The following is a 576,716-nucleotide window of genomic DNA, read 5'->3' on the forward strand; positions in this document are numbered from 1 at the left end:
TGTCTGATGTGACAAAACATTTCTTTTGTGATTTTCAATTCAGTCTGAAATCAATTAATATTATTATGTAATGCAAGTTATCATATCAGTTGCTTTTCTTATCTACTTTGGTTTTTGAATAAATCGAAATAAACAGAAAATCAGAGAAAAAGAAAAAAAATTTCTCAAAAGGCTTGACCGATTTGAATGAAATTTGGTCACAGCAGAGGGTGACATAATGGCTATAATGGGGAAAAATAACAACTCATAATTTTCATAATAACCATTTGAAACAGGCGATTTTTCTCGAAATTATTTTTTTTCTCTATGATAACGTTTTCGCACAATTTTGAAAATAATTTTTTCTTTTACCTTTTTGATGTAGAATAACCTCTCAAATCTACAAATTGATCGAAAAGGTACGCTATATTGAAAATAATAAAAAAACCGATTTTTTTTATTTAAAAACTGATTTATTTCAAATGGTCGAGAAACTCGAATACGGAGTCTTTTGACGGAAAAATTTCTGTGATCGTTTGACGCTGTGGATTACAGAAGTTAGTAACATCACGGTACATAACGACCTTCCTACCCTCGCCTGTTTCCCAACGGAACCACGCAACGGAAAAGAGAGACTGGCACGCACATGCATAAGCCCCGCGACGGATCCCAAAACGTCCACCTACCTACCCGGTTACCTATATTCGATCTAAACGATTTTCCATTTTTTCCAACACACATCATTCTTTATAATTTGCGCCGTGGTTACTGACTTACATTTCGTAGGTTACCTGTTAGAAGCAAAACGTTTTTGTATCATAGTCTGCCTACTCACAATCAGAATACAGTATCCCGGTTGTATCCCGCCAACCCTGATATGGTATGGATTATTTTGATAAATGTTGGCAGACTATCGGTATATTAACCTTTTGTAAAATTGATTGAAAACATCCTGTATGCCAATTAGCATTTTTCTAAGCGAGCTAAGCCTGCAGTTAATCAATACATATTGGCTGTTAAAAGATTGAAAATGATGTATAATATAGGATGCAATTTGCTGACGTTACGTTATGCCAGACTTTGGAATTTTATCGATTTAACAATAATGTGAATTGTCACCAACTAAGTGAAAATAAAGTGATTAATTTCGATTGATATGTTTAAGACGATTTCAGATAAGTATGTTTCTATTAATGTTTTAATACAAATAAAAATGTTTAGTTGAAATAAGCAAAGAAAAATATTCGTCACAGTATTAGAGATGCGGTTTGAACTGCCTGAGAGGTATGTAAGAGTAACGCATCTCGTATTATCCATCGATCTATGGCTTGGATTGCGCGATCCCAACATGAAAGCTCTCGAAATTGCTCGCTAGAGTTAGACAAAGAGGGAACGAGATATCGGTCAATCTCCCAGCCTACTACCGGCCTAAGCCGGGTCCATACTATGCGTCGATGGTGTTATCAGGCAAAAGCTTCTTGGATTGGCCACTGGAGTCGGGCGCTGCAATCGGGTGGGAACGGCGCGAGTGGAGTAGGGCACTGGCTTTCAGAATTCTCACTCGCTCGCCAGCGGCCAGACATGGTCGGGACACGAAGTGTTCGGAGCAGTTGAGTAGATATTGGCTTTTAAGCAGTCACGGCCGAGGGGGGAAGTCCGTCAATTTAAATTTGGACGCGAATAGGTGTGGGTACACATAAAAAAGCGTCTGGTTCCCTTCGGCGTGGATACTAAGGTATCCATGTGTTCGAGTCGGGATCCCGGCGTCTGACTTTTGAATGGATTACATGGATTGGATTGATTATCACTATCATCTCAGAAAGAAATAATAGATAGTTCCAGTGGCTTAGAATCAAATATTTTGAGGCATTGCGGTCGTTTAGGACGACTGCATTCGACATGCGTGTACGCCAGATTGTAAAGCGTCGTGAATCGCAGAATAATTAAAAAAGTACTTGAACAAGACCAAAGATATTCTTAATTGTAACCGCAGTTCTCTAAAACTATGAACCGTGCTAAGTTGGTCACGAGAGAGGTTCTTAGTGAGCTGACCCTTCGTGGAAGCCTCACCGACAACCGTGTCCCGGTGAGAATCCGGGACATAGTGATATATCAAGAGATATCACAATTTTATCGATTTAACAATACTGTGAATAATTGAATACGTTCAAAACCTCACGTGAACCTACCACTTAGACGACATCATCGGTAAATTCAAACGTACATTATTACATCGGTTATGGAACACAATTCGATCTCGCGAGTGCCGAGTAAGCGATGGTTACCTGTCGCGATGCTCATTCCACTTTTAGCAACGTGTAAAATTTCTAATTTTGAGTAACCTACGGTAATTTGAATTCCGAAAGAAAATGATTAGATTGAAAATCAAGTACGTTGCGATCGCGAATGAGCCTATCTATGCAGCTCACAATTGTTACCGCCACGCCACGTGACAGAGGAATACCAGGGAAATACCTGTAACCTAAAACGTGCAAAGTCACCAACGTTGCCGAAAAATAGAAAAGTTACTCGGAAGTCTCTGCTTAAGTCTGGAAAAAAACAAAACAGAACACTTGAATTAATTTAACAAATTGACTTTTCAGTTTGCAAATTAATCATTACTGTTGCCTAGTCACATATTTATTGCATGTTATGCAAGAACTAAAGTTCGGCTTTATACGTACCATCTTGAATTATCAGTCAATAATTAAAATAAGTATTGTCACTTTGACTCTGGGCTGCTCCACACTTTTACATGTAGTAATTCTTGTAGCATCTCAGATTTATTGGTGAAATGACACACTTTTCACATATTTTACATCTTTACTAATCTCTCATATGTAATCCAAAGATCCGCACTGCAATAATAACACTTGATTCTAGACTCGCTTTTTGTGCTGTAGCTGTCTATTTGAACCGACTAAATAAACTTGCTAACAATGCAAGTGCGCATTTGCCGAAAATCAGCATAAAAAAAAAAAAAAAATTAACACTCGACGCACAGAGACAATAATAGAAATCACTGAAATCTGAAGTTACACAAAACAATGAAAACTCGGGACGCGAAATTCACCTTCAACGTTCGCATGATTTTTTGAGTCAACGCTTAAAGGTATCTGCAGTTTGCTGTGGGCGGGCGGAATCACATATCGTGTACATACTCCGACTGGTATTATCGACTTGAGCAAGTATTGTGAACTCGGCTTAAGGAAACGAGAGCATATGCCTGGTCTACACCAGACATATAAAGATAGACTGAGCGCTCCCATAAGAGGTAACTGAAGCCTACATACCTGTAAAGGACAGAGATATGTCGGTAGTACTGCTCTCTCTTTTCAATCGGTTTCATACCCGGAGACAAAGGCGTAGTGGAAGTGGAACAGCTATAGATATAGGCGCATAATTTCGCCTCATTCTCCTCTACCGCCACGATCCCCGCCACAAATTTCGTTAGAGAGAGAAAGGAGTACTCCCGGCATATATCTGTCCTTTAAATGTTTGCTTCAAGCGGCTCATAAGAGCGCTCAGTCTATCTTTTATAAGTCTATGGTATGAGTATCAAAAAGATTAGTTAGGGTTCCGCCAAATAATAATAATAATCTTATGAATAACTCGTAGCGCCGCTCTTATGGCCATAAGTTGTACTTTCGTTTCGGACGTGAACACACATGTAACATCCGACTGGAACGTCCGTATGTTTTATCGACTATTATTACTGCATGTTACTTTTATCAACTAACCAAACTCGAAGTACGAGAATCTTGTAACCATAAGGAATTAAAACAACTGTCTAACTATTTGGAATATCCCTAGATGGAAATAACTATGACATTCACTAACCAAAGCTTAAAAACCCTGTTACGAGATCTTCGCACGACAAAGAGCTATAATATTATTATACGTTATTACATATCACTATCATATTAACACCATAATTAACTAATACGATTATATCCAACTATTATATAGCACTCGACAATGCCATTTGTGCATTCAGAGCTGAGAGCTATACTATAAGCAACTTACGCTTTACCATATAGCCTGGAGTATAGGAAACTGTAAAACCATAGCTAAATGTATAACCAGCATAATGTAAAGATAGCACTGCTGCAATAATCCATAAAACCAGAGACTGCAAAACCTTCAAAACCGTGAATACTAATTATCCGGCATGAACTATACCTTCCTACGTAACGCCGTATTGTAGGCAACACGCGCAACGTTTTGAAGGCAATGCAGATCTCCAATGTGGAGCCATACGGAGCTTCATCTAGAGAACACATTAGGAAACTTACCGACGAAACGATTGAAGGTAAATCAACTCGCAATAAACTCAAAGATGCATACGTGGCAACGCCCAATGACAGGCAACCAACCAATAAAAATGAAGAAAACGTTCTAGAAGCTTCCAAGCCGATTTATATCAATACAAGAATTAATAATTACAGAAGAGAATTATATACAAAAGTACACATGTCAACCTGCTCTCAAAAACTATGGATTATCAAATTGTTAAATACCCTAAATCTGTTCAGATAATTATAACACAAACACCTAAGAATATTCGCAGCAGCGCGATTCTAATAATGTTAAGCAAATAGCAACTATGTTTCATAAACAATCGCTATTGTACTCCAGGTGAATAACGACAGTAATCAATTATAATACATATGTAATTTTATATAGATACACGCTATAAAACTAACAAACGACGAGTGACCAATATGACATATGGACTTTGTAACGAGCAAGATAGTAGAAATATTAAGAAGTAAACAGGAACTAGAATTAAGCGCATCGTGACCCTGAAAATGCACACGGCATTAACATAAAACGTGAGTCACCACTAGCGCATACGCACTGCGATTACCACATTAGGAAATAGCTGCCGAAAGCCCAAGACGGCGGAAAAGCACAGTAGCCGCGGGGCCAAGGGGGCTTGCGCCCCAACAACAAAGCCCACGCAGAATGGAAAATTACAGAACAAAGACCCCGCACCTACACCACCGCGCCAGTGCAGCGTTATACCATATGTAAAAAACTTGCAATATAGTAATAGCTAATGAACTAAGATCACAGGCGTGCATGCGGCGGAGATGTGGTGTCCTAATTAGAATTCCTAGAAAAAGGGGGAGGTGCGCAAAAGGTGACAAAATCTAAAGAAGGGGATCGTTCTGCACAACGATCGACCCCTGTTAAAACGGCGACCGATCACTCGATCATCCTCTTGGTTTCTACCACTAGATTCGTCATCTTGTTCCGGTACAGTCTCGCGGTAAAATCCTTTTGCCTTTTGCATTTAAACTTTTCATACAACGTTACTCTGCCCAAAAGTCCAGCGAGCTTTCAGCTCCATTTTGTCATATTAAGTTTAAGATCTTACACTGTGTAACTCCATTTTTGTGACTTGAAATATTGAACTTATAAAATAAATCGAAGTTAATCAAAGTATTCAAATACACATATTAGAATCAGTTATTCCGTTAAATCCTCTCACCAATCTACGCTGCAAGTCGTCACATCCAGAGTATTCTCAAGAGGTAAGCCAACTAATTAAATCTTTTATCCAACAATTACTCCTCCTTCGGTTCGTTCGATTAGAGCGACAGAATGCCCGTTGTCCGGTGTATTTCAATACTTAATCGGTAATTGGTGACCCAAACTACTGATGTGAGTCTAACTGTGGCTGTGTGAATGATTCCGGTGTCTAACATCTGGAAATTTCCACCAGGTACCGTTCCGACGTCACACACAGGCTGAACTCACAACCTCCCACCACGTTCGTTGCTAGCCTGTATCTAAGACCGTGGTGTAGACCAGGCAATACAGGAGTTCCCCGACTGAAAATAAAATTTATCACACCGTCATAACGTGTCACTACGGCGTAAGAATAGCCAGTTACGCAAGACGTCAGCTTTGCATTTATTACTTGCGGCCACGCATCAACCGAAGCATTAAAAAATGCCAAAATTCAAGACCAAACATTTTCATCACTTTTCCGAACCATGTACGTTTTCAAAATACTGAATAACTTTATATATTAACCTATTCGTAACGGAATAAACCTCACGCGCTCTTACAATAGAGATTGTTTCTCCGCCCATTAACCTCTAGAATTTTCTTTCTAGATAGTCTCCCTTTGCATGTACATGCAATGCATGCATACATACATACATACATACATACATACATACATACATACATACATACATACATACATACATACATACATGCATACATACCCATAGCAATAAACATAGAAAATTTATCTGATTCGTGACGAAGTATTTGGTAATCTATCTATACAGTGTGCTCTAAAAAAATCCTGGCGATTATGTCCTATCAGTTCGTACCGTATTGCCACTATGTTAAACTTGAGACATATTTTACTATACCTCATTGTTACTTATTGCCTTTGGTTTTTGTGTAATGCATTTGAATCAATTACAGGGAAAACCCGACGTCAAACGTATAACGACCATGCGAGAAATAGGGCATTAAAATATACAATCGGTCAAGCTTCGCGAGGTTTGTCAGCGACTGGAAATCGGTGAGTAGTATATACTCAACGTTGTACGTTATCTAGATCATTTTAATTACGGCAATCATTGTAGTTAAATGCAACTTACCTTTCATCTTATAAAGATAATGTGCGTGCAGTTCATCTTTCATTTTTGTTGAGATAAGTCTACTGTTAATCTTCAACTTTGTTTACATTATTAACCCTTTCGGCCCGATCGGTGACTATAGTCATCCAACGCCCGACGCTCGCTCTGTCCGAGCGGTGACTATAGTCACCCAAAGCCTGACGCTCGCTCTGTACGAGCGGTGACCATGGTAACCCAACATTATGTTATAATTTTTTAAGCATTTTTTTTTTACGAGCGACTGCACTCGCTCTGCGTAAGATAGCGTGGTATTGTGCGTCTGACGGGCGCTTGCAGTTGTTCCGCAAGTACGGACGCTTGTCGCGACTGCTCGGTCAGCGGGGACGGCGCGACGTAGAATGTGTCCGTACCGAAAGGGTTAAGGGGGAACATATAATTTTCAGAATGTCAATATCTTTTTTCATTTTTCTTCAAGTTTGAAGCGTAACTATTATTGTGTGTAAATTTTGTGTCAAAATTTCAAAAAATTAGTCCAGTTATGGGGAATCCGACAAACGGCAGCCGAGTGACCGAGCCACGGGATTTGCGGAAAGCCAACCAAGTGGCCAGATCGAGCCGCAGAGTTTGTCGAAATGAGGCCGGGGCTCTTTTGTTACTTAGTAGATGCTGATACAAGGGTACAGGTATAAATTAATAATTTTTCTGAATCGTCGTGATTTACTGTTGAGCGTGTAGCAGTGAGCAATATTTTGTATCTCGTGCGTTACAGTTTTATCAGAATGAGGTAGTAAAATGTAAAACATTGAAACAATAGCGACTATTTTGCATCTTCAGAGTAGCTGGACAATTTAATTTACGAAATCTGAGTCTGTCAATGCTGTATTACAGTTCATCAAATTTAGGCAATTCTAGAATTGCAAAATAACGAATTTTTCTGAAAATGCATCAGTATAATAACATTACAAACCTTGGCCTGATAGATAGAGTGTGTCAGACGCATACAAAAAAGAATAAGCATACGTGTAGAAAAGAATAATGAAGAATGTAAAAAACCAGGTCTAGAGATCAGAAAAAGAATAACAAAGGACTTGGGAGAAGAAGGATCCTAGAGGGCAACTTAATTAATAAACTCACCATTTATTACGATTTTGCGATAAGATGATTAGTCATTCTATTGAAAATATCAAGAAAGTAATTATGGCCACGTTTTTTTGGAAACCGTAGCAAAACAGGTGTCCACCAGGGAATGATTCATGGCATTCTTGGCAATGAGCGAAAGCTACAAATACATTGAACAGCTACCACCATAAGCTCACTTGCCATCCGGATGTTGCCAAGACTATTAAGTTGATTTTGAGAGACCTAAATTCTGACAATTTATGTCAATGATTTGTTGGAGAATACGTACAACAGTAAAATGAGAGTTTCAACAGCATAATTTGGCAGATAGATACCCATGGTAACGCAGCGATTTAAAAATTGCGAACATTGCTGCCAATGTTCCAACATCTATTTTTAACTCTGGAAACAAATCTCATTATAAAGTTATGAATACTATGGGCAACCAAGTTCGCAAAAAATACGTTTTACAGCAGCCATGATAACAATGGTTCCAGGAAAAAAATTCGCATAAAACAGAAATTTGCATACACCTCAACATTTGTGGACTCTTAAGTGAAAAAAAATCCCTACTCGATTCGAAATCACAGGTTTTGAGATGAAAATTCCTGAAATTCATCTATTTTTTTTTTTGTGCTTCACTCGTATATTCCCCCTTAACATAAATGAAACTGCGTACTGAAACACAAGGGACTCCACTTTATGTACAGTGAATACACGAATGCTGTGGAATTTTTTGTTTATAATTCTGTCAAAGTACCGGGATTACATAAGATGTGTCAAAATTCTGATTATTTTTATATCAATATTTTATTTTCAGAAAAACACATCACTCCATAAATCTGTTAATCGATAATGTCTTGTTAGTACCTTGCCGCAGTCTTGTTACTATAGCTGTTCATCGCTTAACAAAATGCTTTGTCATATCATGTTACATTAGTATTCAAGGTGTCAAAAATTTTACAGATATAGTCCGTACTCGCATGAAACGAAGGAAGCTAATAATGGTCACGGATTACAAAATGAAAATACCACACATTGGCAGTATTTTACCTTCACCCGCTTACAAACTTTGAGCGTAATGAATAACAACGATGATCTTATAGCTGAATTACATGTGAAGAAAGATGAGTTTGATCAATTATTAAATGGTGATTTTAGACCAGACCATTTTGTACTCGTAGTACAAATCTTGGCCAAGATTTCTCGAGCTAACTTTACGAAAATTTTATCAAGCATACTTTGCTGTTCTTGTTCCCCTACATTTATTAAAAACTTGGAAAGTTATTTGACTAAATTGCCATTTGAGACTAAAGAAGATAAGTTACAAAATAAATTTTACTGGAATGATATAAATCTTTTTTGGAGTAATCTGGTTGAATTTTTCCAAAAATTTACTGAACTTTTTCCTCGCAAAGCTCGTGATGAGTTAACCTCAGTGCTGGATAAAACGAATTTGATCATAGCAACCACTGAAATGAATCAAGACTGTAGAATTGCTGCCAGTATAAAAGAAAGAACTTCGAAAATTTGTCTCAAATTGAAGGTAAAAATCCCTAAACTTGAGACCAAAGAGAAGGTTTTTGCAACGTCATCTGTGCAAGAGTTGCAAGATCCTCTGGAAGATTTTAGAACGTTGAGCATCATACCAACTATTCAGGATGTGTTTAATGAGAAGCCTTTTATTAGGCCGAATAAACTCGTAGGAGCTTACGATTCGGTTGAGCATTACCTGGATGTGCAATTTCGTTTGTTGCGTGAAGATTTCATGGCACCCTTGCGAAATGGCATACATGAATATTTGAATGGATCCAAAAAATATAGTAAAACTGATGTGAGGGTTTACAGAAAAGTAACAATGATGAATCCTGAAATAGCAGGCAACAACATCGGTGTTATGGTATCATTTGGAATATTAAAATTCATAAACTGGGACACTAGTAAAAGATTTCAGTTTGGTGGTTTAGTATGCTTAAGCAGCGATAATTTCAGCTCAATTATATTTGCAACTATTGCTAATCGAGATAAAGAGTTGTTACAGAGGGGAACTGTGTTGATTAAACCGTGCAAAAAAACCGCCATCACTCACGACCATTATCATTCTAATTGGGTTATGCTGGAGTCTAAAATATATTTTGAACCATATCTGGCAGTGCTAAATGCAATGTGCCAAATGAATGAAAAAAATTTTCCAATGAGGAAGTATTTGGTCGATGCAGATACAACTATTTCGCTACCTCATTATTTCAAAACTGATGCAGTACTAAAGTATAAGGGCTTCTCACTGCAAGTGGGAGATTACGCCACTTGGCCAACTACCAAACAACTGCGGTTAGATGAAACGCAGTACGAGGCATTCAAATCTGGTCTTTCTCAAGAAATTGCAATTATACAAGGACCGCCAGGAACAGGCAAGACGTTTATTGCTCTAGAAATAATTCGGACTTTGCTAGAGAACAAGGAACAATGGAGATGTAATGGGCCAATCGTCATTGTCTGCTTGACAAATCATGCCCTTGATCAATTCCTTGAAGGTGTTACGAAACATACAACTTCGATAGTTCGTGTCGGCAGTCGATCAAAAAATGAAGCTCTGTCACAGTATACACTTGGAAATAAACGAGAAGCACGACCACGCAGAAATTGGTGTCATGACAAGTGGCACCAAGTGAAGATAATCTTATTTAACATGAAGAGAACCCGTAAAGTATTACAGGACTTGTCTAAAAGAGATGCCATTGTATCTCCACACCTTCTATATGCCTATTGCCATGACGAAACGTTGCAAGACATGGAGAATGTTAACGAATTGTTCCAATGGTTATTGACACATACTGACAATTCAATGAAAATATGTCAGACGCAGAGTACAAATACTGACACAGAAATGGAAATTGACGGTAATAGCGAATTTGAAGAGCCCATTTTTCCTTTGGAAATCGTTGATAAAGAAATTGCTGAGATTGACGCAAACATGAACGAGTACAGACGAACTACACACACACAAAACATACCAGTATTTCCACGACATGAAGTTGTTCAATTAAAACATCGTGCTGACACCTTGAAGTTACAACGGTCCGACCTACAGGTCAGTAGTATGAAAGAACGTTGTATGTACTTAATTGGATTCTTCACTACCCGTTAAAGATAAGTGTTGTCGTAAGTGTAGTTATTTAACTGTATTACCAAGGGACAAGTTAGTTGCATTTACGTAAGGAAACATTGAAACAAAAATCATTGTATAACAATTGTAAAATGACTGCAGACTCTGAATTTCTTAAATATAAACATATTTTTCTATGTCGTGGTTTACTGAAGTTGAGATAATCCAAAAGTTACAAAACATTGATCATCCCTCGAAATGCATTGTTACACTAACTTTAGAAACTGTATACTATCGTCATAATCTGTTTCGACGATTTGATAGATACAGAGTATAGAATTTGACTGACACGCTTATTAGGGTGTCTAGCATCGGGAGCATCTAGGAATCTCTGAAATACAAAACGGATTTTTATATACCATTGATTCTAGATACCCTGACTCATATCATTACTCAACTTACAATAGAATAATTACGTTGATAACTTGTAGCGGAACCTGACTCAGCATCCTCTATTGATTCGAGATAACGAAAACTTTCTGCCGAGTTTACCTTGGCAAAAGTACTGGGAATGGGTAGAACTGAGTTATGAAAATGCCAAACAGAAATTAACTGATTTGGAAGAAGAGTATCATTCAGCAAATGAAGAGTTGAATGAAGTTAAGCAAATACTTGATTTGTCGATACTTCGAGAGCACGATGTTATTGGGTTTACTACGACATGTGCAGCGAGATTATATGCTTCTCTGCGTGCTCTGCGTCCGCCGATAGGTATGAATGATCAAACTTTTATAATTTCTCACCATCAATGCATAGCCCGATATGACTCTTTTAGTACTGGTGGAGGAGGCAGCTGAAATTCTGGAATCACATGTCGTTTGCTCTTTGACCCAAAATTGCCAGCATCTTATCCTCATTGGGGATCATAAACAACTGCGACCAAAGGTGGCTGTTCACAAGTTGGGTTCAAAATACAATTTCAATATATCTCTTTTTGAAAGAATGGTCAACAACAGAGGAAGTTGCACACAGTTAGGGCATCAGCATCGTATGCGACCGGAAATTGCCAGACTAATCTGTCCTTCCGTGTATGAGATTCTCCACAACCATGAATGCGTTTTGGAATATCCCCCTGTAATGGGTTTAGAGAAAAATGTTTTTTTCATAACGCATGATAACCCAGAGGCACCACACGACAACCAAGAGAGTTGGATAAATCCACACGAAGCCAAATTTCTAGTAGCATTTGCTAGACATCTGATATTGCAAGGCTATAAAAGTACAGAAATCACTATACTCTGTACCTATGCGGGACAACTTTTCACACTTATCAAGGTACACAATTCTCTTCAGTTAGTGTAGAGATTCGTAATAACGAATTTGAATTTTCAGGAGAGAAATTGTCATGAGATTCTTAAAGCAGTGCGCATAACCACAATTGACAATTTTCAAGGAGAGGAGAACAGAATTATTCTTCTTTCATTAGTTCGCAACAACAGCAAAGGAAATATTGGATTTCTGAAAGAAGAGAACAGAGTTTGTGTTGCACTATCTCGTGCCCGTGAAGGCCTTTATATCATGGGGAACATGGACAATCTTACGAATAAAAATAATATTTGGCCAAAAATTAAACAAGTTTTAGAAAATGACAATGCAATAGGTGATACACTCGAATTACGATGCAAGTATCATTCTGATACATTAATAAAGGTAAGCCTTTGCGCTAGAAATTGAATCTCTGCAGTACAGCTCGAACCTATTTTACTTGCTACTTTTTCACCGACGTAATGCACATTATAGAATTATAATGATTAAAAAATTTACTCGAAATTCACTAGTTGTTTTACAGTCCCATTTTTCAAAATCTCAACAATACGTTATAAGAGTACTACTTGAATGATTTTACAGATACGAAACGGAAGCGATTTTGTGGAACAATGCCCAGAAGGGGGATGCTTACAAAAATGTAATACTGATTTACCGTGTGGACATTCTTGTACCAGCATTTGTCATACCCTTGACAGAGAGCATTTCAATTTCATGTGCAAACAGCGTTGCGTTAAAAAGTGTCCGGATGATCATCCTTGTCCACTTTTATGTTACCAAGGATGCAAGCCGTGTCTAGTTGCTGTTGAACGCCAATTGAAATGCGGTCATGCTGTTTTTATCTCGTGTGGGACAGACCCTGATACATACCAATGTCCTGTCAAAGTATGTAAAAGACTTGAATTAACATAACTTATATGCCTTGATGACATAAGAGCAAGATTAGAAGAACTCCCGTAAACAAAATAATAGACATAAATACTATGATGTCCCTGAAATTTTGACCAAGCTTGAACAAAAAATGTAATAATAAGGTCCTCGAGAGTAAGTGGCAGGAAATTGTGTATTTGAGACTAAATATTTCTATTGATATATATTCGATCATTGTCAGAATTCAGGATAGTAAAAACACTTGAGTTTTCAATCAAATTTGATGGTTTGAAATTACAGACACATACCTCATTGGGTAGATTTTTCTAATTTATTTCCCGACATCGTAAAAACAAAGCATACCTAAAAGAAGTTCAAATAAATAAGCCCAAACAATTCTCAATAAATTTTTCCTAAAAAATTTGCTAAAACTTGTTGCATCAATTATTCTCTTTGACGTTCTTCGAATGTTATTGCACTCTGTAATTGCTGGAGTATCACAGATGACGGTTGATTAACTGAAGTATAAATATTCTTTAAAAAATAATTTCCAGGTCGATGTTACCCTACCTCATTGCAATCATACTACTGAAAAAAGCTGTTATATGCCTCTGGATAAGGTCCCATGCCCATATCCCTGTAAAATTCGTTTAGCATGTGGACATTCTTGTGAACAAAAATGTCATGCTAACGATGATCCTGATCATCTGGAGGTATTCAATCAATTATTTTGTATGTAATGAATTAGTTTGAACAAAAGTTGCATTAAGAAACTTAAAAAATCGTTTCATGCCGATCATATTTTATACCCCATATTTCTATTAGGTCGATTTCATGTGTTTTTCACATGAATTTCAATTCCATACATCTTACACGCTGTTAAGTCATGAACATTCTGTTTCCAGCACTTTTGTCATAAGCCCTGTTCAAAAAGGAACAGCCACTGTACTGCCGATCATCCGTGCAAATTGAAGTGTTATGAGAAATGTATAGCATGTCCTATTAATGTATCAAAAATACGATCTTGCGGACATGAACTTAATTGCAAATGCTCGGATGATGTAGAAAAACTCGTATGCTATAAACGAATAAAATTTGAGAGAATCTGTGGACACAAAGCTACAGTAAGATGCTTCCGGAAGGATGACGAAGAATGTAATGAAGAGGTATAAAGCAGATGAAATTCTGATACATTCAGTGATGGATTCTGTAGCCTTAACATTAAGTCATTACTATAAACAAATTTTAGGTACTGAAACTAAGTGCATGTGGTCACCAAATAAAAGTGAAATGTTGCCAAACACCAAGTTCTTCTCTGTGTGGCGATAAATGTAAACTTAATTTAAAATGTGGCCATCCCTGCACTACTCTATGTAAAGACCCATGTACAAACGAATGCAAGGCCCCTGTCCTTCAAACGAAACATGGGCTTTGTGGACATCTCATTCCCGTGCCTTGCTTCTTAAAAGAAACTGGTAACTATTGAGCTGATAATTAGATATAGAAATTTATAGCATTCCTCACGAAAAATTACTGTATGTATGTTACTATATATTTCACCAAGGCTTATTATCTTCGATTGAATTTTTTGTAACTAGAAGCCAAGTCTCCAGCACTACTACAGTATTGCAAGAAACCATGCAAACATGAATTATCTTGTGGCCACTTTTGCCAAGGCAATTGTTGGTCCTGCAAACAGGGACGTATACACAAACCTTGCCAAGAAAAATGTGGCAAGACTCTCATTTGTGGACATAGGTTATTATAATTATGACTAAACTTTTTTTTGGAGCATGATGAAATTGAATCAACAGTGTTTGAAAAATCACTGATGTGAACTTGACTTATTAACGCAATTTATTTCCAGCTATGTATTATATCAAGAAATATATTGGCGAAATTCCTTTTCAGGTGCGATGTGCCTTGCAGTCTCGAATGTCCACCGTGTCAAAAACCTTGCGAAATGAAATGCAAACACAGTAGATGTGACAGAAAGTGTGGAGAAACCTGTATACCATGTAGAGTAAGTTCAGTTACAAGCAGCCTAACAGAGATTGTGCTATTAGAAAGTATGTTCAGTATTGCACATCACTGGAATGGAAATCACTTTTATAATATGACAGCTTTATTCAATGTTTGAAATCCAGTCTTTCAAGTCCTGCATTTTCTTAGATTTCCGTAACGTGACAGCCAACATTTTGCCTGTCATCATTATTTTAGTTTATCACGGCCTTATTATATTCAGAAGAATCACAATCAGGATAGGTATTTACTGGAATATCTTACAATTCGTAGCTTAATAGTAGATGTTACTGTATTTAAGCTCCTGTCAACCAGCAGAGGATATCATAAAAATCTTGCGCTAGTCTAGTACAAACATTAATTGCTTATAGTACAGTAATTAAGAAAATACTATCCGAATAATAAATACTTGTGTTGAATATAGCATGATTTCGATAACATAGTTACATTATGACTTCATATTTGTTACTCACGACAGGAAAGCTGTGCAGCGCGATGTAAACATACAATTTGTCTCAAACGATGCTTTGAATTGTGTAACAGAAGACCATGTGAGAAACAATGTTCTGAACGCTTGAAGTGTAAGCATCGTTGCATCGGCTTCTGCGGCGAACCATGCCCACCATTATGCAAAATCTGCAACAAAAAAGAACTAATCGATGAATTTTTCCTCGGGTATGAAGATGAACCAAATGCCAGGTAATATTAAATTTTTTTGACAATCTCATGACTTGATTTGATGTATTAGCCGAATTATTCAGAGTACTTTTATAGTAAAGTAAAGTCTTGAACTAGTTCTCTACATGCACTGCAATCGAAGCAACCTGTATTTTTTCATTTCATGAACAAATTAGTAAAAGAATCAACCACCGTTATGCCCGTTTCAATTATGGATTAGAGTTCTGTGCTGTGTTAACATTTTCATGTGGTTGAAGTATAGTTGCAATGAAAAATATTCAAAACTTTGCAGATTTGTGTTTCTTGAAGATTGTGGGCACTGCATAGAGAATAAGGGGCTTCTAAATTGGATGTCAGCAAACACTCAAACAGTTCAAGTGAAGACATGCCCGCGATGCAGCACTCCTATAAATAAATGCACTCGAATATTAAACGAAATTAAAACGCATCTGAAAGATGTTCAGCTTGTAAAGGCAAAAATATTTGGGGATCACACCAACTTACAAAATCAACAATTCTTACTGATCACCAGAATTAAACACATGTACGAGAACCCAGTGATAAAAGGTATTTGACGATCGTCATAATTAATATTCGTGTATCATTATATTTTGTTTTCTCATCTTGAGTAAAAAAAAATGCTGCTTTGTTGTACACACTAACAAAAGTATCCGACTGAGAAGTATAAGATTATTAGAGTCAATAATCGCCCTCGTAAATGTTTTCATTGAAATTTCCATAAATTTATAGAGTTCTTCAAACACCATTTCGGAAAAATTCAAATTATTTATTCGCAAAGATTTCCAAGAAGTATGTGGATTTTCACTACATTCCGATGCAATATTTGAATGTAATGCAATATATGAATTTGATTCTTCATTTCGAAAAAATTTTAAAATTGCTCTAAAGCAATTTATTTTGGATAAATGCCTTTGACGGACAAAGTAGTGTTTCAAAACTTGTGACCAAATGCATGACGATTGTTTGATGTCTCTATTTTTTTTTTTTTTCTTTTTTTTTTACATACATTTTATTTATTTAATCCAATTCAGCATCGTTTCGAGCTATTTCATGTGAGACGAATCACACCTCGTAGCTATTCAAAAATTTTGGTGTCACAATAGTCCTTGAAATAAAAAATGGATATAGCGTAAACATTCTTATAAGATGTAAAGAATGTCAAAAGTTTACTAAGAATAATTACAGAATATTAGAATAAAGTAGATAGTTCAATCGTTCATTCAACTATTCCAAAACATCTTTGTCCTAAAATCCGTTGACTGAAGAATATAAAGACGGATACTCCTGGGTAAATTTTTGTGACCAGTTTTCGGCGGTCAAGTAGGCCCAGGTGGGCCTAGAAGCGTAGGAGGGTTCTGTTCTATCGAATCTACCTAACAAGCTCGCACCGACATTCGTAGCAGCCAAAGTAGTGTCGGTATGAAAGCTTGAGATTGAGTCGGTACAAAGTGAGTACGTAAGACTATTTGTCGGTTGCGATTTAGAAAAGTCGATCAGCTCGATCATCCCCGTGAGAAGACGCGTAACCTCGTCCACCACCAACCACCGCAACAACCTCCGAGCACCTCCAACCACCGTCAACCACCTCCTCCCACCTCCGACCACCTTCGTCCTCCTTGTCCACCTCGTCCCCGTCCTCCTCCTTCTTCCCACCCCTCGTCATTCTTGTCGTCCTCGTCCTCCTCGACCACCGCCGATCACTTCCAACCGCCACCAAACACTTTCTAGCCCCTCCAAACACCTCCAAACACCTCCTACCACCCCCTGCCACCTCCTACCAGCACCTACCATTTCCAAACACCTCCAACCACCTCCGACTACCTCCGACCATCCTCCTCCTCTTCGACCCCCTGCTCCACCATGTATTCTATAACATTAATATTCATAATTATTCAAACAACTTTTCATTTGCTCTCTTGATCTTGAATTTTCGTAGGCATAGAACCGAAACGCTGGTTTAGCTAGTCGCAAGTGAAGTATCTACGTTGGGCAGAGATGCAGAATTGTTTTTCGAAAAGTGTTTGTATGGAAAAAAATACAGAGTAACTGTAATACATCACGGATGCGCTAATTTCGATCGAGATGAAATGGATGCTCCCTATATGAGACAGTATTTAACGCAGTGTCCTGATTTCAAAACCTAAAATGGTGATTGTCGGCGACTTTTGTGTTTTTGATAGGGAGAGATAGAACGGAGTTTCTTAAAACTTCGAGTGTATTTTAACACGCATTTGAAAGGTACGAGCAAAAATTTTTATCATCCAACCGTCATAGAACGGCAGCGTTATTAGCTGACCCGTTAACTGAAGAATATATCTTGAGTCAACGGCTGACCATCTAAGGGCCTAGCCGCTTGCGTCTGAAATCGACAGGTAAAGTGCGTATTTCTTGTCTGTGAAATGTAAAAACTAAAATCATTATACATCATATCATATCATCATACATCATACATAGTATTGAAGTTCGAAACCAAAGTTTAGATGTTCGGATGTTCGGATGTTCAGAAAGTGACGTCACTCCAAATTTTTTTCTCTTGACGTCATCGATCTATAGTAATTAGCTAGCCGAATTCCTCAGTCCGGAAACAACCGCGCAGTTGAGCGGACGTATGAGAATCGTGCTCCGCAGATTTCGAGTACCGGTTTCTCTACCTCCTGGATCCTGCGCTACGGGTCCACTACATGGAGGAACTCGACTTCCAGGACAAGCGCTCCGTGGTTCCTGCGCTCCAGGTCTGCTACCTGGTGATACTCGATTTCCAGGACAAGCGCTCCGTAGTTCTGGCTGTCCAGATCCTCCACCTAGTGGATTTTGACATCCAGGAAAAGCGCTCCGTAGTTCTGACTGTCCAGGTCCGTGACCTGATGACTTGACCTTCCGGAATAATTTTCAAGTTTACAAGTTTGATTATTGAAAACGTCATGTTTTCTACTATCATAGGATCGAAAAAAAACCGAACGACCAGGATCAACAAATTGCAATTGGTGAGGGGTTGGCATTGTATACATAATGACAATAACGTCGTTCAATTAGCGCTGAAATTGCTGTGCGTAGTGTTTCAAATCTGTTAGGACTTAGCTGATTGTTCTGTGGTATTTTTTGACGAAATTTATTGTCAGAATCACAATACGTTATACTTACATGCATGTGTAAACGTGATTTGTAACATGATATAGAAAAAATCTTGCTGCTAGATTCGGTTTGCGTCAGATGCACAAAGACAGTGTTCATTCTATTTACTATGAAGCAAATACCAGAATTTTTTGGGGCCTCGTCGTGCCCTACAACTATGTCTACCATACAAAAACTAATCAGACTAGGCATCCGACCCCGAGCGAGCTTTAGCAAGAGAATGTTTTAAAACTAGTTGTTTTTGATTCGCGCACCATTCTATTATCGATGTACCGAAATAACCCAAAAAACCGTGATAATAATAATTGTCGAGCTCAAACGTAAAAAGTAACGATTTTTACCAAGAAAATTCTGACCGAGAATGAATGTGATTTAAAATTTTTTATGAGTTTTTTAGTTCATTGTTGATAAAAATATATGTCAATTCAAAGTAATTTTAGTTTTTACATTTCAGACAGAAATCACGCACTCCATTTTTTCTGTCAATTCGGGATTCCAGCGGCGAGGCGCTTCATTGGCCTGCTAATAATTTCGCCATTTTGCAAAAATTGAAAAGTAAATTTTTCTTGTACTGTCCAAATGTGAGTCGAAATACACTTGAAATTTGAAAAAGCTTCGTTAGTCATCTCCCATAGAGAAAAATAACCGAACATCAACATTTCGCTTAAAAATTATCGAATTTGATTGATTTACAAAATAAAAATATTTGTATTTTTCCTGATCTTTCATATGGCAGTATTTGAAAAACCCGGTTTCCACTTTGAACCGACATGAGAAATATTTTTTCTCCATTATCTGATTTAATTATTGACCTTTTTTCGGTGTTACTTAAATATTTAGCTGTATAATTATTGATTGCTTTCAGTTTTTAACCATTTGTATACGATAATAGTACGAAACAAATAATTATAATCAACTATTTTCATGTGAACCAATAACAAAAAACTATGTTACTATTTGTGCACGGTGAGTATAACATTTTCAGAACATTTAATGGCGATTGTAATTATATTTTATCCACATTTTTTCTAAACTTGTTACGTTTACTATGAATTATTTCGATTCATTTTTCGCGCAAGCTCAAATTCAGTAGCTATAAATGCGCTAATACAATTTATTCTATTATTAATTAATTAATTAATTATATTGATCCTTACACAATATTTTTGATGTGTTCCTATACTGAAAATATTTATTACTATTCAAGGTATAACCCGAGGTGGTCAGCGGTGGTCGTTGGAGGTGGTTGGCGGTGGTTGGTGGTGGACGAGAAGGAGGACGAGGTAGATGAGGATTTGTGCTCGGTGAGTTTAACATTTTTATAATATATGATGCACTAGGAGTAGGATCAGAAGTAGGACCAGAAGTAGAAGTAGGAGTAGGATCAGGAATAGGAGGAAGAGTAGGAGTAGGATCAGGAGTAGATGTAGAAATAGGAGTGAAAGTAGGAGTAGTAGGAGTTGGAGTAGGAGTAGGCGGGGAGGCGACGGAAGGGCAGCAGGGAGGGGCGGGTCGGGTCGGGTCGGGTCGGGTAGGGTAGGGTAGGGTAGGGTAGGTTAGAGTAGGGTAGGGTAGGGTCGAGACTAATTAAATTGTGGGGACACCAGGAATTAGTATTTCAAACGTCGCGGCAGTCATGTCGCGAAAATGGAGAAGAAACAATTAAAAAGAATTTCTTGTACATCACACGCTGTCAATCAAGTTGTCCCTGTCTTTTATCGACCTCCTTGGCTCAGATACGCTCCTGATACCAGGAGTAATTTTTCGCTTAAAGTTTCGATTTGCCTTACTCTAACTGGAGGTTTTCAAGCGACCTCCTCGGTACAGATATTCTCCGGATACCAGGAGCAGTTACACGCTGAAATTCCTCCAATTCGCCTAATTCTGACTGAAAGTATAGGGATTCCTTTGTTAATCAAGGATACACCACGTTGAGTACGGAGGTGTAAAAAAACTTATGGGTGATCATAACAACCATGCATAATATGTAATTCAAGTATTTTTATTGATACTCCAAAGCCTAATTCACAAACTCCATGTCATAATGTATGTGGTTTATATATAATACATAAATTATATCCTAAACTATATTCAACTGTAATACGTATTTGTTTATGAATTATGGAGTAACACATACATATGTCATTGTTACAATTCTTATTATTGTTTCTACATTTTCTACATTCACGGATATTGGATGTGTACATTATATCACAGCAAGAACTCGTAATGAGATGCTATTTAGGAAGGTTAGATAGAATGAACAGGTGTTTACCGACATAAATAAACCGAAATTCCAATGACAACAGTCAGCATAACATTAATATTAGTGATAATAATAATAATAACAATAATTATATTAATAATAATGATAATGATAATGATAATAATAATCATGCCACTGCAGTCGCAATTAAGGTAGTAGCCCGGTGTGACGGGTTCAAAAAATCGATTTTTTTTTTTTACATTTTTCGGAAGAAAAACATCTTAAAAATATGCTATAAAAATTTCAGACATAAATTTTAATTATTCTTAAAGTTATAGCTAAAATAAGAGAGCGCGCCGTAGTGTGTATGAAAGCGTGTGACACGCCAGCAGCAGCTGCTCTGACCGTCCCCTCTTTTATTGTCCGGTATACAATACGTATACCCAGGTATACCCAGGTATACGTATAATGCCAAAAATTTCGACTTACATGGACAAAATATAAGAATTTGGTACAATATACCGATCTGTACTATTGAGCAGTTCATCAGTAAACGTTTTGCACTCGACGAATACACACTGCTCTAAAATGGGAAACAAGCGCTTTAGTGGAAGTTGGCACCAGAATAAAGGTGAAAGAAAGAGATCATTTAAGGGGAATCAATTTACTGCAGAAGCTGATACTGATTTTGTGAGTACAAGCGCAGAAAAACTGAAAGATAACAGTGACTTTGAAGTAAACCATGACTCTAGTTTCAAGTACGTTTTAATCAGTTTCGCTTTGGTGTTTGGTGCGTTAGAATCGCAGTTAAAATGTAAACTTTGCAACAGTGATATTAAATTTTTGAAAAATTCACCTAGAGAATTAGGATTTAAATTATGTGTGAAGTGTTCGTGCCGAGAATATCTGATTGATTCGTGTCCAATGATAAAAAATGCGTATGAAATTAACCGACGATTTACTTATGTAATGAGATTGCTTGGCATCGGTCACGCTGGAATTAATCTTTTTTGCTCGATGATGGATTTAAATATTTTTCATAAGTCTCTTTATTATCAAGTGATACAGCAAATAAGCGTCGCTGTCAAATCTGTTGCTGATATTGTGCTTAAAAAAGCAATAAAGGAAGAAAACGCATAGCTGATTAATGTAAGTATAATTTTATTGAAAAAAATCTGTTGTCAAAACTTTAAAAGCGTTTTTCTCAAAACCATGTTTTCGAAAGTTCGGGGAATCACTGACTCAAAACTATTCAACCGATTTAGCTAAAAATTTAACCCGTTATTCTAGACACACATATCTAGATGCCGAAGCCTTAAAACATTTAATTTTTTAATTATAAACTATTTTATTTAAACAATTTATGAAGAAAAAAAATTAGATTTTGAGAACTTTTTTCACAAATCCGCCATTTTGTTTTTGTTTTTTTATTTTTATGTATCTTTAAGGTTGGGGACCTAAAATGAAGTCTACAGAATAATAATCTCTTTGAATTTTTTATTTCAGATGACTTTGGAAGGCTGTGTGTTTCCCCGAACCAACTCATCTTTTCTTTGAGGACTCCATATTGACGTCAAAAATTTTAAACAAATTAATGTAAAATTAACTTTAAAAAATTTTTTTTATATACTTCAAAACACCAATAAAAACATGTAAAAACTTTAAAACGATAGCATTTTATTTACTTTTAAAAAAAAAATCATGAAAAAACGTCTAAATTTCGGTCGTCACACCGGACTACTACCTTAAATGAACGTAACTGATGTACGGTACAACGTAATTTTTATATTTTTTTGAGATGAATTGGAGTTGTAGAATCTCAGAAAACGCTCGAAGAGAGCGTGGGACCAACGTCAGAGAAGCAACAATGAAAATCTGTCGTTTTCAAGCTGTAGCTTTTGATGCGTTGATCGCAGCGTATTGGGACTGCGCCCAATCGATTTCTCTCCCCAAATTTCGTCGGAATAGTGTCAGAAAGAATTTATTCCAGCACTTTTCAAAATCGCGAAAATTTTCGCCAAAAATACAAAGGGGTTAACCTTCCTTTTTTTTTGACCGAAATTTCTTGCGTCTCAGAATTGATTTGTATGACCCTTTCCCAACCAATTGGACCCCTAGAAACCCAGTAAACGCAGCGAAAAGAGCGTGGGACCAATTGGAGAGAAACGGCGAGCGAAAATGCACCAGCTGAAAAATGTCGAAAACACAGGTTCTGGTTTTTTGGCTGTAACTTTTGATCCGTTGATCGCAGCCCATTAGGACTGCGCCCAATCGATTTCCCTCGCAAAATTACGTCGGACTAGTGCCAAAAAGAATTTATTCCAGCACTTTTCAAAATCGCGAAAATTTTCGCCAAAAATACAAAGGGGTTAACCTTCCTTTTTTTTTGACCGAAAAATCTTCCGACTCAGAATTGATTTGTATGACCCTTTCCCGACCAATTGGACCCCCAGGAACTCAGAAAACGCAGCGAAAAGAGCGTGGGACCAATTGAAGAGAAACGGCGAGCGAAAAAGCACCAGCTGAAAAATGTCGAAAACACAGGTTCTCGTTTTTTGGCTGTGACTTTTGATCCGTTGATCGCAGCCCATTAGGATTGCGCCCAATCGATTTCCCTCGCAAAATTACGTCGGACTAGTGCCAGAAAGAATTTATTACAGCACTTTTTAAAATCGCGAAAATTTTCGCCAAAAATACAAAGGGGTTAACCTTCCTTTTCTTTTGACCGAAATTTCTTGCGTCTCAGAATTGATTTGTATGACCCTTTCCCGACCAATTGGACCCCTAGGAACTCAGAAAACGCAGCAAAAAGAGCGTGGGACCAATTGGAGAGAAACGGCAAGCGAAAGAGCACCAGCTGAAAAATGTCGAAAACACAGGTTCTCGTTTTTTGGCTGTGACTTTTGATCCGTTGATCGCAGCCCATTAGGATTGCGCCCAATCGATTTCCCTCGCAAAATTACGTCGGACTAGTGCCAGAAAGAATTTATTACAGCACTTTTTAAAATCGCGAAAATTTTCGCCAAAAATACAAAGGGGTTAACCTTCCTTTTCTTTTGACCGAAATTTCTTGCGTCTCAGAATTGATTTGTATGACCCTTTCCCGACCAATTGGACCCCTAGGAACTCAGAAAACGCAGCAAAAAGAGCGTGGGACCAATTGGAGAGAAACGGCAAGCGAAAGAGCACCAGCTGAAAAATGTCGAAAACACAGGTTCTCGTTTTTTCGCTGTAACTTTTGATCCGTTGATCGCAGCCCATTAGGACTGCGCCCAATCGATTTCCCTCGCAAAATTACGTCGGACTAGTGCCAGAAAGAATTTATTCCAGCACTTTTCAAAATCGCGAAAATTTTCGCCAAAAATACAAAGGGGTTAACCTTCCTTTTTTTTTTACCGAAAAATCTTACGTCTCAGAATTGATTTGTATGACCCTTTCCCGACCAATTGGACCCCCAGGAACTCAGGAAACGCAGCGAAAAGAGCGTGGCACCAACAGGAGAGAAATGGCGAGCGAAAAAGCACCTGCTGAAAAATGTCGAAAACGCCGGTTATCGTTTTTTGCCTGTAACTTATAATGCGTTGATCGCAGCGTATTGGGACTGTGCCCAATCGATTTCTCTCGCAAAATTACGTCGACATAGTGCATGCAAGAATCTATTCAGTCAACGGCTGACCATCGAAGGGCCTGGCCGCTTGAGTCTGGAATCGGCAGGAGAGATGAGGTGTGTATTTCTTGTATGAAACGTGAAAACTATAAGCATTATACATCATATCATATCATCATACATCGTACATCGTACATCATACATCATACAACATCATACCTAGTATTACAGTTCGAAACCAAAGTTTGAATTTTCGGATGTTCGGAAAGTGACGTCACCAATCTAAAATCGGCTAGCCGAGTTCCTCAGTCTGGTAACAACCGCGCAGTAGAGCGGACGGTTGAGAGTCGCGCTCCGCAAATTTCGAGTACCGGGTTCTCAACCTCCCGGATCCCGCGCTTCGGGTCCGCTACGTATTTCGAGTACCGGGTTCTCAACCTCCCGGATCCCGCGCTTCGGGTCCGCTACGCGGTGAAACTCGACTTCCAGGATAAGCGCTCCGTGGTTCCTGGTTCATGTTTACAATAAATTATTTCAATTCGTTTTTCGCGCAACCCCAAATTCGGTAGCTGTCGGTCCGCTAATAAAATTTCTCGACTTCCAGGATAAGCGCTCCGTGGTTCCTGGTTCATGTTTACAATAAATTATTTCAATTCGTTTTTCGCGCAACCCCAAATTCGGTAGCTGTCGGTCCGCTAATAAAATTTCTCGACTTCCAGGATAAGCGCTCCGTGGTTCCTGGTTCATGTTTACAATAAATTATTTCAATTCGTTTTTCGCGCAACCCCAAATTCGGTAGCTGTCGGTCCGCTAATAAAATTTCTCGACTTCCAGGATAAGCGCTCCGTGGTTCCTGGTTCATGTTTACAATAAATTATTTCAATTCGTTTTTCGCGCAACCCCAAATTCGGTAGCTGTCGGTCCGCTAATAAAATTTCTCGACTTCCAGGATAAGCGCTCCGTGGTTCCTGGTTCATGTTTACAATAAATTATTTCAATTCGTTTTTCGCGCAACCCCAAATTCGGTAGCTGTCGGTCCGCTAATAAAATTTCTCGACTTCCAGGATAAGCGCTCCGTGGTTCCTGGTTCATGTTTACAATAAATTATTTCAAATCGTTTTTCGCGCAACCCCAAATTCGGTAGCTGTCGGTACGCTAATAAAATTTCTATAACTTTACAATCTTCTCATAATCTTTTTGGTAAAATATGTCGATAAAAAAATTATATCAAACCTTACACATTATTTTTGATTTGTTCTCACGCTGAAAATATTTATTAGTATTCGAGGTATAACTCGAGGTGGTTGGCGGTTTTCGTTGGAGGTAGTTAGGGGTGGTTGCGGGTAATCTCGGTGATTCAGGAGGAGGGGGACAAGGATTTGTGCTCGGTGAGTAAAACACTTTTATAATATTTCATGGCAATTGTAATTATATTTTATTTAAAATATTTCAAACTAGTCACCTTTACAATAAATTATTTCAATTCATTTTTCGCGCAAGCACATATTCAGTAGCTATGAATAATCTTATACAATTTATTATATTATTAATTAATTAATTGATATTCTTTTAATATTTGATGGCAATTGTAATTATATTTCATCTGAAATATTACAAACTTGTCACGTTTACAATAAATTATTTCAATTCATTTCTCGTGCAAGCACATATTCAGTAGCTATAAATAATCTTGTACAGTTCATTGTATCATTAATTAATTGATTAATTACATTAATCCTTACACAATATTTTTGATGTGTTCCTATACTAAAAATATTCATTACTATTCCAGGTATTACCCGAGGTGGTCGGAGGTGGACGAGGAGGAGGACGAGCTGGACGAGGAGGAGGACCAGGTGGACGAGGAGGAGGCGGGATGGGTCGTGGGAGAGGACCTCTCCTCTCCTCAGAGGAGGGGAGGGGGAGGGGCAGGGAAGGGGGGGGGGGCGGGAGGGAGGGAGGGAGGGAGGGTGAGCGGGCGGGTGGGCGGGCGGGGGGTGTTTTGCTCTATTAACTTTGATGGGCTCGCATCGACATCCGTCCTCCACTCTCTCCCTCCCGCCCTCCCTCCCTCCCGCCCTCCGCCCCACCCCACCCCTTCCCTCCCCTCCCCGCGCCCACCTCTCCCCCTTCCCAACCCCTCCCCCTCCCCTCCTCTGAGGAGAGGAGAGGTCCTCTCCCACGACCCACCCCGCTTCCTCCCCTCCTCTGAGGAGAGGGGAGGTCCTCTCCCACGACCCACCCCGCCTCCTCCTCGTCCACCTCGTCCTCCTCCTCGTCCACCTGGTCCTCTTCCTCGTCCAGCTCGTCCTCCTTCTCGTCCACCTCCGACCACTTCGGGTAATACCTGGAACAGTAATGAATATTTTTAGTATAGGAACACATCAAAAATATTATGTAAGGATTAATGTAATTGATCAATTAATTAATAATATAATAAATTGTACAAGATTATTCATAGCTACTGAATATGTGCTTGCACGAAAAATGAATTGAAATAATTTATTGTAAACGTGACAAGTTTGTAATATTTCAGATGAAATATAATTACAATTGCCATCAAATATTATAAAAGTGTTTTACTCACCCAGCACAAATCCTCGTCCACCTCCGACCACCTTCAACCACCTCAGGTTATACCTTGAATAGTAATAAATATTTTCAGTATAAGAACACATCGAAAATATTGTGTAAGGATTAATATAATTGAGTAATTGATTAAATAATTAATTAATAATATAATAAATTGTATAAGCTTATTCGTAGCTACTGAATTTGTGCTTGCACGAAAAATGAATTGAAATAATTTATTGTAAAGGTGACAAGTTTGTAATATTTCAGATGAAATATAATTACAATTGCCATCAAATATTATAAGAATATTAATTAATTAATTAATAATATAATAAATTGTGTAAGATTATTCATAGCTACTAAATATGTGCTTGCACGAAAAATGAATTGAAATAATTTATTGTAAAGGTGACTAGTTTGAAATATTTTAAATAAAATATAATTACAATTGACATGAAATATTATAAAAGTGTTTTACTCACCGAGCACAAATCCGCGTCCTCCTCGTCCTCCTCCTCGTCCACCTCCGACCACCTTCGACCACCTCAGGTTATACCTTGAATAGTAATAAATATTTTCAGTATAAGAACACATCGAAAATATTGTGTACGGATTAATATAATTGAGTAATTGATTAAATAATTAATTAATAATATAATAAATTGTATAAGCTTATTCGTAGCTACTGAATTTGTGCTTGCACGAAAAATGAATTGAAATAATTTATTGTGAAGGTGACAAGTTTGTAATATTTCAGATGAAATATAATTACAATTGCCATCAAATATTATAAGAATATTAATTAACTAATTAATAATATAATAAATTGTATAAGCTTATTCATAGCTACTGAATTTGTGCTTGCGCGAAAAATGAATTGAAATAATTTAATGTAAACATGACAAGTTTGAAATATTTCAGATAAAATATAATTACAATTGCCATGAAATATTATAAAAGTGTTTTACTCACCGAGCACAAATCCTTGTCCCCCTCCTCCTGAATCACCGAGATTACCCGCAACCACCCCTAACTACCTCCAACGAAAACCGCCAACCACCTCGAGTTATACCTCGAATACTAATAAATATTTTCAGCGTGAGAACAAATCAAAAATAATGTGTAAGGTTTGATATAATTTTTTTATCGACATATTTTACCAAAAAGATTACGAGAAGATTGTAAAGTTATAGAAATTTTATTAGCGTACCGACAGCTACCGAATTTGGGGTTGCGCGAAAAACGAATTGAAATAATTTATTGTAAACATGAACCAGGAACCACGGAGCGCTTATCCTGGAAGTCGAGAAATTTTATTAGCGGACCGACAGCTACCGAATTTGGGGTTGCGCGAAAAACGAATTGAAATAATTTATTGTAAACATGAACCAGGAACCACGGAGCGCTTATCCTGGAAGTCGAGAAATTTTATTAGCGGACCGACAGCTACCGAATTTGGGGTTGCGCGAAAAACGAATTGAAATAATTTATTGTAAACATGAACCAGGAACCACGGAGCGCTTATCCTGGAAGTCGAGTTTCACCGCGTAGCGGACCCGAAGCGCGGGATCCGGGAGGTTGAGAACCCGGTACTCGAAATACGTAGCGGACCCGAAGCGCGGGATCCGGGAGGTTGAGAACCCGGTACTCGAAATTTGCGGAGCGCGACTCTCAACCGTCCGCTCTACTGCGCGGTTGTTACCAGACTGAGGAACTCGGCTAGCCGATTTTAGATTGGTGACGTCACTTTCCGAACATCCGAAAATTCAAACTTTGGTTTCGAACTGTAATACTAGGTATGATGTTGTATGATGTATGATGTACGATGTACGATGTATGATGATATGATATGATGTATAATGCTTATAGTTTTCACGTTTCATACAAGAAATACACACCTCATCTCTCCTGCCGATTCCAGACTCAAGCGGCCAGGCCCTTCGATGGTCAACCGTTGATTGAGGATATATTCTTCAGTGAACGGCTCGGCTAATAACGCTGCCGTTCTGCGACAGTTGGATGATGAAAAATTTCGCTCGTATCTTTCAAATGTGTGTTAAAATACACTCGAAATGTTAAGAAGCGTCGTTCTTTCTCTCCCTATCACCTTTCTAGGTCTTTAAATCACTACGCAGCGTTAAATACTGTCTCATATACGAAGCATCCGTTTCATCTCGTTCAAAATTAACGCATCCGTGATGTATTACAGTTACTCTGAATTTTTTTCCATACACTTTACGAAAAACAAATCTCCTTCTCTACCCAACGTAGATACTTCACTTGCGACTGGGTAAAACCGCGTTTTGATTCTATGCCTACGAAAATTCAAGATCGAGAGAGCAAATGAAAAGTCGATGGAATAAATATGAATAATAATGTTATGGAATACATCGAGCGCGTGTCGAATAGAATCCCATTTCGATACAAATAATTTTTCTATTTTCATATTATAGCCGTATGATTGTAGATAATCTAGTTTGTCTCCTGGAAAACCATAAAATTCATAGTATGCATCACGTATTAATCGTAAATGGATCATACATATTAAGATCGTACATGAACCGCATATACATATACATATACTTTTTTGTCTCCGCATCATTATCACATCTGATCTATTATTATTTATAAACTATGTATACATTCTTCTCTCGGGTACCTATACTTTAATTAAATCACTGTATTGCTACGAATTTTGGAAGAAATTTATTCTCATTATTAATTTCTTGTAATCATTTCAAATGTATCGCCGGCTTGGACTTACCATTGCGAAGATTGTGTTACTCGGAATTTGAATCCAGCCAGCCAGCATCACGTCGAAATCGGTAACTCTCTGATGTTTTGCAATAAGCTTTCAACTCTACCGTTGGAACATCTTAGGGGGCGCAAGCACACGACGATTTTCTGTCGTCACACCAAAGTCCATTAGGGCAATTGTCTTTATATTCTTCAGTCGACGTAAAATCTGAAGATCAATTTTTGAGTAGACCATTTCCAGGTTAACTGGAAAATACGATTAATCGGCATCCTGTGAATTAACCATTTCTTTATGAATAGAGTTTGCTGAAATCATGACATATCTGAAAAACTTGAGTGCGAGTGTCTCCCCAATCACAAAGACGAAGAGACGACAAACCTTGGATGCGCGAGCAACTGAGGCTACTCGAATTGTACTCGACATACTGCAAGATATATGTAGGAAATTAGAAAAAGTCAAGAGTCGTACCGTTCCCTCCTACATATCAGTAAAAAATCAACTAACTATGCTATTGAAAAGCCTTCCCACACGAGGCCAAATTTCTCAACAAGAAATCAATGACATTGAACGGGAATCACAACGGTTGTATTATCTGGTAAGATATAAGTAGATGCTGCAATATAATTTTGATGATAATTTTTGATATTTTAAAACATGAAATTCTTCAAATCACATTCAAACTTGTGTCAATCTGGCCTTTGATCTATGCATAGTTACTCATATCATCATGCATCATTTTTTAATTTGGCAGGTAGAAGTGTGCACAATGGAATCAGAAGCTGGCTTTGATAAATACCACTCACCAGTGGATAAGAGACCATACAATTCCGTACTAAAGAAACTACTCCAAATTGAAAAATTTTCCGAATCGAGTGAAGAAGAAGTTAAAACTGATTTAAATCAATTGAGGACACTGTATCACATGAAAAACGTGATAAATAACGAACGCAAAATGATCGTGAAAGTAATGGGTTTCCGGCAAGGACACTGGTACAAGTGTCCTAACGGACATATTTATGCAATTGGAGATTGCGGTCGTGCAATGCAAGAAAGTCATTGTAACGAGTGTGGAGCAGCAATTGGTGGTTCTTCGCATCGATTACGAAATGACAACACGGCAGCTACAGAAATGAATTGATTCTCACCTCCTGCTCGTCCATGATATACGTAAGCAAAATAAGTTTATTAATCACTTTTCCAACACCTGCTTCGAGAGTTTAATTTTGTAAGCCTGTGGACCTTGCGTAAAGTGCTCCATTTCCGAACAGTTTGATAAAACAGCGTTGGCGCACGCGCTCAATTAATGGTTATATTCTACATACTAGGGCTCTCTTTGGCGGATGCGCATTTACGAACAACTCAATTTTACATTCGGTTTAATTCACCTAATATCAATATGACGCACTGTTAGTGGCATCTTAGGTGCTTCTGAAATCGAACTTTCCTTCAAAAGTGTTGCAAAAATAGCGTATATTACATATCGTGTGCGTGAGCTAAATCTATACAAAAATCTAACGGTCAAGCATTCGGAAATTTGCTGTATTAAAAAAATATCGTTTATTTTATTTCGATCTTTTTATTTCAGATGAGTATCCTATCCTTGGGGTCGTGGTCACCGCAAATTGTGTTTTCGAACACGTGGTTTAGGAAGACGCCTACAGAACGGTTATCATTGCATACCTTCATATAAATACAATTTTTATGTAATACAACAAAAAATATATATCAACGTTCCTTTTATTCCATATTATCAGATGCAACAACATTTTATTAATAAACATCCAACGGTTTTTTCTTTCTGTAACTCCGGGAATAACACTTTTCAAACCCAACTGGGCATGACCCTTGAATCCCCTCTCCATATGGAAGATTTGACAGTGACAATCAAAGGCCTTCCCTCGTTTTTCCAAAATTGAAATAATGATACGCTATATGGATAGTGGTATTCATTCATGTTAGACAGGTGCGGGATAACGTGAATAGGTATTTATTGGTTATCATCGTGGCTACTGATTTGCTTACTACTTAATCGCGTACATGCAGTGCAGTGGTGGGAACAAAAATATTTATATACCATAACTCAATAGCTGGAATACCGTTAAACTGAAAACCGTATAGATCGGAACATGATAATGAATTATATCAGAGCTAATGTGAGAAGATGAATCTCTAATAATATTGGGATAAATCGGTATTATGAAATCATAGAAAGAAACGACTCCGTTCTTTCATGTAACGGAACGATACATTTGTTGAAGAGGGAAAAAACCTTCGACGATAGACTAAAATAAGTCAAGGTTTAATGCTAAAATTGTCAACGATCAAAAACTACGTGGTAATTAGAAATGGTCCCTATAACGTACCTGTTTCTTTTTTCAATGTTTGCGATCGTTGTTGTTAAAAAAAGTCAGAATTTTTCTGTGTACCGCGAAACACGTTTACTCTTCTTATTTTCCAATAGTTACTTTTATTTATACCAATCAGCACTCTTCAGTTTTCAATTTCCTAAATTATTCTCTTTTATATCGTTTTGCATTTTTAGAATGTGGGATATCAAAAAAAATTACTTGCGTACACTTCAGGTAACGTCCCGGTAAGATCCTTAACGTTTCCCAACGTATTACTTGGAAGTCCTCAAGTTTCTACCAGACATGTGTGCCACTAGGCTCTTTCGCCAGTAGTGAACCTGTGTGTGGCGGGTCACCTTCAGCTTCCGCGCCAGGCGTTTAGCAGTTCGCAGAGAGACTCGACATGTTTCCACGAGAAATTAAAAAGCCCAAAATTTGCCGATGATTAATTAACTGCAATTATTCTGTTGTAACCATGATCTGTTGGTGATTATTATTATGGCAAGGTTTTTTTGATGCCTTTGAATAATAAACATAGTGAGAATCGAGCTATTTCACGTTTCCGACATCCGTTCGATCTATTCTCAGAGCATACTGTTTTCAGGAATTTCAGAACTGACTCACGAGCAACATTAATGTACTTCAAGTAAGGGAAACATGTGCTGTTGACTTCAGGCATGTAAACATAAATTTTTAACGGATACTACTAAAATTCGAAACATAATACCATTAATGTCTAATCCGCTTTCGAGTTGCGTTCAAAAGGTTTTCAAGTGTCTATGAAATAAGAGATTTGCCAATCTGACAAATGCACCGCTTGCACATTTACTTCAGGGCCCAAAAGTCGGTTTAACCTCAACCAATGTCACCGCGGTGTCATGTTGAACTTGATCATCCTCCTGATCTCTTTCCACATAATACTCATCCGTGAATGAATGACAAGATCTACGGTGTCCGTATCGTGTTCGTTTAAACTCGACCGTTGGCCAGTTCAAAATATGATTCAAAGGCTTCATAATGAAAGTCATCCACGGTTTTCAGTCGCCAACAGTACACAAACCTACCAGCAGTGTGCTAGATCCTTCAATAATAAGCAATCCATCACCGTCCCTCAGTGTACTTACTCAGCGATCTCGAAGTGTAAGCTATGCCATAAATAGTTCACTCGCTCGGTCGCAAGTAGCCAATAACGCGACAGAAATGGATGCAGAATCTGAGCAAGGAATACAAATAGATGGAGATGTCAACATCATTAGTCAAATGTACGTTTCAATATGCGATCTACAACAAGTTCCGAAATATGAACGATGACCTTCATTCATTGCAAGACTGCAATCTCTGAGATATCGTGTTCGCGTAGAAAAGAATCCTCAACCGGCACATGGAGTCTGTATTTTTGTAAATATTGAAATATGGTAGACTTAAAATTCTATGCAACTTTAATACGTAGAACTCGTCACTTGGAAGTTCGTCTAAATATGAGAATATCCTTTGAGAAAGTTGGTGAATTTGTTACGTTGAAATTAACACCGCAGGGAAGGGTCGCAAGACGTATTGTGCATCGCTTACACGGAACAGTGTGAGATGTTAGCGGCAGGGATTTCTGACGGAACAGTGAGAATGTTCAAAATCAATTCGGGCCAGTATGTAACGGCTCTTCGGGACGCCGAAATGCGCCAGCATCCTGGACCTACAACTGCTATAAGACACCGACCCGTTAATAGATCTTATCCGATAACCCAAACGCTGACCGCAACATGTTAGTCCCCGATTTTCGCACAGGAATCCTTGTGTTCAGTTTGCGGCATTGATGCGTCTTTCGAATTTCTCGCTTCTCAACACCTCCCAATTTTTCTCCGCATTCAACAGATGCTACAGGCTGCGTAAAATGCTGGCATTATCCGACTGGGCAGTGCCTTTACACGATAAGAGAAAGAAGGCAGACACTAGGCCTGGGGTACCATCCGTTTCTTCCAAAGTTTGTGACCGTTGGTGACGATACAAATATTTATCTTTACGACGAAGAAACCAAAATACAGGAACGAGTATTTCATGCCAGGTAAATAGTCAAATCCATCTACCGTTGACCGAAACCGTTGGGGGTAATTTTGAGAGTTTATACCTCGACGGACAAACATTCAATTCGATTGCGGTTTGTTTGATTCGAAACTATGCCGTAGGTCGCGGTTCGTTTACGTATTTTCCTAAGTAGAAGTGGTGAAGAGAAGCATTGGCACTGACAATAACGTCAACCACTTCCCAAAGTGACGTGTTATGCGGTGACCACGATATCTCAAAAAACGGTGAAACCGTTTTACTTTAAATTTCGAGATAGTATTCTTGGATAATTTATCCTCTAAAAGAGTTAGAAATATTGTTAGTAAAATCGAATTTCAACCTCGAACCGTCGTCATCGTGTTAACACAATTTCTGATCACAGCAAAGGATAAACTGTCTAAAAAGTAAAGTATATCGCCAAGCGAAATAGTTCAACGATACAGTTCCCATTAATTGATTCTGATAAGACAAAAATATGTAAATGAAACTCGATCTACAGAGGTATGTACTTTTGGATTAAACAAACCCCCAATCGAATTGAATAATTTCTAGTAGAGTTATAAGCTCCCAAAATTCATCCCCCCTTCTCAGCCGTCTACCATTAATCTCATCAAATTTTGGAATACTCGCAATTTACAATTGATTTATACATATTTGATACAAAATTTACAGCAACGCACCTGACATGATGAATGGGCATACTTCGCGCGTATTTTGTGCGTGCTTTAACCCGAAATCAGCGCATGAACTTATCAGTGGTGGATGGGACGATACCATGCAATTCTGGGATACCAGGCAGCCTTATGCTACTCGACATATTTCCGGAGTTCATATGTGCGGCGATGGCATCGATATCAGCAAAACTGGGAAGGAGGTACAATCTGGTTCTTAGCCATAAGTTATAAACGCGACCTGACTGAAACTTCGCCAACGTTCAGCACTAATTTCAGGGTAAAATATACGCACTGAGAGAAATTTTTAGTTCCGGTTACCGCTCAGTCCTTAACTATTTTCATTTTTTACCACGATCGAGAAATATAGTTCTAGGTATAAAATGAGAATTAGTTCTCTAGCTGTTACCGGAAAGTCTAGCATCCGTTACTATTCTTTCTCATCACGATCACTGTTACTAGATTTTCTTGTAACTGCTGCGAAAATTTAACGCTCGTGCAACGATAAATTGACGTTAAAGCTTTGTTCAACTGAAAAAGTAGAGTAAACCGAACAACCTGATTTTGCGTTGCAGTTACCAAAAAAGGATCGACAACAGCGCAAAATGGTTATGCGTACCTCGTCTTTTGCAATTCCAACAATATTCAAACAGTGTTTGAAACGATACCTGGTTAATTGAATTTTTCTAGTCACTGTAACAAATGAAATTTTTCTCAGTGCGGCGGAAAATTAGCGCAGAGGTAAATAAACTTTTGTTTCTCGTGTCATCATGGAAAGATCATAATTTTATGCGTGCAGATTCTAACTTGCGCATGGCAACGCAAAAACCCTCTCCAACTATGGGATTACGGTTCGGGAAAATTAATGGTCACCATCGAGCCGGATGTTTTTAATTCACAGCTGTACTGCGGAAAATACATAAATAATCTATTTATTATTTGCGGTGGTGGCGTGACCAATCTTTTGAGGGTAGTTGATTTGCGTTCGCATACGGTAAGGATTGAGTATGATTTTGTTGATATAAGAGATAAAAAAAACCATGCATACTGTACACAATGTTTATACATTATACTGTATCAATGTTTCCAATATTCTTTTCACAATATAATGAATTCCTTTTTATTTTTTCAGACTGTAGGATCCATAAGAAATTTTCCTGGTGCGGTGTTTGATTTGGCAATCGGACCTACAAAGCGCATTAAACGCTCGAAGATAAATGATATGCCCCTTTTACCAAGGATGGCCTTTTGCTCCGCAAAGAAAATATACGAAATTGATGTTGGGTAATGAATTATTACCCAGAATTAGTGTCAACTTATACGCCAATGAGGTGGCGGAAAAAAAGCGAAAAATAGAACTTGTAACAAAAATTGTTCGCCCGATAAGATTCTATTTTGAAATACGACGAGATAAATATTCTGTTGTACAACTATAATGATGTGTTAAGCGAGCATCAGTTTAGTTCATCGAACATTCTCGTACTAGATAAGACTGAAAAACAACAACCGTTTAAAACTGCGAAACAGCAAAACACTGAGTAGAACTATGTTACACGTAAATCTTGTAAAATCGTCATTATAACGAGTACAAACGCTTATTGAAATGTTAGTAATTATTTCTATATGTATAAAAAAAACTACTGTATCTCAAGCAATGAACAATGTATTTTATTTAATACAAACTATGGTACAAAATTTATACAGAACAACGCACGATTTTTTAAGACAGTAGATTTTTTTTACTCATTTTCTTTCATTTTTCTCTATCATTATCGTTATAATTATCGTTACTATTATCATTATCATTATTATTGTTTAAACACACACTTAAGCGATTGGGAACAAAGGTAGGAATCGAAGGCAATGACGGAGAGGAAACCGCGAGGTGGGGTGAGAGGTGGGAGAGGGGGGGGGGGGGGGGGGGGGTACCTAAAATGAGCGCATCAATTCATCATTAAGTATAAAAAAACTTACTATAGTCGAATACTACGCACTAAGAATTGTTGTCAGTTATCAACTGACTCTGGACGAGGAGGTAAAAGATTTATAAAAAAAAAAAAAACTTCTTTTAATTTGTAAAAATTCGATAGTATACATAGTCTTTTACAAATGGGAGTTATTTTCATTCTGCATCCGTGCAATAGATTGCAGATAAGAGCGAATCAGTCCGCCTTGAAATAGCATGAAATGTGTTAACGAGACGACACATATATAGGGTGATAAATGTAAATTTGGAAAGATGACATTGGTGCATACTTCATGTGAGCATGTCACTTTTTACATGCTGAACTATTGTCGGCATCGATAGTGACACGAATTGTTTAAACGCTTATCGATCAACACTGATTGACCGAAATTTGCTCCAATGGAGAAAAATGTCTCATTTCTGTAGTAAGCCATTATTCCCGGAAATTTCGTTTTGATTTCTTTCCCTTAAATTGAGACAATCTTGTTCAACTACGCGTTCGATCAGATATTCTAATTGTAAGTTCATTAAAATTTTGTTTCATTATTCTGTTGAGACGTCACCGTGGTAATAAAATATATATATAAGATATATTAGTCAATATAGTTTTATGCGTCATAGTAGAGTTTAAAATTTGTCGAATTCAGGTTTTGTATAGTATAAAATTGGTCTTTGATAGTGAAGCGCGATTTGAAAACTCTTTAAACACAAAAAAAAAGGAACAGAACTTTTATGCGTTAAAAGTAGAAACATGATGTATGTATGTATAGACATATAAAAATTTTCAACTTTATTCCAAAATTTCGTCTCTAAATTAAATCGCGATGATATGTTTCAAACATTAGATTTTCAATAAAAAAGGCTTTTGTGTTGTCAAATTTAAGTATCATTGCTCTATTTGCTTGTTTTTTAATTACTGTACATATTTCAAGATTTACATATGAAGTGTACTTTCCGTTGAGAAATTTTGGCATACAAAATGTAATTTGAATGATTGTAACAAATGTAGAGGACACTGGTTTCGAATGAATCAAATTTCTAAACTGAGTCGAATTATTCCGGGTATAGATTACAATGATGTAGAAGTAACAGGAGTGTCAAGTGTATAGGATCATAATGATATGAGATAATTAAGAAATACGCAAATAGTTGAAGCATTGGGATAGAAAAATCGTACAATTTATATTTACATTGACAAATACAAGCTGTTTATAAGCTTTCAAAGTTAACAAACGAAAGAGAAACAAAAAAATTATTGAAATTTTTCAAAAAACAAAAATCCGTATTGGAAGTAAATAATATTATATCTCTTATAATATTAATAAGAAATAGTTGTTATTAAATACAGCGTGAGTTATCTAAATTTAAATTCGTTATTTTCCATTTCTTTTTCTCGTTACGTTTTTCGCTCGCCTCTAAATTCAGCTAATATTTCTATCTTCTCTACACAGGTAATTACTTTATTATTTTATACACAGATTTAAAGTGAAAACCTAACTCCGTTGAATCTTTTATTCTCCTCGATTCGCCAGAAGAGAGCCACAAGGAACTTAGATATATTTAAAAATATTTACATGGATAAATAATCCTAGAATCGAAAAAAACCTCTTTTCTTTCAATCAAATGATTCTTAATCTCACTGCCTCGATTACTTTTGTTCAGTCACACAGTGCATACTCAACATACACAACGTCTACACAAACTTTGTTTAGCTAAATTACTTACTCTCATTCCCAAACGCTATGCACTTCACATCATGTGCTTCTAATCACATTAGTCATTATAAATTATTAAACAGTGTACGATGTTTTTTTTTTCTCCCTTTCCCTCTCTTTTTCTTTACATTGTCTCATAGTCGTTTTTCATCACTGTGCAATCGTTCAGTTCCGAATACATGACGGTTGAAAAAATTTTTTTATTATTTCATGTCGAACGATCAATGGTGAATTACTTTTCCACACGGAGAAATTAAGTAGAAACTAATTACAGTTGAAAAAAAATTGGAAACAAACCGATAAGAGAAAACAAGTGGGAACGAAAAGAGAACAAAGAAAAAAAAAATTAAACTAATAGAAAATCATTACAGTATATACCAAAGCACACGAGGCTCAGACGTTACATTCACAGCCTGTCCGAGCGCTCGCCACTTGACCAACATCAAAGCCTCCTGATTCTGAAAACTCATTATATTTTCCTCTTTCCGAATTGGTAATTTAATTGTCCTTAACATATCGCACCATATTTTTTTTCTATGCTTATTTGATTCCAAGCCCACTAAGAGTTATGACGAGATGACATAGGAATACCAGTTTTCATACTTCCATGCTTAACACGACCTCTTTCCCTTCGCTTATAATCATACATATAACTGTATTGTTGCATTTCTAGCTTATTTTATTTTAAGTGAACGTATACGAGCCAAGATATCTGATCTGTTTCACTTTCAGGTTGCTCCAAATCTAACTTACACCTTAATTGGATCGACCTTGCAAATGATTTGGTGATTTGCAAATTTTCGCGGTTATTGTTCAGTGCTTAATCACCAATATTCTGTAATATTATCGTGTCTCAGAGAAAAAAGGGTTACGATAATTCAATGCTTCGCTATTTGTTATAGCGATAGAAAGATAGTCAATTACTTACATAATTTTTTTACATAAATTCGAATCATAAGAGCAACGATGATGATTCAAATTTTGCAAAATATCTTTGACACGAAAAACATGTAATATCAATTTGAAACAGATATAGATACACCTTGGCTCTGTCAATTAATAATTGAGCCATTGTCATTAGCTCGCAGCCAAAGCGTATTGGCATACATACATAATAAAGAGATCACACGATAATTCTTTTTACAAGTAACATACTCCCGGGGTGTTTAGGGCATATAACTCCATAGCTACGACATTCCTCTACATCACTATGATAGAGAATAAGAGTAAAGTTTACAAAAAAAAAAATTGAAAAAAAAACAAATAAACCAGCATGTATAAATTTGAAAATTCGAAAATAAAAATAACGAAGTCAACGTTCCGTTTTTTTTTCCTTCAAGTATTTCTTTACATAGTGTTGTAAACCGGACTGCTGTGCCTGGGTCTAACTCGGAGCATAGCCAAAGGATGTGATCTGCCGTGTTGCTGCTGCTTTTTGCTTGCTGCCTTTGCAACGACGCTTGCGACAACGACGCTGGGTGACGGAACCGATGGAGGCCTTCCCGGCGCTTCTGGCGCCTCGGGAAATAGAGGCGAATGATTTATCATTATGGGCGCGGATCTCCTCGACAATTCCGGAGCTATTCTAGACTTGGCTGGTGGGTGAACTTCCATTGCATCTTTATCCTTATCCTTATCCTTATCTTTGTGAACTCTTAGTTGTATCTCCGAGGTTCTTCGTGGTTCTGGCTTGGCAAATTCGTATTTTCCGACCAGGACTTTCACGGATAAATCCTCGGCAGTTTCCGGCTGTGGTGATTCGACATCCTGCTTCTTCGCGTCCTTGTCCTTGTCCTTAGAACCGTTTACCGACGCGCATCGGATCTTCGAATCGTTATGAGCGATGACGGGAGACGACGGCAAGCTCCTTATCTTGTTATCCTTTTTTTGCCGAGTATTAGGCAATACTTCAACAGGCTCGTTATTCTCAGGGCTCTTTTCAGGCTTCGTTGACTTGGCCTCGAATTCTTTTTTAAGATTCTTCACTATGCCGGAACTACTCCTGGGGCATTCGAACTCGGGTGAGTCGTCGACGGAGAGACACCGCTTATTGAACATTGATTTGTTGCTCAAACTTTCCAAAACCATTTTGTGATGCATCACCGAGGGACATTGCGAAGTGTTCACAACGCACGGTGAGTTTGTTTCGCTCTCAGACCTGCATGATCTCAGCGGCGAGGGCAGGTCCGATTCCGAGGACAATGACGAGGGAGCTGGTGCGCTTGTCGACAATCTTCCCAGCGCTCTAACGCTCGTCACTCCAGGTTTAATGTCTATCCCTCCAGCAGAGCTTGCTGACTCCCTGACAGTTCCAATTTTCGGACTAGATTCATGCGTGGGAGGCGAGTCCCTCCGCCTGGGAGTTGGCGAGGCTGTATAATGAAGAAGAACGGGGTTGTAGGCCTCGACGGGAGCGTCCTCATCACCCGCCGTGAGCCGCTCCGACTTATCGTCAGGGTCCGAATCCTGTGTACAGACTCTTTTGTTCACGGTGCTCGTGCTTTCCTCAAGTTTTTGTTTCGTTCTCTTGACCGTACCAGGATGCCACGGTATTTCCTCCTTGTCGTAAGGAAACAAACCACTAGATCCGAGCGGGTCGGAAGGTCGCATGTCGTAAGACCCCCACGAACTGTTTCTCGATGGCAACGTGGCCCACGAACTGTGTACCGAATTGTTGTCCATTATGACCGCACTGTCGTAACTGCTCCAGGAGCTCTGACGACTCGGTGAATCCCTCGCCGGTTCGCCCCGCCTTTCTTCCCTGTCGAATACCCTGTCCAGTTGCGTGCTGAACGGGTCTCCGTCCTTCCTTGACCGTCGACTGATTAAATTTGGATAAACGGCCGTTGGTTGGCCGGCAATACACTCACTCTCACTAATAGTCACTACCCCGTTAGAACTAGTATCCCTGTTCGAATCGGTGTTAGTTTTATATTCTGCCGATGCAGTCCAGACTAGACATTCACTATTGTTAATTGCAGACGGTGTTGTTCCAGTTGGATGAGTCGTTTGTGTCGAGACTAGGCTCTCCTTATCACTCTGCTTATCACTCGGGTCCCACGCTTCTTCGGTATCCGGGTTTTCTTGCTTTTCATTCGCCTCGCCGACGCAAGAGGGTGGAGGCGGGCTTTGAGAAAGTGGTTTAACGTCGGAATCCGAACCAGGGGATGAAGGTTTGCTGGTTGCTGCCTCGAACTGGTTCGTCAGGTTCAAAACCAGTCCTTTTCTCCTCTGTCCTTGAGTTTCCAGCTCGTTTACTCTGTGCTTAACACTCGGTGTGTCTGGCCCAGGTAGGTGAACTATTTTATTTTGTGAAACACTGTACGATTGGCCGTTGTCGCACGGCATAAGGACGTTCCTCGCCTCCTGGTCTTCCGCGCTTTTACTCGTATTCGTACCGCGCAGCAAATCCTCTCGCGTTATTTCCGAACTACCGGTATTATCCAGCCTCTCAAGCGACTGCGATAAAGACACTGAAACAGAAATAAAAACAATTTGTTAGAAACCGTGTGAGATCGTAATGTACGGTGGTTGGCTTTGTGTTGTCACTCTGTTTCGACGATGAGAATGTCGCAATAAAAGGGGACATCTAGCGCTCGAGAGTATAAACCATGAAAACAGTAGATAAAAAAAAATCTATTAAAACAGAGTAGAAACTATGCGTTTACATGGTACACGTTAGGTTTTGTGTGGTAGAAAACTGCAACTTCGTCTGTAAAGATTTACTTAAATAACATTCCGTTTCGAAATTAATTGCAACTTGTTACATAACGAAATGAAAATTGTTACGATAAATACAAGCTGCGAACTGTTTTTAATTTTTTATATCCCTTGGCAGAGTTCATGAATGAATAAGGCAATAATTGTACGTACCGGCAGGGAGCATATTTTCCGAAACTTCTGCATCCGGTGACCAGCTTTTCGGTCTCTGACCGTTACGTTTTAATTCGGTACCAGGTGCTTGGAGTAGATTATCGGTATCAACACTGTCAACTTTTTCTTCCTTCTTAACTTGGTCTTTGACCATCGTCGGTGACTTTAAATTCGTGTCAGATTTGGACCTTTGTAATTTCTCCTTGTTCTTCATGGCATCTAAAATGCCCTGATACGTTTCGAGTTGCGATACGAAACTACTGTTTGGCTTTATGCAGCTTCGTTTATCTTTTACGTGTTTCAGGGCTTGCGAGTAGTCCCAGTTGTAGGCCTTCATAGCGTAGGCAATCACAACCGAAGCCGACCTGGAAACTCCCATTTTACAATGAACCAGCACTTTTGAACCCTCCTTCTTCGCCTTCGTTATATATTTAAACGTGTCATCCCAATGTTTGAGCAAATCCGTTTTTTCATCATCGTAAACGCGGACATTCAAGTAATTGAACATCCCTGGGAAAAAATTGTCGATTTCTCTTGTAACGTTCAAGATGTGCCTCACTCTGAAAAATTATAATCGGTTATTAACCAAAATGACACTCCCAATTCCAGGTAAATATTTATTCCAAACTTTGGAGTTTTTTCATCATACGTGAGACTGGAAAGTGAATCTAAGCTAGTAAAACACGGATGCATATTAAATCGTTGAAAATACGTATTTTCTTACCCATTTTTTTGCAGCTCTTCTAAATTGCTGGCATTCCATTCGCTGCCGAGGTAAACGTGCTCGAATATCTCGGTTGGCGCATCCATCTGCCCCAATATAGTTAGCATTTCTTGATCAATGAATGGTTTGAATTCTCCGAGATCCATGTCGAGGTCTTCCTCGAGACGACCTCTGATGTACTTTGAGGTTACCTCGTCGAGATCAACGGACATCATGATCTCTTTCAAAGTTGATCTGATAACACGCTCAGTTTCCTCTCTCTCCCTGGGTCTGGTTAAAAAAAAGAATAAATATTATAAGAAATCTGCCGTGCATCTGCAGATGTGATTTCAGCATCATCTAGTCACTACAACCTGTATTCTGGCTATGTTTGTTGAGAATTATCTTTTATTTTAACTCATCGAATAAAATAAACGCGCATATTATTATACTTGTAGCTATGTAAAAAAAAATAATTGTGAGTGCAATAGACGCAGAAACTGGAAATAATTGAAGGACACCTATGAAGTTATGTTCTATTTATACACACAAGTAAATTCTGGTGCCAGAAGCGTCAACAAACGCAACTATAATATTGGCAGAGTACCAATCGGCATTTTGCACTAGGTTACTATTCCTGTAGAAAAAAGAATATCATCTTCAAGCGTATAATGACGATCTAAGTATCAATTTTGAGCCTAAGTGATGTTATTTAAATTTCTCATCGCCTATTTTGACCAAGGAAGTAATCCGGACTTTTTGATAAGGTATATAATTTGTGAAAAACAGCCGATCGCTACTCACTTGCTGCGCTCACTGTCCGGAGACGGTGGCCTGCGGGATTCAAGATTATCCATTGTGTGCCACTCGTTGAGGCACGAGCGGTCACTCTCGATCCGTTGCTCATAGTAATTGACCCAGTCATGGGACAAACCCCCGAGAAAATAGTTCTGCTCTCGAGCTTTGCTGGACACCTTGTGAAGCGTTTGCAAAGCTGACCTGCAACAAATCACGATAAACTTAGACGAGAAATTCACCAAAATGCACGAAAGTCGCGAGATAATCTGATCATCGTTAATGAAATCAGCGAGATTTATTTAACTTGGCCTGTTTCGATCTCAGGCAGTTTTCATAGTTTTCTTCAATTCGGAAACAAATCGTTTGGTCTGTAGTACTTTCATGATAAAAATAACGCTTGAACATAAGGGGGGGGATATGATTCTGTTGAGGCGAACTTTTTTTCCAACCAATTCCGCTTTTTCCTCAGCAGGAATCGTTACAATAACGTTACTAACTTCGACAGAATAGAATTCGACAAGTGATTTTCACAAAACTCGTTGAACCTTTAGATTACATGCACAAATAATGGTTTGGTAAAAATCATGACTTTTTTTTCCACGCTGTATGTTTCTCTAATAATTGCGAAAGGCAGTTTGTGAACTGGGACACGTTAAACTCCGCTCCACTTAATAAACATGCACATGTATGTACGTGGAAAGCTTTCCAGTTCATTTGTCAATTGTAATTCGTTATCTGTTTTTTTTTTTTTTTTCTTTTTTGGTCTTCGACTGACTCTGTATATCTTCCAACAACCGCATGAATAATTAACGCAAATCATATGGAGAATCCGTCTTAATTACGATCGCTATAGTTAATTTACTCGCTATATAGCGATATTTTGAGCGATAAATAATACCGTATGTAAGCAAATCGGCGAATATTCATCACCTTATTATTTTCAACAATACGCAGGGAAATTTAATCATCTTCTTAGACGCTTCCATCGCGAATGTCCGACGCAAACTGCGTGCTCCTCTGACACTGGTGGTCGATCAGGTTCGCGACATTGTCATTTTGCCAGTCGTTATCTAAGGAAAAACCACTTCCCGTCGGACTGGGATACCCAAGAAGCACTGAGACGTGTTAATTTCCGCTTTGCCGCTGAAAGGTTAGGCAGGGATATCGCGTGAAGATTTGAGATACGCGAGTACTCGTTAATACGTAAGTCGAAACGCATTAAGCTCGTTACCTGCAGGTTGCCTTCGAGGAGCAAAACGCTTCCGAGAATCGTTACAAGATATCGGCTACAAGTGTATTTACCAATACTACACAACGATACCTAGTTGCAATACTCAAGCGAATAGAGCGTAAATAATATCTCCAATGTGCCGTCAGCGACGAGAGCTCCGGACTCCAGGAAAACCTTGATGATCTTTTTTCCGCAGTCCGCTGGCATAGGCAGACGCTTTGTTCACGCCTCTAAACGCCACGTTTTATTATAAATCGCGTATCGCGAAGAAACAACGTCAAAGAACCGAATCTATTTTTGAGTCAACACCTACCGTAAAGGAAATTCGTGGTTTAACGTTTATCACGTGCTACTGATCTCTCAGTAGTGAAATCTAATTGTTCCACGCAATGCCCGATAGAAGGAATTAAGAACCTATTAATTAAAGGAGTGTAATATATGAGGATGAGGCGGTAAAAAGTACGTGAATTTTGGAAATTTATACCTACATATGTAACGAGTTGTTCGATTCGATTGGAGTTTTATTTTATTCAAAAGTATGTAGATCAAGCTTTATCCTCATTTTTTCTTTTACTAGAATCTATCAACAGAAAGTACTGTTATAGCGTATAAACTGTTTAGGAATACTGTATCCGGATTTGCAATAAATCGATAGAGCCGTTTTCGAAATATCGTGAACAAGGTAAATTAAATCAACGAGCAAAATTGTTAATTTTAATACTTCTCATTGACCGATTTTAATAAATATTTAAATTACGCTCAATATAAATACTTTTCAATAAAACTAACTTTAATCGAATTGAAAATTCTCTTACTTTTTCAGCAATCTACTCGTATATGCCCCCTTGACAAGGGAAATATCTTGTCTATTATTTCGTTTTCCATATACATTTCGCAACGGTTGAGCAGAAACGATTCTCAGCTTAAGATTATTTCTTGAGGAATTCGGATATATTCCGAAAAAGTTCGGGTCATAAAACAAAAATACCACTTGCTGTACAAATAATGTACGGAGCAATTCTCACTTTTAAATACTTTCAATTCGTATCGAAAGTTCGTGCAAAAATCGTGCTAAGGTGTCACAGTCAGCCGAATCATTGTACACATTGTACACACAGCGAAGAGCATGTCACTTTTCATAATATAACATGTAAGCAAGGAACGGTGAGACTTACAGCGAAAGAAAACAATGATAAATTCTGGTGCATTTTCCTTAGTCACCCGTTGCGAATTATTTTTAAACAATAAAAAGTTGGAAAGAGTAGCAAATACACTTCCGTTGATTTACCGCAAGATATAGGCATGTCCTAATTGGTTCGCAGTAGAATCATTCGAGTCAGAAAAACTTGGCTACCGAAGCAGCCAAGTCTTGAACTTCTCGTGACCGTACCGTCTGAGCAATACGTCCAATTTAAGCAAAACATTTTTATGTTTTTCATTGTCAACGTGTCGTCTTTGTTCCGCGGTATGATATATCTACCTATGTATGTTATACGTTACACCAGCCGAGAAACATCGCAGCGTCCGCGACAAAAGCACATTTCATTTTCCACGTGAAACATCTGCGTACGCGAAACGATTTCCAAAAACCTATAATTTTAACCGAGAATTTGAGTATAAATTTGTATTCTCAGACGTTGAAAAGAGACTTGCGCAATGCTCCGCCAGCTTTTATCCGTACACACATATGCGTGTTACGTCAGTTCTATATAAAGGTGATCGTATTTACAGTTTAGTGTTTAATTTCTACGTGCCAGAAATCCCAACGTTCCGTTTACGCGATAGGAAATGTTTAGCGGAAAAAAAAGGCTGTCCAAAAAATAATCTAAAGCCCACGTGCTTGTCATTCGACGAAAGAGAAAAATCATTCGGGTATCCAACGATCTACACGTACAAAACTCGGACACGTTCAACGCCTTCTGGTACATTCTGCCACAGGACGTGGGTGACCTTCACTTTGACCTTGACCTTGATCTGTACGAAACAATTCAAAGTTGCGCAGGTGCCGCGAAGTTTAACTACGAGATAAACCTTTGGATGAATCGGTACGTATCCTCGGTATGCTGCACGGATACACGCTCCTCGTTCGCATCGAGTGGTCGTCCTTGGTCTTAAGATTGATCAGGAATGTGAAAAATGCTTGGCCACACGCCGCAACGTGAGACGTTTATCAGTCTCCTTAGCGAGAAGCATTTCGTGTTGTTAACTCCGGAGTAAACTATCATCCATACTCTCGCCAATCCGTGTCGATGTCTTCGAGCCTGAGAGATCATTCTAAATTGCGCAATTTGTTGGGTGTAGATCTCACGATGGATCGTCATCGCCACGCGTGGCGCGCTGGGTATGAACGAACAAAAGATCGAATTGAATTTAAACGGTGAAATCGAAGGCGCGATCTCCGTCGTTGACACGATCGTGCGGATGTGCTGTTTCTTGCATGTAACGTGATAATTCCAACGCGACACGTGATTCGTAATGCGAAATAAAGAAAAACACGAATGATGTAAAATGATATTTGGCACTGGAGATGGTAAAAGAAGAGTGTAAGGGAAAGGCACATGGCACCGGTCACGCCGTGTCGTTTATCCTACCTAGCCAATTTCAGGGCTCCTAGGAGAGCGAAGAAGGGACCATAATTGTTGGCCAGAATCCTTGCGATCCGTAGCAGAACGGGCAACACTACCAACACTACGATACACACTAAAGATCCACGAAGCAACGTCATCGGTGTTCGTTAGGTTCGTTTAGTCATCTCTTACTGACCCGCCTGCAGCCAGTCGTCCCATCTCTCGAGCACCGGCGAGGAGTCCTTGACGGTCGTCCTTGCGATCCGGGGTCGACGGGGGTCGAGTGCCAGGGCGATGCCAGAGAATGATATCAAGCGTAGGGGCGGTCGTCTATCGGGTTAAGCTCTCGAGGAATCCAAGGAGCATGGTGTAATGACATTGCGATACCGTCACAGGTACGATCTGAGCCACAATCACCGGCACCGTGGAGGACGATCGGTTTACTAGATTTTTTCACAAACTCGATATCACCGCGCGATTCGCGAAAATCTTGGAGGTGTAACGAAGAAGTGGTTCTCGGTAGACGGGCCACGTTTTACTGACTGCTTGGATATGCCACGATTGCCGACGACCAAGAAAGATCAGAATAGAAGCGGCGTGGGCACCGCGAAAAGAGAGACAGAGATACAGGCCGAGTACGAGGAGGAGGCATAATGTGACATATGACGATGAACGGCCATATTCGGCATTGGTGATCATCGTGTTGGTGGTTGCGCACCGAAACACCTACCATATGCATTGATCGATACTAGATAGGTGAGCAAGGAAGACGAGCAAGATCCCACTCGAAACTATCCTCCGCGTCTTTGCTTGTCTTTTCTTAATCTTCGGTGATTCAAAGTGAACGGAGTGTGTCTTTTCCTTTATCCTACGTACTTCGAAATGTCAACGATAATTCGATGGTACTGTATTACACGATCCGTTGGTAATATAGACCGCGCGGATGGCGAGAGACTTTTCGAACATCTGGGTACGCGTATCTTCGAGCTCTCCAAATACACGTGCATCGATGTACCCACGTATATACACGTGGGGGCATTATTGTCTCGGAGATATCGAATTTTGGGGAGTTTCAACACGGGCTGTTTTCTTACGGCAAAAATGAACCGAAGAAGAAAATAAAATTTTGCATTTTTATCGAGTACTATCAAAGTAGGATATTTTCGCATTGAAATATCGTTTGTGGGTATCAAGCTCTTGAACATGAATTTTTCGTTAGTTTGGAAATTCATATTTTACCATTCTTCAGTTTTTGAAGAAGCGTAAAAAGTTTGCAAAACAATGCAAATGTTCAAGGAAATATGAAAATGCATATTTGCGTGAATCGCGTGTTTACACACAATGTTTCGTTTAAATGCTCTCCTGAATATTGGGTGAATCGTGACCTTTAAGATTTCGGATCAAATATGCTGAAACTGTAGTAGAAAAATATCCCGAAAACCGAAGTCTTTTTCACGAAACAAACATAACTCGACACCTACGTTAATTAGTGACCACAAATTAGCGATTCGACACAAATTTAAAGGCAATTCTCCGAAAAATCACCATATTTCGATGAATCAACGTTGCGGCACGCCATAGAAGATCCAGAGACTGTTTGGCCGATCACTAGCGCGATAGAAGTTTGCGCACTACGGCCGGAAGATATAAATTAGAAGTAAAAAATTCCTCCCAACGAGGACCAAAGCCGCCGGTTTTAACTGAGGCACATGTAAAAGCACCACTACGGAAAACCTTGCTGGCAGATGTCCTTGAAGGTGTTATTGGAACGGCTACGAGCGATTCGCGAGTGTGCATCGTCCTTAGTAAGAAAGAAAAAAAAAAAAAACACGAATAAAATTTGTACCGACGTCGAAATGATTCAAGCGGGTTTCGTTCCTCTCCACATCCGGAAACTTGTAGATCAATGAGTCAAAATATACTTTCTCTTTGTGTTACTATAATATACGTATAGAGAATCTCCGCGCGTACGCGATGAGCGCAGTAAGCTTTGAAGTATAAAATTTGAATATCGGTTTGCGTCAAAGCATAAACGTGGGCGGATAGTGGACGGTTGTCACCGAGTCTTTGGACGCGTCTCCTACGGAAATCCAGTGAAAGGAAAAAAACCTGCGGTCCATTGCAGCGCAGCATCCTTATCTCACGAAACCGGGTCAAGCTCCGCCGGCGGCGTTCATTCTTCGTGGATGGCGTGGCGGTAAAGGCCTTACCGTCGGTTAACGGTGAATTCCTTTTAACGGGCAATAACACCAGGGTAAAGATAACGTTTCAGGGAGGAGTCATGCAACGAGAAGAGGAACGCCGTTGAACGAGACATTTGCGAGGTGTACTCACATCAAGACCAACTCGAACGACCCGCTCGCGATTTCGACCCTAGACTTGTTCGAAGGATGAAAAACGCGGAATAGAAGTATCCTTGATCACGCGATACGTTACGCTATGTGCGAGTTGATGTCACCAGCTGTTTTTGAATGCAATGCCGTCATTGCAGCAGCATCGAGTAATCGACCAGTTTCCTTTCACTGAAGTTATGGGTACCTATACGACGCCGAGTAGGTACCCATCGACATATTTTCCAGTACCGGGATTACGTCCACTAGGTGAGATCATTAAGTATCTCGCGAGATACCGAACGGAATATCGCGTGTGTTTCGTTTGTAAGGAAGGAAGGCAGGCACCTGAGTCGCAGCGAGGGATAATAATGAGGAAAAACCAAGAAAGAGGAATAGGTTTTTCCGAAATTACCGACGAACGGATTCCAATCGAAAAAACCACCTGCTTTGACCTCGGTCTTCCCAAGGCTGAGAGCAGTATTTTGGTAACACTGTGTGTGCTCCGAAATCCTTAGGAGTCGATTAGCACGTCCTAAATGAGAAGAGGTTGGTATAGTTATATCGCACCGTGAAACTAGGACATTGCCAAATTAATATGGCCATTGGGAGTTGCCGGTTGAGTCATTGGCCAGATTGCCATCGAAACGGGACCGAGGATCGCGTCATTTGTCTGTATTTCCGGGGGCGGAATAACCGAGCGGCGGAGAATGGGAGAAACAGATACAGAGAATGGCCGCGTTATAAGACGGCTTCGAGGCAAACGCGGGCTGCCAGAAGCCGCGCTGACAGGACGATGGATATTTGCTGGGTGACAAGTGGGAAATGGATAATTTTCATACGTGAAGAACCAGGGGATTTGGTGGAACAAAATTAGACCAGAGGTCTTTGCGTTAATCGTGGGATAGATAGGAAGCACCGCCGGTTATGCTAGCCGGAAGTTATCTCATTCGGTTCCATTCAAAGGCCGACGTGCATCGGATGACTGCTACGAGCGAAAAGTAAATAAAACGCAACAACGAAACAACGTCGTCAAATGGTTACGTATGCATACATGCATCGTATGCTGCGTAAGCCATTAACTGACTGCACGGTCTGTGTGAGACTGAAATTGGTTGACAGTGTTACGAGAATCAGCGATCATTGCCTTCTGTATTCAGGGTCGAGCTTCGTCGAGCAAAACGGCGTAGCGGCAAAAGCCGTTGATTGAGAAATAAGAAATTCTGATACAGCAAACGACATGCCCAATCTATCGATACCAAATAAAGTCCCATTCTGATGACTCAATAATGCGCGGTGCGTTAAAACGCCTTACGCAATTAAAGGAGTAAGAGATTGAATTACGGGAGATTTCTTCTTTTTCTTTTAATCGGCGCGAGGTTTTAGATGATTACAAAATAAGCGTCATTCGTGAATTATTAATTGTGTAAGGGGCCATCGGTCGATAGATACTTTTACATGATCGAACCTCTTGACGTCCGATGATACAACTTTGAAGGCTAACGGAACACTCAAGTTTACGTCAAGGAAAAAAATCGAATCCGATTTTAATCTAACATTGCCAGATTTCCACTGGTTCACTTTTTCCACCCATAACTGAATATTGTGTTAGTGTTGATCGGCAGAGAGTACTTGAGGAAAAACAGCAATTCCCCTTGGGTTATTTCGTATTAATTGTAACCAAATATTGTCAATTATCGGAACAATCGCAGTGGACCATTATAGAATTCAAGCTTCGTTGGATAGTTTTCGCCGGCCAACCTTTTTTTTGTTGGTAAGTCGCAAACGGTTAATCGAGTATACGCATTACATGTTACCAGAGACTGACGTCGAGCACTGGTGCTTTTATCAAAACGCAGATACGCCCCCCTAGCAAAGATGATCTTCATCGAAACCCGAAACGCCCTTCGTGCAGCGTGATAGGAACCGCCCCCAAACAAGGTCAGATAACTGGTAAAGCACGTTCCAAAAAGTATCAAGAAATACGATACACTAATATAACGTAGTGGCGTTTGTGGTTGGCTGTCTGTTAGGCGAGAGATTTGGGGCGTTGGGTCGGTAAACTAGGATCTATCGACGACACACGTGGCCAAAACGTGGATAAGATAAAAATAACGGTCCTGCAAACGCGGTCTCGCGTCGTCAAACGTTCGCCCTTGAAAACTACCCGCATGAGACGCGGCCTTGCCAGTGGAACAGATTTTATCTGTGTTGGTATTACATAGGAACAAGTACGACTCATACCGCGTGTCAAGGTCACTCGTTTACCCCGGTGCAAAAGTCAGACTAAAAACGAGACGGAGATTCCAGACAGCTAATCGTGTCAAATGGAGACCACCAAAGCAGAGAGCCTCTTTCATGAACACCACTCCGATTCGCGGTCAAGAAAATACTTCGGATCTTCAACTTTAGTGCTCCGTGAAACAGTTGCAAACTGAGGAAAGCAGTCGATTTTCCGCAACCGTGAAGAGAACGGTGGATCTGGTGATGATAAAATATTGAAATGGTAATTGGCAACCTTCGCGGGATTTCCTCCGGTCACCTCGACCGAGATCCTCGCGTTTCGTATCGAGCCTAGATAATCTAACCGTGCCAAGTGTCGCGATGCATGGCACCGGCAAAGAACTGATGAATGGGATACCTCGACCCTGCGTACGGAGTGACACTAGTCACGTGACAAAAGCCTTGTAGGGACTCCTTCCCACCCATACAGAGAACCGTCCAGTCCCATCTTGTCTCGCCTTATTCCGAGCACAAACGGTATCAATGATCAATCTGATTCACAGCACGTGCGCATATTCGATTTGCAGATACCAACGCGTCGATATCTCGTTTCTTATATTCTCTTCGTTAAGTAGATAACGTGAGCTTTGAAGAACCAACGAATTGTCGGATTAGTACTTCGCCAAGTACGAAAAAGCAGAAGGATAATTAACCGTTGATGGTAACAGCGAGAGGAACTTGAAAAACTGCGAATTTCCGGACTGTGTAACGGTGAAAATACCTCAAGTGCCGCACTAATCATCGCTCGAATAATACTCTTCAAGATGCATTTCTGAGGCTTGGGTTACAACGAGACGGTTCGCCAGCCCGGTCCTGGCCGAATGAATCGACTGGTTTTTCCATATCGGTGAATGAATACTGGTATCCTCGGCTTCGACTGTGAGTGGAGTAGCACACTGTGCCGGAGGAGACAAGTTTTTCATCCTCCTCTTCGAGACATAAAACGCCTTATACTGCGGTCAGTAAATGGTAAATGCAGTTACAAGACGTAGAGAGTTAAGAAGTCGGGACTGCGGGCACACTGTGAAGTGCTTCAGCGGTATTCGTCAAAGACCTGGGAGTCTTGCACGAGATGATATTTATGGCCTATCCAATACTCATTTGTTTCGTACGATGCTTTTTTTCTCCGCATACGAAAACCGACGAGTTATGTAGCTTATTGAGGATTCGTACACTATCGATCGAGGCACAAAGATATGAAAAAAGAAAAAAACCCAACGAGGAAAGGATGCTTCTCAAGTCTCGTCTGGGTGATCTTTACTCGGGTTTCAGAGAATTTTCCACAGGCTTTGAAACTAGCCGACGTTGATTGAAGAATTTGATTGACTACCGAGTAGGGTTTCGTTTAATTACCCGACTATATGTCGGAGAATTCGTATCACAACTCAATTATATTTTTGCACTCGTTACATGTCACTTTGCCTCGAGATACGCGAACACCGACAAACATCCATTAGTCGATTAATTTCGCTCGACGTTACGAGCCTAAGGCAGGTACGGAGGGTAAAATGACTAATTGGCACTAAAATTAGCAGTTTTTTTTAGCGGAGGTCGGAAACACGTCTCTCAAAATGTCTCAATCCAGTTGATGGATTAGACTTTCGGTTATGAGAAGGCGTGACCGTATTTGCGTATGAAAAATAAAGTAAATTGTACTATTTGACCTAAAAGTCGGTGCCGTCCGTGAATTAACGAATTTTTATACGAATTTCGTGAAACTTTGACTGAAATCAGACAGTGAAATTCTGACCGTTGCAATATGTCGATTAAATTCAGGGCTAGATTTTTGATCTGAAACAGATCAACCGCCGTAGGTTGAACACTTGGCTAATTGTAAACTAACTTGAGCTGGTGAAATCATAAGAAACCGAATGGTCAATTTCAAGTAGGAGGCCTTTAATTTCTTGTAGGTATACCTCAGGTTGTTAGATTATTCATTCGAGAAAGTAACTCAAACGCTTTACGTAGGTATTCTGCAATATTTAATAACAGAGCAGGTAGCCAAGGTATCACGCATCTCGAGATCGACGACAACTTTTTCATTAAATACCTGAACCATTTAACGTTGCATGCGTTTGCCTTCCGTGGCCCTCGTAAATATTACCGAGGGCGTCGAGATTTCCAACGTTTTACAAGCGCAAGGATGTCTGTCTGTCGCTTCGAGATCGATCACCAGAAAAAGAAGAAAAAAAATGAATAAATAAAAGGAACGAAAACAACCTGTCCCAGCGTCCATTTTTCGCTCACGCAATAGAAGGCAAGATTCACTGAGAGAAATTTTTAGCTCCGTTTACCGCTCAGTCCTTGACTATTTTCATTTTTTACCACACTCGAAAAATATAGTTTTAGGTAGAAAATGAAAATTAGTTTTTTAGCTATTACCGGAAAGTCCGTGTATCCGTTACTATTCTTTCTCATTACGATCACTGTTGCTAGATTTTCTTGTAACTGCTGCGAAAATTTAATGCTTGTGCAAGAATAAATTGACGTTAAAGCCGTGTTTAACTAAAAAAGTCGAGTAAACCGAACAAACTGATTTTGCGTTGCAATTACCGAAAAAGGATCGACGATAGCGCAAAATGGTTACGCGTACCTCGTTTTTTGCAATTCCAACAATATTCAAACAGTTTTTTTTAACGATACCTGTTTTATTGAAATTTTTCTCAGTGTTCGCAAAACTCCAAACGGAACGCCAGCCATACACAAAGCGGGCATGGCGAGCAAAGCAGTGAAGCTGAATCGGTTCATCGAACGAAGTTGTTACAAATACTGCGTAAAATGTTAATCGACCTTGATGAAGTCGAAACGCTGTTTCCAGGTCGCACCCATTTGATCAAAGTATCGGCACGCCTAGGAGACAATATTTGCCACCTATCGCCATGTAATTCGTTCAATTAGTCAGTGTATATTCAACTATTTCCCCCAGGTAATTACAGGCATTGCGAGGTATAGAGTAATTCAAGTGAAAAATCCGATCCGACTGCCTGAATATGTTTCATCAACACCTTCCGTCAATCGCACTTGTACATATAAATTCCCGGCGACAACTGAATGGGTCGAAAGGTGCGGCCTGCTAAGTTGACATGAAAAGCCTATTATCACATTTGCGCGACTACCGCGCCTTCGGGCTTGCGATTTTCTAGATGATTTACCGCGAGTCATACGTACAACGTGAAGCAAACCGGGACAATCTCTTGAAACTTGAAAATCGACCGCGCATGCGCGAGTTTTATCGGCTGTTCATGCAGGCCGGCCAACCCGAGTTTCAGCTGTCAAACTCTGTTTCTGCCGGCGATGTAGTTGATACGAATTTTCGAGGTTAGAATCTCAAATAATTGAGGCGGTGACTCGGAAAGGTTTGGGGAAGCGTTTGTTATCGGGTCGGAAAGTTGGTTCTTCAAAGAACGGTTGGAATTTAATGCGTACGCTCTTTGAAAATTCAAATCTACACATTTTGCGTAGGTTGGCCCGCCTGCATCGCAGACAAGAATATCGCCGCGGGAGGATTTCGCCGGCCAATGAGATTGAATTATTTGGCGCATGCGTAGTTGATTTTCAAGTTTCAAGAGATTTTCCCGGTATAAGTAGAACCGAGGAGAAGAGATACGAATTCGATACATCGCACTGGCTACGCGTGACCAATCGCCACCTTATCCGTGATCCATGACCTTAGAACTCGAGGATGGCAAAACGACATTTCACAGAGTTTTGCGAAGGCGTTCACAGCGCGATTGGGGTGCGAAAAAAATGTCATTACATTAGTCGAACAAGTGGCGGAAGGGGAGGAAGAAGCTTGAAATGCCCGATTTTTCGCCACGGTCAAGCTTCCGTGAATTTGGATAGAAAGTTTGGCAAACGGTGGCGTCGCGACGCGTCCATACAAGGCGCGGGCGTTGGTCCACCAGCGACTTGGAGGTCGGGACCACGAGGCGCGCTAATAATAGCGACGCTGGCCGTCGCATCCTCCCCGCAAGCGTCGGGACGCCCCTGCAGCCGCTTTGCCACGAGTCCAAGTTAGGCCGGCGACCACCAGAGCAGAAACCTCCGTACATAGTCGGCGAGAGATTCTAGCCTTGAATCTGCGCTCCACGGTCGAATCGTGGTGGTAAAAAAAAAAAGAAGAGAAAAGAAAAAATAGACCGACTGTTCTACATCACCGAAACTAGTCTACGGAAATTGTTTGGCAACAGCGAGCAGCTACACATTCGTAGAAGATAAAAATAAATAAAAAGAAAAAAAGAATAAGAAGAGATTTTGCGGAAAATTTTCGTCAAACGGCGGAGGATAAAAGCGACAGCGTTTAGACAAATCTTTTGAAAAAGAAGAGGGTTTCCCCACCCGAAAAATCAACCTGTTGAATAGTCAAACCTCGGCTTTTCAACTTCTGTGATCACTCGAGGCAATTGTATGCATACACCCGCCTCGTGTGAAATATAAATAGTTTTAAATGAAGGCTGTGCGCGATGTTGCGCGGTGACCGATACAGCTGGGTATTTATTTATAGAGACTGTAAGGGAAGACGAGGGGAGGAAAATAGACAAGTAAATAAAAAGGCGACGAGTAAAAAGAAGGAAAACGAAAATACAAACAACAACAACAACAACAGCAGAAGCAACGAACAGTTGAATGCTACTCCTAACGAAGTCAAACACACGGGAGACACACGGAGTCTAGCTAACAAACCAAATACTTGCTCTTCCTTGTTCTCCTCTCTTCGTCCTCGACTTATCAGCACCCGAATATATTCGCCAGGCAGAGGTAAAAAATCATAATTGCCGATTGATAGAAGCACCGTATTGTCGATTTTTCATATACGCAAAAATGTTATTCGTAGAATTTAAAAATGTGAAAAGTTCTATTATAGAAAATAGAAAATAAAAAAGGCGAAATATAGATGACGATTTTACAGTTTAACATCATCTGTTCTGATCTTTCTAATCTTTTACCTTTTCATATTGCCTCTTCGACTTTCAACATTTTTCAATTCTATACATCAAGTTTCGCTTCTTTAAAAATTCGACATCACAATATCGAAGCTCTTCGATTTCTCATCTTTCGATATTTTTAACCCCATCCTATCCCCCTGCATTCGTATCATAATCTTGGCTCGACATTAATGACGGATTTATACGATCTTACATAACCCGAAATGTTGATGGCGAGGGACGAGGAGCTGCCAGCCACCGATTGGGAACTTTGTTGGTTCTGCGACTTGAGTCACGGATCGGTATCGACTTCAGATCTCAGCTCACGTTGTACACGCGTATTCTTATGTACTTATAACTTTTCTACATGTGTGTGTTTCACGCACGCGAGCAAAAAGCAATTAAAATCGAAGAGCTCCCGTACGTGTCTGTGTTTGCACAACACGCGAAACGATCCAACCAGTTTTGGTAATGCGTGTATGAAGGGCGACTCTGTAATTTCGTCTCTGACAGACGAAAGTTCAACGATGCAAATACTGATAAGGATCATCGTTTAAAAGAAATTTATGCGTTACAGTGACGTGTTGGAGAAACATTTGTTCAGAGTGTTCTTGAGTTCAGTTTCAAGTCATTTGAAATCTCATCAATTTGATAATTACGTTCGTTACCATCAAAATTTCTTGCGACCGTTTCTAGTCCCACGAATTGATAATTGAAGTTGAAGTTATTGGATGCAATTCAATAGCAAATTATAGTATACAGCTTGGGAATTGCGATTACACATTACAATGCATGTAAACGCATCTGAATAGCGAGTAATTACTTTGAAAGAAGTACCGGAGTATCTGTTCGATTAATTTAAACTTCTTTGTTAGAATACTGCTTCTACTAAAGTATGCGATAATTCCTTCAAAAAAATATAATTGTTCAGCGACTTTGTGGCGGTGCAAACATCGAAGACGTAGATCGGGACCAAATCCTTGCATACGGAATATACCCACTTGTGCGGTGCAGAAATTAATGCGAGCCAAAAATGGCGCGGCACTACAAAGCGAGGAAGAAGTAAATTGAAAATCGGCTTAAAAGCAATGTTGTTGTAGGCGCTGTGTTCCCAGTAACAATGATCGGAGAATTAATTGCGAATAATATGACGCGTGAACAGAGGCGGAGATTGGTAAATTATTAAACGTATACGTATACCGAAGTCTGTAAGACGCCAAGATTTTTTACCGTCTATCAAAAGCAACGGACTTGTACTTTTACAGAATTCTAGAAGAGCTACGAAGTCAGAGTTCACAAACAACTTGTTTTCATATTATCTTTGACACGAAGAACAAAACACATGGACGTTGAACACACCCAGCAACGCGTAGAGAGAAACAACAGACGATGGAAATTTTAGAGCGTGTATAAACATCGGACGCAATTCGCGAAAATATGCAAATACAGAGCTGCATAAGTTTACATCGTGGGAGAAAATTTTGAATCCAAACCGAGGAATGAATTTTCTTGAAACTTCGTTTCCAAAAGGTTTTCGAGATCACTGATTCCGAATCTGAAATCAAAGTTTAAAAAGAAGAACCCGAGCTCGCCATTTGAAGATTTTTAGAAAACCATATTTCAACCTCAATTCTAAATTTTCAAAATTTGACCTCAGATTCGGAATCAGTAATTTCGAAAACGTTCTCGGGAACCAAGTTTCAGAAAAAATGAATTGCTCGAGTTTAACAGATTATTGACCGCGAAACTTGATTTTCCCCAACTGTGGGTGGCAGATACTTTGATCTTAACTGAGAACCAAAACGCGTGAGATCGAGCAAAGTGTATGATCGAAAAAAAAGGTGGGCGGACGTTTTCATCTCATCTCTACTCGGAATCTGAACATCTTCCTGGTCGCTGATGACCTATCAAGTAATTGAAAATGTTGCCGACGCCAGAACGAGAGGCTTATACAATATTACATTCGGAGTAAAAGTTATAGCCAGTATAATAGTATGTAGTTGGTTTCAAGATTCAAAAGTATCATCAACGATAAAATTCCATAAATTGGCCTTGGCATTTTTTTTTTTTTTTTCTTTTTTAAATTTTTTTTAATTTCAACAGCTTGTTGGGATGCGGGATAACTTCTAACATTACTTCAATACTTATTTTTAGAAATAATGTCATCTTTGCTCGAGTCAAGCTGACACAGATTGCGAGTTTTAGCGTAAAACCGTTATCTTTGCCAAATTAACTAGGCGTTTCCTCAGTATTTGGGACGCGTGAGTCCAGCAACGACGTTAATTTCTACACCGTAAACCGTTGAAAAAAAAAAAAAAAAAAAAACGTGCCAATTATCATTGTGTTAAATATTTTCATTCATTTTTTAAACAGTCTATATATATATATATATATATATATATATATATATATATATATATATATATATATATATATATATATATACACTCTCGTATTCACAAAGTGTTGACGAATAAATCTTAGTAATGGAACATGGATGCAAATTAAACAAGATTCTGTTTTCATGTTGTTTCAAAACATTTTTACGGTTCATTGAATCAGAAATATTGAAGTTCTGAAACGAACAAATTGAATTGTTCGTTCGGCTGTGATGAAATTTGCAATAATTTGACGACGTGAGTAACAAGGAGTCATTAAAGTAGCGAATTCGATAATTTTCAACGTCTTGACGAAACAACGAAAAATCCGGACATTTCTGAACGTACAAAATCAAGACGACGCTTCCGTTTTTCTATCAAACTATTTAGCTTCCAATATTTCGTCTTGAAATATTAATTTTCATAAAACTATAATTCCTGCAGCAGAAATTTCAACTATTTCCAGCACCGTACGTGTTCATATTCTAAGAGACTAATCGTGGGACGAAGCTTGTCAGTCATCTGCGCCTTTTCTCGTGGGCGTCAGACTCGGTCAGCCCATCGCGTGTATCCAATTATTTGTAAACCATTATCCATTGTCCGTTGAATGTGGTTATTAAGTCGAAACTCATGCGACCCCGAGACTCATTTACCCGTGCCTCGTTACTCGAACGAACGTCGTCGTCGTCACAAGAAACAAGCGTCCTTTCCAGGCGTGTAACTAAAAGGCATGTTTGGGGGGGGGATCCAAGACAATGTACTGCAGAGAGATGAAAAAAGGACGGACAATGTGTCTGAATACCTCTCTCACTCTCTACAATCTCACAAGTGTGCTTTGCTCTAAGGATTTAACGTTAGCTGAGACCCGTATGGAAAAATATGGTTGTGAGATGATGGAAGGGTTAAAATAGAGGGGAAAAAAAATTTCGCCCCCCCCCCCCCCCCCCTCCAAGGGGGTTACGCACCTGGTCCTTTCGCATCTACGAAATTAACCCCATGCACAGTTATACGTATAGGTACAGGGTATATATGGTGGAAAGTATTTCTGCAAGTGTATGACCGATTGAATGGTGAAATTTGTGGTATTCTGTGATTTTGTACGACTTGAAGAAGTAAACTTACCACATGGCTTGCACGGATACTGGTTTGAAGATGTGCTGACAACCGCAAACGCTGACGCTGAAGCCCCTGTAACCAGACAAAAAGAAATAAAAATTATTGTTAAGATTGTTCGAATCGATTTTACAAACGCTGCTTATCAAAGTTGAATTTATTATGATTGGGACGTTACCTTTTTTTTTTTTTTGCGCACTAGTGTGCAGGGCGAAATTGAATCTCATAAACACGATCGGAAAGTGGTTGGGGAAAAAGTGATATGTACCTGAGAACGCACCGTATTCAAGTCTCGCGTTTTGTTAGTATGTACATCGAAGAATGACATTTTTCAACGGATGATTTATTCTAATTATTCCGTATCAGTCTTGGCGTAATTTAAAAAATAGAATTGAATAACGCGGGAGAAGAAGTCGTGCTTCTTTTCTCTTTCGTATGACCCGGTTAGACATTGTCACCTTCCGATTCAAGGTTCACTGGCACATGAGTGTAGCCCAACACAGGTGCCTGTATCTTGTTTCATGGCTCCTCTTATCTGGCAGGAGTTGATCGCGTATGTATGCTAGCCCATTATTCATCGGCTGACGATTGATAAATGAACGTTTCACTCCTGCCGAGTCTCTGCACTGCGGTATAATTGGAGATAAATAATTTATACGCGATTCGATGTATAGCTATACATATAATGCATATCTCGTGTAACCCGACCGATGACGCATTGCAGTAAATTGAGCATCCGTAAGAAAATTGGACGCCACGATTGTGAGTCAAGAGAATGTTGCAGTATCTTGATCGCGATGCTGCTGCTACAGTGTATTTTCCTTGGGACTGTCTGTGTGTCTTTTTCTTCTCTCTCTCTCTCGCTCTTTTTCTCCTCTCTTCAACCGAATCTGTATCGAGAGTAATTGCATATTTCGGCAGGATTAATCGAGTAGGCGTACCCTTATACTCGCCATCGTCTGACCGGACGGAATTACCGTGTAGAGTTGTTATTGCAGCGGGTAAAGAAAAGGAGAAATAAAGAATGGATAGAGTTAAAGGTATCGGTGGGTGAAGAAATGGGCGCAGGGCACGACGCGTGGTAACGGTAACCGGAATCTTACGAAACTGCGTATAGTATTCCCGGTTCCGTATAACAGACGCTAATTAGCTTGATTATACACGCGCCATTCAAAACGAGGATCGCGTGTACTCAGCGATTCCTAAACCGAGTCAAAAAAATAAAATCGTTCCGAGAAAGGAAGGCGAAATTGGTCAAGACCACGGACATGCCTCGTGAAACTTTTTCAAAAAATACTATTTTCAGTACTTTCGCGTATTTCAAAAGTAAAGAAGCACTTCAGAGAAATTGATATCCAAATTACAACAGTGATCAATGCGATTTTCCGACAGTATTTTCGTAACGATCCACGACAAAATTTTAGAAACGGCTTTTAGTATTCAACAGTTTTTGTTACTGGAAACATATTGTTCGTCTGGCGAATCGTTAATATTGTTCAAAAGAAAATAGACCTAATTTCGTGGTTTTAAGGTCCAATAGAAAGGAGTTTTTGAAGGCAAAAATTCACAGATTGCGAGAAGATTACCTTTCATCTTTTCTATTTCACAGACTTTCATCCATATATGGGACATTTTTTCCTTCAGTTCTTTCGACAAAATTGTACGACGATGTCCATACTTTATACCAAGTAATAGTGATACGTAGCTTTTCGGCATTTGGTTGAAAGAGACTTGTAAAAAGAATGTTTCGTCGAAAAGTAGGTGCTGCGGTTAAACGGAGCAATTAGGGTAGATATACAAAAAAAAGTGGCCTAGTTGACAAAGAATGACTCGTAAAGATCGCAGCGTCGAAATGAAGAGGCATGGGCTTCAAAAGTACAAAGACGGGTGAGCGGTGGATCGAGACGAGACAAAAATGGTGAATAAAAAGTCTCACCGTCCGCAACTAAGAAGTTAATAGACATTTTTCTACGCTTTTCTAGATTTGTTTAATTTTATTTTCTGGTCAGTATCCAGTAATCGATTCGCGGAAATCTAGGTTTCCAACGGCGAGCAAATTACGCAACTTGGGTACACAGAGACCGTCTACTCAGTTAGATTAACGGTGAACGATGAAACAAACGTCGAGTTGTTCTCGTTGTTAAACCGTGACAAACAAATCAGGAAATGACAAAAATTTTCCGCAGTCGCAGCCCTTTGTAATTATTTTCCTCGGCGTCTCTTTAAACTTTCGATATCTTCGCACACGGAGCGACGATAAAACGATAATTAGGAAAAAATTGACCGGCGCATAGATCGCACTAAAAGCGTGTCTAATTGAGGAGTCGTTAATCGATCTTGTACACGTTATTAGCTTGCGCAGGAACGCGGCGAATTAAATTTAACGATGCGAAAGTGATGCGCGATGATCAAGCACTGCACCGCTCGCTTTTAAGTAAACTATTCGTACAGCTTTTGCTTCTCTTAACGCTACACAGACCGAGAATGGTTGGCTTATCTTCGTTTCACCGACAAAAACGACGCTGGTTAAAGAAGCATCGAGGTTTTTATCTGCACGCGAGCCAAGAAATCTACGTGATGAGATTTGGGTGAACATTTAGGACTCACCCATCGCCGTCCAACGTGATCGCTGTGTCGGCCAGCACTCTTAAAACGAGGCCAACTGTTGCCCTCGCGTGGCAATCTATGCCCAGAAGACAACTCTCTTCCGCATCCTGTCTGCCTGTACAGGACACTACGACCAGGTACCGCGTCCTTCCAGGATGGACGGACTCCAACTTGACAGCCTGGAAACAAAGATGATCGATAATTTTCAAACGTTTATAATTGTGTAAGAACGTCGATAGCGAGTATTCAATGTTAACGGAATGTCTTTCTCAACCGAAGAATGAATGTGAAATAAATCAGGAGAAATGTATCTCGTATCAAGGAATGGCGGGTTGCTTTCTCAAGCCATTGACGTTGAAAAATGCGAGCAAGAACCTGCGGCACATAAATGTTGGTACGATATACGCGTGGACTGAGTAGCAGCTAACTGCGATAACTACACAACGTATGTTAGGATATAATTATACTCATTAGATGAATTATTATTGGAGCAAGTTTCTTCTTGGCTATGGAAGTCTTTCGACCATCGCTCACGCGCCTACTCCTTTCAGTCGGACGACCATGACAGTAATAATTGCACCGATGAACTATGTATCTTATTCTCCAGTGCAGCTGTTTACGCATATATATATACACATATGTACACACATGTGTGTAATGAGTGTGTGCCAGTCGAGCAATTGCTCTTCACCATCCATAAATACAGTTGATATCTTCTCCAGACATCGGAAGACTCCGAAAGGTTGCCCGTAATAGGCGGAAATGATGCGAAAAACGGAAGTCTTCGAGTCGTTATCCGTGTTCCATAACTCAGACTAACTTTCGCCACAGTCGTCATCTCCCAACGTATTACCGAACGGATGTAACCATTCATGTTCGTTTGGAGAGTCCTTTCAATTTACGTAGGTGCATAATACCAAAGCATTATTTAAAAGAGAAACGTATCGAATCGCAGTGTTGAAGGAATTTTGAATCGGTAAAAGTTGTCAGTAAAACAAAGCTTGAAAAGTCAAGATCATGTATGCCCCGGGCATACTGATCGACTGTTGCAGCAGTAAACTGGGAACCATGGAAATGTGATTTTCACTTATGAAAACCAGTGATGTAGGTGCGCGGAATGCAGAGATTTGCAAAACTAGACGGGGGAGGTCGAAGACCACTAACATGGGTGCGGTTGCAACAACAGTTCTTCAACAAGGAAGTAGCACCATTGATAAGTTGGCTATACAACTGAGCACGGTGCACACTGGAACGGAAATGAACTTTCTCTTCTCTTGTAGCAAGTATATTTATCTCGTCGTAGTTTTGAACTATCATCAACGGTGACAAAGCGGTACAAAAGAAAGTCCCTGGGTTATAACCTGCAGGAGTAGCAGCAGTAATGAACGGTGAAATTGTAATACTATACCGCGAAGGAGACGTTGTCATGCCCCAGGTTACCAAATAACGAAAAAAATGGATGAACTGATCCGACCGACGAGTTTCTCATTAGTTAAATGGATTAATCCGAAGACGAGCACCTACGGTAAATCGAACAGCTGCACTTTCTGCCATAAATTTTACCGCTTCTAATTACCACTTTAGTAATTGGAGAACCATGTTATCCGACTTCAACCCTCGATCTGCAGCACCAGCGACTTTTCATGGTACGTATGCGTATGTCCGTTGCACCTAGTGTACCATATTGGACGTGCTTATCTCTACTCTGGAAATGATATTACCGTGGAAGAATTTCTCTCCCAAGAAATAACGCCCGTTGCAATTATTACCGTAACCCTTGATCGATCTAACAAGGTATAAAAGTAACATTTACGTACATCGGACGTTATCTCGTTCAGCGAACTCTCGCGGGGCGTATGACGGTTGAACAAATCGAGCAAGGTGCTCACCTAAATAACTATCTGTGCGAGCAGCGCAACGTCCAGTTGGTACACGTGTGTACATATAATGTATTATGTGTCAGGATTTATATCTCTTCTTGGGTACAGTTGTTCGCGTCGGCAGATTAGACTCTACCTACTGGTTGCATAGCGTCTCGTTATCGTCGTATCAACGGTGTATTAATCTGGAAATTGCTGACCTGAATCGCTCATGGGTCAAGTGAATGTGATAACAGTAATTACACAGGAAGGAACGAGCATTTAACGGTCGGCAAACCTACTCTGGTTCTGCACGCAGGCGTTTGCGGTGGTCTCGAACTGTTCGCGAATCGAATAATAATCGCAGTACCTACCAACAACCCCGAGCGTTGTTGATCAACGTGATGCTGTTAGAATTCGCCTTTTTTCACGTAGAGTATTTAATTTGAAAATTCTATAAACTCTTCCGGAGGAAAAGATGCCGTGTAAATTATTCGAAATGGAATGACGTAATGATTGGCGAAAGATACTGCGAAATACGTCGACGTGATTTCTACAGTGAGCAGCTAATTGGAAGCACGTTACAGGAAATTCTTGCGTTAGTCGATTGGTTAATTACCGTGAATTAAGATCGTTTTGAAGTTAGTAACGTTATCGTAACGATTCACGCTGAGAAAAAACAGTTATTTTGCAATTTTCGAACTGTCTGAAATTCAGTAAACAGTAATGAAACGAAATATACAGATTTTGTGCAACCGTAATGCCTTCAAAATTATTGTAAAAATAAGATAATAGTGATTTTCCTCAACGTTTCGTTACGATGACGTTACTTACTTCAACCTCGTCAAATAATTTTCTATTTAGGTTAGGTTCAAAGTTTTTAATGGCTTGTTATATCTTAGTTGTGTAGTCTAAAGGTGGTTGGTCTTCTAGAGCGAAAAAGAAACGACAAACAACAACGACGAGGTTGGTAGAGCGTTTCCAACAGGATATACTTAGTTTTTAAGTTTCCTGATTGGAAATTACATTCGACGGATTAATTTGTGGGACATGCTTGTGCATATCCCGTATTGGAATTAAGAGAATAAAAAATATGCTACGAGCATCCAACCACTTATATGCCGATTTCATCGCTCTCATCTCTGTAGTTTCGTAAAAGGATATAATTTCCTTATTTTCCCGAGATAAGCAAATGCGACACGGTATGAGGTAATAAATAACATGGATACCAAAAATACAGGGAAAAAAAACCTCGATGATCGCATTTCGAGCGCTTATGTTATACCATCGAGTATTCAACGGTACACCATGCGTGTATAATTATATATGGGATGTATAATTATTATACGAGCGCGCAGAAGGAACCGCTCGTCGGAGTTTAAAACGTTTTATACGACCCTGCACGCATTGGTGTGCATACGTGAAGTACGGTAAAACTTAAGGCGACGGATAATTAATATTATTGGGGTCAACTGTTCCAGCTTATAATATGACCCGGAAGTACGTTTGGACCGGCCAAACGACTGTGAGACGTTTTACCCCGTTTTTTCCGTTTCTTTTCTCGATTGAAGATCGCAGCCGGTGCTCGGCATGTCCTGCAGAGTTCAGGCAAATGACCGGGAATGGAAGTTTTAACGAAGACGAAAGAAGTTCCCAGGTGTGCCGGTGAGCCGTCAAGAGACCAAACAGTAAGCCAGACCTCTATATTTAGTCATCAGAAAACTCGACACCATAATTGTCGACCGAACAGACCACTCGACCTAGTCAACCAAAGGATTGCCACTGGCATAAGTCGGACCGAGCCGAGCCAATTTCACCTCAAGCTATAATTCAGGACTGACCGTAAGATCTGAAACGTGATGTGAGCTTCGGACGTGAAACGAATAGCCTCGCCCGGTGTGCCTTATGCGTGAAGAGGAACCGACACGACTTGGCGGGTCGAGTGCTTTCAAAGACAATCGAAAGTCCGCTATGGCACGCTTATCGAGGCACCTAACGGTCCCGGAATCTAATAATATACTGTTGCAATGTTGTTTGACCGTCTCCAAAGCCACTTTCCAACTGCCGCACCAACATTGCCTAATTTTCTACGCGATCTTATAGGAAGTGGAGGCCTGTAAAATCACTTCATCGTCAGGTGTTTGTCCGTCGCTAATGATGCCAAGATGACAAACTCGGACCATTAGTATGACACTCTCTTCTAACGCCCAATAAATTGTCCTGGTAAAAAAAATTCCCTTCTCCAATGAGTCTAGACTGCGTGGTGACAGTCGATAGAAATTCGCTAGTCTGCTCATTCTGTTAGCTGAGAAAACGATCCTCCGCCGACTGCAAACGTTAGTCTATCAACAGAGATCTCTTCCCACGGCATTTCATTCGGTGCAATTCGACCCGCGAGGATTTGCTCACCTGTACCTATCCGTTGCACAAATCGAAAGTGTACATGCGAGGAATGTTACGTCTGGTTGCAGGTTGATCCAGAATGGGGAAGGCTCGCAGGAATTGACGCGAGGTGAATCAGGAAGCGGATGATGAAAATTGATAAGTTTGAAAATTAAATATAAGTACGTTCTGACCATCAAACTTATAACATTTCGCGTTGAACTGCGACTGGGATGCAAAAAAACAAAAAAAAAAAAAAAATTAGATATCTTAGTTAAAAATACAGCCAAAGAAGTTATGTGAAGTTAACTGAAGCTGAACTGTGACATGTAAAAAAACTCTCACAGGACTTTCTTGCCGTGTAATATAAACAATCGTATGACCCACTGACAGTATTCGCGTATTTGGAGACACCGGCTACAAATTAGAAGGCTTTAATCAGCGAACTACGTACGAATACACGCAAGCAAGACAAATAATTATCCTCCGTCGATGAGTCAGTTTTACCGCTAGCAGACTTACACCGTTGTGTAAATACGCGTATGACCTCTTCTGTCTGGCGAGAACTTTCGTTTCTTATCCAACCGATGAATAAACTAAAGGCGCGGGTGTTCGACTCGACTTACAGACAACAATAGACATTCTGGCTACCTTGATTTACGAGGTTTTAAGGTTCAGAGGTGGCAGATATGACTCCGAAAATGGTTACACCTTTTCTCTTCCATTAAATAAGTCGCCTGTCAAATCAACAGTAAAATTCTGACCCTGAATGCGGTCAGAAAGAGTGAACAGTAGCTCTACCGTGTCTGCTCGAAAACAAACATCAATTTCAATTACTTCAATCAACGGAGTCTAAACAGTGAATCGGACGATAAAGATGCTGGTCCGTTTGAAGGGCGTCTCTGTCTCCATCTTCGATTCCAGCACCTGCTGCGATCACTGAATAGAGAACAGTTAACGGAAGAAATGCTCCGAAAGACGGTTGAAATTAAGATGCTGAAGCGATCAAGCGTGAGCGGATGTTACCAACTCGAAGTGCAATTCTTCACCGCACGTAATAATTCGCGTCAGCCTTCCTCCGGTGTTTCAATAATAGTCATTTACGAAGAGCGTCCTAGTTGTTTTCTTTGCATCATGAGAAGATTTCCATTGTGTCGGTACCGATCATGTACTAAGGTTTCAATTGAGTAACAACTTTCGAACCGACTTACAGCGATATTTGCACGCGTCAGTAGGCGGGCTAAAGACGGGGAGATCCTGGGATCGGAGATCGCGAGGCATCATCCGCTGGGCCTGCACGTTCCTTAGCCTTTGGAAACATCGAGCAGAACGTGACTAGGTGCATCGATGACTGGTGGGTAGGTAGGTAGGTCCGGAACGCGAATTGCAACACGATACATTAAACGGTGCACCGGATCGGTACAAACTACGTGGAGCAACTTTGTAGAGAAAGGGACTCTTACCGAATGCGGTAAAAAAAAAAGGCGAATTATTTCTACAGACTTGCTCGTTCTTCGTGGAGTAAAACATAACCAACCGAAGAGAAAAACTGAGTAGAGTATACGGCAAACAGCACGTGAACACAAAAGCCAAGCCTGTTCACTCGATGAATCTTATTTTACAATTTATTTTTAGTACTATATTTGTCAAAGAGCCAGCTTGGAAATTTGACCCAGGTACGTACAAATATTTAATAACTCTTCGGGTATATCGATGGGGCGAAAGTCATTCGACGATGAATCGAGTCAGTTTCACTTTCAAGAAACACCAATTCAGATTCGAAACTGGTACTCCTGCTGTGAACGTTGCTCTCTATAAACGTTACAACTCTATATATGTGCGCCAGTCTGTCACGACGCGACGCTATTATTTAACGATATGAAGCGAGACGATCTCTTTTCTTAGGATGAGTTTCGCAAACGGTGGGCACGGTAAGCTTGCCACGAGGTAAAACAAACTCTCGGTCTAACCGGCGTGATCAATTCAATACTTTCAATCCTGCGAGGCGCACTGCCAGCTTCGTGACAATATCACGCGGCAAATCAAATGACCTGATAAGGCGTATGATGCTTCATTAAATATCAAATTACCTTATCTCTAGATCAAGCCCATGATAAACGTTTACGAACGAAAGGAGATACCATATTTGGTAATGCAGCAGCACTTGGTGCGTAGCTGACTCACATTCCGCGTAAACAAATCCTCGAGGGACTTTTTGCATTGAGAGGACTTGAGGATGGCAATACCAACGAATACTTGTTGAAAGCGATTGCAAATTAATGTTTAGAACGACTGAAATGCGCGGGAAAAATATCGCATGTCACTGAAATATAAAACTTTTCAAAATCACCTAAGTTCATTGAATGCCGTTTAATGCGATCTAGGTCATCCGAAGAAATGTCCACCGTGGGTATCAGTTCAAAGTAATTCGCACGGAATTCATCGTGCCACTTGAAGTTGTTAAAAGCCTATCAAACACTGTTTTATTCTCGACCCTCGTCAGCGATTTAAAAAAAAACCATTCGAGCGGAGAATAATATCCATAGTAAACTGAAATCGGTGTAACTGAAACTAGAAGATTGTTCGAACTCGTTTAAATTCATTCAAAGTGATTTGCAATCATTGTAAGCAATTTGAGGTTAGCCGTAACTCGACACTCGAGTAAACACTGATTCCAAGTTAACAACTTATCATCGTGAATGGGCTATGGAAAATAGTTGAAGATCCAAGAGCATTTAGCTTTAGGCAATTAGTGTACTGGGAGTGTGTCGCATGGGTCATAAACACGTGTATATTCGTATGATACATCGGACAGGAAGAGATCATAATTGGCAGTCGAAGACTCGAGTATAAAAATAAGAAAATTCTACCAGCAAAAATGCCCCGCGGAAAGTGTAAGCCATATCTAAGAATAAGATAATGCGATTTGTAACGAGAAGGTTTGAAAAAAAAAAAGAAAAGAAAAACCACTTTGCAGGAGAAAAGTGTTGATAATAAATAGTACCTTGTAGCTAAAGTTTTTGCTCCCACCGCACATCACGGAGCCCCTTTTTGTCTTGACGCGAGGGTTCGTTAGCATCGTTATACTCGGTTTTCAGTATAGACTCTGTTTTATAGTGAAGCCCAACATTAGCTGGGAGTTGACCAACTCAGAACGCCTCGCCTCTCCGTGTACCTGGAACTTCCCAAGGCTTTCGTTGAGTTATCACTTCGTTCAAACACGACACGCTTGCTGAACAGTTTGAATAGTAAGGCATCCAACTGTTTATTAGAGTAGGCCTGCAATCATTCGCTTAAGCTCGCTAACAGCTCACTGTCAGTGTTCAGCAATTGGATGATAACCGTCGAGTGTCTTGATTTTCCATAAAAAGCGTCACCGTCTCGTTACCGTACTCCATTTTTATCCACAAACACACACAGACACACCTACAAACTGCACGTTTCGAATAATGAGTTTTTAATATTAGAAATACAACTTCGCTGTTCGACACCTTTAGAAAGTACGGGGAAGCGATCACTGCTTGATGTACCGCCGCGACTTCGCATTTGTCAAACTTGCTTCCTCGAAGCTTCCCAGTTAACTGATATCTCCACTGGTGAAAAAAATCTAATCGGTTGACCGTGAGTCTCGGGCTGATAAGTGCTCTACACTACGAATGCAACAGTCGGACGAATCCGTCGAAGGATTGCTGATCCGGAATGACACTTTAGATATAGTGGAAATTTGTAATATCTTGGTGCCATAACTTGATAAACTAAAACATGAAAGATACGCTTTTACAGATGTCGACCCTACCCCGGATCAGCGGAGCCGCATTGGAAGAGCTATCGGATAAACGCTTCATAATATCACAATTTCGAACGTCAAGTATCGTGGGTACGATTCTACTTCCTTCCTTCGAATTGTACTTTCCAACGCTAAACCAGTCTTTACACCCGTCCTAATGTACGGAAAATAGCTACGCTATTATACGACCATCAAGACGGCTTGGGTTCCCCCCTTTGACCTTGGGGACCGATTCTCACTGAAACCAATTTAGGAGAATCAGTCCCGGTCGCAGTTATCCAATTGGGCTCGTGACGCGATCGCACCTTGTGTAACGATGCAACGGGATGGATATCCATTCTCATGGAACTGAGCTCTGAGCTTAGTTGCTTGACGTTATGGATGGATCGGAAAAGTTTTCACACAGCGAAACGCTAAGCCCAGAGTTTCTACGGTTCTTTGTTCTACTACAGCCGGGTTTAAACTAGCTGGGATTCTCAGCGGATACTGCGGTAAGCCGTACACGTAAGACTCCTACGAAATTGGAGCGGCATGAGACAACTCGAGCTCTAGGAACGTTCGATCGATGGTTTCCAAGCATCGCACAACGAACTGTCGAACATGCGAAGTAAAGAATATCTAACAAAAGAAAACATGCAACTGCACCAAGAAGTAACGCTAACAATCCGAATTTGGTTATCTCGAGCAAATTGTACAACGTGAAACAGAGTTCACGGCAGATCAAATGTCTGACGATCGAACACATTTGGTCGAAATTGTTAGTCAGTTTAATTGCCGTTGGAGTAAAACAAACGGACAGTTGTTCCTTTACAAGTTACAAAGTTCCTTACTCGCTGTTCATTAATTCAGACGTCTCGGTTACTTTCAGAACTTGAGACACCATGATTGCGTATATTCTAAATTTCAAGCCATTGCTTTTCTCACCCAAAATTTGGTACGATTTATCATATTTATCTCTGAGTTTCCGATTTCGAAGGCTTATTCCAAACTCAAGTTATAGGTTAAGAACCAATCGTACAACGAAAATGCTTCTTTCACCAACGGCCGAGACTGATTAGGTGCACTGTACCGGTAGCGCAAGCTACTCAGGCCAGCTATTAATATCGTGTACAGCGAGGGCCTTGAAAGTGGAGCAACTTTATCGGGTGTCGCGGTGAAATCCAAAACGAGTCCCGCGACATTTTGACTCCTCGTAATTAATCCACGCGGTGTTAATTACACGAGGCACAGTGCCACAAGGCTGGGTATGGCCCACTTCAACCGTTGCTCATAGACTTCCTTGTACGAAGACTCAACGTCTTTATTCCCTGCTCTGCATTAAACAGAGATTACAACAATGGTACAATCCGACTGCATAGAAAGGTCAGTCCTCGACTTATTCATCCGCATTTCAACTTCATTCGTCGCTATCGGTATTTCGAATACTCTGAGCCATCAGCCAGTCCATTCTGGGAACGATTGGGTACCGAGAGGTTTACGTCAAATACTAAAGCATCGCTCGAATCTTCAACACGAGTGTCGATTACAGCGTTGAAATTATATTTCTACGGATAGTCGCATCACCTTTCCCACAGTGAAAACCGGTCTGGTATATAACCTTACAGCGGTGGCTCAACGAGCTGTGAGAAATTCAGAAATTTAGGGGTCGGGCGTACTCGAGCTCTGGCAGCCCTGCATTTGACACTTTCCTGGGGTTAATGTCCCGAATCATTCGCCTCGTCGAATTAACTCCAGACTGCGCGCAACGAACCACGGCTCGAGTGCACCGTAGAGTATGACACGTTCGAAGGTGTGCAGACCTTACCCTCATTGCAATTTATTCCACTGTGGTGAACACTGTTCTCCCTTATTTTTTTTTCTCTTTGTGTTCATTGGCCGTCCACAGCTTTCTTTTCGGCAATTATCGAGTCTCCACACGTTCGAACGTCACTTCATTTTTCTGAAATATGTCGAATGACAACTGCGATGGATATCCCTGGTAGTCTCGGACTTTACTAATCGTTTCCAACTCTGACCTTCTTAGTAATATAAATACTGCTGAAAAGTGACTTGAAAGTCGAGTTAATCTTAAAGTTCGTGAAGTAATTCGTTTCACCAGGTTGACAAAACATTTCTACTTCCATATGCATATTCGTGTATCGACCCTTCATCTCTATTGCGGAAGTTTCGCAAATATTTTTTAATATAACGGATGGATGGCTGGATTTTCATCGATTTACATTTTCCTGAAATATTGAATTATCCGCAAGCTGAAATTCGATTTTCAGGCAAATTTTTAACGTTGCGTTAATACTTCCCACGCAACCTTAGTAGCAGCTAACAATTTATTTATTGATTTATTGGTTTCTACTCTCGAATCTTATACGCTTCGATTATTCTGTCGCCGAAGGCTGTGACTAAGTTGCGAAGGTTTTACAAACCTCTAGTCGAGCCACCTGCCTTATGTATGCCACAGTGGACAGCGAAGCGATCGAAAGTTCATAAATTATTCGTAACGCACGTAATTCACGCCGAAAGTGAAAATCCTTCCTAGCAGGCTTATTTTCCCTCCTAAATTCACAATCGCGATTCCGTAACTCTTCGGAGCAACGAACTCGTCGCTGTTAATAAGGTTAAGTCAGAAGTAAAACATGATTAAAAAAAAAAAAATGTGTCCATATAATTTAGAACTTGTTAATTTCAGTAGTTAAAAAAATAAGTGTAGAAATCCTAACGATTCAAATATTACTAATAAATTAAAAATAACGCGACTACCGTGTAATTATTACATCGATACACAAAGTTTCGATTTTCAATTTGTAACCTGATTACAGCTTATGAATTATCCTCGTTTACCTGTAGAAAATATTTACTACCTCGACTCACGATCGTCGTTAAACGAATTAATTTCTTTCAATCGAGAATTTATTATGAAACCGAAACCGCTATTTCAACGTCCGATCGACCCGGAACACGTAATTTCGAATCTCGCTTCGATATGTCACTTAACGTCTTTCTCGGTATGGAAAGTGAACTTGAAACCAATTTCAATAACCTTATCTTAATCGTTTGCGCGGAATATATACGGTTATATAAAAAAAAATCACGTAACCACATTTACCGCGGTAATTACCCAACGTCTCAGGCTCGTTAATATTTCTACCTGACGTAATTAGTATTGTATGCGAATGTAATACGAGTGAAAAGTGCACGATATGCGAAACATCCAACGCGTCGCGCGCATCCTCGCGATGACTAAGCTCTGCAATTTGATAATCGGATATCGTGCTGATCAACTGATCATCGGGATAAACCAAATAAAATCAGCCGCGACTACGAAAAACGAAGAAAAAATTTAAAATCACTTGGGTGGCTCTGAATCGAAGCGGTAAAACCGAAACGATGACGGTAAGGACGAGGTGCGCAGTCGACACGAGCAAGATGTCCCATAAATCAACTAATTACCGTAGTATTATCTCAGAATTTCCATTAACATTCCCGTTTCGTCAGCGTCGTCGTTACAATCTCAGTAGAAGTTTCTCTCTCTCTCTCTCTCTCTCTCTCTCTCTTGCTCTAAACCGCGGTAAATACCGTGCCGGATTAAAACCGTGTGCGCAGATATCTTGCTGCAGCCAAGGAAGGGTTTTTCCTTTCCGTGGGCGAACCGGGTCCTCGTCGTCGGCTCGGAGTTACTACTGACGAGAAGAAATTGCTCCTCGGGAAGGTGTGTTTTACCCTTTTCTTTTTTTTTTTTTTGACCTTTATCATCTCTCGCAGTAAATCCCGCGAGTGCGTGAATAGGCGGAGGCGATATAATTGCCAATATCCTCCCGCACGCCCGGAGGATAAAAGACGACAATATCTCGGATCATCTGGGTACGGTGTCGACCGTATGTCACTTGGCTGGCAATTCTTCGCACGATATTCGCCGTCAACCGGTAACTCAACGTGACCTCGTCTCTCCGCAAATGTTGCTCCCATCCTTCACTCGCGGTACTAAATTTCTTTTTTACCAAGTTCAAAGTTCGACCGTCGTAATATTCCCGGATTACGAAAGACGATGGGACAAAAAATTATAAAATAATAAATCTTAGCAAGAATAGGCACGCTGACAATGAAAGTTAAGAAGACAGGAATACAATTGAAACAACGATATTGACGAGGTGTCTTAGTAGGTATTAAATGATTGCCGATGTTATACCGATCTCGATCGATACTTTACAAGTTTCAAGAACAGATGTTCTACTGTAACAGGGAGCAGAAATAATATTATATTAATTCCTTCACTATGTGAATTCAACTTGGTTAACAGCGACCCGGAAAAACTCCGCGCTCACGAAGTTCAAAGCTTCAGGGAATGAATTGAACTCTTTCCGGGTTGTCGTCTGATCCTCACGTATTACACGCTCGGCCCGAGGTGACCTTAAAAGTTGACTCGAAAGCGCGTGTGAATTATTCGCAGGAGGACTTAAAGCGACTTCGGAGTGAGTCAGGTGGGTATTAAATGTAGGTACCAACGTTGTACAAAGCCAGAGTTCGCGTTTAATTCGACCCACTTTTTGCATCTCCGAATTACTCCGGTGAGCATATCGTCCGATGAATAAACTAGACGCGTTGCCCCGAGATCCAGGAAGTCGGTGTGAAGCATCTGACTGAAGAACTATTCGAGTGCTAAGGAATGACTCAACGTACGATTGTTAATGTGTTACGTGACGAGTCGAAACGCGAAGACCAGCCCGTATCATCTCCTTCCACGAAAGGAATAAATTCAAGTCATCAATCTCTTTTTCTCAGTGAATAATTATCGGCTATGCAAGTATACGTTAAACACACACCTCTTTCCGTCCAGATGTTAACATCGGACCTTTTACGGCCACGTCTACACGTAAATGACATAATGTACGTCTTGGCGTTGTATTTACACTGGAATACAAAGCGTATTTTGTGCCAATACCACTTTTGGATTATTCTTGATTGTCTTCTCGAAAACGGTTAAACGAACGAGATTGTTGAAAAATGATTCCATACTTGGAAAAACGTGAGAACCGGAACTATTTGTTGCCAGATACTTTACATTTTTCTTTTACTTGCTCGTGGTTCTACTTTTTTATTTACGAAAGGTGATCGATTACTCGACGAGAAGAATGAGCAGCGGATAGGAAAAAAAGATGCAAAAGTTTAACAATGCATATCGATTAGGTTATACATTTACCTATCTTGCTTCGAACTTTACGATGCGAGATTTCAAAGGCTGTATTTCAAAAGGAACGGGTTCGTATTTTACGAGAGGTTGAGCTTTGCGCCCCATGATAAACTTCCGAATAAAAATAGATCCTGTATTTATCGACGTCGTAATCCTACGTCTTACTTTATTGCAGGACGAGTACGAGGGCATAGAAAAGTCCTGAAGAAAGTTTCGAATCTTTTTCGTCACGTGTACCATATGTAATTTATAAAAGATTGCAAAATTCTGCTTCGATATCCTTGAGAATTGAATCAATAACTTTGCCGAGTTTTCACCGTGAAGAAATTCCTCCAACAAGCAATTTTCTCTAGCATTCGACGAAATGTGATATTTTGATTCCATACGATTATCATACAGCGTTAGCAAAATCACTTCTAGTGTTTACCAAAATCATGAAAACAAGAACACGATTCCCGACAGTTTGATTTGAACGGTACCATCGATATCTCACCTTCCAAAACCAAAACTTCATTTTCAATTGCGTTTAATGGTGTTTAAAAAATGAATAGAAAATTTAAAAAAAAAAAAACAAAACAAAAAGCAATACACAATTTCAGGAAATCTAGGAATTTTTGGACACTTTAAGGACTTGTGTAACCGCATCTACTGGCAGAAAGGACCGACGAGACGGCAACTGGAAGTGCTGATGGCAAATTGCAAAGTAGGTTGCGGTCCGAGACGAGACCCAAGAAGGCGGCCTGTAGCGGAACCCACGCGTGGGTCTCAGTCACGAAGGAAAGAGGTCGTCGAAACGCGCCCCAAGGGGCTTCCGGTCTACGAAGCCGAGAACTCGCGCAAGCGGTAAGATCTAGTTCTTTGCATCACGGTGAATAAAATAAGTAGCCAATAGTATAAACCATAGGTACAAATACTGGGTGTTCGGGTTGACCGCGCCCGAAGTTCGCTGATGGAGGGAAAGAGGAAAAAGTTTATAATCTTCGGCTTCGGTTCATCCTCGCGTTCCGACTATGTACACCATTATCGGATGGATTTCTGACTGGTCGGATTATCGGAAATGTAAGCAATCGAGATTCGTCAATAAAACTTAATACGGATAGTGTCGAGTCTAATGTGACAGTCGATAAAACGTCTCGACACTTATAGTGAAGTGAAAACTGAAGAACTATCAAATTTGCTAATTTGACCAACATTGTAAAAACTGGCGGTGTTAAAATTGACCGGTTGATACTACTATGGAACATTCTTTGTGGTAAGTTGAAAATTTTAATTATTGGATTGAAACGAAACTAAATTCTATAGAAGTCCAAACCGTCATTTTTTTACAATCTTATAACGAATGATCTTAAAATCAAAAATGACGAAGGCTTCAAAGATTTTTCGGAAAGCTTGAAGAACTTTGGTCCCTGCACATGCCTGCACCAACTTTGTCCACGTTCGATTAATCGAATTGAATTAAAAATCCGCATACTTATAAATACCTCCGTCGAAAACTGGTTCTCAAAAGTCAAGAAACAACGATACGTGCTGACGGTGATAAAATTCATTGCGTGACTCGTGCCGAAATTATGACTATTATTATGATTATTACACCCAGTGCTCCTTGCGCCCTCGTTACACGCACGTATATACGTCACCTTGATCTTCGTCAGATTCACAAGTAGGACACAACCCGTACGAGATTGTGAAAGAAAGAGAATATCTAAAAAGAGAGGCATAAGGAGGTGTTCGCTCGTAAAAGCTGTCCGATCGTTTTAACAGCCGAGCATAAGAGTGTCGTTTGTTGTTCGTTTGTCCTATTCGGATGGACAAATCTGATGGTCAGACGAGGTACGAGCAGAGTGAAAGTGCCGGGATCAGTCAGGTCCCCCCCTATCATAGGTAAGACGGTAGCTGATGTAGATACAAGTCAATTTCATGATGCATGGTTATGCAGTTCGAGCTCACGTGGCAGCCTAAACGTTAGTGAAACGCAGGTTCTTCAAGTTCAACTTCGTAGTTCAGTAAAAACGTAGAATTATAATATGCTTGAAATGAGATCCAAAGCTGACCCCAAATTTCTTGTATATTTACAGATTTCAAGATCAATATGAACGTCATATGGATATCAGGAGCTAACGTTTGAACCTAAGCGTTCTAACTTTATTTGAGATAAAAACCCCCGATGACTTTGACACTCGAATCAAAAAGTGGCTTCGCTTATTTCTCTCCTGAACTGGAACACAAACGAAATATAAACCATCCAATATCTTTCCTGGCAACCGACAATTTTAGTATCAATCTCGTGTAAACGTTTCTCTCGTTTAAATTGAGGATATGACGCAATAAGCTTGGTGGTAGAAAAGGGAGAAAAAAAAGGAAAGAAAGAAAATAAAAACTTGCGCCAGAAAGGAGTTCGAGATTAACATTTATTACGTGTGTGCTCCAGAAGCAGAGCTGCACCCTGACCTGGATTTTAATGGACTGACGACGTCAGAGTGGCTTGTAGGTATAGAGGCTGCGAAGCCTTGGCCCGACAGAGGATCTCTCTGAACGAGATTAATCTCTTCATCCCCTGCGGTCGAGGACGTTCGAACCATCTGTAGGGAATTCCGAATGTCGCCCGATTCCACCCGAGAGAATTCCGCTCTCGACGTCGTATCGACCTGGGGAATAATAATTCGTTCGAAACGGAGTGTAAGCGTGTTCCTTTCCAGAAATATAAAAAGTTGGGAATGAGAAAGAGAGAATCAAAAACCTGGATGAGGTCCAGGCGTATTTTTCCGTTAATCGCCAATTTATCGCGAGGTCAGCTTCCGCCGGAGGGAGCGATATTGAATCGTGAGCAATTATTCGGACCCGACTGAACACTCTGACATTAAATGACCAGCGGCAACCGCGCGAGAACACGTTTCGCGGGATCGAGATAATTAGAAATGGAATCATGTATTACCGTCGAGCCGGAGATCGGCAATGATTGCAGTTACATGTTACGCTAGCACGAAGCACGAGGCGTCATCCGCATACTAAATAACCTCGCTACATGTAGAAGAGTCGAAGAGTTGTCTAGAAACACACGAGCTGGGTTACACGCATTCTCTCTTGTATAACAAGTTGAATCCCGATGCATACGAACTCGTCGCAGTTTGCAATTTGTGATAAATAATGAAAAGATGGGAGTAAAGTGAAACGTAACGAGAAAGAATAGTAACGGATACCAGACTTTCCGGTAACAGCTAGAAAACTAATTTTCATTTTCTACCTACAACTATACTTTTCGATTGTGGTAAGAAATTTCTCTCGGTGTGGTAAAAATTAAAACGATGAATCGAGGTACCACTGACAACGTCCTTGTTTCACTGACCTACCTACAGAAAGAACCGAGCATCGAGGTGGATGATACAAAGTGCATATTATACCTACGTTCCTTTCACGGCAGCAAAAATGGATAAGAGCGCAAAGTGAAGTGAAAAAAGAGGACGAGAATAGGCAGAGGGATATAGGAATAACTTTCGATTATAATCACACGCAATACGATACAATAAACACTCTGCAGGTTTCATTCTATGAATGCAAATTTTTATCGGTGACAAATGGGCTCTAGAAGATAAGCAACGACCCGTAGTCGACTACTGGCGTGTGTAGTAGACGATTTATATACGGAGTGGACAGTTCGTTCTTGATCAGGAATGCCACGATTTTACCACAACTCGAATTGACTGATCGACAAATAAAAATCTGTAAAAAATGTGCAGAGAGAAAAAAATTTGCCCTATTGCAGCAAGTCGTTCGCAAAATCAAAGTTTTCTCTAGAAAAGTTTAGAATAACTTCAAAGTTTTGGCATTTACAAGTGATGCGACAGTACATGAAATTTGTCAAGTCTAAAATTATTCGATAATATGATTTTGTCTCTCAACTTCATGCGATTCAAATATTTCTCATGCAAAGAAGAATAGAAACTTGATCGATTATAGATTTTATATATTCAGCTTGCTTTTTTGTTTTTTTATTGACAGTTCCGATACTTTTTTACAAATTCAACAAAACTATGAGTCGATTGAGTGGAAAATGGAAACGAATAAATAGCCTTTGAAAACTGTGGCTAAAAATTGACGAAACTTGACGTTTAACGTCAATTTGCAAAAATAAACTAGACGAAAAATGACGATTCAAAATCTGAGATACGCAATTAATCAACCCAATTTACAATTCAAAATTCGGCGGTAATTCCTTCTTTTTCCCTCTTCGAAGTCCTTCTTCTTTTGTGTCAGAATTCAACGCCGACCGAACACCCTGTACAGGAATAGAAGCCAGTGGGTATATCTATAAGTGAAATACACAAACTGCAACGGTGGCGAATGCTGCTGCTCCTGGTGCTGCTGTACGTTTAGAGTCGTTTTGCAATGCAATCGATAAACGAAGGTAGAGAGGGTCAAAACCCACGTAGGTGTTACCCGTTGCATTGTCAGCCCTGGCTGGCGCCTACCGTCCTCGATTCGAGTCTCTCCCTCGTTAATCTTAACAACGACTCTTAGGTGTCAAGTCGAGTGCGATGGATTTGCAATTGAAATACGGATGGTCCCAGAGTGCCGGGCTTTTATTGCGACTAATTGCGACTGAATAGAATAAAGAGAAAGAGATGTTTTCGCAAGTCATTAAACGCAGTGGTAAACGAGGCGAGAGAAATTACGAGTAGATGTACCGGTTCCGATCACCTTACAACGTTTTATCCTATTGTCGCCATATTTGTTACATGCGATCCAAGCTTATGCCCAAAAATGGTACAGATGTGATTTGATCGAAGTAAACACTACATTCCTAATCAAGAGTGATCCGAGAGATTGAAAGTCAAATTGATGTACCTGTGAAGGGTTTTGAAAAGGTGGTCAAATCTATGGCCCCCAATAAAATTTACTCAACTTCAGAGCGATTGATTACAAAAGTCCTAACTGTGACCTAAAAATTACAATCCAAGGAACTCTACGGACCCGGATAGTAAAACGATTATCTTCTACAGAACATGTATGCATGTATGCTTATACACCGGGGTTAACCGTTTTATCATTGGTATCCGAAGAGTTACTTAGTGTATAATCGTGAGGCCAGAGTAGGGTATTTTACAATCAATCTCTCTAAAGTTAAGTGAATTTTAATACGGGTCATCGAAATATGGTACGGTGACCGTAAACGGTAAACCTAACCCAAATTAAACCCATCCAATCCGCGGTTTCGTTAATCTGACAAATTTTTGGAAATTTCCTTATTCGCAGCGAAAAGACATGTCAGTGACCTCATTCTATGCGTCCGTTAAACGTCCCGCTGTCTCTTTCCGGTGCTTTGTTACTCTCGACCCGTCTGCAGTACGCCGCAGTCCTCGTCTGAACGGTTAATAATTCCGCGTGTTTTTTTGTGAAAACATCATGCGCTTACGCGTGTAATTAAATTCACAACAGGATTAAAGTTGGTACGATATCTGCGTCCGGAAGCGTACGTGTACGTTTACTTCACTTGGTGAAGGGTCGCTGTGAAATTTTACATGAAAAAATTAACTGCCTAATGCCAATTTTTCCAAGTGCAGGTTATTTCAGGGCGGTGCAGATGCGCCATCTGGCGGTGGCGTCATGGAAACAACACTGGCGTTACTTCACGCCGAAAGCCCGCCACAATTCGAATAGCTCCGATATGAGAACCGTTTTCTTTTCTTTTTTTTTCTTTTTTTTTTTTTTAATATAAATACCGATGAAAAACTTATTTACTTACCCATTTCCAATCGTAAAATCATATCTATCCGAAACGGAACCAAGAATTTCTCTGGCCATGAAGAAAAATGAATGAAAAGTATATAATGTACGTTAATTCACAAAGAGCATTTAAACTTCTGACGATGCAAGGTATCATCACCCGCACTATCAATTCACATGAATTTTCATATTACCGTAATTGTAAGTGATAAGCTCGCGATTCTGCTCAAATAACAAAAAAAAATGTTAAAAGCAGACAAAAGAACTGCGAGAATCTTGACCAGATTTGATTAAATTGTAAAAAATTTTCAATCAAGAAAACGAACAACGGGATAATTTCATCTCTCCGAATCATTCGATTCGTACTATTCAACAACCGTAGTAACGCGTGTATTATATCCTCCGACGTCGCGTTGATTTCTCTGCCGACTTTATCGCTAATGAAAGTGTTCGTTCCAATTACCGCCATCTTACGACGATCAAGTGGCATTAATGCGTATCGTTCGTACACACGTGATTCAACAAGACGAGCCTACTCCGACATCGTAACGGCTTACGTGACGGTTTGTGTTATACATATGTTACTTATAACTATAATATTCTCAGACCACGGAGCAATGGGACAAGTGAAAATCGCGAGGGCGTACAACCGATTACTTATTACTCTTGGCAATAGATGGCGGGAAAATCAAACGCGACAAATCGGTTATCCGATATTAACATCCCTTCTCTCACATGTTTCTTCTTCCATAAAATTCTTATTGTATTGTATTATTATTATTATTATTATTATTATTACTATTATTACTATTATTATTGTTGTTGTTGTTGTTGTTGTACACATTTAAAGCAAGTTATATAGGTAATTACGTGCAATTTTGTGTACAGCCATTATAATTTCCTTACAAATTTATGGACGAGCAAGCGAGGAAATTACTCGACGATTTACCAACGAACGAAGAAACTGTGTCTCCTTCTCATATCCTCACTCAGTCGTGTAATCACACTACTCTATTGGCGTCCCGCTTATTTACCGCGTGTATTAATACAGACTTTAACTGTGCGCGTGGAGTGTATTAAACATACATGCGGCATAGCCAAAGAAAATTCTCACGTTCGTGCGATAATACATGCCAAAGTTTATCATATCATTAAACCTAGTGTGGAATACGCGTATAGAGATAATGTATGAAAATTTTTTGGTTCATTCTGCTTTTTTTTTTCTTTTACTTCATAAAACAACTGTGTTTATACATGGAAGGTTTTACAACCTATAATCATCACGTCGAATGGTCGGTAAATGTTCTCACGGCGATTACGTATACCGCGTAAAAAGGAACGAAAATAAATCTAGCATTATTATTAAATATCTATTGCTCTGAAAGTAAGTCATATAGTCGTATGAATTACGCTGCGTTAATCCTGATTTAGATGATTAAATACACCGTGATTCGGCATAAAAACTTTCGTACAGAGAGTCGAAGCATTAGCGTGAAACGAATTGGACACAGATAATCTAAATTTTGATAATCGAAATAATGATAAAACGAATATAAAGCTCTTAAAATTTAAAACCACCGTCATGTACGTGCTAATAACTGGAAGGAAACATTTCAGTTTAGGTTTCAACCCTATGATTTGTATTTCATAGAAAAAAATTTACACGGTTTAATTGAACCGGAGGATTTATGATGCCTGCGAAGCGGCAGAATAATCTCAAGATTGCAAGTACGTACAATAAGCTGTTCGATTGTCATGACGTGCCATGACACTTCCTGGATTTTGTGCATGTATCATTGCTTCGATCTAATCAATATGCGAGTTGATTAGGTAAAAATCCGCGGATGAAGTTTTCCATTTGACAATACGACTATTTTTGGACGGAAAAAATAACTACCGTCACGATGATATATGATACGTTTGAATTTAAATTTTACGTCAATTCTAGTTCTTGCATTACAGTTTATACATCGGACTAAATGAACGTCATTCACAGCTGTTTTTTCCATTTCGTATTCACGCACATGCGTAAGAAAGTATGTCGTTGTATATCTGTCGGCATACAGACGTCATGCAGTCTACTTCGTTATCACCGTGCCTCACAAACGCGTTCAATAACGAGACGCTAAAGGATAATTAACGCGTTTGATAATTAGAGTTCGGGTGCCAAGCGTGGTTCAAGGTTCGATTTAAATCCAACCGCGTTCGTTATGCACGCACGAGGCATCGATTACAAGGTTTTTGGCATATTTATACATGAAAAAACTTGGCTTGTTCGCCGCGTTGTATTGAGAAAATAATAATATATCGCTAGAAACTGCGCAGTTGTTCAAAGAGTTGTTTGGTTTTGGTTACTGCGTCAGAGCGGTATCATCCCGAATTTTAATTTAGAATCGAGTACCTTTGAGAGAAGGCAATTGACCCAAAAACGAACCGCCGCTGCAGCAGAGGAAAACTTTGTCTCGAGTGGATCCCGCAAAGTAGCTACCTATGATTCGTAAGACGAATGATACACTGAGAACACTTTCATTTGTTACAGTAACTAGAAAAATTCAGTGAAACAGGTATCGTTAAAAAAAAACTGTTTGAATATTGTTGGAATTAGGAAAAACGAGGTACGCCTAACCATTTTGCGCTATCGTCGATCCATTTTTGGCAATTGCAACGCGAAATTAGTTTCTGAGGTTTACTCTAATTTTTTAGTTAAACAAGGCTTTAACGTCAATTTATGCACATTATAACGTTGCACAAGCGTTAAATTTTCGCAACAGTAACAAGAAAATATAGTAACAGTGATCGTAATGAGAAAGTATAGCAACGGATGCTAGAATTTCTCGCAACAACTACAAAACTAATTTCCGTTCTGTACCTAGAACTATATTTTTCGATTGTGGTGAAAAATGAAAATAGTTAAAGACTCAGCGGTAACCGGAACTAAAAATTTTTCTCAGTGTAGGGGGTGAGCTAATTTCGGTACCGATTACACCGCAACCAGTTCTCTCTCGAATCTGGGCTATCGGACGAGGGGCAACCACGGTTCAAGAAACAGGTTCGGGTTGCCGATAAAAAGTCGGAAAAACATGTCGGTACTAATATTATACACAGAAACAGAAGTATAAACGACACCGCCAACTGTAACGCAATGTTATCCGCGTGAGTCAAGTAGCTGCTACTATCAATAAGAATAGTCATTTCTGTAAGCTCACGTTAGCTTTATATTTTTCACAACGGTTCGTCAAGTTCACAATCAAATAAGAGAGAAGTCTACGCATAAAAATTGTAATTCGATCGGATTGAGTTGAATAAACAAAAATTTGAATAAACAAAATCGAGTTATAACCAATACAAGGAAATTGGATTATCGTTTCTTGGTTTGTAATGCCAAAATATCGTAGCGTGCGTCCGATTCGAATCTAATTATTAATCATTCTGTTTTTGAATCGATTCTCCGCAAATTGTAGAATATTAAAAGTTTTGATAACATATTGAAGTATTTTTTTTTTTAATAAAAGCACAATTTCATTAATTATAAACTGTGATGATTTTAGATGAAACAATTTTCCGATTCACCGATGAACTAAGAAAAAAAAAATCATCCCAACCGATTTGCCAAGAATACACTCACTGATCAAATGGAATATAATTCACGATAATTAAACTAAAGTATAATTTTTTTAAAATCATATATAATAATAATTTTATTAATATATTTAATTTGTATGTTCCAAATGTTTTTCTACATTGTTAAAATTAAATTCGACGTTGACGTATACATCTAAAAATACAAGTCCACGTATCTTAAACGCAAAAAAAAAGCATTCTATACACAATTCTGAAAAAAAACACTCCAATGCATTTTTATTTGAGGTAGAAATAAAGAAATGTCACGGATTCTACGAAATTGCAATAATAAATTCGTAGAATTCATGCCATTTCTTTATTCCTGCGTTAAATGAAAATGTATGGGAGTGTTTTTGTTTAGAATTGCGTATAGCATGGGGCTTTTGAGTCCTTTTTTTGCGTTTGAGACACACTGACTTCGATATTTAAAAAGTCAAAGTTTTTGAATTTTTGTTTCCCAAACTTTTTCCATGCTTCATCTTTAGAACAATTTTTTCAGTCTGTACGCCCAACTTAGTTTTAAAATCTCTACACTGAGAAAAATTATGCGAAACAGGCATCGTTAAAAAAAACTGTTTGAATATTGTTGGAATTAGGAAAAACGAGGTACGCCTAACCATTTTGCGCTATCGTCGATCCGTTTTTGGTAATTGCAACGCGAAATCGGTTTCTTCGATTTACTCTACTTTTTTAGTTAAACAAGGCTTTAACGTCAATTCATCGTTGCACGAGCGTTAAATTTTCGCAAAAGTTGGAAGAAAATCTAGCAACAGTGATCGCAATGAGAAAGAATAGCAACGGATACACGGACTTTCCGGTAACGGCTATAAAACTAATTTTCATTTTCTACCTAGTACTATATCTTTCGATTGCGGTAAAAAATGAAAATAGTCAAGGACCGAGCGGTAACCGGAACTAAAAATTCTCTCGGTATACAGAGCCGATCAACATCTAACTCGCAACCGCCGCCGCCAGCGCGGTTCTGTTACACGAACCGAGGTGAGAAATTATACGAAGTAACTAAGAGACGTCTGTAAACAAAGCCCCGTACGTTTTGGCCGCACGCCAAACGTTGCGGCCGTGCTGAACCAACACAATCGACAGGCACTTCTTCACGCGTGCGGTACAAATGCCCGCGGCAATGGGTGCCAACGACACACGACAAGGAATACATACGTAAGTGGGCAAAAGCAGCACTTATGTTACCTCCACACACGTGTGTAAAACCTGGCCGCTTCACGCGTGTATGCCAACAAACGAAACGACCGGCGGATCTAAACTCACGAACAATCGTCGCTGTGCAGTAACAGCGGCAGGGATACACAATCACACACGTGTATATGCTAATGAGTAACAGCTAATGCACTGATGTACACTCCCGGGGTTCTAAGAATTTCCGTAATTGCCATTTACGGATCTGATCTGAAAGTTGCGTTCCCAACTTTCCCGCTTCTTTTTTTCCTTTTGCTACGCGTACGTCGGTTTTAAAATTTTCGTCGCTCTAAAAAGTGAGAGCAAAACTTTGTACTACAAAGGTAGATGCACCATATGTGATCCATTATCTGTGATTCGTTACGTTGTACATAAATGATGGTCTGATTAGCTTCGATTGTACAATTTCGTGTTCAAATACTTGAGGACTTGCTGTGAGGTATGTTGCAGCGATTGATTCCATGATTAAATAACTTTTCGTGGTCCAAAATCGAGTAAAACATTTCACAAGTATGATGACCAAAGAATCAGTGGCCACAATTGGGGGCGGTGTCAAAGTTCCGAATTTGAAAAGTTCCGAAGGCGCGGAATTCCGAATTTTTTCGTGACGAAACTTAAAGTAAAGAAAGAAAACTTCGAGGAATCATCAAAGTTTCGATTGGTCGGAAAACCGACGGCTCGAATTTCCGAAATGCAAGATTGCGGAAAGTAAAGTTACGATAGAGCAAAATTCCGAAAAGCAAAAATTCCAAAAGAGCAAAAAACTTGAAAGAAAGTTTATTGAAAATTTCATGTACTACAAATTTGGTTCACACCATTTTTAATGTTTCATTAACCATTAAATATATATTTATCAATAACCATGTTAAAGAAAGTTTGACGCGCTACAAATAAAAACTTATGCATTATACAGGAAAAATTTTCTAATAAAAGTTATAGGAAATTTTATCATACACAAAATCTGTCGTTACTACATTTTTGTCGGGTCCGGGTAAAAAATCAGAAAAACCAAAAATCAGAATGGTCCGCACGAAAACAGTCTCACGATGATGGCTCATTTTACTCCTTGTTCTTTTCGCACTTTCGGAATTTTGTCTTTTCGGTATTTTGTCCTTTCGGAACTTTGCGCTTTCGGAACTTTTCGAATTCGGAACTTTGACACCGCCCCCACAATTGACGGTGCTTCTCTACCCCTAAGGGATTGAAAACTCTGAACGGAAGAAAGCAAAATTACGATGAAGCTAAGCAACGTTCATGCTCGACAGAAAATTATCTACAATCCGTATACGAAAAGAGATCCTTACTCAAAACGATATTAAATGGATAAATAAGAACCATAGTTATCCCAAGTCGTTAATTGTCAACGAGCTAAACGTGCAGTTATAGGCAACTTAGTTACATATATATCGCGTTTAACCGAAGGTGAACCAGTGTGCGAATCATAGGCGGAATCGATTGTATCTACCACGTGCGCACGGGTACTTTATGTTCACCAATAACGCGTGTGCCTCGGGCTTTCAAGTCTCCAACCGTTATCAGATAACGACGTGATATACGCTGCTTGGTGGATTTGACGCAGCGTACGTAACGTGTGCTCAACGGTTACTTACAGAAGTGTAAAAGTTGCGTCCTCCGTAAGCACGAATTAAAGAACAAACCGCCAAGATTCGTCAATTAATCCTGCGTTTATAATGTGGAGAACGGATGATTTGACGAATTGCAGAAAAGTGCAAGGCCTTGGAGAGTGCGTGCAAAAGGAAACGAAGATAAAGAAACATTTTTGCAAAATGTCACTTGACCATTCTATCTTTCGCTGCGGTTGGTCTCACCTTTCCCTAATCGGATTAGCAAAAGCCAAAGCTGCTGACACAACGGGGCAATTAATTGGGATGAAGAGAAAGGCTCCGTCATCGTCAATCTCGCCTCTATGAATTGAAGGTAAAAAATGTATCTGCGAAGCATAGATAACGTTGTATCCGAGTTAGGCTTTACAAACATTTCGCAAATCCACAAATACCCGTACAGGGTTGTTTCACACGAAGCATAACGAGACCTCTAAAGTCAATTTGGTTTCCTGCAACGAATGGGACTCCAATTCTAAAATATCACGGAGTTTATAATTCGCGTTTTGAAATATTGACTGAAAATCTATCAAATCTGTTCAAACGCCATGGCTCAAGGTCACCACTACCAACTTCCTTTTCGCTAATTCACCATTGAGCCCAGCTGCTGGTCAGTGTCTACATCGACAGCAAGGAATTGTCGAGTGAACTACGTAATTATTGATGACATCAATCCCGAAATTGTCACAACTGCATCGAGCGTACGAAAGAATACAAGCTTGATCGAATACTCAAACAAACACGAATCGCTGCAGGGTTCCAATAACGAAGGAACAGGTCAATGGGTCAAAGTTGACCGTTTTATGCTCACCAAGTTTCAACGATCCGGCATAAGGCAATTATTGAAACCGATCGGTATCTGACAATTAAGTCTTCTCTCGGCAGCACAACACTTCTCGACCGTAAAGATAAAATTGAGGAATCGCACCTCTGACATAAGAACTCAGCTTTTTGCAACGATCAAGAAACTCGCAGGTCGATATCTTCTTCGGAACGTTGCAGGAAAGAAGTGAGAAGAAGTTCAGCATCGCTTGGCCGCCTACGCGGACGTCAGAATCGCGTGACCTCTGACCCGGTGACCCAAGGCGTCTGTGCCTAATCTGAGTAGCTACGTCCGCCAATTACCCTGATCAATGGTCGCCACTGGGTTCGTCTGGGTAAACGGGGCCTTCTCGAGGCAGCGTGGTTCTTGCATTTTGAACCGCCGAGGAAGCTGGCGCCAGCCGGTTTATGACTTACTGTCTGGTGTCAGAGACTCCCGATGTTATAGCCGACAATGAGCCACCCATCGAGTATCAACTCAACTTATGCGCAAGTAATTGGAACGCGTGCGTTGGACATGCATCCCGGGTAATTCTGCCTCAAACAGCAGCCAGAGAATCAAGTATTGATGACGTTCGTTTAATGACGTATGGGCTGTGCAATTGAATGAATAATAAGCCGTAACACGAGTTGATTGACACGAATTTTATCAAAAGAATATCGTCTGAGAGTGAAAAAAAAAGAAAATAATAATATTCAGAAACGTGAATTCAAATTTTTTGACGTCAAAATCACTTTTGTGATTACTTGAAATGTTGAACAACTACGTTGAGGTAAGTTTCTCAATGAATCGTAAGTTTGTTAATCATGACCATGGATGTTTTCTCATACCAAGTTTTCGTACTTGACTAGAGATCTTGGACAAAAATTCATCTCGGGCAATTATTCAACAATGAAATTAGCACTCAAAATTGAAAACACAACACGGTTTTCAAATTGAAAACACGGAACAACAATCTAACATTTATTAAGTAATTAATAACCGAACTTCTTTTTTTACTTGAATTAGCGGTTTTTAACATTTTTGTTATAATGAGATGTTCTTTTAACAGAACTCATGTTGATGTTTGAGCTTCACTTTTTGAAACCGGATTTCATCATTTTTCTATTTCGAGAAGTGTAATTCGCCTGCCACAATTCTCCGGACGCAAGCGCAACAACCAAAAACGATTTTTTCAGGTATATATCAAAACTGTTCGTTGCCAATGATGTAGCTGACAATGAGACGAATCCAAAGAGCCTTCGTTGACCGATGCAACATAAACCAGTCCCGAGATATCGCAGTTTAGAGCAAACGATAGCGCGAGCAAAGCGACTAGCCGCCTAAACCGTACAGTTTATTGCACTAGTGGTGAAGTTAAAACTACGATATCTCGGTAATTTTTAATCCGAAATCGACCAACGCCGGCATGTTGGATTTATCCTCATCTGGGCTATTATGGCATGAGTAATATAATATAAACAAACATTGCATACAGCTTGAAAAATAATTTTTTTTATCGTATGTTTCTCAACACTCGCAGTTAAATTACCAAATTTCAACAACAGCGCGTTACTCGTAAGTTATAAAATTATCACGAACTCTTATCTATATCTCAAAATAATGATTTTTTACAAGTGTGTAAGTGCAACTCCAACGGTAGGATTCCTTGAAGAGTTGAATCCAATTTTCTGGAGGTTCTATAAACAACTTTCTCTCTCTGCTAATCCCGCAAAATTGATCTATCGATACTTCAGAGGTAGAATTAAATCTTAAAACGCTATAAATAGCTTTTACAACTGTTTATCAATTGTTTTCATTTTGTTTACAACTTATGTGCAGAGAACAAAATCATCCGCACTGAGGCTGCAACCACAAATTAAAACCATGTCGGGTAAAAAATAATTAAAACATTGTATTCTAATTGTGACATTAGAGTCCGTGCGATGAGGTCGAATGGATTCGTAATGGATGTAAAAATTGTAGCATTGATTAAAAAAATGATTGCCGTTCTAAACTTAAGCGTAATGCTGTTTATTTCATTACTCTCGGCACTTCCTGGACTACACAAGTATCGTGTGCCCAACACCCACCAGTCCATTCGCCCACACATGCCTTGTGCCCATTGCACGATGTTGCAAAGGACAGGCATCAGGACATGCGGCACTTTTTCAAAAGACACGACTTAGGACGGGTATTATGAACGTCTGGAACGAGGCGATGCGCCTAATGGATTCCTAAGAGTACAATTACCCAGCCGCACAATATTTATCTGACAAACTCACCATCTTGAGAGTCTCTTCCGGTCGGAGGAGGTAGAACATGGACTGCAGGTGCTGCTGAATGTCACATCCCGCCGAAGACACCCGTCGCGATGGTCGCGCCCTCTCGTTCGGAGGAAGGACCAAGGCGGCTCCCTTTCCCGCGAAGTAACACTCGCTGAGGCTGAAACGAAGAAAGTTGATAAAGGACTCGGTAACTTTTCTCTCGGAATTGTTTCAAGGGACAGATACTCGAGTGTCAAGAGTTAAAAGTATACGACATGTCTCGCGACTAGAATCCGACATCGGACAAGGTTTGGATGGTATTTTCAATGTTTGGCACACTGCATCGTTAAAAAAAGAAAATGGTCATTGCGCAGATGAAAGGACCTCTGTGTCACTGGTAAGAATAAAATCCGACTAGACCTGACAAATATGGGTCACAACTGGTATAATTTTTCGGAAAAGAAAAAAAAAAAAAAAAGTTTCATAGATTTTACATTTGTTATGCATTTGCTTGGGGTCCAATCTACTTGCGGTTGATCGATACAAAAATATCTTAACTTTTGCTATTGGTTCTGTAACTCTTGTTATAGGATTTTCAAATCTTGCCACCATTGATGTAAATTTAACACCAAAATAGTGCTATTCGTACATTTACCACATGAGATGTAAGATCTAAAATATTTTTCTTTCCGTCTAAGGTCGTCAAAACCGATACATATCTAACCTGTCACTTATCCACGTAAAAAGTATTTTTTGCGTGAACGATAATCGTGCGGTTGCGCTGCTGATGATCCGTTGACCGTATTCCATATAGTAACGAATAAATTGGAGGATGTGAAAAAAAAGATGACGACGAGGTACGGAGGGAAAATTAATTAAAATGATAAATCAAGATAGCGTCGTTTTGTGGCGCTAGCGACGTCAGTTGAGTCATGAGAATAAATCACTGAACGAGAACACGGGGAGTAGCGTGGTGAGAATGTTTCGTTTAACACTATTATACAAAATGCGTTTAGTAATAATATCAACAATAATAACGATGGTAATAATAATTTTCCGCATCGATCACGTAACGTGAAACACGTCGAATCACAGAGAGCACAACTTAACGCGACGATTATTAAACACATTTTTCACACTCCAACGTCTATTGGCCCAAATTGAATTTGGAAATTGATCAATTGGTATAAAAACGATCGCCACTTCCTCATCGGCGTATAACAAAGGTTAACGAACTATATACTTTATAATTACTCTACCTGGATTCTCGCGTGCGGAACGCTCTTATAACACTAATAAATTTACTGGATACATCGACGGAACGTCAGTGACGGTGGTGGAACATCGACTGTATACTGTCGAGTCTGATAGTCGGGTAGGGAGTGTGAAGAACGAAGAAAGGACGTAAAATGACCAATCGAATCACCGAAAGCAACGAATTTTCAGAAGGACATATTTTGGGCCTAAATTAACTCCAACAAAGTGAATACGAGTGATTCGCGGAAGATGGTTTGGAGAACCATCGTCTGTAATTAGGAGAGAACTTTTCTCGCTGTCCCCCTGTATTTTACTTCGGGAGAATCGGGGCCCAATGGGACCCCTGCACGAGTGATAATGCCCACCTGGGCCGAAGAGCAAGATAAATTCATTGTATTCAAATGAGTAATAAGGAGAAGAGAGCGAGCCAAGTATACGTGTCTTGTATTTTCATGTATTAGTCACGTTCCCTTGAACCTTTTTGAGACTGACCTTTGCCCCCGACTTCTTCTACCTTACACGCGTTTACCTCTTTGGAAAATGGCGAAATCGAAATGCATAAATTTTCCTATTCAACGCGCAAAGCCATTCGAGTCGTTTCATCATTAACGGATGAGATTCCTCGCTTTTTCTCTCTCGTTCAAACGAACCTGCGAACGAAGCAACGGATCGAACGTCATTTCGACAAACCTCACAAACCACGCTGTCATTTTTTTTTTTTTTTTTACCTTTTTGGATGTGAATCAGGCAAGAATCAGCAAAAGATTTTCAAGTACATCAGGAAGATGGTGCTTAGAATTTATTGTCAATATCGTCGACAACTATTTTCGAAAGAAGAAAATTAAATGGATTACATGAAAATTTTCAAAAAGTTCAACATGTTTTTGTAGAATTTAATTTTTCCACCTTTTCGTATCATAACTGAAACAACTCGTTGCATTACGCACTGCATATGAAAATTTTGCTCATTTCACGTGGTATAATAATCAGCTGAGAAAATGGAAGAATCGAAAAAAACGACGACGCGGTATTTTACCAACAGAGAAATCGAAATGGAGTGAGTAAAAGAAAATGGTGAAAGACTTATTTATCGTTAAGTGTTTGCTTTTCTGGTCTCCTCGACGTTTCAGTTTCAGTCATTTCCTAGAGTCAGACTCAAAGAAAAATGGTAGCTTATTGAAAAAAATAAAAAAAAATTTAAAGACGCATTCTGGGGTAAAATTTTCTCGTAAGAACACTTAATATTTTGTTGCAAATACGAAAATCAATGAAATAATAGTTCCAGAATGACAAGAAAAAAAAATTTATTCAATAAAATATACTAATGAATACGAGATCTCGATTTTAACTCGGGCAATTTGATGAAATAATAATTTTTTCATGGTTTTATCAAAATATTGAATACCCTCTGGTAGATTCAACTAAATCGCTTCATACAGGCGGCTAAATCTATTCAGTGGATAAAGATTAGTCAAATGTACGAAATCATGAGAGCTGCTAATTGATTACCGCTATGAAATAATATTTTAAATCAACAAATCTTTTTTTCGTTCAAGTGTCAAAATACTCTCCGTGATGCGTTAAAAATTCTTTCTAGCAAGATAAGTAAAACGAGCAGTTATTAACAGGGGATTCGTTGAATCAGCCCGTAAATCAACAATGGCATATTTCTTTGTCATTGTTTGACACGGCACTTAATTCACAGAGCATAAGTTACAATCAATCGATAATTTATCAAATCACAAGAATAAAACAATCATTTATCAATCTTTGCAAAATAATTTCACTGTGTAGATCTGATTTCGCAATCGCAACAGAATCTACGGGGCTCGTGGTGCGAAACTTTGTCTTTCACACAGAAAATTATTTAAACATTTCGTCTACTACGCACTGTAAAATCAACCAAACTTTTTGATTGCATGCGAAATAACGTATCGATCGGATGTATATCGATCCTGAAATTTCGTTTCCAGGACCAAATTTTGGTCGTTAAGATGAAATTTTTTTCCGAGTCCAAGTCAATTTCGTTGTCCCTGCAGCTATACGGGAAAAGTGGAGCCCAGAACTGCAGCCGTAGAATCGTTTAGTCGAGAATTTTTATGCTTCCGCAGGCAGTCGTTTGGCCCGTTGCGTCAAGAAGGAAGAATAACCGCGAGATGAAGAGAAACTGCTGCTTCAGAGACACAGTCTGAAACGGCAATCATGGGACGAAGAGCAAAACGCCGAGAGCCGGAGTTCAGAATTTAGCGCAGAGTATCATCGACTTGGAATGTCTCGACCGTTGGACTCTGCCTTGTGCGCAGTATTCCTGTTGCTTCCACCACACTCGAGATACGTCCATTAATACGTACGTTCCTTACACGCTTAGGCATATCACCCTGCACGTGGTTAGTCGGCTCTACTTTACGAGAATGGCGATAATAATAAGGAAAATTCGTGTACGATTTCCTTTGGAATTGTGGAAGTTGGTGGGTTGGGAATATATATCGATACACTTTGTGGCAATTTGATTAGGAAACAACCGCACATCGAGTATTCATCGATCCAACGGTATGAATATAAATATACCGGGACAATCTCTTGAAACTTGAATATCAACCGCGCATGCGCCAAATAATTCAATCTCATTGGTCGGCGCAATCTTCCCGCGGCGATATTCTTGTCTGCGATGCAGGCGGGCCAACCTACGCAAAATGTGTACGTTTGAATTTTCAAAGAGCGTAAGCATTAAATTCCGACCGTTCTTTGAAGAATCAACTTTCCGACCCGATAACAAATGCTTCCCCAAACCTTTCCGAGTCACCACCTCAATTATTTGAGATTCTAACCTCGAAAATTCGTATCAGCTACGTCGCCGGCAGAAACAGAGTTTGACAGCTGAAACTCGGGATGGCCAGCCTGCGCGAACATGCGATGAAGCTCGCGCATGCGCGGTCGATTTTCAAGTTTCAAGGGATTGTCCCGGTATATTCGTAAGCTGCGAAGATTGCCCTCAAGGTGCAGGGAAGAAAATACTAAAATAATGAACAAGAGGATGGATATAAACTTATCAAATGAAATTGCTTTGAAAATTATTCAAAATCTGAAAGATTCGTTCGATTTCACTCCTCGCTGACTCATTTTGTTGGGAAACTGAATTTTTCACAAATTTTCTGGAAGAGATTGTTCTTTCTTTTTCTGAAGACTTGATTTAAAATTTCTATGCGCTGACCAAAATCAATATCCGTTTGAGTGCGAAAAATTGAATATTTAACGATATCCACCTGATAAAAAAAAAGAACAAAACCAGTCCAACCAGAATCGTAGAGAATAGTTTACCGAATGAAATGACTCATTGCCGAGTTGATCGAACGAATCTACTATATTTTTTAAACCATTTTGAAGCAATTTCAAACATAAAATCGGCATCCGAAACTCTGATTGTTCATAATTTGGCTATTTCTTTTTTTCTTGTATAATTTTTAAGAAAAATCATCTCAATGAGTAACTACCTAGTAAAAAAATTGACGAAAAAATACTGAAGAAAAGATTTCTTGCTTCTGCGAAAAAATATGTTAAACAATGGATAAAGAAAAAAAAAACAATTATTGCAGTGCTTGCAATACTCACTTACTTATTATTGTCGAATTTTGTGCTTTGCGAATAACAAAAGTTTACATCGTTCAGGGGAAAGTTGAAAAAAAAAAAAAGAATGAGGGGAAATTAAAATAAATGAACTGTGCCAGCGATTATCAGAATCCGGGAACGAGGTCAACAACGATAAGAATCTTCAAGTTTCGCGAATGTCTTCTCAACTTTCCTCATTTCTTTCCCCGACGTAAAAACATGTGTTACGTATGTATATATATATATATATATCTGCACGGAACGTGACGTCGGACCGAAACGCGGAAATAATGGAATCACGGGTCGTGTTGTTCCTCATGATCACGCTTTGCATCACTCTTCACATGATTGCAGCAGCTACTTCATTGACCGATAAGAAGAAACCATGCAGGTTCAGGTGCGCGTCAAAGATTTCGAAGTTTAAAGCTGGAGGAATTGGTCCCGACGTGTTTTCGAATAAAAGAAGAGAAAGAAAGGGAGAAAATCTCTAATGGCACCGTGATTCAGCATTTCGAAATGCTCGAGGTGTTCCAGGAAAAAAGAAACGAGATTCTTTTGCTGGACGAGGTTGAAGTTCCGAATTTGAAAAGTTCCGAGAGCGCCTGATTCCGAATTTTTTCATGGCAAAACTTAAAGTGAAGAAATCAAACTTTGACGAAACATCAAAGTTTTGAATGGTCCGAAACCCGACGCTCAAAGTTCTAAAAGGGCAAAAATGAGAAAATTCAAAAATCTGAAACATCGAAATTCTGAATGATGAAAAATTTTCAGCTCCGTGAATTTCTGGCTTGGTGAAATTTCGCCACTTTGATTTTTCTTTGTTTCGGATTTTCGATATTTTTACGTTCGGAATCCTGATAACTTTGATTTTCGGTTTTTTCTGGTTTTTTGCACCCACTCGTTGAGTAAACTAGGCTGTGAAAGTATATTTCGATGTTCGGAATTTTACCCTATCGAAACTTTACTTTACAGAATTTTCCTCTTCGGGAACTTTGTTTTCGGAACTTTGCTCTATCGTTACTTGAATTTTCAGAACTTTGAACCGTCGGGTTTCCGACCATTCGAAACTTTGTCGTTTCTTCAAAATTCGATTTCTTTACTTCAACTTTCGCCACCAAATAATTCGGAATTAGACTTTCGGAACTTCGGAACAATACTTTCAATACAAGTCAAAGTATTCAAATTTTTTTTTTTTTTTTCAGGACATTCGTTGGATTTATTCACAGAGCAGAAATGTACAAATTGAAGAAATCAAAAAATAATCGTCCACACAAATTTTCATATGAATTATGAGACAAATGAAAATAAAAATCCGTACAACGAAATTCACGTCAACCAGTCGTGAATATCTGCATATTTTTGCATATGGGAAGCGATTATTCTATAGAGATGAACGGGGTTGCATGTAAGAAAAAAAAAAAAAGAAAAAAAAATTAACATAAAAAACTGACGTCCAAAATTGCAAGTATTAAATTCATCCCGAGAATGAATAGCAAAAATACCATCAAGACGGATGTTTTCTCAAATACATCTTGTGTATGCAAGCTTCTCACGAATTAAATATAACTACAAAAATAAAGTTAAATAAATAAATAAACGTTTCGATCGTTGTTCTGGATCGGTACAAATGAATTGTATCTTTGGCCCCTCGACAGATGTTGCAAAGCGCGGTTCACAAGTTGCGTGGGAGAAAGATCTAGGTATAAGTATGTATAGATAAAATACGAGAATAAAAAATATCAAACTATACGTCGAGTCAAAATAATATCTTACTACGAACAATGTTCTCGTATTTGAACGCGATTTAAACCTTTCAAAAATATTGCCTTTGACCCTGCTACTGCTGTGCCATAATTAGAGGTTTTACTTGTTTTCATTTTTTCAACATCATTCCTGCAGCCCATAATTTTTCCAGATTTCTCCTACGTAACGTATAGAGGAATAAATGTTTAAAGTTCAAGAATTCATAACGAAATAATTGAAAAACAGAAATTTAGAAACCATAAATGAATCTAATTGTGATGGATTTCGTGCAAAGAAAAATTGTTCCCTTGACAGAGAAAAAAATATTGAAGCCGGTGAATTTTTATCGATACAGTTTAGTAGTTGTAACACTCTGAGACGGTTTACGTCATCGAGAACCTTTTGTTGATGCCAAATTTTCATACTTTATTCAATTTCAATGAAAAATAAGCTCGTTGCGTTTGTAAATCAAGTCTACACAAGTCACCTGACATTAATTTTTGATTAAAACAAAGGCAAATTGATGCGATTATTAAAAAATTTTCGGTAACTAAGTTTTTTCCGTGAAAATCTATTTTTTTTTTTCTCCATATCGAGGTGATATTGATTTCATAATATTCAATTCGATTGATCTCAGCTACATTTATTCTGAAATCTTCGCACTTCGAATTTCGGAGCGAGCTTGAAATTCGAAAAGCGCCCAATTCCGAATTATTTGACAGCGATACTTACAAGTCAAGAAATCAAACTTTTACGAAACAGCAAAATTTCGAATGATCGGAAACGCGACAGCTCAAAGTTTCGAAATGCATGATTCCAAAAATTCAAGTTTACCATACAGCAAAGTTCCGAAACGAAGAAAAATCAAAGTGGTGAAATTTCACCGAGCAAAAAATTTACAAAACCGAAAAATCTTGGATCGTTCAAAATTTCCTTACACTTGCACTTTAGGAACTTTGAACATCGGGTTTTGAATCATTCGAAATGCTGACATTTCCCCAAGGTTCTGTTTCTTCGCTTCAAGTTTCGCCGGCAAAAACTTCGGAATCAGGCGCTTTCGAAAGTTTTCAAAATTTGAAATTCCAGCCCCGTAGACGCGACGCATCATCGACGCTGGTTCTTTTTATCGCCGACATCGTCTCGAAGGCGAGTTTTACCGAATACCTATAGTTGCCAGAATGAATGGGACTTTCTCCGTTGACCGTGGCAACCTTGCGGCTACTTCGTCGGTCTAGCCTGACCTAACGTAAACGAATCTTTTCGAGCGAGTCCCTGCGCAAAGGAGTTTGAAACCACGCGCGGTTCTGGCCCGGAGAATCTGTACAACATCCCAGGCTTCTTTACCTCTCACAAATCTCCCATTTCCTCTTCTCTCTACAACACGCATCTCGTTTCAGGCTCATCTAAATCGAAATATTGATATTTGCGTCGGCAAAAAATTCGCACAGGAATACGCAAAGTGCAGAAAATTTTAGAAACATTCGAATGTTCTTCTTTTTTTCTTTTTTTTTTGTTTTGTGCAAAAGTTGAGATATATTTCGTATCAAACTCGACGAACCGTTATGTTCAGAAAATTATATACTTGGATTTTTACAAATTTTGTTTTACATTTTGTCGGTGATACTGCGTTTATAATAAAATTATACGGAAAATTATTATTTAAGCAGGATTGTATAGGCAAACTTGGAAAAGTAAAACAAAGTAAATTGTATCGTACCACTGATAGAAATTTTTAGTTCCGGTTACCGCTAAGTCCGTAATTATTTTCATTTTCTACCACAATTGGAAAATATAATTCTAGGTAAAAAATGATAATTAGTTTTATAGCCGTTACCGGAAAGTCTGGTATCCGTTACTATTCTTTCTCATTACGATCACTGTTACTATATTTTCTTGCTCGTGCAACAAAAAATTGACGTTAAAGCCTTGTTTAACTAAAAAAGTAGAGTAAACCGAATAATCTGATTTTGCGTTGCAATAACCAAAAAAGGATCGACGATAGCGCAAAATGGTTAGGCGTACCTCGTTTTTCACAATTTCAACAATAATCAAACAGTTTTTTTTTAACTATACCTGTTTTATCGAATTTTTATAGTTACTGTAACAAATGACATTTTTCTCAGTGTAGAGACCTTCAAGTTATACTTTTGGGAAAAAAATCTCATCAATAATATTATAACACTCACAGAGACGTAATTTATGCGAGTATTATATTATTTGGAGTGTCAGTCATGCCAACAAAAGTTCGAAGCCATTCTCACAATAGTATACGATATACACATACCGGGTGTCCGATTTTAATCTTACATCTAAATTATCTCGAAAAATATTGCTCTGATCAAATTTTGTTTGAAACAAAAGTTTTAGAGTTCAAAGGGGGACGTTCAAAAAAAATTTTGTTGAAGGTCCCAAATTTACAATAGCGACGCTACAATGGCTGACATGGTTTTTTTTAAGGGAAACCTAACTTTTTTTTATGACAAAACAATGCATTGCATTGAAACTAACAACTTTTGTGAGAAACATTCTTCGATTCAGATTGTGGTTTTCATGTTGGAACTCCATTTTTGACTATTTAGCGCTGTCCGGAAGGTACCATACAAAACCCAAACAAACCCAAATAAACCCAAACGAACCCAAACAAACCCAAACAAACCCAAACAAACCCAAACAAGTTTATTTGGGTTTGTTTGGGTTTTGTATGGTACCTTCCGGACAGCGCTAAATAGTCAAAAATGGAGTTCCAACATGAAAACCACAATCTGAATCGAAGAATGTTTCTCACAAAAGTTGTTAGTTTCAATGCAATGCATTGTTTTGTCATAAAAAAAAGTTAGGTTTCCCTTAAAAAAAACCATGTCAGCCATCGTAGCGTCGCTATTGTAAATTTGGGACCTTCAACAAAATTTTTTTTGAACGTCCCCCTTTGAACTCTAAAACTTTTGTTTCAAACAAAATTTGATCAGAGCAATATTTTTCGAGATAATTTAGATGTAAGATTAAAATGGGACACCCTGTATATACGTATATACACACATACATAACTTCAAGACTTGAATATGGGTTGAGTTAATTTTAGACAAAGTAAATTGGAACAGCGCGTGAGTTTTTGGCAGGAGTTGGAATTTTTTCATAAAATTTACAGAATTTGGCAAATTTTCTTTAATCAACGGTAATAATAAAATTACATAATTGTTGTAAGTAATCCATTCGATAGAACGTTCGTTACGTCAGACACCAAGAAATGCTGGTTAAGAATAAATCAAAATCGATTGAAAAAGCAAGAAAAGTAATAATACACCAGTTACAAAGTGCAATATTGTTCTTCTAGAACAATATTCACACGATGAGAAAAAAGATGGCGAAAAAATGAACTGACAATGGATAAGAAAGTGATTTTGACTTTGCCTCCGAAAGTCTGCCAACCATAAAATTCTCTCTGCAAAATATTTTTACCTGTCCACATATCCCTCGAAGCGAAGGGATGGCACCCCTGCAGCTTCGGCAGGGGTTTCCGAGTCTGATTTATCCGTTATGGCGCACTTTTAATCACTGGGAAAAGTGAGAAAACAAAGATTGAAAAAACAAAATTTCTCTCACAATCGATTCCTCGCTTCGACAGCTTTACGGTAGCTGCTAAGGGCTGAACTTTGACGAAACTGCGTCGACGAATTGAAAATCCGACCGATAAAGGCTGATGCGATTACGAGGAATGAACATAAATCCCTTCAAGCTAATACTGAGGCTCCCTTCCCATACTGTTGAATACTCGAAATTTAAAACAGCGCATGGAAAAAAAAAATCGTCGAAAGCGAATCGAATTACACGCTGAAGTCTGCGACTAGTCAATTGAACAATGACGTACTTAACGAGCAAGAAATTATATGTTTAATTGGTACAATAGTCAAGTTACTCGAAATTGAGAAAAAAAATTTCACACGATTGGATCGCCGCGCCGTTCAGAGTCACACTGAAGTTGAGAGAGAGAAAGATCTGAGAAGTCTGATCTTGTGGCACAGGAATAACGGGGTGAAGTTGGGTAGGAATTGCGTGGGCGTTTGGACGTCTGCCGGGACGTCGCGGATCGGCTTCTGTATTATTAGAAACCCGTGCCGCCACTTTTATACACCCAGAGGGTAATCAAACCGATCGCCGCAATCAGGGAAGGAGTGATTTAAAGCCAAAGATCTCGAGGTCTTTCGGTGTCCGCAATCGTTACTGCTGTGCAATCAGTAACGATGAGGTTCCGAATTTGAAAGCTTCCGAATTATTTGGTGGCGAAACTTGGAGCAAAGAAATCAAAGATCAAGGTTGTGAAACTTCACCAGACCAGAAAATCACAGAACCTAAAACCTTCGATTATTTGGAATTTCGATGTTTTGGATTTTGAAATTTTCTCATTTCAACTTCAATTTGTCAGAATTGCGCGCTTTCGGCATTTTGTCATTTCGAAACTTTGATGTTTCGCCAAAGTTTGATTTCTTTACTCTCAATTTTGGCGCATTCGGAAGCTTTCAAATTCGAAATTTTACAAACCCCGCCCCGTTATCAGACCTCGAAATTTTTGAAGAAAAACACCGAGATTACAAATTTGAAGATTATCGTCCATTGATTCGGATTTACAAGAAAGTTGGCCAAAGATGGAAACTTTATTGTGAATTTATAGACGTACGTTGAGTATTTACGAGAATTTTATATTCCTATGCTGTGATAATCTCTTTTGTACAAAACCTTTATCAAACGATCGTTTTTTTTTTTTTCAATCCTAAATCGTGTATCGCTCGCCCCATTTTTGTGTACGGTAACTTTTTTTTGGCTGTAAATTAATTACAAGACTAAAGTTTGTAACGTTATCATGACGAAACATTGGGGACAAAAATCACTATTTTCGTAATTTTAGATTTTGAAGGAACTAACTAAGATTTCGAAATACGAGTAAGTTTTGCTATTTACAAGTAAGTTTGATATAGACATTGAGAAATAGAAACATAATGTGAGCTTTGTAAATTTATCGATAGATCTGTACCAATTCGATGTTTTGAGGAGATATTCATTGAATAAAATTCGATTAAACTGACTTTATAGTTTTTTACTTTTCGAACTCTATTTTTCAAGTATCATTTTCGTCGATGATAAAATACGTTTAAAAAAAATTATTCTAAAACGCAATTGGTTAAATAAATAAATAAATAAATAAATAAATAAATCGAAATATGTCGATGACGCCACAGGTGGTAAATGACAAATATCACCAAATTATTTGCACCAAAATTCTGGTGATCGGGTATGGATTTGGAAAAGTTCCAAGTCGGGTATTATCCGTCCGCATTGCAGGCATTTTGTTATGAAAATAGGGAAGGTTGAAGAGGATTAGAACTGGTATTAGCGCGGGATATTGTACCTGACAAGAATAATAATCGATTATAAATCTCGTAGACGAAATCTTTATATTCGAATGCTGAAACACAAGATCGCTAGCCAAGACACCTGTTGCTTGGCTTCAGGATTATTGTAATGAGAATATAAATATATATTTCAAATGAATTTTCGTTACTACAATCAAGACTATGTAGATATAAATTTTCCGATATATTATTTGAAATGAAAGCGAGTCAAACATTTTATTTCTATTTATACAGTTTTTTTTTTGGAAATTGAAATGAATTATCGAAATAACAATCGCATCTTTTCTACCAAGATTTCATTCATTTTGCCAAATTTTGAAAGCACTTGACCATACTTTAAACGCTTGAGTTTCAAACTTGAGTTTCAAAGCAAAAATGTCGATTCGTAGTTCAAATTTTCATTTGGCAAACGTAGATCCAAGTGACGAGACAAGAATGCAACCTCCACTGCAGTTTACTGCACCCACCTACGTTTCAAAGTCGTTAAATTTTCACAACCATGAGACGACTGATTCGGTAAGAAGGTTTTACTTCTCTCTGCTTGATACCGTAAGTACTGATCACATGCTTTGCGAAATGATTGAATTTCCAAATATAATATATCAGGTATTGCTGTACGTAATAAAAAATCGAAAACGACGGGATACCAAAAATTTGGTGACTGGCCGTATTGAAAAACTAAGATTAATTCAGAGTTGAGAAGATCGGTTGATTCGATTGGCTGAAATTCGAAACTCATTTTATCACGATACGTTATCTTCAATTTCAATGAAAAAACTACTCAATTATACGCGCAATGATTAACTCCGCATAAATTATAACCATGCGAAAAAGAGAGAGACATTTATTCACCTATTTTATATATTTTTTTTTTTTATATATTTCGAAAACTTTACAGCGTATTTCTTTGCGGTTTTTTGCTGGTTTTTTGCTATTTCTAATAGTATACGAATAGGTTTTCAATACTCGAGAGTAATTGTTACGATGCAATGTAAATTATTATTGATAGAAACAAATTGATTGAAAAAAATTGTGAAAATTGAAGAAATAATTTGTTTCCGAGAAAATTATCCCTCTATACCTACGTATACGTGTTTTGCATGAATGACAAGTTATTTGGGTCACTGATTGCGAATCTGAAATCGGATATAAAAAATTCAAGATGGCGGATCCAATATGGCGGGCCAAAGTTTCAAATTCGATCGAATCCGAAGGAAAAATTTTATACAGGGGTTTTTGGGGTCACTGATTACAAATCTGAAATAACATTTCGAAAATTCACCATGGCGAATCCAATCAACGATCCCGAAAACCCCTCCATAGAATTTTTTAACCACATTCTATCAAATTCGAAAATTTCGTCCGCCATGTTGTATTCACTATACTGGATCCGCCATCTTGAATTTTTGAAATATCATTTCAGATTTCTAATCAGCGACCTCAAAAACCATAAAATACTATCTTGTTATGAAAATTGATTCTGTAAAATAACGTGTGACTCAAAGGGTTAAATTCGTATATTGTTTATTCTACGACGATACCGTCAAAGCTTGAAATTCATACGAGAATACCGCAAACAAACGGAAACCACCGGCTGGACGTTCCATCTTCTAAATCGGGATAATCGACCTGTAAAAAGCGTTTTAATGGCAAGAAACGGAATAAATTTCGTCGAGTTTTTCGGTCGTCTGGCGAAGAACGAGGAATGGGAAGCGAGGATTTACCGTCCGGTGTCATTAACTCGCGTGGGTGTGAGCCAGATTGAGAGACAATAGATTAGGTTAGGTTAGGTTAGCATAAACGTGAACTGTGCTAACTTACCGTACGGTGTGATACGCTTTACGCCAACGAGCTAAGCAGAGGACGGACGATGTTGTGCTGACCTTGCTTAACCCATAAACCATAGTCTTAACCACATAGATCATGACTCTATCAGAGCTGAACTTGGAGTTTCCCTTTTCAAACCCACCATTATAAACGCACGTTGCTTTTGGAGCGGAAGAAAATTTTTTAGAGCGCGTCGCAAAAATGACAAAAGGTGTCGAAAGAAAAAACTGAAATTCAACAATTAAGAACTTGGGGAGATCTGATTTTTCACTGATATGATATTTACGATGGTTGCCCAAAAAGGGGGGAAGGGGTGTTTTTTTTTTTTTTTTTTTTTTTTAATAGAACTCCGATGGGTTTGGTTTTGAACCTTTTTTCGAAAACAATCATTCACTTTTTCAAAGTGCGTTAGAATATCAATTGAGTTCGTAATTTTTTCCTCTTCCGACCGACTTTTTTTTTTTTTATTAAACCAACAATCACCGAACGATCGTAAAGTCGGTAAGGTTTCTTCCCCCCCCCCCCCCCCCCCCCCCCCCCCCCCCCCTCTCGTATTAAGAATATTTAAGAGAAATAATTTTTTTCGCACCCAATGATCAGAAATCAAAAAGTCTCAATCCGATTGGCTATTGGAGATAAATTTTCGAGAAGCTTTTTTTTTTACTTTGATCGGAATCACGGATATAAAACGCAATAGGTAAAACTTTTTTTTCTAGTAAAATATTTTTTTTGAACACGGTTGAAAGTCTGTCATAAGGATCTTGCAGCTTGCAATGAAAAAAAAAAAAAAAAAGCAGTGTAAGATAAATTCCAAACACGTGTCAATTGATAATGAAATTACAACGAAGAGTTTTTCAAAATCATTCGAAACTGTACGTTACACGGTGTAACGGAATGTGAGGGGAAAAAAAAAAAGAAGAAAAAAAAAAAAAATTTACCAACTTTTGGAAAAGCAATTTGTTTCGTAAATAAAAGTCAACCCATGAGTAAATAACTAACGGCTTTTACAAACTGGTTCTCGATATAACGTAACAATGAATAATAAAATGTAAAAAAACGTCATATTCTCCTCTCTCTCTCCCTCCCTCCCTCCCTCCCTCCCTCCCTCCCTCCCTCCCTCCCTCCCTCCCTCCCTCCCTCCCTCCCTCCCTCCCTCCCTCCCTCCCTCCCTCCCTCTCTCTCTTCTCTTCCTCTTCGCACGTAACGCGATTATAGCTTGAGGTCGGTTTCACTTGAACTTTGCTTAATATTTATGGCTCGCCCTTTCAACATTCAACCATGCGCGCGTATACAACACACGACATTTTCAAACGGCCTTTGGGTATCAAACAGAAACGCGTGGGCATGCCCAAGTATTTTACCCATCTGTATCCCCCATGTAGCAGCTAGTTTCGTAAAAACGACGCAATTTTATCCAGGCGTTGCAAATTGGTTTTCGAAACAAAAGAAAAATATACATCTCGATGAAAGTCGCGTAAAGAAAAAAATAAATTTCAGTAGTTAATTTTCGTCAGCAGAAGTGAAACAAAAATCAAGAGTCGTCTTCTTGGAGAGTAAAAAATTTTTTAACAGTAAAAATCATCTCCGTGATTAGATTAGATTTTTTTTTTTTTTTTTTTTTTTTGTTTTGCGATATAATGTCAGATCCACCGCAGTGCGATAAAGGGATCAATCGTTGTATTCGGAAACAAAGTTTTACACGATACACGTGAATTAAATGTTCGAGAAATCAGAAGGAGGGGAGAAAAAAAACTCCGGCAAAGAACTTTAGCACGTAAATATAAGTAATAGAAGCCTAATTCCGAATTATTTTGGTGGCGAAACTTGAAGTAAAAAAATCGAACTTTGAAGAAACGACAAAGTTTCGAATTGTCGGAAACACGACGGCTCAAGATTCCGAAATGCAAGATTCGGAAAATTATAGTTTCGATAGAGTAAAATGCCGAAAATTAAAATATGCTCGCACGGCATCGTTTACTCAACGAGTGGGTGGAAAAAGTAAAAAAAAATCCGAAAATCAGAATGACCAGGATTTCGAACGTAAAAATATCGAAAATCCAAAACAAAGAAATATATCAAAGTGGTGAAATTTCACCGAGTCAGAAATTCGATGTTTTAGATTTGAAAACTTTCTCATTTTCACACTTTCAAAACTTAAATTTGTCGGCGTTACGTCTTTTCGGCATTTTGTCCTTTGGAATTTTGCACTTTCGGTACTTTGATGTATCGCCAAAGTTTGATTCGTTTACCTTGAGTTTCACCACGAGAAAATTCGGAATTTGGCGTTTTGGGAACTTCAACCCTGCCCCGTTAGAGCTCGATGAAAATTAAATTAGACGGGATGACTGGGTTGAAACGCTTAGTTCTTCTAACGGCTCCTCCTTGCGGGGGATAAGAAAAGCTGGAGAAGAAGAGACGAGGTAGAACTGCGAGTCAAGGGTGACGGACTGAAACCACGTATAACAAAAACCAGAGGTGTAACTTTGCGGCGTCAGCATTGTAGCCGAAAAAAGCTTCGCGTCACCCTTTCAAAACAGGTGGAAAAGATGAAAATTAAAAGTCACTCCAGCGTTTCAAATCGTTCAATTCAAATACTCACTCTCCGTAATGTACGAATCTACGACATCTTAGACACATTTCCCAGTCCAATGCATACCTGAAACAAAAAATGAAAGATATTATTTAGTTTACGCGCGTTGAATGGTAAGAACTGAATGTTTTTCCATTTTTATTTATTTATTTATTTATTTTTTTTTCTTCTACTTCTAGGGTGGAAATATTATTATCCAATCCATTTGTCAAAATAACATTCTGACTCGGTGAATCGTGATTCGAAAAAATAAGGTGATAACAGAAATGCGACATTGACATAACATCCGTTTTTACGATTAGCCAAGTTTATGCAGCTCGATTATATAACTTCTTCGTAATTAGAAACTTGACGCGAATCGCGAAACCGACGTTTCATTAGTCAGCAACTGTATTACGATTTACAATCGGTACGGTATTATTGTAGAAAAACAAAAAAAAAACAAGTTGCAGTAAGTAAGTTGCTGGTCGCAAGTTTACATCTCTTCCAATTTGCCACCATAGCCGGGTATTTATGGTTTTAGCATACATATGATAAGGTACCTAATAAATGTACGAGGGATAACGGGGAAAGAAATTTTTTCACCGATTTCTCAACGCCCAAATGAAATTTAGCGAAATTTACACCGTCCGCAATACGTGTGTAATAAAAGTCTACACACGCAATTATAATTTTATCATCATAATTTCCATATTATAAACGAAAATACTGAGAAATTTGCCAGCAAACTATGCATATATATACATATACATACGTATAATTATAGCCAAGTTGAAAACTTGTCTGTTCCAACAATTGGGTTACCTAACAAAAGAAAAAAAAAAAGCATAAAATATTTGCAACCCGATCGAATAAAAAAAGAATCGCTGATGTTATAGTACTCGTATATTGTATAATAAAATTAAATACAATCTGTATAAAATATGATTACAAATGAAAATATAGTTATAGGCATAATACCGTGAACAATGCAAATAATTCCACCTTGCGAAAATTTTGTTCTAGATTTCATTTGCGTTGAAACATCAGTGACGAACAACAATACGAGGTGCAATAAAAAAAAAAAAAAAAAAACATTCGCAACGTCATTTTAAACCGGGTAAATAAACGCGAAGGTAAACAATTTGTAATATCTGCGTTGGGTTAGGCAAAATGAATCGCATCAATATACGTAAATTAATTGTCAACGAGTAATTCCCAGCAACGATTTCGAATCGTTTCTCTTTCTCTTTCCCTCTCATTCTCTCTGTCTACACCTGCAATGTGTAAATATTTATTTAACACGAGTACGAACGAATTACGACATCGAGCCGATCCCGGAGCAAAGCTATATAAATTATATGCGTATGCATACGCAATTGCACACACAAGCACCGCTTCGTAAGAATTTAAACGTGAATTTGCAGGTTTTGTGCATATTATCTTACGTTATATATGAAAATAATATTTGGTCGGGTGTATATTAACTCTGAAATTTTGTTAACGGGACGAAATATTTTCATCGTATAAACAGACGGACAATTTTCGAACGGGATAATAGAAATCCAAATTTCGATGCCACGTGAATTTATAATTAGGTACTTATTAAATTCAATGGTAATTGATTTTATTAAAAATTGTGAAAATTGTGCTCGCGTCGTTGTTTTGCGTGTTAAAATCCCAGACCGTTAGCCATAATGCGACAATAGGTATAAAGTAACATAATTTAATGTTCAACCTGCGGACTTCCGTCATACATATATACGTATAATAGACGGTATTGTAAATGATATAAAAAGTTTTGTGGGCGAGTGTATAATACCTATTCGGTGTAGTCGAGTTCACGTCCCAGGATTTTAAGCTTTCTTTGACCGTTCGGCATGATTTGATATTCAAACAACAGTCGAATGAACGTATCGATTTTCGGACGTAATTTAATTACAGATACAAGTTTATTCTACGTATACGTGCTTTTCTCTTTTTATTATACCAGTTTTAATAATTCAAATACCGATTGAATTAACATTTTAATTCATTGTGTTTGTAATAGAAGGCGAAAAACGGGGAATAAATTATAAACGTGGACGCGTATTATTATTCACGCGTCGATGCTTTCACGCGGTCCATTAAGCAAATCGAATAGAAAAATTAATTCCTAGTGGTTTGAGACTATTTCCTGTCTCCTTATATCGAAGTTTTCTTTCGCACCAAACGATTTATAACACGAAACGTGTTTTTACGGCCGATGGATTCCTCGTCAAGAAAAAGCACGCACCTAAAGATAACGAAAAGCAAAAACATTTTTGACAACTTTTTTTGTATTTAATTTTTTTTTTTTTTTTTTTTTTCGAAAAACATCATGTACTTTTTTCATTTACAAGTAATTGTACGAGTTTGATTTTAAATTAATTGAAATTAACCGTGTGGAATTTATTTACGGATTGACGGATGATGTTTTCGATAAAATAAATTTGACACCGAAAATAACGGTCGAAATTCATCCGGATTTTTCTTTACCTAAGCGTACGAACGTTTAGCGCCATTCTTGCACGTATTTCGTAATCAAAGACTGACCGACCGAGTTGCTGACTGACTAACGACATCGCAATTTATTCTCATAACACGAAATGAACGAACGAACGTTCCTTAAAATTATGAGCGACATCAAAGAGACGGGAAATTGTCAACATTGAGTACACTTGACAAATCACGCCAGAAATGACGTCGTCGTCGTTTCGACTTGGGATGAAACTGTATCATCGCATGAGATCTTCGAGTCTTTCGCGCGATTTCCGTTTCATCGGAAATATTGTAAGAGCAAAAAAAAAAAGACAACGAGCGGAGAGAATGAGAGGAGTGGAGGTAAAAACGTTCGAAGAAAACGACCAACGGGTGATCAAAGATACACTGAACCCCATTCAAACCTTCGTTGTTCACTAATAATAACCGCAGGCCGTAAAATTTGCGCCTTACGTACTGAACTCCGTGCAGCTGTACGATATTTTGCGCAGATTTATGCAAAAACAAATAGCTGAAAATTGCGTTGCCACGAGGGGTTATTCATTTGTTGTATTAATCACGAACCACTTGGGAAATCAGTCACTTTAAAATCGCATGAAATCTCTTGAAGTCGCATGAACTCGCATGAGATACCTTGAAGTCCCATGAAATCGCATGAAATCGCATGAAAACCCTTGAAGTCGCATGAAATCGCAAGAAATCTTATATTATCACTTAAAGTAGCATGAAGTCACTTAGAATCGTATGAGATCCGTTGAAATTGCGTGAAATCCTATGAAATCGCCCATGTAATTACTTGTTGAAATCACAAGCCACTTTGGAAAGCAATCACTTAAAATCACGCATAATCACTTAATATCAATTTAAATCGTTTGAAATCGCATGAAATCCCTTGAAGTCGCATGAAATCGCAAGAAATCTTATATTATCACTTAAAGTAGCATGAAGTCACTTAAAATAGTGTGAAATCTTTTGAAATTGCGTGAAATCCTATGAAATTGCACGTGTAATTACTTGTTTGAATGACAAACCACTTTGGAAAGGAGTCACTTTAGAATTGCGCGAAGTCACATAAAATCACGTATAATCACTAAAAATCGATTTAAATCGTTTGAAATCGCTGGAAATAGCATAAAATCGTATGCGATCGCATGAAATCATATCAGATCCCTTAAAATCACATGAAATCGGGTGAAACCGCATGAAATGAATTCTCTTGGAATCGTAGGAGATCTTTTGAAATCAGATAAATCTAATAAAACCGCCCATGTAATTACTTGTTGAAATCGCAAACCACTTTGGACAGCAGTTGCTTTAAAATCGTTTGAAATCACTTTAATCAAGATGAAATCGGCTTGAAATCATTGCAACCGCTCGTCACCCGATCTATGAATGAAATATCCCATCGCGTCAACCTTGAGGAAGGTAAGGTATTAAACAACTTGCTGCTAATATTGTGAGGATAAAAAGTGAGCGGAAATACCTACGTCCTGAAGTTATTCTTCCTGCAGGATCGAGGCGAACTGCACACATCCTGTTAGACGCGTCCAGCGCAAAAACAGGAAACCGAGGCTACCCGCCAGGGCAGTAATACGAGGTAAGTTAATAAAAACTGACTCGATCTTCGCACGAATGATAATCTCGGTCGTGTTTGAACGTTTATACTATAAACCATCTGACCGCACGTACGATGTGTGATAACGATGCGACGATGGAATAACATACGTCGTACAAACGAACAAATTTTTCAGCAAAATGTTGGGGATGAAACAAGAACGGATGTTTCTTTGCAATATTCACAGCGATTTTATGAAATTTATGCAAATAATACACTTTTTACAATTTCTAACGACGTTTCAGACTTCACTGATTAAACGGAACAGGGAAAAAGCGATAAACGAGTCGGTTATTTCGGATCTTTATTTAAGACTGGCCAGTTTGGAGTTGATTCAGTTCTTCCAAGTAATACGTGTTCAATTTGTCGATGAAGAGGAATGTTAAATTATCGTTCTTAGACCTGATAGTACTTAACAGCATACGGAAAAGTTAGTTAACGTGTACCTACAAGAATCCTTGCGTTGCGGTCATGTGAAAAGTCTGAAATTCCCCGATGAAAAAAAAAAGAAAGATATATTCTGTAAAAAGCAAAAAATTTTATTAACAATGAGCAATCCACAAATGGAGCTTTTAAGTTCGATACATGTTTTCTTTCCAACAGAATCTACATATATTTCTTTGCGAATCCTGCAAAAGTTTAGGAAATGAGAAGTCTTCTTTTTTTTCTTTTTTGCTCCAGGGAAGAATGTTTCAAAGCCTGGTCGACTTTTTACGACGCCAGATACGATGGGGGATAACGGGAGGGAAAGAAACGAAGAATCCCTCACCGCGTTTCTTTCGTCTCGTATCTCTCCGTGCATTACCGACATCCATACCTTTGATTTACATTTTATTAGTGATTTTCAAGGTAGGTATAGAAATAAGGCCGCAGCTTATATAGGCAATCCGCCTAAGGCGAAACGGAAGTAAGACGTAAAGGTCAGGCAAATGATCAGAGAGTCGAATGGTTCGGCCAATTTGGGCACAGCTTAACGATCCCTCTTCATTACTATTCATTATTACACGGTAGGTATCTCAAACATACATCTGTATGCATTATACTCACTTTCTAAACTATCATCTCGTTCAGTTCGTACATTTCTCTCTCGCGAGATAATTTCACCTTTTGCGTTTAGGTTAAATTTTCGCGTTTTCTTTCTCCTTACTCGTCGTCTTAATCCTTACTAGTCGATTTTTCAATTTCAGACCAATCGCAGTGAGAAACAAGAAATTGAGAAGGAAACAAGAATAGATTACAATTATCCTAGATCCTTTACCCTGGATCACCTGCACTTGCATCTAGTTAGAGACAGGGACTGACTTTACGAAACAAGAAGAGTTTCCTGCAGTTAGTGTCCGAGACGCGACTTTACGGCCATAACGCGGCTGCGAGTCTTCCTTTGCGTCTTCTTCGTTAGCGAAGAGAACCAAGGGGATCGGGAGGAGCAATTTAAACAGATAGGCTAAACGTATATTATATACATACATATATACAGCTAACTAACGCGAGCTCGATGATGATTGCACAGTCGATCCATTCAGCGAATAAAGTTAAAGAGAAGGAGAGAATCAGAGAAGTAGAGAAAATTTCTCTCTCTAACTCTCCGTCCGTCTTCCTATACCTATCTCTCTTTCTCTGCTGCAGGTAATTGCCGTGAGAAATCGGTTATCGCCTCGGGAGTTAAAAATTAACAACGATGATTAGTCCCATTGACTTGTCTCAACCATAAAGCAATGTTTGATGTAGGAAAAAAATTAACTTCGATTCATGACCCTAGTTTATTTAAAACACTGTGCAATCCATTAACAACTGAACAATCATTTTTTGATAACTCGTATAATTTCTATATAGATATTCGAATGTTTTTCCTGTACAGGTTAATAAATATTCGTTGGTTGTAAAAGATTAATTAACTGTATAGAAAACGAATTCAAGTTATTAAATTTAACAAGTTGTCGAACGAAAATATCGAATCCAATCAAATCACAAGCGCGACGATTTGAATAAAATTTTCTTGAACATTCGAGTGAATTTTATTTGAACAAATTACAAATTTAACGACAAGTTTAGACGTGAGTGAGAAACGTTTCGAAGAATAGAAAATCCCAGTGTTTCTCTGACATATTTGCGTGAATGGCAATTTCGTGCAATTAACTAGATGATTTTTAAAACTCTAAAATACATGGATAAAAAAGTAAAATCTAACTACATTGTCTAAAGCATAAACGCAATTGCGATGCGATAATTGAACCGAGAACGCAGGTGTAACAAATTACACTCTACGGACAACGATAAAAAAAAGTATTCAAAATAATATATAAAATATAATATACAGTGGATAAAGTTTCTTTCTCCTTATCACTCAATTCCGCGTGTAACAAGTGCGAGGAATGCGAGACGAGGACAAAGAGAGATCAAAGATATAACAGAAGCAGAGCTAGTCCGATTAACCTGGTATACGTTACGAATTACGATGCGTCCGTAATTCGCGGTAAGATTGCAATTAATTAACCAACTCGCGACTCGGCAAGTTCTCTTAATTGCGAATCAAGCCGATGATTGTATCCAACCATTCCGACCATGTGGACCGATATCCGATCTGCCTCTACAACTGTCAACTGCGGAAACGATCCATATCGTGTACGTTTCCTGCTTATTTTCTTTGTCTCTCTTTATTGTCTCTCACGTTCCTTTTTTTTTCTAGTTTTTTTCGATTACACCGTACATCCGATAAAACAATATTTGCCAATAAATGTAGGCGGGTATACACGTGTTGCAACACGATAAGGACGTATTGAAACAGATGTAAGAAAAATGCAGAATGCGATAAGGAAACAATGCAATTTATAACGGTATCAAAATGGTGCACGCGTGAGACACAATATATGTACGTATATATAATAACAACTGAGTGTTTCTTCGTGTTTATTTTTTTTCAAACTTTAACGTTTCTTCAATAATTTTTGAGACGGCAAAAATGCTGGCTTGCTACGGAACGAGAAGTGAAGAAACGGTCAGATTTTTGCGCATAAAGAAGATTTCCTGTAAGTATAATCGTTACTTCCTGAAGCAGAGCGAACAAACAACCGTGAGATGAATGAATGACGCCTATTTCCTACCCGACTAATAGAAAAACAAAACATCCGAGAAACTTTCACGAGGAAACGAATTTCCTGCGCATACAACAAGCAACGAGTAAAATTTTCCATTGCCATTATTACATAGGTTTGCGGGGTTTTTTTTATAGCGATTTTTCCCCTCCGACCGCGAAAGCGATGACTCATTCACGATGGTGGCGGTGATAGTGATGATGATGATGATGATGATGATGATGATAACGATGATAATGAAGCTGACAAAGATAATGAAGCTGACAATGGTGATGACGATGATGCCAATAACGCTGATAATGATATTGATGATGACGATGACGATGACGATGACGATGATGATGATGATAACGATGCCAATAACGCTGATAATGATATTGATGATGACGATGACGATGACGATGATGATAACGATGCCAATAACGCTGATAATGATATTCATGATGACGATGACGATGACGATGACGATGATAACGATGATAATAAAGCTGACAATGATGATGACGATGATGCCAATAACGCTGATAATGATATTGATGATGACGATGACGATGACGATGATGATAACGATGATAATGAAGCTGACAATGATGATGACGATGATGCCAATAACGCTGATAATGATATTGATGATGACGATGACGATGACGATGACGATGACGATGACGATGATGACGATGACGGTGGTGGTGGTGATGATAATAATCATTTTGATTATGGTGATGATAGTGATGATAATGATGGTCACGGTCATGGTCATGGTGATGATAGCGATGATGAATAAAAGGGTTCGCCGACGCGCATTGTTATCGCAGATCGCATAGTTATCGGTATGTACGTATGTATGCACATTGTACATATGTGTGTACGTACGTACGTGTATATTTTGCATACGCAGATGTATCGTGGCAAATTTGTCGGTACATAGCGAGGAGGATCACCATGCATGATCGCGACACGTGCCCATCTTCTTCTCGTCAACTTTTACGCACGTGTACTGTAACAGCTCTTACAGGCATATCGTTCTTATCTCGCGTAAGCATGTACGTACATATATATACCTAAGCTCCGTATAAGTATGGAGTACTTCGCATCGTTAAGTCTAGTCGATGTGCGAGTGTTTCCGTTGGGAACTGTTATCGTAAGACCATCATTGCGTAACACGCCGCACAGACTTTTCTGTACCGACATGATCTTCATAGATGTGATTCACAAGCTTTTCCGCTGTATCTGTAATATTTACTTCTTTTTCTTTCTAACACGTCAGTTTATACTTTTATTTCATTTATTTTTTTTATCACATCAAGTCTAATTCTTCATAAATAATCTGTAAAGAATCCGTATAATTATGTATTCAATGATTTACATCTTTTGATACTAACTGGTTTTAGTGACTTTCAAGCGTAACGTTAGTCAAAATTCCTATACATTTCCAAAATTTTTGTACTCGAAACAATTCCATTTAGAGGTGCTCATTTCGACAAAAAACATGATTGTTTGGTTGTTTTGTTAACAATTAATACAAATGTTTGAAACAAATCAGTATTTTTATGGGTGATAAGAAATCTGGCCGGAAAAAAGTGCCCGAAATTGCGTAAGTTCTGTTTGTGAAGTGATGATAAGAGTTTCTCGCATTCTTTCATCGCCCGTAACACGGAAACGGAATGTGATAACAAGTTGAAACGACTCGTAGAGATCCAGTTTAATCTTTAAGCGTCATTTTAAACTTTGTTCGAAATTCCTAGGATGTTCTATTCTCAAGGTACAGTCTGTAACAATATCGGTATATCTTTACAGAATCTTACTTTTTCATGATTTTAACCATTTCAGAATTCCAATGGACATATACGTTTCAAAAATTCATAACAAGAGTGATGCACTTTGCGATCGATACCTCTAAATCGATCTCTGTTGGACGATTTAAATTTCTCGTAAATTTGAATTCCCTAATAATGTTTCCAAACAACGCTCCCTTTCTTCGCCTATAAATATGCATCTCCCCCCCCCCCCCCCCCCCTTTTTTTACAATATGCACAAACAACGATCGAGGGTACGAGCACGATTCGTATGAATTGGAGATATCGCCGTGGCAATGTATTCCCGTGAAATGGAAATTGAATCTTTGAAATAGAACGAAGGGAGTTGAATTCAAGAGAGGAGCGAATAGAATAGAATGGGAAGGAAACGAAGAAAGGAACGAGAAAAAAGACGTCCCGACTTCAACCCTCCGTCACTAGCACGGCTGTCTCGAACCAAATGCATTATTCCCGTGATCCAAAAGCCAGACCCGAGCTTTTCATCCCCCAACGAATATCAATTCGATCCGCAAGTTCGCGTTGACGAAAAATGAAACCAAGATCTAGAATTTTTAAACATATTCACGGACGTACAACAAAATATTTCTCGACTTCTCTGTCTTTTTTTTATTTTTTCTTTTTTCCTGTGTATATGTCGATTGAAGAAAGAGTTACATATTTCTGGCATGAATAACGAGGAGTAAAAGAAAAAGGTTCTTCGATCTCCGATGTCTTTTAATTGGTGACGAAACGCATCTCCATGAATTTCATATTTTGGTTTTCAAAACAACGTTCATCCGTCTTTTCTTTACTTAATTCTGGTCGATACTGTGCGACGATAATATCATCTGCGTATCCTTTAATCAGAGCATAATGTCTCTTTTCGCGCATGGACACAATAGTCGAACCTTGGGCTCATTCGAACTCGAGAATAAATGTCCTCTCAAACGTTTCAACGAACGCGAACGTCGCTTGAACGGACAGAGAAGGGAAACGGTGGTATGAAACTTATCGCAAAAGAATCGCCTACTTTCGTTGGCCTGAAAAGGTCGTTCCGTGCGCGAAGATAAAGAAAAAAAAGAGAGAGAGAGAGAGAGAGAAAAGAAAGAAAACAACGTCAAGAGGAGTAAAAGAACTAAGATTGCAATGCTTGATCACTCGTACGCAAGAGTAACCATAAACCCGCATCGTGTACCTACATGAACCATTAAAGTTTCCGTATTTGGAAACGATTTTTACACTAAAATGTTTTACGCGAATAAAAAAAGTCAAACGACATTAGAAGTCTAAATTACGACGCGGTTAGGAAAAAGTTTACGATTGCCTGAGAGAAAAACAATTGTTCACAGATTGTATTGACGAGAAACCGAGTGACGATGATTAATTTTTAGTACCTACACAAACGTGATAAAATTGCAATAAGGTTGAAATTCGTGACGTTATGTCGTAAAATTGCATTTTGAGGAAAACTAATCATCTCGTAACTCTGGAATTGTTTTTTGCTACTCGGTAAATTGTGATACATTATTTAGGACAAAAGGATCACACTTTGCAAATTGAACCCTTTCGTCAAAGTTATTGTGAAGTTGTGCGAAATAAAATGGTGTCGTTTCTTACAACGTTTCGTTACATTGACTTAGAAACTAAATTAAACGTCGTGAATTGTAAAGAATATTTGCGATATACGTTATAAAATTTATCTACTTACAGTCGCACGGATTTAATTTTTTCCAATAATTTTCAAACGAATCATTATCCGCAAGGTTCGATAAATTAGAAAACTGAAAGTAATCGTCTAACCGCTTATCCAGAAGAATTAATATTAACCTGTCGACAAGATTTTCTTACGAATGAATAAATTGAAAAAAAAAACAAGGAATAATTTGTCTCGAGGCACAACAATAAACGAACCATAATACAGTCGTAAAATTTAGAATCGACGTTCGAAAAAGAATGCAAATAGGATCGTCTCAAAACAGGATATACGATAATTGTTATGTTCTATGTACAAATGCACACTATATAATTAGTTGCTACACATGTACCTGTACAACAGTTGCAACTAAGCGAAAAAGCGACGACACTTCTACCAACATCTCAAAGTTTTATTGTACTCCGTCTGTATTGTGTTTTTTTTTATTTTTTATTTATTTATTTTTTTTATCGTTGTTAGCGAGTCAATTCGTTGTCGGCCAGGATCTCCTGTATCGAGTCTCTTTTACTCCTCCGGAGTATTTCGCCTTGGGCAAAGATACGGACACTTATTTAGCATAATAAAGCCTTCCTTCGTTTCTACGGGGACTACGGCAGCAAAAGTTACCAAGAGACATTTCCCCTCGGGCAAGCTCTACTTATGAGGCGTTCCGTGCCAATTCTACCACCGTCCGATCCTGTTCATCAATTTCGATTCATAATTTTATTCTTCTCACTTTGTACACCGCATTGTTTCAAACTCCGAAAAGAAATTGGAATATTTTTATCTTATACGAATACGGGATATATTCAAGCTTGAGAAAATCGATCAAATTTCTGTCGAAAAAAAATTATCAAAAATAAAAACAGCAAAGAAATCACTTTTTAAGCCTGTACAAGATTCATAAATGAATAAAAGTTTGAGAAAGAAAAAAGGCACATCGAAAAATATGTAAGAAGGAACTCTGTATTGAATTTTCAAAGAATAGAAAAAATTAATTCCTAGAATTTCCAAATTTAAAAAGTCTGTTAAAATGTAAGATCCGTTAATGGAAAAATAGGCAGACGATTAGAGCGTTGATCAAATTGGCAAGGAATGCTCCATATATATGTGTGTGTCTAAGCATGTGCATGGATATCTAGTACCCGTCAACCCGTCGAATTTATTTTCGTTAGTCATCCTGCTCCTTGAACCCCTCTTATTGTTGGACAGAGACGGCAAACGGCGCCCTCTTCACCCTCTCCCTTTTTCATATTTTATTTTCCTTTCATTTTTCCGTATCAGCCTTCTATTTCTCCTCCGCAAGCGAGATAAGAACGCGACGTTTATGCTGTTGAAAACGCTTCACCGAAATAAGGAAGACATTACTCAACGTCGGTGTAGGTATTTGCAATTACTAACCGCGTAAGGGTTAATTTTGTGCACCATGAATATAGGATGATTGTTCAAACGTTGCACATTATTACTGAACAAAAGACAGAATTTCTCTTGTGAACAATATTGTAGCGAGTTGATATTTGTGAATAAAGAAACGTTGGAGAAAGTCAATAATTTTCGATCAATCTTAGTTCAATTTTGACGAACTTTTACCGTTGAAAATAAGAATTTATAATGAAATGCTAACCGGAGATTGTAACGAAAAAACGAAGAAGCAAAGCAAGCTTTTTTCCAGAATAATTGTATCGAAATGCAGATCTCGACTCAATCCGCGTGTGATTTGCCAGTCGGTCTTGATAAAAAATGGATAAACATAATTAGGTATAATCAGGCTATAATAGTTATTTTCAAAGATTTATGCATCCAGAGAAAGAATAGCACCAAAAATTCTGCACTGAGAAAAATTTCATTTCTTACAGTAACTAGGAAAATTGAGTAAAACAGGCATCGTTAAAAAAACTGTTTCAATATTGTTGGAATTGGGAAAAACGAGGTACGCCTAACCATTTTGCGCTATCGTCGATCCATTTTTGGTAATCGCAACGCAAAATCAGTTTCTTCGGTTTACTCTACTTTTTTCAGTTAAACAAGGCTTTAACGTCAATTTATTCTCGCACGATCATTAAATTTCCGCAACAGTTGCAAGAAAATCTAGTAACAGTGATCGTAACGAGAAAGAATAGTAACGGATACCAAACTCTCCGGCAACAACTACAAAACTAATTTTCATTCTGTACCTAGAACTGTATTTTTCGATTGTGGTAAAAAAATGAAAATAATTAAGAACCGAGCGGTAACCAGAACCAAAAATTTCTCTCTGCGTGATCAACTAAGTACAATACGAAAAAGCCTCACTTGGTTTCACTCGTTTGTGTTATTTTATTTATTTATTAATTTTTTTCACCTTTAATTTTTTGCAAGCACGCCGAAGAAAAATTATTCGGCTACTTTGCTTTGCTGATTTCAACTTCAACAGACTCTGCGTTCCTTCGGAACTAACAGTGTTCGAACCAAAGCATGCGGAGGATTTCCAAAGTTCCTTCCTCTTCCTCGCAGCCAAAGTAAGTAAGCACACGTACACAAGGAAGCACCACACGTATCGTAGTCACAGCTAGTATTGATTTTAGAAACTTCCTTCTACTTCGGGTTTTGCATTATAAGAGCGCATAATTCTCCACGCTTCCCTTCTTCCCTTCCCCTTCTTCTCACTCTCTCTCTCTCTCTCTCTCTCTCTCTCTCTCTCTCTCTCTCTTTCGCTCCGGCTCTTCTCGCCCTTCGGTATCGTGGAATGCGGTGGGTTTTACTCCTTGGTGTCCTGTGCGAGGCACATTCTTTCAACTTATACATGTCTCACACACATTCAGGATATTGCGGTTTCGGGAAGTTGAATAAGAAAAAGCCGGAAACCTACACGTTTCTGCTTGTCGCGTATGCCAGTTATTATAATCTTCGCGCGTAACTCTTCTACGCACAATATTCAACTAACCACATGTAGGTTATAACTCTGCCTGAACGACAGATTTTTAAGGTAGATAAATCCGATTCACGCGGAAAAAAAAAAAAAAGTTACCGCAATAAAATCAGTTTTCTTCCACTTTTCAATACAAAATTATTCACGGATGGAGTTTTATGTTATTTTCTCCGCAATATATCGGTTTTGGTGTTGTGAATATCGCGTTGAAAAAATTTTTACCGAAAGGTCTGGTTTGGGCCTGATAATTTCACTCCCCAAAGGGAACTGCTTCGTTTTATTGAATAGTGAAATCAAATTTTACATTTCACTGGACATTGACGCAAAACTCGGTGCGAACGTTTCCTGAAATTCGTAATCGTTGTTTGTTTGAAGTAAACTTGTGCGTAACACGTACAGCAGCATTGATTCATATTAAATTCACCGTAATTTATCTGAATAAGGATAAAGTAAGCTGGTAGTAAAAATTAATCATATATACGATTTACCGCGTGGCATGTTTGTAGGCTTGTACAAAAGCAAGTCTGCAAATGACATGTGAAAAAACGTCAGAAATTGCGTGTCAAGTATTTCTCGCAAGCGCTGCGTCGGATAATTTGAAACTGATGAAACCAAGATAAAATCGGTCGAAATTGATGTTCGAGTCACGGTTGAAATCACGGGGGAAATAAATTATGATACCGTCAAATATTCAAGTCTTTAGGATTGACCCGATATTGATTTGAATCAAAAAACTGTTATAACCGTTAAAAGAAATGAAGAGAGAGTTTTAGTGAATTATTGAAAAATAGTTTCTCTAATAAAAAAAAAAAAAATAGGGCATCGTGAAGCGAAATCGATGCAACCGACTATATTTTTTACTTGCATTTTAAAGGGATTGAAAATATTTGAGGAAAGAATTGCTTTTTCTCTCATTCTTTGTCTCTCTGTTTGGCTATCCCCTCCTTGATGCAACAATTTTCTGAAAATTCCAGACTTTCCAGGTTCCTTTCAAAAAGATAATACACTCCGACTTCAAATTCGTAATTTATATGAATATTATAACGAATCATTTTTATTAAAAGATATCGTTGCGTGTCCTAAGATTGATAACATTATCGGAAATCCAGTAGCTCTAAAAATGAAGCAAGCAGTCATTCTAAAGTTACAAAACGTGATGACAAATCGAAGAAAAAATATATGACACATTCTCGATTTCAATGTGACTGAAGTATATGATTTTTGAAAATACGAAAATCATGTTTGATGCTTTGAATCGCCACGATTCAACAAATTGTGACAATCCATACAAAACGAGCCGGAAAAACACTGTTTTTTCGTAATTTACTTTTAATCGATAAGAAAAAGCAGAGATATATCGGTAAATAGAAAGAAAAAAAGAAGTGTAAGAAAAAAATTTTATTTAAGAAAAACAAAAAAAAAAAAAAAAAACAATAGTTCACTTGAAAAAAGTAATAAAGAGAAAAGGTATAGGTAGGTTTGTCGATAAAACATTGAAAATTAATTCATTTCCAGTATAACAAACGGTTCAAATTAAACGGGACGTGGCAATTTTCCATGCTAATGATTTGTCTGTAAAATCCTTACAAGTATCAGATTTTTTCATAGAGCCGTTTCCGTAATCATCGCGGGAGTTTATCGGAAATACCGAAATTTTTCTAAAAACCTACTTTTCGTAGTTGAAATAAGGAAAAATCGATTTCCGACCGAAACCAATAGTTTTCTTACATCACTAAACGTGATAAAAAGTTATAAAGATACATCGGTGTATCGAAGTTAATAAATTTATTTTCCTGTCGAATGTTTCGTCGCCAACTTCAACCTAGTCCGATAATCTAAGTAGCTAAGTACATATCTTACACATAATTCCGCGATATTAATAGTTTTCATACGTCGCCAAAGATGATAAAAAATTTAAAAAGATACATCGGTGTATCGAAGTTGATAAATTTATTTTCCTGTCGAATGTTTCGCGGCCAACCAAGTACGTACCTTGTACATAATTCCGCGACACCGACGGGCAAAGGAAACGAACCGAACTGGAGAAAGGAGGGAGAAACGAACGAAACTATGCGGCGGTGTGCGTTGCCAATGGAAACAGAAAACACACAAACGCCGACACGAGGTCTTTATTGTACCGCATGCCGTCTCCTAGGTTCCGAACTACACAGCAGCAGCAACCGCTCGCCCACTTCCTGGTTGCGTCCAGCCAAAGCGGCGCCAGGGACTCGAATCGATATGTCATCGGCCTGGAATTTCGTTTCCGAGACAACGCCGCAGACCCGAAGTAAACGTCGACGCGGATTCCGGTCGCACCTGACACCTTACGCCTTATAAGACGTGTAACGTCTTGGAAATATCTCGGCTGTTTCGACGTCGGCCGCAAGCCAATTATTCCAGTACACTCGGCAGCAGCGATCCTGAGATCAATCATTTTTTCGACCGCTCGGTTACGTTGGCGATACCGAATCCGCGACCGCGGCGCCACCTTCGGCCGTCCGCGAAACTAACCTAAAAATATGAAATTCTACGGTTATGGGACACGTTGCGTTTGCAAAGATCGAGCCTGTTTCGCGACCACCCGGCGGTGGCGCTGGGGTATGATTCAGGATTGCCAACGTAAGCGACTTGTTGAAAAAATTACCCTGCTCGTAATCAATGCAGCCAAGTGTACGTCCGTTACGTGCGTTTACAGATACGCTAGAGGACTCGAGCGTCTTCAAGGATGAATCAAATGTTAAAGGACGAAAGAAACGAGCGGTTAATATGGCTGACCTTGATGGAAACAGCCTCTTCTTTTTAATTCGGTTATTCGAGTATCTCAAGAACCGCGCGATTGATAAATTCCAATATTTAGTCGGTTCTAAATTGCGTCGATTGTGAGCAAAATCATCAAAATCCTTTTATTCGTTCTCCAGATATTGTCGGAGAAAAAAATTGTAACACAAACGAAAACAACCATGCGAAAATGATCAGAGGTGATTCTCTACAACTTTAAATGTTCAGACCTAGTGAAAATCTACTGAAATTTGTTCACTGAATAAAATGAGCCCAAAACATTAGAATAGAATGATAAAGACGATGTAATGATAAAATCTCTTCTCAAATCGATGACATCTTAATTTGACTTTGTCGAATTTTCTGAGATCAATTCTTACTACATATAATAAGGGATGTTCTTTCATTTGAGTTTACTATCAGTGAAGCAAATAACATCGCTGGAGATATTTTAACAATTTTTTTTCGCACTTCCTAACTTTTAATTTGGACGGTACAGACGATTCATCCAGAACATATTATTACACGGAAGAAGAGAACAGACGGAATGCCGAGCGATGGAAATAAAAACTTGGTTGAGACGTCGGTTTTTTTTTTTTTTTTTTTTGTATTAATTTTTTCAATAAATATTCAATCACCTATATATGTAATTTCTTCATTCTACAAAATAATTTGCTTTAATTCAACTTGATGTTTTTTTATTACCGCCGCAAAGAAGTAGAAAATAATTTCATTAATTTTAAAAACAGTTTTTCAAATTTATTGATATTATTTCATTGTACAATGGTGCCTATGAAGTGACATTATAGATAGATACCACTGTTTGATTGAAATAATTTATTAAAATCAAAGAGACTCTCGTGAATTTAAAAAACCTACTTATACGTTTTTAGATGAAGACATTTTTTTTATATTTTTTTTTTTTTTATCAAGTAAAACTAAATTATTTTGTGGTTTAAAATCAGAGCGGCGCAGTTAATGAGTTTCATTTTCTGAAAAAATCAAACAAAAAAATAAAACGACCCCTGGATAAGTAAATGAAGAAAAAAAAAATCCGACAAAACTTTGCTCTGACAATGCAAAAAATCCAATCTTACCAAGACATAGTAAAAACGTGTCTGGATCTTCATTACCGAAACGGTAGATAAATTTCCAACAAAAACGACGTGAAGTTACCGACGTCTTGATGTAAAGAGAGCTTCTACAAAAAAAATTCCGAATACACATGCAGTTACAGCCCGTCAAACTGGGCTATATAATAGATGAGTCCAGGTGATAAAGAAGCTCCAGTGACGAGCAAGAGGGGAACTTTTTTATACGCGCTGTATTAATAAAGTCTCCGCAACTCTCTGCTGCACAGGTACGGAATACGAACATAAAAAAAAAAAAAAAAAAAAAAGGAAAAGAAAGAATTCGATGGGAGGAGCAGCTGTGATGTAGATATGTAACGTGGAGTGGAATCGCTTTGGGAACCGGTGAGATTCGTATAAAAATCTTCGTAAAGCTGTCAAAGCCTTAAAATATTCGGGCATACGTGTGCAACGTGTTTAAACTTCTCTGTTACACGTTATAAGAAGTGGTTAAAAATATCGATCAACTAATTTTCATCAAGTAGAAAATATTATTTTTCAATTAACAGGAAAGATCGAGAATGAGACTTTCTTACGTTCCTTAAAAAAAAAAAAAAAATGACAACGAGAAACAAATAATTTTTGTCGAAATACTTTCAAAATAATGCGACACTGTATTTCAAAGTTGAAGCATTTGTTTTAACGTAATTTCTCGAAAATCTTCGCGCATAGCACCCTAAAAGAAAAAAATTCAAAATCTACCATGCAATTTGTACGAAATAATTGTGTCCATCGGTATTAAAAAAAAAAAAAAAAAATAAATGGTGCAGATTACAAAAACTGATCATCATTGTCGTTTGTAGCGTATAACTAATACCATCCGCGGAGATTCCCGCAGCCATACGCATGAGGTTAGTGGGTAAAGGTATAACGTAGAACGGCTAGAAACGAGCTCCAACAGGGTCCCGAGGGTCCCGAAGACCCGGGGCCCTTCCTCTCTGTGGGGCATTAAATCCAACACCAGCTGTCGCGTCGTCAGCTGACGTAGTATAGCCGCCATCTTGTTTCCCGTCGGCGAGATTTCGTGACGACAGCGATTCGAATTTAGTGCTTCTAGTCTTCTTCTACTTCTTTTTCTTCTTCTTCTTCTTCTTCTTCTTCTTCTTCTTCTTCTTCTTCTTCTTCTTCTTCTTCTTCTTCTTCTTCTTCTTCTTCTTTTCTGCAACTTGCCAGGCAGCCTCTTATCTGTTCCTCGTCTATAAAAGCGTTGCTCCGCAAGAAGAGAAGAAGAACAAGAAGAAGAGGAGGAAGAAGAATCTATAGGTTAGGTATATAGTACGTAGGAATTTGTAGTGAAAAGAGAGAGGGGGGAAAAAGATGGGGGACTCTGAACTATTATTCACTCAAGATTTACTACATTCCAGGTATAGAGGCACCGTCTCAACTTTTGTGTTTTTGGTTTGTACCTACTCTGCAAGAAAAGAAATCCTATGTCGTTGCCGAATAATAAGATGTCAAGAATCTTCTTTCTTTATACAATAGTTATAGTAGTGATAGTTATATTTTTACAATTGTTTCTTTGTATATATATATATATATCGGCAATCGAACACATCATGTTGAAGGTAGTAACGTTATCGTAGCGATTAATACTGAGGAAAAATCATTATTTCACAATTTTGGAATGGTCTGAAATTCGGTAAACCGTCATGAAACAAAACACATTCATATTTCGAAATCCTAGTACCTTCAAAATCGTTTGAAAATTAAGAAAACGGTGATTTTTTTCCCCAATGTTTCGTTGCGATAACGTTACTAATTTCAACCTTTTTCAATTTACGATTTTGTCTTATTACACGTACATAGCAGGCTAAAAATTGGAATGCTTGGTAAAAATTACTTTTTCCCCAAGAAAGCGCAGTAAATACACTAAAAAGTGAATTATAATTTATCGCGCCTGATAATTAAAACACCGTCAAACTGACTCCTCAATTTTTTAGACTATTGTAAGATATTCGTCAGGATTAACTCGGGATTTTTGTCAATTGGTTTAGTTTTTTCACATATTGTGACATATCTACAAAATGCCATCGTCGCGTTTATAAATAATAATAGTAATTAAAATAAAATTAAGCATGCATCGTGGAAGGAAGGTGGAAGTCGTTGTTTATCGAGCCAGCAATAATTGTTACACACGGATGCAATGATGAAAATTCTCAAGAAAGAATCTACTGAAATATATGTACCTAAAAAGATATCGGCAAACATTCATAAATTCCGCAATTTCTCGAACACACAATTCTAGTAAGGCGCGATCGCCGCGAAAAAAATGTTTGTACATCTGCGCATTGAATAAACACACTCGTCGCGTGTAGTATCATTATAAAATATCAAATTACCACTGATATAGTTTTATGGCCAATTTGTTGGTTTTTTTACTTTTTGTGCGGAATTTGACCACTGATTATGTGTTTGTAGGAAAACATGGTAGATGTATCTTGTTCAGGTATCGATTTAAAGAAATCACATCACAGATTAAGAAATAAAGTTTTATACAGTGAAACTATTAATAATATCGAGTAATTCTTAATATCTCACACGATGTAGTACATCGAAAAATTGATAACGATATTATTATAGACTAGCATGGTTTTTTTTTCTTCGATTTTTATACTTTTGCGCTAACAAGCATAATTCAGTTACATATGTACCACAAATAATATGTAGTACATACTCTAGATACCTGGACATATACGTATAACCTTCCAGTGTTACATGTGCAATGGACACGGCGATACAAGGCAGGCTAAGAATTCACCACCGTGCCTTCTATACTTTTATCCGGTTTCTAAATCCTGCATAATTTTGCAAAATATTTCACGTTGAAACGGTGAAATATACGTAGAGTTGAAACAGAGTACATCAAGGAGAAGTGAGATAAGAGAGCCGGTCTGGCGATTATGCGACGAGAAATTCGCGTGTAGTATATTCATGTATTGAAATACGTGTGTAAAAAAAAAAAAAAAAGAAAACAGAACCATGATTCGTTTTTTGCATTGAATTACACAAGCGTAGTTTTCGCCACAGATAATAACATTCAGGCTATTTCACTTGGAAATTTGTCAATACTTTACTTATTTCAAATCGATATAATTTTAATTTTTTGCATGTTTCTTCGTTCGTAGACGATTGAAAATAAAATTGAACGCCCAAATAATTTATTATGAATATTTGTGCAGCTCGCCAATCTTGAAATTGAAAGTTGTCATTTTTTCCATCTTCTTCCACGTGTTAGATGAAAGTTCTTACTTGGCAATGTTTGCGATATAATCGGTGCTTTGCGAGTTACGCAAGACCTGTACGTTATATAGAGCGTTAAATTTGTCTAACGGTGAATTCGTCAATCTCCCGTAACACCGTGAAAGCGATTAAACCCAACTTCCAATCATTCGCTTTTAATCGCGACCCTAACCAACTCCAGTTCGGCAATTAATCTCAAAGGTGTCATCTCGACACGCCGTCCCAAACATGTTCGATTCCCTTGATTGTCGAACACGCGTGACACGGAGGAACGAGGGAAGGGAGGAATCGGACGGGAATGGAATTGGAACGACACGTGCTCGCCGCTCGGCCCTTCGCAGGAAACAAAAGACACGCGCTTTCGGAGCGAGCCTGAATCACACGGCACATAACGGTTTTTTCGTAAGGACGGAACGCCGCGAGCCACGGAGGAATGTTTCGTGGTATTATTCAAACGAGTTAACAGTCAGCAATGACTCTGCCTATCGCCGAGATTAGCAAACTTCTCGGAGGATAAAAACTGACGATGAGACGAGATGATAACGAAACTTTTCACGGCGTAAAAAGTTCCTTGATAGAATAATACATCGTACTAAAAGTTACGAGAGTCGTTAAATCTAGTAACTTTTCTACGCTCTGTGCCTGAAATTTACTACAACGCTGCAGGGAATATAAATTCCCTAGATACGAATAAACCTTGTAGGGAACTTCTTTGTCATAGGTTGATAATTACCTGATATATTGGATGTAACCGTGCCTGGCATCTTCGAAGAGAAACCCAGGGTTCCGCATAACGATATTTTCAAATACCATTAAAACACACTTGATGATTGGTACACGTGTATTCCACCACTAACACCCGTTCACTCGTTGTACTGCTAGGCTTGCGCATCCGCATAAGTCCGTGAATATTGTATCGAAACTTGTTTGGAGCACACTTTCGGTGATAAAAACTTGACGCTGAATAAAGAAGAAGCGATTATGACAAGTTAGTCAGAGTTACATTTCAAGCACACACTAAAAACGCCGACGATCTTTTTCCACTAAACACACACGCGGCGCGGTATTCGAATTTCAAATTTAAATTCCAACCTCGTTGTAATCGATCGGGCTCACTTCAACCGCGATATTTTCGCGGTAATCATTTTAAACCACCGAAGTTGAAGAGAACGAGGTATAACAAGAACGAGAATAAATATTCCATGGCAAAGTTGACTGTTCCGTAATTCAAACGATCCAATATTTCTGAGAATCGTACGATTCAGCCGCAATTTTCAAACTCATCGTTGAATCAGTCGATTACCACGATAACGTCGTTTCTCCTCAATCTCCTCGTCGTTTCGTAACAAATTCACCGTCGATTTTCGTCAAGCGAGAAAAGAACGCTCACTCGAGGCAAACAAGATAAAACGAATGAAAAAAAAACACAGTAAGCCACGCAGCGTCGAACCCACCCGCGCCTATTATCTCCAAATTTCCACTTCACGAGGCTGAGATTCTCCGAGTTTCGGATTAAACTGCTGCGCTGCGCACGGACGGCGTGGTTTCGTGTCGTTCGACCGTAACGCGACGTCCACCATCAGTTTCAAAAGCTGCGAGGGCTTGACGCGCGCGCAGCAGCGGACGCGAAGCGACTGAGGATCTCAACGGCGAATGCCTGCGACCAAACACGAGACGCCTCCTCCCCTCCCCTCCCCTCCCGGCCCCTCCCCCTCAGACGACCGCAACGCTCCCCCTGCACGCCGCCGGCAGCCGTCTACCGAGGACCCCGCGCCCTTGCAAGTGAGGGCAACCCCCGTGTGACGCTTTTTCCAGGGGTCTGCGAATAGTGCGGGTTGAGTCGAATCGAATCGAACGGTGAAATTCGACACGGAAATCGGAATTGAATATTCCCGGTATTCGAATTATTCGAATACCGGAGTATTCGTCGCGAACAATGGTTGAATAGTGGTAGAAGCAAGTCGAATAAAGAAATTCGACACGGAAATCGGAATTGAATATTCCAGCATTTGAATAATTCGATTAATGGAGTATTCGTTTCAAACAATGGTTGAATAGTAGTCGAACCGAATCTAATAGAGAAATTCGACTCGATAACAAAAATTGAATATTTCGGAATCGAATATTTCGAAGAATTCTAATAATGGAGTATTTGTTTCGAATAGTAGTGGAATAATAGGCGAATCCGAACGAATGGTAAAATTCCGGCAGTTGAATAATCGGATTTTTCGAATAATTGTAACGGTTCGGATGCTGAAATATTCCTTTCGAATAGTGGTTAAATAGGTAGAATTTTTTCAACAATTCAAATAGTTCGAATACTGAAATATTTGATACAGGGAACGAATCGAATCAAATCAAATCTAATGTTCCAAAATTTGGATGAATCGAATTTTTTCAACGATTCGAATAGTCTGAATAAATTGGAATATTCGAATGGGTTGAATTTTTGAACAATTGGAATAATTTCAGGTAATTAAGATATTTCGAATACTGGAATATTTGATTCGAATAATAGTCGATTCAATTTAAATTAAATTAAATATTCCAGTATTTGAACAAGTCGATTTGTTCGGAGAATTCCGCAAGTTTTCTGCATTATTCACTTATACCTTCCGTATTCTTTTGATACAAACAAACTTGTTTTTTTACAATTTTGTATTGATAATGTACGGTATAATGTGCATTAATGAGTTCCTGGTGGCTCATAATTTTTTTGGAATCAAAATTGAAACGAGCTTTCTTACTATGGAAATTTCATGTATCTATGATCAATGTAGGTGTCGTTAGTTTCTCCTGTCACTTGCATCGCTAATCATTGGCACATAAAATTTACCGAGTTCCAGTTTGGATTCCAAAAAAATAGCGAGCCACTGCTGTGTACATATAATTTTCTATCAAGTTCGTAGCCATTTTTATAGCAACATTACAGATTTTTATTATTGTTTTTCTCTGAAATGTATTCTAAGAGTCGAATTAGACTTTTCTGTCAAGTCCGGAAGGATTATAAATTCCTTAGAGAATATATTGAATATTTTTCTTCATACAGCGTGTCGATTTGTTACAGACATCTGACTGCGGATAAGTTTTACAGAATTATGCGAAAACTTTTACAGGCAAAACGTTGACCACAGTGTTCGATTGAGACACGGTAAGAGATTGTCAGAAATATAACACGAATGTAAAAACGACATGCGAAAAGTAAATTGGCGTTACAATAATTTATAAAAATGAAATATCCAACAATCCAAGAATCTGTGAACGAAAATTTGCAACGAGTACATTTTCACTAATATACAAACAAAATTGCAGCCTGCCGACAACCTGCTTTACTTACTAAACACTGAATACGGAAATTAATTTTACTTTAAACCGAAGAGGTAAAAAAGGAAGTTTCGAATATCGGTCGGTAAAAAATCGATGAAAAACCCATCGAACCCGTTACGAATGAGAAATTTACAAGATAATGATACGCTCGAACACTTCTGGCTCGCTAATGGATTCTATACGTTACATAAGAATATAGAAGTTTATATTCGTTGAGTTTAGACTGTATGGCGAAAGAGGAGAAAAAGGAGGAGAAGAAATAAACCAAAAAGAACAGCAAATCGATCCGTAAAGTCCATCGATGGGATTTAACTGAGGTAAGTTTCCGACGTAAACTTCAACCGGGATGTAACTTGATTCCTGCGCATCAAGCCGATGAAAAATTATCTCATAATTTTTGCATCCGTGACAATTTTTTCGCGTATCAGGAAAGATCTCTTTATTTCAAAAAATTCTTCCGTCCTCGCCTATTTTTCAACTACCGTGATTGTCAAAGCAACGAGAAAATGGCTACTCACGGGTTGTAACGCACACGTAAGTAATAACGCGTACCAGAGGAGTTTACAGATTTACGCACACGGTAGGCTGCGTTCTGGACATGAAACGACTTTAACATGAACAGGTGCAATGCTCTGGAAACCTGTTTTACGTAACGATTACGGACCGCGTTTCTCTCTCCCTCTCCCTCTCTCTCTCTCTCTCTCTCTCTCTCTCACTCTTCTCTCGCTCTCTTTCTGTCTCCCGATACATGCACCAGCTTCGAATCACACAAAGAACGCCTCGGATGACCAACAAAGCATGCACCAAAATACCCGGTCGAAATAAATCACCTCCTCGCGCAGAGAGCGGGCGTTCGTGTTTTCGTGGGGAGAAAAAAATAGGGAAAAAAGACGGATAAAAAAAAAAAAAAAATAATTAAAAAATATAACTGCATTTGTTACACTCAACCCGACTCTGATTTTAAATTCCTGTCGAACGATTGCCAACGGGGTTCCAAAACGCTCGAGGCCACTGGGTCAACCCATGAACAATTTTTTTTTTTATCGTTATTATAGAAGCAAATATTTGGAAAAAAAAATAAAATAAATTTCACATCCTTCAAGGAGATGGATTATTGTGCGAAATATATATTTTCGAAAAATGCAAAATTTGAAGAAATATACTTGGTTGAAAATATTTATAATCAACTCGATCCGTGGTAACGTTGAACAAAATGTTTTTCAAGCGTTTCTTCGCGCATGGAATCGTATAATCAAAAGAGAATTGAATTGGATATTCAATTATTTGTTTTCACAGTCAATTATCGGCTGTGTAATGAGTTTTCATTTTCACCGTTACTTTCACCAGGGATAGAACAATTTTCATAAAATTTACCAAATCGCATCGTGTTCAATTTTCATTTTTCAGTTAACACGGAATTTTCTTTTTTTTTTCAGGCATCAACGACGCGAGAAAACGAAGGTGAAGTCTTAAAGAATTGGGTAAATATGTAATCAACTGACAGAGATGACAAAAAGAGAAGTTTCGTCATGTGCGCATAATATTCCGGACATGAATATACTCTTACAATATTCGAAATTTATCGCGAATTAAAATCATGTAGAAAAGGAATGAATAAAATTTATAGAAATTTCGGAGCCTTGGACGCAGCGGGATTTTTACTTAAGGAAGGTTAGTTTTCACAACGTCGGACAATACGCCGTGTGAAGGTGTCGGTGTGTGAATAACTTGGCTAATAATCATCCGAGGATGAGACGATAATACATATCTCGTGTAGAACCGGCGATAAAGGCGTTACTGCAACGAATGTCGAATATCTGATGTAACCGGCTGACCTACACCCGCACAAAGGCGAGCCTTGAAACATTTTCCGCGGCTTTTACGCGTGCAAGCGAATCAGCGAACTGCCTCCGAGGAGCGGAACGCCGTTAAATACGGTATGAAATAAGGAGAGATAGGAAGAGAAAGAAAGAGAGAGGAGAACAAACACCGAATATTGGCGAACCTTCTTCGGCGAAATAATGTTTTTAGCATTCTAACCTCAAAATCGTGATTTTTTGACTTTCGTGACAAAAATTGCGAATAATATTTTTTGATTCGCGTGTTACAGCACTCACTTTCGCCTCGTATCGTAAACCTCACATCTTGTCAAAAAAAAACCGTAACCATACTCGTTATGAGATGTACGCGTTATTCCATGCGTGGTTTCCGTACATAAAGTATCCGTTTCTATGACGGTCGAGTGAATCTGCATATGCGCATGCGCGGAGTACTGAAAAGTCTTTTCCGTACCGCGCGCATGCGCTGTCGCGCACAAATCTGACATTGCGCCGCCCTAACCTCAATTTCGTGCTTCGTGAAAAGACGCGTAACATACTCTTGTTTTATAAAGAATCGTCTGCAGCAAGGAACCAACGGCTTTTCGCCTTGCGTATATTACAATATTCATCTTCGGCTCGTATGCACGCTCACTTACGAATATTTCAAACTTATACTCGGACCGAAAAAACCGCGTTTGCCTCCTTGTTACAGAATACACTGATATGTTTCTTAGACATTGCGGCTGAAGCGCCATAGCCTGTCTGGAATACGTGCAAAATTGAAAAATAAAAATCAACAAAGATGGAAGAATTCGATTTATGAGACGAGCAGTGCTAAATTCGTCATTTTCATTAACTCTAATTGGTAACTTGGGGGTGGACATCACCCCACACATTTTTCAAACTCCTCGTAGAGTCCCTTAGTACCTCAACTTTACCTATGTTTTACAATATTGAAAAAATCAATTGGCCTCGGGAAAACTGAGAGTGTATTTTCTCCAACCTTTAAACAATACCTAGATATTATTTTTAGATTTTTAAAACTCATCGTTAAAACAGGGTATCACTTTTTTGGACCTGGGGTGAATTTGACCCCGTGTGACAGTTATGCGATTCTACGAAATTGTAACGAGTTGGGGTTAACATCCCTTTGGTATTTTCATTAATTTATTTCACTTTTCTTTTTTCCAGCGTATTCTTTCGCGGTATTTTGCATTTTTTTTGACGCGGAAACAAAGGAATTGTCTCGTCCCGTAAACTATACCCACTTATCGTTATTAATTTTACTTTTTTGTCGCCGATAATTAATCAAACGAGGGGCTCGTTTCTCCCCGCGTCGTTTCTCGACGGCTTTAGAAAGGGACGTTAACCCCGATCATACGGAATAACACGCAAACGCGTGCAGCGTCTGCGTCACACGGTGTATTCGTATTTCACAACGCGTTCATCCACGTCTATCTGACGCAATGAACCTGGGAAATTTTTTGAATACGCGTAAGAAGTTCGATCGTTATTCCTAATTTGCCGAGACAGTAGTTGCAGATTTTTTTTTCTTCTCCGTCGAGTAAAGACTGCAGTGTGTTGATTAAAAGTAAAAAAGAAAAATTGGCGAATCGGGTATGCAACAAAAGTGAAAAAATTTTTACAGAATGCTTCAATAATTACCGTCTACTTCTATATCGACGTTGAGAAATATTAAACATCTGCATCTCAGTTAGGTTTTGTTATGAATAAGGAATTTTGAACCAAGGTTTCACGATATTCCATATATATATGTTGTTTACATGTAATAAATATCCTTGAAGTATTTGCAGGGTATGGACGAACTTCCACGTTATGATAATTACACTATCACATCAGTGTTCAGACATATGGTTTATCGGGAGAAATTTTGTTTCAGTATAGATATATGATTAAAAAAAAAAAAAAAAAAAAAAAAAACCATTTATAAAGAAAGAAAAAAGTTACTGGATCGAACGAAACACAAATTTTGCGATATTCCGCATCGTTGCATATCCCGCTTGATTCGCAAAATATTACGCTACGTTCTGCAGACGAAATTTACAGGTACATGAAACAACATGTCTAAATGGGTAAATAAGACGTGGCGAAGTTTTTACGGAGGATTTGGAAACTCGAATTAAGAAATTGCCACGAATTTTGTGAATTCATCACTTTTGATCGATGCTTATGATAATTCATGAATTTATTACACTTTGCAATCCATGCTCCCCAGTTTGTAGGTTATAAACTTATTTTCGGCTTATAATTTGCTCATTAATTCTCTTGCTCAATTTCAATTATAACCTACCATTATCGAGTACCTAGTCTCAGTAGGTACTTTCGTAAAATTGTGAAAATTAAGGTGAAGTTGATCTTTATTTTAAACGATGTCAGGTATTGCAAAGAATGCAACAGAAGCTTCAGCATTGTTGTGATTGGATTTGTTGAAGAATGAATAGTCGAAGTTGGCTTTTTTCATTACACGAGACTCGGCGCGACGATGTGGTTTAATCCCCCATCTAAAAATTCGTTTTTTACACCTATCGCTTGTGTACTTTTTGAAAGTGTTCCAGGCTTTCAAGAGATGTGAAAAAATTCAGGATTTCTTCTCAAAGTGTTGGCTACATCAACGAAAAGTTAGCAGAGTCAAAAGTGTTTAAGTATTGTTTACAAAAATTGATATTCAGAAAATGACTATTCCTCTAAAAGTCCCGGTATTCACACGACAGAGGGTTAATAGTTACGCGAATCCATTGACGGTTTGAAATTGTCCAAAACATTGGATATGTTGAATGTAAGTTACGATTCCTCGGGCAGGTGATTCGGACAATTTCTGTAAAACTGAACGTCGACGACGGTGTGATGTGAACAGAAACCAGGTACCGTAACGAACAAACATTCCGCCGGTCGTATTTTATCTCATTGCACAAATGCGCACACAGTGCAGACCATGAGCACGGATTAACGCTGAAAGATAAATAAGTTCCGTCCTCAAGAAAACCCGTTCGAACATAGGCAACAAGTAGTGTAGGTATATCCACGAATTAACAAAGGTCGAAGGGCCAACGGCTGCGTTTTGGTAAAAAAGAAATGAACTCCGAGACTGTGGGTAAAAAAATAAATATCGAACAAGTAAGTAAATAATGAAATCGTGAAGAAAAATATTGCCGACGACAAGGACGCCCGTTCGGATAGGTTCACGTTAAGTGCACACGTGCTGCACGTGCCTGTATGATATATTCATTCTGAACTTGCGGTCGGTTTGCCCGCATTAGAATTGGACAAACACGTCTGAATAATGGCCACTCGGTTTTTTATTTCTACATTTTGCGCAACCATTCGACCCGCACATCCTTTATTTCTGGCGAACAGCGTGTAATAGTACCAAGAACTCACCTCCAATCGCATTTCTGTTACAAGAAAAATGGTGTCAAAATATCTAAGCACAAGTGTAACTCTTCCCACTCAAGAAACACTGTATTTTTTGACTTTGCTGAGGGGACGATTTTTGAGACGCTGTGATTGAGCCAAACAAACTGAAAGTGTGAGGTGACCGTCTGTGGAGTAAAGTTATAGAGCGTGTTTTGAACCAAGGGATCAGAACTGCCCGACCCCGATCTAAACACAGTGAACGTAATTAACAAGATCAGCCGTTGAAAGTCAGAGTGACGTAAAGTAAATCACCGTTTGACAGAAATTCAGTCAAGACTTTCAGCTTTCACATCGTGACACAGTGAACACGTCGAGGGTTGCTGCGGCGGTGTTCGAGCCGCCTGTCTGTCTTATCATTTCGTTGGATCACAGCTTACGTTACCAAGAGAATTTATAAAACTTGTCAAGGTTCCTCGGTCGTGTGTTTGTCGTTCCCACTTTTACGCACAACGCGTCTCAATTCCACGGACAAATAGCTCCTTGGATATGTTCTCTTTGAAGAAGAAATATCAGGGTGAAGTTTGTTTTTCGATGTTGATTCAAACCATCCCGAGGCACGCGCTCAAAGACTCTTTTCTTCTCATCCAAAGACTCGAGGTATTCAACGTTGATTGCTGTCAAGTGATGCGATCCAAAGTTAGAAACTATTATGGCACCTGCGTCTCGTTCATATACACTGAGAATTGATCGCTTCCACTTTCAAGCCTGCTCCTTTCACGGGTACCAACTCCAAGGTGATCAGAAAATTTTCCGCAAACTCTTTCGACGTCACGCTTTTCATCACAGACGGAAAAATTCTTCCGACAATGCGAAAGCTCATGGCATTTATTAATCCAGCGATCTGATCGCGGGACAGGTAAGCGTTATCCTCGCTCCGTTAGTCGTTGTATGTAACACGTACCGGGTATATTCCATTTCACGATATGTAGTCGGACGCGGTAACGACCGCGGGCTAATTAACCGTACGGTATAATTAGACAAGCGCAAGCGATGTCTGAGAAAATGTTCGAGGAAACCCGCGGGAGGTTTGGTATGCGACAAGCTGGTGCGATAATTACACACACATGTATACAGAATTACACAACATCTGTTGACCGAAAATACACACCCGGTTCCATTGTTGTTGACTTCAATTTAACCACTTCTTAGTCGTTCAATCTAACTCGACTGTTCACATCCACCGTCTCTGCGTGTCTTTCATCACGTTGCGTGAACTGCCTAATTGACGTATGTTTCACTTCGGAATTTCCGCGGATTGTCGGTGGGAATAGCGTCGATCGCAAGGTAATTAATACTTGGCGATATTTAATACAAATAATAAACACCCGACGATAGAAAGATGTGTAATAAGTTTCATCTTCAGCAGCTATCAGCGACTTCGACTCAGGTACACAGTAAAATTCGAGTTAACGGACTCGTTATGTGCGTTACCAAAAGTGGTAAATCAGTACTTCATTATGCAAGCTTAATCCGATGCGCGAACCATTACCAAAAACGGTCTAAGGGTTGAATAGAGATAAAAAAAACAAAAAAAAAAAAAAACACCAGCCGGGTTTCGGTTTGCGGAGAACAAAAACATCCGGGGATCGAGGATGTTCGTGGATTACAAAGGATTTCTCAGGTCTGCAACAACGGTGTCAGACGATCCGGGCTGTCAAGGATTTTGTGGTGAGGCGTAGCGCGATAAAAGCCAGACACCTGGGAGTTCGAAAAGCTGCGGCTTTGACTATGGCCGTATGGTTCGAAGTTATGACTCATTGTGCGCGTGTTGGGCGAGTGTCGTCGCGTTGGTTGTGTAGGAGTCTAGTTAACACGTGCAATTTTTTGAGGTCTTGTTACTCGCATGACCGCAGAGTTATTGTCATCCATCCTCGTTACGGCTGACGGATGCTTTATGAAACTCAACGGGATATTTACACCGATCTGTTCAACAACGCACTACGCACGGACATAATTCACGCCGTTCCGATCCTTCCGTATCATCCAAGTATTATTAATAATTAGGTTATTGCTTCGCGTATGCCGCCAGTTTTCTCTGAAACTCTTTTGGCAATCACCGGAGCAACATTTTACATTGCTTGTAAAATTAGGGTGTTTCAAATTTTTTAAATTTTCAACTCTCCAGCTCCAAGATTCAAAAAGACTGAGCACCCGTTGCGCCTTGATTTTTCTACGAAGATGCAAAGTCGATATTAGCACACCTTTAACACGTATCGTCTCTTTTATATTTTACAAAAAGAATACATTATGGCCCAAAATGATTGTCCAAAGTGCATTACCGAGATAATTGTGATATAGGAGGGTCGCAAAAAATGCCATAATGCATTTCTTTGTGAAATATAAACGAGATAATTCATGTTAAACGGATGCTAATATGGATTTCAAATTTTTTTTTTTTGTTTTTTGAAAAATCGGTTTTATACACCTTATAACTGGTGCTACAGTGTTCAGTTTTTTTGACGCTTCTTTTTAGACCTGAAGCAAGCATTTTTTACATGTGCCGGTAGAAAAATTAAAAAAATTTCAAATCTGAAACACTCTCTCTGTACATTTATTCAAAATGTGATATCGGTTGCCCATCTGCTGGCATTGAGCAATGAGTTTCACAGAAAATACTCGGTATAATAACAATGTTCCCGAAAGAGAGAAAGAGTGCTTTCATGTTCTGCGTAAGAAAATTTTAACAATTCCCCATTTAAAACGAATTTGCATTAAACGAACAATATTCATCCCCATTGACCGTGAACTTTGTACGTTGAATGTTTCTCATTTTTCGAAGATGATTTTTCTAAATCGCCATCTGAATATTGCCAAAAATCTGCGGTATAAAACAGAAGCTAAATATTCTCAACCGTCACAGAAACTCGATTTCAGAGGTTTATTTGCGCTGCTGATTTCGATATTGAGGGTGAAATTGTAAATATCCGAACTGAAGTTAAAATACGAAGGATGAAGAAAAAAAAAAAAAATTGAACTCCAAACGTCGACGTGATATTTACCAAGGTTGGCCGATATAAAAAGTTTGCAAAAATACTTTCTGCTACTTTTCCTCCAATTCATCTACACACGAAACAAAATACGTCACAGACAAATAATCCGTGACATTTTGATTATACGAATCGACGACGTAGATTCTTGGATGCGGCATATATTTTCCTCTAACAATCGTCGTATGCCGCGCAATAGACCGATAAAAATCGAAGGTTCGATCAAACATCCGTTGAATAAAAAAACAAAAAAAAAAACAAAAAATAATAATAATCAAGAAATATTGAAAGCGAGGCGAGGACAGGCTGACGGTGACTGCTGACTCCAGGGTCCATAAAATAAACCAGCTGCAGACCTTGGGAGGTCAACTTTCCAGCTCAAAGTTCAGCTCCAAAAAAAGTAAACTCACCGAAGCGTTGTTAATGCGAGGATAATATCGAAAATTAAGTATTCTCAGCGTTGGTACGTGAAACGAAGCGTGCATAAGTTTTATATCGTATAAAAACGAAGTAAGCTCCGAGAAGTTACGTCAGGTTATCAATACGCCAGTTTGTTTTAATTTATAAGACATAACGGACTTTCCGTTTGTCCCAAGACTTTTCATTTCGTTCACCGTCACTTTCGCCATTCGTTACTCGATTTCTTCAGCAGTTCACAGATTCGTATGGACTGATGAAATTTACTATGGATCGCGCGGAATTCAACATTTTATTTCTATTCCCTGGAGAGTTGAGAATAAGACTTTATTTTTTCTTCATTGAATGAAGAAAATTTAATATCATTGCTCTTTGCATTTATCAATTTTTACAATGAGACATGGATAGCCACAAGTGATGTATTCCAGTGTATGTAAAGTGTTTAGATTCGAGACTGAAAATAACAAACATGTCATCGTTTCTATCATCTATCACGTATAGAGAAAATTTGGAATAACTAATCAAAGGGTAAAAAAATCAATCGCTGTAGGTGCAATAACTTGGATATTAAAATGCAAGTAGAAGCGTAGAATCATTTGAACCGTACTTGAAATTGATAAAAATTTGAGGATGTATGGAACTAATAACTGGTTCGACAATGTGTAGAAATATAAAAATTATGAAATCAAGATTTAAAAAGTGTTACTGAAGCTGATCAAGTTATATATCTGGTTTAAAAATCAGTCCCTGTAATATCTACAGGGGGAATATAAAAACGCTTAATTTCAAATTTAAACATCTCGTATGATCAACAATATGAGAAAATCGCATTATTCTATCTTTGCATCTAAAAAAACATTTGACATGTTCGATTCTGATGAAAAGTAGTTCGTTTTATTCATCAATTATTATTCTCTCTTTTTTTTTCTTACTACACGACAGTTGGTAAAAAAAAAATCCAATATGCAAGATCGTTATAATTTACGTATCATAAGATTTCAAAAATCACATGATCATTATTCTGAAACGTAACTAGCAATCATACGATTTGTGAAGAATTTATTTAGGAATGAATCGAGCTATTTTTATTTTTTAATAAAAATCAGAAAAGCAATGCATGGACTTTTCGGTCCCGAAAAAGTGTCGGCGTGACATTCCCTTGATATTCGTCCTGGGAGATATAAAACCCTGAGATTTCTGGTTTTCCATATCGCTGGGCATGCGGGTTTCGTTGCATCAGAACGGAACGGAACGATCCATGGGCGTGCGATAGATCAATTTGACGACGCTGACCTTTAGCGACTGACTGGGGAGATATCAGAGCCAACAGCAGCCAGAACTCGGAGACCAGGAACAGCGGGATATAAATCTAGACACGTAGAAGTCGAAACGCTGGGTTTGACCACGCCGTGTGCGGTCAAATATCGTGGAATAAATAACAGAGTCGTTCAACGTGCGCGACGATTGTTTCAAAGACTCTTATCTGCGGGACGAACGAACGTGTTGAGATTAGCGCGCCATGTTTTAAAGTAAATAATTCGTATGTAGTCACCGCCGTTTATTCACGTCTGCAGAATATAATTGGAATTTATGCCGTTCACCCACTCGTAAATTTACCGAATGCCGTGTGCGCGGTGTGTACGTGCATTCGCATCGCGAATAGATGTGTGTCACACACGTACCGTGTAAGCACAAAGTGCAGCGCGGATGCGGAGGTGAGGAAAAATCAACAGCGATAAGCGTTGATCGGTATCAGCTTAGCCGCGGACTCGGTGGAAATTTCGACAATATCGAGTTTTTCGTTTTTCAAATAATTAAAAAATATGTGCAATGAGAAAAATTTCATTTTTTATGGTAACTAGAAAAACTTGGTAAAACAGGCGTCGTTAAAAAAACTGTTTGAATATTGTTGGAATTTAAGGACTGAGCGGTAATCGGAACAAACAATTTCTCTCAGTGTGATAAAAAATTCATTACAATGTTCGTTGCAATATTCAGTGCGTTGAAAATTGACTGCAAAAAGTTCTTGGCGTATTAGGATGTTGAAAAACATAATTTGCGATTTTCCACCGTGACATTCTCCGAAAGGGTTCTTTTAGGTTAAAAGGAAGGTTCTGAAAAAGGATCAGCATGATACCTTCTGTGGAAGGTCGCGCTCAGTTGAGTTTTTACTTTTATACATTTTTTAAAATTGATTAAGAATCGTGAGTAATTTTTTTTGTTTATTGCCGACATAAATCGTAATATCAATTTACGTCACTCGCAAGATCCGTACTTGGAACATCAAGTCTCTCGTTGATGTTTGAGAAGTGTGTCCGACGACTTTTTCATTATGAATTTAATCTCATAAAATAGTTGTAATTTAATGTAAGCTTTTAATTTAGGAGAATAAAATTCCCACTTGATATATTTTTGTGTTATGGATCGTGATCTTTGGATTGAATATAAACGTCAGCAAACAAATAATAACCGAAGTGTTAGAAACGTGTTTCTTCGCGTACCTATTCAAAAAAATTTTAAATAAAAAATGAAAAATCAACTGATTGTGAGCGCGATCTTCCACGTAACGTATAACGCTCGATTTTTCACAGAATCTCTCTTTTGGCTTAAACAAACTTTTTAGATGGTGCCACGGTGGAAAATGGTAACATTTTTCGAAAACACCCCATTGCGCAAACATTTTCATCGCAGAAGATTGAATTTTTTATTTCCGGGAGACATGCTGCCGTTATCTAAACTTTGCTAGAAGGAATTTTTGGTCAAACCTTGTTTTAATCATGTCAAAAATGAAAAACTCGATATTATCGAAATTTTACCGGAGAGCCGCCACAACGAAAGTGACAGAAAAATCTAAATTATACAATTACTGTCCGGTTGGGTGGTTCTTGCCGATCGTGATTTTCATCATTATTACATTGATTTCGAAACATCTCCGAATGAAAAATCGTTGAATTTAATTAGCTTATTTACCAAACCATTATTCATAGTCACGGAAAAAGCGTTGAATATTTTATAGATATATATATGTGCATAGATTCTTTCAAATTCTGAGACAATATAAGATGGGAACTTTACATTTAGAAATTTTTTAAAAATTTTAATTGCCAATAATTGGGCATCGTTACCAAAAATGTCCGCAAAAAACAAAAAATTAATTCAATTTTTTGTCACATTCCATGAAGTAATAACTATAAATATAGAAACCGACTTTTTCTTATCAACTAATAGATGAACTTGATTGCATAAAGAAAATAGAATATTTTCAGAATCTTGTTTCCCCTTTAATGGAATTCAAGCTACAATTCAATTGAAAAATAAAAAGCATTGTCGCAATAAATTGTAAATATTCTCCGTCACAGTTTTATCACGACTGAGCGAGATCTGAAGTTTCCTCGTTTGTAGATCAGAAAAATTGTATCAGGATTCGAAGTACACCGGATCAAGCATCGCGTGCAACGCGACAACTGTTGGGATAAAGTCAACCTCCAAGAACTTGGTGGACAACAGTTTATGCACTTTACAAGACATCTGATTTCGTCAATTGTGCGCATTTGTTGAAAGCGCGCGGCAATTTGAAAGCCCTCTCATCATCCTCGCAGAAGCAAAATAATAAATGACTAGCTTCCGTCTGATTCCCCGTTAAACTTGCAAGTTTGCAATACTTACACCAGCTGCACGGCAGGCCTCCTGCTCTTTCATTCATCGCGCACAATTATACGCGCAATTTTCGCAACATCATGTCCGTCGGTTAAACGTATGATTTAAACATAAACACGAATAACCGTACCCGAATGATCAATCAATTTTCAAACTCTGTTGCAGCTGTAAGACGAATATTATACCGACCGGTTTTCACGGCCACATCAAGTTGCGAAAACTTCAATTCCGTTAGAACCTCATAATTACAAGTGATGTAGTAAATGTCAGATGTAACAAAAAAAAAGAAAAAGAAATGTAGAAACTAATGGTAAAGTATTTGCATGACGGCTGATTTATTTTCTCCTCTTCTTGTTCACTGTTTAAATAATCACAAGGAATCACCCGAGGGAAGTCGATTTTAGACTTTGTTCCACAGCCTCTTTAGAACGTTCTGTTTAAGGAACAATATTACAACGCCTAAAATATCGACCGACGGGATCATCGATTATAGACCAACCGATAGATAATGTAAAAGCTGATTTCGTGACATGAACCATGCTTCAAATCGTGATGCAGTTGGTATTCGGATGAGATTTATGTGACAAAAAATGTCTATCGGTTGGTCTATTGGCCAGATCCGAACCTTACAGTCACGTTAAAATTGCTCGAACGAAATGTTATAACAAAAATCACAATTTTTGTTTGGCAGCCTTGGTGTTTGTTACTAACTGTTGAAAAAGCTCAAGGCTCCTTATTGAATACAGCGTCTCGGATCCCTGTAATAACCCCGTTAGACTGATGATACGACCGACCGTTTGAACGAATAGATTAGAAGTCTGATCACCAGCTTCTAAATTTAGATCGCTACTTATATTCAAGTGCCGACGCGGCAATGCGAGCGTCGATGGATTGATAATGACGCGTGAATGAAAAAAGTTTCAGAAATACTCGCCTTGATTTATGTGCAGAGAACACGCGGACTAAGAATATTGTCACTCGAAAGATTGGCTGGCTAAAAATCAAAAAATCGAAAAAAAAGCGTTTTTTCAGCAATTTTTTTTTTGAAAGGGAAGGAAATGATTGCGGTAAACGAAATTTTGAGACGATAGTGTGTTATATTCAAGCTTTAAAAAACAATTTTTATTATTAAAAAGTATTTTAATTTTATATGTATTATATGTATTATTATTTTTATGTATTATAATTTTTCAAAGTTGTAACGATTTTTCTGGGGCGCCTGGAGTCTGCACTTGTAAATCGGTGCCGGTGATGGAGGTCGTGCGATGCATCTGAAACAGTCGAACCAAATTTTTTTTTTTCGTTTTTATTAAGTTCCTTTTCTATATGAACTAAAAAAATACCGAAGAAATGATGAAATTCGAAATTTTTTCGAAGTTTGAAATAAAAAATTCACTTCAAGTTGCAAAACAAGTAATTAAAATAGTACTTTTCTCCAACTTTTTTAGTTCAAATAGAAGATAATTCAATACCGAAGCTAGATCACTTTGATTTTTTTCGATCGGACATATATTGTTTTTCCTATCGCCGGCACCGTTTTCTAAAACTTGTGAAAATGAAAACTCGAGAAAACGGGCTTTAAAGTTTTCGTATATAAAAAATCGTAATTTTTTTTCACTTACCGTATTAATATGCTAATCAGCGATTCCTGGTCCATAGAGTTGCCCTTCAGACTCTTCAAAAAACTGATTCAAAACTTCATAAAACTTCAAAAAATCGCTCGTATACCTGCTCGACGCTTGCTCACTATTTCTTCTGTAACTCCGAAAATATTTCGAATATGCTTCTGAAATTTTAGGGACACATTCTTGGATAGTTTAGGAAGACATTTATGCAAATAAAAAAAAAAACGCTCTTTTTTCGCCTTCTAAAGCAGACTACTGCCTTAAAATTTACTCCAAACTGAGAAATGCCATTCAAGCTGTTATTCCGATCGTTAACCGCCAGAATTTCTCCGCAGCTTCTTTGATAAAATTCTTTTTTTTATTTCTTTACGTACCAACCGTCCCTCATCCCGTCGACCATAGGTAGACGGTTAAATACACACGTACGTATAACTTGTAGATGCGGCACTACAGACAAACTTACGAAGCCTTCGCTCGCGGCGCGGAGCGTAATTTGAAACGCATCATGTTTCACGACACGGGCAGCGCAAATGCAGCGAATGACAGAGGATCGAGGACGGGAACGACGATGTGGTAAAAGCGTCGTTTTATTCGCGAGATAGTTAAATCTCGTCGCGAGAGTTGCCTCGGTTAAAAACTACTAGTGTGTTAAAGATGATAACACAGGCCCACAAAAAAAAAAAAGAAAAGTCTCTGAACTCGGCATGCGAAACATTTATTCTCAAGTACTTTTTATCGCTGAATCCGAATCTGAAGTCAGAATGGGGTATCCTCAGGTTCGATTTTCAGCAAACGGCTGTTGAAGGTGAGAAAATTCCGAAAATCAGATCTATGATTTAAATCGAAAGTCCCCAGATTCGGATTCAGCGACCCCAAAAAACGCCTAGTTTTATAATGAGTGTAATTCCTAAAACTCACACGACTGCGTATCACTATTTTCTTGCTTTCAACAGTCATTTACTGAAAATCTGCCCTGAAGACCCTCCATTCCGACTCCAGATTCGGATTCAGAGATAAAAAGTACGCAAGAAAACATGTTTCGCATGCCGAGTTCAGACCCTTTTTTCTTTTTTACGAGCCTGTGTAATCAACTCGGATCACAAAACTTCTAACATGAGGGGCATCTTATCGTTGGAGACGATGCAGCTTTTTCCCCAAATAATTGGTTCACCGCAATAGAATTAATCAGGATTGCCGTAGATTGAAGGACGTGGCTGAAGGTTCCCTTGCACTGGGGCTCGAGAAAATCAAGTTCGACCGTCTTTGGTTCGCGCAACTGACGATGGTGAGCATTGGATTGCTTACGGCCAACGAAGGCAAGCGACACGCTAAATAGAATGCGCGAAAGGCGTAGCCAGTAGGAACAATGCGGTATTGTGGTAACCCTGGACACTTAAATATACTCTAGTCATTGTCCAGTGATCACAATAGCCGGGAATTGCGGCTACCGCTTGTACGGAACAAGTTACGTACCTGTAACGCATACCTGTGAACATTCGTAAGTAGGTACGAACACGCATCGAGCTCTGTAATCGGCACAATTTTACATGACGAGTGAAGCACCGTCAAATTTAACGAAAGACCGGCACACTGCGCACAGTGTTACGATGTGCGGCTGATTGTGAATGGAAACAACGTGACAGACGAATGAAGCGAATCGGATCGACCTGACGAATTTCGATCCTGCATCGGTCGATCAATTTATGTTAGAATTAGGCATTTACTTCGATGAACGCGTGAAACACCGATTCGATAATGATGCACGTAATTTTATTCTTGAACCAAACGTTCAGTGTAAAGAGAGAAATATCAACTTTAGTCTTTGACGAATATTTTGTTGCATCGTAGATATGATATCCATGAAGAGATGACGTTGCAACGATTTGAGAAGAACTACGTACTACACGGAAAAAGGCATGGTTATTTTTACAATAGTTTCGGCCTAGCTTACTATTGTCTAGTGGAATATGAACCACCAAAATATGTGGTTGAGTACGCTGTAAAATCTAGTTGCATTAGATTGGATAAAAATAAACTTGAGTTAGAACTTGATTGTAACGTATTCAGCTAGTTATCAGAAACACCAACTTATTCAGTTATCGATTCTAAGCCCCTGTTTATTGAAAATTATTCGGTTTTGAGTAAAGTACTGTGCTATCAAATTAATCGTTTAATCGAGGATTTTGATTAATCGTTTTTTCAATTAATCGAAGTCACATCGCAATAATTCCAATCGGTACATGAATCGAAACGATCGAGTAATCGATTAATCGCACAGCACTCACTTCTACAATATTTTAAGAGATCTGCGTGGTAAAAAAAAATTGTCCAAATCTACCGCGCGAGAAGGAAAATGTAATGAAACAAAAAAATGAGAAGAACGATGAGGAACGTTTGCAAACGGAGATCAAACGACGGTCGTCCATTCTTCTTCACGGACCGAAACCAGAAGATGAAGGACGGATGCAGTCGATCGATCGATGAATCCAGACTGACGGACGTGACGGAGTACTTTTCTGTGGAGCAAAGTCAACTGCAGTGATGCCCGAAGGAAGAGACATTGAACCTGAAACGATAACGTAACTTGAGCTGGTGCTATGTGCCGCTATAAGTTCAATCTCGAATATCGAATACGTCGGACTTCCCAGTCTCGAGCAGAGCGATGCTTCCGACGTTTGCACGCTTCAAAAGACACGCAGGTATAACTCTAGCTGCGTGCGGCCTGCGTGGGAGGCACCTACGTGGTTTCCTACGGATCACGTACTCCAGGGGAGTTCTTTCGTGCGAAACATGGACCGACCGACCGTTTCAAGGCGAAGTGCACAGCTCGGAGGAAAGGGATTGAGAACATTTGCTTGGCGATGAGACTGTCCGGTAATTCGCATGCGACGCGAGTAAACGAAGCACGGGTCATCGGAGTTTGACATGAAATTTGGAAAGTACAAAAGAGACTCCATCGTCCTTCGTTCTCTCGAAGTGAAGTTTGCGCTGATTTTTTGAAAACAAGTTGAACGAATTTTTCTTGAACCAAGTCCTGCAACCAGCAACCGAAACTCAAATGAGTTTATCTACATTCCGACGTTTCATTGGCGGTAATTTGAACGAAACTACGAACGGATATCGACGATGAAGATGAGCACGCTGAATCGAGAACACCCAAACCAGCTTCACGAATATCGAAGGTACGGGTAGAAACTTGGGGGATTTAACGTCACGTCTCGTTTACTCGAGCAGGTAAAATAACAACGAATCGATGGAAATAAAGATAAATAAGGTGGAGAGATGAGATCGTGCTGTACATTTTGAGATGAACATTTGCAGAATTTTAAACACCTACGTGACCTTCTATGAAATTTGAGGGAAGTTCGATACCATGAAATTCCGTCCTTCCGTTCTTTCCATGAATGTACATGAAGAAATGAAAAGTCCATTGAGTGGAGCATTTTTTCATGGCGAATCGAAAAGAGTTTTCATATTTTTGTTTACCGTACATTTGAATGGTTAAAAAAAATTCATTACCGAGGAAGAACGAACTGAAATTGCCTCAAATGGTTCCCGTACCTGTTTACATCAAAAATGAGTAAACAGGAGTTTCGTTTTAAAAAGAGAAACTGTAGAGTGCACCGTAAGGACTTGTCGTAGCAGTGAATTGCCTCGCAACAAACCGGATAATTTAATTATTTAACTTGGCGTGAAAGTAATGAATTAAATAATAATTACCAGAGAGTGTGACCAGATAGCGAATAACGAGCTGGTGAGCAAGCGAGATGGAATTGAAATTGGATTCAAAGCGTGACCGTTGCATACTTCAGGCTGCCTGAAGCCGGGGGAAAAAATCAGCGTCTGACGTAGTGATAAGTATATACTGAAAAGGTAAGAGGTTAAAAAAAAGGTAAGGAACATTTGACACCGATCGATCGAAGGATAAAAAGCGCAGGGACCGATGTCGGAGTCGAGGCGCATAGCTGGCTTCCGTCCGTCTTGCATAGCAATGCCCTCGGATCTCCCAGTGAAAAGTGACGACCATCGTCATCGGGCGTTGGTACAAGAGAGGAGGAAAAACGGGAAGGAGACTACCTGGCTCCAAAGCCTTCGCGGGTGGAATAGACAAGAAGGTGTTCGAATTCTTCGGACCAACGGCCAGAAAGGCAACAACGGCGAACGTATGCATGAATATTCAGCTTTTAGTTTTTGAATATCGGCCCCCTCCTGAGTATGCAGAGGACAAGGAAGACTGCATTATGGGGGCTAATGAAGATGGAGAATGGAATTTCGTTACGGTCAATTTTTGACATGAAAACCGAGTGCAGAGACTTGTGTATTCATACACCGTGTGTGCAGTACTTCGCGTACCTGTCTCGTATGGAACTGTATGTACGTGCGGTATCCATACACGGAAATGTTTTCACTCGAACGGCATACATGAATATTACTTTTGAAAACCGAATGAATGGATTCTCAGGGAGCGGTCGACGCCAGTTAACTTTTCTGACGTTTTCTTGCACTGCTATGGTGTCATATACAAAAATACCCAAGACAGGTATAATTACTGTAAATACAGATAAGCGTGCTTCGATTCTTAAACACAACGGCACTGAGAGGCGAGCGTTGTCAACTGATAGAAGGTTTCGATTATGGTACAGTGTCAGATGAAGAAGCGCGCAGGAAATCTGATAAAGGGTGATGACGACAGACTCAAGTCGCAGCAGAAAGTTGAAATTGATTTGGAAAAAATCGTTGAGCCATGACAGGGGTTGATTCGCGGTCAAGGTCATACCTGAACGCACCCCGGCCCCGGTTGGCCGACGCATCGATCCGGATCGTCGATCAGGGGTATATAAGGAGGACTTCCTCGGAGGAGAGTCATTCGACGACTCGCAGTCAGAGCAGTAATCGCAAGATGGAATCGTTCGGCTTCTTGTTGCTCGCCATGGGCGCCAGCGCTCCAGACCTCGACTTTGTCGCCGACCTTCCCCCGGAGGTCTCGCAGAGGATATTCGGGTACCTGGACGCCGGTTCCCTGGCAAAGGCCGCGCGCGTCTCTCGGAGGTGGATGGAAGTTTGCCGGGGTGACCCGAACCTACGGAGACGCGCTCGCCGCCACCTTCGCAGGGCGCTGCAGGGGGGAATTCGCCCCGCGCCTCGACGACTCCCCAAACACCCGGGGGGGATCGACGATGCTCCTCCTCATCCTCATCCTCATCCTCCTCCTCCTCGTCACCCTGGCTTCAAGCGTGTCAAAGCTCCCGCTAACGACAAGACTAGCAATAAGAGTGTTTATGCAAGTAAGGTTAACAGGAGTCCAAGAGCGGGCTCGACTGCTAGGAATAGATTGAGAATTTAGGTTAAAACTGTAGAATTAAATATGACAAAATTTCATGACGTGTAACTCGATTACGATAAATCTATTAATGCAGTGTTATCGAATATAATCAGACTGACGAATATGATCATACAATATTGCGAAATAAACACCTTTCACTGTACGAACTTTGCTTTCACTGATGTATTATTTCCAAGGCCTGAAGTTTGAATCACATGAATCATCCGAAAGTAATATTCCACATCCATTGCAGTAAGGTGGTGGGTTTCTCCCTACTGGGAAATTGTAGATTCCTTTTTTTTTGCATCCAAAATAGTTTAAATGGTTAAAATTGATGTGCAATAAGTTTTATGTCGATGTTCAAAATATTTCTCGATTTCGAGAATGAGGTCCCTCAATATACCGGTGCCGCGGTGTTCAAACTTCAAACGCGTTATTCTCAAAACTAATGTTTTTAAAAACGGTGTACAGGATACCTCGAGCTGTAACGAATAAATAAATTTGAAAATTGGCACACATATTCAAATTAATAATAATTTACGGCTGCTGTGCGATTTTGTGGTTTTCATTGTTTTTTCAATAGTGATTGATAATAAGACGAAGCATACTTGAGCCGAAACGTCTCAAAAACTCGGAGAAATTTTTTCTCGTCACTGAGGAGTAAAAAAAACTTCGTCAGCCGAAAGCTAATACAACATCGTTAATATGCATATTTTGTTATTGTTTTCGACATGCACACCTATCGACTACGCACGAAAACCATCGGAAGGCCCGAAGAGACATATCTTCATCACGTTGTAATTGTTTCGAATAAAAATTTTCTGACGCACTGCTCAACGTGTGCATAAGTTGACACAAAAAAATGAACAATATTGCATAAATAGTTTTCCCGATATCAATAACTGACAATTAGCCTATTTAGATACTCGTCGCAGTAGGGTTACCCGTTCTTACACTTATTTCTTAATAAATAATGTTTGAATTAACTTATCGAAAATCCTCTACCCATTTCTGTAGTTAGTAATATGTAGATCAAGTGATTTATGTCAGTTAAATCGCGTGCCACATGTCTCGCTAGAATAGCTCCATTTTACAATATTTATGAATAACAATTTTTTGTGCCTTTCTTGAACATGTGCTGTAACGCTAATTTCCATTCGCGCGACTCACCGTTCGCCCTTTGGCGTGGTTCTATAATCACCTTAAATTCAATAAATAACAATGAAACAATATCTGTTTGGCTCCAGACGCTTTAGCGTCAATTTGAAAATAAATGTACCACACCATCTTAATAATCAAAAAACCCGTTGTATGGCTAACTATAGGCTCAGGTACTCACACGAACTGATATAGTGGCGGTATTCAAGGCAGCTAACGATAATTGAGGTGGCTCTAACACTCAGCGCCGATTTTTCAGTAATACACTGTGAAAAATGTCATTTGTTGCAGTAGCTAGAAAAATGGATTAAAACAGGCATCGTTAAAAAAACTGTTTGAATATTGTTGGAACTACGAAAAACGAGGTAGGCGTAACCATTTTGCGCTATTGTCGATTCTGTTTTGGTTATTGCAACGCAAAATCAGTTTGTGATGTTTACTGTATTTTTTTAGTTAAATAAGGCTTTGACATCAATTTATTGTTGCACGAACATTAAATTTTCGCAACAGTGACAAGAAAATATAGTAACAGTGATCGTAATGCGAAAGAATAGTAACGGATACTAGACTTTCCGGTAACAGTTAGAAAACTAATTATCATTTTCTACCTAAAACATTATTTTTCGATTGCGTTGAAAAATGAAAATAGTTAAAGACTGAGCGGTAAACGAATTAAAGATTTCTCTCAGTGTATACATGCTTGTTATCATAAAATGGCTCGTCATCGGTTTATTGATAATTTGACGTAACAATGTCTCGTTCTACGCGGATAAAAAAGAACCACCGTCGGTTCATTCGTCGCACTGATTGGTGACCGTGACACTAGCCTGACCCCATAGTTCGGATTGTTAATGAGGTAGTTACTAAAATACCTTTCTCAAATACCAATTTTTGATTTTAATTTGAATTAAATTTATCGGTAGCACGGAAAAGAAAAGGGAAGTCGAAAGGTAATCGGTAAAGAAAGGGAAGAAGCTAAACGACAGTGCAAACGATTTTCGCAAAATTTGGTACTCGGGGGTTTCCGAGGTCTTCGGCCTTCAAAATGTAGATACTCAAAATGTCGGATCCGATATGGCGAACCAGAATGCAAATATTGATATGAATCTAAAGACATCCGGTACCCGGAGGTTATTGAGGTCGCTGATTACGAATCCAATCTCACAATATATGAATTCAAGATGGTGGATTCAATATGGCGGACGTAAATTCAAAACGTAAAATGATTGGGATGAAATCTAGTTCTCGGAGATTTTGTGCGTCGCAGAATGCAAATTCAAGGTCAAAATGAAGGAATCTGAAATAATGAATATGATGTATGGCTTAAAAATACTTTGCTCCTGATGACGTATTAAAAATATGTCCAATTTTTAACGCAAAATATGATAGATAATTTAATCCAACATATATGTATTGTTTCTAAGGTCACAACTTTTGTCGAAAAGAATTGAATTGAAATTACAGTTACGATGATTTGCATTTTCTCTAAACCCGTCAATTAGTTGAATATGATAATGTAATGATTTTAAGTTGTTCTAAAATCTACGAGATAAAAGTAAATAAAAATACAAAGACAGGAAATCAAACACCAATGAAAATAGAATATTTTATACAATTTTGGAACTTTTATTTTTTATTCCTTCCATTTTCTACGATTAATTGAATTCTTTCTTCTCTTTTGCAGTATAAAGGGTACCCTTCGCGGCGCAGGACTAACAAACCTAGTCTGTTAGTTTAACCACACACATGAATCAATAACAAAAAACGAATACAGGTTTAAATAAGCGAGAAAGAGTAATTACAAATTATACATAACAAAGGAAACGGTTTATCTAGTAAAATTAAGGTATTGGAGCGTTTACGTAGATTGTAAGAATAGAAAGTTATCATTGAAATAAATTTATACGAGCTAGGTGTTATTCAACATATCGGTTGAGAATATAAGAAAGTCTTACGTTGGAGTATTGTCAAAATTAATATATTTATCGTAATCGAGTTACACGTCATAAAATTTTGTCATATTTAATTCTACAGTTCTAACCTAAATTCTCAATCTATTCCTAGCAGTCGAGCCCGCTCTTGGACTCCTGTTAACCTTACTTGCATAAACACTCTTATTGCTAGTCTTGTCGTTAGCGGGAGCTTTGACACGCTTGAAGCCAGGGTGACGAGGAGGAGGAGGATGAGGATGAGGATGAGGAGGAGCATCGTCGATCCCCCCCGGGTGTTTGGGGAGTCGTCGAGGCGCGGGGCGAATTCCCCCCTGCAGCGCCCTGCGAAGGTGGCGGCGAGCGCGTCTCCGTAGGTTCGGGTCACCCCGGCAAACTTCCATCCACCTCCGAGAGACGCGCGCGGCCTTTGCCAGGGAACCGGCGTCCAGGTACCCGAATATCCTCTGCGAGACCTCCGGGGGAAGGTCGGCGACAAAGTCGAGGTCTGGAGCGCTGGCGCCCATGGCGAGCAACAAGAAGCCGAACGATTCCATCTTGCGATTACTGCTCTGACTGCGAGTCGTCGAATGACTCTCCTCCGAGGAAGTCCTCCTTATATACCCCTGATCGACGATCCGGATCGATGCGTCGGCCAACCGGGGCCGGGGTGCGTTCAGGTATGACCTTGACCGCGAATCAACCCCTTTTTTTATTTCGTCTGCAAGTTTTTACCAAACTCCTGAAGCTGTCATCCCCTGATGGGTGTGGGATCGTGCAATTCATTGTATCGTCAAAAAAACATGCACCGTATATTCATGTCATTAATTTGTTGCAAATGAAGCTTTTGAAGAATTACAGAATACCGGGATGTTATAAACAAAAAATAAGAAAAATGTTGACACGAAGGTATTGTGCATAGTTTTTTACAACTGACGAAAAAATGATCTCACAATGATCAGAGGGTGACGGCTTCAGGAGTTTGGTAAAAATTTGCAGACGAAATAAAATACGTTCACCCGGATGTGGTAAAAAAATCATTGAGCCATGAAAGGGGTTGATTCGCGGTCAAGGTCATACCTGAACGCACCCCGGCCCCGGTTGGCCGACGCATCGATCCGGATCGTCGATCAGGGGTATATAAGGAGGACTTCCTCGGAGGAGAGTCATTCGACGACTCGCAGTCAGAGCAGTAATCGCAAGATGGAATCGTTCGGCTTCTTGTTGCTCGCCATGGGCGCCAGCGCTCCAGACCTCGACTTTGTCGCCGACCTTCCCCCGGAGGTCTCGCAGAGGATATTCGGGTACCTGGACGCCGGTTCCCTGGCAAAGGCCGCGCGCGTCTCTCGGAGGTGGATGGAAGTCTGCCGGGGTGACCCGAACCTACGGAGACGCGCTCGCCGCCACCTTCGCAGGGCGCTGCAGGGGGGAATTCGCCCCGCGCCTCGACGACTCCCCAAACACCCGGGGGGGATCGACGATACTCATCCTCATCCTCATCCTCCTCGTCACCCTGGCTTCAAGCGTGTCAAAGCTCCCGCTAACGACAAGACTAGCAATAAGAGTGTTTATGCAAGTAAGGTTAACAGGAGTCCAAGAGTGGGCTCGACTGCTAGGAATAGATTGAGAATTTAGGTTAAAACTGTAGAATTAAATATGACAAAATTTTATAGCGTGTAACTTGATTACGATAATTATAAGAATTGTATCATTTGATATTACATATAATGTATTACGGTTGAATAATCAATTGTGAATGTGAAATAAACTATTTCCGCTGCAAACTTAAGCCTGAATTAATTATTATTTTGTAACCTTTATGATCAAAGGGACCGATAGAGCTTGATTTTTCATGATACAAAAAAGTCAATAGTGGTCAGATTTCAATTTTCCTCCGACTTGCACGTGGTTTTGAAAATTTAAAGAATCTTCAAATGACTTAATAAAAAATTTCTTCCACCAAAATTTAAATCATAGTAGTACGTGTTCCTGAAGGAAAATTTCAATCTTCCGAGATGAAAGTGTGTTCGTAAGGAATGTTTGGCACGAAATTTCCCGTGCACCGCTGCTCAAACTTACACTTTAGTTATTTCAAAGACAGAAAACTCAGTATTATCAAAATTTTACTGGAGTTCGACCGTAATGTCGATGGGTGTGAGTTTCGCAACCTGTAATTCACATAAGATGTCAATAAAAAATAACAACATGTCATAGGTAATTAAGTAACACAGTTTTCAAGCGAAATCACTCATACACCGTAAGAATATATTGGAGCTCCTTTGGTTCGATCAAACTTTTTTTAGGGAATCATTTTGTTCAAAAGCTTCACCATTCTCGTTTAAATGATAATTTTCTTGTCATTTATTAGAGACAATATTTTCAAAATACTGAAATTAACACAATTTTTGACTGTCATTCGTTTTGAAAAAAAATTTCTAATAACTAAAAATCACAGATTTTTTCCACTGATTCGCTAATAACTCATAAATAAAATTATTAAAAAAATTAATCTCAATGAAATGACAGTGGCATATCTTCTTAAAACAATGATGCGCAAAAAAATTCAAATGAAACAAACATGCTCCAAAATCCGTACGACAAACGAACGATTTTATTTGAAAAGTGGCTTACCTGCTTACCAATGCCCTGCTGTTATTAGGAAATTAAAGATTATGAAGCTCAAACCATCGAAATCAATCTCGAATTCTTACGCATTTCCAAGACCAATGAGTATGTTGGAAAAGAATAAAAACTGGCCACTTTTGAGATTTCTGCATGATGCAAATTCGAACTGTATTGGTCCCCTTGAACACAAGTTTTGTAAAATCAATATTCAATATCCGACCTTTCAAGTCCGTATAAAACGTCAAGTACATTCTATCGACATGTATTCCATTACAAACTCCGAAATAAGCTTTTGTAATCTATTCGTATACACCATCTTCACAAACTAAGATGTTTTTTTGCCAAGCAAGCTTTCTAATTTGGATTCAAATAGTTCACTTTTGCAATTCAAAGAATTATCCAATCAACCCTGAATTTATAGTCTCCTCTTTACATGCTTTCATTGCGAAAAACGAATCCTTGGCAAAATTCTGTACGTCACAGATAATCCGAAATATTCTGCTGCCTCAACAGTTTCCATCACCCATCGAAATCTCTTTCCAACGTCTCATAGAAACCTCTGGCCTCCTGGTCTCCTTACACTAAATCTTTTGTATTACTCACCGCTCGGAATAATCCCATTTGTTTTAATCTAGTTGACAATCAATCCGGACACCCAACGACTTTGTATTTCCCTTTTAATTCTGTGCTTGCAACGTCTGTTTTCGAGAGATGTAGAGACACGAGGACTAGCTAAGCAGCAGAAAAGAATACTTCTGCGCGGTGAACAAAACGCGCGTGACAAACCGAACCCGAACGTGTCCAATCAGGGACCAATCTTATCCAAACGAATCTATAGAAATTGTAGAGTACCTGAAGTTCCGATCGATCTACAGTTTGATCGAAAACTCATTCGGTGACGAATTTCTGAAGAACGAATGAAAGCTGATTCACAATATATTGCATTGATGATTGCTATTATAGTTATTATACATACAGAGTGAGGTCTTAACGACAAAATGGTCCGTCGTCTGCTACAGTTCAACGCGCATGCGCCACAATGCGAGAACAGTTCTTCACCAGGGCTACCAACCGTCGTGAACCTAACCTCAAAGATTCCAACAGTTATCGTTGGCAGTTGTTCAACACCGACAGCTGTAAAAAGTTTTGAGGTTATATTCATGACGGTTGGTCACCCTGGTGAACAACTGTTATCGAATTATGGCGCATGCGCATTAAGCTATAGCAGACGACGGATCATTTCGTCGTCAAGAACTCACTCGGTATATACTTGTTTATTATTGGAATTTTTTTAGATCAAGCTTGATGATCGATCGAAACATCAGGTACGTTCAGAATTGATTATACACCTCGTCAATTATTCAACTCTGTCGTTCGATTTTAGACTTTAGTTACACCAAATCACTGCGGCACTGACATTAGTCACCCTTCGAATCGTTTACCGCGGATCGGTGGCGAGCAATAACGTTTCAGACGTACAGTCTACAAACCGCTTCGCGGTGCGCCAGCGAAACGTGATCAGTCGCGATATCTTCCACCATATAAACAGTAGTTTATCGCTACCAATTTACCCGATTCGCGAGCCAAGAGTAAATCGGTTATACTCGTCGCGTCCACGTATAGGGCATTCCGTGCCGAATCCTGTACTTCGACACGTACATACATTATCGTCCCAAATTCTAAACGAACACGCATTCTCTTAGATTTTCGTCTGAACTGTTACCTTGGACATTTGTGAAATAAAAAACGAAAAAAAAAATTGGACAATTCTGTGGATAAATTTGAGCTTTCCTTGATAGTGAAGTTAATTTCGTTTCTAATCATTGGACCGATTTTCAAAAATTTCATTCACAATTAGAGAATTTGGCACTGGGAGTGTGATTGTTTACGTAGAAATAGAAGTAGATTTTTCAGATGGAATTACGTAGAACTTCGTTCTTTCGTCAATTTGTTTTAAAAAAATATATATATGATAATTATTTTTTAAGGCTTCCTCAAGCTTAGAATAGTGGATAGATTGTATTCAAAATTCTATACCTCCAAGTTTATTAAATTATAAAAACTCAAAGCATATTTCTGACATTACTATTAAAAATATGAAAACACCGACAATCGCAACTCGACTGCAGTCCAAATTCTCAAGACTTTCAAACGTTCTTCAGCAAGAGAAAGCATGTTTCTCACCTAGTGCAATTCCACGAATAATATTCTTCGTTAGGAACCCAAACAAGCAATCAAGCCTCGCTGATGATCCTTCAAATGATCTTTGACTGTAGAATATAACAGTCCGGTAATTCCATGCACGTGTATATTTCTTCCGTTAAAGCGGCGGAGGCAAACGCGTTCCCGTCAAGTAACAGGAAAGTAATACCTGCAAAAGGGATACGTACGAGTTCTCCGTACGTAGTTCGAAACGTCGGCATAAGAGAGCCAGCCACCGAAGTACGTGACTCTATGCAGACACCATAAACTTATTCAAAGAGCGATGTTATCCGCGTGTGGCCGCAAGAGTGGAGGTGGTACCTGGTTGCATGAACACAGCACGGCTGCCAACGGCAGCAGCGGAAGGTCCGTGCCGCGTGCAATTCCGAGTCGTCAATATTTTCATCCTCCAGCTCGGGTATCTTGAAACTTCACGAGAAAATTCCCCGGGCATGAATCGCAATTGCCGGGCAATTGAGCCGAGATTTTTATCTTCTCCGACATATACACACGAGTATTATACATGTATACGTTGTACCGGATAAACCGTATTCGATTTCTCTGTAGCTGCGTGTAGTGGTGGACGCGCCTTCTATTCCCAGCTGTCGGAATTCCTGCAGCGATAAATTTGACCCTCGTGCAGATTTGCATGCTCTCAGAAAATTGCCCGATCGTTTGGTGAACAACTCTGCGCAGTGTTCTCCGCCGACTTTCTTCTTGAAAATCACTTCGATGCGCTTTCTTTCCAATTTTCTCATTAATTCTTATCGAGGCAGCTGCGGTGCAGCCGCAAGTGTTCTGACTTTTCTCGATTTTTTGTTTTTTTGTGCTGGATTTTATTTTGAGTAAGCTGGTTGATGTAACGAATGTGATCACAAAATTTGAGATTTCAAAATCAAGGATCCAATGTGACGGAAAAAAAATCAAGAAGTTAAACATAGGTTGCTGAGACTACTATTTACAATTCTAAAGTGTGAAATTGGAAATTTGGAATAGCTGACTCTTTGGTTGAACCTCAGGGATCTACTTTTTACTTTATTTTTTTATTCCGAGGTCATTTACGTAATCAGCGTTTAGAAAACCTCAGACTCTCAAATTTCATCCAAATGAATTAACTTTCCTGATTTTCGACCACCACATTGGGTCCCTCATCTTGAATTAGGAAATTTTGAATTTAGGTTAGTAATCAGCGACCACGAAAACGCTAATTTTTTGAACTTTGATTCAATCGGAGGTAAGGAAAAACTAAGACTATAACTATCTTTGTTGCATCCTAGCTTTGTCAATGTACGCGGTAATGGGAAAACTTCACTTTAGTACTTTACGAGGCAGAAATTGACAACACTAATGTAACAAAATTAACGAAAGAAAACAAATTATTTTGCAAATTCAGAACTACTTATGTAACGTTAAAGTTGAGAAATATGGATATGCGTTACTTCATTACGATCTACTTCACATCAAAGAACCGTAAAGTTTCGGTAAGGACAATTTTTTCTAAACCCGGTACCGTTAAGTTAAAAGGATGTCAGACTTCCGTCGACTACGGCAAAACGTATTTCACAATTCTTTCCAAGTAATGAAGTCTCTTCAAAGTTTGGAAAACGAGATATAAGGTTTATGAATATACCCACGGGTTGGCTAGAAAGAGCATTCTTGCAGTTTTCACCTGATTTGAGGGTATATCTATCGTTTCAAAAATTTCGAAAAAATGTCGTAACTCCAAGTAAAAGTTGTAAAATACGATTTCCCGTATTTCACAGACATCCAACACTCCCCTTAACGTCACAAAATTCAACTTCACAATGACAAAACTATCCTCGCGCATCGTGCACGACACCGCAACATTGGCTCGCCATGCACGAACAATGGAACACCCTGTAAAACGACTAGGAATCACAGGTAGGTACATAAGTAGCGCAATGCCATGCGATTTCACACAAGAATGAGATAAGTGAGCCTCTTGCATACACGATGCATAATGTAGAGTGCTGGTTGCCGAGGTGGTGACATTTTTTAATTTTCTTTTCGTCAATTACACGCGTCAACTGTTCAAGCACATGAAAAGGGGTTCGAAGCCCTTAACGAGCACCCTTTCGTACCCGCAAAACGACAAGTGCGTCAGCACGCTGGATTGCGTGACCGACAGACTGCGCGGTCCTGCATCATGTGCGATTATATTGCGCTTATACGAGTTTCAGCTGACGCAACGATGCGAGGCCGCCTTATGCATATCCCCCTCATATTTCCATGGGGTAGTGCGCACACTTCCACAGCTACCGCAAGTGCCGCCGCCACTCAAACTCACGCTGAAGGACGTCGTAGAGTGATTCGCCTTTCTAGTGTCGTTCGAGTAGTTTAACGCGTGTGCGTGTCTACATTGACGGTACACACTGGCCGAACAACGCTTTTTTAAGGCGACTATCACGAGCAGAGTGTAAAAATGCCGCGGTAATGTTGCTCCTGTAACCAACATATTCGATAGCATTTTCACTTCCTTCAGATGTTATTCTCCTCACCTCAAAGACCATTTTCAAATGGTGTTGGATTCAAACGATTGACTGGAAGGTCCTTGACCACAAGTCTGCTACTCCCGTTGACTTTGAAACCTTGTTAAAGTTTCGTATCTTAAATTGAACGATCGGGAAGAATTGTGCAAAACAATAATGAGACTTCTATAGCAACACTAACAACGAGTACTAGCCAAAAATCAAAAGAACCATTCATGCCAAGTTATCCGTACGTCGATTTAAATAAATATTAGTATCGCTAAAGTTCAGCTCGTACAGATCGATCGGTAATTAACCGACAGCGCGCCGTCTTTTCTGTATGAAATTATATTTGTACACGAGTACAGTAATCTGTCATTACGGAAGTTTAAAGCGAGGTCGAATAAAAAATTCTACATAGTAATAATACAACATGTGCAGTATTTGCGCATGTATGGGAGAAAAATCGATATAAAAATACGGCCATTAATCATTTTTGACACACGGTTAACTAGCTCCAACAGTTCTTCCTGTAACTACGGTGCATGTAGGTACCAAGTCATGTGTGTACATTGAGCGACTGTCAGAAGAACGATCATTCAATGCGGAAAGGTCAAGTCGGTTTTAGAATTGCTGACAAACGTATAAAAAAGGGAAATTCGGGAGAAAAAAAACGAGAAGAGTAAAAGATATGCGTACAAATTTTACCTTGTTTAACTACGGTGATCGATAATTCACACGTATGGGTACATTGCTACACCTACCTTTACCTATATTCTATTTTCGCGTTGTCTCTGCACGGACGTGAATTTTCAATGCGGTATTCACAGCTTACCTGAAACAAACAATAAAACATACGCTATATTGTAAACTGGAGAAAAAATGCGTTGCACACAGAATTGCCAAAGTGAACATCTTCAGCAGTTGATTACTCAGAATCAAACACATGTGGTAGAGATGGTCGAGAATCCGTTCATGCCAAAGTGGGAGTATTAGCGAGAGTGCCAAAAAAGCACTACGCGCTATGGTCGGTCAGTGTTAATTGAAAAAGAATGTACCGAGAAGCGACCATCACAATTCATCTTCGACTGTTTGCTCGAGGCAAATAACACGCGGGCTGATAAACCGGCTGGACGTAGGAAGCCGATATTTATTCGCCGGCTATTGAAGAATATGTTTGCGCGGCTGATGCAGGTGGCAATTCAAGCTTACTATGCTGACGATGAGGATCCGGTACGGAGAGATTGAATCACGCCGGGATCGGGTGATCGTGATAGTCGAAGCTGTACTCCTAACGACAAACTCACAGGGTTACAGTAGGTAAGGTTATAAGGAGCTGCGAAGAAGGAAGAGATCAAAACGTCATCGCCGTTGTGAGATTGGTTCATAAGCGATTCATAAGTGCTGGTTGTGCATGCGTCCGACCGCGCTGCGGCGAGGGTTAACGACTTTCATGAATTCTTATCGACTCAAGTCGGACGCCGTGGGCTTCCTAGTGCATACGAACTTCGGAGACGTGGTTGAATATTGTTGTCAGCGTCTGTAACGGTACAGTACGTCTATTCATGGGACCGTCTTAATCTACGAGAACGTTCATTCACACCTCTGGCCGAGATAAGTACGGACGAGAGATGATAACCAGCCGGCGGGGATAACAAATTGATATTATCAAATGGAAATGGAATAACTTGGAGTCCGGAATACGTGTTTACTTCATTTGAGGACGGTCTGGATGGTGAAGTCTGGGCCTTTGCCTGATTGGATAAAATATTCACGAGTATACGGTTACCAGGAAAAGTCACTGCAGCGAGGCTTTTGATTTTATCATTTGATTTGCACGAAATCTTGTTTGAACGGTATTGACAAAATTTATTCGTTACTTGACCAACTGTGTGAGCAGATTAGCGGCAGGTGATTTCGAGTAAACGACGATACCTAAATGCACCCGATCCCTGTTGGCCAAAGTATAGATCCGGATCGTCGATCACGGGTACTAAAAATAAGGAAGATCTTGAGATGTAGCAATAAGGCGCATGGTACATTTTACGACTGACGAAAAAATGATCTCACAATGATCAGAGGATGATGGCTTCATGAGTTTGGTAAAAATTTGCAGACGAAATAAAATACGTTCACCCGGATGTGGAAAAAAAATCATTGAGCCATGAAAGGGGTTGATTCGCGGTCAAGGTCATACCTGAACGCACCCCGGCCCCGGTTGGCCGACGCATCGATCCGGATCGTCGATCAGGGGTATATAAGGAGGACTTCCTCGGAGGAGAGTCATTCGACGACTCGCAGTCAGAGCAGTAATCGCAAGATGGAATCGTTCGGCTTCTTGTTGCTCGCCATGGGCGCCAGCGCTCCAGACCTCGACTTTGTCGCCGACCTTCCCCCGGAGGTCTCGCAGAGGATATTCGGGTACCTGGACGCCGGTTCCCTGGCAAAGGCCGCGCGCGTCTCTCGGAGGTGGATGGAAGTCTGCCGGGGTGACCCGAACCTACGGAGACGCGCTCGCCGCCACCTTCGCAGGGCGCTGCAGGGGCGAATTCGCCCCGCGCCTCGACGACTCCCCAAACACCCGGGGGGGATCGACGATACTCATCCTCATCCTCCTCCTCCTCGGCACCCTGGCTTCAAGCGTGTCAAAGCTCCCGCTAACGACAAGACTAGCAATAAGAGTGTTTATGCAAGTAAGGTTAACAGGAGTCCAAGAGCGGGCTCGACTGCTAGGAATAGATTGAGAATTTAGGTTAGAACTGTAGAATTAAATATGACAAAATTTTGTGACGTGTAACTTGATTACGGTAATTATAATAATTGTAAAGTTATTGAATATAAGACGGACAGATATCGTTATACATTGCTCGACTACTAGAAATAGATTGAGAATTCAGGTATGTAGAATTCAATTGTAGAATCAAATATGATAAAGTTTTATGACGCGTAACTTGATTACGATAATTATGTTAATCATAACGTTGATGTAGGCCTGACAAATAATTAAACATGATTATAAAATAATATTTTTCTGATCTAGATTGTCAGTGAAAACTTAAGTCTTCTAAATGAAGTTAGCTTTAATTGAGTTCGCGCAATCAATAATTGAAACGAAAACAACAGCAAGTCGTTTATTATGTAGTTGATTATGAAAATTATTTTAAAAAGAACGCTACTCCTCATCCGGGAGATTGTTCATATCGCCGCGTTTCTAATTTTTGTAATAATCACCATGGATGTCTGACTTTATGAATAATCAACGTTACCCTAACCAACAATGAAGAACAACTTCTGTATAAATGTTTCACTTGGCCCGGTACTTTGTGTCACTTATTTTTGCAATTCAAATCAACAACAAATATATCAGAAAACACGTTTTGTCAATATACCAATTGTCGAATATTCATCATTCATATTCATTCGAATTGCGAAAGAGACGGCAAGTTTTCAAGTGAAAATTTGCAGTTAAAATTTCTCGAACTAATTCTTCAATGTTAGGCAGTTCGCGTGTGGTAAACATCAGCAAAAAATGTGCAAATTTCCTTGACAAACCATCAATTTTCTATCTGTCGGAAATTTCTCAACAAATTTATATACACTCTGGCATAATAGTTTGGAAATCGTGAGTAAGCCCAACAATAATTACCGGTGTTCCAGAAAGTCTCTTCGCAGTCTGGACCAAATATTATGTCGATTTTTTCCACAATCCTATTACCATACCAATGAGTAACGGTTACCCCACCATATCGAAATTTCACACTTGAATTTCAATCATCCAATACCCGAGACTCGATTCAAATATCACGTAATTTTCTCGTCAATGGGAATTGCACGAGCGACGGAAGTCGGCCTTATAATCGCGTAACGAGATGTGTAATATACGCAATTGCTAGGCAATGAGCGAGGCAGCGATCTCGAGAAAAGTCACGTCGTATTTTTACAACGTTCCGCTTAGTCGCGGGGTGAATGATCAGCCTTCGAAATCACCATGCGCGGCGGTGTCGTCTCGAGGGACGGAGACTGGAAGACTCCGAGGGCGGAAGGGCCGCCGTTCGAGCATAACGAGAAACGGGAAGCGGAGGGAGTGTAAAATTAGCCAGGCAATTCGCACTGCGAGACATTTCTTATCGCAAAGAGAACGAGGAAGGACTTTGCATTAGTTCCGAGAAAGAAGCCACTCGAACGTTTTATGCGCAACAATATTTTTCTTCATCTCAACACGCCGATGACGAAGAAACGCTTCGGATGATTAACGAATTCAAGATAAAGGTCGAACGGCTCCACGTAGCGAGTAAACAGCTTTGTGCATGCTTTGTTTGATAATTCAAACTGCGAAAACAAGCAATTGCCGCTTGAAACCGGTCGTCGACCACCATAATAATTTTGGGCATTAAAAATTTTCACAACAAAAAGTTAAGCGTAGGTAATGATGATATTATTCACCATTATCCGTTTGGACAATTGTGCTTTGAATTGTTGCAGTTCATTGCCGTACCGCGTGACCGAAATGCATCTCTTGGATTTTATTCTTTTCTTTTTTGCGTGGTCTGTGGTACCTAAGTTATACTCTGCAGGCGAAGTCAAAGAGGTTTTCTCACAACACTTACACCCGCCAGTTCTGACCGGACCACATCCAGGCGCATCTGAATGACTTGTTAATTAAACCTCGGATGAACGGCATCATCTTTGGATGGCGCTGAAATTTCTTTGCTGTTATACCGTGAAATTGGATAGCTCGAATTTTGGTGGCCTCGCTCGAAGCGGAGTTTGTCCAATCATTCCGGTCTGACGCAGGATGTTTTTCATTCGCCGACTCCGTTTGACATAACTGACTTGTGACGATTTGGCGCGGTTGATGTAAAAGCATTTATCGACAAAAAATATCTACTCTGATTCTGTCCGTCCAGACAGTAAATTTACCAACGGAACGATCGTTCGGTGTGATTTTGGTAGATCGATGATGCCGTTAGTTGATTGTGAACCCAATCCAATTCCATTTATAACGTGCAATATCGGCGCAGTATGGAACGAACATCTTTGGCCATCCCTTTCATCGCTTCCTCTTCTGGAGTATCGCTTTATCTACGACTCCATTACTCGGAGGTTCTTATGGATGTTGATTAAATCAGTCAGGTTACGTCGTTTCCTCCGCAAGTGATCCAAGAAAGTAATAGTTGCTTGACGAGTAAAAAGGTAGAAAGGTTCAGGGGTCATCGAGAAATAGTGCACAATATACAGAGAGTGAGAACTAAGAGTTGATCTTCGGCACAAGATCTTATTTTAGCTTTGATGACAGTGTTTCAAGCAAATTTTAGGTGTGACTTTCATTGGTTCGGTGAACTTTGACAATGCAAGTTGGTGTACGATTCGAAAATTGAAACTGATCAAAAGCAATATGACCTACCGCCCCGCTTAATTAACATCATCCCGGCGGAATTCTTCACAATGCTTCTCAGAGACGTATATCGATAAGATATGGTCTTTGGCCTGTGTGACAGGTGTTTCATTGATCCAAGTGACATACCAGTTTTAGAATTGTGTTTTTCCCCTCATGTGTTGATTTCGTTTTCATTTCGGTTATACAACTGAAATATACGATACTGACACTCAGCATCGTATAAGTTATCTAAATGAAGAAATATTGTGGAAAAAATTATTTTCAAAAGAAACCAATCAAGAATTATACATAGTACCTTCATTCAGGTGCTTCTTGAGTGTACGATAAGAAAAATCGATTTTGATTGATTTACTTTGATGCGTTGCACGATAAAATTAGTTGCTTTCCACAATTTTCTGATACAAATTTTGGCTCAAAATTTATCCCGATATTATAAAACATCCAAATTACGTGTGAGCTGTTTGATTTGAGGAAAAAAAATATTAGGGTATTGAAGTAATAATTCAAAATAGGTCAAAGTTTATCCAGTAAGCACGGTTTATTTTAAAATATCGTTTGAAAATATTCGTTGGTCTTACATCAGAGTATTGTCAAAATTATTATAATTATCGTAATCAAGTTACACGTCACAAAATTTTGTCATATTTAATTCTACAGTTTTAACCTAAATTCTCAATCTATTTCTAGCAGTCGAGCCCACTCTTGGACTCCTGTTAACCTTACTTGCATAAACACTCTTATTGCTAGTCTTGTCGTTAGCGGGAGCTTTGACACGCTTGAAGCCAGGGTGCCGAGGAGGAGGAGGATGAGGATGAGGATGAGTATCGTCGATCCCCCCCGGGTGTTTGGGGAGTCGTCGAGGCGCGGGGCGAATTCCCCCCTGCAGCGCCCTGCGAAGGTGGCGGCGAGCGCGTCTCCGTAGGTTCGGGTCACCCCGGCAGACTTCCATCCACCTCCGAGAGACGCGCGCGGCCTTTGCCAGGGAACCGGCGTCCAGGTACCCGAATATCCTCTGCGAGACCTCCGGGGGAAGGTCGGCGACAAAGTCGAGGTCTGGAGCGCTGGCGCCCATGGCGAGCAACAAGAAGCCGAACGATTCCATCTTGCGATTACTGCTCTGACTGCGAGTCGTCGAATGACTCTCCTCCGAGGAAGTCCTCCTTATATACCCCTGATCGACGATCCGGATCGATGCGTCGGCCAACCGGGGTCGGGGTGCGTTCAAGTGAATTCGTTTGCGCATTCACGGTTCATTGGTCGCGATTCCTCCGAATCAATCAGTCCGCTAATATAATTCAACTATAATAATATAAAAATCCCGCATGTCCTCCGTAACGCTGCATGCATTAGGTCCGAGAAACATCTGCTCTCTACGGAGAAACAAGACCGGCTGTACATATCTGGTACTGTATCACAAGCTGTGACAGGGATTCGATTATTTCAGTAGCTGGGGACGGAGAACGGGCGTCAGAGCCCGTGGCTACGTAGGTTACACGATCCTGCACTCAAGTCGTGCGTGCTTAACGGTAGGTATACGGCACGGATCGAAAACGCTCTTCACCTCGAAGAGTACTGGAGGCTCTCGCAACGCCCTCCGAGCCAGAGAACCAAGCTGCAGCATGAGACATCAACTTGGTTTCCGAGTCGTCAGTCCACGTTATGCCCCTTCGTATCGCCAAGATTATCGGTGGCCGATCGCTATCGACACTACCACCGCGTATTCATGGTGGTAATCGACGTTGCCGATAACTATAAGTCGAAGTCGTGAAGGCACCAGGCGAGACGCGTAACGTCAAAATTGCTCGGAACTGGAGCTGCTTTAACGGTGCCAGGATCGCCGTGTCGCCAGCTGACCACGGTGAGTGATCATCTTTCCTTTTCAATTAAAATACCAGAAGACAGGCATCGTTACGAGCGACGCTTTTCGGACCGATTCACGCGATCGATCATACATGCACGAAAACACGTCAGCGTTGTTCGTGAAACATATTCATACTGTTGGTATGTTCCGATAAACTGAAGTAGAAAGTCAACAGTGAACTTGTAACACGAGCAAGATTGCAATTCGCTTCTCCGTACATCCGTCTCGTCGCATACCATCAAATAGTCGCAAAAAGAACTCGTACCTCTTCCATCGTCATATTGGAAAATTGAAATCTTTCGTTGGGTTTGCTCTTCTCCTTCGTTGCTTTTTTGAGTACAAAAACGGACTGTGATGAATCATAAATCATCTGATCAATATTCTATCCATTTTGAAGAGCAAACATTTTGTCCTTCTACTTATCTCCGCATGTACGACGTCTTTGAAATCTCGTGAGTGCCTCTCACGGCGTGCAGCAGATACTAGAAAGGCAAATTACGGACCATTTGGTATTATAAGCCAGTCGGTTGCTTCGGCCGCTGGCACGTGCTAATAAGAATTGATCACGTGACGAATAGTCCGTGCGGAGATAGATTGAAGGAGAAGCGTGACAACGCGTAGAATTGAATAGCTTGAATTCATGGTCCGCTAGCCGAATGAGCGGAAAAGTATTTCTACTCGATCTTTCCACAGCGACTGATTCATTTTCACGACTCAAGATTCGCGATTGACGAAAAGAAAGGTGCAGAAGTCTTCTCGGCAATGACATGACGTTTCTTGTTGCTTGTCGAGCAACGAAGCGAGTTGGGATCGAGTCAGTCAGATTCTCTTGTAAAGTCCTCCGTTGGTTGCAGACAATGTCACAATCGCACAGCGCAGAAGTTGGTCGATCTAACTTCAGGCGTTTATCAGTGACACTATCGATACGCTTTCTCTCGCGAAGCTGAAGGCAACGTTCAAAGATGCGGTTATCGCTTCGATAGATCTTGAAACGCTCCGCAATGCTCGACCCTGCTAAACTGATTTCAACTGCACGTCAACGGCACTCCAGTCAGGACGTGTATACTGTACACACCTTAGATTAAAGAGCTCGAGGGGATATTCAAGAAGACCTCGACCACGGTAAGAAGGTTTAATTTTTGCATCGAGGATCACTTCGAGTGGTGAACAAATATCATAGGTGTCAAATTCCGCATTTGTAATATGAAACTAACAGCATTTTGCGTCGTGGTGGGCTATAAGAATATTCGAGAATACAATTTTGAATTGTCATTCTGAATCAGAGAACCGGCTCCGTCTCGGATGTGAGCCTGGTAGGAGTAACAAGTAACCACCTGTAGGTACTCAAGGTTTGAGAAGTATGAAAACTGCAGTTGGAATTGTAGGAGGAAGATGATAGGCGTATTATTACTGCTAAGTGTACTACAACGTGTATGCGCATAATGAAACCAAACTCAACAATTCCAGTATTTATGACTATTCATCTTCATTGCGCATGTTACACCAAGCAGCAGCAGTCCGTTCTCGATTGCCTTTTATTTATAAACTGTACAACAAAGGCGCGTTTTACGGTCAAAGAATCGCGCTATGCGCGATGCGTCTCCTTTGGCTGTCTTTCTGCCCAGTGATCAAAGGTGGAATACTGCCATCTTCGACACTGTACGCGAAATTCGAGAATTAGCTAGAATCCATTTCAACCTTCGTTCGTCTTGTTCAGCATGTGCGGTTGAATTCCGAAGTTTCTTAACTTCCCAATAAAACTCTGGCCAGGTTTAATCTCGGCAATTTAAATTGAATACGCTATACCTACACCGCCTACAGCAGTCTGGAGAACGAAACTCTCCTCTCTTTCATCTCTACCACCAACACCAGTGCCTGTATAAACACGTGAACACTGTTCGATCATCGAGACCATAAATCTATGAGGCCTAGAATCCTGCCTGCCGAATCTAACCGTAATAAATTCCGATCTGAATGAAGAAATTCAAGATTCAACGGTGACGAAAATACACTGTCAAGAGTTTATTTCAGGAATTATATTATTCGTGAAAGAAGAGCTGGCTGTATTTAGAACGACCGACGATCGTATCTCAGGGTTTTTTTCTTACTCACATGCATTTCTGCCATCATAACATCAAGCTGAAGACACGATAGGAAGGTCAATTTTGAACTCATGAAAAAAGCGAGTAAATGACGATAAGAAATTTAACTTTGAAGTGTATTAGGGTCTTAATATAAAGTCTACTTTATCAACAGGGTCATTTCTTTCGCCAATTGGTTAGTACGGTTTATAATTTTCAAGATCGTAGTACAAGATATTAAACATTTTTGGAATCCTTGAACCTTCACCATTTCATTTCAGAGACACGCTTTTATCCCAGGTTGTCATGTCATCATGAATTTATCATTTGGTAAAACGTATGGCACAGACTTTACAAAAACAAGGCAATAATGTGGCCATTCATAATTTCACAACCAGTGCAAAACTAATCGTCGATACATGTTCGATTTACGGGTGGCCCAGTCGTCTCTTGACCTAACAAGGTCCAAACAAGTCTACAAACGACTTGAAACTGGGTTGCGTTTGGACTCTGAAAGAACACCGATGCTACATGTTTATGCATGAGAAAGGTCGACAGGACGATGAAACTATTAGAATAAACTCTGCTGCTAAGTTTGAGGGTATATGTATGTCAGATGTACAGGCTAATGAAAACAATGTCCAAACAAAAGATTTACAAAACAAATAGTGAACCAATGCAACTGAAGTTAATCAAGTTGAATTAGATTCAAACAACATCCCTTCAGTATAAAGAACAGAAAAACCTAACGGATTTTCAATGAAGGAGCTCACTTATCAACAACTAGCGGCACATGAGACTTGGATTCTAAACCTATGTGTCATAAGTTTGAGCTTCAACGCTTTTCGACTGGACTGTACACCTCAATCTTACCTCAGCCAAGCACCCGTTTGTCTACGGTGAACAGACGTCTCAACAGCTCAAGGTCAGTCCACGTAGAACCCGGATTGACCATCGATCGTCGTGTCATTGAACTTTTCATCGGCGGTAAATCGTCCTCCAGAAACGTTCGATAGATTGTCAGGTGATGGATGAAACAAAGAACTACTATAACAAGTGGACGAAGCCTGTCGCGTCGTTCAAAAGATCCTTGCGCGTTTCGATAAAATTCTAAACCTGATGCAAGAATTTTCTGGCTGAATCATCCTGAGCCGCGAATTCTGCGTTTCGATTTAGACTGTTGAAAAACTTTCACAATGACTAGACTACACCCAACAAGGTTACAACCTCGCGGGTAAATAAATATACAATCTCGACAGTAAATTCTACGAGACCTTCAGATCTTTGAGTTGAAAAGCTACGCCTTTTACTTAATTGATTTAGTTCTATAACGGAAAGCGGCAGGTCAGTTGAAAATATTCATACAAACAAATCAGTCCGTTTACTTTTGACTAATAAGCTGTCTATTTTATCAGTCGAATCCTCCACGAGATAGAATAAATTTTAATGGAAACAAGTCACGATTTACGGTAGAATATACCTTTCGAATCAGCATTTGAATAATGCAAATTCCTATCCGCTAACTCTCCAGTTAATTTGTACTAGACATCTACACAACGAACAGGTTTGGAAAATAACTATTATACACAAATCACGATGATAGATAGAAGCGAATTGGGCGTGGTATTAGAACTATGCGGCTTGTACCTTTACCGTCGTAGTACAAATGGCCTTGATGCGGTCAAGCGAAGACGACGTCAAGTAATACTCTTGGGTCAGTTCCCGGCTCTGACCAAACGGACAGAGCCAATCTCAAGCACGATTGGAAACGAGGCGGGACGATGAAAAGTGGCGGCATCAGCGTAGACGGAGCGTCGCATGGACATGAATAATTCATTCATTCATTCATTCATTCATTCATTCGTTCCCTTACTCCAGAGTTTCGAAATGTTGGGCCGGAGTCATTCGTCATTAGCACAATTTACGAGATCTAGGCTCGAAGGAGTTTGCCTTTATGACCGGAAAAGAGAAATCAATCAATCTTTATAGTGTTCAGCGAATGTTATTTACATTTACCTTGCAATGACTGTGAGTACAGGTAATAGAAAATAAAAAATGGATTTTTAGCTTGGGCGGAAATTAAGCGACAGAATCCCATGAACTTTAGTATATATCTGTGGTGCATAGCAGAAACCGACGTGAAAACGGACGGAAAATATCGAACGCTGAACAAACGCGCCACCTCATCTCGAGAGTTTCCTTTTATCTGAGGCGATTTATCGACTCAGATAGTCAAGGTCGTATTTTCCTCATTATGAATTTTCAACTATGTCTGAGTACTTGAGGACACAGTTAATACATTTGATAAGGACCAGTATGAGAGCACTCCATGTTCCCAATCCGGTTTCAATCGCAGATGCGTATAAAAAAAGTCAATGTCTGTTCGCTTGACGTTGTATGATCGAACTCCTGTTCAAGGCTGCACTAAAGGAACCTAATCAATCGACAAAGCCTATCGGAGGTCTAGCAACCAACATGGCTTCTTCCTCTGATGTTTGTGAAAATTAAACTCTGATTAACTTATATAAAAGAGTATGTTGAGAAATGTGCATTCTTAAAAGTAAATGATCGTTACGAAAAACATATAATGCGTAGAAGCCCGCTGTCAGGTTACTAATGGAACATTCAATTACGAACACGACGTGGCATTTGAATCTCGGAAACTATTCGATTCTGTTCAACACATTTTTCTTGAAGAATTTCTGAACAGTGAGAAAGTGATGGTAGAAAGATCAAAGGTTCTGACTCAACGAAGTAAAACTTCAAAACAAGAGAACAAAAAACAACTACTCACAACTTTCTATACTTTCGTTTGCAGTTTTCCACGTAAAATCAGCTCTTAACAAGCGGTTAAACTTGGAAAAAACTTTCAGTTTGACTTGAGCCTACAGTCTGGCACTAATGGATCAGCAATCAGCGTACTCCGAAGTGAACCTAAGCCTGGCATTTGAGCAGACACGAACGACCAGGTGAACAAAGTCGAAGTGAGTCGTTTGGACAACGAAATTGGCGGGAAAACGTTCACGGTTCAAATGACGCTCGTTGAGCAACCTCATCCGGTAAACTCGGCGCCATACTTTCGCCGATCGTTGTCCCGAGGTCTCTTGGGTCGCCGACTTTATTCGTACATTTAAAACCGGACGATTTAACCCCGCCCAGGATTCAAATAGTCTCGCAACGATTATCCGTTTCCGGTTAGATAAGCACACGGTACACATGCACACGTGATTTATAGAAATCTCGTATTACGCGCGGCTTCCGAAAGTAAAGGTGCAAGAAAAAAGAGCCGGATTTGGTATTGAATGGTTTACGCGTAGATTGATCGGTCAACAAGAGTTTGAACGACGTAAAAGCTGCCGGAACTGCAGCCGATCGGCATGCCACTTCAATTACGTGAATGCTGCACCGACGCCGCGACACATCGCACGTATGGTGCTCGTTAAACAGAATTGAAGGACATCCCCGTACAACAAACATTGATGCATACAGACTCACTGTTCTCGAAGCAATAAATGAAAAAAGGGAAATTCGCGTTAGGCAAAGGATATTTTTAGGCCAAAACGACCATGGTCTAATTGAAAAGCTGTTGATAAATCCAATTGATGTTTTCATGCTAGAAGTATACTTACTATACAACATCCGCAACGTTTTTTGTAAATTGAAGTAGTAGCACGTTCAGTGCTAGTGAATACGGCGTACCACCATTCCAGTTAACTGTAAACCAGTACTGAGGGTGTAAATCACACTGTTCTTCGATGGTAATGTTATTCAAGACCATCGGTGTATTTTGAGGACGGATGCAACACATGTGAATGCTCTGCAGCAGCTTCTAGGAGACGTCATTGCTGTGTCCTCATGAAAGTACAGTTAGTAGACGGATCTTCAAGGGTTCGAATATCGGATGTTCGGAATCGATTAAAATATAGCACAACGTATTTAACCTACCATTTAACAGGTAGTTCGTAACTGGATATTAAGACGTAGATTTCTTGTTTTGAAATTTGTTAGCTAAGCTGCTCTCGAAATCAAGTACTTCAAATACTGGATGCGATCGTTAGTAAAGTTAAATAGAGCATACCGTTGTCACGATTCTTCATGTACGATAACCCTGACTCAAGGCTTTGCATGACAGTTAACATGGTAATTGACTGGTTCACAGTAAAATGATATATTCGCTTCTTTACGTTTGAAAAGCAAGAGGTGGATACCCTGATGCGAAAACGTTGGATATACCGACGTCCGCGTAAGTGGCATAACGAGTTTAATAAGGTACGTAAACGTTGCTGTGAGACTCGTTGAAAGGACTGCTTTCAAAGAGGCCGAGCACATTGCACGTTTAACTAACTTTCATTCGTTTCGGACGATCGCACGTACACAACAACGACAACGGCTCACAATAACTCCAACACCTTCTGAGGTCTTACCGAGTCTTCAGAGTCGGCGGTATAACTGCGATCGGGCAACGGTCGAATTATTATTACTTAACCGAATCTAATTAGTAAGCAGTTGGTATTATATACCTGTGTTGAGTTGGCAAGAAAGAGAGAGCGCGAGAACGGGAAAAAAATTATGCAACATCTTATACTAACTCCGTATCTACATAATGCATTATTTGTGCTCCTAAACCACCGCGCTATTTGGTTCATGGTCATCCGTTATACCCGTGCTCCTATCGCTGTACTCCTCTTACTTTCGTCTCGTTCTCCTCTCTCTCTCTCTCTCTCTCTTATACTGCAATTCCTCGAACAGGGTGTACCCGACTCAGAATTTATAAATTAATGTACTCCAACGTCTACGACAATCTGTCAAAGAAAATGAACTGTAAGCTGCCTGTGGCTTTGAAATTCTAGCTTGCCCGAGACTCAAGAATAAGGTACAAAATTTATCCTTCGAGTCAATTGCCATGCTGTTTAAAATACTCAACATTTGTTTCATCACTGATGATCAAGTCCATGATAGAATGTCTGGAGCTCAAGATTGTGAAACTATCTGAGTTTCCTATGCGTCATTGCGGAATCTAATCTCTGGGTATATTATAACCTTGACTTTATTTAACGACAATGTGAATTCTCGCCGTATTTTATAACGCAAGCCAACATGCAGGATCTGCAGGTGAGCCCCAAAAATGAAGCGAATAATACGGATGAACACCTATGCTGGTGACTTTAGGATGTATGATACGTACAGTCGGATCAGGAAAGTATAGGAACAAAGTAGTGGTTGGACTCAGATTCGGAAAATTTACGGATGCCATCCTAAGGTTACATCTAATAGTAAGTTAAAAAAGTCCTCGTGATACAGGCGAAAATTTAGAAACACCTCATTCACTTATCAAATTAACATCATCAAGAAAATTGCCTTAAGTATTTCACCTTTTTTCTTTTACTGAAAAATCCATATTTCTTGTCCCATTCTGATCGTCTCACAATCAGTTATATTTTGAATAACAATAACGTATTTTTCGCTAAATCATTGCAAGTACATTATTTGATAATTACAACGACTGTACGCATAGGATTATTTCATCATCAAAAACGCTCATGATAAAATCTGTATCGAAAAATTCGTAGGGGATTTATCTACGGATAAAGTGAGCTTTTTTCATTTGAATCGAACGAGCTACATGATTTTCGGTGATAAACTAATAAAATACAGAGATTTCTCTGACATTCCTAAATAACAAGGTGTTCTTACAGTTGAAATTCAATGTTTTAAAATTTTTCTCTGCTTCTTTACACTGACCTTTTTGGTCATTACATTTAACTCAATTAGCTTCAGTTGCACTTTTAAAACATTAGTTTTCTCATGTTCATGTTCCGACGCATGTTTGATCTGACTGTACGTCGCACATATCCTGAAAATTCTGCATCGTATCTTCGCGTCCGCCCACGCCATATTCCTCGTTGGCTTCCGATGTAGAAATGGGCCAGATAAAATTTATGTCGCGGAACTAATTTGCCGTGTGTTGACCTCTTTCAAATTCCAATCGACCTAACTCAGATATACCGTTAATACATGCGTATTGCGTATATACAGTATTATCCGAGTGTGCAGATTGCTTTTCTCTTATTCCTACGCCAAGCGGAGACAGGATCCTATTTTGATGTGCGACAGACAAAAAAAGTGTTCAACTTATCGAAGTTTATTTTCTGTGGTAGTTAAGGTGGTTCTTCCCTGACTCCGGAGACAATATAACATTTTTTTGGAGAAGTGTATAATGTAAATTAAAGTCGTTGGAATAATGCACGAGAATAACATTCATGCATTTTAAGGCCAATTTAGATGATAGTTTAGATGTTATAATTCTATTAATAAAGTTCTGTCAATTGTATTTAATTTGACTACCGTTGTCATAAATAGACTTTTTTCCATCAAAAATCAACGTTTTATTCTTTATTTTGTGATTCTTAGTAATAAATCAATTCAAGTTATGTGATAATACGATTCACGATGTTCAAATTCCGCGTACATTTGTAAACTATACACCTCGTGTTTATCATAAAAAATCTTTTCGAAACGGTCGGCAACGTCTACTTTTCAACATATCGTTGGAAAGACTATTATTCCAACAACCATTGTTTCGTTTTTTGTCAAACTCTATGGATTTCATGAAATAATCGTGATAGCATATCCGTGGAAAAAACTTGAAACGACTATAAGCGCTATGTTAAAAATCCAATTTTCAAAAAACCTCGTTTTCACATTTTTGGCCTGTAATTTGATCTGATATTCAACGAGAGGATTCACTTAATTCCTATGAAAAATCAGTCCACGTTCATTACCAAACCTCGAAACCCACGATGAGTTTTCCTGATATTTTCCCAGGTTTTCCAGCAAATGATAAGACAAGTGACCTCGTGATTTCAACAATTTATAAATAAATTCGAGGGTACTGACACGCACTATCGAGTTATATTACCTTCACGGGTGGAGAATGCGGTGAAAAGAATCAGCTAACACAACTACACGTACCTAAATTATATTCATTCCGTTGTTGCTTTAGGCGTACACGGGATTACATCACTCTTCTCACAACTTCATGCAGAACACAACGCTCAAGTTACAAGCTCGATAAACATTTCCAGCGCAATTACCTCCTCCTTATTCGTTGAGGAGTTACGGTCATAGAGGTAATCATAATAACGATGACAAAAAAGCGGTTAGTAACGTTAAGCTAAATGGCTAATATTCATTCCGTAAATGACAGCATGAATTGCACATAACCTTCCAAAATATCGAGAAACGAAGTGCCTGCACACCGGATACTGTCTACATACTTTTATTATATAGACGAAGACTCACATTGACTGGGGGAAGAGGAAATGAGCTATACGTATGTAGTAAGGAGAAGTATCTCATATCCAAAGGCAGCAAATAGTGGTTCAACAAGTCACCAAAATGGCGCTCATAAGCAGTAAGGGTAACAATCTTATTGGCGCTTAGCAATCAAGGTCCAATCGGGATGAATCTGATTGGCACTTTGTGGAACTTTTGCTGCAGCAACGCCGTCTTAATTTGCGTCTACTTTACGGACACTTTATATACATGGAGGCAGTCCTCCTTACCTCTACCCTCCATATTATGTAGGATAAAAATTGAATGAGGCTGTTAAAGACAAAGGAGAAACATGAGAGAGGCAAAGATTACGTACAGATACGTACGTAAGGTACATTTGTGTGCGATAGATCGAGAGCATGAGCAAACGAGGCAGTGGTCTCCCATGAGTGGAATTTGTACGAGTTCGTCAACTTTACTGGGAAAACAATACTGTCCGACGACGTGAAGTTAGATTGAACCCACAGCGACGGCTGAGATCAACAAAACCCCATCTCAGAATTCGTTTTAACAACGTCGTACCTCAGAATTTCGTTCAAAAACGTCGTATGTCTTCAGAGATCACTTTGGACACACGATGTTGTTGAACTCTATTCTAAAATGGAGCTTTATTGAACCAAAATCTGAGATGATAAGGTTTTGTTCAATCAAAATCTTGAGATGAGGTTTTGTTGAACCAAATCCTGAGTTGAAGTTTTGGTGAACCAAACTCTGAGATGAGGTTTTGTTCAACCTAATTCTGAGATGAGGTTTTGTTGATCCAAAATCTTGAGATGAGGTTTTGTTCAACCAAATCCTAAGACGAGGTTTTGTTGGTCTCCTTGTGATCTCACAATGACTTTCCTGCACTTTATGACCGTTCAGTTTACAAGTTTATACGGGTGTATAGAATAAGGAACTCTACTCTACGAATCACAGTTTTTCCAAGCTTGTCAGATCGAATGAATGCAGTGTAATAAATGGTTATGATCGAATCTCTTCTTTCCTGCCCTCTTTCTTCTTCAACTCGCTGACTGAACCGAACGTTCGCAATGAATTCAATCGGTCCATAAACGAGAAGCGCTTCACTGCATGCGGAGAAATTATGCTTACATGCATTAGGCACAGCAGTATAATACCACATCCGGACCAGTTGCCTAATCGACCCTGTCGATTCTTCAGCTTCGATCTTTCTCTTTCTCCGTTTTCTCCTACATGTTGTCTATGCAGTTTACGATCAATTTTCGAATTTCAAACGAAATCGCTAACCTGATTTCGTTACACAGTTCTGAAAAAACCATACAAAGCAATATAAGGAAACTTGGTATTTGGAGCCATACTTGCAGACTCACAGTGATTCACGAGTTTATGGAAAGATGAGTGAAAAAATTATTATTGTACGATTTCCAAATAACTCTCAAGGAGCAGGCCTTTCCAAATGCATATGAGTATGTTTTGGTTATCATGGTTTACCAAATTTCAGACGATCATAAGGTTGCGAAGTAACGATTTTTCATAGATGCATCTCTGCGGTAACGTTACTAACTTCATCCTTCTATGTCTCTGTAGTTTCGGTCGAAGAAGCTTTATTGAAAACTAAAGCTACTCGGGTTGAATTCTGTTAAACATATTTTTACGGTTAAAAGAATGCTGGTGATTCAACTTAATGCTAAATATCGCACTGGCTTACACTCGTTTTTATCTGTATTATCCCATTAACTGATCGAAAGAAACGCGTTGCGTAATGATCCGTGGTAACTTTGCAGTGGCAGAATAAAATCAAGCCCCAAATTTTGAACCAGCGTTTCTTGCGCACGGATGATCGATTCGCGTATAGAAAGAGATGACTTTCCCTTCGTGAGTGGGTTGCGTTGCAAGTACATATACGTGTATACCCACACACACGTCAAAACTTCGACGTTATTATAGGAATAAAATTAGGTCCGCTTGCGAGATTGACGTGCGCCAATATTGGCATAACTGGATATTGAGCAATTCGATCGATACCGTATACCTTGAGAGAAATTTACATTTATCTCTGCAATAAATGGACTCGGCGCACCGTTTGATCTCTCGCTTCACATCGAATGTATCAGATGAAAAACATGCCGAGCATAGATTCGTTACAGCGAAATATAAGTGACGTACAAAGTTACACTCATTGTCTCCTGACATTTTGTTCTCTTTCTCAATGTCTCTTATTCGATTTTGGCGCGACCCAACATACAACAATCGGATTCAAAATCAAAATTCGTTGCCTTGGTCCGAAGGTGAGAGGAATTATTATGTAATGCAGTGGACCGAAATCTCACTGCACTCATTTACGGACTTGGAAGTAAACCCATGAAAGTTTCCAATCCGCCAATCCGGGTTTAAGGGGGTGTCCTGGTCGATTCCGACATTGACATGTGTATCTGCAAATATCGAAGTCCACGTATCTGTACGACGTGTAACGTCAACGTTGAAATCAACCAAGACATTCCCCTTAATTTCCTCGCATATTAGCGGCTTCGAAGTGAAAAGGTTGAGTCAGTAGGTAAGTCCGTCACACTTTGACGATAGTCGCGTTGATCACGAGGCGTGAATATAGAGAACGACGACGACCATGCGGCCAACAGAAACAGGAGCGGCGGTGCTCCTAAGTGCGTTGAAAGTGAAAGTCGTACCGAACAGGTATTAAGTATACCCATTATGTTGTATTATTCTTATCCATTATATTACATTACTCGCAGCACGCTTCGGGACAATGGCAAATTTTGCACCGTTGTGCAGCAACCTAGTAGGTATGTACCTGCAATAAAACACGATCTGAGAGGCTGAGTTAGTTTTATTGCCTCATAATAGAGACAAGAAAAATTCGCTGTAGGTATGAATGCCTGAAAAAAAATTTCGCCAGAGTGATAAAAACGGGAGAAGAAAAATGCGGACGCGTTATACGTTTAAATTTTTCACTGATTGGCATATTTGACTTTTCGTCAGATTTTGGTTTGTTTCCTCCGTTCCTCTTCGAGATACATCTCAGAGATCAAAATGTAAATTTCGAAAATTATATAATAACATAATTGGTACAATAAATGTCGCCAATATACCAAATTTTTATGCTGCAATTGGCGTGGGTGAAAATTTTCCCGATGATTGTAACGTTAGATTCTGTTTCCACGTGTATTTAAAATTTTTCTTAATATCGCAGCTTGGAAACACATAAAATTGAGCTTCAGGATTCAAGTGACGGTTGGGAAAAACATAATTATATTCGCGATGGTTGAACCGTTAATGCGAAAATGTTTAAGTATGCAAAGTTTCTTGATAACTGTTCAATTCCAATACTCACTTTGGTTGAGGTGAAAAAAAAATTCAGCTTTCATCTAATTTTTTTCGAGTCAAAATATGTGAAAAATGACACTTTTGAACAGTTGGGTTATTTTATTTCTGTAGTTGAATAAATAAACATTTTGAATGAAAAGATAATCGGTAATAATTAGCTCTGGATTCGACCTACCATGTTTTTAGTACATAAATTCCAAATTTTTTTGAATTTTAGTTACCAATAAGAATAAATATATGTTACCAATTGTTTTCAAATAAATACGATGAAGAACTTTAAAACCAATTACATTTCTTAGCGTAATAATTTCAAAAGTATTGAAATCGGTTTAAATTAAAGCTTTAACAGCGATTATTTTTTGAACGGTTACTTTTATCGATTAGACACAAGAGAGCTTTTTTGTAGAGCATCAAAAGTTCTACAGAAATGTACTAAAAAGACTCTCCTAACCTCGACGGTTAAAGCATCATAAAATTCCAAAGTAAAAAAAAAAAAAATTCTCCCATGTTATTTGAATGGGAAATACATATCTGCGATGAGGGACCTTTGAATTTAAATATAAAGGGCTAATACTTGCAGAGGGTTTTTTTGAGATGCCATACAATCAATTTTTAATTATATCGAGGGAAAAAAAAATAGTCATTTTATTCGACCCACCTTAGTGTGCACGTGTCACTTATTTTTACTACTCTCCAAACCCACGCGTCACTGCCGCGATTCAGTCGATGATAGCCCAATTCTGCATTCAATACCGAACAGAGATATGCAGAAATAATTGCTTTTCATGCAATAACCGCATTGCAAAATAAGAAGCTGTAATTTTTGGTAATTGACCCACGATCTTATAGCATTTCACGAGTCTCAGAGGCTGGCATGACTGTTTTACCGACGGATCTTGTATAATCGATTGACGCGCGCTCTGTCGAAACTAAAACTGTCATCTGCCCAACATCCGATACTCGTCAATTCTATAAAATCATGGGTCAGTTGCCAAAAATTACAGGTTCTCATTTTGCGATGTAATAATTTCATGAAACTTAATTAATTTTTGTATACCTATCTACATTCGGCATTAAATATGGAATCGCCCCAGTGATTCATAGGCTTGGAGAATGGTGAAAATAAGTGACACGTAAACAAGAAAAAGTAATTTTTAATAGATTTCGATGATTTTGATAACTTGGTTATTTTCCATTACCCATAAATCATCCATTCCCAAAGGATTAATCCGCTCCGTAGCATCGTTTCGAAGATATATTAATTTTTCGTTAAAAACGAGTAGAACTTTCTCTTAAAACCTTCTCCGCAACGCCTAAAATCCTGTGAAAAATTTGAAAAATTGATTGCGACTGAAATCGATGAACATATTTTCAAAAAAGCACCCGTCTTTCAAACATAATAAATATGATTTTTCAGGTACCGAAGATTTTTAAACTCATCATGCGGTGGACAACATAAAATTAAGATTTAAAATCCTTCGATTCATCCAACAAAAAGAAGTTCGACACCAAATGATTCGACTTTCTTGTCCGCTAATTTATTTTTCACTTTCATGTAATAATTACATTATTTTCTAATCGAGTTAAATAAACTCGAGAAAAAAAAAAGATTGAATACGATCTCCACCGGATTTGGAATGACACAAAGCCTGACTTTCATAACGCGCGTTATTAATTACGACGCGAATGAATCCAATGTAAGAATTATAATTCCATAGAAGGTTAAAGATTTATAAGCTAAGTCGCCTCGATTCTGGAACAAGATAGTAGTCGTCGTTAATTAGAGTTCCAAAGAAAGTATACGGGATACAACTTTTCTTTGAATTTCCGTGGGACTGCGAACGGAATTAATTTTAATTAAGACCAAAAGAAGAAGCGAACGACGCTGCGCTAACGGTGAGATAAGTACAGTGTTAAGAAATCGGTTTGCAGAGCTTCCTACTTCCTTCGGAGGTTATAATAATTGCGCAACTTTCGCTATGCGTTATGTACGTACGTACGTTGTGGGTAAATGACGATTTTGTAATCACGCCGATGCGTCGAGTTTATAATAACTATCACAGTGCGCACCGTGCGCGCTTTAAATGGGACGTAGAGTCGAGTCAAAAATCTGTTTCAAGAAGCAAAGAAATTATCGAAGGTTTGAAAAGAGGTTTTTTTAACTCATTTTACAAAATTTTATTTTATGAATCTAGAAGAAATTGTGGGATTTGAGTTTTTGTAGTTGATGATATAGAATTTGAACTATCCTTTGAAAAAAAATTTATTGCAAAATCATACAAAATGTCGGCCGTAGGCGTAATAACGTATGAGGTGTGTTTTTCGCTGTTCGACGTGATTTTTTAAGTTTCAGTTAATCTAAACAGAAAATTCAAAAAGATTATTGAAGTATATAAATATGGGTATGGTCCGAACTGCTATCGTGTCGATTTTGCAAAAATTCGCAAATTCGCACAAACTTGAAGACGAACTTTTTTTAACTAAATTATCGTCCCTTAAATTATTTCTATCGAACCAAATGAAATGATTGTAGTTCGGCTCATAGCAGTACTCGTATTTTTAATGATATTTTTGAATTTTCTGTTTAGGCCAACTGGAACTTCAAAAATCACATCAAATAGCAAAAACCCCGCTTTTAACGAGATTTCGGGATATTTTGAAGGAAAGTTTTTTAAATGATAGTTCAAATTCTATATTATTAACGACCAAAAACCCGAACCCAAAATTTTTTATAGATTTTTAGAATAAAATTTTAGGAGATGAGGTGAAAAAAACAATCGCTCGCACACCAGAATTCCCCTTCTAAGCTAATCGAATTAAATACGGTAAGATTGAGAGTAGTATATCAAGGAGGGTTCTAGACGCAGATTCCTGTTACCGACACTTACCGACATTCTCCCGAGACTCAAACCCTTTTCCGCGATGAGGTCACAGTCCGCCGTACCGGCTTGAGGTCAAAACCGTGCAACCTTACCGACAGTTGTATGGGTCGAATGTCGGTAAGTGTCGGTAACAGGAATCTGCGTGTAGAACCTCCCTTGCTATACTACTATTAAGATCTTGTACTCCAGAAAAATTTTCAACCTCTGAATTTCAAATTTGAACACTTTATTACCGAACAACAAAGAAATCTCATCGTCCTATGATTTTTTAGCACCAATTCCACACCGATCCCATTCTGATGAATAAATAGATCAACAGTTTATTTGTAAGTAAATTCCCTAGAAATCGTCTTGAACGAAGTTCCATCATACAATTGTTATAAGTTTCAGATTAATCACTTATGATTCAGCAAGAAACACATTATCATAAGACAAAATCAGACTCACAAACATTGACAGACGATTTTTGGAGAATTCATTGACGAATAAAATGAGCTACATGTAATATGAGAAGCCGATAAGCAATATGAATTTTTCATTGAAAAAAAAATTATCAATCTAACGCGGCGTTTACAGTTGAAATTCAGTGTTTTTACATAATTTTTCCAGTATCGAACGATTTTTTTTTTTAGTCAGTCAGATGTAACTAGATTAGCTTCAGCGAAACTTTTGCAAACCTTTTCCTCGCCAATTTTGTGTTCGAATACTTTTTCACCTGACTGTACGTTCCATACCATTAATAAGGGAAGTTTCACATGCCGGATAACGAATGCGGCAGGCTACTCAACGTTTTCTCTCCACAGTAGGTAAGGTGGATTCTTCATTACTTCCTACAGACCAACTTCTTAATGCGCAAACAAAAGTTCCGCCTCTTTCTCCGAAGGCTTCAAAAGCAGCTGAATTAGAAAATTAAATTTATCGAGATATTGAATTAAGTTAAATAAGATTCGATGATAGCCAGGAACAAGTTTGCGAGTTTGAGTATAATAAAAATAACTGGCACGCGTAAGAGAGGAAATAAAAGTTTTCCCATCTAGCCGAGTCGATAATCGATTGATGCTTCGACTCGGGGTTAAAAAGAGTTAAGAAGTAAGAGGAGGACGAGTAGGAGTGAGAATCCCGACGCCGCAGCCGCGTGGACTTTAATAGATCGTGTATCTGATACGCGACCTTTGAAAATACGAGAGTTTAAAGGTCACTCCGCAAATAAATCTCAACCTATCAATCAGAGGATTGCGCGAAACGTTCCGGTTTAACCGCGTTGATGAACCTCCTCTCGATCATCTTTCTTTCTTTCATTCAAATGTGGAACATTTATCTGTACGAATCGGCTTTCGGGCTAGTAAAAACAATGAAAACGCGAATTTCGATTAATTTTGATGTTAAATGATAAACGCACTTGATGGGAAAAATGATCGAGAAATTGTTTAAATATCAGAAATTCGGAATGTGAAGTTTCACGCGTTCAAAAAGTTTGTAAAAAGTGTATTCCATCCCAAACCGACTTACGTCTGACCGTCAACTTCGGCGATTTTATTTATTCTTATGAATCGTGTAGAGTAGGGTGGTCCTTATTCAGGGTGTTGAGGAATTTTTGCCAGACCATCCCCCAAATCAACTTTAAATAATTCAAAAACAATCGCCTAATTTTTTCAGATTTTTACATCGAATCTAAGATAGTCTCCGCATTGTGATCGAAGTTTCTTATGGAAGTGACATGAGAAAAACTTTTTTTTTCAGTATATATTTTATTGCAAGAGTAATGATGTTCCAAATAATCTGTAACCGCGAGGTTTTGGTGAGAATTAGTGCTGCTATCTGGGAAAAAATACACATCATCGTACCAGGCAATCTAGACGAATTGTACAATCTCGAAACCTGACTTTTTTTTTTATTTAGAGGAAGTGCAATTCGTCTAGTTGCCTCGTACGATGATGCGTATTTTATTTCATATACTATCACTAATGCCGACTGAAACCTCGCAGTTACAGATTTTTTGGAACATTGTTACTTTCACGATAAAATATATAGTGCGAAAAAAAGTTTTTCTCGTGTCACTTGCATAAGAAACTGCGATCACAATGCGGGCTATCTCAGACTTGCTGTAAGAATCTGAAAAAATTTGGCGACTCTTTTTAAATGATTTGAAATTGATTTCAGTGATGGGGCGGTAAAAATTCGTCAACACCCTAAACAAGGACCACCCTAGTGTAGAGTTTAGAAAAAAACATCATCTTTCACTCACTTTTAGATTTTTTGATTTTTTTGAACGGTTTGATTTTTAATGCTCCAAAAACAAGAAAACACAATTTTCGAATGAATAGCCCTGATCGTTTTGCTTTGAATTTTTCGCATGAATTCTTTGTTAAGAAAAGAGAATTTTGAGACTAATTTTAAGATGAAAGGCGAGCTTTTGGTTTCAGGAACTACAGGCGAAACAAGTAATCAAAAAATGAGCAAAATCGAATTAAATATGAATTTGTATTTTCGAAATTTATATTCAATTCGATTTTTCTCACTTTTTAATTAATCGTTTCGCCTATAACTTCTACACCAAAAGCTTGTCCGCTTCCATCTTGGTCTCAAAATTCTCATTTTTCAACAAAGAATTCACGAGAAAAATATGAAGCCAATCGATCGACGCCATTCGTCCAAAATTTAGCTTCCGTTTTTTTTTTTTTTTTTGGAGCAGTAAGAATCAAACCCGTGGTTCAAAAAATCTAAAACCTGGTGAAAGATATTTTGTTTTGTATACTCTGCACCATCATTCATAAACAGGGTCGGTTTTGTGTAGAATGCCTCATATTCATTCGTTTTTTACTTCGTTCCGTGATATAATGACAGAATCAATTTTTTTTTTAACACCAGATGAATTGAGAAATTTGCGGAAGAACAATCAAAGTCGCAGCAAAATAGATATCACATTATTACAGCTAACCGGTAACCTTTGCGGTGGATAATAAAATAGTAGCAAACTTTTTGCGTGGTAAGCTGTATGCAGAGTCGCGAAAAAAGAGGTAAAAAAAAAACGCGAAAGGTATGACGTCACCGGGAGTCTGAAAAGGTCGCCTTCCGGCAGCTCGTGTCAACCTGAACGACAGCTCGCCATTACACCATATTTGGCCCTAGAACTATTCGCACAAGCTTGTTGAACGACGAAACGTTGATCATATTACGAAGGTAAATAAAATAACAACAAGTGTGAAATAAAAAATTTCAAAGAGAGGACAAACATTTTTCTACCAACAATGTCGTCGTACCCGTTTTTGGAATAATTTTACAACATTCGTTATTTCAGTAGAAGTATAATATACATATTTTCAGTAGAAATTGAATCTTAACAACACTTCGATCACACGTTTTGGAATTTCATCTGATGCGTAAAATTTTGTTCTTGATACTTGAGAATCTTTTTCATAATGATGACGTATGAATTGGTAGAAATGTTTTCTTTCGTGAACGGATTAAAAAGTCATACCTGAGGCTGAAGGTACTTTTTAGAAAATGTATCGAAAAATTTAAATACGAACGAGACAAAGATATGAGTAATAAAACAAACGCTTGCACGAGGGAAGCATCAAAATTCCGAAAGCTTTGATATTTCGTCAAAGTTTCATTTCCTTGCTTTAAGTTTTGCCACAAAAAAAAATTTGAAATTTCGCAATGTCTGAACATTTAAAATTTCGAATATCAGCCCCGACCCCTTGCACGTATACAACAACAACAACAACAATAATTACAATAATAACAATAACAGTAAGCGTGATTTATTTTCAATCATCCATTTAAATAATGCTGATTTTAGTTTCAAATTTCTTCTTTTTTTTTTTTTTGTTTTCCATCGCCATTCATTTGTTTATTTCTTTCTATTTCTACCAGCATGTACTTTCCATACATACATATACATGCGAAGGTTCGTACGAGTTAATTAAATGCGTATCATTGGCAATCGAGATTTATAATTGCAATTAACGAAGTTGGATCTCTGCCTTAAATAGCTCGAGCAACATATCGGCTAGCCAATAGAGCAATAATCGTTAATTAAAATCTCCAATCAACCGTCGGTTGGTAACTAACACAGATAATGGGAACGACGCGTTACAACGACCCGCGGTAAATATACACAGCGGCAAACGACCTCGCGAATCGCCCCAAGTGCGAATCAGTACATCACTCTATGTAAGTATGTACAACATCACCATGGAAGATTAACTAGTCGCTGCCCGCCATCTGCGAGCTGCGATTTCAAATTCTCAAAAAATATCAAAAACTCCGACGATCGGTTCGAGCTTGACTTCCCGCCTTCCGAAAGGTAGCCAAAAATGTGACGGTAAATGAATTTATATTTTTGCCAGAAGAAGAAAAGGAAAAAACGCACGTTTTTTTTATAATTCAAATTGCGGAGAGTAATCAAAATACACGAAACAATTACTATTCTGTAAGCTGTTTACATGGATTGTATTCGTGAATTTTCAATCGCAAAGAATTAGATGATGTATGAAAATATATTGAGGAAATAAAAAATTCAAGTTCGATAATAAATTGAACATGTTTATCGGGTTCTTTTTTTCAGTTCGACTGGTTTTTTTTTTTTTGTTTTTTTACAAATTAGTGTCACAATCTGACAGTTGACGATCAAATCGCAAACTGAATACTCAAACTTTCGATAATATCAGGATAACTGCACGGAATTATTTAACACTTTGATTAGAAAAAATTAAACGATACGTTAGAATTATTAATAAAATATAACTATACGAAGGTAACGAATACAATAAATTTAAACAGGCAAGAAAACGGTCGTTTCACATGAAACTTTATTGATTGTACAGTTAAAATTTTCGTATAATATCAATGGAAAAAAATCTTGGGAGCTTTACTGGCGTGTTCCTTTGATACATTTCATGTTTTATAAATGATTGATAAAAAAAAAAAAAAAAAAAAAAAAAATAGAATCGATTGGAACCGCATTTCACTGCAAATCGTGAGAGAATTAAACGTGCAGCTATGCAAGAACTCCTCGGCAGGAAATTGCCGCATGTGTTACGTTAGATAGACGACGATGTGCGGTACGAAGAGAGAGAGAGAGAGAGAGAAGGTGGCACATACAAGACGCGTAATAACTTGAAAGGCGTTGACAAAAGTGTGGGCAGCTGAAAGCTGAGAAGATATCGTTTGTGCCGGAGTATTAGCGGGGGCAATAAATTTCCGACCATCTCGTTAAGCGCGGGCTGCAGGTAAACCCGTATTCCGTATTTGGAGAAAGAAACGGCACCGGCTTTTTACCAAATTGATAAAAAATTCACCTCATCTAGAATTGCCACTTGAGATTTTTCGACGTCTGTATAAATTAGAAACGTCTTAATTAACCCTGTTATCGAGTTACGGGTAGCAAATCTGAGATGCCGATTCAATCGGATCGATTCGCATAAAAATCGATTAATCAGTAGGTCAAAAATATCGATTCAAGCAGGTTGAAAATTTTTCCTCGTCTTACAATTAGTTTCATTTTCTTTTGTTTCTTTGGTTTTCTCGTCAGGGATAATTAATAATATTCTCTAAACTCGTGAACAAATAAACGGTATTGCGATTGAGTATCTTGTAAAATCGAGAAAACTTCATTTAAAACAAAGATTTTAAATAAATAAATAAATATATTTGTATGTGTGTCAGAAAAAACAGAAACGAGTTTAATTATTGTTCAACTAAAGAAAAATATATTTTTTTTTCTTACCTTTTACAACTACGGCCTGCGTCGTCATCATCGGCTGGAGCCCCCGCGCCTGAGTCCTGAGACAGAGAAAAATAATTCTGTTTTACAAGTAAGATCGAAGATTCTCGATATTGAACTGATCGTACAATTAATTGATTAATTGGGCTGAAAAATTGGTAAAAAAAAAGAAAACAGTAGCCTCGGCGAGACTTGAACTTGACTTTCTCGGAAACGCCTATCCATTGGAATCGAGTTTCTGCTTTGTCCAATTGAAATTCTAGTAATGGCCTAAACGCCACATAAATTTCATTGAAATCAGTGAATGACAGATCGTAAGATCTCCTCGTATAACCGCGACTTCTTTTATCAGAACAGATTTTTTTTTTTTTAAAGACTTTCGGGAGCTTTTTCTAATAATTTCTCTAAAAGAAAAGGTGCGAATAAAAAATCCGTAGCAAAAAAGCTCAGAGGATACATCGACGATTTTGAAAAGTCTTTGATTTCGTATTTCGGATATTCCGTTCGCCTGCAAACTTGCTTACAATTTTGCCAATCGTTTCCTTCAGAGCTTCACTCTGCATCCACGCGACGTAAAGTTAATAATATAATGAAAAAGCGCGGTAACATCATTGCGCAGACTTTTTTGTCTGAAAATCTTGTGCTCCGATTATCCTTCAAGATTCTGGCAGACACGGATACAAGAGTGACGCATCGTAGGGTAGTCACGGACGATTATTGCGACTAGAGCTGGGATTAAAGACTCGGCTGTTCTCGTCTAGGAGAACAGCACCGATGCAAAGCTGAGCTTGCGCTCGGTAAGCTGACGCCCGTTTCCGCATTTCGAAGTCTTAATTGAGCCAGGAATTCTCTCTCGTTTCTCTCTCATTGGTCCGCCGGGTCGTTGCACTCTCGGCATTGTGCAATCGGGATTGAAGAGAATTTTACACAGAAGACTCATCGACCCTCCATCGTTCTCAAGTCTGAATACGGGCGACGACGGCAATTTGCGGCGGTTTGGAGAAAGCTGCATTATCGTAATAAAAAAGTAAATTTTCAGGAAATAAAATACTTTGCAAGCTCGGAGAATATCGTTTCCTTCGAAACCGAGGAAAATATGAAACCCTCGAACTTTTGTAACTGCTAAAAAGAGACCGTTTACCAATTTTTACCTTCCTCATTGTTATACCGCAGCTTTTTGTACGTAATCCGATAAGCTTTGCACGGAAGGTTAATTTATTGGAAAACAAATGGACGTTGGTAAAAATTCATTCTAGGCGATAAAAAAAATGGAAGACAAAAGAATTGAACAATGAATAAAAATTGAACCGACGATACAAGTTTGTGGTTTAAAAAAAACCGAATAAAAATGTAATCTTTCTGAAACTGTTCAGAACCGAACATTTTTCAATTTACACAGTCGATTTTTGTACCAACTCAAGTCTTTGGTTTCGCCTCCATGCGTGTCTTCGATCAGGAATAAATTAGCTACCGTCTTTTAACGATGCATCGATAGGTCATTTAAAAAAAAAACCAGACATTTATACAAACCAACAGAAGTTTTTCAAGTCCATTTCAAGAATTTAAACCGCATCTGGACCATTGAAAGTTTCAAGTCTCAGGACTTGATGACGAGGTTCGACGTAACGTTGATCTGAAATTCGATCATTCATTTCCTTGACTCGCTGCGTTTTTCCGAGTTTAGCAACAACTCCGGAAATGAGCGAAGAATCCATCGCCGAGTTTCGAACGAAAGGTTGCAAACCCACGGAAAGATTTTAAATTTAACGACAGACAACCGGCTTTATTAACCGGATGAACATGAGCCAGCTCTCGGATTTACAGTTTTAACGCTGCAAGTTCCAGGATTACCGAAAACAAAGTATTAGTATCTAGTCCAAATTTTTAACCACAAATTGAGATTTATGATTAAAGATTCAAAGGCCTAAAGATGCTCAGACACCATATTATATGAAATTATGACGATTTTATTCTTATTTTGAACCACTTTAACGGATCCACCATTAAAAATTTTAGAAGTCCGAAAGTCTGACCTTGGATTCGTTATCAGTGACCTAAAAAACCTCCGCCAACTAATTTCTACTAGAATCAGAATATTTTTAGCTTGTTTTTTTCCACCATATTGAATCCGATCTTTCTGAATTTGGCAAATCTGACCTCGAATTCATAATCGGTAACCCAAAAAACTTTGCGGTAGCAATTTTCATTCGAACCCATTCGTCCATTCTCAAAATATCATGATTTTTGTTTTTATGTTTTTGGAAATCTGTTATTTAATAACTTAAAAAGTACTAAACCGATCAAAGCCAAAATCTAATCGGTTCTAAATTTAGAAAAACCGCGTCGATTGAGACTAAAATCATTGAAATCCGGTAACTCGTTCTCGAGATATCATCGGACAAAAAACTTGCTCACATAAATTATATATATGTAACATAGATACATAAACAAACACCCTAAAGAGCGTCCAACCGAAAATGGTCGGATGTGATTCTCTAGATCTTGAATCGTTGATATTTAGTGAAAATTAAATTTTTCATTTTCAATGTCATTTCGAGATAACTTCCTTTTTATTTCTGAAAGCAGAAAAACGGGAAGGTAAAAAACAAGCAGGACGGTCGTCGCCTCCCCTAAAATGCAGACCAAGAGGCGTAGCCGCCGCCAGCAAACTCCGGTGGCTGGACACGAGAGAAGGGAAAACGATAAGCGATGACTAACCCGAAAGCTTACAGCTCAACCCTTTGTGTTCTTCGCCCCTTGAATTTTGCATAGAAATACACACGTACACGTGCGTATATAGAATGCAAATACACTTGCCGAGAAGGCCAGGGAGAGGGATCCAGCGCATTTTTATACTTCAACCAAAGGGTCACTCCCCTTGGTAACATCGATTTTGCAGTTTAATTTACTCAGAGTATCTAGCTTCCCAGCTGCGCAATGGAAAGGCTTAGGCAAATCAGCAAAGGGACGCAGACGCGTGTGAGACGATGCGATGCACGATGCTGGTCGTGATTAGAGGTGAGTGATTGCGATTTGAAATCTTTTCAGTTCCCTTCGTAAATTGCGAAATTGTACATTTGTTGCTACGTACACTTGGCGACTATGAATCTGAGACGGTTAATTTTTTACACTAGACGGTTACGTTGGCAATACAGAAAAACCTACAGCGCCACAGACGGCCGAGCGCGAAACAAACTCAATCTCAATAAACCTAACATAACCCATGACCGTCGGATCTAACCTAAGAATCGACGTGTCAATCCAACAAGTCATTATCCTCGCGATATTTTAAGGTTAGATTCGACGGTCGTGGATTGCGTTACGTTTATTGAGATTGAGTTAGTTTCGCGCTCGGCCGACTGTGGCGCTGTAGGTTTCTCTGGGTTGCCAACGCAACTGTCTAGTGGAAAAAATTAGCCGTCTCAGATTCATTGTTTGTCCCCAAGTGTACTTTTATTGATACGAATTTGCGAGGTTTCGCAACCAATTACGAATCTACGAGACGACGCGACGGTCGGTTTTAATGTCGTCCTCGTAAACTGTTGCTCGTTCAGCCGCGATCGCAAACTATCTGCAAAATGATTATATGTTATACGGCTTCGACAAATCCTGTTTAAGAAGATTACAACGATTTATGGGGCGCGAAGTTGTGTGCCGATACGAGTCGAGTGGTTGCGGTTCAAATTTCTAAATCCTAAGTGGGCATATCGACACCTGTAAGAAAATCATCGCCACTGTAACAGTTAAGTCTGCGTATACTCGTACATAACGACTTGGTTACTCCATTGATCGTTGTGGGTGGATCTGTGCTATTTCCACCTATCCATATCTACGTTGTACCAAAGTTTATACACTGAGAAAAATTTAATTTGTTACAGTAACTAGAAAAATTCAGTAAAACAGGTACCGCTAAAAAAAACTCTTTGAATATTGTTGGAATTACGAAAAACGAGGTACGCCTAACCATTTTGCGCTATCGTCGATCCTTTTTTGGTTATTGCAACGCAAAATCAGTTTTTGAGGTTTACTCTACTTTTTTAGTTAAACAAGGCTTTAACGTCAATTTATTCTTGCCCAAGCGTTGAACTTTCGCAACAGTTGCAAGAAAATATGGTAACAGTGATCGCAATGAGAAAGAATAGTAACGGATACTAGATTTTCCGGTAACAGCTAGAAAACTAATTTTCATTTTGTGCCTAGAACTATATTTTTCGATTGTGGTAAAAAATGACAATAGTCAAGGACTGAGCGGTAACCGGAACTAAAAATTTCTCTCAGTGTAACCGATTATAAACATATTGAACAACTTATCTACCTATATAAAATTTTACCGCGTTCTTACCGCAACGCCTACATTATTGGCACGATGCATTTTCTTTCCAACGGTGAAAGAAATCATGGTTGGGAATGAACAATTTTCGTTCAGATATGTCATTCGTTTTACCGATTACATAAGTACATTGGTACCCAGTCATTTCTTGTTACGCTCAAAACACAGATAGTACCATTGGAAGATAATTTCTCATTCAGGCATAGTGGCCGGTGATGGCGAATAAGATTATACAATTGAATTTCACAATCTATTCGCAGTGTGCATAGAAGGTGCTCTTAGGGAGATGGAGATATGCCCGATTCACAAGGACGGCAATGGCTGAGGTTATAACAGCCCTCTTGACAGAGTAATGCCCGAAGCAAGGCCCAAAGGACATGGTCGAGTCGTGCCTAAGTGCAAAGTTCTGAAAGGCCGGAACTATGTGCTTGCGTAACACTCAGACTGCGAAGTGCGTCATGTAATATACATGAGGCGTTCCACCCCAAACTGATTGACTATTATTCATTTTAAGTATGGTGTAGAGTGTAAAAGAAAAATCACCTTCCAATGAGTTTTAGATTTTTTGGACCACGGGTTTGATTTTTACTGCTCCAAAAACACAATTTACGAATGAACAGCTCTAATCGATTGGCTGTAAATATTCGTGATGATTCTTTATTTAAAAAAACTAGAATTTTGAGACCAAGATAGAAGTGGGCAAGATTTTCATTTAGCAGTTGACTTTATTTAACAAGAAAAACTGTCAACTACGATTAACAGAACTTTTAAAACAGATTTAATATTCAATTTTAGATAGACACGTCAATTCAATCCAAAATTCTCTTATCGACCGATCATCGTTCCTCTGTATAAAACCGGAAACTCTTTAGAATAATAGAAGAAATCAAGAACAACTCCGTTCTTTCGTCATCCTGGACATGTATATATATAAAACAACGAAAAACTTGCGGTGGTCTCGCATTTCTCTCAGGGCCTCCTCTGCACCTTTATCGATTCCGCAACAGGAGCAGCAGCTAGAATCTCGGATGGACGAGCATTATGCACCTACGTGCAGACGCTAGATCAAGCACAAGGACCCTCTGCTTTTGCTTTCCGCGCGACAAACTCGAAGGTAAAGTCCATCATCCCATGTAAGGAACACATACACGCACGGTCGACCGAATAATTAAGCATCACCGCTTTGCGAACCCCTTATAATCAGAGCCAAACGACTGCTGTGCTCGGTTTCGTCAACGGATACGCATCTGACATTACCAAAAGAGACTGCAACCTTCGAGTTGAAGAGTCAGACCCGGCTTTGCATCCATCTTCAAATACTATCGAACGCTTTGATCGTTTGAAGATTGCAGGAAACATCCAACAGTTCTTTAGAATCGGACCTACACTGAGAAAAATTTCATGAAAATTTCTCTCAGTGTATATCTTTTAATTGGGGGGCACCTATAAACTTAAGGCTTTAAACCAGTTGATCATGTTACATTTTTTTCAACTACAATGGTCGTGGACTTTGGGATTGTTTGTTTACTAGAGTATTGATTCCATAGCTGATAAAATGCGACATATGTACACTGTTAGAAAAATTTAACCAAAGATGTCCCAGTAGGTCCACTTGATGTTTGAGTTATTTGTTACATTTCTGTTGGTAAATGTGACACAAATTATTGTAATTTTAAAATTTAAATCGTCATATCAACGTTTAATTTGTACTTGGTAATTTCTTTTCGTTCAGTAACACATTAAAAAATGGTTAAATTGACCCAAAAATTTTACTGGACCTACTGGGACAATTTTTTTCTAACCGTGTACAGGGTGTAAAAAAAACTGTGTGTCGGTGTTTTATCAGATGATTCTCCAGGTCAAAATCAGCGAAGATCCTGAAAAATACGCCCCCGCAAAATCGGTCTTGGTCTCAATTTTCAATATCAATTGGGGTCAAAAAAAACTTTTATAATTATCCTAAAAAATTCTTCTGGAATACGGCCTTTGAACACATAAAAAGATCGGTCAAATTCGAAAACAATTACAAAACGATATACCATCGAATTGTGAGATTGTTTAGTAAATTCTCGTCGTTTGTCAGTTCGACAAACGGATTTTCGAGTCTCTGGCCCATGAGTTATTACCTAACTGATGAAAAACAGCGTCTTTAGAAACCCAACATACCATTGGAGTTCGCCTAGCTGTGCAGCTGCTCTGCTATCGTCTTAAAACCTTGTCGCCCAGTTTAAAAAGCCGGCAAACTTGTTAGCGTAATAAACGGGATTAAACTTTCGAAGCAAGTGCAAACCGAGGAGCTAGGCTAATTACGTAACGGTTACCTTACCCTGCAGGATAATCGGACCGGTATAAACCAGGGTATTTCAGTATACTGTGAGGATTAAATTATTATACCATCTTTTACACAACCTTTATATTTATATGATATGTACGCGCATCCGTGCAATTTTAATTCGAGGAGGTGGAAACGCCTCGCAAATCCTCAAGTCTGGAAATGGAATTCTCATCTATTAACAACAAGTAGTGAACTGTGCAGAGAAGAAGAAGATTGGCTGAGCGAATCAGCGCGAGTCGTTTTCATTTCCGTATCAAATTAACGATTTCACAACCATATTCATGAATTAATCAGGTTGTATAGTAAATTCGAAACAATCTCCAGACCAAGGAATAATGACATAAATACAATCGAGGGTAATCAAGTTAAATTGGGTCAAAAAAATGTTCGTTTAATGCAAAGAGACAAAAGAATCATGAGGCTGAAGTTAGTAACGTTAACGTAACGAAACATTGGGAAGAGAAATTACTATTTTGCAAGTTTGTAGTGACTTTGAAGTAGTCAGGTTTTCAAAATATTAATACATTTAGCCTATTTTTATGATTTACCGAATTCCAGACATTCCTGCAACTGTAAAATAACGATTTTCTGAAACGCGTTAATCATTACACTAGCGTCACTGACTTCATCCTCGTAAAGAATCCAACGAGTTAGTACGAAAAGAGATCAGTTATCGGCAACTTTCAAAAAATCGCCCCAAGTACTATTCCACTTTTCATTAACGAACGTGCGTTTATCAAGCTTTTCATTTTGATACCATTTTGACTGGACCGAACACCTGACATGTCCTTAACCAGAAACCATAAAACTTCCGATGTAGGCAGCATAAAGATAGTTCGAGGGAAAGTGAGAATTAACGAATACTTAGCGAAGACGAACCGGGAATCATGAAAAGAAGAGAAGACCACCCTCGATCTCGTGACTAATTGTAAGTTCCAGTCTCGATTCTCGCCTAGAGTATAAAGTTGGACATAAACCGACTCGCCCTGCAGCAGCCAAAGCTGCAACGGGGTTGCAGAAGCATTTCTTCTCCGCTGAGCCGTAGCAGGCGTGTACCGGTGTACATAAATAAATATGTGTGTGTAGATCATACACACATAGATGTGCATACATCATGCATGCGAAATATAAATAGCCTCGGCTATTACAGCGGCGAGTAATTTTCAGTTCTTGGTGGTGCGTGGTTTCGAGGTGGTGGCTTTAAAATAGAACCTTTTTACGCGGTGAAAAGAAGATCGCGACTTTTTAATTGCGTCTTTCAAGGCGAGCCAGAAGAACCAACCTGCTAATGCATCATTCTGTCTCGGCTTAATCCTTACGCTGCACACCTCTTGTGTATAACACTGCCGTCACACCGGAATCGTTGGAGACCCTGGACTGAGAAAAATATTTAGTTCCGGTTACCGCTCAGTCCTTAACTATTTTCATTTTTTACCGCAATCGAAAAATATAGGTCTAGGTAGAAAATGAAAATTAGTTTTATAGCTGTTACCGGAAAGTCTAGTATCCGTTACTATTCTTTCTCATTGCGATCACTGTTGCTATATTTTCTTCTAACTGTTGCGAAAATTTAATGCTCGTGCAACGATAAATTGACGTTAAAGCCTTGTTTAACCAAAAAAGTAGAGTAAACCTCACAAACTGATTTGCCGTGGCAATTACCAAAAAAGGATCGATGATAGCGCAAAATGGTTACACGTACCTCGTTTTTCGTTATTCCAACGACATTCAAACAGTTTTTTTAACGATACCTGTTTTACTCAATTCTTCTAGTTACTGTAAAAAATTTTTCTCAATGTGGAACAAAAATCATTGCCTAGAAAAGGAGAAATCGATTCGAATAGCTTGACAAAAATTCAGGAATACTCTTCAACTATCATATTTCAAAGCAAATTAGCTATCTTTGACAAAATGGAATTATGAGTGTGAAAAAAAAAATTCATAAAACAACAAAATCTAGGAAAATGGATCTTCGATATTTTGAGCTGAAGATTGACTGAGTAACTCTCGAGACACAAATAATTAAGACAAAAAATATGGAGATACACGCGCGATGAAGGAAAGATAGTCGAACGAGTGGAGTTGAATTTTTCGAAAACAAATGAATTGACGAATTTTGAGATATTTCGTTATTTTTCTTTGATAAACTCTGATTATGCTGGATGTTTTTCGTATGGAATTTACGGTAAACGTATCGCGGGGTCATTTTGACCCCGGTGTGCAGCGCACGGATTAAAAACGACTCCCGTAACCTGAAAATTTCCAGCTGAAAATATCGCACGTGCAAAATGCATGATGTGCAGAATCAGTTTGCAGAAAATTAGTAAATATGTATATAATATAATGTGACAAGCGAACTTTTGCCGGTTTTCAAAACGGTGCTTCATTTGAAGCTTTTAGAAAATAACAGAAATTTCAATTCAGAGAGATAATTTATCGGACTTACGAGATTTTATATACATATATATTATGTTCACTTTGAAATTTACTATTGAACTTTACAATGGTTGTAATTTATGTACACTTCATTCGCAGTTCGACTGATCTTGAGATGGTTTCGGACCTCTGTTAAATACCGCAAATCGTATTTCACAATTCTCTCCGTTTCCTTAGGTAACGAAATCCGTTCAAGCTTTGGAAAATGATAGGGTTTTACGATTCTACTTGTGCGTTGACTGAAACAATTTCGAAAAATTAAAGAAACATTAAAGCATTTGCGGTTAGTTTTCACTCGTTTTGATATTATGGTACGTTACCGCATCCGAATCAGATAGATTTTGTATTTAATCATCAATTTTCCAAACTACTCTTACAGTTAATGAAGCACAAAACATAAGCCCTTGTCATTTTCGAAAGTTGTAAGAGATATGATTACTGAGAAGAATTAAAACTCTGTAAAATGTTTTTTCCCTTTCCATCTATCTACCGGTTGTCGGGAATTCATTCTTCATTCGTCTATCTATTGATCAAACAAATGTATCTATATACACGTTCTGTAACTATCAATTTACTTTCTGCTACTGTTCAAAATCTGTTGGCTAAACGCTAATGTAATACAAATATTTGAAAAATTCTGTACATATACATATATTATATCATATATATATATATATATATATATACTTATAACTTATAAGAAATAATACGACAAAAGTTATTTGTCCGAGAATCCACGCAAGGCTATTTTACGAGAGAATAACTCGAAGCAAATTTTCATAGAATTATGGAGATTCTGAATTTACGACCTTACAGCTAGGAATATTCGAAGCTCGATATATCAACTCCGAGACGTCTCGGGCAATTTTGTGAGGTGCTTTTGCCGAGCTTCGAGGCTTGTCGCCTATGCTGATATCGTGCAATAACTAGAACTCAACGCACGACAGGAATCGAGAACACGTTAGTCTTTCCTTCCGATTTTTTTATTTCATTTTTTTTTCACCTTCTTCTTTTTCTTTTTATTCCGACAAGTTTCATGATCCCAATTAAATTCCTCCGGGTATCTAGTCTGGTACAGCCGGCAGGCAAACATCTCTCTAAATGATCGATTCAATTTTTAACTCTCAGCGATCTCGCATCGAGAATTGAGAGAATTAATTAAATTCTCGCACCACGAGAGTCATAAAAAACGTGAATCCTTCTTTTTCCGTAGTTTTGAAACTCAGCTTGTGTAATAATCATATTAATCATTCCATACGTACAAATATTATTTATCTACCATACACATTACGTGATATCTTGGAATGTCAAATCACCCAATTCTTGACCTCGCAAATTTATTGTTGCACAAGCATTAAATTTTCGCAGCGGTTGCGAGGAAATCTACTAACAGTGATCGTAACGAGAAAGAACAGTAAAGGATACTAGACTTTCCGGTAACATCTACAAAACTAATTCTCATTTTCTACCTAGAACAATATTTTTTCGATTGTGGTAAAAAATAAAAATAGTTAAGGACTGAGCGGTAATCGGAACTAAAAATTTCTCTCATTGCACGCAATAATTTTTGACATGGGGTCTCCAACGATCCCGACGTGACAGCAGTATTATACTCACAACAGATAATGGGCGTACAGCGCAAGAATTGAACACCCAGCAAAAATTATAAAAATAATTTAGACATTTCACGATATTCGAAAGTCTCGATCGAGTTTCGGACGGTACATTATATTTATAATACATGTCACATACAGCGAGACCGTATATGATATAGGTATAACGTAAGAAGCGGGGAAAAAAGGGCATCGAAAAAGTCACTTATACCGTCCAAGAGAGCGGCGGCACGGTGGCGTTTATAATTTGCGAGCAAAAACCCGTACAGTAGTGAGCGAACAGCTGCATTACGTCAACCACGAGTGTAATACTTGAGTCGTTCTTTGAGGACGGAAGTTGTCTGGCTCCTTAGTGCCATGCAACTCTCGCTTAACACCATCGACTACCTAGGTAGGTACCTAATTATCATAATTTTTCCCTCATGTTCCCTCCGTGCCGCCAATTAGGCTGTACCTCTGTACCTAATCGCGTTGCAGCAGTTCTGGTTTAAAACGCGTCAATGAGGATCCCGTCCATTTTCTCGCGATATTCTGCAGCTGTGGAAGCGAGCTGGAAATTGCTCGACCATAATTTCTGTGATTATCGGTAAGGTTTTTTTAAATAATTTTTTCAATCCTTTCTTCGCAATCCTGACAGACAGATTTTACTCGCAACTTTCAATAAATAATTATATCCCACGATGTGCTCGGCCACACGCTCCACTTTATTGCTTGTAATATCGAAACGATTAACGGTAGCTTATGTATTACAAATTCTTTTGTAAACTTATATTAATATACGCGATACTTGCAGGGAAAGGAATGAGAACGTTTTATGCAAAGGTTACGCAAGGCTCGATAGTCTCAAATTCTACCGCATCTCTGTTCATCCTGATATTCACGGTACTGCATGAAAGAGGAAACATCGATCCACCTGATATAAACTGATCGTGACATGCAATAAGCGACGCAGTTCGCGATTATTGTGAAGTGTTAGGAGCCAATGGAATTGCCTGTACAAAGTTAATGCCAATAAGAAAGATTGGTATGCCGCAAAGGGCACTGCACGAGGCACATATCGAAAGAGGCAGGCTTCAGAGGACATGAAACGGATGTTGGACAGATAGATACGTCAATAGATTGTAAGAGACGGATACGTGCGTTCGAACGCATTAATTATTTGCTCGTTCGACTGTGAAAGAAAGAGGGACGACAGACTGCAGCATCCATCCATCGCGACCATACATTGTATACGTGAGCGGATGACCAAAGTGAAATTGACATCACCAGATCGCAAGTCTTGATTTTCAATTGAGAAAACCGTCAACATCATGCGAAAGAAGTGAAACTGAATTGTAGCGTCGCAAATTTTTACTAGATTTCCATAATAGTATAACAACGAACTCCTCAAATTTCAAGTGGATACCTTTTTATAATGTATGATTTAATTCGAGAAAAGGCTGCAAGAACGACGAAGATAAAAGTAGTATGAATCAAACTGGGAGAAAGAGAACAACTACCAGAACTCGCTTCTGTGTAAATTGCTGGCTTTGTCTCGATTATTGTGGAACAAAAGAGCACGTCTTTACTTTATAATCATTGTAGGTGTGTAAGGTACTACAACTGATTGTGGAGCACAAGCGAGAGAACGAGTTAGGGGGTCGACTGCCTCACGAGACGACTCCAGTAAAGTGTAAATCAGAAGCTAGCTGTAAGGTAGTCGTGAAATACCCAGACGACGTTAAACCAGACAGGTTCGTGCATCTATGTGCAGGTCACTGTAACCTCGAACGAGGTAATGTGAAGCTAAAGGTGTCGTTAAAACGGATCGCCAGGAGTTCGTTCGACTTTTAGTTATAGTTGCACAACTATACGTATCATAGACGCAGACTTTCTTGATTGCTAAACATTGCTTTACCTTCGCCAATAAAGACACTGGTTCGACGATGATCTTCGAAGCTCATACGTACGCAGCAAAGATCATTTATCGTTCGTAAAAATCTGTTGGACACTGACAATGTGAACGTTCGAAACAAAAGTTGTCAAAACGTCGAATATAGTAGAACGAGAAGAAGAAACACGAAACACTGCACCATAAGATCTTCGAAATTTTAGCATGACAACTAATGGATTGATGATGCAATGAATGAATTGATCTACACACGTTGCGAAAGGTGAACAGTATGTGGTATGCAGATGTGGATATACGTACGAGTATGTCACAAGTTCTGCACAGCGAAAATGCCACGAGATTTTCAACCAACGAGACGAGACGCTGTTGATGCAGAAGCTCGTCGAAGAAATCGAGACCGAGAAGCACTAAGAAACGATTGCGAGGAAGAGGCCGATGACGTTACCAATTCGATTCACTCGCGATTAGCTCATTCAACGTCTCTTCGTACGTACAAAGATGTCTGTGTTACACAAGAAACGGAGCTAAATGGCGATACCTTCGAAGCGTGAAATGTTAACGTCATGGGTGGCGAAAAATGTCTAGATATATATGACGAAAGTTGAAATCCTAAAGAAAGAAAATGTCATTGAATCTATCGACTACACCTCGCACACTACTTACTGTGAGGCAATCACTAATATTGGATGTAAAAGAAACTCTTCGTACATGCCAAGCACAAAACGGAGTCAAGATGTTTTCATATTACCCATTATCTGTGTACAAGTCTACGTCTACACAATAGAAGACAACCATAAGCATGCTACGACTTCTTTAGACACTGTCTAAATCCATATCGGAATACATCAGAACATAACCATAAGAGAATGTAAACCATGTCGTTTTAACTCAAAGAAGACAGAAATGAAGACACTGAAACTGTAACTAACTTTTCGTTTCAAATGTTCATTATACCTACTCAATAATTGGAAATATGTAGTTTCTAGGTGTACAATTTTACGCCCCGAAATCGCGTTTGGTTTTGTATAACGCTTAGACGTAACGTCTTTGCACTGTCACCCGGTTTCTATGACAAATGGATGAAGCTTTTCCTTGATATTCTCTCACGACACATCGTAAGGGTTCCGTGATAAATTGAGTCTTGATAGTCGGTGCTGGATCAACTCTCTACCATCTCATCCGTAAAATTACTTGGAAACCATGCAAAAAGCTGCTGCAGGCTCATATGAGCAACTCGTTCGGTTCTCGGGATAACAACGCGTCACGTACTTCAACGTTTCACCGTGGATACGTATACATAATACTTACTTTGCACACGTGCGCTGTACAAGTGAATCTTTGGAAGTGTCGGGTGACTGTATTTCACAAATGAAAATTATATGTATAGGAATGAATAATACAGACGAGTTTGAACATCAATTTATTCATCATGAATGTAAAATTCCGAGTATTTGATATACCGACGTTCATCCGACAAATTCCCATCAAGTTTCCTTGTGATATTCCAAAGAAGGTGCCAAGTTAGTAGTATAACAAGGAGAGTTCTACACGCAGATTCCTGTTACCGACACTTACCGACATCCTCCCCAGACTCAAACCCTTTACGAAAAATCATCATTACTTTGCACGTTTGAGAATATCCGAAATTTAGTATTAACCATCATAAACAAAACATACTTTTATTTTGAACAGCCAGCTTCTTGAAAAGTCATTCTAAAATTGCGCAATAATGATTTATTCCCTGATGTTTCGTTACGATAACATTACTAACTTCAGCCTAACTGATCCGCCCAGATGCCTCTTAGTTAAAAAAACAGCACCGCTGGTGCTTTTTCGCGGGGGATAAAAATTCGGTGAAAAGAATCACCGATGCGAGCATCATTGCTCTTCAGCAAAGACTAGAGGAGGGCATCGATCCGAATTACTCTCGTTGAGCGGATCGCGGGATGCACGCATCGCTTAAATTCGATTCTCCGGTTCCGCCACGACCGACCCCGTCAACTTTAACCAAACTCAACCTCATCCCCTAAATCCCTCAGCATATAATCTTTCATGCTGTGTATTGAGTTCAATTTTTCGCTGCACAGTTTAGCGAGCAGCGTTGATTCGACTCCATTGATGCTCCGTTTGTTCCCCTTGCCCATTTTTTAAATTCTTCAAATTTTCACCACCAAATTTCCTGATCATCAAGTTCGAAACTCACATGCGGAAAATTGCTACGAAGAAACGACTTTAATGTGGACTATTATCTGCTGCATCTTTACCGAAATCGAAGCTGCACAACGTGCCATGTAAACGAAGATACCTTCTCGCCTTACTTGCTCATATATCACATAATAACAAACAAATAGACCGCAGGTTAATGCGTTAGGAGATGAGAACGAGACATCAGCGGGTACCGGTTATAACGTGATGATTCGGTCATAAAGTTTCGCATAAAAGGACACAACCCGTGGGCGATTTCTTAAACGATCTTCGAAAACTCCTTGATCTCTACCGCTCTCGATCAAGAACCCGTAGCTGTTCATGATCCGTTCACTCGCAGCGTCCAAGTATGTACTTTTCGCATTCGTCTTGATTATCCGATGCTACATAAGTTTAGTAAATATGGTACATACTTGTACTTATTTTACACATACGCGTGCTACCACGGGTGAGAGAGAGATAAAGTAGCAGAGAACAACAAAGACAGAGTCAAGTTCTCAAGTTTATAAAAACGCTAATCAATTCTTTATATTTTACTCTTTCTTGTTTGTTTCAATTATTTCAGGAGAGTATTATAATATGTGACGGGTTAATCGACTCTCGGTGTTAAAGTTCTGCACCGAAAAAGAGTCCCGTAAACGGCATGTAATCTGACATGTAACGAACATTTGAGACAAGAAAACAATTCAGAAATATCATTCTAACCATCCGTCCTAAGAATAAAAACAAAAAGCAAAACTACGTATAAATTATCTGATATTTTTTCCACAACACAAAGAATCACTACATAAAAAGAAGTCGATTTTTATATTCTTAATTAACTTTAGCGCGAGAGGATTATTCTAAAAATTATATAACTTTTACATTTATTTAGTATTCTTTAGCAATATAAACAGTGTGAATCGGTTTGTAATTAAACGCCTGAGAATGTATACAACAAATAAAATCGCGTGTACGTTTCCCTATAAAACGAATTGCGTAAGTGTATCGTAAGAGTTGAACGCTACGGCGGCACGCATTAATTGAATTTAATTAAGTATGCATGAGTATGACGCAAAAATAAATTGGCACGATGAGAACTCGAACAACAATGCGTAACGGTTCCGAATGTCTGTGAACCTGCTTGCTTTATAATCTATTGCAGCCGATTGACTGCTACGAGTATATATATCATAAAAATATTAGCTTGGGTCGTTGTCGAGAAGAAAAGCTTTGTACATATTGAAGAATAATCAGTTTAGCTTGGATTATCTTTTAGGCTTGTAAATAAAACACGAAGATCACAAGTGTGCAAGGCAAAACGATGTTACAGAGAAAATAAAAATTTTCTACTTTTTCGAATCATCGAATATTACATTATAATAGAAACCATCAAAAGTTGAGTTGTGAAAAAATTTGCATAGATCTTGAGATCCAGAGCTGTAAAAATTGGCCGAAGTCAACTCCATTGAAATACGTACTTTTGGAGCAACCTTGTCGAAGAATCTAGCAACGGGTCCAGCTCTCCTAGAGATTTTCCGGGCCGATTTATCCTTGCCCCAAAAGATCGTTGACCAAGGGGATGGCGGCTCGGGGGCCGAAGGTGGCGGCAGAACGTAAAGCATGGAGCTTTTCTGCTTCAACAGAATCATCGCGAGGAACAAGAAGTAAAAAAAGAAGAAGAAGACGCGGATTTTCACCTAACAGCTGTTCATCATCGTCAACACTTGCTGTTGCATGTTTCACCGCGTTCGTAAAAACACTTGACGTTTCGAGAATAACAAACCTAGTTATAATGATAACAATAAGAATGATTGTGATCATTGCATGACGATAACGATCTTTGCTCGAGTAGTTGCTTCATGTCCATCACATTATTTTCAACTTTTATCTTGCAAAGAGACAGTAAATCGGCTGCGAGAAATTCCGTGTTTTACATAAAAACGCCGGAGGCATCATTTTTACGAGAATTTAAATTTTGAATTCCTGAAATTTTGACAATGCAAATTTAGTCACAGCGTAACTATCTTTGATCAACAACCTTGATTTTGATACACTCGCGAGTCGAAATCATTCAAGAAAACACAAATTTCACAAAATATTTTTGAATTAACTTATTCTGATTAACTGATAGTCCGATCTAGATAAAAAAAATCTTCTCAGGAAACAATAGAAACATGAAATTTTCCGTTGATCAAGAGAAATAATATGCCCTTGTAATGCCTGAATAAAATAATTCCTGTCCGCATAATTTTCTTTATTCAAAGCTCAGAACAGAACGCACTTAAATATGATGTTGATAATTATTATAAAAATCATTTTTGAAAAATCTTCATAACGAAAATTGTGAAGTATTCCTTGTTGAAATTGATTATTATTAACGTTCGAAAAATAGTGAGATTCAAATTTTCGTGAACACATTTTTCTCATTCATAAATTGTTTCTCGTTCAAGAAGTATTGTGGCATATTACTTTTGAAAAATAGGTCAATGCATCAGCTGTTATACTTGAAAATGAACGTTTATAATGCAATGCGTTTGAAAATTCAAGTGTAAAGCCCGTCGGATACGTCTAACAAAACGCACTGATTTCACAGTCACTAATATCACAAAAACTGCAGCACGTGAATAGGTAAGAATAAATAATCCAATCTCAATTCAGTTACACAAGGGATTGAATTAGAAAAACCAATTCCAGAAAGAGAGTATAACGAACATTAGCATTATTCTACTCGGCTCTCTATCGATCAATATACGACACATCGAGGAAAAAAAGAAGTTTCAAGAACCCGAAACAAAAAAGCGCGAAAACGGACTCGATTCAAAATCGCCAAATTCCGAGGAGAATTAAAAAAAGATTCAAGAACCCGAAGGAAAAAGGCGCCAAAACAGACTCGATTCAAATTCTCCAAATTCCGAGGAGAAAAAGAAACAGATTCAAGAACCCGAAATACAAAGGCGCGAAATCGGACTCGATTCAAATTCCCTAAATTCCAAGGATAAAAGAAAAAAGATTCACGAACCCGAAGGAAAAAGGCGCGAAAACAGACTCGATTCAAATTCTGCAAATCCCGTTTCGCAGCTGTTTCCGCAATCGCGACGCGTCTTCCTTGACTGATTCGAGCTTTCGAGGAGTGACACCCTCAACATCCACCCACCAACGACCGTGGCGACCGACTGGAAGCTGTTTCTGGTGCCGCGTTGCTCTTCTTCGGTTTTTCTCGACGGCGCAGCGCAGGCGGCTCTGCTCGGTCAGACCGTGCAAATATATTCGCTCCTCCCGTTTTCTGCACTCTGCCGCTTCGGTCAACCCGCGCCGCTACATTTCGCACGTTTCCGGGTGCCTGTGGCTTTATCAAAAAAATATATCGACGTTCGCGATGGCACCAGAATCAGGTTAAAACTGGAATGGTAACATTTTTTTTTTTTTTTTTTCATACCTATTCCGGTGACGGGGGATAAAAAAAAACGCCCCAATCTTGTAAATTCCATCTCTCGGATACAGCGTATCGTTGAGGGTCCTATAGGGTATCAGTTTCTTCGCTTTTTAACAAAGAATCACGTGGGCCAAAATAATTTTTGGTCAAGTTCCAATAGGATGATCAAAAATTTGTTATTAGTCGAGCTGAAAACATAAGCTGTTCTCTTGCGGTGGGAAATTTAAATTCGCGTGGGGTGTTTTTTCGCCCCCCTTTACCGCTCCAGGGTTAAATTGAAATTCGTAACTTTGATGTAACGATGTATTTTGTGGAAAAACCGTTGAATTTTCCGAACTACCTGAAATTCAGACGAAGTATCGTACGTGATTGATAAACATGTCGGCCGCGAAACTGGCAAAAAATGTATTTTGAAAAATATTGAATTTCCAGTGGATATTCTTCTTCCTAAATACGTATGAATTATGAATGGCGCAGATCTTGACCGAGTCTTTTTCTCTTGTTTACATTCAATGAAAATATGCGACGACGCTCGACGTTGACTTAACAATACCCAGCTGATAAATGAATCAAATGGACAAATAGCGTACTAAAATCGGTCATCAGCCACAGTGCGACGAGGCGACACGCGCCTGGACTTGGAACCTATACTTACATATATGCGCATAGAGAAGTTTTAAATGCATGCGAACAGCTGATAGCAATACAGAGAGAGAGGGGGGAGGGAGAGAGAGAGTGAGAAAGAGAGAGTATAGTAGAGAGAGCTAGAGAATGAGAGATAGACGGAGGAAACGGAGTAAACTCTTGAGATATATCGCCATAAAAGGCAAACGTTCGAACTCGTATCTGACAATGCGTAAAGAGATTGATATATCGCGGGTGTTTCGTGTAGATAGAGAACCCTTGAGATATATTTTAACTCGTACGATGATTACAGTGATTGTCAAATGCAAAAGTAAAATCTTCCTGCAAGTATTGGTTTTGTAGTCAAAGGCTTGCACCGAGCACGCTTTGTTTGATTTCGAACAGTGGTAAATGAAAAAAAATTTCATCGCGGTGATTAATGCTAAAGTTGGTACAAAAGGGAGATAAAAAAAAAAACAGATGCGGCCCGCGGCTGCACCGAGCCACGGTTATCTCAACACTGGCGAACACCGGACCGCGTATCTCTCTGTCTACTATTGGCACAAAATGCAAAACTCACCGAACTCTGAGGCGAGCTGGTAACGCTGGGAGAACGCTGCACGGTGACCAAAGCCATCCTATTTTGCCTCCAGAGTCACTGTCGATGCACGCTCTAACTAAACACTCGCGGGCCTAGAGCCGTATCTTCAAATCTTCACGTAAACGTGCATATTTCTAAACGTCAGTCAGCATCACGCTCGCGGTCGCCATGTTCAATACACCTCTTTGCAGAATAATATCACAACTGCGCATGCGTCGGTTGTCGTTTGCGCGCGCAACTCGAATTCACTGCTGATCCGACTGATTTTACGACGCCGCAGATTTGCCAACCACGCGGTAGCTGCTCGATGATTTATTGCAATTTATTGCGTATCTCATGGAAATCAGCTTTTTTGATCATCCTAAAATACCAGTAACCGACACATAATTTACTGATGAATGTGTTTTCTATATTTTACAGACGGTATAGAAAACGTTACGAAAGTAAATTTTTCCATAAAATTTGAAAATTTCTGAATTCGCAGGCTTTATGATCAATGTTTTTGACTACTAAATTTCCGAGAACAATTTCATTCTATAAAAATCTTATCAGTCTACACATATTTACGCATTTACATAATTTTCTGGATTTTTGAAGTTAGTGCGTCGATTTGCATGAGAGATGAAATACGTCAATTTCCCACGCGAGATTCGATGTTTTAAGAATATAGAGTTGGCGCCACTGATAAAGCTGCGGCAGTTGAACTTGTAAAAACGTTCAAGTCGTTCAAGTAACATTGTGGATGCTGCGATGCGCCCTTGTCAACTAGACGTACGTCCAGTTTATATTTTAATCATTTTACAAGTAATTAAGTGCCTAGAAGTACGGAGATAAGCTGATGAAAATTGTCATCGTGAGATAACGAATAATTTGTAATTTCGACGGCAGTAAATTGTTACCGGACTTTGCAAAAATGTCGTTAATTTTCACACCAACTAACCAGATCAGGTTAACGAACGTCGCAGTAGTGCGTATGAAAAAAGCAGGAAAGAGGTTCGAGATCGCCTGTTACAGGAACAAGGTTGTATCTTGGAGAACAAATCTGTGAGTTTTACAATTTGTCGACTGTAGCCATATTACGCAATTTTGTTGCACACCGATTGAGTGTTATTGCAAGTTCGCACGACATAACCTAGCTGTAGTATTTCATTTGTTGACTCGGATGAGCCTCGATTCTGACTTCATTAATTGTGGTACTCGTCAATATATATATATATATATATATATATATATATATATATATATATATATATATTTATACTTTTGAGAGGCAAAATTGTACATTTATCAACCTGTTTACAATTCTACATGCATACATTATCACTGGTCACATCAGAATACTGGTTTATGCTAGCTGTGCATTGATTAAAATATTCTATTTCGGTACGCTTCTTAATCTTTTCATGGTCACCTCCAGTTCTTCGTTGCTACTACGCAAAGAGAAAAAATTAGAGCTTAAGGCGTGAACGTTGTCACACCTCAATAGTGGGCTTTTCTCTTGGAATATTTTTCTGTGTTGTTTCCGTTCATTGCAAAAAAAACTACACCACGGATAAGCTCACTGCATATGAAATAGTCCCTAGAGTCATTTGGGCTAATATAGCATGTGCTGACATGCACTCTAATCGTGAAATTGGCCAAGGAATATTTTCAAGAGAACCTGTGAAATTTTTCCATGAGGTTCCTTGCGATTACCTTTCAGTTGTGGCATGGGAGGTGTGGCTTAAAACACAATCGCAAAGAGCCTCATGAAAAAAATCTGTGGGTTCACTTGCAAATATCCTTTGAACAACTTCATTGTTTCAGCACAAGGCGGCATTGCTATGAGTCGAACTGATTCTTGAGATCTTTGCATATGCGTTGGTGCATTTACGGAAAGAAGTTGTGTCACACATTAAGCCCTCAAGGGTCTAGGCAATGGAGCAAGAGACGCGTGTGGTGTTCGAACGGCAAATAGTCCACGTGTGAATCCCACGAATACTTTGCATCAGGCTCTAGTTTTTTCTCGCCGTGTACCTTCAGCTTGATTTTGCACTGTATTAAATTGTACAATTCAAATTGAAAACCAATTATATCTTTGATAATATTAATTATATTAAATTGAGAACATTTGTCACAGAGAGAAGGACATAGATGAAGTATTGCAGACACATACCGTGTTTACAAACGTTTCCAAAGGTCAGGTGTCAAAGAGGGAAGATCTCTTGAAAGCGTTTGGTAAGGATGACCAGACAGAAATATGCAAGGAAATCCTTACTAAGGGAGAGCTACAGGTTTCTGACAAGGAAAGACAATCGGCTCTGGATTCAATGTTCAAGGATATAGCAACAACAGTATCCGACAAATGTGTCAACCCAGAAACTAAGCGCCCGTATCCAATATCAATGATTGAAAAAGCTATGAAAGATGTTCATTTTTCTGTAAAACCTAATCGCAACGCCAAACAGCAGGCTTTGGATGTCATTCCGCAATTGAAGGCTGTCATGCCCTTGGAAAGAGCACAAATGCGTTTGAGAGTTCTGATATCAGGTAAAGAAGCTCGCAAACTGAGAGAGAAGATTTCCAAACAAGCAACTAAGATTGAAAATGAAAGTTGGGAGGGAGGCAGTTTGAACTTAGTTTGCCTAATCGACCCAGGTCAATACAGAGAAATAGATGAAATGGTAAGATCAGAAACAAAAGGAACAGGTATACTGGAACTGATTAACCTAAAGGAAATCACTGAGGGAGATGAAATCCTGGAATGAATGGTTGCGAGGTGTAATCTGGAACGTTCCTACAAATATTAACAAACATGTAACGCACTGATTCACTAAAAATGCATCGTAAACAAATAGCTACCATGATCTTTTGCATTTGAATAAAGAAATAAGATGAGATGAGTCAACATTTACTACTCTGGTTGGAAGGCAGCTACTGATAATTTGTCAAACGGTCCTGTAAATACAAATCACAGCATGATATTCTCACACAGCGATGCAGAATTTGTTTACAAAATAGTTGAAAACATCGTGCAACTTATGACAGAGAAAAGTATTTCGTTTTGTTAAGATATTTGAAATATATATTCGCAAATTTCTGCTCGTTGGTCAATGCTACCATATATTGTTGGTAATACATATTTGTAACTGTTTAACGATTAATAGTGTGAACTACTTACTCCCAGTAACTCGATTATTTATGTAGTATCACCTTGTACTGAATAAAATTACTTTTTTCCAATCTATTGTGCTTGTAAATCGAATAAAATAACCAAACAGACAGTGTCACGAATTCAAAATGAATAACTCAACGAGATTATAATCGGTACATACTATTTACAAGTTTATTTTTCAATACGTTATCTAATTATTACAGCAACGACTGTGCTGATAAATTATCAACATTAATAACAATGATTTATAAAACATCTGTAAATCCTACATATCGTAGTGAAATCATATTTAGCATCAGATACATTAACTGTTACTTGATGGTTACTGTTGAGCTGCGTTTAAAAATTTGAAATAATCTTGGCACGAATGAAATGCATCAAACAATTCATACAATTCTGAATACTCTTAGAACTATCTTCGTGCGTGTATATTAATTCTAGTTCAACATTACTGTGTCATGTTAACAACGACTAATCGGAGATTGATATTTTTCATAGTTCAACAGTCTGGCTACTGAACCTGTTCCCATACCCGACACTTAAATTATCAGTACAATCTCAGAATTTTCATAATATTTTCCTAGTCATAGTGTACGATATTAACGTAAATGCTTCTGTGTATAAATACTGTGGTCAAATAATAATGGCAAATGACGAAAGTGTCGTAGGAGAAAATTCTAATTCAAGATTTCATTAAATTAAAATCACGTGTGTGGGAACATGTTGAAAAAGTCACAAATACACTATTGCTTCTCTTCGCTGACTTCAGCGCGTGGTATATAAATGTTTTCAGTGCGTTCATCACACTTTGCCGCTATACGTGATATGGTCAAGAGAAAATCTGACAATCTGTTAAGGTAAACCTGAGCTTCGCCATCTAAAGCACCGTCCCTAACCAACGGTGCCACGCTCCTCTCTGCCCGCTTGCAGATTGTTCTTGCTACATGTAACGAAGCGCATGCTTTGCCACCACCCTGAAATAAAAATGAAAATTTAAAGCAACCTTCCATGCTTCAATAACCAAGAGACAGGTTTGTGTTCCTTACCGGTATTATATAATCTTCTGCTGGGGGCAATTGAGTCGCATACTCGACAATCCATTCCTCAAGATCTTTGGTATGCTTAGCCTCAAATGGCTTTGTTCTACCAGGACTTGACCGTGATATTGCATGATTCAGATCAAACAAAATCATTTGTACTCTCTTTAATTTGTCTACATAAGGATGCTGAACGTTACTGTCGCATGCAAACTCTCTTGCAAGTCTTAAACAGACAAAAAATGACAATTCAACAATCTGTTCAGTTATCGGGAACTATATGACTAGTTTCATTAGATTTAAAAATATCGTCATCTTATTTTCTGCGAACTACCTTGTCTGAATTTCTTTTTATCGTATACACTGAAAATTGGACTTGATAACATTACGATTACTATAAAAGGTTTTGACTACTTGCAAACAAGTGCAAAAGAATTCTTCAATTCTTGGACAGATTAGTATGCTTGAAAATAAAGTGATCTCATATTCAAATCCAAATGTGAATACAAAGGGAAGATTTGTTGATAAAGATTAACATTCATCAACATACGAACCCAATGTATGAAGAAAGTTCATCAGTCGCCCCAAGTGCATTGAATATTTGGTCATCCTTTGGCTTTGTGTCATTTGTATCAATGAAACCATGACCAGTGATACCATCTCTTGAGAATAGCGCTTCCTGGGATACACTCGACATAACTCTGGTGTTCTGGCTGCGACTTCTGCTGCTATATAATCACAAACTCGCGATAACATGGTAACGAAATCAAAGTAACACATCTTGATGTTCGGACAAGCGTTGTGTAAAAGCACAAGACCAATATGCATATACGGTAAGTACAAGCACAACGCTAACCAATTGTCATCGACGTACCACAATCAAGCTATTTTGCCATATTCAAACACCAAACAATTTTAAACATTGCTAATGTTTGCTTCTAGGTTAAGAAACACTACTGCCGACCTAACCTAACACGTTTCAGTCGATAGGAGAAAAGTTAATTTGACAGAAAAAAGGTGACTGATTTTGAATTAGATAGTTCGGCAATTTTCGTGCGGATACTTCAATATCTCAGTATTATAAGACGAGACCAGAACCTGTCTCGACCTTTCAGTCATGAGTTCAAAATTAGTGTTGCAATTAATTTGAGGTTATGACTCCTGATTAAGCTCACCAATTTCTAGAAGATGCTTGGACAGTTGCCTTGTATATAATGTTTGATCTTCGCAATGCGATTCTTATAGCATCCATTTCGTAAATTTTTTTCAAGTTCCTTGTACCGGTATATTGACTGCTCAACACGTCGATAAATGCCGGCGGCGTATTTTCATACTCTCAGTAACACCTGATCGCAATTTTGACTTTTCCAAAGTCTTTTTAAAGATGGCTGCTTCATAACTAGACAGCAGGGGTTCTCAACTGTGTTTTTGAACTCCCATAAAAAAACACTTAGATTACGTAATCAAATATCTTGTCGCAACTTGGTATTGCGCACTAATTGCGCGCTCCAGTTTGTTCTAAAAGGGTAAAACATAATTTGGTATTTTAAGGTGCGTAATGACAGGGGAATGAACCATTTCAAAATAAGAATAATTCTTTCTGACAGATATTCATTTGTTTGGGAATTAGAAAGTAATTAATTAAATTGTTAAACGTCCTTCGATTTTGAATATATGAAATGCAAAGTTCGAAAGTTTCACTAGTTCAGATGTCTCTTTACTAAAAAGCTTCAAAAGCTTCAACATTCTTCTAAACTCACATGAATTATTTTTTCAAATTTTCGCACTGAATCATTCAAAACGCAATAGAGAGAGAGAGAGCGAGTTTTCAGATTGTTTATAACAACGAAAACAAATTTTATACGTGCCGACTTGAGGCTAACATAATGATATCAGTAAAGTCTCTCATGGATTAAATTCTACAGTGATCGAAAAATCTATCCGTCAATTTACCCGTAATTTGCCATAAATACGATAAAGCACTTACAAAATCGTCATACAGCAAAACGGTTTAGTGAATCTGATGTTGAGGGATTCCAAGAAAAAACTAATTAATGCGACGTAAATTCAATGTAAAAACGGACTTGTTTCCATTGCTTTTCAATCCGGATTTTCAAGAATGTGATTGACCCATTCATCTTGACAATAAACGATTGATTGCATGCGGATATATCTCTTTGTACATCAAGTTCATTCATTTTGGAACAACATTGTTATCAGTTGTAAGTCTATACAGAAATTGTAAAGTTTTATTCAAATGTAAGTGTCTCAGTTTTTGTGAAAATTGTAAAACAAGGCAATACAGACCATGTCCAATTTATACAAATATTATGTAAACTACATCAATAAATAAATAAATGATGATCTCATGAGAAAAGAACTAGAGCATCTGAGATACTAAATTGATACTACTGACCTACCGGTAGAAAAGTTATTTTGAGTCAACCCTGAAGGTCGAGTTAGCTATGTTCAGAATTTGAACTAACAGTGTCTATTTCTATTTGCTAGAGGTATAATCAACGTTCATTTGAAATAAAATTTTCAAACTTTAATAAGTAATCAATATTGTTATTACAATGAATGCAGAATATACAACAAAACAAATGGTCAGAGAATTGGAGGAGAAGTTTATCCTGCATTGGAATTATCGTGGATTTACAAAACTGCCAGAAGTTGTAAAAAATTATGGAACACATATCCAAGAGATCTATTTAAAATGGAATCGGCTCTGCAGTCTGCCCTGTTGGATTGGTGAACTGTCAAACATCACCAACTTGTATCTCCATGGCAACCAGATAGAAACGTTACCAGATGAAATCGGAGAAATGACTCAACTTAACACCTTGGACTTGGGGCACAACAAACTGAAATCTTTACCTCGTCAAATAGGAAGGCTTGAAAACTTGCAAACTTTAATACTGAATAAAAACTTGCTGAGAATTCTCCCATACGGTGAGTCTTTATACAACTAAACATTCCTTTTTTTTTTAATCACCACACCAAATGAATGAACAATTACTGTGTACAATACACTATTCCAATGTCCACTAGAAATAAGCCAACTGAAAAATCTTGAGACATTGTCTGTGTGTGGGAACCAGTTGATAGCATTACCAGAATGGCTAGGTTCTCTTCCTTGTTTAGAAGAATTAATTGCGGATCGCAATGGCCTTACCGAGTTACCAAACAGACTGACTTTCGCTGCACGCCTTTCTACAATATCTGTTTGTTCCAACAGGTAGCGTATAATTATCTTTATACAAAGTCATCATAGGTAGAAAAGACCATATATGATTTTCACAATTTCCTAGTATGTTGATTCGGAGCCGACTTCTTTCTTGTTTCTGTTTCATAAATTATCAACTACAGTGTATGGAAAATCATTATCTAATTGCTTATAAGCATTTCTTGCCATCTACATTAATGCCCAATCTGTTTTGGAATAATCATTACATCCACTTCATTAAGTTATACAAGACTGAGGTGTCTACAGAAGTGTTTCACCTTGCGCAGGTTGCAGTACTTACCGCTGAATGGATTTCTGTCTGCCCCATACATACAGTTCGATTGTAACCCAATTATAAATTACCTTTCTGTGCCAGTGAGTTATCAGTTGAGCCGTCGCATTCAGTACTTTCGAGATGCCAGAGATATTCCAGCTTATAGGTAGATTCTGAAGACGTTACCATTACAGATACTATTGACATATGGTGAATGCGACTATTTTTCAAACTTTGATTGCATTATACAGATGTTCTATTGGGCCTGTACATGACGAAGACAATTGCGGTAAAGAATTTAAACTGAACATACAACTTAAGGTAGAGATGCCTGATGAGACTGTCCAGAAGATCAGCATCATAAAACTACCTCGACAACTCGTAACTGTTCATGATATAACAGAAAACTACGTTCCGTCACTGTGGGAACTAGCACTACGACAAATTTACTGCACGAGGTGTTTATGCCATGATAATCTTGTGACAAAGTACATCGTTCTAGTAGCAAGTTTACTTTGAATCTTTAAAAAGTTCACAGATTAGAAGCAAAGTATACGATATTTTAAGGCAAAGATGGATAAATAATTGAATTGACCACTACTCATTTCACGTCTCTAGGTTTAAACACACCTTGGAAGTTAATCATTCCACACAAGATGTAATAGTGAATCGAATCAAACAGAATCTCCAAAGCAAAAGCAAAAGTTCCGAAGTTATAGGATACATGCAAAATTTATTGAATAATGGGCCAGCAAGTATCTGCCTGAGCAACAATTGTCAGCAGCCAATTTTTACCGAAGCTTGGATCATTGTTAATTCTAATACATGGACCAATTTTCTACAATTGTCAGTTTTCTGCAGTAAAAAGTATGTAAAAATTATATCTCGCAATTGTAAATGTAATAACTGTACATGAATTTTTTTTCTGATCTTCTAGATGTCTCAGGGAGTTTACTGAATTAACTGATGTGCTCGCCACGAATCGGCCATGGTGTATTGTATGAAATAAATATAAATATTTTTACAAAATGATAGGCTGTTTGAATTGACTGTGTTGATTAATTAACAGATAACTGTGAAAATAGTAGAGATCATGAATCTCATTTCAAGCGATTTATTATATACAAGAGTTTTGGAGATGCAAATGGATTAAGGTTACAATTTAGGCCTAAAAACTATTGCGAAAATACTGGTAGCATTTTGGTTTACATGGGTAGAGTATACCAATTCTTTGACTGCTGATTAAACTAAGGAAGCCAATTAAAATTGACGATTCCTCAGATTGATAAATCACAGTTAACGTAAGTTAGCGTAGTTTTAGCCTACATCATACTAATTAAATGTATCACGACTGAGGCAATTGTACTATTACGCATTAACTAGTAATATTAACCATCTCAAATGGAGACTTGAAAAATTTCCTCCAGAAAAATAGGTACTACCTAGTTATAGCTGCGTAGAATTAAATGCCAGCCAAAGCAGTGAAATTGAAATTCATGCCTGACAGACTGGTTGAAATATATACATTAATCTTATCTCAGTCAGTTTCGAAGGCAAGTCTTATTTCAATGAAGTTATAATTATTGATCCAGCAAAGCTAAGCAATCAATAAATCGAGAGCTCGATCCCTGTCGATGTTACACTTTAACAACGCAGAAGACACTTGTTCTTCTGGGAATCCTAAGTCTCTTAATGTCTGCAAATTTTGATAGTAAAGCTTTGCTTTCTCTGGATCGTAATCCGTTAATACTAATACCTTCTCAGCATCATCGCCGAGCATTCCCAACTCTTCCAAAGATTGAACAGCCAAAAGGTACTCGACTACTTTCTTATTGTCCCGACCACCTAAGTCACGAATTGCTCGCGCTGCTCTTGACAAAGGAAATCCCATATCACTGAGGTGTTTAGCTAGTTTCTGATCATCCTCGGTGAGGTCTGATAATGGATTGGATAATGTAGAATGAGTTGACGGGGAGGAATTAGTAAACTTTGGAGAAGTCACATCTGCCTCACAGATGGGGCTCTCAAGCTCTGGCCAAGGCTTCCAATTCTAAAGTAGGTACAAAAATCAATTTTGAATACTAATCAAAATGGTCAATTCATTCAAGTTACAATATCTATTGAAAAAAGAAAGTTTATGCCGGTTGTCATTCCAGCTTACTCTTAACGTTTGCATTTAGATAGTACATATTTGACTGCCTATTGACATATTGAAAAAAGAATTAAAAATATGAACAGATTGAACTCAATTACCTCCATGATTGGCCGTGCCAATTCCCTCTGAAGTTCTTGCACTATAGTAGGAACACTAGGTTGATTTGAGGCATGTTTGTTGTTTTCAGTATTTTCATCAGCTTCGATGTTCGTATGTTCTTGTTTTCTTTCATTTTGATCAATAGTCAGTTCAGTGAGTATATTCTCCAGCTTGGTAGGGGGAACCCATTGAGATGTTGGCTGCAAAACCTAAAACAGTAGTAAAATAATATTGATAAGTAATCAAGTGACCTCCAGAGCCAATTAGTGCAGCACACAAGATATTTTTCTTTGCAAACAAAATCCGACAGACATTGTGATTTATGACGAGTCGGAAAAATATTTATTTGTGTCATGCAAAGTGAATATCAATTTTCTAATAAATAATTTAACTTTGGGATTATGGATATCCATGTTGAATTATCAAATACATCATCAAGTTGTATGAGAAAATGTTGAATTACGTTTTACTATTATAAGCAATTAAACAATCATAGAAGAAACTAAAGACTAAAAGGTTCTTTTACACTGACCTGGGCGAGTTCCTCCATGTCATTTATTGTCTTTAATTCCATGTTGTCAAACGGACTGCTAGTATCGTTGTCAAAGTCTGCAAGATCCAGTCCGTTTGACATGTTTATATATTGCAGATCATTGGCTGATGGAGATAGAGGTTGCGGAGTGAGTATTGTTGTTTCGGGAGCAGGGGCTACCTTAACCGATGATTGCGTTACCGTTTCAGGGAGAGGTGGAGAAGGTGCTTCCTCATTTTTCTTTTTTTCATCGAGACGGGTGCGACGTGCAAGAGCCATGGTGTGTCTGGCCTTACGCCACTCTGTCATCTTGAATTATTGAATGTTTAATTAAACCAGAGATCATCATACTACTAACTAGATACTAAATTTTTAAACAATTGACATAATCGGTTTGTATATCGCCAAAGTTTTATATTAATTTCTTTTTGCTTTTAAGTATTATTACACTGGTGCTTACCTTTTCGATGACTACTCGTTCTAAACTGAAGTCATATACATAATTCGACACGTCTGGTAATTTATTATTGTAAGCCACTGGCAAGGCAATTTTTCGAGGCGGCTTATAGGCCTCTGCAATTTTCACATGAACACCATCCATGTAGGATGCGACAGAATCACATTGTGCTGAAACTGTTGGTCTCGCCATGGTTATCGACTGTTTGTAATCTTACGGTAAGATTATCACAAGCTCATCTTTCTCGTTATCCACTCTCTCAACACTTATGACGCGTAAAATCTACTCAATGATATCACATCTATCAGTATTTATTTTTTGTAAATCTAATCAATCTTTGGGATCCGAAAACGTATAACCTCACTGAAGAAACATTTATTATGCAAGGTCGATTTTCATAATTGCATTACTTTCGAGAACATATTGTTGTCCATCAATGAACGCGGGCGGAAACTAATTTTCGCATATTTGTACACTCGAATCAAAACTGTTTATAAGTCGGCTTGAATAACCTTGCTCCCCCGAAACTTTCAGTTCTCTTTAAATTTGACAGTTCATCAGCTGATCGTAACCATTGTCCGAAAATTAACCGACGTTGAGTCACATGCAGTCACATGAACGGTGTTATTTCTAGGTATGGAAAGAGCGCCAAGGTGACAAAGGGATTGCTGATTAGAAAGAGAAGGAGAGCATGGTTATTATCAAACTCATCAAGGAGCGTTATGACATTGTGGCCAGAAATGGTCCAGGAAGCTCTGTCCTTCGTTTGTTCATGTTCCGGTTCTTCTTACAATTAATTAAACCAGCGTAAAGTAGTGTTAAGAAGTGGCGCCACTGTTTCAACCATAGGACTCGTAAATATTGAGATACCTACTATACCATGATATCCTATGTGTACATACCTAGGGCATACATCCATGGAGAGAAGCATCGCACTGAAAAAGTGTCTCTGAGCCAGTGAGAGAGAAGAACATAGTAACACTACATGCTCTTTCTCTTTACAGCAGGACCGTGCGTATCGTAATTGAGTGCCCCTAGCATTGCGCTGATATAATCACAAACAGATAATAATATCAATGTTTAGCATATTTTGAAATGGAATAATCTAATGTATGATGTGGAACGGGTAGTTTCGCCGAAAAGTCTGATGGACACATAAAATAGTGAAACGCAATGTACCTATGTTTCTATAATAAGCCAAAAATTTTTTATAAATTGCTTGCACGAAGAAATGCAACCTTTTAACGGTATGGTTCAGTAACAGAATGAAACTTCAACAGCAACGCTATAAGGTCGGATACGCTCTAAAGCCTGAGTACAACAAAGCCTTAGAGCCAGGCGCCGGGGACTTGTAGTACAAGCGTGAGTCGGCTAATCTGAGTCCGCAAAACAGAGAAAGGATGTAGTATTACTACTTCTGTCTCTATGCAGTTTTCCACTTACACGAAAAGGTATACCAGCTTTCTCCATGTGTGTATGATCTATGATGCGTATAAGCTCGATGACTTTACTTCGAGTCTTGCGCATATTGTGGCCAAAAGAGGGCTGCGGCGGGCAAGGATGACAACCACAATTTATCGCTTCATTCATTAGACCTTTTTATATATTTTGTATCGGGTTTTTCGATGTTTATAAAGTGATAGTGGGAAGTTTATACAGATAATCGTAATTCCATTGAGATATAGTTTAATGACAAGCGTGTAGTGAGTAGTACGCGTATCTCTGTCTTACAACGATATATATCATGGTAAGTTTGAAATTCGTAATTTCGTAACTGCCGTCTCATCTGTTTTATGATTTTCAAAATTTCAACGTAAATAGTAATTGTTTTTCTGAAGCACAAGAATGATAGGATATTACTGAAGAATCCTAGACCATCGGATCACGCATGAATATTATAATATATCCATAAACACAAAGTTCTGAATAACACTTGACAGAACTGTGTTTGGTTAAACTATTCGTTCTATGTTATCTAGTCAAGCTTGCGATAACGTTAATGTAACAAATGCGTCGAAAAAAGTTGTCTACTTCAACCTTTGGAGGTACATGGATTGACAACATAAAAAATCATGAACATCATTTTACCAGTGCTATAATTGACTTATTAAAAAGATGCCCATGAATTTATGTTCATATTTAGTATTAACATTATGAACTTCAACTTCATTGTGTGGGTCAGGTTGAAATTCATTAGACTTCAATAGTATTGTCATTGTATTCTAGGATCAGCCGAAGATTGAACAGATTGTCGAACCCAAAGACCATTCGAAGAAGGATCAAACCTTCAGAATGGTTCACAGATATTGTAAGTAGGTAAATGTTAATTCACATTCAACGAAAAATGTGTATTTTTCCCCAATATTTATAATTCTAGATCTAGACATGTTGAATTAAAATGGACACCAAATACTCTTTCATGAAACAGGTACAGAAATCAGGATGAGATTCACGAAATGTATGCAAGATTATAATGCTTATGAGAACGTTGATGCAGCAGCGAAATATCTGAGATCGAAACCTTCCTTACTAGCAGCTTTAATCGCTGTGACCTTTGCAGTCGGTCTTCCAGTACTCCTGTTTACTCTTTTCGCAATAACAACCATTATCTGTACATTTACAGTATTTATACTTATTGAAGGTAAGCGCGGATAAATTTACCTTGTTGACTTGTAATACAATCATTTCATTGACCTATTTACGAATATTTCTAGTCCTTTCGCTCCAAGTGATTAGCTACGTTTTATTAAATTATATTTTACTCACAGGGACAATATTGGCATTCGGAACTATTGTCTTATGTGGAGTGCTGCTGTCTATAATAACGTCAATACTGATGCTCGGAACATGCGTGGTACTAGCTTATTACATCTGCCTTCAAGTGTGTAGTGTGTTTAAAAAAGTTTGACAATTTTGTGGTTTGTAGCTTTTACAGTTTCTACATGATGTCAATAAGATATTATTTGGACAGAGCAGAAAAAGCGAAATTTACAGAGATCGATTGTTGCGACAGACCTTGAATCAAAAGTTAATAAATCATTTTTTAAGGACTGAACACTACTTCAGAGGTTTTATTCAGCTCGAATTAGGTATTTGAAAATAGTTTCCCATCTACTTTGTTCGAGCATAAGATTTTACCCATATTGAGAAGTTACTTTTGAGTAAAATAGTACCCCTAAAAATACTTTTGAATATTCCTTCTTATTTACATATCATATCATTGATCTTGCAGCTCTAATCCCTCTGTATTATTGCTAGTGGGTCTAAATTACATTTGGAAATTGTACCTAACTTTCTATAAATATAGAAAAATTAATCTCGCTTTCACTATGAATATTTAGCTTTGTCCAAAAGCCCGCCGTGACAAATTGACATCTTGTGCTCCACCTTGCTAATTATTTATGTGTGATGATGATTACATAGTTTTTATTATTACTATACTGTGCTTGGTTGGTTTTTAATCGCACAACAGTTTATTATTTTCGTTTACATAGTATATAAAGTAATATAACCAGATCTAAGAAACCTTACAAGTGAACTATAGCTCCAAGATATTAGTTATCGATTTAATTCCTTTAATTTTACCCACCTGTTATCGTACTTATGTAATATATTGTTTGTCTTATTGTTTTACATTTTATAGTAATGTTTTAATAAACTACATACTGAACTATTTGCTGACATACGATCAAAATAATGTAAGTTATTTAATGTCTTTTTGGATATCAGATTGTTTTCTATTCAAGTGAATTGAAAAGTGATTTACCTAAACAACCTTTTACGAGGATAATCTGTACAAAAATCATGTTTATGAATTCAATTTCATACTATCACTTACTGTGATATTGTCTGTGACACACACATTCAAAGGTTAATTCAGTAATTTTAGATTAATTCCTGAACTTACTTATTCACTGCATTATTTTCTTTTTCTTCATTGTTATCAGAGGACTTTTTTTTCCACTGAAAGTTGTATTTCTTTCCATAAAAGGTCGCTCAGCTCATTACTCCCAATATCGTTGTGGAAAGAGAATGTGTGAATGTAGCTTTTGCCGTCTGTAACAACTGATGTTGGCTGAATGTAAGGAATATAAACTACAAATCTATACATATCGGGAAACCAAAATTTTTGTCTGATGTGACCCACAAAAGCATTACTAATCTAACATATACTTTCTACTGCCACCGAATTTTTTCCCAGCTCTTAGTTCTCCGACAAATCATCTATAAAATACCTACAATGAACCAATATTTTTTTGTCATAAACAAAGGATACGCCCCTTTCTTGTTTGGTCGAGTGCACCGTAGTCCCATCGAATCCTCGTAAATTTTTTGTATAGGTTGAATTTTTTTCTGGAACAGAATAAACCTACTGTAGAAGAACGTGTTTTTTAAATATGAATCAAGTGTCATATCAAATATATTTTCAATAACAACAATCAATTATAAAATAAGAAGGAATATTTGAAAAGTTTACACTGATTTATAAATCCGTATACTTACTGTCCAAGGTCCAGGATGCACCGATCCTTCGTGCTAGGTTTGATTACCCTCATTTCATTGCATTTTCGTTCAAGGTTGTAATTATTTTTAATTATTTTATTCCTCTCAATTTCTAATTCTTTCTAAAAAAAATAGTATATACTCAAACTTTGTGTGATAATAGCTAGGTCAATGATAGTGATGGGTAAATTTGTTCAACACCATTACAGTCTTTGAATGTAATCAAGTTTGTACTCACAAGTTTCTGATTCTCTATGTTTAACTTGGTTGTTTTTTCTTCAAGAGCTTCCTTGTTGATATTAAGTTTGTCTTTTGCTTCAGAAAGCTGAAGATACAGATCGTCAATTCTGCGCTGATCCTCTGTAAACAAAATAATAAAGTCAGCCACGGTAGTCTAATTTTCATCATTTCAACAAATATAAACAGAAAATCGGTGTGGAATACCAGAGTTCATTAATTAATCCGGAAGTTGGGAATATTTATACAGACAGCCACCACTCTCAGATTAAAAAATCCTTACAAAGGATTCCACAAGGTTCAAATTGCAACAATACGTTTCTTACTGTTCAAATACTAACCAGTCAAACGCACATTATTGTCCGGAACGAAAAAATCAGTAGCTGACATATGCTGGGTGATCATCTTGCATATCGCCGTGCTGCTGGGACAAGGATGATTTTTTTTATGTTTCATAATATCATTCATATTTATTGATATTCGTAGCCAAAGACGCAAGAATGAATTTGTTTCTCTCAGAATTGAGCCGTCCTCAAATTTTGGAGTGCCTGGAATAGTATTACTGTGATAGGTATACACCCGCAAGACAGATCAACTCATTTATAAACAAGCATGACGAATCGGTAATTTTCTCGACTTTCATTAACTCTTCATAACATTTGGATTGATCAAATTACAGAATAAACACAGTAATTGCAAAAACACCACTTGGAGGGCCGTTGATCCGTCATAATATTTTTAAACTGAAGTTTGTTCCATAGCTATGCAATATGTATGGTTTGGACTCCACTGGAATATAATGATTTCAATATACTTTCACGCCATCTCACGGATCTTGGTAGAAGCTGCAAATTATCTGTCAGAATTGGCTTTATTCCATGCAGTGTCAAGGTCGCCATTCTTCACTCTGTAAACAAACGAAATACTGATCTTGATCATTTTTTAAACAATGGAAACCTCGAGATTTCGCATCAACAGATCTTGGAATGGGGAAGGTTTTCCACATTTTAGTAGACCAGAGGTATCCGGCTGCTTTAGTCTAAACGAAAACAGAGAATTTCTGCCAAACACTGTGCAATTGAAATACTTCAATGCATCACCTTCGGAGACTGTCAAATTTGACCTGAAAGTGGGTTATGATTTGGTTATACGAAAAACAGCCGAAGCCGATAATGAGAGATTGGATCACTTGTTACGGTGGATTCTTTTGAATTGCCACAAGATTCGTGCTCCACCTGATTCCGATCGATGGTTTGAATTTTTCAAAATAAATTATTCGTCACAGATTTAATGTTTCAAGCCATTTTTCGTATCGCATTTGTGTGTTGCTAAATTTAGATCAATTTTTACCCAACAAATTGTGAATAAGAATAGAAAATAATTACTGCAAAAAAAATTTGAAACTTTTTCATGCTTGACAATGCTCTTTGTAATTCTTTATCGATTGCAGGTTACAGCCTCATTTTGTATGCTTCCGGGGTTTACTGACAATGCTTTGGTGTACTCCATTTGAGAAACAAGAGGGATGGATAATTTGTGCATCGAAGTGGCAGGGCACGATATACCTTTGCGCCTTTGATACAGAGGAGAAAAAGCTACGAAGAAGCAACATATCTAAAAAGCAGTTACAATTCATGTCCTGGGGATTCAAATTTGAGCAATATTTACTGACTGGTATAAACAATTATTGGCGTTTATTACAATATCATTAATTTTTATGCTTTTCACCATCCGACTTCCTTCTTCTTTCTCAATTAGTACTGTGTACTATTTTTCCAGATTTAAATTCAATGAGTTTAGGATCTTACAGATTCACCTGGACAAGCATCAGACACTTCTAAGCCTGTTAATGAAGGTGAAGAATTTTGCTGTATGTTCACATCCCGCCTTGGCAATAATAGATTATTGTATGGCGCGGAGATGGATGGGGTTTCATCCAATGAGGTTTTAAGAGAGCCGATTGACTGGAAAGGGGTTAAATTTGTGGAACTGAAGACAAGTCGAGTTATTGAAAACAGGCGTCAGGAGGAAAACTTTAGAAGATACAAGTTAATTAAATGGTGGTGCCAAAGTTTTTTGGTCGGCATCGAAAACGTTTGTTGTGGATTCCGAGATGACGATGGTATAGTTAGAAATTTAACCAATTACAGCGTACCAGAGATGACTAGAATGTCAAAGGTGATTAAGTTTTATAAAGAATCCCTCTGATATCACAAAACAGCATGTTTTTCAGAAGCATCGTTAGTGTTAAGTTTTTAGAAAATCTTTTTCAAGTATCAATAAATGTCTGAACAAATTTCGCAATTTTATTTACAAAACTTTGCGTAATTTGTGTTAATTATACCATCATTGTTACAGGGAATTTGGAATGCTTCGGAGTGTATGAACTTTTGCAATGAATTTTTGAATTTTGTCCAATCAGTAGTTACAAAAGACTATAACGAATGTGTCTACAAATTCGAGTGGGTACCAGGGAATGATGTGCAGGTTCATCAGATGGACAGTGAATCTAAGTACTCTTTCCTTCGTCCATGGTTCATCGATGAAGCCAAAGTACAAATGATGAGACGGTAATAGGTTATTCAAAGCTTAAGAGACAAAATTGTATAAAAAATAAACGTGGTTATTCACTGTGACATTTTATTGAAAAGTTTAAATTTTTACAAAACAACACCCTTACTTTTCCAATAACTATAAACAAATAATAAGATGCAATGCTTGCGTTTATATAATTTTTCTCAATGGTTCCGCAACCATAAGTTTCTTTTCTTAAAAATTTAAACTCTTTCAGCTTCTCTCTTCCTATGACTAGTTACAAATAACCAGGTATTTTATATTACCTTTATTAACTTACTATCGTCAAACTTTTCGATCTGAATCTCTTTAAACATCAACCATTCAAAGACTTTTGCCAAGAACTTGATTTACTGCTAACATTTCTTCACGAGACATTGGATTTAGCATTAGTCCTGGAACAGACTGAGTGTGCTCTAAATCACGAAGCTGGTTCACTTTAACTCTCAAATCACTTCTAATTTTGTTGATTTCAACATCGCACTCTCTCTGATCTACAACATGGAAACAACTTTTGAAATTAGTTTGCGAATGCAAAGGATTGTGCTGAATTGACTTGTCTCACATTTTTTATTTTTTCACTAAATTCTACCTTTTGCAAGCAACTCTTGAGCAGAGTTTGTTGACATTTTTATCAGCAAAGGTCCAACAGCCATCCAAGTTTTATCAAATTTTTGATTCCGCAAAGCCCGCTCCCCCATTCTATCATCATTCCTTCGTTTATCCAGTGCAACAATTTCCTGCCTATCCATCAATATCTCTTCAGCCTTGGCCTCAACTTCTTCCAGATATTTCAATGTCTTCTGCTCGTCATTCATTGCGTAGTCTTTGTTACTATGTGGGAAACAGATGATAATGCTAAATATCACAATCGTATCAATAACAATCTAACAATTACTCAGATTATTGCATACGTCTTTTTGAGTACATTGAACATATTTTCATTCTTAATATTTTTGAAAATTTTGGTGAAAAAATCTACTTGGTTTATTGTCTCTATTCTGAATGCGATTACCAATCTTATAATTAGGTGTAATTAATCCTAACAAGACATGGAAACAATAATTAATATCAGTTTACAACTTCTTAAAAATCGCAAAGTAGCGCATCTTTTTGTACATATATTGTAAGAAATTAAGTGCTTACATCATCCATTCCAGTTGTACCACCAGTCAATGATTCTTTTTTTCACTTCACCAGAAAGGGAATATACTATAAGCTTTGTAGAATAAAGAATATTGACAATAGTAAACGTAATGCATGTACCGAAAGGAATTATGTTATGAAATTTTAAAACAAAGTTCTTAAGAGGGGATCCCAGTCCGGAAATTTTCAAAAATCAATATTTTCTCTTTTATATCTTTGAAGTGAAATGCTTTAAGCGTATTTTGAACCCAAAACAATAGAAAAAATCTAAGAATTGACGAAGCTGCAGCCATTGAAACGAAACAGTGAGCATCGATATTCGATATCAGTTGGTTGCGATTATCTCGAAACTACATTTCTTAATGCAGTATGACTGATACCTTGAGTAACAGTCACACTATTGATTTGGCCTTGTGCGTTTATCCTCGAAACAGTAGGCATTTTCAGTTCACATAGGCTCTTGTTATTTGGACAATTCATTTGTTAATAATAATGAAATTACCGTGTTTCTTTAAAGTGCAAAGCGGAGGTCTTGCCTTCAAGAGGTTGTAATTTGGACAATTTTCAAAATTTCCACACAACTTACGTAAACCGATAACCAATAACTTATAATTTAAGAATCTTTCTTCTTTTCACATAAATAAAATTTATAACCTTCAGATATCGCACCGATTGGGCACCCACGTCCACAGGGCCGCTACACCATTGCTTATACCACAGCCTGTTTTTGATATTTTTACACATAAAAAATCACACAAGTTCACAAATATATGTAATAAATCTTGAAAAAAAGTTAATTCATTAAGACTGTTAGTTCATTCGTAAAAAAAATCATGATTCCAACTCTTGAAATGCGGCTTCCAGACTGAGAATTCCCCTTAATTTGTAGAATGATGCATGTTGTTTCAACGAATGATTTTCTGCTGAAGTCTCAGATATTAACAACATGGTACATTGTATGAAGTGTGACTGTTATACCTATAGTAGAATACATGGACTAATGTATCAAAAAAAAAAAAAAATACAGCGTAATTATTTTTCATCTTACACTGCCAAATTCTTCATGTTCAGTCTTACAGTATTGGGACTTTCCAAGATTCTATATGGCAAGAATACATAGTTGAAACATATGATGTAGGCACTTCACTATTTGGGGTGCGTTCGAATTGAGCACTTAAGCGCTTTCAGTACATACATGTAGATATACATCGACGTATAAACTGCTATAGGACGTGGCTGTCACAGCTCTCAAAACGCCCAAGTTGAACACACCCTTGAACTGTAATCTCAACTGTCTCTGCTACGTCACTATTTATATATTGTACATAGCAGTTCATACTAAATCAACTATCACACCATTGATTTTTAAACAGTAATAAAATACACATCTCATGGTTGTTCAATCATTGAATATTAGATTCGAGAACAAGTGGTGTGAGAAAAACCTGTTACTCGTGTCGTTTGATCTTATATAGCTTCTTTGGTCAACATCCCTTCTCCATCTTCATTTCATCGTGTCGAAGTTACAATTTTAGTTACGTTATTGCAATGAGGCATATTGAGGCAAGCCGTTATTTTTGAGATTATAACTATTTGAATTTCAGTAAGCGGTTATACTTATATTTTGAAGACTTATCTCCTTCAAAGTCCTTGTAACATGGAAAAATAGTGAATAATCAACGTTTCATTACAATGACATAACCAATTTCAGCTTCGTGTTTTTTCAACGTTCTCCTAATGACTCAATTATTCTAAAGCAATTGTATTGCTTTTTAGCCTTTTTTCACTCCTTCATCAATCTTTTCTTGATTTCTGTAGAAGAATTCATATCTGATGCTCCGCACTTTTCTTAAGAACCTCAAACTCAATATCTTGATCTCCATACGTCAAGTTTTGTTCCATAATAAATTTACGTTGCCTCAATATTCACATCTCCTTGTCTGATATTTTTTTAAATGGTCAATATACGAACGATCTTTGTTCAATGTCAACTAAGCTGTAGTGATGACAAATTTGTTTTTCCCCTTTTATAACTGACAACTTATTCAATCAATTCTTGCAAACAAATGATAACTGAATTCGAATGTTTCTTTGAGAAATACAGGTAATTTCTCTTTTCTGATATGAAAGTAAGCATTATAATAAACTTTCTTGTGATCTTACACTTGCAGGAAGCTATTGCAATTCAATTGAATAGTTAGACATCTATCGCAATGCCAGCAGCAGCTGAATTATAGCTGAAAATGTGCGAATTCAAGACAATGCTATTCGTATCATTCGATCTTTCATAGCTTCTCTGGATAATAATTTTTCTCTATCTTTTTTCCTTAAGGTCTTTGGACGGATTATCCGTACTGGAGAGACTGCAGACACATCCTCTGGCTTAAAATGAGTTATTCGAGCTTCTTTGTTATCTCCTTGGCCAAGACCTTTACGATCTCTTTTAAGAATTGTCTTGATTGGATACTTTGCGCCCTGCCCCGAAGGTCCCAGCCCAGTTTCTTCGTCCCATCCAGTATTTAAAAGCATTTGATACCCTTTGTTTTGTTTCGCTATCCCATATGCAACACAGCGCAATTTTGGTTTAGTGTTAAAAATGTGCAGTGTCGAAGACTCATGCTGTTTAACAGACGTTTCTTTGAAAGCAGTTTTACATATTTCGCAATAAAACTCGAATTTTAAATTGTTGGCATTTTGTTGAATGGATTGTAGCTCGTTTTTAAATGACCCCTCTACTTTCGTTATTTTGCCACGTTCATCATCACGTAAAGAAACAATGTCAGACTTATCGTGTGACAAAGTTGGGCTACTTTTAATATCTTCAGGGTCTTTCTGACTATTTTTCTTCCTTAGTAGAGCTACGATATTCAAATGATTTCTTTTAAGAGCTAATTGAGCTGCTGTCAAACCAGATTTTTCCTTTGCTTTCTTATTCACTCCAAGTTTCAACAGATATTGAACAATTTCAAAATTGCCATTATATGCTGCTGACATCAATGGTGTCCACCCGAAATCGTCCGACACATTGACATACTCTGAATTCAAATGTTTCCTTAAGAAATGTAAATCGTTCTGCTCGACTGCTTTCAAAATTGAGTTTGTACTGACATTCGTTATGACTTTTTGTGTAAATAGAGAATTGCTAGACTTGAGCAGATTACTCTGTTGTTCTGGAGCTATGTCAGATTTGGCCAAAGTATCCGGTTTAAAATTTTGGCAGATGATACTTTCGTAAGTTTTCTTTGCCTCGATTCCTTGAAAATTAAGTCGTCCAGGAAATTTCTTTGCAGATTTGCTCGGTACCTCAGTGGACTCCTTGACAAAACTTTTCCAAGGTATGTCAACCGTAGTTAACGCAACCCAGTTTGAATGCAAAGACATTGCAAAGTGTTGTCGTTCAAACCCGAGGTTATAAATATCAGTTTATTTCGAAAACTGGTGATGCACAGAATTAAAATAAGCAATTTGATGTGTAATTTTGCTAGTTGGTGTTGACAGCTTAAAAACTTCTCTGTCAATGTCCATGGTTAGGAACATTATTACGACAAAGAAGCTTAACATCGTTGGAATGCTTATTTGAATTTTTTACCTTAAAAATTTCTTCGATTTTAGGCTTTTAGTCTCTCATGTCTCTTATTCGGGTCACGAGGCTATGTTTACGACAAAGTGATAGTTACGATCACAATTGCTACTATAAGCGGTGGCCATAAGTCTGAGTACTTCTTAGGGTCTCTACTATCTAGGTACTTCGTGATGTTAACAAAATAAAGTGTGTTCTTCCGGCGGACGCATTTTCGCCCCGTTCTGCGCCGACCATATGGAAGCCATCTTTTTAATAACATCGAATGCAATTATATAAGAATCCAAGATGGCCGTCATATGGAAGAGATACCACGAGGTACACGATTAGTTCTCAAACATGGCTGCGCAAAAGCATACCGTTTCGTTCTTACCTAGAGCATATACTACTCACTCAATACTACTGGAGGCGTTGACTGGAGGAGTTGACTGGAGGAAGTTTCGCGTGTATAGAAAGTGTGGCGGAGGAGTGAAATAGAGCACTTATGCCATGTACAACCTGTCTCTCTTACGTTACAACCTGATTGGTCGATACACGAGCTACTGCTGTCATCTAGCGTATCACTGTGGTATCAACTTTGAGCGGAAACCGAAGGTCAAGTGGATCGTCATAAGCAAAGAAAAATAAAATCCAAACTGACAGCCGCCTTTGAACGATCACGTCTGACAAACCCTCGAAGCTGTCAAACGTCGTCTTGTCGTCGTATCAATACCTGCGTGGTAAGCATCAATAATGACATAAGGACAGAATTGCGTTGTTCTTTACTGTCCGATCGATTCGTTTATTTATGCTAACGTCTACTTTTCATAACTCCAATCCACATAAATGTGACGGCAACCGTATAATTCAAGATATAATAGGTTAAAGTACGTATGCAGCACATCCACTTGCGTTTCCATGGTATTCTTGTAAGAAAGTATTCTATAATATACGTATCTCAGTTTTGTACGACATGAAACATATTCACATAGCGCATATGTATTATTTTTATCATACTTAGAAGATCTGAGACTCCCCAATTCCTATTAATCCGTAGATACTGAAGCTTGTCAATATATTACTCAACACATTGTTGAACGAAGTATTTCTCATCTCTGTGATAAGAATTTAGCTCACTGTTTACCTTGTAAGTAATATTTACACTGACATAAGTAATTACTAGAAATTTTCTGTCAATCTTCGACTATACTTGTTCTAATGTTTCTAATGAAACTTTTAAATTATATCAACTTGCTTCAATCCTAGGCATATCGGACTTTGATAAATTTAATTTTGGAAATTAAAATTATACAGTGCTTTCAATTATTGTTTGAACTTTGGGTTTCTTATTTAAATAATAATTCTTATAATGTTATACATCAAGAGTTGAGATGCCGAGTTCATATTTATACGCTATTAACAATGAGGGGAGAGTATTCGGACTTTCGACATCAGGCAATATGTGGAGAGAATTCATGTACTTGGGACTGGAGTTTAAACAACTCTCCGCAGTGCCTCATTTCATGTGGGCCATTGGTGGCGATCGTCAAGTTTACGTCCATGTACATGGGCTAGATATACCCATTCGCATCAAGGAAGAAACCTATGAAAATGAAGTAGGTTCGTCTGCATGTTACTAATACTTATTAGAAGAAAATCATTTATACTCTGTGTAATGAAAATTTATCATTCTCAATTCATATAGATTTTTCACTTCTCAAAGCAAATGTGTTGAAAGAATCTTCTTACACGATACAACTTTGAGAAAGAGCTCCAGTTGTTATCAATCATCAATTTTGCCATTACATTCAAATTCAGCTTGAAAATTCTTAATAAAAAAAAAATTTCCTCAGCTATGACTCAAAATTGAATATTGTCACTGTCAACATCTTTTATGGTTTAGATTTTATGATATATTTAGTAAAGAAAATTAAGGAAGGACTAAATCGAAGGAAGTAACTTCTCTTTAACGATGGCTCTTACTGTCAGTTGACATCCATTCACAGATTTCTTCTAGCATGACTGGTACTGCTTCAAAGATGGCTACACAAGCATTTATTCCACTTTGAATTTTCTCAAAAACGTGACATGAGGGAAAGTTTTTATTAACAAATTCGTATTTGGCATCAAAACATGCTCATGAGAGTCAATCTATTTTGTAATGATAAACCTACGTAAGAAAGATTTATAAGACCGATACAAACTTTCCTTCTAGATCATTTTACTTTCCTCATTATATCCCAACTCAAGTAATGATTGATAAAAACTTGGATCGTAAAAAGTTAACTGATTTTTATTGTAACTTCTTCTTACTTCAGCGTTGGCTACCCTTGGAAGGTTTTAGTGGGCGACTTCTACCAACAGATAGATATAACTTTTCAAGTCAGGATGGTACAGTGGATCGTAGTCGAGATAAAGTTAAGCTTCCATCTATGGCATGGCAGTGGGAAGGCGATTGGCACATTGAAACAACGCTCGATGGTCAGCCGTTAGATCATGATGTATGTGCAACTTTTTCATATGGCCTTAGTTATTATCCATGTGAATTTCGTATTACCAAGATTGCAAATTCATAAAGAAGACAACCTTTAGGGCTGGACTTACGCAGTGGACTTTCCTGCGACTTATTCAACAAATAAGCAGTGGAAATCATGCGTCAGAAGACGGAAATGGGTTCGATATCGGAGGTACAGTGCAATGAACTCGTGGTGCGCTATAGCACCTCTGCACAAAGATGCTACTAAGGTAACGAGCAACAGTACTGTAGATACAATCTTGTGACAGGCTCAATTTTCTACAAACGACATTGAAACTCTATTTCAAATGTTTGCAACTGTAGGAGCCTTTCATAGATGTGGCTGTTGGTGGAAATCAGATTCTTGGCGGGCATTCGGGAAACATGGTAGTTTGGGCAGTCACGGCCCACGGTAGAGTATGTATTACTATTATTATTCTTAAAGATTAAATATATCACTTTTAAACCATCAATTTCCGTCTCAATATCCCATAATAATTACTGTATTCAGATAATGTTCAGAGTCGGAGTCAGCACAACATCACCTGAAGGACAGAGATGGAGTGCTATTAAGATGTCCAATGGCTACGAGGCTATTCAAGTCAGTGTTGGACCAACTGGACTTGCTTGGATCATACTAACAAATGGAAAGGCACTCGTTCGCACTGGAGTTTGCAGGGAAAATCTTATGGGTACATCGATCAATGATTGAATCCAAGTTCAGATATATATCCAAATAAATATTTTACTTCATTTCGCTTTTTCAACCTCCTCTTACAGCTATTTTACTTTTTGCTCAAATAAGAGAGTTCTCCAACTGATACAAGGATAAATCGTACTATCAGAATGCGACTGCAAAATCTGCAGATTCATATTTCAATCCATAACAAGTAAACAGTATATTTCATTACATCTCAGTTGACTTAGTTACTAATTACTTTGATACATCAATTTCTCAGGTGATGGCTGGGCAGAGGTAGAACCACCGAATGATAAACTCCGCCTAACTCAAGTTGGCGTTGGCATAGATTCCGTGTGGGCTGTTACTAATGATGGTAGTGTTTGGTTCAGAAAAGGTGTTAATGGCCAGTCGAGTATGTTGTGTGAACAGATGGCTACGGGAACTGGATGGGTTGACATGCTGAGTAAAATGGCTCTAGTTTCAGTTTCACCTGATGATCAGGTGATGCTGCAACGAATTTCCAAGCAAACACATGTGGCTGAGAATCCAACACGTTAATTAATAAAGTAAATATGTTTAAAGGTATGGGCGATAGGTCATGACGATCGCTGTTTATATTATCGAACTGGAATCAGAGGGACAGATCGAACTGGAAAAAAGTGGAGAATGATTAACGCACCTCTCCAGCTTAGTAGGGCAAGCAGTAACGCTAGCCTTTCATCTAATAATCGTCATAGTCTTTGTGGTACTCCACAGCAACATCGCCACCAAAGTTGGGGCTCCTTGGTAGAGTAATGATTAATACAAATTTCCGAGACCAGTGAATTTTATTACCTCTGTTCTTGAAGCTAAAGTTTGCATTTTTTAGTCTCGACCACACAGCACTGGGGATGGAGCAGCACTGATCAGGGACTGGGAAGAACAATCTCGATCCGCGCCTACCCCTACATCTTTGAAATTGTTGCAACGAACAAGCGACGGTACTTCCACAAACAATTTGCAACAGACCTCATCCCAGGAATCTTATCTCAATGAGAGTAAAAATAGGTGAATACATATGAAAATAACGTAATATGGTGTTTATGTAATTCAAGTTGAACCATCCAATTTATTTTTCCAAAATACTTTACAGATCGTCAAATTCAGTGAATACGAACGACTTGACTGAAGCTAGTGTTGCTAATATAACAATATCCAATGAGTCATTAACCAAAGGTGGAGAATCCATCGTCGTTTCTGGGAAAGGAATGAGCAATACCGTTAAGGTTAATTAAAACTAAAATATAAATATTCTAAATATTCTTTGTTTTTGCTTCTCATTTGTAACAAAGTAAGTTACTTTGATAAGTTTCCAGGTAAATCCAGCTGCATGGAGTCCAGTTCATTCAGTAGGATCTATGGTTGGTGTTGAAGCACATCCCGAAACAGACGGTAGTGTATTTGATCCTGATTTAACCGGAGATTCCGGTGTTTATGGAGAAGATGAAAATACAGCTGCAATGTATTGGGCCGAATACGACGTTTTATGGTGCAAGATCGAAGCTGGAGCCTGTTTCATTGATCAGGCTAACCCTCCAAAGTGGCGAGTTGAAAACATACTGTTGAAATATAAACCTCAAAGCGCAATAAGATATACATTCGTTTGTTTTCAATAGTACAAAAACAAATTCATCTAAAATGTAAAAATCATTTCATTGCAGTATTTGCTGTTATATGAAATCGTTGCTTTCTTATTCGGCACATTATTATTTTCGACCATACAAGTATGTGATAGAGGTAGCTATGATATGCGTAGAAAGTCTTCTGTTAAACAAAAACGAAAACTATAACAATATTTTACTTATTCAAAATTTAATTCGTATTATAGGATGGTAGAGGGTAATGGCACTACTTGTGGTGAACTAACTGAACCATGGAGGGAGCATATTCTCTGCAATCTTAAGAAGCGGCTAAAAGATTTGGATGTGAATATCTTGTCATATGAAAAAGCGATTGAAATGTGGGTTCTCGAAAATAATCAATAACATTTTTAAATTTGAAAATAATACGAAGAGAATTGTGAAAATACGCTCAACGATGGGTAAAATGTGTATATTGGTTCGTCTAGGTCATCCTGTGTGAAAAATGGTGATGCACGATGTCAATTGAAAGGGAGCAAAGCGTATGAAGACTGTGTTCTAGAATTAGAATGGATTAGCAATACAAGCGGTTACGTGGATTCTGGTACACTTACCATTTTGAATACAGACGGTGCAACTACTATGGTAAAACAAATTTTTCACAATAACTGATCCTTTATTATCATTTATTTGTACTTGATATACAAAATGTATAATTTCCAAATTTCACTTTCAGTTGCAATTCCCGATATCAGAAATAGTGTGCGTGGTCTGCTGCAGTGAGCCAGGAAACCCAAGACTTGCGATACACACTCCTAATTTATCCCGCTCAAAAATTTTAAGACTGCAATTTGCTAGTGATACTGAAATGGAAGATTGGATGGATAATCTTACTACAGGCAAGACTAATGAAAAAATACAAGATTAGGCCAATAACTCTATCAGTAAAATACAAGTTATGTGGAAAAAATCATGATACTTTCGATTCCTAATTGATGATGTTTATTTCAGTCTCGTGCCAAATAAATAATCTTCACGGAAAGCCGGGTCCAAATTCGATTTGGGCAACCACTGGTCTTGGAGATGTTTTCGTTTATGACACAGAAATGGCTGAGGTAATTTTTCTGTGAATAAATTTTGTAGTCAAATAATTGGTACACTTGAATGTTTCAATTTCACAAACTTTTCTTTCCTGATTCATTCTAGACTAGCCAATTAGTCGACGGTGTTTATACACAGGAATTACTTACATCTGGAAACCAATTACCATTTGAAAGCATTTTACATAATGGATTCGGACCTGGAAGTTCTTTACATATGTCACTTTGCCTTTACGACGACGCAGACAGGTACACATATTTTTCTGGAATCATTGTTGTACTGAATAATGTTCTTTATTACTTGCTGCAAGAAAAAGTTTATTTCTAACAAAAAAATAACTATTTTGCAACAAATTGAGACAGATTTATTGAGATAATGAGATTTCATAACAACTGGTTGTTAGATTTGAACTAACAAGAATAATTGACATTACAACAGGTTGGCAATAAATCTGGTTTGTTATACAACAACGACAATGAAGCAACAAAAAGCAGCTGAAGGTCATGACATAGCTCTTCACTTCAATCCCCGATTAAACGAAGACGTGATAGTGAGAAATACGTATCAGTCAGGTCAATGGGGCGACGAAGAAAGAGTTGGAGTGAGTCCGTTGAAGGCAGGCTCCGATTATACCCTGAAATTCGTCTGTGAGGAAGGGGGGTACAGAATTTTTATTAATGACATCGAATATACCTTTTACAGTCACAGAATACCACCAGAGAACATAACGCATCTCCGCATCAAAGGGCTGATGACATTAAGTAGTGTCTGTTACAAAACTAAATCTGTAAGTGAAGCTCATTAATCCCTTCAAAACATAAAAATAATATGAAAAGTATTGTATTTGTTGTGTCCGTCTGTATAATACTAATGTTCAGAATTTTACTTATTTTCTTACTGTTGCAGGTAATCATTGAGCCAATAAAAATATTTTGGAGACAAATGGGAGGACATTTGAGGAAGGTGGAAACGTGTAGTGTTGGAGTAACATGGGGAATAGGATACGATAATACAGCGTACGTTTATACGGGGGGCTGGGGTGGAAATTTCTTAAAAGGTTATTGAAGCAACTGCAACGAGTCTGCAGTGTTACATTTGTACTAGTATACTTATTAATCGATATTTATTACTCAGGTTACAAAATTCGGATTTTTTAGGTTTACGGTCTAACAATACCGGCATCAATTCAATGGTAGATACGCACAACTACTTTGTTTACGAGAATCAACGTTGGAATCCGGTTACCGGTTATACATCCCATGGATTACCAACCGATCGGTATATGTGGAGTGACGTAACAGGGCGTCATAAGCGAACGCGAGAACATACCAAAACTCTTTCAATGCACTGGCAATGGGTAGGGATAAAATTTTTCATTTAAATTTAACAATTTCAACAATCGTGAATATTTTCGTTGAATTAGATATCAGACTGGATAATAGACTTCCATACTCCTGGTGGTGTTGATAGAGATGGGTGGCAATATGCAATGGATTTCCCTGCACAATACCACGGTCGTAAGCAGTTCACCGATTATGTAAGAAGACGAAGGTGGTTTAGGCGTTGTCAATTGAAAACTAGCGGACCTTGGCAGGAACTAGGAAATACAAAAATCGTCGACATCTCGTTATACGTAAGCAAAATCATCGGCGTATGTTGTACAATAACCTTCATTTTATCGGTAACAGCTGTAGGTGCGTTAATCGAACAAAAAAATGGGATTTAAAGTACTAATATGTTACTGATTTAAATATACTAGTATTACTGAAATATATGTACAGGTCAGATCCATTTCTAGTTAAAAAATAGTATGCATTGTTCTTTTTTTTTTTTCTCGCTTAAGTGCACTGTAGAACCATCGTATCCCTGGCTTTTACTTTTATAAGTTAAATATGATACTGAAATCGAATTCACGTATTTGAGAACGACTTATTTAAATGTTTTAAACATGAGCACCATGGGGCAAATGATTAATTATAAGAATTCATTTCATGTACTATCCGCATTCCAGATGGCACTGATAGTTTACAATAGGGTCTAATTATTCCTAATTTGTGGCATCTTAGACAACAAGTAAACCAGGTGACGACGGTTTCATAAACGTGTGGGCTGTTGCTGCCAATGGGGAAGCATTGTTCAGGCGCGGTGTTTCAGAATTGTGCCCATTAGTGAGTATAATATTCTGGTTAACTTTAGATAATTGCAATAATCTCAACGTGATAGCATACAAAGGCTCCCATTATTTTCGTTGTGAAAAAGCTTCCTTATTAAAAAATATCCCAGAATCTAAATGATGTGTAGTTTTTTCAAAATTAACCGTTACAACATATCTGAGTATGATGAAAATTCATGACTTTCTCTATTCCCAGGGAGTTTCCTGGGAACATATACCCAGTGATCAGGCACTGATCGGTATTAGTTGCGGTCCAGAGGGTCAAGTTTGGGCTGTTGGTAAAAATGGAACTTCATACTGGAGATTTGGAATATCTTTAGCCAAGCCGACTGGTAAATATCTCCTCACAGATCTGTCTACTCATTAATATCAATGGTAATTATGATTGATTATTAATTATGATTTCAGGTGAAACGTGGCAAAATGTAGAGCCTCCATCAGGGGCCCAGGTGAAACAGATTTCAGTCGGAAAAGATGTAGTTTGGGCGCTGGATACAACCGGCCGATTATCAGTACGTCGCGAAGTTAGAGCGAAGATTTTTCCCGAAGGAACATACTGGCAAACTTTACCAGCCATGCCAAATGATCCAATCCATATCGGTGCGAGAAAGTATTTTTTACAGACCTTTTTCAATTTTCTCTCGTTTTCTTTCGATATCACGAAACATTGTAGAAGCACCGTGTTGGAAATGCTAAGAGGTGCAATTACACAAATTTATGCTAGCTTTTTTTTGTTGTATTTGTTCGGCAGCTCTGAACTTATCTCAATGAATCTACCTTTACCTGCTTGGAGTTGGAATTTGTTATTATGTTATCAAATATATCATGTATTCAATAGTAGCATATTAAGTAGCGATGTTGTAGCACTTTTTTTCATTTATTGCAATAATTTTTTTGTTGTAGCAACAATTGTTGAAAAAGATAACATAGCAGACAATTGTTGTATATTCTACACAGATACTTTTGTTCCAACTGCCAAACAAGGATTTCGTCATGTATCTGTGGGTAGAGAAAAAGGTCAAGTATGGGCTCTCTCTGGAGCTGGCATTGTTTGTCGCAGAATAGGTATAACGGATGAAAATCCGGCTGGAACAGGATGGACAACTGGTATTGGTGTAAGTATAGATTTGTCGTTATTCTATTAATAATTTTATCAACCGTCCACTTTAATAAATTCGTTTCTTTAGGCAAATTGGCAGTATATAAGTGCTGGTGGCCTTGTAAACCGGGCACAATAACGCCAGTTATCATTCATCGCAAAAACCATTGAAGTAAACAACCAAAGGGAATAAAGTTGCAGTAAAACCTTATTGTTATCAACTTCGATCGGTTCATTGATCCTCTTTTCCACTTCAGTAACCTTTCCCAACGACATGTGAGAGTACCTAATCAATTTCATCATGGACCCACACTCTAGTCAAGGATATAACATAACTCCTTTATTTTAAAAACATAAATCCAGAGCCGTTCATAAAAATGCATTGCTACTGTATTTAAGGAATTATCACGGAATTAATGTACATACAATACTCCAATTATTCGAATTGTTATAGACCATAACTGTCAGATATACAAGCTATTTTTATCATTGCTATAAGATTCAAAATAATGATCAAAACGTATAGAAGCAACAGAAGATCATTCAAATACAGATCATGAATTGTGACGGTCAGAAACTTACACAGTCAGCTTATAAAATCATCTGTCGGCAAAATCAAGCTTAAGGAACTAGTGATAGTTTCGGGCTTAATAGTTTAGTCAAGATTATATTAGCATAATGTAAAAATTGTTATGTAACACTTTTTCAATGGAAATGGAAAAAGTCTATTGCTAGTACGTTCTGCTCGTTGAATTTAAAAACGCTTTTAGGATCAATTATTTTCTGAAAAAAGATAAGACACCGAGATAGAAAGATATGATTATGCAGTATTATTATGCGACGAATTGATCAGTTATTTAAAATGATTCTGGATTTTAACCTTATAATCTCAAAAAAAAGACTTGAATTTTTTTACAAGCATAGTGATACTTGTCAGGTACTTCGTTTTCATATCCATACCTTAAAAAAAACCTATTTTGTGATAATAATTGAAGAAATATTTCAGGTACACCTACCTAGTATCACCGTAACAAAAAAGTTAGATTTCATTGTAAGAGTTTATAGTACATAGGATCATTTATCGGCTGTTGAGCATGAGTGTGTGTTGAGCATAATGAGCAAAGCCGATTTTAACACAAGTCCACCTAAGTAGATCTATCGTTTCAAGTGTATATGTTCAACAATAGGTGACCCTGTAAATTCAAAGGATAGAAGTTTTCTTCATTTTTTTTGTAGCAAATCGGTGGAGTAATTTTGATATGATAGTTAATTTGGTAGTTATTTCATCATATTTTTTTTTATTAATTTATAATCTAACACTCGCTAGGAGATCAACGAATGATTCCAGTCCTCCATATTGTGTGATGCCACAGTGTTTCGCTACCAGTCAGTATGGAATAGGAGTGTCAAGAGATCTGAGGATTTAGTCATTTTAAGTTGAAGATGAGTGAGTTTTTGAATAAACTGATACCGCGATTTTCTTTAAATGCAAACGTACGACAATTCGTAATTGCTTCCTAAACTTTGAATCATTAAGGCACTTCTATTCTTACACATTGAATCATAAAGACAATATTTTTGTGTAAAGTAATTTTATTTTTGCTATCAATATTTATTTTCGTAATCAAGAATTTAGAATCCTAATATACTTATGGAACATAATCGAGCATGTATGCTTCTGAGTTGAAATACGGTCGTACGGCTGTGAGTTTCCACCAAAAAATTTGTTTTACATAATTTATCTTTTACTTCATCATTGTACTATGCAATACAGTCAAATTAGCATTGCTATTTTGACTGCGAAAAGAATAGAGTTTTAACATGAATAAAATGAATGAAACTATGGCAAATGACTTATTGAGTACATATTTCTCATTGAAAATATAGCAAGCAATTATCTTAAAGGGGGGGGACTTTGGTGAAATTTTGTTAATATCGAAGTTTTTGTTTTTTTCAATGACGGAAAGAGATGCATACGCGAAAATTCCTTTCTATAAGATTTAGATTACGATAGCATGACTTCTCCTGATAAAAATTTCAATCTTCTGCGAAGAATATCCATAAAAGAAGATTGAGTTTGTTCTTTAGGACATGTACTGCTGTTATCTAAATCTTGTAGAAATGAATTTTCAATTACATCTCTCTTAAAGTCATTTCCGAAATGAAAAATTCAGTATTATGGAAATTTCACCGAAGTCCCCCCTTAATAGAGATACATTAATCTTTTAATGGGATTCTTACATTTAGGCTAATACTAAGTATATACGGTTGTATAAATACTCAAAGAACATAACACTAAATTTATTTTAAACCTAACTCTAATAGCTATGCACCTTTTCAAGTGGAGTACTGAAAAATAAATATTATTTATAATATCAATATTTTCCGATATATTTGACTTTTTACGGATAAAATGTTTCGCTCAAAATTTCCAATCGTTTACCTTTTAGAATTCACTCCTGCGATCAGATTAGAAAGTTGAATGTTGCCTAAATTCTCAAACAGTAGATACAGTTTTTTATTTACATTCATTTTCACTATTCGGTAATGATATCAGTGCATGGGGTCGATACATTTCGCAGCATCAATTAAGTACTATTTGTGTACAATTTAACACATAATGTAAATGAAAATGTCATTCTCTCATAAAATAGCATTTTAACTAATTAACGGCTGATTTCACAAGTCCGGTACATTTTAGCACGGTTAGTATCACATATTATTATAAATAATGTAAAAACTTTACGAGTTCTCTGATATGTGACAGATTTTCTTAGAAAACTTTTCACAGTTGTGTTTTTCTTTATACGGAGTTTCTTCATTGCGAGTTGCATTAGTATGATAGTGAAATCTTGAAAATAATATTAACTCCATATTCATACGTCATGCATACAAATTGTCATAATATCTTTTTTCCACAATGCGTTACGCATAATATCGGGAATCCTGTTCTAAAATTTAGTACCTTCCGAAAGTTTTTTATCTTGACTTTCATTTCGCTGAACTAACTCTTGCCTTTCGACTTTATCCTTAGCACCTTGGACGCTGGTATTGATTCCATATGTGAAGTAAATAACAAACCCTATGAAAAAAAAACATATGTATGTATATATTTACATTACTTCCGTATTCTTTCAGATAGTTCAAAGGTACTCTTGTTTTATAAAAAGAGCAGATTCGTGTAATCAAGTTTTAGATCTTACCAATAAACATCCAACCAGCAAATCTGATCCAAGTGTATACATCCAATTGTAGCATCAAGTAGAGATTAACGGCAATGCTCACGCATGGTATTAGAGGGACAAGAGGGACCTGTAATATGGAAATATCGAACATTGGTATCAATATTATCGAAGCCTAGCAATCGACTCACTGTCTTAATTACCTTGAAGGCCAGTTCGATGTCGAGAACTGGCTGTCTGCCGATGGCAAAAACGATGAGCACCTCAACAAGTACCATTACAGATACAGCTAAGATTATCCCTACATGGCCATTCTGTATGTTTGCTATGTTCTTATCTACAGTATACCCCAATGGTAGTATCAATACACCTGAAACGAAGCAAAAAAAAAAGAATTCAATAATGATTATGCTTGATAAGTACCGTATTCACGCTAGGGATGTTCGGTATCTAAAAAAATTCCACTCATTTTCGCCATGGATTATTTAATTAGTGCTTTGTGTATACTGAAATATCGGTTTCAAAAAATGAACAGCACTTGGAGTAATTAGTTCGAACATAAATTCTAAATAGGGAAGACAAAGTATCGAGATTTGCATGGTAAAATTGTGTTCCTGAGAAAGAAATTCTCGTCGTACGTTGTAGTTATATTTGAAGCACCTTTAGTGAAATAGATTAGACGGCAGATAACTTTTATTGATATGTAGGGTATGTTCACACACTATTTTTACAATACGAAATTTATCACATTTTCGACAATGGCAGCAGGTTTCTTTTGAAGTTTATCCTATTATTATTTTTCAAATCAAAAATTGGTTCTGAGAGTGCTAGTTGAATAAAAGTGCAATTGCCTTCAAGATTTTAGACACGGTTATTGTTTTCACACTCTTCTATGTATATGGCAAATGATAGGTGCAGTGTCACCTGAACTTCCAGTTGATATTTAAGACGACACTAGCCTTATCGCAACTTACCGAAAACAACAATACCCCAGCTGGCAACACGACCAGAGAATTTAGTCGGCTCCTTCAGACCATTAAGATTGAAGATCTGTTTGAAACCAGTCCACAAAGTCAATTCTGGCTCCAGAACGTAATTGTCAACCACGTTACTGTGCGAGGATTCAGGCTGATACCTAAATTTTCACACACAACAATCTTAAGGTACACCGTAAATTGTGACGTCTGTGAGAAACACCATATACCGGCCTTTCAAAAATAATGCAAGCAATTTACCTCAGAATTAAAACACACAAAGCTACAATCGCATAGGCCATAAGTGTTCCGATGGACATCATGTCGATGAGTTGATTTATATTAAATATAAGTGTCATGAAGCCTGGAACGAAGATTGAAAAAAATGAAACAATTCATTATGCAAACAACGTGTCAGCTCTTTATTGTCACGAGAATCTACGTTTTAAGACATAAACTCACCAGAAAGGAGTCCGGAAACCATAGTACCATAAAGTGGAGTCTGAGTCTTGGAATTGACAATACCCAAGAATTTGAAAATAATTCCATCAGTCGCCATGGCGTACAAGACTCGGGGTAAGGGAAACATAGCCCCAAGCATGCTTGTGCATAATGCAAAAACCGCACCGACATTAACGATCCATTTGATAACGGGCCATCCAACTTGATCAAATACGTAGGGAAAAGGTGCTTCCGCATTCTGAAAACGGTGGATAATGTCATTTTGAAATAAAATCGGAACTGCGGATTGTATGGTGCGTTATTGGATTGAAAATTGAATGACTACGTTACCTGATCGTAGTAGGGCCACATCATCGTGAGCACGGTTGAAATGGAGAAATAGGCAAAGAAGACTACGGTTAAAGATATGACGATAGCCAACGGTATGTTCTTCTGGGGATTTTTGGCTTCTTCTCCGGTGGTAGCTATCGTGTCGAAACCCACAAAGGCATAAAAACACGTCGCTGCACCAGCCAAGACCCCATTGAAACCAAAGGGCATGAAGCCACCCACCCCGGCAGTTTCCGTATATTCCGAAGGAATGTCTTCTTGGGCGATGAACCAATTTCCTGGATCGGCTGTATCGAGCGTCGGATAACACGTTGACAAAGAAAGTATAAGGATCAGACACGAGAAAAACATCGAGGAATTACTGCTCGTTGTAATCTCTGGTTACCGTTCATTGATCCAGCGACTATGATCACCGAGAGAGTCAGCAGATTAATGGTGGTGAACGCGTTGTTCAACCACGAAGACTCCCTCACTCCAGTTGCAAGTAATACAGCTAGCAGTAACACCATGCCAAAGGCAAAGAAGTCCGGATATTCAGACAGGAAAGAAACGTTTATTGGCATTGCTTCTCGCAATGCTTTGCTCATCACGTTTCCAACCAGGTAATCAAGGTAGTTGCTGAAACCTCGAGCAACGCTCGCTGTACCTGTAAATCATAATAATTATAAAACAGTGCTCATTCGTGTTTCTAATGCGACTGATGACTGTGCGAGAGCGATTATCACGAAAAAATGATACGAGAATGATTATATTTCTTGGTTTCGGTACTACGGTTAATCATTGGTCGTGTGGTTGGAAATCGATAAAATTCACAAGACGTGATGATTCAGACATTCTCGGAAAAAGAAATCTATCACAGAGATTTGCAAAAAATTAATTGTAGAATTTTGGTCGATAATCACGGAAATCTAAATGGGATTACAAAGAGAACCGAGGATGAAAGTTGAACAAGAATTGAAGAATGATTTGAAAATAGTAGAAAATAGTAGAGAATACACATTGATCCAGATATTATACGTTAAATGAGTATACATGTATAATTACCTATTACGTATTCTAAGATGAGATTCCATCCGATCAAAAAGGCAACAAATTCTCCAACCGTCACGTAGCTATAGACGTAAGCAGAACCTGCTTTCGGTACTCGTGAGGCGAATTCGGCATAGCATAATCCTAAAACGTTGTAAGGATATGGTTAAAAATAGTAACGGAACTTCGACAGCGGTAGTAAACGGAAAAAATTATCGTTCTCGGCACGTTGCTTGGTGAATTTTTCATCATAAAATAAACAGCGTAGATTCATTTCTGTTTGAGAAAATGAAATTATAGTTTCGTGTGAAAGTTTGCTTATAAATATAATATGGCCGATGATTGAACCCTCGGCCAGCTTTGTGGGGTAAAAATTTCGATTTAGTTGATAAATGGACAGATCGCAGCGTACACCGAAGTACGAAAATCCTGTAATTTTAGAACTCTACGCCTTAAAGTTTTCGCGAAATAAGTCGATCTGCAATTTTATCACTTTTTCGAATTGCAAGTTCGTCCTTAGACTTTTACCAATTTCGAAGCAACGCGAACTGAAGCGTCAATGTTTATAGCTTATTTGATCACGGTATAATTTCGGTATTTCGTATTTCTGTACTTTATTTATTTTTTTTTTCTTTGACAAGAAATCTTGGCAAGTTACGAGGACAATAATTTGATGAATACCCACGATTATCCCGAAATTAAATTAACGAAAAGAACCGATTATTGGCCAACCAAAGCCTCGTTAAACTGATTAAAAACGGGGTTTTTCATTATTAAAAGTCAATCGTCATGATTATACGTGCCTGCCAATGCGGACGCTGCTGCGGCTATCAAAAACGAAATGCAGACTGCAGGTCCGGCGGTATCTTTCGCGACAGCTCCTGCAAGGACGTACGCTCCAAGACCCAGAGTGGAACCAATTCCAAGGGCCGTCAGGTCAAGCAAACCGAGGCATCGAGACAAAGCGGTATCAGCCGTGATATCTTCCTGCGAATCCAGTCTACGCCGGGATAATGCTGCCCAGCATTTCGCTGCCATTTTGTGCCAATATTTCAGCGTTGGAATTCAATTCTCCCTAATTTATTATCTGAAAAGAGAAATCAGTTTCAGAAAAGCGATGCGCGCAAGGAATTTACAATTTAACAGGGAACTTCCGACTTGCTAATACGTTATGCCATTTTTTAACTTCCCGTTTCTCTGTTTTCACAGAAAGATCTCAACGTTTCAGGATCTAGAGAATCACCTACGATCACTTTCGGCTGGACGCTGTGTGCCTCCGTGTGTGTAATCAATTTATTTGCCCGACGATATCTCGAGAACGAAGCATTGGATTTCAATTATTTTGGTCTCAATCGACGGAGCTTTTCCAAATTTAGAATTGATCCGATTTTGGCTTTTATCGGTTCAGTACTTTTTTAATTATTTAAACAACACAATTACGATAAATAGAATCAAAGTATACCTTGATGAACGAATTTGACCGAAAATTGATACCGTATGGATTTTTGGGTCGATGATCACGAATCCAAAGTCAGGTTTTTTTTTCGAAAGTCATAAATCGATATCTCAAGAACCGATCAACAGATTTTTATGATTTCGGTCTCGACGAACGCGGACCTTTTTTAGGTCAGAACTAAGCAGATTTTGGAGTTAACGGGTCAAATAATTTTTCTGTTATTTAGAGGGAAATCATTACGATAAAATAAAATGAAAGATTTAATTTGTTTATGTTTTATGAACTCGAAACGCATATCCAAGCGGGAAGTCCTTAGGCTGACTCATCAACATCGGCCAAATTACCCACTTGTTTTAATTTGATCTATTTCCCATGGTTGATTTTAACGATGTACAATTAACGTTCACCGAGCATACACTCAGGGCAAATATAGTTAGAGATTGTGAGTAAATATTGATAACAGAAGAAATAACAATTCCAATCACGTTGCATATATTTTGTTATTAGAATAAATTCGGTCAGTTAAAGTTTAGAATTTGTAGAACTCATTTCAGTGTAATTGATACGAAAAGGAAAAAATGATCTCCTTTCAGAAAAATGATGTGTTTTTGGTGAGCCCCAAATTGATCTCTTTCATGCATTTCATAAGAGCAATGACTATACCTAAACTGTAGATAATTTAAATGAAATTCTCTGTATATTCAAGAGAAAAGTCGTTGAATTTGTTTTTACTGAAAATTTACCGAAACGATAATCTCTAAATCGTACAGATTCGACTTTCGGATGACTCGCAACTCTTAGACAGTGCAAAAGTGTGATCAATGTATCCGACTTTGAAATCTTTTCGTTTTGTATAAAAACATATGCATAATCAGTATTCATTGAGATAGAAACATTTCAAGGATCAGAGTCAATGCCAATAATTTTCTGTACAATACGTCAAATATCGTTGATATATTCTGCATTTTTTACTCTTACAACGTGGGTTCGTAATAAACCGTAAGGTTTTTCTCAGCCCAGAGGAACACGTGTGTAAGAACCGTTGTGTAATTACTCATATCTTGATAGCAAAGGCGATAAAAGCTTACGAGCTTAGTCGGAAGTCTGTTCGTGTCTGGCTGAGCTCTCTCGTTATGAATGGTGTAATGCGTATGATATATAAACAAACATATCTTATTATAGATATGTTCGTAAATTACATCCACAGCGTATCGAATGAAATGATCCATACTCGAAGAGTTCTATATCACTTTGAATATCGAACGCATCTTTGTCTTTGTAATATCCGTAATATAATATCGTCTAAGCAAAAGTGGCCCTAATATTTCTCCCGGATAACTGAAGAGACGATCCTTTTATTCGCTCCTACCCGGCTGTTCTCGGCAATTACTGATAATCGGTTTCCTAAAATGGGTTACAGAAAACCCGAACCTACACCGATATCATCGAAGCCTCCTATCGTCAAGGCTGCATCTAAAAATCGAGGAAAGAAAAATGTGCTCTGAATGTAGTGACCTGAATTGAAAACGTTTGTTTGAATATTGATTTCAGCCGATTTTGCACTATCGCGTATTGCGAGATAAAGGAACCAGACGTCGAGACGCTGGGCCGTGCGCCAAGTTAACATGGAACACAAAGTATTTAGTGACAAGGCTGATACGCGGTAGATTAAACAATTTATGCCCACAATGACAACTGATAGCCTATACTATCTGACGTTATGTACATCGATGCATATCGAGAATCCCAGCCGATATCTTATGCGGATCTTTTATCTAACAAGCTCGAACAGGCATTTTAATTATTAATTAATTTGATGATTTAATTTCCCGACATCTTACAATCAGCACTGCGTTACATTATTTCACGCATATCTACGATAAAGTCGCTATACAAACGCGCAGCAGCTGCAATCGCTCTAACTTTCCATTAAATTCACTTTACTTCTTTTGGCGTACCTTTACAAGTCCGGATTTTATGTCCACTCTGTTCGCCAATTTGTACTGCTTTTCTACGAGAAAATGTTGCGAGGAAGAGGAATGAGAACTAGGCTAGTCAACGGAAGCTCGAAGAAGAGTGACCGATATTTGCAGGGAGATTTTCTTTCAATCTTTACTAATTGTAAGCTTGAAATTTTACCCCCACCTTTTTCAATCGTTTTAAGAACCAGCCGAGGTTGTTAAATCAGCTGAAGATAAGAGGAGCAGCGAGTATAGGCCTGAGTCGTACATATTATTTGACACTTTTCTGATAAAATTTTGAATTTGATCGATTCGACTTTATATCTTTGACAATAATGCAGTACAGTGAAATTTTTATACTTTAATCGCTACAGACTTATTGCACAGATAACTGGCCTTAATTAGCTCTCACATTAATCAACATTTGACGGATAATCAATTTTTTTCCAAACTGACCCAATCAACCGTCAGATTTCAATATTCCACCTATACAACGAACAATGTAAATAACTTATAATGTGTTACAATATGTTTAACAAACGCGGCTGGCACGTAAGCCCATTCAAAACTCTGAATGTTTGTTGCACAGATCGAACGAATGGACTATAACGACGCTGCTGTTATGCGAAGAAAAACGAAAAGTTACGAACAAGTGTATTTACAGGTGAAGGGAAACGATAAGTGAAAGTGAAACAAGAGGGCACGTGAAGATAAAAGGTAAATAAAAAATCACTTCGCTGCTGCTGTCCCAGATCAGTTGGTGGATACTTAAGAAACCGAAACGTTGTTGGCACGAAATTTTCACAAGTGGGAATGACATGGCAATAATTGTTATTAATACGTAAGACAAAATTTCCAAAGACTCAATTGCGTGATCGATGCGTCAAATATATAACAGGTTACACGTATGTTCGCCTGAGGGATTTTTTGTGTATCAATCGTATATAACCGCTTTATTATTCTACGACGGACGTTAACCCCTCGTATTATGTATGCTTCGCTGAAATGTGCAGATAAGTTTCTAGCCGATAACGATAACGGTGTAAACGCCTTTCAATTTCTAAACAGCCCGTTCTGTTTTGTATTTGGTTGAAAATTCCTCCGGGCTGGAATACTTGCACTTTTCTCTTTGAATAACCCGCTCTGCTGTTATTCAATGTACGCACAGTGAAAGGATTTGTTCAATTTACGAAACACAGCGTTGTATTATAAATTGTTATAACAATCGTAAAATATGTCGAACGAAACGTTTCTGCGAATCGTATAAATGTTATTTGATTCAAGAGGAAAATTGGTCAGAAAAACAATTTGTGTTATCCAGTGAGACCGCTTATATTTCAATTAATATAATATTTCCTTTGTCTTACTTAATCACCATATTTAGTAAATTCAACTGGCTTTTTTGTGTGTTATGATACGATATAAAACAAAAACATATTTGAATGATCGACGCGTTGTGAAGATATGTAAATTGCAAACGTAAGAAATGCGTCGATTTTATCGTGATTGTGATAAGATTATAACGATCATAGCACGCGACACGCGTATCATTGAAAAATTCACTGGCTTAAGTGCGTAGATTATACGAGAGAGTAATCAGTTTTGCAAACGTGATATTAACAACTGCTAAAAATGACGAGACAAAAGGTGGCGTTACACAGCTTTTTTGACAGGCAAAAACAAAGAAGTGAAGAAAAAGAGCGTTAGATTGTGTAACGAGGAGGCAAACTCGGTCTTTTCGAGCCGAGCGTAAGTTTGCGATATGAGTCGAAGGTGAGCCGAAGACGCGAGGCGAAAAACGAAGCATGAAATTGAGGTTAGGGTTGCGTCATGTCAGATTTTTTCGCGACAGCGCATGCGTGGAGACTTAAAAGTTGTCTTTTCGGTACTCGGCGCATGCGCATTCGCAGACTCACTCGACCGGCATAGAAACGGGTACTTTGTGCACGAAAAAGACGCATGGGAAAACGCGTAAAACATACTCGCGTTACATACACATTATTCGGGTATTATAGGAGCATAAAAATTTGTTAAAGTTGACCCCGCGTAGAAAAAGAAAGGATAAATTCGTGAATTATAATAAAACCGAGTGACTCAAGTCTGGAGCTTGAAAACGATGAATTGATTAATAAGTATAATTGTTAATAGACTCACTGAAAAAAATGCCATTTGTTGCAGTAACTAGAAAAATTCAGTAATACAAGTATCGTTAAAAAAACTGTTTCAATATTGTTGGAATTACGAAAAACGAGGGACGCCTAACCATTTTGCGCTATTGTCGATCCTTTATTGGTTATTGCAATGCAAAATTAGTTTGTGAGGCTTACTCTACTTTTTTAGTTAAACAAGGCTTTAACGTCAATTTATTCTTGCACGAGCGTTAAATTTTCGCAACAGTTGCAAGAAAATACATTAACAGTGATCGTAATGCGAAAGAATAGTAACGGATACTAGAGTTTCTGGTAACAGATAGAAAACTAATTTTCATTTTATACGTAGAACTATATTTTTCGATTGCTCTGAAAAACGAAAATAGTTAAGGACTGAGCGGTAACCGGAACTAAAAATTTCTCTCAGTTCTGTATTCGATACAATATAACCTCACCTCGTTGCGAAAGTAAGAGCAAATTATCCGCTGTGTAATAGTTGGCTGTGTAATTTTTGCCAAGTGTCCATGTTTGAAACTGTGTTACGATTCGTTATCGAATGATCGCACAAGTTTGTCAGTTTATTACCGATAGTAGATTATATTACCCTCTTATTCGCCGTAATAGCAGGCAACGCACATGATTTATGTAAATTGCAATTGTCGTTACACGTTCTAATAAGGAAATAAGTTTTTTCTTTTTTCCTCTACGTAAATTCCGCATATTTCGAAAAGCGATGACTAAATGTCTGTTCCTGATTTATTGGAAATATTTCCTCGACGTATATCCCGAAGGACGAATCGCAGTTGCTTAATCGAGTCGTCGGCATTGTTAGAAAATAAACTGACATTCATCAACAAGAAAAATGATTGCAATTAAACTTCCTCGAGATTCTCGAATAACGTTGAATGTTAATTTTCTATTCCGCTGTTTTAGAGAAGAAACTTTTTTTTACGAACATCTAATTTAACGCAATTTTCAAAGCCGCGATTGAATTACTCGAATATTCACTTCATTTTTTAATACCATCCGCTCTGGCGAGTCAATTTTCGGATTGTTTTTCGCATCTGTCGCACGCATCTGGGAAAGTTATCCGATAATGTATTGCAAAACCTACTTGTTGGATGGCGAAAATTTTTTGAAAAGAGCCGGAGCGTTGATTTGCACGTGTCCCCGATCGGCCAAGCCTTGTACACCTATGTAATACAGCGTTCGACTGATCGCTGTAAAAAACTGGTTTGAAAAATGAGGCCGAGCCGAGGAATTTTTGCAGAAGTCCGCAAAGGTCTTTCGGTATCTCGATACAGCTACGCCGATCACCTTTCCGTACATTTAGACGTGGAGTGTGCAGAAACTGAATTAAGAATTCCTCCTTATGTAACTTTGCAAATGAGAAGTAGGTAATAAAAGTCGAATGAAATAAAATGAAATATTTGCTGTCACACCGGCATCTCGTTTGGCGATGAAAGTGCAAAGGAGTGGCAACATCGATAGCTAATTTTAAATACACTTGAAGATGCGGTTAAGATCGCAGCTTCGAATTATTCGAGGCATTCAATTAACACGAAAATCTGGATAAGTGAAAACGAAAGCAGCGTCGATGCGTGGGCAGCTGATTGGCAAATATTAAAAAATAGAAAAGAAGAGGAGGAAAATTGAATCTCCGATTTTGGCACTGGGTTACAGGCGTAATTTATTACGCACTGAAACGAGCCGTCATCGTTTCTTCACCGTCCCTGTACTGTCAACGGCAATTAAATTTTATCTTACTTGCAGCCTCGCGCACGTATAATGATCAGTTCGAGCCGCTTCTGCAATGTAGGCTCTCTGTTGTAACGCGCAATAAGAGACTACGAAATAAACAATCACGGTTGCACTCTGTATGCATTTATCGTACAGTTACGCAGGTAGGTAATACAGGTGTGTCAATGCCAGCTTCACGAGGTACGAACAATATGTTGTCTACGAGTTTCGTAATTTCGCGCGCTGCGGACTTACGGGAATCACAATGGATCATGATACGCGTCTAGATACGTCAACGTCGCGATGCATCGATCGATCTCTGCCTCTTAATTAACACCGAACTTTAAAGAAATTCCGTTCAATCTCTAACGAACGTACAGATGCGAAAATTTAGCAATTTGTTGTGTCATAGTTGGCATATATTTTAAAAATTTCACACTGAGGAAAATTTCATTTGTTACAGTAGCTAGAAAAATTGAGTAAAACATGTATCGTTAAAAAAAAACTGTTCGAATGTTGTTGGAATTACGAAAAACGAGGCACGCGTAAATGTTTCGCGCTATCGTCGATCCTTTTTTGGTTACTGCAACGCAAAATCAGTTTGTGAGGTTTACTCGACTTTTTTAGTTAAACAAGGCTTTAACGTCAATTTATCGTAGCACGAGCGTTAAATTTTCCCAAAAGTTGCAAGAAAATCTAGTAACAGTGATCGTAATGAGAAAGAATGGTAACTAACGGATACTAGAATTTCTTGTAACAGGTGTAAAACTAATTTTCATTTTCTACCTAGAATTATATTTTTCGATTGTGGTAAAAAATGAAAATAGTCAAGGACTGAGCGGTAACTGGAATAAAAAATTTCTCTCAATCTATAAATTCGAAGCATACGAAAGCTTTCTAAATTTGTTGACATTTTTTCAATAACGTTATATCCACCGAGTGAAATTTATAGTTCTGATTATCATACAGTCCTTAATTATTCTCATTTGTAACTTCGATTTAGGCGTTAGTTAACTGAAAAATTTAGTCTACCGTACAAACATTTTTAATGTCGGAATAACCAGAAAGTCTAGTATTGACAAGTATAATTACGCTATTTCGCTACGTTTGCCACATTTTCTTGCAATATCGACAATGTTTAATACGTTATTGTAAAGATACCCAGTTAAACAGTATTTTCTGATAACCGTAACAAATTGTATTTTTTCGGTGTGTAATCACACTTAGTGGAACTTGACCTCGCCATTTTTAAGAGAATTTTACAATTATAATACTGCTTATACTTATTGGAAGTCGCTCTTCCGGTTTGCCGTTACGTAAGAAAAAACCCAAGAAATCTGCGGTTACATCCGTTTCTTTCCTTTTTTAACGATAATAAGTAAAGAAGTGATAATAATGCGGAAACTGATATTTCAAGGTTCCTGAATTTAACTAAGTCGGCGTTGTAATTTATTACACCTATACGCGATCAAGTCGACAACTGTTTGACTCTCTGTTGAAAATAAGGAAAATAAATGAAATAAGGAAAATAAATCAACCTAAATCATACGTAAGATAAAAAACGCATATTCGTTCGAATATTTGAACTTGGCGTATCGTGCTTTATATACATTTATACGGAGCATTCCACGTCGAATTATTAGCCCATGTACCTCATACTCTTTGATTTTAATCACTTTTTAGTATGATGTTCATACGGTGCCAAACAGGTCTCGGATTATTTTTTCAGATTTTTTTAGTTAACGGTGAAATTTGAAAAAAATCGAAAAACCAATTCCGAAAACTACCATTTTCGTGGAAAAACTAAAAACTTGCGAAGAAAGTAGTAAATATTCAGAACCCATTATCGCGTGTTGCTCATGAATCATATTTCGAATCACAGAATCAGTGTGAATTTTTTAAGATTTAAAAAAGTACTTTGTATAAACTTTACCAGTGGCGGAAGAAAATTTGAAAAAATTCTCTAGAACCTTTTGGGTTTGTAAGAACATCGTACTAAAAAATGATCAGAATCAAAGGGGGGTGAGGTATGTACGTACGTGGACTGCTTTGACTTTGACGTGACATGCCCCATATACATTACACAAGAGTTATAAAATATCGAACGAATATGTTACCTTAGATAATTTGATAGCCCTCTGGGCATGGTCTTACGATACACAAATCACGCGATCAACTTATCCGGTCAATTATGATTTCGCATGTCAAACAGGTAAGGAAGGAAAAAATGAAAGAAAAACTTCCCCCGACATAAAAATCAGAATAAATTACACGCAGAAGGCTTGCATTTAAATTTTATGACGCAGGAGAGGACATTCAGGGAATTGGAGTTTCCGATGAAATTTTTTTTTCCATTTTTAAGGGTGCATAATGGAGTGCAAGCCAAAATAATGAGGACGTATTTTTTGTTTTTCGTTAAAAATGATAATTTTTCATGTTTTAGGTGATTGAATTTCACTGATTTTAACATATACATATATATATATATATCTTAACATGGGTGACGTCACAATGTTATAGTTTTCAATCTGTTATGTTAATGGCAATTTTGATTCGATCGAAAAAATAAAAAATACGTCCGAAATATTTTTTTCCAATCTACAAGAATATGAAATAAAAAAATTTCATTGCAAACCCCAATCGCCTTTTCAATTACAGGTGCCATTCATTCTGAGAGTGTTTATTATCCGCAATCCAGGTTCTCTGCAGTATTATCTGCAGATTCAGCTTCACCATAGTTACAAGGTAAATATATCCATGGTTTCATCAAAAATCCTCTTCGACCAATTATACGCTTCATGTATTTCCTCAATGGTTTTGATTTTCACGCAACGTGTTCGCATCGTTCGAAATAGCCACCAATTCCAAAGTTCGAAAAGCTTTCTGCGTTACAAATGCCAAACTGTGTAGTTCGAGCATTGATTAGGTATTACAGTTAATTTCGAAACGGATCTTGAAAAGATTCGCGTAGCATTTTAAAATCGAAGAGTTTATTTTTTCATTCATTTGTATAACAAAATGCAATTGGAAATAATCTGGTTCCCAAAGAGGTGAGAGAGCATGTTTACGAATTGTTTTGTCAAATTATTCATCTAAAATTTGAACTTTAACAATTGGAAGCTTGTAAATTAGTAAGCATTTCGAGATTCGTCGTAATCGTTGTTATTTCAAACAATTAGAAAGTTGTACGATTTTCGATAGTCCAAGTACATTATGCGAGCATATTGCATGGAAGGCTCATCATTTACAATCGAGTTGTAAAATGAAAGATTTTCCATATCCTGGAAAATGATATTTGGCACTGAAGATCAATCTATAATTACAGAACCCCGAGTTCGAGGCCCTTAAGTACTCCTTGTTCGATGCGAGTGTGAGTTATGCGGGCAATTACATCACACGAAATGTAAGACAGCCGACCTGCGTTTTAGGTCCGCTGTTGTAACAACCGGCCTTCGGTATTCGCGTAGAAATCTGTAACGTTTGTAGGCCACGATATCAGAGTTAAAATTTTGGTCGCTTTATCTAACGCGCGACTTTAATTTATTCCGGAAGTATTAATTCTAAACAGCAATTAAAAGAGCTAGGAATGTATAAAACTAATTTTCTTCCACCGAATGGTATATTATATTCACCTGCAGTTATAAATTTCAAATCTAATCGTGCTAATACGAATAATCCCATATGTGTGACAAATTTGCACATTTGTCTCGTAGATGCGATAACGTCTCGATACTCGATGGGATTCAATGTGTTATAGATTTTGTCATCGCTGATCGATCATTGATTCGCAAATACTCGCCTGTCCTTAGATTATGATAAATTTCGGAAAGGAGCCTGGACGCGTGTGCTGGAAACGCGTGAATTCCACTAATCGGAAGAGATAACAATCAATCAATTTCGCCGTCACTTGTCAGATAAAAATTAAGCACTCGCTGATCCCACGATCAGCTAAGAAAGTACTCCGCTATCTCTGGCGTCACAAAGTGTACGTTACAGGTAGACAAGATATCGCGTGTTCCCTTCTCTCTCCATCGGAATTGTTTCACTCGTTTTACAGACAATCATGCCTTAAGAAGCCGAAAATTTTTCTGCGCACAATACAAGAGGATAATTAACACTTCGGGTCGAATGACCGGCATTCATAGTCAACTCCTTTTTCAGTGTCATTTGAATAATTACTGAACCGAACAATTAGACTGTGAAACTGCCTTGAATATAAGAATTCTAATTTGTTACATACACATAGATACCCGCATCCATGCGGTATAATATCGAGCGCGAAAAATGTGCTTTCGAAATTTCGAATGATAAATAGGACGACGTTCAGATATACGTATATGTATAGTCTTTAAATATCTGCGATCTGACCGGGTCGATGTGAAAATTGTTGAAATTCGTGAGAGAATACTCGACTTTCTTTCGCATTACGCATTCTAGCACACGGTATGTAATTATTATACGACAACAGTTTCTGCCAAGTAGAAGCAAAGTTTCGCGTGACAATTGTGCATCAAGCAAAGCGTCTAACGTCACAATTGTACGCAGATACAATGATTAGTGTTGTTTTTATACATACTCACAGAGGTTCTTCGGCGGTGATGATTGAAGTTCAATCAGAGTGTGATTAGTGAGACTTCGCACCAGACAGAACTTCGTTGTTTTCAGTCTAAGGTCGAGGAAGAGAACGAAAACGAGTAGATAATCGAAACGCGGAATTCCCCGCGGGCTCCGAAGTTGAGATAACAGAGACCAGGTGAAAAAAAAAAACTGGGTCTCCACCCGAATCGATCATGCGGTCGAATCGGCTGCTCTCCGATTGCGAGTAAAGCGACGCGGATTGAAACTCTGCTCTGCGAAAGTTACGTCCGCTCTAAAGTACTCGAGGCTTTAAACTCTTGCGTCTAGAAATTGTAAAAGACATCGAGTACGTCGAAAGACTGTATCGGCGGCTCGAACCAAACGGCGGAAATTTCGCGAGTAGGGGGAAGCTTGCGTTTCGCCTGCCGTTTTTAACGACTGGAGGGGGGGAATTGCCGCTGGAATAACAGACCGGTGATTAACGGGCACACCTGATGTGACAGCCTAAAAAAAGGCGATTTTTGGGAATTTAGAAAAAAAGAAACAAAAAACTGCCTTATCAATTATTTTAAAATTTCAACGGTATATTTGTACATATATTAAGAATAGGTAGTAAAATTTTTGAAGAAAAAAATTAAATATTTTTGATCTCCGACGGCGCTGAAAAAAAAAGGTCCTCCACTGCTGCAGTGATTCCGGCCTTCTCCGTGGATGAAACCTGAAAAAAAAAATTCTTGTCAAACTAGAAGATATCGTCCGTACAATGACGGCTTCCCCAGCGCCACCATGCGGCGTGAAAAATGTGTAGAAAAATGTTTTTTGAAGAATTAATAAGCAAGGAAAAAAATGCAAAAAAAATTTTTCGAATATCTCTTATTTTTCCCCCCAAAAAAAATTGTTGAAAATTGTAAAAAAAAAAAAACATGGGTCACAGTGGTGTTGTCCCTTAATTTATTGTTGCGCAATCGTTAAATTTTCGCAACGGTTGCAAGAAAATATAGCAACAGTGATCGTAATGAGAAAGAATAGCAACGGATACCAGACTTTCCGGTAACAGCTAGAAAACTAATTTTCATTTTCTACCTAGAATTATATTTTTCGATTGTGGTAGAAAATGAAAACAGTTAAGGACTGACAATGAGCGGTAACCGGAACTAAAAATTACACGCATACAATTTTCCCGTCAAACTTCTCGCAGAGTTTGAGCTCCTCTTCACTCCTCGCCGGTCGGCGGAATCCTTCCTCTCATCACCTGTCCAAATCCTGTCCAATAGGTTCTTCTCACAGCTGCAAACTCGTTTGGATTCTTTACGCGTATATCGTCCGAAACCGGAGCCTTTGGATCCAGGGACCACATTTATTCCCCCTCAATTCTTTCGCTTTCTGCGGATTGGGCAGTTATTATTCGTTCTACCTGTGTATAATTCACTCCATACCGAGTGAGACTTTGTGTCCGTGATCGCGGGTTGTTCGGCTATTTTTCGAAGTGATCCGATCGATCTCATCATCCTACGTGTACGCTCTATTCCCTAAGAAAGAGGTGATTTTGTCATTCCCATTTTCGCCACTGAGAATCATCGGCAATCTTTCCCTGTTTTTGGGAATCGCTACCCTCGATTCTAACCGAACATATTAATTATTCACTCCCTCTATTCAGATCCCGCCTACGAGAGTATCTTTTTCAGACTCACCCTAAGAACTCTGCAGAAATAGCTTAGACACTAGTTTAGTTTAGTTTAGCCTTAGTTCTGGTTATAAGTTACCGGTTTTTATTGTCCATGTCGCTCATCTTTCTTTTTAGTATTCACGTTCTTAACAATTTCCTCACGTTTCGCTACCTATGGCATGTATTTATGAATGTTTATTATATCTATATACCGTTTTTTGTTGATTATATTTAATTGTAATATTATCCAACATTGCTATGGATGAATAAATATGCTGTTCTATTCTATTCTAATTCAATTTTTGATCAGAAATGCAACAAACCCTGGATTTCATTGGATCCGAATCCACGTCGTTGGATTCAAGAAATCTAGAAAGAGTTGTTTAACCGTTTTTAATAAATATGGTTGTACGAATCTCTGATGGTCTCTTACGTCATTATTTCAATCGCACTTTATAATAACTTGTTTTCCAGTCAGCGTTGCAATTTTTATGCAACAACTTTTCAACGTGTTTTCTACCGCATTTGGTAGGCATATTTGACGTCGAGGACAAGGCATGACGAAGTGTACAACATTCTCATATGCGGTGACAATTAACGATGTACCCACCGAAACGTAATCGTTTCACGAAACGTAGAATGCAAAAATTTTGGAAAAGGATTAGTGTCTGATTTTCAATTTCAAATTAAGCCAATTCTAAATTCTAATGAGGTTCTCTGAACTGACATGGCCGAAAAGTACAAGGATAGTTACTTAAAGCAGAGATCATCTCTGTTGAAAGTGACGTCAACCAGGCTAAAGGTTAATGAAAAAAAAAAATTTATAAATAACGCTACCTGCATGAGTCAAACTGAAGTGCTGGAAGCTGCAGACACGAGAGTACCAACTAAAATTACATTCTCTTCGTATTGATGCACACCGAATTTTACGAGTTTATGCATTTCTCTGTGTGAATATCGGATGCTTCGATTCTTTATGACTGAGAAAAAGTCTGACTTTCATACGAATAAACCAACGTTTCTTTGAAAATTTCTGGAAAACTATGCTAAAAAATGTTCACCAGTTGCGTTAATTTTTTATGGTACTTCGTGAAACAAAAAATTTTTAAAGTAGGTCAAGTTAGTCAAATAATAAATAAAATTCAAATCGACAGCAGATTAACGTGTGAACATTGGACCAACTTCTTAGATGTGAACAAATAGATCGCGACTGCCAAATTGTCTCTACTGTCGGATTCATTGTAGTTTGCTCAGTTGTTATCCAAGTTTTGCACAATCACAAGCGAAGAATACTTCTAAAGTTTTTAAAAACACGACAATATCCCTCGACTGTTTGACAAAATATTCATGTAATATCCTTGGAAAATCCAGCTGCAGAAACTTTAACTTAATGTCATCAAAAGATGGTATCACAAATTCACGAATTCTCACATACAAACTCGTGTAAAGATAAAATATTTTTCTAATAGTCTTTATGTTGGGATATTTATTTGTTTCCCTAATATTAAAAACCATTTTACTGACAGCTAATCTTAAAAAAAATTTATGGTTCATCCTTTTTCGCTATACGCGTTAAACGACTTGTATTATTATTTATTCCATAGATTCAGTTTTGAGACTTTTAAGCTTTCTTGGAAATAAAATTTCGAGATGACGTTTGATTTATTTTTCCTTGTAACGAACGTGTGGAATAAAACCTGAAATACTTGACTCGAAAGCAAATCGTTGGAATCGTACTATAGGCACGATCGATGTCAGCAGCATTTCTTGGTACTTTAACGGTTCAAGAATTTCTCAGTCAATAAACATTGCGCGAATGTTTTGCAATGCGTTGCCAATATGATTACATTCATGTAAAACCCAACGGAAGCCACTCGCGGAGAGTTAAACCTTGAAACAAGATGTTTAATGCTTTGAAAAATTAAGTTTGTTACATTCTTCCAACGTTAGTGATGGCGATATTCAGCAAGAATGAAAAAGAGGATTTCAAGTCATGAATTCTCCGCGAAACCAACTCGTGATTAGTTCACCAGCTCCATTGCTCGCAAGGTCAGAACCTCTGTTATTGAACGCGTGTTCGAGCTCATTGCGCAATGCAATTGTCTTGTTTACAGCTGAAAAGGATCAATCAAAATGTGCATTGAAGAGCTCTCAATCGCATTCTACGGACCAGTGCCCTGCTAAAAATTAACTGAGTACTTCAAAGTAAATACTAAAGTATAAGCAATACTATGGATTTTTTTTTTAATCAAAACTGTAAAAATGCAAGCCGTTGTTACAAAAAAATTTTGTTACATTTTTTTTCATTTTTATTTTATCAGTTCGCTTAAGTCTAAGGATAAATTAAGTCTGATAAGTATAAAAACCAAGTATCGATGTGGATCAACACATTTACTTTTTTACTCTAATTGATTGAAATCTTCTCTGAAGATATCTGAAACGTATCAGGATTCGTTGCACATCCAGGACAGGTGTGGAGTGTTTCGTGAATAAAAATTTCACAGTCCAAACAAAAGCCTTGCTGGCATTTACCGCACATGTATACCTGAAACAATAAAACCATAGCTTTTGAGTTTCAAGTATCAGAATGAACATCTCCATGAAGTAAAATACAACATTTATATACCTATATAATGAATAATTTTGCCAATCCTACATTTCATAGCGCTCAACACGGATAATTTAGGGGAAAATAGGGGATAATTTATGAAAATAGGTGGTTGTTAGGATTGTAAAATCTTTGCGCAGTTCCAGCGAAAGAAAACATTTGAGATGATGTTATATTTAATTTCGATGTGAACTTAGATATATCCAAATATCAAAGTCCACAGATCTTCAATGCGAAAAAAGCATAACAGCCACATTCGACTTACAAGTCAGAATAAGAATATGCTAGAACATTTTGCTTTTTCAGAAAAGTAAAGATATGACATGAAATCGAAGTATTACTATAGCGATTTCGTAGATGTTATGCCATTTCTGTATTTTTGCTTGAAACCAAAATGTTTTAGCATGTTTTTAATAGAAATTGCATGTCGAACACGGCTCTTATTCTCTTTTTCGTGATTGAAACCTGTGCACTTAGTTAAAAATTTGGACGTAACCAGCTAGTGAAATGCTAATAAAAATTGAAAGAACAGGACAAGCTGCCCAAAATAGGTAGTTTTGAGGGGCAAATGGTGTGCTTAAAAGTACATATAGAGAAAACCTTCAGGCTTAGAGTGCTTACAAGGTACTTTTAGGAAAATAAGAAAACTATTGTGAAACCTGCAATCGATTGTAACTCACCTTCTTGTCTAATTGAGTAAGGACTCTTCTACACCCGTAGCATATGGAAGGAGAACCTTCGTAAGTTACTTCTTTATAGTTTTCAACCGGAAATAAATGGTGATAAGAACGAGCCAAATGTGGAGCTGATACAAGGGTCAGTCCACATGCTCGACATTCGACCGGTAATTCGCAATGTTTACTCAGACATTGTGGACATAAGTATCCAGTCGTCACAAGTTTACTGTCTTCTTCTGAACTTTCAACGTGGCTGAATGAAGGAATAGAAAATAAAAATTGAAACAATCATAATACAGGTACATAATACCGTTGTTTAAATAATAACATAATAAGAATAGTATTAGTAATGATCAAAGAAACTTATTTTGACTGTGAAGTAGTCTTCAAGAATTACAAGAAATACTACTTGCCACATGCACATCGTCATTGGGGTTTCAGTGGTTGAATGCAATGCATGATGAGGGAAACCCATCTTCACCAGAGCCGAGTCTAATCTGGTAGCAGCTGCTGGTGGATCTACATGAATGCTCAATTGTTCTTTGAAATGCTTATCGTCCAAAACAACTCCGTGATCGCCACCAGTCGCGGTAGCCAAACGTTTACAGATATGCAATTCAGCAGCTAATCCTATCACACTACAGCGCACTCCTTCAGATTTCAAAATCTGTAAGTAGAATTGTAAGCTGATTATGAGAACATCACGAGCATTGTTTTTAAAAAATGCCCTACAATATCACGAATTATGATACCATGACGTACTTCAATCGTAGTGTTAATATCCCCTGGGTCACAGGTAGTTAGCGAACCCATCAGCACAAGAATTTCCCTACTTGCATGCGACGGCAGCAATTTCAGGGATTTTAGTGCCAGTTCTAGAGAGTTTTGAATCGATGGTTCACCCGTCAGAGCTGTAAGATGCAAGCCCTTCAATTCCTGAGATAGAAAAAGGTAAGTTTGCTAAGTGTGACAATAAAGTTCAGGAAAAAAGTTGATCGACATTGATATAAACCTAATAAAGAAACTCTGATTTGAATGGACGAAATCCACACACTGCAAAATGCTTTCCATCAGAAAATCTCCACTATTGTGGGGGCTATATGATCGTTAATAATACAAGAACAAGTGGTTAGAGATTCTTGATGATTCAAATGATATTTAAGTATAGTGCAATACCTTGATGTGTTTCTTTGGGTTTCCGGCAAGTTCGCTCAATTTCTCAGCCCGTTTATTTCTCGTTATTATCAAACCTAGTTGACTTATAGGATTTTGATCAAAGAATTCATCAATGAAATCTTCCAAAAGCTGAAATAAAATTTTTCTTTCAATTAAATAAAATTCCTTGACTTTTCACACTCGAAACTAATTTTCACAAGTATTTTCTGTCTGCAAAGTCCAAAATATATCAACTTGCTGTGGCATACGAAAACTTCAAACTTACGCTACTTAAATTCTCATTATTGTACCAGATGTAAAAAATTTTTTTTTTTTTTTTCGAAAATGATTTAGAGTTATTGAACAAATTCATCAAGTACAAATTGAATGCTGAAGCTCGACATGACTGATGAAGAAAATGTGGATTGTGCATACTGAGGAGAATGATGTAGATTTTAACTGAATCTTCCCAAACAATAAAACTGCCAGACTACTGTTGGTTTTTCAAGATAGTTACGTTCATGTCAACCTACTTTTATAGAACAACGTAATCTCGTTGGTTTCAAATCCTGATTAGACATAGCTTCGGAACAGTCTAGAACAATGTAAAGATGTCTCATCATTCCCAGCCTTGCACCGCCATGTCTTTCCGACTGACGTTTCCTCTTCGCTCTTTGAATAATGTCTGCCACCGCCCCTTCCAACAAGCCATCGTCGTCTTCCTTGATCGCCTCCCTAAAAAATGATAGATACACAGTACTAATATGCTTGTATGTAAAAAAATTAGCCAATTTACCAAAGAAAAAATGGTTTGATCTTTAAATTGGTTGATTTGGCTGTGAATTTCTGATTAATCAAGCATAATTGTAAATTCAAATCGCTGTTAATATCAAGTTATAATAGACAGTTTTTGGAGGATGAGTGAAACCTGGTAAATTATGCGTAAGCCTAAAATATGTATGCAAATCTTAGGCTAATTATTGTATTGATCCACATCTGCTCATTATGGAAATTCAGTATTATTAAGATTGTAAATTTTCAATCTCAATCAATTCGAACCTCAGGTGCAGTCTTTTGTAATGTTTGGTAACTGCAAGCACGGTAAATTCATTGAGTAAAAGTCTTAATTTGGTTGCTAAGCAATTACCGACATCTCAATCAAACAATTATCGATAAAAATTAATCAGGGTTCTGAATAGCGTACCATGTTTTCTCATATCCTGTTTCCCACCGATATTCCTTTCCGTCATCCTCGTCAGCCATGGTTTGAATAAATCTAACATGTAAGGTGGTTGGTGTAGATTGCAATTAATTTAGTTAATGTAAGAATAATAAGATTTTTATCCATATTCAAATCAATCTTACAGCTCGGATATTGATTACGCATAAGCTTCCTTACTTTCTACACAAATGCTCGCCTCAGCTCAAAAATGAAGAAATGTACACAAGATTTTGTAATCGAATTGACAAATCAAAAAGTATCGCAGACTTGGAGGTAAAAAATCTTTGACGAACTTAGTCCACTGACGTGTATTAATTTCGATAGAAATGATGTGTTGAACCTGATTTGATAAATTTTGATCATGACTTCATCTGCATTTGAAAAAATATCAATAAAAGAATTGTCACACCGACTCATGTGTGTTTGATAACCTCAAATTTTATGGCATTTGAGGTTTTGACGAAGATTTCAATTCTCTACCTGTCCTTGATTTATTCTAAATATTAAACAAGATGCTGTGAAAAATAAGTAAGCATTAGCGCGCAGGTTGGCGCGAATCAAGTAAATTTCGGAGCTATGAGGTTAATTCGAAGGTTGGAAAAATTTTCGTACTATAACGTAGGAAATGGACGGATCGTAATTTATTTCCCAAATAATAATGTCGTTTTCGTAAATCGGAAGCGATCGAAGCCTTTATTTCACTTTATTTACTCTGTGCATTACACAATAAAAGAACAAATGTGATCAGAGACATTATTAGCAACTTTGGTTAGTAGTAAACGAAGGTTATATTTGTTTATATCGCAAGGCATGCCAATATGGCGGTGAAAAAATTCTTGAAAGATTGTTTTATTCATTTTAGGTGTACTCCCTGGTTTATGGTAAGAAATGGGTGATAATAGTGATAATAACAATAACACATATTAATAACAACAATAATAACGGATAACCGACGCCAGATACGATGCGTTGAACTGGCGCGAAAGTATAGTCAAATACTTAATTTCTCGCAATAGATGTTTATTTTTGAAATGCCGGGACGTGGAGTAAAACAATAACATTTTGGTAATTACATGTATAGACATATCATATCATCCAGCTTGTACATACCTATCGAGATAATTTAAGTACTACGTAATGTGTGCGTATCTTTTGGACAGAGCGGTTTTAATGACTAAATATACTGGGATTATTCAGTGGTTGAACCACGAACGACGTGAAAAATAATTCTTAAAAATAATTTTCAACGGCTATTGATTTTCAAAGCGCAAACTCGAATATTCCAATCAAGATTCTAGCAAATCGAAATTATCAACTTATGTACTTGGACTACGCACTTGCGGATCCGGCTTCACCAGCGGGAGATTCAAACGAGTTTCTTCGAATGCCGAATAAAATAAGCTCTTGTACATTGAGCGATGAATTTTTTCACGTTATAAACGTCGCGGTAAATACTTTGAGTTGCGTATACGCCTGAAAAAATTCTCCAAATTTCGTAGTCGTGTTTTCAAACAAAGAAGGAATACATTCCCGCCAAAATTATTGTGCCGCCGTGGCGGGTGAGCGATACTAGCGTTTGGCGCCACCGTCGCCAGACGCGATCGCTGTTTTTGTCCTGAGGATTGACGGGAATTTTCTATAATATCGTAGCTTCAACATACGATTATTATACGCCGGATCGTATTTAATTAACGCGCGTAAGTTTTTCTCAAATAAAAAGTCCCCCAATCGACATTTATCATTTATCGGACAAGTGTGTTCGAAAATATATATTTGTCAAGAGGGGAAGTGATTCCCTGATTACCGCGATAGTTTTTATGGTGGAAGAGCCATCTTGACGAGGATCGGCTTGCTCGTGGACGGTGGACGGACTGTAGAAATTCATAGTCGTGTGTTGCTGCAGCGGCGGCAATGGCATCCCGATTAAAATCATCGAATTTAACCTCGGATTACAGATTCTATTAAAACATCGTGCGCTCAAACAACGCCGTTCAATAGGCCCGAAAGACCCACGCTTTACAACCGGGTATTTATTCTCCTCGGCTCTCATATCATAAAAATCCAGCGAAATTTTACGCCACTGGTTGTCGCGTTCATTCGACTCTACCACGCTCCCCAACCTCCTTGACCACTTTTATGCGGGAATGTCGGATTTCGTTCAAACCCCATTATGCCTTGCACATTTTTCACACTGTTTTGGTTTCATTTTAACCAATTGTGTATCCGAATGCGGCGACGTTCCGTATTTCTTTTCTGAGCACATACACTAGCTGCAAAGTATAAATTTATCAAGATATTATGATTTTCAACAATATATGTTATACACGGACAATTACTTGTTCCCTTGTTCTTATCAAAAATAAAATTTTGCTAGCAGTGTTACAACGACGAGATAAAAATCTTCATCTCTATTTGTTAAACCAAGAATTTATTCTAGAAAATAATCGTCCGCAAGAAGATTCAAAGACACTAGTCGCAAGATGGAGGGAGGTGATGGCCCTGCAGCCATAAACAAAAATCCTGCTGCGATCAAAGGTAACTCTAACTTTCATTTATACACGCATACACATAATAGACCAGGCAGCACGGTGGTACATCATTTTCAAGAACCTGGTGCTCCGGTATTCTATAACGTACAAGGCTCGCAGCAATTCACTTTCCGCTCTTCTTGAGGCAACTCGCTATTCTTGATGCAACCAGGTAGGCTCACTTTAAAGCAATTCGAGTAAAGTTCAGTTGTTTCTACAATATCAATGAGACTGGGTTTCTAATTACTTTTTTCTGAGGTTTAATTCCATTTCAATCCCAATAAGTTTATCAGATTCAAGTTCGTAATGGTATTGTAATCATGAATTTTTCAAAAATTTGTTATTTTGCAACTTTGGGATAACGCGAAATTAAGTAAACCGTAACACAGCATCAAATATCTCAAATTTTGTAAATTGAACTTCTCCAGTTATTCTGACGATACAAAATAGTAGTTCTGGTTTCAACATCTCGTTGTATGTTAAAGTTACTAATTTCAGCCACATATAAGTTTAGCAATTTTCAGTTCAGTTTCGGATAACTGATTATTGATAAATATCTCCATTCTTTTAATTGTTTTGATGCTTGTGGCTGATAGGGTCAGTTTTTACTCGAATACATTTAATCGAAAAGGCTTCCCAAAAACTTGATATTTGGGATGTCTTATCGCAATCACAATAGTAAGACTAAAAAAAAATTTTATAATTTTCCAACACCCCAATATTTCCAGGAATACACAACAAACTTGACGAGTCTAATGTAATATATAGGATCAATTTTAAAAGTCCATGAAAAAATTCACCAAATATACCCGACTTACAATTAGCTAATAACAATAATTCCGTTGATTCACAAAGTCATCTTGTTTGACAGCTTGGTGATGTTTAGTGCAGCATTCACTCGATGTGAAAGTTGTAAATTGAAACCAAGAATAGTGGTTTCAGGACTCGTGCACTAAAAGTAATAGTCGATATTTTTTATTTGAAAGAATATGCAATAAATTTTACGAGTTACTTTGTCAAATCGAAGTCGGATACTTCACTTTTCTGAGATACGTTATCTATCACAAGACCTGTTTATACAATCAAAATTCATTATTCAAAAGATATAAATTGTATCGAATTTTCTACAGCTGTGCTATATTTCCTTTAACCAATTTATCAATTTCAATCGATGTTGAATACACTGTAATGGTATTTGGTACTGTAATTTTGGTTCAAAACTGAGTATGCGCCTTTGTAGATTTAACCACAAGATTTTTCTAATGCTGTCAAAACATGGTTTTCGCAATTTTATACATGGAAAAATATAATACTTTCTACTATAAAATTTTTATATTTCAATGGTTAAAATTTATACCTGAAATTGAATTGTCAATAAGATCCTTGTGTTTATACCTCGTTTGAATCTTTTCTACAATGTATACTTGACTGAGATTTATATCCCTGATCAATCGTTACCCACATTCCTATGTCAAACAGTTTCATTTAGGCTATATACCTGGTTTTCCAGTGTAGAGATGATCTACATTTACTTATAGCATAAACATTTCATCAATCAAATCGTCACTACTTACATACCACATTTCGATAAATACTCCTTTTTTTCCCTTGTAAAGATTAAGGTGACCCTTATTCAGGCCTTGGACGAATTTCCTATCAGTTGCCCCTTTCAAATCACTTCCAAATAATTTAAAAACAGTACCTTAACTTTTTTAGACTTTTATCTCATCTCTAACTCCTGCCTGTGAGAGTGAGATGAAAATCTAAAGAAAATAGCATGTTGTTTTTAAACTATTTGGAGCCGATTTGGGAGATGACGTATAATAAATTCGACTAATCCCTAAATACGGACCACCTTAGTAAAGATTCCATTTAAGACGATAGAAAGAAACATAGATTCATCTTCCACTGTAATTTTTCAGACTTTGTACCAATATTTTGGTATTTTACTGGTTCCATTTCCTTTGTCATCATAGTGTACGGAATATAAATCCTATACCCAATATTTTTTCTTTCAAAAACTCGTAAAGCCTAGACATTGTAAAGTATTTGACTTAATCGATTGCCATTTTATTCAGTGGCGCAAGAGGAAATGGGAAAGCTCGACGTACTAGTCTGCGGTCAATGTCATTCTGTGTTTCACTTTATCGAAGAATTCCAGGAGCATCGCACTACCGAAGGGGCATGCTCCAAAGTGTCACATTTTCGTGAAAATAGTAACGTTAGTATTCAAGTCTATCAAAACACTATACCTGTTAATAACTTCGCTATTAAATAAACTGTATATTATTGAATCCTAATTTTTAGAATAAAAAAAAAAACGAAAATGATAAACTTTACAGAATGAACAAAAGGCACAAGTATGGGCATTCCTCCTTTGGAAGGATTCACAAATACAGCAGGAAGGCACCGACAGGGATGCGGCCAATTCATGGAAATTGTATCAGAAATGGTGTAAAATGGATACTCACATTAGAGATTCTTGGATCGCAGCTGGAAAAACTATCCAAACATTTACGAAAATCAGCAATGCTAAAATGCAAGAAGTATCCGTGCGTCAACAGACTACTGTTAATCCTGAAGGTAATTATAACGATTTACAATATAAACATATATGTCTTTATTTCATTTATGCGAATCATCTTAAAACTTTAATCTTTTGAGTATATCTTGGAAAAAAATTCCCCAATAATATTGTTGCATAGTGAGGGTGATAATATTGAAATGAATTTGTACAATCAGGAGTAAAGCGAATGATAGTTCGCAAAGTAATTCGGAATGGGCAACCTGACGAAGTGGCAGAGTCTAAGAAGGAAGTTGCCAAACCAGTTGAGACAAAAACTTTGGTGAAGGTTTCTGAACAGATTGTGGGTGAGCAAGAGAAGAAAGAGGTACCGCAGTTAAAGCCTCCAATGAAGCGTAAGGTAAGAGAGAAATACGGAGTGAATGAGATGAATTTATAATTCGAGGATTGAAATAGTTCTGACCCTCCTGGAGAAAGTTGACTGAACTGAACTGTGACACGATTATTTATGACCTACACATTATAGATGAAACCTGCTAAGCTGCCTGGTGAAGAGGATGGCGATTCAAGCGATGAAGAATATGTCGTTGAAAGAATTTTGGCCAAACGATTTAATCCAAAGAAAAAATGCTTCGAATATTTGCTGAAATGGGAAGGATTTCCACAGTAAGTTGTTACTAAAATGTGACATGTGGAGATTTATCAAGTTTTTGTACTACTAAATTATCTACTTTATTGCTCTATGAATTGTCAGATTTAATTGACTTATTTTCCTTTTATACGAAGGTATTCAATTGTTTATACAGTCAATCGTTTCAAAATTGTTGTAGTGAGCAAACCACGTGGGAACCAGCGGAGAATATGGAAGCATGCAAACATCTTCTTGATGAGTTTGAGCGAAGTCTCGCCAAGCAGAAAGAACTCAAAGCAGCACAGCAGCAAGCGGCTGCGCTAAAGTCAGCCGCAGCTCGACCTTCCCTGCCTGCACAAAAACCAACTCCTAAGCCTGAATCTGGCAAACCTGGGCCGAGTAGTGCTGCTCAAGCAACGTAAGTGTCTGTGTTTACGACAGTTCTATTCTGCTCATTGAAACTGACCATCAGAAGGTCATGTAATATGGTGTCAACAAAGTTCACAACCTGTTATTTGATTTGTAGGAGACCTATGCGATCTAGTAAGTCCAAGGCTATGAACCAAGTCAGACAGTGGTGCGGTTCGATGAAAGATGAAGAGAGCGAACGTGAGTCACAATTGTTAGCCGAATACCTTCAGTCATGTATACATATTACGTGTAAAATTTGACGAGAATGTTTTTACAGTGCTAGGAAAGAGACGCAATACATTTTCGGATAGCGATTCAGAAGAAGCTAGCAGCGTTAATGCAAAACGAATGAAAACTGATACCGGTAGTGACGATGATTGGTCAGGAGACTCTGAAGATGAATCGATGGGCCGTAGTGACGTTATACAGCGAGCGTTCAATCGAGCAACTGCACAATCAAATGGATCAAATCGTGCAGTTGTCTCAGGAACTGATCTTGCAACTTCTTTAGGCCTACAGTCACCAGAGGCACCAAAATCTGGTCAAACTCCAGTCCTAGTAGCCAGTGCTAAAGGCGTCGTTAAAGTTGACCCGAAACAAATGCCAAACCTAACGTCTGGAGTCTATGTAATGTCAAGGAAAGATGGTATAATAAAACTGGATTCATCACCAAGTGGTAAGCTTGGCGTTAAAGGATCCCCGACTACACAAGGTGTCCTAATGGTACAAAATCGCGACGCTTCTGGCGTGGTCCGTAAACAAGTTCTTTCTGCTGGACAACCTACTTCCACTATAACGCCAGTGAAAGTTGTCTCAAAGCCCGATGGTAGCCAAGTCGTAACTCAAATGAAGATAGTATCTAAAGGATCTTCTCCAAAGGCCGTAAATACAATGGTACAGAAACAAGAGCCTATCAAGATTCAACCAAAGCCTGAGGTCAACCAACTACAACAAATCCATGTTGTTACCGCTGTGCCAAACCTACCAACAATGGGATTGCAGCCCAGAATGAGTGCTGGAATACGAGGCAACCTAGGAACCGCACAGCGTGGCGTTAACCGCCCATTGCTAGCCAGAACACCACTTCGAGGTACGACACCTACTAGTATATTGGGATCTACACTTCGTACTCCAGTCAGAGCTCCAGCACCCAAGCAATTACAGGGACAGCAAAGTAGACAAATCCTTCAGAAGCGTCCCTCCACTGGAGCCGTGCAAAGCCCTACATCCGCAAGTAGTCCTAGTCCTGGTATGACGCAAGTAAAGCCGAAGTACACTGTACTTAGCGCCCAACCAAAACAGATGCAGAAAACTGTAGGCAGTCCTCAAGCTAAACAAGGACCAAGGCCTCAGCTTGCTAAACAACAGTCGCTGCTTTCACCTCAGCAAAAATTATTGATGGCTAAGAAGAAAGCACAGGAAGCAGCTGGAGTGCACAAACCTGTTCGTGGTCTCTTGGCCGGTGCCCGCGGAACTCCAGGACGTGGAAGAGGCAAAACTGGTGAAGCAGCGTCCGTAACGCCTGGTGCCAACAAACCGAAAGAAAGTAAGCTCGCCGACGGGGATGGTTTGCATATGGAATTTCACGAAGTTGGTTCTGAAGAGAGTAGCAGTGACGGTGAGCCCGAACCTTCTCTTGATTCAGGGCCAATTCCTCCCATTGAACCCGATAGCCCGCCCCGTCCCTTCACACTCTGTCCTCTGACAGGTCGCATCGTGGGTCCGGATGGAGAGCCGGTGGAACAGCCTGCCGAACAAACACCTGAGCCTACCCCAGCTGCAACTCCGCAAACTACAAGTGGTACCGTTGCTGTCGCTGCTGTTGCTACTAGTGATGCGGTTGTTACAACCAGCACAACCACCACCACAACTGCTGTTGTTGCAGACGCTAAAAGCGACATAGTCGATACGACTACTACAACAACAACCACAACTACAGCAAGTGCTGAACTGGTTTTACCGTCGCTAGATTCTCTTACCGAAGGAACTGGCATTATGAGGGTAGAGATGAGCCCAGGTGGAACGACGGGCACTATTGTCCAGACTAGCGAAGCAACGCAAATTAACTTATCGGACGTAGCTGTTGCTGCAACTGCTGCTCCAGACCTTCCTTGTCTGGATGACAGTGCTCCGCCCGCTGTAACGGCAATGACTACCTCTGCGTCAACTTCGCTGACAGAATCAACGTCAGTAACCGAAATTCCGGCTGTTACGTCTTTGACTACAACTCCAACTACCACAGCTGCTGTAATTTCTACGATGGCTATAACTTCACCTGCAGCTACAGTGTCGACTTCTGTTACTGCTTCTCCGGTTTCGACTGATGAAAAGACTGACACCAAAGTTGACGATGATAAAAAGGTCGCTGAGGATACCTCTGGTTTGGTAACTATAACCAGTGAAGATGGTGTGGTTTATCAAGTGACTAGTCAAGGTGAAGACGGTCAAACCTTACTGGTTACGCAAGGTGCTGATGGCGAACAGCAGTGTGTCTATGTCACGACTGAGCAACAAGGTGATGATGGTTCCGTGTTGACATTAGACCACGCAGTGGCTGAGGCTGTTGCCCAACTAATGCCGGATCAAGTGAATCTCACCCCTCAGTTCTACGTCAAAGAAGGAGATGCTGAATCCTCTGATAGTCAAATGGTAATGTCTATTATGGATAATAATGGCACAGCTGTTCCAGCAGGGCAGGAAGATGCTGATGGGCAAGCTCAGGTTGTTGCGCAAGTTGTACAAGCTGATGAACCTACACCAGGTAATTATTTCTAGGTGTCACAAGACGTTTTACATGTTGTAAAAACATATTCGGGTGTTTATCTTTTACTTCAAGATCTTACTACTCATTAAATATGCATGGTATTACAATAATTATTTGCAAACACATACCTTATGTACAGTACAACAAGAATAGTAATGTTCAAATGAAAATGTACAGTCTTTATAATAAGTAAGATTCAAAACGCTTGACAGATGCACCCAGCAATGACAGAAGCTTTTTTGGATTTTCATATTCTACCTATGAATACTTATGATTTTTAAGAAACAGTTTTCTGAAAGTTTATCATTACTTACAGTCAAGTGTGAAACGATTAAAATATGTTGTGGTTCACAGGTGGCACTCGCCGAGTGGTACTATTATTGCCGGATGGACATTTAATGATGACTGAAGTAGATGAAGAGCAGTATGCAGCTTTAGAACTGGACAAGTGAATGGAATTTCGTACATTGACATAAGTGAAGAGTTGAAGAATTTTAAACCCAGTACAGTGTTATGCCTTGGAATCTGTGTTAACAAAAGGGTAACATGCAAGGGTTGTACATATGTAGAAATACGTTCACTTCGTATGGTAAAAATATGATAGACATTTCGGTTGACCAGACAGGTATAATAATGATTGTGTGGTTGGAGTTTTGTAAAAACAAGTATCAAATAAGACAATCTAGGCTTATAGATTTAATTGATATTATGTTTTAGAAGTTCATGTCTCAATGTGTAACGGTACTTGCTCACTCTTGAGTTTCTATGTCTTTTATGTATAAACATACAGCCGCATCTGCCGTCGAGCAAATAACATTTTAAAATTAATATTATTATTATCGCTATATCCATAGATTTGCGAAGCATTGTATTTTTAGATTAGTAAAGTATACACTAGGATTTTATATTAATCATATTGAACATCGTTTGAAAATTATTTTCCTAGATGGATAATTAATTTGAGTATATTTAGTAAACATGTAAATAACGCAGCAGCACATTCAGTTGTATATTTTGTACTGGATGAAAACCGGTACAAAAAATGTGGTGTAGTGACATCAAAATGGTATGAAACCAATTTTCAACTGTACCTATGTACTAGTCCCGTACGCCTAAACTTGATTTAACTGAGAACATGTAATATTTTAGACTTTCCTTTCATTGATATTTTTTTCTTTCCATTTTCATTTTGTGAGCAAGAACATCATTGGTGCACATGTATACAGATTTCCTTCCTTTCTCGTGGCTTTTTCGGCTATTTAATAATCATTTACAACACATATCCTGCTTTACATGGTCAGAAACGCACAGTTAGTTTCCTATTCGAAATGTTCTTGACAACAGAATCGAACAGCTTACCCATTTTACTTAACCGGAAAAATTTCATCTCATTACTTATTCGGTATCCCTTACTTGTCCACCTTGTCCACCTTGTCCACTTCTGTAAATTCTCTGCCGTTACTTGTATACGTTCTCTAACATATTTTGAGCAAATACAAACTGTGTGGAACATATAAGTTACACATATATTAATTTTAAATACTGCTGTATTAATGATAAAGGTTTTTGTCATGTCTATACAAATAGGTGCTTATGCGCAGGTTTGAGGATCGGGCCCATTTTTTAATGTGGTCAACATGATAAAGTTGGAGTTATTGGTATTTTGATATGTGCGCATAAGTCATGGTCACATCCAGTTCTGTCTCATGCAGTTAAATTTGGATTAAGCGTACAGTAACCAGTTTTTCATCTAATTGATTGATTGCAAATATGCGATCAAATATTAATAGTAACTACGGTATTTACGTACATATGTGCGGATTGTGTGGATGCAGGAAGGTTGCAAGTTTCCATGAAATGTAAGATCCTAGTATTTTACTTACATGACTTCTGTACATAATATTATCATAATACATCTTTATATAGCAATTGTTTTTTTTTTTGAAATAAACAATATCTACAAAATTAATACGATATCCCTGATGTTTTCAACTTTTTTAAGTATCTAATTACGTAATATCGCTCGTGTATCATCTATTATAAAACTAGTTTATTCACTGGTCTAATATACGTTTAACAAAAGAAGACTTCATACAGAATTGATTTGATTAAACAGCTGATGTCATTATGTTTCCGTTTATTCCTCATTGAATCAGAAAGTCATCATCTAGACAATATGGAACCCTTACCTTTGATACCATGTAATGAGAATGATATTATTCCAGAAATGGGATGTCTCGTGCGAGAAATCTTTCAAAATACATTTCAAGTCAATGCTGCAACTTGGCAAATGTCAATGAACCTCTCAAAGTCATGCCGACAAAATTCAGAGATGAAAGAAATGGCTGAGCAAATACAGACGGTAAACGGAAAACGTTTAACTCGTTTTGAAATGAAAAATACTCTATTTTAAATACATTTTTCTGAGGACAGTTAAAATATTGTTTCCTTTATCTTTTCTTGCCTTCATTTTATAAATAGGAAATGGTTCGTCATAAAAGGATTCACGATGACATAGAGTATGCTGAAATGCAGATAATGAAATCTCAAGGATATCAGCTGTGCAGAGATGAGAGGATTATGTCAAACGACAGAGCCATGGAAATAATACGCTTGAAACGTCATCCACTGTACATTGATTTACATCCAGATATTGTAAAAAAATATCCTCTTCTGCAATCAGATGACCTCTTACCTGCAACTCACGAGTGTTGTACAGGTTTATTGTAATTTTCACAATATTGTACAATTCTAAGTCCAAAGTATATGACGATGAATTGAACAAACCTTGATTTGCAAGGATTTTTATAAGTAAGACGAACCAGTACGATAACTAAGATTCAACTTATTCAGTATATTCTTGGCCTCTTTATATGCTTCTTCGATGTGGTCTACATATTTAGATTTCTTTATGTTGGTTGATTATAGATTTTCGACTGCATGAGACAGATAGAATCCGTATGAAAAAAAGATTGTACAACAGCAGAGACTCATTATTAGATGAAAAATTATTGCCAACAATCGTGTCTCAAGTTAGCAGATTTGATACTGAGTTTGAGCAAAAATCAAGGTATTTGTTGACTAAAGAATTCATGTTTAATTTCATTACATATGTGGTTGAACGGATGCAAAAAATATAAAGCAACCCGAATTCAAGTCTGATTATCGAGTTAAAAATATAGTTACATAGTGATTGTACTCATTTGTCTAAGAACGATTGTCAGAAATGTGAGAACTCGAGAAAGATCGACAACCACAAGGATGGCTGTTCGTAAAAGAAGTATAATCAGATCAGAATACACCAAAAGAGTTTTGATTGCGGAACCAGAAGAACTACTTTTTCACAATTTTCAGTACAATAAACTGTATAAGGTGTGCATTCATAAAAGTAATGGCAGAGTTAATCTAAGGAATAAAATTGTATATGTATTGTTTTAGAAGATTGTGCTGCTAAAAAATGTCGGCAATTCTACGGCCATGTATAAAATTGAAAGAAGATTACCTAATTCGAAATTTACTGTTCTCCTCAACACAGCAGCTATGAAAACGCAAAAAATTGCACCTGGCATGCACATTAAGTTAACGGTTCTATTTCGATGTGATGTTATCGAAGATCCAGAAGAATCTCTGATAATAAACGTATATCCAGGAAAAACAGTATGCATAAAAATGCATGGGTATCGAGATCCGCCTCTGCTGAGAGGTATTCTTTCTGAATTTCACATGTCACCAAAAAAAAGTAGGCTTGCCCTCAACCTTAACTATGTAACTAATCTGAATATATACTTTCCAAAAGTTGTGAAAACTTTGTATGAATCTTCGTCATGTTCTCAATCCATCGCCACGGATATAGAACAAAATAGGTCATCTTTCTTAAGTATTACCGAAGAAGAGAAGCTCAAAATACCCAGGGAACAGGTCCTATAACTTTGGTCGTTTCAGTTAGAAATTTACGTTTCCGTGACTCAATAGAAACCATTGTTACAATTTAGCTCACTGGAACTTGTGCAAATATTGGAAAATATGACAACGGCAAACTTGTTAGATGTACCCTGAACTTAGGAGCAAATTTTGAATGTGGAAAGTGCTTTATCGGCGAGCGAACCATTATATCGAGACAATTTGTTAATGATGGTGGTGATGGAAAATTTTTTATCATGAGTGAGATCGATTGGTGTACAATGAATCTTGATGCAAGTTAATTTTAATTGGACTGAATTGTTTTTTTCATTCTTTCTCCCAAGTTTAATTAATAAATTATGTGTTTCAGGATATTATGGATTGTAATATGATTCTTATACCGCCTTTTGCTGTATGGCCAGTATATTTTACACTAAAAACTGGTGAATACGTAGATATTCGTACATATTTTTGTCCTGAGTCATACGGCATGCAAGTAATTAGTACACAATATCATCTATACCGTAATATGGGATTTCGCAACAAGTTAGATGAATTAAATATCAAGTTTGTTTTTCTGGGAACTTCTTAAATTTATGTGATTTACATATAATAATTGTACTTCATAATTTTTTTAGGTCGATAAGTTATATATACTTTGTGACAATCATGCTGTTCATCCGATAGAACTCATGGGAGATGGGGTCTGGTACGACCCCGACTTTATTCGCTTTGGGGATGTACGTCAGTGTACTACTGAGATATTAAAACAAGATTGTAAATAACCTTGAAGAGACAATAACGATTCTAATCACGGAAATACTTTCAGAATATGGAAATATGTTGCTCCCCTGAAGACAACAACGTAACTTCGGTTGATTACCGTCTAAATATGGCTAGCATAGTTTCAGGTGATGTTTTAGAGAAACCTATTTTCCTTATAAATAATAGGTGAGTTGCAATAAAAACAAATCAAATAGTTTATTGTTGAATTATTAAATACCTAATATGATAATAAAAAAATCATAAGCTATCAGCAAAAGGATTTAGAAAAGAGTATCCATGCAATTTCTAATACTAAACTCTGACTTTGGAATATTCTCAAGTGACATGGAAATGTTCTATCGATGGGAAAAGCAGTCAGCAATATGTTCTACATCTGATCCAAAGAACAGCTGGTCACATCTACCAACGGAAAACCTGACTATTCAACCAGTCATGGGTTCTCTGAATGCAAATTCAATAACATTTTTCAAAGTTGTTGTACAGATGAATGATGTGGAGCCTGGTGAATATTGTACTACTTTACGGTAAGAAGGCATGAAGACTCAACAGAAATGATAGTTTCCTCACAAATTTTTAATAATCCAATATTGTATTGGCTTTTTTTTAATGTGAATGGCAGTGATCCTAAATATCTGTTTTATAAAACACTCGTATAACTGTGGTTCAGGCTATACATCGAGGATATACCTTTGGCGTCCATACCAAAGAATTGTAATTTCAGAATTACAGAATCTCGTGAAAAGCGCAGGAACTGTTCAATTGTAAGTTGCCAATAATGTTGAAAAGAAACTTACTAATATATGATTAAACATTCAAGACTGTGGACATTTTAGTCGCTGATGTTGAGGTCTGGGCATGCTGTATCCTTCCAGAGGATGGTTTAGATGTTGGTATTGTGCAGAAAATGGATAGTAAAACAAGGTGACTAAAATACTGAACGTCTCTCTGTTGAAAATGACGTTTTTCCCTTGACTATTCACAACGACAAAATTACGTCGCTGTAAAAGTTTTTTGATCACCAAGATTTATATTTCAGATTCTCAGAGGAGGCTGCAGAGGAAATTACGAATATAGATTACTATTCACCCTCAGGTTCAGTGTGTGCGATTCAAAACACTTTTGATGAGTTCGGCACAGCGGCTGACAATGTATTGATTTATGGGACGAATGATGTCAAGTGCGTTGATGATTGCAAAGAAGTAAGAGACATAAAATATTATACCGTAGAATCGTTAATCTTCTCTCCTTGATCATTACTTATGCGTGTTCAATTTCCAATGTTCATTTTAATGGACCTAATCGTTTATAATTTTAAATTTAGTCTGGCATTCTTTGGAATGCATCTCTTAGCATAGCGCAGAATCATGAAATAGATACAACTGCACCAGCCGTTCCTACACTTGACTTTCATCACCAAATGTCGAATACAGCAATTCTAATCCCTGAAAGGTAGTGTTAATTATATTATGTTGTAATAGGCGGTAGGATATCTTTTTTTAAATTAATAAATGATTGGGCAATACATTATAGTGATTTGAAGGTGTACTAGCGACTAAAAACTGTTGGTGTATGTCCTACTTTTCACAAAAATGATCACTTCGGTTAATGTAACAAAAATAACTTGTCACAGATCATTATATGTTGGTATAAAGCAAACATACTTATTAACGCTACGAAATTTGACCTGTAAACCTGTGTCCTATGCCTGGGGACTACCACCAGAGAAAGATGGGTGTAGAATGGAAGTATATTTCAATCCAAAGGAGGGTTTGATTCCTCCAACTGACACAGCTATGATCGAAGTGATCTGCTTGCCGACGAACACTGTGAGATATCTTTCGTACATCTATCGTACAATATTTCTTTTGTTGAATCACTATTTGTACTCTTTTGTCAGGGGGTAATTGAGGATTTGTATATCCCGTGTTTTGTCGGGGGTCGCCAAGATCCCATTATGCTTGGACTTCAATGTACCATTGATGCCTTGTTTGTTACTTTTCTTTTTTTACCGCCACCGAACGCCATCCCATCTCCATGTGTTGATTCAATACGTGTTGAGTGGCACAAGGCTGGTCATACATCTGCACTTAATTTAAACGTAAGTCGCAGTTTTCGACTCTATTACACATCTCATATTAGTTGAATCTCAAAGTGGAACTAGTTAATAATTCGTCAAACATTGCAGTTTATAAATACAAAATTGTACAGTGTAGCCATTGCTTACGCATGTTGCAAAACAGTTAATAGACAATTAAAATCATCGGTTTGTCTAGCTTAGAACTTGAAAATGAATCGACATTCCAAAATTGAAGAGGAACAGGAATTGAAGAACATAAATTTGGATGCTGGACAGGTAATCGCAACCACTGCGGTTGGCCCAGAAAATGTAGATATCGACAATACATCACTAGTCTCGTCTATTGAAAATCCATCTCCACCAAAAAAAAAACTTGATGTAAGATTCATGATTAGAATTTTTTATTAGTTTGGAATTTTAGGCCAGCTAATTATTTGATGACTTCATCAACATTTATAAAACCATCACAATATATTCCAGAAAAATGAGAGTGCTGAAGCACAAAACAAATTTGTTAAAGAAATGAAACTTGAAAATAGCATTACATTAACTGCTGAATCCGAAAACGAGGATTTATGCGAACCGCGAAGCTGGGAAAGCTTGTTGAAAGGCATCGTTTGGACTGTCGACAGACCTGATGAATTTATTTCTCTACGTAAACCACAACCCATAGTCCCTTTTTATAAAACAGTTGTTCCTCCCATTATGCAACCTTTGGCAATAGAATTCACTAACTTGCCTTTACGAACAGGTAAAATATCAGTGTCTAATTTTTCGATTACTCTCTAGTTTTGGGAAATTTCAATACAAAATCAATAGAGCATGAAAGATTATTTCATTCATTTGTGTTGTGAAATGTTTGAACACTGCTTTTAGTAATCCTTGTAATACGTAATTCATTAGTGGAAAAAAGAACATTCGTAATCCGCAATGAAACTCCAGCTGCATCATCATTTTCTCTATCTTCAAAACAATTTGGCCCTACTAAGCATACGAAAGAATTGGAACCAGAGGATGTAATTAATTCTACATATGCCACTGTAATGGGGCATAAATCAAGTAATGTATAATATGTCAGAATATTGGAATATGAGCGTCAAATTTTTTTTTTTTCTACATCATTGAAATTGATGGATGATACGTAACTTTCATTGCAATATTTAATCTTTTAAGCAAACAGTGAAGAGTTAAAAAGTTATTGGCATTACGTTTCATTATAAGGTTCGTCATTATTCATCAATGTAAAACCAAGAAAAATTCTCATAATTTTTTTGTGTATTCAACATCATAAAACCGTTCTACCAAAATCAGGAGACAAAAACATTCCTAAAACGAACCCATTCTAGTTTAGATGTTTGTATTTATTTTTTGTTATTCTTTACCATCGCTTGACTTGTTGATCAGAAAATTGTAAGATACTTGTTTATCATAACATAATTTTTTACTCCTGGAAAAATCTGAATTTAATAGAGAATTATTGGGACGACATTAAGCCACCAGTCCAAGGCATTGTTTTGGTAATAGAACCTACGGATGGTCCTCTTGCTCCTTACGAAACAGTTCCTGTTGACATTTACGTCTACGCTGACACTTGGGGAGTTTACATTGACGAAATTGTGGTATCTATTGCTGGCTTGCCTGATTATATCTTTGGTGTTTGTATTGAAGTTATTGGATCACCTGTAACATACCCTATCTGTAAAAATGGAATACATGAGACACCTACAGTGAGGTACCAAGTATAAATTATATAATTTATTACACCCTTGTATCTATGTTTAAATCTACGTAATTAATCGCATGGTAAAAATTAATTTTGGACCATAGATTTGGAACTGTAAATTTTGAGACCGAGAAAGTAACACGAAGAATAATAGTTGAAAATACAAGCACTGTAATGCTCGCCATAAATTGGCAGAGTTATGTGATTGACTCTGAGGTGACCAAGGATTCTATACCTTTCAACATCACCTTGCAAATGTTTAGCCCACTTGCAAATGAAATTTCCAATCCAACGTGTACAGACTTGATAAAGACTTCCGATTCGGTGATAGAAAAGTCAGAACAAGATATACTGGATTATGGCAAATGTGATAGTCTCAGAAGTTCGGTGACGGTTGAAAGTAACTTATTTCAATCCCAAGATGAAACTCCTTGGACTCAAACTTCGTATGTATTCAATCTCTTAACTGGACAGCTATTCCAAACGTTTTCTAGTTTTTACTGAAAAGCCATACATAGTAAACAACCCATATTAATCTCTTCCTGGCACAGATGCTGTTATGAAAGTCTTGCATCACGTAATAAGGTTTTCTATCGGAATACAGACAGTAATTTGGAAATTAGTGTTGGAACAAATAATTGTAACGAGGATTCTGTGGAGTACATTACTGAAACTGAACTAACAACAACCGACTGGAGTGAACAAACTGTTGATAGAGAAACTGATCTAGAAATCGCCATGACACCTTACTATGGAACCCCAGACTATTGTGTGTTCAGAGTAAGGAAAAAATTTTGCTATGTATCATAGATTACTTACGGAAGTTTCAACGGCAATGAATAATTTTTTACTAGGTAACTCCGCCAGAACTAGTTATACCAGTTAAGGGGAAACAGTCTTTACAAATTACTCTGAACATTGGTCAATTTCCAATACAAAATGGTGCGAGTGAAGTTCGTGGCCGTCTTGTGGGGTTCATACGAATTGCACCTATGCACAAGTATTATACGAATCTTGAGTAAATCTCAGCATTGATTACAATATCGGTGTAATATAAATTGATTATATCAATAGGTACAAAGCCGATTGTTACTCCCGTAATGACGGTGCAATGCTCATACCTACTGAAATAAAGCTGGAAGCTAATATTCTGCAACCAGTGATAACAAACGAAGATTCCTACACTGAAGGAAGTTTCAACATTTTTGAGAATTGAAGTCCCTCAAAGTAAGTTAGTTGTTATGCATTCTCATTATTCACAATGAAATGACAACGCTTGCAAAGTATTGCCAGCAGTATCAAAACATCGTGTGTCCGCAATTGCTCAAAGTGATCAAAATTAGAGCAATTCTTCTAAACATAAATTGTCAACAAAACATCCACTTAACGCAAGCAAACCTTGTATAGCAATTACTCGGCGAAAAAGCAATGACAATTGCAACTAGTGGAATTGACTTTTTGCAGATACCTTGGTTGCCTGGACTTGGTTACCTGGATAGTCAAAAATATTGAAAATTTATTTACTTAGTGCACTAAGAAGTATATCAGTACATAACGTCAGCAGTAGTTTAATTCAAGTTTCTGCAATTGTTTTAACAAAACACGCTATAAAAAATCCTACACTATCACTTTCCACTCCAAATCTACACAGATTTTTTGATTCTTCAGAGGTCAGTCCAGAGATCTCCATTCCTGATGCACCAATGTGTGGTAATCCAAGAGAACACAAATTTTTTCGTACTGATTCTAGTCGCAAGTACGGATATGTTCTCAATGCCCAAGAAACAATACCCTCGTTCTCACCTACTGTTATTGTACAAGTACTGTACACCAAGACTCCACCAAACTTGAGCAGTTGAACGGCCTATCATAGAAATGTTTTTGTTAATAATTGTAACAGATATTCTATTGAACGTTTTAATTCTATTATTCTATTATTCTATTATTTCTATTATTCTATTCAATGTTCTAAATAAACTTCAACCAACCGCAGAGAATAATTTCCTTTGTAAAGGTACATAGGAATTGATTTGTGCAACTGTAATTGGGTTTGTGAGTTGAGGCCTTTGCCCTAGAGCGCTACAAGGAACATCAAGTAGAATTCGATCGAAAGATTCCGCATTGTAAGGAGGCCCGTTGGAAAATATTTTCTCCTTCACTTCACTTACAGCTTTTGTTGAATCGAAACAGAATATTTGAATATTTGTAGCACGGAACTCATTGCATTGAATTCTCATTCGTTCTACTTTGGATTTTATCTTCTCTAAGGCTACGATGGTTCCCTGAAAGAATTAAATAATTGAAACTCTATTTCGATACAGCAATTACAGCGTCATTCTTGCTTGCATATCGTAATTACTACAAATTATGTATTACCGAGCCTTTCATAAGGTCAGAAATGTGAGTAGTTTTATTGCCAGGAGCAGCGCACATGTCAAGAATAATTTCATCCGACAATGGATTGAGAACACGACTGCAAATTATAGATGGTAAGTTCTGCAGTAATGCTGAACCCTTAGAGAGCACGGAGTCGCTCAAACTGGGTAAACGAGACACAACATCTGTCATGAATACCGCAATCCCGCTGTAATATCATTATGGTATACTAAGTGAGTGGTCCCTAACGGTTTCTCTGAATTGGAAGAAAAAAACCGTATAACCATTCTTCTGCGAATTGTACATCAGTGACAAAATTTTATCCATTTTACATCATACCTGGGACTTTTTACAGTTGCGCCAAACAAAGCATTTCTTGTTATTCTCAAGACACCATTACCAAGAAATACTTTGTAGGGACTCACATAGCGTTTGTTGAATCCTTTTTTACAATCTCCAGTCAAATCTGCATAGACACTCACCGTGTCTCCAACTTGTAAGCCTGTTCAAAGGGTTCCACTTCATTTCCTACGGGTGCTTAGTTTATGAACTCACTCACGTTTTGCTTAGTTGTTTTTTTTTTTGGTTCTGAATTCAGGCAGTAATGAAGCTTCTCTTACCTTGCGGAATCCCCATAACACCAGGAGCAAATACATGGGCACCTCTCAGAACTGCTGTACCGCATATCGAATCAACAATAATTTCTTTGGGCAGATATTGGAAATTGAGCTCCACAGTAGTATCACAGCAGCTAACAACGATTAATTCAGGAAAATATCGATTTGTACGGACCTTAAAAGTTGGTCCAATCTGAATAATCAAAGTTGTTCGTTTAAATGAAAACTTGAAAGGATATTGAAGATTGAGTTAGGACGAAACTTATTTGAGTATCAAGATAAATATTACCTGAGAGAGTTCCTTTGTGATCTCTTTTACAACAGTCTCAGTATCTGCGACTAAATTATTGACTCTGAAAGTTGTGGTTTTTGGAGTACTGCAGAGCCAGGAGCACAAACAATCCAACCTAGCCTGAGGAAATTATTAATTCATCACGATTGCGTGAAAATTTTTGCATGGTAGGAACATACTCATGACTTTCGTGGTTGAGTTAATTTCTTGCATTGAACATATTCGCATAATTTGCACAAGTCGACAAGAGAGTCGATTAAGTCAATTAATCAAACAGTGATGTCAAGGGTGTGTAATTCCACAATTCTCTTTCATTCCACAGTACGGTAATTGCGATAAAATCGGTGGAAGGCGACGTTGAGTAATGATTACCTGAACATCGTTGAAGACCGTATCATCGACATGACCAATTAACCTAAGCATTTCATTTTGCAGTTCGGCACGTATTTCACTGTTATGTTTAAAAGGAGATTTTGGATATAAGTATAAAGGCATCGTGATGATTTGATATGTGTATGTGTAAAATTGTCCTTTCTCCTTAAAAATCTTGGTAAAAACAAATGCATATAGTCTTGATATAGTCGAATCGTTTGCAAACACGTGTGATTCTCCGGAAATGAACCTTTCCTTTGCACAACCGGGAACCCCCCACCAAAGTTTACGTCGCTACACATGGATCTGAACACAATCTGACATTTGTATCTGACGCAAAATGCTGACACTTGCTTGATGGTGTAATGTATGCAATAAAATGTGGTTTGTCATAGCTCGTTGGAGAACTTTTTAATGATATTTACTCACCGACATGAGTTATTGATTATATTAAATTTGTTTTGATGTTAGTTTGAATCTAAAATCGTGTTCTAGTGGGATATATAGAAATCGTTTTGATATTGAATAACTGCATCGGAAATTATTCGTACTTATGGGATATAATATAAAAAGAGGGCCTTACAATTTTAATACGTGTCATTAAGAATAATATTGATCTAGTCGCATCTTTCCGAAAATCGCAAATCTGTAATAAAATCGAGATCGGTTGCATAGGAATAGCGATCAGTGCTTGTACCCGCTATCCGGTCTTTACTGGAAATGATTGATGACTATATCGATCATTAAAAAGCTAAAATGTAACGAATTCGTTGCCATCCCACATCTACAGGCTGGCTGCACCGTTATCGGTCGCCAAGAACTCGCTGACGATAAATAACAAACTCAATATGAGACACAGATATTTGGAGATGACAAAGGAAATATGATACAGCGAAGAAGAGGTATTTGACTCGTAGAAGTATTTCATTTGCCATTCTCATCCCCTGGTTCGCATTGGAGCACGTGTTATTGCAAGGTTCGATTTTCAATGGATAAATTGTAGGGCTTAGGCCAGTTTCGGCTTTCTTTTGTCGATGATTTCGCGAACACTCGTGTCAGCGCCATCTGCAGGCAAGAATCGGCATTATGGAATAGTTTTCTCACGGCCACGTGATCAAACTAACCAATGGTAAGCCTGCTAGAGCCCCATACGTGGCACGAAGCATGAATCCTTTCCACGTCCGCCATTTTGACATACGGTACTTTTCGGGAGTATTGGTTTAATGTTTTATCGTTTCTCGTGAAAATAATCTTTTTTACTGAAACGTAAGTAATTCAAGTGATAAATATTATTAGGGTGACGTAGCGTTGTTAATCGCTGACTCGTGGTGGTTGTCGGTTTCTTGTTAATCGAGTTTCAAACGTTTCGCCATATAGTTTGGGAGTAGGTCGAGACGGTGACAGACCAACCGGGTGTGCATAGTGGCTTCTCTCAGGCTAACGAAAAATCTGTATACCCCAATCTTTCCTGCCATCGGCTAGTGTTGTGACTATCTCGGAGGTCTCGAAACTGTAATCGTTCAATAAATAACGCACTGTAAGTGAAAAGCTTGAAGGTGTTACAACTTATCGAGAAATAGAAAATGGAAAAACGAGTTTAAACGAATCGGGAATAATTGAACGAGAATCAATAGAGCGACAGCGTGGGTATCTCGCGGGTGGTATTTAGTGAGTCATTCGACAGGTTTCACTGATGTTGAAAAGGGGCTGAACCCCAAATATTTTACCACAGACATCTAAATTTTTCGTTTCTTTTACTCCTAATTTCCATGCCGTCGATAGCAGTACCATGTCGCATAGAAGAGGTCAGGTTATCTCGGGTCATACCTTCAACGCCTGTAGGTACATGCACTGTTGGTGCGTAGACGGTCGTTTACACGGCATGCACGTATATCACAACTTACGTGTAACCGCTAAGTAATACGTGGTGAAATTCGGCTTTTTTCACCTCGGGCGTTTTGGAAAGAGCTTATGGCTCGTCGCCTCGCATCCTGCCGTGGCTTTATCTGCCGCATATACGTGGCTTTCGTGTATTTTCACGGTATTAATGACGTGTCATGAATTTCGTGAAACCCCGACTAACGTGTTTCTTTGTTTCAGGTACCCACATATAACCAACACTAACCATGGGGAACATTTTTGCAACGTTATTTAAGGGCCTCTTTGGCAAGAAGGAAATGAGGATTTTGATGGTCGGGCTCGATGCTGCTGGTAAAACCACTATTCTATATAAATTGAAATTAGGCGAAATTGTTACGACGATTCCTACGATAGGTAAGTTTTCGAAATGTACTTTTTTTTTATTCCTTCTATAGTTTTTATATTTGCCTAATGTTTTACCATAACCCTAACTCCTAAGACCGACAAAGTTTTTTTTACTTCATTCCGCTACTACTCACTTCTTCAACACCACATAACCTAAATGATACACATTGTTTTATCCATGCAAAGGAGTGGCTTAAGACTTTCGAATTCCATCCGAACTGTGCATGCTAGTTTTTTTTTTTTGTGCGAATCTCATAACGAACCAAATGATCGCCTTATATACTGTCTTAATGTTGCACGTAACCTTTTCCAATTTTATTCCCAATTATACATCATCTGCTCAATCAACACCATGAGAATTTGTTGCTGTTGTATTCATGTTACTCTGTTACATTTTTTCATGAAAATTCATTATTTTTCAGCTTCAGTGCACAGACCAACTGTTATGTGGTTTTCCAATAGCAAATTTGGAAACTATTAATCGTTACGAGAAAAAAAAGAACTGAACAGAGCAAAAAGATACGTTTTAATCCATTTCCAGGATATCGCAGCTGCCCGAATCAGTTGTGATACGAAAATTGCGTGACAGAGTTTTGATACAGTATAAAAAAAAATACCATTGAAATAACTTTGTATAGTTTGCGACGCAATAATAGCGAATTGTTACCAAGCGTAGTGAAGCACAGCCTGTCACAGTCGACCCTTTCAATAGAGATGGTCTTGTGGGTGTAGGGAAGGATATTTCTAAGAATTAGTATACCTCCACCAACGAGCTTGACATGCATTTATGACGCTTTGAACTGAGACTTTCCCAATAGGGTGGCCAAAAGTCCATACCAGTTGTTTTCTTCCAACAGTTCACTTTTGTTGCCGGCTCTATTGCGAGAGTACCAGGCAAAATTGCGAATACGGCTTGTTCAACTGGAGTGCTGGAGGAAGCACCCTTATTGCGAGAAGTCCTATTGAGAGAGTCGACTGTATAATTATGGGAAAATGATCTAAAATCCTTGCAAACTAACATTGTCAGAGAAATAGATATATACCAGAGTATCAACGACGAGATGCGATGGCTACACAATTTTCAATTCCAATTATTTGGGTCAATTTTGGATTCAAGAGTTGAGCTTTATCGCGTTTGACTAGCTGTACTTTAATATAACGCAAATCAAAAAAGCTATTTCAATAGGTTTTTAATGGTTGGCAGATTTCAATTTTGGAATTTGCTTATCATGACCTATTAAACAACATTGTGATCCAGAAAATGGATTAAGGGGCACTATTTGTTCCATTTAAAATCGGTTTTTGCCTAAATGTGCGATGCGAATGCAAGTTCTTCTTAACAGATTTGTGTTTGTATTTAAAGAAAAAACGACGGTGTTTGGTCTGGTTCGTGGCGTTGAAAAATAATCAATTATTCCTCATTAAGCAATGTTATCTAAAGCACTGTGACATTTCTCTATTTCCCTGTGACACTTCCCTTAGTTTTACTCTTTGTAATATATCAATGGGGTTTCCCACTGAGGCGTTTTAAAAATTGTACCACCACAAATTTTATAAATAATCGATACCATTATCAAATGCTCTGAAAAATGATATAAATGATATTGATAATTTTTTTTTCTTTTTTTTGCAAAATAAAAATTGAAGACAGTCTCTACCGAAGAATAATTTGAAAGTGCAACCTTAATTTTGAAATTATCTGGGTTTCTGGCAGTTTGATCTTTTACTGAATAATTTTTGAAACTGTTGACATTATATCAAGTTACTTGTATCGTCTATTTTGCGTATAATTTTTACAATAAATTATATACAATAAATAATTTACAGTAAATTTCTCAAATTTAATACTAGAGGAAGTTGAATTTACTACTTTGATGGATTTTGTTTCATTTTTGAAACAGCTTGGAAATATGATTGAAAGAATAGGATAGATTTTTCAAGAGCAACAAATATTTACTTTTTAAATGTGTGTAATATGAACACCACCTAATGTGACAGAGTCGACCTAGAACACTTGTCAAGTATACAGACCATGCCGTGTTTAATGTCAATGTACTTCAAGATCAATGTCGACAAGTGGTAGACGATAGAAATTATCAAAGCTTTGTCAAATTTTCTGGAAATCTTTTAATAAGTTTTAATAATCGGTGCTTTCTGTATTTCAAGATCGTCTGCCACTGCTTACACTTTTTTGTCACACACCAATGTTGAAAATTTTATATTTCAAGAAACTGGCAATACTCTACTCTGTTGTTACTAGTTACCTTGATGACTATGTAAAGGATGTTAAGGCAGTGTTTAAAATTTTTAAAAGTCAAATTGATACTCCACTGAATTTTTGGCAGTGCTTTGCAAAGAGACTTTCCACTGCCTATAAGAGGTCATTTTCTAAACTTCATCGTTAGGTTCAGTACACATTTTAGGAAATTAAAAGTACTTTGGAATCTTGAACTATCTGTAATAAGATAGAAGACGATCCCTTTAGCATCAGTATTAACAGCGTGACAATTTATTCAATAACTTTTTACCATATTTGTGTTGCATGCAATTTGATGAATCCTTGACATTCTGTCGGTAAAGTGTAAATCCCCAAAACCTAATGACGTACAAAATCGCAGAAACAGTCGTCCTGAACAACTTTTTGCACATGAAATAATTACCGTGTATGTGGAGAATATGCTGATGAATATAGTTTGACTAATCGTCAGTTTATACACTTTTGCATGAGTTAGCTTCCTTCCAATCGTATACTGTTTGAAGTTTGTAAGGCTCGATTATATTCTACCTTACACTCAGATCTAAGTTTCTTGCGTGTGTAACTGTAACAATCACCACCGATTACTCATAAAATTACATCAATGTCTGTGGTAACCGTTGAAATATACAGTCATTTACTCGCAAGATATTTCTTTTTTTTTGTTCGTACATGTTCCAATTCTGCTTAGCTTCATCTTCCGCCTACCTTCTCCCCTGACAAAAAAAAATTACTATTTTGTGCATGCATGTTAAATCATCCAAATACTTGCTGCAACAGCAAATACTCTAAGAATGTGAAGCTAGTTTGATGTAAAGCTTGACAAGATTGATATTACTTTGAGAATAATATGTGTACTAACGACCTTTTTCATCATCACTGAATAGTCAATTCCATGCAAATACTGAATTGCTTACTGTATATCACTCTTGATGATTTGACACGTGAAAAACTTAATTCTTCCACAGGCTTCAATGTAGAGACAGTTGAATATAAGAATATTAGCTTTACGGTTTGGGACGTGGGTGGTCAGGACAAAATTAGACCACTCTGGCGACATTACTTCCAGAATACACAGGTAATTATCTTTACTATCAGGTTAATGCGACAGAAATTGACTTGAATGAAAATGTACAAGTAACAAAGAAAATAAGACATCTTGTCTTTTATTTTAGTTAATCTATAAACGAATTACCTATGACCTTTCTATTTAAACACATTCATAATAACATTATAATTTTTTTTTAATATCAATGCTTTGAAATACAAATTAAGCATCAATAATCAATGACCATTTCCGTTTTTGTTCAGGGGTTGATATTTGTGGTCGACAGTAACGACAGAGAACGTATAGGTGAAGCCCGCGAGGAGCTAATGCGAATGCTAGCGGAAGATGAGCTAAGGGATGCCGTATTACTTATATTTGCTAACAAACAGGTGAGCCAATGATCAAAGTACAATATCGAATAGTGAATAAATTATGTTTAAAATTGAAGTAAATAATACTCCAATAAGTATTGACAATATTGGTTTGAGCTTCAACTCCGAGAATTCCATCACGTGCCAAAGATTATTGGGATTAAAAATTCTTCAAAATTTTAGGACCTTCCAAATGCCATGAACGCGGCAGAGATCACCGATAAACTGGGCCTCCACTCACTTCGTAATCGTAATTGGTATATACAGGCGACGTGTGCTACGAGCGGAGATGGATTATACGAAGGTCTCGATTGGCTTTCAAATCAACTTAAGAACGCCAACCGCTAATGCAAACGTTATTCTGTCAACATTCAGTTGCTATTTTAACATCATTCAGAAACAACATTAAAAACGAAAAACAAAAAAAAAAAAAAAAACAGCAAACAAACCAACAAACCTTTAAAAAAAAACAAAAAACATAACTGCACACGTTATCCCCCCATCAGCGATTAATTAATTGATTAAATGAAAGAAGAACGACCAACTAACAATGTACAACATAAATCGTATGAGCAGCCTGTGCGAGTTTCAATCGGAAGGTGAATAATACCATTAAAAAAATGCATTCGGATGTGCAACGAAGCTTTCGTTGGAAGGGGTTTTGAGGCAGAGAAAGGAAAAACAAGAGAGAATTAAAGGAATTTTCGAAGATGAAGGAAAACAAACACGAGAAAAAAAAAACAAGAAACACGGGGCAGGGGGGGAAGGAGGGTCAGAATGGCTGCGATTACGCGCCGGCCAAACAGAACTATTGCTACGTGCAAATGATTTATTATTATTATTATTATTATTAATTATTATTATTATTATATTATTAGCATTATAGTTACACTTTTTACACAGAGATAACAGTGATGAACCAGATGTGGAGAACTTGATGATGATAACTGTATTAAAGTATATATCCTCTAAAAATCTGAAACATACAAAGCATATGTATCACACATGAAGTTAATTATTTGTTTAATTAATGAAATAATGAAAGATAATTGAAACTACCTACAATAGTTAATGATGATGATGATGATGATGATGATAACGGTGATAGTTATGGTGACGATGATGTTACAAACATAAATAATACCAATGGGTGGGTGTCAGTTTGAATGCGTTGGACATGGACTTGCGGATAATTGTAATAATGTATAACTTTCATACGGATTGTAAATTGCGTATTATACATTATGAAATGATGAATATTAATAATGATTACATGAATATAAACATTGTTCTGTCCACTACATTTCAAACATCGTCAACCGATTATTATAGCGTATATAAATATTATATTAGAGAAACACGAAAGTGAAAAATTGGAGGTATTTCGAAATGAAATCTGACCGAAACAGGATCACTGAACAACAACGGGACATTACTGTATTTACTCGTGACGTATGCGTGATCATTGCAGGGATTGAGGCTACGGTTCCTCGAACAGGAGTTCTACTTCGTTGAATGTTCTTTCATATTTAAACAGATTTCATTTTCAAATATCCCGTCGCCTCATTCCAAAATTTTTTTCGTTTTTTTAATCACCACTGATTGAAGATCAAATATACCATTTTAACGAATGAAATGATCGCGTTTAATCCAACACGCGGATTCAACCACATTTTATGTATAGCTTGCGCATACACAAAACTCCGACTAGACTCGTTTATATATAAATGAAAGGTAACTAATAGGGTTATGGGTGGTTGTGTGTATGTGCGTGCGTGTGTGCGTGTATGTGTGTGTGTGTGTGTGTGTGTGTTATATCTATGCGTACATACATTGATTCACAGGGTCTCCCATCTGAGTATGTAAAGGTCAATTAATTTTTAAACGAATAAAATTACTGCCCAAAACATATGCTTGGTTGAAAAAAAAAAAAAAACAAAAACAGAAGTTGTCGCAATTTAGAAGAAATTACGGAATTAATGTATTAACTTTTCCCTACAGATCGTGGTTTTTCTACAAAGATACCGCTGCGTATGATGTAATGGAACTTTCTTTTTGATTCGTTTTACCTAATCTTGGACGAATTTTTTAATTTCTTCGATTTAGATAAAAATTGCCGTAGGTACAGAGAGAAATCCAAGGACTCCCTAATAAAGTATAGAATCGATGATACTTTGTTAGATATCGTTTAGTTCCTTCCCGTCTCTGTTTTTCTATTTCACGAATAAATCTTGAAACCCGTATTTAATTGTAAACGAGAAAAATTGTTTTAAAAAAATTGAAAACTTTTTTGTTTTTTCAGTTACTTTCATTAATTTTATATGAAAGTTTCAGCAAAAATTTTATATCAGTAAGCAATGATTGATTATACCTGTACAGATTCGGGTGGGATAAGCTGTACACACGCATGTATGTATGTACATATGTATATATACACATGCGTGTGTGTTTGCGTGTGTGTGTGAGTGTGTATTTTGTTTACGCGTGAGAGATATAGAAATTGTTTTACTTGGTGGTGAACGTTCGCATACCCTCCCGACCCTGCGCACGGATTTGGGTGAAAATTTTAGGGCATCCGGCGTCATCGAGATAAAATTAATTCTTATTAAAGACCAGAGTATAATAAAAGTATGGGGGGGGAAAAAAAATACACAAGATGACGATTTACGAACGTTAGTTTATAAGTTCGTTCAACATGAATATTAATAACGATTATAATACGTGCGGTAAAGTGCAGCGTACACTCCGGTTATAGCCAGCTAAAAACATGTTTATCTCAGTGTGAAAGAGCAATCATGTTATTTATTGCACTTCGATAGGGTGAATAGAAAACGAGTAAAAAAAAAAAGAAAAATAAAAAAAAAAAAATATGAACTAGATGAAGATGGAAAGAGAACAGAATAGAAGAAACCTTTACAAAGTATAACATTGACATTCCGAAATTATGCGCTGCGGATATCTCAAGATTATAGTTGATCAGACGTTTCTCAGCTTCGTGAGGTTGGCGCGAGGTGTGATTGCGATGAATGAATTTGAAATATATAAAAAAAAAAAAAAGAAAGGGAAACAGAATAATAATTATAATTATATCGAAGTAAGTGAATATGTTGATTTACGGATCACCGTGTACGGGAAATACGAAACAATGTAGGAAATAGAAAACAAATTGAGACTTGAAGGTAACAACTTAATTGGACATCGGGTACGGAAACTGAGGATAAAAAAAATTTATCCACCGTGCAAACTAGCCACAGAAGTGTCGAAACAGGGAAAAAAAAAATATAATAATTATAAATAAACACTCCAAATGATGAGAAATTTTACAACTTCATCGAGTTGAATTTTATCACACTGAAATCATCTCAACGTAGGAGAAAAAATTTACAGGAAAACTGCAAATTTGAGTTGAAAATTCGGAGTCTATTGTAAACAAACAAAAAAAAAAGAAAAAAACCGTTCGTCCAAATCTGATCAATAAAGTTCGATTTAATCGCAAATGAATTCTCCGCAGGTCGCTTGGAATTGATTATAGAAGAGACAAGTGAAAATTTTATCTTCGACAGTTGATCATTTCCGCAGAAACAGAATTATAATTAATCAATACAAAATACGCGAACGATATGCTTTTGAAATGAAATATAATTTTGCGATAATGTGATAATTGTGTCAGTTTTTGTCTGCGACAAAACAGAACATTGTTTGATTTAAATTCTTCGCTATCAATTCCTGCAGTTCCATTTTTGAAATTTTTGGTCTGGGCATATTTTTTTTTTTTTTATCCTCTCTCGTTTTGTTGACTTTTCCGACGTGACTGAGCTCAATAGATCGTTTTGAAGAAACAAAAGGGAAAGACGCAATCAACGCGTTGCGTTTATAGAGCGGGTTTGTTGCGCGTTTACACGTGATTAACGCATATTTTCCTAAATCATTTCTGCGGTCCCACTTCATCATCGCGTGTTCCCCTCGTTTCCTCGCATCTCATTTCGTGTTAGGAAAGAGACATTTTTACAAGTATAATCCTTTGTAAAAATTTGATAAAATTGATTGATCGATTGATTAATTAATAAATTAACAACGATGGCAGCCATGACGATGACGATAATGACGATACTGTGACTCGAACACGACGGCGATAACACGCCTTTCCGTCATATTCGACGACGATTCGTATATATAATTATGTATGAATGTTTAACGATTTGTGAAAATATAATGTAATTGTGCTTTATATAGTCTATGTGTTATTTGCCATTGAAGCGCTTATATATTTTTTGTTCAATTTTTCCTGGCTGATGATGGTGATGACGACGACGATGATGATGATGATGATGATGATGATGATGATGATGATATCCGAAGTTTCAAAATAAACAAGTTTTCATTTTCCTCAGATTTATTATACAATCGATGTTTCATAATATATATATATACTTGTACATGTTCATTTTCATTCACTGCCGCCAATATTTTTTTCATACATGTAACATACTTATTTAATTTCGTTTCAAAATTATCACCGTATTTTCTTTTTCTATGCCATATCATTGATCTTGGTAATCCCAGTCATTGCGTTTGTACTCATTTTTGATTTGTTCAATTAACAAATCAATCAAGGGACTGCTAGTAAATCCGTTCAAGCTTGTACCTACAGTAAAGTTTTATCCTTTTTCTATATACCTTCTGTTCGAACAACGAAATAATTGAAAATCCCAGTTTTCGTATTGATCACATTCTCCATAATTCAGTCGGTTTATAGAGTTTAATCGATTCGACAGAAATTTGCTTCGTCAAAGTTGTAACAAAACATCTGGACGATTCAGAAGATACAAAAGTTCCGTGCTGATGATTTGTGAAAATGTAATCGATTTCATACAGTGCGATTGAAAATTGATCAATTTATTAGATTTTAGAATTAAGTAGATGGACGGGAATGCCGAGATATTCTTGTATCCATTTTTCTTTCTTTCAATTCATTGCAATCTCTGAATTCCTCTGTTTAATACGAACAACATCTTCCAGTTGCATAAAAACGCTTCCTGCACCTTTAATGTATATACATTACCCCCGTATACCTTTGTACGTTACATGCTCATAATTGAATCACAGCTTTTTATTGTATCTTGATAGCATACCTTTATGCCAGCTGCCAAACGCCGTATATTGTATCTTATAACGTTTTGTAATGTAAATTCGAAACCTTTGGATCGTGTAATGTAATAAATATTAAAAACGAATTGCCGGTCGCCATAATATTCGTTTCGCCGAATTGAAGTATGAATTTCAAATTATAGTCGTTTTGAAGCTTGCAGACCGCGAATTTAACCCTGCGAATATTCGTAATTCGATATATATCCGATCGTAAAATTAAACGTCGGTAACCGAAAAATTCGCAACTCGCGCCCTATGCTATTCCAATTACTCGCATACCTATATAAATCACTGCTTCGGCAAAACAAAAATCATCCCTTTGGTCTGGCTGTGTATGAAGTTAAAAAAAATTGAAAAGAGGGATACGATAACATTCGTATAAATTTAAATAATAATAATGATAATAATAATAATAATGTTATCAATAGTAAGATTAACAGTATTAATAATCTTAATTGTAAAATGTAACATAATATTCGCACAGGTAATTATATGAAGAGTGAAGTTGGTGAAAAGGAACATGGCAGCCGGTTCCGGTGCAAAGACAGAAATGCCGATGCGATGTCTGTGGTCAAGAAATTTTTCTAGAATTTCGAAGTCCCGAATCGAATGAAAAAGTGTAATCAACCGATATGTTCTTCACTCAGAGAACGCAGTTCTGAGTGTGACAAAACAGGGAATTTGGTGGAAACCTTGAAATCTTGAAAAGCTTTTTTTATAGGCAGCTTAAAAATTTAAAAACGAATATAGCATTCACTATTGTTATTTTTAATCAACATCGAAAAAAAAGAGGATCATCTTTGATCAAAACGTGCCGTTACTATCTTGGATACGTTTGAAAATAATATGCGAGGATTCAATCTAAATTATGCAGATTGGATTAAATAAGTGTGAAGGTCGATGAACGTGAATCACTGTGTTGGGAATTTATAGAAAATTTGAACAGTAAAGAAAGTACGCAGAAAATAAAGAGTAAAATGAAACGATGCAATTGTTTGCTTCTACCGCGCAAATCTCCTTTTTATCACACTTGCACGAACAGTGGGACTTTGCGTAGCAGTTTAGCGGCACGAAATCAGCCAATTTCACCCAAGTGTTGTAAAGATAGGTTCGCGCATGCGCAGTTCATAATTGCTTCACTTTCGACTCTAGGGAGTAAAACTACCACGCGAAGCCCCATCACTTTTCATTCGCTTGGTATAAAAACTATCGTGCGTGATTCAGGCCAAAAGTCGGTGATCCCAACTCGTGTGATTGCCGTCCTCGCTTCGCTCAGGCGCAAACTTCACACTCGTCGTAATCGCCAACTTTCGTCCCTTGTCACACAAGATACTATTTTAATATCAATCACGTGCGCGCGATGTTGGGTTTAACGATAATTTATGCGACTATCCAGTTTTCGGTTTGTATGGTCACAAAAGTGTCAAATTCATCAGGGACTGGTGATCGCTTCGTAAAATGGGGTGAAAATTCTGATCTCCGATTGGCCGAGAGTCGTAAATACGTTATTATATATAAATTCCATGTATTATACCGTTGGACTGGTTATTTGTTTGAGCCTTGAATTAAATTCTCCATTTGTGAAACATCGAATGCGTCATGCTTACTTTGACCCCCCAAGTTGTTGTACAGTGTTTCATTTGCGGCTGCAATCGTGTATCATAAATACGTGTAAGATAAATTCTGCATTATATAGGCATATTTGTCGAGTGTCTAATATTATTTTGCAGTAAATTTCTTCATCTTCATTTGTATAACTCATTCGCTTGATGTGTTTGTTTCGCGTTTGAGCGTTGTTTAAAAAGAAATCTTCTTTTTTTTCTTATCTCGATTCCTTCGCCATCAACTACCCAATGAAAATGTTACGTACAAGTATCGTTGGCCTCGATTTACTTCTCTTATTGTAAATCTTCATTTATTTCACGTATACATCTACGTATACGTATATATACTATACCCCGTACTCGATTACTTGATACGTCAATTACTTTATTACCGTTCTTGGCTCATCGGACTGCAAAAACGAATCTAACTGACAAAACAAAAAGCATAACGTTCGCAGTAATTTAAGGATGCAGTACCGCTTGTACAGTTCAGTTAGAAATTCACGGCGTTGATAGATCGATGAATCGACGGTTTAGACTCTCGAAAGGTAGGATTGAAGTAAATTTGAATTTGTTTGAAAAAAGTATCACCCTTAAAATACAAAGACAACAAATTCGAGAAGCAAATATATCTTATCAGCAAAAGAATATCAATTTCCTAAATTTTAATCGATTAGATCTCGTAGGGAATTCATTTACGAACATATTGGAGCATATTTAATTTATTGAAATATAGTGAACTATGTATTGCTTCCGGCATATGAACAGTTTGACCAATGGCGATACGAAGTATAATCGACATGGGTAGAACAATATGGCGTCGCTTTGGTTTATCAGCTGATCGTTTAAGGTTAATTACACGAATATTAAGCCACAAAAAAGTTCTATCATATTACCACGCAGAGTTGATCTGCAGTAAAGTATGGAAAGAAAGAACTACTTTCATGATTGAATACAATCAACGATCAGTAAGTGTCACCGGAACAAAGAATTTTTCATTTCACGTTTACGTATTTTGGTTTCGGCCCATTCCAACCACCGTTTCATATCATGTGTACGTTTCCATACGTTTTGTTCCGACTGTACACACCGTAAATTAAATTCTTAGCAGAGAATGAATTTCACCGTGAATCTAAATCGTTGACCACCTTTGATCAACAAACGCAAATATAAATTGTAAGCAATGTAACAGGATAAAAATAGTCGCGGTCGATTTTTACAATCAATTCGATACCCATTTAGAGGCGACGAAGCTGAGTCGTCCTCGTGAATTACTCGCTAATTGAAGAGTCATGACGTCTAGTCTCTGCAGACGTATATTTACACATCAAACAAAAGTTGACGGCTCTACGGGAGTCTTGAACCTACGAGCTGCACGATTTATCGTATTTGGGAACTAAATTCTAACCACAAATATCAATCCGGTTTATTTTTGTACCGCAGTATTGCGAAATCTGTTGACATTTCCAACTGGTCTGATTATCGGCACGTATATTAATACCTCCCACTTGATTCATCCTCCATCGTGATCCCTCAGGTGCCAGGCACATGCAATGGACTGTACCGTGAGATTTAAAAGTTAGGAATAGAGATTTAAAAAGCGCACAAAAATCCCTTAGCATTGTTGTTTGGGCCAATAACGATGGTGCATGAAATACGAGTGAAATAATTCATCCTTAATATGTAATAGAAATAATTCTAAGCTAATCCGAACAACACAATTAGCTGAGATATCAATAATTCGGGTAACCGTTTCATCATAAGAATATTCCAAACACTTAAACTTTAATGTTTTTCATCCGATTCTAATGTATTTAGGCTCATTAAAGAAACCCTACATTCATCTTTTGTACCGTACTTGCACAAATCTATACTATACGTATTTCCTTCTTTCCACAGTCTTTTAGTCCAGTCAATAGGGATTTTTTGTCCTACGAAAGATGGGGTAGTATTTAGATATATGTTATTCCGTTCCGGGCCCCGATGAAAAATCCAAGTTATTAACCTTTGGGGAAGAGGTCCACCATTTTGTATTAAAGGTACAGAAAATTGTTTTCCTCGGAATAATTCCTCAACGGTCGATCTCACGACAAAAATGTCCGGTACAAATTTGAAGAAGACTAAATTCCCTACATTGGTTGTTTTTTCTACACAACTTGTCACACATCGGACTTACAAAAAAAGTGTTGATACAAAAAATGCAGAGAATTTACTCGTCTTCAAATTTGTACTGCATATTTGTGTCGTAGGATCAACCGTTCAGGAATTATATCGAAAAAAAAAATCAGTTTTTTTTTTGTACCTTTTATTCAAGATGGCGGACCGAGCTGACTCGGAATTTTCATCGGGATCCGGAACTAAATAACATATATCAAAATCATTATTACCCCTCCCCCCCCCCCCTTTTTTTTTCTAGTGCAAAGGCCTTTGCCACTCCCTAGAGTAAGAAAGAAACGAACGCAAATAATACGAAAAGAAAAATTAATCAATGCATCGCGTATAACGCGCGTATGCTTTTTTTTTTCTTCGAAATTTTTCACCACCGACATATCTGTCGAAATATTGAAATATCCTCGGCGCCGTTGTGTCATTGGATTTCCCTCCCCCCCTCTCCTCCCCCTACATACATGTCGGTATTTGCACGTATATATTTGATGTTTCCAGACCCGTGGAAGGGGCATGCGTGTTGCATGATACGCGTGATAGCGTCGAATGTGTAACGCCGGCATGCCCCGGGTATTAATGTAACACGGGTTTGTTTACGCAAGTCAAGTGTGTGCGTGTGTGTGTGTGTAACCTGCCAGCTGTACATACCCTGAAAAGTGTGTATTATAGTATAACAATAATGCGGCAGGACAAGTACAAACAACGAGCGATAACGGCGATCGGCTGCCGTAACATCAGCGCGAGAGACGATATACGGTGCAATAAATTGCAACAATAAATCGCGCCACATATCTATGCATAACAATACAATCTTTGGCACACACGATGCAGGTGTGCGAGACATCACTGCAGTCGCCCTGACTTTATATCCACTTGTAAAACCGACGGATACGTATTCGGAAAATATTTTTATTTCGACTATATGTTACACGTTTTTACATTCAGAGGGGATTGGTTAGCCGATAATTGAAAATTTTTTTTTCAAGTAACTTGTTACGAAATAGTCGTAGACGTTAGTGTAATCGTATGCTACGAAAATCTGTTTAGAAATACTAAAATTGAAACTACTGGAATTATAAATTACAGTTTGTAAACGTATTGATGCTTCGTTTCAAATACGACAGGTTTCACCCTGCGATGGATATTATTAAAAATACTATTTTCTGTGTAAATTGAAGTACTATTTTGTATAATATCGGTACAGTTTGAATATTTAATTTCATAAAATTTCACCGATATCGATGATGAATCAACAAGTGACAGTGTTTCGGCATTCATGAAGTCTGATTTAATAAATACTCAATCTCCGACTATACTTTGTAGTGAAATTCATCTAAAAGTATCAATTTTGGCCAACAATATTCCGTCACTCGTTAGTTGGTTGAGCCGAGAATTATTTTGTCGAGGTGAGAGATCTAAAGTAAACATAGAGAGGTGCATTATATGTATAACTGGTAGAAGTTCGCTGACAGACCCGGAAAACCGGGATCTCTTTCGTCGTAGATCATCTTCTAACGAGGCACTAAATTATTACGGAAAATCCGAGGAGTAGGACGAAGCTTAGCAGGTCTCGTTGAAAATTGAACACATGCTGCTTATACGATGTTGACGCACGATTTATCGACTCTTGCAACCATGCTGCAGTCCTCGGCCATCTTCCTCGTATTATATCATTTATATATGTCGAAACACTCTTGGCACCCTCGACGATTCAATTCGCTCGCGATTTTTTTTACATTTCGTATCTACTTATTACCACACGTGAAAACGAACGGATATAATTAACTATTACACGTAAAGATGACAGCGTTTTATGTTCCGTTTGTTGTGTCTTCACTGCACAAATTGCGGTTTTATTCCATATAGTTTACCTTTTTAATTAACACATGGAATGTATTTATAAAGATATTCTCAGTATTGTCATTTTCCGCGTACTGTAATGAAGTGATTAACGAGATTTTGTCATGCATTTTGTTTACGTCGACGAACGGGAAAAACACAGATCTAGTTATGACGTAACTTACGATTAGTGGAACACGATTTTCAAAACCAAGAAATTACATTATCTTGTATATATCACGGATATTCCCTCAACGATCACAGCAGCAATAATATTGACGACGAGAAAAATTTTTTGCATCGAATTACACGCAGACTGTTTTCCGTCTACAGAAGAATGACCGCATTAGTTACTCGGAATAATAATAATTCATTTATTCACGAACATGTTTGTGAAATGTCGAACGGTTAGATGGAAATGATGACTAATAAGAACAAGTGATTATATTTCTCAATTGCAAGTTTTTGGGATAATTGAATATAATAATTTCGCTACTACCGAGGGTCGCGTGTTCGACAATTGACGTCGATTCGCTGTTGAGAACGAAAATACGTTGTTGTGACATCTGGTGGGAAAATAATGCGTTACTCCGATTAGGCCATATTTAGTTTTAAAAGTATTTTTTTATCGTATTTTTTGCGACATGTCGATTCTTTACGAAATTAGTAAAGCTTCACAGCTTGTACTGAGTTTTCTGTACTTTCGTATTCACGCAATTGTACAAATACAATTTACGGATAGACCAATTCTCGCCGCCATATTGCTTAGCCTCATCTCCATTTTCGTTTCCAATTGTCTGATTTATTACACGTCCGAGTATCATCAGCACCTGCTAATATCAAAACAGTAATTGACGGCATCTGCTTCGTAAATTACCAATTTTTCTCCACAAATTTCTCTGTGTTTTTTTACACAATCGGAATATTCTGGCAGGAAATTTTAGCTGTCAGTAATTTCTGTCTCAATTTCTACGAAAATAGTAGACATTTCGAAATTTTTCACGAAATATCACACTTTACAAGGTATGTATCGGTGAAATTTTTAACCACACATGTAATGGTATTTTTTTCTCCAATAAAGTTGGTTGATAAAAGTCGTAAAAAAAAATTCATAAAAATATTCACCGAAATGTATTTAAAACTCATATTCCTTGAAGAAACAAATGTAAGAAAAACGTACAGCGATGTTTGGAGAAAATCTTATCTGCCGAAGGAAGTATTTCGGTTTTATTGGTAATAACTTTTTAAAATCATTCGTCGAGTAAACTTGATACCGCGATCAAATATTCCGTGAAATCGTCAAATCTCACGATGCCGCGATGTCGCAAATGTCACAGGTATTAATTATCGACATTGAGTTACACGGTTTGTTATCTGTAGCGTTGTTCAAGAGCCGATTTAGTTGAAAGAAAACAGAAGAAAACATCAAATCACCGTGACGCGCATATTATGAGTCTACGCATGTTATGCGAAATATTCGATGAAACTAGCAAAAATCTACGATTTTAATGTCTGTTAAATGTTCTTTTTTACACGCACTAAAATGTAATTAATCGAATACTTATAACCGAATGTGTGATTAAAACAAAATACATGCAAATATGTTGTACAATTTCTGTGCGTATAGTATAAGTGAGGATTTTTATATCCAGATTCGACGTTATTATACGATTTTTCGGTGTCGTTTTACAACCGGTTTCTGCAAAAGTTTATATTTCTAAAGACAGTGTAATTTATTGTTGAAAATTGTCCTATTAATAATGATAACAACAATCCTGAGCTGTAATAGGTATTGAAACAAGATGAAAAAAAAAAAAAAAATAACAGAAATGAATTCTTTCTCGCTATATTACGTTAAGACTTATTGTGACTTGTTTATTTTTTGAAATTTTTTTTTTCCTATTTGCATTTCTCGATGTATAATATATGCCTATACACAAGTAAGCGGACCCGTGATCCGTGAAGAAATTATACATACCTACCTATCGGTGCTAAGTACCTGTAATTGACGCAACTCCCTTGAACGTAAAGTATTAATTATTAAGTGACAGTATGAAAAGAGAAACATTCAACTTGAAACAAGGCTGCATGTATAACGGTGGCTAATTAATACACGTGCGTTTCTACCGACGACGGGATATCATTACATATTATACATATATATATATAGAAATTTTTATTTTCATTATGTGCGACTTGAGACAAATATTACGTAAGATTACAACTTTCCATGAATGCTGCGTTACGTGTTATAATAATATTCGCCCGTATACAACATCGTGCCGTGTACTGTGTTTCATGGGCGATATACATTATAGAATTCGAATCGAATCTTCCGTGGAACAGGCGTGGAAAGATTGTGCGAATTTTCTGCACGCTCACTAGAGAAACGCGAATTTGCAATTATATTCGCCAGGATGAACAAGTTGTACTTTTATTTCAGGCCTCGTTGCCGCGTCGACTATGTGGATACAAGGTGTATATTTTATACACCTTTCAAGATATTCTTAGACGTATTAACGACCGGATATTTCTTTTTTTCTTCTAACTTGTACTTGCTAACTTGTAAATCCCGGCAAACCACGAAACATGAGCGCGGAAATTTATTATGCGTCTGTTGTATATTTCGTATCTACGCTGTTGGATGGTACGAGACTCGTTTTGCCTAGTTTGTAAGAAACGTACTGTGCTATAGGGAAATGTTGGAGAAAATACTCTTTCTCCAAATGTCGGGTTAGTATAGGCGCGAAATAAATCAACTTCCGGCTGATAGACGTGCAGTAAATCTATTTCAGACGCCTCTGGGTTTGTCGATACAAAGAGGTTGAACAAACTCTGACCCGTGCTTAAAATCTCTCTCGAATTTTTTTAAAACACGTACCGCACGTTTGCACAAGTAGTACGAAAGCAGTCTGAGCTGTAAACTGAAGACCGAACGAATCTTTGAAACGAGGAAACGGGTCTAATATTTGTTACCTTGATCCAAATACCGATGGGGAAATAACTTGATGGATCTACGTGTCATTTGTGTGCTTTTTAATAAACTGAAATCACGGCGAAATGTTGCGTTATCTGAATTACTAGAGAGTGAATTGAATCGATTGCAGTTGATTCTGACTGCAGTAAAAGCAGAGAGAGGGAGAGAGAGAGGGAGGGAGAGACGAGAGTGAAAGAGAGGTGAGTTTGAACTACGACTAGCGTCCCGAGTTGTAACGTAAAGTTGGTATATTTAACCCCAGGGGTATTTTGGGGAGCAGTTCAAAGGTATGCCGCAGCGGCACATACATAGAGTGCTAGCCGAGAGAGTGAGAGGTGATGCGAAGTGAAGTGACGGAGAGGAGAGGAGAGGAGAGCAAAGCAAAGGGAAGAAAACCGGAGGAACATGCAACGGTAGTGAATGATCCAGATGCGACGATCCGTGGCTAATTTTGCCAAGGTATAATTATGTGGTTGCGTATTCATGCTTGAATCGGATTTGAAAATCCAGGGGTCTTCTTTAAGCCTGAGAACACCCCTGAGTTTTCCTGCGCAGCTTTACGATCGCCTCTTCGGCCGATTTGATCGGTCGCATTAAGCCGTAATGATCTAATGGTCATTATTTTAAGAGCGTTCGCATCCTTTTGATAAACAAATCTCTTGGCACGACCGCGACGATAAACAGAAGTGTTTGATGTTTATTGAAGCCTGAACGCACCTACAGCCACCTTAGAGCCACTTCCGAGATTATCTCATGTCTTAACGTTATGATGTACGCGAACGTCATTCCGGTAGTTGGCATTTGATGCGAACTTTTTGCGTAGAAAAATTTCCAGCTATGATTATCGGGGTGGCGACAGACTGGAAAAATCGGGAGTAGTCGGGGAATTGCACTGAATCACAGGGAAAAACTTGAGTTTTTTTTTTTATAAATTGTTTTCAGACTTCAACTATGCTTCGTAAATTCAGTTGAGCTAACTTTTGGAAATGGTGTTGTTCAATTTCTGACTATTTTTGTGAAACGAAGCAGTGCTGTGTGTTCTTGGATCTAAATTTATATAATGAAGGTGAACAATTTCTTGTGCTTTTGGTTACAAAGACCAGCCGACATCGACTAAGCTTTTGTCGAAAAAGATCATGAATTTTTGAAACTGTAAAATATAGGGTTCTGGGTTCAAAATGAACCCGAGCCTTTTAATTCTAATCAGAACATGATGGCACGTTTATTCTTTTTGGATATGGTCACTAAAAAAAATGATTCAGAATTGTCTGAAATTCTATAAACCGTACTAAAGTAAAATTTACTCATATCTCGGAAACTCGACTCTGTTGAAGTGATTTTAAAATTTGCAAAACTCTGATTGTTGGACAACGTTTCGTGGCGTTAACATTTCCAATTTAAACTTAGTGTCAAGTAGAATTTAGACAAAGAATCATACTTTTTTACTCTCATCTCGCTATACGTATAATATCCTCGATTGCGGATGAACACTGCTACTGGTTTTCACTTATTGGCGCAAACCAAGTAAGTTGAATTTTCGTCGAGTAACCAAAACGTGTCGGGGCTGTGTTATTTTAAATGTTCTTGGCTTGGTGAATGGAAATTGTAAATCTTATAAAGAAAACGACGTTTTGCAGATGTGGTCAAGTTTCCAAATCAAAATTCTGTTCTAAATTATGCTTAGCGTCCTTCGTTCTCACTTTACGTTTCAGGTTTACTGAATCTCTCCACTTGAAAAATGTATACTTCCGAAATCCAACATCCGGTTCAACTTTTATCAAATGTCTTTTCAGGCTCGATCATCACACTCGAGATTGCCCTGCACACTTGTGAATCCATTACCTATGAATTATTATCGACCAATTCGCACGAAATTTGGATGAGACATAGCCACGCGCCATTTTCGGTTCTAAAAATCGATTCACCACTTGAACGAATTCCTGGAAGATATTCGTCGAGTGGGTGAGATCGTTTCATTGAAACCGGAAATCGGCAAGAAATTTCTCTCTATCGGACTTCGTGGTTAAAATTTTTCCTCTCTTTTCCGTTTTATAATAGAACAGGTTGAAAGAATATTTTCGAATAGTCGAGGGCTGTTGTTGTTTCTTCGGTGTTTGTGTGCAGTCCATATTCCCCAAAGAACAATATTAGGTGGTTGTTATAACGTACAGAGCGACGTTTACAAGGTGTATAAATTTTTCACGACTCAAACTGCAGCGTTCTGCGTCAGAAATATAAAACGCTTAAACATACGCTCGTATTATTATTATTATAATACGTATATTGATGGATTCCAATTTTCAGACGAATATTATACGGCGCCGTATCCAAAATAGAAGTAACTTGATAGAAAAATGTCCTCATTACGTCAGAGCCTGGTTGTCGGCGACATTTTATCACCAGATAACCTATGTTCTTAATTTTAACGTACGGAAATCCTGATTTTGAGATTCCGAATTACTTATGTCACATAAATTAATGAAACGTAATCAATAATATATCTGTTCTATCATCCAGACGCAAAAATACACGGAAAACTTTCAGCTTTCAGCCTCGTTGCATTAGTTTGATTTTTTTCCACCAGATGACACTATGCGAAGCGATAATCCCAGTACTTACTACTTACATGTAATGCACATTTGGGGACAATGAATCTGAGACGGTTAATTTTTTCCACTAGACAGTTACGTTGGCAACACAGAGAAACCTACAGCGCCACAGTCGGCCGAGCGCTTCAGAAACTCAATCTCAATAAACGTAACGTAACCCATGACCCTCGAATCTAACCTTAGAATTGACGTGTCAATCCAACAAGTAATTATCCCCGCGGTATTCTAAGGTTAGATTCTACGGTCATGGGTTACGTTACGTTTATTGAGATTGAGTTAGTTTCGCGCTCGGCCGACTGCGGCGCTGTAAGTTTCTCTGCGTTACCAACATAACTGTCTAGTGGAAATAATTGGCCGTCTCAGATTCATTGTCCCCAAGCGTACATTAGTTGCAGACAGCTTTGCTTCTTCCACGTTACAGTCTCTAAAGACGCTGTTACACCTACACTTGTTACACAATACTACAGCCCATTTTCCTAAGTGGCTACGCGTTATCGCGGTTTACTCTTGTGTCACATAAGTGTGCGATGTACAATATAAATGTGTGTACTGTAAGCGTATAACGACCGAAACACAAGAATTCGCTATTTTACTTATCCGCAAGTAATTATAGATAAGGAAGCTGCAACTCTATTATAATTATATCGGCGCGACAAACAGCTAATTAGTATATAGTACACGCCTAGTTTTGCGTGATACAAATTATTCATCGGCACATTCTCTTATATGTTATTATATCTCTTCCAGAGATTACAAGAATTATTAAAGTCACGGAAAATTCAATTTTATGTACAGTAATAACAACGATAATTCAGCAGAGGTTCAAACGGTGCCAGTGAAATTAATCGCGTGAGATTTGATCAAAACAATTTCCTCTCAGGCAGCGTATAGAAAAACAATTGACAAAGAACTTTAGAATACCGAATCACTGGGCACTTTTTTTTTTAATGCTGCAGTTACTGTTCTTCCGATCCATTATTTCCCCGTATATGTATATATTTGTGCAATAGCTTGACAATGATTTCAGGCTGTTACAAAAATATTTACACTATTCGACGTAAGTTTTCTTATAAATGGTGCCGTTGGACACAAGTATGTATATTTCATAACTGTTATCAGTTTACAGATACACAATTATTGAGTCTTATCTACTACCCATACCTATCTGCAATACTTGATCGAGTCTTTAAACCTGATTTTTTTTTGTGATACGACACATGACAGAAGTAGGCTTAAGGTAATGTAGCAGTTATACCTTTACCGACCGAGCGAACTCAGCCTTTTTCTTCTTATATTAAATGAACAAATGAATCGTAATTAAATTCAGGAAAGTTACTGATATTTTGAAAATCGTCAAAAAAATGTGTGGTTTTTTGACAAGTGTCACTATTTCCATATTTCCAGCATTTCCGGGGCGAAAAAGTGCATAGATGAGATACTTTCCGCAATTCTGGATAAAATGAGGAGTAAAATGATCCATAGCGAGATCGTTTTTTTGCAATATCGAGGCCGCTAAACGAAATTAGGAATTCCAATAGTTTCGTAAATTAAAAAAAAAAAAAAGATGCTCTTACGATCAGCTGGTCGCACGGATCGGAGTTCCTTAAGTAAGGCTGCTACATGAACTTAAAGTTAGACGCAAAGGAGAGAATCAGATCGATCTCTACAACCCCGAGAGGTAGGGATCCATTCTCCGATTCGAATCAGAATCGGTTCGATAATTAAATTATAACCAGGAGGTATAAAGCATGCAAGTTCTCGATGAATAACAAATGAACAAAAAAACGACGAAATTTTTTCTTACCAAAAGACGACAAGGTCGCGAATAATATCTAAATATCTTAACAAACGAGCGGCATTTTCGTTATCGGCCAATATACAAAGTAGTTTGCAAGTATCTCTCTCTCTCTCTCTCTCTCTCTCCACTTATTTCTACAATTACTTCATTTCGTCTTATTAGTTTATTTTAATTTAATTTTATTATTTATTTTTTATTTTTATTTGTTGCTTATTTTTTTAATCAGCAATCACAACTATTATTAGATTAATTTTTTAATGTGGATTATACTTGTCTATATATTCGCTTTGCCCCAAAGTATTCTGGGGAACAATATATATGATGAATCTATCTATCTATCTATCTGTCCGTCTGTCTGTCTATCTATCTCTGTTTCTCTGCGTGCGTGCCTGCGTGTATAACTTTTTCTTCCATTTCTTTACCTTCTTACTAATATAGGTATTTACCTTTTTCGCCTCATCGGCAGTATCTCACGATCTAGATTCGGTATATATATATATGTATATTACAATATAGTTTATCCACAGAATAGAGAGTAGTGTAAGTGGGGAAAGTGATTCGGGGCCCGTTTATCCCTCGTAGAATTGGTGGTGGTAGGGGAATCTGTGTCATGTCGCGTAAACATACTATAATAATACTATAAATACATCACGACCGAGACCAAACACGCGTGGCGCCGGCGCCGCGACGCGCTTACATTATATTATCCATTTCTACACTTATATTACGTACGTATACCTGATACCCAATGTATACGTACGTTCTATAGGCAATTCTCTCGTTAAAATTCTCTCATGCAAAAAGCGTGCGTTCAAAGGGGGAAAAACAAAATTACCCGACAAGACAAAGGTTCGAAAAGTGCAACTATGGTCAAATTCAAATATTTTATCACAAAAGTCACTGCGATCAGCAGAGAAAAATGTGAGAACACTAAATTTTCACTTTAAAAACACCTAATTTTCATTAATTAACAACCTGACAGAAATTACATTGCTTTAATACTTTGTTCACGAAAAAATCTGCACAGTTCGTCAAATCCTAATAGAAAACAGTTTCATTTTATTCATACGCGAATTCTTTACGAATTGTCTGACAATGAGTCACATTTTTCTCTGAGATCATCGGTTCGTAAGAAAAAAAACTATAATTACAATCGGTATTATTTATAGACGATGGACTCGTATGTTTTAGCAGAACATACATTATTATTGTTGTTGTTGTTGTTGTTGTTATTATCGATATTATTAGAAATTCATTTACGAATAAAATGACGTACAAATTTTCATCAGAATCGGACAAATCGCGATATGGATTCGTGTGTAAAAAAATCGGATGAATAACGTGAATTCTCTGATGCCGTTGATTAGCTTGATCAATTGTTTTATAGTTAAAATTATTTTTTTCTCAACGTATGACGGGGACTATTTGAGTTAGCTCGAAGTCGATCAAGTTCAGTGAGACTTTTTAAACATTTGTCTTATCACGTTTTTACGTCAACACTTTTTCGACCCGCTCGAAGTATCGTCAAGGAATTCCGATTCGGCGGTATAAATTGACACGTCGACTAGAATATTTTTCTTCCCTTATTAATCGGAAACAGCGTTCTCGCGCTTGACGATTGATATAATTATAAATAGTCCCACTTCAAGTAGAGACGTTTGTTGGAGTTTTTTAGCGAACAACATACCAGATATAGTCGCTTTGGGACAGATTGACGGAATTAAATTCCACTTTATAAATTATAACGCTGCTCTCGTGCATTGGAATTACTCATGATGACATACAAATGTGCAGACGTGTTCCATAACGTAGATTAATGGTTTCTATGCATACAAGGAAGAAAAGACTCACGACTTGAGGAGTCACCTCGTAGATCCATTGATCATTCTGCGCATGATCTAACACTTCAGTTTCTACGTCTTCAAATTCGCGATTATTTCAGGCTATGAATATAGCTCCCCCTCTATGGAATCATGAAAAATTTCAGTAAACTTACGTTGGAATTATTCATTCAAAGATCGAATTTATTCATCATATAGGTATACTTATTTTCGAAAAATAAAAAATGGCTATTTCACGCGTTAATCGCACTTCACGATGAGAGCGTCATTAACTAGCTACGGAGCGAAATGTTGATATTTTTGTTGGCAAGCCGAAAGTCTACAACAGGATGAAGAGATCCATCTTGTCTCACTTAAAATTTGTGAAAATGAAATAATAAAAATCGTTTAAAAATGATAAAAGTTTACTGTTTTTTATCCGATTCAAATGTTTTTGGGCTCATTTTGCTTACTGATCGGATTTTCACAAATCGACTGAAAATTTTTCGAATAACCTTACATTATAGTACAGTAATAACGCGCAAGTGTATAATTGTTGATGTAACATCTGTTGTACCGTACTTGCAAAAGTGAAATAACCTCAAAGCCGTTAAAATCGTATCAAAAACACAAAAGGCTAATCACAGACTGCACAGTGGGTCCCCTATTTTTTCCATTCCTTATAAGCTTTGTAAAACTGAACGTTTCCCGTAAATGTACCCTAAAGTAGTCAATCTCCTCCTAAAACCCCCCTAAAACTTTCTTTTTCATAAACAAAAATGGACTGAAAAAAAAAATTTGATGCTGGAAAACGATATTTTTACTTCGAGCGTAGCATGGGAACAGAAAAAAAAATTCACTGAGTCTCAAAACTCTCTTACACTTGACAAAAACGTAATTTTTACGGTTTAATTGAGTGTCATTATCTTATACCGAATACGCGCGCTTATCCCAAATTATTTCGTTCCTATATTTAATTGCAAATATAAACATTGTTTCCAAGCATCGAATTGATTTCTTCGGTCTATTTTAGTCTGCGAAAAAAAAAAATTATTACAAAAACATGGAAAGTTTCAATGTATTTTACATTCAAAATTTCAGTCGCCTCTCGGCACGTGTTAATCTTGTCCCGAAGTCTTTATAATTGGAGGAGATTTTTTTTATTCTATAACATGAAAACATTTTTCCGGTTCAATCGAAAAAATTCCAAAACTATCAAAACAAAAAAACACCCTAGTGTGTATCTAACTTTGGTTTACAGTGAAAGCTTAATTTTACGTCTTGCGCTTGGTAAGTTTTTCTCGTTTATACATTAAATATTCTTGGCCCTGGTAATTTCTGCTTATGAAACATGTGAAAATGTTTCACTTGTACGTTTTTCGCAATTTTACGCTACGTATTCCGTCACCTAGCGCTGTTCTCTATTCAGTTATAGGATTACTACACCTGACTTTTTAGTCGAAACGTCAAAACTTTCGATTTGATGTTCGACTTGCCTACCGCTAGATGGTGCGCGCGTTTTAATGTTTCGCTTGTCCACCGCTGGATGGCGCAGCTTGATACATGGGCTTATTCCTGTCCCAAACATGTTCCGACAAGTTCGGGTCAGCACCTCATTTACAGGAAGATTCTTTACTTACCATCAACGGATTAACCTAAAACGGCCGCGCGCTGCAGCGAAATTCTCTAATTAATAATATTAATCGATTTCGCTGTATAGAGGTGAATGCAAATATGGCAAGATGATACTTATAAAACCGCTGAAAATCATAAATTTTTTTACCAATCACGAAAGTTTGAAATATTTAGGTATTTCACTTCATTTCATACCCCTTGAAAAACGTACAACCGAAGCTTCACCGTATTTGGTCAATAGTATGAAAAAGTATTGGAACTCTAACACCACCCCCCCTATTTCCCCCAAGATCACCCGACTTGAGCACTGAAGCTTGTAATCAGTCTGAACTTTCTAACTACAAGAACTTTTCTAAAATTCTTGCAATTACATCTCAGCTCTTGAGTCATTTGAATTTGCAGATAACCATTTCTATCACAAGTAGAGATTATTCGTTTCATTAGTCTCCGCCATAATTTCTGAAGATTTGGTGAAGGATCTCTCTTTAACACTTTTTTCCCAACTATCGATCCATTCAACCGTAAATAAAATCGCCAAGATTCGTACAAAGTTACGTACGTGTTAAAAGCGTGAAAAAGCTCCGTTCGGACATCCTAGAGTTATTGAGAATCGGCGACCGCGTAGCGAGGTCCAAGTATAGCATCGCCCCGAAGCCTAGTAAAACGTTTTATACTTTACACCACTTGACCAATATGCCTTAACGTCAGTCAGGCACGTCAGGCCGACGTTGAGGCGTCGCGTCGACGTCGTTGGCGTCGTCTCGCTGTAGTCTGGCGCCGCTGAAAGGATAGACCCTTCTTTTTAAATCACTATGTCGCAATATAGACCCTCTTTGCGACGCACTTAACCAAAAGGTCAAACGAACAATTATTCTCATATCTTTATTCCGCCCGACTCCTCCATCCCCTCCACGTAACACAGCCGCATTGCAACTCTGCATGGGAGAAAATTTATCGTTCGGTACAGAAAAAATAAAAATAAATAAATTATATCGATGTAACGTTTGGCAGAAATCTGGGGATTTTTCATCGACATCACTCTCAAAAGTAAATTCGTTGTATCGTATACACGGGTGTCAAATTTTAATCACTAATTGGTGGAACTGCGGCTTCTGTAACGCTACAGTAATGATACATTTTGAGAAGGAGCAAATATTAGTTATTTATAAAGATGAGTTATCATATTTTTGCGATACGAGATGTATTAAACTAATCCTCACTTCACTTGATTCGAATCTAAATTGTAATTCGAACCACAGTCAATCTTTCGTTATAACTCAATTAAACGTTCTGAGCTTTGACCGCGAAAGAATTATCGACCTCGATTATCTCTTTTTTTTTTTTTCGGCAAGTAAAGTTTTTACTCCGCATTAGTCGAATTATAGTTTCAATGGCTTCGAGAGAGATTTATTTGTTCATGAAAAATTCTGTACTTTCCACCGCATTTGATCCATCTCAAGTTATAATTGCACGTATTTTCGAAACATTTTTAATCAGCCGTGTACCTTTTTCTTTTTACTCTGCAAAAGTGTTTTCGACACCAAAAAAAAGAAGAAAAAAGGAAGAACAGCAGAAACAGATTGAAAAGATTTATTCAATTAAGCGGGAATGTAAACAGTGTTTGTTACATTACAGACTCACACTGCAGGCAATTAAACGTTCGTTTCTAATCTGATGCTTGTTCTTTTTTTTTTCTCCTTTAAGCTGATGTCAACAGGAAACAGATTTTTACGCTCGGCAAATGGCATTAGGTTGTTTGAAAAAACTGCCTTGTATCGCCGCTACGGCTGTATTTTATTCGGATTAACTCATAGTTTGAGAAATAACCGACCGATGAGACTCGATCAACGTGCAACAACACTGATGTAATTAAGATCAGCGATATAATACCATTTTATCGGCAACAAGCACTGCGAGTCCGTAATAAACGTGCATGCGGAGAAAATTAGATAATAAGGGTCAATGGTCATGTGACATTAATAATAATTGAAATCCTTGACGTCGACAGACATATTTCAATCAACTGGCAAATACACTGTTCGTTGTACAATTGCAAGAGAAATTATAACAGCTCCAATTCTCGTTATCGTTTACCATTATTGACGCACTTAATTTGTCCGTTTTAAGTTATTGAAATACAATTTTGTATGATTTTTTCTACTCACCCGACGCGATGTTTTTTTTTTTAAATTGTTATTCGATTTTTCTTAGCTGTTCAAATCAATATCGGGACAATTTTGTTAGTTGTATAAGATTCTCGAATTCTTGGTTATCTAACGTATAATAAAGGAACGAAAAATAAGCGATCACTCGCGTTCAGTTTCAATTAAAGCAAACATTCCGTGAGACAAGTGAAAGGCACAATAAGTCATAAACTAGTTAGAATCCCGGCAGCGGAGACGCTCAGACTCGAAACGTCTTTTTGTTTTCAGATTAAGCTCTGATTACGAGACTCGGTCCAAGAATAACGCCATGCGGTCCCAGAAGTCACGTCAAATGTCAACGAATTCTACTATACGCATACTTGTACTCGATGAAATATATGCAACACGTACGTACACGTATACGCTCTACGATAAATTTTTAGGGAAATGGTGTTTGAAAATTTATTGAATTTCCCTGTTTAGAACGTATCATCAGTTGTTGAAGTTGGCCAAAATGTATCCAGGCCCCTTATACAAGAGTAAAATACACAGATTTAAAAATGTAAACTGCAGAAGCTATTCGAGTTCATCTTATGAAACTTGATTGCTATTGTTCGCTTATTTCATTTAAATGAATCTTTTAGAAATTTAGAACAATCCGGCCTCTCCAAAGTTATTATTAACAACAATTCACCGTTTCTGCAGTGTTTAATTTCCTTCTTCCGTTTCGAATGAATTTAATTCGACGAATTATGATTATTAATTTTTTTCGTTTCAATTTTTTCGAGCAGGCTCAAACTCGACACCGCCTAGATCGGTATTTGATCGCAGAGAGCATTAAGGGCTTTGAATAACCGGCAAATGGAGAAAAAAGAAGGAACTCACAATACCGGCGTAACCTTTTTGCATCGAGCACTGTCTCGTCGAAAATCTCTTCGTATTCCTACGTTTCCGATGTCTGCGTCCCCCATTAACCCATTCGCCTCACACCCTTCGGGATTCAACTTTCTTTTTCAAATTTTCTCACAAATTTAGGCAGGGGAAAAAAAAAATCCACAATGAAAGAACGTCAAACTTCAATAATTATCAAGGATGTATTCTGTGTACAGTAAAGTCAAAACAATGAACAAACAAAAGAATTACGGAGTGGACTCAACAAGTGCAAATGAGGTTAATCAAGGCTGGTTTGGTGAAAACAATCTTCCTTTAATATAGAGTAACAAATTGAAAAAAAAAAACAAAAAACAGAGAAATAACGAATTCTCAGCTCAACGGCATCAACAATTTTTTAAACATTCTACTATTCTGCCCTTTTTCGGTAAAGATAAGAACTGTTCCGAATATCCAGTTTTAATCAACCATAGCTTATTTCGTTTGAAAGTGGATCACATATATTATACCTACAAATAGTCTAAAATTCAAATTTTTATTGAGCTTCTCAATTGACCGGAATTAAAGAATTTGTATACCAACGTAGAACGTTCGATGATTCGTGTGAAATACATTTGCCTTGACGTTTACAAACGAAACAAGCTATTGTTAATCGAACGAATTAATCGTCTTTAAAAAAAGGTCCTCGGTAATTCAAGCTGTCCCGTATCATTAATTATTAAACTGTATCAGTGTTAAATTAACGGTTTTTAATTTTTTCCATACCAAGTTGACAGTTTTCACGTATGGAAATTTGACTAGATACTTGATTCAATTATTGAGCTTGAGCCGCTGTTTACAACTTGTTTCGTTTCCACGGCACCTGTTACATGAATCTTATTGATCTTCAAAGACTGTAAATATGTTTCTTGAAAAACAAAATAACGCTTTTCTCCAGCTGTAGCGATAGCGTTGCTCCGTTGCACGTACTCGAAGTTTTCTGTGAAACTGACGGCCGAACGCCTGCATATAGGCAACACAAACAACATATATAATATTCGAAAAGTAATTGGTAACTTCGGTTGCCTGTCCGCAGGCGTCGAGCGTTGAGTTTCACCGAATACTCCCGGTACTATAAATAACGCTCGGAAAACAGTTACGGGCAGACTTTCAGACGTGTTAAAAGAACAACGTTTCGCAAATTTCCCCCCCCCCCCCCTCTTCGGTGACCGGCACGTCCTTACATAAGAGAGATGTTAGAAAAGCGACCTTCGCTTCACGTCGTCGCTAATTTCCTCGAGTCATCATCGCCCCAGCCTAATATGTAATATCCGTCTTCGTGTTATAATCCACGTAACGTTGGCCGGGTCTCGTCCTCCGCAATTTTTTAAAATTGGCCAATTCCCAAGGAATTTTTATCACGCCCGGATGACTCGGAGAGGTTGGCACGAAGTCTGAGAGAGGCGGCGGCGTGACTGATTCCTCCGACTACCGAGGCGTCGCCATTCGATCAGTTAGGGTCGACGTCTCGTTGACGGGCGTATGGCGGCACTCCTTAACCGAAACAGAAATTATTAATATGGTTATTCAGGTGGCTCCCCCTGACAGCCGTAGCGATGGCCGCTAAGCTGAAATTAATCGGATGCATCGATTAATAGAGTGGAAAAAAATAATCGAACCTGACTCCAATGAGAGAAATTTTTAGTTACGGTTACCGCTCGGTTATTAACAATTTTCATTTTTTACCACAATCGTAAAATACAGTTCTAGGTAGAGAATGAAAATTAGTTTTATAGCTGTTACCGGAAAGACTATAGTATTCGTTACTATTCTTTATCATTACGATCGCTGTTACTATATTTTCTTCCAACTGTTGCGAAAATTTAATCCTTGTGCGACGATAAATTGACGTTAAAGCCTTGTTCAACTAAAAAAGCAGAGTAAACCGAACAAACTGATTTTATGTTGCAATTACTGAAAAAGCACAAAATGGTTAGGCGTACTTCGTTTTTTGTAACTCCAACAATATTCAAACAGTTTTTTTAACGATACCTGTTTTACTCAATTTTTCTCAGTTTCGATTAGATCGGTAAAAATTACTCGGTTAATGAATTGTTTTGTATTTTTTTTTTTTTTTTGAAATGGTGCTTTTGAAACAAAAATGTAAATTATTTTACGCAGTCTTGAAGGTGGTAAAGTTTTTTTGATAATTTATAGTTTCAGTCAAAATATTTTTCAATTTCAGGTAATAATGTTCATTTATCTTTTACTAATCATGTGAAACAGATACTTAGTAAGTAAGACAATGATAATAATTCATACTTTAATCACATTAATTGATATTTTATGGTGTCGTTCATTGCGGTGAAAAAATCCGATTGTGGGGGAAAATAATCGAGACGATCGATTAATCGAATTTGAAGAATAATCTATGTAACCGCAAAATGAAGGATGTCCCAAACTCCATCCGGAATATTCCTGACTTATTGTTAGGCTACGAGATGAAGAATCACGGACTTTGGATAAAGTTAATCAAATTTAGAATGCAGCCGTAGATTTGTAATACAGTTTGGCCGAAACGCGAGACTTTTCAGTAATTTTATTATGAGATCGTTGTACGTTGAGTATTTATCAAATTATTATATTCGTAAGCAACGGTGATTTTTTTTAAAGTAATAAAAATTACAAAAAGAACGTAAAATATTGGAATTGTGAACAAAAGCTTAGATATCGATGCTTCGTTTTGAATGGTTTCAAAGTCGTTCAAAATCTAGTAGATTCGTTTAGTTTCACTCCACGATGGCTCATTTTATTCAACGATATTATTCTCTACAAGTTTGCACTGAAACAGATATTTTTGCAATCGTCTATTCATTATCACCTGCATTTGTTGGTAGTAACCAATATCGGTGAAATGTTGTGAAATTAAATATTCAACGGTGAAAGCGTGATGAAAAAAAAGTGTTTCAGTGAATTTGTAGATAACAGTCTCATGAATAAAATGAACCATCGAGGAGGGGAAATACAACGAATCTACTAGATTTTTTATAATGTTCAAACGATTTGAAACGAAGCATCGATATTGGATATTTTTGTTTGATACATAAAGATTTGTTCGTTTCATCAAAAACGGCGATCAAACATGCATGGCAATAAAAAAAATTTCCTTTTTTTTTCTTATTCAAAGAAATGAGGTAACGATATTTTATTCAACGAGAATGTGATACGAACAATTATTTCGGTTATTGAGTGAAATCACATTTATTTCAATCAACAAAATATTTCACTGGCCATATTTCATCGGCAAATTCAACGAATTTTCTTTTTATATGTAACCGTTGTAGCGGGAACTAATTCCTTCTGTCTGCTTCATGAATCACAGAGGAGCACGCGATACGATCTTGTTGGAAGATTCTTGTGGAATTAGTCAGTTTTCTTTCTACATTAATATGTGGTTTTTTAAAAAAGCTATTTAAAAAATATTTTCGTATCGAACTTGTAAACTTTTTCCGTACGATAGTCTTTCTCTACGTTCGTGGGAAGGAAACAAATTTATTACTTGAAAATTGAAATCGTCTATCGCTAGTGAATATTTGACCACCAATCGGGCAAGTAAATCGTATTTTGTAATTTTTCTCTTCTTCCGATTAAAGAAAATTTTTCAAATTTCGCGCAAAATGACGCAAGTTTTCAAAACAATTATTTCTGCATTATATAACTGTGATCTAAAATTTTTTTTTACATCGTTGCTCGTAAACAATTTTTTTGTTTGACTCAACGCCGCCGGTGAATGTTCTTGGTTTTTTTTTTTTTTTTTTTTTTCTTTCAAGCATGTTTAACATTTTATTTTTGCACATAAGCGTATAATGCATGTGGCGTATTAAAGATTCTCCGCGTGTCAATCGGTCCACTGTCTACTCTCCATAGCTGGTGGTCATCGATTTTTATTGATCTAAAAAGGCCCCGTACCAGAGACGTATGTCTGGAATGCGTGTGTGCCTGAGGTTTTGCACGAACCGATTCCGCGGACTACGTGACCGCGATCAGTTGAAAAAAAGTGGCCTGAATAAAGTAAAGAACTTCGTGTGTTTTTACTGCAGTTATACAAGGCTCGAGTGAAATTGTGCTTGAAAAGTTTTCCTCGCGATTCATTAATTCTCCATTTCTTGAAAAATATTACAATTTCTTATTCCTGTTCGACGATTCGTATGGGACAGATTTTGGAAAAATTAATCGTTTATGGTTTGTGAGAATCGCTTGTCAGTTTTCAAATTTTTCATAAAAATATTTGACAATGTCAAGAAGAATCACCGTACTTTTTGTCGAAATAGTCTTATGAAAATAGGATCTGTCCGTCTTCCTGAACTCCATGTCGTACTGCAGAGGCTGTTAGAATCCAACTATTTTATCCGGTGCAACCCGAAAATAGGTATTAAAGGATGGAAAAAAGATCCGAGTTTTCTGACTCGTGAAACCCATAAAAATACCTTTTGGTGCCGAAAATGGATTCACCGTTTGCACCTTGGCACAAAGCCCGCGACAACGTGACAAGAAACTCCTGCGTGATCGGTATAATAAATGCGACTAATTTTAAATCCAAATAACGTGTAACATCAAATGAAAAAATCGTGTCTCGCGATTTGCAATTTTTATTTCACTCTTTTCGTCTCCTCCTTAATTTCAATTTCACGTTTTAGCAGAGTTTAGTTACGATGGTTCGGTTGCTGATTTCAAACGGATTCAATAGTTCGCGTTGCATTTACGTTACCATTTTTCGATGGAAAAAGTTTTGATCGTTGTATATTGTAACGTATGGATTTCTCTTTCGAATAATTTTTTCATTTCTTCCCGTTAATCATATTGATTGATAATTTTCTGCCAAATCAGGGTGAATAATCGGAGGGTGTTTATTTTCCGAAACGATGTATAGCGGTGTACAAGATCGTTAATAACAGTGAATGTAACCTAGGAGTGGTAAAATGTTGAGCAAAAATCGGTAAAATTAATCGAGCGAAAATTTGATTCATTTCTTGATTTGTGGAGCGTGCGTTGTGTATTTAAAGATCAAAGGCGGGCCAGATGTGATCGGGAGGTAGGTGAAAAGCGTGAGATCGAGAAGTGTCTAAATCGCGAGTAAATTGACACATTAAAACTAATTCGGCGTCACAAGAGGTTTGAGGCAGTGTTCTGTCGCCTCCGCGTTACAACTTATTGAGCCTCGCCAACACGCGGCATCATTTCGAGCGTGACGAGTTCATCTCAAGACTAGAAGGATCTTTTTCACTTTTCCCACATGCATCCGAAGCGATTCCGGAACTCAGCCTCGACATTGTCACAGTCGCACGAAGCAAAAGTTCAGACTTCGGAACCTTCGACCCAAAAACATACAGAGTGAGTAGCTATCGGTGGAATGATCTAACGCGCATGCGCTAAGATTCTAGATAAAAAGCATTTGTTTTGTCAGGTTGACCAACCGTCGTAAGTTCGGATGACAGGACGCCGCGACGTATGTAACCTCAAAAGTGTTGGTCGTCCTGACGAAACGAATGCTTTTGCTCTGGAATTTCAGCGCATGCGCGTCAGATCATTGGAACGTTAGTTGGTCACTGTGTATATAATGTGAGACGTGAAAATGAGTTGAATCCCATTCCGATCAGAACTCGACTACATTTTTACGTCTCATACGATTTCACTTTACTGTTGGATCATTGAGCGTCGCGTTATCTTAAGATACTTCATCAGTGTTTCGAGATTTTCACAATTTTTTCGAGCCAAGTGTGTTTTCAGATTTTCCTGTGAAAAGCGGACTCTGAATCCAATATCTGTAATATAAGCTCAAAGATGCGGATACAGCTTTTCACGGAATCAAAAAGTCATTTCCAAAAACCCTTGACAGGCGTGTGTAGTCTTTCAGGATTTATTTCATACGGTTGTCTGTCTAAAAATTGGAATTAGTAACATGTCGAGTTTCCGAAAAAAGAATGTGTAATTTTAAAAATGGCGGCGATGGCAAAAGTTTTCCTAAAAATCCTCAATCCCGTTCATTTACTCAAGCTTCTCGTTATAAGTACGTAAGATTTTGTTCATTAACAAAGATATTAGTCAGCTCTGTGAATAAAACATCACTTTTAATGCAAAGCGTGGTTTCCATTTCAAATAATGATTAGTGATTGAAAATTATAGCTTAGAATCATACTAATTAATAATTACCGATTAGGCGATCGTTATAACCATCCTGCGTCAGATAATAAATTGATATACAGTGCATGCGGCTGGTATTATCGCGATTTAATATCACTACATCCCGTAGCCCGTATACATATATACGTATACCGAATAAGTGCGGACGTGCATCACGGATAGATCGACGCCTTTTTCTCTCAGCGATATTGCATGACGTGCACCTTCAACATTCGCGCCTTACATACACAGGCGGATAATTAATTATGACATAAGTAGACAGAGCCGGTTGCGTTTGCGTTTTCAATTTACGCTCTCACTCCCCGTGTAGATATCATGTGCGCGATGCCCGAAGACGCATAAATTGATTTAATTGGGCGGCATGGCGCGAGTTGCGAGATAATTTGCGATCGTACCAGAACCATCAAGATACTCTCCCGGGACTATGGGGTCACCGCGGAATTCAAATAACTTTCGCAAAATGCTAAACATAGGATGTAGAACGTTATACAACTCGATATTAACCCGCCGTTGCCGCCTCCGCAACGGATAACAACGCTCGTGTGTCGGAGTCGAGGGAAATATTCGGAGCTTTGAGAAATTGCGAGAATACACAGCGGATTTGGTTCCGCTGTTATTATTTCATCGGCATCGTTGCTCGTTTCCCCGCTCCGTTTATCGGGAGAGAAAAATATCACGTGCCGGGAATCTATTTGCCGGCTTGTTGATACTTACATCCAATCCACTTCATCCGTCATCCACGACTGATGAAAGTTTCATGGATTATTACGAATTCCGATTGTAAGCTCTACTTCGTATATATAATATAATATATATACGATAACGCCGTAGAGAAACAAACGAGTATTTTTCGCTACTTTGAATTATTCCGTACGAGAAGACGATTTTTTTTTTTTTTTTAGCTTTTTACTCACGAAGTTGAAGCTATTACTTAAGACTAATAATATCTATTACCCGTATTTATATACAGGGTGTTTACTTCCAAGAAAAATCTGGATAACCTTGAATTCTCGGCAACATTTTGCGACGGTTGGGAAATATTTCAATGCATGTATTTTTTTTTTTCTTTTATTTAAACTCTTCGAGCAACCAATTACAAATCGAAAAATTCGTTCTTCCCTAACAGTTATTTTTGGATCGTAGAAGTTGAGAATATGTTTATTTTTTTTTTCAATTTTCACATTGTAAAATTATTCTGCAGTTTGAAGTATTGGAAAACCGAAAAACTGTGAGGAGTAAAACTGCCTTACACGGGAAGATTTTATTGCAATTAAAAACGACATTTCTAGACGATGCATGTTGAAAACCTTCAATTTATCAACATTCAAACAAAAATCACTATTTCATTGTTTTAAAATGACTTTTTTGAGGAGCGGAGTTTCCAAAATACGTATGCGCATATTTTGCTTATTAGAAGTAGTTTAATTAAATTCATACAATCGGTAATCAGTTCCGAGATACTAGATTTTTTTTTCGAAATGTATAGCATCGTTACATTATCGTTACGAATTTTAATGATGCGTGTATTTTCATGAAACTTTCATGATGTAATGCTTGTTCATGGTGTGTGAAGAAGCTAAAATGACGACAGAAAGCTCGAAATTTCATTAATCTAGTTGCGCAAGTGACATAACCTCGCTTTTTTCCGTGTGTCAAACCTAGGCCTTCGCCAAGGTGATAGGATGACTGGATACTTAGTAAAGAATTTCGCCAAAATTACCTCACCCCCGGTGTTACATCCTTCGGGCACGAATTGTACGAATTTCAAATTTTGCCTGAAATAAAAATTCGTTGGAGTGTTTTTGTTCAGAATTTTTTACGGAATGGGGCTGTTCAGCTCTTTCTTGCCTTTGAAATACGTGGGCTTTGATATATGGGGATATACCGGGTGTCCCATTTTAATGTACCACTTGATTTGTCTCGACAAATACTGCTCCGATCGAATATTGAGTCGAACAAAACTTTTAGGGTTCGAAGGGGAACTTTAAAAAAAAAATTTTGTTTTTCGTCCAAAATTCAAAGTGGTAGCGCTAAGATAGCATACATGTTTTTTTGAAATGGAAATGTTACTGGTTTTTTCTACCAAAAAATTCATCATATCAAAGCTAACAACCTTTGTATGAAATTTTTTCCGATAAAGTCTGTCATTTTTAAGTTTCAACACACTTTTTGACTATTTTAGCGCCACCCAAGATATACCACAAGGAGGTCAAGTCTTGACATACCATGTGTAAGTGTTTGTGTATAATGTGTTTTTTTTTTTTTGACCACATGATATATTTGGTCCAATCTTGGTCCAAAAATACATTTTTTTTTTTAACTTCCCCCTTCGAACCCTAAAAGTTTTATTCGACTTAATATTCGATCGTAGCAGTATTTTTCGAGATAAGTCAGGCGGTAGATTGAAACGGGACACCCGGTATGCGACAACGTCGAAATCGACCAGGGCACCCCCTTAAGGTACTTACGCGTTTTACTACAGGTATTTATACATTTTATACATAACTGTTTTAAACCGGGTAAAATACAACAGCTGGTCAAACTGACCTGGGAAACCTGCGAAACCTGGCGCATGACTCAGGTGTTGACCTCGGCGCATACCCTGAGAAAGGCGCCTTTATGTCTAACTGGTCGGTGCACCTTTGGCGTCGAATAAGAAGAGGACACAGTTCGGGGACTGTAAATAGGATGATGGAATTAGTGGAGTCACACGTTTTGTCGATTGTTCCCAGACACGTACACACCAGTCACGACCTGCAGAAACCTGGGGGAACGAGGGGAAAAAACTTGGTGAACTCTTCGCCGGCAAATTTTCACCGCCATTTTGACACGGCGGGGGGTTGCGGCTCCTTGCGGAGGCGCGTGCGTTTCCATCTGATTACCGGATTATGTCTGATCCCAGTTTAGGTGTCGGCCCGCCGGCTTATGGGGTGCAATGGTCCGGAAAGGTTTCATTGCTGTGAAGGTCCACCGCTTCGAACGGTGTCTACCTTGCGTTGAGTACTCGCCGGCTTGTATATTACTTACGATTGTTGCACGCTTCTAAGAAAATATTCGGCACAGCGCGAAAGATTAATAACGCCATCTCAGGCTCTCCGCAATCCTCCGAAATTACCTCACCCAAACATCCTTTTCCTCCTCTTTACGCCTCGACGGCTTCTTCTCCAACTATTTTCATACCTGCGGCACAGTTACAATATATAATCGGCCTCCTTATTCAATGCCGGATAAACACCGGAAGCTGCTTTGCTAGCTTGACAATGAGAGGAATTTCATTTTGTTCCTTACCAGGAAATTATATGTTCGGTGAAATTAGTACCGGTACAGTAACGTTTTAGCATTGTGCCAAATTCAAGGAGATGTGACTAAACTAATTACTGTTCGTTATCGTTTTAATTGTTGGTACTAAGTTTCAGGGCTGTTTAAACGTTAATTCGTTTGCTTAGGTTGCTGTAATTTTTTTTAAATAAGAACTTAGCATCGCTTTATGGTCGTAACGGCATGAAATTATTTCAATATTAACAAGAAGATGTAATAAACTGACTACACAATACTGACTACACCCAAAAAGAACACCGACAAATTTGCTCATTTCCATTTTGTATCCAGCACCAACTCTCCGATTACGATATACCAAAATCTGACAATAGTTAACGACTATACAGCAACCAAAACTAACACTTTTTCTCTGCGTGACATCGTATTTGTTACAAGTTTGAAAAAGAACTGAATCAACTAAAACGACTCACTTTCTTTTCATAAATCAATTTTTATCATCCAAGATAGATGTTTCATAACCGTACGTTTGACTAAATCGTATACGCGGAGTCCAGAACCACTTTTTCAAGATGAGGATCGGGTCAGCTAATTAATTTTTTCATTATTTCATCACTGATTGTGTATGCTTGATTGAAGTGACAGCTGATATCCACGATAATTGAAATCGAAGACAATGTATAAGCACAGGCAGTGGTTTTATTACTTCTTTAAGTACCTATGATCGTTATCGGTCTGTCGTTATCAGTCGTCTTACGAAATACGTTTTCAGTCGAGCAGCCGCAGATCAGTTTCAAGAATGCTCGAATTCCGGAGAAAAAAAAAAAAAAAAAACTATTCCGAAATCGAGCGGTGCCAATATAAGATTTTTCGACGCCTTCGGAATCAACGAACGCAACGCCTTGAACCGAACTTTCATTGCGTTCGTGCAATCTCTTTCTCTCTCTTTCTTTCAAAAGTGTGAATTTACAATTGTGCAAAATACAATCTAAATTCACAGGTGATCCGCGGAAAAAGGTAAAACCAAAAAACAACGTTGTACCGCGTATAGGTTATATTACGTGATTATTTCGAGTTGGCAATACCGCGGATGAATTCAAAAAATGGCGGGAATATTCGGCACCGTTAACATCTATACGAATTCCTGCGAGGCTAGAGGAAAAAAAATGTTGCACACCAAGGTGTGTGAAGTTTATATTATACGAGGGTCGGAATGATGCGGAGGCATTCTTTTCACATACATACAAGGGAATGGGACTTCTTCTGTATCTGCACACGCGCCTACATACACCGTATATTACAAGTCTGAATACCGTTGGCGCCGCGAAATCTTCACGCCCATTATCGAGAGAATAACCTTTTCGCATAGGATCGAGCGTTGCGAATTAATATCGCAGGATTAGGGAATAAGAGTCTGCATCTGCAGAATATACGTATATTATGCCTTACAAACCGACGCCGCGCGAATTCCACAGACGTGCGTTGGTTGCCGTTCCGTGTAACGGGGGGGAAAAAAAAAAAAAAAAAAAAAAAAATAATCAAATAACAGGGGAAAAGAATAGAAGAAAAGAATCGCAATTGCCTGATCGCGACTCGCGTCACTACCGCTTTTACCCGATGCTCGTTTATTCCGACTATGGCGCGTACATACGTAACTCGGCGCCGTCTTGAACGCGCGCGGTATTTAAATTACCCTGCATATCCAGGCTTCCAGACGCAATCCCGACACTCTGCGAAACAGAACCCAAAAAACACTTTTACACTCGCCATTTGCGTCAGATACAAATACATGCGTATAAATTTATATAACTACGCGTAACGTTTTACTTTTTATTCTAGTTTATCAGTATTTTCAGTAATTTCAAACGCTTGATTCACCGTTGATTAAAATATGCCCAGTTAATTTTTAAATTTATGACATCTTTCACGCGTTATCTGCACAACTTGTAGGTTAGTCGATATTTTGGTAATTCCATGCAAACGGTTCTTACTCGGTAACAAATAACGAACAATACGTTCTTCGTCTACGTATTGTAACGACAGATCTTATACCAAGTATTTTTTCCACAAGTTTTACACGTTTTTTAAACAATTATTTGTGTTTGAAACCCGTGCGGATGAATTCTTATTTATAGTTTGCCATTCCTACGCTTCGGCAGCAACGGATGAAGAAATTTTTTTCTTAAATTTAAAAAAAGAAAAAAAAAAAAAACGCAATCGTAACAGCATTCTGTGCAAAATCTATAAACAATTATACGTTGGTTCGAGAGATCCCCGATGTCGGAGAATTTTCCATCTTATTTTCAGACTCTGTAAAGATTCTTCGATACACCTCGTTTCATTGAGAACGATAGAAACCGCCTGCATTACGTCGTTAATGAAATCGTACAGCAATATAATCTGAATCTGAACGCTCTTTCGTTTTAAAACAGTAAAAAAAGCGTCGAAAAATCTTCTCCGCGCGGCTACAACGTGAAGGAAAGATAAAAATGAAAAGCGTAAAACAGTATCGAATACAAATGAAAACAAGTCTACGTGTAAATATATCTATAGATAACTACGTATGCAGTATACAGATGTAGTTGTATTCGCGTGTGGCAGGTGGATATGGGGTGGAAAAATAGTATAATTAGAATTCCTTAACCCCTCAAGTGTTTTAACTCGATGCTAAATCGGTTCTCGCCCGCGAGTATTCCTGCAAATTTTTTGCAAATGTACCGACACCGTCGGCGCCACGCACGTGTCGTCACTCGGCTGTGTAACGCACAATTCACACGCCCGCAAAAATTTTCTCCAACCATGTGTTCCCCGACGATACTTTTTACTCTTATTTTAGAACCTGCCAATTCCGAGTGATCAAAATTTTTTGCAAGGTCTTATTTCTCCCCGTGATATTCACCCTGTCTATTTGCCTGTCCGACAACCGCGAACGATATTATAGTTTTTCGACCGTATAAACTGTATGTATGTATACACGATATATATTTATATAACGTACTCGAATACCGCTCTGATATTCCTAATTCATTTCTGATTTACGATGTCGTTCTCCCGGCTTTACAAGAGTCTAGTATCGTGATTCTTCATTTTTTTTTTTCTTCTTCAAACGAAGCACGTTGTGCGTAGTGAGTTCCAGAGAAAATCTTTGACACAATTTTATCGATTTTTTTTATATAGATTAGAGTGTCCCAAAAAAACCGACTATTTTTTTTTTTTCAAAGAACATTGAAAAATCGTCAGAGTATCTCTAGAAAATGACCCTGTGAAAATATAAGCTCTTAATATTAATATTTAGAGGTGGCGATTTGTAATTTTCTATTTCCCATTTAAATAACATGGGAAAATTTTTTTTTGAACATTGGAATTTTGTGATGGGATAACGAGCTACTTCATAAGTATGAGAAAATCAGGTCTTATAGGAAATTTGATGCTCTACAAAAAAGGTCTGATTGACATTTTGCGTAAATCCAGCCGTTTCAAAAATATCGAGCCTCAAACTTCGGACTGTTTAAAATTATGCTTTTTTTTTCGTAAATACAACAAAAATTAATTTATATGTATTATAAACCCAGAATCATCAACTGAACAATAAATATATGCATATATTTGACGGAATGCAGATCCGAAATTATTAATAATTTGACAAATGATAATTTTTATTGATTTTTAGCGAAAAATATTTACTTACCTAAAAAAAATCAATAAAAATTATCATTTGTCAAATTATTAATAATTTCGGATCTGCATTCCGTCAAATATATGCATATATTTATTGTTCAGTTGATGATTCTGGGTTTATAATACATATAAATTAATTTTTGTTGTATTTACGAAAAAAAAAGCATAATTTTAAACAGTCCGAAGTTTGAGGCTCGATATTTTTGAAACGGCTGGATTTACGCAAAATGTCAATCAGACCTTTTTTGTAGAGCATCAAATTTCCTATAAGACCTGATTTTCTCATACTTATGAAGTAGCTCGTTATCCCATCACAAAATTCCAAAGTTCAAAAAAAAATTTTCCCATGTTATTTAAATGGGAAATAGAAAATTACAAATCGCCACCTCTAAATATTAATATTAAGAGCTTATATTTTCACAGGGTCATTTTCTAGAGATACTCTGACGATTTTTCAATGTTCTTTGAAAAAAAAAAAGTAGTCGGTTTTTTTGGGACACTCTAATATAGATATATCATATGAATGTCTCAACGTTACGGCTAACTTGTTTTTTCAGGGTTCGTACGCACAGGGAAAACCTGGAAAACCGGAAAAACTCGGGGAGTTTCTTACAGCAGGGAAAAGTCAGGGAATTTCGAAAATAAGACTGGAATTTAAAGCTTCTTGAAGAAATAAACTCGTTCTTATACGTACGTTACTTGATATCAAACCTCCTTTCGTTTTTTTCTTGCTGAAGATCGCTGGCTGTTGTTTGTAAATTAGTAGTCGGACGGTAAATTAATTACTAGGTAATATTGAAGGTATTAGTATTGATATGCAAAAAAATTGTCATTAATCAGCGGCACATTTCTTGGTAGGTTACTGAAAAAAATCCTATTTTCATGCTGGAACACTGGGAAAAGTCAGAGAATTTCGGGTTCCAAAAAGCGTACGAATCCTGGATTTGGTCCGAAACAAAATGCGAGTTCGATTCTATACTAATTATGTGACAATGCATCCTATTTCCTCACGTCAGCTGCATCGCCAGTTATTGTTACATAATTCGTATAGAATCGAACTCGCCTTTTTTTTCGGGCCGAAAACAAGTTAGCCGTAACGTTGAGACTTTAATACATTTTACCGTTCATTAATGGGTTCCCAGTGGCTCACTATTTTTTTTTTTTTTTTTTTTTCTAATCAAAACTGAAGCGAGTTTTCTTTCTATTGAAATTTTATGTGTCTATGATCAATGTAGCGTTTGTTTCTCCTGTCACTTGCGTCACTAGTCATTGGCACACAAAATTTGCTTAGGAATGAAACTCGTTCTAGTTTTGATTTCAACAAAATAGCGAGCCACTGGGAATCCATTAATGAACATTACTGTACTGAGGGCCATTGTCGCACAATTCGTGTGGAATTGAAGTCACATTTTTATTCGAACCGAAAACAGGGTAGCCGGAAGAGAAGGACATTAATGAACATTAAGTACGTACTTATATGTTGTTGTATTTATTAAAATTTAAATCGAAAAACCCATTTATTTTTTCTGTGTCATTGATTTGAATTTTTTACATTATGTTAACAATCGTGTACAGAGTTTTTCGTTGGTATTAATTTTCTAGCACGTACACAATTAATTACCATTGAACGGTTCCAGGAATCACATTCTGATTCTGGAACAAGGAAAATGATTCAAACTTGACGATGCGCTAGATAGATAATTTTTCTTCTCGCTTCATGAATTCCGTCTCTAAGTCAGTTCGTCGGCTAAAGTTTATCCGTTATTTGAATAGTGATTGAAATTTATACTAGAAATTTCTAAAATATTTTGCAAAAAGAATTTGATTTACATCACCACATTTATCTAAAACATGTGTGAATAGTATATATAATATTCTCTATCTTTTTCTGATTGTGAGTCACTCTTACGATTAAAGTTGGCGTGTAAAGCACCATGCGTGTCTATATATATGTGTTAATATGGGGCATTCTACGTCAATTCGACTAGGTGGCTGACCCTCACCCTCTTGGAATTGGTCCGAGATTTTTTATATTGCTGTTCTGAAATTAAAAATGATTCCGATTTTTTTCAGATTTTTTTCTACCTTTTCCGTCGCCCCCAGAACTCCTTAAATGATGATGTTTCGACGATGATTGCGTCATGTTTGGAAATTCTGAATAAAAATACAGAAATTCTGTGGCCAAAGCCAAAAACATTCCAATAAAAATTAAAGTGGGCATGCAAAATGGTAATTTTTTAGTTTATTTAATATTTTTTTTTTAGTCATTTCGATATATTTTTTTTTATTGTATTTATGAGGCCTGATATGTATTATTACGGCAACAATCTGGAAATTTTTATTAAAATTCAATATTAAAAATTCAAAATGGCTAAACTAAAAATGATTTTTAATTTCATTTATAACGTACAGATTGTTGTTGTATTGGGGAAGGCATAGGTATTGATCCTTGAAACTGTTAAGAAAAAATCAGAATGACTAAAAAATAATTATTAGTGGGTTAAAAAGTGAATAAAAAAATTAGAATGCTTACCTGTCCACATCAATTTCGGTTGTAATTTTTTTTTCATATCTTCAACAATGTCGCAATCACTGTCAAAGTATCATCGTGTTAGGAACGCTGGGGGTAAGAAAAATCTGGAAAAAATGGGAATGTTTTTTTAAATTTCGAACAGCGATATAAAAATCGTGGATCAAATCCAGGAGGGTGAGGGTCAGACCCTATACTCGAATTGACGTGGAATGCCACATATGTAGTCAAGAGGTAGACACGTCCCGATTTCTTTGTGGTAAAAGGATACGGATAATATTTGGTGATTCTCATACAAGTCGAGTGCAGTCAGTCAGTTGAGGTGGAGGTGTAACGTCGCGGTGGGGTGACAATGAATGCCAAACCTTCGCATTCCACCGGTTCACAATGCCTAGAGACGTGCATTGTCAGCTTGCGAGGTTCTGAGGTCGAGACTCGTGTGTACGAGATGCTTATTCGCCCGCGTGTTTTTTTTTTTTTTTTTTTTTAATTTGCAAATGCACCTGATTTGTTACACGCATACGTACCAGTGGGGGGGAATTCATAAATCGAATTCATTGATTGAAGTTTATGGCGGCACGTTGGTTAACAGATTAAACCCATATTCGTTGTACTTGTTCGTCGATTGTAGAAAAATTTTTGTCACCACGCAAACGCGATCGTAAAATGATCGTTTCGAAAAAAAATTTCAAGTTATTTCATTGCCAAGGAAAATAAAAAATTATTGAAATACGATTTTCTGAATTTGCTGGTGAAACTTGAAGGATTCGTTGAATAATAATAATCGTCGAATAGTTAGATATAAGCATGCCTGTATGTACGATAATTATCGTATCGTAAAGGCTGTTAGTTGTTTTGACAAAATTCACGAATCGAAAATAGTTGGGAGTTTGAAAAAATAATTCACACGGCACATGCGATCGAATTCAGTGTCCCAAATTAATTACCTGTAGAAAAATAATCTTTGTTCATCCTTGAAGGTTTTGAAGAATTACGTTTTTATGCGAGAGTCGAATAAAAATCGAAAGAAAAAAATACGACAATACCTGCAAGATTAATTTAAATATCTCTCACTTCTGATTTTCAATCGCAGCTGATTCACCGTAGAATTGAAACCTTCCGAGAACCGTAAAATTTTGAAGATCGTGCTGGAATAAGAAATGAATTTATTTTCAAAAACCAGTTTGACATTAAAGAAAGGATCACCGGGTATAACGACATAACGCGAAGAAGTTCCACCCTCGTTCAAAGGTTCTTCGGTTTGTTAGCCGTTGAATAGAGAAAAGCAAAGGAAGAAAAGTGCATCGCACCACCAGCAACGGCACCGTGACAGGGTCTCAGGGCCCCGATATATCTATTTTTCTTATTGCCCGCGTACTCGACCGCCCAGAATCTATCAGATTTGTCATTCAGGATTATACGAACAGCGACGGCGTCGGCGGTCTTGATTTCCCAACCGCTCTGTGGTCCGGATGCGAAAATAAAGAAACCTCGAAAAGGCGCTCCCCGAATGAATTACCCAAGAATAGAAGATAACATTCGGTATTCGACGAATTATTACAAGTCGCAAGCTGGGGGAGGTGTTTTTTTTTTTTTTTTTTTCTTCTATATCAAAATACAAAATTAAAAACTACCGGAATTATGAACAAAGGCTTTTATACAACGCAACGCATGTTTTACGCGTTTTTTCACACTCGTGTTTGGTACGTAAAGTAACTATATTAGCGATGGTGATGGTGAGTCGTCACCGCGCATGCGCGGAGTACAATAAAGAGCATTCTTAAGTACCAAGAGTTAAAGGTGGTCCTCTCTGTACTCTGCGCATGCGCAGTCGCGATCAAATCTGACATTACGCGACCCTAACCTCGATTTTGTGCTCCGTGAAAGAAGTATAATAATAATAATTTAATAAACACGCAATCTGCGGCTATTTGTAATAAAATCAATAAAACGTATCGATTTTTGACCAACCAATCAGCCTACTATGAAGCCCAGCACAGCTAGCCTTTGTGCTCTAAAACGGCGGTCAGCTCGAATAAGGCAATCGCTATTTATTCTCTTTTTCCTGTCTACCAAAAAGAGCTGGCTTAAACGTCTTGATGAAGCTTATTCACTCTGGATCATCAATCATCGGATGATTCAGATATCATTGCCTTGGGAAATCAGAGGTTCAATGTTATTATGTATTTTCTTTAAGAAGATATCGGTCGGGGATTTTCCTATCCGAAGATTTTGTTTTACAAAATTATGATTACCATTTCGCATACCTACGTAATATCTTTTTTCTATGGGCAAATGAAAGGAACTCTTCGCCTCAGGTATCGATAAGTTTTTTTTCATTTTTACGGATTAATAAATTCAAATGGCTATACGGCGGAACATCAAAATATTCCAATCCTTCAAAATCTTCTCCTGCCATTTTATAATGAAATTGTCGCTTTCTCATGTCAAACCAGCTGCAATTAAGTTTTGTGGAATGTTTCAAAATATGCGAATGTACCGAATCTTCTGAAATATTTGAAAATTCACATTGAAATCGTTTGATCGTCTTTGTGATCTTCGGAAATCCACCTAAATACGACAATTTTGAAATAAAATCGTAAAAACTGATTGGAAATATTTTACCGAGTGATCCAGAAGGATTTACGGACAGTTTGGTACTCGTTCGAGATAAATCGGCAACGATTCCCAAACATCGCGATAACCTGTAGTACATTCTTGTTGAAAATGTCACGTTACTAAAAATGATCCAAATGTGTCACCAGTTTGCTAATTCACCAATGAACGAACGAACGACTGCCAAATATTCAACGATCGTTAGTGAAACGGTCTCACTATATGCGAATATTTAATAATACGGTGGTTTGAAATAACTCCGATGTATATTTCTGTACAGAAAATCAGATGTATAGAAAACAAGTGCTAATAATAGCGATGATAATAATAGTCACATAAATATACCTGAATAACAACAATCACAACGATAGCAATAAATCGGCTAAGTTATGCCGCAACTAGGCGGGACTCGATTTTTATACGAAAAAATTGAGGAGCAAACAATTTTGTATCTGGTGCGAGAAGACGATCGGGAACGGAAAACATGCAGAAAGGATTTTACCGCGCAGATCGCTGTTTGTTAAAAAATATTTATCACCACCAATTTGTTAGAGTTTAGAGACGTTTCTAGTGCTCCGGATTAATAGAATCCCAACCGTCGAGCCACGGAGGGTGATAGAAAAATTCCTCGAACGTTTCAGCGTTATTTGTAAATTTCTTAATCGTTGCGAACTTAGGCTTCCAGGAATTAAATGTCGTAAAAATAATCGTCTGATGCAATAATCACGTTTCAATATACATATATGGTAAAGTTTATTAACTTTCCATCATCGATACAGTAAACTAGGTATCTCAAATTTTTCTTCGAGTTAGATGAATCGAAAATGGTAATATATCGTAGAAAATATTAAGTATAAATCCGAATTTTACGCGTTAGAAAAAAAAAAAAATAAAAAACAAAATAGTACGTAATCGATTTTCAGTCCACGCAAATTTTCTAATCGACGAAAAACAGAGATCTTCGTTGATTTCCTAAATGTTTGTCAATCGGTACGTATATCAATATATGTAATTCGAGTTGATTGATACTTTAAAATACATTCACTGATAGAAAAATTAGACGAAAGGTGGACAAGCAATCCAGGCGACAAAATATTTAGGAAACAGTCATGTTACAGGTAATCACCTGACATTTTTTTCTTTTGAAGTCGGTACAAAACACCAATTTTCGGGCTACAAATGCAGGTACATATAATAGAATGAAACCGAACTTCCGGTCTCTTGTGACGGTGACAAAAAAAAAAAAAAAAAAAAAACAAAAAAAGAGTTCGGAGTTTACCTTATACCCTCAGCTTATAAGTACGTTATAGAATCTGTTCGGCGCCTGCGGATGGACAAAGCACCGCGTGAGCAAGCGTGAAAAATGAGAGAAAAAGAGGATCGAGAGAATAGAAGAGACGAGGTGAGCCGGCGCCTGCAACACCGATCAGTCGAGACTTTTATTCCGTCGATTGAAACTTCTCGGAAGTCTGAAGTCGGCTCGGTAAAGTTCCCTGAAAGATTCCTTCGGTGACAGATTTTATTCAAAGCCTTATACGACGATGAATGGGACACCAGACCGTCTGAATGAATGGTTGAAAAGAAGGAGAGAAAAAAAAACAAAATGGTGTTCAAATACTCTCCAGTAGTGTGTTTTCCGACGGTTATACTGAAAACGAATTAGAGAAGATTTTTACTGTGTGAAAAGGCATCGATTTTCAGCAAATTTTAGTGACTCAACCCAAGGTAGAAACAATTTGAATATTAATTATGGCGTTTTTGATTGGGTTATAGTCTTTTTTGGCTTATTTTTTTTTCCCCCCATAAAGATCTCTGAAGGGGTTGATTGAAAAAAATTTACCAACGCGGTTATTTTCGGAGTGGATAAAAATAGATTCTTGATAATTTGTAGAGATATTTGAGCGGTGAACGAACTTGACTCCTTGACCGTGAATGACACGTATAAGGGTGGAAAAACGTTGTGACACTTTTGTGTTACGGCGCATATGTGGGCGTTTAAAAAAAAAAAAAAAAACATATCTTTACTACATCGATTTGAGTTTCGTCGAGGAAATCATAGTTTCGGAGGTCGCTGAATCCGCAAATGAAATAAGATATCCAAAATTCAAAATGACCAAATCAATTTCGAAAAGTAGTTAGATATAAATCAAAATTTGTGTCTTTGGAGTTTATATTATCTTTTATACTATGTTAGATATTTTCTCGCATCTACGCGCTCAATGTCAAATCAACCCAATCAAATCGAAATCCAAATTGGCAATCGCCATATTGAATCAACCATTTTGAATTTTGGGCACCTGCTTTCAGATGCAAATTCAGCGACTTCAAAAACTTCAAGATACTTACTTTCGTTTGAATCAAAACCATTTTTCGAATTTGCATCCACCATATTGGATACAAAATTTTGAATTTTGGACAGCTGCTTTCAGATGAAAATTCAGTGACCTAAAAAACCTCGAGATACTTACTTTCGTCGAAAATCAAACTGTTTCTCGATTTTGGAATCCGCCGTTTTAAATTCGGGAAATCTGATTCCCCAAAATCTGACAAATCTATCAAATCTTTTTTCTGTCACAAAAGCGGCACAAAAATCTCATTTTCACCACTGCACCGCTAAGGGGTAATAATAACCGGTGCAAAATCAGCCTGTCATAAATAATCTGAACAAAAATGACCCGTGAAATATAAATATACAAAAAAAAAAAAATCAAATTAAATTCCGTCTTTGTTATTTTTGTTTGGGTTATTATTTCTGGGTTATTTGATCCTGGTGCCGTTTTGAACGGTGGTTTTTTTTTTTCTCCTTTCCTAACTTTTGACACAGACGATCCGGTATCCCATTCGGAACGTTAATAGTGAGAAGGTTACGTACCTACACAGGTATAACAATGAAAAAGGTATAACGGGCACACGTCGCATTCAAGCGAAATCCCGGCGCAATAATTTATATTAGGCGCCTCACTGCTCACAAATCTGCAGACTCTGAGGAGCGGAAAATACAAAGGTGCGAAAATGAAGGTAAAACGATCCGCCGACCCGCAGCAACGGACGGTTTCCAACGGTCGAATTCCGGGATATTCTTAAGAAGACCCGACTTTGGATCAATTACGCAAATCCTCGTGCCTAATGCACCGCTCAATTTTACACCCGAATCGTTCGCCGGATTAGCATATTAGTTCCTCACCGTCGTTTCTCTAAATCGAAACAATACACGCTTTGAACGGTCTTGAACACGGTAAGGTTTTCCAATCTTAATCCGCTGGTCTAATTAACAACTCCCCGGGTAATTTATTCTCCATCGAATACGAATATGATTATTTCGCAATTGTCCTTCGTTGCATAATGTGATTAAAAAATTTTAGAACGCAATTAAATTTTGTACGCAGATATCGTGCGTGAAACGATATTGTGTAAATCTTTTCCTTGCGAGTGAACAATTAAAAATACGTTTCTTTGAATGTTAAAAACTTTTGTCATCCATGATTTTTAAATAAGGCACGACGCTTTAATAATTCTCTGAAAAACAAATCAATTCTAGACCACTTACGTGTCGTTTCGTATTATTGAACAAAAGCTTTGTAAAATTTCTGAGAAATTGAGTTACGAAAAAGAGATAAAAAATAGACGAATAATATACCGACGGAAATTGGCCAGTTCTCAAATGTCGAAGAAAAGAAAGATTATAAATAAGAATTAGCGAAATCTAAATCGAAGCCAGAATCTATGCATACATACGTACATATATTCGTATATCAGAAGCTGATACGATATGATAAGAAATTATTATTTTCACTATATACATATATATATATATATATATTATATATACTACGCGGCGGATTAATTTCGTGTCTAACCACTTCCTGGATACGTGTATAATATACCGCACGTATGTATATTGTAAACGAACACACGACGCGCTTTTACGTTCGGATATACGTAGGTATTAACAATCATTTCACGTGCTACCAGAGATTAATTACTCATACCCACACGGATGCGGAACACACTCGTAATTATTATTATACATATGTCATAATAACCAGTATTATCTTGAAATCTTGGGCCGGTTAATTCAAGCACGAGTCGAGGTTCGAAGGCGCCCTGCGGGCGTGTGATGCTAATAAAGCGGCATGCCCGACGAACCAAAGCCTGTACGAACACAGTGATAATATGCAATAAATTCGATAAGCATGAAAGATTGTATCGGCTGGTTGACACATCCTAGTTTTTCTACTACCTACTAGTTTCACGTAACATGTGCCATGCTCGACAAACGACCGGTTGTTTTTCTTTTGATTAAATCATTTCTGACGTATAATTATAAATTCTTAAATAACTAACCTCAACAGTCAGTAAAATCACATTGATTTAATACAATACCGGGTAACGTGGCATCTGATTTGAATTCAACGTTCGGTGTTTAGACGATCAAACGAAAGGGCGACCTTCGACGGGATTTGATAGATTTAAACGATCAATGAGACACGGAACACGTTCAAGAATTGAATTCATTTGATTAGAATAAGAATATATTGTTTCCATTAAATTCGACGAATGCATTAAGTGACGTTTGTTTCATTTCATCCCGATTCAGCACTTTTTGGCTCGGACTGTACGCTCGATGCGTTGCCTTAATCGCGTCTCATAGTCTTACACAAATTGCCGCATTTCAAAGGTTCGATACCTTCTCGGTCTCAGTGCGAAAAATGCAGGTCGTAGGGTTCGACTGATCGGGTCGTCAGAAATACACAACGCCGATTAATCGGCTCATCTGTAACTGGACAGACGGTGTCGATTTAAAATTAGTAGATAACATGCATAGGAAGCTGATCGAGAAACTGGATAATACTGGTTACAGGTACCTGTATACCTTATATATATATATATATATATATATATGTCTATATATAATGATTGCTCCAAACGACGATAATCCCGCCTTAAATCCGTCGTTCTAATCAGTAACGATCGCATCAGTGGTTCTCGTAATGACTTAATCATTAAAATAATTATCTCCTTAACTAATTAAACGATTCGTCGCTCGGTTAATTAATTGGAACGAAATCGAGTCCCTCGCACGTTTATATGGACAAATATAACGAAAATGATCATATAATTTGTTCATTGGTGCATAAGATCATGCTAATTTGAGAATCGGAATATTGAGATTTTCAACCTTCAATTTTTTATTATTTTTACAGTTTTCGCCATGAATTAAAAATTATATAGTTTTGGGGACGAAATGAAAATCTAATATGCGTTACTATTCTTTCGGATTCCAGTCACTTGCAATATATTTTCTTGTAATTATTGTAATAGTTGAATGTCGGTGCAACGACGGATTGACGTTAAGACCTCGTTTAACTGAAAATATGTACTCGGTTGAACAAACAGATCAGTATTGCAATTATTATGCAGGTTATTTAGTATTGACAATTGTTACAACATAGAATAGTTCTTTTTTAACATGTTCTTGTAATTGCATAAATATTTCGGCTGTAACAAAAAACGAAAATACGTTGACTTCGATCTGACATCTCAGCATACGAATGTCTGAAAAAATTCTGGATGGTAGTAAGAATACAGAAAGATTAGAAAATAAAAAGGCGTTATATCGAATTTTTGAAAAGGCAATAATCTATTTTATTGGATTAAAGTACAGAAAAGTTGAAATGTAGATAGGTCGAAGTATAAACATCCATAATATATAATAGAATCGTTAAAATGCGTAAGAATGTTGCAAAATACCGATATATATTCTGCTATTCTACAGCTTACCTTCCCACACTTTTGTGACTTTTCTATCCTTCGGCTTTCTACAAATTTTGGAAATTTTTTAAAAGAGTTTTTCGCAACTGCGAAAATTCGATATTGCAACGCTTCTGTTTTCTGATCCTTCAACATTTTCACATCCACTCGAATTTTCCAGCATAACGATCCGATAGTATACAATTATAACGTATCAGTTCAAAAGAACGGAGAACAAAATAATTAAAAAAAAAACAATTGATACCGAGAAATTTTCCTCGCTCCGAATTATTATACAGCTTTGAATTGTGAAAATTGCGAATAAATAATTGAAGAAGGGCTGTGAGTGCTTTTTTTAAAAAAAAAAAAATAACGTGGCAAATTTTTAATTACAACCATACAGCGAAGAAAAATTCCTTTTTTTTTTTTACTTATTTTTAATTTCTTGTCGCAAACACTTGCACCTTTTTCTAATTCTCGTCTTAAATTAGGGAAGACGGATCGGAGTCGTTCAGACGAGAAAGAATGCCCCATATAGTCAGTCGGTCCTTGTAATCCGTGGACATAATGCCTCGGCGGTTCGTGTATACCTTACGAGTGTTTGTATCTGGCATCACAATCTGCTTTGCGAGCGCAGCAGGATGCGTAGATTAAGATGCGTATCTCCGACAAGGCTATTCTTCTTTCTCAACACTCTTGTTCTTTTCCGTCACGCCATGCGCCATGCGGCTACAGCCGTTGCCGCAGCTACCAGGCAGACACACGCTGAACCAGAGTCCAGAAATCGGTGTCACCGATCAGCTTGAACGCGAGGCGATCCTATCTGGAAGAGCTTTGACGGCTTAACGTACGCGAGTCTCCTTCGCCGCAACCCTGACACTCCGTGGAATTGTAATTTCTGTATGGATGTTGAATTTTTTTAATATGGAAAACGCCCCACTCACCGGGACTGTCTTTCAGATCGTAATTTCTCACAGCGTTGCGGAAGAACAATTGATATTCGATTCGCCATTTTGAATTATGGAAATCTGATCTCAGATTCAAATTCAGTGACCCCAAAAAACCGCTAGATACTTGCTTTCGTCGGTCGGAATCGAGCAAATTTTCGGATTTGCATCCGCCATATTGGACCCGCCATTTTTAATTTTGGACATCTGATCTCGGATTGAGATTCAATGACCTAAAAACCGCGAGGTACTTGCTTTCGTCACAATCGAATTATTTTTCGAATTCGCATTTGCCATATTGATCCGCCATTTTGAATTTTCGACACTACTGCTTTCAGACGCAAATTCAGCGACTTAAAAAACTTCAAGATACTCACTCTCGTTTGAATCAAACTATTTCTCGAATTTGCATCCGTCATACTTATTGGATCAGCCATTTCTGTGCAGATGTTGGATTTCTGGAATCTGAAAAAACACCCCACTCAGTGGAGGATCTTTTGGATAGTGATTTCTCATCGTTGCGGAAGAATAATTGATCGTTACGAAATTGTAGTGCAAAGACTAGATTCGTAACTGAAAACTTAGATACTTAGAATCACTTTGGAATACTTGAAAAAACTAACAGACCCGTTCAATTTCCCTCGATTATTCCAGCATTTGGTATCTTTACATTATCAAAAAGCTCTTCGTAATCTACGATTATAATATACGTTGTGTCGAATAACTTTACTAGATTCAAGATGTATAATTACCTTGATGTTGGATGACATATACCTAACCTTACTTCATACCGAATAAGACGTAGTTTAATAATTAGCAATCCAAGCAAGTAAATGAAACAGCTTGTTGTTACAACCTACTAATGAGTAATGTAAAAAAAATGTGACAACTGACATGTTTTTCTCCCGAGGATTGATGGACAGGAATGCCTCTCCACGTGTTACACCTAGTCGCATATTGTGATTGTCTTCGTTTCCATTTACCTCTTAACTACAATAATTTCTTTCGTCTTCCTTCTTTATTTCTGCATACTTACATGTGTCTCGCTGCACGTCCGAAGAATGCAAAATCGATAAGACGAAAATGTTAACTTGAAACGTATATCGTACATGCAGCAGCTCACGGTTTGGTATTATAATACCGTATGAAGTATTAAGTAATACCCAATGCCGCAAGAATTGCAAATGTGATTCAAGTGCCTCGGAAATGTTGAACGAGATGCGAATCAAACCCGATTCCACTCCTGCGGGGCACGGCGTCCGGTTTTTTTGCCATGTTGGCACGCTTGTAACACGTATCAGGCTCTGTGTATGTTTTTCATATCCACGCATGGTTAGATGCTTTGTTCCAGAGGCACGACGATATAAATTATACCTATTTACACCTAACTAAAAGTATCCGCGGTCTATTTGAAGGGATGCTATAGTCAGTTCTTACCGACCGCGTTGAATATCATCTATTTTCGCCAAAATCAAAGTAATTTCGAACAAAAACAAACTTGTATATCGTGATTAAAATCATGCATAGCCTTTGATATTAGCGAAGATAAAACACATTCATCTCAGTCGGTAAGAACTAAATAATAGCGTCCCCTTAACCGTGACCGCAAACCACACCGATCATTAATCGATAAAATCGATAAATCAGTATATGCAGTACTCGCAACTTTAGAGGGCAACAATTTTTTGCTATTCCATTTCTCTTACAGCTGATATTTTCTGAGTATCATAAGGGGGCATCCATTAATCACGTGAGACTCACGAGGGGGGGGGGGTACTTGACAATATCACGATTGATCACACGGGAAGAGATTGATCACGTGTATTTTTTGGTGCATTTTTTCTAAAAACACCGAGTATATTTAGAGATTTTTATTGGTTTTATCACATTTTTAACCCATGCACGCGAGTAGTCGATCGGCGAGAAAAATCACGTGATAACGGGCAAGGGGAGGGGGGGTTCACCAAAACCTCATGTGTGATCACGGAGGGGGAGGGGGGGTCTAAAATTGATTATAAAGGCATCGCGTGATTAATGGATGCCCCCTAAGGAAGAGGAAAAAAAACAAAAAAATATTTAGACCGACTGAAGATGAATCATTCAAGTTTTACACAAATATTATGCACAAGAATCTTAGAACTCCTGCGAAAAACGGGTAACCTATGGTAAATATATCTAATAATAATCTTGTTCAACGGATATTTTTTTTTTTTTTGAATTACCAAATTTATGGGCCCCGGAGATCGCGTAATGTGTTATTTCTACGTGGCAAAATTTTGTATTTTTTTTTTATTACGTTGTGATGGACGGCCCAACCCTGTGCGTATCTGATGTAGAATTTTTAAATGTAACGATACATTGTTACTTCTTTCGTGGATTCTTTCAATCGTGTATTTTCACTTGGAAACTGTTCGTTCGAAGTTTGTAAGAAATCGTATATTATCAAAGCCTCCACTTTTATTGAAGAGTCGACTATTTTCCCAGGTGATTTCAGTATATTTTGTTATTTTCGATCAAAATGAAATTAATCCAGCAATAGATCAGTTAAAAATCGCTGAAAATTATCGAAAAGACCTGGAACCCATTTGAAAATCATGTAAATCGGTTATTTATGTACAACAACTATTTAATGCATGATCAACTCAAATCTCTCTCTCACGAATTGCTATTCAAGGAAATTTTGTCTTCCTAATTAAGTCGAAGCCTTACGCATCTGTGTACACAATTCTGTATTTCACCGAAACTCTGAGTTGAGAAAGAAACATACGATACGGGTATTATTCTTTTTTACAATACAAAACAGCTTTTACTTGGAATAAAAATATCCAGCAACGATATAATCAAGACTAATAACTTCTTTGAAGACATAAAAACACGTAACAACGGCAAGTTTGTTTTCGCTAAGGAATGGAACACGTGAAACTTTGTTATGCCGTACAAATACTCGAAAAGCAACGTTTATTGAGCCTTTGCAGGTGAACCTTCATTTTCACATCTCAAGCATATCAATCGAATAATACTACATAGAATGAAGGTAAATAGTATACGTGTTAACTGTAATCTTAAAATCTCTAGTAAACTTAGGTACTTGAGATACTTGAGCATACATAAATTTATCAGCAGATACACATTTCGCAAAACTTATGTAAACATACATGCATGTATACGTACAATCTTGTACGTTACTCCTTGTCGTAAAACAATTGCAAAAGAATGACGAATGAAATATGAATTAGATTCCAGTGCCGAAAAATTCCGAAAGATTATATACATATAACAGGGAAATTTAAAATCTCTCATTGTGCGATTACAATCATTTTATTTGCTCATTTTAGCAAATAACACAATGCCATACCAATTTTGGACAATTGTACGAATGTACACTGGGAGACAATGAATCTGAGACAGCTAATTTTTTCCACTAGACAGTTATGTTGGCAACACAGAGAAACCTACAGCGCCATAGTCGGCCGAGCGCGAAACTAACTTAATCTCAATAAACATAACATAACCCATGACCCTCGAATCTGTCCTTAAAATACCGCGGAGATAATGACTTGTTGGATTGACACGTATTCTAAGATTAGATTCGACGGTCATGGGTTATGGTTTGTTTATTGAGATTGAGTTAGTTTCGCGATTGGCCGACTGTGGCGCTGTAGGTTTATCTGTGTTGCCAACATAATGTCTAGTGTGAAAAATTAACCGTCTCAGATTCATTGTCCCCAAGTGTACATACATCGTAACAGTATGCAACAAACTGTATAATATCAATTGTTATTTCCGTTTAACTATTCGTTGTACTGCCATTATTAGGTAATTTATATTACGATCTTTACCAAAATGTAAAAGCAAAATAAAGAAATAAAAAAATTCTCAACATCGTATCGCAACATAGTGAAATAATAAATTATATCAACCAAAGTACCATGTTACCTAAATTATAACACAGAGAGATTTAAAATTAAATAATTAAGGGTAATTTCGAGTCGTCGAGTAGAATGCCGCAGACATTAGGTTCGGAAAGGTCGTCGTTGGTGCCGGAGAGTAGTTTTCTACCTTAGTCGCGGTGCTCTTCTTGCGCAGATCTCTGGCCGAGAAGAGGCGGCAAAGGTGAGGAACGAAAGGGAATAAGTGCACGCGAGTCGGCGTCGCTCCGCACACCTCGCAGCCGTTTCCACCCGAGTCATTCGCGTGGTTCGCGGTCAAGCGTCGCGGCAGGGGGGGGGGGGGCGCGATTCGCGCTTGTCACACGCACGGAGGTTCGACTCTCTCCGAGAGCCGGTCACGGGCGAAACCGGCGTCACACTCGACGCGCGACGCTCGACGAACCAGGAGCGCCTCCGTCTCGCCTCGCATCGCGCCGTTCTTCATTTCGATATAGACGGAAGTGCGCGCGGATAGAAAACACAGACGAGGTATAAGATTTAACCGAGGATTTTGGTAGAAGAATATTACAGGATCGAAGAAGCTCAGCGCAATTGCGCGATTTAGGAATCAGATTTTATTAACTGCGTAAATCGGCTTGCTAATTCTCAATCTCTTAAAATGCGTATAATTGTTTATTGAGCAACGTTTTCACCGTAGCACAGATACTAGGTATAACTAGTTTGAAACCCGCGCGAAACGTAAAGCTGTTGATATTAGATTGAAATTTGTATTAGCTATCACCGATCGAGGATGATAATCGATCGCGCAAAGTTGACGGGTAAAATCTGTAACGTATCGAGCCCCGAAAAGGCGACGAATTCGTTCTCGTTCGATATTCCCGAATCGTCCGCGATCCGCGTGTGCCGCGCGCGTTGCAGTACCTCTCCTCATCCCCCCCCCCCCCCCTCCCCCTCCCGTTGCGATCCTCCCACCTTCGTCTCACCGTCGTCGACGTAGTTCGTCGGTAGTTTTCGTGCGTTCGTCAGTCAGTCAGTCAGTCAGTCAGTCAGTCAGTCAGTCAGAGAGTGAGGCGTTGACCGTGTCGCGACTCGTATGATCGTGTTTAGCGACAACCAGCAGAACGGAGGAGGAGAGTAGCGCGCGTGGCCCGTAATCTAGCCGCATTTACGGTGAGACACAGAGGGAGAAAGAGAGTGAGAGAGGGATCGCTTTACCTCGGCCAAATGCAGAGAGCCCCCGATCACGAGCAGCAGCGAGTGCCTGCCGAGTAGTCGCAGAGTCGCAGTCTCTTAGGTATATCGGACGGTGGCGGTACGTAGAGAGAGGGCTCGAGTTCGCGACGACAATAACATTGGCTCGCCTCTCGCCGACGATGGATCTTATAAACGCGTAGCGGCCGCGATTTCGCTCTCTTACTCAGCGTAGAGTCGCCGCTTATCTCCCCGTGCGATGAGACGCGTAACGACAAGACGTTGAGACCCGCCCTCGTGTCTCTTTTAGTGTGTACCTATCGTTTTTCTTACGCGTGTATTTATTCCTACGTAGATCGGATTCCGAGATCACGCAGGTGCGTAACCCGCCGTTAACAACCGCCGCTCGCACCTCTCGCCCTTAAGTCGATTCGACTCTACTGTATCCGACCTCCTTATCACCTGTGCGCCGTTGCTCTCCGGCTATCTGTGCGTTCTGCCCCAGTGACTGCGGAGTGCGGAGAGGCCGCGGTTGTACACTGTGCCGTGTTTTCTTCTCTTACCTGTAACGTCAACGCAACTTTTGGGAGTGTTTTGCTCGTGCTCGTGCAACGCGACGAGATAATACACAAACGATCCGCCTGTAATTATCGCAATTCTGCTCGCGCTCGATACGCGCGCGTAATAACACGGAGTAGCAACAACAAGATTGCTATCATTGTTATTATTGAACGCAGTGCTTCGTCACGATTATTTATTTCTCCCTCCTTTTATATACATATACATATTTAAAATTAATACTTTGATCATATAAACTCTTAAACTTTTTATAAAAATACACATCCCGATCCGATCGTCAGTGCGTGTTTGTGCGCGTGCTTGTGATATTGTATTGTTCGAAAGTGATACTTTTGAGGAACTTCCTCGAAGATGATGCACAATCGCCTTCTTCTCGCCCTCGCGGCGCTTCTGGTATTGCTGCTGATCGGTGAGGCGCGTCGCGTCGCTCCGCTACTCGAAGACGATTTGGCCAGGAGACCGCATAGACCGGCAGGTAAGCCAGAGCTGCGACGCTGTCTCACTATCTCTCTCTCTCTCTCTCTTTGATGTGCGAGTGGGTAAATGGGTGCAGGATGGATGGATGGATGGACGGATGCACGCGTATATCGGTGTTTGTTCTCCTCCCCTTATCGCGCGTGGACAACCCGAGGTAAGAAATAAAAAATTTGAAACGAGAGGATGGAACGCGGTGAAAGAGAAGAGGCACGGTTTCTTTTTTTTTTTTTTATTATTATGGTTATTATTGTTATTATTAATATTAATATTATCACTATCGTTCCGTTTTTCAACTGCAATAAATGCGGATGTTGAAAGTACCGAGTAACGAAAATTTTCGGAAAAACTTGTCGCTGTTTCGTGCAACTTTACGTACAGTGATACGTACTTTGTAAAAATTTTTTAAGGCGTGGAGTTTAGTAAATATTGTTGTTAATTTTCTAGTTAAACTTATTTCCGACAATTCGCCCTAAGTTTTGATGTAACGATTTTTCCCAATTGTTTTTAATCCCGATAGTCGCTACTGCACCGCCTCATTCGATTATCTTCGAAGACCTTAGCGTTGGAAAACCATGTTTTTGTAGATGGTGAAAGTTTGATCAAAATAACGAGGCAAGTCGCTAGAAGTATTGAAAATTTATAATTATTATTTATAATACAATATAAAGTAGTAATAAAACTTTCTTACAACTGAGCGTAATAATCGAGCGAAAAATCAAATTCAATGTAATAAGGAAATAATGACGAAGGGTACTATCGAAAGAATGACGTAGTCTTCGAGGCGGACCTAATAGACTTAGGTAGGTACCAAATACGAAATGTGGGTGTCTGGATCGTGTAGGTATACCCGATTGTATTTTCGTTGGCGCCGTGGGTAGATCGCGAGGGTATTAGGTATGAGAGCCTGTCATCTCAGAGCCATACTTCAGCTTTGAATGATGGATCACGTGTTATTCTCAATCATATATGGTTGCAATATCGTTCTAGCGCGCTGATCAGCTGAGGAATACGCGAATGATGCATATAGTATAGAATGTAGGTATTCATAGGCGACGCGACGGTGGGCTGAACATTTATATATAATGTGTATACACAATATATATATATATATATATATATATATATATATATATATATATATATATATATATATATATACATCCACAAGTAGTATGCGATAATACATGATAATACTATTTCAAAGCCAAAGTATACGATTGTACGTGTGTATCATACATGTGCGTAAAACGTAGGTACCGAAGTATCGTACCGTATACATCCTTATTACAGGATTATAACGATACGCATAATCTTTCTTATAATTTATGTATGTATTAGGGTGGTCCTTGTTTAGGGTGTTGACGAATTTTTACCGCCCCATCACTGAAATCAATTTCAAATCATTTAAAAAGAGTCGCCAAATTTTTTCAGATTCTTACAGCAAGTCTGAGACAGCCCGCATTGTGATCGAAGTTTCTTATGGAAGTGACACGAGAAAAACTTTTTTTCGCACTATATATTTTATCGTGAAAGTAACAATGTTCCAAAAAATCTGTAACTGCGAGGTTTTAGTCGGCATTAGCGATGCTGTATGAAAAAAAATACACATCATCGTACGAGGCAATCTAGACGAATTGCACTTCCTCTAAATAAAAACAAAAGTCGGGTTTCGAGGTTGTGCAATTCGTCTAGATTGCCTGGTACGATGATGTGTATTTTTCCCCAGATAGTAGCACTAATTCTCACCAAAACCTCGCGGTTACAGATTATTCGGAACGTTATTACTCTTGCAATAAAATATATACTGAGAAAAAAAGTTTTACGCATGTTAATTTCCATAAGAAACTTCGATCACAATGCGGAGACTATCTTAGATTCGATGTAAAAATCTGAAAAAATTAGGCCATTGTTTTCGAATTATTTGAAGTTGATTTGGGGGATAGTCTGGCAAAAATTCGTCAACACCCTGAATAAGGACCGCCCTAATATATATGTATATATATTGATAACAAGTATGTGTGAAGAGAAGAGAAAATAAGAATCTAGATGTTATTTTAATCCTACATCGGAAGCGATATGCAAATGGCACAGACTTTTCTATTATCATCGATGCAGTCTTTAAGAATGAGAAAGATTTTTTTTTTCGTTGGCTTGGTCAAGGGGTGAATTTTCACCGTATAAAAGATTGACACCATGATTACGTATTTACGTGATTATTCACATTTTACAGAGTGATTACCGTTATTTCTCATGACTTCTAAAGAAATTCATACGATTTCTTCGGGTTACAAAGAGTTTCCTGTAATCCTAAATCATTTCTCATACACTACCAATGACTGAACCTTGACGATTGGTAGTGCGACATTTTTTTTTTTTTTTTTTTCAATGTTACCGATTTCAATGCGATTTCGAATGATATTGACACGTGAATCGCTTCGGTGAAACACACGTTGGGTTTTATTCTGGATTGAAAAACTTTTCATCTTGAACATTATTCTTGTTTCCTTTGAAATCTCTACCGCACAGGTTTAGACTCGTCTTCTGCAGCTGGTTTTTGATCGATGATAAAAGCAAAGAATTATATATACCGAGTCGAAATACAACAACAACTGTCTGTGGAATCTGGGATTAAACCTGTTTCTTGAAAACGCGCGTTGACTCATTGACCTCAAATTTAACGACATTGCCGGATGATTTTAACGTCATACTTTTTGCTGGGAGTTAATAATTCCTATTTTCTGAGGATAAAATCTATTACGTGAAAGAATGCAGATATTGTGGGAAATCGGCTTTCGTCGCTGTCGTTGCGAGAGTCAAGATTTGACGATGCGAGATTTTATATCGTAAAACGGGAATGCAAAATATCATCGTTGTTCTTTTTTTTTTTTTCTCTCTTTATTTAACGCAACCGCTCCGATTGTGAGTCTGAATTATGAAGAAAAATCGACCAAGAATGAAAAAGCCTGATCAAGCAATATAAAATTCGGAATAATAATTTTATCAACACTTCGTCGGCGGAGTTTGACAATAAGTAAAGATCAGAAGCGTCTTGGCATCTGAGGTGCTGCAATCTCCGTGAATGAACGCTCCAACTTTTCCTGTTTTTCGTTCTACCTCCTCGCTCACTTTCTCTGCGCATCCCCGAAGATTTCCGAAGAAGATTGTAAAATCTGTAAAAGCATAGAAAAACGCAAGAAACGATTGTTTCCTGATAATCTTTCAGAGACCGTCTCTTTAGAACAAAGAATTTGTATATTTTACACGTGCGTATAAATGCGTAGCGTGCGTAAAACGTGCTTCGCGATAAATAAAACATATGCGAAATTATAAAAAAAAATTTTTGTAACGTGGCGATAAGAGTGGTAAATAAATAACAGTCAGATAGTATATATTTTTCTTTTCCTTAACCGACGATGATAATCCGACCGTCGTCCGAGGAACTGCATTTACGGATCCGCCTGCATTTATGCATTACACAAATACTTAATAATATATATCTTTCGCTGTCGGATCAACGCGTTTTCATATCCGGCGTCCCGCGGCCATTGCATTGCATGCAGACGAAAAACGTCTGATTGGCTTATTAATAGGCGGTTAACTTACCTCGGTTTTTCACCCAGGTAGCGTGCTGCTGCTGTGCATGGCTTGAGGCCAGCGAGAAATCATCATCGTTTAGTCAAACAGGCTGCCGGCGTCGCGGCGTTGATAGCGTCTCGACATGCGCAGGTATAACATAACACATACCTACCTTGCACCGATGCCGGCATGCCCATTTACACAGCCGGGCATTACGCACCTATGCGTGCATATCAGCTCTAACGTCTCTGCGACGGAGATAACGCGCCGGAATACCCGCAACGTCTCGTATATCAACGATGCGCGGTTGGCAATAGTTGGAAAAATGGAATGTACACTGCCAAAAATTTCATTTGCTCACAGTAACTAGAAAAGTTCGGTAAAACAGGTATCGTTAAGAAAACTGTTTGAACATTGTTGGAATTACGAAAAACGAGGTAATCGTCGATCCTTTTTGGTAATTGCAACGCGTAATCAATTTTTTCGGTTTAGCGAGCGTTAAATTTTCGCAACAGTTGCAAGAAAATCTAGTAACAGTGATCGCAATGAGAAAGAATAGTAACGGGGACACTTGAATTTCCGGTAACAGCTAGAAAACTAATTTTCATTTTCTACCTAGAACTATATTTTCCGATTGTGGTAAAAAATGAAAATGGTTAAGGACCGAGCGGTAACCGGAACTAAGAATTTCTCTCAGTTTAGAACGGTTTGAAAAATGTCCAGCAGTGCTACTTGCGCCGATGAAACAATAGCAAGTTTCGGCAACTCGAGCTGGTCGGATCGTATCAATGATTTGAAAAAGGGCTTGTCGATAGAACAACGTCCCGGATGATTAAGCTCTGGTATGTTTTTGACACATTCAATTGTAACATTTTTCGGCTCATTAAGCTCGCCGGAAAAATCCCTCCACAAGCTGTTTGAAAAACGTTAAAGAAATTTGAGTTTATGACACGATCTCGGTTGTGGGGATCTTTACAGTAAACAGAATGATCCACGACGCACAAGAATCGGATGAAAAACATCAACGTTTAAGAATTTTAAACGTTAAAATTACAAAACCGTTTTTCGAATTCTATCAAATCTCATCATCTCTGTCACGTTTAGTCGTAGAGATATTATATTTATTGCTTTATTTACGTTAACGTTAAGATTTTTCAAACGTGTTTTTTCCCCTGTTTTCTCAGCTTTCGATTGAGACCATGTCTCCGGGAGACTGGTCGAAAGAAAGGTAAGGGGGGGAGATCCTCTCATTTTCCGTGTATCCGATTTCTCCCATCATATTTATCTCCTTCCCTCTCCTCGATTTCTGCACTCGCTCGTTCGCGACGCGTCCCATGCAGCATTATTTATTATTAGATGTTTCTCCTCGAGCGGGTTAGATCCATTGGCCTCCAACCGATGCACCGTGCACGGATCGCTGCAGTGCCTTACAGTGCAACGCGCTGGCCGTAAAAGCTGGGAAAGCTTTTTTACGACTTGAGAAATTCTAGCTAGCTATTTCCGGTACCCGGCCAACAGTTGTTCCGGGTTCTCCTACACCCACTGTGTTCACGTACACGTTATAATAGATTATAAAGATTGGCCTTAAAATTGACATTACGTAAAACAATTGTTGTGCTTACTTGTTGAAATTGCAAACTACTTCGGAAATCATTCGCTTTTAAATCTGCCGAAATCACTCGAAATCGTGCGTAATCGTTCGAAATCAAATGAAATCACGTGTAATCGCTTAAAATTTCGAGAAATCGCATAAAATCGCACATCACAATCACTTGAAATCACTTGAAATCAACGCTCAAAATCTCTTGATATCGCGAGATTATTTGAAAAGCAGTCACTTTGCAGTTGCTTGAAATCAGTTGAAATTAGTTGAAATTACGTGTGATCGAGTGAAATCGCTTAACATCGCAAACCACTCTGGAATGCAGTCACTTTATAGTCGCTTGAAATTACTTGGAATAATTTGAAATCGTTTGAAATCACTTGAAATCAGTTACAGTCATTCGAAATCACTCAAAATTAGATGAAATCGCGTAAAATGTCTTGAAATCACTTGAAATCACTCAAAATCATTGAAAATTACATGAAATTGCATGAAATCACATAAAATCGCGTGAAATATCTTGAAATCGCATAAAATCACACGTGTATTCACTTATTGAAAATCTCTTTGAATCCACTAGAGATCACATGAAATTGCATAAAATTATATGAAGTCCCTTGAATACTGCTTGAAATCGCTTTTCACCTGATCTATGAGCGAATATACTCCCTCGGGAATTATCGTCTACGAAAGATCGCACGGATGATAAAAAAAAAAAAAAAATTTCGAACTTGGTGGGACGCGAAGCCGCATTGACGGTCAAATATAACTTCTTCGCATGTGATCATCTAAGGCGATCGGTAATAGGTTCTGCAGCATTATAAGTCTACGTACCGCAGGGTGCGTGACGCCGGAGCTTCAGAGCTTTTTCTACAGCGTTCTCTATACACGCAACGCGAGTTGGTGTACAGATCCAATGGGATGGATACCTGTTGCGCACTTAGGTAGATATATAAGTGCACCGCAGAAACGCACAACGTGCGGTACGTGAACCTGACGTGCATGCATGCCATATTGTCTTTTCTTTCGAGCCCGCAACGAATTGATAAATGTGTCTGCAGCTTCTGCTTGTATGCAGCTTAATTCTGCTGCTGCCGCCTTCTCCACAGGTAGGATGATTCGATGATTTATTGCCTACCATTTACGTTGGCTTGAAACTAATTTTCGCTCGCCAGTTACTTCCCTCATCATCCGGTATAAGCTCGGGAATTAAAAAATAAAAACCGCACGCTGGTTGACTTGTTCTGGTTTTCCTCGCTTTTCATCTTTTTATGGTACGTGTATACAATGATTTGATAATCATAATAATAAGGCATAGAGAATTTTATCGGCGTGAATACGTCTAGATTATATACAATTACAAAACGTAACTCATTTCTTATCCAGATTTTCACTTTTTTTTATATATCAAGATTGCGCATTCTACGTATCACGGTAGATATGCTTTACCCGTGTTGTCATTTACTCGCACGTATATTATACGCGTAGGTAAGTTGTGTTAAATCATATGCGCGATCTCACCGCGTTCGTCGTCCTGCAGACATATCCTTAAACAGATTTTCCCACACTTTCTCAAATTCCGATCAATCTTTGCGAGATGCTCGCGGTTCGTCGATCTGCACCGTTTATACATGTGATATCCATAGGTTATGTATAGTAAGAGTAGATAACCTGCATACATCTGAAAAGGATGTCCGTAGGTATACATATTGTCCATTTATCGACAAATCTGTTTCTCTTTTTAACGTGTATAATTTATTTGGAAAAATATGTATTTTTTTTTTTTGGGGTGGAGGATAACGATTATAGATAGGAATGATTATGCGAAAGTGAAAGATCAAAACCTGCAAATGTATAGTAATAAATGGCGATGCAAAGTCGGGAGAATTTCAAAGCGCCCTTTAAAATACGGGATTTATGCGAGAATTTCCCATAGAAACCGGGAATTCCCGCTGAAATATTGCCGTTTCTACGTTCACCCGCTGAAAAACGAATATTTAAAAATAAATGGTTTTCATGAACGTGAAAGTCGGTTTCATGAAATTTTTCGAACACATAGAAAAGTCAAAATGTAGAAATGTTGGAGTACAGAAAGCTGTAATATAAAATTGTCACAACGAATAAGAATACAACGGCATTGTGAGGGTTGTGTATTTTGATTTTCTACACCTTACCTTTAGTTTTGGACTTGTCCGGACTTCGGCTTTCCACATTTTGAAAATTCTATACCTCGACCCTTTTATTTTCCGACTTTTCTACATTTTTGACTCCACCGGAATTCATCAGTTCTACACGTCTTCGAATGTATAACATCGTTTAATGTTGATTGTATCACGACAACGCAAAAACGCCGTAAAAATCATTATGTGCAAATTTACGGAACTTTTGGAAAAAGTAACCGGGAATTTACGGCAATTATACGGGAATATTGAATTCCGATGTCGCTGGGCACCCTGTTTATTGCATTATTACAGTCTTTCACACTACGGAGTCGGTGAGGGATTGTAGGGATCATTTTTACAGCAATGGTCACAAACGTATTTGCGTTTGCCTTTGTGTCTGTCTATGGACATAAGCTTGTAAACTCGGTACAGCCGTAAATTAGGTGCAGGTACCCTGGACTTGAAGATGATTTGGTAGCGTTTGCTTGGTAATTCCTGAGGGTGGCGTTATAATGCGTTTTCGGTAAATTGCTTAGGCATGTATATACATACATACTGTATATATATATACATGTATAAATAAAGCCTGACCCTCTTCCAATTTGTTTAAACTTCGTGAAAACTTACTTTTACTAGTCGAGAGTGTCTGTGATTTTTTTTTTAATTTTGACTCGACGACGCTTGGACGTTAGCATTCGGTATATAATATGTGCGGAAATCGGAAACGTGTCCGAAGTGTAATGAAATATTACTCGAACACTATTGATTGTATGAAAAAAAAAAAAAAAACGTTGCACGTGAGAAAGTTTCAGTTTTGAGTGAACTTCAACGTCAAAATATGCAAAAAGTTATCGCGGCCGCTTGAAAGTCCGTAAAAGCTGAAAGAATATTAGTTTTTGACATTTCTAAAAGAACGGCATAATTTTTACCGTCAAAAATTTCATACAATGTTCCTTTCCTACTGTTCGGAAACATGTGTGAACTTCATGATGGTCCGGGATCTGGTTTCCAAGCTACGCATTTTTTTTTCAGATTAATCCGTATCAATAGAGGTTGGTAATTATTACCAGGCTATAAGCTTTTTATTTAATAATATTCCTAAGACCGCTTTTCCGCACCGATCGTGCGGTGAAATACTCTCATGTATGTGGGACACGGTTTATTATACATATGTATACGTGTACCTGTCTGTTTGTACGTAAGTCGTGAAATATGTTGTAATGTTGTGACGTTTATTACAACCGTCTGTGGGTATAAATTTTATACGTACCTATACGTATTGTATGTACTTAGAAACTGTCTTATTGCTCTCTCGTCGTAATTCTATTATAGGCGCATACGTTATTACACACATTGTACATAGGCAGACAGATGTGCACGATGTAGGTACATAACTAGTTTGCGGAATATCACCGTTACGATTCGCATAGCTCTTATACGGTGCTGCATTTTACGGTATATATATATATATATGTATACATGAGATGGATGATGATGTTGAAAATTCTTACGAATCAAGTAACAGAAATCAAGCGATTCCATCTCACGATTAACCCTTTGAGTAATAGCGGTTAGTATTCTTACCACCTATTTTATACAAATTTTTTGTATATTTAGAGGAATTTGATAACATATTTCTTTGCGGTTTTCTTGCTAATCCTGATATAATACTATAATAGGTTTTCAATACTCTAGAGCAATTATTGCGATGTAATGTAAATTATTATTGTTGGAAAGAAATTGATTGAAAAAAATTGTGAAAATCGGAAGAATAGATTTATTTCCGATGAAAATACCTCTCTACGCACTTACATGTTTTACATAAATTAGAAATTTTTCAGAGTCGCTGATTACGAATCTGAAAGCAGATTTTGAAACTTCGGTACGTCGAATCGAATCAGCGACACCGATAACCATTGCATAGAGCTTTTTGACCGGATTAGATCATATTTGAAATATACGTCCGCAGTTTTGCATAAGCTATCTTGAATTTTTTAGATCTGATTTCAGATTCGTAATCAGCGACCTCAAAAACTATGAAATACTATCTTGTCATAAAATTTGATTCAGCGGAATAATGTGTGACTCAATCAATAAAAGTACCGAATCAAATAAATTTAGGAAGTTTTATTTTTTTTGAAATTAGTTGAATACGTGTAAAAAAGTAGTTTTCACTTCCGGTTTTAGCTTCAAATGATCATACTTGATCAAAGAATTTTGGAGAATTTTTTCGAAAATTTAAACAATGTTCCGGTTTTAACCTTTGAAAATTTTTAGAAGCAAAAAAGCAACGGTTTGCGAAAAAAATTGGAAATAATTCAGGAGTGCTATTTAAGGTTAGGACAATCGTATAAAGAATTATGAACGAAATAAAAAATGGTAGGGAAAAATCATTTGTCGAGTTGGCGTGGAATACCTCATATATTGTATGAAGTATAATATATCTTGTGCGATTCAACAGTCTACTGTCTTTATTTATACATATATTTATAATCGTAACAATTAACAGTTGAAAACCGACTGGGGTAGCGATTGAAAATTTGCCGAATTTTGAATTTGAAAATTGAATATTTAGCTTAATAACAGCTACCGGAAATAGCTTGAAAAATATGTAATACGATAATATAAACTTATGAAGAGTTGTAACGCGGCATTTTATATTCGTAAGAGTGCGGTGGTTGGCATTCTTCAAGTCTATATATATATACACGTATCCATATCCATGTATAATACTTTGCTCGTACGTTATAGAATACCGGTGTGTATTGACTGGCGCGATAAGAAAACGTTCTGGTTAACGTCGCGAAATATTATAATTTTCGATTTATCAGCTTGCGAGAAAAACATGTACAAGTACGTAATTAGTATTTTTATATTAACGTGTATCTTTCTATAATGCCAGATGTAGCGATGAATTCTCATCATACATTCATCGTCGAGAATTGTGGAAAAATTGCGTTAGCTTGAATGAAGAAGTTATGTCCGAACGATCGAAAAGTCTATAATTCACATCGATAAACATGTTAAACACGCGCATTTCATATTTTTAAAGAAAATTTTCATCAGGCATAATATATTTATTCGAAACACTTTTTTTTTTATTCATCTTTATTATTTGTACAAATCGTGCGACGTCGTAGCGAGCTTTGTTGATTCCAGAAATTCATGCACCGTTTAGAAATTTCCAGTCAAAAGTAGTAAAGCACTTGTCTGTATAAATACCGGCGTATATAATATAATAAAATTATTTATGTAGACTTGTTAATGTGCAATCGTACACTTGGCGCGCAGTGTACGTGTCGTACATCATACTTAGATGTACCTATGTATGGATTTGTTAAAAGGATTTTATTCATGCCTCTTCATTCGTCGGTTTGATCTCCGGCTTAAGATTTCTGTTTAATTAAACCCTTCAGCCCCTGAAGCGGACAGACGTCACAGTGCGAAGCATTGTCTGACATTTTCTTAAAACAACTCTTACGTTCCAGTATTAAGTCATCGAGATTCGGTACGTTGTTTGTTGAAAAATTGTTTCATTAATCCGCGCTCACTTCCATACCTATAAACCGATCCGTATGAAATCGGCCAATCCGCGTCAATGGTATAGTTTATCACAGAAAAACGTGCAGAGTGACATACGTGTAGGTATAATCGACGGACCGATTCCCGTTGAATATTAAACGTTCGCACATGGATGCAGCGTATACGAGGTGGTGATTAATCGCCTCCTGATCACTCGTGCATGCGACGATATGTACCGGGACAATATCTTGAAACTTGAAAATCAACCGCGCATGCGCCAAATAATTCAATCTCATTGGTCGGCGATATTCTTGTCTGCGATGCAGGCGTGCCAACTTACGCAAAATGTGTACGTTGGAATTTTCAAAGAGCGTAAGCATTAAGTTCCGACCGTTCTTTGAAGAATCAAATTTCCGACCCGATAACAAATGCTTCCCAAACCTTTCCGAGTCACCACCTCAATTATTTGAGATTCTAACCTCGAAAATTCGTATCAACTACATCGCCGGCAGAAACAGTTGACATCTGAAACTCGAGATGGCCAGCCTGCACGATCGTCCGATAAAACTCGCGCATGCGCGGTTTATTTTCAACTTTCAAGATATTGTCCCGATTTTTTTATATAAAATCCACGCAGGCAGTCGGAGAGTACAAACATTGCAATAAAAAATGAGGTAACGTAGATATCTGTTTGAATTTATCCCCGTGTCATTCGAGTATCCGTTAGAACGATGTTGATTCGATCGATTATTTGAACCCATTGCGTACCACGCGACGTATAACGTATTTGACAATTGTATAACATACCTGTAATAATATATAACACGTTACTCACAATCAGCACGCAGTATGTGTGTAACGTGCAATAATCATCCATCCTTATAGAGACGTTGGAACATAATTGTCGAGGTGTAACGCGATGCACGTGTATTTTTCACCCACGCTTACACCCACACACGAATTGAGAATGATCGTATCGTGTATTTAAGATGAAACAGATCACGCGTGAATGTCTGCGATTGTAACACGCGCGTTAACGCTCGACGTAATTTATGCGGACGCACACTAATCGCTGCTCTTTATTCTTACCCTTTTCTATTCCCGTTCATTTATCTTCTCTCGCCGATTGATATAGTAATTAGTATAATACTCGTGTATAACAGTATGTCGCGTGTATGTATAATACAATCTGTTGTACGTTTCATGCTCGTTTGTTTATAACGACACACTGCACTTGATTTGTATAATCCTTTGCCCCCGTTTTTATTTACAAGTTTGACCAAACTCGCGATATTTTGTTGCATCACGCTTATTTTACTTGTATACACTTTTATTTTTTCGCTCATTTAGTTGTTGTTTTTTTTTTTTGCTTTTTTTTTTTTTTGCTTTTTTTTTCTATATCCTTACTCACTTTTCACCGATAAGACTTGTACGGAGAGAAGTATATATTGGGAATGATAAGCTATTAACAAATACTCTTTTTTAGACACGGCCTTGAGCATGATAACATTTTTAAAATAACCTTTGCTTATTCACGTATAGACGTAATACATATATTTAAATATATATCTTGTTTCAGTGTTATCTATTGTAGGCATGTAGACTATGCGATATACACAGAGATTATTTTTGTACTGGACGTAAAATAAAAGAAATACTTCCCTTTGACAGTTTGATCTCGAATAGCGATGAAAGCAAAGAATAAAAATAACAACATTAGCGAACAATTCAATTGTGTCGATGAAATAACTTTATCTATTATAATAACGTATAACAATGTCAAAATTATACGTACTGTGTACCATTGTTCATAAGATGCTTTTAACTCGTGTTATACATGTTAACTGTAATAAAGGCTTGAATTGCAAATCCTACCAGCATACTTAGCATTCGATACCGGTGGGTTGATTGAATTATAGCTTTCGACTACACGATCACTTACTTCTCTTTTCAACGCGTTCGTGCAGCAAGAAAATGGAGCTGAGTGATTATTTCATTGGTGTATTAAATTATCGCGGAGTTCACACGGAAGAATGAATATTTATTTTGATCCGACTTGGGGAACGAATCGGTTTTGGGATTGAAAAAACAAACCTGTGCAACAGATGTACATTCCTCGCCTCGATGTGCAGTCACTACTTCAGAGTAAACTTTACAGGTTCCGCTTTGCATGGTATGCATACGGTATTTTCTTTCGAGACCAAGGAAAGAAAGTGACTCCGCCGTCTGAATCTAAAGTTAGGGAGTGAGGAAAAACCGTTCAAAATATCTCCTCCAGCAGTTTTGTTTTATTATGTTATATATTGGTAAACAAGAATAAAATTAAGTTTGTATGTTGTAATATATAATAGTAATTGAAATGAATTTTTGTAAATTCAAATAACACAAACTTATATATCAACAATTTGAGGAGAGATTTTCTAATTAGAACATTTCAAATTATTAATCTCCCGGTAAACATGAAATATTTTTTTAATTTGCTTCCAACGTTTCTGGATTAATTTTGTTCTGAAAAACACGTGAGAAAAATTTTACATTATTTAGCACAGTTATAACGTGGAAATTTAACTGTCGGTAAATATCTGATTTATCGTACTCGTATCGGTTATTTTTCAACTAATTTCTAGAGACCTGTACGGAGACCAAAATAAGTTCAACACGGTGTCTGTAATTGTTAAAGTCAGGGTTCGCATAAGTGTGTGATCCCCTTCCGACCTGGTTTACAAATATCGTAATTTCTCAAAAACTACGGACATGATCGTAACGAAGTATAGCCTAAAACCTGGCCAAACTTCGTAGCTATCCATAGAAGAAAAAAAAATGGAAATCGGTTCAGCAGTTCTGGAATTATAAGCGAACATACGGACAGGTAGGCGGAAAGACGCCGTGTTCCATGTACAAAGTGATTGTCTAACGGTCGAATGGTCCGGCATCCGTTACCCCGTAACGCGCATGCGCTGATTCAAATCTGAGAGCAATTGTTTGCCAGGATGACCAACCGTCACCTAACCTATTCTCAAAATTTTTGACAGTCGTCGCTGACAGTTGTGCTCAACACCGAAAGCTGTAAATATTTTTGAGGTTACGTACATACATCGCGGCCGACTGTAATGTGAATTTACGACGGTTGGTCGCCCTGACAATTAATCACTCTCGAATTTAAGCGCATGCGCGTTACATTGTAGCAGACGACGGACCCTCTGTACCACGTAGAGAAAAAGGAGAAGAGAAGAGATTGTTATTTCATTTATTTTATTGTTACATTAGCGGTATCTAACATCGCCGGAGATTTTCGAAACGGTTCTGTCTCTTCTTCCGACTTTCGATCCAGCACTCGGGGCTCATTCATCCTTGGATACCAGGAGGAACCGACCGAATCATCCGGGATACCGCTGCCTGATAAAAAGAACCGGAGAACCCCGTATATCCGGATCAACGTAGGTATATCACGTGGCGTTCCGCGGGGGCAAATAATCGTACGAGGACAGATAGATTCCTATAAAGTCAAAGCTACGGCGTGGGGTGCGAGGAACAAGACGGGCTTATATTTAGCCGGCTGGTAGACACAAAACGACGCGCCTGCGGGCCGACTGGTCGTCCACCGACTCTTCTCGCCTCTTCTTCGTCGTCGTCTTCTTCTTCTTCTTCTTCTTCTTCTTCTTCTCCTTCTTCTTCTTCTTCTTCTTCTTCTTCTTCCTCTTCTTGGTCTTCGAGTTCCGTTTCATGGAACGAGTACAGTGCGGCACACCGGTACCTCGTACCCATACACCTATCCAACCAACTACCTACGCGCCCTGAACGAGACTCGGCCTTCTTGAATCCAGAATTATCGTGGTCAGGTACCCTGCAGACGTTACACGACACACGCGCAGAGCTCGAGGCACACGCACGTTTATTTGCTTCGCCCTTTTCGTCTGCTTCTTTTCCTCAACTCTCTCACTCTCTCTCTCTCCTCGGCTCTCTTTTGAATTTTCTTTTATCTCACTCTTCTTTTTGTGGTTCCGTTCTTTCTTCTTGCCCACCACGCGTACTCTATATACACATACTGTACACGGCATAGCCAAGGTCGTCAGCCAGCCGGGAACGAAAGAGATTCATGCTCGTGCACCGCGACGACCTCGGACACGGCCGTGCGTACGTTAAACGCAGAAGGCGATCCCACAATAACCCTCTTTCATGCTTAAGGGCGAGCCTTCTTTTATCGCAGACCCCGGTTCGCAATTATGAGAAATCATTCGTCGAAAAATTTCATTTGTTACGGTAACTAGAAAAATTTAGTACAACAGGTATCGTTAAAAGAAACCGTTTCAATCATGTTTGCAATTACGAAAAACGAGGTACGCCTAACCATTTTGCGCTATCGTCGAACCTTTTTTGGTTATTGCAACGCTGAATCAGTTTCTGAGGTTTACTCTACTGTTTTAGTCAAACAAGGCTTGAACGTCAATTTATCGTTGCACGAGCGTTAAATTTTCCCAACAGTTGCAAGAAAATATAGCAACAGCGATCGTAACGATAAAGAATAGTAACGGATACACGGACTTTCCGGTAACAGCTAGAAAACTAATTTTCATTTTATACCTAGAACCATATTTTGTCGATTGTGGTAAAAAATAAAAATAGTCAAGGACAGAGCGGTAACCGAAACTAAAAATTTCTCTCAGCGTACGTACGTAATCCTAATTAATTCACCGGTCGCTACTCGCGTTACATACGCGCGGTCCTCCGTTTTTATATTTTCACAGAGTTTTCAGATTACTCGGGAACAGTGTGTCAAAGTATATTTTCGGAGTGTTGAAGGAAATCCGCACAAGGTCATTCTCGTGGTAAATATCATTCGAAATTATAAGCTGAAGGGTACTCTAATAGTTTAATAATTTATCTTGCGAAGAGGACGTGTTGAAAAAATCTTGCAAATAAAATAAATACTTAACGATTACCATGCACTCTGTATCGTTGTATCCTGTAATTCCTGCAGGACATTCAACGTTTGCGCGATGAGCCTTTTGCAAAGGATGAATAAGGCAACATATGCGTGACGTCGCGCAATGTGTTTTTTTGTTTTTTTTTTTTTGCTACACAATTTTATTTAATTGTCAGGCACGACTTGTAATTAGACGTTTAATGTATATATACACATATACATGAACAGTCCGTCGCAAGCTTTCTATTATACGTGCCAACGCGTATTTTTTGTTCACGTCATTTCCGAATGAATGCCTTCCTACTCCTAAACTTTTGCGCAGTATATATGTAATCTACGGGTATCGAATAGTGTCGCATATTTGTATTTATTTATTGGTTTATTTGTTTGTGCGTTCGTTTTCTTTCCTTTCCATATACTTTGCTCGATACTTAACAGTCAACTTGTGTGATTTGCTTCAAACTTATCTGTGTATACTATTTACCTTCCAGTGTTACCGGTTTCTCATGGGTTTCACTTCACATAACAAGAATTTTTCAGATCTCGTAGAAATTAGCCATTTACGCATGGGGCAATGCAGAAATATGAAACAACTATTTCGATGTAACTACGTGCGTAAAAGTTTCAAGTTTTTAAAATATACCCTTTCGGGGCCATCGTCAATCGTTTTCTCTTTCGTGAATCCCATTGTCAAACAACAAAAAAGATCATCTGAAGGTGAAAGGTTGGTCGGCCGAAATTAGATACTTTTTATTAATGTAATCAGGAGACAGACGGTTCTTACATTGAGTACTTATCAAATTATCAAATTCGAAAGCTACGAGAATCTATTTGAAATAAAAAAATAAAAAGTATTGGAATTGTAAACAAAAGTTCAGGTAATGACGATTCGTATCAAATTGCTTGAAAATCGTTTTAAATCTGGTAACGATTCTTTCGATTTCACTCGACGATGGTTCCTTTTCTTCGGAATACTATTTTCTACTAAGTCATTTAAACACTTTTTCTTGTTGTTTTCACCTTTGTTGATCATAATCAACATCGATGCAATGTCGTTAGATTAAACATTTCGCGATGCCAACATGATGGAAAAAGAAAGTGCTTCAGAAAGTTTGCAGACAATATGTCTTCTGAATAAAACAATTCACCGTAGAGTGAAATCGAACAAATCGATCAGATTTTTGGCGCACGTAAATAGCATGGAGTTATTCGTTATGCGGCTACTAAACCGCAGCAACTTCAATATCATTATCATCACCTCACAATCAGACACCGGCATTGTACCGAAGCGATGACTGAATTTACGAGTTTGTTGCAAGACAGTCGGTTTGCGCTTGCTATGTTCGCAGACAGTGACCAAATTTACATGTATTTGTACATATCTTTCAGACTATAAAAAAGACGATTATTTTTTTTTTCAAAATTCAAGTCGAAACTATTGTTCCAAATGACGAAAGCATAAAAATGCTGTTAAAATTTATGCTTTTAATATTAATATTAAGAGGTGCGTCATCGCGATTTTCTATTTCCCATTTAAATAGCATGGGAGAAATTTTGTTTAAACTTTGGAATTATGTAACCCGTCAACGCATTAGTGTTCTGATAATACCAGAACACATTTTTGTAGGGAATTGAATGCTCTACAAGAAAGGTCGTTCATCATTTAACGAAAAATCTACTCTTTCAAAAGTTATTTAAGGCCAAAGGCGGCAAAGGACTTTAAACAACACTGTACACTTTGCTGCAGTGATTCTGCACGGCCAATTTTTCCGACGAGTCACTCACGCTGGCAATGCTGAATCAGCCCGCAGCGCCACCGCCGGCCGGCCACAAAACAGACGCAATCTTTGTAAACGTAACATAACCCATAACCGTAGAATTTTGTATTTTTGGGTTTTTTGGGTATTTTAAGGCAAGATTCGACGGTCATGGGTTACGTTACGTTTATTGAGATTGAGTTTGTTTCTCGCTCGGCCGACTGTGGCGCTGTAGGTTTCTCTCCGTTGCCAACGTAACTGTCCAGTGTAAAAAATTAGCCGTCTCAGATTCATTGTCCCCAAGTGTACGTGCGGGAAAAAGGTATGTCGATTGAACCTACGTGTAGGCCTACATACGAATTTCGAAGTACAGAGATAGAAACTCGCGGCGCCTAATGGCCTCGCGGTCTCGTCGTCTCGCGGCGCACCCCCGAGTCTTGCGTCAGCGAGGACATAATGGGTCCCGATACATCAGGGTGGGGCCCTCCTCCCCCTTGTCTTCGACGCCTCGGAGGGCCCGAGATATCTACGACGCGCTCGACTTCGACATTGTATGCAGATCTCACAGCGAGAGGAACACGCAAAGCGCAATTGACCTCCAAAGAATGCGATGCTGCTGCTGCTGCGCGGCTTTCTCTCTCTCTCTCTCTCTCTCTATCAATTTATCCATCTATCTATCTATCTATCTCTCTATCTATCTCTCTCTTTCCCTCTTCGCCCTTTAATACGAAGGCTGCTCGATAAACGACGCCGTTTCCTCCTGCTCTTCATTTTATCTTTTTATCCCTGTGTAGGTATACTTCTTCTTATTTTTCTCTTTCTTCTTCCTTTGTTCCTACGTGTATACCATTGTTGGGCCCTCCTTAATACACCTCGATTCCGTCTGTTCGTTGGCAGCCGAGTGTGGGTTTGCACGTCGAACACACGCAGGGTATGCATCGCGATGTACCTACCTGATGTATATCCATATGTGTATTCTGCATGTGCTGTACGGGGTGTCGCTGTAACGTATATACACTATCGCTACGTAGGAATCTAACAAGTTACAATCTTAGAAAAGGTGAAAGGTCCCTTACATGTAGGAGGGAAGGGATATTTTATGTTTATATAATGTACTTGGTACGTACGTACGCAGTTACATGCATATGTACATACCTATAAACGGCGGAGATCTTATTCTGACTTACTTGACGCGATTGCCTCTATTTTCGTTTTTGTTTTAACAAGATCGAGCAACGCGCGGTTATCTCGACTCGTCCAGATACGTAACGTGTAGCGTACACAAGTATATGTTATACGTACTGTACCTACAGTGGTTAGTCATGTGTATTTTCTTTTTCTTTAAAAAAAAAAAAACAAGAAAGAAAAACACTCATTTTTCTCTTATTATCTTATATACATCGGGTACATATTGCGGAAATCCGGGTGCTGAAAAACTTGTTAATAAATAAGTAAATAAGTTAAAGAAAATGATGTTTAGAAGGAAAGAAAGTGCCGTTGTACATTGACGTATGGTACATACCTCGTATACTTTTGCTTCGTCGTCTAATCTTTTACGTACAGGAAAATATATGAAGCGTCTACTTCCGCAATCACCTCAATCCGCGTTATAGGCCGGCTTTAATTGATTTACCCGTGATCATTGCTTATTTATAATTGCAGAGATTGGATTGAGGATGTTTGATGATTCGTATATATCGTAGGTAAGATGTAACGAGTCGACACAAAATAGAGAAAAGTAAAAACTCGGACGAAAAAACGAATCGTATCTATTTTTTATTTATTCGTAATTTTTTAGTTTATTTTATTTTTTTTTTTATTTTTTCTTCTTCGTCTTTTTGTTCAATTATATACGAGACTCGAGAGGCAGAAAGTTTGATTAATGTGCGGAAAAATTTCCCACTGGTACGGTAATTTTTGGTAAAATTTGCGCATTGTTGAATCAAACTTTTTCTTGATAAAGTCAAATCGTGAGAAAGTGATGAAAAAAAAAAGAAAAAAAAAAACCAAAGAAGCGAAATACCAATGAGCTCGACTTGGGGATGAAAAGAATGAGAAAAAAAATTCTTCAAAATTGTGCAAAGATCGTATAATCACTCCGTGACGCGATTTTGAAACCCCCGAAATATTAATTTATAATAATATAATTATTTTACCGGCTTAAATAATACATGTGTGGCAGGGTATACATATACCGATGCACGCGTGGAATACAAATTCACTCGTATTGAGCTCTGGAATGATGACTGGGATTGTCGAACACGCGCACACATACCTATGTTATACATATGTATACATATAAGTATATTGTATATAACATACACGTATCAACGATTCTCGATGACTCCGTAACCTTTAAAAAATTATACAGCCGTCTTGTGATCTCGGTTAAAATTCTAGTCACGCCAGACGTCGTCCTTCGTCCCGTATTTATTAATTAAAAAGTGTAATTAATTCGCCGCTGACAAACTCTTCGCCCATCCGTACAACTGCTGCGTCGTTGCTTATACTAATGTATAATATACAGTATTATACATATTTATTACATGGGTTGTATATTGCCACACGTTTTAGTCTTACCTACAATACGATGCCCATGGTGTCGGCGATTGAAAATAATACGATAAATATCGCAGGGCAATTATTATAATTATTGTTTTCATTCTATCCATTTGCAACTCGCGATCAGCGAAAAAATATTCGGACGCTGATATATCGCTGGAAAAATTCATCGTGATCTATCGAATTGTCGAAGAAAAATTAATGCGAATCGTATGGCGCGTTGAACGGTCATTCGATTAATACGTAAATTACGTATGTAGGTGTGTATGAAAGTATAACAATTATGTAATTTAGGTATAATAACTCAGCTGCAAGTTTTCAGCTTAAACAAACTTCACACCTGCAAGTCTAAGATGTGTACAGTACATATGTAAAATCGACATTACCCACACACGCGTACGTACAATTTATGTGTAATTCTTGCCTATACGTATCTTATTTGGAATTCCATAAGTTGTACACGCTGTCAGTTATAATATCCGATTGTATAAACGGGTACATATTTTATATCGACACCTTGTAAACTATACGAATTTACACCTGCATATGCATGGAAAATGTGTCGAGGATCGGTGCAGCATGTACCATATGTGTGTAGGTCCTACGGTAATGCAACGCAGCTTGGAACTGCACACGGGGTGCAAAAGACTATACATGTATGTACAAATGTGCAGCGTTGGTGTAGAAGCTAGTTTATGCCTCTACGTAGACGCGTTTCGAGATCGACACGCATCGATTAGGGATATTTATTCAGCTGATGCAATTAACAGATGTCTATATAGGCGACACGGAGACCACGCCGATGGTTGGCGGTGGCTGGTTGACCCTACAATGAAATTCCGACTTTATGTACCTACGTCAAATACATATATACGTACTCTATGCATTCGTCGTATGTAATCGTGTCTTGTAGGTACGTACTTTATTCGACGCCGCGCCGCGACGTCGAGAATGTCGTGTCTATACCTCGTCTAACACAACATTATATAGAACCGACGCCGTCGCCTGTATCCTTAGAATATAAATTATCGACCATTATGGCACGCGTTAACCTATGCCGGTTAAATGTTACGCATATCATTCGCCTGAATACCTCATTGACAGTAGGTACACCTCGCCTAGGTGTCGACCTCCCTGCTGCTGCTGCTGCTGCTGCTGCTGAGACAAAGATCAAGATTAAGATCTAGATTAATATCGCTTCGGAGACGTGTTATTTACGTTCGATACTTGTTGGCCAATTATTCGTTTACCTCTGCCTGTAATTATTGTACCGGAAACATGAATCATTAAAGGTGAATTCATCCTTCGTCGGTCTGCTATAATTTTAAATCCATTTCCTTTTTTACTTTTCGTACTTTTTTTGTTTCCATCGTTTCCTCTCTCCGTCTCGGGTCGATCAACCTCAATAATACAATTATGATAAGATATATCGAAAATATGTGCTGCGGTAAATGATGTCACGTGAATAAAGAATGAACCAATTGAAACCTAACCGCACTCTGGACTTTTCGGTTTATATTTAGCCGATTTTTATTGTATTCACCGAGGTTTTCGAGAGCGTGTGAAGAGATGAGTCAAACGCGATGGAAACTGAAGACGCGGTTGCGATCGTAGGGTAAAGTTTTCAAAAAAAAAATAATACTCTGTGATTTCATGGGATTCCTGAAGACCTTTCGCAAGGTCTTCTTGCGGGGTACACATCGTGAGAGTTGGATCGGAATTCGTAACTATATACCTGCAGGATTTCATCATTAGATTTCATCGAATTGAAAATACTTGCTAAGAGTAAGCCTTCGCGTATTTCATGGAACTATGCGCCGGAACTTGAATTATTGATACCGCTGTGTTATGTGTTGATATATATTGTACATCTCACGAGTGACGTGAACTCTCGATAAATCGTCGAATCAATAAATATATCGTAACGGTGCTTCGTTACGGTCTTCAGGTAAATACTCTTCCTGTACGGAAGATCGAAGATCTCTGTACATCGAAAAAGCCTGCAAAAAAAAAGTTGCATCAAATTTCACTCACAAAAGTACAAGGTCAAAGTTGATGACGTTAACGCGACGAAACATTGGAGAAACATTATTAGGTGTACAATTACATGTACCTACTTATCTCAACTTTGCAATCACTTTGAAAAAGATGAGTTTGCAAAAACGATGAGTGTGTTTGCATAGCTTTGTTACAAAGCTTACCGAGTTTCAGACGATGTTATAAAATTGCGAGAAAACCTTTCTTCGTTACGAAAATCGTCGCGCCAACGTTACGACTACTACGCATGCGCGAGCTTAGTCGTATTTTCACGCAGTTTGGCCACATCAAGTTTTAACCGTTGTACGCGACTTGCGGAGGTTATGTAAGCGATGCGAACTTATTCATCTTGAGCAGATTTCTAATAGTTTACAAGGTGATTCGAAAATTCGTGGGAAACTATTATCGCTAACTTTGACTGACGACCTACGACTACCACGAGTAATCACAACAATCGGATAATGTCAATTACTCGGTCGATGCGGTAGAGTTTTACATCTCAAGTTGGCTCCCCTGTCTCTTTGCAGACGAAATCATTTCCGCGGTACGATCTCGCCCACCAGTAGCGTTCAATTGTTTCGCGCATGCGCAGTCGGTCAATAAGTGTTTCACAGTCTACTCTCCTTGCCGAAACAAAACCTTTCCTATCTCAAACTCCTTGTCGTCTGCAGCTAACGACGAGCGGAAGGAAAGAGGGGACGAGGGCTGCGAAACTATCTAAGCGCCATGCGGATCGTGTGACATCGGAGAGGAGGCGAACATTGTTTTGCGACTGGAGTCTCGGTCCCGGATTTCTGTCAACCTGGTGGAAGCGGATCCGCCGCGTTGCAGTCGCGATGCATAATATAAGACATACCTGAGGCGCCTACGCTAACCGGGAACGACGACGCGTCGCTCCTCTTCTTCTTCTTCTTCTTCTTCTTCTTGGTCTTCTTCTTTCTCCTATCTTCGTCTGGATCTGTAACGGCAGCGAACATATCGAGTTGCGGCGCCAACTCTCTCGCCTTTACAACCGCACAGTGCTCGCTGATTTGGCTCCGATTAGGGTATCTATTAGGACTCGGGTGGGTCCTTCGGGTTTTGATTATTTTTTTCTTTTTTTATTCGTATAAAATTTTTTTTCCTTATTCCCGGTCCGCTCTCGGACCGACAAACGCCAAACGCCCGATCATTCGCCAATAGGCATGAATTTTTCCCGTATGTTTTATTGACCGCGCGTTGACTCGACGCTTATGCATATTTATAGTATATAAATATATGTGTATACACACTGACACGCAACACACACACACGCACGTACCTGTAAACGGCCCCGAAAGAACACGACCGAGATTCAACAACGATATATAAATTCTCGACCTTATTACGTTTATTTATTTATTTATTTATTCATTCGTTCGTTCGTTCGTTCGTTCATCCGCATGCACCTATTACTGCACACCCGCGGATCTGCAGCTTTTGCATGTATCGTTGTATACATACACATATGTATGTGTAATATGAAGTATCCTCCGCCACCTTCTGGAAACGCCTTTATTTATAGCGCAGGGTGGCGGATGAGTCGTTCGTTCCCTGTTCAAAAACCATTCGACTAGCTGGCTTCGTCTTTATTATTTCCTGCGGTAACCCCGGCTCGTAATCGTGTCATCGTTTTTATATCCTTCGATCGACGAATCGATAAGGCTATTAATTTTATAATTATCTATTAATTTTACCAACGATTCTATAATGGATAATGGTTTTGTGCAATGGCCAGAGTTACCGAATCAAAATCATTGCTTCACTTTTTTTTCTCCATCGTCCGCATCGGAACTTTATCATAATCTTGACATTCCAAAGATTTTTTCAAAAAAATTGCTCATTTTCTTTACTTTCTGCGCAACTTATGAGAAATACATTTTATGTATATAAGTATTCAAGGGGGGGGGAGGGGATCTGAGAAATTCGCATAATTTCGGTACCGTCAAAGGATATACCTACATCAGAAGCGTGAGGAGACGAAAGACGAAAAAAAGAAAATAAAATAATATACGGACATAAATAAAATTAGCGAAAAGGAATCGCGCGCGAAATATGTTTTTCTTTTCTTTGAAGTATGCCGTATGGGCGTGGTGGTTACACTATAAAAAGTGGCAAATTATGAGAGTTACTTCGTCGACGAAAGGTATATTTAAGTATATATATGTGTAAATGTACAAACGTATGCGCGTGGCCCATTCGGCAAAGAATGTATGTCGCGAATCCGGATTTGGAAAGATGAAAATCTGTAACTTAGTTGAAAATTAGCCTCGATTATACTACACGGATGATACGTTATGTCTTGAACGCGTTTCGAGAAGAGTTGCCGTGCCAGAGTCGAGATGTTATTTCCAACATTTTATACCTCAATTTGTCTCCGCTCTTTATTGTCTCCGATTTCTTATTTATTGTAATTGTTCTTCTTTATTCAAACGCGCTACTCGTACAGACACAAAGAGAGGTTGCGATGCACGATTTCGTTTTAAACAACCAGGTGACTGTTTGTGTACATGTTTGAAATGAAAGTAGCATTTTGCATATTTCTGTTTCAAAAAGTCCTTCAAATTATGATTATTATATTTTAAGGGGAATTTTCGTGTTACGTATACCTCTTCAATTTTAAACGAATATTCAAAGGTTATCGTACAAAAATTGTTTTGTAAATTTTCTTGCAACAATTTCTGCGGTTAAATTGAAACACTTTTGAACAAACTCTATATATGAGTTTCCAAAATATTCCAAAACATTCCAAAACAACAAATATATCCAAAAGTACTTTTGACTTGTGTACTGTGATATCACCATTTAAAATACACTTGTTTCAGATACATTCTCAGCATATATTTCATTGTAAGAGTGACGATGTTCGAATCAATCTGTAATTGCGAAGATTTAGTGAGTATTAGTGCTAATATCTGAAAAAAAATTCACATCATCATACCAACCAATCTCGACGAATTGCACACCCTAGAAAATTGACTTTTTCTTTTTATTTATAAGACATGCAATTGTCTATATTACCTGGTATGATGATGTGAATTTTTTCTCAGATAGTAGCACTAATGCCCACTAGAACCTCACATTCATGGATTTTTTCGAACATTATTACTCTTACAGTAAAATATATACCAAGAACGTGTCCGAAACACGTGTATTTTAAATTGGGAAATCCTTCCTCTTACAGGCACGGGTTACAGTTGATATAAGAATCTGAAAAAAATTGTGAATTGTTTTTCAATTATTTACAGTTGATTTGGTGGGGTGATCCGGAATAAATTCGTCAACATTCCAAATGAGGACCACCCCACTCTACAACGTCTAACAAGTCTTTCTCAAAGCTGTTTCTTACTACGGTTTTCTCGACTAAAGTATCGCACAATTTTCGCCCTCGGACGTTCGTATAATCAATCATACACCTACTTTTTAAAAGCTCTCTCGTCTAAGCTAACCTGAAGTCGTATAAAAATGTACAAAATTTCCCGCAACGGTATCACAATTTAAGGTTTCATCGACGAAATTGAAAAACCTATGACGTTGCAATTTCTCTGGGTATTTTTTTTTTTTGTTCTTTATTTCTATTTTTTAATTTCTTTTTCCAAACACGTACCTACAAATTCAAAGGCATTACTAGATTTCGAGTGCAACGTTGACGAGATCTCCTTCAAACGAACGGGATTCGATTCCCCGCGAGTTGCAGCAGGGCGATGCGATGCCGACATACGAGCACAGAAACATCTCCGGTGCATCACACGAGATGCACGAAGATGCGTCGCTTATTTCTAGCGGCACGGGCCACTGCACCTCGGAACAAACCCCCCCTCCCCCCTCCCCCTCACCTCACCGACTCCTTCGTCAGGTCGCTGTTCGGTTTCTCTCTTCTGCTTTTCACCGCCGCGGATCTCGCGTGGTCCAGGAATTGAAGAAGAAGAAGGAGGAGGAGGAGGAGGAGGATGATGATTCCTTCGAGATGTGTGCCGCGGCCCCGTCAATACCCACGCAAAAGAGTTCATCTTCTTGCTCTTTTCATTTCTTCCGACGACGACGACGCTTCGGAGATTATGCCGTATATATATATGTATATATTATATACTACATACCTATAACTTGAGATTATTTTTGCGAAGGCGTTCAGAGTTGCGGAAAGGTGCGAGCAAAATTTATAAAACCATAAAAAAATCCCCCCCCCCCCCCCCTCCTCCTCTCGTTCGCGGCGTTCCAGTTTATGGGATAAAAACGGAAATTTCGAGAACACTCTGCTCGCAGAATTAGAGAGGAAAATATTTGTTCTTTCACGGGAATTTTTTTTTTCTTTTTATTTTGCATTCGATTTCAATCATTTGTTTCGTTCAAATGTAAGACTGTTTGTCGTGATTTAATTATCAAGATCAATGGAATGTTCGTTTCTTTGTTCATTTTTTTGTTTTTTTTTTTTCTCTTTCTATTCAACAAGTAAATATCGTAGGACTATCCTCTTGATTCAAACGAGATAATTTTCCTAATTTGCGTTAATTTCAAATCGTTTTGGTAAAATATCACTCGAACAAAGTAAATATTTTCATCGTTTCAAAGAGCCGATTCATTTGAACAATCCTTAGACGATGTTTACTTATTTTCGATGAAAAACAAAAATCAGTCTACCCGAGTTCAATTTAGATATTTTTAATCAAATGACTTACAAATGATTACTTTCGCCTAATTTTCGTCAAAAGCTTGCAGTGTAAATTATTTTATTTTTTCGGCATCGCGTAGATCTTGCAAAGCAGCCATGCAACGTCAGCCGTATTTCCGTAAGAGAGGGGTAGAAACGACCACCAACGAACACCGGATACCATACGTTACTCCAAGAGGCATGTAAAATTAATTGGCGCACGTACCTACTTACATCGCAACACTTGTAGGTATATACCTGTGTAAAGAAATCGTTTTACGTGCACTTAGCCACAGTGATTCTGAGACGGTTAATTTTTTCCGACCAGTCACTCACGTTGGCAATCCTGAATCAGCCCGCAGCGCCACCGCCGGACGACCGTGAAGCTAACTCAATCTTTGCAAACAAAACATAACCAAGTGTACAATAAATGTTTCAAACGTCTACCCTACTCTTCGGGTTTCTCGATAGTGAATTTCGCGGGTAATTTAAATGATTAAAAGTGAAACGTGGGTGAAAACGGGTTTTTAATTAAGACAAATGACGAAACTTTGAACACTTCACTACATAATATATTTATCTATAAATTTTGGGTAATATGATACAGGGGTTAGGATATGAAAACAAAATTAGCGAAATTATTTTTATCCAAAGGTTTATTGAATTTTCTGACCTGCAAAAGTAATTGTTTTCGTTAGATTGCTTCCGACGAAAGTTTTATACCTTTGTATCGTCCGGAATTTACAAACATGTGACAGTTTAGTTTTTATGAATATGCCTATAACTAGACGTATTACAAAATAATTGCGGTTTTCTGATATATGTGCATCTGAAACATCGTTGTCAAAATTTTCCAACTTAGTATAGCTGTTCAGATTTCCGAATGTATTCAACATCATTTTAAATTACGTTCCAGTTTATACGTAATGATAATTTTTTTCAGTTGTACATACAATGGTGTACGTGTCTTTTCGTAGAAATCGTAACGCACCAAAACTTTTAGGTTGGATCAAACTTGATTCGACATGTTCACAATCATTAATAAATTTGAAACATGTTTAGTCTTTAATTGACTCAAAAACACGTTCTTCGTAAACTTGTACGTTTTACTATCGCATCCTTGCACTATGCAATACGACAATATATTATCATCGAAAACAAACGGATTGAAAATACATGCTCACAAGTCTCACTATCGGTCCAGAGTTAGTTCCCGCTTTGGCCGTTTACCGCCCGTAGCGCTGGATCTCAATACGAGGCATCAGCGGTCCAGGGTTATTATTATTATAGTCAAAGATTGAGCCTGTTTCGCGGCCAGCCGCCGGTGGCGCTGCGATCCGATTCGGCGTTGCCAACGTAACCGATCCGTCGGAAAAGTTAATCCTCTGAGAATCGCTGCTGCCAAGTGTACCACACGTAGTAAAAGACGGCGTTACTCGGGGTTGAACGAAAACCTGCAGCACGTAGGGAGAGAAGGTATAAGGCGTATAACCTATGCTCTACAACCGTACAACATACCTACACGGATAAATATGTGTGTGTGTGTACAGTGTATACTTATACGCAGATGCATAGATATATGTATGTATGTGCAAGCAAAGGCGCAACTCGAGCGTCACGACGTAGCCGCAAATATTTTTTACAAACCCAGATATGCACGTCTTATCATTCACCTCTTATGTACATACATGTACAAGGTGGTAAATACAACACGTAACTTTAGGTACAGGGCATAATGTCGCGGCTTTATCCAGCGAACCTCGACTCGCTCGATCCTTGACTTCCGCGTGCCTTTCTACAGCGACGCAAAAAATTACATTCGTTCTGGTTATCGCACTGAATAATTCTTGGTAAAATAAGTATGATTACGATAACGGTTTGGATGTTTTTTGAATTACAAGAAAATTTCGTACTAGTGTAACTATTTGATGCAATTTTAATTGTCGATGCTAAACGTTTTCTCGTTAATGCAACATTAAATCTGTTTGGTTGACTGAATTTTTGTTTTTTTAAGTTAAATAAAATCTTGGTATATATCAGTTTAAACTATCGCAATTTTTATTGTAATATGTCGCAAGATATTTTAATCAAGAAGAATAGTAAAACATAATACATTTTCTGGCTATGGCTACAAAACTCATTTTTATTTTCTACCCAGAACCATATTTTTCGGTTATATTAAATGATGAATATAGTTAATCACTCATTTTTTTTTTCAATATTATTAGATAGAGTGATATATCAAAACTATATATATATATGTATAATAATCCAAACTAAAACGCGAATGTTACAGCAATTTGCCTAAACACTTTTCTTTTATCTCTTCATTTTACGATCTTTGCATATTCGCAATTGATTATTTGTCAAAAAAAAAAAAAAAAAAATTAATGAAATGGTTAAAATCCAGCAGATTGAATAACATCCAGTATTTGGTACACAACCTTTGTTATTCTGCTCGCAAGATTGAGAACGCCTTTGTAATTTTATTAGCCCGCATTTAGGTACACGAAGTTAATAATTTCCTTTTGCTTTTTTTACACGTTTTTTTTTTTTTTCTCTTGTTTTAAATTTGTTTAATTGTTTTCGTTGTTTATATACCCACAGCACGTGGTATTTATTGTCCGTTCCCATATACATAGGTAACAGAGCTAACGTCGAGATGTTATACGAGGGCGTCACGTAGACCGACGCCAGACGTCTCATAGTAAGGTTTACAGACACCGTAATCTAGTTTCTTCGAAAATACCCACAGAGCTTAGGCGTCGCGTAGTATTTATATATTCGAGGAAGGGGCGGAGGTGCGGAGTAAGGAAAAGCGAGAAATATAAAAACAAATCAAAGAACGAGACGTCGACGACAACAACAACGGGAATCAAAAAAGAAAAATACAAAAAAATGAAAAAAACAAAATGAAAAAAAACAAAAAATAAGAAGAAGAAAAGACCAGAATGAAACGCGCGCGGGTACGAAAACAAACCGGCGCGCGGAGTAAAAAGGAGACAACAATAAAAAAAAAAAAAAGGGGGGTTGTAAAAAAGAAATGGAAAAATAAGAGAGTGAAAAAAGGAAGAAGACGAAGAGGCGTCGCCGAAGGTTAAACCACGGTTACGTCAATGTTGCAGCATGCGAGAACGAGCCGATAAGAAGACGAAGAGGAGGAGGAGGGAGAAGAAGAAGAAGAGGAAGAAGAAGAAGAAGAAGAAGAAGAGGAAGAAGAAGAGCAGTTCTACCGTCGCGTCGATGATGCAGAGGTTTCACTTGGCTACTAAACTTGCGTATTTCTAAAGATATAACGCGGAACGCTGATTCGCGTAGATTCATCTCGTTTCCCTTTTCGACTTTGGTACGTCGTTGCACGTACGTGTATGGGAACAATCATTTTTAATTTGTCTGGTTTTATCATATTTCATTGAACATGTGAGATGTGTTGAGATACATGTAATGACGTAAAAAGTTTCAGCTTTGTCTAACAACTGAAGGTTGTTTTTAGAAATAAATATTTCATATTTTCACGATCGGTAAGCTACAAAATTATCTTCTTTACATTATTTTTGGAACTACCGATGATTCGAGAAAAATAAAAAAAATAATGCAAATATTAATGTGAAAGATCGTAAGTTTCCAGAAATTAAATGTCAGTTTCTTCATCTTGGAAAAATTACATTTATTGACGGTAAAAAACTACGAAATTTCATTTATACTTTTTCCCTTCGTGTTTTTTTTTTTTTTTTTTTTTCTTCAGTAAAACAGAATTACGTGGGGTAAGATTCGGAAGGGTGATCAAATAAATTTGACATATTTCCTTTTCCAATTTCTTTTTATCACTCTAATCCAGTATTCTATCATTCAAGTCAAAGTACAGAATTGATCTCATAGTAATAAAGCTACTTTTGATAGTTCCTGGGATATGAATTTCACTGTATTCGCTTTCAACCCGATTCATGGACTTATAAAATACACTTATCGGATATTTACCGTTGTAGATACCACCAATGGGACTTGTTTTGCACGTTGAATTAGATGTGGTTTCGAAAAAAACTGTATTGCAGAAAAATAAACAAGAAAAAAAAAAAAAACTATCCGTCAAAATTTATTCAAGAAAGACACGAACTTGAAAGGAAAACAATAAAAATGAAATTACCTCAACGGAGAAAAACCGAAACTTTTTCTCGAAATAATTTTGAAACTTCTTACCTCGAAAACGATTTTTCTATTTTTTAGAATATCCTGCAGATTTGACAAATCATTGAAAAAATTTAAATCTGTTGTTCATATGATATACGTGCGCATAGATATGAAGAATAATTTTTTCCTCATGACCATTTGAGTTTAAGGTTCAATAGAATAAGATTTGAGGATAACAGCAAAATCTGTCGACAGGCGACAAAAAATATACGGGGCTTTCCATGTCATTTTGTTTTATTCGCTCCAAGTTTTTTCATCCGATTCTCTGATCTCAAACAAGCACTCCTGAATTTTTTGAAATTTTTCCCTCCAATCTTTAATTTTCTATTCAGACCCCACCTCAAAATCGCCCGTTTCTTTTCTCATTCCAAAGATTTGTTTTCCGTTTTTCTTAGAACTTGAAACGTTTTGAACAAACAAAGCACCATGTTTCGACGTTCCGAAAATTGTCGAAAAATTACGAAAAATTCTGTGCTCTCAATTCTGAATCTTATCACGCAAGAGCACAGAATTATTGTCAATTTTTCATACAGGTATAATTTCTATAAATTAATGTATTATACGTAGGTGTACACCGAGAAAAATTTCATTTGTTACAGTGATTAGAAATATTCTGTAAAACAGGTATCGTTAAAAAAAACTTTTAATTTTCATTTTATACCTAGAACCATATTTTGTCGATTGTGGTAAAAAATGAAAATAATCAAGGACTGAGCGGTAACCGGAAATAAAAATTTCTCTCAGTGTAGGTACGTACAACAACGTTGTAGATACGTAACGATTTCCACTTCGTCTTCGTCTATTCGCCCGTCTTCTTCTCTCGAAGATGACGGCAGCGTCGCGACTCCCTGGCCGTCTGTCCCGACCGAAAAGAATTGCGTAAGTGTCGCCTGTCTTAAACCGCGTGTGCACACCTGGTAGTCGTCGTCGCGACGCTCCGTGATAGACGCCGCGGCGCTGCTCTCTCTCTCTCTCTCTCTCTCTCTCTCTCTTATTCTTATACCATAGATTTTATTTTTGGTACGCGCGCGCCTCGATCTCGAGGACGGAACCCAATGCGACTCCCCCCTCTCGACCTCCCTTCCCCGCTCACTGCCATGCCAATTTTTACTATTATTTTTATATTATTTTCACAACATACACAGGCGGCTGTTGGTGTAACATGTTGCTCGGCAATATCGAACTCTTACGCTCGATTATTCAACGATCTTTAATTCGAGCTTCGGTATAGATTGTATCTTATGGATGATGTGAGTGAGGCGAGATTGCGATTGTCATCGATTTTCAGTTGTATGTTGCGAATTTCTGTGATTCTGTCCAATTCGGAAATCATTGAAAACCGTCTGGAACGTTCGGAAATTATTGGAAATCAATTGAAAATAAATGCAGGCATCTAGATTACAACCGAAACGGAACAGGTTGATGAATTGAAAAATACGGTATTCTTATACGCAGTCGTTGAAGAATTGAAATTTACGATTATATTTATCGTACGTATGTTTTTCTTTTTCTTCAAATCTTAAATCATATTGTGCAAAGTCTGTATTCACTTGAAGAATTAATCTTAAAAATATTTCGACTGTAAATCTTTAAGGAAGAACATCGACATATTATTATAATTTTTATAGGGAGTCGGAAACGATAGATTTATAGAAATAAATATATCAGGTGTTTGAATTAATTCGTATCGTTTTTACACATCTTTTTTTATGAAAAAACAAAATAAAACAAAATAATAAAAAAAAAAAAAAAAACCCGTCACGATTTAATTCCAACATCTAATAATATTGAAGAAAATGGAAAATTTTCGCATAAATAAATGATGAGAAACTAATATTTTCTCAAAACTTACGTAAAATCGTTGAAAATTGCACAATCGATAAATTAATCGCTCATCCCTGTATAATTAATACATATGATTGTACAATATTATACTCCTGCCGGAAGACTGTTCTTTATATAAATGTAGGAAAACGTGACAACCGGTTATTTATCCTCAACGTATATAATGTGTGTTTTTGTAATGACATTTGCAAAAGGATGGCTGTAACTAAAATTTGTTTGCACAGTCAGTCAACGTACACAAGCAAGGAATAAACGAAACGACGCGAGACCCACGAAGCATCAACAGCAGCTTCCTCAGAAGTCGCGAGAATCCGTGTTATAATCTACGTGTGTAAATGCAGTTGTATCCCTTATCGCGTGAGATCTTTGAAGAGAAAACACTCGTCGTAATTATTCTTCGTCAACGAATTGCCTGATCAAGTAGCGCATTGTTTACACAGAAAAAGTTCGTTCTCACTAATTATACGGTCATTCGAGGGATATCGATTATTTACCTTCGGATATTGGGGTGTGAATGTGCGAAGTCTGAAAAAATGACGAAAGTGAAAAATTCAAAAAATGTGCGTAATTTCAAACCGTTGATTCGCAGGAAAAACTACGCTTCAACTGTATAAATATGCATCTGGAAAAATGAGTAGTTTCATGCATTTGACGCAAGTTTTATCGTCGCTTGTAGAATGAGGCTGAAAGTTTTCAAGTAAATATCGATCGACCGATGTAACTTGATACACAAGCTACGTAAATAATAAGTCTGATTACATTCGATACTTAATAATGCTAATCGATGCTGATTGTTCAAGTCAAATGATTATTCAATACGTCAAACGCCAATTATTCATCATTCAGTCGCATTGAATGCAGAGACTTTAATAAGTATAACAAATAGTGTCCGACCGAAACACTATTTTCACCCGAAATTGTAAACGAAACTTATACAGTCAAGTTAAAACTTAATTAAATTTCAATTACACGCCGAAATCTAATGTTTCTCCTATTCGATTAAATTACACAAAAGACTTTAATTTATTATGAAATCACCGAGGAGCTGATCACTCGCAAATTCGGTGACTTAACGATTTCTAAAAGGAATCGATTTCTCGTGATTCTTCGATGAGATTAACTGCGATTTCGTGTGATTTCTCGGAAATCATTAATATCTAGATTGTCAAGAAATGAACATTGATTAATCATCATAGATTAACAATAATTAAATTACGATTAGGGATACGTGTGTAATCGATAAATAACATAGTTTATTAAAGAAATTAGAATAATTTTTTTATTCTCTTGTAAAACATTTTCACGAATACTTGAACTTTTTTTTTAACTTACAACAGGAGACAAATGCTTGCAGCTTAGTTGGAAAGTGGACGAGCAATTCCCAGTGATTTCCCATGATTTCCCATACATTTTGAGAAATCGCGAGTAAAATCAGGAATCATGCGATTCGAGCGACTTTTAGCGACTTCTAGCGATTCCCTGCCCGATGGATCGAATGAGATGGTTCAATGATTCCTTAATTAAGTTTAAAATTTTATTAAAAAAAAAAAAAAGATTGTGCATTTGTGCAGCGGTGCGACCATACAGCATTTTCCGTTTCTCTTGTATAACGTTATACGTATGCGGTGCTCCAGTAGCCGACGACGCCGTCGTTCGCCAACGTACACTACAAACGCAGATGCGAAAGAGAGAAAGAGAGAAAGAGAGAGAGAGAGAGAGAGAGAGAGAGAAGGTGTAAAAAGGAAGAAAAATAACGAGACGCGTTTTAAAGGGGTGGCACGGACTATAGCGGCGTGTAGTCCCTCGAGTATTTGCATTGCACGACGTTCTAGTCACACAACATCAGTGCAACGACCTTCTCTTCCTCCGCTGCTCTCGCGGTTTATAGAGATGCGTTACCGCGGAGCGGGTAGAACGCCGATGCAACCTTACCGTTTCGCAATTTTTTTATTCCTCTTATTACATTCATTCATTCATTCGTTCGTTGGTTCGTTTATTTTTGTTCCTCACTCCTTTATTTTTTCAATTCACTAATTTTGCACGGATTTCTTCAATTTTTAATTTACCTTTTCTTTCGCTTTCACTTTTTTCCGCACACTCTTCCACGCGCTTGGCAACTTGACCCCGTAATTCGCGCGTTTAATTATTGCGGCAGAACCGCGTTAAGCTTCGCTGTCTAGCTTGTATAACCCGTATCGTATAAATATGTATCTCGTACAGACGACGTGCAAATATTGACCGCAGGCCGTGATCTACACACCTATAAACCCGACTTTGCGACACCATTTAACCGCCATGCAAGGCCGTATACTCGAACTTGTTACTTCAACGAATATATGGAAAACGTAACGGTGTGCTACAGATTTGTTTGAATTTATTTTTGTGAAATGCTTTTTTAAAAATATTTTTGACGCATTGATGATTATCAATTTTTTTTTGCAGGTGTTCGATTTTTGCTTCTTATTTAGTGCTTAGGATGTCATAATTTTTCCATTCTTTGACAGGAAATTCGGTCAAAGATAAATTGAGACGATGAGCACTCTGGGTTTATTTTTCTCCAAGTTGGTTGGCTAAAAATCGATACTTTACGTCAATTCTATTACGAGATATTTGTACATTTATCACGCGTGAAATTATTATTCTTGTAAGCTAACGAATATCGAAAATACTGGAATTATAAAGGAATGCTCGGATATCGATGCTTCATTTCTATTTCTATTTTTCATTCAAAATTATATAAAAATCTAGCTGATTTGTTCGATTTCATTCCAGGCTGGCTGTTATATTATAACCGGAGGATTCTACGCATTCACAGCCGGTAAACTTTTTCTATCATGTTGGCATCGTTGTGTATTTAATTTTACAACATTGCGCCGATAATGATTTTCATCGACGAATAGTATGTATTATTTGATCGACTCGTACTGGAAAAGAGAAAGTCTATTTCAGCGAATTTCCACAAAATACAATCTTTTCAACCAAATCAGTCATCGTGGAGTGAAATAAAACGAATCTATCAGAATAACTATTAACAATTTTCCAGCGATGCGAAACAAAGAATCGATATCTAATTGCAAGCTTTCGTTTATAATTGCATTATTTCCCACTCTGGTATTTCGAAAATACAATAATTTAATAAACATTTCATGTAAAACGATCTCGTAAGATCAATACACGGTACCAATATCATTAAATTATTTTCAATTGTATGCGGATAAATTTACAGTCAACTCATTGCAGCCTCAATACGTGCAGAAGATAGGAGAGCTTTATATTAATTCGTACAAAGTTTTCGCCAGCAATGCAGTGGGCGGTGCGGTTGTACAGATTTGCTCGTAAAACACGTCCGATTTGCTATATACATGTATCGAATGAAATTTGATAGCGAGGAGTTAATCTGTGCGTGAAAAGATGGAAAAATACGAGCTGCGAATAGCGGTTGCATGATGCGCGAATCGTACGCGAAGTATACCCTCCCCTGTTGTATAATCATGTATATAGACGTGGAAAAGTCGTATTTTATTCTTAGGTTGCATGCACTGCGCGGTGCAAAAAGTTTAGTATCGGAAGTTTCTTTTTTTTTTTTTTTTTCTCCTCGAACTTTACTCCCCTCCTTTTTAACCCCTTCAGTCGCACGTTTTTTCAACTCAATAATTTCACCTGAATTTTGATACTCGAACGTTTTTGAGGTCGCTGATATAAATCCAATATGGCGGATCCAATATGGCGGATGCAGAATTCGAAAAAACTGTAAAAACTCGATGATTCTAACCGAAACTTGTTACTCGGGGGTTTTCGGGGTTATACGAAGTAAGAAAGATCATTTGAAGTTGTAAATAAGCAGTGATAACGCTGGGGTGTGGAAAATTTTTTGTCGAGACACCGAATATTCCGTGACGACTGAAAGCGTGGAAAAAAAAAAAACAAAACACAGAAATGCATATTATACGTCTATGTATACAATACTTTTATTTTTCATTTAGTTTTATTATTATTTCCTTCGCGATGGTTATTTTGGATTATTTTTACGCTCGGTGTTAAAAAGTTTTAATCTGCATGCGACGCACGTTTCACGTTGCATATATATGTGTGTGTGTGTGTGTGTGTGTATAATGTAACCTAGTGCGATGAATTATTTTCCTCGAAACGCAGAAAACTAAAAAAAAAAAAAAAAAAAAAACCGAAAGTAATGGTTCCCGACTTACATGTGCAGGTGCAATGTGTGTACACGTATATCGTCTACCTATTTGCGTATTTCTGAATTCGATTCAGCAACGCAACTGGTGCAGTAAACGATGTGGAATGCCTTCTGTTTATTGGATTAAATTATGGATCCTGGCAAGATCTACGGCTCTTTTACTCGCAGCAAATTTAAACTTACTTGACAGCTTCTTTTTTCACACGGGGTTAGACGAAGGACAAAGTATTAGTTTGGATGCTGGAACGAGGGCATCCGTTTAAAATATATGAAACAGGCTGCGGTTCATTCTGCGGAAAGAATTTGAATCTCCGATTAGAAAGAAGGTGAAAAAAAGTTTGATTCGTCAGTCTTAGTATTGATATTATACGTGTTTAAGGGATTTTACGGAATTATAATTGTTTGATTATTGTGAAATTAAAGTGTCGAAAACAAGAATTTTTTTAACCGAATATTTCGCGGCATCGATTCTCGTTAGGTAAAAATTGAAATGACAAATTACTCTTGGGTGAAGAAAATTATCGACCAAGTATCACGGGAAGATTTGACTCGGGTAGTCGGAAATAATTTAAAAACAAAAAGACAGACTTTTTATTCCGCGGAATGAAAGTTTGTCTTAAAATTAAAAATAATCCCTCGCGATCGTTGTTGGTGTATGGAAGATAAATCGTTTGCACAATTTCTTCAACGATATAACGCGCCAATTTTATCAACTCCGTTTAATTTCTGCCCCGTCGTATATATATATATATATGTATATATAACGTGTAAGATCACCGGATGTTTTGAACAGCGAGGATATATTTTTCCCGCACATTTTTATTTTTTCAGAATATAACCGAAAGCAAGTAGAAATAAAAATTTATCCCTCCTTTTCCTTTGTTTCAGAATGTATGTTCGGCAAACAGATTCGCGAGCTGGGATCCACGTGGTACGCAGATCTCGGTCCACCGTTCGGCGTTATGTACTGCATCAAGTGCGAATGCATACCGGTAAGTTATTTTTTTATTTATCATCGATAAATTGCCGTTTACCTGTAATTAAATAAAAACATATTCATAATATGTATGTAATGTGTTTTTTTTTTTTTTTTTCTTAATTTTATGAGTGTATACACTGCAGATACGTGAATAAGATAGAGATCTAAACACCGTACAGGCTTGATCTCGAAATGTACGTCAAGTTGAGTAAAAGTGAAGGGGACACAGCACGAAATTCCGCCCGCAATACTAAAACTTCGTTTTTGTTTCGTCTCTGTTTTGGTTCCTAGAAATAGACAACAAGAGGAGTATATAAAAGGAAAGCACTACGAAACTGAACGGGATGAAACGGGAAATAAGATTGCCGCGTGCTCCGTGACTCGAGTCTCGAGTTATCGTCCTCTGATAACCATCGCTCGAGACTAGAATGACCAAATACCTTCCGAAACCGTTGCTTCGTTGTCGGCACTGCACGGGCCGTCTAATTCTTGTCTGAGTCAACGGCCGTTTTTCTCTTTCAAACAATTTTCGAACAATTTTCATTTCCAGTTTATCGCATACACCGGTAGAATTTTTTTTTTTTTTTCTCTTTTCAAGTCGGACAAGAAGATCCGCGCTGCTGCTGCACGATGGGTTTTGAAAATTTGACACGACCTCGCAGCGATCATTGTTTCACACTTGCCAAAAGAAAAAAAAAAAAAAAAGAAAAAATCAAAAAAATCCGTGTCGCATGTTAAAGTGTTTACGATTCGTTTGAAGAATTTTTCTGCCAAATATTTTCAAGATTGGCTGTGTGTATAGTTCACTGCAGATGTGACTGCATGTAAGTTAAATTGCGTCCGAACATTTATTCTTGATTTAAGGATTGAATATCGAATTCAAACGACCGTCTGCTTGCCAAAAAGTTCACCCAATTTATGGGACAAAGAATATTTGCAATCCTCCGCGGGTCTTGAAGATCTTTCACTTGGCACTTGGTAAATTGACTGATCCATAAAAATAAGAAAAAATGCTTTCGATGTAGTACATGCGTATCGATTTCACTGCTGAAATTGTTGTACCGTTCTAATTTTGATATTAATAAATCACGGCCTGTCTCGTTAAAATTACCTATGTATTGGCAACGCGTATGTTCGGTTTGAGCTATTTCAAATAATGCACTTTTGCTGTGGGAACAGAGAACGCCAAATTTTTCATTCAATGGACCGGCATCGTTTGGTTACGGAATGGAGAAATCATTGTACGAATTCACTAATCAGGCTGCTAAATGTTTTTTTAAATTGATAACTCAAATTATTAGACTATCGAACATAATCGGTGACATAATACACGAACAAAAAAGTAATCCGCATTGGCGATTGACGATGATTGTGTAAAAATTATGAATAAACGTCGAAATAACTCGATCAAGGAAACAATTGAACCGAATACTCCTCTCTGATAAGTACGTGAGTTCCGTTGAAAAATTGATGAATCTTTCTTACAACTCTTGCGATTTATACAGTGATAATAAGTTTATCAAAACCAAATTTCACACAAATTATCTTTGTAAATTATCACAGATGAGACGTTTTTTCTGTAGAGCCAATTTCCTCAGTTTTAATCCGAGTAAACTGAGTTGGAAAAAGTTTTGGGTGTAACCGTGAAATTTAATAAATAAACAACAACAATCGTAGATATTCTTGAATTCCGATGAAACAAGGACGCTACTCCTGGCAGTCCAATGATCGTGACACAAGAGCCTACGAATGGTGATTTAAACAAATATCACCGGGAGTAGAATTCCAAAAGAATTAAAAAGAAAGAAGGTCACGGAGAAAGGGTAATTCCACGGTCGGAGTAAAACTCACTCTCGCGATCGTTTCCGTTCGTATTATAACTACCTTATACCTGTATTTCGTAACGATCGACTATGGAAAGGAGGAAAAAGAAGAGGAAGAAGAAGAAAAAGGATACGAAGCGCCAGCGCTAGGGCAATTAAACCACACGGTGTGGGTGGAAGAAACGCGCGGATGGATGTCCACCCACGTTAGCGTGGGCGTCGTCGTTGACCCAAGACTCGAAGAGCAACGCGGGTCGAATGCAACGGATTGAACGGTATGCAACTGCGGACATCCTCGTGTATCCGACCCATCTACACCCCGCATACACGTGTACCAACGTGCGACGGGCAAACGCAGCGCACGCAAGGTGCGCAACGTCTAGCCCGCGGCACGTCGCGGCACAACGCGGCACGGCGCGGCGAAACGCGGCGCAGCGCGCGTGGAACGGCGTGCGCATATCGCGCGACGATAACCCGATGCTCGCGTGTTTCTCGCGTTGCGTCTCTCCTCCGAACCGCAGGCAGCTCTCGAAACGTTCGGGCGGCGCCTACGCGAAACGGGTCGCTTCTTGACTGATAGCGAATACCCGTCTCTCAGCGCGGACAACTTCCGGTGTCCACTCCATTCCCACGACGCCTACAACCCGACCCGCATTACCTTGTTTGGTTACCGATGGCGAGGTTATACCGGAGTGCAGCAACGCCACAAAGCCGCGTCTCCTCCGGCGCGCATACCTAACCTACCAATCTACAATTTAATGACCATTCGACGACTTTCGACTCCCCCGCTGTTACGGGGATTGGGACGATTCGTCGGTTTTCTAGCATTTCTCGAATCCACCCACGTTGATGCAATCGCTTTCGTCAGGGTCAAGTTGGCTTCTTTACTGCGGTTGGTTTCATCGATTTTTTTTTTTTTTCTTGAATCTACCTCGCGCTCGATGTCGCATACATTATCAGAATGCTGGAGTTTCTTCGAAAACGCAGCCAACAGTTCATCAAAGTCCGGTAGAATTTCAAACAACGAATTACAGGCGTACTGGTATTAAAGTTGACAACTTTTACGCGCGGGTAACAAACTCAATATCGTTTATAGCCAAGGAAACAAACCAGTGACACGAACGAAGATGCAACGTTTTCAAACTCATCGTTACAGTTCAATTACCGTCGACTATTCAGTTGTGTGAAAATTACCCGATCTTCCAAACGTCCCAATCAATTGACTTTTACATAGGTATTAAAGCCGGTCTCATTTCGATTCTCAGAATATTTAAGCAATATAATTTCCTATCAGATATTATGAATGATTTTCCACTTGCATCGAACAGTCAAACTTTTATTACGATTTTTCACCATACCACAGATACAAAATATACAGCATATATTTAGCAGCTTTTTTGCATACGTAATCAGAACTTAAACCATGGAAGAAGTAAAAAAATGCACATCCTAAATAATTTTAATTCATTGCAGACAGCCTATGCATCTATTATAGAAGAGTAGTTTTGTTACCACAATTGTTTGTTGAAATTATTATTTTTATCGACTTACCACCGTAGTCGAAGCAAAGTTCGTCGTCAATTTAATACTTTCAACCGCGATAAATTATTAGATAGAAATGCACAGCGGTCTTACATTTCACCTTAACCAGCGACCCACAAGTCTCCAGAGGCTTAACCGAAACGCATCTAACTTACGTATCTCCGCGGTACGCTGTTGTTGGTCATTCGTTGCACCACGAAGAGCTATACGACTATAATAGGGTTAATCCAAGGAACTATACGGAGAACTTCTAGCCAACCTTTGACCTCGGCGTGTGTATACCAAGACGTCGCGACGAGGACAAGATATGTGCGAGGTACAGGTTATATAGGATACCGGTGAGCAACGTCTCTGCGGTACAAGGTGTTGGAAAAGGCGACATTATATCACCGAGAATTAACTGCAGGCTAACGATTCTGTAACACAGCCAGCGAAAGAAATACACCGTCCGTTGTGTACGTACCTTAATTATTCCTATGTGTTGTACGCAAGTTTTTATCCTCATTATTTTTATTACCGGTGAAGGCGTATAACAGGAATGTTCCAAGACTTATACTACGTACAACCTTGAGTTGAATTTCGGAGTAAATTCTTATCATTTACTTTTCTTGACGAATAATCGTAATAGAGTGAAAAACGGACAGAGTTTATATTTCAATTCCACAGCTGAATGAAAGTGTCACGAATCACTGCGATGCCTGGGGGAATGTCGCAGAGTGAAGAGTTAACCCGCACTGACAACCTTATCCCGTGCATCGTATTTCAAGATAGCGAGATTTCATATTTATATACATGCCTGCTTTCACGAGATTACACGCGATTTTAACTGTTCTTTCTTTTTTCAAGTCATTCCAAACGGTTTCACGAGATTCACATCAGCCTTTAGTACTGTTTGATACAATTTTTTTCTTTTTATTTTAACACTAGTTGTAGAGGCTCGCAAAAGATTTCTGCCTGTCTTATCATTTGCAGTCTCGCTTGATCTCTTTATATCGATCATTACCGTATACTGATTCTCAAGGATTTAGGTATCCGATTAACGACAAAGTATCAATTACGTCCAACCAATATGAAGAAAAAATATCGTCTCGTTAGATATTATATTAATGGAAACCGATCTATTACCGTCAATTTTGCTTGCAATTTTGCACAGAGTAAGTCCGACCACTTTACAGTCCTCGATTACGACATACCGTAAGTTTTTTTTTCGTAAGGTAGAAGCGTCGGAGTTTCGTTTTGTAAATAACGCCGAGGATGCGTAACAGTGCACCCCGTCATGAGCATAAAATTTAGCGAACCCCTGTAGGCTCACTTAAAACTATAACTATAACGAAGCAGGGAATACTCGATATAGTGACGTTAAGGCAGTGCACCTGGATGGCTTTCACGCAGAGGAGGCGATAGGTGTATTGGGTATAAAATGTGAGGGTACTCACATCACGTCGTTGTGACGGTAGGTACCAGTTATAAGCCTAGCTATTAGCAACGGTGGGGATGGCATCGTGCAGATGTTCTATTTTTAGTGAGCGAAGGAATGACGGACGTGCTTCATGTACGACGTGCTATTGATAGGCCGGCCAGTTTCCCTGTGGAAGAAGAAGAAGAAGAAGAAGACGAAGAAGACGAAGAAGACGAAGAAGACGAAGAAGAAGACGAAGAAGAAGACGAAGAAGAAGACGAAGAAGAAGACGAAGAAGACGAAGAAGAAGACGACGAAGACGACGAAGAAGACGAAGAAGATGAAGAAGACGAAGACGAAGAAGAAGTATAAGAAGAAGAAGAAGAATAGTCTGCCTCAGCTCTCGCGTGGTCATGACTCACGATCATTCTCTCTCTCTCTCTCTCTGTGTCCCGAGTCAAGACGCGGCAGACTGACTGCTGCAGATTAAATGACGCCCCAACCTCTTCTTTTCTTCATCTCTCAACCGTGACCACATCTCCATGTATTCTGCGCCCCTCTGCGTACCCTCTCATACATTCGTAATGAAGACTTCTTCGCCCAACGGTCACACAGACCGTTTCATCTCCGATGCTCATTATTCCATTAGCCATCATCGTAGTTCCTTAACAAGATCCATGAACTGATATATAAATTTCAGAAAGTCCGAATGATTCCTTATCGGTAATGTTTATACGTTGAAATGAAATTTACTAGCACAATTTTGTGAAGATATTCTTACCGTTACTCAGAGGAGAAGCTGATGCTAGTAGCCAAAGTTAGCAGCCAAGTGCATTGAACTTGTTATAAATAGGATAATTCAGTAAAGTTTCGCGCCTATAAAGATTCTTTGAAAGTAGGTGTTAGCTCTTCATGAGGTTTGACAGAATTTTTATCACCAGAACTATTTGACTGCCTTACTTACTTTGATGAAAAACGGTCAGTTTGGTTGCTGGTTCTAGATTCATTTTCCATAGTAAAGTCCGATATTTTCAAATTCTAATATCCATTTTTAATACGTACCGAGGTACAAACTTCCGAATCGGAACTGCATTACTCCGTAACTTCGCCGAGACAAACTGCATTCAGTAAAACCCGGCAGCGTGTAGTTTGGTAAAACTGACGATGGTTGTAAACGGTCAAGAGTTGCGACCCGAGTGTGTTACATCGACATCGTGTTGCCTGTATTAGCTGTTTCTTCTTTTTGGCTTTTTTGTTTCAAATTTTTTCTTCTTCCCCTCTCACTCGTTTATTTGTTCACCTTGTGCCGCAGCTACACGTATACATACATATACCTATATAACAGCAACGATCATCGCCTGTCTTCTCGCAGTAGAATAAATTTTCTAACTTTACAACCCGCTGCCGCGTTATATGCAGTCTGACTGCACCGCGTTTTGCAGATGTTTATTTTACCATTCGCGTATCGGGGTTTATACATATAGGTATACTATACCCTATGGTGCATAGTGATTTTCACGTATTATATTTCATGCGGTGGGCAAATTCTTCCTCGTACCAAAGTATGCATATATTACGGATACCTACGTATTTCTGTTTCAGGTGCAGAAGAAACGTCGCATCGTTGCCAGGGTTCAGTGCAGAAATATCAAGAACGAATGTCCAAAGCCAACCTGCGAAGAACCCGTTCTTTTACCGGGTCGATGCTGCAAAACGTGCCCCGGTGACTACAGTGAGTTTAAAAAAAAAAATACATTTAATTAATTTTTTTCATCTTCATTTCCAATAGAACAATCGCGTCAGAGGTGATTATTGTACAGATTGATTATATCTATCGACAGAATGGTCCGTTGCATGCTATAGATTAATGCGCATGCGCTAAAATTCGAGAGCAATTGTTTGTCATGGTGACCAACAGTCATAAACTCAGACGACAGGACGCCGCAATGTGTTGTAACCTCAAAAATTTTCAGGTTACGTTCACGACGGTTGGTTGCCCTGGCAAACAACTGCTCCCGAATTGTTGCGCACGCGCATTGAACCGTAGCAGACGTCGGATCATTATTTGAATAGATAATCATTCTGTATATAACAATCTTCAGCCTTTGACAGTTGTTCAATTTCTTTTCATCTACATTTTGAATATGTGTAGCACGAAAAAGTTTGACAGAAAACTTTGGCGAGAATCTTGTAAATTCTTTTTCAGCAAATTATACTTTTTCAATTTTTATTCGCGTATTATCTTGGAACAATTTTATCTTCGTATAAATTTATACAGTTTTGCTTCATCTCCTAGTAGCAATAATAGTAATTATATGAATATACGCGCCGCGCGGCAGCTTAAGGTACGTGTATGCAAACGTGGTATTAAATGTATGAAAAGAATTCTCAACGAGGCGCGAATGAAACTGGTGCAATTTATTTTCTTGGGGCAAAATAAGTATCGTAAGAAAAAAATCGAGGGAAGTGAAAAAAAAAAAGAGGATTGGCATCATCGCGCGCCACGCGGTACGGAATTAGTAATGCGAGAAATGCTTTTGTTGGATAGTCGGTGCCTTTAAAATCCGTCGCTTCGCTTCCTATCCATGTATTTATTATAATAAAAGGCACTCGTGAGTGAAACCGATTAGCAATGGTAGTTGGAACGTTGATTTAATAATCACAGCTCCGGGGTTCGCGTCGCATGCGAGCGATCGTTGCTTCGCGGCTTCGTCTCTGATAAAACGAAATTCCTCGGTTCCATCACGCACTTGATCTTCCATATTATTATTAATTACCGGCGCAGATTAAACTCCTTACAACCGCGAACGTCACGCTTGTTGCACTCTGTATCGTCAATTTTTCACTTGCAACATTTTATTTTCTACACCTTTCGGATTAACCGCTGCTCAATCAACATAATGGCGTGAAATTAGAAATTCTCCACGTAAATTACGTCGCTGTCGGTGCAATATCACCACTTTTACTCACCATTTCTCTTTAAGATCATTCTTTTCGGATTTTACCAGCTTTTCCACCTATTCGCCCAACGAGTTTAAAAAATCTTACAAGAATCGAGAATTTGCTTAATTTCAAATCGGTACTCACAGAAGCCTGTCGTTTTTTAAATATAAGTTTTTAATAATGATAGACTTGGTTTGCACCGTGCGATTTCTCAAGGGTGCCAATGGTGAATATTATAAACGTAAGATGATTTTCTACCTATGTGGTCTGCGCTTTGTAACAACGTTTGCATTACGGCTCAGGTATATATGTACGATTATATTTATTGTCCGGTCTTATCTTGCAATAAACACTCTTATGTCATGTCAGACACTATTTCCTATCTTTTTATCACGGAATTTTAGCGGCGGAGATTACCGTGATTACTAGAAACAATTAGTCGGTAGAAAAGTTGAAAATAAAAGAAAAAAAAAAAAAAAAAACAAACAGTGATAGTTCCGGTTTATGAATTCATAAAGCTTGTGTCAACGTTATGCCGAATTGTCAGAAAAACTGAATAACAATATCCAGCCTTGAAGCGTTCCTATGTTGTAATAATTGTTAAGAAGACTTCAATAAAGAAGGGGAAGGAACGCAATAGACTTTAAAAGATCATTAATGATATGAAAAATCCATTCGCAATATCAGAAATATTTTTTGTTTGTTAACGTACTCGACTGTTTGTGCGCTTCTGCCAGACTCTTCAAAAACAAGAACCTCTGTTTCACGATCTTTACGAAGAGGCTAAGAATTTGTTGATAATCGTTGTAAATGAAACATGGAAATCTGAGACGGTGACGAATCATGATAAGCCAAGACGTGATCTTGTGACAAATAAGCTTATAGCTATGCGACTTGAAGCTTATACAGTAACTGCAGCGCGCATTCAACCTCAAGCTATGAAAAAAAACTTGAATAGTTCTAAAAAACGAAACACTCGGTAAAACAATGGAGAAACGTAAAGTCAGTCTTTCAAATCGGGTTTTTTTTTCAGACAGCTTGAACGGTATCGGATGAAAGTAGCGATAAAGAGGCTTAGAATATGTTGAATGCGAAATAGGACTTTCTATTTTATTCGTTTTCTTGAAGTATACATTAAATTCGTAATGTGGAGTCTGTCTAATGACATAGGAATAATCCGTTTGTACCGACATACTGCGCTCTTTAACTACCGAATAAATAGAAATAATTTCTGTTTGTTTATTTATTCTTTATTATGAAAATACCAGTTTATTATAGAAGCAAAGTTTTTTTTTGGTCAGATTCTTACATGTATAGCATGTGTTGAAAATTAAAAAAAAAACTAACTTATTTTACTCTATATTTTAATCATCGATAATGCAACATGCTATATTGCCAGTTTGTGTAACAATTTCCTCCTTAATCACCTTAACCACTCCGATTAAGTTTAATTTCATCTCCCAATTATTTTCATAGGAAATAAATTGCCATGCATATTCTATATTTCATATTTTTTGAGTGCAAATTGATGCATAAGTGCAACGAGCTTCGGGTAACTTTTTGTCACTTGGCGTATCATTTTTTTTTTTTTGCTCAAAAAGGTCAATCTTTTCACCTTTTCGAATCTACGATATCGCTGGTATGAAGTTTTTCGCAATTACATGACTTGCGACAAATTCCCTTCAAATTTACCGTTATGTGCGCAACGTGTTATTGTTTAAAGAAATATGTGGATCACGGAATAATCGAAAAACGTAGAATTGTCATGACAATATCAAAGGGGATTTTTTGAGGTCAAGAAAATTATTTGTCATTCACACTAGAGACGTACACGCGAATTCTGTGTCCAGTCAAGCATGCGGCACGTATCTTGTCTGTGTGTCTGTATATATGTATAATCATAGGCAACTTGACCCCGAACGTGTGAAGAAACACTAAACGAATTGTGCGCCGTTGCACCGTAGTGGTGGCGTGACGCTGCAGCGTCGTAATTGAATTAGACCTTTTCGACTAAATAAACCTATAAATACATTCAGGCTTCCTAGCCTGCTGCAGCAGAGGCGTAGTGATCGACGATCTAAGAATTTACCCCTCGATCATCGACGCGGTCCGAAGAATAAGATATAGTTCGATTATGACGCCATGCGTTTCACTGATTCGGAAAAAGAACTAGGCGTGAATAAAGGGAGAACGAAATTAAGATACGGAAAAATTGTTTGTTTGAATTTTTCGATTGTCGGTATAACATTTGCAATCCTTACTTGCGCTCGTACATACGAGTATACGAATTGTTTCAATATGGGAAAATTTCACTCCGTGTTTATACAATCGCTTAGCGTTTATACCACGCGATTACGGCCTCTAGGGGAAATTAGATTGAAGAGAGGAGAAAAAAAAAAAAAAAAAAGAACTCGCGTTTATATATCTTATAGTATTCTCTCAGCCGTTGAGCCACTTCGAGCCGCGACTTCGAGGATTGTAATTGAGTTGGCGTTTTGCCGTGAAACCATATATCACCGATTCAAAGTAGGAGGAAAAAAAAAAAAAAGAAAATGGAAATCAAAAACAAACGTTTCCGTTCTTCGTATATACACGAGACGAAAAAAAAAAAAGAAAAGAAACACCGAGTCTCTGGAAAAAGTTTTCCTTCGACTCGCTTAATTTGTTTGTATAGGTATTACTACGTTCAAAGTGCACTAAAGAAGTAATTACACGTACCTATGTATATGCATGTACCGAAATGTGTGAAAAAATTGACAACTATTATTCTGATCAAATAAACGAGATATTGAATTTTTGTACAATTTTCATTCGCAGATTATATTATTACATCTACTCGTGAAAAAAAAGAAAAATAAAACGAATGACTAATGTAAAACGAAAGTGAAATTACTAACGTGAAAATTGACTGGTCGATGAATTCTTCCCGACTCGAGAGACTGCTGAAAACAGATCCAAGCAAAGTATCAACTGCGATAGTTTTCCTCGTGCGATAAACGAGCCGGATTGTTTATGGCGCCCGTCTGACAGGAGAGATGAAAGCAAAAAACGTCGAATTCGCGGATCGGGTGATCGGTGTGAACGCAGCCTAAACAATGCCTCGGTTGCACGTCGCGGGGCAGCAGGCGCCAGAGTTAGCGCCACGGCGCCGGCTATATTACAGTATGGCGTCACATCGATTAAGCGGCGCAATCTAAATGTAAATATTAGCATATCTAATGATCGGGCCTTCGACCGCGCGGAATGAACGTCGTCTTCGGCGTCCCGACGGCGTCGCGAACCCCCAAGAAGTCAACTTTCAAGGTCGCGGAGACGGGGCGGAGTCGCGACGCGAACCCCTTTGCGCATGCGCCTGAGCGAATCGCGGGACAACGAGTAAAAGAGGTTAGGGAGGAATTGATAGGCTGAATATCGCGGGGATAAATTTTGTAACGTTACTGTACAGCGATGCGTGTTTAGGAGAAATCGATACTTCGCACCCTTAGGAATGTCGGAAATTTAGTAAACCAAGATAAATGAAATGTTTTCCAACGCCAACAACTTCGAAGTTATTCCGAAATTACGCCCTTATGATTTTTTCCCTGATTTTTCGTTACGTTACCGTTGCTAACTTCAGCCTCGTAGGAAATCGAACCTCTTTACTAATTTTGTCGCGAGATAATCGTGCATTGAATAATTGACAAATTGTTATAATCGCGAAACGAAAATCTCTACGAAACCATAAACGAAAGCTTAGATGTCGATGATTCGTTTCAAATCGCTTCGAAATTATTCAAAGTTTGGTAGACTTGTTCGATTTCGCTTTGCGATGACTCGTTTTATTGGGATGACTGTTTTCCACAAATTCACTGAAGATAATTACCGTTTTTTTTTTCTTCCAGTAGTCAATTCAATATTGCCATATTCGTTGATTCCGATCAATTTATCGGTGAAATATTGTAAAATTGAATATTCAAGAACGCCGACATGATAAAGAAACAATGAAACTCCAATTTTTCTATTTTCAAAAAAATTTTCGCGCAGCTTACAAAATATGTAGGAAAAAGCCGGGCAAAATGGGCGGAATAACGTCAGACCAATTTCGACGACGCAATTTATTTGTCCTTCGCCTAAAAATACATTTTAAAGCGTTATCGACATTTTTTTAAGTCCCATTTGATTGTACATGGGACCCATTTTGCCCGCCTCTGCCCTAACGCGTAATTTGATAAATATTCAATATGCAACTCTGTCGTAATAAAATCAATAAATACCTAGTAACGATTTTTTGCCAACCAGCCTTCTCAATCCTATGAGCTTCAGGCCAGGGAGACAATTTACTGCAGCGTCGGGGTAGCGATACAAAAGTTGAAAAGCTAATTGAACCTCGCGACCGTCGCTCGATTCTAACGCTTCTTCCGCGGTGAAATTTATTCACGCGTAACAAATCACTATTTACGGACACCGCTTGTGCTTTATTATTATACATTACGTGCGTGTACGTGTAACGCGCCGTCTTTAATATATTTCATCGACCAGCAATTTCACGATGCGATATCATACGCACGACATCGATCGTTATTTTAACCACGATCGAGCACCGAACGAAGTGACTTGTGAATTCCCCAGCCCGCGATAAATAAGAGTAAAAGAAAAATAAAAAAAAATAAAAAATAAAAAAATATGTTAAACGTTGACAGCGGCACTGCTTTGATAAAAAGTTATCTAATTCATTTTAGAATTAAGTTTCGTCACTCACCGTATTATACTTTCAGATTCCATTTTTAGACATGCGTTAACCGCGCGTGTATTATTCGTTACGTATACATTTAGTATATACTGTATAAAATGATTTGTCTCAAAGTTGATATATATATATATATGCGATATCGCAGCGAATTATAAGAAGACCTCCCGTGATAGGAGTTCCGAACTTGGAACGCAATAATAAAATATGACTTTGAGAAGAGCTTTGAAATCATGCCGGAGTTTATTCGGCGCCTGTTTGGCATTGAGTTATTAGTATGGTATTTTTAATGACGGATTAGTACCGAGTTAGTTTTGCCCGATAAGCAATCGTTTTGTTATGAATCGAAGTTCTATTTTTCCATGCTCAAACAGACGTGTGTATTTTCTACACCACGCTCTTTGACAACGTATGACTAATTATCGATAAATTATCGCGTAATTTAATCGCTAATTTCAATTCAGATTTCAACAAACAGATTTCCGCCGAAGGGAAGGAAAGATCGAGAAGAGCTGAAAAAAAAGAAAAAAGTTCACGACAAAAATCATTTCTTCCATGCGTAAAATCCCATCTCTAATTTGATTGATTTTCTCACATTTTTCCAATTCTTCGATGGAATTTGAGATAATTATAATACCCAACGAAGGAGAATCCGAGTTCCGACCGATGAAAAACATTTTTCAATATTTTTTTCCTCGCTACCAGTTTTCTTCTATCAATAAAATAAACACGTCGGCGAGTGTGTTAATTGGTTAGAGTTAAACGGGGCCGCGTGCGTCTCGGCGATCAGGAAAGCGGCGATCTTCCTCCTTCGAAGTGGTCGCAGCAAAAAAAAATAAAAAAAAAAAAACCCCGCATATACCGCCCTATAACTGCATACGGATTTACACGCGTTGCGCGCGGTGATCGCGCCTTTCGTAACTGCGGGCGCCGGCGTCTCGCGGCCCGAAGGCCCGAGGCCATCCACTTTCGACGATATCGGGCCCCGTGCGCTTTGCAGACGCATCGCGCAGCGCAACGCAACGCAACGCAACGCAACGCAGCGCAGCGCACATTCGCGATGCGGACTCGCTCATCGCTGCTTCGCAACCCCGAGAAAACACACTTGCGTCATACGTGGCGCTACGTTCTGCGGTAAACTGAGACTGAATGCCGTAAACACGGCGCCCGGCCCGCGTTCAAAGTGCTTTCGTGCCTTATTTTATACTGTACTCTGACCATACAACAACCATCTATGCTGTATATACCTATATAATATATATGGTTCGTCTCTCGTCGATACTGAATCTTGCAGTCCGCGGTTTCCTTTCCCACCGGCACTTATTGTTAGATGCGCTACGTGCATGTACAGGGTGTCTCGATTGCGTACCGTGACTCTTGTAATTCTGGGCGATTCTTGTTGTTATTTCCTATTTTTACAAAAATATTGAGTATAACTTTCAATTTTTTCTATCAATTACTGCAAACGGTAGGCGAAATATTTTTATTGCTGATCGCGGGGGAAATTTTTTAAACCGCTTGAATAAATATTTATCCTTATTCGCTGAGGATTGGATAAACTAAACAATTCGATCATTGCGGTCTTCGTTCGAATTTTGACTGTTTCATCAAGCTCGTACGTATGTATTAATTTTCGAATTTTTTAATCGCCTCGTTTTCAATGGTATTCTTTTTTTCTGTAGAAACCAGTTCAGTTTTCAATTCTCAAACAAATTATTCGATCAATATTGAATACCGTTATTGTTATCTTTTTAGTGTCAATTCAAAGTAATCAGCCATCCATGTTTACTCCTTTGACATAACGATATTCCATCGACGTGTAATCAACAAGATTGATATTTTTCCAGCTTACCGAACAAGAATGATATTAATTTTCGCAGGGCGGAAGTTAGTAACGTCAACGTAACGAAGCGTCGAATAAGAAAAAATTCACTAAAATGCAATTTCAGAATTACTTTGAAGACGTTGAGTTAGATATTTTTTTCTCTATTACTGCCGACCGAATTTCAGACCATACTTAAATTAAATAGCAGATCAACGATTTTTTCTAAATAACGCAGCATCGTTACACTAACGTTACAAACATAAGCCTCGCGAATTCTCTGATTCGTTGCCTTATACGAAGTAGGTATACAACGTCTCTTGAATAAATTTCCGCCTAGTTGTAAAGCTTGGTAGAAATGCAATAGATAAGACCCGTTTCGTTTCATAAAAGCAGTGTTATATAAAAACAAAAAATAAATAAAAATTAGGACAATTACAACGGTCGTCAATGAAACGCCTACGCGAATGCCTCGACGAACGAAGCACCCCGTATGCCGTTCCCGGAGTAGTTCTTGATCGGGATCCTGGGAGTCCCCGCCAGTCAATTGTCGATATGACGAGGGCCCGGCGCCTCGGTGTCATGACCTCTTGGCCCCGTTGCTTCGTGCTCAACTCCCACGCTTCGAAGAGAGGAGAGAGATATACCAGGCTTATGCATGTGCGCAGCTACATTCGTACGTCGTTGTTACGTGAGAGCGCGTGGAATCGCCGCTGTCGTCCGTATTGCGGTAGTAGTTCGAGTCTCGGAACTGCCCCGGGCCTTATACGCCTCACCGTCGGCGTAGGGCCCAACTTGAGGCTCGGGTGGAAACCGGAGTCGCGTGCCTTTCTCCGACGACTTTGAACAATTCAAGCTATGTTTGGGCATGCCTCGCGAGTCGGAGGTGGGCGAGATTCTCAAAACCTTATCCGTGCAGCCACGCGACTCTATCCTGGTAACTTTTAATGTCCTACAGCGACGTAGAGACGACACGGTACGCCAATTATTAGTTCGGACCTTGCTCGCTGCTAAGTCAGGAGTCATATTGCGCTAATTCGCAATTACGGGACAGTTGAAAGGCAGATTAAATATAGCGTCTTTGCGATAGTAATAATGATAATAACAACTATTCGATTCTTTGGAAGGAAAAAAATTTAAACATCGATTGGAAATTATTAAATATATTACCGGATTTATTTATTTATTTATTTTTTTTTTCCTATAAAATATCATGATGCTATTTGGTCAATTTTTATTACAACTTAATCTTGTTATAAAAAGCCTTGTTTTGTTACTTCTGCTCATCATTTCTAAACCCAAAGAAGTGTCATTTGACTCGGTGAACAATTAGTAATCAATAATTTTGGTAATTGGGTGAAAACACATTTATCTTAGTTAAAAAAATATCTCTTTTACCATATTCTACGTATTTAACAAATTTATATACGATTTGATTTTTTTCTACTTTTTCGCACTTCGGAAAATTACCTGTACCGAATGTGACTTTGTTCTGCGTTACTAAAATTCGTTTCTGTTTCGAGACTTTCGGTTCTTTTTAAACTTGTTTCAGAGTTTTATATGGATTCTAAATTTTTTCTGTTTTTGTCGTATCTTCCAGGCCCGGATATCGCTCAGGATGTTCCTCCGCAAATTAGCCCTGAAGAAGAAGAACGCAGTCTCAAACGTAAGCATTACGTCAATGTTTTTTTAATATGCTACCCGCTTTGTTAAACTATCCCAGACTTACGTCGGCACGGTGCACAGAGTCTTCATTGATTAGCCAAAATGTTAAACGTAAAATTTGCGGATCGATGAGAAATTTCGATGTGCTGACTAAAAAAGAAAAAGAAAAATAACAAACCGAAGGCGAGAATACAAGAATCCAAACAGTTTCAGTGAAATTTGGTATTTCGAGTTTTATATCCATAGAACGAAGAAATTTTTCGTTGAGTATGTTTAAACCAAGTAAATTTGTTTCGAATATATTACAATAATTCTATCGTATAATAATTTGATCTCGAATGATTGAGCTTCAGTGTGGATTGATGCACTGAGAAAAAAACTTACTTGATTTCATTTCACTGATTCAATGAAACGGTCCACCAGGTCTACTTTCAAGAACGCATTATTTTAACGAAAGAAATTTCCAAACAACTCATCACTTCCTGTAAACTGCAAAAAAAAAAAAAATTTACTTATAGTTGAATCGAATAAACTAATGATAAAATTAACCTTGGTGAAAAATGTAAAACATCTACGATATACGTAAGATGATTAATTTTTTTCTCTATGCGTACTGTTCAACAAACGTTCGATAGAAAAAAATTAATACACTTCCTCCACATGCGAATAACGAAAAATACGATTTCTCTTTCAACGCCACAGATTTTGCGACCCTCCTTACCGGAAAAACGTCGCTACCGCTACGCCGGGACGACCTGACGCCATCGTCGACGTTGAACGACGCCTACAACTACGTAGCGACGGGTCGGTTCAATTTCCAGCGTAAGAACCTCTACTACTCGTTTTACCTGAGCAATTCAACGCCGCGTCCGCGGAGCCTCCAGTTCGTCGACATGTCGGGCAGCATCCTCGAGGAGCAGACGATAAACCCGATCGGCGGTGTGTACCAGAACGCGACGGGGAAGCTCTGTGGCGTCTGGCGTCGGGTGCCCCGGGACTACCGGAAGCTGCTACGAGAAGAGCGTCTCCACGTCGCGCTGATCTGGGGCCCGTCGGCGACGCTTACCGGGCAGCTGTCCCGCTACCGATCTCTGGCGACGGAGCAATTCTCGGCTCTCTTGGAGCCGACGATCGGCACGGACCGGTCGCTGATGTCGGGCGCCGGGGCGACGGCGATAATCTCGGCGTCGACGGCGTCGGCTCCGTCGATCCACGTGCTGCTTGTATTCAACGGTATGTTTTTCCCGAGCGAGATATCGGACGTACCGTTAACGGTGCAGCTCGAACACCTCGAGAAACGTTACGTGATATTCCGGGAGGACATAATCGTGGGGAAGCCGTCCATCGAGAGGAACATCGGTGAGGTAAGGAGCGCCCTCTCGGGCGCCGATCTGCGGCTTCTGGCCCGCGGCAAACTCGGTATCACCGTTTCCTCGAGGTCCGATCCTCAGGCGTTGAGCCTCCACGGAGCCGTCGGTCCCCGCGCGACCTGCGACCTCTATCAGACCCTCCTCTCCAGCGAGGCTCCCTCCTCAGCTTCGGGTCTGGCCTGGGCCTTCCTGGACCGCGGTGGCGCTCTGAGGTACGGGGTGCAACTCGTCGGCCTCGAGGACGGGAATCCGATCCTGACGCTCGTCGACGACGGTGGAAAACGGCGGACCGAAATCGAGGACCTCACGCCCGCCCTCCTCGCCGGCCTCGCTAACGGCTCCATCGAACGACCAGGACCCCGACTCCTGGAGCCTCTCTTCTCCGGCGAACTAGGCGTAGTTGCGGCCTCCCACCTCGGCTCCGTTCTACGCGGACGCCTCATCCAGAAGCCCGTCGCCGACGCCCGCGACACCTCTGCGCCGATCCTCCTTAGGCGACCGGACACGGAACCCGTCGCCTCGGGGATGGCGGGTCTCGTTTGGGCGAGCGTAGACCTCGACTGTACGCTTCACTACGAGCTGGAGATAACAGGACTCGCCGACGGCGAACGGACGCTGCAACTTCACCTCGAGACCATGCCGCTTATCGCCCAGGGCGCCCCCGTCGCCCGACGACTCCTAGAGGAGTTTACCGGCACGGTTCTCGAGGGTTCGGTAACCGGACTGTCGCCCGTTGAACTCTACCGCATCGAGTCCGGCATCAGCTATCTCGAGGTCAGGGACAAGGCCCTCGGCGCCGTACTCAAGGCCCCCTTTAAGACGAGAACACCCCTCAGCTGCTTGCCGCACTACGCCGATAACGACGTAGCTTCCGTCGTTGCCTACAACATGCAGCCGCCCAGGTCCGACGTCGAGAACAGCGCGTGCTTCCACGAGACCAGGTTCTATGAGGAGGGAACGCAATGGACTGCCAAGTCCGACGTATGCACCATGTGCCATTGTCATCGGGGACTCACTTCGTGCGATACTGTACCTTGTCCGGTAACTCCATGCGCTTATGGACAAATTATGAAGACCATGCCTGGACATTGCTGCCCTGTTTGCACGACCGGTGAGTTTCCAGACTGTAATTATTGGGTTCTCGTTGACTTGTGTTATGCGTTGAAAATTTTCTCACGTTAATTGTTTATTCGTTATTGTCCCTTTTTGTGTGTTTTAACTCGTTGTTCAGCGTTGACGTTATCATTGAAAAACTTTTTGTTTTGTTCTTGCTCACTGTCGTTAAAGCAAATTACATTTCCAGAGATTTTCAAAACAATTTTCTCTCCTCTCCTAATATTCGATTCCCACGACGGGGCCCTGCATTAATCGTTAATACCTTAAACTAAAAACCGTCAACTTCCCTAAGTGTCAAACGAACACCCTACCTTTCTAGGATATGAAATATCCAATCGATTCGTAGTCAGACTCACACGTTTCAATGAATAAATTATGTATTATAAAAACCATGCGACGCTTATCCGACAGAAAAGTTTACTTGTGAATAGAAAGAGGAAAGAAAAGAACCAAAAATCATGAACGTCCAAGTAATCGACAAAAAACGTTCTTCGTGCGCATATATTTAACCATTGTTGTTGTTTCTGTTTCCTTGTCGCAGTGTCGATCTTGAATGAAACCCAGAGCAATGTAACGGCGACGACAACACCAGGATCCCGAGGGTGCATGTTGGCCGGTCAATATCACCTCGCCGGTGCCGCTTGGCACCCTTACGTACCTCCGGCTGGTTTTGACACCTGTGCCGTTTGCACCTGCGACGTAAGTATCTCCGTTATATGTACGCCTTATCATTCTTGGACATTTGCCGAGTGGTTGCGGCTGTTTGCGTTACACGCGTTCAGAGACGATCTTTCCCAGAGACAAAACGAACAAAAGCAACGATAACGATCGCCTTCGGAACTTCTAGTTGATGCATGTTTTCCGGGTTTTCCTAGCGTACCGAAAAATCTCTCTTTCCCAGGAGAATTAATGCTGGAATTTAAATCTTCGCAACGTGACTAGCAACCGTGTGACATCTTTTGACCGCAGGTTGTCACATTGGAGGTAAAGTGTCCGCGCGTTCAGTGCCCGCCATTGGACTGCGACGAAAAGATGGCTTTCAGGCCCGATAAGAAGGCTTGCTGCAGACAGTGTCCGCCGGTTTCGAAGAGCGTCGCGACGCCTTCCACGGGTGATATGCTTCCTCGTGATCAGGCGACGGTCTCGACCCGGCGCACCGCCGATGAAATACTCGCTGGTGGTGGATGCAAGTATCCCGTTGGCGGCCCCTTCGAAAACGGCAAGGAGTGGCATCCTCGTATTCATTCACACGGCGAGATGAAGTGCGTGAAATGCAAGTGCAAGGTGAGATTGCGTTGATCGAATGCGTTACGTATAATACGTGCGTAATCGTTTTTATACATTTCTCTTTCTCCCTGTATTTTTATCGTTCCCGTTGTTTATCGTATTTCTTTATTCGCGGCTTGCGATCATCTACAAACATGTTTTAACGATCAAAACTCTAGGAACTGACGAAACGCGGTAACACGTTGAAGAAATTTTCGCGGTCTCTGTAAATTGGATAGCAAACTTTATATAATTCTTTTTCATGGAAAAGTCGCTTACATTATTTTTAGCCGGTGGCTGACCTTCTTCTTCTTCTTCTTCTTCCTCTTCTTCCGTCTCTAATTTTTCACAGTGTATAACTGATCTGGATGAAGTACGTACATGATTTACTTTCAACTTTTACGGTGACACTAGGTTTAGATATAGGTTTTTTGCTAATAACAGTGACAGAGACATTGAAATATTGAAATAACCATACGTGCATACGGTTTTAACGAAAACAAAAATGCTCAGGCATGGGTTAAAACGTAACCAAGATTCATATAATTTTTCAACATTTTGAAGATGAATAATCGGCATGTACCAATTGTAAGTACTTGAGATATATAAAACAAATTATGTGTACCTACGTTAGCACTTGTACAAATTGAAATGAAATTTTCTTCGTTGTACTTTTAGTTTAGTTGGTCATTAAACAAAATAAGAGATGATGATCCAATTTTGAGTAAATAAAACAACAAACGATGAAACTTTTAACTCTAGATAACTCGTCGGATTCGTAATGCTTTGACTTTCGTCCAAATATTTTTACTTTTTGCATTAAGTTTGCTAAGTTCGCGCCGATGAAACAATTAGTCGAAACTGCAGGCCGTGTAACTTTTTAAATATCAGATTCTAACGTTCGTTCGCAAATTCAAAATCATAGTCAAATATTCGACCCATAATAAAAAATACACATATAAGGTTATATTATACATATACACATATATATATACACTGAATTACTAATGACCGGATGCTCCGGCGTCTGCTAAAATTTAACGCGTACTTTCTAGAATCCAAGAGCGGCTGTTTGCAAGTGCAACCGACCTTCATAAACGTAACCTCAAAAATTTTGACACTTGTCCCTAGCAGTTGTGCTCAACACTGACAACTGTCAAAATTTTTAAAATTACATACGGTTGACTGTTGGTAGCTCTGGCAAATACCTGCTCTCGGATTGTCGCGCATGCGCATTAAATTTTGGGAGACGACAAACTATGCAATCGTTAGAAATTCACTCTGTATACACCTATGTAAAACTCGGCAGCCATCGTGCTGTGATCGACCTATTTTGTGTAAAAGTAACTTTATCATACGTCGCAGATATAGATGTTGTAATATACATACAACAAAGTCTATACATACGCAACTTGGGGTATATTTTATTTCTGATTATCGTTTTCAAAATCCATGCTAGAGGGTGTTCCTTGCGGCCCGTGTATACAATTGTCCGAATCTCATTGTCGGGATACAGACTTACAAGGTGTACATAAATAAATAAGTATAGTGCGCACGTCTTGCCTGCAGCTACTATCTGCAGCTAACCCTATTTGTATATATGTACACTTGGGGACAATGTATCTGAGACGGCTAATTTTTTCCATTAGACAGTAATGTTGGCAACACGGAGAAACCTACAGCGCCACAGTCGGCCGAGTGCGAAACTAACTCAATCTCAATAAACGTAACGTAACCCATGACCGTAGAATCTAACCTTAGAATACCGCGGGGATAGTTACTTGTTGGATTGACACGTACTCTAAGGTTAGATTCGACGGTCATGGGTTACATTATGTTTATTGAAATTGAGTTTATCTCGCGCTCGGCCGACTATGGCGCTGTAGGTTTCTCTGTGTTGCCAACGTAACTGTCTTGTGTGAAAAATTAGCCGTCTCAGATTGATTGGCCCCAAGTGTACACATGTGGACAATAATTCTCAGAGACGATTACTTTTTCAGCCGAGTCGATTACGTTGGTAACGCAGATTCCGCCCGTAGCGGCCGGCCGACAGTGACACTGCAGACTGAATCTGCGTTACCAACTTAATGTACTCGTCCGAAAAACTAACCGTATCTGAATTAATGTCCACGTGTGTACAACGATGACAGGGAAGTTGGAAGAGAGATTTTATACACGAGTTGAAGTATTTCAAGCCTGTCGTTGCATGGCAAGCTTAAAGCGAAAGAGCCGGCTGCGAGTACGCGTCAAGAGAGTTCTTACAATTTGTGTATATCACAGCGGGTATAGACACGGCGTTTATATCTATGTACTGTAAATGCGTTACGTAGATACATACACGCGGTGTGACTTGCGAAGCGAACGATCGATGCTAGTGATTTCCAGATGTGACTAGGAACCACGAGATTTATATGTTTACGCGAAAAGCTAACGCCGCGGTTGATACGACCAATTTGGAAACACCGGCGCCGTCCAGGCGGGATTCCTTTGATATTACTTTTCTATACATACTTTGCCCCCTCCCCCTACCCCCCCATCACCCCCTCAGACTTGGGCGATATCGCGCATACCCGAAACTATTACGCCCTACTTTTCCTTCTGATGCTTTTATATATATATATATATATATGTGTGTGTCTGTACAAATTTTTCCTTTTTTTCGTTTATTCTTTTTTTACTCTCAACTTTTCATTAAAATACTACGAATTTCACACTGTCTAGACTTGTACATCTATTTCGCGCTTGAACACATCGTCTGGCACATCCAGCCGTTTGTCATGTGCTTTGTGTACATAATCTGTAAGCCAAAGTATATAAGTATAGTTGTATATTATAGGTATATGTATACAGCTCGTAAAGTATCCCCTGGCGCGAAAACCGCGTGTACACGCCACATAATAATATAACAATACGTATATATACGAAAGTCGAGGAATTCATTTTTTTCTCTACCAAATAGGCAGGCAGACATTCAGGAATTTCATATTTTTCAAACAAACCTATCGACGTATTGCGTAATTCTTCACTATGGCGAATAATATTATATACATCTATATATCTCACATAGGTAGATCACACATGTGTAATAGAAGAATGTCGCATATTTATGTATGTATGTACATGTGTAATACTTGTATATAATGCATGTGCGAATTTTGTGGAATTCCTACAACGTACAGCCGTACGTAAATAAGCATTCCACGCACGGTTTGATGACGAATACTATGTATCGTCGTACGGTTCGTATTTCGATCCCGATTATCGTAAGTGACGGTTTGCGAACTAATTTCTCAAACTTCGAACTTCACTGGTTTTTTAATTCCCACGTTTAATCTCTCGTACGAAACATAAATTTCCATTCTGGATACACCCCTAAATTTCTTACGTCGAAAAAAAGTTTTTTTTTTTTTTATACCAAGTTTTCAACTGAGGAAATTCACAGCTGAATCCGGTGAAACATATTTCTGTTTTAGATTTTACCGTTGGTGAATTTTGAAAAAATTTAAAAAGGTATATAAAGTATGGTCGATAACGAATGGTTGCAGAGGAAATTCTGCGAAAGTCTTTTTGCCAAATTTTATCAAAATCGATTGCCATTACAAGAATACCTGCGGGAGAGATCAACGTGTGTACGAGCGATGAAACATCTTTTCAAATTCAAGCAGACAATACATAACGATGTCGAAAATAGGAGCCTGAATTAGCAGCCAAATGTTCTAATGTTCATTCAAACAAGGCAATAAAGACCGGAAATTTAAATTTCATCAAACACCTTGAACCCCCAATACTTTTATAAAATTATGAGGATAAATCTGGATTGCATTTTTCTACATCAAAAAAATTTAACACGTTTGGCCGCTAGCTTCAGCTTCATCAATTCACATCCCAGCGAGTGCAGAGAAATTCGAAAAGAGATATATATATTGTAAAAATGTGCAGCAAAACACGCGTGTCGACCACTTTCTCTATACGCTTTTTTTCCCCCCCTCGTCTGTTTCAGGACGGTGAGGTGAAATGTGACAGAAAACGGTGTCCCAGGGCCCTGTGCAACACAATCGCCCGTCAAAAGAAACAGGGATCCCACATATCCGACATCGACGACTGTTGCTCGGTGCAATGCAAACGGGCGCGTCGTCACCACCGCCTTCATCACCACCAGAAGCGGACGTCCAGACGCGAACTGAGAAACTGAGCTGGGGGCAATTTCTGCGGCATCGCCAGAGCCCCTAGAAAATCAGAGTTGAGACAATGGGTCGATGCTTCGAAGATTTTTCTGGTTCCGCGGGGACTCTAGTCGAAGAAACCTCGTCGCCCTGCTTTTCGCAATGGCAATAGAATTCTACATATACTCTCCCTCCCTCCTCACTACCCTCCTTTTTTTCATCCCGGTGAAATGCTTCACCTACCCACGTGTAAATACACGGCTCTTCGTTAATTACAAGCGTTTGTACGTCTGCTGCAGAACTCGGCTACTCTGCTCGGTAGAATTTATCACGATTTTTTACAAGGGAAAAATATGTTCTGTTCATGAATGTCTAAGCGTTTAAAAGTAAAAAATCATCACTATCGTGGCCAGTTTTTCAACCTTGTGTAGAAAAAAATATATATATATATATAAATTCCTTCTAATTTTGCATGGTTTTCTCGATGATATTTATGAAACAATACGTTCTTTTAAATTGATTTTACGATTGTGATTTGTTGTAACTTTATTTAGATAGTTTTGCACAAGCTCACGCGCGCTTAACCATGTGGTCAGAACTGTTGAGAAATTCCTGAGAACTAAGGTCAAAAATCCCGATGATATAAATCGTGGTAAATGAATGAATTAGCAATAACGAAACATAGATTCGGTGATTATAAATTCTGTTGAATTTTACCAGCAGGAGGGTCTCTGGACAGTGGTCAGCGTCTCTAGTCGATCATGATAATCGGTGTATAAACTAGCTGTTAGGAAATACTAAACGCTGCGTATAATACACAGAGAAGCGTTTTTCTTTTTTCGCTTCACTTGTTCCTAACTAATTAAACAACAAAACTGCAAACAATCCAATCGGTTTACTTGACAAAACCCTTCTGTGTGAAAAATATTCGATCATGACAAAACTGCAGATGTCGATTTATCGCCTGGTTTGTTCGAGTGAAAAAAAAAAAATCCCGTCGGCTCGTTTAATCAGCAACAAAACTATTCTCCGTGTGTAATTATTACGCAGCGTCCGGGAGGTGTGGAACGCGTGTGTGAACAAAACATGCTTAACATGCGTCGTATTATGTACCTCGTGAAATAATATCGCGGCGAGACTGGCGGGGGATGGAGGGGCGGCGATAATACGGCACGTAGTGCCTCAACCGCACCAATTATATTGTAACGAGTTACAGTCTGCAGCCACGATAAAAGAGCCATGCAGTCAGTCAGTCAGCGGCAATGCGCACAACCCGCCACCGTGCACTCTCCCTGTTACAGCAAGTCTACATCTATTAATCAATTGATTCTGATTAAATTGATGAAACGAACGGAAGCTGACCCCGGCACGTGACCCCTCCACCCCTCACCCTTACCACCAAACTCTTCTCGCAGCTCCGTTCATCCAATCATCCATAATCATCCTGCATCGACCCTTCGCCAACACCACGTTTGTACCTACAGGGTGGTTGGGAAATAAAATTATAATCTCTACTGCGTTCTTCCGACGTATCTCATTTCGTGATACAGTCGAGTCCAGGTCTTGTACCAATTAAGTCTTTTAAAGTGATCTTAAATCGACATTTTTAGATAGAGAAAATCCTGACGTATAATTCACGGACAGTCACAGCAGCGCGTGATGTGGAAATTAAGTAGTCTGATATAAAGTTGAGGGAATGTTGATGAATCCTGTTGGGAGTCGGGAAAAAGGCATATCATTGATCTGTTTTAAAAACTCGTCTTTTAAAAGTCCATTTTTTCAAAATGTTTCTCAAATTTTATCGATAGACTCATTGCGAAGTTTACTGTTTTTCTTAAAATCTATCAGTCCGGAACTCTTGAAGTTTCTGAAGGTTGAATATAGTAATTGTTTGCGTAAGAACCACCCTGTGCATGCATGCGTATCATAACTGCAATATCCTGCACCCACCAACCTCATCAAGTTACCCAGCAACCAAAGAAGACTGAACAACCTCGATGGCGGCATCAGTTAATATATGATTGCTATTTGCTATAATTTTTATTATTATAGGTATGTTAAATAATAATTACGTTTATACGTATACTAACAATTCTTGCTTGTTTTTATTTTCACCACCATCAATACTACTACCATTATCATTATCATTCTTTTTTTCTCTCTCTCATCGTCATCAACGTCGTAACCATGGTCATTTCAATACTGTAAGTAACTGTGTAAAGTTATTATACCTTATTATATTATTACGCCCGAGCTACGTCTAATCGATTATGATTACATTTAATATTATCCGTATATATTTCAATAGATGTAATAGTTATTCTTATTATCTTTATTGTTATCGTTATTACTATTCTCCATATACTTCATTTAGATTATTGTCATTACGGTTTCTGAATGTATTTATTGTTAGGTTTAAGTGTCCTCTTTACGTTGTTGGCAAATTCCGTCTTCGGAGCATACGTTATCCTTTTTTAATTTTGAGCGTTTTGTCTCTCAACATTTTATACAATGAAAACGTTTGAACAAGTGCATGATACTGAAAAGCTTATATCGCACAATGAATTTAACTATTTATTGAAATATTAAATCGTAAATTTCTCTGCTACAAAGCAAGTGTACTTTTTTCCGAACTATTTTTCTCCCATTATAAGTCCTTAATCATATTTGACTTTTATGCACTCGTTCATTTTATTGGCAATAATTATTCGTGACAATTAGGTAGGATTTAGTCTGTTTCGCGGTTACTGCGATTTGCTTGGATTGGTCGTGCCTTACAAAGATGCATATTTATATAAATACGTATCAGTCAATTTTATTACTCTAAATAAGTTAAGGCTGAAAGCGTATATACATATTAAGATTAATTCGTCAGTCGATATTTTGTACATATAAATATACTATAATACTTATAATAATAGTAATAATACTAATAATTATAATAAGATATATTAATAATTTAAATTAAAAGAATTTCTATTGTAAAAAATTTGCTTTCGAAGTATAATTTAGTTATAGAAATAGTCGGACGCCTCAGTGTGGCACGCATAGATGTTTCTCCCCATTCGTTCAAAATTTCTTTCCCTTGTTCAACACTTCGTCATATAACTAAAAAAAAACTGTCTTGTTATAATAATAATATTAATAATACTAATAGCAATAACAATAATAATAATGATAAAAATAAGATGAAACAAACAAAGAAGAATAATAATTGTTGGTTCAATACGTAAGAATAATATAGCGATCGAGAAATGCATTATTATGTGTGATGCGGATTGTGTCTAATTTTTTTATAGCTGCGAATTTATTTTTTTATTCATAATCCTAAATAATCGAGCATAAAAATCATATCCTGACCGAATTATATATAACGCTATTTGTATTCTTCGCCGATTATGTATACACACACACCCATACATTTAATTTATAATATACCTATACCTATACATATATACATATATATATATACATATATATATATGCTATACATTATACATATATTTAATTATCTAATATACCAACCGCGTAGTAGCGTTATGCGTTTGATTATTTATTGTGTGTGCTTCGATCTATTATTATTCGTTTGACGCGACTCTTATACATGCATTTAACAACATCAAGATTTTTAATTTGCGACGCGAGCGAGACACCAAAATTTCTTGTTTTATTTATTTTTTTTCTACACAAGAGACGATGACCGTTGTGATATATATATATATATATATATATATATATATATATATATATATATATACGCTATATATCGCTATATATTATACATATATACCGATAGGTTTTCTATTTTGTGTAAAGTAAGTTGGTTAAGCACGCTGAAAGAGTTCGAAAGTTGAAAGAAACTGATGCTATTCTATACTGTGCCAAAATGTTGTTAATTAATTATTTGTTTAATTAATTAATTAATTCATTGATATATCGATCGTGTTATCGTTATACTAAAAAAGAAAAAGAAAAAAAAAGAAAAAACCTATCTCATTTCTAACTGCATTACATAAATCGAGATGATGGTAATAATGATATGTAATAAATAAAATGTACCTTTTATTGTATCATTGATATATAATTGCTAATATTTGTAATAAATTGTAACAGTATAATGATATATAATATGCGAATAACTATATTAGAACGAAGTGTATACCGATTTCAGTATTTCCATTAATAAAACAAATTTAATGTAATAATTAGGTGGCCATTTCTCATCTCTACCACATTCTAAAAACGAAAGTACGAAATATAAATTTAACAAGTACCTAAATGACTTCGCTCGGAAGCAAAAAAAAAAAAATGATCTCGAACAAAATATACATTCGAGTCCGAAATTCATTACTTTTGGACACGACATGTTCATCGATGTCAACAAGTTCGCGCGTTGTGTCGTCTTAAAAAAAAAACAGTACCGTATGCTTTGTTCAATGTAAATTCTCGTAGCGCACCGTAATAATTAACAATAGATTCGTTGACGCCAATTTCTCGGAGAATTTAAACGGTTTGTCCAATTATCCAGACAATTATGTTTTACGACTTTTTTATTACTTGATAGTTCTTACGAGAGCATTCTAGAATTCTCATCATCGCGAAGCATATTTAATTATTAAAGGTGTCGTAAGATTTGGTTCAGATTACACGCCTTGTAGGCAAATCCGTTTGCATTTACGACCCTTCGCGCAATCGATCTTACGCGAGATATCCAGGAACCTATTGTTGAGATTTGCGTCAACGAGTGCGAAACTTTGTTCATTATCAGCTGTGTCTGAGAATAAAGCGTTGAAAATGAGGAAATTGTAATCAGTCTATCATTTTGGATGGATTACGCGAATGTTATACAGGCACAAGATACTTTAAAAAAGCTGCAAAACTCTTATTGCAGTACGTTAAGTTTATTATACAGATTAAATAAAAAGACGACTACTTTGTTTATGAATAAATTTAACTGTGCACAAATATTGAAATTTATATTTCAACTTGAAAATCTGATCATTTACTTTTAGCTTGACAAGCGAACCAGTAATGGTGCAGACGATGTGTTTGTTTGTTTTTTTTTTTTTGCAAACACTGTTTTGCAAAACTTAACTAACACAATGGCAATCACGATCACTCATCAAGTTGACTTTTATATGAAGAGTTGCTAACAAATCAAAGTACTGAATTTCGTGAACAAAGAGAAACTGTCTCTTTGACAAATCAGCAACGACTTTGAACATCTTTTCCTTTAGCAAGAGTGCAGATGAGAAAAGGCAATTCGAAATAGTGTGAAAAATCACAGATTGCTAGTAAATTTCATGGAATAAAATGACATCAGCTGAAGGCTATGCTGTTTCATTTTTAAATGGTTGCCGCAGCCGCTGTGTAATTTCTGACAAGCAGGTACAAGTATTTTCATGAATATCGCAGCATTCGTTTGAAAATAATTACATAGAGTGAAACTATTGTGAGTAACCTTGAGCAATATCGATATACTGGGTATACATGAAGAAACGTTTCAGAGAAATAATCTAGAACGCAGTATGGTAAACGTAAGTCCTCATAAAAATTCACCTCTCGAAACGTGATTCACGAAATCGCGCATCGCGTTCACGTATTATTATACACTCTATACCTGCACCATAGCGATCGCACGAATTCAGAATTATATTTTATTAATTCTGCGAGTCACGACCACAGAGTCAATTGTTATTCCAGATCTACTCATTCGATCATGGATGACTTAACGCCGGTTTCTCTGCAGCTACTCCAAGTGGTGACTTGCCAACGTTCTTCCGGTGTCTCCAAATCCTTCTGACATCAGGTGCAAGCGGTACTGACGACCCAGCTATTTCAAAAATTCACTTAAAACAAGGTCAAATTTTTTTTCTATTCGAATAGAGGATAAAAAGGCATGTATTTCGAATCCGCAGAAATAGTCTATTTGGTCTCAATATTTATTGGAAACTATCCTACGCAGAGGGAAAGGAATTCTTGAACCGACAAAATAGACTTTCCTGGAGTCGATTCGCTTCGATCTAGTATCTCTTATTTGTTCCAAATACGATGACTTCAATTCAACAATTTCGATTTAGATAGTCTGTCAAATTGATTTAGTCAAGGGAATTCCTTGATTAAACAAAAGCATTTTTGTCGCGATCGAGTGAAGTATTGATTCGAGTGAACCCTTTGATATGTTTCCGAAATTGAGTCAACTAAATATCATTTCATTTGAAGCTTATGCGTTGTTCCACCAAGTCGCATGTTCGTTGACTGAAAGAATTAAGTACTTCAAATAAAATAAGTACAACAAAAAAATTTACATCGATTGAATGCCATATTTTGTTAATCTAACCGGAGCTTGTTTGGCATAACTGGTCGAATCAGTTGCACTAATTTTTTTACGACGTAGAATAAAAATCACATGCTTTGAAACAAGTAGCGAATATATTCCTCGTAAACATCAATATAGTGGTACTCTAAAGGGCCACTAGGCGGTGAACTTTCTCGCTACGAAAGTAGCTTCAGAGATAGTTATAAAACCGGGTAGTCTGTTAGGGAGTCGGATACAGGTGACGTGAGGCAAGTTTGTGAACAGACGTATTGAAAACGGAGAAAGCATAGTACCAAATTCCGAGTGATCGAAATTAATAGTGACTATAAGTAAGTAAACAAAAACCAATGATGCATGTTGAATTTATATTTCTACCATTAGATATCGGGTAAATCCCACTTAAACCTTGAGTCAACAGAACTGAATATGTGATAATTAGAAAACTACGTTTTCTGCGCTTGAATAACTCCTATGTTCCAGTCAATACAAAAGATTTTCGTAACAACAAATTTCATTACCTGTTTCAACCATTGAACTCTTGACTCAACAAAACATGTATACATACATACGCTCAATATGTTTTGTTACAAGAATTTTATATTTTGAAACAAAACGATTACGACGCGGTCAATCAAATTTTTAGTCGTTCCAATCACACATTTTCTTGATCCAAATTCACATTATTGCAAGGAACTCACGCCGTGTTATCTTGAATAAATTGATAGTCAGCATGATGATTCAAAGGCTTGATTCAATTCTATATGGAACAGTAGAGACGGAGGGATAATTTCAAAATAAGAATATCTTTGAACAGTCTTTGCTGGTGGTAAGTACCAGATTCAGTGCAATAAGTCTACCTAGAGGATAAGTTACTTTTTAGTCATTGCCTGCTTTGTTATGTTGCATATGGATATTGTAATATTAATCGCGTCTGATACGGCCAGCTGCATAATCGCTCTAACTAACCTACTGCTATTATTAGAACAGTAAATATATCTTGATGTATAAATTTCACCTTACCCTCAGTAAAAATCTGTTTTAATGAGACGGCCGATACATGCTGACCAGTTGCAGATTGCAAATCCAAGTACTGCAGTATTAACGATTTTTTTTCTGATGGAAATAAAGAAAGACCTTCACGTCGCAAACGTACCTAATTTGTTGGCATATTCTCCATTGGCCAAAGTTGGTAGTTCAAGTCCACGTAAGTACATTTACTTCTGCTTCACCCCCCCCCCCCCCCCCCCACATTGGAATTTCTCCCCTGATGGCAAACCTATCGCATTACCTGAATGTGTGGCGGGTAAGCTACTATTAGGAGTATAGCACTTCGATCAATAAATTGCACTCATCGCAAGAAGTACGGAATTCTCATCATTTTGCAAATCTCTTAAACTAGATTCTTATGTTATGTATTCATTTATAAATCTAATTTTTCTTTTTTGGGTTCGACATGTGACGGTAAAAAGGTATACGATTTATTGAACGTATTTATATTACCACGGTACATAAAGATTGTATTTTAATGCTCTTTTGATACATTCAATATTTCTCATAAATCGACAACCAATGAAGTCGAAAATTATACACAGCATGTGGCTCGCAACGTCCGAAATTTCGGCGAGGAAGACATGCGTGATTGAACGATTAAACTGATTCTTCCGCATCCATCGTTTACAGTTTTGCCGTTCTAGCATACTTCAAGCCGTCATTAAATGCTTCCCATACTCGATCCACGTGTTCACTATCAGCGTTAACCCCCATTAATCCGATGCGGAAGATTTTGCCAACAGTCGGGCCGAGACCTCCCCCAATTTCCACCTTGTATCTATATAATAAATCATTTCAAACGAGAAAAATCCTGGTCAGAATTGCGATGATACACAAACACTTGTAACATGAATCTAATCCTATTTCATGAAACTTTTTGGCAGCATGACATAACAAAGACGTTGATCAATGTCAATTGTCCACCGTAAAGAAATGATACCCTGATTTTGCAGATCGACGCATAATTATAAAATGAGTAACGGCTTACTTTTTCATCGCTCGTTGTGTGACAAGTTTCCAATCGATTCCTGGAGGTACCTTCACTGAAATAATCGTACGCAAACGATTCTCCGGATTTGAAATAAAGAATTCCAAACCACGGGCAGCAAGGCGCTTTTCCAACCTCATTGCAGCAGCGGCGTGTCTTGCCCAGCTATTTGGAAGTCGTTCTTCAGCAAGCTGAGCCAATGCCTCCCGCAATCCGTAGATCAGAGTAGCGCTGATTGTGTGGTGATAAACGCGCGTCGACTTGCCAAAACAAGACCAATAATCGCCGAGTATTGTCATGTCCCAGTAGTAAACTGGAACCTGGGTTTTTCTCTGAAATATCTTCTTCCTGAAGCAAAGCGAGTGCGCAAACATGAGTCAAAATAGCGTCACCTTATTGAAGTGAAAATTTCTCTCATAAACTCATCAGTCTAAACTTTTTCTTTTCCAGGTGGGTAATGAAGATTTTAAGCACACATCCACTACGTAATTTCTCAATTTCGTTTGAATTCTTGTCTCGTAGAGATTTGGTCGTGTACACATTATTGAAGAAAGGTTTATACGAATGAGTAATCTCAAGCAAACACAATTTGCATGGAGCAACGCTTGCAGCTTATGAAAATCCAGAACGCTACGCATGATTCCTCATGTGAATTCCCGACTCGAAACGTGATTCACGAACTCTCGAATCAGGTATGACGCTATACCTGAACTAAGCTGGTGTCGTGCAAGTTCTGAAATATTTTCCCACGTATCGTGGCCAATGCGAAGCGAACCACGACTCACATAATTCGATTCGTATTCTCGAATCGGCTTAACGATTGTGAATAACTTGTCGCGGTTTTCTCTTGTGTTGTACTAATTGGGGAGTGTCGGCTACTTCACACGTACTCTGCGGCGGGACTAAAGGTGACCGGTGTTATGCCGGGAGGTGCGCCTAGCACCTTCTGACTTCCGGTATAGACAGCGTCGACGCCCCAAGCATCTGCGTAGAAGGATTCACCGCCTATTGAAGCCACGGTGTCAACGATGAGCAACCCGCCGTATCTGTGCAGTTAAATTAACCGTTAATTACATTTCATAGTAAAATCATTCGGATAGTCGTTGTAATCGTGCACTACATTATGCGATGTGCACATTAGCCAAACGCCAATGACTTCATACAACAGAATTCAGCAATTATGGGGTAGAAGATATCACTTTTCTAAAATTTACATAATTACTATGAGGCTGATCGAACTCACAAAAAGTAATTTTTAGGAGAATATTAGTTCAGATTATATAGTCAACTGCGGAAGGTTCGATATGTATGTGTAAATCTCATGAAAATGCAGAAAACGAGGGTGTCATGTCCACGGATTGTCCACCTGGCAGCCGGCGACTGCTAATCAGAGAAATGGAAATTAACCGGAAGAGTTTTCACTATGGAATCTAGTACCAAGAAACAGAGAATACTAATATTAGCAATTCACAGTACCTATAATGATCTATGACTCAACAAATGATGCCAACAGGACGTGTTTACACTGTGATATAAACAATTCGAGTTTATGTTACGTTACCCATTATTTGAAAGGGCCTAAATCAATTGGTACAGATAGACAGGAGAAACAATTGGGCCTTGAGAAATTAGCTCAACTTATTTTAACACGAATTAAAATGGTACGTGATTGATGGACTAACAGATAGACGAATTTCAGGCTTCGTGGTTGTTGGATCAATTTACTAAATTATATTGTAGCTACAAATGAGACATCCTACCTGTGAACAATATCGCCAACACCTTGCAGAGGCTGTTTCATACCAGTTGATGATTCTGCGTGAACCACAAATACAACCGTTGGCCGATGTCGTTTGACAGCAGCTTCGAGCTCTTCCAGAGTAAAAGCCACACCGGGCTCAGTGTCAAGGAATTCTACCTATTTTGGTATGAATTAATAATAAATCCTCGGAAACGATCTGGGATAGTTAATTTCCTGCCGGAATTTCATGTTCACGAGAAAAAGGACGAGACTACGGTCTTACGTGAGCTCCAATCCTGATTGCCATATTCGCAGCCCTTTCGCCCCAAAGACCACATCTTGCGATCAAAACAGTTTCCCCAAGTTCGAGGATGTTCCCAAGACAAGCTTCCATACCTCCGTGTCCTGATGCACTTATCGCCAATGTGAGACGATTTTTTGTTTGAAAAGCGTACTGAATTCCTGCTTTGACTTCATCCATTAACTAGAACGTCATTTTTTCACTTACCGATTAGGTATTGCGTGAATACTTATCTCTGATACATTGTGTAAGCTGTGGAATGCTTATGCAATCAGCTACATAATAATTGCAATTAAACCACTGCTATAATTATAACTACATAATGCAATGTATAGACGTCGAGGCCTTGCTTTGTCTGATGCAGGATAACGCTGTTGGACATATTGTAATGGGAATAGTGTAATTCGTGGCTCAATTCCACGGCCTGGCCAATTTCGAATACGTATGTAGGCGCTTTAAGAAACAGTTAATAGTAGAGTTGAATACCTAGCCTATTTACGCCTGAAACCTACCGTAGTAGGCAACCCGGTGACATCACCAATGTAGCAGAGTAGCAACGACAGAAAATCGTAATTTTACCCCACAAGAATTTGTAGGCTAAGGATGACAAAAAGCTGTGGCAAATTCAATTGATCATATTGGCAAAAGTGGCTTTAAAGAAAAGTATATAACTGCATATTTACATAACAAATATAATTCTCAAAAAAATAAGCAATCAGTTATAATTTTATAATTATCGCTTGAATTATCAAACTTAAAATGCATTCATGTTATTATAATTAAAATTTGCAATGCATAGCTGATTTCCTTATCAGAGAATATTCTCTATATTTATAATACCGTGCATTGCGGATTGTCAATGTTTTGCGAATAAGATTGCAGTCCACCCACAACTAACCCCGCGTTATCGGCACGATTACGCATAAAATATTCGGTGTGTATAGTTCATTTAATTAATTTCGATTGAATTTTGCAAAACAACAACCGATTATTTAAACTACGAATTAAACACATCTTATCCGTACAATTTAAAATGTCGGCGAATAAGTTGTCAAACATCGACATCGTAATATCAATTATGTGTGTAAAAATGTCGGTTATACGACGTTTGGTACCGAAGTATATATTTTTATAACGTTCTATATAAGTCAAAATGTAATAAAATCAAGTTTCTCCTCCTATACCTATATTGGTAGACAACCTTACTTGATGCAACCAGGCATTCAGAAATGCACAATACGGGTAAGTGTATCTCAGGTTGCCTACTATCAGGCGGCGTTTTGTGAATCAAAAAGTAGAAATGTAATAAACCTAAATTCACGTTATTCGATGAATTTATTAATCTACAACTACGTTTCACATTGCTTCGTGGACTCCTCTTTAGCCTCTTAAATTGACGAGGCCCTTTCATTTGTCACAGCTGCGAAGATATAGTTATTGCATGTCACATTTTCCGGTTATCCGATTTTTGCGCTTGCGTATGTACAGAACCGACGACGATAGTCAAATGTAGGCTGAACGGATGCTTTTTTTTTTTAGCGCATATCTATGACATATCATAGGAGATATAATATGACCTGACACATCTCCGGATGTAGATGACCCAGTAGCGGGTGCTGCAAAGCGTGACGAACTCGGTTGGAGGCGTTGCTCGGTCCCGGTGCCATCAACGTCTTTTCCGGGACTCCCAGCGGACCTAGAAGCTCCTTCGGAGGTTCCGGTAGGACCGCGTTTCCCAGCCATGTTGACTCAGTCATTTTAAATCTACAATGGAATCAGCTGTTTTGTAAGTAAGAATTAACGCACTGTCCAAAACTGTAGCTATAGTCGAGTACGAAAATTCGTGCTAATCCGCATTAACTTTCTATTAACTTGTCAACATAGAAACTGATGCACAATTCGATTGGTTCAACGGAGCATTAGAAAATTTCACTCAATTACGCGTCACGCGTCTGAGGTCTTAGTAATACAACCGACGTGTCAACAATCGATACGATAAAGTTATAACTACAGGCAAAGGAGAACTGAGTGTTATGTGGTAAGAGAAAAACGACGAATCAAATATCACTGCGATAGGAATGGCAGATGCGCTTGTACCTACATGGTACAGGAAGAGCCGTAAGGTGTTTTGAATCTTGAAAGAGCACGTCGAAGCAACCGAGGCTAAGGTCCTCCCGCCGAACGACACAGGAGAAAACTAAATTGTGCCTCGACTTTTAACTTGTCGTCAGTTCCCAGTTATCTCGAGTCGTTGATAACCTCTTCGACATCGGCACGCGTTAAGTATACATAATAGTTCGATCATCAAGTTAATATTTGCAATGATGCTCATTGGAGGCCAACAGCAACGTGATTGACTATGAAATTTGCTTCGTCCAAACGACTGTAATGGAAATAGTCTTTTCACCGTAGAAATAACTTTATTGGCCAATTGGCTCTTCAGACAAGGGCGTTGTTCAGCTTTATTATCGTTGATCATGTTTTACTACAAGCTACCCAGCGAAGCAACTGACGACTGTTTCTCACCGATATGAATATAAGTATTCGTGCGATAGCTCATGACCGGATCAACGGATGGATATATTATTGAACATCGTTGGACTCGTGTGTATCTTCATACTCCTTTAATCTATACTCGGACTGCGATTAAGGAGTGTAAAAGTATCACGCAATAGATAATTTATTGTGCAATATGCACATTTGCGTTATAGTTTATTATACGAGGTCGCTATAAGTTTGTATTTCTAATGATTGTGTAAACTAATTATCAAATTAAGAGCGTCCTATGATAACAATATAAGAAAACGAATATTTTCATTTCTTAATTGAAACTCTGATAGTAGATCTAAATCATAAAATACCATAATCAGTATGGTTATAAAAATTTCTTTGATTACTCCCCCGTACAATTCTTTTCCACGGAGTAGAGATCTCCAATCTTCTAGACAAGGATATCTACCGATAGGTAATAGTGAAACTTATCAGGCTAAGCGACTGATTGCGCATGCGCAAAATAGTTATAAACTCTATTGGTCACTGAGATTGTTGTGCGGCAATATTTTTATCTGCAAGACAGGAGAGCCAACTTACAATTAGAGGAGGGGCGGGTGAAATGGGCTTACTATAAAGGAGATAATTTTACGAGCTGAGATTTTAATCGTTGAACCTTCTGATTCTAACCAACAAACGAAAACCCGACCTAAGATGAGCGTCTACATCAAAGTTGGAAAATTGCGGGCATAGTGGGCCCCCTGAAAATTTTTTCCAAATCAACAAACATTGGAAATTTAATTATTTCGTTGCATCAGGAGGCTTTAAACATGAATATTTTTCGATTTTTTTCGAATTTAACAAACATTACAAATATATTTATTTACTGGCATGAGGAGACTTTTAACACCAAATTAATTATATTTTACTACGACTAGGAAAAAATCATAGGAAAAGTTTGATGTTAAAAATTTCCCGATGCAAGTAAATAAATAAAGTTGTAATGTTCGTTAATTTAAAAAAAAAAATTGCAATATTTACAGGGGGGCTAATTTGCCCGCCTTTTCCCTAATTAAAACGAAGCATGAGATGCTAAACTCTCTCGCGTCAAGTGGCTAATTGACATTACGTCGATATCATAACTAGTAATCATCAGTCAACAATAACAGTCTTCTAACAATAAGATCCACGGAGCCCAAGAAACTTTGCACTGCCTACCTAATCTCCAAAAATCCGAGTTTAAAAGCTGAAGTTTGAGGTTACAGTCTGCATGTAAATCCGACAAAACTCGCGCATGCGCAATCGGTAAACTTCAGTGTTAATCATCATTTTTTCAGCGAACCCTCCAGCCGGAATCAGTTGGTCTGCACGTCCAGCCGTTGGAAAAAATATTGCGAACCCCTGAGGCAAGTTGTTTTTTTAACCAGTTGAAAATTGAGTCTCTTCATCGAGATAGGAGCAGATGCCGGGTGGACGGTTCGTGGCTTGCACTGCCTCTTGCGCTATAATGCTGTATAAGTACATAATATATGAATACGTGTGTACATCGATATCTCGCCTGCACACGAACGGAACGTGCACAATGTGTGTATTGGGTGCATGACCTCACAGCCTCGTGTTCGGCGCTGTACGCGCATCACACAGACGTATTACGTGCAATCAGTGGTGGAACAACAGCGGAAAACTACCCTGGGTATCAGGACTTATACGGTTTACAAACGTACGTACAGTAATATGCATAAATGCCTCAAACTTCCGGCTAACTTGTTTTCGGTCCGAAACCAGATGCGAGTTCGATTCTATGCGAATTTTGTGATAATGACCGGCGACGCAGCCGACGTGAGAGAATGAAAGTCATTGTACACATAATTCGTATAGAATCGAACTCGCATTTTGTTTCGGACCGAAAACAAGTTAGCCGGAAGGTTTAAGCAGTAATGAACATGACTGTACCTATACACTCCTTGCAGGGAACGCCGACGATGAGATCAGCTCCGGAGCTCTTTTCAATTGGGTCGCACTCACGATAAGATTTTTCAAACCATCCACCTAAGCTGGCGACGACTTTAGGTACCGTTTCCTTGCCCTCCGCTCTTCGGTATGCGACCGTGACTACAGAGATGATATTAGATTCAAACTCACCGGTGTAGGTATATGACAAGAAAAAGTGAGAAAAACGAGTTCTATTGTTAAATTAAATACGTGAGCTTGCGGCTTGTCTCACTTCGGTGACTTTGTCGATGTGAACTTGGACGAAATTCTTGATGCTGGATCCTCCGCGAAAACGAACCTTTGTTTTAAGAAGTCGCGCTTCTTTCGTGTGGTTGTTATTCAGTTTCCGGGGATACGTGTCAGGTCTGATTCCTACATACAAAAAACAGCAAAAAGAAAAGAATTTCGATAGTAGTAAAGTATAAAATAACTGTGACCAAAGTCAATCAAGTTCATTTGTTCCAAGCATAAATCACCAAAATAGTTGTCGAAGATCATATTGATCAATTACTTATATTTTATTAGGTATATACACATAGATTTAGTTTATACCTATATGGGAATACCGAAACATATGAACGTCATCAAAAATTCATTTCAGGGCATTTGTAGAGATATCAGTTCGCACGAAATGAATCCACAATTTAACAAAATTTGACAGTATAAAATGCGATTAGTGTAGCATTCTGAAGGGCAGTGTTGTGAAAGTTACGTATACGACTGTCCATCGGTTCTAATGACCAATCATTTATGCGTTAGAACAGATTATACCTAAATCGATCCGCTCGTGAAACGTAATCGGAGATAATTGCGTACAGTATTTACACTGGTCTCCAAAACACTTTCGAATAAAGAGGCAATATAAAAATATGCCTATAGTAAAAATTCTTCCAGTCGTGTGCTTTGATGGTATTTTTCTAGACTTTTAAGAATTATATTATAAAAAGCTAGTTCTCATTACAAAAGACCATACAGCAAGGTAATACACCAGATATGCAATTTACAATTAGTAACATAACAATTCTACCGCCAGAGGACTACACTGCATATTGGAGATGACAAATTACATTATACAGTGATTTATTATTTTGTGTAGCAAATGTAGATGATAAATTAAACAATGTCTCCCACGAGGTATTGATTAGTAATTATTAATAGCAACCGGGGCGACTATTCCTTATCTCACAATCAGCTCTTACAAAAACTATGTTACCCAGAAGTTTGGAATAAAATCGAAAATATTTAATTAGAATTTAGTCGAGATAATTGTGTTTCACGTTAAGCTGCAATAAGGAAAACGAAGACTAAATTCTTGTAGTTTAAATCAATTTCTACGATTATTTAATTCAAATTAATATTTTTATCACCAGCGACTCCGTTTTCACCTAGAAACTTATTCGTTATTTTGGTTTTCGATTTATTCTAAAAACGGTTGTCTCGTTTACCAACGGTTCGGAATTCCACAGTGAGTGTAACAGGAGGCTTTGGCCCCATTTACTGAATTCCGAAAAAATTCCTGTAATTCACTGGTTTCAAAATTTTATAAATACTCAATATACATCTATGCGTGGTTACAAAACATAAAAAGTATTGGTTTTCGACCAACCAATCACCTTAACTCGAGAATAAAGAGGAAAAGCACAACTTCTATTGAATATCGATTTCTAAGAAAACTTTCCGCTCGGAGCGGCGGAGCCAATTTGTCGGAACTCATCGCTGTGTAGGAAGAGCAAACAACGATCTTTGATAAAACAAGCTGGCTATAAATTTTTGAAAAAACAAATTCCATGACATTTCCAGGTTTTCCAGAACTTAAGACCCTGCAGATTTCCCTGACATTTTCCCAGTTCTAGTAAGCTACTAAAACCTAAGTCGTTCAACTCATTAACTCTATATTTGGTTCAAATTCCATTCGGATTGGAAAAAAAATATAATATTCAAAAAAAAGACAGTTCAAGCCAATTTTTTTCAGGACTCAAAAAAGTAAATTTGTCATCTAAAAAAAATCATACTAATTCCCATGATAGAAAACAGTTATTACTAGTTTTTTCCTCGGTCAAAATAAAACTTCCCGAACAATTCCCGGTTTTCCATGACCAACCTGTTTTTTCGGCAGGTGTGTGGCCACCCTGCCGAAAAGCATGAAAAATAACAATCATCAAAATTATGAAGTCCGTAACGATCGTTCGAAGCGAAGTGTGCTTCCATAGCGGCAAACAATCGAAAGTTTTCACGGGGAGCAAGTATCGCGTTACAATTGCAGCAGTCGGTCAGTTCTCGAGTGTTTCCGTGAATAATCGGGCCGACCGAACCGCGTGGTCAGCCGACGAACCAACATGGCCACCTGTTGGCCGGCCTGATTCGATGCCTCGTGAAGTTGGCCCGCGACTCTCGCGGCGCTCGCACCGCAAGGGTAATTCACGCACCGAGTAGGTTGTATATTATGCATTGGAGGACGGCTGCATGCGGAGAGTAGAAAGAAGCCCGCGTGCCGTGATCGTTTTGCATCGAAAAACGGACACGCGACTGACGGAGTGACAGTGACAGTGACGCTTAAGCGTCGCCTTCGGACTATCGGCCTGTGCCGTTCTCGTGCGCTCCTCGGCCTCTCCGGCTAAACAATGGGACGCGTTCGTGATTCGTGAGGAAGAACGCAAGCAACCGAGCGACGGCGACGGCGGCGGCGGCGCCGAGCGGCGAGGCGAGCACGTTTGAGACTCGGGCGCTCTGTCGTCGGATTTTTAGCCCAGTTCTCTTCAGGCCGTCTCCTCGTCGACGACGACGAGCCCTCGAGAGAAGGGTCGAGAGAAGTATCTCCGAGTCTTACCGAGTCGCTTGCTCGCGGCGCGTGTATTCTTTTGTTTCGCGCGCTTCCTCTTCATTCTCAATCTCATTCTCATCTTTACCCCTGTTCCCCCTTGATGATAAAATCCGGTCTCTCAACCTCAACCTCAACCCTGAGAGGTCGTCGTCGGGCACTTGCCGCCGGTAACAGGAACGCGGCGTTCCTGCAGCTAATATCCAGCCTCCTACTCCTCCTCCTCCTCCTCCTCTCTTCTGCTCTCTTAAACCGACCATAAGTGAAGTGCTTGGCGGTGAATAAATTGTTATTTTTACCACTCGTGCGGTTTACTCGCTCTTTTACCTTCGCGATGAGGTGCTTGCTGGAAGTTTTGTGGTGTGACTAAAACGTGGGGCGTTACTCTCATAATCGTCATCATCATCATCATCATCATCGTCATTGTGGTATAAACAACAATGGATGCATGTAAAACGGCCGTTCGGTAGTGCAAACTGGGGCTGAACAACCGGATTCGTCTTTGTTTTCTTGTTTGAAAACTTCTTCCCCGTTCCGCCGTTGCGAGATTCGTATACATACACGAATCAAGAGATACAAACACGGATAAGAGAGGAGAGACACGCAAGGATTACAAGAATTAAGGTAACGATCCATTACCATGTCATTTATTACTCTAATGCGTATTTATTGCCTCTTAATTCCCGGATCGAAACTCACGCCGCCTTGCAAGGAGTCCAGAAACGGACGCCCGTCTTCTTGCTAACTAAAATTCCGTAGTAGCATGGTTCTCATCGTCGTCGGTTCTCGGGCTCTGATTCTGAGTTTTCTCCTAATATCCTTGTCTCTCTCTCTCTCTCACGTTCTTTCCACACCCCTGAATATGGATATTTTTAGCAATCCAGTCCGCCGTCGGCCGCTTTTCGGTTAGAGTCTGCACCGAGGTAATGGGAACCATAGATTTACCAGATTTACAACAAGCATTCGTGAATCGATTGCGGAAATCACGTCGTTTTCGGATCAAGAATCGATATTTCGCAGGTCTAGCTATTCGTTGGGATTTCATTGATCGGCTTAAATGCTTATATAAACACGATTTACCAGTAATTTTGACCCAATAAACGGGGATCCATGCAAATCGACCACGTCATTCGGCTTCGTAAATCGTTACGATAACGTTACTAACTTCAGTAGAATCTAAAGATGATGCTGAAACTAGTAACGTTGACGTAACGAAACATCGGGGAAAAAAATCATTATTTCTCAATTTGAAAAAGACTTTCAAAGGAGTTGGCTTTTCAAAATAAGAGTATGTTTTGTTTTTCGTAGTTTACTATAACTTCGGACATTGCTAAGGGTGCGAAGTAACGATTTTTCCTATACATGCATCATTACAGTAACGTTACTAACTTCATAATCATGTCGAAGTCGACCAGCGCGCCCCCTGAAAACAAAGCGTAGATCTGGTATTTTCAGAATTTAAATTTTGACGTAACAAGGCGCAAATGTTGAAAATGATCAGTTCACAACACTTTTTTCGACTATCGTATCAGCATAATGTCTGCGTTAAAAATCAGTTAGACGAGATAATTTATCATGCAACGTATCATCTTAAAAATCCATAAATAATTTTTCGAATACACATTCGCAACAATCCCCGAGTAACAGTGACGAGAAGTGAAACAAGAAGAATATATTACATATAATACAAACTCATCGCTTTTCAGGCGTCGGGTTAATCTCATGTTTTTGTTATAAATTTATCCTCGGATTATTGTTGTCACGTGCGTCGTATAAGCGCTCTGTTTACGGTGTGATCAAGTTTATGCGCCCCCCTACGTATTACATAACTTTACAATTCAAATTTAGTGTAAACAAAACTGTAACGGTTCTTCTTCTTATTCTCTCCGCGACTTTGGATTGCCTATTATACGCATAATATTACGCCGAGCAAAGCGTTTGCGACTCGCGGTTTTTTTTTCTACGTCTGTCTTTTTACTCGGTTTTTCTTTTGACATACCTTCCCTTCCTGCTCGCGGGGGATAATTTAAAATGCGCGCCAGGTGGCGAATATAAGCTAAATTACTCGCAAAGCCCGGGGGATTACCTTCACGTACACAATTCGGGTTGAAACCTGAACTTGAGGTGTTTCGGGTTACACATACATAATATACATTATATACCTATATTTTTACGGCAACATAAACACCGGTATTCATTAGCTCTCCGAGACGACCCGTTTTACAACTCTCCTTTGTTTGTTTCGTATTCAAATATGTATGTGTATTTGTTTATCGTTTCTAGTCACCGTGTTCTGCTATAAGCTTGTTGCGTGTCTTTCCTTCGACAATTTTCGTTTCACAACGTTTGAGAAATCTGATTTTTCTTCGTCTCAACATTTTTTTACTACGAACCGCACCGGCCTGATCATTCTTAGCCTTGTCCGGAGTTGAAAAAGTGTGTGTAAAGTGGATGGGACCCTATTGCGTGTCGAAGCGACTATTAATGTAAGGACGAACGTGCCCGATGTGCCCGACCTTTGTTTTCTTTCCGTTCTTCCCCAACGCATGTGCATACACAGATCTAATACTTGTCTGTGTACCCAGCCCACCCTATTTCTTTATTTGACCAGCATAGTTTGTCGAAGGAAAAGACACGCCGCGCGACGAGTTCGGACGATCTGCAACAATAATAACACTGATCGAAGTACAATTTATCCTAATTGAAACGAATCGTCCTCAGGATCTCTAAACTAAGTAGGCAGGAGGAGAAAACTTTGACGAACGATCTTTCCGGGTTTTTTTTTTCCCCTTCGTTCTGTACCATAAGGTAGCCTAAAAAGCGATAGTTTTTCATTCCTTGTCGTCGCGATATCTCATCAAATGAAATAACGAAATCATCATTCGTCTCTAAATTGCGTGCGCGTAATGAGTAACGAGGCGATGCGGGATCGTCCGGCGTATAATTGAGTGAGTAGAATGAGCGTATGGCAGATGATGGAGAACGCACTCGAATCGACGAACTGTAAAAGACGTACCAATTTAACCTACCTACGCCGGATGTATTTTAGTTTATTGTAACTACGCGTAGCCTGTTGCGTTTCTACGTGCGTTTTCGTTTTTTGAAGTTGCGTTTATCCCGTGCACTAGACGTTTATTCGATTGACGAGAAATTCTCTGTAACTTGATGAAAGGAAAAAAAATTGATGAGTAAATATTTTGTAATTTTAAATCACGGGGTAGAGTTGAAGTTTCGAATTTGAAAAGTTCCGGATGCGCCAAAACGTCGAACCTTCGATTGGTCCGAAACTCGATGCCCAAAGTTCCGAAGGGTCGAAATATTGAAAGGGCATAACTGCGAAGATCCGAAAGTGCGATAATGTGAAAATTTTAAAATCTGAAACATTGAATTTCTGGTTTGGTGAAATTTCACCGCCTTGATCTTTCCTTTGTTTTGGATTTTTCATATTTTCTTCACGTTAGAAATCCTGATCATTCAGATTTTCAGCTTTTCTCATTTTTACACCCACCCGTTGAGTAAACTACGCTGTCGGAGTATATTTTAATTTTCGGAATTTTACTCTATCGAAACTTTGCTCTATCGCACTTCGCAATTTTGAGCCGTCGGGTTTACGATCCTTCGAAGCTTGATTGTTTCTGCAAAGTTTGATTTCTTTACTTCAACTTTCGGCACCGAGTAACTCGGAATTAGACGCTTTCGTAACTTTTCAAATTCGAAACTTCAATCCTGCCCCAAAATCACTCGGTTATTGATAAAACGAGCCGTGGTAATTCAGAGAATTCAGTAAATAGCTACTTGAAAAACAATCGTACAAATTTCAAATAATTTTGTAAATACCAGTCTCTTTCACTAACGAACGAAACTCCATGTCAACAGATGTTTCAGCCTTCTCAGTAATTTATCATGCCTCATATCGTGTGTCTACGAATAGATTTAATTCCCGGCAGTGCTTTGTCTGGATTTTCCGTGCGGTATTATACACATAGGCATGCTTTTATTATTAGTTGTCGGAAATTCTTTGTAAACTGCACTCCGGTCAATAAACGTACACGTACCTATTTTCCCCGATCGATCTTCTACTGTAGTTACACGATATTTCTTACATTTACCAACTTCTATTGAGGTTTGTCGGCATTCTGCTCAACCTCCAAGCCAACATAGAAAGTGGTTCACAATTCACTAAAGAGCACATTTCTTCACGTAAAACACACATAAATCAGTCGAGTGTTTTGGGATATATAAACCACCACTAATTTTTCCATTGAGAATCACCAACTGGATTATAATTAATTGAATACGTTTTTTCACACGCAGTGAAAATAAACAAGCTTTATACGATGGTTATATTGACTTCGCTGGAAAAATACGTATTTAGGAAACTTTTACTGTGATTTATTGTATTTAACCGCTGTTTTAGGCAAATTGGCGAATAAAATTTTTTCATCTCGTCCCCCGAACAATCTGCGTCTCCGATCGGTCAGAAAATAATTCATAAATCAATGAGACATTTTCCGGAATGTTTGATGAAAAAACCGCGATTGTAGAATCCGATATTTAGCATAAAAATTAGCAACGCAGTTGGAAAGTGGCACCAAAATTAATATGTAACGTATAAAGCCTGAAAAGATTTTGGGAATTGTGCGCGCTGCCACATTCATCGAAGACGAGGGAAAAGAGGTGAAGGAAAAGAAGATTAAGAATGAGAGAAATAAAGGAAAGGCAAGAAAAGAAAAGAAAAATAACTTCCATTGAAGTGTTATACCCACTTGTTAGGGGCGACCGCAAGAGTCTCTACGTAAGAGCATAAAATCGACTTTTTTTTTTTATACAAACTTCTTTTAAATATCAATAATGAAAGAGCTGGCTCTAGCAGCAGCAGCTGCTGCGGTCCATCCATGATCGTTGCTTGCCGCTCCCCGTGTTGAGAAGAACGCCGCTGATGCGTCGTTATCGTAAATGATATTATACACATACATGATATATATGGTGTATTCCATGGCAAATAATTCAATTTCAAACACGACTATTTTTTATTTTATTGTTTTTTTTTTTTCCAGGACACGATAAATTGTAGCATCTTTGAAACTGCCTGTGTCATGATGATTTTATCCAAACACTCTCATAAAGTTCAACTTTGTTTAAAAATGACGAAAAATTCTCGTACTTTTATTTTTTTTCCTTGTCTTTTATCTCAATCGATTTATAGATTGGATTTATGGTGGAACGATTATTATTGATTGAAAAAATTCAATGTTCAACGTTTTCATAATGTCGTGAAAAAATATGCTGAAACTGTTTCAACTGTTGAAAAAACGCCATTGAAATTAAATTTTATTTTGCGATTTTTTTTTATTTTTTTTTTTTTAAACATCCAAGTGGTAAAATAACCCGAACGACGTTCTAATCTACGAGAATTACCAAAGTGACTTGAAGGATAATTAAATAGATGGTCTCATTTCGTTTTTAATAACTGCATTGATTCCCTTCAATCTAAAATTTTTTCAAAAATCCTGAAACAATCTTGAAAACAAATTTTTGATAATTTTTCAAAACGGGCAAAACTCTGATTCGTAACCTCAAAGTGATTCTGTAAAAGGAAGGTATAAAAACATAAATTGTGGACCTGTCACCCAAACAAAGTTATCAACGAAATGAAAATTAGTGTTGAAATCAAGATCGCTAGATTCGGCATGGAATGCCCCATATAAAAATTTATGCACCGAAGCAGCAGCGGACGATAAAGTTTCACTTTTCTTCGATTTCGGTTAATCAATCATTCAACAACTTCAAACTTCATTCACCCTTCTTAATCTTATCGTATCTCGGAGCGGTATGAAATTATTGTTTTAAGTTTAAAAAACGAACTCGGTTCTCTCCCTCCTTCCCTATAATACGTGTCCATTCATTTTGGGTAATAAATTTCAACCGGAAATGCTTCGGCCTCTAATTTGCCCGTACGTATCCCTCCACCACATGCGCGATCATCTACAAAAAAAAGTTTCACTTCTTGGTACGCATTTATTGGTTCCTATACTTGATGAGAATAAGCATAAGTCAAGGGCGTACCATCACAGATTTACGATAATTGTTTCACAGGAGATACAATCCCACTTGTTACCTTCCGTCTAGTTTCACGAGCGTCTCGTTTCTTCATGTTTTAAAAAACTGTGTTGAATTGAAATGAAAAAAAGACCCACTCTGAGATTTGTGTCAACTTTATTACGATAATAATTACAATGATTATTTATAATTTAAAATGAAAATATCTTTTCTATTCCATCATTTTTATATTAATACTATTCTTTTTCTTCTTTTTCGTAAATTATTTTCTTACAATTCGACGATCATGTCGATTGACACGCGGTTAGTAGGACCATGTTGAACTTAGTGACATTATCGTAAAGATTCGTGCCAAGGAAAAACTTTTACATCATGATTTTGAAATAGTTTGAAATTCGGTAAACCGTAATGAAAAAAAAAAAAAAAAAAAACATACCCATATTTTGAAATCGTCGTTCCTTTAAAGATATGGTAAAAATAAAAAAAATAACGATTTTTATCCCAATTTTTCGTTACGATAACGTTACTAACTTTAATCTCGTTTAGTAGGTATATAATTTTTCATTTTATTTTATTTGAAAGAAAAAATGTAGTTCGTCCATATAGAAAGGGTTGAAAGCATAACGTTGTGTATCAAAGTTTGTACAGGATTTTACAGATAAGCGATTCGAACGAGTGGAATCTCTTGATAATTGGTCCACCGTCTCTCAGGGATTTGAAGTCTTTTTTTAATCTCCTCCTGTCACGTTCTCGTATAATTCCATATCGATCTCGTCACATCTATAGCGCATTCATACCCGCAGTATATTATATTATACGCTACATACATGATACATAGGTACATGTATTCCCTATAATCTTTCCTACGTGATCTGACAGTCCAAAACCGTGATGTTGCTGCTGCTGCTGCTGCTGCTGCCTGCTTCTGATCATCGTAGTCGTCGTAAGCTTTGGAAGCAACGGAAATGACTGAAATGAAAATAAAATTGAAGAAACAATACGAGTAACAATTTTATATAAAATATCGATACGTATTGTTACTAAATCGTGCTGGACGGAGGTTGAAATTACGAATTTGAAAAGTTCCGAAAGCTAGAAATTCTGATGTTTTTCCTGCCGAAACTTGAAGTGAAAAAATCAAACTTTGACGATACGTCGAAACACGACAGAGTTCCCAAAGTGCGAAAATGTGAAAATTAAAAAATTTGTAACATCGAAATTCCGAACGATCGAAGATTTTCAGTTCTGTGAATTTCAGACTTGGTGAAAGAAATTTCACCACCAAGATCTTTCTTTTTTTTTTGGATTTTTGATATTTATATATTTACGCTCGGAATCTTGGCCATTCTCATTTTTGGTTTCTCTGATTTTTTACACCCACTCATTGAGTAAACTACGCTGTACGAGTATATTTTAATTTTAGGAACATCAAACCGTCGAAACTTTATTTCTCAGAACTTTGCTCCATCGTAACTTGAATTTTCGGAATTTCGAGCCGTCGGAACTTCGGCTATTCGAAACTTTATTGTTTCGTAAAAGTTTGATTTCTTTTCCTGAAGTTTCGCCACAAAATAATTTGGAAACAGACGCTTTTGCAATTCATCGCATTCGGAACTTCGACTCCGCTCCTACTGTGCGTATTCCATCGGTAATAATAAAATTCCAATAACATGATCCACATTTCTAACAGTCACATTGTCACCTACACCGCGTGTCTCCGATTTATCAACGAAGCACACAACCTGCATTTACACATAATAAGAAAAGGAAGAAAATGTTTGTTTTGCGTGCAATTTCGTTCCGTCTCTTCTCAATCTTCCATTCATTCATTCATTCATTCATTCATTCGAGCCGTGACGACAAAGATACACACACGGTGCTTGTATACGCGTGGCGGCACGTATAACGTTCCGTGAATTAACCGACTGTGTCGTGTGTGTTCCTTGCCAACATCCCATAATCCCATCCAACGAAGCCGTTATCCTACACCTGCATCCCCCCCCCCCCCCCCCCCCCCCCCCCCCCCACCGCCACTTAACATACACAACAGCTAGTTTTCTCACGAATTTTATTATTTTCGTGGTCAAAGATACCACCGAATTTTTTTTTTTTGTGTATTAACCTTTGTGTATTATACAACGCTCGAAATAAGCTCGGGTGATGAAATTTTTGTGTCACACGCTGTCGCGCCTTTTATCGCATCTCTAGGTGAAAAGTTATTGTTGTTGTTATTCTGAACACCGGTGCGACATTTTCGGTTGGAAAAAAATCGCAGGTATTCTTCGAGACTTGACCTTTGCGTTGATTTTGCCTTTTTTTTTTCTGTGCTTCTTTGGGCAACTATAAAATTATATCTTGAAACATTTGGGTTTCCGAAATATGATTTATGCTTTGCTTTGTTGGAATTTATTGTAAATTTTAAAACTGTGTTGAATTGATTCATTTACGTCACGTTATTGACGATTATAGCATTAAATAGTTCGTGGAAAAAGAGGAACTCGATGTACCTTAATTCAACTTTTATCAATAAAATATTTTTTCTACTCGCCAAGAATTCGAATTACGCGATGATAATTTTTTTTTATACGTTCCCAATGCACTGCCAAACACCGTGTAAAATTTACAGAGAAATCAAAGGTGTCGTGTTGGAGGAAAACAAATAATTTCCGTTTTTTTCTCGTTTAAAATAGCCTTTCTTATGCCATAAAAAATATAACATGTATTGCATTGAATAGTTCGTTTAAAAACAAAACTTTTTTCTATTGAATTTTTTTTTAGTCCGACTTCAATCTTCCTGGATGTACGAGTGACAAAAATTTTTTTATTTTTTTTCGAAACGAGTAAATTGAAAAATTAGTAATAATTCACAGAGAATACCTTTAAGTAGTATTACTGGATATTCAATTATGAAACACATCCAAGAGGATAAAGAAAAAAGTGGCCGCCTTAACGGAGATCGCCCCCTATGCGATAAAATCCTTTCTTTTTTTTTTTTGTAAATTCTTTGTCAACTGGAACAAATTTTATTTAAAAAAATTGATATCAAACATCTTAAAATTATAAGTGAGGAAAAATTGTTTTTAAATACAATTTTCAGAAAATACGATAAAATCTAGAGTGCAAATTAATTGAAATTTCAATCAAATCTTAGAATGTTTATCGAAGACGCGAATGTATTTAAGATTATTTCAAAATTTTCAAATTGTTTTAACACTCATTTGTATAAATCAGACATTTTTGAGGTGCTGAAAACAGAAAAAAAAATGAACAGAATTATTATCTTGAAAAAGGTGAGAAGTGGCATTGTTACGATATTCAAATTGAGATAATTTGAGTGTTGAAAACAAAGACCAAGTTTCAAACCGACGTATTAAACATACCGTCAAATTTTTACCAGTTGAATCGTAATTATAATTTGTACGTTACACGTATAGTGTAACTCGTCTCGTAACATATATAACGTAATTGAATGTTATTCATTTCTCACAACTGTCTCTAATACGAGAAAACGCGCGCTCTGGACACGCGGTTGAATGAACTAAATTCACACGCTGCTTTCCTTCTTCGGAGCTGTTAATTATTGTGACGTCATCGTGCGATTAACGCTCCTGTCCTAATGCCTTTAGCCGTTGTCGTCGTTTATACTGCCGCATTATCAACGATTCAAGAGAGCTGGGATTACATTTTTTTTAATTTTATTTCATATGGTATTTTTCACACATGATGAAATTACCGCTGGTGTAAAAATTTCTTTTCATGTTTTCCCAATTTCTCAAACATGTTTAATAATTTTTAAACGGTGAGTTTTTACGTAAAACCGATAACAAAAAAATATACCAACAACAATAGACAATCAGCGTCGTAAAAAATAGCGCGTACGATAATTCTCTCAGATTTATCGTGCTTTATTTATAATCTGTGTAATATACTGTACATACATAATAAACACGCATAATCGGGGCGGGGTTGAAGTTCCGAATTCGAAAAGTTCCGAAAGCGCCTAATTCCGAATTATTTGGTGGCGAAACTTTGAAGTAAAGAAATCAAGCTTTGACGATACATCAAAGTTCCGAAAATTCAAGGCCATAGAGCAAAGTTCCGAGAAGTGAAGTTCCGATAGAGCGAAATTCTGTAAAAGTTAAGTTTCGATGGAGTAAAATTCCGATAATTAAAACATAAACAGCGTAGTTTACTCATCGGGGGGGGGGGGGGGGGGGGGGGGGGGGGGGGGGTGTAAAAAATGAGCAAAACAGAAAATCAGAATGACCAGAATTCCGAACGTGAAAATATGAAAAATCCAAAACAAAGAAAGATCAAAGTGATGAAATTTCAGATTAAAAAGTTTTCCCATATTCGTCCTTTCGGAACTTTGAACGTCGGGTTTCGGACCATTCGAAACTTTGACGTTTGGTCAAAGTTTGATTTTTTTAACTTCGAGTTAAATTAGGCGCTTTCGGAACTTCAACTCCGCCCCGCCGTTAATACAGCATCGTGAAACTCATACATCGTAAATTCAACTATTATTGTAAAGGCGCAAAATAGTAATTTGATGGTTCAACGTTTCCATACGTTAACGTTACCAACTTCAGCCCGGTGACACATCTTCGTTCGCCTTACGGATGTCTCTTGGGCGTAATATTACGTGGTATAATGGTATAGGGTGTACAACACGCATCGCTGGGTTTCTCAGAAAAAGAAGAACGCATCAGCTGTAGAGCCGGTTGTTAGAAAAACATTAATCGAAATACCCTTAATGTGTCGCCATAAACCTTGTCTTATTAATTCGGTTCACTTAATCCGCTCGATATCCGAAACCATCGATCCAATGTATCGTACCTTGCGTACACAGTCGGCGGCTGCTCGATAATAAAAAAAGTTCCACCATTTTTAATCACTTTGTTGCGTATGTTTTTCTCATTATTTTATGGGAAGATCATCGTTGCTTTTACGAATTTAATACATAACCTAAAGTTGGGGAAAAAATGTAATGGCTATCAAACAATTTTTGGGATTTCGGTCTGGTCGATGAGTAAAATCAGCTCAAAAATAATGGAATCGGACTAAAATAAAAAACAGTAAATTTGTATTATCTTCAAATAGACGAGGGTGTAGTTAGTAATGATACAGTTGTGATACGTTGAGAAAAAATATGAGATCAAAGTTAGCGACGTTATCGTAACGAAATAATGGAGAAAAAATCAGTATTTTCTTATTTTTACAATAACTTTGAAGGAACGAAGACTTCAAAATATGAGTATGTTTTTTTTTTATTACGGTTTACCGAATTTTTCAAACAATTCCAAGATCACGAAGTAACCTTTTTTCCTCAGTATGAATCGTTATGATAACGTTACTAATTTCAGCATGGTGAAAAAAATCATGAGACTGGAAGCAATAACGCAATTACAACGAATAATACGTTTGATAAAAATCTTTATTTTGCAACTACAGCGTTGTTTTGAAATTTATCAAACCCATATCAACGATGTAAAACGTACCGCGCATATCTTGAAAATTTAATTCCTTCAAATGAATCCTTGTGAAGATGCATAATACTGATATTTTTCTTAATGCGTTGTTGCCAACTTCACCGATGAAATTAGATTACCAAAATATGACTATATTTTACTTTGTTAGGTTTTTCAGGATTTTTTACACACGCATCGTTACACTTACAAGTAACGTGACCAACTTCAATCTGATTCAAATTGTTGATATCCCAGCTTGCGTAATTCGAATTTCGCTCAGATCAACTTAACTATTACGTATCACATGCGCAAATAATATTCCTGGCGATGTTTTTTCTGCTGTTTATCACGAATTTTTATTATGCAAACGGTGTACGGAGTATAAATTTATAAATATATAAATATAACAATGTTCTTGTTGGTTTTTCAGCACCAGGATGTGGTGTGAAAAAGATGCGAAATAAGCGGGGAGCGAACAGGAAGAAGAAGGTGGCAGCAAGCGAAGGATGAACAATGGCCTCCTCCCTCGGTGCGGGTGGACCAGGTCTGGCTCCAGGAGGTTCCATCCCTCGGAGAGCCAACCTGGAGTTCCCGCCACCGCCGCCTTATCCACCGCCCTCGAGGAACGCGGCAACGCCGCCGCCGCCAAATAGCGTCATTCCCTCTTCGCCGACGTCATCCTCGACGCCCCGGCACTCTAGTCAGACGGTCGTCGCCTCGGCGCAGGATTATGCCTACGCCTATTACGAGCCTGGACCTAGTCGGCTGCATCCATCGGTCTTTCATCATCATTCCCACGCCCAGTACCCCCAGATTCGTCATGCCTCTCTGCAGCAACAACCGGCACAAACAAACGCCCAGGAATCAATCAGACGGCACACTTACGTCACTCGTTACGGTACGGAGGAAAATATCTACGAGGAAATATCGGAGATAAGGTGAGAGACATTATCGTCTATCCGTACGAGCTATGTGCACTTTGGCCGCAGTGAGACGGCTTGTCTTCTTCTCGAAGAGTCCGTTACGTTGGCAGTACTGAATCAGACCGAAGCGCCACCCTCGGCCAGCTGCGAAACAGGCTCAATCTTTGTGAACGCAATATAACCCGTGACCGTTTACTTGTCAGAACTTAATTTAAATAAAACTGAAACACAGAGTAAATATAAAACTTGGGTATTTAATCGTTGGAATCAACAGACGTTGTCAATACAATATCAAGCCTCACGCCGAACTGTTTACAGTCAGTTTCTCGTTCAGTCCACTCTCCCTAGAGGTGGGAATAGACCCGAGCGTCGTGACTTACGGATACGATTGTGATTTCATTCCTACCATTACAAATCTAACCTAAAAATACAAAATTCGACGGTCATAACGGATAGGGTGACACGGCTCCGTTTACCTTAGGGATGTGTGGTGGGCGTATTACGTTCTAACATAAATCATGACCGTAGAATCTAACCCAAAAACACAAAATTCGACGCTCATAGATTAGGTTATGTTTACATAGATTGAGCTGCTTTTGCGATCGACCGGTGGTGGCGCTGCCCGCTGATTCTGCATTGCCAACGTAATCGACTCGTTGGAAAAATTAGTCGCCTCAGAATCACTGAGGCCAAGTGTACTCGTCCCTCGTTTGTATAAATAGGCAGAGGAAGAAGTCGCGATTGAAAATGGTCATTTTGGCGAAATACAATGATACTCGAAAAATATTCTGATATTATTGCGTTATACGATGGTATCGATGGTCTTCGCTGAGAAGCAAAAATATTTCACACATTTTGAGCAGAGAAAACGAAAATCGTTTGAATATATTTATATCTTCTTTTATTAATTTCTTGATTTTTTCTGATAAATAAGAAAAAATAGGTCTCGATTATTCCTTGTTTCTCTGCCTTGTACACGTATAAAGGTGGGAGCTTTTTTTCTTTTGAATGCAAATCCCAATTCAATCTGATTTTGGAATTGAGTTCGTTAGTAGGACCATCAACGAAGAGACGAATCATACAATAGCATTGAGTATCAACGCACTAATTACTATGTAACTAACTAAAAATGCACTAACAAAGACAAGCGTCGTATGGCAGAAAATCGTGATTTGGCTGCTTACTTTAGCTTCAATATTTGGAAAATTGAGGTAGAAAGAAAAATATCGAAAGTATTCAATCGGCACATTCCCAATTTCATTCTAATTGGATACCTGGTAGTACTCTCAGATACTTATATAACAACTACCCGTATTTCTTTTTTTATTTTTATTCTTTATTTTCAAAACTGACGAAATTACAGGCAATTACACCTGCAATTATACGAAAATTTGAAAAACTTACAGCAAGACGGTGCAAGTATCTCTCTAAGTACCTTCATTGGCTTGGAAGTTCTGAATTATATAACTATCGTTGCGAATCGATTGCGAGAAAGTTACAGATAAAAAATTGAAAAGGTGTTGACAAATTAAAAAAAAAATAAATAAAAAATGATGTAAATACATTTCGCAGTCTTTTGATGTATCCGGAATTGTTTCTTCAATTTTCTGTTATTTATTTCATATTATTCAAATCGCCCGTAAAAATATAGAACAATAAATGAAGTCATAGTGCTAGTAAATTTAAATACACCATTTCTACGGACTCCTGTAAATGTGGCCCGAAAATAATTTGACATCTGACAGTTTTGAACTTCAGAATAATGACTAAACTTGAGTAAAAAATAACAATCACAGATGATTTTATTCGACAGTATTTACAAATTATTGAATCAGGAGAGTTATAAAATGTTTCTGTCTTTCTTTTCGTGCTGTAAGAAATCATCCATCATGTACACGTATGCACATGGATGCATATATCACGTACCTGACTTCCCCTTCGCCGTCGAAGCAATTTGTGCTTACGAAAATAGCACGTAATTGGAGAATTTGATTCAATATTATCTCAACTCAACGCTCGTACGTCATCATCGCATTTCGTATAATAGTTGGCTGGGTATCGCTCACGGAAAAAAAACCCAAATTGGGTGTAAATTCGTACCCCTAACTTTCTTCTTACAGGAAATTAGCATCATCTATGAGTTAGGGTTACGAATTTACACCCAAGCGGAGGTTTTTTTCCGTGCGGGATGCGCTTGAATTGCTCACCTATTTCCTATTCGTAGCTTTATCACACACCTTATATCGGGACAATATCTTGAAACTTGAAAATCAACCGCGCATGCGCCAAATAATTCAATCTCATTGGTCTCATTTTTGCATGCGATGCAGGGGGCCAACGTAAACAAAATGTGTACGTTTGAATTTTCAAAGAGCATAAGCATTAAATTCCGACCATTCTTTGAAGAATCAACTTTCCGACCCCATAACAAATGCTTCTCAAACCTTTCCGGGTCAGCACCTCAATTATTTGCGATTCTAACCTCGAAAATTCGTATCAACTACATCGCCGGCAGAAACAGAGTTTGACAGCTGAAACTCGGGATGGCCAGCCGATAAAACTCGCGCATGCGCGGTTGATTTTCAACTTTCAAGACATTGTCCCGGCTTATGTGTCCCTGAATATGAACTATATTTGCGAAACTCGATCGATGACGTGCACAAAACGTAACTTCTTCATCCTTGGTACGCAGCCTAGGTGAATAGATCAGGTGCGTGAATTGAAAAAAGAATAAAAAAGAAGAGTAAAAAATAGCAGAGTTAAATTTGAACGGACATACAGAAGGATAATAAAAAATCGCACTGTTGTTTGAAAAATTCTAAGACGCGATGACGGACAGTCGAATAATGAATGAAATTTCTCCAATGAAAAATGTATTGTAAAAGATTTTCAAAGACCATGCGATAGATGAACTGCGATACTGTATCATTTCGTACAACTGATGGGACATCGTCGGCGACAAGGTTTACATTGTTTTATTACATGTCGGGCATTCCGATGTGGACGTTTATACTTGGAGTACTTGGTACCAGCACCGAAGTCGTGTATGCATACACCTGATGTATTGAGAAACACTGATCTAGACTAAATAATAAGAAGTTGCTTCGTGAGCAGAGCGCAAGCCGTAACCGTGCAGGTTGTGTTACAAGGGTGAAGGAGCAGTATAAGAGCCTCGGAACCGACAAGTTGAACGTGCGTCCTGGTGGTCAGTAGCTGTTAGAGGTAACGTCAAAAGTATAAAGGAGAACGCTATTTCTCTCTGCGTGTGTATGCGTATGCATTGATGCATTAGTGTATACATAGGTGGCACATGGGTATTATACAGAGGAAAGAGAGAGAGAGAGAGAGAGAGAGAGAGAGAGAGAGAGAATTTCCTCAAGATAGACTATTAATTAAAGGTGTCGTGCAGAGACGAAGGCGAGAGCATCTCATGAAGCTCAAGCTGACGGCCATAATTAGCAGCCGAATGTGTTAAACTTTTTAGAAATAGAAAAATGCAGTTCAGTTTTATTCGGCGGGGTTGAAATTCCGAATTTGAAAAGTTCCGAAAGCACCAAATTCCACATTTTTTTTCTTGGCAAAACTTGAAGCAAAGAAATCCGACTTTGATGAAGCATCAAAGTTGCGAATGGTCCGAAAATCGACGCTCAAAATGCCGATAGGGTATAACTCCGAGAAGTCATGGTTTCAAAGTTGCGAAAATTTTCAAATCTGGAACATCGAAATTCCGAAATTCTGAAAGTGGATCAAACAAGGTTTAATTATTTAACATCATTGGATCCGGGTTAAAATGTGGAAAGAAAATGTGTAAATAACCAAAATTTCTGAAATTTCTATGTGTTTCGGTTTGCTATTTTCTTATCCGTGTCGGTCATTCCATAGTTTAGTTTTTTATATTTTGTCCTTTCTACATTTAAAATTTTTACATGTTATAATTCCACCCGGTATGTTTAGGTGCCTTTTTACAAAATCGATACTTTGACGCTTCCAGTTTTCGATGTTTCTACATTTCTACTCCCACCCACTCTACGATTACCGATCGATGTTACTTATTACTGTAATTCATTCGTAATTATTCAATATTGCAATTATTGTTCACCTTAGTTTTATTCACACCAATGCGATGTCGTATTATAATTTTATTTTTTCAATCTATACCGTGGAAACAACAACTTGTTTCGTTAATTTTAACCTGTTAATCATTGGACCCTTTCTTCCGACTAGTATGCTATATTTCGTAGCGATATACAATTTTTAAGAACAGATACGTGCAGAAAAATTCGTATCAGAAGTACGTAGATAGTTTCTCCGTAATTTGTACCTCAAGTTTACAACAAACGAAACGACCAGCCGAAATTACTCCAATACCTAAAACCACATTTTCATCAACGAAATTTAACAAATAATAGCTTCGTATATCATGCACAATACACACGCGCAACTTATACGTCTTACATTCATGTATAAATACTACAGTATACAGCATGACTATAGCCGAAAAAAAACCTCCATGGGTGGTCGAATTCTGCGGCTTCCACCGCGTCGTTCTTCGGCATTCGTTGCAAGTTCTCTGACTGTGTATATATATATATATGTATATATATAAATATATATATATAAACACCGAATGTATATATCGCTAGTCGAATGCATACCGGGTGTGCCGGGCGGTCGGCGGTCTGAAGGTTGAGGTCAAAATTCTACAAATTCCAAAGATATGAACGGATTGACTGTGAGCGTTTTGTTGTTGTTGTTGTTGTTTTTTCTTCTCTTCTTTTATCTTTTTAATCCTTTTCTCTGTCCCCCGCGCGTTTCTAATGGTCCAATGGAAAGAAAATAAAACTGGGGGCCGCTCACTTCGTTTGACGATTTTTACATACCTTGAATGAAAATTTATAAGGCGCAGACGAGTCTGACCACACGTGTGTAAATAATTGTCGTAATCAAATCCACGTGTTAAGTTACATGCGGTAGTCGTCGTTGACCTTAGACTGTGTGTGCGTAAATGCATACGTACACAGGTATATAAAACTAATCTGCTACCAGAGCATATATAAGGTGCATACTTGAAATTGAAAAAGTTTCGAATTCTCTCAGCCTAATTGCTATCTTAATCGCTACCGCGAAGACTGACTTACAAATTAGTACAGTGTGCATACATGGTTTTTTTTCCTTATTTGAAAATTCTAATAGCCTTCGAATCATGTTGAAGCTAGTAACGTTATCGTAGCGATTCGTGCTGATGAGGAAAAAGCGTTATTTCGCGATTGTTGAAATGTCTGAAATTCATTACACCGTTACAAAACAAAACACAGTCATATTTTGAAATCATAGTTCCTGAAAAATCATTGTAATATTAAGAAAATAGTGATTTTTTTTTTCACCAAAGTTTCGTTACGTTAACGTTACCGAAGTCAGTTCGATACAATCTCTTTACGGACGATGTGCCCGAGAAGAGATTTTGTCTAGGTTTTCGTCGTTGTTGTGTTTTATTTTCATGCTTCTCTTGAAAATTACTGGGGTGCGAGGGTTTTATTGAATTCACATGGGTATTTATTGATACAAGGGGTTTACTGCCTCTCGCTGCAAGTAGGAATGGCCTGAAACTACCGAAGCTTCTGCTCTCGCAGGGAATCTCTAAACAGGTTTAAGGTTATACGGGCCGGGCAGGTACAACCAATAAATATTCCTCGGATTAATTTATACGCGGGTTAAGAATCGTGGAAAAAATATCTCTACAGGGATTCAAAGCTTTATCTCGCTTTATCTAAAATTTTCCCTGCACTCCACAAACTTACTTCAGGGCCTTTCAAATTATATACCACTCGACGTTTTGTCACTTGAACGAACAATTAGTTGAACCTTTTGATTGATCGTGGGTGTAGGTTGTATTTTGTATGCATAATACTTACGCAATACTTTACTTAAGATTTTTTTTTTTCTTTTTTTACTTCTATCTTGATACGTATGACGTGTATCAGTTACTTGTAGTATTAAAATGTCCGTACTTCTCGAGTATTGCATGTTTGGAAATCTACATTTGGAAGACATAAAAATGATTACACCGTTTCAGTTTATTGATCCATATTAGAAATTTATGATAATATATGTGCGGTAGAAATGATCAAGCTACTTTTTTTTTTTCTTTTGTAAAGCAAAACTGACTCGATTTTATCGGAAAATTTATAATTTGATCACAAATTGATAGTTGGACTGTCTTTTTATCGTTGAAAATTATAAAACCTGTAATTCGGTTTTTCGATTTGTAGATCATTTTCTTTCGTCCGACGATATCTCGGGATCGAGTTGCCGGATTTCAATGAGTTTGATCTCAATCGACGCGACTTTTTCAAACTTATAACTGATTAGAATTTGGCTTTGATCGGTTCAGTGATTTTTTAATCATTTCAATAACAAAATGCGAAAATATAAAACAAAAACGGTGATATTTTGAAAATGGGTGAATAGATTCGAATGAAAATTTATACCGTAAGGTTTTTTGTATCGTCGATCACGAATCGAAAGTCAGATTTGCAAACTTTAAATTTAACGTATTCAATATGCTGAAAGAAAACTAAAAACATTTTGATTTTCATGAAAATCGGTCCTCAAAGGTTTGTTGAACGGCTGATCACGAATCTGACGTAATAGATTTGCGAAATCCAAAGTGGCAAATCCAATATGGTGGGAAAAAAATTCAAAAATATTTGGATTTTGGTAGAAATTAGTAGGCGAAGGTTTTTTGCGTCACCCAAAACAAATCCAAATTCAGATATGCAAAATTTGTAACGGTGGATTACATTACATCACATTATAGCAGTTCGTCATACTTTCGTGTAATACGGTAACCTGCAGTCTTTTTGCAAATTGTTAATCACGTTTCTGAATTTGTAGTTCAAAACTCGAATTGGATATTAATCTTTTTTTTTTTCCTGTCAACTTGGAACCTGCAGTGTGAAAATGAAAAGTTCGAGGGTTCCCTTACGGCCAGCCCTAAGCCGCATGTTTAGTTTCATCGAGCACGAACCTCACATTGACTTACAATTGTACGCATCGTAGTCTGAAGCTTACGTGGAGCTTATAAATTGAAGCACCCGAAGTAGGAAGGAGACGAACCACCGGTGCAGGTATCATGGTCTTTAATTTTCGACTTTTCCGTGACAGTAGGCAATGTCGAAGGGGGATTCACGGATCGAGGAGATCTTTGGTGGCCGAAGAAGTGAGGCGAGTACAGTCGCGGCATCGGCGAGTACTCGGCGAGCTGAACCTCAGCGTCGAGGCGATGCTGATGCCCCCCGGGTCTAACTGTCCGGTCCAGAACGACAGAGGTCAACGAGGTCAAAGAGGAACTTCCACGGAGGAGCTACTTGCCCCCGTAAGTCCAACCGACGAGCTACTATCACCCGTTGCCTGTGATTTGGACAGCGGTTTTAGCGGCAGTTCCAGCGCCAGTTACAGGTCAGCTATCATACCTTAATACGTCCGACCTTTTGTCAATCGAACTTGTCGCGAGTCCGCTTTTCGGTGTGTGAACTTGACGCGAGCCTTGGGCCATTCGTTTGGAAGTCAAATTAATCTTTACGAAGCAGTGACATTGGTTTCGAGCGATTTTTACCTTTAAAATCGTTTGATTTTCATTACTGTACAGCGTAACAAGGCATTTTTATTAACTTCTGATCTTACTCATGATTTTCAATGATTTCCCAGTGTTTCAGGCGATTTCCAGATCAGGATCAGATGGAATTACAGGAAATGATACGAAATTAATCAGAACGCTGGGGAAATCATTGGAAATCACTTTGTAGGGTGGAAATTTTTACGAATTGAAAACAAGTGGCGTTTATCGTAAACAAAACTTACAACGATTTTCAATCAATTCAGTTATCTCGTATGATTTCTCGCGATCACAAGGAATACAATTTTAGTCATTTACTTTCCAAGTGTTAAATTTACGACCTCCTTGTGCGAATCAGTTGAATGCCTCCTCGGTTTGCTGTTTTTTCTTCACTTTCAATCATACAATCGTTGAACAACATGCTTCGAAACCCACATTTTCACGCATTCTTTTTGAATATCTTTTCTTCACTCAGGGTGGCTATGAAAGTGGAAATTTCGGAGAACTTGGAAATGTCACGGAATTTTTATAGTCTGGCAAAATCCATGCATTTTAACTATGGTTGTGAATCTTTTACAGAAAAAACAGATGCGGAACGATATACCGTGGCAATAGTTGTGCTATGTGTTAGTCAATGTTTGAGAAAAGTCCGATCTTGTGAATCTTTGTAGAATTTTAAATAATATCAAAGTTATACGATGAAAGTAAATTTTAGAATTTTTTTTTTTACTCAATAAATTTCACTATTCTTATTGTAAAATAAACGAGAAATTTCAAAGTCTACATTTCTGATTACCGCAACAAAAACAAAAAACTAGGTGTGAACTATTTCGAATTCAAGTTTAGCAATAGTCGACTTTTGTCTCCTACAAACTTCATCGATTTCGACAAATTATATAATTATACTCTTTATGACACGGTAGGAATATTCACAAAACACAGAATTCTCCGCAAGCTCCGTTCAAATTGTTTCAGTATACACTTTGACTAATCATTTTTCACACGTGTAGATCTGGACTGGGGTCACTTAGTCGTGGATATGTGAGAACAAGTACACCGGAGCTGTCTGCAGAATCTGGAGGCGGAAATTCACAACGAAAAGCAAAGGCTGTAATGCTGTGGCGAAAAGGCTGGAAGGGTTGGAAGAAAATACAATCATTTGGGGCGGCGAACAAGGGTGAGTAAAAATAATAAATATCTGTAAATACAATGCTCATCTTTACGTCAATAAACATATCTTCAGTTATTTCGCAAGAAGAAGACAACGTCATTCAGACATTTCAAAACTTTATTATACATGTATCGTAATACTGGTTCCATTTGTTTTTTCCTTTTCTCTTCTAAGATTATAGTAAAAAATTTCGTCTGAACTCGCGATGGATAATTATAAAAGATGCTTTTCACTCGAAGCTGGTATTTTGCTAAAGAGAGGAAATTGACGCCGAAGGAAAAATCTCACGAAAGAGTAAAATCAAGTGAATTATATACGTATAACTGACGGTATATTTTGGACTCTGATGAATGAGAGTGAAAAGTAAGCCGGCGTACAATTAAGACGGTGTAATTAACTTTTGCCAATCTGTTTTTGAAACACATTACTTCGCCCCTTTTCTTTTTTGCTGTCATTGTGCCTTTCTTATCTCATTATACAATGGCATACGACGACAAAGTGGAGAGCTAAACTTAATAACACTTGTACGTTACTTACATAGAACGATACGGTGATACGTTATGACGGTACCGTAATTTACCCCGCATTAAATCCAATCAAGCAAACAAGTTTATTATGCGAATTTTCTCGGTTCAGTGGATCATTGCAGACGACAAACGTCTCCGCGTTATGTATAATATTGTGGTGTGCGAAAGGATCGATATTACAAGCAGATGATTTGCATTTTAACAAACAGTTGTGGGATATTTTCTCATAACTTAGGCATACACAAACGAATGCATACAGTAGATGATAAATTCATTCAACGACGCTTGGGGATTGATCGTTGAATAAAAATAATCAGTACATCGATCTTTTGAATCGTATAAAATATCATACAATGTTTTTCCTCTTTCAACATTGTTGAACGCCGTTATCCGTTCATATTTCGTGTACCATAACTGGCAGAATTGAGTTGCGAATACTCTAATTGCAATCAACGATATTCACCATTTATCTACGGTATGATTTATGAAAGAACCGCAAGCAATAGACAAGTTCACGAACTGTACGAAGACGGAAGATTGTCCCAGTTAATTGTTCACGTCTGTATTCATTAATTTTTTTCGTAATCCGAACACTCGAATCACTCGATGTTTTTTTTTTTTTTTTTTTTCAACGGGTTCTGCTGATTGGCCGCAGCATTTATGACGTCACTGACTTCGCACGTGCGGCAAACAAATGAGTTGCGTAATAAATACATCAATTTTGGAATGAAAAGATGTTTGTCTTGCTAATTCAATCTTCTTATCATCTCCTTTTTTTTTTTTTTTTTTTTTTACTGAAATTCATGAAAAGTTTTCTTCATATTATCATCCTGAAATTTATACACACGTTAGAACGTCCGTATGAACGAGTTACCGAGCAGCTAATTAACGCCGACCTCATGATTGATAATTTCGAGGTAAATTAGAGCGGGAAATGACGTCAGAAGTATTCAACGCGTATATCCCACGCCCCTGTGAGCACAGTTGACTATGTTTTTTTTTTTTTTTGTTTTTTTGTTTCGCGTTTCGCTTTTCCTGTAACAACGGGGAAACGTTGGAACCGAAAACGAGGCAAGACACAAGGTGTGATATAACGTTACGAAAGTGCGAAAAATTGCAATTGACACATGAGGTGTACAAGACCTCGGTAAGTCAAGCATTTTGCAACGAATGCAAGTTGCTCAATTGTCGCGAGGAATTTTTAGACATCGGCAATCGCTAGATGGGCTAATTTTATGCGGCACGTGCAGTTGAAGCGTAAAGAAATTTTGAATTGAAGGAATAAACGGTCCGTTTATATCTGAAATCAATTTTCCACTTTGTATCGAGAGAACGCGCAATTAGAGAAGGAAAAAGAACAAACGACAAAAAAATAATTAATCATCATTAATTATAGAAATTTTTCACTGAAAATGAATCGTGCTTGATTACTACTCCTTCATTTTCCTATATTATACATAGTTCAGATCCATTTGTACAGGGTGTGTATATCCAAGATACTAAATCTTGAAAATTTAACTTTATTATAACCTTGTGTTTCGTACAAGAACGGCTATTTTCTACATTGTATGTGTGCGGTAATGACTAATTAACGAGTATAATTAATTACTCGGTACTTTGACTGGAAGAGTCCGGCACGATAATATATATAGTGGTTCACAATCAGTCAATTATAACCCTTATATGTAGAGTCTCTCTTGTCTTGTGTCTTTCTTTCGCTTCTTTTTTTTTTTTTCTCTCTTCTTTTTTTAAATACTTATTATAACATCAGCTCGTACACGTGTTATAGGATATACATGCTCGTAATTAATAATTATTATAATCAAATTTACCCTATTATTTAAGCTGTATAGAAACTCCCCTGCGCCTTTGTACAAAACTTTCTCCACGTAATATGCAATGCTTGAAAATATATGTATAATACACGTGCACCTTCAGGACTGTTTATAATCCAATGGCGTAACTGTTGATGGTTTGCTTACGCTTATAGCTTATCCAACTCCAAATACCGTGTAGCGCATATATTGTTAGGAACTTTGCAACACTTATTTGCAGTTATATGTACGTTACATTATTATACGCTATACTTGATATTTTTAGCGTATTGGTAGCTTTCTTTCTCCTATTCAAAGACTATGGTTTTGTTTGGCAATAATCTGTCAATAACACAATAAGACATGTCAGATTGATTGCGAGATTAATGTATCGATTTACCAAGTAGTATTAGTTGCAATAAATTTTATCTTTTCGAATGACCCTCGCGTGTGACAGTTGATTATTTCGCATTGAAATCATCTATGTGAACAAATTGAAAATTATGGTCGTCCAAATGGTTTTTTTTTTTTTTTTTCTTCTAACCAGCAGGTATAACGGTGTAAATAATATATCTATTTCTTTCTTTGACCTCGTCAATCTGTATCTTGCATCCTCTTTTAGGCTTCGAAGGTCATTAGCAACTCATTAGGTTTACATTTTTACCGCAAAGAGGGCCCTCTACGGAATTAAATTTTTCGATTAATTGACAGTTTTAATATAACTTTCCGATAGCCATTTCTATATTGAATATACTTGAAAAGAATTCGAATTATCATACAAGTATTCTAATTTAACGTAATTTTATGTTGGCGATTTTAAACGTCGAGCGAAGATTGTTTCTACACGAACATATGTGCGATAGGTTCAATTATTTTTAACTATATTTAATATAAAATTTCTTTCGGACAGTTGTATTACAACTGCTAATTAATTAATATTTTAACTGCGAAGACGGCCCTCTGTTTAATTGATGTACGTCAATAATTGATATAAAGTGCTAATGACCTGCGAATCTTGAAAAAGAACGGCAAGACATGAGAAATTAATATAGCAACGAAGCAACAGTTTTATCGATCTTTATATTCTCCTTTGGGAATAACAAATGATGGGGGTGGGCGGTTAGAGGCTTTTATGAAAATAACACACGTTTGAAGTTGGTAACGTTAACGTATAAGGACAATTCGGAGGGAAAATGACCGTTTGAAACTTCGGTATAGTTACGAATTAGCTGAATCAAGTTTGTCAATGGCGTATGATAATTTATTAAATTTCAAACAATTCCAAATTTCTAAAATAACCATTTTACGCGTTGAATTTCCAAAAAAAAAAAAAAAATGACACTGTTACAGGAACGTTGCAAACCTTTATCCCAACAAAATAACAAGGGACAATCGTCACGCTGCTACGCCACTGCGCGTGCGCAGGAAGGTCCTGATGATATGTGCCATAAGTATACCGAACTCCACTCTATGCGTAATACCTAAAGCCCTTCATTTAACGCGTTTGAATCTGTGAACACGCATACACGTGCACATGGAACACGGTCACGCAGGGACGCGTATATTCGTATGAATGGGAACGCGTACCCTGTCTCTAATTTCCCGAAGGATATAGCGTCGCCGTCCGCGTTCCTCCTCCTTCTTTTTGCTCCTCCTCGTTCGTTGTTGTTCTTGTTATTATTATCATCACGCGTGAATACGATACGCGCATACCTTGTACCAACGTGTAACACGTATTACGCCGAGTACTCAACAACGAGTGTTCACGAGTCGGTGTGCAACAGGCTGCGTGCGTTACGAGAAGTGAACGCAGCCGCGCGATGACGCAACCAGGCATTCGTCGTTGCGGGATAATCGAGGAGAGCCGGGGCCGAGTTAATTATTGGTACTTGGCGAGGGTCAGCTAAGGGTCATTCGTCGGGGAGCAGATGCGAGCCACGTGCATCGTCTCTCTTTCGCTCTCTTATTCTTGTAGAGACTCGCTAGTCTCGGCCATCTTTCTTCTCGCTCTTCAAGCCCGACGATCGTCTCTTTTAAACGCAACTCGCTGACGAAACTTATTGTTAGTATGTACACTGAGAAAAATTTCATTTGTTACGGTAACTAGAAAAATTCAATGAAACAGGTATCGTTAGAAAAAACTGTTCGAATATTGTTGGAATTACGAAAAACGAGACACGCGTAAACATTTTCCGCTATCGTCGATCCTTTTTTGGTTATTGCAACGCGAAATCAGTTTTTGAGGTTTACTCGATTTTTTTAGTTAAACAAGGCTTTAACGTCAACAGTGATCGTAATGAGAAAGAATAGTAACGGATACTAGACTTTCCGGTAACTGCTAGAAAACTAATTATCATTTTATACCTGGAACTATATTTTTCGATTGTGGTAAAAAATGAAAATAGTCAAGGACTGAGCGGTAACCGGAACTAAAAATTTCACTTAGTGTAGGTGAAAGAGAAGCGAAGAGAATAAAATAGAACGGAACGGAACTGAGCGCGGTGACATTTCTCAGTCGCATATTACGTATAATCCGAGGTAAAAGAGATCAGAAAACCGAAAAATTGCTCGAAATTTTTACCAACCGACGACGCACGCCTTTCTCGATGTTCTTTTCCATGTTCAGGATCTCGTGGCCAACTGCAGCAGCAGTCTGTCCCATTCCCTTCCTCACCACCTCTCAGCCCTAGCAACTATCGTAGCTTAGGCCTAAGTGGTTGCATCTGTTTTCCGTTTTATCTAACGCTGTACAACTCACAGTTCTGGAATAACACTGAACAGGACTGTTGACGAAAGAAGCACACGGGAAAATTGGGAAAGTGGCTGGGCATTTTTAAGCTGTACCTAACTACTTTAAATTGTATAAATACAATGGTTGAGATAATTTTTCTACACAAAATTTGACACTTGGTATCTAATCTGGCACTTGGGTTGCAATTGAGTAATCATTTTATAGATACATCAAATAAAACTTGATGTAAGCAAGAATTCACATTGTTTCATGTTCAGATTATCAATACATGTTTCAAACAATCGTATGATTGATGACTCGCGAGTTAACTTTCTAGGACATTCAAGAAATGTTTAAAGTAAAATTCTTTTCAATAATACGTAGGGATTAAAATTGAATCCGAATCTAAGAATATATCATAAAGTGCTTATCGTTAAGACATGATAGCGAGTAAATAATTTTCCATTTCACTCTGATAATGAAATGTTGGAACATTTTATTCATTACGAGCCTTAATTGTGAAACCTTTGATGTTTTCAAACATGAACGTCAAATGTTGAGATAATTGATCATTTTATTACAACGTAGGAGGCGGGTCTTACAGATCTAAAGTCTTTCTCTTAATTCAAAAGAGTAAGAAGGAATATTGATATTTAAATTTTGCAGAAATAAATAACTTCTGTTGGGAGTGCTTTCTGGAATTGATGTGAACAATATTTAATATCATTCTCTTCGTTTCCTAACTGACAATTAGTTCACCTCATAATATCGGTTTATATGTATTGTTTTGTGGTTGTTTTTTAATATTTAAGCGTCGTGTTTATTCACACGTGTACGAAAATCAAAGAATCATTATCGCATGTAAATTCCTAGCCGGCATTATAATTGGAATCGGTTTCATTTCTATTTTATTAAACATTTATTTACGATTAAAACAGCTCATTGTTACCCATAAACATCCAGAATCCCATAATACATGTATATCAAAGAACAAAGTATGATATAAGAATGAAAAAAAGAAAAAGTATTGAAAAGACACTAAACAGGTGGATGTCTGGTTCTTTTTTCTAAGTTTCGTAGTTCCTTCGTTCTCGTCTCATATTTTACAGCCGGAGCCAGGCGACGCTTTTGTGCTCCGTGAATAATGATTTCGTCTTTTTCTACTTCGCCGTTAGAAAATCAAATACAGATACACGTTTCAGGCGAGAGATGGTGACTTGAAATTTATTTTCAAACGAAACCCGACTCTCTCGACGGAAACACGAACGTTTTACATTATGCTGCAATGTATTTTCGAAGTACAATTTCCGAAGAAACAAAGTTTGCTTATAACGTATAATAACCGATGAATCGAATCTTGCAATAGTTGAAGTATAAAATTAGTTTCAGTTTAAAAAAGTTGGACACCAGTGGTCGGTATAAAACGGTTTAGTCACGGTACTCAAAATAAGGCGATTTCGGAGCGCTTCATTCTAGACTAAAATATTGACAAGTCACTGAGTCTAACGACAATAACGACACACACTTTTCACTATTTATCGGCGATTCTTTCAACGGCGTTAAGAATCCGGTTCATGATCACACGGTTTTCTTCATCACGACGTTTCGTGTACTCGAAAAACTCGCTCAGACATTTTTCTAAACTGCATTCATGACCGTGGCATGTTCCTTCGAGTTTCCTCCTCTTCCTCCGTTTCTGAGGAGGCTCATCTTCTTCCACCTCTTCTATTTCTTCCTCCAGTTCTAAACCATCCACCTCTTCAACCGCCTCTTCGTCGTCTTCGTCGTCGTCGTCATCTTCATCTCCATCTTTCATGGAATGATTACCGTTTATTTTCGTTACCGCCAAGGCGTCGTCGCTCCGCAAGAATCGTCCGATATTGGAAGACGGGTTAGTACTTCGGTCCTTTGAAAAATTGTTGACCCGGAGAACGGGCACCGAGGACGATGACGATCTGCTCACCGTTTTGATCGACAGTTCAGTCGCTGGTGGCAGTCGTGAGACCAAGACCTCGCTCGCATTTCGACGCCTCAATTCCTGCGCGATCAGCGACGCTCTGCTGTGAAAATCAGAAAAATCTTCGTTGTCAATGAGGTTGGGAAAAATAAAAATTTAACGTTAAAAAAAAATGAGAAATTTTTTTTTTTTTGCACGCCCTTGTTTCTTTTCACTCAAAGTTAACTACAATATATCTTTGTGCCTCGTTATTACTTATACGTATAATTACTAGGATAAATATGCGACAACTACTCACGTTGCAGAAGTTCTAGGTCGGCGTATCGGAACCCTGGGCAGCCGTTCAATTTCAATTGAAAAGTCTTCATTGATACTTCGCAACCGTCTTAGAGCGGTGATCGAGTTCGATTCCTCGGTTTCGGAGTCTGCCCGTTGTTCATCTTGCGGTAAAGCCGACTCGTCTGGGGTCACCGAGAGGCATAGAAATTCATGGGGATTAACGTCGTCCTCGTCGTTACGATTGCCGTAACCTGCGCCAAGCACCTCGTCGATTGCACCGTAAAATGGCCACGATATGTCGTCTGATTTATTCTTGTCGCCGTGCACCGGGTTCTTCAGTTCCTTAAACAAATTCAATCTAGTCATCTGGTCTCTGTGGCAGTAAACGCATTGTACAGCATAAATTGGTTATTAAATAGAAATACAGTATGAGCTAGAAAATACAAAAAAAGTTGAGAGCACCATTTGAGATCAAATAACAGAATTTAAAATTCGTAATTGTAGATATTTCTAGAATGGAAGCACGAAGTTGCAAAAAATGCAATTGAAGTTGGAAATATATTTTTAGTAGGATTTTTCTTTCGTCTCGCTAGCCAGTTTGAATTTTCAACAGTTGAGTTGAAACTTCTTATGGAAAAATCTACGTATCTTTACCGATTTAACATTTTGCGGTAATCCATCATGAATCAAAAGGAAAATTAGAACTGATGGTTAGAGGGTCTGGATGGGAAAATCCCGTAGTTAGATCTGCCGGGTCGAAGTTATAATTGGACACGGGGTTGGCAGTTTATCACGGCGTGTCACGAGATCCTAAATATCATCCCGAAATCTCTAATTTACCCGTAGGGTGTGCGAAATTTCCCTTGGGGAAATCGTGCTCGGTTGAACGGGTTGCTCTGCGCATCATGTTTACAATAGTGATTAATTTTGGGCTGAAATATTTGGATATCGAATGAATTTGACCGAGAACCACGTACTACAAATATAAATGTTATAAGTTTCTTAATCAATTATTATATAAGATTATCTCTGAGGATTTTACAAGGGTGAACTTTGTCGAGTTTTTATGAGTGATTCGAATCCATCGTCTAAATCCAATGTTTGGTAAAGAGATGGAACCGCTTAAAAAATGTCTCGCAATATTTTTGAACAAATTCGATGTACCAAAGCTACGATACCAACAATTCAAAAAAAAGTTTAGTAATTAGAACGTTGAAAATGACTAAACTGTGATATTTTTCATCCTATTTATAATGTTTTGGGGCTTGTTTTGTTCGCCGTAGAAATCTGTAAATATCGTTTAGAAAAAATATGGCAAATGATTATTTTCCAGAGTGTAAAGATAAAATTAGATTTGTATAAGTACGTTCAGCAGAGGTTTGTCGACAATTACATTTGCGCGTTACAACTATATTATAATGTAAGATTTTTTAAACGGTTTTAGACAATCAGTGGGGATCTTTTCAGCGAGCAATTTAGTTCCAAAAGGAATAGAATTGGATCAGAAACGTCAGTGTTTAATGAGGTTAAAGTTAGTAACGTTAAGGCAACGACGACACATTGGCAATAAGTGTACTATTTTCCAAATTTTCAGTGATTCGGAAGGACCTGAGTATGTTTTGTTTTGTCGCAGTTTACTCGATTTTAGATAGTCAAAACTTCAACAAGATAGAGTCTCATGATCTCGAACGTTCCAACTATAAAACCTTCTCTCAAATTGATGGTATCTTACTTGTGTTAACTTGTGTTATTCGAATTTGTTCGGATTCATTTTTGCTACATGTACCAGAGATGTTGTTTCATTCGTGTTCGATCAACGTCATTGGCGCAATTAATATTAATGGAGGTTATTTCAATAGTTTCTTCTATCTCTCTGTACCTAGATACAGACGCGATTGCTCAGTATTCCTTAATTCAAATACAAAAACTCGTACATGTGTTTTTCACCGCAGATTTGACTCAAAGAGACACGTTTTCATCGTCAATCACTTCAACGATTGACAAAATGACTACTCGTAATCGTTTAAATAACGTGTAATTAAGCCACTCCTCACTTTGTATTGTTGCAAAAGATTCGACCACTTCTTCTTGAGGACACGGTAGTGGACGTCAGCCATGATGGTTGGAAATTCCTGCCTCATTTGTTGGAGTATGTGTCTGAAAATTAATTCAATTGCGGGTAACAACAACTCATGTATGTAATATTACCCTTTATACCCTAACGAAGAGGGTTGAATCATGCCGTGTAGCATGACGTTTGCATTTGGAAATCCGCGAAGCTATATCTGGATCTTGGAAAATAACGATTGGGGGAACTTGCGACTGGACTCTGCGAAATTCGAGAACCTCGTCGTAGTCGCGTTTCTCTCCAGGCCCTCGTCTTTTTCATATATTTAGAATTTACGACTCTTGATAGGCTCCCCTGACGCCTCGGTTCCAAGCTCGAACATGCATGACCAACGTGCATAATGTTATTATTTAAAACGACACCCGGCCGGACTTGCGATTCGCCAGTTGCGAACGGTGCGCGTTGTTATAAATTACAACTAGTAAACGACGAGCGTCCCATCTAGTTACACTATCTGTACTGTAAACTGGTTACACTCACTTCATTAACCGATCAAAAGATCAATCGCTGAACGGCTCTTCAATGCAGCTCTGATGTATCGATACAACCTCTTTTGCATCTTATCCGCGTAAGTTCAAGTTTTCTCTTAATAACTTAATTTATAGAAAACATTATCGGAAGGTTTCATTGTTATAATTACTCGGAAAGTTATATTTTCCCCTTTGATGTGCGTATACGTATTGATAAGCGGATAAACGATCACGTGAAAGCACGCGAAGAAAGCTTTTAGCTTTTTTTTTCAAACTAATTTTTCCTCTTTGTTGCGTTCGTAATCAAATCCCTCTTTCTCTCTCTCTCTCTCTCTCTCTCTCTCTCTCTCTTCTCCATATAATAAGTCACAATACTACAGTGCAAGTTGCAGTTTGTCTTAGGCGTGTATCGCAGATTATCATGCATGTTGTTATCCATCTTCGTGGTGGGTGTAGACAAAGTAGATGCAAATATAAATATTATACATAAATGCATGTGTAACTATAACGTGTTTGTATGTGAATATTTACTTTCAACATATAGTGATTGATGCGAGTAAATTTATTTTAAAACTTAGTTCTACCGCTGCGGGTATAAAAATATTCAAAATATTTGACCAGAATTTGTAACTAACCAAACAGTTCTAATGTTTATATTATACGTATACGCGTGATTTGGTGAGTAGATTTCGCGAGAAAAAGAGTAGAAGAAAAAAGAGGATGCGAAGCGAAAGAAAAAATTCTAATCTACAAACATTTGTAACATACCTAATTGAAAAACAAAATTCCGACTCGTTGTTCATAGTCTTAGCGAAATTCGTAAACCGAACAATTGCATACCTGATTCAACTCCATTATAGTTTCACTTCGGTGGGTTTCTTTATTTCTAAATCGTGCAGTCTGTGAAAGTTTCAAAATATTTATCGAGTATCCTTTCAAAATTTCCAAGTATATTCGCAATACGTATAATAATATGATATATTGATAAATATAAAATCTTGTGTATAAAATATTCACACACGAAAAACACGGAGAGATAATACATTTTTTTTTTTTTTCCTTTCATTATAATATAACATTATTAACCGTGTAAATTTGTTATCCCGCCTTATTGGAACTGTTTCAAAATTACGTTGAACTCTCTTGAATTGCAAAATTGGTACAAGTTTAAGCACAGCCAACCTTTGGCCCGGAGTGAACATCGAGTTCGGTTTAATGCCCAACGAACCTTAAACTTTTCTCGGCTCGGGTGAACAAATATTGAAAAAAGAGAAACGAAACTTGCAAGTAAATTTGAACCGTCTTCGTTCGAGCGATAAATCGATAGGGAGAGAAAGAGAGAAGCCTTTACATTTTAATCGCTTTTTTATCAAGCCTAGAAAATTTCTGGTGGACCGGAGGCTGAAGCTTATGATATGTCTTCATTTTTGTTTATTCTTGGATCATCTATCTTTTATCTAAAATCGCACATTCCTTTCTCCTTGGTATAGAATTAATTCTAAATTAATTCCACCGGAACAAAGCACTTATTATTCGTGATAAATCATAAGAAAGACAAAGGCCAGCTTCGATGATTAACCGATAGCTATTCATTATATGTGTAAAGTCTCGACGGAGGGGGGGAGATTACGTTAGTCGGAAACATTCTTCGCGGGTTTGTAATTTTTTTTAATATATTTATTTGTTTTCCCCCTTCTTTCTTTCCTCAAACGTGTACTTGCTTGTATGGCGTTAAAGGAAAAAAAATAAATAAATAAAATAAACGGGAAGGATAAAAAAGGAAAATAAAAATAAGCGGTGATTATGAGCGGTTACATTGTTTGAAATAAATAACTGGAAAGCATTTGTATATAACGTATACAGTATAACGAGTTATATATCTATACCGACTCGATTGACGTCACTCGTTTCTCGACCTTGTTAAACGCGTATAATCGAATAGCGTTCGACAAATTCTCTTCTCCACTTCAACGACGCCGCTGTCAGAAGAGAGAGGAGGTGGACCAAGAGGAGTGCTGTAGGATATTGAAGGGAATATAATAATATGGTATATGCGGTATGTATTTATTGTACATAGTACATTTTAAGAGGTGAAAATAGAGGAGCGAAGAGACGGTCGGCGGGAGGGCGAGGGGGGGGGGGGGGGAGTAAAATTGTCAATCAAAAGGAAGGAAGATCAATGAAACGGCATGGCGACGCATGCGCCGGAAATTCTTAATATAGGGACCGATTTTCTCTCTCTCTCTCTCTCTCTCTCTCTTTCTTTATCTCTATCTCTCCCTAGATTCGCGCTCATGGATAGAAAATAAGATTGCCTTGTCTGGAACAGGCGTATGCTTGTCCGTTGTTTAACCCCCCCCCCCGGCATCTTGTCCAGCTCCAGCAGTTGTTATGTAAATACGATACAAACGGCATTTTATATTCAGTTTTTACTGTTTCGGTCATGTTTTATTTATTTTTTTTCTTTTTCCGCCGTATTGTCCAAAATTCGCAGCAATTATCGAATCAAATGAACCGATCGATGAATTAAAAGCTCGCAATTTGTGGTGTATTACCTTAAGGGAGTGTACCCTGATCGATTTCGACTTTGACTTCTACGTTTCAAAATATTTAAGTACACGTATCGCAAACGCAAAGAAGGGCTTAACGAACGCGGTTCTGTATGATATTCTGAACAAAAGCATACGAAATATATTCATTCGACGCAGAAATAAAGAAATCGCATGCTTTCTATGAAATTGCAATAGTAAATTCGTAGATGTTATGTAATTTTTTTTTTATTTCTGAGTCAAATTTATTGGAGTGTTTTTATTCGGAATTGCATATAGAATCGTGCTTCTTTTTGTAAGTCTTTTTTCACATTTGCGATACGTGAACTTCGATATTTGGAGACGTAGACGTCAATGTCGATACATTCGTAACGAATTGTTACAAATCTTCATTACTGTTATAATTATTATTTTTTATTATTGACTTTATAGAATAAAGGTAAACTTTTTTACCCTAAGATTCTGTACATCGTTTATGCGATTGCAGACAATTATTATGCAGTAATAATCATCTGCGCAAATCGTAATATACATATGTATTATAATTGAGCCTTGTTTGGATAAGGAAAAAAAATTCAATTCCTATATTTTGAAATTCAAATCTACAATTTTTTAACATGTATCTTGATTGAGATCCTGCGCCATAAGATTGAAAATTCTGACCAATATTTTGCAATTTACTCATACCACCTCACTAGTATATGAAACGCGTAAAGCATCACGGTATGTGTGAATGTAAACGATAAAACGATATCGAAGAATAAAATTGTCGTGCGATCTTTGATATGTTCGGGACGACTCGCGCGCACGGTGATTAATAAAAAATCTATCTCGGAGCGAAATGATGCGTCTGTGCACACATATGCTACATGTTACATGTAGGTGTATGTAACACGTATGGAGGGATAACGATCAGCGCACTATGCACTTGCCGGCGGCCTTCTAAGTCTCTGTTCCCCCATCAGTCCCGATCTTGAGTATCAGCCTCCTCCTCCTCCTCCTCCTCCTCCTCCTCCTCCTCCTCCTCCTCCTCCTCCTCCTCCTCCCACCACATTTAACTGGACGTCGCCGTCCCACCTCAAAAGTTACAAACGTCATCCTGTTCTCGAGGCACGCAAAACGCTATAACAGCGCATCTCATATACGTGTATATAGGCGTAAAGAAATATAAAACTAAAGCAAAGGAAAGGAAAGCACGTTTTGTACCAATAATGAAAGAAATGTACCAGTTCGACGGTAAAAAGGCGAATTGTACCGTTTTCACGGGTCTCAATCGAGAGATGAAACGACGCTGCGAGTATTAGAGAAGAGTGTATTATTATTATATGGTAGACTAGGATTATATGGTGCGCGGTGGGGCGCGTTTGATGATCGCACGATAACGACGACGACGCGACGGTGGTGGCGAACAACGTGTGGTACAAACACAACTCCGCGACGACGACGACGACGAATTATTACAACGCCTGTCCGTCAGTTATACACTGTATAACTTGACCGATGGGTGTCACGGGTGCTGCTTGTGATTATTGTGCTTATTGTGCGAGTGCGAGTGCGAGTGTTTTTTATACGGCTCATAAACAACGGAACAACGAAGCGAGGGTGCAAAGGAACAATTATACCATTAGCTCCAAAATGACGCCGCCTGTAGCGGTAAGAATATTAATAATAATACGTGCGATCGTCGTGATGATTATATTTTTTCATATCACATTTCTACTGGAAGGGGTAAAGGCGGACTACTGATTTCTATGATACAGTTTAAAAAGAAAAAAAAAAAAAATTTCTCATATTATACTCACTCCCATCCCGCCTGAGCGGAATACTTCCGTCCAGTAAATAAATTCCCGTTCTCCTTCCGCAGCTGTATAAACCGCGACGTCAGATTCTCCGTCCCTGTAACGTTCAATCGTACAAAATATTACAGTTCTATTCCATTGCTTTATTATTATTATTGTTTTTGTTGTTGTTGTTGTTGCTGTTTTGATGATATTTATTTTAAGTGTATTCTTCATTCTTTTTTTTTTGTTTTTTTTTTTTTTGTTTTCTTCAACAATGTAATTAACACATTCACAACTTCGGTTCCCGCTGTTGCTGCGCGATATTATACGCCTTGCGAGACTCGTTAACTGACGGGTGAAGGAAAACACACGCACTGAATCGTACATACACACCCCCACACTCGCGCACACGTACGTGCATGCATGCACGTGCGACGGTACGTTGATGTGTGTATGTAACGTAAATTGAATGTAATTCACATTTACACGCTTACTGCACGACCTAATCCATCCCACATACTGTCGGTATGTGCATTTTAGATATGCGTGTTGAACGTACGTGTGCATGACGTTGAACACACGTTGAAAAAAAAAGAAAAAAATAGACCGTGTGAATTCACCGAGTATACCGACGTTAGAACAACACAAGAAAACAGAAACAGCTAGAGTAAAGAGAGAGAGAGAGAGAGAGAGAGAGGATAGCGAAAGGGAGATGGAGAGAGAGAGAGAGAGGGAAAGAGAGAGAATATAGACGAAGATGACGAGAATACGAAGACTCACAACGAAATTTGGTCTGATGAAAAGCGTGAGTCATGGTGGTGGTCGTGATGGTGGTGATTATTGTAACAATTACGTCTCGGTCTCAGGTACGAAATGGCAAAACTGATCATGTTCGGATTCTAGTGCGTACTAAAATGTAGACCTCGTTTCAGTCTTGACTTGGAAAAATAAAGTGGGGATAGATGGATGGATGGGATGGACGGATGTGTGTATGTGTTAAAATGCCCAGCGTCGTTGCAGCGGCAGGCGAACGACGAGCCGAGGATCGCTCTGACGGGAGCAACGTTGCGCATGGAGGGGATGAGAGGACGCGAATTCATTGGTAGAGAGACTCCTGGGATGATATGGGACGAAAACAAACTGTATCGCCATCTCTCAATCGTTTCTACAAGCCTCCGACTCTTCGCCGCGGCGCCCCGCGCTTACTTTACCCAGGGCATTTCCTCCTAATATTCTAGGTGCAGCGCAGAACGGAACGAAAGAATTGCTGCATTATCGACCCAGATATCCTCGCGCTTGCCTGGATGCTGCCTTTCTGCCTTGGAGAAATCCCCACCCCAACCACATCGACGCCCATTCACCCATCCATCCGCTAGCCGCAAACTACTCTTCAAATCTCACTGCATTTCATTGCGATATTACGTAATTCCTCTCCTCTCTCATCATCCCCACCACACACCAAACCTTCCGCGACGTTATACGAACAAGAAGTTTAACGCGCTCTGATTCCTTGCGAGATTCGTCTTCTTTTGCGCTGTTACGTATGCTTCTTACGCGTGCGGGGTTTGATTCTTTTTTTTTTTTTTTTTTTACCGTTCTTGAAATTAGTCACGGACTTGCGACGAGACCTCGAGTTTCTTGGATTTAATCGTAAAAGCCTTTAGAGGGTGAAGGTGATATGATTATGAGATTGAAGTTAGGAACGTTTGTTGTAACGATTTATGTTTAAAAAAATCTTTATTTTATAATTGTCAGGAATTCAGTAATCTGTTATAAAGTGAAACGTAGTTTCATATTTTGAATATATATATATGTATCCTTCGAAATTATTCTAAATGGGCATGATATCGATTTTTTTTATAATTTTTATTCGTTATTTTTGTTTGTTTGAAAGCAAGATTTGGAAGACGTACACTCTTCACCATCGTTGAAACTTTAATATGAAACCTGTCCTATTCAAATTCTTGGCAAAATTCTTTTGCTTTCGTCAACCATTGACCACATAACGGATTCAAAATCTGTTCTCGTGAAACACTTCACGTTTCGAACAAAGTAACGAATGTTAGCATGATCTTCTTTCTTTTTTATATTTTTATTAAAGTTCACTTCGAACAAATTTTAGAAATAGTCGTAATGTGGTCGTGTGTGAGTAGTTGTATTTAAATATAGGTATGATTTAACTTGCGGTTTTTGAGCGATAATCAAACAAGCGAATTATGTGACGTTACAGGGATTTTCTACTACCAGCGTAGAGTGACACCGCCGTGTCAACTTGAGCTGGTATACATATGAAATAATGGGCATTAATGACCAAAATACATTTATATAATATATTCTCGAACAACAAGGGTACAGTTATCATAGAATTTTATGAAACCTTTGCACGCAAAATTATCTGCATATAAGATAATATTAGCTTGAAATTTTGTCAGAACAGTAGAAAAATTAACGGTCAAGTCTTACGATTCTTTTGTACGCGTGTTATGTAAATGGCTGAGCGGTTAGGAAGTTCTACCAAAAATTTGATTATTCCATTATTCGAGTAACTCTTATCTCAGATTCCGAACGTCGGCTAAATGAACATAGCGAATAAAGTCAACCCGGATGTCAATTGTCACGAAAATAAGAGATTAGCTACAAATATGATTAAATTAATTACTTCGATTTATCAAATACTGCCGTAAAAGGCAGATACCTGTACATACAATTTCCATAATACGAGATATGAATGAAAATAATGACTCGTACTTTAACCGCTATAAAGAAATATGCCACGGTTACATTGCGCAATGTCTGCATTAATATTAGATTTAAACAGCGATAAACAAGCATTGGAATATCAAACTTTTATGAACGACTGCAGGTATTATCGTTCGTAAGAACCTGAAAATATCTGGGAGTTTGAGACGAGAATGACTGCACTCGACGTGCTCTTGAAAAATCGACGCAACTGAATTAAACGACGCGATCCTTTGCCTGCGCGCTGATACATAATCCATCCTGTACTCCCGTTTGCAGTTTCGAATTTCGCACGCGTAGCTACACATACGTGTTGTGTAGACATTTGCTCACACACTACAAAGTCCCAGTGACTAGCTACCTACTGTGCACAGCCTTGTCAACGCTCTTCTCTATTCTCACAAGATGTTGAATCGATCTTCGGCCGACTTCGCGTCGTACATATGTGTACGTATACCTGGGTTGGTCGGAGTTCTTTCAGAAATGTTCGGCATGTCCGCCATCCGTTGCAGCTTGAGCCTTCGGCTCCGAAAAATGGGGGGGAATTGGAAGCGAGGACAGAGCACGGCAGGAAGAGAGCTGTTTGGTACAGAGATCCTTCCTGCCTCCGACAGATGCGTAGATTCCGAGATATGGGAGAGAGAACAGCTGCTGTTACTAATAACGCGGCTATACATTCAAAGCCAAAATCTAGGTACGTTGCCGACGGGCTCACGCACGGTTTTCCTCAATGCGATGACGCCGGTTTTCAGAAGGTACGACGTCGAGTGTCGCGCTATTTCACGACTCGTACGCACTCGTTTTACGTCCATTCATCCTTCTAAAAATTGACAATTTCTGCGTCAGCGAGGATTTCTCACTATAACCCAGGCTGTAATCAAAGCGGTTAACCCGACGCGACGCCGGTCTATCCTTGCCGCCTCGGATCTCTGACTCACGTTGTATTATTCACGAGAAGAAAACCCTCTCGTAATGTCTTCCGCTCGAGTAATGTATCAGAGCGCAAACTGATTGTAGACGATCTTTCCGGTCAACCCTTTGAGTCACACATTATTGTTCTCAGTCTAATTTTATAACAGTATAGTTTCCATAGTGTTTTTGGGCTTGCCGATTACGAAGTTGAAGTCAAAATTTCGAAATTCAAGATGGCGGATGCAATACGAAGGAAAAAAGTTTGTAAAGTTCATTAAACTCGGACGAAAATTTAAGCATAGAGTTTTTTTTTGCTCGTTTATGATTAAATTCAAAGTCTGAATATCAAAATTAAAAATGGTGGATTCAGATAGTTGACATCACCTTTTTAAGAAACTTTGTCGGCCATATCAGGGCCGCCGATGTGACTTGTCAAAATCTGAAGTCATGTTCGTAATGACCGAGCTAAAAATCTAGTAAACGATGATTTTCGTCCAAATTTAATAAATTTTTGTCTTCGACACTGGATCTGCTATTTCAAGTTTTCAAAATCTTGTTTCGGATTCATAATCACTGACCCCAAAAACCCCTACGAACTATTTTTTGTTTAGATTTGATCCAATTTGAATATTCGAAGTCTGGCATCAGATTATGAATCAGCAGCTACCTGAAAAACATATAATTTCTCAATAATATGTATATGCTTAAGGGGGTAATTTAATTGCAAACGAGTTATTCCTTCAAATTTCACGTTGTTTCAATCAATTCTTTTAGTATACTGTCAGAAAAAGCAAAAAACCGTACTAAGGTATATCGACAAGTTTTGTAAATATTTACAAAATGGATACGAATTACGTAGGTGGTAAGAACACTTACCACCATGAGTCAAAGGGTTGCCATGCAATTACGTACACCTGCTGGAGTACCCTAAATCATGACACTGAAGTTAGTAACGTTAAACGCAACGAAACATTTGGGGGGGATAATACTATTTTGCAAGTTTACATTGACATTCAAGTAGTCGAGTTTTCAAAATATGAATAAATTTTGCTTCATTCCGGTTTATTTCGTTTCATACATTTCTATAATTGTATAAAACGTAAAATCATTAGAAATAGCGTTACAAACTTCAGCCCCATTCTAATAGGTATTCTTACATGTCTTCAAAGGATTAAACGCCGCTAAAGGGTGAACCGGACAACAAGAGGCATTCATTACAGAAACTAATCGCCTAAGCGTAGTTTCGAATCGAGCCTCTCCCTCGCAACGATGAAACGGTATAAACAAGGAGTTACTTTTTGGTCGGGGAGCTTGCGCTCACGTGCAAGGGTCACTAACGCACGGCTATTCGCCGTCGGCAACCACCGCACGAGGAACTATAAGGAGGAACAGCCGCAAGAACCAACCACGGACAATAGGCGTCCGTGTACGCCGTCTGTCGTCGACGGCGAGAACTATCGAGCATTTCATTTCCTCTCCCCTTCAGCTGGCTGGCCGGCCGGGGTACCATCAGTGCTCAACGGGCTCCGCTCCGCAGGCCAGCAATCCGACGCCGACGCCGACGACAACGACGACGAGGACGGCACGAAGTCGTCAGCCATGTTTCTCAACGTTGTTAATACCGTCTCTTTGTTGTCACGCGTTGTTTGTTGCGCCGGGGATGCGCTAAATAAATAAACGATGAACGGGGTTCGCGAGCGTGTATGACCGGAAAGGCAAGAGGAAGAAAGAAGAGAAAAAAAATAAATAAAATAACAGGCAACATAAAAATAAAAGATAAATAAAGAAAGAAACGCAACGGAAGAGAGAGACTGCTCGTTGGGACCGGGCGACTACCCCCTTTTAAAAAAATACACATACTCACAGGAATTTGTATTGTTTACAATTTACACGAGATAGTTTGAAACAACTGTGTCTGCCTGAGAAGATGCCCAACTCCCTTATAATATCTTCGTCGGTGCCTCTTCGCACGCGTGTTTAAAAAAAAAAAAGAAAAGAAACAACAATAACTAAACAGAAACAAAAAACAAGAAAAAAAAAGCGCATAAGCCCGGGCCACGGGACCCGCGATGGATGAAATGCACAACGGCGTTGTACTAATCAAGTGTAAGTTGAAACTGCTAATGTGTTTCGTAATCCATTTCTGATGTATGCATAAGTACTATGTACTACAGTGTACACCTATAAGTGCTGGTACAGCGTATAAGCAATGCAGATTGTTGAAAGGTTCTTTAAAATTAACATCATTTATCCATCCACGCGAGAGGTGCAATTTTTGTGTCGTGTGTTATTACTGGTGCGCGCGGTCATGGTGCTGTGCTTGTGTTTCGTGTGCAGGAAGCAGGTATTCTTCTCTCCTCTCTCTCACTCACGTTCACTCTCACTATCTGACGTAGGTATGAAACGTGTATTCCGGGTCCCAGCCCTCCGTGTTTGTGCGCTATTGCGTTGCATTCTCGCTGCTGTTGGCTTGCACATTCTGATCTCTCAGATTTCTCGGTACTTACAACGTGTCGTTCCGGAAACTCGGGGCAACGAAGGACAGTTTTGTTCGCTGGGACGTAATGATTAATCGAGTTGTCCTCGCGTTTAATTAATGCGCCGACTGCTCGGTTGGAGCATAATACAAACTCTTGTGCCTTGTGTCAATGCCTGTTGCACAGGCTCATTCACGCGATGACCGGATATAGTGTGCGGCACGATTATCCTCGAATGTGGTCGATTATGTGTAGGAGTCATTGTTCTCTTCTCTGTGTCAGGCTCAAAGCGTTTCTATACCTGCTTCCTATTGTCACACGGTTAGGTTTCGTTGAAATTCATGGCGAGTTAAAAAAGATTCGTCGAAAATTCATCGCACAGGCGTTGCGTTTGTTTACGTTTTTCGGAATACGCATCTCGCCATCGGCGAAAAGTTACAACGACGTATCTCGGTTCTTGCCCCGGTACTGTTGCAGCATGCAAGCGAAAACGTAAACTTGAAAATCGTGGAATGTCGAGGCGTGCGTGCCTGCTGCGCGTGGGGTTCCAGCTCGTTTCTCGGTAGTTCAAATCGTTGTAGTTACACTGGTACTATTTCTCGGGGACAATGACCTAGTTAGGCTATATTTGAAGCACGCTTAGGTACGAATCGGACGATTATAGATCGAGATTCACACCCGATGTTATTGCACTCTTATACCGAATGAAATTCGCGAACCTTTTCAGTCATTGTGGTAAGTATTTTTATTTTTTTTTTTATACTTTGAGAACTTTTCCACATATTTCTTTGCGGTTTTCTTGCTATTTCCGATATAATACTATAATAGGTTTTCAATACTCGCGGGTAATTATTGCGATGTGATGTAAATTATTATTCTTAGCAACAAATTGATTGAAAAAAATCGTGAAATTTGAAGGAATAATTGATTTCCGAGGAAGTTACCCCTTCGCACATGTACATTTTTAACATAATTTATAACTTTTGGGTTCGCTGATTACGAATCTACAATTGGATTTAAAAAATTTAAGATGGCGGATCCAACATGGCGGACGAAAATTTCAAATTCTATCGAAGCTGGATCAAAAAAACTCTGTCTAGGGGTTTTTGCGGTTGCTGATTACGAATCTGAGATCAGATTTTTTAAATTCAGAATGAAGAATCCAATCAGCGACCCCAAAATCCCTGTACAGTATTTTGTCACTGTATTCTATCAAATATGAAATTTTCCTCCACCATTTTGGATCTGCCATCATGAATTTTTAATATCTGATTTCAGATTCTTAATCAGCGACGTCAAAAATCACGGAATATTGTTATAAAAGTTGACGCGAGCACTAAAATGTGCGATTCAAAAGGTTAAGTCGAGTTTTTTTTTATTTCCTCTATGACATAAACAATATCCGCGCATCGTCATGCGGGATTGATTTTCTTTGAATTCAATTCGCGGTTACAAATAAACGCAACAGCGTAAACTCTGTATAATAATGTTACCAAGGTTCCTTGATGTTCGCGATTTCCTGCGTACGACGTTCAGCGTTGTATACATTTCCCAGGATTATTATATGGGTTATCCATTACGCGTTAAGTGAGTTAGCTCTTCCGGAGACTTGTAATCCGTGCAGTACCCGTGGTGTTGTTGCTGCTGCGCCCACGAAGCAGCGGCAAACAGTGGTTTGGTAGGGCATTAATACCTGTGCACCTGCTGCCTGATGCAAAACCGGGACCAGTCAGTCCCTTCACGAGTCGGAAGGTCTCCATTGTTTGTACAGGACCCTAACTTGGGGCTTCTTAATCGTATTCAGCTATATTGTTGGATATGTGCAATACGTACATCAATTATACGAAAGTGATGGTATATAGAGTCTTAATATTCGAGTAACTCCCGTCACCGAGTAGAATAACAAATACGGTACTTTATTGTTTCACCTATAATGCACCATTCGATGAAAAAAAAAAAAGTAATCGAAGAATAATAGTGTCGTAACGATTCGACTAAATTACAATTCTCTTTCCTCGTTTGACTTCATTCGTCATTATCTGTGACACTGCATATCGTTTGTGGTAGGTAGTTCTAATTTCTCAAGTTCGAAAAAAACGTGGTGCAGGGTACTTGTAAACCATTGCATTGCGGCTGACAGGAATGCGCGTACTGCGTAAAATGACAAGGAATAAAGAAAGAAAGAGGACTGAGAACGTGCTCACACTGTATCCATGTATGTACGCGTATTATACCATACCTACCATACACGGCGCGTTGTTAAAACCCTGACAACGCAATCGCGGTGGGGGTGGGGTTCCGAAAGCGGCTAATTCCAAATTATTTTGGTGGCGAAACTTGAAGTAAAGGAATCAAACTTTGAAGAAACAACAAAGTTTCGAATGTTCGGGAAACCCGACGGATCAAAGTTCCGAAAGGAAAAATTCCGAAAATTCAAGTTACGATGTAGCAATGTTCCGATAAAGGAAAATTCAGAAAATTAAAATACTCGAAGAGTTTTTCCAACGAACTTGTCAGATTTGGAATTTTAACCTCGCCCCCGGTAGAATTCGGTGAAAATAGCGAAGCGGCATGCGGATAATGTTTATACATATAACGCGTGCGTAAGTATCTCGGTTAAACACGGACTGTTTGCGGGCACTCCATGTAAACGAGTAGCAGCCACACACCAATTTCTACACATACCGCCATCTGTGTATACGTGTGTGTGTGTAATGTGACGTATCGCGGAGCAGAAAAAACTATCGTGGGTAGCTGGTACAGTAATAAAGAGAGAGTCGTCGTTCTCTCGTTGAGAGAGGGAATAATATGTTATGCTGGTGAAGAAGAGAATAGCCCTCGCTGGTTGAACGTTTCGTCCGTTGACAAGGCTGAAGGAGCAGGCGGAGGGCCTCGGGTCTCGCACCGTGGGTCGTCGTCGAGTTATCCGAGAGTCTTTTTGGCCTCTCTTTCATCGAGAGAGCGCGAGAGAGAGAGTGAAAAAGCGGCTGTGGAGGGCGGCAAAGAACGAAGCGAGGACGAGGAGGAGGAAAAGGTCTTCTCGTCGGTTGTACAGTCGGTACCAAAAAGCTCTACGAAGATCAATTGTTTGTAATTTTCAAGAGGTTGATTCGCCAAAAATTGATAATTTTTATACATTTTATTACACGAGATTGTCGTACGTTGAGTATTTGTTAACTTATTGTATTGTATGAAGATACGAAGATTTCTTTCAAAATATAAAACCCGAAGACACCTACTGGAATTATAACAGAAATTTAAATATCTATGCTTTTTTCGAAATAAAAATCTAACCGATTATGTAACCCGATTTCACTCTACGATGGCTCATTTTATTCAGAAAACTATAATTGCTTTTATACAAAGTCGCTGAAACAGATTTTCTTTTCAGTAACCCATGCAATATTGCCATTGAATTTGTAGATCGTAATTAATACTCGTGATAGATTGTAAGATTAAATATTTATGAGACTGAAGTTTTTAACGTTAACGTAACGAAACATTTGGGAAAAAATCATTGATACGCAATTTTGGTATGACTTTCAAGAAATCGGTTTACCAAAATGATACCATGTTTCGTCCATCACGGTTTACTACGTTTCAGACATTCCTAAAGGTGCGAAGTAACGATGTTTCCCAATCACGCAACGTTACAGTAACTTTACTCACTTCATCCTCATAAACATTTGACAATGCAACTGTATAAAAATAAAAAAATTTTTTAAAATATACGGTTGAGTGAATATTTGAAAAAATTGTCTTTCGAATAAAGTTGGCCACCGTATAGAGTGAAATTCAACATATCTATGTACTAGATTTTTGACAATTTTAAAATGATTTCAAACAAAGCATCGATATCTAAGTTTTCATTTAAAATTTCAGTATTTCCTACATTTCTATTCTCAAAGTGATCTTCGTCGCTTACGAATACGGTAATTTATTGAATATTCAACGTACGATTTCTGATAATAAAAATGAAAAGTGTATATATATATATATATATATATATATTTGTCTATACCCAGCAAACCCAACATTTTCAAATTCGATTTTTATAATCTGGCCTCAAAGTTGCATCGCGTAATTCGTTCACGCTGACATTCGACATCTGAAATTTTAATTTAAATGTTTAATTGTACAATTGGGGACAATGAATCTGAGACGGCTAATTTTTTACACTAGACAGTTACGTTGGCAACGCAGAGAAACCTACAGCGCCACAGTCGGCTGATCGCGAAACAATCTCAATCTTAATAAACATAACCTGACCCATGACCGTCGAATCTAAGCTTAAAATACATGTCAATCCAACAAGTCATCCCCGCGGTATTCTAAGGTTAGATTATACGGTCATGGGTTACGTTACGTTTATTGAGATTGAGTTAGTTTCGCACTCGGCCGACTGTGGCGCTGTAGGTTTCTCTGTGTTGCCAACATAACTGTCTAGTGGAAAAAATTAATCGCCTCAGATTCATTGTCCCCAAGTGTACATACTATATACATATATAGTACGATACGTATGTATATAGAATGAGAGGATTTTATTACGTGCAGCATACGGCGATTTTCCCACGCGTAATCGACGTCGCGGCTATTCCCTGCTCTCGGTATTTGTCGGTAGCGCAGTTTACGTTTTTACCCCCCCCCCCCCCCCTCCCCCCACCCACCGTTATGAAACCGTGTAGTGTACATTTTATCCTTTCTTTTCTTCTAATTTCTACATGCCTGCGGTGAAAACCTGCGATTAACTTTAACTTTTGCCTTCTATCTTTTTTTATACAGCTATATCTATTATGCGCCTGCAGTGGTATTTAAGCGTTTTGTGACTACAGAGGTGATGATGTTCCATGTGTCACCGCATATTTTGCGCGTAATTACCAACATCTACTTCTCATTTTTCTCAAATATTTCACTGTGCAAAGGGTTCTCTCTTGCACGGCAATGTCGTCGTTAAAACGCCTCGTGTTTCGAAACCTAAACAAAGGGCAGACCGAGTGAGGCGAGGCTGCATGGCGCGGCTTCTATTCGTTCGAGAGTCCGAGTCCACGATCCTCGACGAAATTCGATACAGTGACTGTTGAGCGTAATGCGGGTAATAAAATTCAACTACAACGCGGTAGACGATAGATTGAGAGGTATCTTCTCTGATGTTACACATGTATACCTATACGTATGCGTAGAGGGCTTTATCAAAGAAGGCGTGTGTATAATTTACTTCTATCCGTGTCGATATAATTTACAGTGAATTCATTCACCTCGTGTTTTCGAATAAAAACTGCACTTCGTTAATTCTACTGGAAGGCTCCGCTAACAAATTTTACGTTCCTATGAAACGGATTGTTGCTGTCATTCTTGTTTTCTAAAGAAATCGTGTATGGTTGAGAATTAATTTGCAGCACTTACTGCATGAATGTCGAACATTTTCCTGATATTCAATATCACACGATGACGACGAAAGTGACACTTCGATGTAATGTGTGACTGATAGATAAATCTTATCGTATTTCTATTGTTTCAGGATTTTTCAATTTAATGGAGTCTCCCAAATCCATTTGTCATTTGGAGGTTGAGCATATTCAACCGACTTTACGTGGTTCAAATTTCTCACAAAATCCTCAGTTTTTATGTAAGCCTATTCGTCACCGGTGATGAGACTTTGAAATTAATTCACGTATATTTGTATAACTATATGTGTAGCGATGCATTTAAACAACTTATTTACCCTTTTAAATAAACTCATACTTTATTTCACAGTTTTTCGACACACGTTCTTATTTTCGCAGGAAGGAAAGTAAAATCGGAATTTATTTTACCGTATGTTATCTTTAATTATACACGGGAAGGCTGAGCATTTTTTGTCTAAACAGCGTGAGATTGAATAATAGTTTTGAAAAAACATACCACCGAATGTACACACAGCAGAAACTGTAGCGCTTGTGCACAAACCGTGATATAATTTCGATGAAAGTAATTTTTTCCTCGATTTCACCAAATGTCTACCTTAACGTGCCGTCATATTTTACTTTATGAACACTGTGAGGTGTTCACATTATACCTACATAGCCCCTGGAATTACATTAACGTTCATAAATTTTTTCGCAAAGAAAACTATGTTGTCGTTTTCAAATGTTATATTTATGTTTGGATTGATTTACAGTCATAAATTTACTAGAATGTGCATTTATTGAGGTGAAACAATGTTTTGCGTTCCGGTAAAACATTCGGAAGTAAAATTTGAGAGTAACAATTGAATGTTTCTTAAGTGAATCTGATTCGGTAAAATCATCCACTTACAAACGAACTTCATTTGGCTCTGCAAAATGTTTCCTTGTAATTAAACTCAAAAACTATATCACCGATGAAAACTAAATCCTTAGTCAGTTATAAGTTACAAAAAGTTGCATCGATTCAGATCAAAATCGAGATGTAATTTTTTTCTTCTCTTTTTCATGATGGAAAGAACTTTGTCTACGGGTCAAATGAAAATGAATAACTTGTAAATTAAATGACTTTTTGTTTCTCCATATGAAAATAAAAACGAATCTGTGATTGGAGTTTATATCAACAATTGAAAATCCTTCAAGATGGGATGTATCGATCCGGCCTCTATGAATAAGCGGCACAAATATGCAGCATCGCTTCATCGAGTTGCGGTTGTTACAGCAACTCTTTGTTATCCAATCGATTTGTACGTCTGACAATGAACGACGAGTAGGTTGGACGCAGTGTGTGTAAACGACGCGCGCTTGTACGTTTCAAGTTTTAAACTTGCGATGAACTTTAAAATAGATCCCATCCACATCCAGTCATGACGATCATTGGGGTCGCGCATGGGGGTTCATAAGCTCAACTCACTGTTATCATTTGCATCCGCTCGTAACCAACCCGCCTATCTTGTCAGTTTCATTCCAGTCTGCTGGCGACGACTCCTCGAGTCGTTGCATTCCGCGGTCGACGTCCCTAAACTGTTGAACTCCCTCTTCGTGTATTACACGGATTAAACACACACGGATTACATGCAACACCCGCGTACAAAGGAAATTATCTCACACGTCGCATTCTTTCAAAAATCCAGTGTTTATACAGAATGTAATACGTGTTACAATTGTCAGTATATCGTTTCTGAGAATAACTGCGGGGACAAGGAAATAATAGTGTTCTCGAAAATCATTGTTGTTGTTATACGCGGGGTGATTTTTTTTTTCGCCGGTCATCGCACGTTACTTCGTATATGAAAAGGCAAGTGCAGACAATTCTTTGTTTTGAAAACAATGCATCGCTTGATTTTTACTAATCTCTTTTACACGATCCGCGTTATTACGCACGTTGAAAAGAAAGGGATACAAAAAAATAACCGATTTGTCGCTCCTTATCGTCGCAAGATTTATTTAAAGCTATATGTATAACAATCGTTTATCGTCATGTTCTTCGTAATCGGGTAATTGTGGTTTGTTTCCGCGCGTGATCTGTAATAACAACGCAAGATGATTCTTTCCTTTTTACATGCGGTTGAAGTTAGTCACGTTATCCAACAAGATATTGGAGGAAAATTCAATGTATTTTGTAATTACAGAATGACTTCGAAGTACGTAGTCGAGTTTATAAAAGGTACGGACGTTTCGTTTTATTTATATACCGTTTACCGAATTTCAGACAATATCGCATCTTAAGATTGCTTAAGAACGATTCATTCTTAATTCATGCAACGTTACAACAACTCGACTAATAACATCAAAGGAGTTTGTAAAGCCTTCAATATTCAATCCCATTCTTTTCAACCATACCAGATCCGATCACGTGTACTACAAATGAAAATGTAACGTGAATGTACGTACGCGGTACACTAATAATATTAATTACGTAATCCGTCTACCTTTATATACCTAGGTTTTATTAATAGTCACATCCGTCATTGAATTGACTAGATTGACTGCGCCTAGCTTGTGCCGTGGCAGGGAAGAACAGACAGAGTTAAACGGAGAGAGTGAGTTGAAACGGTCGATCGTTCAACGTGCATAATAAGCAACAGATATTGTCTCTCCCCACCCACTCATTCTCTCTCTCTCTCGCTCTCTCTCTCTTCTGTGCGATGTGGCGTTATTATATACGACGTATATGCATATTGTGACGACACACGATCCACCAGTCGAACCTCCGGTGCACACTGTGCGCGGTGCATCAGTAGTGACTAGTGCGCGGAGGCACACCTGAAGCAGCAAGTAGGTAATCCACGTATGCAGGCGAGTCGCAGCAGCATTGACAGACCTCGAAGTAAAGCGTATATTATACCCACTCCGTGTACCGGAGCTCCGGTGCCACAGTCATCAAACTCGGGAGAACAATCTACGCTCTGAACCTGTTCGTTTACTACCCACGCAACTGCTGCCCATACGCACCTACACGACGATACACGCAAATCACTGAATCCCGGCATATTAGGTTCAACAATGAGCACTGGCACCGAACCGTACTCGCCTCGTTCTCATCGCCCTGAAACATCACCTCGAAAGACCTTTCTTTTTACACCGCTCTTTGCCTCGTGTGTAGGTATAAGACGTAGGTACTACACATGTGTTGAATTGGATATAATACGGTCTTGTGTTGTGCAGCACGCTGTTTTGTCGGATTCATAACTGCGATATTTATGTCGGATGGTTAATTCCGTCTTGAATCGTTAATACTTGTATTGATTCATGTTGGTGAAAAAATCTCGTTGATTTAATTTTCACGTGGTATCACTGTCATCGTCCGAAACTGCTGATCTTGTTTGACATGGATAGTCAATGCGAAAGATGCTTATTCGCCAATGAAACCGTTCAGTATTTTGTGTATGATATAAAAGTGCTTCCGTATATTGACGGTTATCTTTATTATGGTTAAAACAAAGATGAAGAAGCAGTCCGCGTCATCTTTCGTCTCGTGTATTACAGCTACGATAACGGAAGTTTAAAACCAGGACCATAAATGCTATGGTGTGAGATATTTTATAGGTATATATACTATATATATATGCAATACATTTGTTGGAATAAATCTGAGCATTAAGCATGCAGGTGCAACAGGTTTGTTAGTCAAAATAGAGTGAGAGATTACTCGGTGACCGGTAGATGTTTGTTTCATTTATGAATCGTTCGCATTTATGCAGGCATCGATTGTATCTCTAGTCGATATTATTTTTCACATTGTTATGGAACAACGAAAAGATGGAGGTACGCTTCCCTTTTTACTCCAGGTACTTCAAATCCATGAGTCATTGCTATTAAGGAGATTTGAAATTCGTTACGTCACACTGTCGGTCAAATTCGTGGGTTGGGTGACAATACAGGACTCGAATGAAAGTTCAGCTTAAGGCTATCTTACGTTTCCTCTTGACCGACTGAAATTATCTTTATTACAATTTCTCGATTCGATCTTTAACGAAAATGTTATTTTTACTGCCTTCTTCTCACTGCAGATCTTCCGTGAAGAATCGAATCAAATTGCGAAGTTTTCAGGTACCTAGTCAGTGAAACCAATCAAGAGAACTACTTTGGATTGATATTTCTACACTGATCTGTGATTCATAAAATCATATAAGTCACGACCGCTAAAAATAATTTCGGATCTTTGAATGTTCTTATCAATATATTAAAAAGAACAAAAATTCATTGAGTGTTCACGTTATCGACTTGTTAAAGTCACAACCTTTCAAATTTCTCTGTGATTATAAAGTAGGTATACAGCATCGTATTCATGTTCAAGCTGTGTAACGTGAAATGTCTCTTTTTCTTTTATACTCGCGTAAGTTTTCTTTGACGATTTCTGAACAAAACCGCGACTACGCCCAAGTTTTTAGTTCCACAACTCTAATAGTTATCTCCGGGACTACGAAGGCAATCTTGTATAGAATATGCGTTATGTGGTCTTGGAAATCTGGTCGAGAAACAGAACGCAACCATTTTTTGCTACCCGTTGAATTTGATTCAGACTTATTTTCTCGGTCCGCTAATAGTTGACGCCGATCTACCATTAAACAATGTAAATGAGCATAATGATGAAAGTAAAGTTAAGTCGTTTTTTCGATTATCGAGTGTGTCGCTATATAATCGCTCTCTCACCTCAAATTGAGTTCTCTTTCTCATGACTAATCACTGTTCCTATGAATCACGCTCATTGATATGTGGGTTTGAATAAAAAAAAAATTGAATGGAAGCGCACATAACGTTTTGTGCGAAGTTGAAGTGAGGGGGATCGGCGATTTAACTGCAAATTGATGTCAGAGGATTATTATTATACATACATATAATAATCTGTATGTATATATCTACGCACTGTAAAGAAATAAAAGGTCGCCGGGAATCTTTTTTGCATTATAATCGAGGTCGAGTGCATAACTATGTATGTCGTTTTTAGTGGAACGTTTTCATTCGCGCAATCCTCGTCGACTTATGATTAAATTTGCATTATCATGATCTATTAAGACCGGACGATGAGATAAAATGGAAGCAGAGAAGATTCACGACTGCCTACGAAATATGCATTTAACAAATATCTTTATATAGATTTACTATCCATGTCTTGCTTTTAATTTATTACATTGAAACGAGAAACTGATATTATCCCGCGATCAAAGAACTCGACAATGAATACATAACTACGCAATTATAACTAATAATTACTGTTGCGTGTCGTGTTTCGAGGATATAGGTAGGTACATGTATTATAACGGACGATACGCTCGATGTGTTTTGCTCGACTTCAACCGGCTGCATATATCGTGTGTACGTATGTATGTACAATACGTGCATTCGAATGCGGTAATCTGCACTCTTTATTTACCCACGCGGTAGTATTACAAATAATTTGCGGTATGCGCGTCTGCCTACGATTTGTACATACATGATGCAGCTAATCAGCGATTGCTGCATTGTAGGATGCGATATGAAAACTCATTTATGAGGTTTTAAATCTAGATATGTCTATACTTGAAACGAAAGCGGGACAAGTAACATATAACAAAGCTCGCCTACAAGTTTCCAACATGGATATTCGCTGATATAGTTGAAGCTATTTGAAAAAAATATATTTTTATGTCAAGAGTCTTTGTGACAGATATTTTGCAGAGAATAACGTCATATTTGAAGCTGAGGAATCGAAAAAATGCAAATTTTGTTTATCGTCATTGTAGAGATCATTTGCTTGTGATGAAATTCGTACAGGTATTAATGGTCTTTTGTTTATTATTATTACACATGAAACGACGGTTTGATAACTTTCTCTTATTAATTTTTGATGTATTTTTCTGTTAAAGATGAGCCCCGTTCAAGATGTAGATCATGGGATGACGTAGGCTCAGCTAGAATGGAGTCAGCTAGCCAACAGCACAGAAATCCTCATCCTCCGTTGGAGGCAACGAGGTCGACGCAGTCAACTCAGTCTGCGCGTAGCGAGGATTCTTGGTGTTCTGCATCCGATCATGACCTTTCTTCTGATGATGAGAGCGAGAAAAGTAATATCAGTATTAAGTGAGTATTGAGTGAAATATTTTTTTTATCTTGATCAACATCTGTTCCTTTAACTACCTTCAATTTCACAACAGGAGCAACGGTCAGTTGAGGAATACTTTACACAAGGCACGAACGCTTTGTGACAAATGGAGGTCTCAGAATTTGAGGGTGAACAATCCGCCGGAGCCGCTAGAGTCGCCTAACAACCAAGGCAGACTTTCGAGGTGGTTTAGTATCCGGAGGGGATCCACAAATCAGTACGATGTGGATACGTGTGACACCATTTCCTTAACCAGCCCGATGAAAGCTTCGCAGATGCCACAGTTGCGCGAGGTATGTTTGAGTTAATTTTCAGAAAGATTTCATACAAGTCGCATATGATATATCACAGGAAGAATCATTACATACGATTTAGATATGTTTAATTTAGAAAAATCAAAAGTATTCTGTTTCACGAGGACATTCAGTATGTCTGGAAATGATCAAAATCCTATAAAATTTTCGGAATTCTGTGTATCAATTGCACTGTATACTTCGAAAATATTTTGAATATTTTCTTATACTTGCGCTTAGGTTGAAGAGGAAAATGGAGCTATGGTACAGTTTCAATGTATGCAGCAGCGCAGACAAGCGCCGCCAACTCTTCCTCCTGTTCCTTCTAATTTGACACCTCAACAACTCAAGAGAAGACATATTGTAGCCGCGATTGTTCACTCGGAAAATAGCTATGTTGCTACCCTGCAAAGGCTTGTTAATGTATGTTCATCCTCAGTTTTTTTTCTTTCTATTATTCCTACTTATTTTGTGAACATATGGAGTGGTCGCGCAATTGTTACACTGTCAAATATGGAGATTATAACACCAACTTTTCTCATTAATGCTCTGATTATTGTTTATTTTACAATATTCTTATAGGATTATAAAAAGCCTCTGGAAGAATCATCTCCACCTGTACTTGGCCAGTCAAAAATAGCTACGTTATTTCACAGGCTACCAGAAATATTGCAGTGTCACACGTTGTTCAGAATAGCTCTAGCTGAGTGTGTACGATCATGGGATAAGGATGAAAAATTAGGTGACGTGTTTGTTGCGAGCTTTAGCAAGGCTATTGTATTGGACATATATAGCGGCTTTATTAACAACTTTTCCGTCGCAATGGATCTGGCTAAACAGGAATCAAAGCGAAAGACTGCTCTGTCTGATTTTTTTAAGGTTTGTCAACTTGTCATTGACTCTTCTTGTTCAAACAACTCACCAATTCTGTAACAGTTTGTTTGCGACGCTTGATTCTTAGCAAGAAAAGAATATTTTGAAATACATGTGTCTTAATTTTCAGGTCAAACAAATTAGCGCGCACGACAGATTGTCATTTTTTGGACTGATGGTGAAACCAGTTCAGAGGTTTCCACAATTTATATTATTTTTACAAGTAAGCTTGAACTGAGTTACAATTACTTTCATTGCTCAGTGAATCGAGATTTCTTATATTAATTATTACTACGTGTGCATTTCAGGACTTATTAAAACATACGCCCCAAGGGCATCATGACAGAATGTCGTTGCAGCTGGCATTGACCCAACTAGAGAGCCTGGCAGAGATGTTAAACGAGAGGAAACGTGAGGCTGAACAATTCCAAGCATTTAAGGAAATGTTACGTCACGTTTCTGGCAAACTCTCTCATCGTCCCCTTTCCTCTTCTTCGCGTTATCTAATTAGAGAGGATAACGTTACGCAACTGGTAAGTGTTGAAGTGACTCATAAACTACGAGATTTTATTATATGCATTGATTGAATGATTTAAAATATTCCCATTTCAGGAATTCAATCAAAATGGAATGATTACCAAGTCTAAAAGAAGAAGACTGTTACTATTAAATGACTTAGTTGTATGCGTATCTGTTGCACCAAGATCTACTGAGGATTTTTCTGGCAGTGAACGCCTAAGCTTAAAGTGGACATATCCTGTTGCTGACGTTGAGGTATATTTACTGATTTTTCCTTTACTTTCCTCAAATTCTAGTACAGAGAATGACAATTTTATTCGGGAGTTCTTATGGGAAAAATTCAATTAAAGATTCAGGATACCAGTACTTCGCCAACATTAAGACGTTTATTAACGGCTGGATTGAATAAAGGCGGCAGCTTGAAATCTGATAGAAGCGGAGAGTGTGGGCAGGCAGGTGCAGATAGTTTGTGTGCCGAAATGAGTGACTTGATGCAAGATTACGAAGTCATGTCAAGGATAAGTGATCTTGTCGCTCAACTCAAAGGGTCGTATAACGTGAGTTAACTGTATTAAATATTTTTAATTGCAACGAGACGTTTTGTTCTCTCATTGGATTGCATTAAATCAACTTTATTGCAGGGTATGACTCCGGAGAATACAAAACAAATCTTACAATCCATACAATCGTCGATACAACAGAAAGACGAGGATATGATATGGGCAGACAGCTGTTGTCTACAACTAACAACGAAACAGGGCCAGATGTATACATTTCAGACTGAAAATCCGTTTGTCAAAAAAGATTGGGTAACGGAGCTGAGACTCGCCCAGCTCGCTCTAGATCCTAATAATTCACCAGCGTGGGAAGTTCCCGAACAAGAACAGAGACCTTCGACAAAAATGCCTCTGTTTGTTAGCTCACAACCTGTATATCACTCGCAACATCAATCGGAGGTATGTTGTACAGAAATACATTTTTTTCTTGTTTACAAAACTCGACACTTGAGACAAAGTATGCGAGCTCAAAGATATTTGTTTATAGGTGCGCTGCGGTTGTTACTACACGACACAAAATCCTCGCCCGACACGACGGCGAGGAAGAAATCAGAGTTACTTATGGATCTGTACCAGTGATGGAGTGTCAAGTCACGTTACAGTATTTGGACAATCAACTACAGCAACAACTACAGCTCTAAAACAAATTATTGCGTTCGATTTGGTTGAAACAAGAGTTGCGGCTGTTGAATTTGTCAAGGGTCTTTACAATGAGCCAGTTACACTTGCCAGCGATCTTGTATGGATGGGGACAGATTCTCGAAAATTAATCATCTATGCAGCTTCAGAGCCAGAGAAACAGGAAGAGCTAGGGAGTTATCCAGTCTCTGGATCTGTAGTACAAATAAAATATCATTGCGACAATGTTTTTGTGGCGCTAGGTACCGGATCATTGTTGATGTTCATAAGACAATTTGATGGAAGCTGGCTTCTCAGAAATCCTTTGGAAATATCGCTGGGAAATGATCCGGTTTCCTGCCTAATGCCAATAAATACATTTGTATATGCCGCCTGTGGTAAAAAAGTTTGGGTACTTAACGGCAATAACGGAGAAGTAACAAAAAGCTTTAGCGCACAGCATGAGCACGTCGGAAATGTTAAACTTATGGCTCATTCCGGAGTTGGACTGTGGGTTTCGCTGAAAAATTCTAGCACAGTTTGTCTCTATCATACGGAGACGTTCAAGCACCTTCAAGACATTAACATCGCCTCAAATGTACTTAGGGTAACAAAGCCTAGTAGTTCAAATAATTCTTGCGGTGATAACTTGAACAATAACCAAGCTGTCGTGACTGTGACGGCGCTGATGGCTTGTAAGGGGTTGCTCTGGGTAGGTACAAATGTTGGTATAAGTCTTACCATTCCGCTTCCTCGATTGGAAGGAGTTCCTATAATCAGCGGACGCGTCAACATATCCTATCATGCCCATTTCGGTCCAATCACCTTTTTATTAGCTATACAAAACAACAAAAATACAACTAACTGCATCAAGGAAGAAATCATTGAAGAGGACAATGTTCAACTTAGAAACAAAGATGTTGAGCATAACCATCGGCCAAGAGATAGGGCCAGTTTAGATGCTTCCCTCTCCAGCAACATGGCTAAATTCAAACAACAGCTAACGAGCAGCCCTGTTATGCTGAGGCGTAAAAGAAGCAAGGAAAACGAGTATCGAGGATCAAAAACCCTCCCTCGAGGTTTAGGTTGTGGCGGTTGTTTATTATCCAGTTCTATAACAAGTTCGCAAAGTTCGGGTGAGAACTGCGACGTGTATGGATTGTACGGTGAATTGATGTACGTCAAAGATTATGAAAATGAAAATAGCTCTGGTATCGATCCTATTTATGAGACTCTAAGACAGAGCGATCCGGAACTAGCAGCTATACCGAACAAAGTAAGCACTTTGGACCGGAGGTTGAAAATGAAGATCACTAGACCCAGGTCTCTGGATCTATCTAACTGGTCTGTAGATTCGCATGCGAGTTCGTTGTATACATCGTCGGGATCTGAAGAAAACCTATCACTAAAAGCTGGAAAGTTATCACGAAACAGTAGCAATGCTAGCAGAAATGCTCCATATGAGATAACAATACCTGCTTCCAACAACACAACCCCACCTGTTAAGGATATAACGCCAGTGGTAAAATCAAAAGTAAACGGTAAGAAAAATAAAGGATCACAGCAAATTGATCAGCCTAAAAGAACAGTTTTAACTCTAATGGGTGGACGAGGGTACATTAATTGGAGATTACCAAACATTCAATCTGTTGTAGATAAAAATCCGAAGTCAACTTACACTTTAAAAGATCCTAATAGTAATGATGCTCATATTGTGTTGTGGGAAATGAAGTTATGATACCCATTCATAATAGACCTGCTAGATTTATTCTAGTAAAGGCAGTATCACTCGCCATTGCCACGGATTGGTGGCTGAGATTATTTAAACTTTGAAAGATCAGATTTTATCCACTGCGGTAACGACGTAAATTTCAAATACTCGTAATACAACGCAGTCAATGCAGGAAACGTCTATTATTTATGATGAATTATCCTGAGATTGTAGACGTTCCGTGAAAGTTTTGACATGACATATGCTAAAAAAAAAAAATAAAAAGAAACGAGCATCAATTAAACTTTGATCTGAATAATAAGGAATAAGATATGTGTCACCATATTTCATAACTTCACTTGCTATTACACTGTGACAGTGAATGGTAAAAAAAAGTGTGTAGTGCATGCCTCGAAAAAGTAATTGCAAAGTTGTTGAATACGATTTTTTTATTGAATCTTTCTTTCAAGTTATGCTCTAACACATTTACATCCAGCCGCGTAAAAATACGCATATGTTATTTCTGGGGATAACAGCTTTAACACAAATAAAGTAATATGCTTATTACTTATAATCCCAATTGAAATATGTAACGTTGCAGAAATTCAGGCAGGTGCTAAGTCTTTATTTTGTTGAAATTATTTACGTAGCTTTAGAAGTGTAAGGGATCAAGAAAGTTTGTTACGTTTTATAAAACTATACGAAAAAATATGTATGGTATACGACAGCAAAGCCTGTTAATGCACGTGTGTTATCTGAGTGATTATTTTTTAATCATTGTAATGTTTAGTGATAATAGCACAGCACGCTGGTTCAGTTGAGCTCAATGATATGGACTGGTGAAGAGTCACGAAAATATAAAGAATAAAGAATTGTAGCCAGAAGAACATGAACACGTATTTATCTGCCAAAGTGAAATTACAATAATTAGAATTTCTCATAATATGAGCAACTAGACAGTTCGCATAGCGATTCAATGTCATATGACTAAAAATCACCCCATTTTGAAATCATAATTCTAATTTACTCATATTGAATCTCTTTATATGTTAATTGAATATTCGCGCTCATTGTATTGTCGTACGACAATTCTTATCGCAAAATGTAACTATAAGTTCAATTGAGCGATCTCTTAGGAACATTGTACAGATTATCATGATCTCTGATAGAGCATTGCCTCTCTTATTCATACAAGATATGGTACTTGCTCTTATTTTTTCACCGCGTTTATGAATTCAGCAAAGTATTCTTGTTTTTTCTTTAATGACGTGAAATATATATAAAAAGCGATTCAAATCTTGTTTCAACATGAAAATGATGCTCTGATTTCGCAAAGTATATAAATCTAGCCCAATACTGACATTAAGGTCTACCTACTATATGAAGTACTAGGGTGCTTCATTTTTAGGCGATATTTTTTTTTTGTTTGTGCTACCTGAAAATCGGATACTTTATACAAAATAAAAAATTATGCCGCCGGGTAAAAGGCTTAAAGTGCAATAGCGGCTTAGCTCATTTAAAAATTCAATTTCCTATTTAAATAACACAGAAAAATTTTTTTTTTGTATTTTATTCAAAAATAATTTTTTAAATTAGAAACCTGAATTATATAATGACTCGAGAAAATCGTTTTATTGTCTATAGCAAATTATTATTTGATGTAAAAATAATAAATCTAGATTTAGAAATGATTTGATGTGAAATATAATAAACATTCATCTTCGCAGCTCTATAACTCAAAAGCTGTTGGTCGGGGGGGATTTACGCAGAGGAACTTTTTGTAGCAAATTTTATGCCCTTCAAAAGCTATACACGCGTTTTTTCCAAAAAAAGTTTTTTCACGTCGAAAAATCAAGTTGAAACCGAAAAAAAAAATTTTTCCGTGTTATTTAAATAGGAAATTGAATTTTTAAATGAGCTAAGCCGCTATTGCACTTTAAGCCTTTTACCCGGCGGCATAATTTTTTATTTTGTATAAAGTATCAGATTTTCAGGTAGCACAAACAAAAAAAAAATATCGCCTAAAAATGAAGCACCCTAATGAAGTACGTATATGTTATATGCTATTGGATATTCACGTCAATATTGCTAGGTTCGGAACATTCACTAGTAAATCTTCATACAAATACAGATTATTGAGATGAAACGCAAGTTTATTTTGCGATCAAACGAGTTGAATATTCTCTAGATAATTGTGACCAAAGTAAGGCATGGGTTTCTGTCGGTGATACATGTAAATACGAACACAAACATTGATAATAGTCGAAAGACATGCTTTGATTCATTAATTTTATAAAGTCGGTGTCATATAAATATAATGTCCTTCTTTCGATGATTCAAATAAAACTTCTGCTTTCACATGCATCTGTATTTGCTTAATTCCTCATGTATAAATATGGAGAAGTCTGGCAACAAATGGTTTTTTGATATATTAGCTTTAGATGTGTTGTTGACAAACAAATTTGACTGGCTTCTTTGTATTTTATACGTTATATGCATTATTGCTCGATTGCAAGCCATGCCTCATCATTATAGTTTTGCGTCAAATTGTAGCGCGGCGACGTCCATTAACTAATATCCAATGGCATTTATGTTGTAAAATAATCAACCAGATATGCATCCATAAACACATATATCCAGAATAAATATAAGTACCTATTTGAAATTGTACATAGCGTTAAAACTAAATAGTATTGAAAACTAGTTTCTGCCATACAGTATTTCATTGTGTTATTAAACAATTGAAATTACTTACAATCACTATACATCTATGAGAATATAAACATTTTAATCCGCGTTACTAGTCGGAGCATTGTCCCTCTGGATTACGAATCTAACAATATGAAAGATATAGGTATCCAATCTTTATTTGTGGTAAAAAAATCTGTTGTAAATTATCATGAAGTATTAGTTGAATTTGTTAAATTGAGTTAAAGTTTGGTTTGCTTGTTTTTGTTTCTTTTTCCCCATTTCCATTCCACGTCACGGCAGTAAATTTTGTGTAATTCTTCTTTTTTTTGTTGATTTTTTGAAGTTGGTTTGTGCGCTGTGTGATAACAGCTGCGTTCAATCAAGTGAAATTAATACTCTAAATTGAACACAATGTTCTGATTTCAAACGATACTGAGAAAAAGTTTTTGAAAAAAATGCGTTGGATTTGTAAATGTATATTTGACCAGACATAAAGCATTTTATACTTTCTTAGTATCACCGGTAACATATTATAATATTCTAAAAATGTTAAGGATGTTAATAGATCTGATGATGTTGAAGTATTTGTAATGAAATATTTGTCAACCTTTTATATTTTATAAATGTTAGCGCATCAAATTATTTTCGCACAAAATTCTACCACTGGCACAATTATTGTATTGAGGAAGGCGGGGAGGATGACTCTTATGTGTAAAAGAAATATGCGTAGATAATTCGAAACATACAAAAATAATGTAAACAGACAAGAATAAAATTGTCTAATTTTTTTTGTTGTGATAAAGGTAAAGGTTTAAATTGAGTTACCCCAGTGATCGAGAATTATGCACTTTTTCATTGCAAGACCGTTAACATATACATACATACATATATATATATATATATACACACATGTATATACATTTATACATAGGTATATAACAGCTGGCACAATTACCGTAAGTGACGTGTGTGTGTGTGTGTATATATACACATGCATACACACGCGCACACATACACATATGATCTTGTATTTACATCTACAAGCCCAATTTTATACACTGTTTAGAGCAAACGTGTTTGTATTTTGTACACAATCTTCTTTAAAATGCATATAAATTTTTTTTGTATTTATACGTACACTAGATTAAGTAATTAGTATCGAAAACGCGCCGATACTTGATCAGGTGTATTTATTATTTAAATAAATATAGCATTGTTTCTTCAAAAATTACCTTAATGCTTTGTTTTATAGATCATTGTAATTAACAGGACATGTTTTCACAAAATTATTAGCAATGTAGGAAACATTTTTGGTAGTGACGAATCTATATCTAGCACAGATTTGTTTTGTGCCTATCAGTACCTGTCGCCGCCCCGCAACGACGGTATTAAACTTTGCTAATAATTAAATAAAATTACCGAACTGTAAGACTCCATTATCTTGCCTATGTGGTTGACTAATGATTAACGATAGTTTCACCTTCATGAAAATCGTAAATGAATTTAACTGATACTGTGATATTTTGGTAGGTTGAAAAGATGTTGATTTATTAGAGAAAATTATATTACGTGAATGTGTCTAAGAAAATGGACAATACGAAATGTATCAAATTGTAGAACTTGGTATGATGTGTAGATTGTCCTAAATGGGGTATACATATCGAAACACATGATAGTTATTTTAACAAATATAATCAGCATTTGAAGTAAGGTAGATTGAAATAAATAAAATTAGAAGTATTCCTTCAATTGTCTTCTATTTTCGTACATATTCAAAAGTAGTACAGATTACTTCAGAAGTTTTAATTAACAATAAGGCATATTCGCAGCTCAATTATTAACATTAACATATTCACATAGCATTAGCAGGTATAGGAAGTTTAGGAAATGAGCTTATTCAGTTTCATTCTTGATCATAATATCAAACAAAAATGTACACCTTCAAACTTTTAGACGCACCATTGCGTTGGTAGTATGCAGATTGTCCACTGGAGCATCTATTCTGGAAGAAAAAAACAAACAATCTTTGTTAGTCACATAGTAGGCGGGCTATGTATCTATTGAAACTCATAGAGGTTGTCAGCTGGTAGTGCATGTTTTGATTAATCATAATCTCATTTTATTCGGTCAAGGATATCATCATTTAGTAAATGTATAAAAAGCTATTTTGTAAAATTGTACGTATCATGTCCTCTTAAACTATTAAATCAAGGAATTGGGTAAAAAAGAATATAAGAACGTCCTTGTTAATATCGTAAAATTCAAGTTCTAACTTCTTTTTCTAATGGTAAGAGTCACTCTTCACCTTTTCACCTTTTTTTTAAAGTACCCATGCAATTATAATTATGAAAGCTTCAAATTGACTGATCACTGTTAGACAGAAAGTAATGTTACACAGATAGAAATGTTTCAATATGTAAGCATACATACATTCATAGATCTTATAAAACTGCTATTGCTTGTTGTACACAGACCATAATAATGCGCAGAGTTTGAACACTTACCTATCAATCAACCTATCTTTTTTGGCGTATGCGCAAAACCTGGAAAGATAAAGATCAATTTTGTTACTTTTCTGTAATCAAAAACGGCAAGGTGGAGCAAAAAATTTCAAATATTCTTCAGTTGGTAGTGCATGTATAAGTTAATCACGACATCATACGAATCGGTAATGTGTGTCATCATTGGATTTAGATAGAATCATAATTATACTAAGCTATGGTAAACGAAACTGGTTAATAAAATACAAAACTTCAACTTACAGATCATTTTCTGGGTAGAACATGTGGTAATTTACCACATCTTATAACTGGAATCTCAAGAAGACGCATAACTTTTTGCGGAACTTGTCAACATCAAGTTAATCCTTCCAATATCTCAAGATTTAACCTGTGAGATCAAAATGATGAGTAAAACGTCCTGGTTTTACATGAATTTATAGTCTCAAATGATATACATCAGTTGGTAGTGCATGTTGTATTAATCACAGTTTCATTTAATTTCGGTTGTTATGTCATCACAAGTTTTCGTCCGATATATCCATACTTCTTGCTGATTAAATCCATTAACATTTTATGAAAAACGTGGTAAAATTTTACACATTGAGTAAATACGTGAAATTATTGGATTATAGTAATTTTGAAAAGAAATGAAGACATCTAAGACATTCTTTCATTCGCTATGATATCAGAAATGTAAAGTAATAAAATTTAATGATTACCAAAGCTTCGATGCGATCAGATATCCCATGCTTGGTTTTGACAAACGCAAGAACAGCCTCACCATCGCCATCACTACTTGCACTGTTCTAAGCATGGAGCATGGAGACTAGAGGTAAGGAGGCCGAACGCATATGGCGGAATCGTCGAAAAGTGGTTTGTGAAAGCGATAAAAGATTTTGTAGTTCGGGATCTATCCGCAAGCGATACCAGCGCCTGGTTACGAATAGGATGCATACTATACGTGAGGATCGACGATTCACAATCACCGCGCTGACGGAGCCCGCAGTGGTAGCGCTGCCAGGCGGTTACAATCCGCGGATCGTTCATCACTTTCACCGACCATTTGGCTAGCATTGCGTTCGGCCTCCGTACCTCTAGTCTCCATGGTTTTAAGGTATACAGCAAATGAAACCATGTGGCCCACTTTGTAACGCGAAGATATGTCTCCTTCCCTATTTCATTCCTGTATGGACAGTCGTGCTCGGTACACAGTAAGTGACGGTCTGTTGGCCGGAGTCCGGAGGAGGATTTCCGGCCTGTGGTAAAATCAGTGGATTGTGCCGGGTCACGTTCCCAAATGCACGATTTCTCGACCAGGTAAATGTTTTTTTCCCATCGATTTGCATTTTAAGGTATGTATGTACTAATAATGAGTTACGTCGTGCGTTGAGTGGTCGCACTTGTGTCAACGATTTCGCAGATGGAAACCTCTCAGTATTCAGATGAATCATTATTCGTTACTGTTTGTGCGTTTCATTTTAGGGTATAATACATGCAAAAAAACATTACAATTCTTTTCTGCATCTTTCAAATTCATAATAAACAAGTATGTGCTCCAAGGCGTAGACTAACTATTCGTATAGTTAGACAGAGAGCGGCCATTTTAAAAGAGTAAACACAGGGTGGTTGAATATCTATAATAAGTGCTGTGTATATGATATACGCACGCACCTCGATACGCCATTAAAAATATTTGAGAGCAGCAGCTTGGATGTTTACTTTTTGTCTTCATTCTCTCTTTGTACTTTGTGATGATATATCTCAAATAGCCTTCGAACGCCGTACGAAATATAAATTATATTTTCAGTCGATAACAGTTGATACCCATATTTTAAACGCCTTAGGTCGATTAGTAATGGACGCGAACAAGACATAATAGCTATTCACAATTATTCATCGGAGTGACTAATGTTTGCTTGTGATTAATGATTACGTGAGTATTTCGTATAGTGACTACAAGCGGTCTAATAAACCGTCGTAAGTGAATACCTGCTTACAGTGACATTTGTATATCGCCATAAATTGTTGTTAATAATATGATTATCAATGTTTACATAGATGAAAGTGTCTAACAATTAAACGTATTCAACTGAGTCCTTACGAAGAGTGAATTATTGTCTACCCGTGCATTGCGCTACCTGTTCGTTATTCCATCTGCCACTTTTTTTCTTTACATATTAATATCCTTTTGTTTACCTATCGACGAAATACTTTCACACTGTATATTATCATACCTATACCTTTCAACTCATTGTCTTTAGTTTAATCTCGCATCTACGTCTAAAGATTTTTTAATCAAATTAATCTATGATTGCACTCTTTATACATCAACTCTCAAAGGAAGCAAATGTTAATTCGACCTTTGCTTATGTGATGCAGAATAAATTCCATCCTCACGACACAATGGCTCAAACAACCACAATTGAAACTGTGACCATCACCAGGCCACTGAAAGTAAGTTTTCATATTCTTTTTAACGGCAGATAGCCAGATTTGCTTTCTATGTGCCAAATACCTTCGCCTCTATGTCGCGAAATATCTTTCAACAATGAAACTGACACGTTATAAAATTTCATGAACTGGTAGTAACACTTATCTTTGTCACGGAAGCAGCGATACGAGTTATTTCACCTGTTCAGTAGATTAATCAGGTCAAGGATTTTAAAACTTAAGTTGAGCTATATTTTTCTACTCATTTTACCTGAAACTTTCCAGTTTTCCAGTCAAGTATAATATAAGTGATATGTACATCAATTTTGAATAACTTTTTTTCTCATGATTTGAAATCTAATTTTTTGAAAATAAAGATGAATTTTCCACCATTTGCTTCAAAATTAGTTCATGATTTTTTCAAACCGGTTATCGATGTTTACAAAACAAAAATAAAAAATAATACGAATTTGAATGACTATGAATGTTTATTAAAGATCGTAGAATTTTTTGCGACTACGAATTTTTTTTCTTTATCTCTTGACATCCTCTGCAAAACACTTGAATACATTGATTTATTACGACTATGATCGCTTTGATAGCTACGCAATCATGAACTAAAAGATTTAAAAGTTTTCTGAACATTTTATCGAAAATAACTTATAAAAACCGAAAGTCAGTGAAATCTTTTTTTTTTTTTCAAATACAAAGTTGCATTCCAAAAATATTACTTGATATTGCAAGAGAGGGTTAAAATTCCTTTCCGCGAAATGGATTTATACTTTCCTTATTAAGTAATCGCTCTACTTATCTGATCCTAAGATTATGTACCGCTAATGCGTATGTTGATAATTTTCGTTTATTTTTAGCGTATATAGCGCAAATGGTTAAAAGTTCTCATTTATCATATTCAGTCCGCCGTTGTGCACAGTGCTTTTAATACTGTGTGACCTAAAATTCAGAGAAGTCTAATTGTAATCGTCTTCTTGACCCGACTGTACATTTACAAGCTCTGTAGTTGCGCTAGTTGAGGCCGAAAGAGTGTGAACTGCTGTTTCCGTTCTGGCGCTGATAAAAAATATGCCCTTATCTATTTCCGTAATCTTATCCGACTAGCGAATTTTTACGCACATATTTAATAATTCGCCCGAGCTTTTTCCTCCTGCTAGCCGTATTCTTGAATTCAAATGATAACGTAATCAACTTCCGTGAACTTGATTCCTTTTTTTACGCAAAACACATGTGTTACGCGACACATGCGTCCTTTGTAAAATCCCGTGTATGCGCGTTATAAATTATTCGTGCACTTACCAACAACCTCCATTTCCTCCAATTATTCTAGCGTTTGTTCACGCATCAAAAAACAAAACAAAGGAAGTCGAGATGGTAACATGTCGGGTTTAAATGAAAGAAATTGAAACAATCAAGGGGGTGCCTGGTCGATATTCACGTTGACACATATATATCCAAATATCGAAGTCCGCGTATCTTAAACGCAAAAAAAGGTTCATATTGTAGTTAGTAACATTATCGTAATGATTCCTGCTGAGGAAAACCGTTTTTTCACGATTTTGGAATTGCCTAACATTCAGTAAACCGTGATAAAACGAAACACACTCATATTTAAAAATCTTAGTTCTTTAAAAATCATTGTAAAATTGAGAAAATAGTGATTTTTTCACCGATGTTTCGTTACGATAAAGTTCCTACAACTTCGTAAAAAGAGTTTAAAAACCCCGTTGTATACACAACTCTGAACAAAACACTCCAATATATTTTCGTTTGATGCAGAAATAAAGGAATGGGCACGAATTCTACGAAATCGCAATAATAAATTCACAGAAGTCAAGCCATTTCTATATTTCTGCGGCAAATGAAAATGTGTTGGAGTGTTTTTTTTTTTGTTAAGAATCGTGTACAGAACGGGGCTTTCAAGCCCTTTTCGCATTTGAGATACGTGGATTTCAATATTTAAAAATATATGTATAACGTCGAAATCGCCTAGGTTCACCCCCTTTTTCATCGCGACGAATTCCAATTACGCAAACTTCCAAACTTCCGGTAAGAAATATTCCAATGGATAATGCATCATCAAAAAATGTCCACAAGCCATAAAACCACGCGTGTGTATCGATTTGTGGATTGGTTTGTTTTACAATCCGGCTCTTGACCGATCGATGTTAAGCACAATACAAAACCTCAGAGAAAAAAGTCACGTATCATGTGGCACTCGCATACCTCGTCTACCTAAAACAACCCTTCGCGCATACCCGCGTCGCGATGGCGACTGGGGTCGAAGTTGCGTAGGTATAGTCGGGATTGAATAGAGCGAAGAAGAAAGATTTGACGGTGAAGACGCGGATGAGGATGGGGGTCCGGATAAGGGCGAGGGCGAGGGCGAGGGTGAGCAAGTGGAAGCATCCCTCGCTCGCGCATTGCGCCGCGACCTTTACCGGACCCCTTTCCTCCCGTCGAACGACCTGGGCCAGTAAAGATGGCTGTCCATTACTCTCAGGATTTTTCAAATGCGAATGGTTTTTAGAACGCGATAAACGGTTTCCGGTTTTTCGATTAAGAATATCTCGCGACCATGCTCGGTGGACGGAGGAATTTACCGATCGATGATTGAGGCCCTACAGGGAAAAAGTTGACGAACAATCGCGCTGGTCGCCGGTGGTGTAAAAATATTTGTAAATGCTCGCGACACACCTTCGATATGGCGCGGTCTACGACGTTCCTTAAATCGTAATTCCTATCTCCTATCTAAACTATATATAAACAGTGCGCAAGGTGCATAAGATGGACTGAATTTCGTTGAAATTACGTCATTGTATAACGTGCGGATATTCTTATTTATTCGAGAGACTCGCTGATATATTTTACGTGGAATATCAATTCATTATGATTATGTACACCGCCGCTGATAATCGTATGGGGCAAAACGAGATTGCTCAGGTATAAAAAGATTATAATAATTCGTTTTTATCGCACCCCCGAAAAACCTCGTTTTAGGGATCGATTTAAAATATAGCGTACCACAAATGCTGTGAATTTTTAGTTTGAATTATCATCCCAACCTATGCGTAATTTTTATTCATTTAAAATACAATTTTCATTATTCTACATGCAAAATACTTTAAGACTGATATTGAAGTTCGTAACGTTATTGTAACGATTTATACTGGGGAAAAAGCGTTATTTCACTATTTTGGGATTGGTTGGAATTCGGTAAATCGTAAAAAAACAAAACAGTCATACTTAGAAATCTTAGTTCCTTCAAAATCGTTGTAAAAATGAGAAAAAAATGATGTTTCCTCCCATGTTTCGTCACGATAACGATGCTGACTTCAACTTCGAAAAGACTACTTAGCATACACTGTTCTTCAGTTGGTTCAGTTTTAGAAGTTTTTTTTTACTAATTTTCATGACTTACTGATTTTTATTTCCTCTTGTATTGATGGTCAGGGAGCGTATATTCTTGACACAGAACGCCCCCTTTTATTTACACATTTTTAAATGGTTCCCAATTCATTGAACTCTTAATAAGTTCGTACTGAGTATTTTTTTCTAATAAAGTCAGCTGCAGATTCAGTCAAATTTTCGTACACCTGGTATTTTAATTGCAGTGTTAATAGCAAACCAAAGATATATGTTTTATTCGTGTTTTTATTGAATTATTCTGTTAAATCACATCAAATAATATGCTTACATCATTTACATACTTTTATCTAAGATAATTGTCTTCAATAATTGGGTCTCGTCACTTATCTCTGGGAGTGTTAATTAATTTGTCTACAATATTCTCTAATAAACGGTGAAAATAAGACAGCAAAGTCTTACTATTCTACAGGATTAAGTTATTTTTAATGTTTTGAATTTATACCAACAGGTGATAGCATTCGTATGTGGGGTGATAGTCATTTTGTTAATGATAATGGGACTGGCATCGACTGACTGGTTGATGGCGCTAGGATGGCGACAAGGTCTCTTTGCACACTGCATTGAAGACGGTGCCCCGACTCCATTGCCATTCCATATGACTACACCAGCGGGATGTTATCAGGCTCGGGATGTCGGTAAGATTCGTTCTTCGATTGATAATATTTTAATTTCATCTATACTATTAAAAAATTAACGAAACTTATCAATAAAAATGTTTTCCGTTCATTTTTCACAGGATACATAAAAGCGGCAGCTGCGCTCTGTGTCGTATGTCTTTTGGCTGATATAGCAGCAACAATTTTAACAGGACTAGGCCTGCGATCTCAAGACCATCGCGATAAGCACAAGTATTATCTTTTTGCGGTGTTCTGTATGGGGCTTGCATGTAAGTGGCAGTCTGAAACGTGTATAAATAAATTTTGTTGGAATTGTATTATGTATACAGTCAATCAATTGCATGTCTTGCCATTCACTAAATTTATTGATTATTTTCTCACTTTCAGTAGCCGCTCTTCTCATAGCTCTCGTCGTTTATCCAGTTTGCTTTGCTGCAGAACTGAATCATGGTAAGCAATTATTTTTCTCCCAAGTATCGCCAGAAGTCTTGTGCCACAAGTCTATGTTATCTTATCTTGCATAAACTCGGTAGCGCAATGCTTTTCGTACCAGGCAGTACTTTCATTGTGAAATGTAATTAGATATAATTTTTAGTAGTGAATATTCAGTTGATTGCATTAGTCTACTGAAAAAATTATTTTATTTAGGAAATACAACAATGATCGAGTTGTAATTTATTGACGGATGACTCAAGTCTCCGCATTTTTTTAATGGAAATTTTCGAAAATTAAGTGTTCCAAAGAAAATTTTTACTTCACTTGCATATCTTAAATAGTAATTAGTTCAACTGGTTTACTGCTCTTGAGGATTAAAAAGAAATAGCCACACCATGAGTCATCCACATTGATTACAGTCGAGTATTTCTCTCGTCGACTGATTACTCAAGTTCCTATTTCAGTACTCAGAAATTCAAAAAAGCAGGCCCATATTTAAATATATACATATATATAGATGGTGATTCATGACAAGAATGTTATTGTCCTCAAGGAAACCGAACTATGTGGGAGTTTGGCTGGGCATATGGAGTTGGCTGGGGGGCAGCTATTTTTCTATTTGGTGGAGCAGTACTTCTCTTATGTGATAAAGAGAGCGAAGAAATTTACTACAAGGAGAGAAAAATCGTCCGTGATGATATAGGAGGTGGAGGAGGTTCCATGATTGGAGTAGGGCATCACGGAGTAAGAAGCGGCACACAGCTAGCTTAGTGGCATTGCTCCCTGCCCGACGTTGTCCTCTAGGTGACTGGTTATATTTCTCTTGTGTCCACTTATTGCGCGATGTGTTCACAAAGAAATATAATAATATCGATGTTCACATGGGTTGAATTTCGGATAAAGTAACGGTATGTCTGCTACTGTTTCTGAGAGCGAATGATTTTTTATACGAGCAACGTGTCTTTAGAATATGCATACAAAATATATACATTGTATGTAGATTACGGAATTACGACTGAAATTCTGACTCAAAAATTACGGTGTACACTAAGTCCCAAGGTGATGAATTTGTTTACAAAGGTAGAGGAGTATCAAATCAATTTTAGTACAGATTATTACATTATTTACTTATACTTATGAAAAAAGGTATCACTTTTCTTCCTGTTCAAAATTTTGGGACCATCCATATATAACGACAAAAGTTCAAACCCGTTTTCTTGAAATTAATGACGATATGTTTTTTCTATTCGACTTTAATACTCGTATAGGTTTCATAGTTGGGTCTGTAGATTTAATTGAATTGCCTGTTTAGCAATGATTGTGAGAAAATGGGAATAATTTGATGAGGTAAAATATTACATCCTAGGTGAGAAAGAAAAAACGATGAAAAAAATTAATTTACCGACCAGTATTGAGTATAATGAGAAGTGAATTTCTTCATATATATCGATACAGGTATTTGTGTGGTTTCTCGGTGAACTCTATTTTGTGGGATAATATTTGGCTGCGTCATTTAATTTAGATGCCAGTGATAGGTTTTAATCCACAGCATGTTCTCATTATGTTGTTATTAAAGAGACAAAATTGGATATTTCTTTCGGCTGCAATTTGTGTGGCTGTTTTCACTAGTTATTTGACAGCAGATTACTTATATAGAGAAACGTTACGGTTTAGTGTTATTAAATTATTTCTACTTGATATTGTTCGTTCCACAACTTTCGTTTTTTCATGTTGGCAATGTATATAGGCATTTCCTTGGAGCGTTCAGTACTTCATCATGAATCATACCTCCTTCAGTATGAATTATGTTAAGGACATTATGGAAGAATAACTTATTGCATTTGAAAATTCTCATCTGAAATTAGTGTTTAATATTTCAAATTATAATTTACAATTAGCTAAGGTAACATAATTTTCATTATTTTTCCCGGTATCTAAAAAAAAAAGTATTAGTATATCTCTAAAGTTATTATACGAAATAAATTTGTGACAGCTATAAAGAAAATTTTAAATAGATTAAGTTAAGTTTTATCTACCAATCAGGGTCGCGTATTATATAAATTAATTTAGGTTGTCAGATATATAATTATTGTACTTGATTTAACTTTTATTCCAAACTTGGTGATACTTTGACGAGAGTACAAAGTTGACTGAGACTCTGAGGTAGGAGCACAATTATACCTAAACATTTTCACAGGTACAATAACCATTTTTTATATCTTCAGGTATATATTAATCAAGTTACGGTATCTCAACATTACAATGTCCCCTCTCCCCGTTGCATCGCGTGTGTTATTTATCACAATCATTGTTATTCGATATTAAGATTTTTCGCGATATGTAATTTACATCGCAATGATAGCAGAAAAAATTTGGCAATTACATTACAATGCAGCTTTCTTCCTCTTGCAAGGATATACTCAAGCTGCTCTTGCTACAATGGTTACATCTTATACATACTGGGTTTACGAAAAAATAATAGTGCAACATCGTACAGTGCAGCTATAAATTAAGAAATGTTATCCGATTTTTTTTTTCTTCCATTAATCATACTGTTGACTGATTGTGAGTCGAGTGCGAAGTGTTTTGAGTGTGTGAGGTAAAGAGGCAGTTCGGGCAGGCATTACTGATCCATCGTGTTACCAGCGTCACATACGTGTGTACATACATACAATAGAGATTCTATGATTGCTTGTAACGAACTCAATGCAACTAATATATATTGGTCTGAATATAAGACGACCCCCAATTTTATGACTTCATTTCAGTGATTGTTTTTACAAACTGAATTATATGAAAAAATCATTGATTATCACAAGCATATTTATGGATTAATATTGCATTCATCGCATCAATAAAATTTGAGTGTATTGTATAAATATATCGTTTTTATTTACTTTTACTTCAGATTGATGCTATTCGAAGAAATTGAAGTTTGAGTTTTCAAGGTCCGTGATTTTATTGATCAAATTTTGTGACAATTGGTCGATAACGAAGTTTTTTCAGTTGATGAAGCAAAGTTCCGAATAAATCCCGATTATAAGTGGAGTACGGATTTTAAGAGGGATATCGGCTAACAAAAACCTCGACTTGTGTTCAGACCAATGCAGTAATTCTAATAATTATCATTGACATTACAGTTGCACTTACAATAAGCATAATATAGTCAATATTCGAATACATAAATGTATATACTTATATGGAGATATATACACAAAATATATCTGTGCATAAATATATCTCATACATATATACATATATATATATATACTTCTATATACATAGTTTGCCATAAACATAATTTAGAACACTACCACAGCTGTGTAATAATATCGCTGTATTGAAGAAAACAAATGTTCAATTCATTATTTCCGACAATTTTACGGGAGTGCATTTCAATTTTAACAAAGTATCATGAAAATGCCGTAAAATTCTGTTGATATAATCTGTCCTCATAAATTGAATTGAACAAACACCCGAAAATCTACGTTGACCGTATGTGGAAAAAAAAAAAAGTAATTTCCGGTATACGTTGGTTAATAATGTTCTTATACAAAAGATTAATGACAAAATATCAACAAGTAACTAAAATTCGATTGCGTCCAGAATTCATTTATTCTCAACTGTCATTTTCGGGTATCATATATATTTTATGCCGATGGAAGAGTACATACGTGCATGATACTGAGAGCATACAGTGAATAATAACTTCCATATCAAGTCCGTTAAATAGATGATTAGTATGCTTCTTTATTAATTGTAATATACACAGTGTAGTATAGAAATATTCATAATGATAACTATTTCTCGACATCTTCATATCAGAATAGTGATGTATGCATATCATAACAGAAAGCAAGTCAATGACTTAATTGATATTATAATGTTATATGATATAACAATATCTATACATAAAATTTCATGTTTCCTACCAACATAAATTATTAGAAGTAGTTATGTAGAATTAATTGTCACCAATGTTTGTATAACATTTACTTGATGTATACACGTAACAGGACTGTACAAAGAATTATATAGATCTTAAAAAATTATCATAATCTTGTTTCTTAAGCCATGTTAAAAAATTATTTGATCCTACTAAACTTAATAAGTACTTTATTTCGATTCAAGATCTCATTTTTTTTATTCACAATCATGTGCTTATACGTCACATATCATATTAACCATAATTTTAAATCAATTAGATTAAAAAATTTTTGAACACAGGTGATCGTAGCCATTCTGATTTGTATTATTTGATGTAAAACATTTCTAATATTTATTGAAAATTATTGTTTGTAATAATTAGTATGGCTTAAAAAATCTTCTCATATTTAACAAAAGAAAACTTTGAAGACACTCATTTGCAATTCTTTCTTTATATATTATAAAATACGTTTTGCATCGTTCCACAGTCGATAGAAAGAAATCAGTGCTGTGCATAAATTACCACACTTTGTAGAAAAATGTTAACAATCGACGAAAGGTACAACAGAATTCAACAAATTATAGTTTTTCATTCTAACGACTCTGTTCCTGAAACAATTCTTGTTAGGTTGCAAGTTTATCGTAGCTGGGCTGGATTTGTCTCTAACTCCTCGGAAAGCATATTATACGCCTTTTTAATTGGAATATCAAAATTAATTTTGACCGATGATTGAAACACGATTTTTTCTGATGTGCTCACATGTTTCTACTAACAATAAAATTGAAAATTCCTTGCAAAAAAATATCTACTTTTTTTTTTGTGAAGAATTAGAGAATTGTTACGTTAGTTGGTTGTGTGGTAGTGACCCGACATCGGATTGAAATAAGGAGCCTAAAATGATTTAAGGAAAACCCAAATCTTCATTCTGAAAAGTAAGATGCTTAAGTGGCTCAAGTCCAAAAGAAATGACCAAATCTATATTTTATCCATAGCCAGAGATCAGTAGTATTTTTTAAGTATATACTGGACAAGCCATGTGTTATGCAGCTGATAAAGCCTCTCGTCGGGTCTACTATCTAAGTTCTTTAACGTTCGTGGCGCGAAATGCCAGCCGCCATTTTGTTAAAATATATTTCTAAACGCATCCCCTCCAAATTGAAAACAACCGAAGGTCGACGCTGTTCTCGATCGCTATAAAGTATTTTTGGTTAGGTTCATAGCTGTGTTAAGGATATTAAACAGTAAGTAAAACGCTGTGATTACGTTAGTGATAAATGCGCACTAATTCGATATAAAAATACTGCGTTTACAAGGGCCGAAACGTTTCTTCGTGTCAGTTTATACTGTGTAATTGGGTGGAAGAAGGCTTGGCATAAAGAGAGGCTATGGCTACTGCCTGCATCGTATGTAAAATATTTATTGCGTCTTCTCGCCCACTTTTTTGTTTTCCAATCATTCAAACATACGCAACCATACCAGTCATTACTTGCCGGCTCGCATTATGCAATCATAATTACTATTTCACTTACTCGTTATAACCTCTAAAGTCATAACCTATATGTATAATATAACCTTAGATGTCAACAATTTTATTTGTGCCGTCTGGAAAATGCATTTTGATGAAAAGTTGATATTCGGGGGAAAGAAAATGGTGTAATACAAATCGGTCGACTGTTACTATTCTTGACTAATCGTTGTCAATGTTGAAATGGTTCATCCTATTTTCAATGCCGAATCTGATAACCACAATTCTTTGACTGCGAATAATCAGTGAGCTTGGAAACCATTATTATGCGAATCTGCTTCTGTATATAGGGCTCAGAAAAAATGTATTAAATTAAGTGATATATTCATGCTTGTCACGGCCTCGTTTGAAATTTTTCAAAAATATATTTACAATGGTATTTCAATTTTTAATGCTTATTGTGCATGTCAGTGTCTGACGATAGGCAAAAAATTGTATAAGAATGGAAATAGCTACGCTTAAACTCTAGACTCTTTATTTTTCAACAAATTGATGAGAGCGAAATAGAAAATTTCAGGCATGCATTTTGTGTTGAGCTATAATATGACCGATCGATTTTATTCGAACATGCAAATATCAGTTCGCCGAGAATGAAATACTTTTTTCATTCTAGTCAGCCGACTAAGAATTTGCCGGAGCAACTCATTACATAACTTACTTGGCAGAAACTTCAACGTCGATGCTGAATCAAGAAACAAGAAAATATTGATTCTAATTTTTTAATAAAAAATTAGCTATACGATGACTCGGTGTCGTTTATCTAGTAAATTCATTTCCGAAGTACGAAACTTAATTAACAACTTTCATTGAAAAATGGGGAAAATGTACTTGCCCACTTTCCCAAATTGGAATTACTCGAATCTTATTCAATTCTATTTATCATATGATAAAATAAAATAAAGCCACACATTTTTATCCACCTTATGAAACGCTATCAGACCGGCTTTTTAAAAGATAGGTTCTATGCAAGCAGTTTTCTACCTTAAATGATAAAAAAAACTATTATTTGCTAACTGATACATTCTGACAACTTATCTTTACGACTTAATTGACTGCTTTCAGTGATCAAATAGATACTTAGCTGAACGAGATGGATGTGGCCGGTGATTTGACCCTGCAATGGGTCGAGGAAGTGGGAAATGTAGTTCATGAGGAAGTAATATGCGACTTAGAAGGGGAGTTGGACACTCCAGAGGAGGAGGTGATCGGGGCATGTGAAGAAGTAAGCGTCGAGGACACAGTCGAAACTGTTCCAGAGGCTTGTCCAGCACCCGACTCCGAAATCCTCCTTGTGCCACAGTCTAATGACATGGAGTCTATTTACATAGTACCCCAAGATGGCCAAGGTCATGATTACTTGAATATCCAGGTCACTGAGGAAGTAATTAGTGATAACTGGGATAGACCGGGACAGCATGACGGGTAAAATTGAACTTTGATCATTTTTATGATATTAGAAGTGTCAAAAGTTGTGATTCTTTGCCTATGACGCTTAAGGAAAGACCACTCTATTTTTTTTTTAAAACTAAATTACACAATTTCAAAGAACTTAGATTGATATTCATGTATTTGAAGTTCCAACTATTCATTTCAACGAAATTTTGAGATAACCCTTTTCTATCGTTAGGAAACATTCTGAAACAATTACTGCCCGATTGAGGTAGCTAGTTGCAATCACACATATTTCGTTTTTTGCATAAGAATGTGGTTGGTACATAAGTCTCCATCGCTTTTCCTTCAGATGAATGTTCAGAACTGCAGACACATTGATATTCCATGTACATCGAATGCTATTTGTACTTTTGATGGACTCACATAGTTTTTATCTGGAAAAGTATGAAAATTGATTGAAACCCAGTAATTAAATATGTTGCGGAAAAATTTACCATAATTGTACACAAAGTTTTTCTTGCACAATGCTTGGCAGATAATTCCTAATTCTTAAAGTGCTTTGTAATTGAAGAAAAATCTTGATTGCATATTTCCATTCCCAATATTTTGGAAAACGTGAGAAAACAGAAAATTTGATATTACTAAACATGCTACAAAATATAAAAGCAAGACAAATATAATTTTTTTTGCAAATTTGTCAAAGTACTTCACCCAGAAACTAAAAAATGTTTGCACGCATTGTTGAGTGAAATTTTTTTACAACTTTGTGATCACCTCATGCCTCTTTCTACACTGATTGGAATATTTTTAAATTATTTACAAGAATTGAAACCTGTTGTAGTCTTAGCTAATTATTAAAATAAACATTATATTCATGTCCATTACAGTGTTGAAATCCCGGAGACTAAAGTATCACACGACAATTTGCTTGAATATGACGACATGGAAATACCATTGCCGATTGATCAAGATTCATACACAAACACTCGCCCTTACCCGTGCGATTTCTGCAGTCGTCGGTTCAGGAAAAAAGCAAATCTAATGAATCACATGGTAGCTCATCAGACGGATCGTCCTCATGGATGTAATTTGTGCGGTGCTAGATACGTCAGAAAATGTGATTTAATGAATCATTTGAAAATTCATGCGTACGCCCCGTCTCGTGATGGATTGGAAGATGACTTGAATGATGACGATTCTCTTATCCCAGAAGAGGAGGAAACAAATAAAGGAAGGCGCAAAAAAGTTCAGTCTAACGCACCAAGAAAGCGCAAGAACAATGCAGCAGCGGCAAAGCGGGCTGCTCCAGAAATCAAAGTTGAGATGGGAAAATATGTGAATAAATCTTACGACTATGTGGACGAAGATATGCGACTTTTAGAAGAAATGACCAACAGAAATTCGGCGAGAGGAAATAATTATGCATCAAGTTCACGGTGGAATGAACAACTGACCTCGGAACATATTGAACCCCAACCACCACGTTGGCCTATCACAGACCCAACCAAACCGTATGTTTGTCAACACTGTGGTGTTGGATTTGCCAGAGAAAAAGCTCTAGCTTCTCACTCTCGCGTGCACGGAGGCGATAGTCCATTTGAATGCACTTCTTGTGGTGATATGTTCTGGGATGTTAACACCCTGCGTGAACACGTTAGAATTAAACATGGAGGTGCTGTGCAATCAGACTTAGAAGAGTACGATAATGATGCAACTTACACCGGTGATGAAAGATTTGGAGAATTTTACTGCGATACGTGTGGAGTACCTTTTCACCGTCTGGATCTTCTTAAACGCCATCGAAAGTAAGTAGTGAATGATGTATGGAACATCTACGTTTTAGTATATGGTTAATCTATGATAATGTATCCTTGCACTTGTTTAGTGATAAATTTGTTCACAAACATTTCTCAATTTTTCCAGGATTCATGTCAAGCAAGAAACTACAGAAGTGATTACCAAGGGTTCAAGCCAGCATCATGTGTGCAATGTTTGCGGAGAGTGGTTTGAAGAAGCTTTGGCATTACTTGCACATGCTGAGCTGCATGCCAGGTATTTGTATAGAATGCATTATTATCTTTACGATTGCTTGAGAAAAGCATTTTTACGGGATATATTACTGTAAAAGTAAGTACTTCTTGGAATATTTATTCTGAGGACTATTTATTATGTTAATCTTATACGGTCTTCATAAGAAAAAGGTGCATGTCGATTCATATAATACGGACGTTAAATTCTAGTTAAAAATGCGGTTAGAAATAAAAAAATGTGTTGGGTAAATAATTTCTAATGATGACTGTTTGGTATAAAATTACAACACTTGAAAATCTCGTAATCCTCAGTTTGATATGGGTTATATCACCATTCAATAAGCAGCAGGCAAGAATTATTTAAATTGAAACTATAGTAATTTTTCACATTTCCGTGTAACATTGACACTTATTAATTATTTGATTTGTACGTTTGATATATGTATCTACAGAAGTACATTTTTTTAGATTATTTCTTATTCATTGTACGTCATTTCATGCTTTTTTTCATGTAACGAGGCTAAAATATTCGTATAAAAAGAATTTAATATGAAAAATCGAATTTGGAAAATTCATCGCCTATGTAGAAATTTTAAAGGGTCTCAAAACTTTAAGAGAAACTTGTATGATTTAGGTCACCTAGTCGGCGTTGCTTATTATGTGGCCAAAGGTGTCGAGATGATGCAGAAGTCGCAGAGCATGTCCGTCAAAATCATGCGGAGGATGCGCCGCCAAATACTTGCACTCTTTGTGGAAAAACGTGCAAAGATAAGCGTAGTTTGATCAAGCACTCCTGGGTACACAATGCTGATAAGACATTTGGATGTACAAAATGTGGTAAACATTTCCACAATAAGGCCAGACTCCGCAGGTGCGCTAAGATTCATTATCAGTATTTAATTTATCAATTTTCACACTAAATTAATATTTCAATTGACCTTTTGCAAGCTGTCAACTCAACTTGTTACTGTCAGAAACCAAGCTCCGGTTACTCGACATTTTAATTTTTGATGCATTAGATAAAATATAGCATGAAGTACTTCTGTTCAAAGGTTCTCGTCAGTTGTTGTAAACCCCATTAAATTTTAACTACTTAACTGAATTTGCTGTTTTTTAAAAAACCCACGTATTGTGATGAATGTTGGTTATAAATGAAAATCTTCAATAGGCACATGGTGTCCCATCGCAATAAGATGGTCGCATGTGACGAGTGCGGCGAAGAATTTCCTGATGGTAGAGCACTGGTGAGCCACCGTCACTCTCACAACAAGGATTTGGGTGGGCGTTCTTTCCCCTGTAGGGAATGTGGAAAGACATTTGGTAGCCGTAGTTCTCAACAGATTCATATCCGTATTCATACTGGTGAAAGACCGTATGGATGTAGATTCTGTTGGAAAGCATTTGCAGATGGAGGAACACTCAGAAAACATGAACGAATACATACCGGTGAAAAGCCTTATGGATGTGCCATCTGCCCTCGAGCTTTTAACCAACGTGTAAGCTTGATAATTACTTAATTGTTTACCAATAATCATTGATGCGAGTATATGCAATAACCTGTTCAATAATTAAAATTTTCTATAAAAACTTACAGGTCGTTTTGCGTGAACATGTTAGGGCTCATCATTCAGGTCCAGATCCAAAATGTCATGGCAGTATGACGCCATATCTATGCAAAGTATGCGGTGATTCTTATGGCACGTCCGAAGAAATAGTTGCACACATAGTGCAACACTGTGATGACAATACAGCCTTGCGCCGACAACCGCAAACTGGCCCGCGAAAGTATAAAAGAAGGCGCAAGCTCAAGCCTTATGAAACAAACCCTGTTCCCCCACGCATGGCTGCAGTGAGTTACGAAACGCCAGACATTGCATCCGATTCGGACGATAATACAAAACGAAAACTTGGAAAGAAGAACAAGCAACAGCACAGGGCGAATGTAGAAGAGGGTTATCAGAACGTATTGAAAAGCTTTGAAAGTTCACTGCAGAATATAAGCTCGATAGTAAGTAATTCCAAGGCTAATCCAGCCAAATCGAAACTTTCGAAAAGAAAGGCCAAGAAGGATGAAAAGAAAAATGAAACACAGACGTCTGCTCAGTCCAGTAGACCAAAAATGATTCACACTCAGAAAACTCGTGTACCGGTTCAGATTGGTGGTGACGGAGTGAAGAAGGGCCAAAAAACTAAGACCATGGTTACCAGAACTCCCAAAGTTATGCCAAACGAACATAAAACTGGGGTATTTCCCAGCGGTGAAAGAAATAGACCGAGGACTAAAAATGTTAGTTATCATATTGAAGGGAAACTTCAACTTACCCCAGCAACATTCCCAACAAAACCGAACGAGGAGCTCGAAAAGCCGCACTCCGTGACATTTTTAGAGAAAAATATTAAAATTGAACCAGGATCGCAAAAGAATAGCGGTGCAGTTCACAGTAATAATAACGGTAATATAGCCATAGCGGAGCGAAAGGTGGAGCCAACACCAAGGAAGAAACCTGCCGTCGTTAAGAAAGTGCGAAAACAAAAGCAAGTTGTAATAAAACAAGAGCCAAAAGATGATGAGTCGAGTCAAGAAGCCACGCAAAACAACAACAATGCGATAGAAATGAATCAAACGAGTCACATGTTAGATAATGCTCTGGATGGCAATAATTTAGAAGTTGCTTATGAAGCAAGCATCGTTACAGCTGAAGAAGAATCCATCCTTCCTGATTTAGATACGCACACCATCCATAATGAGGTTGCGGAAAAAGAAAGTTTCCAACTAAGTGTTAAAATGCTTGAATCAGCACCGCACAGAATGCTAGCTGTACATCACGTTATCACACCAGTTGACGAGGTTCCAGAGACCATAATTCCGGATGCTGTTGAATACACGTGCGAAATGTGTTCAGCTGTATTTTCAAGCCGTGCAGAGCTTTTGGTTCACGTTCCGATACACATTTGATTGCATTTGATTGATGTTATGGGAGAAGCATCCAGGTTTGTTCAATTGTAGGCCTCTTTTTCTCTAATTAATGTTTTTTTTTTTTTTTTTTTTGCCAATGCCGTTATGGATGCTGAACAAACTCGGCTTAGGTATCTAATCGTTTGAGTTGATCGTACACATAGGTTCAAGCCAAGGCCCCCTATGCTTGTTACTCTATGAGTTATACCACGTTCATTGTTGCATGTTCTATATTTTCATTGTATTGAGTTTTTGCAAAAGAAAAAAAACAAACCAAAAAAAAAAGAATATTGTTCACTCAATTATACATGGTGACATACTTACGCTGACAAGTTTATATCCTTTCCTAAGCATCGTTTGTTGCACCACAATTCATACCATGCAGTATGATGAGGGCAAATCACAAAATGAGCTGGGATTAACAGTTATTTTGTCATGGAAGATGAAAGGATAATTAAATTTTCAATAAATTTAGAATAGACCATTGAAATAGAATTTCAGCATAAAATGACTGTAAAAAATCTGTGTTGATGTAATCATTGATGTTTTACTTAGGTAAATTCAAAGATAATGTATATTACCTAAATTTATTCATCAATTACTATAAAATGTATATTATAACTTTCTTCTATATTCAATTATTACATAACAGGTTTCCACTCTATGGCTCATTCGTTTTCTTTGCTTAACTTTACATTTGGTCTTTTATGATTAAACTTAATGTAATTATTTCTGAGTTTTAAGAATATATAGTAGTTTATTGAATTCAACTTTAATGTTATTTTATGAAACATGGTTATTCATTTTCAGATACTGGCAATGTAATGCCATATTATAGGGGTATTAAAAATAATAGTAACTAAAGTTAACAACGTTCGAAAATTGTGTGTATTCATAATTAGATAGCTTGTAACAACATTTTGAAAAACAGGCCAACACTAGCCAAATGATCATATTTTTTTTCAATACTGCAGAAGATAAATTTGACATAGTGTACTAGAGCAATTATCTTATGATAGCCATGTGTTTGGAGTATAATACATAAATGTACATACAAAAAAAAATGAGAGCAAAATAGTATCAATCTTGTCTGAATAACTTTACTAGTATACAGTGTTTTCTTTTTTTTTGTATATACCTATTTAACGTATAGATCTTATATCTTTACTCCCAAATTTTAAGAACAACAATCTGTATTCATTTTTCTGCTAAACACTTGTGATTGAATTTTTTGAAAAATACGAAAAAATAATTACTGTAGATCTAACGGTCGTAGCATCCCAATAAACAGAATCGATCTTTACAAGCATACTATATTTGCTAATAAGAGGGGAAAAAATATGTACATAAACAAACAAGAAATTTTGCAGATTTATAAACATACTCCTAGAATTTGTATGCCAACAAGTTATGATTTAGCAGGATATTTGAAATATTTTATAATGACTTAGACGTCAATAAAAAATAAATAAAATTACCTATATAACAGATACTTCCTTACTTTATAAACGGATTCTCCATAGAGTATAATAAATATTAATAACTTGTGTGAATTGTAAGGTTCGCGACTATACTAACCAATATTTCGATATCGCCTTTTGGGTTAAAAGAAGATTATGATATAATATGGCATTGCTAGTATCGTACAAAATGTACTGCTTGGTTAAATTATTTCAATTTTTCTTTCTCTTTAGTTCGCAATATTTAATAACCTCTAGCATGAACCATGTGAATACAGAGTTAGATATTCTTATTCACAATTTAATTGTTACATTCTTCTTTAGTTCTTAGCAATATTCAAACAGCTTTAAGATCAGTTTGATATAATAAATAATTACTATTTTATAAATTAAGTCAATAATGACATTATAAAGAAATTGAGTTAAGTCTTTTTAATCGCACATTCATCAACTTATACTAATATGTTGATAACGTTTTATGTTTTATTTATCAAGATGGTAGCACTAGATTCTTTGTTTCAAATTGTTACAGCAACGGAGTTGGCGTAACATGTACGTACGTACATGGCATTGCAAAGAATACGATAAACGCTGTTCAAAAATAGTTCTGTATTAAAATGCTTCAGTTTGTTAAGCTTAAGTTTTAAGTGATTTGCAGTTACACCCCTCATATTAATGAGCTCTATGCAAGATATAAAATTAATAAAAAGCCGTACTGTTGAAAGCGCTCTTATTTGAAAATTAGAAGAAAATTAAGCAGATTGATTTACCACGAATCGCAATAAATTAGTGACATCAAAGTATGTCTTTATCTTAGGAAAAATGATTCGCATTTGCATTTGTAAAACATTCACTGATTGAATAATCGTGCAAATTCACTTTGGCATACTATAAAGACCACAGTTGCCTTGTCAATTAGCAATCAACATAAGTTTTATAACGCATTATAACTTGAGCTGATGGTTGAAAATTAACAATGTTCATAGCACACCTACTTTTTCCAGTGAAAGCTTTGTTTACATACAAAGGTCATAGAATTATAACTTAGTCCCAAAGATATTTTATGCAGTATATCTGTAATTATTTTAAAGGTGGTTAATTGCAGCAAATTTTGTGCTTGAAAATATTCTAAATTACCTTATGTAATATAAAATGTGAGTTGTGGCATTGGGCTAGGACCAAGAGAATACACAATCGGTGAATATACCTGTATTAGAGAAAATTGACAAATATTAGCAGAATCAAATTTTCGGTTACTCCCAATTTATCCGGAGGCTTTTAATTATACATTTTGCGATTGCCATATGGAGCAGCCGAAACAGTGGCGTATAATAACAAAAATACGTCTAACAAACATTAAATTTTTAAGCCATTTTGCTACGTGAAGTATAATAGTAATAAAACTATTCGAAGATCATGAAACACTTGTCATGAGTGTGGAAGTAATTCTTGGTATTGAAGTTGAGAAACAGAAAAAATTTAATAAAACAATTAGTTACTCGATACATAGATGGATAATGCCATGTCATCATAGGTATGTAAGACTTTTAAAAAATTTAAGAAACTATGTGCGTGTATATATATATATATATATGTATATATACACACACACATATGTATAAGTTCAGTTGTAATTTGTGCTCCACGAAATGATTATTATCAACGTACTCTATAGAAATTGACTTAAGATTTCAAATATAGAAATATTCATTCATATACGCGGGATTGACCAGGAAAGAGTAGCAAGTTGTAAATATTGTTATATCTTGGGTTTAGTAAGGTGGTGCAATTTAATGTTAATCGTAGTTGTATTTTTATTTGAATAAATCATTAATAGTCACATGTTTTATAAAGGGAAACGTTACTATCTGAGCCCGCTCTAGTTCTGGTACAACTGACCTTAGTTTGCTAGGTCCACTAAATTTATTGCAATTGAATATTTTCATTGTGTAGTGAATCTATTATAAATAAGTTTAATATACAGCATTGGAATTGTACAAATTCATAGTAAATGAATCACGCAATGGATCATTTGATGCAATATCGTGAGTCACGCAAATACACTATTCATACTGCCACATGAATGAAAGAAACGTGATGGTAAAAATTTTAGAAAATACTTTTTTCATAGAATGATATATATTCTGTATATTTCTTCCTCAAACGGCATACCTTCACGGAAATAACTCAACTCCCGTGTATATTCGTACCCCCAACTCATAAATAAAGCTAAATTCCCACAAGAAAAAAATGAAGAGTACGAATTGACACCCAAGTTGAGGTTTTTTTTCGCTTGGGTACAGATTACAGGTGCAACGACTGCCACTGCTGCGACAAGACAGTGGACGAAGTAAACCTCGACTGATCTGGGCAACACAAGCCAGGAATATGTCCAATGACCTGGTAACCAAAACCTTTTTGAACCTATAAAACACTAACATATGACATTTTTTTAATTTTATTCAAATAACTCAAAAACCACGTGATCCACAGAATCCAAAATTTAATCAGTTCTACTTTAGGAAAAACCCCGTCGATTCAAATCAAAATGACCCAAATCCGTTCATCCGTTCTCAAGATATCGTTGGACAAAAAATTCATCATATATTATACACACAAACACCTAGTCATAGATCTTGAAACGTTAAGATCTAATGAAAACTCGACTTTTCATTTTTGGTGGGATTATAATAACTTTTCGTATTCCCTGGAGAAAAAGAAGTAGGAAGTTAATATTTGAGAAATGTAAAGAAATTTGAAAAAAATCAAGAGGAATACATTGGAAATGATTGGTAATTATTACGAAATTAACGTCAATCCTGAAATGTCGAAATTGCAACTTTGTCATCAATGGGGGGAATATCTATGGTTACCTGTAATTTTAAATTATTTCTCGCATTTTATAAATTCTTTTAACGTCGCACGGCACCCTGGTAACACATTCGGCTTGCCCCCCCCCCCCCCCCCCCCCCCGCGCCATTACTGAATAATGCCTACCGGACGAGCGACATTATAGTACATTATGTAACAAGAAAGTAGAGTTTTATTCCTATGTTACATATGGGACTTTATTTCCGACTCAAGTCTGACCACGATATTTATTTGAAAATTGGGACTTTTAAATTGGCCTCATATTTTTAGGTGATCTGAATTTGCGGGAAATGCGTTTTAGAGAAAAATATGCCACTTTCGTCCCGCTTTTGAGGTCAAAAAGGTTAACTTTGTGGTTGAGTCGGGAATAAAAAGAATCATCGAAATGCGACAAATACTGGGAAGTTATGGTCAATGTCAGATAGTCAGGAGGTAGAAAATCTTGAACTGTAAATTTATAAAAATTAAATTGTAATTTATTTTTCCTCCCTCGTTTCGAAATAATTCAATGAAAAAATCTGATATTTACAGAACTTTACATTCGTTGACTGAAGAATATAAACAGTTGCCTTGATGGGCTTTGGTGTGACAACCGAAAATCGTCGTGCACTTTCGCCCCCTGAGATGTTCCAATGGTAGAGTTGAGAACTTATTGCAGAACATCAGAGAGTTACCGATTTCGACACGATGCTGGCTGCATTCACCTTCCGAGTAACACAGTCTTCGCAATGGTAAGCCCAGGTCGGCGATACAATAAATTAATAAGAATAAATTACTTCCAAAATAAAGTTTAGGTACCCGAGAAAAGAATGTATACATAGATCATGAATAATAACAGATCAGATGTAATAATGATGCGGAGACAAAAAAGTATATGTATACGTATATGCGGTCCATGTACGACATTAATATACATGATCCATTTACGATTAAAACGTGATGCATACTATAAATTTTATAATTTTCCAGGAGACAAACTAGATTATCTACAATAATACGGCTATAATATGTAAATAGAAGAATTATTCATTTCGAAATGGGATTCTATTCGACACGCGCTCGATGTATTCCATCACATTAATATTCATAATTATTCCAACGACTTTTCATTTTCTCTCTCGATCTTGAATTTTCGGAGGCATAGAATCGAAACGCTGTTTTAGCTAGTCGCAAGTGAAATACTTCACGTTGGGTAGAGAAGCAGATTTGTTTTTCGTAAAGTGTATGGAAAAAAATTCAGAGTAACTGCAATACATCACGGATGCGCTAATTTTGATCGAGACGAAATGGATGCTCCGTATATGAGTCAGTATTAAACGCAGTGTCTTGATTTAAAGACCTAAAAACATGATTGTCGGCGATTTTTTTTTTTTGATAGGGGCAGAAAGAACGAAGCTTCTTAAAACTTCGAGTGTATTTTAACACACATTTGAAAGGTACGAGCAAAAATTTTTATCATCCTAGTGTCGCAGAACGGCAGCGTTATTAGCTGACCCGTTAACTAAAGAATATATCTTAAGTCAACGGCTGACCATCGAAGGGCCAAGCCGCTTGAGTCTGGAATCGGCAGGAAAGATAAAGTGCGTATTTCTTGTCTGAAATGTGAAAACTAAAATCATCATACATCATATCATATTATCGTACATCATACATGATACATCATCATACCTCATACATCATGCATAGTATTAAAGTGCGAAACCAAAGTTTGGATGTCGGATGTTTGGCTGTTCGGAAAGTGACGTCACTCAAAATTTTTTTTCTCCTGACGTCATCGATCTACAGTAATCAGCTAGCCAAATTCCTCAGTCTGGAAACAACCGCGCCGTAGAGCGGACGGATGAGAATCGTGCTCCGCAAATTTCGTGTACCGGGTTCTCTTCCTCCTGGGTCCTGCGTTCCGGGTTCACTTCCTGGTGAAACTCGACTTCAGGGACAAGCGCTCCGTAGTTTCTGCGCTCCAGGTCAGCTACCTGGTGAAAATCAACTTCCAGGACTAGCGCTCCGTGGTTTGTGGACTCCGGGTACGCTACCTGATGAAACTCTACTTTAGGGACAAGCGCTCCGTAGTTTTGGCTGTCCAGGTCCTTGACTTGGTGACTTTTGACCTTCGGACTAATTTTCCGTAGTTCTGGCTGTCCAGGTCCTCCACCTGGTGGATTTTGACATCCAGGAAAAGCGCTCCGTAGTTCTGGCTGTCTAGGTCCTTGACCTGATGACTTTTGACCTTCCGGACTAATTTTCAAGTTTACAAGTTTGATTATTGAAATTGTCATGTTTTCTACTATCATCGGATCGGAAAAAAAATTGAACGACCAGGATCAACAAATTGCAATTGATGAGTGGTTGGCATTGTATGCATAGGAATACATGACAATAACGTCGTTCATTGGAGCTAGAATTGCTGTGCGTAGTGTTTCAAATCTCTCAGCACTTAGCTGATTGTTCTGCGGTATTTTTTGACGAAATTTATTGTCATTAAATCACAATACGTTATACTTACATGCATGTGTAAACGTGATTTGTACCATTATATAGAAAAAATCTTACTGGTAGATTCGGTTTGCGTCAGTTGCACCAACACAGTGTTCATTCTGTATACTATGAAGCAAGTACCAGAATTTTTTGGGGACTCATCGTGCCCCAGTCTCCCCTACAACTATGTCTTCCCTACAAAAACCAATTACACTAGGCATCCGACCCCGAGCGAGCTTTAACAAGAGAGTGTTTTAAAACTAGTTATTTTTGATTCGCGCACCATTCTATTATCGATCTACCGAAATAACCCAAAAAACCGTGATATAATATTAATTGTCGAGCTCAAACGTAAAAAGTAACGATTTTTACCAAGAAAATTCGGAACCAAAATGAATGTGATTTAACATTTTTTTTATGAGTTTTGTAGTTCATCGTTGATAAAAATATGTGTCAATTCAAAGCAATTTTAGTTTTTACATTTCAGACAGAAATTATGCACTCCATCTTTCCTGTCAATTCGGGATTTCAGCGGCGAGGCGCTTCATTGGCCTGCTAATAACTTCGCCATTTTGCGATAATTGATGATAAGTAAATTTTTCTTTTACTCTCCAAATGTGAGTTGAAATACACTTGAAATTTTAAAAAGCTTCGTTAGTTATCTCCCATAGAGTAGAAATAACCGACAATAAACGTTTCGCTTAAAAATTGTCGTGTTTGATTGATTTAAAAAATAAAAATATTTGTACTTTTCCCGATCTTTCATATGGCAGCATTTGAAAAACCCGGTTTCCACTTTGAACCGACATGAGAAATATTTTTTCTCCATTATCTGATTTTACTGTTGACCTTTTTTCGGTGTTACTTGAATATTTATCTGTATAATTATTAATTGCTTTCAGTTTTTAACCATTTGTATACGATAATAGTACAAAACAAATAATTATAATCAACTATTTTCATGTGAACCATTAACAAAAAGCTATGTTACTATTCGTGCACGGTCAGTATAACATTTTTATAACATTTAATGGCGATTGTAATTATATTTTATCCACATTTTTTTGAACTTGTCACATTTACTATGAACTATTTCGATTCATTTTTCGTGCGAGCCCAAATTCAGTAGCTATCAATGCGATAATAATATGTCTATATTTTTTTATAATTTTCACATAATCTTCTTGGTAAGATGTGTCAATAAAAATATTATATTAATCCTTACACAATATTTTTGAGTGTTCTAAATTTTACTGAAAATATTTATTAATATTCAAGGTATAACCACCCGAGGTGGTTAGCGGTGGTCGTTGGAGGTAGTTGGCGGGGGTTGCCGGTGGTAGCGGAGGAGGACGAGGAGGAGGACGAGGAAGAGGAGGACGAGGATTTGTGCTCGGTGAGTAAAACATTTTTATATTATTTAATGGCAATTGTAATTATATTTTACTAAAATTTTTAATCTTGTCACGTTTACAATAAATTATTGCAATTCATTTTTCGCGCAAGCCCAACTTCAGTGGCTATCATTGCGATAGTAAAATTCCTATAAGTTTTTATAATTTTCTCATAATCTTCTTGGTGAAATGTGTCAATACAAAAGTTATAATAATCCTTACACAATATTTTTGATGTGTTCTAATAGTTAAAATATTTATTAGTGTTCGATGTATAACCCGAGGTGGTCAGTGGTGGTCGTTGGAGGTGGTTGGCGGTAGTTGGAGGTGGTCGGAGGTGGTTAGAGGTGGTTACGGGTGATCGTGCGGGACGAGCAGGAAGACAAGGAGGAGAAGGACGAGCATTTATGCATGGTGAGTTTTGTATTTTTATAACATTTTTATAATATTTGGTAGCAAGGTTGATTATATTTTATATGAAATTTTCTAAACTTGTCATGTTTACAATAAATCATTTAAATTTTTCTTCGTTCAAGCACAAATTCAGTAGCTATAAATGCGCTGATGAAATTTATTATTTTATTAATTTAATAAATAATTATATAAATCCTCACACAATATTTTTGACGTGTTCTTATACTGAAAATATTTATTACTATTCAAGGTATAACCCGAGGTGGTCAGCGGTGGTCGCTGGAGGTGGTCGAAGGCGGTAAGAAGTGTTTGCGGCTGATCGAGGGCGACGAGAAGGACGGAGGTCGTCAAAGGTGATTGAAGGTAGTGCGATGGTGGTGAGGTGTTGGGGTGGTGTGGTCATGGGTTGTTGGGGTGTTGGGGTAGAGGAGTGATGGGGTGGTGGGGTAAAGCTGTGGTGGGGTGGTGATGGGGGCAACCCTACCCCCTACCCCCTACCTTCTGCCCTACCCTACTCTACCCTACCCTACCCTACTCTTACTACTACTACTCTTACTTCTACTGCTCCTACTTCTACGTTAACTCCAACTCCTACTCCAACTCCCACTACTCCAACTTCGTCATCTACTACTACTCCTACTCTAACTCCTACTCCTACTCCTACTTCTGATCCTACTCCTACTCCTACTCCTGATCCCACTCCTATTCCTACTCCTAATTCTGAATATTGATGTTATGAAATATAAAGACTGCATGTCAAATAAAATCCCATATCGAAACGAACAATTCTTTTATTGTCATATTATAGCCAATTATTGTAAATAATCTAGTATGTTTCCTAGAAAATTATAAAATTTATAGTATGCATCATGTATTCATCATAAATAAATCATAAATATCGCTTGCCATTTCTCTCCTGTTGGTCCTACGCTCTTTTCGCTGCGTTTTCTGAGTTCCTAGGGGTCCAATTGGTCGGGAGAGGGTCATACAAATCAATTCTGAGACGGAAGATTTTCCGGTCAAAAAAAAAGGAAGGTTAACCCCTTTGTATTTTTGGCGAAAATTTTTGCGATTTTGAAAAGTGCTGGAATAAATTCTTTCTGGCACTAGGCGGACGTAATTTTGTGAGAGAAATCGATTGAGCGCAGTCCCAATAGGCTGCGATCAACGGATCAAAAGTTACAGCCAAAAAACAAGAACCCGTGTTTTCGACATTTTTCAGCTGGTGCTTTTTCGCTCGCCATTTCTCTCCTGTTGGTCCCACGCTCTTTTCGCTGCATTTTTTGAGTTCCTGGGGGTCCAATTGGTCGGGAAAGGGTCATACAAATCAATTCTGGGACGAAAGATTTTTCGGTCAGAAAAAAAGGAAGGTTAACCCCTTTGTATTTTTGGCGAAAATTTTCGCGATTTTGAAGAGTGCTGGAATAAATTCTTTCTGGCACTAGGCGGACGTAACTTTGCGAGAGAAATCGATTGGGTGCAGTCCCAATAGGCTGCGATCAACGGATCAAAAGTTACAGCCAAAAAACGAGAACCCGTGTTTTCGACATTTTTCAGCTGGTGCTTTTTCGCTCGCCATTTCTCTCCTGTTGGTCCCACGCTCTTTTCGCTGCGTTTTCTGAGTTCCTGGGGGTCCGATTGGTCGGGAGAGGGTCATACAAATCAATTCTGAGACGGAAGATTTTTCGGTCAAAAAAAAAGGAAGGTTAACCCCTTTGTATTTTTGGCGAAAATTTTCGCGATTTTGAGAAAAGCTGGAATCAATTAATTGTAGCACTATTCGGACGTAATTTTGCGAGAGAAATCGATTGGGCACAGTCCCAATACGCTGCGATCAACGCATCAAATGTTACAGCCAGAAAACGTGAACCTGGGTTTTCAACATTTTTCAGCAGGTGCTTTTTTGCTCGCCATTACTCTCCTGTTGGTCCTACGCTCATTTCGCTGCGTTTTCTGAGTTCCTGAGGGTCCAATAAGTCAGGAAAGGGTTGTACAAATCAAATCCGAGACCTAAAATTCTTGGTCGAGAAATGAAGAAAAAGTAAGGCCCCTTTGCATTTTTTGCGAAAATTTTCAGGATTTTGAGAAGTGTTGGAATAAATTAATTGTTGCACTATTCGGACGTCATTTCGCGAGAGAAATCGATTGGGCGCAGTCCCAATACGCTGCGATCAACGCATCAAAAGTTACAGCCGAAACACGTGAACCTGTGTTTTCGACATTTTTCAGCAGGTGCTTTTCTGGTAGCCATTTCTCTCCTGTTGGTCCTACGCTCATTCCGCTGCGTTTTCTGAGTTCCTGAGGGTCCAATTGGTCGGGAAATGGTTTCACAAATCGAATCTGAGACCTCAAATTTTTGGTCGAGAAATGAAGAAAAAGTAAGGCCCCTTCGCATTTTTGGCGAAAATTTTCGCGATTTTGAAAAGTGCTGGAATAAATTCTTTCTGGCACCTGGCGGACGTAATTTTGCGAGAGAAATCGATTGGGCGCAGTCCCACTAGGCTGCGATCAACGGATCAAAAGTTACAGCCAAAAAACGAGAACCCGTGTTTTCGACATTTTTCAGCTGGTGCTTTTTCGCTCGCCATTTCTCTCCTGTTGGTCCCACGCTCTTTTCGCTGCGTTTTCTGAGTTCCTGGGGGTCCGATTGGTCGGGAGAGGGTCATACAAATCAATTCTGAGACGGAAGATTTTTCGGTCAAAAAAAAAGGAAGGTTAACCCCTTTGTATTTTTGGCGAAAATTTTCGCGATTTTGAGAAAAGCTGGAATCAATTAATTGTAGCACTATTCGGACGTAATTTTGCGAGAGAAATCGATTGGGCACAGTCCCAATACGCTGCGATCAACGCATCAAATGTTACAGCCAGGAAACGTGAACCTGGGTTTTCAACATTTTTCAGCAGGTGCTTTTTTGCTCGCCATTACTCTCCTGTTGGTCCTACGCTCATTCCGCTGCGTTTTCTGAGTTCCTGAGGGTCCAATTGGTCGGGAAATGGTTTCACAAATCGAATCTAAGACCTAAAATTTTTGGTCGAAAAATGAAGAAAAAGTAAGGCTAACCCCTTTGCATTTTTTGCGAAAATTTTCGCTTTTTACAAAAGTGCTGGAATAAATTCTTTCTGGCACTAGGCGGACGTAATTTTGCGAGAGAAATCGATTGGGCGCAGTCCCCATAGGCTGCGATCAACGGATTAAAAGTTACAGCCAAAAAACGAGAACCCGTGTTTTCGATATTTTTCAGCTGGTACTTTTTCGCTCGCCATTTCTCTCTTGTTTGTCCTGCGCTGATTTCGCTGCGTTTCCTCAGTTACTGAGGGTCCAATTATTCGAGAAAGGGTAGTAAAAATCAAATCTGAGACGGAAGATTTTTCGGTCAAAAAAAAAGGTAGGTTAACCCCTTTGTATTTTTGGCGAAAATTTTCGCGATTTTGAGAAAAGCTGGAATCAATTAATTGTAGCACTATTCGGACGTAATTTTGCGAGAGAAATCGATTGGGCACAGTCCCAATACGCTGCGATCAACGCATCAAATGTTACAGCCGAAAAACGTGAACCCGGGTTTTCGACATTTTTCAACAGGTGCTTTTTTGCTCGCCATTACTCTCCTGTTGGTCCTACGCTCATTTCGCTGCGTTTTCTGAGTTCCTGAGGGTCCAATAAGTCAGGAAAGGGTTGTACAAATCAAATCCGAGACCTAAAATTCTTGGTCGAGAAATGAAGAAAAAGTAAGGCCCCTTTGCATTTTTTGCGAAAATTTTCAGGATTTTGAGAAGTGTTGGAATAAATTAATTGTTGCACTATTCGGACGTCATTTCGCGAGAGAAATCGATTGGGCGCAGTCCCAATACGCTGCGATCAACGCATCAAAAGTTACAGCCGAAACACGTGAACCTGTGTTTTCGACATTTTTCAGCAGGTGCTTTTCTGGTAGCCATTTCTCTCCTGTTGGTCCTACGCTCATTCCGCTGCGTTTTCTGAGTTCCTGAGGGTCCAATTGGTCGGGAAATGGTTTCACAAATCGAATCTGAGACCTAAAATTTTTGGTCGAAAAATGAAGAAAAAGTAAGGCTAACCCCTTTGCATTTTTTGCGAAAATTTTCGCTTTTTACAAAAGTGCTGGAATAAATTCTTTCTGGCACTAGGCGGACGTAATTTTGCGAGAGAAATCGATTGGGCGCAGTCCCCATAGGCTGCGATCAACGGATCAAAAGTTACAGCCAAAATACGAGAACCCGTGTTTTCGACATTTTTCAGCTGGTGCTTTTTCGCTCGCCATTTCTCTCCTGTTGGTCCCACGCTCTTTTCACTGCGTTTTTTGAGTTCCTAAGGGTCCAATTGGTCGAAAAAGGGTCATACAAATCAATTCTGGGACGAAAGATTTTTCGGTCAGAAAAAAAGGAAGGTTAACCCCTTTGCATTTTTGGCGAAAATTTTCGCGATTTTGAAGAGTGCTGGAATAAATTCTTTCTGGCGCTAGGCGGACGTAATTTTGCGAGAGAAATCGATTGGGCGCAGTCCCAATAGGCTGCGATCAACGGATCAAAAGTTACAGCCAAAAAACGAGAACCCGTGTTTTCGACATTTTTCAGCTGGTGCTTTTTCGCTCGCCATTTCTCTCCTGTTGGTCCCACGCTCTTTTCGCTGCGTTTTCTGAGTTCCTGGGGGTCCAATTGGTCGGGAAAGGGTCATACAAATCAATTCTGAGACGGAAGATTTTTCGGTCAGAAAAAAAGGAAGGTTAACCCCTTTGCATTTTTGGCGAAAATTTTCGCGATTCTGAAGAGTGCTGGAATAAATTCTTTCTGGCACTAGGCGGACGTAACTTTGCGAGAGAAATCGATTGGGTGCAGTCCCAATAGGCTGCGATCAACGGATCAAAAGTTACAGCCAAAAAACGAGAACCCGTGTTTTCGACATTTTTCAGCTGGTGCTTTTTCGCTCGCCATTTCTCTCCTGTTGGTCCCACGCTCTTTTCGCTGCGTTTTCTGAGTTCCTGGGGGTCCGATTGGTCGGGAGAGGGTCATACAAATCAATTCTGAGACGGAAGATTTTTCGGTCAAAAAAAAAGGAAGGTTAACCCCTTTGTATTTTTGGCGAAAATTTTCGCGATTTTGAGAAAAGCTGGAATCAATTAATTGTAGCACTATTCGGACGTAATTTTGCGAGAGAAATCGATTGGGCACAGTCCCAATACGCTGCGATCAACGCATCAAATGTTACAGCCAGGAAACGTGAACCTGGGTTTTCAACATTTTTCAGCAGGTGCTTTTTTGCTCGCCATTACTCTCCTGTTGGTCCTACGCTCATTTCGCTGCGTTTTCTGAGTTCCTGAGGGTCCAATAAGTCAGGAAAGGGTTGTACAAATCAAATCCGAGACCTAAAATTCGTGGTCGAGAAATGAAGAAAAAGTAAGGCCCCTTTGCATTTTTTGCGAAAATTTTCAGGATTTTGAAAAGTGTTGGAATAAATTAATTGTTGCACTATTCGGACGTAATTTCGCGAGAGAAATCGATTGGGCGCAGTCCCAATACGCTGCGATCAACGCATCAAAAGTTACAGCCGAAACACGTGAACCTGTGTTTTCGACATTTTCCAGCAGGTGCTTTTCTGGTCGCCATTTCTCTCCTGTTGGTCCTACGCTCATTCCGCTGCGTTTTCTGAGTTCCTGAGGGTCCAATTGGTCAGGAAATGGTTTCACAAATCGAATCTGAGACCTCAAATTTTTGGTCGAGAAATGAAGAAAAAGTAAGGCCCCTTCGCATTTTTGGCGAAAATTTTCGCGATTTTGAAAAGTGCTGGAATAAATTCTTTCTGGCACCAGGCGGACGTAATTTTGCGAGAGAAATCGATTGGGCGCAGTCCCACTAGGCTGCGATCAACGGATCAAAAGTTACAGCCAAAAAACGAGAACCCGTGTTTTCGACATTTTTCAGCAGGTGCTTTTTTGCTCGCCATTACTCTCCTGTTGGTCCTACGCTCATTTCGCTGCGTTTTTTGAGTTCCTGGGGGTCCAATTGGTCGGGAAAGGGTCATACAAATCAATTCTGAGACGGAAGATTTTTCGGTCAAAAAAAAAGGAGGGTTAACCCCTTTGTATTTGTGGCGAAAATTTTCGCGATTTTGAGAAAAGCTTGAATCAATCAATTGTAGCACTATTCGGACGTAATTTTGCGAGAGAAATCGATTGGGCACAGTCCCAATACGCTGCGATCAACGGATCAAAAGTTACAGCCAAAAAACGAGAACCCGTGTTTTCGATATTTTTCAGCTGGTACTTTTTCGCTCGCCATTTCTCTCTTGTTTGTCCTGCGCTGATTTCGCTGCGTTTCCTCAGTTACTGAGAGTCCAATTATTCGAGAAAGGGTAGTAAAAATCAAATCTGAGACGGAAGATTTTTCGGTCAAAAAAAAAGGAAGGTTAACCCCTTTGTATTTTTGGCGAAAATTTTCGCGATTTTGAGAAAAGCTGGAATCAATTAATTGTAGCACTATTCGGACGTAATTTTGCGAGAGAAATCGATTGGGCACAGTCCCAATACGCTGCGATCAACGCATCAAATGTTACAGCCGAAAAACGTGAACCTGGGTTTTCGACATTTTTCAACAGGTGCTTTTTTGCTCGCCATTACTCTCCTGTTGGTCCTACGCTCATTTCGCTGCGTTTTCTGAGTTCCTGAGGGTCCAATAAGTCAGGAAAGGGTTGTACAAATCAAATCTGAGACCTAAAATTCTTGGTCGAGAAATGAAGAAAAAGTAAGGCCCCTTTGCGTTTTTTGCGAAAATTTTCAGGATTCTGAAAAGTGTTGGAATAAATTAATTGTTGCACTATTCGGACGTAATTTCGCGAGAGAAATCGATCGGGCGCAGTCCCAATACGCTGCGATCAACGCATCAAAAGTTACAGCCGAAACACGTGAACCTGTGTTTTCGACATTTTTCAGCAGGTGCTTTTCTGGTCGCCATTTCTCTCCTGTTGGTCCTACGCTCATTCCGCTGCGTTTTCTGAGTTTCTGAGGGTCCAATTGGTCAGGAAATGGTTTCACAAATCGAATCTAAGACCTAAAATTTTTGGTCGAAAAATGAAGAAAAAGTAAGGCTAACCCCTTTGCATTTTTTGCGAAAATTTTCGCTTTTTACAAAAGTACTGGAATAAATTCTTTCTGGCACTAGGCGGACGTAATTTTGCGAGAGAAATCGATTGGGCGCAGTCCCAATAGGCTGCGATCAACGGACCAAAAGTTACAGCCAAAAAACGAGAACCCGTGTTTTCGACATTTTTCAGCTGGTGCTTTTTCGCTCGCCATTTCTCTCCTGTTGGTCCCACGCTCTTTTCGCTGCGTTTTCTGAGTTCCTGGGGGTCCAATTGGTCGGGAAAGGGTTGTACAAATCAAATCCGAGACCTAAAATTCTTGGTCGAGAAATGAAGAAAAAGTAAGGCCCCTTTGCATTTTTTGCGAAAATTTTCAGGATTTTGAAAAGTGTTGGAATAAATTAATTGTTGCACTATTCGGACGTAATTTTGCGAGAGAAATCGATTGGGCACAGTCCCAATACGCTGCGATCAACGCATCAAAAGTTACAGCCAAAAAACGAGAACCCGTGTTTTCGATATTTTTCAGCTGGTACTTTTTCGCTCGCCATTTCTCTCTTGTTTGTCCTGCGCTGATTTCGCTGCGTTTTCTGAGTTCCTGAGGGTCCAATTGGTCAGGAAATGGTTTCACAAATCGAATCTGAGACCTCAAATTTTTGGTCGAGAAATGAAGAAAAAGTAAGGCCCCTTCGCATTTTTGGCGAAAATTTTCGCGATTTTGAAAAGTGCTGGAATAAATTCTTTCTGGCACTAGGCGGACGTAATTTTGCGAGAGAAATCGATTGGGTGCAATCCCAATAGGCTGCGATCAACGGATCAAAAGTTACAGCCAAAAAACGAGAACCCGTGTTTTCGACATTTTTCAGCTGGTGCTTTTTCGCTCGCCATTTCTCTCCTGTTGGTCCCACGCTCTTTTCGCTGCGTTTTCTGAGTTCCTAGGGGTCCAATTGGTCGGGAAAGGTTCATACAAATCAATTCTGAGACGGAAGATTTTTCGGTCAAAAAAAAAGGAAGGTTAACCCCTTTGTATTTTTGGCGAAAATTTTCGCGATTTTGAAAAGTGCTGGAATAAATTCTTTCTGGCACTAGGCGGACGTAATTTTGCGAGAGAAATCGATTGAGCGCAGTCCCGATAGGCTGCGATCAACGGATCAAAAGTTACAGCCAAAAAACGAGAACCCGTGTTTTCGACATTTTCCAGCTGGTGCTTTTTCGCTCGCCATTTCTCTCCTGTTGGTCCCACGCTCTTTTCGCTGCCTTTTTTGAGTTCCTGGGGGTCCAATTGGTCGGGAAAGGGTCATACAAATCAATTCTGGGACGAAAGATTTCTCGGTCAGAAAAAAAGGAAGGTTAACCCCTTTGCATTTTTTGCGAAAATTTTCGCGATTTTGAGAAGTGTTGGAATAAATTAATTGTGGCACTATTCGAACGTAATTTTGCGAGAGAAATCGATTGGGCACATTTCCAATTCGCTGCGATCAAAGAATGGAATGTTACAGCCAAAAAACGTGAACCAGTGTTTTCGACATTTTTCAGCAGGTGCTTTTTTGCTTGCTATTCCTCTTCCGTTGGTCCTACGCTGATTTCGCTGCGTTTTCTGAGTTCCTGAGGGTCCAATTAGTCAGGAAAGGGTTGTACAAATCAAATCTGAGACCTAAAATTTTTGGTCGAAAAATGAAGAAAAAGTAAGGCTAACCCCTTTGCATTTTTTGGTAAAATTTTCGCGATTTCGAAAAGTGTTGGAATAAATTAATTGTTGCACTATGCGGACGTAATTTTGCGAGAGAAATCGATTGGGCGCAGTCCCAATACGCTGCGATCAACGCATCAAAAGTTACAGTCGAAAAACGTGAACCTGTGTTTTCGACATTTTTCAGCAGGTGCTTTTTCGCTCGTCATTTCTCTCCTGTTGGGCCCACGCTGTTTTCGCTGCATTTTCCGAGACCCTCAGGGTCCACTCAATCTGTTAAGGGTAATTCAAATCGAATCTGAGACTAATAATTACGGCTCCAAAAATGGAGGAAAAGTAAGGCTAACCCCTCTGCATTTTTGGCGAAAATTTTCGCGATTCTGCTAAGTGCTGAAAAAAATTCTTTCACGCACTATTCCGACGTAACTTCGCGAGAGACATCGGTCGGGCGCAGCCCTAATACGCTACGATCAACGCATGAAAACTTACAGCCTTCGACCACCTACAACGATCACCGCTACCCACTTCGGGTTATACCTGGAATAGTATCAAATTTTCTCAGTATAAGAACACATCAAAAATATTGTGTAACGATTAATATAATTCAATAATAATGATCAATAGAATAAATATCGCCAGCGCATTAATAGCCACTGAATTTGGGCATGCGTAAAAAACGGATTCATGTAATTAATTGTAAACGTGACGAGATTCAAAAATTTTCGATGAAAGATATTTACAATTGCCATTAAACATCATAAAAATGTTATACTCACCGTGTACAAACAGTAACATAGCTCCTTGTTAATGGTCAACGTGAAAATAGTTGATGGTGATCATTTATTTTCTACAATCAACGTATACAAATGGATAAAAACTGAAAGCCATCAATAATTATATAGCTAAATATTTAAGCAACACCGAAAAAAGGTCAATAATTAAATCAGATAATGGAGAAAAAGTAGCTTTCATGTCCGTTCAAAGTGAAAACTGGGTTCTTCAGATGCTCCCGTATGAAAGATGGGGGTAAGCACAAATATTTTTTTTTTAATCAAGTCAGTGAAATACGATAATTCTTAAGCGAAAAGTTGATTGTTGATTATTTTTATTTAATTGGAGATAACTAACGAAGCTTTTCAAAATTTCGAGTGTTCTTTATCTCTCCAAATGGACAGTACAAGAAAAATTCACTTATGATCAATTGTCCCAAAATGGCGATGTTATTAACCGGCCATTGAAGCGCCTCGCCGCTGTAATCTCGAATTGGCAGGAAAGATGGAGTGCGTAATTTTTGTCTGAAATGTTAAAACTCAAATTACTTGAATTGACATATATTTTTGTCATCGATGAACTAAAGAACTGAGAAAAAAACGTTAAATCACATTTATTTTCGTTCAGAATTTTCTTGGTAAAAATCGTAACTTTTTACGTTTGAGCTCGACAATTAATATGATATCACGGTTTTTTGGGTTATTTTGGTACATCGATAATAGAATGGTGCGCGAATTAAAAATAACTAGTTTGCAAACACTCGCTTGCTAAAGATCGCTCGGGGTCGGATACCTAGTGTAACTCGTTTTTGTGCTCGTGCGCTCGCTAACTCGTCGCCAGTGTTTCACCAGATGACATAGTTGTAGGGGAGACTGAGGCACGATGAACCCCCCAAAAATTTCTTTTACGTTCTTAAAATTCTTAAACGTTGAAACATGCATGTAAGTATAACGTATTGCGATTTTATGACGTTAAATTTCGTCAAAAAATACCACAGAACAATCAGTTAAGTGCTGACAGATTTCAAACACTACGCACAGCAATTTTAGCTCGAATGAACGACGTTATTGTCATGTATTCCTATGCATACAATGCCAACCACTCACCAATTGCAATTTGTTGATCCTGGCAGTTCGGTTTTTTCCCATTCAAAATGTCATCTGAAGCATGGATATTGGTTTGATAGTACAAAAGATGAGGTTTTCAATAATCAAACTTCTAAAGTTGAAAGTTAGTGGTGAAGGTCAACAGTCACCAGGTCAAGGACCTGTACAGCCAGAACTACGGAGCGCTTGTTCTGGAAGTCAAGTTTCACCAGGTAGCGGACCTTGAGCGGAGAAACTACGGAGCGCTTGTCCTGGCAGTCGAGTTTCATCAGATAGCGGACCTGGAGCGCAGAAACCACGGAGCGCTTGACCTGGACGTCGAGTTTTACCAGGTAGTGGACCTGGAGCGCAGGAATCATAAAACGCTTGTCCTGGAAGTCGAGTTCCCGCAGGTAGCGGACCTTGAGCGCAGATACTACGGAGCACTTGTCCCTGAAGTCGAGTCTCACCAGGTAGTGGACCTTGAACGCAGAAACTACCGTGCGCTTGGCGCTGAAATCGAGTTGCACCAGGTAGTGGACCTTGAGTGCAGAAAGTACGGAGCGCTTGTCCCTGAAGACTAGTTGCGCCAAGTAGTGGACCTGACGCGCAGAATCTCCGGAGCGATTGTCCCGGATGTTGAGTTTCACCAATTAGCGGATTTGATGTGCAGGAACCACGAAGCGCTTGTCCTGGACGTCGAGTTTCACCGGGTAGTGGATCTGGAGTGCAGGAATCACGGAGCGCTGGTCCAGGAAGTCGAGTTTCACCAGGAAGCGGACCCGGAGCGCAGGATCGAGTAGGTAGAGAACCCGATACTCGAAATCTGCGGAGCGCGAGTTTCATACGTCCTTTATACTGCGCGGTTGTTTCCAGACTGAGGAATATGGCTAGCTGATTTTCGTCGTCGACGATTACTATAGATCGATAACGTCAAGAGAAAAAAAATTTTGTGTGACGTCATCTTCGGAACATCTGAACATGCGAACATCCAAACTTTGGTTTCGAACTTTAATACTATGTGTGAAGTATGAAGTATGATGTATGATGTATGATGTATGGTGTATGATGATGTATGATGAATGACGTATGATGATATGATATGATGTATAATGTAACATGAATCGTAACGATAAGCGTAATGTTATCTGAAATTAACCAAGCAGCCTCTGCCTTGCGATTCCAGGTAATTTTTTGAGCGGTAGCAAGCGACAGCAATCATCGCTGCAACCTGCAGAACTGCTTTTACAGTTTTACAGGTTGCAAAATCATTCAATCGACAGTTTCAACCAGAGCTGGGCTGATGGTAGAAAGTACCGACAAGAATGCAATAAATATATAAAAACAATTCATTCCCTTGTGATTTGTTTCACCATTGTTATTACAACATTCAGCATATATATATATATATAAATATGCTGGGTGAATAATACTGTAAGATGCAGTAGCGTCAATACTGAACTTGATGCTTCGGTAAAATCGTAAACGATTGTTACGTTCTGTAAACGACTTCCAATGGAATATTAACTGTCACACATCTGGTACCTTTGATACAACTGCAAATACAAAGCTTTGCATGTTGAGAGGATTATTAAGGATTGGGATTAATGAAGAAACAAGTTGCGGGTGGGGTGCACTGAATTTATCATCTGAATAATTTAGATACAGTCGTAAAGTAGTTCATCTAAAGTCATCAAGAGTGGTAGAAACTCAATAATGTTTTCATCAGTGAGAAAAAAAATATTTTTCGAAATAGACCTTCGATTAACCTTTGATTTTATGCTTGGATCTACATTTATTATAATTTTTTGCATGGCAATAATATGTACAGCGTAACTTAGGAACATTGGCCCATAGGCTACCAATGTGTTTCTCGATAATACTTGAGACTTAAACGTATTTACTTTTGAAATTTATCGATCGCGAATTACAGTCGATTGAAATTGGCCAATCCACCAGCTATTAGATGCTATCGAATAGGTCAATTACAAACGGATGTAATTTTTTGCTACACATTAACGAGAAATCCTGTAAAATATAAAATTCGCAATAAAATGCTTTGAACAAATTTGAGCTGTTAGTTAGTTAGTTGCAAATACTACAGATTAATTAAACGTTTCTTTAAATTAAAACAGATTAAATTCCCCTTCAAAGTTGAAAGGCACGGGAGGTTGGTCCACTCTGTAAACTGTTTCAATAACATTGAAGTAGCCCACATACTCCGCAGTATCTGGAGTCGTATCAAAATGGAAATGCCCTCCCTCACCATGATCTGAGAAGGTATGGAAATGTTCAACTAGCAGATCCAAATCCTGCAATAATAATAAACAGCAAATATCTGATCCATAATTCCGTCGAAAATGAAATTTCACATACAGAATGCTTCGGTGAATTCGATTCATTTACTTTCGGTAATGAATAATAATTGATAATCCTTTGAAGTAATAAGTGATGTAACAATATTTTTTCGCTTATTCTATACGAGCCGCTAAAACGAACAGATTTGATGTCATTAACTTACTGTGCTTGCAGTGACGAGAGTACCAAGAGCTACCAGAGGTGCAGACATTTCGAAGAAGTTGAGCCATTTCTTCAAGTCATCATAACTTATTAGTGGTGCCTCAGTAAAATCTGACATAATGTGGAGTTTGGCTTTACCTTCTTTCAGAAGGAAGGCTCCGCCCAAACCTGAGATAATGGATTACAAGATAATGAAATTATCGTAGAAACTATATGGGCACACAGTAAGTAATAACAAATATTTTTAAATATTATTATGGTTTGTTTAAGTATTAATATAAACTTACAGACAACTTGTTCAGTGTAGCGAGCTGCTAGGGCTGCGCGAATGCTGCCAATAAAATCGTTACTTCCCGACCGTTTTTTGACATGAACCTTTATGACCTTGCCAGGTTTACCCTCGCTTAGAAAAAGATTGGCTGATAGAGAGAAACGTGTTTCACTAGCAGATAAGGTCTTGTCAACGCATTTTCCATCACCTTTGTCAACCATACAAATGTGAGTGGCATTCTTAGTTGAACTCTCTGTCGGAGAAATTGACATGTTCATCATCAACTGTAAAAATGTTAAATAGTCCAGGTAATGAAGTCACAAAATAAGGCTTTCGCTGCAAAACGTCAAGGACAGTTTTAATTTGGTAGATTTTTGCAGTTTGGTGTCCTAATTTATGCTTAATACTTTCAGCCTGGGTAGGGACGAAAAGGAGATATTTTCGAAAAACTGGTTTTCTCGCCATTTTATCAATATGGCAGCGATTATCCAAGTTCGAAAACTTAGAACATTTACTAGGAGGCGAAATATCACAAAACTGTTCAAATCTACGAAATTAGAACTCTCCTTGACCATTTGCAAGTTAGAACCTACCCATTGCCAGTAAGAAAATTGAATTGCGGATTGAAAATTATTGACAAAAAGTTTTAGTACATACAAACAAACATTTGCTGAATTACCTCACAATTTGATTTCACAAGTGGCCATGGCCCAACTCCAGCACCAATGATGAACGCTTTGCCACTGTGATCTACGTTCTGAAGTATGGATTTTATATCATACACCTTGTCTCTGTGGACATGAGGGAACAAGTATGGAATGCCGCCGATTTCAAGAAGTTTTGTACCACCACCAAGACCTTCAAGTAAAAAAAAAAAATAATTCAAAAACTCACATCAGATAACACAGAGCACAAATTAATCTATATTATAAACTTCTTTACAAAAGTTACAGAGAACAATTAGTCAAACTTATTGCATTTGGAAATGATGGTAATGTTTTCTAAATTTGGTACTAATTACCTGGTTCAGCCAGAGAGAATGGCTGCTGAGTGAGGTCTGGGCAATCAACTACGTCTATTGTTACCTCTGCAAAGTTTGCAGGCAAGGCTTCCCTCAGGACTGTGAACAGATAAGTAAATATTATCATATACGTTTCACTTAGCCACTTTGTTGTTCATTATTAAATTATTTTGTTAATCTGTTACTGTCTCTTATTTCTTCTAGGGGTGGAACATGCAACGCTCTCGTCACTATCGGCAGTTTGCTCGAATCCAGGGTCGCCATTGTACCTGTAATAAGGAAATATACTACAGAAATGTATAATAATATTCAATATAATTAAATGTTGATATAATAAAAACTATTATCAGTTATACATAGTAATAAAGATAACAGGCAACCTATTGCCCTTGGCAAAATCGAAATGGGTATGTCTTTACGTAAAGACAATCTGAGACGCAAAAGCTGATTTTTTGAAGAAAATATAAAGGGTACTGAAAATGTAGGATTGATCTGTAAACAAAATTCGACTGAAATTGCGAAAATAAATAGGGAAATTACATGACAACATGTCGGTTAGTTGTAAGAAAAATGAAGCTGTTTCACTTTGAAACGAATGGGGTAGAGTATTAAATAAGCAAAGTGCATTTGTGCCACTAAAAGTATAACCCAAACAATCGGAGAGTTGACGAAGAAGAAAAATATACCAAACAATGATGAAAAATAAAGTAGTAGCAAAAGCTCAATTAATAAAATGAGTTATGTATCTTCCATTTCCCATGAATTAAACATGGGAGCAGTTCAATTTTTTTAAATTTCGAGACAGAAATTTATTAGGACCAATTGTATAATAATATCAGATGTATGAGAGCGAAGACTTCTCAGGAATGGAATGATCCAAAGGAAGGAGTGTAGTAAACAAGATTTTTGATTTTAGGATAAAAATTATACATATATAATGTCTTTATATATACCTATATTTGTAATTTCTTGGCAGGAAACGAATCGCTCAATGCATTCCGGTGAATAAATATTACGGTATTAAAATTATATTCACAAAATATTGAGACCCTAATTCACAGCGGGTTACAAACAGGGCTTAATGTGCGAATAACGCAAGAAAATTTTGAACGACTCAGTCAATGAGAGCAATTGACGTAGCTTACAGCTCAGATGATAGTTCTGCTAAATAGTAATATAATAATAATAGTACTCCGTTAGACGCGGCTAGATACGTAGAAAAACTGTGCCAAAAACTGTATCGAAACAGATGTAGAATCAATATTTTGTCTATTTCTTTACAATTTTAGGCACATATTCTGTAAGTTTCCATCCGCGACTAACGGAATTGTAAATTCAAATGCGACAAGCAATTCATGTGTATCATATAACAAAAAAAGATTTGTTGACTCACAGTATTTGAGAGTAGCTCTTTACAGCTTGCGACGAATAGAAAAGGTAGACCAAGTAAGCCAGTGGATTACGTAGCGTGATTTACTTCAGAAAATATTGCACTCGAATTGGCTGATACGTGCCTTAGATCATCTTCGATAAACTTGTATGACTTGATACCATTCTCCGTAATCAACACCGATGTTATAACTCAATTTGATAGTTCAACTACGCCGAATGTTTGCCTCCTCGCCTGGACTTGCATAATCTAAACGCTGTACATTCGGACCGTACTCACCTAACTGTATGACGTAGAAAAAGAGGGGAGGACACGTGACGAATGAGCAGAACAAAATTTGATTGTAACGACCGAAATCATTTTGTATAGATGAACGAATGAAAACAAGTATTCCTTGATTATAATTTAGGCTGTATGAATTAAGAGTCATATCTAACAACGGAAAAGAAATACGCCATTGTGAATTGACAGAGTGGTTCAATGGTATTAGAACACAAATGATTTATTTCTGCTGATTATACTAAATAGATGCCTGGAGCTCCTACTAATAACTGCTCATCTTACTTCTCTTGAGAGAAAGGATTTTTGACTTATCACAGAGAGTACTTTATTACTTCAAAAAAAAAATTTGTACATTTACGATGCAACATATTATTTGATAGCGGTAATCATTTAATAGCTCTCATGATTTTGTAAATTTTACCAGAGGGTATTCGATATTTTGATAATACCATGAAAAACGTATTATTTCTTTTATTCCCGACTCAACCGTAAAGTTAACTTTTTTGACCTCAAAACCGGGACGAAAGTGGCATATTTTTATGTGAGATCATATGAGATCATATTTGCTGCAAATTCAAATCCGGAAGAAGCGAGCGCCTTGAAGAAAACAGAAGAAGTGAGCGGCTTGAAGAAAACAAAAGAAGCGAGCGTAAACAATTGCCCATAAGACGCACCGCACCGCGTATGCCGCGGGAAATTTAAAAGTCCCAATTTTCAAATAAAAATTGCGGCCAGAGTTTAGTCGGAAATAAAGTCCCATCTAACACAGGAATAGAAGTCGACTTTTGTTCTTGTGTTGCATAATGTACTATTGATTGACTAAATGAAAATCGAGATATTGTATACTGAGAAAAGAGGTTATTTACTGTTAACAAACGCTTATTTGCATATAGCGAAATAAAAGTTTTTTCATTATTATCAAATTTTAGTTGATCTAAATATCGATCGATATAAATTTGTTAATAGTTAACAAATCATATTTGGCTCAACTAAAATTTGATAATAATGAAAAAACATTTATTTTACCATATTCAAATAAACGTTTGTTAACAGTAAATAAACTCTTTTCTCAGTGATAATTATATTTTATTCTAATACATTTTTTAGTAATCCTTCGATGTTTACAATAAAATATTGTGTTCTCAAGGGAAAATTTTCTACAAAATTCTTCTATAAATGAATTTCTTTAAAAGGCAAAATGTTTTCTTTGTGAGTGCAAACATATTACATTCCTATCACACGAATCACTGCGATGTTCTTGAAGAAGCGGATTGTGCCGGTCATGCTGATTTTCAGTTTCTGTACTTTTACCTTGAGCCGACTAACAATGTAAACAAATCGCGAAACGGAATCCGTTCGCGATAGTTTCCGCTAAACTTTGGCACGTCGAGATTTGTCACATATTATTTTGGCGGGTCTCGTTAAACGAACCATTCTTACGTATTGTAGGGGGGGTCCAAAATCGTCCAAAAAACTGAAGGTATTTGTTGAATGGCTCTTTTTCCCTTTGACGCAAAAACCTGCCGAATTCGGTCGAAGGAGCAAAATCTTTGTTTAATATTTTGACGTTGCGATTTCCATCGGAAAACGAAGATTTCAAAATCTTAAGCAGGGAAAGGTTACTGTTAATTTTTTAACAAATATTTGCGGGGAATGCAATGGTATTGAGAACAGTCCGAGGAACATCTTCTATTAAGTGTAAATACGTCAAAAAATTAGAGAATTTCATGGCTTTGAGTATGTAGCAAGAATCAGGTATTCTGAATGTCTAATACACTCAGCGAAAGATGTGAGAAAATTGCGTTTAAAATTGACCAATTTTGCATTCACTTTTTTCACAAGAGAGGAAAACTTTAAATTACATCTGTTCGTAAATAATCTGTTAACAGAGCTTCAAGAATTAAAATCTTTGATACTGTCAGCCTAACGGAAAATAAATACATATAGATCATTATCGACGAGATAACACAAGCAGCTATCTTTTTCACTCTTATGGCCGGTGAGTTGCACTCAAGTTAATTTGGACACATACGTCATAGAAAATAAGTGCCTGAACTGTAAGATCATGAGTAACACGGATAAAAATTATCCTGTGTAATGAAATTTGATTCAATGGTGAATCAATTTTAATGCAACAAAATTCAACTCCGTGGTAACAACCGATCAATTGTCTAATGATTTTATTGACAATTCTTATTACATACTCTGATTTAATTTTTCCGCTCCTATTCATGATGGTTAAAAACCGCGATCACTGAACAATACAATCGGCACGATATAATTAGCGATATAAGGGACAAGCAAATACAGAAACTATGAACTGCAGTTTTAAATTTGAAGACAGCTTTCCTCTTCTATTTTTATGGACGGTATAACTTTGTATATGCATTCTGATAGAAATACTGCACCGCTTGAACATGACAGATTTGAAGAATGAAGATCGAAGCTGCTTCACAAAAAACGCGATATCAGATTATTTTTTTAATTACCGAGGCTTTCGAAAATTTTTGTCGTTTGCCCTCTTAACTTCGGGAGTTTTTTTAAAAGAAATTTACGGATTAATGTTGAAATGTTTGAATCGAAATATGAATTGAATTACGTACAAACATCTTTGCTGTCTGCTATTAAGTAATAACTAAAACTAACTTATATGTTGATATTACTACATGCTACATATGCCGTGCAGTAGAAAATTGCCAATTAACCAATGAATAACTTACCGAAATGTCAGTCTGTGGTCACTACACTAGGAATGGTGTTGATATCTCTTGTCACGAACTCTGAATATCAGAGACTGATTATGTTTATCTTTAACTGCGAGTTACATAGAAACCCACTATACGTTATCTTCTCAAGTTACACACTCATTCTGAACGACCTTATTTTTGTTTCAATCGACAGAAATATTTCAAGATCTGGGAGTGAGAACGGCTCATCTATGCATAATTTCATCAGTCAATAAAATCTTCTCATTCTAAGGAGTTAATTAAATATGAAGCTAATGAATCGCGACATATACCTATTAACTTGATTACATTGATTTGAAATTTGGATAAACGAAAGTGTAAGGAAACAGAGCACAGTGCACCTTAACTTTATGAAATTCATTTTGATTCCTCATAATAATAAAAGCTGCACTTGCTGTCTTTGTAAAATTGAGAATTCGCAAATTAAACACTTCACACGCTCCATTTTATCAATATGTTAATCATTATTTTTATTTTTCACCTACAAAGAAAACATTCAAAAAGAAGACCCATACGGAAATCTTCATTAAAAATTCATTAAGAAATTTTTAAATTGCCTCTGACATTTCTGATAAATGGAATTCGGAAAATTCATCACCTATTTAAAAATGATTTGGGTCGTCATTTTATGTTCTACACGATCTATAGAAATATTTTATAATGACACAGACGTCAGTAAAAAATACGGAACCCTGATAAATAAAATTACCTACGTAACTGACACTTTCTTACTTTATAAACGGATTCTTCATAGCTGGTACAATGCATAGTAATATCTTGAAGTGAATTGCATGGTCCGCAACTGCACTAACCAATCTTTTAATATTGCCGATTGGCTGTAGGAGAATTATAAAATAATATGGCATTGACAGTACCTATCGTACAAAATGTACCAGTTACCTTTTTAGATTATCTCAATTTTTCTTTCTCTTTAGTTTGCGACCATTAATAACCTCGAGCACGGTTCGTGCGAATGCAGAGTTAAATATTTTTATTCACAATTTAATTATTACGATCTTGTTTAGTTCATAGCGTTTGTAATTGCACATAGATATACTTCGATTGATACAGTATCATTCAAACATAGTTCTGTACTTATTTTCTTCAATTTTTTAAGGTTAAGGGTTAAATGATTTACAGTACACCTTACATAGGTATATAAATAAGCCATCTGCAGGATTTAAAATCAATGAAAAGTCGTAGTTTCGAGAACGTTCTTATCTATTATTTACAAATTAGTAATAGAAACTAAGCGAATCAGTTTACCAGTAATCGCGGTACGAATTGTCGTCACTTGGTCTTGGAAAAAATTGTTTAATTTAAATTTAATTATAAAATTTCATAAGAGAAATATTTATAAACATACATGGGATTGCTGTCACCAAAAAATTGTAAATATTGTTATATCTTGGGTTTATTAAGGTGGTGCAATTTAACGTTAGTCGTAATTGTATTTTTATTTGAATAAATCATTAACAGATACATATTTTATAAAGGGAAACGTTACTACCTGAGCCTGCTCAAGTTCCGACCCAACTAAACTTAATTTAATATTTATATTTTGTATTGAATCTATTACGGTTAAATTTAATTTACAACATTCGGAATTTTGCAAATTCTTAGTAAATGAGTCGCACAATGGATCATCTGATGCAATATCATGAGTCAGGCAAATACACTATTCATACTGCCACGTGCAGAATGAACAAAGCAAAAAAACAATATTGTTAAAAACATTGGAAATGACTTCTTTCATGGAATGATGTCGCATACTCCGTATATTTCTTTCTCAAATCCCATACAGATTACAGATAAAAGGACTAGAAGTGCTCCAACGATACTGGTCGAAGTAGGCATTTCACCGAAGAAGTAGACCTGAACAAAATAAGCTAGGATTATGTCCAAGGATCTGGTGACGGAAACCTTTCCTGCTCCTTCAAGTTTCAATGCTTTGGCAACTAATACCTGGCCAGAGAGTCCTGAAATTGCTACAATGGTAATTTGACCCCACTCCCACCAGTCGTGAGGGAGATCAATTTTGTACTTGTGATTCTCAGACATTACAAGGAAAAAAAATATTGCTGTTAAAAGAGACCACACCGATAACGTAAATACTATAACACAGTAGTGTACATCCATGCACTTTCTCATTACAACTATGTTCAACGCTGTAAATAACGTTGCTAGGATTGCGTAAACATAGCCCATGACGTCATAAGGTACCGTTCGATGCATCTAAAAAATATAGTTGCATTCACTGTACAGATATTTGTAATATTATTCTTCTTCTATGGGATGAAAAAAAAATCGAGGTCATGTAACTTGATATACTTACATCCAACACAAGTAGATCTATGATTTTCACAGTAATAATAATTTTCAATGGGTTACAGTGTACATACCTGAAATAGAAATGGTGGTTTTGCAACTAAGATGACACCCAGCATTAAGGCGCAGATGACGACAACGCGTAATAGGCCACAGGGTTCTTTTAGGAAAATAAACGAGAGCGCAATGACGATCACAGGCGAACTGAATATTATGGTCGTTGCATCTCCAAGGGGAAGTTTTCTGAAGCTGTAATAGAGCAGTGCTAAGGTAAGGCCACCGATCAGGCCCTAAAACATGAATGTAGAATATATTCTGATTAAGAAACATGTCATTGAAACGAAAATGATATGTCTTTTCCATCTAATTTATGAACGAACACCGCATTCTGCGCAGTATAATATTCAATTTGAAATGTAACGATCGATGTATTAAATTTAATGAAGTCTAGATAGTAATCTTACCTGAAATTGAACCAGCAGTCTCTGCCCTCTCGGTCCGAATAAATTTTTCGAGTGGTAGCAAGCGACAGCAACCATAGCCGTGATTTGCAGAACTGCTCTTATGGCTAGCAAAATCATTGGATCGACAGTTTTGATCGCCTTAACCAGAGCCGAGCTAATGGTGAAAAATGTCCCAGATAAGAATGCCAAAAATATACCAAACCAATTAGTTCCCTCGTGATAGGTTTCCACATTGTTGTTGAAGCGTTCAGTATATAAATATGCTGGGTGAATGCTATTGTAAGATGAGGTAGCGTCAATATTGAACTTCATTTTGTGATATAATAAAAACGATTGACTAGCAATATATCAATTACGTTTTACAAACGACTTCCAATCGAATACTGACTGTCACACATCTGTTACGTCTGATACAACTGCAAATACAAAGCTTTGCATGTTGAGCGGATTATCAAGGATTGACGAGTACTGAAGACTGTATAATAAACAAGTCGCGGGTGGATGCACGGAATTCATCGTTTGATTGTGAATAAATCATACATTCGCCGGTTCGATAATAATCAGTGTTAAGAATTGAGTTTCTTGGTTTGTATTTAGTTTCCCTGGATCTATGAAGGATGATCGTTACCACGAATAAAATAAGATCCTTATAAATGCAATAGTAATGAATTCGAGCACATTCGAATAACACGAGCCATCTAGTGTTTGTTCAAACTATAATTCTAATGTTTTGCAGTCCATTCTGTTCGATGTAGAGGTCTCCTGAGATCGCATTGAAAGAATTTTACGAATATAATTACTTCTCGAACTCGACATAATCAGATGGTCGAGAATTAAAAAACTCAGCGATCTTAGATTGTTCTATGGAAATCGAAATTAAGAAAAAATCTGAGTCGATTCTAGATATTCATTCGATTTTTATATGTAACTGGACTTATTGTTAGTCAGAAATGGCTAGATACAATAATACGAATTCTTAAGAAAGAACCACTGCTAGATGTTGCACTTTTTTCACAAGGAAAACTTATGGTAGACATTATGGTAGACATACATTTGAAGACTCTTCTCGTCTTTTGATTATGATGGAGACGGTTGTAGAGAATCTGGTATGTATTTGTTCACGCACCTTGTCTCAAGATCTGAGTCTTATAAAAAACTAATATTAATTGTCAATTTCTTTAAATCAGGAATTCTAAGATATTACATAACAAATTATATCCGTTTGATCATTTCATATGAGAAAAACAATGCTGCAAAATGCGATCCATTCTACAATTATCCATAAAAAAAATCATGATAATCTACCGAAAAGTACGATAATATACAAAAAATATTCATTAATATGCAAAATAAAAGCCCAATAAGTTTGGGAAAATTACTAAAATCTAAGAATTCTAATAATTCATCTTAATTTATTCATATTTCTCAACGAGTCTCTGCGCTTGTTGAGAATGTGAAACGAATTCTACAGAACTACTACGAAATTCGTTCTTAACTGTCTGAAGTATCTTATGGAGGATGAGAGAGATTGTCGCAGTGGAATTTCACTGAATCCGGTATTTTTTTTAATAGCGTTTTCGAAAGCTACGTGAGCTCAAATTTTCAACAACGGCGCATTATTCTGAAAAATTAGAGAGGAATACAGCAATTTCCTCAAATAGATTGTTGATGCAGAGATGTCGGAATTTTTGCGCACAGCCTTGCATTACCTCGCACACACATTTTCATCGCAGGAAGTTGAAATTTTTTTTCACAGTCTATACTACCATAAAATAAAAGTTGGTGAAAGGAATTTATTACACGATTTTTTTTTAGACAGTTGAGAACTATAATTTGCTTATGGGATCGCTGCGAGCGGTAAGACGGAAAAACTGACTATTTTACGGTAACGATCGGTTTGCCGATCTTTATACTAAAAGCTGACTAAACGTGTAATCGACTGAACAGGATGATTTCTTGCCCGCTGCAATATATTTGGCATTGTTGTGTGGGTCAAATACAACAAATCTTTGAGTAAAAGACTCGGTTCAAAAGCTTCAGTGACCGTTCACATATGCTCATTTATAGCTCATCCCATTGTCGAAATCTGAATGGAAACCGTCTGAACAGCAGTCGTCGAAACGGACTGATACTACTGTACCAAGTTTCAATAGATTGCGTGAAAATTCCCATTTCTTGTTATAGGGCAGTAGCTCAGCCTGATCGTTTACAGCCAATTCTGGATCCAGAGAAGGCGGAGCCTCAAAATTGAAGTACTCTAGCCTTACTTTTATCAACTTCCGCTTCAATGCCTATTACAACATTTCCAGCCATCTCACTGTTGCCTATTTGAATCGGTCGCGTTGTGCAAAGTCTCACGTCAAACTTTGTGCAAGAACGGGACTTGTTTCGGACATTATATTCTAGCTGACATCTTCATTTAGTTGGACATGGTCAAATCCATTACAGCAGTATTTGAAATTGGCTTTATCATTACATACCTGTATATAACCGCTTGAGTCTGGTATCGGCAGGAAAGATAAAGTGCGTATTTCTTGTCTGAAATGTAACAACAAAAACCATTATACATCATATCATATCATCATACGTCATTCATCATACATCATCATACACCATACATCATGCATAGTATTAAAGTGCGAAACTACAGTTTGGATGTCGGATGTTTGGCTGTTCGGAAAGTGACGTCACTCAAAATTTTTTTTCTCTTGACGTCATCGATCTACAGTAATCAGCTAGCCAAATTCCTCAGTCTGGAAACAACCGCGCCGTAGAGCGGACGGATGAGAATCGCGCTCCGCAAATTTCGTGTACCGGGTTCTCTTCCTCCTGGATCCTGCGTTCCGGGTTCACTTCCTGGAGCAACTCGACTTCAGGGACAAGCGCTCCGTAGTTTCTGCGCTCCAAGCCCGCTATCTGGTGAAAATCGACTTTCAGGACAAGCGCTCCGTGGTTTGTGGACTCCGGGTACGCTACCTGGTGAAACTCTACTAATTTTCCGTGATTCCTGCGCTTCAGGTCCTCTATCTGGTGGTTCTCGGCCTCCAGGACTCGCGCTCCGTAGTTTTGGCTGTCCAGGTCTTTTACCTTGTGGATTTCGACCTCTGGGAGTGGTACACCGTAGTTACGTTTTGTTGAAATTGTTGCTGTACATTCAATATCTACTAACAACGTGATCGAGTGAACGTCGAGATTCACTATGTAAATTATTGTGTATGTATTGTAACGTTTTGGCGAACGTCACAAAATAAATACGAGTTCGTGAGCTTAATTAGTGAACCAATGAAAGGCGGAAATTAAATATTGAGAAAATGCTTTAATGGCAAGTAAGTGTTTTCAGTTTAACGTCCGAAACAAGGCTGTTTTTACAATATTATCGGTTGACGCAGCAACCTTATTCATTTTATGACATGTGAAGTCTTACATTTCTTTTATCTGTGATAACCACTAGATCAATTGAAAGGGAGGTAAAACGGGTGATTTCACTCGTTGTAACAGTATATTACGATACATACAAGCAGAATTATCAGGTAGTGAGTTATGTTTTAACGTTCTACGAATGTAGGTACGCTAAACTAATGACAGTAAGGCTTTATCCAAACGAGCACAAAAACCAGCTACGCTAGGCATCCGAGCCCGACCGAGCTTTAGCGAGCTAGGGTTTTAAAGCTAGTTTATATTATTTTGACGAATTAATAATATAGATCGTATATAATTCACCCATTTAGTACCATAAAGTACACGGTATTTTGCAACACCATTTACAGTATTAATTAATTGCATCAATTGAAAATTTTGAATTATGTCCATACTAATCTTCCTGTGTGCTACTTTTTAATTAGTCATACTGAATCCCAATTACCTGAAATAACTATACAGCCGGGACAGAAAACAAGGTATATACACGCAATTTCGAATTGCCAAAAGTATTCGCTTTGTTACATTCCAATAACTCTTTTTAGTACTTCTCAATACTTCTCAATTGATTAATTACTCACAAATTTTTCTATAAAAAACCAACTAAATTACTACTACTATTTTATTTTTTGCAATTCGATCGATATCTAAACCGTTTTTGAATAACGTTACTCATTTTACTAGAATTTTCTAGTAACTAGAAAATCAAATTTTTCTCAGTGGCGAGGTTTCTACTGATATTTGGCATGGAGTAGCGCTATAAATAGTTTCATTTTATATTAAAGTCATTTTATAACGTGTTAAACTAGTCGTTCTTCCATAAACTGCATAAAACCAAATTAAATATCGAAATTGATTGAGGAACATTTATTAATCAGAGATATTAATGTTTCAGTCATAGAATGTGAATAGACTTTATTCATAGAAAAAATATATGTATGAAAAATATTCCATAACATTGTATAAAACTATAATATCGAAATTCTGTAAATTTTATAGACGTTACTCTGTTGCAACTAATCCTTTCCGAATGCTTGAGCCATGGGCGGTTTGTCTATTCTGTAAACTGCCTCACCAACATTAAAGTAGCCCAAATACTCAACAGTGTCTGGAGTTGTGTCGTAGTGGTAATGCCCTCCTTCACCATGATGAGAGAAGCTATGGAAATGTTGAACTCGCAGATCCAAATCCTGTAATAATAATTATCAGGAAATCTCTGATTCATGATTCCAGCGGAACTAAAATACCATTTACATTTAGCACTCAAAAATTATCTTTCCATGTAAATAATACATCAGTATTTGTTTTAATCGTCATATTCGAGTCGATTTAACGAAAAAAGTTAATACGATTAACTTACTGTTTCAGCTGTAACGAGAGTACCAACAGCTACCAGGGGTGCAGACATTTCATAAAAGCGTAGCCATTTGTTCAAGTCATCATCGCTTGTCAGTGGCACCTTGGAAAAATCTGGCATAATGTGCTGATTGGCTTTACCCTCTTTGAGAAGGAAGGTTCCACCCAAACCTAAGACGATGAATTACTAAGTTAATGAAAGTATCAAAGACATATATAGATAGATGGTAGGAAATAACACATTGTTTTTTCATCATAAACTTACCAACAAGTTGGTTGGTATAACGAGCAGCTAAAGCCTTACGAATGCTGGCAATGAAATCATTACTACCAGTCCGTTTCTTGGCATGGACCTTTATCACCTTGCCAGGTTTGCCCTCACTTACAAACAGATTGGCAAGTAGAGCAAAACGTGTTTCACTAGAAGATAAGGTCTGGTCGATACATTTTCCATTATCTTTGTCAACCATACAAATGTGAGTAGCATTCTTTGTTGAACTCTCTGCTGGAGATATTGACACGTTCATTATCAACTGTAAGAATGGTAAGTCTTAGTTAAAAAATTTAGTTATGGATTGATAATTATCAACAAGGTGTTTCGGTATACATATGCAAACACTTGCTGAATTACCTCGCAATTTGTGTTCACAAGTGGCCATGGACCAGCTCCAGCACCAACGACGAAAGCTTTGCCATTGTGATTCACATTCTGACATATGGATTTTACATCATATACCTTGTCTCTGTTGACAAGAGGTAACAGGTATGGAGGGCCACCGATTTCAAGAAGTTTCGTACCACCACCAAGACCTTTCCGTACAAAAAATGTTTTAATATCTCATATAACAGGGAGCGCAAATTGAACTGTAGTATAATAATTTTACAAAAAAATTGTAGAAAATAGTTGGTAGCATTTGTTGCTTTGGGAAATGATGACAATATATTTCAAGTTTAGTATCTATTACCTGCTTCAGCGAGAGTAAATGGCTGCTGAGTGAGGTCGGGACAATCGACTACATCAACTGTCACTTCTGCAAAGTTTGCAGGTAACGCTTCCCTCAGGACTATAAAAGATGAATAAATATTATTACTCATTACGGTGGTCCTTATTTGGAGGTCGGAAAAGTTTTCATTGGGACGTCCCCAGATCTGTTCCAAATCATTGAAAAAACTCTACGTCAACTGGAACACATGCCGCTAAGGTCTGATAGTTTTAAATGTAAAATACATCAAGTTTTTATAACCAGTAACTTGGTAGAGTTATTGCTTATAATAACAGAAACAAACTGTGAAAATTTCAATATTTCATCATCATTTTATAATATATTTCTCTTTATATGGAAGCTTAATAGTATTACTTTTATTAGGCTTACATATAAGGGAAAAATAATGATAAAATTTTGAAATTTTCAGGGTTTGTTCCTATCATTATAAGTAAAAACTCTGCCAACTTTCAAATCAGTAACTCAATTTATACCAAAGTCATACACAACAAAATAACTGGTTATAAAAACTAAATGTATTTTATATTTAACACTTACAAAGACTAGCAGGACGTGTTCCAGTTGACGTAGAGGCTTGAAACTTTACACAGATTTTTTTTAATTATTTGGAACAGATCTGGTGGGTGTCGCAATCAAAATTTTTCGCATCCCTAAATAACGACCACCCTATTATACATGTTTCATGTAACCACTTCGCTGATCATTATTGAATTATTTTTTCAATCCATTACTGTCTCTTATTTCCTCTAAGGGTGGAATATGCAGTGATCTCCGCACTATCGGCAGCTTGCTCGAATCCAGGGTCGTCATTATCTGTAATAACAAAAAATTTCAACGAAATTCGACGTAATATCCATTATATAATATTCATACAATATAAATATTTAATAGTATTCAACTTAATCTGCTTGGCAGTTCATCTACTATCAGTTGTACATAATAATAACGATAACAGACAACCTATTGCCCCTTGAAAAATCTAAATATATCTTTCCTTGAAAGCCATTCGAGTTTGGGTTAAAAAAAAATTATAACTATAGCATGCAAAGAAATTTTTTAAGATACTACTTAATTTAACACATAAGACACATATGCGATGCTTTCATTTTACTTTCTTTTTTAAATATTTTGTTCTCATGAGAATATGAAAACTCAATACAAAATTTCTTATTTGAGAAAAAAAAAATGGTTTATTGTGTCTGCCTTTAGCTAAATTTGACCAACAGTAATCATACAAGAGTTTACATGTTATACAACTATAACATACTCAAGTTCAAATTTGAAATATTTTTTAAATCCAAATTTCCGTCAATAATTATCGTGAAAATCCACTTTACACTTCCAGACTTTTTATATTTTACATATTGGCTCGACATTGCAAAACCGTGAATGAAATTCACCAACCCATAATCGACACTTGGATTCATCGTTATATTACTTTTCCTGCCAATGCTTGGCAGATTATTTTTCTTATTTGGTATTGATTAGGTAAACCAAATTCCCTTCAATTCCTATCAACTGTTATTGTTTTATCTCCGATTTCATGTTTCCTCTATTATTCATGATTATTATACAATACCATGACCACTGCACTTGGAACGATACAAGCCATTGCAACTGGCAAAGACAAATACTGAACTATAGTTGTCGGACCCCTTTACTCTTGAATATCGCTTTCCTATTCTGTTTTTAAATCTCAATCAATTCTATCCATTTCTTTATAAATTTCAATTACAGTATTCCTAAAATATATATCTAGAGATAGTATTATTGACCAGAATTGATGGTTGAGAAAAAAATCGTCAAATGTTAATCAACCATGACTTTTATTAATGATGTTGACGTTTCAGCCGGGCCCAGCCGACTATCGTCAAGATTTTTTGATGACCTGTGCCTGCAAAGATGTAACTTCCGTCCAAAATGGTGTTACATTAACATCTTAGCAGCCACAGTTTGAAATGTCAACGTAATTAATAAAAGTCATAGTTGACCAACATTCAACGAATTTTTCGTCAATAAAACTTATATCCTTTAAGAAATTTGAAGAAATATCTAATTTTTGGAATTTTTGGAATTTTCAGCCTTGCAGCTTCATAAATTCTGGAAATTTCATTCACAAAACTAACGACATCAATTTTAAAAGATTTGAATTAAAATAAACAGGATTTTTATTTCTGAAATTATCGAGGTATATTTTCCTTGTCTGTTGCCAAGTGATAATTTGAAATTACTTAAATATTTATATTACGACATGCCACATACTCATTCCATTGTAAGTAATTGTTGAGTAAGCAGAGAAAAACTAACCGAAATGTAAGTCTGTGCTGACTACACGAGGAACGATGCACACGCGTAAAGTTGAAATCTCTTGTCGCAAACTCTGAGCAGCAGAGACTGATCATGTTTATCTTCGAATATGAATTATATGGAAAGCCACAATTCGTTATCTTATCAAGTTATACACTTATGCTCAACAACCTTATTTTTGTTTCAATAAACAGAAACATTTCAAGACCTTGGAGCAAAAATGGCCCATCTATGTTTAATCGCATCACCCAATAAAACCTTTTCATTCTAAGGAGGTAATTTATGTACAGAGTTATGCAACAGTATGAAGTTAACGAATCGCAGCAGATACTTATTGACTTGATTAAATTCATATCAGATTTAGATAAACAGAAATATAAGGAAACAAAACATAGTTCATTTCAAGTTTATAAAATCATATTGATTCCATAATAAAAGCTGCAGTAGCATTTTTATAAAATTTGCAAATTATAAAATTTAGCCGTATTATCTTACTGTTATTTTATTAATTTTTTTTTCTCCACTTTTTAATTACAGAGAAAACATTCAGAAAGAAGACCTAGGCGGAAATTTTTCTGTAAAAATTTGTTAATCAACTCTGGGATTTGCTCTGACATTTACTTGAAAAGTGAATTGCCTGCTTCTATATTTGCAGACTTTTCGTTTAATTTTCTTCAGGCAAAAATTTTAACCAGGGAGAAAGTAGTTTCAGATTGTATGTAGCATATCGATCACATTGTTAATAAATATTGGTAATACATAAGTACAAAAAAAATGCAAGATTAATCATTAATTTGTGAGTAAACCGTTCAAAGCATCTGTTGAAATTTTCAGAGTCAAGATAGATTTGACGTCATTTCTACATTGCGTAAACGCAAATAACAGTATTTTCTAACTTGATTTTATTATCGTAACACAACTGGCAAATCATCTGTTACGATTTGTAATCGCGGTTGCAGATCATTGCCGTTGGTTTAAAAACCGCATTAAATGTATTATTATATGTGAGGTGGATTTTATTAAAATGAAAAACATCGTGAATATAAATTTATAGAAATACATCAAGTTTATTCTTATTTATTAAACTAATTAGCGTATTAACTAAAGTAGATAGCTTACAAAGTAAACTCGAGTCAACAGGTTGTTTTACACGAATCTGGTCACATATCAGCACAGGTGAATAGTGTGTGCGGAATTCAGTTTCTGACCTTTCGCTCGAGATATCAATAGTTTCTCTTGTTACGAGTATCAAATAAAAAAAGATAAAAGTTACCTAGATTCTCCATGATGAAATCTAAACGGAAATATGATAAGAATAAAATTTAAGGTTATCAATAAAATGCACACGTGTTTTAAAGTAGCTTTTCTTCGTAAGTGTGCTATATTTTGGATTATGGCATATTTTTTCGAGCATAGAAACTCCGTCAAAATCTGAGTAGGTGACTCATTTCAGTTACAATTTTCGTATTATCAAATAATATATTTCCGAAAATCTAGTCTAGGCAAGAATTTTAATGAGCTTTTGGACGTTAATTCGTTCTTAATTGACGAGCTCCAGCTAAATTTGGTGACAAGTAAATCAGTTCTTTGGATAAATCAGTATGATTTGCACGAATATTCGTGCTTTAAAATTGATATGATTAACATTAATAGAACCGTGGTAGAAACGCACCTTTCAGTCTCGACTGAATTTCAGCATGTCCTTTGGTTTTTCATGTCATTCATGGACTTCCGTCGTCGTTGTTGCTTTGGGTTCGTTCCGAAACTAACTGACCGCGCAAAAAACTCCCTAGGACAGAGACAGACTTATCCACAAATTCGGCAGCGCAAAAGAGATGAATGACTGTTGACAGTACTGGGAGCTAATTTCCGAACGCATGGTTTGTTGCGGTGAAAATTTCAAACGTGTTTTATAACCTAAACGATGACTGATAAAAACGCCGATGGATATGGTCGATTTACAAAATGAGCAGTATTAATACAATAACGTCGGTCCACATAAAAAAATTAGGTAACCTGAAGCTATGGCAACTCCATTGGGTATCCAGATAATATTTTGGAATTCGTACATAAATATCTTCTTTCAATTTGGGATGTTTATTTTCAGGCCATTCAATCGACGAAATCCGCCTGAGAGCACTCGACAGTATCATTTCAAAATTTGATCTTGGTTTCGGTTGCGATTGTGAAGCGGTCAAGAAGGAGCTTATTCTCAAACTATTCAATTGGTTCACGTTTCCAAACGTCCCACAGCCAGAAAAAGTTTTGGATTTACTACTACGATTAATTCAGGTAAAAGAGAAATCAAAGACTGTTATAGTTATCACGTTATTAATTACCGCCACTTACCATCGAACTGATCAAAGTGTACCTGTGGCTAAGCGAGGAATGTCAGTATGATTAACATGCCTCAGAATTTGAAGCACATGTTTTTCCAAGCCTTGTTTAACATGTTGATCGTGTTGTTCACCTGTTCGCAGGAAAATGGAGAAAATTATACAAACGCCTTTGGCAGACTCAGATTTCAAAATGAAATACGTGAATTACGAGCCCATCTCGATCCGGCACTTCACAATAAATTGTATCAAATTGAGGCTGTTGCTACAGATAAAAATAATTCTCAACGGTCTGCCAATATGGAGGTTCGAACTATCAAGGTAGGAATTTTTACATTTTGAATAGAGTTTGAAATATAAGTATCAACAAAATAGATGTGGCCCAATGTATAAATTGTGAGGATATTTGAACAGTTTCAATTCCAGTTATACACAAAATTCTATGATTTCAGAGACCAGGTCGGTTTGTTACATCTTCCACAGAAACTGCAGATCTCCAGCTTAGAGACATTGAAGGGAGTAATAGTGTTTTGCAATCTTCTACAACAAAAACTGCATCATTAATAAGGTGTGCAGTTTGAAGTTAAAAATATAAAATTTATTTTTTTCATATGTGAAACAAATTCAAGGCAATGCTATATTCGATTTCATTCAAATTTCGATTTTTCACCCATGAAACTGAGTGAATAACTCGCAAATGACAATACTGTATAAATTTCCGTTCATACTTGGAAAGGGCATTGATCCAACACAGCCTGATCCTATATTAAATTATTTACATGATTTGTTACAAAATTGTGAATTTGCAATTTGACGTTTTTCCAGTTTCCTCTCCATAGACAATTCGTTATGAGAAAGAAAATCGGTTTTACTTCTTTCTGCAGACTTAATTAGAAAAATTATTCACAGTAATTTGAATTTCTCAAGAAAAGGTATAGGATCACCTTGAATGTTATGAGTAATGATGAAATGAAACTGCTTTCAAATTTGTAGTTTTTGAGTGGTATTATAAGTGATTTTCATTCAGTACATCACTATTTGATCCGACTCTTCAATGTGGAGATGGAAAACACATTGACAAAAAGACGGATGGTGGTATAAGATGGCTAGTTATGCCCTGGCAGCCTCTGGTTACTTCGGACAGAGGTGTGCTAGCTGCTATTGAAGAAGCACTGCACAATGTAACTGATACAACTCTAATACTACATACGTGTCAATTCATCACAAACGTTATGTTGCAAGATTTTCCAGCAGAGGTTTTTTTGCAACGGCCAGCTATTGTCACGGTAATATTTTCTTGTTTTCTATATTACATGGATCATTGTGTATAAACCACACATATATCCCAATGAAGAGGCATGGCTATTTATTGATGCTTCATTCATTTTCCCATATGGTTTATAGTGTTTGGAGTAATGGTTAATATGTTTTACAGGTTTTACATAATCTTATTACAGCGAACGAGGACTACGAGGAAGGTAATTTTTCAGAGATGGCTACGGCGTTGCTGAAAACTTTGTACAAGTTGACACGTTCTTTAAGATTTCGTGTTTACTATTATTGTGATCCTTGTGTCGCCAATAAAAAACAAAAGGTGAATTATGAATCGTATTTTTCCATCGTTTGATTTCATCTCCATCTTTTATTAACTTTTTTTTATATTGCTTATCAACTCTTACAAAGAGAGTTGTAATACCTTTATATTTTTGTATATTGTTTTTTGATCACAGCTGCTGGCAGAAAATGTGGAAAGTGCGACCTACCCTTCATCCGAGGAAAGAGACAGTCCAGATCCTGGACTTCCAGAAGTGAATTATCAAGCATATCAATCCGCGGTGAGTGATGCAAGTCTAGAATATGACAATTTTTGTTCTGACCTTACTGTACTTTAATTTTTGAAAACTATTTTACGTAAAAACAATTTTAACAATACCTTTGGTGTTGTTCTGCGTTGTTATGTTTTAAACATATTTTTTCCATTTAGGGTACAAGCGAACGAAGTCAAAGTATTGTAGATAACATAGAAGACACTGTTTTACAATCACAGCAAATGACGATACCAACTTATTGCATACAGACACTAAAGAATATTTTGTTACTTTTGGGTCTTCCAATCGATCCTGCATTTCCATTGACAAATGTTATGCATGTAACAGATTTGGCTTCTGAGCTTATTCGGCTATTAAATATAAGCCTTTTGCCCAACATTTGGCTCTGTGGCGACAGCGAATCTTTGAAAGTGAACGAAAGCTTAAAGACCTTGTTAAATCTGCTCGGCGAGATAATTGAATATCTAGCATCATATTCCAGTTTGGATCACTGCAGAGTAACGTATTTGCAGCTTGTATGCATTACGACAAAACTGCTTAGTAATCTTGTTCCACTAGAATTAGCAGACTTGATACTTGCCAAACCATTGAAGCTTGCAATTGTCACTGCTGTTATGGATGCACCAACGTACTTAATGTATCCAGATATACACACAATTTTACAAGAATATGCAAGAGTAAGTTTTCTTTATTTTACCAAATCAGACAATAGATTTGCTATGAAAATACCCGGACGGATGAATTTCGGATAAATATTTGGTTGATTGTTCTTTTTATGTTTTATCACAATCACAGCAATTTCATGGTAAAGAAGAGCGTGAGAGTATGAAATTGTTTGACGAAACATGTCTAATAACGAAATCGATGGAGGCTGCTATTTCGTTGATGAAAAATAGTAATGAACTACCCATGCCAGTTGCGCTAAAAAAGATTTATGCCTCAAAATTATGCTTTTCGTATCATAAAAACTTCAATATAATTAAACAGGCAGTTTCAATTTTACAAAATCTCGAGGAGTGAGTATTGGTAGTGTATGATTTTAGTTAAATTTGACCTCTTACTTCTTTGGTAACATTGATCACGTTTTCAAGGTGCCGCATAGATCCTAACGATAAGACATTAGCTACAAAACTGGTACTGAATTTATTGGCGAATAACGATGTGGATGTACAACTGGCAATGTATGTAGAATGTCATAAACTAGTGGTAGCGATTTTAGGAGTCACTTTCACTAAAGGAAAACATTCGTGGAGTAAAATATCGTTTCTTCTGGAACCAAGTGTCTTGGTGGAAATTATTTGTCATGGACTGGGCAATGAAAATCTGGAGGTATAAATAAACATTGATTGCATATTTATTTAATTTATCAGATATCCGAAATTCATCAGACATACCTGTTTCGTTTTCCAGCTAAGAAACTTGGCTGAAGAAATTATAGTGTATTTACTCAAAGCAAAAATTCAATTTGGAGAAGAAGGGTGGCGTACTTTCTTAGAAGTCCTTTCGCCAGCTCATGCCCTTTTGCAATGTTTTGCTAGTACTAAGTCAACTTTAGGATCATGTGTGTTGAAAATGTTAGACCCTGATTTGTGGTCTAGTATCCAAATTCCATATATTGAGGTAACTTATATACAGATCTGAAACTCTACCACATATTTGTGATTTTTATTATCGCTTATACTTTTTCTCGCTTGTCTCCTTTTGAAGGTTTTGAAGGGCAACACTAGGCTCTTGTTCGCTATTAATTCTGATGTTAGAGAAGAGGCTGTTTGTCGGCTCATCTGGCTGTTGGGAAAGGAAACTGATTCTGTTAGGAAGTTACCCCGGTTATCTTCCCTTCACGGTCTGCCGCTGAGTTCTGTCTGCATAATCGATAGAAATTTTTCAATCAGACAAAGCCAAGGCAATTATCAGGTTATTTACTTATGATTTTAATACTTTGCAATCCAAAACCTAGTTACAGCTCAGAATAAATGAAACGAATTTGAGTTAAAACTTGCAACTGTATGACAAAATACATATTATTGTGACTGAAATAATTCCCGTTTAGAAAAGCAGTCTATTGTCTGTTATTGAGATGCTTAATGCGCCTGGAGTTGACCCAAAAATGCGGAAATCAGCATTGGTACAAATTAGTGTGATGCTTACTGATTCATCGCTACATAGTATTTTTATCAACGAAAACGGCTTGGAGTTGATATTAAAAATCTTTGATAGTGCCTTGGTATGTACGTGATTAACAACACATTTTAATTTTATTGTCAGTTAAGTACTCATTATTTAATTTGAATTTATTTCCAGATTGAACAGGAGTACACAAATTATCCAGATTCTGTAATCCCTATATTGACGATACTGAAGCTGATTTGCTCAATGGATAGCTCTACAAGACACGAATTGGCAGGCCGACCTGCAATATATTTGAATATTCTTCGAAGTAATTATTACATACTCATTACGAAGATGGTTGCTTGAGAGATTTTTTTTTTTTTTTTTTTAATTGCCGAAATCCCAAGTTTCTTCGCCGTAATTTTTAGGGTTGCATTTCAATATCTTCGTTTAGAATAGCTGTTTTTTAAAATCCCATTCTCTCTAATGGTAAACAAAGCTCGCAAATGTAAGAACGATTCCAAACTGATGCTCAAGCGGCTTATTTTCTTTCAATCATATCCTGTAACTGAACTACAGTAATTTGAAATATATTATATGTTTTTTGTAGGTTTATTTTTGTTTCCAAATAACGATTGCGTGAAAAACAATGGATCACATCTTCTCTGCCTGCTGTTGTACAGCGATTACATTCTTAGAGTTGGGGACAAAGAAACAGATAGACCAAATCCTACAAATGTATCTCTTCCATATATTGTGGTAGCAAGAATGAGGTTGCCATTCACAAGTAAATGCCATTGGAAAACCAGTATCCACAGGTGTCCAGATTTGTCAGGTACGTGACTCTTCAGCATTAAAAAAATTGGCCATCATGTATGTTGGTAGAGGAAGTCTGAAGAGGCGAAAGTTTCCCTTTTTTTTTTCTTAACAAACCCTGAATCAGTTCTTCACAGCAGCAATGAAAAGGCATTGACGTTTGTGAGGCAGTATTGGGCTTGGGAATGGAATGACAAATTCGATACATTGTGGAAATCTATCCATACAATAAACGACACTCAGATATCAGAAAGACTAATGATCCACGAATCTGAATTCACTTGTCTCCAACTGAGTTCGGTACGTTACTGTTGTCAACAACAACTGTATAACATACAGAATTCAACTACCCATGGCGGAGTAATATGTGCACTTGATTTCCTTACTGTGTAAGTGGTATGAAATTAATTGCAAAGGTATTAAATTTATATTTTTAAGCTTATTCTTCATGTTACTCACATAACACCTACAATGCAGGTATCTGAAGTTGTATGATATGTCAAAGTGTACCGAATTATCTGACGTTACTTCTCTGCCTTGGGAACAATCGTTTGAACGGTTTTTATTATCATATCCCACGAACTCAGAAGATTCCAAACTATTCGTTCATGTTCTATCGTTTCTCTACTCGTTTGTGAACATTACAAAAAGTGGTAGGTTTGAAGGGTCAAAGTTATTTAAAAATTTTAACTCCCCTTATTTAAGATTTAAAGTTTATATTAATTGTAATTACTTATTCAATTCTTACCCTGTATTGGACACTAGGCAGCAATGCTTGGCTCTGTAAGATTATGAAAAACATGACAAAATCTCTGTCCGATTTACTTCGAAATCTTGATACAAACAACCAGGATGCACATCAGGCCATACTTAAGCTGGCTCGAGCATGTTCAGCAACTGAGTCGACAGATGAAACTCATGAAAAATCGAAAGATGAATCGTGGATTAATTTCATTGAGCTTGTTGTTTCCAATCTTTGTTTTGGTGATCAGCAGCACTTCTATAATCTAGGTATGTAATAGATCCAAACATACCACTCTGGTAGAATCCTGTGATTACTTTTCTCATTGCGTAATGGGTGATTACTGCAATTTTTAGCATATCTCGACTGGCTCCTCTCCTGCCTTTCTTACTTGACGGGAAAATGTCAGTGGAACAAACATAAGAACTTGTTAATTTCACTTGGCAATGCATTGATCGAACTGATCATATCATTTCACGGAGCAGGAACTTATAGTTACATGGGGCTTTCAATAACGAGGAACTCAATTCTGTGCTTGAATCATTTACTGTATCAGATGCAACAAAGTGTTGATAAAAACGTGAGTAAAGAGAAATATATTCCTGAAACAAATATCTTCTCAATGTTTTTACATTTAAATGAAAGTTGACTCTATGCTTCTGAATTTTCTTTTCTTTTCATTGTACACTACGGTTGCACTTTAAAAAATTTGAACTCCAATAGACACGTTTAATCGTAAGAGTACCGTAATTCTCAGACATGGGCAACATTTTGGTACAACGAGGGAAGTTGTCTCAGTTGGTTGCCAATGCTTTGGCAGAATCGAGATCCTCTAGTTAGAGCATCGGCACTCCAGTTACTTGCAGGATTGACTGCTGCGCAACATACAGCTGTACAACTTTTAAACGCCGTTGCATTAGCTCCGAATGAATTGTGCCATGCACTGCTTGATCACATTACGAACAGAATGGAATCTTGTATAGTGAGAGAACAAGCGGCTGTAGCTTTGAGCAATGTTCTACGGAATTGCAAATCATCGGCATATCAATATGTAAGCATCCTCTTTCAAAGTCATCCTAAATGTTAAGCTCATTGCAATATAGGAAAGTTGTAATTGCAAAATAACTTTAATTTTTGTTTTAAATTGACGAATTTTAGGCAGATTCACTAAAGTCTGAAGCTATTTTAATATTTGCTGAACAGAGCAATATTTATTACGAGATCAGTCTAATATGCTCCAACATTTATTTGCTATCAACACTGGATCCAGATCCATCTAGTACTGTTAGTGAAGAAGTTATGTTATGGCAATCCGAACATAGTGGCACGTTTGATAATACGTTGTTATCACGGAAACATGTCACCCAGGTTTATAATTGTCATGAGGAATATAACTTGCGTACGTTGGTACTATATTCTCCAAATTTTTGTTTCAAATTTTCATTCTACAAACCATTTTCTTTCTCAAATTATTCACACATACATTTACAGTGTCAGGCAAGGACTCCGAAATTACAGAGGAAGACAACACTCTCCAATTTGTATCCACTCCGTCTCTAATCACAGCGATTTGTACATTACTCACTGATTTAATACATGCTGATGAGCATAATATCATTCGGCAACTCTATGAACATTCGATAGATAAATATTTTTTTGGGTACGTAAATTTTTGGATACGCTATGTTCTTCGAATTTTTTTCATTCATCAAATTCATCATGCTGATAATTCATTTTATTTGGATTCATAGATGTTTCAAAGGTATTCCACAGAATATTGAATCTAGGAAAGGTCTAGTGCATTACTGTGATGTCATTGAAATGTATATTGGCTTATGTACGGTAATCACAAAGTGTGTGACACACAACAGCAAGCTTACGACTACAGTAAACTTTTCTCCCGACTCACTTTATCTTGTCATAAGTCTTTTAAATCATACTTTACATTGTAAGTACACACCATTTCAAAATAATTCTTACATTTCATAAATCTTTGTTGAAATTAGCTGCAATAAATAAACTGATTATGCATTTTGCTTGTACAGATACACAGACGCCAAGATTAGTTTACTTACGTAATCAGCTTTGGACAGAAATTTATAAGTTATTAGCTGTTCTCGCTATTTCGGAGAATCAATGCTCGGAGGCTGTGCAATCTGCAATCGAATTATGTGGGCCAGAACTAGTGGTGTCTTCGATGTGCATTGCCATTAAAAATTCTACTTCTGAGCTTCAAATGAGTGCAATTGGTTCACTCGCATCTCTCCTGTCATATGAAGTTCAGAGTGATGTGCCATTGAGAAAGGATGCTTCGTTGAAAGTTATACTAGATACAAGTCACACTACAGTTTCCGATAGGCGTAAAGAAGTAAGCTTGAGGGATATTGTGTCAGATGTAAATAAACTGTCGATAAAAAACGTGAACATGCACCTGAAGAAATTAGATGATGGTGATCTAAATGGGGAAAATATTTGCAACAAAACTGAAAGGATAACTGCAGATGGAAAATTAGCTCTGATTGGTTCGGAAATTTGTAAGACATTGTTGCAACTCTATGTTGCACACAGTTACACTAGATTGAAAAAAAATCGTAAACCAACGGACGACAAGGATCTCATAATTGGAGCTCTTACAAACTTACTATGCGTATCCATAGAAGCTAAGAAAACTGCACTAGAGGAGGGATTACCCGAAACTACAATGATGCAGCTAAAAGAGTTATACGTTAAACTCAATTTACAACCGTTGGAACTTCAGAAGAATGGCTTTGACAGAGAAAATAAAGTAAGTTCTGGGTAATTAAATTCAGACCGATATATGTTTGGTTAGTTGTAAAATTAATTTGGTCAAATCGATGTTTGTAATTTAAGTGGTGCGCAGCTTACGAATACTATAATGGTGCTGCAATTTTTTACATATTTATATAGTGATTACTACACACAAACTGTGGGATGGACACATATTTAAAATAATTCTTCAAATATAGAAAGAGAGTGATCAAAAAAAAAGGATCGACATATTTTTTACAGATGAATCCTTTACTTCACGAGGTAGGGTGTATTTTTACGCTACTCATGAATTTTATGTACAACGGTCTCCAAATGAAAAAAACCATGGCGAAAGCTGGATTAGCGGACATCTTGCATAAATTGTGGGCTTGGGTTTCGATGAATAAATCCGTAACAATTTCTGCACTGAAATTACTCGCAACGTTTACAACTCATTGCCAAGAAGGTAGTTTATATTGAGAGCATGTTTATAGATCCTTAATTTTTTTGCACAGGTTTGAAACTATTTCATTTCGTAATTCTTTCATATTTTAAATATCATTTTCCCTCAATTTCGACTGCACCAGTTAGAAGGTATCAATTTTCTCTTAAAAAAATGTATTTTCCATTTCTATTGTTCTCAGCTACACAGTCTCTGACATTAACATCAACACTACCTGGAGTTGGACTCAGAAAAACGCCAAACACTGTTGCTTTGATTCATGTTATGATACACTTGGCTGCGAAAGAAATTGAGAAAGCTGGTCATCACTTTGACAATCACAAACTCCATTTTGCTTTTCATATTTTACGGAATGCTACTCATATCCATGAGTGCAGAGTCTCAATTTCGAAGGTGAGCTGAGCAATGCTCTGTGTATTGTGAATAAATATTATTGTGTAACTTAGCGCTGTTGTCTCGAAATATGGCTCAGCTTTTTATTTGTAACTTATATTAAACATTGAGATTTCTGAAATAGAAACGTAATCAAACATGTACGTAATATTTGTAGAATGAGTATTACAGTTATATTATAACTTTTGAAGATATAGCTAGCGCCTACACATTGTATCCATTTTCAGAGTAATCTGCTGCAGTTTTTCTCTAAAATTCACCCAATGACAACAAAAAGAGTGAAACCATGGCCTCTGGTGGAAATATACTGCTTAGAGTTTTTGATCGACTTTACATATCACGAAGAAGGGCAGATATCTGTATCAAAAGTATATAAATTTATAGTTTCGTAATTTATTTGATTATAGTCGCTTACTCCTAAGATTACTGACCAAAATAGTACTATCAATTGTTTTATTTTTTTTTTTTATATCCTCTTCATTTCATCTTAACAAGTGTAATAATTCACAATCTATCAATGATTTATGATTATTAATTTACAGGCTACGGATGGTTTGGATGTTCTGATCCAATTAGCTAAGTGCTCATCATCGTCAATTAGAATTTTGGCTATATCAATACTACGGAATTTGGGATTCAACATGGCAAATAGGCCAAGGCTTCTGAGTTCAGGTAGTTATTCAATTTAAATTATTCTCAAATAGTTCTTCAACAGGTATAAGTTGATTTGTGTCTTGGTTGATCTAAATTTTCACTAGCCTCTGTATGGATTTCATATTTGGTTTTTTTAAATAGTGTTTCCAGTTTGAATCATGTGTTTTTTTATTATTGTAAATTGATCGCTCTTAAAAATCTGAACTTTGTGGCAATCGTGGTTGCATTATATTTGATATTGATGCATTCTACGTATGCAACTCCCTATGATACATTGTGTAAGTTGTCAGTGGATTTAGACAGTCAAAATCTCGCACTTGCACCACCATTTTTGTTACATTCCTACATATTTTGAATAGTTAACATCGATTAATCAAATTCAGCTGTTTGCATTACCATACTAATTTGCCTCCAGTTCTTACTACCTCTGCCCCTATCTACTAAATTTGTAATTACTATTCAATTATTTGGCGCAGAATGATACCATGGCTCAAGCCTACTCATTTCGAAAATTTAAATGTTAATCACTCGATGCTAATTTTTATTGGCGAAACCAGAATTACAATATCATAAATATGACTTCCTTTAAAATGGGTTTGACTTCGTGGGCACATATGATTTGTTTACGCTATAATCAAGTTCTGGTTATTTGTATTATTTTTCTTTATTGCAGTTGATTTCATCAACTTGCTGCATAATATATTTAGCAAAGGATCATTAGCTGAAATTGGAGTAGCAGGTGCTATGCTTTGGTCTCTTGTCAGCAACAATCAAAAGGGTAAACTAATTGCTAGAAATGCTGGTTTTCTTCAAAGTATCCAAGAAGTACTGGGTCGATTGACACTCTCTGTTCCACATGCCGAACAAGAGCAAGAATTAGTAAAGATGTTGCAATACCTGATACGCATTTTGTCAACTTCTGAAAATCCAAACCATGGAAATTAATTTCTACAAAGGTAAGAATTTTATATTGATTCAATATTCAATTAATTTGTAAATATGATTCAAATCCAGTTAATCTCTTGCAGAATAATCGAATTAGTTAACCTTATAATTAATTATAACACTGTAATTTTAACTTATTTGATAGACTGACTATTTAAATAAGATTTTTTAAGCATATTTACACAAAGCTTATAAATTTTATACACAGATATCCTGGCTTTAATTCACAATTTGTAATATTAAACAGAAAGTGTGTCGTTGATTCGTTAAAATTTTGTAAGTTCGTCAACCGTTTCTACCGCCATTTGTGATTTAAAAAGTTTCACGGAGAATTTAATGCTGTTTTATTTGAGATTTTTTTATTGCAAAAGTAATACACTTACGGGTACAAGGTTAATCCAGAGCGTTGTATCTTTAAACAACTTGCCTGCCAACTCGTTGATTCAAATATTGCTCGTTAAATTAATGAGGAGGAAAAGCTGGTCTTTGCTCTTTTTTTTTTACACATTCTGTATATAGGCAAAGATACCATATTTATATGTACGTTTGTATAAACAGCTTGTATAAAACAAATTTCAGAGCGAAACCACTCAACCATGTCTCTGATAAAACTCTTTGTATTGTTTATTAGGTATTAATGAGTTGTACTTTACATACATATTTACATGAATTAAAAATCGCGTTGGGAAGATATTTTCAAAAATTCAAGGAAAGTAACAATTATTTCACCATTCAAAATCACGTTTAAAATCTTTTGATCAAGTGCCATCTGATTTCTGATTGTTACCAATCTGAGAACATATTGCTGGTGAATCTCACTAATAAGATTCCAATTTTCTAAATAGCGAATTGATTTTTTTTTCACGTAAAAACACGTCATTTCGACAATGGTTTCAAACTGAGGAAAAATTAATGATGTGCACGTATCTTATAAGTTTCACCGAAATTATGTGTGAAGATTACTATTTGCTTATGATAATTAACTGATGAATCAGTCTGACGAATTTTAGGCGGATGATTGGTGTAGAATTCAGCACCTACACACACCCATAGAAATAAAATAAAAACTGTGCTAATAGTCAACTAGGTTGAAAAATGTCGGTTACACAGCTGTGTTTTTTTTCTGAGTTCTGACATAATGTAATCAGTTGTTTTTCACCAAATCGCGTAAGAACTTGAATTTTACGTGAAATCGTGAAAAATTCGGGGGATCTTAGAATTGATTAAACAGATTCGTTCCATAAGCCTTTTGCACACTTTTTATCATTCGATTCTTTCTTTAATCTGACAGTTACAGTTCTTCACTGCACCTACTTGTATGTTAAATGTACAATTTAATCGCCTATAAACTACTTTTCGAAGCCGTCTTAAGTTTAAGCAAAAACCCTGTCGTCGCTGTTCAGACTCAACGACTCGTAAGTGTTCGTTTCGTTTCCGTTAAACAATAAGCCAATCATTTGTTCGGTACAAAACGAAATTTACCATGTTTGCGTAATCTGTACGTAAAAATAACTCTGTACGTTCAGACATTCATAATTTTATTAACGATTTCAATGACGTATCTTTTTTTTGCAAGTTTAAAAATGTTTTCTTTTTCACTTTCTTTACCTTTCACCGTGGTCATATACATAATTCCTGATGTACACGTTGCGTTATAACAATTACGCAACAGCCTAATTATCAACGAAAGTCCAAAACGCTTCTTCATTTTGTGCCGATCTTTCTTACCCTGCTGATTTCAATCTCTATATTTGAAGTTTCGTGATGCAAATGCTTAACACAAACGTACAGAACGTTCTTACGCTACTCCAGCAATGATATAACGCGGTTCAAGAAACAACCAATCTCCTCGGACAATCCGATACGAGATATTACAATAACCATCTTATTTTCAGCCGGTGTTGAACTAACCCAAGTTTTCGTTGTATATATGGGAAGATGCAAACTCTAGTGATTTCAAATTTAGCGAGGAATTCGGGAATCCGAAGCGGAGATTCGTTATTAGATCATTATTTGTATATTTGAATTTATGGAGAACGATAAGGTATCGTGAAATTAAACACGTAAACAAACTCGCCCGGTAATTGTCAAAATCCTGAATGAGAGGACTACTATTTCATTCTTCATAATTTTCGGACCTTGTTCAACTCGATTTATTATGCAACCGGGGGTTTTGTGCTTCTTTCACAACCGCGTTAGCAGCAGCTACCCACGTCAAAGACTCGCCCGTCCTAATCAGTTGAATAAATTTAAGCAGGATACAGTAGTGATAAGCGATTATATTATCACAGCAGCAACGACGTGAATATCTCAGCTAAATTATTGATTTTGGCTGTTCAGATTATTACGAAATAAAAGAATAAAATCCGTGACGTGAGAATATTCGAAAAGACCTTTTTCTATCATTTTCTGTTTCTCCTGTTGCTTACTTTTATTTCGACGGATAATTTTTTGTTTTAAACAAGAAATCTCTATCTTTCCACATATCATTTCATACGCTTATAAACGTAGGACAAAACAAACAAACATCCGCATAAGAAGGTGTGTAAAAAAAAAAAATACAAATCGTTTTCATAAGTGTTTACGTCAGTCTCTTTTCGGAGCGAACAAAACTAACGATTGAACGATTTGAAATCATGTTTTATTCGATGGTATACTCTGTAATATTATTCGGAATTATAATCTGTAAAAAGCATATGATAAATTATCGTACATGTATCGTGTGTGTAAAATAATCGTTTACTGTTGGACTCCATAATCGATGCGAAAAGAACTTTCACCGACTTGATCATCGGCGTTACAAAGTTTCCTAATTATACAACGTAAAAGACTGTCGAAGCTGCTCGCACGTCACGATTCCCGTGTTTTCAATTAAATTCATATTAAGTTTTTTATTTTTCATTCTTCTATTTTCGATCCTTGTAATGCCATATCACCTCCGCATTCGAGCATAAAATAAATTGTCACTGTTCTCTTTTTTCCGTAGCTAGTTTTCATTCTTGCATAGCTTTAAGTTAATCAATCGAATATGAAGAAAATAACTCACTTGTCATGTCAGTGAACATTTTTTTCTATCCAATCACGAGGAAAAATGGGATTTGAAAAACCGTCGAGCCGAGCGATACGATTTCATACGGCCAACTACGCGTGCCGGAAAATAAATACCGAACTAATTGGGGCCGGGAACCATTCGGATAACCGAACAATATGCAAAAAAAACGTTGATTTGTTCAATGCAGATACATACGAATGTATTTCAAACAAATGAACTATCTTCTTATTCGATAGATAGTACTTTTGGTTAACATTTATAATACTTACGTAATAGAATATATAGTGTATAAAATATATGTATTGCGAAACAAGTGTCTATACTAATATTAATATTTTATAAGTCGCAGGTCTATGTACATATTTGGTTTAATTCTTTGGAAAAAAATCCACAATTTTCTTCTGTTTTACAACGAAAGTTCAGCCTGTAATTCGAAAAATCAGGAACTAAATAATCTTTCGGATGATTGACGATTCGGATAAATCAAATCACCATTCGGATAATTGACGTTTCGGATAACTGATGTTCGGATAATCGACGCTCTACTGTATTACATGCGTGCACTAATAATAATAAGTACATCACGATTTATCGCGAGTTGGATTGTTTCGATATTGCGCGTTATTTAGTGATGCCTAGTTGCATCTAATCAAACAAAAGGATCCGGCCGAGTAATTTTTATAGCTTCCACAGTACCACTGTACATCGTATTAATTTCCTCAATTCATTCGCCGAAATCGAATCTGTAATACGCAGCTCTAGTCCACGCAGTGTCCGATATAGTTTCTTTATTATGATAGAAAAGCATACGGATACGTTTTGCGTTCAGTCCGTGCCATGTTTTCGAAGACAGCCTATGTATTTACTGTTGCGAGAAAACTCCGCACCGGAAACAACAAACTACGTAGCTCCTAGATTCTAGCGATTATCGACAGTGATCATAGTACGTAAATGCATATTTTTCTCACGCCAATCTGTGAAATTAATGGGACAGCCTCGTCGTGTTTTTGTAGATGATATTTTTGATCGTGATAATTAATTGTCAACGATGAAAGACCGATCGTTTGGCATACAAAAAGTCGAGTCGACCTCGTTGGTTTCGCTTCGCTTTATTTCTCATTTCTCTACCTCCAAGACGGTAATGACTGAGGTGAAATTATCCGCTTAACATTGAGTCTTGTAACACGGAGGTTAATGAGTGCCGTCAAATAATTGTCTATGTGTATTACGAAAGCGTGGGTGGCCCTCTCTATAAATACATATAGGCATGAATTTAATGAAAGGTGGTCTCTCTGACGGTATTGTGTCCGAGTCACGTGGCATCGGATGGATTTGCGTCAATGGTGACCTCCGACGTTGTGTCGACGCATACCGAGCGGATGAGGAGAGGCGGCCAGCGAACGGTGGCCGACAACCGAGGCTGGGAGGCGTGTCCGCAACAGACAGCCTGGTTTCCAAGTCGTTTAAACTGTCCAATTTACGCCGGTCGCACAGCATATGCGATACATACACTACTTCGAATATTACACACTTTCTTGTAATCTCGGCATATGCGTATCTACGTCAATTCTATGGCCCCTGATAAAGTTCACTTAACTTTATAGAGGCGTCACGATTATAATATCCAAGTAACTCTACGGACCCTGATGATAAAACTGATGACTCCTGTATATTTAAAGCATAGAAGATAATTGTTTTATCATCGGGGTTCGTAGAGTTACTTGCTTTGTAATTGTCACGTCAAAGTTCGGTCTTTTATGATCAACCTCTTTGAAGTTGAGTCAATTTTATCAGAGGACATCGAATTGGTAATTAGACCGTAATCTGAACATCTACGTACGATGCGGCTTCCCCTCTCCAATATCCTATTTTATGCTCCCACCAAAGAGCCAATTACATTCTTCTGACGCGGCTTTCGCATATGTGTTCGTACGACGTATTGTCCACGATGGGAGATTATCTTACTTAGGACGTTTCAACCTCGGCTATGGATCTTACACAGGCTCGTATCTTCGACCGAAACAATTGCCTGCATGCTCTCTTCGTCCCGTAAAAGGTGAATTGTTTTGAACGCCAAGCACGATTATTGGAGTTACTGCTGTATATGTTTCGAAAAACAGCGACCGAAACTTTCCGTCGCATCTATTTTCTACGATCTGCATTGTCGATGCTTAACCGCGGACTATCGCATTCAAACAACTATTCAAAATTCGAACGCTTATTTATGTACATCATGTACATGTATATAGTATATACTCTATTGCCAGAAATCGTTTGCCTTTCTTAGAGCATTCTGAAATGTTTCCCATTATCCGTGAAGAAACAAAGAGTAAAAATAATTAAACGTGCCATAAACTCGGTTCAATCACGTATTCAATTAAAAATAACGAAATGAGTTCTATTCTTACTTAAAAATAAAAACCAGGGAACTTTTTTACTATCCTGCAAGACAGTTGAACCTGTAAAATACCTTATACATCCTGGACAACCGAGCCGTTACCGTCATGAACAAGTCAATTTTGGTCAACATCCTGGTTATACTTTATATTATACGAATGACTTTTACAAACCTCTGCATTCTCTGTTTCGAATCCGATCCGAACGAGTATTGCTGCAGTTATTATTTCTATGTGTATTTTTTAAAGTCTTAAATTCCCTAACGAAAGAGGCACGCATATAGCATCTACTATTGTTACACCAAATATCGCGTTCATAGGTAACATCTATCAATCAATATGCCGTGTAGATTTTACGGCCGTACGATGATTGATGAGTAACCGCGTCGGGAGGGCGCCGGTCACGATTATCTAACAACCACCGTCGTGTCCGAGATATATGTTTTTTTTCCAGCACCACCCAGTGCAAAAACAATCGCACAAACACGCAAAGTGCGAAACAAGGTAACGCACACCTCCCGCGGTGAAATTTATGCTGTTTGAATTGTGTCGTCATTCGGTAAGTTATGCGCACTTCAGAGACACGGGGCAACGGACACGGTGCATGACACCCGTTTATGATCTGGGTTTTTGAGTGCAAAGACGTTCTAAATCCACGTCTAGTCAAGCTCAATGATTTAAAAAAATATATTCCATTAATACTAAATACTTATGCTTGCTTGTCTTTCGTTCTATCTATTAATCAATCGCGCTTCAACCTATATACGTTATATGTACAAAATGACCACGCAGCTTTTATCTACTGTGGGGATACTAGACCTACACGATTTCGCATCTTTACTACGCGCGTATAAGTACACGATTCATATTGTATACAACAATACCACTGTTTTATAGTTGATACTCTACTGTTGCTTTGCTCCTAGGTTATGCAGGGGGATTCAGATTGACGTCATTTGCCACAATGTCAATGTACGACAATCAGAGCGTATATCATGCCGGTTTAGTAAACACCAGTTTTACACAACATATAAAGCCAACCGAAGATGCTATTTCTTCATCGCGCAGGACATTTTCGCTCATTCACACGGTATGACACTAGAATAATTTTCGAAGAAATTTATCCTGTGAAAAAAATCCGCAGCTTGCTATGTATTATACACATATATACGTCGTGCTTTTTGCTGTGAAATATTAAACTAAGTATCGCAAGTATCGTTAACACCATTAAAAGTACATTTAGTTATTTATCGTTGCCAATTTATTTATTTTTTTTTTTTTGCACATATTCACGTAGGAATGTGTGATGTGTATAATTTACGGTAAAATAGAGAGTAGAGGAAGCTCGAAATTTATCAGGGTACTTTTTATAAGACGAATATAACCATAAAATAAATATCGTTGGATGGTCTGTATACAAAGTCGAGTACTTAATGTTCTTTGATCAAAAGAAGTCGGCGATAAATTATATAAGGAAGAATGAAAAGAAAGAGAAAGAAAATAAAAATTGTATTTCGCCGCTCTGTACAACCTTGTCGAAAACAAGAATTTTTATTTCGCGTTGGCCATAAGAAATGAATATTAGAAAAAAAAAGATGGAAAAATGCAAATCTTGGGCATGGGCCGAAAATTTATATGGCGCCTTACAAACAGAGTGATTATGTGCGCGTGTGTACGTATAACATTTGACGTCATCGTAGCACCGTTTATATGTTTTTACATGTATCTTATTCCATACGCGATTTGTTTAGCCTTATAGTTGAGAAGATATTTATCTATGATGTAAAGTAACTTGACAACTTATATATTACGGTATTATACATAAGAGCGAACGCTACAATAATTTTGTATGTATAACACATGAAACACACATCAGTACCTGTATGTAAGGGAAAAATAACGGTACTATTAACCATTACTAATCGGTATATAAATGGCAATCATTTCCTCATTCATGTGCCTTCTACGGCTCGGTTTGAGTCTTCTCCAAATCTTTTTACCGCACTAATAATTCAATTACATATTAATATAACATTTACAACAATGGCGAAAACCAGTACAATTTTTTTGACAATAAATCGTAACATTATCGTACGTAAAGAGACTCCAACAACGATTGTGTGAAAATATTATTTTGCAATAAAAAATCGGTGCAAACGAAAACTAATAAATGTATCAGAACATTATACGCAACTGATTTTTTACAAATCACCAATTGTACGTTAGTTATAATACCTACACCTGTATAATATACTCATGATCCTGACATGAAGTTTTATCCTAAGTGAATCCATGGAGTTGTTGTATGTGTCTGAAAACACAGGTATAAACCGTACAAGGTATACCTGCTCGGATCCAACTTTCAAGAAGATCTTGTTTTCATTCTAAAGCTTGACACCGACTCCCCTTCGCCTCGCCCTCCAGCACGTTTAACGTTCTTGACGTCAAGAAGAGAGGCCATGACGCATTGTTGTAGGTTACGCCAGACGATCGGATAAAATTAGAATTTTCGTCCCTGGCCGACACAAAATCGATCCGTAATGTGCAAGCTCAACAATGTATAAAGTAAGTATGCTCAAGCCTATTACAATATATTATGTTACAAGTGCGGAAAGTTGGCGATTTCCGAAAAGTGTGAAGTTTGCAGCATGAGTCAAGGCGAGCGCTTTAATTATACGAGTCAGATATCGCCCATTCGCACGTGTGACACAAGCTATTTATTCCAATAATTGTAAACGAAAGTTTGATTTGAGAATCGACGAAGGTACCACTGACAGTGCGTAAAATTTGAGTTAGGTAACTTACGCTCAATGACACAGTGCGTGAAATAGAGTTATTCGAGGGTGCGGATGCGCCAAAGAAAGCTCAAGTGTGTAAAACCGAGCATTTCAGTGGCGCGCGTGCGCCAACGTCATTCCACCGTACAGTTCAGAAATGAGACACTTTATGCACGGTCCACAGGTTTCAAAAATCGAACTCTTCAAGCAGGTGATAAAGAAATATATTCATTCGTTATTGTGCACAGTTTCGCACCCACATTTGTAAATTCTGCCCGCTGTACAGAATGAACTGTCTGCCTTTTGTACGTGTAGGTAGATATCTTTTCAAAATTAGTTTAATATTTTCATTTTTCTTGAATTGTGTTCAACCCTCAGATACTTTGACGAAATTCGCAAGTCTGAACACAATAAAAGTGTCGAATGCCTGACACTGCATATTGTAAGGTGTTATATACGCATGGGATCACGTGACCGATCACATTAGTCAAATACGGCAAATCGTATTTTAAAATTCTTCCTTGTTCCGAGCAACAAAATCTCGCAATTGTAAGTTTGGCAAATGATAGATTTTACGATTTTGCTTTTCGGTTGACCAAGAAAATTTCGGAAGATTGATGCTAAAGTACAAAAAATATCTGATTCAGTTGCAGTAGCGTACCATCATTTCAAATCAAGTGAAAACGACCTGTAAATACCCTAATGTTTCCGGCAATTTTCCGAAAAATTTTCAGACCTCTTGGAAGCCAAATTTTCTAAACTTCGAAGATATTTTATTACTTAGGAATTAAGAAAAGAATTTTAAAATATGATTTGCCGTATTTGCGTAAAATATTGGTTCGATTTGAGATTTTTAGTGAAACGGTAGTTTGGATATTACGAAGTCCGCTCTGGTCAGCTAGGATCGATAGCTGAATATGAATTAGTAATCAAATGATTTGCAAAACATAACCTTGTAGCTCGTCTCGCTGCAAAATGAATACATTAAAGCTCTCTTCGATATTTGTTTTGATCTAAATGACCTAACACGACTTAAAGTTATGACATCGTCATGGGGAGACAATGTTGAATTTTTGACAGTTTTTCCTTAGACCATCTGGAGTATTCGAAGAAGTTTGAAGATGCGATATGTTTATGATATATTCGCCTGAAAAATGCCTGTCTTAGAATACAGTTGATTAAATATACGGTTGATTATGAGTTAAACAAACAGACCGCTACGTTGTACGGAGGCAGTTGGTCGACATTTGCCATTGGTATAATATCACGTCATAAAAATAACAAAACCAGCATGTAAATTATACCGTGATGTGTGAATGTTGTAACAACGTTAGACATTAGTTGACAAGCGTCATCGATGACTTTGAATTTTGCATCAGACATTGACTAGATTAATGATATCTTCGTTTTTCGAGACGCATCTTACAAGCAAACCTACAAAGTTGACCTGCACAACTCGTAATCGAGATCCATGCGCAAAATTGGATGTTGAAAATTTTATAGATTAACGATCGTTTCATTCTACGGCAATTTACACCATTTCATAGATGATAAAAACAGTGATTTGCTCATTCGCGCAGAGATTCAAATTTGATTCGTAACGATGGTCGCGTCTCATTATGGACGTAGAAGTAGCTGCACTAATTCATTTCCGTGTAAATACGATAATGACCACAATTTTTTGGATTTGAAAATGAGCAGAAGACCCTGTTGTGATGATAAAACAGATCACGCTGTCATATCTGATTGAAGACGGAAGTGATAATGAAGTCAAAAATGGATTAAGCCTCAAACTCCGACATGCTCTGTATTTCTATTTTGACTGATTGTAAATCTAACCTCTTGAAATCATTTTTTGCGCACATTAATTATTCTCAAACACACCGTTAAAAAAGTATTTCAGCTAAGTGACGAGCACAGCTAACACGTAGACCAGACATTTTTATGAATCATTTTACGTTTGACAAAGCTTCTCAAAAAAGGTATATCAAATTTATATTCAAAACTACGACACGATTTTTAATATTTTATTACACTTGAAATACAACATAGAAATTATTCTGAAAAAAACTAAAAACTTCTGTGCATTGAAATGTTTCACACAAATATCTTCTTGTATCCCAAATTTTTTTTTAAATATTTGCAATGCAAAATTTGTCCTAATTTGGTAACTGCGTACCATTAGAAGAAAAGACGAGGAGAACGATGATTAGGAAAAACGAGATGAGACTCGATGACACAGCCAATAAATTATTTGCATTCCGAAAATGACTCGTAAAAAATAGTGAGTTCGTGAACACGATGAATTCTTAATTAAGTAGCTGTACTTAAAAAGCCGTTTGTTGATGTACCAACCCTGTCTGCAATCCAAAAATCTCATCGTATTTGTAAAATTATTACCAAAATAGCAAACATTTTAGGCTACTCATATACGTTAGCACTTTGCGTATTTTGTAAAAATTAAAAAATTCTGGTCTAAGGTTGTGATTGAAGAACAAACTGATTATTCATTGGATGTAATCATATCCTGAACAATTGAAATTATCGCATCCGTTTGCAGAGTGCGAGGATTTAGTGAATTTTAACGTCGTAGAATTTTGTATATGTAAAGTGTCTAGAACACCGAATTTAATCAGATTTTTTTTTGTATTTAGTACTTTATTCGGCATATCTAGATACCGCTGTTTGCTAAACATTTAGACAGCTACACTGACAGCATAACTTGTGAGCTTGTACTAGTTGACCTTTGGTATTTCAGCTATTGGTGAGGATAAAACCACATTTTTTGCTGATAAATGGGATACCGATGTGGAATGCTGTTTTCTTTTTTCTTGTCCCTTAAGGTAACCGTTCTACTCTTTTTTCTAAACTCTTTCTCTTCTGTCTATGGGACGAAAAGACGTGTCGCAGTTGATGTTATTTGCATCTTATACCGGTCTTTATAACTTACACCTTAAACGAGCGAAGATTTATATCTATATATTCAAATTTTCGCGTTTAGCTTGTGCTTCAATGTTCTTTAATAAATATGTAATACGTTGTTAAGTAAGTACAGATTACTAATCATCCCTGAAGAGAATGAAGAGAATATCAAGATCTTTGCAACTACTTCTAAGCTTAATTTGCATTAGCTTCCTTTTTATTCGAAATTTAGATACACTGTTAAACATGTTTGTAAAATTACTAAACATTTACTACACGAAAGTATAGCTAAATTACAAATTTCGTGTTTTAAAGTGAATTACTAAGCATTCTCATTAAATTTGCAATAAAAATTTGTAATTTTGCTCAACTTGGTTGGAGAAACGCAAAACCGTATTTTGAATTTACTAAATTATGTATTAAATGTATTATATTTGTAAATTTACTATACATTTGCTATATGGTATTTGGAATTTACTACACATTTTGCTGACTGTGAGTTCCCGAGATAAATGTACAAAGAAATTCGAGTACAGTCCGTTAAAATTAAAAATCTATTATAGCAAAAAGAATTAATTATATGCATCTCTATTAATTTCACTCAGTAGACTTTAAATTCCGTAGTCAGATTTCGAATTTCCCAAAATCTAAGTTCTCAAATCAGCCCGAAGAATTTCAGTTTTTCTTGATAGTACGTCACGCGTGCCGTATTTTAAAAGTTTCTCAACAGTTTTTGTAAATTCCGGAATTTTCTTGCGAATCTACTCAATTTGTGTGTGTATAAATTTTATAAAAAATACTTAACAGTATCAGATTTCAACAAAGCCCAAAAAATTACCACGTTAATTTTGGCATAAGTAATCAAATTTTCAATTTCAAACAATTATGCTGTAAATTTACTGACTATCTAACAATTTATTAGATTTGTAAGGTAAATCCTCTTGTCAATTTATTTAAAATTGTACTGCGAGTACGAATTTGGAAACTATAATCTTGTTGCTGAGTTTTCAGTGACTGTATTGTCTGTCACGTCATGTGGACCGTATTATATTACATTCACATAATATTGTAAAAATAATACTCAGATTTATTGAAATTATTGTACTAATACTTAATAAATTTACGGTAATGTTACGATGAATTCAAAAAATCAGTTTTCGAAAAATACTTGAAACAAGTGAAGTAAATTTATTCTTCCGTAAGAGGATAAAACGTCCATTATAATTTTTTTTAAACTTCTAACAAAAAATTTTAACAGTGTACGCACACGTTTTGTTCTGTACCTTATGTCTAAAAATCTGAGCGGTCTTTGCCTAAATTGAAAAATTTTATCACAATATTTCACATATCTGATGGAAATTTTAGCGTTTGGAGTAATGGATTATATAGTTTCTATATACGTCATAGACTGGAATTGAAAGTATCGAAATAAAAAAGGCAACAACACAAAACCGCGTAAAAAAACACTATGCTCGTAAAGAATCTTCAAGATAGAAATGCTATATTCAAATTGCTTATAATTTTTTTCTACTTATAATGAAACGAGCCTTATATATTTTGCGTCGTATTCGCACCATTACACATACCTACGACGCAAAGATTGATCTACAGATAAGCATAATATGTTAAAATGTGGTTCGTAATTAATTGAATCCTTGATTCGAATGAATAACTTGCAAGCTTCAAGACCATCCAATTTGGCGAATTTAAATTATACGTGAATTCGTTTCTCACGTGGAAGAATCGTTGACAAGTTATGTATATGACCTTGAGCCTGAAACGTTAATTAACCAGTCCTATTTGCCTCGCACGTTAAATCGCACCAATTTCATATTCCACAAACTATGATTTTACTTTCCATAAGCTTTACTTACACATGCTTGTACGTACTTACGGAATAAAATCGAATTGTAATTTATTTCCTACACATTTCACGTAAAGTGTGCGGGGTTGGAACGAAAAAGGAACATTATAATATTCATCTTTGCAGAATATATCTATACGCAAATGATCTATAGATTAAATTCCGATCGTGTATTATAATACACGATGTGTGCAGTGATTGACAGTCTGAGTCTTTTCGTGTTACTTGCTATACCGAGATTCGCATTGCCCAATATTGTGTAATTTTACCTCATTATTCTACGAATTATATATAACTCGAGTAGGGTCAAGTTTTATACCGCCTGCATGCATGTAATTACATACAGAGTGTCTCATTCTAAAACCATTTTAGGAAACCTATCGTCTTTATCAGATAAAATCATTACGCCTGGCTTTGAGACAAGTCCGTAAAAGGAATTGTTTTTTAATTATCTTTAAAAACACCGAAATTATGATGCTTTTTAGTTGGCAGAGGTTTTGAATCTGGTTTATTGCCAGTCGAAGCGGCCATTTATGGTTTTGGTTACTTCGTACCAAATAATGAAAAAATAAAATCTTCAGCACGGATGACTCGAAAGCCTTTATTGGACTACAATCTTTGGTAATCAGTGATCAGAATCAACCTTCGTTGAATCCAAATTTGAGTACTCTTGGATCTTAAAAATTGTACAGCTATGGTTGTGGAAAGTTTGAAAGATGCTTATTCGGTGCATTTCACTTACGATTATACGCCTTGTATACACCACGACAATTATAGTTCTTATCTCTTACCGGCAAACATTTACGTCAGTAAATCACGACTTCCACCGCACCAGCTC

At 37.7% G+C, this 576,716-nt stretch overlaps 29 protein-coding genes and 2 long non-coding RNA genes across 127 annotated transcripts; 17 read left to right on the forward strand and 14 right to left on the reverse strand.

Annotated features, from left to right (window-relative positions):
- Positions 1–5,201: 5,201 nt before the first annotated feature.
- Positions 5,202–31,753, forward strand: LOC124219016 (NFX1-type zinc finger-containing protein 1-like). 22 transcript variants are annotated; one of them, XM_046626072.2, is made up of 18 exons: positions 5,202–5,519; positions 5,711–5,799; positions 6,430–6,529; positions 8,673–10,797; positions 11,304–11,583; positions 11,648–12,147; positions 12,205–12,522; positions 12,721–13,023; positions 13,563–13,721; positions 13,914–14,174; positions 14,258–14,483; positions 14,607–14,766; positions 14,920–15,031; positions 15,509–15,729; positions 16,001–16,275; positions 30,306–30,601; positions 30,758–31,173; positions 31,592–31,753. In XM_046626072.2, exons 4-17 carry the CDS (start codon positions 8,788–8,790, stop codon positions 31,142–31,144), a joined length of 5,508 nt encoding a protein of 1,835 aa, XP_046482028.1. In that variant the 5' UTR covers positions 5,202–5,519; positions 5,711–5,799; positions 6,430–6,529; positions 8,673–8,787; the 3' UTR covers positions 31,145–31,173; positions 31,592–31,753. The 22 variants fall into 22 exon arrangements, 14 of the variants coding, with proteins under 14 accessions (XP_046482028.1, XP_068992292.1, XP_068992302.1 ...); XR_011177189.1 differs by lacking the exons at positions 5,202–5,519; positions 5,711–5,799; positions 30,758–31,173; positions 31,592–31,753 and adding exons at positions 5,812–5,986; positions 17,036–17,177; positions 17,666–17,877; positions 20,069–20,165 and having other exon boundaries at positions 30,306–30,321; XM_069136190.1 differs by lacking the exons at positions 5,202–5,519; positions 5,711–5,799 and adding an exon at positions 5,814–5,986 and having other exon boundaries at positions 15,509–15,611; positions 15,714–15,729.
- A 1,618-nt stretch (positions 31,754–33,371) lies between these two features.
- On the forward strand, positions 33,372–36,755 carry LOC124219357 (uncharacterized WD repeat-containing protein alr2800). The gene is made up of 6 exons (XM_046626800.2): positions 33,372–33,616; positions 33,890–34,113; positions 34,224–34,413; positions 35,085–35,286; positions 35,883–36,077; positions 36,216–36,755. The coding sequence occupies exons 1-6, from the start codon at positions 33,372–33,374 to the stop codon at positions 36,369–36,371; spliced, it is 1,212 nt and encodes a 403-aa protein (XP_046482756.2). The 3' UTR covers positions 36,372–36,755.
- Positions 36,756–38,797: 2,042 nt separating this feature from the next.
- On the reverse strand, positions 38,798–210,409 carry ssh (Protein phosphatase Slingshot). Of its 11 annotated transcripts, none has more exons than XM_046626764.2 (10): positions 210,220–210,409; positions 190,794–190,849; positions 108,465–108,521; positions 92,046–92,205; positions 63,573–63,751; positions 60,975–61,040; positions 44,145–44,339; positions 43,362–43,631; positions 42,638–43,197; positions 38,798–42,237 (listed from the first exon to the last, which is right to left on the reverse strand). In XM_046626764.2, exons 1-10 carry the CDS (start codon positions 210,274–210,276, stop codon positions 40,112–40,114), a joined length of 3,726 nt encoding a protein of 1,241 aa, XP_046482720.1. In that variant the 5' UTR covers positions 210,277–210,409; the 3' UTR covers positions 38,798–40,111. The 11 variants fall into 11 exon arrangements, with proteins under 11 accessions (XP_046482720.1, XP_046482718.1, XP_046482721.1 ...); XM_046626762.2 differs by lacking the exon at positions 210,220–210,409 and adding an exon at positions 207,061–207,572; XM_046626765.2 differs by lacking the exon at positions 108,465–108,521.
- Positions 210,410–210,944: 535 nt separating this feature from the next.
- Positions 210,945–213,462, forward strand: Sbds (SBDS ribosome maturation factor). Its single transcript, XM_046626802.2, has 2 exons — positions 210,945–211,284; positions 212,360–213,462. The coding sequence occupies exons 1-2, from the start codon at positions 211,154–211,156 to the stop codon at positions 212,985–212,987; spliced, it is 759 nt and encodes a 252-aa protein (XP_046482758.1). The 5' UTR covers positions 210,945–211,153; the 3' UTR covers positions 212,988–213,462.
- Positions 212,669–215,866, reverse strand: LOC124219360 (corrinoid adenosyltransferase MMAB). Of its 2 annotated transcripts, none has more exons than XM_046626807.2 (4): positions 215,607–215,866; positions 214,986–215,156; positions 214,441–214,657; positions 212,669–214,368 (listed from the first exon to the last, which is right to left on the reverse strand). In XM_046626807.2, exons 1-4 carry the CDS (start codon positions 215,681–215,683, stop codon positions 214,138–214,140), a joined length of 696 nt encoding a protein of 231 aa, XP_046482763.1. In that variant the 5' UTR covers positions 215,684–215,866; the 3' UTR covers positions 212,669–214,137. The 2 variants fall into 2 exon arrangements, with proteins under 2 accessions (XP_046482763.1, XP_046482762.1); XM_046626806.2 differs by having other exon boundaries at positions 214,986–215,159; positions 215,607–215,857.
- On the forward strand, positions 215,043–219,348 carry LOC124219351 (leucine-rich repeat-containing protein 28). 5 transcript variants are annotated; one of them, XM_046626786.2, is made up of 8 exons: positions 215,212–215,264; positions 215,374–215,448; positions 217,018–217,383; positions 217,483–217,669; positions 217,945–218,097; positions 218,183–218,389; positions 218,550–218,798; positions 218,869–219,348. In XM_046626786.2, exons 3-8 carry the CDS (start codon positions 217,035–217,037, stop codon positions 218,933–218,935), a joined length of 1,212 nt encoding a protein of 403 aa, XP_046482742.1. In that variant the 5' UTR covers positions 215,212–215,264; positions 215,374–215,448; positions 217,018–217,034; the 3' UTR covers positions 218,936–219,348. The 5 variants fall into 5 exon arrangements, with proteins under 5 accessions (XP_046482737.1, XP_046482742.1, XP_046482740.1 ...); XM_046626781.2 differs by lacking the exon at positions 215,374–215,448 and having other exon boundaries at positions 215,043–215,264; XM_046626784.2 differs by lacking the exons at positions 215,212–215,264; positions 215,374–215,448 and adding an exon at positions 215,862–215,982.
- On the reverse strand, positions 219,030–222,177 carry LOC124219353 (ubiquitin-associated protein 1). 2 transcript variants are annotated; one of them, XM_046626792.2, is made up of 5 exons: positions 222,077–222,177; positions 221,178–221,350; positions 220,718–221,026; positions 220,185–220,394; positions 219,030–219,981 (listed from the first exon to the last, which is right to left on the reverse strand). In XM_046626792.2, exons 1-5 carry the CDS (start codon positions 222,087–222,089, stop codon positions 219,529–219,531), a joined length of 1,158 nt encoding a protein of 385 aa, XP_046482748.1. In that variant the 5' UTR covers positions 222,090–222,177; the 3' UTR covers positions 219,030–219,528. The 2 variants fall into 2 exon arrangements, with proteins under 2 accessions (XP_046482748.1, XP_046482747.1); XM_046626791.2 differs by lacking the exon at positions 222,077–222,177 and having other exon boundaries at positions 221,178–222,034.
- A 604-nt stretch (positions 222,178–222,781) lies between these two features.
- On the forward strand, positions 222,782–226,726 carry LOC124219361 (uncharacterized). Of its 2 annotated transcripts, none has more exons than XM_046626809.2 (5): positions 222,782–222,921; positions 223,401–223,482; positions 223,603–223,815; positions 223,943–224,028; positions 226,676–226,726. In XM_046626809.2, exons 1-5 carry the CDS (start codon positions 222,919–222,921, stop codon positions 226,712–226,714), a joined length of 423 nt encoding a protein of 140 aa, XP_046482765.1. In that variant the 5' UTR covers positions 222,782–222,918; the 3' UTR covers positions 226,715–226,726. The 2 variants fall into 2 exon arrangements, with proteins under 2 accessions (XP_046482765.1, XP_046482764.1); XM_046626808.2 differs by lacking the exon at positions 226,676–226,726 and adding an exon at positions 226,594–226,662.
- On the reverse strand, positions 224,230–233,760 carry LOC124219359 (p53 and DNA damage-regulated protein 1). Of its 11 annotated transcripts, none has more exons than XM_046626803.2 (7): positions 233,608–233,737; positions 226,729–226,821; positions 226,256–226,462; positions 225,916–226,037; positions 225,678–225,799; positions 225,451–225,527; positions 224,230–225,239 (listed from the first exon to the last, which is right to left on the reverse strand). In XM_046626803.2, exons 2-7 carry the CDS (start codon positions 226,811–226,813, stop codon positions 225,118–225,120), a joined length of 735 nt encoding a protein of 244 aa, XP_046482759.1. In that variant the 5' UTR covers positions 226,814–226,821; positions 233,608–233,737; the 3' UTR covers positions 224,230–225,117. The 11 variants fall into 11 exon arrangements, with proteins under 11 accessions (XP_046482759.1, XP_046482760.1, XP_046482761.1 ...); XM_046626804.2 differs by having other exon boundaries at positions 226,592–226,821; positions 233,608–233,736; XM_046626805.2 differs by lacking the exon at positions 225,678–225,799 and having other exon boundaries at positions 233,608–233,739.
- Positions 226,861–228,550, forward strand: LOC124219356 (decapping and exoribonuclease protein-like). Its single transcript, XM_046626799.2, has 4 exons — positions 226,861–227,165; positions 227,365–227,588; positions 227,725–228,092; positions 228,273–228,550. Exons 1-4 carry the CDS (start codon positions 226,864–226,866, stop codon positions 228,486–228,488), a joined length of 1,110 nt encoding a protein of 369 aa, XP_046482755.1. The 5' UTR covers positions 226,861–226,863; the 3' UTR covers positions 228,489–228,550.
- On the reverse strand, positions 231,884–233,216 carry LOC138190996 (G patch domain and ankyrin repeat-containing protein 1 homolog). Its single transcript, XM_069136202.1, has one exon. It carries the CDS (start codon positions 233,013–233,015, stop codon positions 231,888–231,890), a length of 1,128 nt encoding a protein of 375 aa, XP_068992303.1. The 5' UTR covers positions 233,016–233,216; the 3' UTR covers positions 231,884–231,887.
- Positions 233,709–244,233, forward strand: Pex23 (peroxin 23). 8 transcript variants are annotated; one of them, XM_046626756.2, is made up of 26 exons: positions 233,732–234,080; positions 234,215–234,340; positions 234,578–234,809; positions 235,512–235,694; positions 235,786–235,938; positions 236,033–236,125; positions 236,220–236,400; positions 236,668–236,891; positions 236,973–237,176; positions 237,259–237,437; positions 237,523–237,655; positions 237,746–237,972; positions 238,258–238,389; positions 238,498–238,654; positions 238,746–238,908; positions 239,021–239,124; positions 239,216–239,358; positions 239,549–239,897; positions 240,017–240,167; positions 240,268–240,467; positions 240,534–240,743; positions 241,177–241,278; positions 241,480–241,615; positions 241,692–241,883; positions 242,187–242,398; positions 242,471–244,233. In XM_046626756.2, exons 3-26 carry the CDS (start codon positions 234,585–234,587, stop codon positions 242,519–242,521), a joined length of 4,104 nt encoding a protein of 1,367 aa, XP_046482712.1. In that variant the 5' UTR covers positions 233,732–234,080; positions 234,215–234,340; positions 234,578–234,584; the 3' UTR covers positions 242,522–244,233. The 8 variants fall into 8 exon arrangements, with proteins under 8 accessions (XP_046482717.1, XP_046482712.1, XP_046482709.1 ...); XM_046626753.2 differs by having other exon boundaries at positions 234,251–234,340; XM_046626758.2 differs by having other exon boundaries at positions 233,732–233,933; positions 234,251–234,340.
- Positions 243,095–260,588, reverse strand: slif (cationic amino acid transporter slimfast). 2 transcript variants are annotated; one of them, XM_046626779.2, is made up of 11 exons: positions 260,247–260,588; positions 249,163–249,446; positions 248,375–248,503; positions 247,716–247,976; positions 247,331–247,617; positions 247,001–247,238; positions 246,800–246,902; positions 246,539–246,699; positions 245,768–245,934; positions 245,586–245,694; positions 243,095–245,464 (listed from the first exon to the last, which is right to left on the reverse strand). In XM_046626779.2, exons 2-11 carry the CDS (start codon positions 249,395–249,397, stop codon positions 245,334–245,336), a joined length of 1,821 nt encoding a protein of 606 aa, XP_046482735.1. In that variant the 5' UTR covers positions 249,398–249,446; positions 260,247–260,588; the 3' UTR covers positions 243,095–245,333. The 2 variants fall into 2 exon arrangements, with proteins under 2 accessions (XP_046482735.1, XP_046482736.1); XM_046626780.2 differs by having other exon boundaries at positions 260,243–260,588.
- A 3,152-nt stretch (positions 260,589–263,740) lies between these two features.
- LOC124219363 (uncharacterized) lies at positions 263,741–264,392 on the forward strand. Its single transcript, XR_006883370.1, has 2 exons — positions 263,741–263,959; positions 264,025–264,392. It is a non-coding gene; the product is annotated as an uncharacterized lncRNA (long non-coding RNA).
- Ssl1 (general transcription factor IIH subunit 2 Ssl1) lies at positions 264,160–269,403 on the reverse strand. Of its 3 annotated transcripts, none has more exons than XM_046626789.2 (8): positions 269,377–269,403; positions 267,555–267,626; positions 266,884–267,085; positions 266,372–266,500; positions 265,958–266,131; positions 265,609–265,862; positions 265,199–265,448; positions 264,160–264,455 (listed from the first exon to the last, which is right to left on the reverse strand). In XM_046626789.2, the coding sequence occupies exons 2-8, from the start codon at positions 267,611–267,613 to the stop codon at positions 264,315–264,317; spliced, it is 1,209 nt and encodes a 402-aa protein (XP_046482745.1). In that variant the 5' UTR covers positions 267,614–267,626; positions 269,377–269,403; the 3' UTR covers positions 264,160–264,314. The 3 variants fall into 3 exon arrangements, with proteins under 3 accessions (XP_046482745.1, XP_046482746.1, XP_046482744.1); XM_046626790.2 differs by lacking the exon at positions 269,377–269,403 and adding an exon at positions 268,683–268,795; XM_046626788.2 differs by lacking the exon at positions 269,377–269,403 and adding an exon at positions 268,185–268,438 and having other exon boundaries at positions 264,161–264,455.
- Chro (chromator) lies at positions 269,153–278,399 on the forward strand. Of its 4 annotated transcripts, XM_069136083.1 has the most exons (11): positions 269,276–269,598; positions 270,010–270,107; positions 272,179–272,321; positions 272,443–272,683; positions 272,843–273,024; positions 273,151–273,290; positions 273,455–273,673; positions 273,782–273,864; positions 273,944–275,212; positions 275,375–276,427; positions 276,785–278,399. In XM_069136083.1, exons 2-11 carry the CDS (start codon positions 270,053–270,055, stop codon positions 276,880–276,882), a joined length of 3,483 nt encoding a protein of 1,160 aa, XP_068992184.1. In that variant the 5' UTR covers positions 269,276–269,598; positions 270,010–270,052; the 3' UTR covers positions 276,883–278,399. The 4 variants fall into 4 exon arrangements, with proteins under 4 accessions (XP_068992183.1, XP_068992184.1, XP_046482732.1 ...); XM_069136082.1 differs by lacking the exon at positions 269,276–269,598 and adding an exon at positions 269,153–269,269 and having other exon boundaries at positions 273,944–276,427; XM_046626776.1 differs by having other exon boundaries at positions 273,944–276,427.
- Positions 278,400–283,845: 5,446 nt separating this feature from the next.
- On the forward strand, positions 283,846–286,554 carry LOC124220644 (uncharacterized). Its single transcript, XM_069136779.1, has 7 exons — positions 283,846–284,252; positions 284,664–284,925; positions 285,021–285,362; positions 285,468–285,696; positions 285,771–285,916; positions 285,991–286,143; positions 286,381–286,554. Exons 1-6 carry the CDS (start codon positions 284,237–284,239, stop codon positions 286,130–286,132), a joined length of 1,137 nt encoding a protein of 378 aa, XP_068992880.1. The 5' UTR covers positions 283,846–284,236; the 3' UTR covers positions 286,133–286,143; positions 286,381–286,554.
- Positions 286,413–289,619, reverse strand: LOC124220645 (tRNA (cytosine(72)-C(5))-methyltransferase NSUN6). 2 transcript variants are annotated; one of them, XM_046629835.2, is made up of 7 exons: positions 288,574–289,619; positions 288,199–288,321; positions 287,913–288,084; positions 287,632–287,794; positions 287,293–287,500; positions 286,905–287,198; positions 286,413–286,780 (listed from the first exon to the last, which is right to left on the reverse strand). In XM_046629835.2, exons 1-7 carry the CDS (start codon positions 288,694–288,696, stop codon positions 286,490–286,492), a joined length of 1,374 nt encoding a protein of 457 aa, XP_046485791.1. In that variant the 5' UTR covers positions 288,697–289,619; the 3' UTR covers positions 286,413–286,489. The 2 variants fall into 2 exon arrangements, with proteins under 2 accessions (XP_046485791.1, XP_046485790.1); XM_046629834.2 differs by having other exon boundaries at positions 287,913–288,102; positions 288,574–289,618.
- An 85-nt stretch (positions 289,620–289,704) lies between these two features.
- Positions 289,705–294,993, forward strand: Arf79F (ADP-ribosylation factor 1). Its single transcript, XM_046629836.2, has 5 exons — positions 289,705–289,839; positions 290,674–290,847; positions 294,061–294,170; positions 294,404–294,529; positions 294,695–294,993. The coding sequence occupies exons 2-5, from the start codon at positions 290,700–290,702 to the stop codon at positions 294,857–294,859; spliced, it is 549 nt and encodes a 182-aa protein (XP_046485792.1). The 5' UTR covers positions 289,705–289,839; positions 290,674–290,699; the 3' UTR covers positions 294,860–294,993.
- A 53,983-nt stretch (positions 294,994–348,976) lies between these two features.
- sog (short gastrulation) lies at positions 348,977–416,115 on the forward strand. 2 transcript variants are annotated; one of them, XM_069136159.1, is made up of 8 exons: positions 348,977–350,255; positions 388,186–388,289; positions 394,643–394,772; positions 404,132–404,197; positions 404,899–406,677; positions 407,224–407,381; positions 407,652–407,966; positions 411,422–411,922. In XM_069136159.1, exons 1-8 carry the CDS (start codon positions 350,132–350,134, stop codon positions 411,452–411,454), a joined length of 2,709 nt encoding a protein of 902 aa, XP_068992260.1. In that variant the 5' UTR covers positions 348,977–350,131; the 3' UTR covers positions 411,455–411,922. The 2 variants fall into 2 exon arrangements, with proteins under 2 accessions (XP_068992260.1, XP_046482029.1); XM_046626073.2 differs by lacking the exon at positions 411,422–411,922 and adding an exon at positions 411,949–416,115 and having other exon boundaries at positions 348,980–350,255.
- Positions 416,116–419,516: 3,401 nt separating this feature from the next.
- LOC138191015 (uncharacterized) lies at positions 419,517–420,605 on the forward strand. The gene is made up of 2 exons (XR_011177237.1): positions 419,517–419,634; positions 420,434–420,605. It is a non-coding gene; the product is annotated as an uncharacterized lncRNA (long non-coding RNA).
- On the reverse strand, positions 419,887–424,751 carry Agxt (Alanine-glyoxylate aminotransferase). 2 transcript variants are annotated; one of them, XM_046626732.2, is made up of 7 exons: positions 424,612–424,751; positions 424,088–424,274; positions 422,493–422,693; positions 422,229–422,386; positions 421,359–421,514; positions 420,469–420,816; positions 419,887–420,258 (listed from the first exon to the last, which is right to left on the reverse strand). In XM_046626732.2, exons 2-7 carry the CDS (start codon positions 424,265–424,267, stop codon positions 420,105–420,107), a joined length of 1,197 nt encoding a protein of 398 aa, XP_046482688.1. In that variant the 5' UTR covers positions 424,268–424,274; positions 424,612–424,751; the 3' UTR covers positions 419,887–420,104. The 2 variants fall into 2 exon arrangements, with proteins under 2 accessions (XP_046482688.1, XP_046482689.1); XM_046626733.2 differs by having other exon boundaries at positions 424,608–424,680.
- A 4,627-nt stretch (positions 424,752–429,378) lies between these two features.
- On the forward strand, positions 429,379–490,447 carry LOC124220210 (rho guanine nucleotide exchange factor 10). 10 transcript variants are annotated; one of them, XM_046628757.2, is made up of 14 exons: positions 429,379–430,434; positions 441,769–442,276; positions 449,426–449,719; positions 450,887–451,053; positions 482,702–482,915; positions 482,990–483,230; positions 483,471–483,653; positions 483,813–484,109; positions 484,234–484,326; positions 484,412–484,636; positions 484,716–484,877; positions 484,973–485,179; positions 485,264–485,578; positions 485,667–490,447. In XM_046628757.2, exons 2-14 carry the CDS (start codon positions 441,852–441,854, stop codon positions 487,533–487,535), a joined length of 4,692 nt encoding a protein of 1,563 aa, XP_046484713.1. In that variant the 5' UTR covers positions 429,379–430,434; positions 441,769–441,851; the 3' UTR covers positions 487,536–490,447. The 10 variants fall into 10 exon arrangements, with proteins under 10 accessions (XP_046484713.1, XP_046484714.1, XP_068992664.1 ...); XM_046628758.2 differs by having other exon boundaries at positions 449,429–449,719; XM_069136563.1 differs by lacking the exons at positions 429,379–430,434; positions 441,769–442,276; positions 449,426–449,719; positions 450,887–451,053 and adding an exon at positions 460,917–461,051.
- LOC124220212 (uncharacterized) lies at positions 457,011–466,290 on the reverse strand. Of its 7 annotated transcripts, none has more exons than XM_046628766.2 (5): positions 466,064–466,270; positions 465,305–465,398; positions 460,410–460,512; positions 458,375–458,688; positions 457,011–458,179 (listed from the first exon to the last, which is right to left on the reverse strand). In XM_046628766.2, exons 1-5 carry the CDS (start codon positions 466,095–466,097, stop codon positions 457,651–457,653), a joined length of 1,074 nt encoding a protein of 357 aa, XP_046484722.1. In that variant the 5' UTR covers positions 466,098–466,270; the 3' UTR covers positions 457,011–457,650. The 7 variants fall into 7 exon arrangements, with proteins under 7 accessions (XP_046484722.1, XP_046484721.1, XP_046484725.1 ...); XM_046628765.2 differs by having other exon boundaries at positions 458,375–458,697; positions 466,064–466,269; XM_046628769.2 differs by lacking the exon at positions 465,305–465,398 and having other exon boundaries at positions 466,064–466,290.
- A 210-nt stretch (positions 490,448–490,657) lies between the features above and the next one.
- On the reverse strand, positions 490,658–497,488 carry LOC124220215 (uncharacterized). 6 transcript variants are annotated; one of them, XR_006883536.2, is made up of 6 exons: positions 496,442–497,410; positions 493,793–493,956; positions 493,420–493,506; positions 492,962–493,088; positions 492,704–492,742; positions 490,658–492,201 (listed from the first exon to the last, which is right to left on the reverse strand). XR_006883536.2 is itself a non-coding variant. In XM_069136568.1 (5 exons), the coding sequence occupies exons 1-4, from the start codon at positions 496,452–496,454 to the stop codon at positions 492,716–492,718; spliced, it is 291 nt and encodes a 96-aa protein (XP_068992669.1). In that variant the 5' UTR covers positions 496,455–497,488; the 3' UTR covers positions 490,658–492,196; positions 492,704–492,715. The 6 variants fall into 6 exon arrangements, 3 of the variants coding, with proteins under 3 accessions (XP_068992669.1, XP_068992668.1, XP_068992667.1); XR_011177295.1 differs by having other exon boundaries at positions 490,658–492,196; positions 493,420–493,956; positions 496,442–497,407; XR_006883537.2 differs by lacking the exon at positions 493,793–493,956 and having other exon boundaries at positions 496,442–496,456.
- On the forward strand, positions 493,889–503,675 carry LOC124220213 (transmembrane protein 47). 5 transcript variants are annotated; one of them, XM_069136565.1, is made up of 6 exons: positions 493,889–494,017; positions 495,080–495,154; positions 499,020–499,206; positions 499,308–499,457; positions 499,576–499,638; positions 500,177–503,675. In XM_069136565.1, the coding sequence occupies exons 2-6, from the start codon at positions 495,104–495,106 to the stop codon at positions 500,392–500,394; spliced, it is 669 nt and encodes a 222-aa protein (XP_068992666.1). In that variant the 5' UTR covers positions 493,889–494,017; positions 495,080–495,103; the 3' UTR covers positions 500,395–503,675. The 5 variants fall into 5 exon arrangements, with proteins under 5 accessions (XP_068992666.1, XP_046484730.1, XP_046484729.1 ...); XM_046628774.2 differs by lacking the exon at positions 493,889–494,017 and adding an exon at positions 494,354–494,677; XM_046628773.2 differs by lacking the exon at positions 493,889–494,017 and adding an exon at positions 494,354–494,633.
- A 1,025-nt stretch (positions 503,676–504,700) lies between these two features.
- Positions 504,701–514,767, forward strand: LOC124219074 (zinc finger protein 420). Of its 2 annotated transcripts, none has more exons than XM_046626207.1 (7): positions 504,701–504,792; positions 506,139–506,498; positions 507,356–508,273; positions 508,392–508,520; positions 509,133–509,369; positions 509,667–509,994; positions 510,093–514,767. In XM_046626207.1, the coding sequence occupies exons 2-7, from the start codon at positions 506,167–506,169 to the stop codon at positions 511,452–511,454; spliced, it is 3,306 nt and encodes a 1,101-aa protein (XP_046482163.1). In that variant the 5' UTR covers positions 504,701–504,792; positions 506,139–506,166; the 3' UTR covers positions 511,455–514,767. The 2 variants fall into 2 exon arrangements, with proteins under 2 accessions (XP_046482163.1, XP_046482162.1); XM_046626206.2 differs by lacking the exon at positions 504,701–504,792 and adding an exon at positions 504,801–504,954.
- A 17,571-nt stretch (positions 514,768–532,338) lies between these two features.
- On the reverse strand, positions 532,339–538,981 carry LOC124218922 (ester hydrolase C11orf54 homolog). Of its 2 annotated transcripts, none has more exons than XM_046625858.2 (7): positions 538,909–538,981; positions 534,702–534,785; positions 534,517–534,615; positions 534,175–534,353; positions 533,512–533,779; positions 533,226–533,392; positions 532,339–533,016 (listed from the first exon to the last, which is right to left on the reverse strand). In XM_046625858.2, the coding sequence occupies exons 2-7, from the start codon at positions 534,778–534,780 to the stop codon at positions 532,831–532,833; spliced, it is 978 nt and encodes a 325-aa protein (XP_046481814.1). In that variant the 5' UTR covers positions 534,781–534,785; positions 538,909–538,981; the 3' UTR covers positions 532,339–532,830. The 2 variants fall into 2 exon arrangements, with proteins under 2 accessions (XP_046481814.1, XP_046481813.1); XM_046625857.2 differs by lacking the exon at positions 538,909–538,981 and adding an exon at positions 535,910–536,175.
- Positions 538,982–540,104: 1,123 nt separating this feature from the next.
- LOC124218921 (solute carrier family 35 member G1) lies at positions 540,105–542,091 on the reverse strand. Of its 2 annotated transcripts, XM_046625856.2 has the most exons (4): positions 541,728–542,091; positions 541,338–541,553; positions 540,901–541,170; positions 540,105–540,810 (listed from the first exon to the last, which is right to left on the reverse strand). In XM_046625856.2, exons 1-4 carry the CDS (start codon positions 542,037–542,039, stop codon positions 540,688–540,690), a joined length of 921 nt encoding a protein of 306 aa, XP_046481812.1. In that variant the 5' UTR covers positions 542,040–542,091; the 3' UTR covers positions 540,105–540,687. The 2 variants fall into 2 exon arrangements, with proteins under 2 accessions (XP_046481812.1, XP_046481811.1); XM_046625855.2 differs by having other exon boundaries at positions 540,105–541,170.
- A 3,942-nt stretch (positions 542,092–546,033) lies between these two features.
- On the reverse strand, positions 546,034–551,602 carry LOC124218924 (ester hydrolase C11orf54 homolog). Of its 4 annotated transcripts, none has more exons than XM_046625861.2 (7): positions 551,484–551,602; positions 548,236–548,317; positions 547,466–547,564; positions 547,132–547,310; positions 546,766–547,033; positions 546,505–546,671; positions 546,034–546,334 (listed from the first exon to the last, which is right to left on the reverse strand). In XM_046625861.2, the coding sequence occupies exons 2-7, from the start codon at positions 548,312–548,314 to the stop codon at positions 546,161–546,163; spliced, it is 966 nt and encodes a 321-aa protein (XP_046481817.1). In that variant the 5' UTR covers positions 548,315–548,317; positions 551,484–551,602; the 3' UTR covers positions 546,034–546,160. The 4 variants fall into 4 exon arrangements, with proteins under 4 accessions (XP_046481817.1, XP_046481816.1, XP_046481815.1 ...); XM_046625860.2 differs by lacking the exon at positions 551,484–551,602 and adding an exon at positions 550,931–551,304; XM_046625859.2 differs by lacking the exon at positions 551,484–551,602 and adding an exon at positions 549,812–549,951.
- ana3 (anastral spindle 3) lies at positions 551,307–570,577 on the forward strand. Of its 3 annotated transcripts, none has more exons than XM_046625852.2 (30): positions 551,307–551,822; positions 551,919–552,103; positions 552,292–552,468; positions 552,600–552,715; positions 553,175–553,433; positions 553,583–553,741; positions 553,878–553,982; positions 554,132–554,653; positions 554,772–554,992; positions 555,068–555,305; positions 555,387–555,596; positions 555,684–555,890; positions 556,027–556,200; positions 556,278–556,413; positions 556,696–556,920; positions 557,029–557,290; positions 557,379–557,554; positions 557,667–557,912; positions 558,000–558,223; positions 558,401–558,694; positions 558,802–559,042; positions 559,135–559,303; positions 559,395–559,591; positions 559,689–560,428; positions 560,674–560,878; positions 561,057–561,268; positions 561,496–561,636; positions 561,811–561,940; positions 562,596–562,878; positions 569,242–570,577. In XM_046625852.2, exons 1-29 carry the CDS (start codon positions 551,777–551,779, stop codon positions 562,865–562,867), a joined length of 6,489 nt encoding a protein of 2,162 aa, XP_046481808.1. In that variant the 5' UTR covers positions 551,307–551,776; the 3' UTR covers positions 562,868–562,878; positions 569,242–570,577. The 3 variants fall into 3 exon arrangements, with proteins under 3 accessions (XP_046481808.1, XP_046481809.1, XP_046481807.1); XM_046625853.2 differs by lacking the exon at positions 569,242–570,577 and adding an exon at positions 562,951–564,359; XM_046625851.2 differs by lacking the exon at positions 569,242–570,577 and having other exon boundaries at positions 562,596–564,359.
- Positions 570,578–576,716: the final 6,139 nt, after the last annotated feature.

Source organism: Neodiprion pinetum, chromosome 5 (genome assembly GCF_021155775.2).
Source record: "Neodiprion pinetum isolate iyNeoPine1 chromosome 5, iyNeoPine1.2, whole genome shotgun sequence".
NCBI classification, from domain to species: Eukaryota; Metazoa; Arthropoda; class Insecta; order Hymenoptera; family Diprionidae; genus Neodiprion; species Neodiprion pinetum.

Excerpts from the sequence above, each read along its gene's own strand:
- LOC124219351 (XM_046626781.2), top strand. The coding sequence starts at position 215,216 with ATGTTCGGACAAGCGTTGTGTAAAAGCACAAGACCAATATGCATATAC. Across the intron at positions 217,670-217,944 it reads ATATCTGTTTGTTCCAACAG|GTTGCAGTACTTACCGCTGA; the intron begins GTAGCGTATAAT and ends CACCTTGCGCAG. Across the intron at positions 218,390-218,549 it reads CGACAAATTTACTGCACGAG|GTTTAAACACACCTTGGAAG; the intron begins GTGTTTATGCCA and ends TCACGTCTCTAG.
- LOC124219016 (XM_069136189.1), top strand. The coding sequence starts at position 5,941 with ATGCCAAAATTCAAGACCAAACATTTTCATCACTTTTCCGAACCAT. Across the intron at positions 11,584-11,647 it reads TGCTCTGCGTCCGCCGATAG|TACTGGTGGAGGAGGCAGCT; the intron begins GTATGAATGATC and ends TGACTCTTTTAG. Across the intron at positions 30,602-30,757 it reads CACAACGGTTGTATTATCTG|GTAGAAGTGTGCACAATGGA; the intron begins GTAAGATATAAG and ends TTAATTTGGCAG.
- Ssl1 (XM_046626789.2), bottom strand. The coding sequence starts at position 267,613 with ATGGCTGACGAGGATGACGGAAAGGAATATCGGTGGGAAACAGGATAT. Across the intron at positions 267,086-267,554 it reads ACAGGATATGAGAAAACATG|GGAGGCGATCAAGGAAGACG; the intron begins GTACGCTATTCA and ends ATCATTTTTTAG. Across the intron at positions 266,132-266,371 it reads ACCCAAAGAAACACATCAAG|GAATTGAAGGGCTTGCATCT; the intron begins GTATTGCACTAT and ends TTTCTATCTCAG.
- LOC124219360 (XM_046626806.2), bottom strand. The coding sequence starts at position 215,683 with ATGGATGCTATAAGAATCGCATTGCGAAGATCAAACATTATATACAAG. Across the intron at positions 214,658-214,985 it reads GAACTTTCTTCATACATTGG|ACTTGCAAGAGAGTTTGCAT; the intron begins GTTCGTATGTTG and ends TGTCTGTTTAAG. Across the intron at positions 214,369-214,440 it reads CAGAAGATTATATAATACCG|GGTGGTGGCAAAGCATGCGC; the intron begins GTAAGGAACACA and ends TTTTTATTTCAG.
- Pex23 (XM_046626756.2), top strand. The coding sequence starts at position 234,585 with ATGCCGAGTTCATATTTATACGCTATTAACAATGAGGGGAGAGTATTC. Across the intron at positions 236,126-236,219 it reads CAGTCACGGCCCACGGTAGA|ATAATGTTCAGAGTCGGAGT; the intron begins GTATGTATTACT and ends TACTGTATTCAG. Across the intron at positions 240,168-240,267 it reads GGGTGGAAATTTCTTAAAAG|GTTTACGGTCTAACAATACC; the intron begins GTTATTGAAGCA and ends CGGATTTTTTAG.
- LOC124218922 (XM_046625858.2), bottom strand. The coding sequence starts at position 534,780 with ATGGCGACCCTGGATTCGAGCAAACTGCCGATAGTGACGAGAGCGTTG. Across the intron at positions 534,354-534,516 it reads ATTCTCTCTGGCTGAACCAG|GTCTTGGTGGTGGTACAAAA; the intron begins GTAATTAGTACC and ends TTTTACTTGAAG. Across the intron at positions 533,780-534,174 it reads TTGTGAAATCAAATTGTGAG|TTGATGATGAACATGTCAAT; the intron begins GTAATTCAGCAA and ends ACATTTTTACAG.
- LOC124219074 (XM_046626207.1), top strand. The coding sequence starts at position 506,167 with ATGGATGTGGCCGGTGATTTGACCCTGCAATGGGTCGAGGAAGTGGGA. Across the intron at positions 508,274-508,391 it reads CTTCTTAAACGCCATCGAAA|GATTCATGTCAAGCAAGAAA; the intron begins GTAAGTAGTGAA and ends CAATTTTTCCAG. Across the intron at positions 509,370-509,666 it reads AATAAGGCCAGACTCCGCAG|GCACATGGTGTCCCATCGCA; the intron begins GTGCGCTAAGAT and ends AATCTTCAATAG.
- LOC124220210 (XM_046628757.2), top strand. The coding sequence starts at position 441,852 with ATGGCCTCCTCCCTCGGTGCGGGTGGACCAGGTCTGGCTCCAGGAGGT. Across the intron at positions 449,720-450,886 it reads AGTTCCAGCGCCAGTTACAG|ATCTGGACTGGGGTCACTTA; the intron begins GTCAGCTATCAT and ends TCACACGTGTAG. Across the intron at positions 484,110-484,233 it reads CTCTGTCTGATTTTTTTAAG|GTCAAACAAATTAGCGCGCA; the intron begins GTTTGTCAACTT and ends CTTAATTTTCAG.
- LOC124220644 (XM_069136779.1), top strand. Across the intron at positions 285,363-285,467 it reads ACTCCTTGGACTCAAACTTC|ATGCTGTTATGAAAGTCTTG; the intron begins GTATGTATTCAA and ends TTCCTGGCACAG. Across the intron at positions 285,917-285,990 it reads CGAATTGCACCTATGCACAA|GTACAAAGCCGATTGTTACT; the intron begins GTATTATACGAA and ends TTATATCAATAG.
- LOC138190996 (XM_069136202.1), bottom strand. The coding sequence starts at position 233,015 with ATGTCTTTGCATTCAAACTGGGTTGCGTTAACTACGGTTGACATACCT.
- ana3 (XM_046625852.2), top strand. The coding sequence starts at position 551,777 with ATGAGCAGTATTAATACAATAACGTCGGTCCACATAAAAAAATTAG. Across the intron at positions 556,921-557,028 it reads CAGGTGTCCAGATTTGTCAG|TTCTTCACAGCAGCAATGAA; the intron begins GTACGTGACTCT and ends ACCCTGAATCAG. Across the intron at positions 559,043-559,134 it reads TCATGAGGAATATAACTTGC|TGTCAGGCAAGGACTCCGAA; the intron begins GTACGTTGGTAC and ends ATACATTTACAG.
- Arf79F (XM_046629836.2), top strand. The coding sequence starts at position 290,700 with ATGGGGAACATTTTTGCAACGTTATTTAAGGGCCTCTTTGGCAAGAAG. Across the intron at positions 290,848-294,060 it reads TACGACGATTCCTACGATAG|GCTTCAATGTAGAGACAGTT; the intron begins GTAAGTTTTCGA and ends ATTCTTCCACAG. Across the intron at positions 294,171-294,403 it reads ATTACTTCCAGAATACACAG|GGGTTGATATTTGTGGTCGA; the intron begins GTAATTATCTTT and ends GTTTTTGTTCAG.
- LOC124220215 (XM_069136566.1), bottom strand. Across the intron at positions 493,507-493,792 it reads TAAAACCATGGAGACTAGAG|AACAGTGCAAGTAGTGATGG; the intron begins GTACGGAGGCCG and ends CTCCATGCTTAG. Across the intron at positions 493,251-493,419 it reads CTGATCGCATCGAAGCTTTG|CAAGAAGTATGGATATATCG; the intron begins GTAATCATTAAA and ends GGATTTAATCAG.
- LOC124219353 (XM_046626791.2), bottom strand. The coding sequence starts at position 221,366 with ATGGCGAGACCAACAGTTTCAGCACAATGTGATTCTGTCGCATCCTAC. Across the intron at positions 220,395-220,717 it reads ACATGGAGGAACTCGCCCAG|GTTTTGCAGCCAACATCTCA; the intron begins GTCAGTGTAAAA and ends CTACTGTTTTAG. Across the intron at positions 219,982-220,184 it reads TGGCACGGCCAATCATGGAG|AATTGGAAGCCTTGGCCAGA; the intron begins GTAATTGAGTTC and ends TACCTACTTTAG.
- LOC124219357 (XM_046626800.2), top strand. The coding sequence starts at position 33,372 with ATGAAAGTCATCCACGGTTTTCAGTCGCCAACAGTACACAAACCTACC. Across the intron at positions 33,617-33,889 it reads GTCAACATCATTAGTCAAAT|GGAAGGGTCGCAAGACGTAT; the intron begins GTACGTTTCAAT and ends TTAACACCGCAG. Across the intron at positions 34,114-34,223 it reads CCAAACGCTGACCGCAACAT|ATGCTACAGGCTGCGTAAAA; the intron begins GTTAGTCCCCGA and ends CGCATTCAACAG.
- sog (XM_046626073.2), top strand. The coding sequence starts at position 350,132 with ATGATGCACAATCGCCTTCTTCTCGCCCTCGCGGCGCTTCTGGTATTG. Across the intron at positions 406,678-407,223 it reads CTGCCCTGTTTGCACGACCG|TGTCGATCTTGAATGAAACC; the intron begins GTGAGTTTCCAG and ends TCCTTGTCGCAG. Across the intron at positions 407,967-411,948 it reads GCGTGAAATGCAAGTGCAAG|GACGGTGAGGTGAAATGTGA; the intron begins GTGAGATTGCGT and ends CGTCTGTTTCAG.
- Sbds (XM_046626802.2), top strand. The coding sequence starts at position 211,154 with ATGTCGTTAATTTTCACACCAACTAACCAGATCAGGTTAACGAACGTC. Across the intron at positions 211,285-212,359 it reads GTATCTTGGAGAACAAATCT|AGAGAAGGACATAGATGAAG; the intron begins GTGAGTTTTACA and ends CATTTGTCACAG.
- LOC124220213 (XM_046628772.2), top strand. The coding sequence starts at position 498,032 with ATGATTATGTACACCGCCGCTGATAATCGTATGGGGCAAAACGAGATT. Across the intron at positions 498,086-499,019 it reads GGCAAAACGAGATTGCTCAG|GTGATAGCATTCGTATGTGG; the intron begins GTATAAAAAGAT and ends TTATACCAACAG. Across the intron at positions 499,458-499,575 it reads GTTCTGTATGGGGCTTGCAT|TAGCCGCTCTTCTCATAGCT; the intron begins GTAAGTGGCAGT and ends TCTCACTTTCAG.
- slif (XM_046626779.2), bottom strand. The coding sequence starts at position 249,397 with ATGGCAGCGAAATGCTGGGCAGCATTATCCCGGCGTAGACTGGATTCG. Across the intron at positions 246,903-247,000 it reads GGTTTCCGGACTCCTTTCTG|GCTTCATGACACTTATATTT; the intron begins GTGAGTTTATGT and ends TCTTCGTTCCAG. Across the intron at positions 245,935-246,538 it reads CTGGGGTATTGTTGTTTTCG|GTGTATTGATACTACCATTG; the intron begins GTAAGTTGCGAT and ends GCTTCGTTTCAG.
- LOC124219359 (XM_046626803.2), bottom strand. The coding sequence starts at position 226,813 with ATGGCGACCTTGACACTGCATGGAATAAAGCCAATTCTGACAGATAAT. Across the intron at positions 226,463-226,728 it reads ATCCGTGAGATGGCGTGAAA|GCACTCCAAAATTTGAGGAC; the intron begins GTATATTGAAAT and ends ATACTATTCCAG. Across the intron at positions 226,038-226,255 it reads CAATAATGTGCGTTTGACTG|AGGATCAGCGCAGAATTGAC; the intron begins GTTAGTATTTGA and ends TTTTGTTTACAG.
- LOC124219361 (XM_046626808.2), top strand. Across the intron at positions 223,483-223,602 it reads CAGAATGGTTCACAGATATT|GTACAGAAATCAGGATGAGA; the intron begins GTAAGTAGGTAA and ends TTCATGAAACAG. Across the intron at positions 223,816-223,942 it reads AGTATTTATACTTATTGAAG|GGACAATATTGGCATTCGGA; the intron begins GTAAGCGCGGAT and ends TTTTACTCACAG.
- LOC124218921 (XM_046625855.2), bottom strand. The coding sequence starts at position 542,039 with ATGAAGTTCAATATTGACGCTACCTCATCTTACAATAGCATTCACCCA. Across the intron at positions 541,554-541,727 it reads GACTGCTGGTTCAATTTCAG|GGCCTGATCGGTGGCCTTAC; the intron begins GTAAGATTACTA and ends TTCATGTTTTAG. Across the intron at positions 541,171-541,337 it reads AACCACCATTTCTATTTCAG|ATGCATCGAACGGTACCTTA; the intron begins GTATGTACACTG and ends TATATTTTTTAG.
- LOC124220212 (XM_046628765.2), bottom strand. The coding sequence starts at position 466,097 with ATGACTCACGCTTTTCATCAGACCAAATTTCGTT. Across the intron at positions 465,399-466,063 it reads TCATCAGACCAAATTTCGTT|GGACGGAGAATCTGACGTCG; the intron begins GTGAGTCTTCGT and ends TGAACGTTACAG. Across the intron at positions 458,698-460,409 it reads ATCTTTTGCAACAATACAAA|GAACTGAAGAACCCGGTGCA; the intron begins GTGAGGAGTGGC and ends AATTTGTTTAAG.
- LOC124218924 (XM_046625861.2), bottom strand. The coding sequence starts at position 548,314 with ATGACGACCCTGGATTCGAGCAAGCTGCCGATAGTGCGGAGATCACTG. Across the intron at positions 547,034-547,131 it reads TTGTGAACACAAATTGCGAG|TTGATAATGAACGTGTCAAT; the intron begins GTAATTCAGCAA and ends CCATTCTTACAG. Across the intron at positions 546,672-546,765 it reads TTATACCAACCAACTTGTTG|GTTTGGGTGGAACCTTCCTT; the intron begins GTAAGTTTATGA and ends TCATCGTCTTAG.
- LOC124220645 (XM_046629834.2), bottom strand. The coding sequence starts at position 288,696 with ATGCCTTTATACTTATATCCAAAATCTCCTTTTAAACATAACAGTGAA. Across the intron at positions 287,795-287,912 it reads TGTTATGGGGATTCCGCAAG|GCTTACAAGTTGGAGACACG; the intron begins GTAAGAGAAGCT and ends CCCTTTGAACAG. Across the intron at positions 287,199-287,292 it reads CTGACCTTATGAAAGGCTCG|GGAACCATCGTAGCCTTAGA; the intron begins GTAATACATAAT and ends TAATTCTTTCAG.
- ssh (XM_046626762.2), bottom strand. The coding sequence starts at position 207,231 with ATGATTCTGTTGAAGCAGAAAAGCTCCATGCTTTACGTTCTGCCGCCA. Across the intron at positions 92,206-108,464 it reads AGATTCGTACATTACGGAGA|CCTCAGCGAGTGTTACTTCG; the intron begins GTGAGTATTTGA and ends TCTTCGTTTCAG. Across the intron at positions 43,632-44,144 it reads CCGGACAGTGAGCGCAGCAA|ACCCAGGGAGAGAGAGGAAA; the intron begins GTGAGTAGCGAT and ends TTTTTTAACCAG.
- Chro (XM_069136082.1), top strand. The coding sequence starts at position 270,053 with ATGGAGGGAGGTGATGGCCCTGCAGCCATAAACAAAAATCCTGCTGCG. Across the intron at positions 273,025-273,150 it reads AGCCTCCAATGAAGCGTAAG|ATGAAACCTGCTAAGCTGCC; the intron begins GTAAGAGAGAAA and ends TACACATTATAG. Across the intron at positions 273,291-273,454 it reads AAATGGGAAGGATTTCCACA|TGAGCAAACCACGTGGGAAC; the intron begins GTAAGTTGTTAC and ends AAATTGTTGTAG.
- Agxt (XM_046626732.2), bottom strand. The coding sequence starts at position 424,267 with ATGACTGAGTCAACATGGCTGGGAAACGCGGTCCTACCGGAACCTCCG. Across the intron at positions 421,515-422,228 it reads GTTGGCGATATTGTTCACAG|ATACGGCGGGTTGCTCATCG; the intron begins GTAGGATGTCTC and ends TTAACTGCACAG. Across the intron at positions 420,817-421,358 it reads ACCTTTAGTCCCGCCGCAGA|GAAGAAGATATTTCAGAGAA; the intron begins GTACGTGTGAAG and ends GCTTTGCTTCAG.
- LOC124219356 (XM_046626799.2), top strand. The coding sequence starts at position 226,864 with ATGGAAACCTCGAGATTTCGCATCAACAGATCTTGGAATGGGGAAGGT. Across the intron at positions 227,166-227,364 it reads CCACCTGATTCCGATCGATG|GTTACAGCCTCATTTTGTAT; the intron begins GTTTGAATTTTT and ends TATCGATTGCAG. Across the intron at positions 227,589-227,724 it reads TGAGCAATATTTACTGACTG|ATTCACCTGGACAAGCATCA; the intron begins GTATAAACAATT and ends AGGATCTTACAG.